A 576716-nucleotide genomic window follows, 5' to 3' on the forward strand; every position below is an offset into this window, starting at 1 on the left:
GGTCGTCTAGGCTGGCAAAGAAATCGTCTACCACAGTAGGTGAAAGTGGAACCACTTGATATAGCAGACCAAATGTGCATAGATGAGAAGCATTGTCATCAGCGCTTGTTGCCGCGTTAGCAATGGTCATATCAGATGGTACCTGTGTGCCTGGTGTTTCTCGTACCTCACCCTCAGTTAGACTTACTGGTGAGATCTCAATGAATTCCGTCATCAGAATTTGTAGCCGTTGGGGAAAACACAATGCATGAGTCGTTACCGGACCTTGCAAGGCGTCGACATCCGATGGCAGGACTGATGGAAGTGTAAGACAAATGTCTAACACGCATTCCTCCGCAAAGCAGGCATCGTAGAACAGGTAAGATGCAATCTTGCCAGATTGGTCTGAACGAGAGAAGCCATGTCGTATTCAGATCTCTCAAACGAGCCAAACCGAGAATCTGTGTTATTCTCTCACGATACCTCTGGGCACGGACCGTTTGTTTCATGAGGTTCTGGGTATCGCTGGTTACTGGACTTGCCATATCGGAGCAGAAGAAATAAAAATAGTATTCCTGCTACGAGTCCCAAGATGAGAGGCAGGCCGCCGAACACAGAGTGCACGAAATTTCGAAAATTGCAGAGGACTGCTTCAAATGGTGCTAACAGTCCCGAAAACATTGTCTTAAATACATGTGCGATGCCACTGGTATCAGACATGTTTATGATTTGACTTAACATTTCTGCGAAATTTACAGGGCAGTTTGTTGATAATAATGCATGTATCTCTGCAGATGTCCTTGCAACTTGCAGATCATACGTTTCTTTTGATGATGTCAGTGGCACAGATTTTTGCAAAAGAATAGACTTTAGTCTGCTTAAAGTATCAATTCGTATAAAAGAGATATTCAGTGAAGGCCATATTGCCGTCTTACTGTCTGACTTGCGAGTTGGATACAATACTTGCATACAACAAGTGACCATGGACGACACACTAACCAGATACACTTTTCCTGGCACCATTCCACAGCAGCTGTGATCATTCAACATAACGTAACTGCCATTGGATAGCTGCCTGAAAACAGGTTCTATCAGTGTGGAGAGAGTACTGTGCAGGTAGCATGAAAGGTTATTCGCAGACCCATCTCAGGCTCCGTGTAAATTAATACCCTGGCACAGAAGTGTACCACTTAGTGAATTTTTACAATTTTTCCCATTAAGGAGTACTTCTTTCCCCTTATTCTAACATTTGTGTGTATATGGTAAGTCCATGTTGACTTAATGTATTCTTTACCCAACCTTTCATACAGGCCTTCTGGTATATGCTGTAGACAATACTGAAATTGGAAAATCCTCACTGGAATCTTGATGGTGCCATGAATTATCCATTCTATTAAAGGTTTCTCAGAAACTGTCAATGGTAATCTTTCCAGTTTTTCAATGTTCAGCACCGTATAGTCTGCTTCTCTTTGTGCCAAAGAGATTTTTTCATCTGTAAGGTTAAACCCAGTAAACAATGACATTGTGTTGATAAGCCTCCATGGCACGTAGCCTGAACTCAGATTTTGCAATGTCCAGCCTAGCTGCATTATAGAACGTAATTGAGACTGGCCATGTTGTAACATTTGCAAGAATTGTTCCATTATGTCAATTGCAAAGGATACAATGCTGTCCAATGAATATATTCTGGAGGACAGAGTAGTTAACCCATTGTCCACTACAGAAAGAGCTTTCTCCAAGTTAATCGATCAATTTCTCGTATTCTTTCTGCAGTTTCTAATTGTGTTACTTTCCAAGCTTCGTTGTACTCAGCATATATACCGGTGTACATGAAACGTTTTTGTCGTGGTTTGCGAGGTCCCAATAAGAAATCTAGCAAATCATTGCTTTCTTTAAGTAAAGTCAAGTGTTACTATCCCTGGATGTTGTCTCTGGGAGTATCTTGGATCTGGCCTGTTAAGAATTAAACCCTGTGTTTTGTTCAGGAATCTAGCTTGACAGTTATTGGTGTCTGTGGGCCAGATTAACCATTGTTTCCAATTAGGACTAGTTCTATTCAATTTGAAAACATATTGTACGTCGATCTCCCCCTCTGTGGTTTTGTTATTTTCAGGTATGGGCTTTGGTACAGACAGTTTATTTAGCTCTTTTATTTTTGCTATGCCAAGACAAGATGTTTGTTGCACTGTGTCATTTAAAAACATTATTTGTTCAGGTATAATGCAGGCACTGAATAAAGCTTCCAAACCTTGCACCTGCCATTCTTTTGTGCCCCAGACAGTTTTTGTCTCGATGTTGTCTTTCCAGAAGTTGTAACCCAATGTGGACAACTTAACATAAAAGTTTGCAGAATAAATTTGTTTGGTATTGGTCAACAAAGTTTTCAATCCTGTCTTATTTACATTTTTGAAATAAAACGTTTCTGGATCTGTAACATTAAACCCTGAGAAGTAAGGAAACTTTTCATAAAATGTTTTAGAGCTGCCTTTTGGTGGTGTCGGACAATGTTCCCATTGATTATACATAAATACATTTCTAGGGCTTGCAGATTTGTGCAAATAGTGATGACCATAATGATTAAAACAATACATTTGTTGACAGTCTGATGACCCTTCTAAATAGTCATGTTCAGTATATTTCGCAGACATTTCTAAATCTGACATCATATTATTAATTGTCTCAAAGTCCCAATAAAACGTTTCTGGATCTGTAAAATTAAACCCTGAGAAGTAAGGAAACTTTTCATAAAATGTTTTAGAACTACCTTTTGGTGGTGTTGGACAATGTTCCCATTGATTATACATAAATATATTTCTAGGGCTTGCAGATTTGTGCAAATAGTGATGACCATAATGATTAAAACAATACATTTGTTGACAGTCTGATGACCCTTCTAAATAGTCATGTTCAGTATATTTCGCAGACATATCTAAATCTGATATCATATTATTAATTGTCTCAAAGTCCCAATCATCAGAGAATGTGCTGGGTGTTACAAAGTCATTCAAAGAAACCTTGAACTGATGTGGAATCCTCAGCTTCTCTACTGGGCCATAGATATCATAATCAGTTCTATCCCATGCTATACGACCTGGTATAGGGATGGCTGTGATGTTTACTGATGGCAGTTCTCTTTTTTCAACATGTGATCATTTGTGCGGTTTTAGGACCAAGTTGAATTTCTGACTTGCTGTGTCCATTGTACTGTATTTTCCATCTATCATTTGTCCCAGGCTTAAAACCAATATTAGCCAGAGCAGGAGGAAAAATGCACCTAAACCAATCCAAAATTCAGTCCATGGTGAAACCAGATATATTTTTTCAAATTCATGAAAAAGTTCTGTCATTTTTTCTTTGAGAGTTTTCTTTGTTGTTGTATCTTCAGTGTTCACTTGGATCCTCAGAAAAGTTATCAAAGTTGATGAAATATTCAGATGCAGTTCTGTCAATTGTTTGAATGGCATCGGGGTTTGTTGAAATCGCTGGAAAAGATTTCTCCTTTGTCATGTTATTGTATTTAAGTGCTACATCATTGTAGACTGGTGTTTCTGGTCGAACAGATATTTGCGTCTCAAGAGGCACGAGTTCCATTGCTTTATTGCATAGTCCTTCTTTTCTTACTGCAGGTTTATCAAAGGTGATACGTCTTTCAGTTTTAACCTCTTGGATTGTAGCAAGATTTGGCTGTCTGCTACATCTTGGGAGTCCACTTGGCCTACTACTTATTTTTGGCCACATGTTGTCGTTTTACCAGGTTGATGGACACAACTCTGTTCTCATTTTTACCAGAAAGGGGCGGTAGTACTGATGGAGCGAGGTGGTAAAACAAAATTTTGTACACCCCTCTCGAAATCAATGTTTCATAACGTTAAGATTTACTAATGGCATGTTATTATAAATTAATCAACCATAGTATAAGATGCATACATTTTTCATACAGGGGAATACTAATCTTGCTTGCATGTTGCAATAAAAATAACTAATATGTGTTGTAATTGTGATGTGAATTAATGCATAGCTTAAATATAAACAAACGCAGCTTAAATATGCTTATTTTACACGTTTTTGTGTCATAAAGTCGTCGCATATGTAAGTATGAAACGCACTTATGTGGCTTATTTGCTAGGTAACAACTAATGGGGAAACATTAGTATGGTGGGAGGTAAACAGAAGGGCTTTAGTTCCATAATTAACATGAATTTGTGTTTCTTTCTACGATAGTTCCAAAAGTGGCCTCTTAGGCCTACTAAGAAAATGGCTGTTCTGAGGAACCGCGAGTGAATATTAGGCTGCGCATCCAAAGCCTGCAAGCGTGAGTGAGCTGACTGTGCTCAGATGGGAGGTTCAAGGACACCTTGCCCCGGAACAAAGGATGGGTGCCAAACATGGACGATGCAATGCTCTGATCATGGGAATATTTCCCTATGTTTCGAATGAAGGAAGCACCTAGGCCACGGACTGTTCTAAACAAAGAACCTTTAATTTTCTGCTGATTCATTGCGAAAAACATGCTGTAATGATGAGGAGACGCTAATCTACCCCAAATTTGTCCAATCAGAACTCAAATTGGTGATACTAGTTACTTTTTAGATAGATTAAGTTAGGAAATTAGTGTATAAAACCTCTGATTTTGCTTAGAGGCGTCGGTCTTTTCAATTTCCTCTGGAGATGCTGCCGGACTGAAGATCGATTTCTGGATGTAAGACTTTGCTTACTGACTGTTTATTTTTCTTTGCAGGACTGTTAGGATAAGATGAAGGTGTTAGCTAGGGATGTCAGGAGAGAGTGAATTTGGAACTATCTGTTCTTTGCTAAACTTTACTGAACTTTTAAATAAATGTCTATTTCTGAGCTTTTAAATAAATGATCATTTTGAAATAAAGTTAAAGATTCTTACTGAATAAAGAATTAATAAATGCCTAAATGTCGGACATACTAAAAGTTTGTTTTGAATAAAAATTAGATAAATGGAGAAGTAAAAGCTGGTCTTTGATTTTTCCTACGCCTAGTTTTCGTTCTAGCAGAACCATTGCCATTATGGTGGTGTGTCGGAAATAAATGGTGTTTAAATGAAACCATGGTAAATCGATTTACACTGCAAGTGTAAATAATAAATAGTTAAATAGGTTTAGACACTCCTCCAATGTTATAGTAGGACTCCTGGTTTATTGGCCAAATCTTTGAAGACAAGTTTAAATGAATAGAGTAAGTGTGCAGTGTAATGGGCCCCACTGTTGAATGAATGTGCGTTCTGAGGATTCGGGGAAATGGCCATGTTGATTTAGAATTTATTTTTGGAGTCCCGCTGTAGCAGTACTACTGATCTCGTTCCTTGTATTCTCAAGACATGTACCGCTTTTCTGTAAGAAGGCCCAAATTCCTTCTTCACCGCTATCTTTTCCCTGACTAGATCCCCAATCTTTGGAATCCAGACAGGTCTTACTGGGACAGGTGGTTTATCTTCAGTGGCTGTTGGCTTTTGTGTTGTGTTACTCAGACTTCTTCTTGTTTCATTTAAGTCCTGTAAGACAGCCAAACGATCTTTGATATCAAAGAGTTTCTGTTCTACCACTGAAGTCTGACAATCGAGATCCTCGATCATCATTCTTGTACCAAATAGTAGCTCATAAGGAGTGATTCCCCCCAGACAATTTCTTGGCAGATTGTTAAGACTACGTTGGACACTTATTAGATGTTTGACCCACCCATCACCCGAACCTAATACCTTTGCTGTTATGGATTGCTTTATGTCACGTTTTTTTCTTTCCACTACTGCATTACCCTCAGGATGGAAGGCACTAGAATACCACAATGCAACGCCCGAACTAACCATGGCCTCCTTGTAAGCTCGAGAGCTAAACGCAGGACCCTGATCAGAATGTAGCATGCCGATTGCGTATATGCCGATAAAGACTCGCAGATCCTTTATAACAGTTCTGGCGTCAGGCGAGCGCTGAGGCCATAACCAAATAAATCTTGTGCCGGAATCCACTGCGACCATGATATATTTATAGTTGCCATCCCGTGTTAAGGGACCACAGTGGTCCAGATAAACACACGCTAGCTTATCTGAAAAACACACGCTAGCTTATCTGAAATCAGAAGGGGCTTTTGCGCAGGACATTTCACTGTAGAAACTTTCATTTTCTGGCAGATTTCACATTCCAGTACATAGTCTCTAGTTTGTTTCCTCATGTGTGGCCACCAATATCTCTGTTTTAATAATGATCTTGTAGCAGAAACACCAGCGTGTGCAGAAGCAAGCCCTTCATGTGCTGCAACAATTATTCCTAACCTGTGTTCCATGTTTGGTATTGCCCTATCCCCCACTCCAGGGATTTGAGCAAAAGGAACATTGTTTGCATCAGTTATATATGAGTACTTTACTGGAAAGCCTTTCAGGAGTGTCTTACCACTGTCTTTGATTGAAGCAGTGACAGCTTGCATTATTTCGCTGTCTATTTTTGTTTTTGCCCGGATGAAAGCAGCTACGGAAGCCGTTTGCACAGCTGCCTTCGCGGCTTCATCAGCCAATGAATTCCCTGCAACGTGAACGCCATCACGCTGATGACTCTGTGTATATATCACGTGAGTCTTTTGTAGTTCTTTCTGTAAAAGAACTACTTGTTCCCAAAGCAACTTATGCTTGATTGTGCCACCTTTAGCGTCCTTGAATCCGTTTTGTACCCAGTTCTGCAGATACTCATTGTAAGATTGGACGCAGAAAAAAAGAAACGCACACTATAAGTGTAGGGAATTCGTAATCTGTATTTTCAAGCGCCATCTTGAAAGCCTGTAGTTCAGCTCGCTGAGCTGTACATTCTCCGAGTGATTGAGTTTTTGTGATCATAGGTCTAAATTTGCCTTCGCGCCAGCAACCTTTAACAATCGTGCACGCAGCACTATAGGCTTGATTACCCCCAATTGCGGGCTGTGCTAATCCATCTGTATATATTATACACCCATAATGTTCAAGAGGAAGAATTTCGGTCAGCAGAGGACACTCGTGTTCATATTGGAGAAATTCTTGTGTCTTTAGACTAGGTTCAAAAAAGTATTGAACGTCTGTTGCAGCAAGAGAGTTAACCCATTAAGGTACAGGTGTATAAATCATTAAGCGTTTACCCTGCGCGAGAGCTCTCTCTTTAGCTACAGCAGTTTGAACCGCTGTCAGAATTTTCTCTGTAGAAGTGAACTTCATTTCTGCTTGTGTGTACAAGTGTGATTTGTAAGCTATTGGTCCTTCATTAAAGGTTAGGTACGTGAATCCGCATCTTCCTGGGATGATTCGGATTACAAGGTTGCGCACGTTTTCGCGTGAGTCTAGTTTAGTTTTTGCTAACATGTTTGTTTGGACTGAACGCAAAATTTCTGGGTGTGTTTGAGTCCAATGTGTTGGTTTAAAATCAGGTTTGATTAATTTGTAGAGAGGTTTAACCCTCTCTGCATAATTCACTACGTAAGTTCTTCCAAAATTCAGGAAACCTAGAATTGACTATGTTTTTCAGCATCTTTGGAGGTTGGAGCAGCGCACATTTCTCTAGAAAGTTTGCTGCTAGGCTTTTGCCTTCACTTGACAACTCATATTCCAAGAATATGACATTGAGGTGGGCAATTCTTGATTTTTTAAAATTTAATTGATACCCCTCAGAGGCGAACCCAAGTATTATGGTGTTCACTCTTTTCAAGTGCTTGTCCAAGTCGTCATCTGTAAGATAGATGTCACTGAAATAAGATAATGCCTCATCATCGTACGTTTGCGTTACTCTTGCTGAAAATAACCCTGGGCTATTCTTGAATCCTTGGGGGAGACGACAAAATTGTTACTGTTTCCCCAAAATTGAGAAAGCGGTCAAATGCCTGCTTTCTGGTGCAATATTTTGACAGTAAAAACCATTTGAAATATCTAATGTTGTTTTATATTTTTTGCGCACAATGTTATTCATCAGTGCTGCACTGTGTGAAGTTTGTACTGCAAATGTTTTGCAACAAGAGTTTAAGTGTCTGTATCCAATACTAGACGATATGAACTGTCTGGTTTGGATACAGGAAACCAAGGATTGTTCATAGACAAGGTGCATGTTTCAATCACCCCTTGGTATTCAAGTTGATTTAAAATCTCCCTGACCTGTTTTTTAGTTTCTTGCTTAACTGGGTACTGCCTTTGTGCAGTGGGCTGGTTTTTTAACTGGATTTTATGGTGAGGAGAATCCTCATCCCATCCTGCGTGATTTTTATATAATGCTGGAGTTTGGGCTACTGCCCATTTTCTGGCATATGTATATTTGTTGCGGGGCATGTCAGCGCTGAACACGCAGGCAGACGCCGAGGCAATGGGAAGAACTACATTTCCCATGATCCCCGGCACGCGCAGGACGCCACGCAGGGCTCCGCACTCACGTGATGTGAAAGTCCTGAAATGGCGAGATCGGGGAGAAGACGCTGCCGATTATTCTCCTGTGTTCCTGCCTAGCGGAGGCCATCTCTGAGAGCGTATTTGGCCTGGTAAGGGTGCCGAGTGCACCAAGCTTCTGCTTCCCTGTATATTGGAAATTTCCTGCCTCAGCATTACATGGAGTCTTTCTAATTGTGTGAGTGATTTGGATGTTAGGTGTCCTCTACCTGATTCTCGGCCCGCCTTATTGATTCATAGTTCACTAGTGCTTCTTCGGGACGGCTCTGGTTCGAGACATTCTCAATCCTTTCCCCACGTTGGCAAACTCTTCCCTGACCCTATTATAGAGTTCTTGCGAGGGAGAAGGATCATGGTTGTGCTATGCTTTAACAACCTACATGTCTTGTACAACCATTGATAAAGTGTTTCTGATGTGTGAGTGACTTAACTCCATCGTAGTACTTTTTGAATCCTATTCTGGATGACTTATATTTGTTCATACTGATATTCGCATTGAGCTGATAACTTTAATTAGTTCTACTCATTGTTGGATTGCTGTTTTCTTTTCCTCCACAGGGGTGATACATTATTCGTATCTCATTGAGCTATTGGGGTGTTCCTTTCCTTTCACAGGTATACACGTGTATAATAAGATATAGTTTTAGTGATACTGCATAAAGATAGGAATGTGCTAATCTTCTTATTATGTAATTGCAATTTGTGCAAGTGCATAGAGAACTAACGCTCAACACCCCTGTCAGCAGGATATTGTTATTTTCCTTTACAGGTTAGTGTAAGATGGGGTTAAGGGGAGAGTAATATTCCGGAGAAAACACATGGAGATTCTAATCCTCGGCTTCTGTGTGTCTCACTACAGATCTCCCTCCCTGCTGTCCCCATCCTTTCCTTCCCCCGCTTAACCACTCTTTAGTCTGTGTTTTGGTTTCAATCCAGACTTGGGGAGGTTGAGAGGTGGACCCACTAGAGCAGAGCTTTCCAAACTGTGTGTCCCGACACAGTACTGTGTCGCCTGCAAGTGGTAGGTGTGTCGCAGGGTGACAGGGCACTTCGCACATAACTGCTGCTAATTAAGAGGCATTTCTTTGAAAGAGTGTCTCGGAGTCTGCCGCAGCAGCGCGGACTCCGAGACTCTCTGCTCTATGGGGGCCGACGATTCACAACAAAGCCCCATTAACATGTAAATGGTCTTTTAAAGACCTGCAAAGTACTCAGGTGCATATGTTCACAAGCATAAAGCATGTGAGTTAAGGAGCGGTCAGGTGAGAGGACTTTATATTGGGTAAGGGGATGGATTAAGGATTAGTAGGATATTGAAAAGATTTCCTTGAAATTGTGAGGGCAGCTTGTGTGTTCTGGATATTGAGTTGTCCAGTAAGAGTAGATGAATAGTGTGGTCTGTTACGGTCCAAGATGAAGTCACCAAACACAATATGGGGCGGATGAGAGGTGGCTGTTATAAAGTTGGAATCCAGGTCCTTGAGAAAGGTGCCTTGTCAGTGGTGAAGCACTAAAATATGAACGTGGCTGGGCTGTTTATTTACCTAGAAATGCACTTGAGGGATGCTTGTTGGGTCTCAGAAGAGGGTGGGTGAGTGAATGAGTTTTGAAGAGAAGAATTTGGAGTCGAAGTAATCTATGATATAGATATGTGCCCTGTAAGCTGGGGTCAGGTGACAGAAGGTGACAGGCAGATGGAGGAGGATATAGGGAGGGAGACAGAGAGAGAGGGAGACAGGGAGAGAGGGAGACAGGGCGACAGGGAGAGAGGGAGACAGAGAGAGAGGGAGACAGAGAGAGAGGGAGACAGAGAGAGAGAGGGAGACAGAGAGAGAGAGGGAGACAGAGAGAGAGAGGGAGACAGATAGAGAGAGAGGGAGACAGAGAGAGAGGGAGACAGAGAGAGAGGGAGACAGAGGGAGACAGAGAGAGAGAGGGAGACAGAAAGAGAGAGGGAGACAGAGAGAGAGAGAGGGAGACCGAGAGAGAGGGAGACAGAGAGAGAGAGGGAGACAGAGAGAGAGAGGGAGACAGAGAGAGAGGGAGACAGAGAGAGAGGGAGACAGAGAGAGAGAGGGAGACAGAGAGAGAGAGGGAGACAGAGAGAGAGAGGGAGACAGAGAGAGAGAGAGGGAGACAGAGAGAGAGGGAGACAGAGAGAGAGGGAGACAGAGAGAGAGGGAGACAGAGGGAGACAGAGAGGGAAACAGAGAGAGGGAGAGGGAGACAGAGGGAGAGAGGGAGAAAGAGAGAGGGAGAAAGAGAGAGGGAGAAAGAGAGAGGGAGAGGGAGACAGAGAGAGGGAGAGGGAGACAGAGAGAGGGAGAGGGAGACAGAGAGGGGGAGAGGGAGACAGAGGGGGAGAGGGAGACAGAGAGGGGGAGAGGGAGACAGAGAGGGGGAGAGGGAGACAGAGAGGGGGAGAGGGAGACACAGGGAGGGAGACTGGGGGAGGGAGACGGAGGGAGACAGACGGCGGGATGGAGACAGAGGGATGGAGACAGAGGGATGGAGACAGAGGGAGGGAGACAGAGGGAGGGAGACAGAGGGAGGGAGACAGAGGGAGGGAGACAGAGGGAGGGAGACAGAGGGAGGGAGACAGAGGGAGGGAGACAGAGGGTGGGAGACAGAGGGAGGGAGACAGAGGGAGGGAGACAGAGGGAGGGAGACAGAGGGTGGGAGACAGAGGGTGGGAGACAGAGGGTGGGAGACAGACGGCGGGAGACAGACGGCGGGAGACAGACGGCGGGAGACAGACGGCGGGAGACAGACAGAGGGATGGAGACAGAGGGATGGAGACAGAGGGATGGAGACAGAGGGATGGAGACAGAGGGATGGAGACAGAGGGATGGAGACAGAGGGATGGAGACAGAGCGATGGAGACAGAGGGATGGAGACAGAGGGAGGGAGACGGAGGGAGGGAGACGGAGGGAGGGAGACTGAGGGCGATAGAGGGAGGGAGACGGAGGGAGGGAGACGGAGGGAGGGAGACTGAGGGCGATAGAGGGAGACAGAGGGAGGGAGACAGAGGCACAGAGAGGGAGAGAGAGAGAGAGAGAGAGGGAGGAAGGGAGACAAAGAGAGGTAGAGAGAGAGAGAGAGAGAGAGAGAGAGGTAGAGAGAGGAAGATAGACAGAGAGAGGTAGAGAGAGAGAAAGGGAAACAGACAGAGTGAGTCAGACAGAGAGAGGGAGGGAGAGGGAAGGAGAGTGAGGGAGAGTGAGGGAGAGGGAGGGAGAGGGAGGGAGGGAGAGGGAGGGAGGGAGAGGGAGGGAGAGAGAGGGAGAGGGAGGGAGAGGGAGGGAGAGGGAGGGAGAGGGAGGGAGAGGGAGAAAGATAGGGAGACAGAGAGAGAGAGGAAGACAGAGGTAGACAAAGAGCGAGAGAGGGAGACAGACGAAGTGAGTGAGACAGAGGGAGGGAGAGAGAAGGAGAGAGATGGAGAGAGGGAAGGAGACAGTGAGAGAGTGAGGGAGACAGCGAGAGAGTGATGGAGACAGAGACAGACAGAGACAAATAGAGGCAGAGACGGGGACAGGGGCAGACAGACAGGCAGAGGCAGACAGAGACAGAGAAGGAGACAGAGACAGGGAGACAGGGACAGTCAGACAGAGACAGACAGATAGCGGCAGAGACTGAGACAGAGAGGGAGAGGGAGTAAGAGAGGGAGAGGGAGACAGAGAGAGAGAGAGGAAGGGAGACAGAGAGAGGTAGACAAAGAGAGAGAGAGAGAGAGAGAGAGAGAGAGAGAGAGAGAGAGAGGAAGATAGACAGAGAGAGGTAGAGAGAGAAATGGAAACAGACAGAGTGAGTGAGACAGAGAGAGGGAGGGAGAGGGAGGGAGAGGGAGGGAGAGTGAGGGAGAGGGAGGGAGAGAGAGGGAGAGGGAGGGAGAGAGAGGGAGAGGGAGGGAGACAGAGAGAGGGAGGGAGACAGACAGAGATAGAGACAGACAGAGACAAATAGAGGCAGAGACAGGGACAGGGGCAGACAGACAGAGGCAGAGACAGACCGAGAAGGAGAAGGAGACAGAGAGAGGGAGACGGGGACAGTCAGACAGGGACAGACAGACAGATAGAGGCAGAGATTGAGACAGAGAGGGAGAGGGAGAAAGATAGGGAGACAGAGAGAGAGAGGAAGACAGAGGTAGACAAAGAGCGAGAGAGGGAGACAGACCGAGTGAGTGAGACAGAGGGAGGGAGAGAGAAGGAGAGAGATGGAGAGAGGGAAGGAGACAGTGAGAGAGTGAGGGAGACAGCGAGAGAGTGATGGAGACAGAGACAGACAGAGACAAATAGAGGCAGAGACGGGGACAGGGGCAGACAGACAGGCAGAGGCAGACAGAGACAGAGAAGGAGACAGAGACAGGGAGACAGGGACAGTCAGACAGAGACAGACAGATAGCGGCAGAGACTGAGACAGAGAGGGAGAGGGAGTAAGAGAGGGAGAGGGAGACAGAGAGAGAGAGAGGAAGGGAGACAGAGAGAGGTAGACAAAGAGAGAGAGAGAGAGAGGGGAAGATAGACATAGGGGTAGACAAAGAGAGAGAGAGGGAGAGGGAGACAGACAGCCAGAGATAGAGATAGAGACAGGCACAGACAGAGACAAATAGAGGCAGAGACAGGGACAGGGGCAGACAGACAGAGAAGGAGACAGACAGAGAAGGAGACAGAAAGAGGGAGACAGGGACAGTCAGACAGGAACAGACAGACAGACAGATAGAGGCAGAGACTGAGACATAGAGGGAGAGGGAGAGAGAGAGAGGGATACAGAGGGAGACAGAGAGGGAGGGAGACAGAGGGAGACAGTCAGGGAGAGACAGAGGGAAGGAGAGGGACACAGACAGAGAGAGGGAAACAGAGAGAGACAGAGAGTGGAAGACAGAGCGGGAGACAGAGAGCGGGAGAAGGAGGGCGGGAGACGGAGGGCGGGAGATGGAGGGCGGGAGAGGGAGAGGGAGGTAGAGGGAGGGAAAGAGGCAGAGGGAGGGAGAGGGAGGGAAAGAGAAAGAGGGAGGGAGATGGAGGGATGTAAACAGAGGAGGGAGATGGAGGGAGGTAAATAGAGGAGGGAGACGGAGGGACGTAAACAGATGGAGGGAGACGGAGGGACATAAACAGAGGGAGGGAGACGGAGGGACGTAAACAGAGGGAGGGAGACAGAGGGACGTAAACAGAGGGAGGGAGACAGAGGGACATAAACAGAGGGAGGGAGACAGAGGGACGTAAACAGAGGGAGGGAGACAGAGGGACGTAAACAGAGGGAGGGAGACAGAGGGACATAAACAGAGGGAGGGAGACAGAGGGACATAAACAGAGGGAGGGAGACAGAGGGACGTAAACAGAGGGAGGGAGACGTAAACAGAGGGAGGGAGACAGAGGGAGGGAGACAGAGGGCAGTAGACAGGGCGGGAGACAGAGGGCGGGAGACAGAGGGCAGGAGACAGAGGGCGGGAGACAGAGGGCGGGAGACAGAGGGCGGGAGACAGAGGGAGGGAGACGAACAGAGGGAGGGAGACAGGGAGAAGAACAGAGGGAGGGAGACAGGGAGACGAACAGAGGGAGGCGACAGAGGGAGGGAAGCGACAGAGAGAGACAGAAGGAGGTAGACAGACAGAGGGAGACAGAAGGAAGTAGACAGACAGAGGGAGACAGAGGGAGGGAGACAGACAGACAGAATGATGTAGACAGACAGAGGGAGACAGAGGGAGGGAGACAGAAAGAGAGAGACAGAGGGAGGGTGACAGAGGGAGGGAGAGAGAGAACCCCCCGAACTCCCCTAAGGTATTTCTGGCTTGCTACGCTACGCTCGCACGCTACACTGCCTTACTGTGTCCCAAAATGATGCATCTCCAAAAAGTGTGTCCCCAACATGAAGTTTGGAAAGCTGTGCACTAGAGCATCGATTCGATCCTGGGGATACGTTCAGGCCTGGGACAATATTTTTTATGAATTGGAATGTGATTAGAGAAGGCTGGCATAATTATCTATTCGCCATGTGGGGACTCCCGACAAATTCAGGTTGCCAGTCTTGTTCAGCTAGAAGAATGTCATAGCCCTTAGAGAGCTTCTCTAAAAAGAGTGCTCTTATTTTTCTAGTTATGTCCCCCTCCATCCGGAGTGTTACTTCATATAACTTATGAGGTACACTAACCCTGGTGTCTGCAGTTTCAACCTGAATGCATTCATTCAAGTCCACTGTCTCCAGATGATCCTTCAGGATCTTGCGAACGATGGTTACTTCTGCTGCGCTGTCTAGCATTGTCTGAGCCCACTCCCTGTTCTTGAGTTGTGTCCTCAAGATCCTCGGCATGTCTGACTTTTACGCTTGCTACCTTCTTTTTGGAAAATTTTGCTTTTTTACTTTGGTGAACGGGTTCCTTGTCTTTGGACTTGACACGTTCTTCCTTGTGTTCTGACCGTCCTCTTCTTTCCGATTTCTGCGAGGAAGTCTGAAAAGATCGAGAGGGACGTGTATCATTATCTTGATATCTATCAGGTTTTTTCAAATCATCCCTATTCCTAAGATTATATCTCTTTTCAGAGGGCTCCCTTTGGGGAGACTAGTCTCTCTGTTGGGGAGATCTTCCCCTGGGTTGAGAATATTTTTCTCTAGGAAGAGATGGTTTATTACTCTCCCACTTCTTCTTTGGAGCAGTGAGATTATTCTTAATAAATGTTTTTTCAGGATTTTCAGTTAGTTGGGGCTTCAATGGTTTCCCACCCAAACTATCTCTATCTAATTCTTCATATTATTTTTCAATAATTCTAGCAAGTTCATATGGTTGGTCTGCTATATCTGTTTCTTTTAACTTCTGGCGGATTGCCACGGATGCTGCTTCACCTCTAATGTTAGCTAATAATATAGCTGAGACCTGTTTGAAATCTTTCAGTAATTTCATACCTAGATTTAAGGCTGGTTCTGTGCCATATTCATTCTGAATTTGTCTCAGAACGTCTGGTATTACCGCCATGGACGGTACACCATGTGTTTTTGTGTAGATTGAAGCAAATACTGTACCCCAAGAGTCACAGTCCTCCACATGCGGTGCAATCCCCATTGGTAAACAGATTGTCAGAATTCTGTGTTTTTCATGAGGTGTACTATCGGGAAATACTGCCTCTATTTGAGTAATTTTTTGTGCTAGCCAAAACGGATTTGTTCCCTTTTGGCGGGTAACTTGCCAATGACTGACTGTATAGTCTGTGGTGTAATTTTGTTTGTGTTCCCCTGGTACGGGGTGTGTTGCGGAATTTTTATTGCTGGTTGGACTGTTAAAGTCCTCATGACATATTGAACCAATTGTCTATGTATTTTTATTAATTGTTTTAGCTGAGCTAAAAGTTCTCTATCTGACATTTCTTCAATGTCAGGATGTGGTGTATAGCTGGCTAGTACCGGCTGTGTACCTCCTGGTCTACCTAGTGGACCGAGCCTGGTAATGTGATTTTGATGTTTTAGGGCGCCATTAAACCAGAGCTGATTCTCTTGGTAAGTTAGTGGAATTTCAACGTCCTTGAAAGGAACGTATTCCGTTGGAGGTTCCTCTACTTTGTAGTAGTGGAACTCCCATGTTACTGGATTTGCTTGTGGAAAAGTAATCCATGAATAGAATACTCTGTCTGCCGATATTCATGTGCCTTTATCACAAATATAACTTTACCACCTCTCGATGATACCCCATTTTCTATAAGTTTTATAGTTATGGTTTTTCTTATATTTGCCGGGATGAATATAGCATCCGGGTAATTTTGTTGGAGATTTGTGTCATCTAAGACTGCTTGATATGCTGCTCTAGCTCTCTCCCTTTCGTCGTCACTCTCAGATATTTTTATTTACTGGAAGTTTTGCAGAACAAGTTTCCAAGGAAACAAAGATTAGGTGCACAATATTTTGGAACACTGTATCCTTCAACGTTGAATAAACCGAAAACTAATACATAGGATTCTTGTCCTACTAAGTTTTGGCGGATATTATGCCCTTTTACCCACTCCAGACGTCTATTGGAGTTTTTACGGGAAAGGGGGGTCTGTGTGAAAAGCACGACTGAGTTACTCAAGTATCTAGCATTAAATTATCGCCTTACCAAACGTTGGGCGCCATGTAGTGTAGTTCCTATATTCCCAATAGGCTCTGCACATTGGAATAATATATCCTGTCACTTAGAAGTAGGACTGAGGTCTACTAGGTCTCTACCGGTTATATTAGACTTAATTGTGAGTGCCAGCTAGCTCAGAGGTCACTAGAAACTTTCTCAAATAAACAAGAAGGGATTAGTTTCTGACAACCGCATAAAACATGACAACTTTGTTTCTCAAGAATAAGAAATCAAATCTCTAGAGTCGCGGAAACAATAGATAACTATTTCACTCAGTCAATCATGCATGATTAGTTTCACCAGGGGTGCAAGAGAAATAGAGAGACGGGAGTTATAAATAAAAAGGTATTTATTGAACAATCTTCTTTCTCAAGCATTGAAAATGAACTGCTACAATAGTAAACCTTACTATGAAGTACAATGCATATAATACGAACAGTATTATAAAGTAGTACTGTAAAAGCATGATATGGTTTCTAAGCCATAAAGTGCATAAAATGTATAAAATACATAAAATACCTATAGTGATAAAAGGATGACTAAAAGTACTCAACTGGTGCTTCTAAATACGCCTACCCTGGTGTACCTAACCTATGTCTAGTACGAGGGAGGAAGTATAAGAGGAGTAGTTTAAGTTTTAGGAGTTCTCTGCCAGGAATCTGATTCCAATAATTCTCTAGGTCTAATCAGCTCCATACCTTTGGTTCTAGAATGAAGGAGGTCTTGTATCTCGTTCTCGGGACTCGATTTCCCAGATACCCGCAAGGGTAGCTTGGAAACACTGGAGCTGGATTTCTCTGCAAGAGAAATGACAGTCTTGCAGTGCGTCTGCTGGAGGGTCGGCTTCCTTCGGCACTTGCTGCTGTAGATAGTCGAGCTGCTCCAAACCACTGTGTGTTTGTTTAGGTAAATCAAGGCATATTTATACTTTGAAGGTGCTGAGTTTGACGCATGTTTGGACTTAATAACGTCACTCAAAGGCTCATTTCTTAGAAAACACCGGGAGTTCTAGGAGAACTTAATATTTAAGCAGGGGGAAGTCCCGGGCTGCTGAAGGCGGGTTTTTCCAAGAAAACATTGTTAATTCTTGGAGCTTAGTGGGAGTATCCATGCCGGATTTGAGCTGTATCGTTTAAGCCAAATATGGTAATGATTTCTTTGCCTATATAAGGAAATGATACAGTATACCTATATAAGGACATGAATCTGGAAATTTATACTAGGGTCCGAGATTCATTTACAACAGCTTAGTCTGAATAGTGAGTGCCAAACCCTTCAAGGTTATATCAACACTGTAGCTGTTGTTCAAACTGATCAGTGCACGTTCTAGCCATAACATATATGCAGCTGTGGCCAACTCCGATACTGGCACCTTTAATAATGCACTGTGTAGGCATGATTGAACACACTTGGAGAACATTTGTATGCCGAGAGCTTGTGCGGAACCCGATGTGATTCACTCCTGCTAATCCTTGAGGTATGGGGTCGCCTATGCAAGCCTATGAGACCTTCTTTAGTTACAAAATAACCTACTAGCAAGGGAGGGTGAAATATAGGTATATATTTAACCTGTTTCCATTTAGCATTATAACATGCTTTCTCCCTTTGTATTTTATGGAATCGTAACTATGCTGACAAACTTATTTCTTATCATATGTCTGCTTGTATTAGCTAAGATGCTGCACCTGAGATCACAGCGTTAAAATAAACATTTTAAACTTGCTCGTGTCTCCCTTTACTCCCTGTTCTGGACTGGTATGAGAGTATAACGAAAAAGTGATCATGTTTCCCACATTACCTGAGGTATCCTAAGTCGCATGTTCTGGGTTGCCTAATCATTGGTTACTTTGCTACAGGATGAAGAGCTAATGAGACACTGATGCTAGTCTGGTAGGGGATTTTGAGTACTAAGGTGAGTTTTTGGCACACCCTAATTCACTGAGGTCCTGAGTCTTTGTGCACAGTTCTGTGTCTGAGCAGAATCCCTGCAACATGGCGCCCAACCAGTGTTGGTCTTATTACATGTCGCTTGAATAGTGCTTATATCAGTCCTTAACACCTTCACTATTGTTTCCGGTTAACAGTGGTGACGGATACACCTACCTATAGTTACATAGGTCTTTTCAAGCTTGAATCTTTCGAAACGGTTTCCTCTTTAATTACTACCCAGTTGTGCTACATTGTTTTGCATTGTACCTATCCTGTCTGTATCATTATGGGTGACGTTGACATACCGCAGCATAGTCGCATTGCGGTCCGCAATTATTTGCATGCTTATAATGTCGCTTTGGAGGGCATGGCGGTTATTTTGGTAGTGAGTGCTGAGATAGCTTACCCGTTTGAGATTTTCTACTCATGGGTGACATTTCCTGCTGTGGATGCAGCTACTCAGGTGTTTCACACTTGTACTCACACAGCCGTGCCCGTGGAATATGTTCCTTATAGGACACAGGAAATTCCGATTTCTGCATGGCAGCACCGTTTTTGGTTTAATGGCGCCCTTCCCCACAGTTTAACGGCGATTAGATTAGGTCCTTTGTCGATTCCAGGCGCTTCTTGGTCTGTTGTTGCTGGATTTACCCTTCATCCTCGTGCGGGGGCAGTCCCCGTTGCTGAATTAAGGCCCCTATATACCTCTGCAATCGGGGTTATCAGGGACCTAGTTCAATACATTACCCGCAATTTCCAGGGCGGGGCCCCTGGTGTTGCGGCGCTTCCAGCTGGACGGAGTGGGATGAAGCTTAATCCCGTTATGGTTAATGCGGTTATGGGCAAGCGTCCCCAGGATAAGGATGATATGCCTTTCTGGCTTGCCGAGAAATTTGACCAGCTGGAGGCAGTTTTTCCTAATTCGAGTCCTGTAGAAAAACACAGGATTCTTACAATTAGTTTGCCCAAGGACTTGGTACTGGAAGACGGTGACTGCGAGTCACGGAGTAAAATCTTTGCGGAAGTGTACAAGAGGTGCTTCGGCACTCCATCAATGGATGTCCTTCCGACGGTCTTTAAGCGTGTTCAAGATGAACACGGACCTGAGGCTGCAGTTGAATTAGGAATGAGACTCATTGGCTCATTTGACGTAGTTTCCAATCTCGTCCTTTCTAATATAAAGGAAAATGCTGTAAACTTCCAAGTGTCTAATGCTTTGAGCGAAGTCCCCGATGCCGATAAACCCCAACAGTTACCGAGAATTATTACAGCAGCTTATAAAACCATAGGCAGTAATAGTTGAGGTGTCAAGCACTTTTCTGCTACAGATAAAAAACAAACTCAGGGGTCGAAGTCTGAGAAAGACGATCAACCCAAAGCTCCAAAGCAGAATTGGAACAAAAACAAAAAACAGGGAAAACAACAGCAGAAACAGGAGTCGCGTCCCGCGTCACCAGTGCCTGCGTCTACTGAGCACTCTTATGACTTGCGCGACCACGCTACGATTAAGTCACCTGATCGTTTTCAGGTTCCTAATCAATGTTCTCCTCGTTCTTTACAGGACACATCGGCCTTATCGTCCGGTGGTGGAGGCGGCGGCAGAGGATGGGGTGGCCAGCAGAGTCGCGACCAGCCCCGCCCAAAATATGGAAAAGGCAAGCAGGAGGATTCTTCGCAGAAAAGACCCCAGTTTCAGAAAAAGAATGTTGCCTCTTTAACAGCGATGTATGCCACAGATAGTGAGAACGTAGTTTCGGAATCAGACGTGGGCACTGACGCTGTTGGACAGCGCGGCGGAGATTACCATTGTTCGAGAGGCTCTGCGTCCAATACTGAAGGTGACAGCGAATGACTAATTTGTTGTTGTTGAGACAGCTGATACTAGAGTAGCTCCCCCTGATAGGCTTTTTGAAATTGACCTTTTAATTGAAGGTGACATACAACGTACCATAAAAGGGGTATTTTGGGAAAATCTTACTACTACATATGACATTTTGTTAGCGGAGGCTGACTGGCCCCCACTTTTTGCTCTCGCAGCTCCGAGAGGGGAGAAGGTCATCCTCCCTAGTTTTGCGCACACTGTGTCAAAGGAGCATGCGCTGAAGTTTGCAGAAGAGGGGCCAAGGCTCTTGCACCTGCATTGTACCGTACTCACTGTGGTTGGGATACATTCTCCCCCCAACATGAAATTCCCTTGTGGTCTATGCCACAGCCTTAACCCCAATATCCCATGCAGCATGAGGCAAATGCTTAAATCGCAGAAATCCTTAAACAATTGGAATATCAAGGTGTGATTGAAACTTGTGTGTCTCAGATGAATAACCCTCTTTTTACTGTGACCAAGCCTGATGGTTCTTACCATTTGGTATTAGATTACCGGCATCTAAACTTGCATTGCCGTACCTGTGCAGTACAGAATACACACGGCTTTGCCCTAGTGGATGGTCTTGTAAAAGGTTTAAAACCACACTTGACATATCCAATGTTTTTTTTGCCCACAACCTTTCTGGTTTAAGTAGTCAATGGACCACTTTTACCAGTGGTGGCACACAGAAAAAGTTAAACATTTAGGTATGGGTTATAAGAATAGTCCAGGTGTGCTTGCTGCCCGTATAGTTTCTCTTCTAGAGAGAATTGACCCAGATGCGTGTTCGTATGTGGATGACATTTATCTCACAGACGACGAGATATGAGCGCATCTGTGCCGTGTTGACAGCATAATTTGCAATTTTGTGGTCTTCGGTTACAAATTTTACTTTGCAAAGTCACACATTGCAGAGTATACAGTGTTGTTCCTGGGCTATGAGCTCAACAATGAAGGTAGAGGATTGGCACCTCACTTCTTGGAGAAATGCGCGCAACTGCGCGCTCCTACAACACTGAAAAAATTGCAATCCTTGCTGAGATTTTTTAGTTTCAGGCGTACTTACATTCCCGAATATGCCCAGCGTATCAAGCCATTATATGCTTTGATACAACCAACTTTTACAAAATTGTGCTGGCTGCCTGAACATTCAGCCATTTTGCAATCTTTGCAGGCTGATCTTCTAGAATCTAAATTCTTACTGACTCGTGATAACCACACCAATATGGTGATAAGAATTGTCCCTGGGGCGGTGGGTTTCACATACCTTACTTTTAACGAAGGTGACACAGTACCTATCGCTTACAAGTCACACTTGTACACTTCGGATGAAATGCGGTTTTCCGCTGTGGAAAAAGTTTTGACAGCAGTGCAAATGGCGATTCTGAAGAATGCGCATTGTTGCAGGGGAAACGCATGTCAGTTGTCACACCGTATCCTGCCTTGGAGGCAGTGACGAAAGCCAGTGTACCTAATTCTAAAGCTTTGCACCCAAGGTGGATTCAATGGGCAACATCATTGATGTCTCCGGATGTCACGTTCATTTTTGACGCCTCCTTACAGTCGCAGGAGTTTTTGCAGTATGAATTTGTTCATCCTGCCCCTTTGACTATGCGCCCTTTGGAGGATTTCCATTGTATAATTTACACTGATGGTTCAGCGCAAGTCGCGCATGGGTCTAAGTACACATATGTCTCAGCTTGCGCTATTGAGGTTGGTACCATGGTGAATGGAGAATTAAAGTCCAATGTTGTACATACACAGACATTAGGGGACTGTACCGCCCAGTTAGCAGAGCTCTGTGCTCTGATGCTTGCATTGGAGTACGCAGACCCTGGTGTGACTACTCTTATTGTGAGTGGCTCTTACTACTGTGTCCAGTTTTATAATGACAATCTGTTCTTTTGGACTCAGAACGACTATCGTGACTCCAAAGGTAGCACAATAAAACATAAAATGATCTGGGCTCGAGTGACTGAAGTTAAAGAGCAACTCCCACTCGTGTATGTAATTCATACTCTTGGTCATCAGGGTGTGGGAGTTCACGCTGTTGGCAATAGTCTGGCCGATGAGGTCACGAACACAGCAGTTTCGACATATTTGGTTGCAGCAGTTACACGTTCCAAAAGTAAGATTGATGATGACATCTTGGCAGCAATTGCCGCTACTGAGAAGGGAAGTAAATATCCTACTGGATTTCCTTCAAAGTATTCTTATCATTTAAGTCCCGATAAAATTCCTTATGTGAAAATACCAGACGTTGGTGACAGATTGATTCCCAACGAGGACTGCAGGTCAACGCTGATTACAGCTGCCCACGAGGGTGTTGCGTCCGCACATAAGGAAGTTTCGGCCACTGTATCTCAGTTACAACTGCGTTTTTGGTGGCGGGGACTGTATAAACAGATGCGTGATTATGTCCTTCAATGTGACATTTGTCAGCAGATCAAGCCCTCGACTGCTACGCGTCCGCCCCAGACACAGTTGTACGTTTCTAATAAACCACTTGGTTGTGTTTATTTAGATCACTGAGGTCCTTTTTCCTAAGATACTGCGTATAAGAACATCTTAGTTGCAGTTGATTCTTGCACGCGCTTTGTATGGGTGTGGCCCCACTGAAGTGCTGATTCACAAACTGTCATAAGGGATTTGCGTGTCTTTTGTGGGAATTTTTGCGTGTGGCACCTTCCATTCGCACCAGGGTCCAGCGTTCGCCTCTAAGGCGTACAAGGATGCCATGAGTTCATTGGGGGTCCAGGTCAAATTTTCGTCTCCATACCGGCCTGAGGGTAATAGTGTTGTGGAACGGATGAACCGTGACTTAAAGCAATCCTTGACAACTAGGGTTATAGGTACTGGCAGGAACTGGCCGGCCCATCTCAATAGCGTACAGCGTGTGCTTAATAATCTCCCTAGAAGGTCTCTGGGTGGGCGGGTCCCCATACGAGATGCTCTTTGGTATCAAAATGTTTGTCCCGGACCTTGAAGGTCTAGACCAGGCGGCAGCAGCTGCCCCCTTTGACGTAGATGAACTTTGTAATGTTTTACAGACTCTACAAGAGACGAGAGACAGTCTTGCAAAGGTACACAAGCCCTCCACATCTGATGCTGTGTTGTAGATCCTGCTAGTTGGCTGGCTACCCCGAATCGGAGAACTGGTCCAAGAGAAGGTGGAGAACAAGAAAGAGTTTGGCCCCTCATATCGAGCTCCAGTTCCTGTACTTGGCATGCAGGGCACATAACAGTCGTTTTACCTCCACTTTCAGGTTGTAGGAAAAAAGGTACATCTCCATTGACAATGTCAAATTACACAGAGTGACCGATTTTTCTTAGTATGACATCTGTGGTCTCTTGTCCATCGATAATGAGAAATTCTATTTTGGCTCCGGCTCCTAACAACAGGCCTGATGTTGCCTTCGAGATGCCTGCAGTTTCAAGTCTTTTATTGCATACCCCACCTGATGCTCATCTTGATGATACAGAATATACTTACCCCACAGACTTATCGATGCACGATTTACAAACCTGTTTGGCAATTGAGTCCATATTTTCATTTGACACTAACTCTACCACATCCAAGTCCCCTTCGAAAGTTTCTGTTTTTGCAGCATGGATTGAAAAACATTTTTTGATCCCCCCTTGGACTTAGATCTGGTTAGTTTTTCAGTCAAAATATAGCACCGGAAATTGAATATCTAACAGCTTTCAGTTGCGCAATTTTCAAATGAAACAAACTTTGACAGTGAACGCTGCAGAAGGCTAGCACATGACCCGCTATCCCTAGTTAATATACATATAGTGGGAGTCCCCCACGAATTGTGTGTGCACACGGTTAATGCACCCACTGCCACGGTGCAATCCAATAAATGATTTTAACAATTTCAAAAGATCCCAAAGGTGCACCACTTAGCAAAATGACAAAACAGACACATCACAAATTATCAAGTCAGTGTCCATATTTTTCTTCAAGTATCTTCTTTTATTTAAAGTACATTAAAATCACTCATGATTGAGAAGAACAGCAGACGCGTTTCGTCCAGACAGATGGACTCCTTCAGGGCATAAAAGCAAATAAGGGCACTCCTGAGAATTCTCAAAGTCAGGATGTCCGTAATAATTATGGACTTCAAGCACAATAGCAGCTGTGCGTTTCCGACCCGTAAAAACCTCTTGCGGAGTAACGAAGCAGGAGGTTTCTTCGGGTCTGATCCGAGCCACATCTAGGCTGGATAAGGTGATTGTCCTTTGTACTTCCGGCGGTCCTTATCGTAGTGAGCCTGCTGGACCAATTCATGCTAGTGTTATCATAAGACTGGCTGTCTTTGTTCCTAAAAGGGAATCATATATTGCGGTTTCATGAACTCCTGTTTAAACGCACACCTGCTATTGTGCTCCAAGTCCTTACTTATTACGGACACCCTGGCGCTGATAATTCTCAGGAGTGCCCTTATTTGCTTTTATGCTCTGAAGAAGTCCATCTGTCTGGATGAAAAGCGTTGGCTGTTCTTTTCAATCATGAGTGGTTTTAATATACTTTGAATAAAAGCAAATACTTGAAGAAAACTATGGACACAGACCTGATAATTTGTGATGAGTCTGTTTTGTCATTTTGCTAAGTGGTGCACCTTTGCGATCTTTTGGTGTGCAATTTTCACTACGATGTTTATCCATGGGCTATAAGAATAGTCCTGGCTTGTTTTCAGTGCGGCTCATGGAGGTCCTACCACCAGATCCTGAGGTAATGTCGTACATTGATGATACCCACTTAACTGACGATTACTTGAATCTGCAACTTACCAGGGTAGACAGAGTAGTGACGATGTTAACATCACATGGTTACAAGATTAATTTTAAAAATCTAAGATCGCCTACCTGATGGTGACCTTCGTTGGATATGAATTATCCAGTGAGGGCAAGGGTTTAGCTCCAGGATTCCTCCAGAAGTGTGCCACGTTGCAGCCTCCTAACACACTGAAAAAGTTGCAATCCCTGTTGGGGTTTCTCAACTTTGAATTTACTTATTTGCTTCACCACGCGGAGAGTGGGAAACCTCTGTATGACCCGATTACTCTTATGTTTTCCTCTAAACCGTGGCTGAACGCACATACTGTTATCTTGCGTGCTCTACAAGCAGACAATGCTTGAGAACAAATATTTACAAACTAGGGACAATAAAAGCAACCTAGTTATCAGAATCATACTCGGTCACTAAGGTTACACCTACGTGATATACAATGAAGGACAGACTGTTCCGATCGCCTGCAAGTCTCACTTGTATTCCCTGGCTGAAGCACAATTTGCTTCCCCTGAAAAAATCCTGACAGCTGTGCAAATAGCTATTCTAAAGGAGCGCCCTTTGGCCCAGGGAAAACATATCATTATTGTTTCTCCCATACCAGAACTCGAGGAGGCCACAAAGGCAAGCATTCCTAATGCTCGCGCCCTACAACCCGGATGAGTACAGTGGGCCTCTTCCTTAAGTGCCATGTATGTAAAGTTTCAGTATGATCCCTCTCTTCATACACAAGCTTTCCTACAATAGGAACAGGATACTGTTTCTACTACAGACACTCTAGTCTTAACAGAGCATCCTTTACACAAATAGCTCTGCCCAACCTGCAGTAGGAAATAAATGTAAGTACTCTGCAGCCTGCACAGTAGTGCAAGGTATAGTGAAGAACGGTGAGCTCATTCCACTATGCACCCACACCAAACTCTTAGGCAATAGTACTGCACAACATGCAGAATTACATGCCCTGCTACTTGCATTACAAAAGATTGGCTTGTCAGTTCCCTTACTTGTGTCCAACTCAGTTTTCTGTGTGCAAGGTTACAATGTTGATTTACAACATTGGAGGTTGAATGGATTCGAACGGAAAGCCTAAAAAACAAACAGCTTTGAGGAAAGGTAGCTGTCTTTCAGAACAAGCTTCCACTGGTCGATGTAAGGCACACTTTGGGCCATCAGTGTAGTGGTAAAGGGAACTTTGCATCCGATGAAGCGGCAAAAGTTGCAATCCGGACTGTCTGAGTAGCAGTCATAACCAGATCTCAAACAAAGATTGACACAGATATTTTAACACTTATAAATGCAATTAAGCTTCCTGGGAAACCTCCTGCAGGTTTTCCTCCCAAATACTCCGACACCTTTAGTTAAGAAAACATTCTTGTAGTTACAATACCAGGAGTGGGAGACAGAATAATACTTAATAATCTGTATAGATTAGAATTATTCAAAGAAGCACACGAGTGGTTCACCTCTGCACATGCAAAAATAAATGCAACAGTAGCAATGCTACAGCTATGCTACTGATGGCCTAGTTTATATAAACAGACTAGACACTATGTTAGACGGTGTGACATTTGCCAGCAAACTAATTTCTCCACTATTTAAAAGCCCCTCATTTTCTCAAATATCCCCTTCTGGGTGAATTAATTGGACCACATCAGTCCCCTAAATTCAGCTAATCGATATAAGTATATATTGGTAGCTATTGATTCATGTTCTCGATTCCTAAGTGTTTGACCCCAGTGAAATGCAAATGCTTCAGCAGTTGTAAAAGATTTACAGTGCCTACTGTCAATGAGGGCAGTTTATTAATTGCATTCAGATAACGGTCCTGCGTTTGCCTCCGAGGCTTACAGAATTCAAAGTATGCTCTTTAAGTGTGTCTGCAATTTAGCAACCTATTCAAAGCTGAATCAAATGACGTTGTAGAGAGGGCCAATGGCATTATAAACAAGCTCTGACTGCTAAGGTGGTAAGTTCAGGTTTTAGATGGTCCCATAATTGGTATGGAGTTTAGAGAGTATTGAATAACGTTCCTTGACTAGTATAGGGAAGATGCACTCCATACGAGACTCTCTTCGGAGTTCCTATGTACACGCCTGGCGTAGATAATTCTGGGAAGGTGGTGGATGAAGATATATTTGACTTGGAGAAATGTTTCCATGTTATATAGAGTATCCAAGAAGTCAGAGACAATCTGTCTAACACAAACCGCTCTGACACCATGACCTGTGAAGGGAAGGTTATTCATGCTGCTGATGGCTGGGTTCCTAAAGTTATGGATCTATATCGGGAGAAAATCCACAACAAGCAAGCTTTTGTACCATCCTTCAGACCACCTGTCACGGTTCTTGAGATAAAAGGCAACATAACTGTTATCTTGCCTCCTCTGCTGGATCAAGAAGAAACAAACAGATGTCTATAGACCAAGTTAAAAAACACTATATGGCCAGTCCTCTACAGCCGGTCGCCACAGACACCAAGAAGGATTCAGCGTAGTGCCTCCCAGCCTCTCCCTACTCTGAATATCCTACCCCTTGAACAAAGCAGTAATATTCCTAGCGCGAGTTCCCAGATGCGGATGTTTGAGATCAACACTCTAAACAGAACACTGCTTGCAACTAACAGTTGATGCTGCAGATATGACAGTGGCAATGTCCAACGTAATTCAATGATCTACAATGACATTCCACCTGATGCTACGTCATTTGAACTGGTACCCTTTCAAGAGTCTTCAGAGACAAACAATACTGAAAATGACTGGATATTTCTCAGAAGATTTATCAACCCTTTTACAATTATCCAACGCCGGAGACTGCTCCATGGTTGTCAGTGGTTTCATGACAAGTATGTTTCCTCTGTGGTTCTATGCCTGGGTCACTTTAGGAACTTTTCTTCTCATCATGTGGTTGTCAATGATATTTGTTATTCTACTGCTACTTAATGGACATTTTGTCCCTGCAAGAATAATTGCATCACCTGTGGTTTGTGAACTACAGCCTCACTCTTCATCCAACAGAACCCAAATAGGTTTCTATGCTGCAAACATTACAGCCTATCATATGCCTGAGGGAAAAGGTTCCATATCAGATTATGCGACCACTGAGATATTGCAATTGCCTTATGTGATAAAAGTTTCAATGAATGATGCTATAATACGCAGTTCTCTTTCCGATGAATAGGATATTGAGGATTGCACCATTTACAGTCAGTGACACGCCACCTATTACCTGGTAAAGCATCTTATTATTTCTTTACCCATAACATGTCCTCTGATGAGGCGTGAGCTCAACAAGTAAGTCAACCAAGGAATCATAACATGTATCCACCATGTATACCACAAAGCCTATATGGACTGAGAAATGATGAGATCTTTTATCCTTCTTTCAATGGACTGTTTTTATCTTTGCTTTCATTTTCATGATCGTCTAAAATATGAATCTATTGGTTGATATGAAACCATGAACAATATCCAACTGTATTCCCTTTCACTCACATCTGTTCACATGAAAATGTGGATGACCCTGTGTACAACAAATTTCAGAAATCCTCTTGGGTAGTTTCTTCTGTGTGACACCTTATCTTTGCAAGGAATCTGTATCGTTATGATGCCAGGGTTAAATTGTACAGTATCTGTTTTGCCCCTTGCATTTATTTGTTTACACCATGAACTTTTAAATAAGAGCTCCTTTTAATTTTTAACAAACATTACTTGCTGTGGGTTGGAACCTGGCCAGCAATACCCTATAAGAGTTTCAGAAAAAACACAGTTTTGTGGAAAGACCTTGTATCCTCCACCTAGAAATGTTATTGAAAACATCCCTTGGCATAATAGACCTATGAATCTGTGCATTTTGGAGACTCGAACAAATTATTGTCTGTTCTCTTACAAAAAGAAGTCCCTTTCACTTCAGCGGTTGAACTTTATAATCTGATGACAGCCAGGACTGCTTCAGAGATTCAGCAGCTGTTACACACATAATATCCAATACATTTTGCAGATATCGTGCAAACTATATTTAATTTGTCTATAACAATTGGTGTTGTGCATCTTTTTAAGACTATTGGATCTGGTCTAGTGACTCGAGGTAAAGCAGTATTTGGATTGACTCCGCAATTTTTCATTCTCTGTTCTCTAGCCTTTTTGGAAGGGTTTGTGATCATAATACTGCTAATTGGCTGTGGTATAATCATCTTTCCCCTGTTCTGCCAAGAAAATCAACAACATGGAGTACTCATATCCAACTAAACAAAGTTGCAGAAAGACTCTAGCACGCTATATGGAACATGTTTGGCTATCTGAACTCAGCGAGCACTGGATGCAAACCTTTCGCAAAGTGGATGCTACACATGTAAAACCTGAGTTAAAGCATAAACTGCCCGACTGACATGATCTTGGACTTACATCTGGAGCAGCCCTTAATGGTTTATCTAGATATGGAAAAGATCCTGCAACTTCTACATGAGCACCAGAAACAATGCAGAGCGATGAACCTATCCCTATAATAGGATGCCACCTATGACAAAGCAGTATCACAATAGCACTTTTCGGTGCAGCTCTTCATGAATGGTTTGGCTCATTGTTATTCTTTGAGCCTCCAGGAGAGGAGCGACAACCAACATCAAGTGCCTCAGCTGAGTAACCAATTGCTGGTCCATTTAGCACACTGTCAACTACGAGCGTCCTCTGTATGAATTTCGCAAAGAACATACGTATCCTGCAGGTGCACCTCTGATGAGGAGTGAGCTCAACCAGTAAGTCAACCAAGGAAACATAACATGTATCCACCATGTATACCAAAAAGCCTACAAGAACTGAGAAATTATAAGATCTTTTTTCCTTCTGTCAAAGGGAACTTTTTAAACTTTTTAAAACGCTTATTTTTAATCTGGTCTATCTATATTGTCACTGGTATGTTCTTTTCGCCAACAGGCATAAAATGCTTTAGATAAGACTATGAAATATGATTTTTTTTATTATTAGCTGTAACGCAAGAATTACAAATATTCATGCTTCGCCATGTAAACCATATATTATCACTTATGTTTTGTCTTTTATGTCTACAATGCACTAATGGATTTTATATTATAAGTATATTACATATGTTTTAGACATGTATCTTATCCTAGATCATTGTAGACAATAACTTGAGAGCATACATTTTTCTACACAGAATTCAAATTCCTATTGATTAGACACACCCCTATGACATCACATTCAGACGTACAAGCCGTGGATGAAGTAAAGTCCCTAAGGTCAGATTTATGTACGCTCAGACTCCATCTCGGTTCATGGAGATCGCCATCTTCCTTAACGCAGACTATGGAGGCCCCCATATTCCCAGATTTATTTATGTAGAATTATTTTTATGTGTGCCTTTTAACACAGATGCCACTAGTCCTTATCTTTCTAAACATCTAATGCAACATTTGTCTGGGTCAAATGTCTGCTAACTACCATGTCATGGTTCAATAAGAACACATATAGATATATAATAAAAAATAATTTAGTCTGAAACGATGTTCTTTTGCCTTATATGTTCATAAGGAAACACCTAGGACACATACTTCGATGCACATAATCCATGTCAGACATTCCTAGACTTATGTTGGGAATTCCAATTTCTGATCAGATTTAGTATACAAGGACTGACACTTAACTACTTGTCGGGAGTGTTCATTCGCCCAGATTTTCAGCCGAGATTCAGCCAGAGCTAATCTCCCCTGCTGCCAGCACACTTCACAGATGATGCATCTTGCCTGCAAATTGAAACTGACAAAGCCAAGCCAGGTGTAAGACCGATTGACTGCTTCTGCAATGGTTGTTTGCACTTCACAGGCAACACTGTCTTCACACTTCCGCTGATAAAGAAAGCCTTTGCTGTCAACAAGGTATGCAGTCCGTCTCTACTCTCTAAGAACCACTTGAAAGTTGCTCTTACTTTCATGCGCTCATAGTACATACAGCGCATAGAAGTAGGCACTAGGTTGTTAGGTTCTAGATAACATATTAAATTACATTTTAGCAATGCTGGAAATGTTCATGTGGTTCTTTTTATTTATAGCATGTCTTGTTAATATTCCATAGTGGGGAGGTGTAAGTCTAGAACATCTGTGAGTCAGGGGATTTTCTCCATTGCAGGCCAAAGGGGAGACACAAGGTCAGTATATGGAGAAGAATCCAGACCACAAACATCTTGAAATTCATCATACCAGTTTCCCTCATCATATTGGGAAAGATAGTCTTCCCCTTATCAAAATTGTCAATGTCTGACTCAGTGCCAAACACATTGTGAAAAGTTTAGGTCTTACCACGGGATAAGGTCAAGGTATCTGTTGTATTCTCTTATTTTGTTATAGCTTGCATTTCTCTTTAAATAGAACATTCTGACTTTGCTGATGTCACGATGCAACTTGGTGCTCTTGTATTCTCTAACTGCCAGTTGCTCCTTAGCCTTTGATGGGAACACCAGCTTTTACTCTGTAACTTTTATTAAATTATCTCAACAACCTATATGGCTTCCATGACCATTTATCTTCGATTACATCAGATGGCGACGATTGGCTTATCGAGCAAGTGAAGTACAGAGTGAGTTTCTATAAAGAAAATTCGACTGGTGGAAAAGAACCAAGAAAAACTTGTGGAAAAGGAAAATACGTTATTGTGCAGAAACAAGGATTTTATGGAGATGTTCGGCCATTAAAAGGAAAATAAGTTTTCAGCAAATATATCGAGGCACCGAGCTATTCAAGCTTTAAACTGGATATCCAAGCGGTGAGCAAGTTTTCTTTGTTGTGACTTTGACTGAAATTAACTTTTGCGAGGCAATTGGTGAACGCTACAGAAGAGCGAAGTCTGTGGTTAAACCGTGTTTATTACGTAAAAGTTAACTTGCTAACCAACTCTACGAGAGTCAACGGAGCATTATTTGAATGTACTCACGAGCTGCCGTCTGAGCGAGTGTCTTGTGGCGCGCATCCATTGTTGTTTCCATCACATATAGTGCGCATGAAGACTAGGCGTGTACGTACTGCGTGAGAAACGTGCGGCCATATTTGATGCAGTAGCCGTTACCTAGCAACAACCGGACGAGCTGGTGTGAAGTACAAAGTGCATCTCTTGAACAGTAAATCTCCGCATATTCATAAGAAAACCATTTTCGAAGTGAGGAAAACATTTTATGTAAGAGGAAGTCCACAGTGAAAAACAGTTTGATTGAAGGTTCGAACACTTTTATGAAAATACGCGGAAGTACATCTAGTGTGTGCAATATTGATTAGCAATATTATGGCGAATCCAAGTGTAATTGCACCTCCTATGTTTCTACAACTAAGCGGAGAACCACCTATAGAGTGGGATGAATGGATCGATATTTTCGAAAATTACATAGAGGCTTTGGATAGTAAGGACTTTAGCGCTACTAGAAAAAAAGCTTTACTATTAAGTGTTCTTGGAAAAGAAGGACAGCACGCTTTTAAGTACTTACCTGTGGGCTTGAACTAAGATGGTAGAGCAATTACCAATGTGTACACTGAGGCAAAAGCAGGAATGAAGAAACAATATTCAAAGGAGGTGAATATTGTCATAGCGAGACATAAGTTTTATACTCAGCCGCAGAGGGCAGAGGAGTCTGTTGACCAATTTGTGCCTAGACTACGAGAACTTTCTTTGAAGTGCAATTTTGGAGAGATGAGGGACGAGATGATTAGAGATCAAATGATCGTTCAATGTAAGAACAAGAAAATGCAGGAAAAACTTTGGCCAGCAAAAAACCCCACTCTACAAGCCGCGATAGACATAGCCAAAGTTGTCGAAGAATCTACTGCGTGTATGAAAGAAATGGAGAAGAAAGAGACTGTGACAGAGAGTGGGAGTGGGATAAGTGTGCCGTCTGTTGCACAGAATGAAGTTGTGGTAATGAACAAAAAGGGATACGAGGCAAATGACAAAATGGAAAAGAGAAATTCAGGAGGATACAACAGTGGAGAGAAAGGGAGATATCAAGTGAGGATGTGTAGCAGGTGTGGTAGCACTTATCATGGTGCAGATTATAAGCGCTCCTTTGCTATTGATAAAGAGTGTAGGAAGTGTGGAAAGAGGGGGCACTTCTCGAGGATGTACAAAACTTCAAACAGTGACAAGGTGGCGATTGTTGAGGTGAAGTGTGAGATTGGTGTGCAAGACAATGCAGAAGGTGCTGATAAAATATTATGTTTAGGTGAGGTGAATGCGCAACACATGGAACCTGGAAGGAACAATAGGTCTAAAGCTAACTTTAAAATTAATAATAAGATTGTTGAATTGATGGTTGACCCTGGTTCGCTTTGGACAATAGTCCCAGAATCCCTATTCAAAGAGAATTGGGAGGAAACTGTCTTGTTGCCCAAGGATATCAATCCTTGTGGATACCAAGGGGAATGTATTGATTTGTTAGGGTATATGGAAGCTGAGATTAGGTTTCAGGGACGTTCTATTAAGGGGAAAGTGCATGTTGCAAGTTCTGGACCAGCAATATTAGGCTGGGGTCATCAGTATGACCTTCACATTGTCATTGATCTTAGAGCAAGACAGCAGGTGATGGTCGTAGAAGAGATGACTGCTGGGATGATTGTTGAAGGTATGCCAGACTTATTTGCTGAACGTATTGGTGAACTGAAAGGGTACGTACACAAAATTGTGCTTAGAGAGGATGCAGTTCCGATGCAGCACAAAGTGAGGAAAGTGCCATTTATCGCAAGACAAGAAGTGAGGAGGATGCTAGATGACATGCTTGAGCAGGGCGTGATTGAACAGATAGAAACTTCACGTTGGGTTTTGCCAGTCGTGATCACGACTAAATCGGATGGCAAATTTATATTCTGTGTGGATCTTCGCACACTGAATCAGAATATTGTGGTGGATAATTTTCCACTACCGAATATCAATGAATTAATTTTGTCATTAAAGGGTGGTAGGTTTTTTTCGAAGCTGGATTTACGAAGTGCGTACCATCAAATTAAGTTGCACAGAGATTCTAAGGCGTTGACTGCATTTATCACTACTGAGGGAGTTTACCAGTATACCCGTATGCCCTTTGTTCTCGCGTCGGCGGCAGGGGTTTTTAAAAGGATGATGGGGTCGGTTTTGAAGGGGATAAGTAACGTGGTGTACTTTCAGGATGATGTCTGGAGGTGTTTACCATTGAAGGCGGTAAAGTACAAAGAGCGAGAGAAAGACGCCCGTTCTCTTCTCTGTGCATCGCAACATTCTCCATGTGTGTTATACAACTGGCAAGCTTTTTATTGGAATAACCTAAAGAGGCAAAGAAACATAAAAGCAGGATCCGTCATGCCCAACCGTGCTATTTGACGTTTCGAACCTCCACCACCCTGCGCAATCTCGCGCCCACCGAGCCGGATGACCGCAGGCTCTCCAGGATGGCGACGCACCTGCGGCTGGCTTCCAACTTCGTCCCCCACCTGGGCTACCACCTTCTCTCCTGGACTTCTTTCTTCATCTCCCCCCTGGGTTCCCACCTTCCCTCCGGGACTGCTCGACTTGCGTGCTACCCTGAATGGCACTTTGCTGCTGTTCTTCGGACAGTTCGCGCTGGACTCTAGCCCTTCCCTCCATACCTTGCATCCCACCCACCATTCCTCTATGCTGTGATTGCATCTTTGACCTATTGCAACAATGCTAAGCTTTGGTATTCGCTGAAGTCCCTACACCATATACCACCCATATGCGTCTATTAGAGTTTAACCAGTCATATCCCTTCCTTTGTGTATTTAGTTGACTCTTATCACCAGTGTGTACCGTGGACCTTTATACTCTCTGCCACTCCTATGTGACCCTTAGAGTATTTCCAGTCATATCCCTCCTGTGTAGATTGAAGATAACTCTAATGACTAGGATCCTATGTGATTTGTAGATTGTATCCAAGTGTATCCCCTCCCTGTGTTTAGAGATATAGCTTCAACGACTAGTTGCCTGTGTGACTGTCGGAGTATAGCCAGGTGTATACCTTCCCTCGTGTGAAGAGATACCCTATTCACTAGAACTATCCAAGTGTTTCCCCTCCCTGTGTTTAGAGATATAGCTTTAACGACTAGTTGCCTATGTGACTGTCGGAGTAAAGCCAGGTGTATACCTTCCCTCGTGTGAAGAGATACCCTATTCATTAGAACAAAAAGTAATGTGTTCTTTATGTATTTGTAACTGATTCTATGTAAAATGCTTTGATAACATGTAACGGAACTGGTGCTATGTAAAGCGCTCTGATAACCTAATCGGTTCAAGTTCGCGCTATATAAAACTCTAAAAATAAATAAAATAAAAATAAATGTTCTGCTGTTTGGAGAGACGGTTGAGCAGCACAATCAAATTTTGAAGGAGGTCTTGAACAGGATGGAGCAATCAGGGGGTGACATTAAGGAAAGAGAAGTGCAAATTTGCAGTGGAAGAGGTAGAGTATTTGGGCTACACGCTTTCTGCCAAGGGTGTGAGGCCGAAGAGGGATCTTTTGGAGTCGATAAGGAAGGCGCCCGCACCCTATGAGAAGGATCAATTAAGATCGTTCCTTGGTCTTATTGAATACTATGCGAAGTTTGTGGAGAATTTTGCAGCAAGGACAGAGAAGATTAAGCTGTTACTGAGGAAGGGCTGCAGATTTGTGTGGGATGATGAGCAGGACGAGTGCTTTGTTAACATCAAGAAGGCGATCTGTGAGGCTAAAATCTTAACCCCATTTGATACAAAGCTGAAGTCTGTGTTGACTGTTGATGCCAGTGCCGTTGGTATTGGCGCGGTGTTAGCGCAGGAACATGATTAAGGGTTGAAGACGGTAGCTTTTGCGTCAAGGACACTGACCAGTTCAGTTAGGAATTATTCTATTATTGAACGTGAGGCGCTGGCAGCCGCTTGGGGCTGCGAGTACTTCAGAATGTACTTGTGGGGATTTGAGTTTAGGATGTTGACAGATCATAAACCTTTGGTCAAAATATTGTCACCGGGTGGTGCTGGAAAAGGGTCAGCGTGGTTGGCTAGGTTAGCTGCTCGACTTCAGGAGTTTCTGTACAGGGTAGAATATATTCCAGGGTGGAAAAATGGTCAGGCGGATGGCTTGTCTAGACTTCCCTTACCTTGGGAGGTTGTGGACAAATTGGGTGTTGAAGCTATGCAATCGGAGGGATCCGTGGCAGCTGTAGACGAATTGGTGGATATGTGCACTGGGGCTATCAATAAGAGTAGATGGAACTCATGTATGGCTAATGATGAGGTGTTAAGGTGTGTGAGAGAATTGATTGTGAAAGGTCCTAGGAGAGAGAGTACCCTACCTTTGGGTGTACGTCCTTACGTGAAGATTTTAGAAGATTCGTCCATTCTTGATGTTGAGGGTAATGTCATCATGAAGGATGATAAATTCATTCCGCCTCATGAATTGAGGTTTATCTTGGTTAAGTTGGCACACGAGGGACACCTGGGGCAATCCCTTACGAAGAGGAGAATTAGGGATTTTTTCTGGTGGCCAGGTATGGACCAGCAGGTCTCAGAGTGGGTTGAGAGGTGCGCAGAGTGCTTCGAGAGCGATAAAAGGTTGAGAGTTGGGTATCAGGGTGATGTTGGTAAAATTGATAATCCAAATTTGGCCTGGCATACTGTTTGCCTTGATTTTATTGGTCCTTTTTACTCTTTGAGTCAGGACATGAGATTCGGGTTTGTCTTGATTGATGTAACTTCAAAGTGGTTGGTGGTGAAATTTACAAAAGAGATAACGACTAAATCCACGATCAACTTGTTGACTGACGTTTTCAGGGAAGAGGGTTACCCTGTGAGACTGATAACCGACAATGGAACCCAATTGGTTTCAGAGGATATGGTGACATTTCTGGATGCGTGTGGTATTGTTCACACCAGGACTTCACTGTACAACCCACAGGGGAATGGTATCGTTGAGAGGGCTAACAGAATGGTGAAGGGTGCCATTCAGATGGCTGTAAGTTCTGGTGGGTGTGTAAGAAACATGGTTAATGACTTAGTTTGGGCATATAGGACAACGGTGAACGGTGTTACCGGTAAAGTTCCGTTCAACATGATGAGGGGACGATTGGCCGGTACCAAACTAGTTCCAGCATGGATGAAAGAGTGCATTGGATTGGCGGATTTGGGTGATGGTGCATCTAAGGTTTGTGATAGGTTGAATGTGAAGAGATTGGCAGTGAATGATTGGGTAAAGGTTAAACCTGGTCGAGTAGGTTTGGGTCTAACCAAGTTTAGAGGCCCATTCAAAATCAAATCAGTTCACGACAAATTTGTGACGCTTTTTAACGGTGAACACTGGAATTTGAGGAGGGTTGCCCTCTACAAAAAAGCAAAAAGTAACAATGTTGGTGGTCTACAGTCTGATTTGGTTTTGGGTAGGAAAAAGGAAAATGAAGATACCATTGGTGGTGACACCCTTATTTTGCCGCAAAGGATCAGAAGGCAACCTAGATATCTTCAAGATTTTGTGTGCCATTAAGTTTGTGTATGGAAAGTGTGGGCATATGTTCTTTGTAGTTTATTGTTTTTTTTTTCTCCTTTCTTTTGTTTTGTTTTTATTTTAGATTGCAACTTAGTGCTCTTATATTCTCAGACTGCCAGTTGCTCCTTAGCCTTTGATGGGAACACCAGCTTTTACTCTGTAACTTTTATTAAATTATCTCAACAACCTACATGGCTTCCATGACCATTTATCTTCGATTACATCAGAATCGTCATCTGAAGGTTTGCCTACTGGCTATGTGCCAGACAGAGCCAGGTGCGATATCTGGCAAGGTCATGGTATATTCAGTCCGTAGTTGGAAAGAACAATGGGCTTTAATCGTCCTCTGGAGTTGGCAGTGTCAGCACTGGGCGGATGCAAAAGGAACCGGTGTAGGGGATGGCCCAAGACCCAAGTCTTATATAAAATTGTACTGTAGTGCTGTTATAACAACCTCCAAATATAAATTTTCACCTTTTGTGGTCTCCCTTCTTTTGTTCCCTCCTTTGTGATGTATACTATTATTCTAACTGCCCTGCCTCGAATGACTTACAGTTGAGACGTTGTTTTGTTACCAAGACCAAAGTCAGCATCAAATTAAATGTCGGACTCATTAAGGATTCAAGGGAGACTACGGGGACTAGGGTGGACCTGCCCGTAAATGTCCATCTGGAAGCTACCACGGAACCTTGAGGCCAAAAGGCACACAAGAGGAAGTCGGTAAAGTGCTGAAAATGTGCAGCATGGCCACTCTGAAGACCTCTACTTGCTGCAACATAACCAATGAACTTTGGAAATTCAGGGTGTGCTATGACCAGACTCAGAATTCGCTTTGATGGAGATCAGCAGTGAGATCTGGAAGCATGTTGATACCCTCACACCCTCTCTGGAGTCTGAGGATGGTGGGAACTGGTCAATTTCCACTTTGACTTATGCTTTATTTTGACTTAGCTTCTGCTGGAACAACTTCGGGAGCTAGAACAGGACCTTCCTTTCGACTATGGCCTGTTGTGGCATGTAATCCACTTGTGTTTGGTGACAAAGTTTAGATTCACTGCACCGTAAGGCATACGGGTTCTTCTGGGCACAGTTGACGCAGGCCCTGGAGTCAAGCTATGACCCCAGGCACCATAAGCAAACTTCGTTAGGGTCTGTCAAAGAAATCTGTGTGCAACAGTTATTACACAGTTTAAACCTTGCCGTTTTAGAGGGTGACATTTTCCCTAGCCAACTGGTAATTTTGTTTCAGAAGATATGTATTCTACAGACCAAAGAGAAGCTGCAGATCTGTGTCTGAAGGCGAGAAAACGTAAGGAACTGATGTCAGCAAACACTGGGGCCACTTATATGCGGCTCCGTTCATTACATCCGGAGCATAAGCACGCTGCCACAGAGACACACAATGCCACCTACTGGCGTTCATGAGTACTCCTTTACATCTTCTGGATCCAGTCAGTCATCTGGGGAATATTCTCAAAGGGAGGAATCTGCGGTTAGGAGTATCCATCAGAAAATGTATTTCAAATGTATTTTATAGCTTTGATTATTCTCACAGCTAAAACCCCCCAAAAATCAAACACAGGTGACACTGTTCAAAAGTTTTATTTTATCTGTGGGCCATCCAGTGCCCTTTGATAACTTCTTTCGAAAACATTGTTAAATAAAGAATAACATTTTCTAGTAAATAAAATATTTCATGATTACTTGACATCAGTCATGTAAATATCTCCAACTTAAATTAGTTTAAAAAATAAAATATAAAGCACAGCTTTGTTAATCTACATTTATCTGTAGCACAACTTAATAATTTAATAAAAATAACTCTCCATCTAGTGTTAAAGAATTACAAAATAATTTGGTGTTGGGATTTGGCTCCTGACTGCCAACTGACTGGCCTCAGAGGTAATGTTCACAGTCCGAGTTCCTTCAGGTGCAACACGTGTGTGAGGCATACCCAAATACGCAAAGTGCAGAAGGACAGAGTAACCTCCTAGTTCATAGGCTCTTTCCTTTTACCAACAAGTGGGTTAGTGGCAGGGTATCCACGTGTTAAGAATAGTCAAGAGGTAAACATACGAGTATGAATTAATATCTTTCACCTCCTGCACTTTGCTGCATTCCGCTGAACTCACAAGTTTTGGGTTACACTACAGAACTGTGAAAACTGGCACACTAAGAACATCGGCTCAAGCAGCAATATACATTTATTCTAAAACGGCTCCAGATGCAAAATGACGGATTCTAATATTTCAATCCAATGTGCCGTCTTTGATACCTGTAGAAGATACTTCATTGCAGGAAAGGAGAGCAAAGCATTCTGACCAGCAGAAAGAAAAAGCGGTATTGATACCACCCTCCCAAGCCCCCCCCCCCGATTCATGGGCACCCCCCAGTATCCGCTGCTTCACTCATATTGCTTCCTTTTTTTCATCTCCTAATTAGATGCGTATGTCCGCTCCAGCAGAGATGGAGGTTGGGGCTTACAGAAGGAGGTTGTTGGACCAAGAGTACCAGACTGACTTCAGTAAGTAACTCTCACTTACATCTGCAGTCCCCGTTTACATACAAGTGGAATGGTTCCAAAGCATTGGGAATAACGAGAGGTTCTTAGCTAATAAAGTCACTTAACATCCCTTCAAAAGCATCCATTGGCTCGACAAAAGTGGCACGTTTCTTCTGAGGCACAAAGGCACTGCAAAGTGTTTTTTTACAGATAGTATATGACGTAGCCCAAGTGGCTTTGTTACACCTCTCAGTTACAGCATTCTTTTCGAACCCTCAGTGTTAGGAAGGATATTTTCACGTTGCCTAGAGATAGAAGCACCCAGTTTCATAATTCTGGTGCTCTTGGTCACTGGTGGAAGTAAGCATCAGCAGATCACACGTTAACTGCCTGCACACCTCCTACCATAGTCACTCTTCAGAAGTAATGACTGAGGCACTGTGAAGTCCTGAAGCAAATCCCATACTGAAGATTGCACTTGTCTAGGATTGCATCTGTGCTGGGTTGTCTGAAGGAAAGATTGAGTTCCAGGAGATCTTTTGACCCTTCAGAATCATGAACCTCTCTGTGGGGAGGGAAAGACTATTTTTTAATGCAAGCTGGATGCACGACTGGGTTGCAAGGTGCACTGGCAACCTTGGTCCCGTCTTCTGAAAGAGGACTTAAGAATCCCTGATCCAAAGATCAAAGAGAAATCCATCTGACAGCATTGGTCATTGTAAAGGGCTGTTCGCAGTTCAGACTTCACTTTCCTCCTATTACCAGTCCCAAGACTGACTGGAAGAAGGGGTGTACTGGCCCAGGAAGCTCCACTCCTTCAAAAAGAGCAGCTCTAAATCCTCTTCTAAGAGATTATCGCTTGATCGCTGGCAATATCAAAGCTGAAGTTCAGCATTTAAGTTTTTCAACTTAATGTTCCTTGTAGTGCCAACCAACTCATGTGTGCCCCATTGGGGAAATGTCCAAATAAATTACTGTGCCTGAGACACAGGAGGCATGAGCTTGATTACTCCGGGTACAAGACAAAGGGAACTTACTTTCAGTGCACGAAATTGAATTAGACTGCAGCAAACTGGAAGTAGTAAATAGGGGTGATCAGGGTGAGTGCAAATCCTGCTGTTACGCTCCAAAGAGAACTCCAGAAGATTTCAAGAGCTCCCCAATGTTAGGCAAAGATGGCTTTGCGTACGGGTGACATTTGGGGGCAGGGAGCTTGTGGAGCAATCATCTGCAAATCACACCTCTGCCATGAACAGAGATAACTCAGAAATGAGAGATCACAAGGGGTTGCAGAAGAAAAAGCATCTACTTATTCCATGCTTTCTGTAACCAAAGTACTGTAATTTACCCGCAGCTCAAGCATCAAGCAATCACTTAACAGGGGAAATGGCTTTTCAAATTTCATCCCCCCAAAAAATATACTTATACACTTATTGCAAGTATGTAAGGGGTGGCTCAGGCCAGGTACCATAAACAGTACCTACAAAAATCATCCTCTGGGACTCATGCTTTGCGTGATCCACCATCCCCAATCAAGTTCTTGAAAGCTTGGATGAACCTCTAAGAGACAGTGCAAGAAACGAGAAGGCAAGAGAGAGAAAACTCTGTTGAGGAACCAAATGCAACAGTAAAAAAGGCTACTCATATGTTCTGACACACAATAAAAGAGGATCAGCTACTTGCAGGGGTAAAAGAAAACAGGCAGTGATCGAAGAAGCTAATCACGCATGTACAGGGGCAGGCACCGGGTCTAGCTGTGGGCATTTTTATTAATTTTTGGGCTTCCTTGCTTTTATTCTTTTTGCTAGCCAAACACTTTGTCCGGCCATCCCATAAAAGGCAGAAGTAACACAAGAACGTAACTGTGTTCCAAGGTAGAGTTACATAACATTTCATAGGCTGATGGAACAGAAACAATTTCTGGCCACATCAAACTAATCGCATGAAAATGCAATTTGTGATATGCCACCAAGATAGCTTCACTCTATCATATAATAATATATTTATACACAAATAATGATTGCTTAGTAGGCACAGCATGCTAGACGAATATTGGCAACCAATAAAACCAGTTGTGGGAAGCACCCCACTGCCTGAGGACTCGAAGGAAGAATTATCCAGTTTCAAACCTTGTGATGTGAGAGATGAGGCTATGTCTCTGAACTCGTGGTGGTTCAGTAGTAGGACTTGGGTTTTCTGATGTTTGCGTCCACAGCACCAACTGGCAAGCAAGTCATACTGGCAAATCACACAGCAGCTCACTCACACCTCACTAATCGCAGCTAAGAATGCACTGGCATAGTGTTCCTGCTTTTTAGCTCGAAACATGTTTCAAGTCTGGACACCTATGTTAAACTGATCTGGTTTATTTAGTATAGGTCACAATACTAACTGAAGACATCTCATTGCTCAACCAGGCCCACAATGTTGTTTTCATAGCAACCTTATCCTTTATTTACAAACAAAATCTATTAAATACCATGCTCCAGGAGCTGCTTGACTACCGACAGTCGATCCTGTCAGGCAACCCGCGCTCTAACACGAGAAGGCAAGTGCAACCTCCATGATAGCAAAGTCTATCATTGGTGGCTCAGGACTGTAGTCTAAGGTAAGGATCAAAGTTCTGCTCAGGATTTACATCTACAGTATGAGTATTGTTATTCATTCTTTCGGCCTTTCGGTAAATAACGCACACAAGCTTCGAGTTAACAATCCTCCTTAAAGAGGAGCATTCGACCATATACTTTTCATTAAGTGGCTTATGTGCTCAGTGGTACAGGCCAGGATGAAAATCCACTCACCCTCTAAGGCAGTCATACTCTCTTTCTCCACCCAGAATATGACTGAAGACAGGTCCAATGCAAGCCAACAATAGTTCTGAGCACTAAGCACAGTAAAACCCAGGCACATCAAGGCATGAGAAATGAGCTTTGAATTCAGTCAATTCTGCCGGCAAAATTCTGAATGGAGGCTCCATGCGGATAAGCTATAGATGACTTATTTTTCCATATATGAGAAGATCTTTGCATACTTCCGAAATATGTGGTGAAACGACTGCACGCAAGCTTACTTGCTAAGTTTTGTCTCTTATTATTCCAGATAGTTCTTAGAGTAAATCCAAGAATCATACATTATCATATTAGCTAGAATCGGAGAAACATCACAGAAGGAGCTCTTCGAAGTACTGCACTAGTAAATGATGACGGTGTTGTCTTACAGCCCCTATGCAAGTACACTGCTGACCAAACTCACACTTCTGGTTGAGCATTGTCAGGCAGTGGATACAAATGGATTCAATTTCATGTCTGCTGAAGCAAGTGCAGCCAAGTGATACTCTTACAGAAGCATATACAACCCTTGACGGAGATCACTACGATGGAGAGATACCTAGTGATGGTTAGAGTACGTCTTTAACTTTGAGAGATGGGGAGGAACCAGTTTTGCTGGGTTTGTGCAAGAGCCGTTGCTGCCTTTGGGATTAGTCTGTCAAAAGGGCCGTGTCTCATTCGCAAGTAAAGCAGGGGCTGGGTCCAAGCAAGAACTGTTGGCAGCTCAACTAGGAACCTATATGAAGACACAATGGGAGAAAATAAAGTGAAGCCCTTGAACATTAATTACAGCTCCCGGGGTCCTCTGGCTTTCAAAAACTCAACTCAATAGAAATTAAACTGTGACAAGCGCCAAAGTCTCTTTATGGAATGAGAACACTTCATTGACCTGCATCCTCCATTTTTTTGTAAAGTCCCTCCTAGTGCATTTCCCTGCATTCCTATGCTTCAGGAAGAGGCAACAGCCTGTAATGACGCAATTTTGGTGCCTCCTCTTGCTTGCAGTGAACCGCAAGTGAAGGAACCTCTGCTTTAACTCTTTTGTGGCCTAACGTTTTTACTGCAACAGTTGCTGTAGGAAGATCTAGCAAAGTATAGCTTCCCCCAACCAGATACTGTTCCAGCAGACCTTTCCCTTTATGAAATCGCAAACTACAGGCAACATACCAGAAAACAAACATGGTTCAATCAACACCAGAAGAAACCATCATGCACTGGATGGGGGTCAAAGATGGTTGTGGAGCCTTGCACTTCATTTGTTCTGAACTGATTTTGCTAGGTCTCACATCTCACTGTCAAGGTCCTGTGGAGGGGTAGCAGTACCCAGATCTCGGACTGAGCAAAGGAACCGCATTTCAAAGGTATTTCTTGGAACGTTTTCTAGATTAGCATGCCGACTACTGATGACCAAATAGTTCAACTGAGCAGATGTGTACTCGGCACACTAAACAGTTTTTGAGGGACGCCAAAAATAATCACAATTGTAAAAAAATAATCCCAATTGTACCATGAAACCGTGCCTAGAGTCTTTCGATTAGACAGGGATTTATATTGTCGCTACCCATGGGTGAGAAGACCTGGACAGTTTAATGCAGACATACAAACACAGTTCCAATGGCAGGCTGTCCAGCGTAGTTGGATCATTTTGGTAATTAGTGTAGTTGTTCAACTGTTGAGCATGCTGCGGCCTGCCCACAATTATCTACATAGACCTAGGGCATACTGTCTCTAGGGACACCGCTTAAGCCATTTTCTTGTGTTCACTCACTGGATAAACGTCTCAAGACCAAAGCTGGCAACAAAAGTCATCGCCTCCTTTTGAAATACCTCCCGACATGGCTCTACACCTGGTGACAACTGAAATGCAACTACCTTCATTAGTCTTTTCGATTGAACCATTCTTTTTTACCTCCGTGCTTCAGAGAACATTACAGCTTTAGCAACATCCAGCTGAGGAATGTTTGGGGAGATCTCAGCTCCCTTCGCCTGCATTTTGGAATTGGTCATCTTTGATTTAGCACTCTTTTATCCATACTGCTAGAGAGTCTTCAAAGATAGATAGAAAGCCGATATGAGAAGGAAATATCTTCTTCCCCACACTGAAAGAGAAGATGTTTTTTTCCTGAGTCCTCGGTTTCCACAGCGATGCGAAGGACCTCCTCATCAGTCTTACTGAAAAGTACTTTACAGCCATGGTTCAAGGTGCTAATACATTTACTGGACTTGTTTCCCAACAGGACCAAGATGAAGTCCCTGGCCTACCGGAGGTCTTCTAGATTGGTTCTGTCTCTTGTCCCGTTCACGCAATAGTGGTTTAATGAAGTGCAAAACAAACCCATCATTCACAGAACTTTACCGAACAGAAAGCGGCCCAAGATTGACAGCAAAGAGCAGCAAAGCCTACTCTGCCATCTGTACATTGATGAATCATAAGACCCTAGAACGAACAGCACAGCAGGCGTGTTTTTCAAGCTGATTGGTCAGGTGTCGATGTGCAGACGTTCATCTCTTTTTTCTATCACTGCATCATGTCTTATGAGACCAACATGAAAAATCTGTTCCGCATAGCTGTAGATGGGAGCAGATGCCCATGTGGAGTGCACATGAGGTTGCAGAGGTCCGCTATGGAGTTCTCAGTAACCTGAGAAGGCTCTTCTGTCTTATAAGGCATCATCATGGTGGAATGCAGGGGCTCGGGCTTCAGAGTTGGCATTGGAGGCAGGCTCTCTAGAGCGGCTCTGCCGATGTCGTATGCTCTTCTCTTCATCCTAAGTTAAAACACAAGTTGAAAATGTTAGGTCATTTGGCTCTGTTTCTTCAATACATTGAGTCAGCTCCTGGATGGACTTGCAAGAAGGGTGTGAGGTGATGAAATCGTGTAGGAAGAGTGCATGTATGGGGTGTTATCGTATAAAGGATGAACGTATAAGCGTAATGTGAGCAGCAGCGGCCATATGAGAGACAGATAGGATGGGCGACTATGTGAGAGGAGGAGGCTGGTTAGGAGGGAGAAGAAGGGCATCCAGCGGAAGAGAGGAAGAATCATGGGCAAGTAGGGAAAAAGGAAGCGTGATTGTGATTTAGAGTGGGAGTGACGGGTTGAATGTGGGAGCTGGGAGATACAGTTGGAGAAACAGGTTTAAATACAGCATGGGTTTGGTGCACCTGAGAGGAATTAGGGCCAAGCTGTGAAGAGGTACAGGAGCCCTCTAGGTCTATTGAATGGAAGAACTTCACCCCAGTCACAGGGCACCATTCTAGCATGAACTATGGGAGAGGGAACCCCATTTCTCAAAATACACCACTCACAATATGGCCTTTGTGTCTGCATCACCTAAAACAGAGAGCACCACATCGCACTAAAACGGGAAACAACCATTGTGACGCATGCTTTACAACGCATACTTTTACCCCGCATGCAATTACAATGTAATGGTTTGCTGTAGGGGGGTTATAGGGTGTTGGATTTAACTCCAACACATTCCCTACTGTTGCACAGAATAGATGGCATGCGGGGTAAAAGCATGCTTTGTAACGTCATACAACCGCTAAAACCCATCTCCAGGAATAACCTGTGCACTGGCATTGTAAAGTGTATGAAGAATAGCTACTGGGCCATGGTGTTTAGAGCCTAAAAAAGCTCGATGAAGGTTGGCTTGACTCTAAATGAGGCAGACAGACCTTCAGTATGCCACTGGAACGGAGTACCATTTCTGCCACACTCGAAATGAGGCCCTAGGTTATGATTATGACACTGACATCAGGGAAAGAATCTGTTCCATTTAATGTCATATTTTCCCAGATGCTCTTATTTATGGTCTTTTTGCCCCTTACAACTTTCATGCATTCTTGATGTAAATGTAGATGTCAATTTTGCATTCAAGGACAGCAGATTGGGAAGGGAAAGTTGTCCTTGCATTCTGGTCAGCATGGCAGCCTCCTGCATGATCTTATTGACATAAAAAGGAGCTCTGGAAACCACTATTGCCTTGGGTATTCTGAGCAATTAGAATCTTCTTTGCATTGTCCTACCTGAATTTCACTAGGATCAATGTGATCAGTGGTACTGGTGAAAAAGCAAAGAGAAAGTCCTCAGACTAGTTAACCATAAGGTCATTGTCAGCGATCTTGTATTCCAAACCATGTAGGCGAAGTCTGGGATTTTTGTGTTTTGCTAGGTTGTTAACAGAGTTACTAAAGAAAGTCCCCATTTTGCTAACATTCCTTCTAGCACATCATTGGTGAGAACCCAAATGAGGTTTCCTGCCTACAATCAGAGGAGTACATCTGCCTGAGCATTTTTTGGGACCCAGAAGATGAATTACAATTTCTTTTTTTTGCAAACCAATTTTATTGAGCTTTACATAAAGATAACATACAAATTGTGCATCATATCGCCAGCCTCGGAGTCCCCGGTAATTCTTACATTTGTATCGACAGATATGTGCACAACAATACCTCAGTCGGTTGTCAACATGAGTCCCAGCCTATAAAACTCCCAACATTTGCCCTATACGTTAGCGTGTAAGATTAATTATTATTAAGGTTAAATTTCTCAATAAGTGCCAATACCAGATAGTTTGATCGTCCTGATTGTAGCACCCCCTTATTTGGTGAGGTGATGCCCTGTGGTAGTATTGACCATTTGAATTAGAAATCTGTTCACAGTAAGATACAGGTAGGAAGGCCTCAACTCGCTGATAGGGTATAGTTTTTCTACGTCCAGCCACAGGCATTGCACTGTCAAACTATCAACTGAGCTCCCCAGACCTTTTGTCACAATGGTTTGCGATGGAAGTCACTGATAAAATGGCACTCCCTTCAGCAGAATAGACCGCTTGCACCACCATTGAAGAGACTGTTTGGACTGAGGAGTCACAAGTAACTTGTCTTCTCAATTACGTTTTCATTGTGGCCATTGATCTTCCAAGAATTCTGTAAAGGTCTTATATGGTGACTTCCATTTCCGACAATGAACATTTAGGAAGAGATCAACCCCATAAGGGAAGACATCGAACAAACAGTTGGTGAAGGAGTCTTTTGAATTTTTTAATTTGGAGCCATTTCTGACATATGGCAGATACTCAGTCCCCTGAAGGATACACTTCTCCTTTTTTTAGTATTCAGGTGCCCTGAGATAAGTCAGGATGAGAACTGGATTCTTTGTAGATTTTTGGAAGTGGGCACAAAGGTCTAAATAGTGTACTAGGACTATGGTTATGTTAAAGCCCTAACATGCCCTGATAAGCTTTCTCTCCTCCTGTATTAGTCTTTATCAGATGGTTGTCCAGCTAAGGGTAAATGAAATACTCTACTTACAAAAAAGATGCCACCACTACCACATGCTTTCAAAAAGTCTGAGGTGTTGATTTCAGACCAAGGGGTAGAACCTTGTACTGAAAGGTTGAGTTTCCCTCTACAAACCTCAAAACTTTGTAGGTTTCATTACTATTGGAATGTGGAAATAAGCATCTTATACATCCACTGCACATATCCAGTCCGCTTTCTAGAGTTGGGGAAATATTTCATGGAGAGCCAGCATTTGAAATGTTTGTTTTCTTATCCCAAAAATACCTTGAAAGAATGCCTTCCATTCTGAGAAAGGAATGGGCCCTAATGAGCGCTTCAGTAGGAGTGTTGCAGCATCCTTCCAAAGTAAGTACAGCAGATGTTCTGGAGGAGACTTCAGAAGAATGAACTGTGGAGGGGTCTTGAACAGAAGAGTGCAAATGTTCAGAATAATCAGTCAAATTAATTTGTTACTAGTAATATCTTGCCACTCTTTCAAGTGGTACAATACATTCCCTTGCACCGTATTGGCACAGAAAGGAGAGACATAGTGGGGCAGTCATTGCCCGGAATGAGACTACCTCTTTCCTGACGAGAAAGACTGTTGCTTTCTTCTACCTCTGAAAGGTCTTCTATGGTACGTAAGCTGTTAATATTGTGGTTTACCTCAGAGCTGTGAGTGATATGATCACTGAACGGACTGATCTCTCTACATTGGCTGGCAATGGATGTTGTAGTGTCTGTATTTCTTCTTTTGTCCATTGCCTTCAGAGTCTCTGCCTCATTCTTCACATTTAGCATCTCATCATCTATGAGTGGACTGAACACAATAGAGCCAGTTAAGGGAAGGTTCATAATGTTCTGATGTGTGCGAAATTTTAAGAAAGTAAGACGCGGCCACGAGGACTGTCTTAGAGAAACACTATGGCAGAGCTCTGATATAGTTAGTTCTGCTTCATCTTTGGAGGCAATGATGGACTAATTAGAAGCCATTCCTTTTATCTCAAGCAAAACCTACTTTCATTGACTGGGTAGGTCATCAGAAGACCTCTCCCAAAGTATACTGTCAAACTTTCCAAGAAGCACCAAAGCACTGCTTGACTTGAAGGATGTCACTCATGTGCCATTGACCTTTCTTCCTTCCACCTCTATGTTTGCTCTGCCTGCGGGGGGGAACAGATATCTCTTATGCTAAAAACATGTGGTTTTCCTAATTGTAGATACTACAATGTAGTCTGATTAAGGTTCTTGATGGAAGAATATTGGACTCTGCACTAAGAGTTTATATTTTTTTCAGCGATCTCAGATTCACAATCTTACTCATTGTCTGAGAGAGTAATTTTTCTGCAACCAATTCTGCCTACCCAGGTACCAATGGCTTGAGTGGTGCGTGAGGATGCAGAGTCTCCATTATAATTGAGACAGAATTGTGACGTACCTCAACTGGTAAGTTTAATTTTGCTTCTCCCCTCAGCAAAACCATCCTCAAAGGTCGTGATGATGCCTGTGGATGATGAGTTTGCAGGTGTACCAGTCTGTTAAATAGGCATATACGAGAAAACGTTAACGACTAATCTGATAAATCAAACCTTCTCTGAGAAACAGATGGAGAGCTGTCCAAGGCAGAGGTCAACAAAAGGTGGGTGTTTGCATGGCATGCTTTCAGATACAGGAATGGTATCTCACTTGTAGGCAATATGGAAAAATGTCTTTGAACCATTTGCTGCTTTTGCAGGAAGGTGCAGAGGTTGTACGGTTTGTGTAGGGTGGCTTTTACCAATATAATCATCCCTAGATTACTTGATGTTCATTGGGATGCCTCACGGAATAGTAAAAAAAAGAGTCTGCCAAAGAGAATGTGATAATATTGTCGTAGTCAAAAGCACCCACATCAATCTTGTTGAAGCCGAGTGTCTTGATGGTAGCATTTCTTGCGTTGAGTGATAAGATTAACAGTGCTTTGAAGTTAAATGCTTCAATGCTGGGCGCCATGATGGGTAAGGCCTTATAATTGGCTCAGAGTACAGTGAATGCTTGAAGATTGACAGCTTGCAGGCTTTCTCCTTCAACGTCAAGTTGTCTGTATTAACAACTTCATCATCAAACATTCAGCAGTGGTGGTCCTTGACGCTGAAAATATCGCTATGGTGCCACGCTTTGATGTAAAAAATTACAAGATCAATCAGGAGTTGCAGGAATGGCCTGGCTGGTAATGAAAGTGCCTCTTCTTCTTCTCCCTAGATCACCCTCTGTTGGAGGACTGAGATGGAGAGGGTCCAGTTTCAGTAGAAGGGCGACCTTCGCTGGTCGTCCTGTTTTTCGTTTTCCTTCTCCATCTTCAATGTGAGCTCTTCAAGCTCTCACCTCAGATGGATCACATTAGCCTTTAAGAGTTCTTTTGGAGGTATTTCTGCAGAATTCACAATCTTTAGATGAAGGTAAAGGTGCAAAATTTACCATACATAAATTACATGGGTCTAACTCAGCCTGCTTCTTCTCACAAGTAGGGCACCTCAAAAACAGTGAAGGCATGACTACAAGTGGAATGAGTAAGAGATGTTGAATGAAGCCAACATTTTTTTAAAGTGAAGCATGAACCTCACTAAATAGGGTTTAAAATCCCAGCTATGCTGTCTTTTGCATTATTTGGAATTAAACTAAGCCTTTGAGAAACAAATCTCGCTAGTTAAAGCCATGGACAGTTTTATTCCTGCATTTGACAAATGGCAGCTTTTTACTTCCTTTTTTTATACGCAATAAATTCAAGCTGAATTGTTCAGATTCCTGGCATGCAGCAGGAATATTCTATGTTTATGCCCATCAGTGATGTTCCAACAATGCAGGAGCTGAGGTTCTTTTTATAAAACTGTTAGGGTTCTACAATACAGAAATATCCAGCTTTCAGGACAAATCTTGAAGATGGGTCACCATAAACTTACTGTCTCAAAGATGCCATTGGTGGACCAATCTGTGGGGCATAATTCTGTCTCCTCCTCAGGGACTGCATCCATCCCTTCATCTTCATACTCAGTCAGGTAGTCGGACTCTTCAGCTGAAAGGAGAAGAGATGTAAAGGTCACTGGCTGCATAGCCCCAGTCTGCTACAAGATATCTCTTGTGTATGAGTTCAAACCTAACCAAGACACCTTTCTGATATACTATCTAGCAATAAATGAATGGCAATGATTTGTGAAGCTCAGTGACACCCAGAGAAATTTCGGCACTGGAACAAGAATGATAGAGGTGTGAACACCAAAGGGCAACAGAGAAAAGAAAGGTTTTTAATGACTTAGATCTTCAATGGTAAGCCACAAAGTAAGAGAACTGAGTCCCATTGAGTGGCATCAAAACCAACCGCGTATAGTGAACGGCTTGACTGCGGAACAGCAGACTGGGCTTAATGAACATGATTAAAGAAGGTACAGGTGTAAATTGGAAAGCAGACTGTCACAAAGAATAGAAAGGATAATCACATTGAATGAACAGTCAATAAAACAAAGGACCTCAAATGATACCTGCAAAGGGAGCCAATGTAGCTTTTTACATACCTCTTATGGTAAAGTGTCACGAAAGCAAATATGGTCTTACTACTAGGTTTTGGATATTGTGAAGTTTCCCCAGCTGAGAGGCAGGCATTGCTATAATCTAGATGCCCAAGTATACATATGGTGAGATGTAACATGTTGCACGCATGGATTAATAGGAAGGGTATTTTCCACAAGCATAATTGGATAAAGAAGAAACCACCACATTTGAGAGGACAAAGAAAAAAGTGTTAAAAGCAAAACGTCAATCATGAACATTATCTGCGTCATCTTGTCTGATGGAAGTTCTTACATGCACATAAACTGCAGTCATTCTGACCGACCGCAGCCATTTTGTACTCTGTTGGTCACCTTCGTTTCACCCTGTCCGTGCTAGCATCCTTCTGACTCTCTGATCAAACCGGATATGTGTGCGGGGGGCTATAAACTATTGCCATGACAAACATCAACACCACCTGCAGCCACAAACTCGTTTTTCCTCTCATCTCTGTTTACAGGCAAACCCATGGATACTCCTACACAAACAGATTCCAAATACCAAACAGACTCTTGCAAACATGGTTTATTGCACTGCACACAGCAAGAATTATTTTTGCCAACAATGGGACCTGTTTTTATCAACAGAACGGACTCTTAGATCTGGCCGGTCTCACATGTTTTAGACCCTAAAGCAAGGTCCAGCTGCGGGACTGGATTGTCTGTTTTGACCTGGGTGGGAGGAGAATTAATGTTGGGCTTGTGTAACCATGTTGATGAAACAATGTTGGGCTTGTGTGACAACCTGCCCTGGGGCGGAGACTCCAAGCCTGTAACCATAAGAAAATTAAACAAATACATTGTGTTAAACCTGTATAAAAGGAAGAGTCACAAGAGATGCAGTTAGCTCACCTCCCTGAGACATTCTGGTGTCTGCAGTTGACGTGATCTCCTCTTAAGAGTAATAAACCTTTTACTTACCTTCCAGTTTCGCAGTGCCTGCCTCATTATTTTGTTAGAGAATCCAAAGTGAATTAAAGGTGACCCTGCGCCGGGCAGCTTTGGGGGTCTTAGGAGACTCGCTGCTTTTCACAGGTGTTTGCTAACATGTAAACGTCAGATCCTGGGCTTTTCAACCAAAATGGGAGCAGCGATAAGACAGTGAGGCCAAAACTGCTTCAATGTGTGTTGGAAAGGATGGAAATGCCTCAGGAGTACACAATAGGTGAGAGGTAGCACTTTTTAGTAAAGTAAAGGATCAGTGGGTCATTGAATGCTATCAAAGAAAAGGTTTTGGGGAAGGGCAGCAACATTTGATTTTCTAAAAATACCGTACAGGAATAGAGGGCATTATTTGGCACGGATGTAAGCGGAAAGTAGAGGCCCCAAAATGGTCTGCATTACACATTTCGATTAACAAAAAATATCATATTTGTCTCGGAATGAGCAGGGCAGTGTTGGAACTAAAAGTCAAAGCGTTACATCTTAAAACTCAAACACAGCCAAAGTAAATTAGGAACAAACAAAACAGAAAAATACAAGCAGAGTCCCTTTGCTGGTGTTCAAACAAAAGATATATTTGCCAAAGAGGGTCACATACATCATGTTATTTGAGCATCATATAGGGCAACATACCACTTATCAAGTTGATTATGGATGCTTCTAGGAGTTGAATCTCTGCCCGCGTTGAGGTGTCATGCTATGTATGTTATATAAACCACACATGCAAGAACTGACTAAGAGGAGAAAGTGGCTATGTTGTCTAGTGCATCTCACTTTGCGCAGAAGATTCTTCTAGAGTTTCTGAGAATTTCAGTCTACGTGTCGCTGCAAGTGCCTCTACATCCTTACATAGGCTATACATGTTGGGTTTAACTAGACATGAACACTGTGCCAGCAGATGCACAATAACAGCCGTATGAAATGGCTGCTCATCACAGCGTTGTAAACTGCATACTGAATTTGCCATTGAACATTCTGTGGGTTTGAAAGGAATATGCATACACCTAAAAATAAACACCAGTTCTACTGAAATGGAATATATTACTTAACATTCGAAACTGCCACCTTTTTTGCAGGTAAGGTTATGCTCTCAAACGATTTTTATTTGCAAACCAACCCAAGAACAGCATCAGACTGCTATGCAAAGAATTATCTCAACAGAATGAGTGTGCTTCATACAGTGTCAAATCGTCAGACTTAACTATACTAGATATTAGGATATAATGCTCACCGGTGTGAATATGAATCACAGAACAAACCCAAGTCAAATTCTCCCCGTTGACATCTCCAAAGGTACAGGAGTTTAAATAAAATAGTGCAACTGGCCCCATATCTAAATTGGGTCAGGCGGATTGGGAGTAGTATAGTGGCACATTGACAACATTTAGTGACAGCCCTTTCTTGGTAAATGCATGCCACTAAGTGCCAGTCACATATTCTGCAGTAAGTTTCACCCTTCTCAGTCCTGAGTGTAGGTAACACCAGGAGGTTTCAGGAGGTTGTACCTGCATTTAAGAATCTTCACTAACATAACTAACGTGTTGCCATTCATTTGACAACCACGTGAAGTAGGGTTTAATAGGATCTCTGGCCCACCTTGAGGAGGTTGAAGGATACATGCTTATCGCATAGATAAGAAGAGGCCTGGACATTTTCTCAGAGACCATTATCAGGGTTTGCAAGGATCGAAGAAGGATCACAGAGCCCACAGAGTTGAACATGGTCAACTAATCAAGGATGAATCCACAGTGTCAGTTTCTGTCTGCTGGACTGGAAATTGCCTCAACCCATGAGGAATGTATCTGCTCAACCAAAAGTTGGCATGTTGTTAAAGAGGGAAAATGCCCTGCAAACCAATGTCTCATTTTACTTTGTTACAAAGGCGGCCTGATCTAGCCACTTCCAATACAAGAGCTCTATCTCAACCTTCTGCTTCTGACCATTTACCCAATTAACTGTTTAATCCTATAGAGGAATACATTGCCTGCTTCAGACATGGAACTATCTGTGGGGCAATAGAAAATCATTACCTGCTTTCTCTAAGCATTCTATCGGTTTTGCAGACGAGGGTCACTATGACAACTGTATTTTGACCTTTTTCCCCTTATGAAGACCTCAATAACTTGGAAAAGGGTTCAATCATTACACATCGACAATATAGGATTGGAAAGATTCTCACCTATATGATACAATCTTAGAAACATGACATTTTCCAAAGTTTCTCTCCAATAAGACGTTAGATTCACATGTGCGCTGCACTACAACCTCACAAATCTTTTTCATAGCAGCATTGTTTACAGAAAAAAACTTTATAACATGCAATAAATAAATTAAACCATGTTAACTGTTTTTCAAAAACACTAACCGTGTGGCATTGATACAGCATTTGTTTGGACAAATGTACAACTGAAATAATTAGGAATGGGCTTCCAACCAGGAGGCTTATGTACAGCCCGATATTAACTGCGGAATCTCCCAAAAATACACATAATAAGGGTTCAGAGGGAAACATTACTGAACGAACAGTTTTATCATGACTCTCCAAACAGGAATGCGCATAACCGCTCCTATTCCCTGTGCTGTGGTTCTGTGGTCAAATTATTCAAAGGGCTTTAGGAAGCTCTGGGATGCAGAGATAATAGGGAACTAATATTCTCTGAGATCTTGGAACTCAGGGAAAGTATGGAGAAGGTCAATGTTGACTGTACTGCCCTGGTCCTCTTGTGGCAAGAGTATTTATTCAAGAAGTGGGAGTATTATGGCCTGCTCGAGGGGAGAGTGAAAGTGTTTTCTAAATTTAGTGCACACTGCTGGCTAAACAGCCCATAGGCTATGCAAAACAGTATATCTTGGTGCTGGGAGAAGCTATGGCAAAAAACATACATTTTAAGCAGGGAGTGTTCGTGAAAGAGTTCTATGCGGGGGCCCTACACTGGATTAACAGAAGGAGATACTACTCAGATGGGAATTGGAAGAGCTGTGTAGGGTCCCAATGTTGAAATAGCAACTGGAGAGTGAAGTCAGGCTCTAGGGGCATTGGTAGAGCTCCATGTGGGGCTCCTGTACTAGAGAAGCCTAAGGAGCTGAAGGCTGGCTGGATGGAGGGGCATTAGCAGAAGAGTGTGTGGGGTACCAACAATTGGACAGTAGGGTGGAGGGCACATAAAAATTACTGTCTGTGGTAAAATCAGTGGGGTGCCTGAATAGAGGAAGTGATGTGAAAGGTTCAGTGGTGGGGCTGCTTCTGGTGCATTTACTGTACCAGCACAGTGTTGTAGATAAGGACTGAGGGGCGCAGGCAGAGCACCATGTGGGCAGACATTCACAACTCTTAGTGGTTCATCTCCAAGAAAATATCACCAAAAATAAGCATCACTTGCTAAAATATAAACTCCTGAGCACTGGGTAAGATGGGCTTGAAGTCTACTCACCATCTGCATAACCATCGGCCAAACAACTCTGAACCGGCTCAATGCGGGAGACTATTTCTGCCAGGTCTGTGAATCCTGCACCAGGGCACATCAACAACTGAAAGAGAAAAGAACCACAATGTGGGCTGAAGGGAGAGAATGAGGAGGAGGGCTACAATCCACAGAGGGTGGAGGTCCAGGAGGAGTTAATGGCAACGAAAGAGAAAATATGTTGTTTGCGATATAGAAAAGAGTCGCTTGGTATTAAGGCTGTGCAAAGATCCGTCTTGGCTACAGTCAAGTCCTCTGTTTCTCTCTTTTTCTTTAGTCATTATATGACACCCGCCTAAATTAAGTGCAGCTTTCAAGCAAATAAAGAGGCAAGGAAATACCCATCAAAACATGTTTTTATAAAAGCTTTAGTCACCTCAGCGTCTCTGTTAACAACTTGCTACTTGGAGCTACAATATTGATCAACATTGCTTATCAGCATTATTGCGGACCTGAGCTCCCATAATACATTTGGACTAACTTAAACTCATCTTGCTTAGCTACGCATTTTTCATTTAATGGCAGCTACATTTGATTAGCTATATTTGCTTAAAAAATGAGCATAAGGCTGATGATTAATTTTCGATAAAGCCCACGGGTATGGGTGAAACCTTGGTTGGAGAGGTTGCCACCTGCCCATCACTTTTACATTTTTTTAAACTCAGCTGATATAACATATAAGTCACAAGGCAAGCTATGTGTGTGGAATGATACACTCATGGAAAATGATGTCATTGTCCCAGCTCACCTCCCACATTTGCATACAAGTCAATCTCCTTTAGTGTCATCGGAAAAGATTGAAAAGAAGGTAAAACACTAAATGAATTTCAGCAGAGGTTTTGTTAGAGCCCCTCTGGACATCTGTGGCCGCTAACAGATGACATGTGCAGGTAAGATTCAGCCAGCAACCATGAGATTGGCTAGGCTTTGCCGGCTCCACCTTCCTGGACTAGCACACTTTATTCCTATAGAGATGCAGCATGAGTAGGGAAGTACTATATTCTCTGCTGTAATACTGGGAACATTGACAGTCTTGCCTGCTGTCAGCGATATCCACAGCCAATTGCCCTCCCAGTCTTTTTTAGGCACCATCATGCTGGCATCCCTTTTCCGTTTTAGTTCCAGCTCTTTACAAGCGTGTCTACTCAAAGTGGGCAACACCACTTGCAACACACATTACTTGGATAACACAGAGAACAAGATGCTTTACATGGTCTAGGTGGAAGCAACTCAACTGACTGGAACTAGTGGATCGTCACCTAGCCCAAGTATCATTATAGCGCAGATCGTGTAACTGACCGACCGCAGCAACGTACAGTGTTTTTGCTAACGCGGATCGCATTAAGTGTCGACCGCGTCAACCCCACCAGACAGGACCACCATTTGGGACCTGCTACGCTACCCAAAATCGAGCCTCAATTGTGACTCGGAACCTGATTACCGGTCATTTTTCCTTCAAACTTTCCACGTGCAACATAGGCGATTTCCCAGCCCAGTGGGCGTATATAACATTAATCGTACCAGGCAAAAATTATTAAGTCCTGATGATGATCCCATTATAATTTGAGCCAGGGATCGAAACGCCGTCGACTTTGTTTAGTAATCATACAGCTAAATCTGTGAATACTTCTGCTTGTATGGATTACTCTGGGGATTACTGACAATTCTAATGTAATACAGTACCCAGTTTTGCTCACCACTTCTTGCCTGATGTAAACTTTCTTTCTTCTTTATCCTCTCCCTCCTACTTTCCAGTACGGTACAGGCTTGTGCCCTACTTCACATGTATATGTTTACTGTGAAACTGTAACTCATAATCCTTTTTTATATCAAATGAATAAATTCCTTGCCCGGCTGGGTACAGGATAAGACTATATAGCCTCCCATTGTGGTCTATATACACCTGTTATTTGGATAAAGTTCTATGCTTAGGACCTTTGTTCCTGAAAATCCCAGTCTTTTTTAGGCACCACCATGCTGGCATCATTTTTCCGTTTTAGTTCCAGCTCTTTACAAGCGTGTCTACTCAAAGTGGGCAACACCACTTGCAACACACATTACTTGGATAACACAGAGAACAAGATGCTTTACATGGTCTTTGATCTGGGACATCAAATGAGCAGCTCTGAAGGTTGTTGCCTTCATCCTGTTCTCTATTTCAAGTGCTTGCTCTTCCTAAGTAATTGAGGACTCGTATATATGTAGCCCCAATCATCTTTGAAGAACAACCTGTTGCTCTCCTCAAGGCTAACCTAATTCTGCTGTCATTACCCTGAATTATATCAACCTATTTCATCATGATCAAGCCTGTTCTCTGTTCCAGTTCTCAGTTGTTTCTAGTAGGACTGCTGTGTACAATAGCAGCAGTATCATTCAGCACACACTGGGCACTGCCCACAGTTTGCATTCCCTGATATGGGCATCTAATTGCTGCGACACAGAAAATAGAGGACATGGAGATCCAACTCACTTCCAATTTATCACAACTCTAATGATTCAAATATGCTCCTTACATGGTCCAAAGCATCTGTAGCAGCCGTGCATTGCCTGCATCAGTGGTATTTCATATACACAGCACAGGCCTATGCAATGGAAGCTCAAATGTAGGTTTTTGGGTATGTAACATGGAGTGGTGTCATGTCTACAGCGCAACACACTGGAGATAAAGAAAAAATATTGCCCTGCATGGAAACCACGCAAAAAGCTATGCACCAAATGTAAGGCAGAGTGTAAGACAACAAAGGGACAGAAAAGGAAACAGAAGGTCACGTGGTCAGCCTAGAACCAGAAGAGATAGTGGAGTATCTTGCATGCAACCAATGGCTGATTCAATGGCTGCCATGTGTGCAGCCCAGAGTTGATATATTTGAAGGGTAGCTGTGCACAGCACAGAAAGGTAGGTAATAAGTTATGCTTTCATATGTACAACTAAAAGATCTGAGCAAAACCTGCTCATACTCACATCCATTTTCTTGCTCTCATAAAAGTCTGCAGAATGCCTATCTTTCACCATATTCTCAATAATGTCTCCACGGCTCCAACCGCTGAACACTAGTGCCCCATGATGGTACCCCACACCCTAAGGGAGAAAACCAAAACAATAGCTGTACAAAGGATCAGTCACAAGGTACCGTTAAGTCTGTTATTTACTACAGAAAACATGACTAACGAGGCAGCATAGGAAACTGAGCATTTCATTTCACAAGTTTATTCACAGAATAAAATCTAAAGATTATTTGCATTCATAATTTTGTTGCACCTCACGTCTTTACACTTAAAGGTGGCGGGGAGAAATCATACTGCCATGGCACTTAGATGTCAATGTATAAACTCTTTCATCTGTGTGCAAAGCATACTTCGAAGAGAAGGACTCCAATGACACCACAATCACTGATCTGCCAGTGAACAGCCATCAAATGTCTTCACTATAGCACTCTCAAGCATTCTCTTCATGAAGGTGCCTCCTCTCATACAGTAATACATGGACTTTGTCTTTATTGATAGTTGGATCACATCTGAGGCATTGTGCATCCATTAGTTACTCCTAGGCTTAGCCTACTGTTACTAGATCCACTTCATCAGCTGTATATATCCTAATTGCTGTGCCCACTCAAGAGGATACTTTCACTCCATTCCATTCAGCATTTGACACACGCTGTCACACCCACAGGGCACGTGGGCAATGTCTATGCTGCTGACAAATGATTGCACTAAAAGTAGCTGTATTTTAGGAGATTGCCTGAAAAACAGGTGGCAAGACGTCTTGCTGATCTCCTCTCATGGCATCTTTAAGCTTCAGCTCCTCATCATGCCCTCCCTTTCAAACATGTAGCCTAGGACAGATGGCAGATATAGCACTCATCATGGGAGCTCAGCAAATGTCTACATCCAAGATTGGAAACCAGTGGAAACTGGTTGATTGTGCCTCAACCGGGAGTTGGCGTTTATGGCTGCAGTCATAAGAAATGGAGCTCAGGATTTTATTAAGTAGATTTTCGCTTGTCATGGGTGGCACTATCAATGCCACTTCCATGACTTACTCGTCAACATATCACAGTTCAGCCTCAAACACTGTCATTAAGCAGTCTACATGTGAAGCCAAGAAGGGGTAAGTTGGGATGGCCTGCGCATACAACAAATGTCAGGGAGCAGTTCAGGTAGATGTCATCTGGACCATGAGGCTGAAACCAGATGGAGAAGATTAGATGTTTTGACTTGTACACTGAAAAATAGGTAACACTTACAAATTGTTGATAGACAAACAAATTGATTATAATGTTTCACGTTATTTCATAAACTAAGTTTTGAAAATCGAACAATATGCCGCTGTTCTAAATTTATTTCTGTTAAATAACAATAGTTTTGAACACAGTCCTACAAATATAAATATAGTCGTTTTGCTAGTTAATCTTTAATTACTCACATAAATTTCATCAAATTTCCCAAAGTCCATGGTCTTGAACCGGTCGATGGGTGGCCGAATGTACTCACAGTAGGAGCTGTTTTTAACCACTTCCAACTGCCGGACACAGGAAACATAAGCTAGGCGGGACTGGATCTCTGCCATGTCAGGGACCTGGGTAGAAAAGAGAACAGTGTGAAAAAGGAGGGAACAGGGGCATGGTGGTAAAACAGGTGGTTCACCTACAGTCATACACAAACCTTTCTTCTCTCAAACGTTTGAGTGAAGACAGACCTGACTAGTGGGAAAGGCTGCAGTTCCTTGGGAGTGTTGTTAGCTCACAGACATAAACAGACAGAACTATTCATTCTTATGGGCTGTGAGCGTGAATGGTTTAGGATACAAAGTCATCAAACGAAAAATGATACATCTACTATATGCTTGATCTTTAATAAATCACATACTCATTTTCAAATTTGCTGCAAGATGGGATTTTACAGTATTTGTCGGTAAAATTATAGATTCCAACTCCCACATCTGTCAAGTCTGCCTCACACTCAACATCAGGAGTGACATTAAAGGCATCCATCTTGTACCCTCAAATGTTTAATGCTAGGGACAACTGCAGACTACAAGGCTGGACAAAAAATGCCAAACCCATAAAGGAGGATGTGGCTGGTAAGATTGTAAGCCATATTATACTGAAAGCCTGACAGTTTGGTTACATGCTAACACATGCTGTGCGTTTGAAGAAACTGTAAACAGTATTCCAAGAGCCAATTTACAAAAATTCAAGAACAATGCCAGCCTAAAGAAGGCATATCTGCTCCTTTTTAAATAAGCCGTTGGTTGCTTTGGAATTAGTGTTTTGGCTTATGGTAGACATGTAAGAGTCTATACACTTAGAGATCAATGCAAATGGAGACCTCCAGGACCTTTGCGCTGGTTGAAGAGGTCAAGAGAGCTTCCTTGGTTCAAACATCAACAATGACCTTTCAGTTTCAAGTTATGAAGAATGCCAAGCTTGCACAGACAAGTGTAAAAGTCAACTGAAAGACCATGTCTCGCTGGTGGGCTGGCTACACCGAGCCTTGTGAGCTCAGAACTTAACCCAATTTTATCGGCCGCAATTTTTCAGGGGGCAATAGTGCTAGCAGAGTGTCTTAACCCTTTCGATGCTGATGACGAGCTCAGCTCGTCATCACCCACGGGTGTCGTGTGCTGATGACGAGCTGAGCTCGTCATGGTGCCACTAAAATGGCATTTTCCAGCACAGGGGGGAGAAAACGCCCAGCAGCCATGTGGTTAAAGCCTCAGACCCAATGGGACTAAAAGGACCTTACTGTGCTATTATGGCTGCTTCAGATTTGACCAGTTTAATGATGCAATTAAGCTTTGAGACCGTTTCATCTGGAGCAAGGGTACAGCATCCCAAACCACTCCAGTGAGCAAACAGTAATGCAGTTTGGCAAACTTAGAATGCTTTCCGATCCTTGCCCTGAGAGCTCCAGTAGCGGGTTTTAATTGATGTTCTGTAAAATGAAAAGGCAGTGGAAATAGAGGAGCCTTCTTTACAGGGAAGAAAGTGAATGGCATGTCTATCATTCAGCTTCAATTTTTTTCAAAAGTACAATATATTCAGGAATGAAGAAAATAATGTTGTTGTTTACATCTTTTTATTGATGTTTTCATTCCAGTTACCCCCACCGTAGCCCAGAGGCCAGCATGGAAACATCTGCTTTATGAAAGATGTAGGTTAACTGAGAAAAAAAATAATATGCCAACAAAACCATTTTAAACTAACCCACTATTTCCCCCCTTGTTTTAAAACAACCTCTACATCTCACCATCCCTTTTCCTTCACTTGGGGATTGAACATCTACTGTACGGAGATGTTTGATTCTGATATAGGTAATTGTTGTATGATGAGCTGATTCTACTACTGTTTATCTGGTTTGGTCGTATGCTCTAACTGGCAGTCTTGCATTGGGATTGGTTTTAATGCTCTTACGTAACTGGTGCATGTAAGGTCTCTATATTAAGTTGATGGCCTTTGAAAAAGTTTCAGACCCATGCCTGTCAAGGTATACTGAGAGAACTATCGTTTCCATTCCCAGTATGTTCCAAAGCTCATGCAGACACTCTTTTAGTGAAGGTGTCTTTCATTCATTTACCCCATGGAGCAAGAATGGTGTTGCTCAAGCAGTGCCATGAAATTGGTTTCACTAAAAAGAAAAGGGGATCAAAGCACTGATTCCCGCACCGGTCTAACGTCCCCTTCAGTTACTGAAGAACAAAGCGAAGGTGTCGGTAGCCTGAGACACAATCCCCTATGTCCCATGGAGATTAGATGAGAAAAGCTCTCATTGTCTCTTCTAGTTCAATACACAAAATTATGGCTCCGCACCCTTCTAGTAAACCAATTTTACATATGTTTTTAGATAATAAACATTATACAATGTTGATCACAGGTTTGAGTGTTCTCATTCGTTTTCCCAAAGCGAAGCCAAACATAAGTTCTGGAAGTTTAAAACTTGATCTTAATTCAATTTTCAATCAGATAGCCAATGCATTTTGTCCGTTACCGGACTTCTTCAGGGTATTAAATGTTTTGATATTATTTCAAGATGCATGTGCCTGTCGGTTATCAGTTCAAAAGCGATGGTTTTAAAATGTGCCTATCGTGCCACGATCGACGAACCAGATGACCACATGATTGACGACACGCATATATTTGCGATGACACTTTTTGCAGTATCGACTGGAATCCGTAAACCTGAGTTTCTACATTGCCAAAAACTGATAGGCAATTTTTAAAACCATCTTGTGTTTGGCTTCGCTTTGGGAAAACGAATGAGAATGCTCAAACCTGTGATCAACACTGTATAATGTTCATTATCTAAAACATATGTAAAATTGTTTTACTAGAAGGGTGCAGAGCCATAATTTTGTGCCATGAAATTGGGTTGCATCTTTTTTAATACACAAGGAAAGTGAGTTTTTTGGAAATCGCTAGTATTGTGCAAGTGAGAGTCTAGGGATTTGGATGTGGAACATTTTGTCTACTGCATTTCAGAAGCTCTGGAGCAACATAGAGGTCAGAGCAGGTGGGATAGAGCCGCTCTGCGCAACAGCCCCTCCAGTGTGTGTTTGTATCTCTTGGGTACCACTCATATAATTTAACTGGCTTGTGGTTTCAGTAGCTAACAGTTTCCAAATCAGTTTCTTGCAGTGTTACAGCCTGGTGAGTGGTATGTGTTCTGGTGTGAATTTGAGCCAATTCTTCATTTGATAGCTCATGTTCTATTTGCTTTTTCCATATTAGTTGCCCGGGGAGGGGAGATGCGTCATGCCGCCCATCTCTAATGATATTTGATAAATGTCCGATATCAGTCTCTTATCTCCCTTTTACAGTAACAACCATTTTTCAAAGGCCATCAGGTTGTGACCTGCTGCTTGATAAGCTTCAGGCTGCAATATCCATTGTGAGGCCAGCCAGTAATGGTATCCTTCTGTTTCAGGAGTCCCAAATCTCTCTTTTCAGGCATTCAAAACTTGTAACATCTGCTCCATCAAAGAGATCCCCTATTCTGGTGTATCTAGCTTCTGTCGAAGCTTAAACTGTCCAGTCCCAGTAGGTTATCCACCATAGAGGTGAATGGCAACAATAATATGGTCAAAATCCTCTTCAGCACTACTTCAACGCACACTGCAAGTGTTGCTCTTGTCAGAATATAGACCCCAAGCACTCTAATGTTTACCAGCCAGGGTACCTCAAAGATACGAGTTCCTGAGATTATCTGATTAATATAGTATCAATGCTTTTTTGATTATCTGTGGCTCCATTCTATCATTACGCACAGTTGTGAGGCGTGGTCATATTTGATTGGGTATGGGACACCCTGTTCCTCTAGTTTTTCTGGTATTTGCTATGTAAGCCTGAGTCGTTTCTCTTCCCATACGAAAACCACATTTGTTCTTTGCATTTTCATGGGAGTTGTGAGCTGAAGTGGGAGATGTACAGCTTGCATTAGGAATAATATTTTTGTAAGTATCGTAAATTTAAACTGCTGCTACATGACCTATCCATTGCAGTCACTTTTGGTGCCAAATATGTAGGCCCCATCCAATTTGCTGAATTAGCAGAGAGTAATTTATTTCACCAGGTTGCTTAGCAAACAGGTAATCAATGCACTGTTTCATCCAAGTGAGTAAGAATGTGGTATTTAGTTATTCTATTTTCTTTAAAAAATGAAGAGCTTGTGATTTGTACAATTGGATTTTACAGCCAGTGGCGTGGTCATATTCCTGCAGTTGCTGCATATTTAATTCTTTCCATCTTTTTACTTTGATCGACTTTATCTGCAAACAATTCTATTGTAAGAACAAATATGAGTGGGTGATAAGATGCAGCCTTGCCTAGTATATCACCTGATGTTAAATGGACTCCCACTCCCACAAATGGTTTAATTCTATCCAATCAGTATCCATGGAGAAAAATGAGAGCCACAACCATGTGACTAGTGTGTGGCCAATGAATTTCCTAATTACTTGGTCAAACGCCTTCTCTATGTCCAAGGAAAGAATAAAGGCTTCCTACTGAGTGCTCTTGATACTGTTGATTATGCGCATTTTCTTTGTATTGTTTTCTACACAGGTCAATTTGGGAATAAATCCAGGTTGGTCTAAATCCATCAGAGAAATAGTCGATTATTACCCACCCCTCTTGGAGTCTTTTCCTAACTTTGGGATAACTGTCACTCTTGCCTCTAACATCGAGCCTTCAACTACCCCAGCTTGCCTAAGGCATTGCCCAACTCTCCCAACACTGGGACTAATAATGTGCAAAAGGGTTTTTAGACTATTGGGGTCCAGGTGATTTTGTATTCTGCAGTCTATGTATGCAGGTGATCTAATGGGTTTTCTCCACATTATCAATCTAGGCTTTTGTGGGGGTTGGACCTGTAAGCTTTCCAGAAAGTGTTCCATCGACTGGTCTGATGTGTCTAGGTCTCTGTACAATGATCTAAATCAATTTCTAGCTCCTTATCTGAAGCCCATAGCTCACCTGAGTCCCACCTGATCCTGCCTACCCTGCATTGGATATTCGCTGCTTTGAGTTTGCAGGCTAATATTTTCCCTCCTTGGTTGCATCCATTATAATAATATTGTGTGGTTCTCAATAAGGCCTATTTAGCTCTGTAGTTATCTAGGCGCTAAATTGTACCCTTGTTTCTATGAGCTTTCACCAGATTTTCTTGGACCCCATCCTTTTGTGTATCCCCTAATGTTCACTTAGATGTGATTCCATGTTTTTCCTGACTAGCCTCCTATTTCTGCTGTAAACTGACGAGGCTGCAATGAGAAACCCCCTTACTACTTTCAACGCTTCCCAGAGGATGCTTTATCTATTTACCTCTTATTGTTGTCTACTAGGTAAGATTTTATCACTTCCGCTAGGAATTCTCTGATGTGGGCATCTATCAACACAGCTTCCTGAGCCTCCACTGCCCTCTGATACAGGGATTGGGATGAAGTCAGCTGTCTTTTGAGACTGGTGCATGGTCTGAGAGGGCAAGGCTGCCTGTTTCTGTGGTGACGCTATCTTCCCGGGGCAATTCAGAGCTCAAGAAAAAGTCCAGCTTTGCATATAAGTTATGTGGTTGTGAGCGGAATGTTGAGGTTTTTTTCATCCTGGTGTTGGTTCTTTCTTTGAGGAGCATCCTTCAGCGGCCCCTCTTATCAACAAGCTGTCCTGCGTTCTGTCCATGACCGCATTTAGGTCTCCCCTATGATAATGTCTTTGTCTCCATCCATTAGGGCCTGTGCAATCGATTCTTTGGGAAAGTTGCTTTGGCTAGTGTTTGGTGGACAGAGATTCATAAGGGTCAGTGAAGGCAAACCCCCCACTCAGCTTCAGCAGTAGCCACAGGCCTTGAGCATAGTCTTTCACCAAGGTGACCAAAAGGCACGCTCAAGGAGCACTGCCACCTCTTTGGCTTCATTCTAGTGCTAGAGAAGTACTGGTGTGAGAACCATTTAGACCCAAGCCTAGTACAGTCCAGAGGCATGAGGTGTGTTTCTTGGAGAAGGTACATCTCTGTCACTAGTTCTCTGAGTAATCGGAGAATAGCTTGACTGCTATTATCTAGGCGTTTCCCCCATTTCCCCTCTCCCTTTGCCCCATCCTAAGGTTTATGTTTAGTTCCTAATGATTGCCAAGCCAGCTTGCTTTATTTTTACTTGTTCACCTTGATAGCCAATGATATCTTGGATATACTACCTCCTAATCTGATGTAAACAGATGCTTTTGGTAACATATCTTACTGAACTAAGTGTGTTAAAAGTACTAAAATGCAAAGGTTTTTTGAATTTAAAAAAAATATCGCAGTAAAGCTAGACATTTAAATGGGGCATTTAGTTCTGTAATAGTAAGAATTATTATTTTCACAAACTAGTGATAGGTTTGGTGCCCATTCAATAAATCTGCCTATGATTAACACCTGCATGTTGGCCTTGTGTAGTGTCGAGCACCAGCTGGATTCCCTTCCGCATCTATGCTTTTGGAATATGCTGGCACGCTTCCAGATATACCTCTTGATTTTTACTAAGTAGTACACATTGCCTTCTCTATGCTGAACTTTAAACAAAAATGCCAGGTGACAATCAGGAAGCCAGCGTAGCTTTTATGTCTTGCTCTACAGGTCTACTATTGAACAAAAAGCAATTACTAAACAATGTAAAAGGGGTTCAAATCCAGTCCAAAGCTCGAATTTCACTGAACTCGAAGAAAAGTGTACAGGACTTACTTTCACTTTCTCTGCCCATGGGTTCAACCGTTTCCAAAGCAGCCACCACCCCGAAAGACTGTCACCATAGTTACAGAGGTCTGTTTCGTCTTGGCTTCCCACATCAATGGCGATGACCGTTTTGGCACCCATGTTGCGAGCGATGTCAGCTGGAGTTTGGGGTGGAAATGGAAAATTACATAATCAGGAGGAAAATCTAACAAGCTTCCTGAAAGTCCCCCCTACCCCACCCTAAAAAACAGCAAAGAAAGGATCCGTGTTCAGTAAAACACTCAACATGCACAAATGTAGAAACTGTTCAGGAGCGTTGCATTCTGGGAACCCCCCTTTGTCAATCCAATCACCTTGTATGCCATGCACAAATATAAGCAAACCAGAAGGCTGACATAGCATTAAAGAGCGAGTGAAGCCCAGGGAACATCTAAGAACGCAAGCCTTAAAAATGGGCACACAGAACTGTGCAGTTTACTTGCAAATATATAATCCTTCCTACGAAGACAGCAAATGGGAATGGTCTCCGGCAGCAAACTTGTGTTATGGTAGTCCGCAAGCAGTGAAAAAGAAGATCCTAAGGCCTAAACGTCAGCAGAAAAAAAGTTTTTCACTAGAGTATCATGACCATTCTTTAAGAGCTTTCAATGACCACTGTTTATTTTCTGGGGAACCTGGCGTTGAACCTGATTCTAAACAATCAATGTAGTGAAGGTGGGATTTCCCATGTATTTTTTTGTATCATGTATTACTGACCGGCTGAGTTAATGGGACAGGCCTACCTCTACAGCAGAGCCTACTATATGCCATGAGTCCTTAAAAAATTGTGACATCCAGGAGGAATAGTAGGCTGTCTTTAAAAGGGAGACTCTTTTTCATAGGTAGGTAGGTTGGGTACTTTAGCCAAAATGGAAAAAATAATTCAATGAAGTTCATCGTAATGTCCGTAATTAGAGGCAGCTTGAGCGATGTCCAACAACTGGAAAGGTTTTTCTCATCTCTTGTAATCGTTTTTGATACTAAACCCATCCTCAGGTAGAGTAAAACATGTTTCAGCAAATTAAAAATATAACATTTCGTTTTTTGTGCAGAGCATAGCAGTGGAACTTCACAGCTTTCTCGGAACTGTCAATTTATGGCAGTTAACGGGCCAGGAGCAGTAGCCTTCTGGCACTTGTGTGGAACTGAGAGTTTAGATTTATATTTCATAATTCCTACACAGAAGACTTCCTTGTCCCGGTGGCTAAGTGTATCTCTACAATGCAATTCATGCTGGTGTATTCTGCAATGTAAGCCATTTTGATTTCACTGATGCTTCCTACCACCTGCACCTGGCCAGTCATTGCTAACAAGCCCTGAGTAGAAAAGGTTCCTCGCTAAATAGCAATCACACCCAAAAGGACTGCACACTGTCTCGATGAATCATTGGAGTTAAAGTTTCCAAAACAGACATACTACTGTTCGTATCTATTGTGACTCTTCAGCCTGACTGGCCAGTATTTATTCATATTTATGAACACCCTATAACCACTGTATCCCTGTGGATGAGACGAAGAAAAAACAACGCCTGTTGCCACACCCAGTGCTATGTGATCCATCACTTGTCTCAATAATTTTTAAATGCTTAAATCATAAGAACATTGACTGTCAAATGCAAGACCTCAGTAAAGGAAAGCTGAGCAGGTGGATGCTGATAAAGGCTAGGATGGTTCAAGGTGAACTAGATGCGATGCTGATTCAGGTTAGGTCTGATATTGAAAAGTAAGAATATTAACACCTAGCAGATGTCTTGGCTAATGATCATCAACTTCACGTAAAGAGATATTATTGATGATCTGCTCGGAATCTTAAGTAGTACTGCAAAAGGGAAGCGTTGCTGTCCGGCTCAGTACACAGATCAAATTTAAAAGGAATCGACTGTTGCCAAGTCGAGAGCTTGGCTGACACTCCAGAGTTGAGTGTGATCAGTTACCTCTGCTGGAGTTTTATCATTAAAATAAGGCACTTCTTTCTAGGGTCATTGTCCAGCCTCCAATGTCCAACTAATAGATTGAGCAGGTCTGAAAAGACTATGGTTCACTGAAAAGGCAAGCAAAGAGATTAACTAGAATGTATCTCTAATGAATAAAACCATATGGCCAAAGACAAAAGGGCCTTTGACATCCACAACATGATCTATCAAGATGAACAAATGAACACGTGGGTGGAGTTGAAGATGTACAAGGACGAGGTTTAGGCTATGATCACCAAAGATGCCAGGTGATTGTAGCATACAGTAACAACATATTGAGCAAAGCCTTTGTTTTGCACAAACGTGTTCCGATAAAGCCCTAATGGGTTCACTTTAGAAACATACTGAGGAGAAAATCTGTGATCTCAAGTCACTGATCTACATTTTCATTTCAAAACAGAATCAGTGTCATTCCACTTCACTAAAACACCCAAGGAGAGCTCAAATTAGCAGGTCTCTTAAGTAGCTTTTTGATCCATTGGACCTTGTTATAGCAGAAGCAGCATTCTTTCCATGTCCAATTTGTGGACAGAGGCCAGAACCCATCTTAAACAGTATCTTAACTTTTCTTTATTTTAAACTCTGATTCTGTGTTTAAATCCAATATCGCTATGGTCCAAATAATAACGAAGGGACATTTAGTGGCGACGTACTTTGGAAGCCTTGGGTACTCCTGCCAAATAAAAAGCCCTCAAAAAGGGATCTGTAAACATGCAAAGATGGGATACGGTATGTTTTTGGCCCCATGTTTTTTTTTGGACAGTATGTGATAATGAGAGACACCTTTGCAAAGAGTGGGCAGCTCCTCTACTGAATCCGTTATAGATGTTCTCACTTTGTCATATGCACACAGTTTGGTCTCATTAGGGACAGAGAAAGTTACTGGAGGATTAGTTTATAATCCCCGTAAATCTCCGGCCAAATGCCTTTAAAATAAACCAGTATCACTCGGTGGCGAACACTGTCCTAAAGATGGAATTTAGTAAATGAAGCTCTTGTAAGAGTTTGAACTTACAAATACCTATTTAGATCCATTTAATTTAAATTAATGCTCAGTAACAGGAGTGCAGCTAAGTGGCTTGAGACCTGGATGTTCTTCGGAAAAAACACAAAAAGAACTAACCCAAAGGGAGCTCTCCTTCTGCCTTCAAATAAGGCTGAGATTCCTCAAAGGAATGATGCGACTTGGAAGGAGGCAAATAACTGGTTTCTCAAAGGGGGAAGGACCAAGACAGTGTAAAATGCCATTAAAAAAGCATTACAAGCCAGCTAGGGAAATGTGCTTTAATCCTGCTTTTAGTGTGAATAGTATATCCGAGGGGACACACGTCAGCTTGGAAATCCCAAATAGTATAAATACGCCAAGTATTTGTCCTGCCTATTTCCTAAAGGTGGTACATGAAAATAAACATTGTTTGTGCAACGACTCTTACTATAGTAAAAAAGAGACACTTTTTAGGGATTTGGGAAGGAAGTCATGCCCAGTGTGGGGCTTTTTAATGGTGTTGCTCCTTGATTTCTATTGTGTACCCGCGTGTCTTTGTAGCCTTGCACTAGGACTTACCTTCTATTAAGATTGCACATTCACTCCCTGTTGAAGTGGCAAGTATTTTTCTGGAAGGAATATATTGAATGTTAAACTGCACGCTTGGACCAATAGTTCTTCCCCTTCCCTGATTACCATGAGACAAAGTTAGCCTTATATGACCTTTAACATATAAGGAAATTTGATAATGACAGACAAACTAGTAGCTTCCGGATAGTAATGCAAGTTTTTTTTTTAGTAAACCTGTGTAGAGAACTTGTAAAAAAGAAAACTTAAATGTAAATATATATACTATCATTAAGTATTGTCTATTATTGCTGTGTATTCTAAAACCTCGCTGGCCTTATGCTACAAAGCCAGATTAATTGTGATAACTGAGAAAGGAATACGCTTTAGAAGAGTGAGCACAGGCCACCTGAGCATGACTGGAAACTTAGATGGATACAGCTAGAGTAGCTCTCTCTTTTAACCACAGGTCATTTGTCATCTTATCAAGAATTCCTTGTGTTTAGATGGATGCAAAACCTTGTCTATGGATGTCTGATATAGAATGAATACCTGAAGCCACAACACAGAGGCTCAAGAAAGCTATCTGATTTCATGAAGAAAGGCTGATTAATAGGTCATGGTTAATGGAATGTCACAATTAATTAAATGAACCTATGTGAACATCTAATGGGAACTTCTTTAGTTTCCATGTTTTGACATTCAATTCAACTATCCACCCTTACTACTAGCCTCCCTGAATCAATCTGTGACAAAACTGGAATCTTTAGGCAATTCCTCTGCATGGACTTCTGGTTGTCTTTGGCTACTCTTCTGCCCAGAGCTAATGCAGAGAAAAACCTTCACTTCTGTAAATACCCAAATCCAGACGTCCTGGACTTTCCTCTTAACCTTGCTGAAGCCCTTTGGTTCTACTGCCGAGCAGTTGGGTGGAGGTGATTAGCTTAATCATCCTCTCATGGAATATTTGGCAAGCCACGTTTGATACAGTTAACTAAATACCAGTGGAGTGGAGGCAGTAGACATGTTACTTAATGGCAGAAAATATGCACTTCTAAGAGATCAGGGTCTATGTGGGAGTACAAAATAATTCTGTTTAGAAAGGTGTCTGACTTAGTATGAAACCAAACATGTGGCCATTCTGAGTTCTGCAAGATTATGTCACAATGAACCTTTGTAAAGCTCCTTGTCAAGGCAGTCAGGAGTTGGGGGAGGGGGGCGATTACAGTGACACAGAGAAACAACCTCTTATAAATCACTGAGTCCTGCACCGTTTCTACCTCGAATGACAGATTACACAAAGGGTTTCTGGAAAACCTTCAAAGCAGATGATCAGATCATCAAAGAGCAAGGTGTTTTCAGAGGTGAGGTTGATACTACTGAGCTGAGAGTGTTTTCTTCTGGTGTTCATTTTGGTTGGCACACAAAGGTATTGCGTGTTTAAATGTGTTTGTCTTGTCACACTGGTCCCGATTGCAACTTGGAAATTGCATTGCCTGAGGCGGCTACTGAATCCCTGAACACTGACAACAATCATTTAACCTCCATTGCACCACTTCTGCATTAAGAGCGAGCCATCCACAACCCTAAATCAAGAAGGAGATTAAGACAAAGATCTCTTATTCCAGAAGCAAGGACACCAACATAAAGTGGTGCATGGAACAGAGAGGTTAGCAATCCAGAATGGTTGTCATTCCACCAACTCAATAGTCATTTATTAATCTGGCAATCCAGCCTGGAGCACACCCTCTTAAATTACTCAGCATCATCAGGTTCTGTCTTGGCCTAGGGAAAGGCCCCATCTGTGGAAAGAAGTTCAGTTACATCACTTCAAACTACAAGGGCGCAAGCAGTAATCTGTTGTTCATTCCAGAGATACTGCAAAAGAGAAAACAGTGCAAACTATATCCAATATCCATTAGAGCACCATCCTCCTTTAACTCACTCTTGGTATTCAACAAATATTCGGACTCCCGGTACAGCGCATAGTAAAATCTAACGGCTGGGCACCAGCCTACAAAGGAGGCTCCCTGTTCACACATATATGTTACAGACCATACTTATAAAGTCAGTTATCAATAGAACATGGACGTTTGAAAACATGATCGCTCCAGATGCAAGTGTACCATCCTGGCAGTATGCACCTTTTTAAAAGCCAGGTTGGTACTCTGGTAGTGACCTATCAGGAGATCACTAGACTCAAAGTGCATTGCTTTAAATTAAAAAAATAATGTTCCAGAGAGGCATGTGTGTATTGGGACCAGTTTGGGGTCTCCCCTAGCTCAACTCTGTATTTTCATTTTGAGCCAAGGATTAAAGGTGCACACGCACATCCTGATGCAAAGAATGCCATGAAAGCAAAAACCTCTAACCGAGGGCACTGTTTAAATCCTTCCAAGTACACTCAGTCCTCTAACCTCCCTCTGTCTTGAAGAGAGAAAAAAGCATGTTGGGAAGTAATAAGACCAGTTATGTTACAGTCAGTGGGCTTGCAGATTCATATTTGAGTCAGCCAGTGATTCGTTTTTAATGATTTCCACACATTAACTCAGAAGGAACACTACCCTTTGTCTGTATTTATTTGTAAAAATGGAAAATACGGAAAGCATCTATTTTGATTTTAGTAACTAAGCCTTCAAGTCCCTTGACTGTGTATTCAGAAATGGCATTTCCAGAGCTCATAATATGCCAGTTTCCACACAAGTACTAACATTCATAGTCCTTGGATACATTAAAATGCAATCAGGTGTAAGTGCTACTAAAGGTCAATGAAAATCAGAATGGGTGTTTAACAATATGGTATGAACATTTACTGTTGCACATTGCTATTGAAAACAGCACCAATACCCTACAAATACCCAAGCACAAACTGTTTATTTTTCAGATATATAAATCTGGGTAAAAGCTAGCTTATTGTTTATTTTTCACAGAGCAAAGACTAAGAGAAATAATCTGGATAAATGCAAAACAGGGAAAAAATAACAATTAAGCAACTTACTAATAAAAAAGTTTTAAAATGGTATATTTAGCAGGGGACAATACTCTTTTATCCAGATGGGTAAACCACACAGTACACAGTTGGACATTCGGCTCCCACTCTAGCCCTGCCTCGAAGGACTGACAAACTATTCTCTTAGTCCACTGGGCACCATCTCCTCTACTTCCCCCGCACCCACCACCCACCACGTGGGGCTCCCATTGGCAAAGCCCGGATAGCTCCTCTGCCATTGCAGGGCAATACGTGGGCCTCATTCTTGATAAGGCCACACACCATCTCGCAGAGGAATACTTGCCTGGCAGGTTGTTGATGTATCCGCCGTCCATTAGCAAATTTCCATCCTTGGGGTCACAGAGTGGCGGCAGGTACCCCGAGAGGGTCATGCTAGCTCGCACGTACCGCCACAATGAGCCTATCCATGTGAGGGAACAAATGCAGTGAGAAAGACCAAACAGAGTAACCCAGAGAGCCGGTATGAGGCCACCAGAGAATATTGCAAAGTTTGGGTCACCAGGAGCAGGTGGCCACTCCCCTGAGACCCATTTGTCCAAAGAAACCTGCACTGCACAATGAAAGTCAAGTCAGACATAAACTTAAAGAACTGATTTTAATTGGGTGGGGATTAAGAAAAACAGTGAGGCATGTGAATAAGTGAGGCCCTGTTTCTTTTACAAAAACTGAGGTAGACCTTCCAATCTAAATATACCATTTCAAAATAGGCCACATTAATCTCAACTATAGAACACAGATATACAGAATCTAGTCATGTACTAAAACTAGTGCATAACTAGAAAGGCCTCTGTCAAGAGGTTGCAGACTTCTAAGTCTATAAAAATGTGCACCAAAATTCTAGTGACCCGTAGCCTAGTCCATAGGCAGTAGTGCCAGGATAGGGAATCTGACCTTTGTAGAACGTAAAGACCTAAACTGTTAAGAGAATGCTGCTCTTTGCCTCTATTATCCTGACCTTCCACACCCTTTGAGTGTAAACTATCAGCAATAAAATAACAGTCTTCTTTTAATAGAAAAACCAAAGGGGATGATGGCTGTTCCCATGAGGCACAGGGTCAGACTGATTTGCATATGGCCATGTCTGAACCGGGGTGGCAGAGTGGGCTAAAGAACGGTGGTGGATTAAACCCAGATAAGTTGACTGGGGGTGAGTGCTTGTATTGTCAACGCTTCGTCCATCATTTCCTTTGGTTTTTAGTCTTTTTTTATGTCATTGAGAGTAGTGAAAGAAGATACATCCATAATAAAGTGGCTCTTTCAGTGAAATCCAAATGAGCATCTGGCTCATCGCCTCAACTCCAGACACCTTACGTGACCTTAGAGAAACTCACAATTCTTCATTCACTCACCTCCCACTGCTAATCCACCCAGAGACATTGCATCCAAATACTTCAGGCAACTGACTTAACATGTTCCCTAAATCTGCACTCATCCTGTAAGGAACACATCACAAATATCCAAATGCCTCATCCCATTTGAGGTGGACCATAGGTGAAGATGCAGAGAAGCTCACTTGCCGTTGTGCATGTTACGGTACGGGAATCAAGCCCAAATGATCACCCACATTTTCACACCAATTAGTGCTAGGTTTGCTGACCACCTAATTTTCATATATGTGCAGGTTTCTTTCAGACAAGTAAAACACCAACATGAGCATGGTGTCATCAGAAGCCATTCATAGATGGCCCAGCACAGGAGAGAGGGAAGTGCAAACTCCAACGTGAAGTGGCCTGGAAGGACCTCAATAGCAACAGTGATAGACCAGAGACCAAATCATAAGAAAACACAATTTAGAATCTTAGTGATCGGTTAACTGGGTTGGCCGGAAAGCCACACAGCAACATGCATTATTAACCAAGTCAATGCGTGGAAAAGCTTTCAAAGCCCTAAGTGGCTCATGATGGTCATCTAAGGTAGCCATTTTAAATGTTTAGGGGGCACTGCCATCCTTCCAGACCAAACTTCCCTCTCTCTCTCATGCCAACTTTTATTGCCGTGAGGCCGACGCTGCAGGAGGACATGATGCTGACCTGGCACATTGTTAACATAGCAGCCATCCACAAGCAAGTGACTGTCCTTTGGGTCGCAGAGAGGAGGTAAATAGGGGGTGTAAGATGAACTCGCCCTGACGTAACGCCACGCACTGCCTGCCGGATGAAGATGGGAGAGTAAATCAAACTGAACAGGGACAGAGGAAGAGAGTGAGGGAAGGATAGAGAGAGGGCAGAGGAGGAGAACAAAGGACATCAAAACGGGATATGAAACCATGAGAGACGCCCCAGAAACACAAGTGAAGAGGGAAGCCAAGTTTCGTAGGCTGTTCTTAAGGCAGCAGGACATTGAAACATAATACAAGGGACAAAAACAACACACAGTGATTTCGGTAGACCTGGGCATAACATAGCGTACGGTAATTGTAGTCTACCACCTCGTAGAAGAGAGACTTCTACATGGTCTAGGTCATAAATCAGGAATGGAGAGTAATAAACTCAGTTACCTTTTAGAACAGATCAACAGAGCACAACACACACCCCTAGAGGAGCAACCTCTAGCCATGCTACAAAAAAAACAGCACACTACTAGAAATCATTACTATTACAGAAAATGCTATTGTGAGGCAGAAAATAGTACGAGTTACTCACCACAGTTATTCTTTAGCTAGTAGGCACACTGTCCCTGATTGCATACTAGTTGTGTGTTACTACCACTAGAGGAGACTTCTGCAGAGCACAATATAATTTTCAAATGTATACGTTTGGGTGTCTGTGTACAAATGGCCACTTGCAGCAGCACACCCACTAGTAAAACCAAGCTTCAGTTTGCTTCCATCCAAACATACCAAAGTCAGTCTTGCAGACAGTGGAATGTGTAGATGTCTGGTGGCTCATCTGGTGGATAGGGACAATGAGACATGGAGAACTTGGACTATGCTTGAACTGCAGCAACCCGCTTGTTATTCAACATCTATATGATCCTGTTGGCCCCTCTAAATAAGGTCCATGGTCTAGGTTGCTAAATATTTGATGCTTAAATTATCTTAGACCTTCATGACTAGTCAACAAATATTTCATTAGTAAAATCCAGGTAAAGAGAATTAAAGGAATGAATGGCAATCCCTGGTGGCTACATACAAGCACCACTCAGATCTGGCTTTTGGGTACGAATCAAGTGAATACACAGGTTTTCATCAAGCGAATTAAGGCTTGTGTTGAGTGCAATATACTTATGAAGAGGATTTGAGTCCAAATAAGTACAACCGCATGGAGCATCTCATTCCCATTTATTTAATCTCTTTACGATTATTCCGCTACTGAAAACCACTCATCTTACTGTGATCATACACATAGCAGTCTTTGTGTGTAAGCACATATTTGAATATCAGTCAAAATAACCAAAATAAACTCCAAGCAGCACAAAATAGGGCAATCGGAATTGTATGCTAATTTCACAAATACAATAATTTACTGAATCTTGCGTAAACTTAAGCTGATGCCTCCAGGGAGCTCTCTAAGTATTTTGGGGGTTATCACTCATGTAAAAAGCTCTGCATGCCTTAGGAACAGCAAATCTATTAATAACTTTCAATCTCAATACCTTGTTACAATGCTAGGCTGGACCTCTGAACCTAAACACCTAAACGGGCTATGCCAAGTTGGAAGTTGGAATTTAGTTTAATTTGGTAAAAGAATGGTCAGTATGGCTAATGTTATAGCATAACCCTCACTTCTTGCTTAAACTGCAGAAATTGATCAATTCAATTAAAAGATCAATTAAAAAAGTATATAAAAAAACGAATATATTACGTTTTTGAGTACTTCATATAAATAGGTTACAGTTAGGTGTTGTATTTAGTTGTAAATATCAAGTCAAGATTATATTTATTCTATCTATTAATAGATGTATTGTGGTTTTTTGGTAGGTTATTTTGGTTATTGATTTATGTTGCACACTTTGACAACAGGTTGCTGGCATAATCACTCCTTATAAATAAATACATGAAAATAGAAGAAGTGTCAGTGAGAGTCAGTATTGTAAGGTGCACATATTCCTACATGCGGCCCCCATTTCCAAACATATTCAAAGTCTCCAAAAGAAAATCAGATTAATTGAAGGCAGCAAGGGTCAACACTCCAGAAGATTAGTCAAAACATTCCCCCATTTGTTTTGAGGAAACATCCAACACTGAAAATATGGCCAAAGCATACTGCTTTCCATAAAAGGAGGAGAGTTTCAGATGTCATCTGTTTAACCTCAACAGGCGCAATCAGTTAAAATTCCATATCGGACAGAAAGGAAAAAACAATGACATCCTAACGTCAACAACTGCAGAGAGTTTCTAAATGGGACTTAAATCAAGTCTGGTATTCCACTGAATTGCTTCAACTGGATACAAACATAGTTAAAAAAAAGTCATGATTCACATCTGGCTGGACAACGCCATAAGGAAACATCTGAGGAATATGCCCTAGTAGAATTATTTCCGGCAACCAGGAGGATCCAAATGTTGACTTGAGGCAGCTCTAAATGTCAGAAAAAGGCTCCTTAGGAACCAGACAGTGAAGATGTGAAGATGAGGGCAGGGACAACGCTCTAGCCTTCTTGATCTAAACAACTTCCAAACAGAAGTAAGTTGAGTTTGTTGGGTGCTATTACAATCATGCATCGCTCTTGACTCTTCATTGATTTATCAATCGCTTTGGGGAACATGGTCCCTAGGAAATACGAAGGAACTAGTTCCCAATCAACCGTGTCCACCACAGAACTTCGATTTTTGTCCCTCACAAAGGTAAAAGAAAAACGAATCTGAGTATGATTAGCACCACATTAAAGATCTTCCACATTTGTAAAGTCATCAATTCAGTGTGTACTTCTCACTAGACTGCCAGGCCAAAAGTTCATTATGCCGTCAGTGGTGTGGCCAAGAGTAAAATGCCTTTGCAATGGGGACAAATTAAAATTGCCACTTTTGCCTTACACAGCTCAGTGGGCAGGTACTTCTCTGCTTGTAAACAGTAATATTGTAGAAGTTTTATCAATGAAGACTCGAGCACATTCTGCAAGGATGTTGGATAGCCTTTGGAGCTGGGAACTGGACATTAGCTCAAAACTACATGCAAGCTCTACTCTGAGGTGATCCGAGTTAGATATAGAGATCCCTCCGAAAGAGAGACCTGTTTTTGGAGGAGACGAAAAACACACTTTAATGCCTTTACATCAGGAAGAGCCATGAAGGTCAGTGGTGGGGCCGTCAGATTTTCTCAACAGCAGCTTCAATCGTAAAGTAAGGCTGCAACTTGATGCACAGACCTTATGGTGCCCTGAACAAGAGATAGCACTTACCACCCAGGTACCAAGATAGTAGTACATGTTGACACCACACTCCTGAGAACAAACATTTGCAATGCAATCGGTCTCGCCTTTGGGACATTATATGTATTTAGCTATGCAGCACAATAGCCTGGGTGCTGAAATATCTACTGTTCTTTAACTTGGAGGGAAAGTAAGCACCAACCTGCATGACACGCCAGGTATGGGGACGAATGCAGAGAAATATTGCCTTGCAGCTGGAAATGGAATAGGCCAAAGCTCTGTTTTTAATATAAAATCAGGGCCTTCCGTGATCATATCACTGAAAATACAAGATTTGAAAAAAATATTATTGTCTACGGGTGCTTGTGGAAGACAATTTCTATGGACTGGAATCTAGAGATTGCTAAAGTGATTCTGATATTTTACAGACCTCTGTTGGTCGTTTTTGATCAAGAAAGTTAAATAGAGGCAGTTGACAGAAAAATTAAAAAAAGAAAGTCCCTCAGCAGAAAGCAATTCTGGTATTTTACTGACATCTCTGATAGTTTTCTATCAAGACAGTTAAATAGAGGCAGTTGAACAGAAAAAAAATCCATAAGCGTAAGAAAACAATTCCTAGGGCTGATTTCCAGAGCCCACAAAGTACATACACTTAACAAACCACTACTTTCAAAACTCTGTTTTAGGGGAAGGAGGGGAAGGAAAATGCTACTTACCAGTATGCATCTGTTCTTGGCATGTAGAGCTGCAGAGTTGTACACTTAGCATTAGATCGCCACTAGATCGCTACCTGGTGTTGGGCTCGGATGACTGCATGTTGTTGTCGTCTTGGAAGAAGTCTTTGTAGTCAGGCGATAGGTGACTCCTCCTGTGAACAATGGTGTGCATTGGCATCGACTCCATCCTTAGATTGTTTTTCACCATGATGGGAAATTATGGAGTTAGTAGAAAGAAGAAAGTATGTCCATGCGTGTATATCTAATTAAGATAAAACTGGAACAGGCGCAGGTCCTGTGGAGGCGGGAGGGCGTGTACAACTCTGCAGCTCTACATGCCAAGAACAGATGCATACTGGTAAGTAGCATTTTCCGTTTCGGGCATATGAGCTGCAGATTGTACACTTAGCATCGATTGTCCAGCAGTGTCTCCCCTAGCGGTGGTCACCTGTGTCTGTTGCAGTAGTTTAAAAGAGTTTTAAGGACAGCTTGGCCTACTGCAGCTTGCTGCTTGGCTTGCACATCAACACAATAGTGTTTAGTGAAGGTGTGTGTTGTAGACCATGTTGCTGCCTTGCATACGTCTTCTAGAGGAATGTTTCCTAAGAAAGCCATGGAGGCTCCTAGTTGGCGTGTGGAGTGCGCTCTAGGAGGAACTGTACGTTTTGCTTTGTGATAGCATATTTGTATACATTTTACAATCCACCTTGCAATTCCAGCTTCAGAGATGGGGTTGCCTTTATGTGGTGGAGAGAAAGCTACAAACAGTTGCTTTGTTTTACTAAAGGATTTGGTCCGATCTATGTAATAGAGAAGAGCTCTATTGACATCTAGTGTGTGTACAGCTCTTTCTGCTGCCGAGTCTGGGTTTTGAAAAAACACTGGTAACTCAACTGATTGGTTTAGATGAAAAGGAGTAATTACTTTAGAAAGGAATTTAGGGTTAGTTCTTAGAACCACTTTGTTACGGTTTAATTGTAAGAAAGGTTCTTGTATAGGGAAAGCTTGAATTTCACAAACTCTTCTAAGAGAGGTAATAGCAACAAGGAAAGCTGTTTTCCATATGAGAAATTGTAGTTCACATTTGTGTAAAGGTTCAAAAGGGGGTCCCATGAGACTTGTAAGAACAATGTTTAGGTTCCACACTGGAGAGGGTGGTAGCCTAGGAGGAATAATTCTTATTCCTTCCATATAAGCTTAAACTGCTGGTACTCTAAACAACGACATATGTTGTCTGTTTTGCAGATATGCGACAATGGCTGCAAGATGTAAACATATAGATAAATAGGCTAGATTACATCTTTGTAAATGTAGAAGGTTACATAATATTTTGGATGGAAGCATCTAAGGGATCAATTTGATTATTATTGCAGTAAATGGCAAATCTTTTCCATTTAGCAGCATAGCAAGTTCTAGTAGTAGGTCTTCTGGTTTCTTTAATGATATCCATACAGTCTGGTGGCAGGTTAAGGTAACCAAACTCTAAGACGTCAGGAGCCAGATCGCCAGATTCAGTTGATTTGGATCTGGATGCCTGATGTCTCCATGGTTCTGCGCTAACATCGATGGTGTGAGAGACAGTTTTTGGTGTGAAACTAGAGAGAGTTCTAGCAGTGTGGTGAACCACGGTTGGCGTGCACATGTGGGAGCTACCAGAATCAGTTTGAGAGACTGTTGTCTGAGCTTGCGTACCACTCTTGGTATTAGTGGGGTTGGCGGAAAAGCGTACGCAAATCTGCCTGACCAGTTCATCCATATCACATTGCCCTTGGACAACGGGTGTGGAAACCTGGTGGCGAAGGTTGGGCATTTTGCGTTTTCGTGTGTGGCAAACAGGTCTATGTCTGGATGACCCCACTTGTGAAAGAATGGTTGAAGAACTTGCAGATGTAGTTCCCATTCGTGAATCTGTTGGGTCTGTCGACTTAACAGATCGGCTATCTGATTGTGAACTCCTGGAAGGTGTTCAGCAAGCATATATATCTTTTGTAGAATGGCCCATCTCCAAATGTTTTGTGCGAGCTGGGACAGTTGCAGGGAATGTGTGCCTCCTTGTTTCTGTATGTAGTACATGGCTGTCATGTTGTCCATCCGGATTAAGACAGCTTTGTTCTATATGTGTACTTGGTAGGACTTTAGTGCCAGGAAAATCGTCAGCAACTCTAGGTGATTGATGTAAAGCACCTTTTGTTGAGCAGCCCATATTCCCTGAGTTGTGTGGTGGAGCAGATGTGCTCCCCATCTTGTCAGGGATGCGTCTGTTGTCAGTACTATTTGTGGAACAGGCTTGAGGAACGGCCGCCCTCTGGGCAAGTTTTTGGTGTTCCACCACTGCAGACAGCGATGTGTGTGGCTGTCCACCAACACCAGGTCTGTTAGTTGTCCTTGTGCCTGATTCTACTGATGTGCTAGACATTCCTGCAATGGACGCATTTGCAGTCTTGCATATGGTACAATAAAAATGCAAGATGCCATCATGCCTATTAGTTGCATGAACACTCTGGCTGGGAGAGAGTGTTGGTTTTGAAAACTTGTGACTAAGGCATGAATGCTCTGTATCCTGGCTGGACTGGGATGAGCTAGAGCTGTATTGGTGTGTATGGTAGCCTCTAGGAATTGATGTACATGAGAGGGCTGTAGATATGACTTGGTGTGGTTTATTGTAAACCCCAAGTTGTGCAGTGTCTGAATTGTGTGAGTTGTGTGTTGAACACACTGGTTGAATGACTTGGCCTTTATGAGCCAATCGTCTAAGTAAGGGAAGACATGGATATGTTGCCTTCTGAGAAGTGCTGCTACTACTGCTAAGCACTTTGTGAACACTCTTGGTGCTGTTGTTACCCCGAATGGAAGGACTTTGAATTGATAGTGTTGTCCTTCTAGCACAAACCTGAGATACTTCCTGTGAGAAGGATGTATGGGAATGTGAAAGTAGGAGTCTTTGAGGTCTAGTGTAGTGAGGAAATAACCTTGTTGCAATAATGGGAGCACTTGTTGTAAAGTGATCATGTGAAAATGATCTGAGTGTATATACTGATTGAGAGGCCTTAGGTCTAGAATTGGTCTTAGTGTTCTGTCCTTTTTGGGTATTAGAAAATAGAGTCAATAGACCCCTGTTCCTTGATGTTGCAATGGAACTAGCACTATTGCATCTTTTTGTAGCAATGAGAGAACTTCTTGTTGGAGCAGCGTTAGATGTTCTGTGGACATTGGACGCTGTCTGGGTGGTATGTTTGGAGGGGTAGCTGTAAGCTCTAGGCAGTAATCATACTGGATTATCTGTCATACCCACTTGTCTGTTGTGATGGAATTCCAGACAGGTAGGAACTGTGTTAATCTCCCACCTACAGGAGTGGTATGCTGTTGGGGGAGCTGAAGGAAGTCACTGTTTAGTGGTGGAAGAGGATCGATTGTTGTTGTTACCTCGACCTCTTCCCTTATTGTTATTACCTCTGTAGCCCCCTCTAAAGTTGTTATTGTTATTATTAATGTCGGTTTATATAGCGCCAAATCACCGACAGGTCTCAGGGCGCTTTTGACCGCAATGACATAACAGCCCGGGCAGCAACAGGAGGCGAGTTGGATCTATACTGAGCTCAACGCTGTTCTAAATAGAGTTGTCTTTAGGGCTTTCCTAAAGCGAAGCAGGTTTCCTTCCTTGCGAAGAGCTTCAGGCAGCTCAATCCACATTTTGGGCAATAGGACCGAAAAGGATCTCCCTCCTTTTGTTGCTAGCCTGAACCGAGGACATACAAGCAACTGAGCCTCAGAGGACCTTAGGCTTCTTTCGGGCCTGTAGATGACTAGTCTTTCCTTGATATAGGAAGGGGCTTGCCCATAGATAGCCTTGTGGGCTATGCAGAAACTCTTAAAAGCCGACCTTTGCGTCACTGGTAGCCAGTGAAGACTCAGCAACAGCGGGGATGCATGTGATCTCCTTGGAAGTCTGAAGATTAGTCTTGCCGCATCATTTAAGACTACCTGCAGTCTGTTTGTTAAGGCTTTAGGTAAGCCCAGGTAGAGCGCATTTCCGTAGTACAGCCTCCACAGTATGGTGGCAGAAACTATCGTGCGGAGCGTGGACTGGGAAAGAAGTGGAACCAGTTTGCGCAGTTGTCTTACGATGCCGTTTCAGGTTCCCACTACCGCAGAGATTTGATTGGTCATTGAGAGGGCGCCATCTATCCTAATGCCAAGACTTTTGACCGCGGTTGCTGGCTTAGGGGTGGGCCCTAATTCCTGGGGCCAGTAGAGGTCACACCAGGGGGAGCAGGTGGATGACACAATTAACACCTCCGTTTTCTCGGGGTTAATCTTCAGGAGGTTCCTGGACATCCAGTTGACTGTGTACCTGAGAATCTCCTGTGCCAGCGACTGGGCCCGTACGGTGTCATCTATGCTCAGCAACAACTGGGTGTCGTCTGCATAGTTAAACACCCGACAGCCCATCTCAACCAAGGTGCTTATTAATGGTTGCAGGTATAGGTTGAACAGTAAGGGGGACAAGGCGGAGCCTTGGGGTACCCCACATGTCAGATCTCCTGCTCCTGATACCTCCTCTCCCAGCTGAATCCTCTGGGTTTGCCCGGACAGGAAGGATTCCAGCCAGAGGTAGGCAGAGCCCCGAAACCCAAACCCGGCCAACCTATCCAGGAGTATGGTATGGCTGACAGTATCAAACGCCGCTGATAGGTCTAAAAGTATCAGGGCGCTTGGTTTCTTTCGGTCAGCCAACCCTCTAAGGTCGTCCAGCACCGAGAGCATGACTAACTCAGTGCTATGGTGGGCACGGAACCCTGCCTGCATCTCATGGAGCAGATGGTTAGACTCCAGGAACGCAGCCAGGGACTTCAGAACATGCTGCTCAAGCACCTTGGATAGAAATGGAAGCTGGGAGATGGGCCGATAGTTTTTTAATACTTTGGGATCGGCTCCGGCTTTCTTGATTAGGGGCTTCACTCGGGCCTCTTTAAAGCTAGCTGGCAGCTGCCCCGTGTTCAATGACCTATTTAGCATGGACAGAATGCGTTCTTCTAGGCTGAGGCGAGCTAGACGAAACACACTCGGAGGACATGGGTCGGCTGGAGAGCCTGACTTTGTTTTCCTCATTAAGGTTTCTAGGCTCAATTAATCAATCGGGGGAAAACTAGACAAGTACATTCCACCTGGAGTTTTAGCAGGATGTAGTTCAGTAGAGCCAACTCTGGTACTTGTTATTTCTTGTAAAATAGTCTCAACCTTCTCTAGGAAATATTTCAAAAAAGTGTTGCAATTGAGGGTGGTCTCTATAGGTTGAGTTCTTTTACTTGGTCTATGTCGGCGCCTGGCGCCGTGGGTTGAGTGAATTCCCTAAGTGACAAAGTCAATGTTTGTGCATCAACATTATTCCATTAACGAGTCTTTTTAATTATTGGTGGGGGCTGTGGAGGTTTTGCCCCAATAGGGACATCGCAATATATCAGGTGGTGGGCTGACCAGATACAAGGGAGAACTTTTACTGAGGTGATCTTAGGATCCAACACCCAGACCAGGTCAAGGATATGGCCCTTTATGTGCGTAGGAGAGTCTACCAGTTGCCTGAAACCAAGCGAACACATTGTTGTCTCCAAAGAGCTAGCTGCTGGCTCCTTTTTCTCCTTGTCCCAGTGTAGATTAAAGTCTCCTGTGACTACTATATTCTTATAACGTGAGCATATATCCGATATGCTGGCCATAAATAGGTCGTTAAAGGCCGGGGTGGAATTTGGCGGGCAGTAGACAGTGAGGATGATTAAACATAAATTATCAAACATCATTTTCACTGCCAGCATGTCGGCCAGGTCCACTGTTTCTGTCAAGATTTTAATTGCAGCTAGGTTTTTCTTAAAGAGTATAGCTACTCCACCCCCACGGGCATTCCCTGCACGATTATGCCAGTGTATGTCATAACCTGATGGGACTGCTGCTATAATGTCTGGTAGAGAGTTTTCCCCGAGCCAGGTCTCAGTCAATGTGAAAACATCGATTTCTCCAGCTTGGAGTAAGGTGAAAATCTCAAGACTATGGCACTGCAGTGATCTGGTGTTTAGGCTAGCCAGATTCAGGGTATGGGAATGGGAGGTGGACTTACTGCTGCATGAACCGCGAATGGAGAGTTCTTCTAGTAAGGCTAGCGTTGTAGAATCCAATGACTGGGTTCCCTTCTGTAGGTGGTATAGTGCATCCCGTGTGTACGTAAGCCTGCAGCCAGGAGCCCCAGCCCCTGCACCCGTTCGTGCGCAGACGGGCGCAGACGGGCGCAGACGGGCTGGACTCTGGCGTGACTCCGGCGCGAATCAGGCGCACCCGCTGTGCACGTCCGCTGCGCGGAGTCATGACTAACCGTTTTTATACCTGAGACTAGAGCGCCGAGTCAATGTAGCCCTATCAAAGATCGCCGCCGTCAAATTCGGCCGAGCAGAATGAATGAATGGCCCTAGAATCGGCTACAGGTATCTGAGTCACCCCAAGACAATAAAATGCCCCAAAATGCCAGGGAGGGATCGTGTGTCTGTCCTGGGTATTGTGGGTGTCTATGCTGGCTCTGATATGAGAAAAACGGGGGGGGGGGGGTCGGACACAAAGGAACAACAGTGCAATGCAATGTAAAATAGGTAAAATCACAGATTAAAAGTTAAGCAGCCAACCGGCTGTGGTGTCAGTGCAAAAGTCAAGCTATCTCGAGAGCAGCGTTTTGCCTCGGCTTTTATACCTGAGACTAGAGCGCCGAGTCAATGTAGCCCTATCAAAGATGGCCGCCGTCAAATTCGGCCGAGCAGAATGAATGAATGGCCCTAGAATCGGCCACAGGTATCTGAGTCACCCCCAAGACAATAAAATGTATCCTTTATTAGAGGATGCTTGTGTATTAGTTTTAAAGGAAGCTGAATTGTCTGCTCCAGCTTGTTTGGAGCCTCCTCTATAAAAGGAGTGACGAAAGGAGCCTCTTGCTTGGGTGGACTGCAAAGCTCCCATAGACTTGGCTGTGTCAGTGTCTTTTTTCATTTTTTCAAGAGCTGTGTCTACTTCTGGACCAAACAACTGGTGTTGGTTGAATGGTTGATTTAAGATAGTAGTCTGTACCTCTTGCTTAAATTCTGAAATGCGTAGCCACGTGTGACGTCTAAGAAGGACACTGTTGTTTATTGCCCTGGATGCAGTGTCTGCTACATCTAGTGCGCATTTAATGGAGGCGTTAGATATAAGCTTGCCCTCTAGTATGAAGTCATCTGCTTGTGCCTTATATTGATCAGGTAGATGTTGTAATAGCTTCTCTAGCTGATCATAGTGAGTCCTATCATATCTTGTGAGGAGGGCCTGTGTGTTAGCAATGCGCCATGCATTACTAGCTTGGGCAGCTATTCTTTTCCCTGACGCACCTATGATTTTGGATTCTTCATCAGGAGGTGGTGCTTCTCCTGATGTTTGTGAATTTGCTCTTTTCCTAGCGTTTGAAAGTACTAGGGAGTCTAAGGGTAGCTGTCCCTTAATGTAAGCAGGATCTCCAGGAGCTGCTCTGTACTTTTTTTCTATCCTTGGATTTATGATTCTAGCCCGTACAGGATATTTAAACACTTCTGGGGCATGTTTAATAACTCCTTTAATCATTGGCAGTATTTGCACAGATTTTTGGGAATGTTTAAAAGTGTCTAGTAAAAAGTCCTCTTCTGCCTCATCTGAATGCATGGTGACATTGTGATAGATGGCAGCCCAATTAATCAAGTGTCCAAACACATTATTGTCTTCTGGAGGAGAAGATTTAGATTGATATATATGTGGGTCAGGAATATCTGGTATATCCTGTGGGTTTGGATACTCCCGGTCTGGTGAACCTGTTGGGTAGGGAAAAGGGTCATCTGGGTCTTTCTCTCCCCCCCATGCTATACTGATCATCATCAGCATCCTGTGGAGGTGTATGTTGTGGAGAATGAAGAGGAGAATTTTGAGGTGAAATGTTTAAAGGGACAGCAGGAGAGGGAGATAAAGGAGAAGAATGGTGCATAGGAGATGTGGCTGAGTCCTTCTTCTTGACAGGCACTGGAGGTGTAGGTGCTGTATCCGACTTCCTATTCCTGTGTGGTGTGGTGGAAACATGTCCTGTTTCTGGGTCTATGTATATCCGCTTTTGCAAAGGATCAGGTCTAAAAAGCTCTTCTTCAGAAATTGCTTTCGGTGCCGATTTTTTCGGCTCCGGGACGGTTTTCTGCTTGCCTTTAGCCTTAGGAGTTGTTGTATAGTTCTTTGGTGTCGTTTTCAGTACCAAAGGTATCGTTTTCGGCGTCGAGGCCTGGTTTGAGGGCTTGGAGACATCGGTAGCAGGCTTTGTAGGTTTTGGCACTGAAGATTTTGGACTGGAAGCGGTTTTGGTCGGCTTGGAAGCGTGGGAAACATGCTTCATTGGTTTCGGTGCCGTATTGTCTTTAGGAGTCGACGGTTTCTGGGTCTTTTTCGGAACCAGGACTTCTTTCGGTTTCAGTGCTGAGGGAGCTGGTCGAATCGGCATGTGCGGTTTCCTCGGTATGCAGCTACCGGAAGGCTTTAATATTTTCTTCTGAGCCAAGCTCGATGGCGGAGTTTCGAAGCAATGTCTCGGTCTCGACTGGGCCCCGAAGGCAGAGTTTTGACCTTAGCCTTCGGTTTAGGCGTTGGGGCTGGGGTAGGGGCAGTCGTACTCACACGTTGATCTGATGGTATGGAGTCATCCGAGTCGTCTGCCTCAGATACTATTAAAACCATCCTTTTCTCACTTCCATAGGCTCCTGTCTTTGCCTGACTGTCCTTGAGTATCTGTTTTTTTTATCTAGCAACGCCGGGATGCCTCTTTGCTGGGGTAGCTGTTGCGCTTTAGCAAATCCCTAACATTAACATTAACATACAATCTGGAGATCATCGGAATCTTCCTAGGGGACACATGGACCTTCGTCGAAGATATCCACCAGTTCCGGAGCTGATCTCTGCATGTCGCATTGACGGGACCTCCGATCTCGAATGGTCTTCTTGGATCGAAAGGGCGCACAAGCTGTGCAGCTCGACTCGTCGTGTTCTGGTGATAAACACAGGTTATACACCTTGTGATGGTCGCTGTGTGAAAATTTTGCTCCACCCCCGGGGCATCTTTTGAATGGTGTCCTTTCCATGAGGAGTAGGCCTCACCATGTGGGTTGGCCCGACGGCCAGTGTCGACGACCGGAATCGAAGTGATAAAGTCGAGTCTATGAATATTGAAGTTAAAGTTTGTTTTTAGAAGGTTTTGCGCATCTAAGTCTTTGAAACGTAGATTTTCGAAACGGAGTGGAAAAGTTGCATCTGAACCCAGTGGCGGAAAAAACAATCTAAGGATGGAGCCAATGCCCATGCGCACTATCGTCCAAGGGAGCAGTCACCTATCTCGTGACTACAAAGACTTCTTCCAAGACGACAACAACATGCAATCATCCGAGCCAAACACCAGGTAGCGATCTAGTGGTGATCTAATGCTAAGTGTACAATCTGCAGCTCATATGCCTCGAACATATAGTATTGTATGGGTCAAGAACACTCATCCACAAGAAGTCTGGTTTCAAAGAGTGCCTGCCACACCAGCTGAAGAGCAAAAAGTAACTGTACATTTATATATAGCACACAAAAGTCTGTAAGCTTCTTGAAGGCTCAGTTTCAGAACCAGCGGTTCAGTAAAAGGTCTGCAAGGCATACATCACAAATGAAGAATTACATGGCAGAAAGGGTAATAGATAAACTGCAGAGCCGATACGTTGGTGGTAAGGGTGTGTATCATGTGGCACATGCTGGTTTTCTGGATCCAACTAATCCGGCACGGAACTCCAGACTCAGTGCGGAGGAGGTTGGAGAACAAGATAAAGCTCATGGGGCAAGTGCAGTAGAGTCTTGGTTATGGGTCAGGCAAGAGTACTTTAGGCCCAAAGTTGAACACCACATTTGAAGTAGTAAATGGTTATTTAAAGTGCAGACTTTTAACAAACACAAAATATGTGCTTATACTAAAAGTGAGTGATCGTTTAATGTGAACATGTAACTAAGGAGGGTATAGGTAGCACCTTCTGCACATCGGCTGTGCCTCACTCATCAGTTCCTTTTAGTTCTGACAACCTAGAAAGAGTTTCTCAGTGAAGGAAGTGTGGTGTAGTCCGTGTCGATGAAACGAGGCTGTGTAACTTGCTGTTTCTCTTAAGGCCGGCCCCAATCACCACCAACAAGTTGTAACAATTGAAGGATTATGCACCTTTCCCCCAACAGCATCTGTGGCAATAGCTAGCCAAACATTTCTAAAAAATGAGTAGGCCAAATGGAGAATTAGCTGTATGAAGGGCCTGCAGATAACATCAGCAAAGGCTTTTCTGAATATCTTTCAATTTCGTCTTGAGCGTGACTGCACAGGCATTAATACCTAAAATGGTTGAAGAATCTTTAATGGTGTAAAAAAGAGATATCCAATGTTGGTCTAAGAAAGCCACATATATTGCAGTTTCTGAGGATATCCACTTAAGAAAAATGCACATACGCATTTTAATTCAATTGAATTTGCCATAGTCAGTGAGTATTGTGTAAATTTGTCATGGATTAACCACTCCTCAATGAATTAGCCAGATGTTTCTGCATGAGTGACCTGGATAGAGTTTTGCTCTCCGTTTTTGGTCACTTGTCACAAAATATACTAATACAATTTATTAATACAAATTAAAAAGATTTTTACCTGGTATCCCTTAAATTGTTACCAGTATATAAAGAACAGTATTTGTAGAACTTCTAAAAATCTACATCAACCATATTTTGCCTTAAATGGAGCTGCACTTTTTAACTTGAAATGTAAATTAATTCAATAGATGCTGTTTAGAACATCTCTGCGCCCACGTAGGTATAATTCTCTATAAACAGGACTAGTTATTTGTCCCATCCATGAGCTTCTCTTCCCTACATTTCACTACCTCCAGTAGCTCTTTTGACTGTACTTTTATCAAAAGGAAAAGTTAAATTCACAAAGAGTTAAATGTAATTGCTCCATCAGTGACAAGTGTATGACACATGTGCACATTAAACAGGATATAACAAAAAGTAGACGAAAATAGCCAATGCACAGGACAGAGATTAACTACTTGCACACAAAGGAAGTAATTCAGAAACAGTTGAGTCACTGTCTTTTTTTAAATAGTGTAAGAAGGGGGAGGAGCGCTTTAGTAATTGTCTTTACCAAACTTGAAACTGTGAGACGTTTACATTTAAATGGAATTCCATCTCCAATTCCTAATTCAAATAAATAGACAATGATCACCTTAAGAAGTAGCATTCCTTTAGGCTTCTTAACAAAGGAATTCAGACAGCACGGTCCTGCATTCTTTTCTGAAAAGAACAACCTCCACAATGCGGTCTCTTCTACCCCTCCAGCACCTCTCCTGGCATGGCTATCAGCCCATTTCTAATACTCAGGAAGGTCCAATGGGTGAAAGATGCTTGAAGCTTCTAGAGGATTGACAGACTTCTATCTCCGAGTCCAGTACAAAGCAGCCTTTCCTCATTGCCAATCTTACAAGAAATTCTTTTCAAAGGGATTCAGTTCAGAGGAATGTATTCAGTGATATTCCTAATAAAGACACTAAATAGGGAATACCAACACATTCTAGACTTGAGAACTGTAAACAAGTTCTTACAGAAGAAACTCTTCAAGATGACACCCTTTTAGTATTCCTCGCATTTGACCAGGAGCTTTCTTAATTTTGCTACATCTGAAGTATGCACACTATCACAGCCCGATTCTAAAGGGGTATCAACAGTATCTCTGTTTTGCAATAAAGGATAAGCACTTCCAATTACAGGTACTTCCTTCTGGGTTATACACAGCTCCTAGAATGTTCACTAAAGTGTTAGCTCCTTTAGTTGCACTTTTACATTCTAGAGTTCTTCACGTTTACCAACACCCAAATGGCTTGCTCATCGCTATGCCATCTCTCACAGGCCAAATAGAATATTCAATAAATCTGCTTGACAACAATAAATGCCTTCTAAACCTAGAGAACACTCAGCTTCAATTATTGGAGAAGTCAACCTTCACAGGGACGTATTCAGGAGAGATGGTGGGATAGATTTTCTTCCGGAGGAGAGGATTTTAAAGCTCCAGAATCAGTATACATTTTGATGCAGAGAGGAGTTACTCCAATTTGAGAATGGTTAATGTCACATATACTTTTTGAAGTTCCCTGGGTCCTTCGTCATCTAAAGTCTTGGTGAATTACGAGACAGTTTTAGAAATGCTCCATCACCTAAGGGAAATCTTGGCTTAGTGGTTACAGATAAAGAATCTCCTATGAATTATACGGTGAACTTGCCCGGCAGACATTATATAAGTTTTGCTTGTGATACTTGAGGGTGCTCCAGTCCCTTCTGGTGATCCAGCAAACATCCAATTAGAATTAACATCATGCCAATCTGAATGTGCTGCAGTTCTTTGCTCCCTATATTACACAGTAGCTGGCACTTGTATGAATGGCTAATAAGGAATCCAAGAGATACATAAATCATCATTAAGTGACAAGATCTCCAACTTAATCCCAGGAGGAGATTTTGCAGAGGACTGAGGCTCCTTTCTTATCTCTAGTTTAAATATGTTTTCATGGGAGGTTGAATATATATACATGCAGAGCATTGACGTTGCAGGATCCCATTCTCTAGCCACTGTTATCTCAGTTTAAGCAGTGCTCCAATAAATCTGTGGCAGATGATAGATTCCAGAGATAGGTCTATTTCCCTCCTTCAGCAACGCTCTTCTCCCCCCTCCATTTCACTCAGTCAATCATAGACCACTGGCTTGGTGTGGTGGGTGCACTAAACAGCAATTGGCCACATAATATTCCTATGTGTTACCACCATTCTACAGCTTGCTGTCTGTCCTCTTTGGATCCTGACAGAAGTTCAATCTCCCTTGAGCTTTGCTCAATTGCCAGTCACACTCCTAAAATGCTCTCACTTTGGGGTTAGGAGACTGAATGGGTTGGCTTCCAACAGTTACAATAACACAGCAACCTCTATAGAACACTGTAACAGGATAGAGGCTCTTGCACCATAAAGCCCTACGAAAACTGTTGGATGCAGTTTGCTACTTTGTGTTCTTATAAAGGTTTGCAACTTAGACCTTGTGATTCATTAAAGATCTTAGATTATTTTAGGGATAATTAGGGTTGGCAGGTTGAGCTTTAAGCGTGCAGTGGACCGTTATTAGAGCCTTTAATGATCTGAGGTCAGACTTATCGACAGCCATTCCCTAGTTGTCCAATTCCTTACTATTAAAAGGTTTTCTAATTTACAACCGACTGTTAATTCTTCTGGCCCTTCTTGGGATTGGGCCTTAGTTCAAACGGTCATTTAGAAGAATAATTTGGAACCTGTTTCCTCTGTAGCATTTAAATATCTGTCAGCTAAAGTTGATTTTTTTGGCGTCCTTATCGTTTGCCAGATGCACTTGAGAACTTGGTGCTTTCCTATGCCCCATATCTTACATTTATGAGGACAGAGTAATCCTTAAAGTCCTTCCTTTTTTAATCCAATAGTTTCTTCTGTGTTCCATAAGGAACAAGAATTAGCTCTACATTAAGCATGGGCGAATTTTGCGAATCTGGCGTTCGCGAATTTTGCGAATTTGCGAACTCGCAATCCGCAAAATCCGCGAATTCTCGCAGATTTTTTTTTGTGTTTGCAAGGATTTCTGCCAGTTCGCAAGGATTTCTGACAGTTCGCGAGGGTTTTGTAACAGTTCGCAATTGCGAACTTACATGTCGGCTCGCAACGGGCACGATTATGTTGTTTCTACGTCTGGTTCATCATCACAGGTTCCCAGCACCCTCTGTTTCACCCCTGCCACCCGCTGTTTCACCCATGCCACCCTCTGGTACATCAATGCCTTATGCCACCCTCTGGTTCATCATCACTGTACATTATGGGGGGAAAAAGCAAGCACACCTGCCTGCTTCAACTGACATGAATTAATTTGGGGTTGATTTATTAATGTGTCACTGTTTTAAAATTCCAGTCTGGCACCCGCTTCCTTATCTGTAATTTGATTTCTGTTGCAGTGCAATTTTTTTTTCCAGGACCTTTGTGGCCTACTTGTAGCTATTCTATGAGCCTGCTGTGAGGGTCAGAGCAGGGTCATACAATTGTTGCAACTAGCAACTGAACTCTGGAGGGGCCCTTGTCAGGAAGCACTACAGGGAACGGTTACTAATGATGAGTTTGAACTTTTGAACCTGCTTTCACTTTTGCAAAACTCGTTTTTCTGCAGAACAGCATTACAGCAACTGTAATGCCCCACCAAGCTTATATGAGAAAGTTGATTTCTAATCCAAAAGTTATCCAAAGAAAACAAAAGGCCTCAAATCCAAAAAAGTGCAGGCAAATGTCAACCTGAGGAGTTATTCTTATAAAAATCATCATTTTCAGAAGGTCTATGCTGCTTGCTAGTAAATTTCTTGTGCAGAATTGCAATTTTTGTAATTTTGCGAGTGCGAGATTGTTGCTGCCCGCCGCACCTACATGTTCGCAATTGCGAACTTACACCGCAAAGAAAAAAAATCCGCTACGTGCGAATTTGCGGATTTTGCGGGAAATTCGCGAATCTCGCGGATTGCGAATTTACCGGAAATCCGCAAAATGCGCGAGCATAACGGATTTTCCGCCCATGCTTACTCTACATGTGCCATCTATCAATCCCTCCTCTCCTGAAGAGGAAGAGTTGCATTCCTTGAATGTTGATAGAGCCTTCAGGAGGTGATTTGGTTAGCACTGACATGGGCTGCACCGAACATATTTAAAAAACATTAGGGGGCGTGGCTAGCAGCCTAACATGGTGGCTGTGTAAAATAGGAGCTCTGTGACCAAAGCGGCCCCATTCATCAATCCGTACCGCAAATCCGCCACAAAGCAGCCTCCAAAGGCAGATCCCGACGTCGGAACCTGAGCAGCACCATCCGGTTCAATCCCGGTGATTTTCCGAAGCCCAGAACATCAGAAACCGTGCAAGGTCCGGCCAAGGCCTAACATCCTCCCATTAACACCGGCCTCGGGTACTTCTATGCCCGGGCAGAAGTGCAGGCAAAGCGGGGACGGCGACCGGAAACCAACCCGGACTGCAGTGGTGTGGGGACCCATCTGAGGGACCCGATCCGAGACGGAGGAGTAGCAGAGGTACATCGCGCACCCGCATCCAGCCAGAGGAGTATAGCACACCCGCCGGCCGCTACATCGCCCGAAAGCGACGGAGGCACAGATCGGCGCTCGCCATTGCAACAGAAGCCAACGGCACTTCTTGCGGCGAGAGGCCTGACAGAGGCTCCCTCGCCATGCGACATCCACCGAAGGTATCGAGAGGGCCCCCCCCGCTGGACATAACTGGTGAGCAGACGCAATGAAACAGCTGCTGGGAAAAGGGTAATGGGACCCGAGCAAGGCGGTGCGTGGGAAGTGCCCGTCTGATAGACTGCCATATTTAGCCCGTGCACAAAATACGTAACCAGGCTGTGGGGGAATCACTGAATACACGGGTGAAGCTCCGGTTAATGCAACAAGACACAGAGGCCAATGGGAGGCCGAAGATTACACTCTGCTTGAGGGCAATAAGGCCCATAACAAGGGCGACTAAGTGCCGCTGCACGAGGCCCTGGAACTATAGTGGCGTACCACCTGCCTCCAGTGAGGTGGGCTTCTTAGTGCCAGGTAACAGGAGGAGCGAGCGGTGGACGCATCTCGGCGGTGAGGCCATAATAGCAACCTCTAGAAGAGACGGACCTGCCCCGTTTTCAAAGAAGCGAAAGCTGCAGTGACAATCTACTGTGCACAGAGGTCGCAGCACCCCACCCCAGGACATAGCTGAGCAGTTCTAATCATAGCGGCTGTGACGCAGGGTGGCTGTGTCAGTGCAGATACTGGTGAGGAGCCCCCCATATCCTGAGGACTCGCAGGGACGACTATCATGTCGGGCAGAGGACCCAGAAATAACATGACGCAAGCCAGGCTCGACAAATATGCCTACGACAAAGGCAACCCGCCGCAAACAGAAGGACGCACCTCCACAGGCAAAGGCATGGAGGGAGAGGGGGCCAAGAAAGTGATGTTGGAGGACATAATGAAGACGCTGTCAACTGTACAGACAACGGTGGGAACAATCTCCACAGACGTGAGCCTACTGCGGGCAGACTTTCACAAAATGTCGGAGCGAGTGGCACAGGTAGAGGTGGTCACGAAGTCCCTGGTAGAAGATACCTCGGAGTTGCAATTGGTGATGGAGCGTATGCAAACAATCAATAAACAACTGCAAGACAAGCTGGATGATCAGAAAGGACGCTCGAGACGGAATACCGTACGAATTTTGGGAATACCGGAATCAGAAGGCAAGCAAGCAATGGACCTGTATGTCGAGGAACTGATCAAGGCCAAGTTGCAACCCAAAGGACTGTCACATTTTTTCTCTGTTTCTCTGTTGAAAGAGCGCATAGAGTGCCCAAAGGAGCGCCTAAGCCGGGCGCGGCACCACGACCGGTGCTAGCTAGATTATTCAATTTTAGGGACAGGGATGCGATACTCCAAGCAGCAAGGGTTTCGCCACCGATTAAAATTCAAAACCCGACACTTGCCTTTTTCCCCAGACTACACGGCACTAAGATCGAATGAGCTACCCTATTCAATGCTGTTCCCAGCAAGGCTAAGAATAGTCGACAACAGCAGAACATGGTTCTTCGATACACCCGAGGCGGCGCAAGACTGGCTGGAGGGATGGCGACCAGCGGGAGCGCACCGCCGCACCAACAAGGGACACGGGAACCTGCGACACGAGCACCTTACAGAAACCCAGACGTCAAGGCGTGACAATCTATAAAACCCGGAGATGGGTTCTGAACATGGGGAACACCAGCCGGACACGTAATAGGCCAGCTCAGACGGATACCACAGTTGTCATTTACTAAGAAGGGGCGTGTTGGCCTTGGATTCTGACTGGGAGACGCTAAGGAGGGCAGATGGGGCCGCTGCCATCATGAGACTCCTTACCCCGCAAGCAAGTACAATGGTTTGGGTTTGGGACAAGCACTCTGCTAAGTTGGGGAGGCGGGCGGTTACAGGTCTGCGGAGCAGGGAGGCAGGGAGGCGGGTTGGGGTGAAGGGGGGGGGGGGGGTTTAATTGTTATTGTTTATGTTTCACACGTTATGGCATGACACGACAAAGTATTACCACACACCACTCGACACGGCAGCAGAGGTGTCGTACCGATGAGGGAGTCAGGGCTAATCGCACCCAAACCACTTCACTATGTCACAGCACTCGCAATCCACCACCCACGACGGCTTGACGCTACGAACCACAGTTCCGCCCCTAAGAATATTGACATGGAATGTCCAAGGATTGGGAGACAAAATCAAGAGGGGGCTGGTGATGCAGGCTATTAAACGGCAGGGCCCAACACTAGTCTTACTGCAGGAAACACATCTCACGGGGAGGGCATGTCAGGCACTGGACCGCAGGGGCTACAAAATGGTGGCACATTCTGAATTCACATCTGGCTCCAGGGGGACGGGTGTTCTGATGAAAAAGACCTCTCCATTTATCTTCCTGCAACACAAAATAGATGACCAAGGACGCTTTGCAGTGATGCATGGGCAGTGGGAAGGCCGGCTTTTGAATGTGGTGTCAGTTTATATACCACCGGCTCTTCAAACAGCAGCACTACCAACGCTGGGAGACTTTCTGCTGGCCCTCCCGGAGGGAGACATCGTCATTTGGGGAGACTTCAACTCAGTGGCAGACCCAGTATTGGATACATTTCCGATGAGGACCCATGCGTCTGGTCCCTCAGGCCTTCAAGGTTTCCTAGCAGCGATGGGCCTAGCGGATATTTGGAGACACAAACACCCCACCACGACACAATACACCTACCACTCGTCAGTGCATAACAGTCTGTCCGGTATCGACTATTTTCTGATGCTAGGGAATGGGATGCACGACGTAGACACCGTAGAAATACTCCCTAGGGGCATATCAGACCACTCACCAGTAGTACTGACTCTCTCTAGCCAAGAGAAAACTAGGATGAGAATATACCCCATATACCCTAATTTCCTGAAAGTCCCCAAAATAAAGAAAGATCTTAAGAACGCGACCAAATTCTACTTCACCAAAAATGAAGCGTCCGTAGCCTCTCCCTCGACTCTCTGGGAAGCATACAAAACAGTCCTTCGTGGACAAGTGATGGCCTCCATCACGGGACACAAGAGGGCGCAACGGAAGGAGCTCTCAGAGCTAGAACTGTCCCTACACAAGGCGAACGTAGCTCATATGGCAGACCCCACAGAAGATTCGGCACACAGCTTGCAGTTACACCAGCAACGATATAGGGAACACCTCCGCCTGCAAGTCCTTGAAAATATCTCGGCTACAACCCACAGAGTCTATGACATAGGAGACAAAGCCGGAAAGATGTTAGCTTGGTTAGAAAAGAAGGGGGGAAGCAATAGGGGCATCCATCAATTGTACACTACGGAGGGGCAACCGCAGACGCACCCCGAGGGTATTGTGAACATACTAGCAGATCACTTTGAAAGGGTATATACCCCTGTCAATGAGGACACGGAAAGCACAGCCCTTGACTCCCTTAGCCACATAATGACCAGGACACTTCCACAGGAATCAGTCCAAGAGTTAGAAGCGGACCTCACTGTAGAGGAAATAAAATTAGCTATAGGAGCCATACAATCCGGAAAAGCCCTGGGCCCCAGTGGGATCTCCATTGAGTGGTATAAGCTCATGTCAGGTACACTTAGCCCACCACTGCTGGCCATGTACACCGAAAGTCTCACGAAGGCGGAACTACCGCGGGATCAACGAACGGCCGCAATAGTGGCGATACCGAAACCCGGTAAGCCACCGACAGAATGCGCGTCGTACCGCCCTATCTCTCTTATCAACGCGGAAGCGAAGATTCTCCCGAAGCTATTGGCCACTAGATTGATGAACCATCTTTAACTGTTGATCCATCCTGATCAATCAGGTTTTATGCCGCATAGGAGCACTGCCCTCAATCTCAGGCGAGTACATGGGGTACTGGCATGAGCTCCGTTATTACTAGAACGTGTTGTAATCTTTTCATTAGACGCAAGAATGGCGTTTGACATGGTGGAATGGGGGCACTTATTCGCAGTTTTGACCCACATGGGCTTCGGCCCCGAATTCATAGCCTGGATACGCCTCCTATATGCCAATCCCATTGCACATATTGTAGCCAACAGTCACATTTCGCGCACGATCCAACTGGCACGGGGGACCCGACAGGGATGCCCCTATTGTTTGCCCTGGTATTAGAACCATTAGCGGCACTGATTAGAAATACAACTTTATTGAAAGGCATTAGCTGGAGAGAGGGGTGGGAGGATCGCGTGTCATTATACGCCGACGATATGTTGGTGTATCTGATGGACCCAGAGAGGAGTGTACCGGCACTCCTGGCGTTATGTGACGCCTATGGAGAGACGTCGGGATACACGCTAAATTGGTCGAAGTCAGTCTTGTATGTGCTGAAAGGGCCGGCGCCCACGCTCGACAGAGAATGCCCACTCATGAGAGCCACGACATCCTTTAAATACCTTGGTATATATATCACTGATAGTCAGACGGAATTCTATGACAAAAACCTGAAACCCCCACTGGATCGACTACGCAATGATGTGAAGCATTGGGCGATATTGCCGCTGACGCTCCTCGGTAGAGCAGCACTCTACAAAATGATGGCCCTTCCAAGGTTCCTTTATGCCCTGGAGAACCCGCCCTACCCAGTTACACCGCGATACTTTCGGCAGGTTACAGCATTGGTGTCCAACCTGCTCTGGAATAACCGTCCTGCGCGTATTGCTCACGCCAAACTGAATAGAAGTTGGTATGAGGGAGGGATTGCATTGCCAAATCTGCAATTGTATTACTGGGCACTCCAACTCAAAATCATTAACCAATGGATTCATGCACCCAGAGATGATCCAGCCTACAGGGCGGACTGGATCCAGTTAGGCACAGGCAACATGCTTTCAACGCTCTATAAAAAAGGTCAGGCAGCGAAGTTGCTAGGAACCACGAAACACACGACTGCGATATGGCACATAGCGCAGGCGAAGTTGGGTTGGAAGGGAACAATTACCAAGCTTACCCCACTCTAGGACACCAAGGCATTGGGGCAATTGAGAAGGAGTAAGGGGTTTACGCAATGGGACAACATAGGGATATCGAAGGTGGGAGACTTATGGGACAGGGGGACAGTGTTCCCATTCGCCCAGCTCCAACAACAATATGAATTGGGTCCGACCGAAACCTACAGGTATGTGCAAATCAGACATGCACTACTACAGGCAATACCAACAGATACTGACGTCCCGGAGTCCTCCCCGCTGGAGGATAGACTGCTCACTGACTACATGCAACATAGAGCCACTTCCCTTACCTATAAAAAACTGTTGAATAATTTGACGGACCCCATATTAAAACTACGCGAGAGGTGGGTGGAGGAACTGGGCGACATGGATGATACGGAATGGAACGAAGCGCTGGCGTCCCCAAGGGAAGTGGGTATCTCGGCTAGATTAAGGCTCATGCAATTAAAAATCCTCCACCGCATATACTATACCAGAAACACAATACACATACTCCAAAGAACTCCGCATCTCTACTGTTTACGAAACTGTGAAGAAGGTACCTTGTTCCATACCCTCAGGGACTGTCCCTTAATAGCAGCCTATTGGTGTCAAGTGCTACGCACAATTTCACAAACACTAAAGGTGTCACTGACTCCAGAGCCACGTAAGTGTATTTTGAATATTTGGGATCCAAATGACTTGTCCAGGTATGGCTTGATATGGGGAACGTTGGCTTATGGTGGCAAAGCGAGACATTGCACAAAAATGGGGTGCAACAGAATTACCCACACTGGCGCAATGGAGCAGAAACATGGACTTATTGATGTTTACAGAAAGGGCGGTATATGTTAAAAGGGCTTGCCCCAGTAAGTGGAACCAGGTTTGGACTCATTGGAATGTATATAGTGGGGGAACTGTGCGACCCGCTCCCGGAAGATGATGACACCAGCTCAGACGATGAAGAAGAGGGGGGATGGGACTGTGACATCTGAACTGCTAGCCGCAGTAAACTACAGGGTGGACCACCTCACGTGGTCCTATATGTGTCAACTCCGACTACGTACAACTGTACATTTAGAACTTTGCAGAATTATTGTCCTACTGATTGTCAACGTGTATGTTTTTCACACTGAAAAAATAATAAAAATTGTTTAAAAACAAAACAAAACATTATAAGTTACCTGTATGTGTAAGTAATGAACAGTCTTGTTCTTTTGGTAAAGCAGTTTTAGGTGCTCTTAACCTGTAAATATGGTTTCTTTATTGTTTTGTTAAGAAAAATAAAGAGACTTCCAGGTGTGCAGTCTACTCAATTTCATGTTTTATATTTTGTGAGAATTAGCTTGGTATATCCTCAAATGGTTGGGTTGAAGAAGCGGAGGGGGACATAATGTAAATTACTCACCATAATCTTCATTAGTCCGAGTCCCGGCTTTTAAGGCTTACATTTCCCTCCCTCCAAGTCATTTCTCCCTAACTTCAAAGCTTGGTACTGTCAGGAAATACCTCTTTTGGGGAGGCAGTTATTGGGAGAAGGCAAAAAAAAATGAAAGCAAACACAAAGAAACCCAGTTTTGAGAGGGCTGTGTCCTGGGAAGAACTAACACTCATATAGTTAGGAACGGGACATTGAAGCTAGGACTTGGAGCAATGAACATTTACACCCACAATGATTTTAAGCAATGTGCCCCTTTCTGACCTACTGCAATTCCTGCCTTTCTTATATGCTCCACCATGTCCATAGAATGTTCTTTTCTCTCGGGCCCTTCTTATCTGCTTCAATCATTCTCTCTCTCTCTCTAATTATAAATAGACATATATAATACTTAATCTGTCAATAGTTGCAGATAGGGGGCACATTAACTCATTTTTAAGGAATAGGGCATATTTTCAATCTATAGGGCATATTTTCAATCAGCTCTCAGGAATCCTGCTGTATAGGACTTACTGGAGGTTATAGGAGGACTTTTGGGCCCCCAAGAATCCTCAGCATCCAAGAGGACTACATTCCCCAACTGGCAGTGTGCCAGGAGGTGTATGTGCAGAGTGGTGGAGAAAGAGGATATGTGGCCCCGAAGGCCTCTCAGCAATTTCTCTCTGTGGGACCTACTGAAGGTAACAGGAAAGCTTGCAGAGTGGGGTGAAAGGGGGCAGGGTATCCGGCGACTTGCTGTGCAGTGTAAAAAAAACATTTGGTTTAATTTATTAGACGAGGGGGGCCACGTGGCCCCATTCCTGGGATGTTTTCGACCATGGGGACCCTATCCCTCAAGGTCTGGCCTTTTATTTGAAACAATAAAATAACAGGGTGGCCCTCCTGGGCCTATTTCGGACCCAGGTACCACATTCCCTGGGGTGCAGCCTCATTAGTGGGTGCCCTGGTCCCACCCAGGACACTCATTCTGCTGGGGACAGCGGGGGAAGCCTCAAGGCCCTCGGGGTCCCTGTCGGCTCCCCGCTAACATGCAGCTCCCTCTCTGTAACAAGCAATTGTGCTCCGCTTTCAGCAAGCGAGAGCATTTTTACTGGCTGAAAGCGGAGCACTCTTTGCTATGGCTTGGTGGGAGGGGTAAAGCTCTGGTCAACCAATAGCAAACAGCTAGGTTCTGGGGGTGGGCACCCCGGAACATAGGAGGCGCACTTGGTGGTGGCGGCCCCCAGGGCCATTTATGCCCCTCCTTCATTGTACGAAACAGCCCAGGGGAAGAGGTGTTCCTTGGGGCTGCGGGGGTTATCCAAGGATCCCCCAAATTCATTTCACTTTTGCCCTGGGTAGGTGGCAGTTCCTGGGGCTGTGGAGGGGCTACATGGCCCCCCATATTTACGTCATATATAGCCCTGGGGAGGTGGCAGTCCCAGGGGCTGCAGGCGGGGGACAGGCCCTCCTGCATCAATTCAACATGGCCCTGGGGAGGTGGCAGTGCCGAGGGCATGGGTTTGCCGAGCAGGCAAACCGTGCATAAAATATAAACAATACCCCAAGGATGTGGTGGTCCCCAAGGCATTATGAGCCAAGGAAGGTGGTCCAGTGCACCCCCTCTCCTTTATATGTTGTGCATGTCCCCGAGTCCTGGCCCACCCGGGGCGCAAGATTACAGAAGCATGGGAGACCGCGTTTCTGGTTTTTTTTTTCGGCTGGATACAGCGTGACTTCCATTGAAATTGTTTAAATGCTCCCCTCCCAGAGGCCTAGGGGGTCAGGGTGTATCTAACCTGCCCCCTTTTCTTTTTGTTTAAATTGTTTTCTGTGACTCGGTTCAAGCAGTGTCAAAAGATGGCTGCCAACACTTCCTGTTTTGAAGTGTTGGGAGCCAATCAGATCTCAGCACGAGATCAGGAGTAATCCTCGGCATCCCTAGATATACAACTGGAAATTTCTTTAAATAACTCAGCAACTGCTGAATGAATTTACTCCAACTTAAAAAAAAGGTTGCTTTCTAGATCCAACAGCTACCTTTCTGCCAAATTCGGTGTAATTCCGTTCAGCAGTTCGTGTTGTGGCCGTGTCTAAAGTTCCTATTGAAACTAATATGAGAAAACGCGTTTTGGGCCCACCACCCCTTTTTCTCGGCCCCTGCTTGACAGATCACCCCAAAACTTTCAAGACAGCAGTTAAATCGAGCATCAAACTAGTTTTGAAAGTTTCGCAAGATTTCGTCAAACATCGCCAAAGTTATTGGCAAATGAAAAAACGCTCTACCTATGGAAATGACATCCTAACTATACGACCGCCAGTAGGAGATCCATACATATATCTATATAAATAAAAATTTAACAGTTTGTTTGTTCAAAATCTCAAATCTCCAAAAGTTCTTCACCGATTGCTTTGAAATTTTGACATAACGTTGCATTTGAATACGTGCATGTTTTTAATCGAAAGCACAGACACATAAAAATTTCAATGTGCGTTTGATAAAAATATTAAATCTGCGAAAGTTCTTTACTGATTGATTTGAAATTTTGACACAACGTTGAATTCGAATAAGCACGTGTTTATATATACACAATGTTGGATTCGAATACGCGCGTGTCAAATACACGTGTGTTTTTAATCTAAAGGACGAACAGACCCTATCGATTGGGTTGCTGCGCAACAACTACAATAGAGGCATAGAGACAATAGTCTACACATATTAGGATGGACAGTTGGTGTCAGGATGGCAGACCGGGAAGTGGGTGGAGGGAGGGGGAGAAGTTGGTTCACTTGGCAACATTAAAAAAGGACGCATAGAGACAATAGTCTACATATATTAGGATGGACAGTTGGTGTCAGGATGGCAGACCGGGAGGGAGGGGGAGGAGTTGGTTCACTTTGCAACATTAGCACGTGTTTATATATACACAACGTTGGATTAGAATACGTGCATGTCCAATACGTGCGTGTTTTTAATCGAAAGGCCGAATAGACCCTATCGATTTGGTTGCTGCACAACAAATACAGGGAACGCATATAGACAATAGTCTACATGTATTAGGATGGACAGTTGGTGTCAGGATGGTAGACCGGGAAGTGGGTGGAGGGAGGGGGAGAAGTTGGTTCACTTGGCATTAAAAAAGGACGCATAGAGACAATAGTCTACATATATTAGGATGGACAGTTGGTGTCAGGATGGCAGACCAGGAAGTGGGTGGAGGGTGGGGGGGAGGCGATGGTTCACTTTGCAACCCGAACAGACCCCATTGATTTGGTTGCTGCGCAACAAATACAAGGGACGCATATAGACAATAGTCTACATATATTAGGATGAACAAAAACATATTTTATAACCACATTGTGAAAGTAAGCATATTTGAAACGTGCGCTTACTCTTTTCTTTCTCTTCCATTTAACCAGACTGAGCCACAGCAACACACGGCCGGGTACAGCTAGTATATATATAAATATCTGAGCTGAGTTTCATCAGCAGATCCTGCTCCATCTGTTCATCCTGCTTTTTACTTGTTAGTAGCCCTTCCACTCTCTGGGTTCCACTACAGCCCAGGTCCTTCTCCCCAAATAGCCCATTCTCATTTTTATCTGTCCTCAGCGGACTCTGCACTGATCATGTTCGTCCCTTCTCTCTGTTCATGCTCATCAAGCTTTTCACCCGTCCCTCCTTTGTCAACTACTAATCTAAATACTTTTCTTGTATATCCATCTCTATCACCGCAACAGATATATACACTCATCTTTTTCCGATTTCACTAGGGGTGGGCAATAAATTTGGTTCAGACAACAGAGTAGGCAGAGTTTTGCCCACTCAGTTCTTGCCAAATTCCGACAACCGCCGCGTGGCAAAGTTTTGTCGCGCACGAAGCTCACCAACGGTAAATTGGACAGTGAGAATTGGCATCCCCTTGCGTGATTTTCAGGGTGCCAGGATGGCAGCCGGTGAGATTTTCCCAACGCGGGACAATCGTGACAGTTCATGGTGAGAAAGCTGCTGCTTGAGTAAAAAATCTATTCTAGAGACAGCAAAACTAACTCAAAAAGCAGCACCCTCTGGTTCGCTGCGTGGTGCAGTTCGTGCTAATTTTTCTGCCTGGAACAGGCTCCCAGTACTAAAAATCAGGGCAAGCAGCGCAATGTGCTGATTTCCGCCCATCCGTGGAAGTTTTCATGCAACTCCGTAGAAATCCACAGAGTGACACTCCACGAGTTCCACCCACCCCTACGTTTCACCCTCTTTAATACCTGGGGCTTCTCTACTTTGCCTGCTTGTTTGGTCTCAACATAAAGGAGACACTGTAATAAATTCAATGAGATCTATGAAGTTAATGAGACCTCGAAAGTCATTGGTCAGATTGATTCCATCTATATGGATTACAAGTGCCATTGCGGGGGCCATACATGATATTTTGTGTAGATACTGATCACCTTTAGCAAATTCATAGCTAAGCTCTTGGGGAGTCACAGGTGGGATCTCAGCACTCACAGGTGAGGTCTCAGGAGTCACTGATTGGAGTTAAAGTATCACATAGGGGGGCGTGGCCAAGATGGCGGTGTGAACGGACGTGCCTCTCTGGGCTCCCGCCGCCGGCCGCCTTATCAGCACTTTTAATAGCACCTTACTGCTCTGAATTGGGATCCAGTGTGCCCGACTCCGACACGGGTGCACTGGTGGTCTGAGGGGTCCGTGACGACGACTGGCGGTGCCTGGGAGACGCCGGGATCGGGCGGTCCCGGTGCGGCCTTCTGAGGTCCGTGGAGTGCGGAGCGCCGAAAGTGAGGCTGCGGTGGGCGGAGCTACGTGCCCCGCGCTGAGGCATCTTGGCTGGGCTACGGCGGCGGTTCTGGCCCGCGCGACTGTGCGCGAGGCTCCCTGTGGTTCCTTCTCCGGGGCTTCTGCGGACCTGCTGCCTTCATTCTAGCAGACGGCGGGACTGCTGGGACTGCCGGGCTGCGGCCGCGGATGCCGGAGGACGTGTGCGAGGAGCGGGGCAGCAGAGCCCACACGCAGGCAGGACGGCAGAGGTGAGGAGCGGTGGGTTTTCGTGAGCCCCCCCAACTCCCCGGTTGAAGCGGCCAGCGGCCGTGCAGCGGCGGCGGAGCGGGGTGTCCCGCAGTGGCGGCGGAGAGCCTACACGGCGTGTGGTGGGGCTGGGTTGGTCCCCAACCCTGGTGGCAGCCGGATGCCTCGAGGCCTCGTAGGCGCAGCACGCTGAAGGCCGCCATCTTGTGCGGCTTGCGAATTCGGCCTTTCTGGGAGTCCCAGCCCTGCCCTGCCCGGTGACTGTCCCACACGGCTGAGTCAGACAAGTGGTGTAACACCACAGTTTTGTAGCACTCCGTCCCTGCAGCCACAGGACAGACTGAGGGGTTTGTGGAGCCATACCTACACGCTAGCTGAAGGGTCAGCCTTGCAAGCCACGAGTGGATGACCGGAGCTTGCCTTGGTGCCCCCCCGTGGTGGTGACGAGTGAGGTCTGTGGGCTCCGCAGGAGAGCTCTGGGACTGGCGATTGCAACCCCGCCACGGCAGACCTGAGTCTCTTGGAAACGGACACCCCGAGGTCACAGGCTACGCCACATTGCGCCATTCCGTTAGGAGAGTGCGCAAGTACAGGACCATCAGAGACTTGCTCAACCCCGCCTCGATGAGGAAGAAAACGGACCTCTAGATCCCTGGGCAACAGGCAACGTCCAACAAGATGGTGACCGGCTCGCCCAGCGCAGGCCCACAGGGTGCGGAGGAGCCCATCACTAAGTCCTTCTTAGAGTCCCTGTTCAGCGACCTACGGGAAGATCTCCGACTACTGAAAACAGATTTGGAGGGTGAGATTCGAGAGCTGCGTCGCGACACCGATGCCATCGGAGAGAGAGTGGCTGAACTGGAGACGAAGAGCGACGGTCGGGATGTCGAGTTGGAGGCACTCCAACAGGAGATCATCCGCATCCATGATCAACAGGTTGACCTGCAATCCCACGTTGAAGACTTGGAGAACCGTTCTCGGCGGCACAATATTCAGATTCGAGGGGTGAAGCACTTCCCCGACACCGAGGATCTCTTCCACTTTACCCAAGGCCTCTTCAACCACATCCTGGGCAGACCGGCAGACTCAGTTATACGTTTGGACAGAGTGCACCGGACTGGTCCACCCAGAGCTTCTACGGCCCTGCCGGCAGACATTTTAGTTTGCATCCAGGACTTTCGCATTAAGGAGGAGATATTAAGCAAAGCGCGGCAGATGGGGTCCATTTCCTTTGGCGATCATTCCCCGACCCTATATCAGGATCTGGCCGCCATCACCCTGGAGAAACGCAGGTCCTTCAGGCCGGTCACCACCGAGCTGAGACGCCTTGGTATCACGTACAGCTGGGGGCACCCGTTCCGCTTGGTGTTCAAATGGGAGAATAAAGTGTGCCAGCTGCGGTCGCTCCAGGACGCGTGCCAGCTACTGGGCATTGAGGAGCCCGAGTCGGAGATGGGCCCACGCCGTGGGGGGGGCCCGGAGGCTAGCTCTACAGGTCAGTGGCGGCAGCAGAAGCGAAGGCTTAGACCGAAGCGCCCACCCCCAGGGGAGATTCAGGAAGGTCAGAGAGCTGCAGTCGCAACAGCGGCTCAGGAGTTGGCGGCGACGGACAACGGCTGAAACGCAGACCTCTGGGGGCCCGGAGCCCTTGGGCATGGGCATGGAGTGAATCGGTGGTTGGCGGCGGGAGGGGGAATCAATGGATCCGGACACATTTCCCCAATTTCTTTCCCACACTGACTGGTTTTGTGTGGACAATGGACATGTTCAGTTTCTATGTTCTACAGTTTGGGGAGGAGAGGGGTGGAGGGGTTGGGTCGGGTGCGCGGGGGGGGGAGGATGGGGGGAGTTGTTGGGGTCGATGTTGGTCCATGGCCGGAAGGGAGGGATTGGTTTGATTCCTGAGAGGGATGGTTGCGGGTGCAGGGGCTTGGTGCCGGGATTCCCGGGTAGACGGGCTGTGCCCGATTTAATGGCGGAGGGGGGTCATGTTTCCATAGATGGGGGGAATGAGTTGGTTGTGCTCACATTGAACGTGCGGGGTCTGAACAATCCAGTGAAACGTAAGGCAGTCCTACTATTCCTGGAGCAGTCCTGGGCAGATATATGCCTCCTACAAGAAACACATCTGCTGGCCAAAGATTGTCACCGCCTTCAATCTGGTAAATTTCCCCTTCAATTCTACTCTTCTTTCTCAAATAAGAAGGCTGGGGTGGCAATTTTAATTGCACGCAAATTCAAGGGCAAGGTACTAGGCAAAGTGGCCGAAATTAAGGGTCGCCTGTTAGTCTATAGGTTTTCACTTGGTGGAAGAACTACACAATCAGCTCCATTTATGGTCCCAACGAGGGGCAGGAAAAGTTCCTGCATAAGGCCCTGGCGGAAGCCACTGATTGGATTGACCGACATTTCCTGTTAGGGGGTGATCTCAATCTAGTTTTCGACAATTCCCTGGACAGGTCTTGCCAGCGTACCAGCCAGGTGGGGGCGCTTTCACAGGCAGGGGCACTTCGCCTGAGGGAACTGGGGTTAGTCGATGCGTGGCAAGCGTTTCACCCAGGGGAGAGGGAATACACCCACTTCTCGGCTGCACACAGAACATACGCTCGCCTGGATTACTTGCTTGTCTCGACGTCCACACAGTCACTTGTCACGTACATTGATGTTGGCACAGCGTCTCTCTCCGATCACGCACCAGTCACCATCGCCCTCTCTGGGCAGTTGACACCACGGTCCGATAGAGTGTGGCGGCTACGTGACTCCTTGCTTCACAGAGCGGAGACGGTCACCGCAATCCGCAAGGCGATACAGGACTACCTGACACACAACAGTGCTGAGGACACTGCATTGTCCACTCAGTGGGCGGCGCTGAAGGCCGTTCTACGAGGTGAATTTATCTCCATCTCGGCGGCTGAGAATGCGGAACGCCAAACTAAAAGGGACGAACTGATCCAGAAGACCAGAGAACTTGAACAGATCCACAGAAGGACTGGGTCGCCTCGAATATGGCGTCAGCTGAAAGCTGCTCGCCAGCAATTGGCGGCGTTAGATTTAGACAGAGCGGAATACGCGGCATTTAGGCTCAAGCATTTATATTACACTGGCGGTGACAGGTGCGGGCCCCTTCTGGCACACAAATTACGCACGGTCACGCAGCAGCGGGAGGTGAAGGAGTTGCGGGGAAGGGATGGTCTACTCATCACCGGGGATCGGGCAATAGCCGCGACCTTTAGTGATTATTACACGGAGATGGACTTTCTGGCGTCGATCCCATTGCCTAGTCTGACTCGGGACCAAGCTGATAGTTTGGAGAAAAACATACGACCAGAAGAAGTCATATCGGCTATCTCCCGACTGAAACTGGGCAAAGCTCCTGGCCCGGATGGCTTCCCGGCAAGCTTTTATAAGACCTTCTGCATTCAACTTGCCCCGCTGCTATCCAAGCTCTTCACCTCATTCGCTGAGGAAGGGACGATCTTGGGTGATCTGCTAGAGGCCGCCATCACGGTTATTCCTAAACCGGGCAAGGATCACACAGACTGCGGAGCGTTTCGGCCCATCTCCCTCCTGAACGTGGACCTTAAGCTCTGTACGGGGATCCTAGCTGCCAGGCTGGCCCCTCACATGGGGGACCTGATCAACCCGGACCAGTCCGGATTCATACCGGAGCGTCAGACCTCCGATAATACCAAAACGAGCCCTCCATCTCTTGGAAAAAGCGTCCAGAACACAGGGGGAATACATGCTGCTGGCCATTGATGCTAAAAAGGCATTCGACCGCGTGCACTGGCCTTATTTGGAAAAGGTTCTGGTTAAGGCAGGTATGGGGCAGAAATTCAGGGCCAGGGCACTGAACTGCTATAAATATCTGTCGGCCACGGTGCAGGTGAACGGTTGCTCTTCACCGCGCTTCAAGATCGAACGGGGCACCAGACAGGGGTGCCCACTGTCTCCCCTGCTGTTTGCGCTCTTCATGGAGCCGCTGGCGCAGTTGATCCGCATGGATTCTGAGGTCAAGGGGATCAAGTTTGGGGGAGATGTCCACACGATCAGCCTATATGTTGGTGACGTTCTCCTGTTCCTCGCCGAGCCCCGTAGTTCCCTCCCGGCATGCCTGGACGACCTGCTTAGGTTCGGTCGAGTGTCAGGTTTCAAAGTTAACATGACAAAGTCGGAGGAGCTAGATCTGTCATTACTCCCCGCCACTCGCTCATTCCTGCAAGGCAGGTTTCCTCTGCAATGGGCCGAGGAAGCGGTCCCGTACCTCAGATTCGTTTGGCCCCCTCTCTCCAGACCACGGAAGACATTAACTACCCCCACCTGAGGCGGAAAGTCAGACAGGAGCTAGGGCGGTGGAAACATTACCCGCTGTCGTGGCTCGGCCGCGTGGCGGCGGTCAAGATGACGGTGCTCCCTCAAATTCTGTACATCTTTCGTACTATACCCCTTACCCCACCCAAGGGCTGGATTAAGTAAGTACAGTCAGAACTTTCGCAATTTATTTGGAACGGAAGGAAACCCCGTCTGAAGGCCCAAATAGTGATGCTCGCTCCGGAGCAGGGGGGGATCGGGATACCAAATCTAGCAACATACTTCCAGGCGACGCAGCTACGCTTCTTGGCAGAATGGGTCCGCTGGGAGTCCGGGAGACATTGGTTGTTCCAGGACCAGACGATCGCCGGGAGGACCCTGCAGGAGATTCGATTCATGCACCGCGTTCATAGGCCACCCAACCTGTACACGCCGTTCATCACGCGAGTACCACTTGAGATCTGGGATCGGGTGGGGGTCTCGCTCGAGCTTACCACCCTGCCGTCACCGCTCACGCCCATCCTTGACAACCCTGACTTCCAGCCGGGGATGGATAAGAAGGCCTTCGATCGTTGGAAGCCGGCAGGCTGCAGGGCGCTTTGCCATATGTATGGACCGGAGGGTGCAGTCCCCTTCCCGCAGTTTCATCGGGAATATGGTCTTCCCGAATCCGAAAGATTCAGATATCTCCAGGTCAGACACTGGGCTCTTGATCCCACGATTAGAACTACGGCGGACAGGCGAATGACAGACTTTGAGCGCTGGCTGATCTCGCGGACGTCTGACAAGCAGCTAATCTCTGACCTTTACAAAACACTCGTGCATCACCACCAGCACACTTACAGCGAAAGTAGGGCGCGTTGGGAGCGGGAGTTGGAGAGGACTCTCTCGCACAAGGAATAGGATGGCATCTACTACAGAGCACGGCATTCAGCCTATCACATGGGGCTCACGGACACGCTCACCAAACTGGCGACCTATTGGTATTACACCCCGGAGCGTCTCTATGAGATGGATAGTAGTAAAGATCCTCTATGCTGGCGGGGCTGTGGCCAATTCGGAACGTTAACACACATCCTATGGGATTGCGAGCTCTTGCAGGACTATTGGCGACAGGTCTTGAGCGATGTGGATGTCCACTTTGACACCGAAATCCCCCGCTTCCCTGTGTATGTCATTCTGGGGCTGCCTAACGCCTTGACTTACCCGCTGAGGTCTAGAAGGGGTCGCTTGATGGCCATTGCGTTGGGGTCGGCGCTGCAGAACATTCTGGCGCATTGGCGATCGGCCCAACTCCCCACTTATCAGGGCTGGCTTCACCGCCTCTGGACGGTGCTGGGTATGGAACGGCTCTCCCTCTATAAAGCAGGAGAGGTGGCCAAGTACGCAGAGCTTTGGAAACCATTCCTGACTCTCTTGTCGTCTGAATTTGTGGAGGTGACATGCCCGAGGTATCTTAGATTGTTGCGATTAACAGAAGCCACACATCCAGGAAGAAAGACCCTGTTTAAAAGTATGGGGGACACGGCAGATAGGATTGAGGACCAGACCATGGACCGAATGGGGTGTTGGGAGGTAGGGGTTTGTTGGGGTTGATCGGGGTTGGGGCGTGGGAGGGGGGGTGGGGGTTGGTTGCTGGGGAGGTCTGGTTGGTGGGGTTGGGGGCGAGCGGGTTGTTCAAATGTATGTCAAGGACGAGGATACACGAGCACCTGGAGGACAAAGCTGCTTCCGGTCAAGGGGAAAGTCGAGTTGGAGGACTGGGCAGCAGGCTGCGAGACACTGTTTCTTCTCCTTTGATCCTCCATCAGATTGAACTTGGCTGCAGCGTCCAGTCGTGTATGCACATGGCACGGGTTTCCTTTCACGCGGCCGGCCCGACATGGGTTGTAGGCGACTTGCTGTGTATACTCCCACCCACGTGTCTGAGAGCTGTGCCTTATGCCTGTACGGTGTATTACCCTGCCCGTCACTAGTCGGCGTGGGGTGAGTTTTTCCCTGGCTGTATTGTAGCCTTCCTGTCTGGACATGCTCAATAAAAATATTTAATCCTAAAGTATCACATACAAGATTATGGGGAATCACATGTGACATCTCGGGGAACCACATGTGAGCTATCATGAATTGACAGATGGGATCACTGAGTGTTAAGGGTCAGATCTTGTGAGTTATGGGTGAGATCTTAAAAACTCACTAATCAGATCTCAAGAGTCCAGGAAGAGATTTTAAGGAGTCTCAAGTGATATTGTCTCAAGTGACATATTGGGGAGTAACTGGTGAGATCAAAGAGAGCCTTCAGTGACAACTTAGCGATGTATGGGTAAGATGTCAAAGAATCATGAATAAGAGCTTGTGGAGTCAGTCTATGAGATTAACTGATCTGAACACAAATCTGACCCTTGACATGCATGGATGCGATCAAGAATACCTTAGTGAGTTAGGATTCAGATCTGCTAGAATCATGGATCAGATCTCGGGTTATCACTGATCGGTTCTCAGGGAGTCACAAAGGGGATCTCAAGATTCACTGATCAGATTTCGGGTAGATATATATTCGATCCTGGGGAGCTAGGGATAGGATTTTTGGTTGAAATGGATAAGATCTCAAGGAGCCACGGATAAGATCTTGTTAAGTCATATACCTAATCTTAAGGAAACCAGACTCAGATCTCTGGAGGTCACAGATCAGGTTTCAGGGAGCCATGGCTCAGATCTGAAGGAGTGAAGGATTAAATGTCGGAGTGGCAGATTAGATTCTACAGAGTTACAGGTGGGAATCGCAGCACAGCCTCACAAAGTAATTACAGCACAATTTCAGAAACCTTTTAAGTTTCATTAGTCCTATGTCCCCTATCACCACTAATGTAGTGTTCCAAGAAGAATCTGACAGAACAAGGGCAGTACCAACTATAGAAGCAAACAGAGAGAATTTGTAAGGATCATGCAGTGCAAGAAACACATGGACCTAGTGCAATAAACAGGACCTTAAAGCAAAAGAGTTGAAAGGTAACTCAGGATGAGAACTTCCAATGGCAGTGGCTTGTTTTATTAGTTACTTTGCGATTGGCTAATTTGTACTTTAATGTTTTCATCAAAACATTGATATTAGGTTAGAGTAGGACAGATGTTAATAAAATCATGGTTAGAATGTATATTAGAAGGGACAAACCAGCAAGACAGAGACAGTTTTGAGCACACCCTTAATATTGTCCAGAACACTCTTTCCCCAGCTCGTACACACAAACAGACAATGCTTTAGTGGATGACTGCGCAAGCTGACAATGTCCCAGGTGAAACAGATGACTGAATCAAAACATGCCAACATTAATGAACAGCAGGCGAGATAGAGGGAAGGGGAATTGGAGACAGAGTTTTAATATGCAGGCATTAAGTAATGTTATTCCACCTTGGAAAGCAACACCAGTGTTCTGTTACAAGCCCTCATTTCCTGCTAAGTTAGCTGTTATATAAAAAGGTCACACTGTGCCCCAGACCCCTTCACCCTCAATAAATTAATAAATACATCATGAGCTCCAACTTTGTGTGTTTCAATTAAAGTCCTTGCTGAAACCATTTGAGTGTGAGGCTGAGCATTGAATGGCAGAGGCTACAAAGAAGGTCACTCTTCAGCTATGGAGAAGAAAGAGCATAGACACTTTGTGGCCATTGTCCAGATTAGGCACCTACGTTCTAGGGGTGAGAAGCAGATCTATGTGTCTACAGCAAGGGGGCCCTAAGAGAAAGTGTGCCACGGGAATGCCCAAATGCCCAAAAGTAAGCTACAGGAGTTCTTTGAGAAAGGGATGCATAGCATTGCCTCCCACTAGGATCCATAAGAAGAACAGCTAAAAGGATTCAACAGAGCCTGTTATAAATCAACTGTAGTGTGCCGCTAACATGCATTGCAGCTTCAGTGCTTAAGGAAGCGGGGGACTGGGAGACTGGTTGGGTCAAGGGATCTCTATCTGCTACTGATCCTGTCTCTAAGCTCTAATTACAAGTTCTACTTCGTGGAAGCTGGTTCAGTCTTCTCTCATGCTCTGTCCCTGGTTCACCATCCTATTTCCTGCCTTGCATACTCTATCTTGCTTTTTTTCCTGGACCTCCTTCCTGCTTCCATATACTTTTCATTGATTCAATTTATGGTTATCCTTCTCAATTCTTGTCCCACTTCTTCTCTCAGCTACTTTTAGGTCATCTTCCGGTTTCTTACATTCATTCCTATGCTGCTCTTATCCCTCGTTCTTCTCCCTGTTTATTGGCTCGCCTCCTCTTCAATTGATTTAATTGAAAGCATCCAAACACTTTAAAAGTCTGTTGGTGCTGAAGAAGAAACCCCACAAAGAGGTAAAGGCACAGCATTTAGAGTCTTAACAAAACAAAAAGTCATCATGATTTTGGCAGCATGGAATACATTTCCTAGGCTGCATGTTTCACTCTTTAGGATGCAAGAGCATAATAGATCTTTCTCCCATTCAAGTTTGATTGGTACTGTGAACCTGCATAAGCAAGAGTCTCTTCGTGGGAACAAGGCACACCAGAATGTAAGGATGAAAAAGATGAGGCAAACAGGTCTGTGCAGAAGATCAGGATAACAAAAAAGTGTTAACCATACAACAGATACCTTTAAATTGGACTCCAATAGTGGCACCCAATACAACTCTCTACGTGCCTGAAAGATACAATGATACTTCTTTAGGTGACAAACAAGATGTACTGGAGCACTTTAGACCCAGTAAAGTTAGAGTTCAGGCTAAAAGGGAGAGATGCTGTTACAGTAGCTCAGCCTCGATAAAATAAAGCCAGGTATGAAAGATATTGGGGAGGTAGGGAAGAGACTTTGTGGAACAGGCACAAAACATAAAACAATACAGTGTGTTACAAATGTTTTTGGGTATTCATTTTAAAATCCCAAACAGGAGTAATGCCTACTGATTTAAATGACTGAACCTTAGAGGGAGAGGCATAAGAGTAGTGCCATTCTCGAATGCCATCAGGAGGCAATCCCAGCACTCCATCCGCTTACCGATTATCAAACGTTCAGTCTTATTAGTCTTCAATTTTAGGTAATTATGTAGCATTCATTATGGACTGTCCATGACAGTTTAGGAGATTGCACAGGAAGCCAGGGGGATTTCGTCCATGTGCTTTACTTCGACAAATCTTACACATGGGGAAAACATACATACTGAAGAGCAGTTGCGACCCCTCCAATGAAGTCCAAATACATTTGGGTTTGTAACATGCCAATTAGGGAAAGATTTCTCAGAATAACAGAGACTGCGGGAGGACAAGAACCTCCAAAACTATTTTATTTCAGGCATAGGAGCAGGACAGGTTGGTTTACCATGTACACGGTAGAGAGTAGCATCCAGTAAGAACAGTCCCACTTTTACTTTGTCTACAATGGAATTCAGCTCTTCAATGGCCATGTTCCCTCTCCTTGTACAGATTCCATTTTGCACTGGTCCAGGAATTCAAATACCCCTAAAAACATAGCCAATTGATTAGCCACAATTTTCCCAGGCTCTTTGCTAGATATAGGATGGTGATAGTGTATTAAATACCTTTGCTGGTTCAAGAGTAGCCATGTTCACAGGCACGATGCAGCCTCAGCCTTCTGGCTGCTGGGAGATAACCCTGTGACAAGTGCAGAGTTTTGTCTTTGCGATATACTTTTCCCAATGTTTCTTCCTGTCAAATCCTCTGTTTCTAGTTTTTTAATAGTCCTATATCTCATGATTCTTGCTATTCTTTCATGATTTCAGCTCTCTTGTTTCTAGATGATCTGTTCTTCAGTTTCGAGCCATAGCCGATTCTCCTGTATTTAGCCAGTCTGTTCCCTTGTATTTAGCCAGCCTGTTCTCTTGTATCTAGCCATAGTCTGTTCTATTGCATCCATATATAGCTATTTTTATATTACAGGCTCTGCTTCCATCCCAGCTGCAGACTGCTCTCCTATTTCTAACCTTTTACACCTAGGTTACTCTTACTCTGGGACGTTCTTCTCTAAACCTCATGATGGTTTCCTATTTTATGCCTATCCTTGAACTCTCAATCTGCTGGTATTAAGATCTCTTCTGCATCCTCCAGGTTATGTCATATTCCCATTTCAGCAGATTAAAAGTCACTTAAATCAAGAAGTGCGGAACATTTGCTGCGGTTTCCCTTGCCATGCATCTCTAAAGGTGTTTTATCACTGTTAAATGTGGAACGGTGACACTGCCTAAGGTAATCGGCCTCTATCCCCAACCAGAGTAAGATCTTCAGAGATGTTTAGAACTTGTGTGACCTTTCGAGAGTTATAGGTAAAGAATAAATGGCTGGCAGCAAAGAGAAGCATCTGAAGGTGGAGCCCAAAGCCACTCCCTTGCCCCCAGTCCAAAACTGTATCATATGACAGTATGAAGATACTCCATCTTCTACATAGGACTTGTGAAAGTTGATCTTGAGCCACAATGGAAGAACATGGCAGGAGGTACGCATGCACATTCCAAAGCAGGAATAACAGATTATTCAATATTAGGGAAGGCACAGGAGGGTTATAGAGGAGTATGACATGGCCATGCAAATTTCTGGACACACAGGCTGTTCGATCCTCAAGACATGCACCCAGGCACCAGCTATGTTGTGGTGAGGACAGGAAGCAGTTATGTTGTGTTGAAGGCTACCAATGGCTATGTGACCTTAAGGACTGCAACCTGTGATGGTGAGGACGGTCACCAGCAATTTAGAGGTAAGGGCTGTTACCACCTGTACGGTGGGAAGGAGTGTCACCCTCTATGCAGTGCAAACTACTACAGGCTCGAAGGGAAAATCGCCAACAGATGTGCATGGGAAAAATATGGATAGAGTTTCCCCATCATGTTTTCCAATCTATCATGGAGTGTTTGAGACGTCCTAGCTCATTAGGCGCCATGCAGCAGAATGACAACCACCATATGAGCTTTGATTCATCAGCTCCTGGTTAAAGGGGGGTGAGACTTGGCACAGTGAGTGGGGGAAAAGTGAAAAGGCCAGCAGGAATTAACAGAACGTACCTTAACGAGCTAAGATGTGATTAAAAGGCCACATTGACTAGTGTCCAGGGAGAAAATAGCTGCAAACAATATTTCTGATAAGTGCTGCACAGGAGCTTCAGGGGCAATGAAAAGACCACCCTACAGATACCCACCAAAGTGCTTTGCCAGATGACAGCTGGGGGTTTGGGGTGTGAGGCTTGTTGCTCTCTGCCCCTCAAACCTTTTCTCACTCATACATTGTGTACCACAACCTAAGCTGTCCAGTGAATGAGGGGCAGCAGAGATTTCAAAGATCTTGTAAGACCCCTGGGGAAACTCGGAAAAAAACAAAAGTGGAGGTGTTTGGAAGAGGCCGCTAAGTGAAGATGGACAGCCTAGATGCTAAAGATCAGAGCAGAAAGTCCATCAAATGTGAAACACATACTTCTAAAAGAGATAAAAAGAAGACACATGTGGATGTTACTTTCCATCTCATAGCTGAAAAATATCCGCATCCAATGGTATCCGTTCATTCACATAATGCCAGGATCATACAAAATGGACACACCATGCAGGAAGGAAAGGAAAAAGACCGAAAACTCTGCATGGATTGCTGGAGTCACAGAAATCTGATGAATACTGAGAATTTAGTGAACCCACCTTAAAACAAAAGGTGGAACCCTGGCATGAAGGAAGGCATGCGCAAGGATTAACAGGCATCAAATTCCACCCACCCGCCACCCATGGATTCCTGAAGAAACGATCAACCAATGCAACTCCTACCGTCTTTGTGCACTCTCATGGTGGAGGCAGTGATGTCCGTTGTTACATTAAAATAAGGCAGCCACAAGTCCTAAAAGACAAGAAGGGCATATCAGCCAGCTTAGGAGGAAAAAGGGATTTCTGTTTTTCTCTTATCAATCTAGAAAATCTGTAGCTCTGTTTGAAGAATGGAAAATATACATATACATGTAAAAGAACAAATCATGAATCCTACCTATCTCTTTGATTTGTTAGCATTCAAACAGAAACTAAAGGAAGTAGTAGGAAAAAACAACTACTGCTACAACAGTTTGGTGCTCAACATGGACAATGAGTCAGACATGTCAATGTAGAAAGGGAACAGCTGTCCAGCGATCCCAGAGCCACTGGAGTCTAGGTACTTTTTTTTACACGTCTTCCATTCAAATTATTTAACCTGCACAAATATCAATTCCATTCTAGTAGCAGAGATGTATAGATGTTTTCGCTCTGACGTTACCTAATGTAAATCCTTTCCCATCATAGAGTACGTATCACGCATAAGATTGTTTCATCAAGAGACTTAGAACTTCTGGACCCTTGTAGCATACATAGGGCACCACTCTTTCAAACCCACCAAGCTGTCAATTTGGAAAATCCCAGAACATGAGAAGTCTAGTATTATTGCATATCCAGTTTGAGTGATGTGAGCTATCCAAACTGCATTTTCTCCCAAAGATAAAATTGTCAGAGCTTTCCACTGCTTTATCACAGGGGCAGAGTGGTTAACTGCGGGCGCCACAAGAACAGGTGTTTTATAAAGTTTAAATAATTGTTACAAGTTTCATTAGACCTTAACGCAATAGTGTCAGGCATATAATGCAGCTCATAAATGATGTGCACTACATATACAGTAATTTGCTTTAAAAGGACAGGTGTTTTATAGCATTAAAGCTCAGTCAGGGTTTACTTAGTTCAGACTGTGTTAATCAGAGCCTTTTGCCACTGGTGTCCAGGGGCTTAACCTTACAGTGGAGCCCAAAAACGGAACACCAAGAACAACCATTTAGCACTTGACCCACAGGGCAGCAAAGTCCAGCAGTCCAAGGCTTTCTCAGGGAGGTGGTGCAGGGAGACTGACTTTTAGCTCCTTAAACAAATGCCAGTTAATAATTTAATGTCCAACCAAAGCTTGCTCTTCTGAAAAATAAAAAGTTTACTCTAATCAAAAACAACCTAAATATTGTACATATTTACCAGAAACAACAAATAGCTAAGTGGAGAATTAATACCTTTTGGGAACTACTCTCAAAGTAGCATATGTTGCTCCCACGGGACAACATCCTAGGGTGCAGTATTGCAATAGTTCAAGTCTCTAGGACATCCCTTGGAGGGGTCAATTATTTGGAAGGTCTCAGTGGAGTGCTGACTGGGTAGTGGGTCGGTATGTTAGAATATTTTGTTTCCTCCCCTTGGTAGACATCATGCATCCCTCTTCTGGGTTTTACAGATATGCCCATATCCTTTCTGTTGTCTGAGTTCACAGGCAGTGCAGGCTGTGCCTGTATTCCACAGGTAGGGCGTACTGTTCGACATGGTGTGCCTTGAGAGCAGTGATTCTGGCCCGCACTTCTTGCAAGCTACATTTTTAGCATGAGTGCAAGGTGAGTGGGGCACCATTCCAAGAGGCTGCATTGGAGATGTGGTGCCTGCAGCCTCACAACTTTGCAACTTGAATTATTTCTCAGGCCTATGATTAAACCCACCACCCAAAACAAGTTAGATGCCCACACTGCGGGGTCCATTCAGGATCCATGGGTCTCAGCCTCAAGGAGCTGTGCAGGTCCATCCTGCTGTGACAGCTGGCATCTTCAGCTCATCCTGCTTCAGCTCTTTCACTGCCCTATCCCGCTCTGCACAGTCTTCCTTGTGCAAGTGCACCTCCCACGCATTCGGTCAGCGCTCTCTCTCAGCAGGTTAGAGGCAGCCACTTTTGGCAATCTTGCCAAAGTTTCCAAGTTCTGATCTGAACCTGGCAAGGTGATGCCTCCCCCTGGAGAACAAACCAATTTTGTTCAATTGCCACCGTTATTGAGAACCCCGATTTAGGTGGAGAAATCTTTTTACTAACATTTTCAAATAAACAGTTCATGTCATCATCACATTGCATTTTCACTGGTACCAGAATCAAACATCACCCTCTCCCTCACAGCTTGCAGTACTCTCTGGTGCAGCATCTAAGGCTGCCATATTATCCCCCATTTTCTAGGGCAGCCTCTGCCCTCCTAGGTTTTTCCGCCAGCATACATCAATCCATGTCTTTCTTCTTAGCCATCAGGGTCGGAGATACTTCCCCTTGCCACAATTAGGTCTACATTACTAAGTATTTTGGCACATCTTGACATGCCCTCATCTCCCCAGATGTTGAGCAGTAGCAATGTGGCCTCACCTTTTATTTTTAAAGCTACCATGGCCCCCCAAGTACTACCTCATCCCCTCCCAGAAGCGGTCCACCCCGGGACAGAACCAAAGTATGTATGTGGAGGTACCCCTCTGATTACATCCCCTTGTGCATCTGTCAGTATCTGTCCTCCTCATTTCCAATACAGTCTTTTTTTGCATACTACTATGTACTATGTAGTATCCACAGCTGGACAAGGCAGAATTCCACTCTGATTGCCACTTCTTTCAAAGGGCCTCCTTCCACTCTTCATCCTCTAGCTATCCTTGCTCCCAAGCACTTTTCAGTTTTCCCCAGGGAATTATTGACTATTTTCCTGTTGATCAGGGAGATGGACCTTTAGGAATGGGTTTAGAAAAGAATCTGTCTTACAGCAGTGATAAGTCATCCATTGTCAAACCCACAGTTATATGAGACTCAAGCATGTGTCTGATTTGAAAGTATCAGTAGAACTGAGAGTCTGCCATTTCATACTCTTCCTGAAATACCTCAAAGGAAAGTTTTTCCCCTTTACGTAAGTCCTCAAGATTGCAGATGCTGTTCCATTTGCAGTGATGTTTCGATAGTTAGGACTCCCTCCTATTCCAGATATCGGTTTGCTTCCTTCCAGATTTTGAGGACTGATCACGTGTGTATGGGCATCTCCTCATTCTGCCTAGCACTACGTAGAGTTTCAGGGTATCCACTCGATCCCACTGCATGCCGGTCAACTCTAAGAGAGCTGGTTCTCTCTTGCCAGGAGAATTCCCAATTGTTAACCACCTCCTGCTGGGACACTCAGCAGTATTTTCATGTTATGGAATGCAATCCCCCTATTGTAGACCCCACTCAACAATTTTTTGTTTCCGAGTGGTGCAGTTTGGGGATGCGATGATGTCGAGCTCCATAAAGCTATTCGTGTAGCACGCAAAACCCATATTGCATCACAAATCACAGCCGCTGGGAATTCCCCCAGGGTCCTGTACCAAATTTTACAAACATTTGTCAAACCAGCAGCATGTGAATCCTCAGAGTTGGCATCTCAACAGCTATGTGATGAAATTTCCCATTTTTTCACCAATAAAATAGACAAAATTTATGAGAAAATAGTCAGCGCTAATAGGGCAATCACCATAGACACAGCGCTCCCTCAGGTGGATGCTGAATTGAAGCAGGACACACACACATTAGACACTTTCCCTCTCATTTCTTTGAAAGAAATTTCCTCACTAATCTTACAGATCAAAAGTGGTAGCCCAGATGATACTTTCCCAGCCAGAATAATGCCCGCCCTGACGGAACAGCTCTGCCCCATGATTGAAAAACTGGTGAACCTCTCACTTAGCTCAGGCAATGTCCCTAGAGAATGGAAACGAGCCCTTGTTAGACCTATTAGGAAAAATACTGCCATCCCATGGACCGAACTAGCCAATCTCAGGCCTATCTCCTTACTACCATTCCTAGGGAAACTGATCGAAAAGAATGTCAACCACCATCTGTCCAGTTATATCGAACTCGCTGGCGGCCTGGACTACTCTCAGTCAGGGTTCAGGCCGAAACACAGCACGGAGTCCACCCTTCTGTCAGTCACTGATGATTTGCACATGTACCAGGACAAGGGCTTCTCAAAGATCCTGGTTTTATTAGATCTGTCGGCGGCGTTCGACACCGTGTCACATACCATCTTGACCGATCGGCTGTCGAACGCTGGTATCAAGAACAAAGCCCTCGCCTGGTTAAGGAGCTTCTTATCCGATCGCACCCAGAGTGTCACCATGGGTGCGTATCGCTCAGCGGAGGTAGAGATTTCGAAAGGGGTGCCATAGGGCTCATGTCTAAGCCCGACCCTCTTTAACATCTATGTGGCACCCCTGGCAAGAGTGATGCGCATGTATGGCTTCATCCCAGTATCATATGCTGATGACACGCAGCTCCTCTTCCCCTTCAAAACTCTCTCCGCTGAAGGCAGAGGCACACTGGATGTCCTCCAACTGCCTTCAGTGCAACGTCAGTAAAAAGTTATGTTGTTTGGAGAAGCCAAAATGCTATGGACCCCAGACTGGTGGCCGCACGACTTGGGAGCAGTTCCCGAACCCAAGCAGGTCGTGAAGAATTTTGGGATCCGCTTGGATCAAGAACTATCACTAAAACAACATGCCAACTACATCTCAGGTTCATGCTTCCACACCATTACCCTGTTATGCAAAGTTTTCCCTCTACTACCGGATTCCTTTAGGAGAACTCTAGTTCAGGCACTTGTCTTAAGTCGGATTGACTATTGCAACGGCCTGCTGCTCTCTGCCAACGAAGGTGTACTGGCCAAGCTCCATGTTATTCAGAACACGGCGGCCCGCCTAGTTCTCAATGTCCCCCCGATAACTGCATCTAAGCTCCTCCTTGAGCAACTGCACTGGCTTTCAATCCGGCAGAGAACTGAATTTAAAATATGTTGTTTGATACATAAATGTCTAAATGGACAAGGGCCCGCCTACCTTGAAAACAAATTTGTTCCTTATATATTCCAACTCGATCTCTCAGGTCCAGCAACAATCTTTTTCTAGTGGTGCCCCGTGCTAAAAAGGCTAGACATGGGAGCAAAGCACTATCAATAACAGGACCCACATTATGGAACAAACTTCCTCCATCTCTGAGACAGTGTACAGAACATCTCAAATTCAGGAGACAACTGAAAACCGTACTGTTCAGAAATGAGATCTAGTTCTTACTCCATCCACACCCTCTGTTCGACCGGCTCCAAAAGCGCAGAGATACTCCACTGGGAGTCGATTCAAGCGCTATATAAACCAGCAAATAAATAAATAAACAAATCATAGACTAGCAGTGCTGGAAGTGTTGTGGTGTCCTCAAATCGGGGATGCATTGCCGTTAAAGAGAATCCGTCAGTTCCGACATGCGCAAAATCAGCACTGCGTAGATTTTGCAGAAACAGCCAGAAAATCCACTTCCAAGAGCCCAGGACTGGATTGGTACCACTTGGCAGGGCAGGACTCACACCTGGCAGAGTCTGGATGTTGTAGCAGGGTTGAATGATGTATTTGATGTCCCTGAGTCTTCAAAACAGGAGGCAAGCCAGCAATTCCCTGAAGTCACTTGGTTCTGGGGATGAAGAGATGCAGGTCGAGTCCTTCTCACTTACAGGCAAGGAGAGCAGCAGGGTAGGTACAGTAGAGCAGGAGTCCAGCAGAGTGACAGTTTTTTCAGCAGCACAGCAGTCCATCTTCTTTGAAGAGTATTCTCAGTGTACTGAGTTGGTAGTGTCACAGTTTCAGCACTTGTGCCTTTGAAGTGGGCGTGACTTCAAAGAGAGGCCCTTGAAGTGCATAAAGCCCCTGCCCGTGCTCCAGACTCACTACACTATTGGAGACAGGAAGAAGGTGCATAATGGTAAAAGTAAGAAAATGGCAACTTTCTAAAAGTGGAATTTTCAGACTTTCAACTTAAAATCTGACTTTACCATAAGTTGTGACTTTGAATTATGAGTCCAGAGACACCAAACTCAAAATATCTATCTTTTTCCAATTGGAAATTAAACTTACAAAATATAATAAATTAATCTCAATGTTAACCTATGGGAGAAATAGGCCTCGCAGTAGTGAAAAACAAATGTAATACTTTTTCACCACAAGGACATTTAAAACTTAAAAGTACATATTCTACTTTTTAAATACACTGCACCCTGCCCTTGGGGCTATACAGGGCCTACCTTAGTGGTGCCTTGTATGTATTAAAAGGAAGGTTTGGGCCTGGCAGGAGGGTTAACATGCGAAGTCAACATAACAGTTTAAAAGCTCACACATTGACTCTGCAATGGTAGGCCTGAGACATGTTTAAAGGGATACTGAAATGGGTGGCACAATCAGTGCTGCAGGCCCACTGGTAGAATTTATTTTACAAGCACTGGACACATGTAATGCACTTTACTAGGGTCTTATAGGTAAATTAAATATGGCAACGGGGGATAAGCCAATGTTAGCATGTTTTAAGTAGAAATCACATGAACTTTGGCACTGGTTAGCCGTGGTAAAGTGCCTAGATTTCTAAAGCCAACAAAAACGAGGTCAGAAAAATGGGAGGAGGAAGACAAAAGGTTTGGGGGTGACCCTGTAGAAAGGGTCATTTGCAATAGTTATTATCTTGAGCATACCTGTCTGGCATAATAAGGGCAATGGTAAGGACAGCCAATGTCTAATATCTTTGAATTTATATAGTAGTTTGTGTACATATCCCTAGATATTGAAAACTCCCTGGGGAAACACTAGTGGGCATTAGTGATGTTGGTGCGTGGACCCCCAGTAAGAGGGAATAACATGGATTGTCCTTAGTTAATCATGTACACCGAACAGTTGCCAAAGTTCGTGAAGATTTGTAGAAGCCTGTCAACCATAAACTTGAGTTGTGCCATGTACAGTGCCATATTATTCAAGTACAGTGAGAGTCTGCCCACCTTTCATCCTACCACAGTCCCCACACCAGAGGATTAGTCGGTATCCCCACATGCTAAGGGTTTTAATGCCAGTGCACATATCACAGGAAACAGAAGGCAACCCGGTCTAGCTCTCCACTGTAGCGAGAAGGGTGCGGAACAAGTGCTATTAATCCTACCGCTTCTGATACAATCATTTAACCAATTTTCTATATCAGACCAGACACCCGACCTCTCTAAGATATGGAACATATAGGTCCATTAGAGGGTGTCAAGAGCCTTGGCCGCGTCTAGAGATAGGACAACTGTTGGCTCCAGCACCCCCTACGTATATTTTATACAGCAATATAGATGGTGTAAGTTAAGTCTGGGTCATCATTGGGGCATGAAATCTGATTGAGCAGGCTATATCAGGGTGTTGAGCATCTTGATTAGCTGTGCTGCTTATACCTTTGTCAAGAATTTCATCTCCATGTTAAATAGGGAGACAGCTAGGAGGCACAGTCCTCTGGCTGCTTGCCTCCCTGAAGTATGGTTACGATCATGGAAAAGCAGCATTTGTAGGCGAGCATATGCTCCACATAGGCCTCTTTGCACCTTCGTAAGATGGGAAGACTGGACCATGGTTGGGTTTTCCTTGAAGTAAAGTTCTGTGGTTGCTTGGAGCCTGGCTGTTAGTACCCTGTCCTTCAAGTACCAAGTGTCCATTACCCAACCTTCCAACATCTTGGCTTCTTCCCCTTTGAGCTCCATCTATAGCATTGAGTTATCTGAGATCCTTCATACCAGAAATCTTGCCATCTGAAGCCTACTTATTTGCATGTGCTGTTTAAGGAAGTAATCGATGTATGAGAAGCTATGGCGTGCCTCAGAACAGAAAGTGTACTAACTGTCAGTTGACTGCTGAGCCCTCCAATTGTCAGTTCAAGCATTCTACTGAGTGTCTTGTCCCTCTTTGCTCCTCGCACCTGTCAAGAGCATCTAATGCTAGTAAGTTGCGGTCCACTCCCAATAACAGAATGTCATCTAGAATCCCTGGTGGAGAAATCTGGGACTGGTGTCTGAAAGTTTCTGCCCCAGCTTTATACTAAAGTGACAGACAGCAGGTGTGTAACAGTCAGCCCTGAAAACTAAAAGTCTCCAGGAATCAGAAATCGAAATCAATGGTACAAAAGCAAGGCTGGCTGTCCCACTTAACTATCTATTAACTTGTGGGTGGTAGCTCTTGCAGAGAACAATGGGCCATGAAGGGGCAACGGAAACTGTCTAGCTCTGAAGAGGTCCTCTCCTCCACACCCAAAAGGTTGACCCACTACCAAGGATCTCTGAAATGTCCTGAAAGTGTTCTTCAATTCACATCTGCCATCTGGGCTCTCTCCTCATGGATACAACCAATACAAAAGGATTCAAATGACAAAGCCAGATATATCACAACACTCATAAATACATCCTCTATAAACCCTGTTGGAAAGTGGGTTCTGTTGTAGTACCACCCCATTTTTTGCCTGGCTTTTGATGCAACCTTGACTTTAGTGTACTGGGTACCTGCTAACCAGATTCCTAGAACCAGTGTTCTTTCCCTAAACTGTACCACAATTGGCAAAACTTCAGACCCCCCTGTAAGACCATAGTAAATACCCCAAGTACCTAGGGCGTTGGGACTGCAGAGGGTCCCCTAGGGACCCCTCACCAAGGCCATGCACGCTGCCATTGCAGCCTGCATGTCTTTGTGTAGGGAAAAATTACAAAGTTGACAAAGAACACTGCCTGTGTGCCATGTCCAGCAGCCCTACATACGTTATAGGTAATATCACCCCTCTAGAAGGTCTTACAAGCCCTAAGGCAGGGTGCTCTGTATCTCAGGTGTAGGCATATCTTTATGAGCAGATATGCACCTACATTATTTAAGTCTATCCTTAACACTAAGTGCCAGGGAAGCTATAGAGAGTACATGGGACGGAAATTCGACAACTGGAGTTCCCCAGAACCATGATGGCTTCACTGAACCCAGGTGTGTTTGGTACCAAACAACTACTCCCTGGGGTGAGAGCCCTTGCTCTCTGAGGCCAGAAGCGAAGCCCATCCTGAACGGTGGTGTCACACCTCCTCCCCTAGGAGGCACAATGCTCAAGAGGGAAGCTTCAAAGGCCTTTCTGCCTTTGTAATGCGACCTCAGCCTTTGCTGCTAGCAGCAGATTGCAGCCCCCAGTTTAAACCGCCACTATTAGCAGGAGAACTGGTGGCAAAACTAAGGGAGTTGTGCCTCCCCTTCGCCAACTCCATCCCTCAAGGTGCTGGAGGCGAAGTGAAGCACATTTTTCAATGCCCACAATCTTGAAGATGGTGGGACTTATCCAATCCGGTCTAGGACTATGCCCCCTCCCACAGGAGGGTGGCATAATAGTGGGTGTAGATACCCCAGGTAAGGAACCCATTGGTCTATACCTGTTACTACCCCTGTAACACCCCTAAATCTAGTATTGAGGTGGCTCCCCCAGACCCTTAAATCAGATTTCTGACGACCTAAGAAGAGCTGAACACTACAGTGTTGCACCAGCAGAGAAGACTGCAGACAAACTGAATTGACCGCTTGCAGGGGACTTGTAGGCCAATTTCAAAAAGGCAGAGAGACCACTAAGCGAGGCTCCTTGGCATGGGTCTGGCTTGCAAATAAACAGTATCACTCTCTCCACTGTGAGTCCTCTTCAGTCAGGCAGGCTGATAACTACAAAGATTGAGACTGGGAGAAGGGGCCAGGCATGAAGAACCACACAGTGACAGCTATGTATTACTTAAAACAAAGTGTATGGACAGACACTTTAATCTTGAACAAACACTGAAAGCATGTTTGCAAAAGGCATACTCTGGGTGGCTGCATAAACACCTTGCTTAGCAGTCTGGAAAGTAACACTATCCAGTAAGCAAGAGAGGCATTGGAATTCCACAATAAAAGGCAATGAATTTAAGTGGCTTAATTAAAACATTTGTTTTATCCAAATAAAATTTGCGAGGTATTCCAACTTCTAAACTATAAAGTTAAACTGCATTGGAAAAACAAAAACGGATAAATCTCCAGATTGATATGGGACTATGATTATAGAGAATGATCACTTCCTGGAAATATGTTGTATTGATGAAATACTAGTTTTGACAAGTGTAAACTGACTGTAACTCACCTGTACAAAGTCCATCAGGGTGAGTAAAATCACCACATGGGACGACAGCAGCAATGAGCAGTGTAAAAACAGAGCAGCAGAAATCAGCAGCAACAGCAACTAACACACACTAACACAATTAAGATGCCTTTTCCCAAGCCCCATTATGCCGGACGTATTGTTTTATCAATGCTATCATCTGCAGAAGATAAAATGTAAACTCTTCATACCTCAATCTGTTTATCCTGGAACACTTTATAGACGCTTGCATTAAATGCAGATCCCGAGAACATGGAGGTGATCGGGTACGTCAAGTCCAGGACGGTTCTGAAAACAGAATTCATGTTCTGCAACAAACAAAAGAATGGTCGCTAAAGAAGATCCATTGAGCGAAAAGTGAAAAGATGGGGGTGTTAATACATGCAAAGTGTGCTAATGTAAAAAAAATGAATATTTCCATCAGCAATTTAATTTAACTACGTAGTCTGCTTACTGTCAGATAACCATTAAGCCACATGTTTCTGCTCTTTCCAGCTCTGACATAGCGCTTATAAACCCATAATAAAAGAAAATGACATTACCCAGCAGCTTATATCCACCATAAAATGGCATTACCTTTTATAAAAAGATCTCTATCCCATTGACAACTATTATGAAAACAGCATGTAACATCACCTCTTATCACACAAAAGACATCCATCAGTGTGGGTCAGAGTTAAAGGTATGTTGCAGAGATCCATTTCACACTTACAGGTCACTACATTCTAATTGCAGCATACACAACTGAGTTCTATATTCTTAGAATGTTGAAAAAGAACATTTTCTTCCAGCTTGGTTAACAGTAGCTCTGATAAAATACAACCCTATAAATTGGCTAAATTTACAGAAATGAGAACTATATTACTAATAAAATAACCAACTACGTTATAAATAGCCAGAGACCACTTTTACAGTAAACCAAAATGGAGCTTATTTAACTTCATGGATCTGCCTCCCCTTCAAAAACTGCACAGAAGGGCAAATCCCTGATACAATATGTATTTATTTGACAACCTATATAATATAAAACGAGACCAACAGGTATGCTGGTGAATTACAAGATATAACAAGCATTGGCATAGCCAATAGGTCTCACCTTTGGGACTTTGTAAGTGTTTAGCCAAGCAGCACATTATTAGACTACCCAATGCGTAACAAAGCCTAAAATAATTACATGAATACAGTTTGATACTCATCAACTGTCTTCCAGAGAAAGCATGAAGCACGCAATGAGTTGTGGCGCACTTCGAACAATCAAAAGTATGTGTTACAAGTTTTGCTCATGCAACGTGAGAGCAACATGGAGGTCACACACAAATTACATTTTACTCTTTAATAATGGCACAACCTATCAGTCTTTCTTAAATACAACCATCTCCCAACATCACTAGACTTCTTATACTAGCTTCTCCGACTGTTAGCCTAGACTGCTTTTTTTTTTTTTTTACTAGTAATCGGAAACCGCCCACAAAAGGAATTTGGTGATGATGTGGAGACAGCTATTTCACTAAAGATGGATAAGTCTGCATTAGCACTAGTGATGGACACTAAAACGAAGACCATGCAGATCAGACGAAATCCAGATAAAATGTTAACATTCTGAGCCATGCCAGTTGTTGCCTTCAAAAATAGATTGTCAGTGCCTCAAATACAAATATTTTGAGATGCCACCATCTCACAATTACTAGTAGAGAGAATGCCACTTCTGAGAATGCCACTCTATATAATGAGGAAGGAACAAGAGAGAGAGAGTGCAGTCCTTACCCCAAGTCTAATTCTAAACCTTATCGGGACACAAAGTCTAACCCTAATTATAAGAGTAAGACCACCAGTAATCTTCCCTAACCATAGCCCTGAATGTAACACTAACCTTAACCGAGCACACACCTTGTTACAAAATTACTGCCATCAGTGGCTGCAATTTTGATGCAGTCACTCTGTGTAACTGTACTAAATTGATGTAGTGAACTCTCAGTATTGGAGGTTGCACCACAATTCATACTAACAAGTCTGCTTTCACTCACGTTTGCATTCGAAATTTACTTTTTTTTTTGTTTAGAAGAGCTTTATTAGGTTCAAGCAAATACAGATATACTGATGCAATAAAGTTGATACAAACGTAAATGAAGGTGGGGAGATATCTACATACAATAACTTGATATGAAATGTACAAGATCCAATTTGAGTAAAGCTATCAAAATAAAATGCTCACGGGGGCGTGGCTACCGGCCGAGGGAAATGGCCGCCTATCTCACAGCCCAATTGTTGAAATCCGTGCAATAATCCGTTACTAGGAGTCCACTGAAGGGCTCCCCCAGCATCGCAACCCAAGCAGCGCATATCGGAAGCACTCCGATATAAATCCGCCACCGACATCAGTAATTATCCCAGCTCGACTGCACGCGGCCTGGCAGGGCTACGGAACTGGGGACTGGCGTGATTGAGGCGGCCGGCGACTGACACCCCGAGGCGCGGAGCACAACATCACCACGCGCCGGGGCATACAAACATCGATTTCGCCCCCGTCGCTCCCAATCCTGGCAGTAGAGGCTTTGTAGCGTGAACTGTACACACCTGTGCTGTGGCTGATCTGACCGGCTCCCGCCCCCGGCTCTGATGCATACCTGACGGCTCCAAGATAGAAAGATCCGGGTGAGAGGCGGCAGCACTTTGGCATCTCCGGCGTCCTCGCTGTTCCCTCCCCCTGCTGAGAGCGGCTGAGGGCCGGCCTCACATTGACACGTTTTCACTGCTCTGGACTGCACTGACCCCAGTCCCCGAAACGCGCCGGTTCCGTGGGTGGGATCCATACCATACGCTTGCTCACAGCAGTGCACGCCCTAAGATGCGACCCCTGGATCATGATGGGCCCCGGATTGAACTAGTGAAGACGCTACACTGCGGGGGTGCACCCATTGCGTGTTGTTGACGCTGCCGGACATGCTTTTCCTTCGAGAAGGTGGGACTGTCTACTGGCCAGAAGTGTAGCAGCCTGCAAGATCCTCGGTGCGGCGACGGCTGCCAAGGGGGCTATCACTCTAACGACTGACTGGTCTCCACCCCAACCACCTGCTGCCCAGTGACTCTCGCCATTGCGGACCTCATTGCACCGAATACAACACTTGGATAACAACGATTTAACTTGGGAAGCATTTTCCTTTGCGTCTGCGACGCGCCCCACAACCCTCGTTAACATGGCGGGCAGAGGGCCCAGAAACCAGGCTGCTAGGCTAAGCTGGACAAGTACGCCTACGAAAAAGGGTCGCCCACGACCCCACCCCACGACAAAACACAGGAGGGCGATGGAGGGAAGAAAGTCACTCTTGATGACATCATGAAGGCCCTGGCAAATGTACAGACGACAGTTGGAACAATCTCCACGGACGTCACCCTGCTTAGGGCGGACCTTCACAAAATAGCAGATAGGGTGAAAGAAGTGGAAATAGTGACAAAATACCTGGTTCAGGACACGTCAGAACTCCAAACAATGATGGCCCGCCTGGAAAAGGAAAACAAGATGCTAACGGAAAAGCTGGACGACCAAGAAGGACGCGCTTGGCGCAACAACGTGAGGATTATAGGTATTCCAGAGACGGAGGGGGCCCAGGCGATGGATCTATATGTGGAAGAACTGATAAAAACCAGGCTACAGCCTAAGGGACTTTCGCATTTTTTCTCGGTCGAACGTGCTCATAGAGTGCCTGGAGGAAGGCCAAAGCCGGGGGGCCCCACCGAGGCCGGTCCTGGCCCGTCTTTTTAACTTCAGGGATAGAGATGCAATTCTACAGGCGGCGAGAATTTCCCCCCCTATCCGGATATTGAACTCAGTTGTTTCCTTCTTCCCGGATTACATGGCGGCTGTTTCAAGGAGTCGCCGCAGCTTTTTCGAAGTCAAGAAATTACTCCGGGCTAAGGAGTTACAATATTCTATGCTCTTCCCTGCAAGACTACGGGTGGTGGCTGAAGGGCAGACTTGGTTCTTTGACTCTCCGGAAGCGACTCACGACTGGCTGGAGGGATGGCGTCCTGTGCCTGGAGCGGGCCGAAGACCGAGATCACACCGCCGCAAAGAGGGAGAAGATGTCCCAGATGACCTGGACTCTGGTAGCCAAGAGACCCATCGAGAATCGCCCCTTGAGGAGGAATGACATCGGCAGTGTGGCAGACAATTCTTTATGCCTGATGCGGAAATTTGAACATTTACGTTTTAGCTGACTTGTGGTCTTGGACTGGGGTGAGCCTGGTGGGCTCCGAAAGGCTACTGCCTCGTAGGACTCTTTCCCCCGACACGCAACTACTGCAGCTATGGGAGGGAAGAAGCACTCTGCTGAGTTGGGGTGGTGGGCAGTTGTAGGTTAACTAAGCAGGGAGGCAGGGAGGGGGGGTGGGACTTGGGTTGGGAAAGTAACTGATTTACTTAATTCGGTTGATTCCATTGCATATATGGTTTACTTTTTTGGTTTTGTTGAACGCAAGCTGGACAGGACAGTAATGTTGTATGCTACTTTAACCTTATGGGACGATTGTACTCCTAAATGTTTGAGACACCTCACCTTTACTAATGGCTGACACCACTTCGCAAGAGCTGAAGGCTCCACTTACAACCCTCACTCTACTGACCTGGAACGTCCGTGGGCTAGGGGACAAGGTGAAGAGGGGTCTGGTTCTGCAATATCTGAAACGCTGCGGTCCCGCGGTGGTCTTTCTGCAGGAAACACACCTGGTGGGATCCGCGGTCCGGGCTATGGATTGATGGGGGTACAAGATGATAGCCCACGCAGAATTCTCCCCTGGCTCCAGAGGCACTGGGATACTTATAAGGAAAAACTTCCCACTAGTGGTTCAACAAACACGAGTCGACGATCAGGGCCGATTCGCGGCTCGGACTTGTCAATGGGAAGGACGGTTACTTAATCTTGTCTCTGTCTATGTGCCGCCTTCACTCCACACGCAGGCCCATGCAGCTCTCACGGGATTTCTGCTGACACTACCGGTAGCAACACTTCTGATAGGGGGTGACTTTAATGAAATACTTGACGACGCACAGGACAGATTCCCTGTTAGACAGGACCCACGGGGTGGGAACCGTCTGCTTGGTCTTGTAGACGCCCTGGGACTTACGGATAGCTGGAGATTCAAGCACCCGAATGAGACACGTTTCACTTTTTACCCCTCAGTACACAACTGCCTCACGCGCATTGACTATTTCCTGACATCCGCGGATGCCCTACAGGTTGTAGAGGAGGTCACTATACGCCCTAGGGGCATATCAGATCACTCCCCAATACTGTTAAAATATACCTATCACCAGACCTGTAGGAGACGTATGTTCCCGATTCACACCGGTTTCCTCCAGGTGGCCTCTATCATGTCGACACTCACACTTACTACTAACCAATTCTTTCAAGAAAATCAGGACTCGGTGGACTCACCCAGTGTGCTCTGGGAGGCATATAAAGCGGTCCTTCGGGGACAGGCAATGGCTTCCATCACAGGTCATAAACGAGAGCGACGGGCGGTCTTGGACAGACTTGAGACTGAACTGGCCTTGGCCACTGCGGAGCAGGAATCCCGCCCTTCTCTAGGTACCGCCTGTGCGGTTCGACTTAAACAAACAGAAGTCCTGACCCTCCAAAGAGAAATGGCACATACGCAGATCCGAGCCACTCGGCATAGGGTGTACGAGTTGGGAGACAAGGCGGGGAAAATGCTGGCCTGGCTGGATAGAAAAGAAAGAGCGAATAAAGCCATTGCGCAACTAAAATCACCTGAAGGCTCCATGGTCTCTGACCCTGATGATCTAGTCAATGTGTTAGCTGACCACTTTGAACAAATTTATGCTCCTGGGCATCCTATACGAGTGCAGAGGCATATGACTATATTACGGATCTCACAATACCTAAACTCTCCCCAGAGGCGGCGCTTCTGTTGGAGGCGGACATTACCACTGACGAGGTGCAGGTAGCTACCTATGCACTCGTGTCCGGCAAGGCGCTGGGACCAAACGGGCTTCCAGTTGAACTGCATAAGATAACGGTGCAAACGACGGCCCCCTTTTTCCTGAATATGTTATACGACAGCCTTGAGAAAGGGGAGCTGCCGAGGGTTCCGCGACTAGCCACAATTGTCGCAATTCACAAGCCAGGAAGATCGAAGACAGACTGTGCATCCTACCATCCAATTTCTCTTATAAATGCGGAACCTAAGATACTGGCCAAATTGCTTGCAACGCGACTGACCCCGCACCTCGAGTCACTGGTCCACCCGGACCAGTCTGGGTTCATGCCACATCGGAGCACGGCCCTTAACCTCCGCCGGCTCCACACGGTCCTGGCAGGAGCACAAATATCAAGGAACCTGCAGTTGTCCTCTCACTAGACGCTACGATGGCGTTAGACACAGTAGAATGGCCCTACCTATTCGCAGTGCTCCAGCACATGGGGTTTGGCCCCAGATTTTGTGCCTGGATTCGATTGTTGTATACTAAACCCCTGGCGCATGTCACTGCCAATGGACACATTTCACGAAACTTTCCTCTCTGCCGAGGCACGAGACAGGGGTGCCCACTGTCTCCGTTGCTATTTGCACTGATCTTGGAGCCACTCGCGATCTGGCTTAGATGGGAGCCCTCTATCAAAGGGCTCCGTTGGACCGATGTGTGGGAGGATCGCATATCCCTATATGCGGATGATATCCTTCTATACCTCACCTCCCCAAAAAATCCATTCTTGAGTTATTAAATGTCTGTGAGAAGTTCGGTAGAGTGTCTGGTTACAAGATCAACTGGACTAAGTCCATCCTCTATGTTCTCGAGGGCCCTCCACCTGTCTTACACCTGAGCTGCCCCCTGAGGACCACAACGACGGCATTCAAATATCTGGGTATCTTCATTACACCAGACCCCAACAAATTTTACACTCTAAATCTCCGCCCCCTCCTTGAGAGGTTTAAATGCGACGTCAAGGTGTGGCAGACCCTCCCTGTCACACTTTTGGGCAAGGCAGCACTATATAAAATTATGGCACTTCCTCGCTACCTTTATGTGCTTGAAAACACCCCATCAATGGTCCCTGTAGCGTATTTCAAAGCAATAGCAGCAACAGTATCCCATCTGCTGTGGGGCGGAAGGCGACCCCGAATTGCACAAGACAAGTTAACTAGAAGCTGGTATGGTGGGGGAATAGCGCTCCCAAATATCGAACTATATTATTGGGCGGCACATCTCAAGCAGATTAACTTCTGGCTGCACGCCCCGCAAACCGAACCGGCATACCTTGCTGATAGACACTCTTTGGAGGGCAAGGGACTGCTTCGTAATCTTTACTGCCGATGCCACCCCCAGACCTGATAGGTCCGACACAGCATTCCGTGCAGTTATGGTACAAAGCCATCAGACGTCTTAAATGCTTGGGAACCATCACCCAAATGACACCACTGTGGGACTCCTACCAACTGGGCTTCCTCCGTAATAGTAAGGGGTTTCAGGCTTGGGACGCCATAGATTAATCGGTGGTGGAGGATCTCTGGAAGAAGGGTAAAGTGGTGGAGTTTTCCCACCTTCAAACACAATATGAGATGTCGCAGACGGAGAGGTTTAGATACTTACAAATTAAGCTGCAGTCTACTATACCGACAGGCACCATCTTGCAGGAGTCATCTCCCCTCGAGGACAGACTCCTGACAGAACACATGCAGGACAAGGCCACTTCCTTCACGTACAGGAAACTTATCAATAACCTCCCATAAGTGACGACCGCATTGAAACAGGACTGGTCCGTGGAAGTGGGCTCCTTTGAAGACTCTGAATGGCAGGAGGCCCTCTCCTCACCACGGGAAACTGCCATTCCCTCCAGGTTGAAGCTGGTCCAACTTAAGGTACTGCATCGTACGTATTATACCAGGACGACCCTATACAAATTAGGGAAAGCTGCGCACAAATTCTGCCTGCGTAACTGTGGGGAGGAGGGAACATTCTTCCACACCATCTGGGACTGCAGACACATGGCATCATACTGGACAGCAGTAATGCACACGATTTCCCAAACGATAGACATCTCCTTACTGCCGGAGCCTTGCCGCTTTTTGCTTAATGTGTGGGAACCTAATGATCTTAACCACCGGCAACAAGACTGGGTGATGTTGGGTATGCTGATGGCGAAGCGTAACATCGCCATGCTGTGGGGTTCGGCAGTATCGCCGACGCCTAATAAGTGGTGTAGAGACATGGATAAGGCAATGGTGGCAGAAAAAGCTGTCTATATCCACCGCGGTTGCCCGGGGAAGTGGGATAAAATCTGGGGGGCTTGGAACAAGTTTCGGGGTTACATTTGTGAACCATCATGTGTCGTTGGGGTGGAGGAAGACCTAGACTGATCGAATATGGCCATGATGCGGGGGTGGGGCAATGCAATGTTAAAGTAATATGTTTTATGTTTATTGCCTTACATTCAATGCAACTGAGATGCCCGATGTAGCACGATTATGTGATGTGAACAAATTTGTGCAAAACTGTCCAAATTGCTTTGTTCGTATAGAAAATAAAAATATTTAAAGAAAATAATAATAAAATGCTCACAAGAAGCCTCCCATTGAGCAGCGCAGGCTGTGCTAGGCTCGACCTAAAAAGGAGGTGGTTATCTGATCAGTTAGGAGTGCGGTTCAGGTGGAGAATTTTGCCGGGGTTAGAGTTTCAGACATTGCTTGACCATGTGAGTCTTGAGTTCCATGCAGAAAAATCAGCTCCTTGGAAGGATTGTTTGCTGCAAATAGCCATCTTGCATTTTGGTACTTCTAAGAAAAATTAGTCTTTGATTTGTATGCATCTGGAGCCTCCTGAGAAGGTGAACAATTCTGCAAGGTAGGGAGGACAAAACCTAATATTTTTTGGGTCTCCTCCTCTCTTTTGCTACTCATTAGTGCGTTAAGAGCGCCTTACTCTATTTCTTTTTAAGCTTTGTGAAATAGCGGTATTGTATAAGCAAATTATGGTGTTAACACGTTGATGTTGTTGTCCTTAAGGGCATTTGCTTATTTGTTTTCCTGTCTGAGCATGCACCGCTAACGCATTTTTTCAGGTGCTGATTGGGTCGCTAAGGAGACATTCCAGTTGGAGAAAGAATGGCAACTAAGAGCCACAAAGGATGCTCATGACGTGTCCCAGGATGGTGCTGATAACAAAACAGATAGAAACCATGGCGCAGCCTCTACAGGAACAGGTATGGAAACGGAGGTCCTGATTTAGAACTCGGTGGACAAGTTACTCCGTCACAATGGTGCCGGAAATCCTGTCCACCGAAATATAAATCCCACTGGACATAATGGGATTTATATTTCAGCGGACAGGAATCAGTCACCATTGTGACGGAATAACCTGTCTGTCGAGTTCTGAATCAGGCCCTGAGTCATGACGGGACATCACCAGTTGGCCGAAGCACCATTAAATAGAATCACTGGCTGGGAAGACTGCCAATCACGAGAGTATAATGGAAGGCTGAGGGCGAGAAAGATTGTGTTCATACCTGGTCTTTCAAATGGACGCTTCCTCAACGGGTGGTGCATTATTCCTTTAATAGACAATGTAATCTGTTGGATACAGACATCCATAACAAGCGGAGAGCAGAATATCTATTACTGGACATAGAGGCCAAAGTTGCAGCAACTGTGGCTACAGTTAGTAGCATTGCGTATTTTTGGAAAAGGTGTGGCATCAGAGGTCTTTCAGACCAGGCTGAAAAGCTCATCAGCGTATCATCAAGAATGCCTGGGCTTAATTGTTTAGCTTGTGCATGGAGCAGGATCTTCATTCCCCCTACAGCTGCTTTTGTGCATGAGCAAAATTTTCTTTCAGAGCAAGTTCAACCACAGAATGCTTAGACGACCATACACTCCCATCAAGTAGCTATTTCAGTGGTGGTTGCCTATATTGTTTAAGTACTTCTGAATGGTGTAAAGATGCATACTCCAACACAGTCACAATATTCGGCATTATCGGAAGCAACCAAAATGTTTAAGGTTACAAGATATCTGATTCATTCACAGAATGTATGCTTTTTATCCAACATTATTTATTTCTTTGAACATATGGCTCGGTTTCTTTCATTTTGTTTTTGTGCCCAGTGAGCATCAGTAAGCCCTATAAAATCTCCAAGAACCTAGGGTCAGAAAGCTGCGAGGGACATTCAATAGGTAAGCTTATAATAATGCACTCAACACCATTGCTTTTAGAGCACAGGCAATTCCGGTATAGATCGTGTAAAACAAATTAGCAGTTGCACAGCTGTGGACCACTCACCTTGGCCCACTCTCGCGCCCTCTGCTTGGTTCGCACTGCACATCTCTCCTCGGCGTAGAGGGCGCCAATGAAGGATCCGATGGAAGTCCCACCAATCAAATCAATGGGAATGCCAGTTTCCTCCATGGCTTTCAGCACACCAATATGAGAGCAGCCCCTGCAGAACGAAAGAACAGAGAAGCTGATCAATTTGTCATGTTGAAACAACCATGCGCCCCTGAGGAAACTGTTTGCTATGAGGTAATGAATCAGGCAGGTCCTGTCTTATATGAGCAGGGTAAAACACATGTACGGGAATTGGACTTCTAAGGAGGACAGATTTGATATATGGTAGGAGGCAAGGGTCAATATAAAAGTGGGAGAAGATTACTGTGTGATGGAAGATTGGTGTGTGTGTGTGGGAGAAGGTAAGTGAATGGGAGAGATAAGTGGATGGTGAGAAATAGGTTTAAGTCAGAAGAACAAGATCAATATATGGTGGGACACGGTCTGTGAGGAATGGGGATAGGTCTGTGGAAGGAGATCATGAAGTAGCCAGAGGAGGCAAGTGTGAGATGGGAGGAGGAGAGTGAGTGGAGGGAGACAATCAGTTTTTTAAAGTAAGTTGACTTGGCCAAGAGCTGACGGGGACCTGTACAGAGATAAAGTGTATGTCAATAGCTTCTACTGTGTTCCTGCCTCCACTAATGATGTAACAAGTGCCATTGGATCCTCAAGTCACAGGCAATGGAGGTGATATAGGAGTGGAAAATTATAGCTGAATCGTGAAGGAAGAAACAGTGTTGGAAGCACTGAAGCCTGATTTAAGGGTATAATATATGCAGCTAACTTTGGTAGGCGTGTGGGGAAACTAACTTGAATCCAGTGGCACGTAAAGTGACACCAAACAGTCAGGCTTAAATCAAAGGTGTAAAGTATTTAAGTAGTGTATACAGAGTAGAAACAGTTACATAAAACACAATAAAATTCCACAACCAATTTTAAAATAAGAAGAAACAAAGTATAAGTAAAATAAAACTAAAACAACTAAAACAGCTAAATCCAACAAGGGGAACAGATCATATGACTTTTTAAAGATTTAAGTGAATATAGCGCAAAAAGAACCAATGATGGTCTATGGGTACGGTAAACAGGGACCTATGTGCGATCTGAGGCAGACTGCGATGGAGTTCTGGTAAGATACACCAAGTGAATTAGTTTCAGAGAAAGTCTGGAGGATATATGTTTGTAAAAAAGTTTCAAAGCCCTAATCCAAAAAAGTACTTTGTCATTTTTAATAACAAAATGATGTGTCCTATTGGACAATTCTGAAACTGAAGCTGCTGCCGTGGAACTGTCGGTCAGATAAATGCCGCAGGATGGTCCAGCTAAGGCTCAAGAGCTTTTGCGTTTTTTGCTTTTGGAAAATTCTGAAATTTTGGCTGCTGCTGTGGAACTGCCGGTCAGATAAATGCCGCAAGATGGTCCCACCAAGGCTCAGAGGCTTTTGAGGTTTTTGCTTGAAAAACTTTCTAAGTCCCAAAACAGAAAGGGGTTTTGTTGTTTTTTGAGAGATGAGTGATCCTGTCAGATGGATGAATCAGAAATTCAAATCAATGCCATGGAACTGCTAGCCAGGACTTTTTGCAGTAAGTCCCCTTGACTATGGCGCAAAAGTCTTAAAAAGATACCAAATTTCTAAGCCCCCCAGGACCTTGCAGTTTTGGGCACCTAGAGACTCTCAGGGTGTCAGGCAGAGGCCATCAGCAGAGTCAATTCCAAGTTCCAGTTGCAACTGGTCAGCTCGGAACTGTAGGGAAAAGGTCTCATGCAGATTTTTGTGTCGCTAGAGCATCACAGGAGGTCAGCCAACTTATCTTAGGAGTTAACTTCTTTGTCCTAGGCATAAGGGGAAGTGAGTACAGTCCTTTAAGCTCCTCAGAGGTCTAGTTCAAGATTGAAAACAGGTGAGTAAAACTGCAGAAATTCTGAGGGTGACCCCCCCCCCCCCCCCTCCCTCAAATAGAGGTTGCTTTGCAACAATGGATAATCGAGAGCCTAGGCTGTTCTAGCGGGCATGGGAGGAAAGAAAGTGAATATAATTGAATGCCTTGCTCCAGAGAAGCTGGTAAGAGAAAATGTTATTGTTTGTGAAGCCCAAGTGCCAGGGGGGAACACTCTTGTTCCAGAAGATAAACTGAGAAACAAATGCTTGATTTTCGAGGCACACCTGGGAGATGACTCACTTTGCACAGGAGAAATAGTAGATCAACTGGGAGAAGATTTGATGCTCTAGTGAGGGGAATTTCATCTCAGTATTAGGCCCTACAATCATTCACCTTCCTCACATATGCTCTCACGCACATCTCTCAGTATGATACCCACCTAGCTCCACCTCCTCCTAGCACCAGTGCAATGGTATTGCCAGTCAGGACGCGGGCAAGCCGGGAGAAGTCACTATGACGGTCGGCTGTTTTCTCAAACACCTTCTCATACATTTCTTGCTGAAACACAGAAATCACAAATGGTTTTAGAGAACCAGAACTAACTGAGGGTTCAATTTAAAATCTGGCTGAGTAATAAAATGTCCAATTACTGTGTTACTGGGCACTTTTATTTCTCAGGCGCATTTAGATATTCCAGCTATAAATGTGAAACTTAATAACTAATAACCACTAAGGTCTGGAGCAGAAAAAGGCTGCTGGTAAACATACATTTAAAGGTGAGAAAACTAAACAGTGGTATCCCTGTTACCACAAGTTTTTCCACATGTTTTCCTACCACCTCCAAAATATGCCAGCAATGGCTCATAGAAGTAGCATTACTGCTTTGGTCAATTACCACAATATTTAATCTACAAATGCCCCGAGACTCCCTTTCAGGTGGCTACAAAAACATTTACAGTAGTTTTTGACCAAGCCATGCAGTGAGTGCAACCGCAGTCCTCTATTTCCTAATACCAAATCATTTAGCTACATTTCAGTAGTCGCGTTGCATGAAGCTTTTACACATGATATAAAAGTGTGAACAATAATAAACATTTATATAACTTCTATTATTTCATTTAAAGGTAAAATGTCTTTGATCGACATTAGACAAATTTAAGGCGAAGGTGGCCCTGATGCATTTTAAAATGACATGCAGGTTATGAATCCATACCCTGAAATGTGGCATCAACTTATCCATTCTGTCCCTAAGCTGAACAGAGTGCCTGACTGCATCCCTAAGGGAAGCTGGCTTGTGGTTAAGTGCTTATTATCGTCAATGAAAACGTACTTATAGCACGTGGCAAAGAACTTAATAGGTATCTTATCGATATCATGTTTACGGATTTTGACAAATCAGTCCAATTTATAAACAAATGTATATGAACTACCACGTTTGCTGTGACTTGAAAACTTTGTAAACAATGTCAGGGGCATCTAGAAGTCAATTCAAATTTTCTCATCCCTGTGGCTGGAAAGATTACACACTAGTTTTATTCCAAAACCAAATTCAATGGTAGTCGAAGAAACATGAGGATGTGTTGAAACAGTTTTGTGGCCTTGTTGTTGATGTCATGAAGTAATCCCTCAGTTAACAACAACAGGTCGATTTCACAATGCCCGCAATGACAAGAGTGCAAAAAATGTGTAAATGGGGAACTGTCTTATGGTGGAAAATATACAGCTTTAGAAAGGACATGTAATGTTTAGGTGCGAAGCAGACAAAACGGGTGTACGCAGTAACTGTATGGAGATTCAATTTACACAGAATGAAAAGTGTCCATCGTTATAATGCTTGTAGGTAAATATTTGTGAGAAAGGTGCTCTGCGAACGTAGTACTCAGAAACAGAGTTAGCATTAAAGGTGAAGCAGGGGCGGCCTGTGAATCTGTAGAGTGTTCTCCCTACCAGCTTATGTGGGCTTCGACGTGAGAATATGCGGCGCGGGCACTTGATGTGGAGATGACCAGAGCACCAGCTCCTCATGTTCAGCCACTCCACCGTGCGGGAGGGGGTCAGGCTATCTTCCTTGTGTAGAAGGATCAGCTGCTTGAGGGCCCGCACGGCCGTGTTCTCCAGCATCTGCTCCAGCTGTGAACACAATCAAGGAGACAGGCATCAACTCCAGTCTCAGATCATGACTTCTACATTTTGTATACGCCTTTCCTCATCGAACTGAGCATACCCAGAGCTTCCTTTAAATAGCCTCTCCTGTTGTATCATGCACTCTTGCATTAGTGCCCTCTTCCTTGTTTTACCACTCAGAGCCAACAAAACTGGGACCTCCTTTATTATTGCCACTTCACTAATGTTTCCTTACTGCTCACTGAGCGCATTGGTCCCAGTCCCACTATAACACAACCTAATCGGACTCCTTCTCATTTTTCGCTCAGACGCTCAATCTTGTGCTCAACCACTTGCATGGTCTCCACATGTCCAGTACCGCCAATTAAGACTTCACCTAACTTTTATATTTATTATCACAGAAAGCCTTGGCCCCAGTCCCACTCAGACCACCTTCCAGTAACACTTAAGAGACAATCTCTGGAGCGAAAACCCTAGTATAATTTCATTGCTAATGCCCCCTTTCACTGAAGAACCCCAACCTTGTATATTTCTGCTATCTGTGCGACCTGGTCCTAGTGCCACTCTGACACAGCAAAGACTCAACCCCTTCCACTATACCACTAGAAGACATCTAATGTAGTGTTGGCAACCTTCCAGTATAGCACTGGGAGACATTTGATGTAGTGTAGGCAATGTTGCCTCTCCTCAAGTCCAAAAACAATAAGGTGCTCTCTGTCGAGGTAATTTCTACTTTTACATAGCTCCTCATCAAGAGTTGGTGGCATTAACCCATACAGAACTCGTCTCATACTGTCCCTCACAAATAACTTGGTCTCCTGTTAATTTTACTACTCTGCAGATTTCTTCTCATTCCCCTGGTGCAAAAGAGTCATCCCTCTCATAATGCTCCTAACAGCCGTATATAAAAAAAAATCAATTTCAACAGTCTCACTCCGCCATCACCAGTCATCATCAAACTCTGCCTCTGATCCTTGCATTTGAAAGGGCGCTTGACAGTGTACACCGGACCCAAAGAATGGGGATTAAACAGAAGCTGAAGAAAATTTCCTAATGACTAGCTGTACATAATTAATACAACTACAAGGAAGAATCTTGGGCAACCAACTGAGCATGCCCATGCTAGGAACCCTCTATTAGACATACCATACCACGATCACTCACGAGTGAAGTCCAAAAGAAAGACTTGACAAGTTACAAAATACATGTTTGAATGGGATGGATTCCCACACCTCAGTTATCAGGATCATACAGCTAGCAAAAAAGAGGGAGTGAAACTTACATCTCCTGGAGTGGGATCCTGCTCACCGAGTCCCACAATCAGGATGCAGTCGGCCTGTCGGATGCAGCGCACAGTCCATGGTGTCAAGGAGTAGTCTGTCTGGTAGAGCACAATGCGGTGAATGTCCTCCTGCTGAGCCAGCCAGCCAGAGAGACGGTACTCATGGATACTGCAAGAGAAAGGTTATTAGAAGAAGAGGCTGACTACACCCTAACCTCCTACAACATATGCATCAGGGATTGGCAAGCAACATCTACACCTTTATAAACAGATAAATGCCACATATATATGGCATATATGTCAACACATATATGCCATGAGAAAAGCAACTTTATCAATATACACATACGCTCCTTTTAAATGCTGCAAAGGATAAGCGGAGGCAACCGAAGTTATACAGTTATACATCTTTACTGACATATACATGAGGGACTAGCTCAATACTGTAACCTTGTTAATGCACACACTGGGAATACGGTAACTGGTCAGAAGGGGCCGTCAAAAGGATGCCCCTTCATCAACACATAGGTGCCTTACAGAGCAGTACAGATGCCTCTAAGACACAGAATATGGACACCAGATCATGCACATGAAAAGAATAATAAACAGAAAATGATGAACTCAGTAGCCACATTAGGAAAAGTTTAAGGTTATACTACTGCGTGCTAAAGAAAAATCTCACAAAGATTAGTAATAACAGAAACACATGTTGGGTAAGTATCAGATTATTTTAGAAAAGTCAATCGGAAGAAGATGGATATTTTTACACATTTCGCTGTTTTCTCTTATTTAAGGTTCATGGTGCTGCCTAAAGCCTCTGGATTGTGGCAGACTGTGCTAATGCCCTCATGCAAGCAGTGCCCAACAGCAGTAGAATGGCTGAGCCCTAGAAAAGAGAGGAGGCATGGCTGTTGCCGCAATCACTTTCCATTCTGCTTTCTTTGACCGCTGGACCAGTCAATTCCACCTGTGAATACAGCTCTATCGTAAGTCATTTAACCAAGATCCTATTTCGAGCCCATGCACAGTAGTCACTAGACCTTTTTCAAAAAGCATGGTCGCTTCTTCTGTTTTTTCCAGGGCAAACTGTCATACTGACATTAACATCCCATAGACCGTTGGGAAGATTATCTCGAGACACTGAAGAAAAGTGACTGTAAAGAATTTCAGGCTGACATTTGAACAATATGCTAAATTATTTATTTTCCAGAATGTCAAATTAATTCCAAGAAAACTGTCAGTGGAGATATGCTAGTAAATACAACAAAATGACTAATCAATAACTTGGTCTGCAGCTAGAGGGTGCACTACTAAAAACTCTTAGACACTTGGGCAAGCAGAATGGTGAAACATCCCACTCTTTCAATTTGCCACAATGTATACATTCCTAAACACTAAAGCAACCTCACAAACATGTGACAACATCTGGATGTTTGTACGTGCCATGGTTTCAACATTAAGCAAATCACAAAGTATTTATCACTCACCTGTACCTCTAACTTCAATCATCGATGGTGCCATACTCTGAAGTAAATTTCACGGACGTGCTGCTTACTTTCCATCCAGATAAAATTCAAATGACAGGCATCTTTCTTCCGGGACCCTTTTACAGTAAGGAAAGGACTACAAAAGTATCTTGAATATGAACCTACCAATCCAATGCTGAAGCTCCAAGTCGTGCTCTGATGATGTCACTTGTAAGAACCAAAGCCGGACCTACAAAAAAAGGAAAAAAGGATGACTATCCATGTAAAACATTTCAATTTAGACTAGACAGGTAGCTGCCTATTCCCTTTCCACATCTGTAAATCCACCATGCACACCCCTCACCACTATGATGATGGTAAAGTTAACTATGCACTGGCACCATTCAGGCTTTGCATTAAACTTATGAGGAGTTTCACAACAACAGTTAGGTGGCTACCTCACGCCTGAGACCAGCCAAATATTCTCTGCAGAAGGCTACATTGTCCTTGTTGAACTTAGCAAATGCATTACTGTCAAATAAATACTTCATACCATAACAAGCATTACCCAACACTTTCTGCACTACAGGGTGCTACATCAGAAAGGAAAGTAACAGACTACAAGCTTTTAGAACAAGTCAACTCGGCAAAAGGTTACAAATAGCATAAGAAAAAAAATGCTGCTTCCTGGTATAATGATGAATTAAAACAGCTACAGGTAGCATGCAAAAAGGCCGAGAGGAAATGGAGGAGGGCCTACCTATATTCAGATAAGAAAACCTTGAAATCGGTACAGGCCCAGTTCAAGGAATCTATTATCAGGGCCAAAGCAAACTTTTATGCTAAATCTATTCTGCAACCTCCAAATAGCACAAAAGTGCTTTTTAATATTTTCAGGATTTATTTAGTCCTGCTTGTACGAGTAATGAGGAGGTCGCATCGCAGAAACTCTGCAATGAGATTGCCATCTTCTTCGAGGAAAAAATACCTAAAATTGTTGGAGAACTACATCATGAAGGTCCAGATGATTTAAAAATGGTTCTGTCGGGTGACAATGCAAATGATTTACAACTGTTATTCAATGCAATCAAAGAAAAGAAACGAAATCCCTCTCTGGAAGACACAAAAACACAAAACCAGGCCCTTACACTGAATGAAAAGAAGACCTGTATGTGATTTGATGTATTTTGTATTTATCTGAATTAAATTCATTCAAATTGATTTCTCATACAATAAATACAATGACTGTCAAAATAATATTTAAAGTGCAGAGATGTGACAATAGTGAATAGTGATCATGTGATAAAATGGTATGTACAGTGATAATACAATGCCATTCTAAAGTTAACTATGCACTGGCACCATTCAGGCTTTGCATTAAACTTATGAGGAGTTTCATAACAACAGTTAGGTGGCTACCTCACGCCTGAGACCAGCCACATATTCTCTGCAGAAGGCTACATTGTCCTTGTTGAACTTAGCAAATGCATTACTGTCAAATAAATACTTAATACCATAACAAGCATTAACCAGCACTTTCTGCACTACAGGGTGATACATCAGATAAGAAAGTAACAGACTACAAGCTTTTAGAACAAGTAAACTCGGCAAAAGGTGACAAATAGCATAAGAAAAAGTTGCTGCTTCCTGGTATAATGATGAATTAAAACAGCTACGGGTATCATGCAAAAAGGCCGAGAGGAAATGGAGGAGGGCCTACCTAGATTCAGATAAGAAAGCCTTGAAATCGGTACAGGCCCAGTTCAAGGAATCTATTATTAGGGCCAAAGCAAACTTTTATGCTAAATCCATCTGCAAGCTCCAAATAGCACAAAAGTGCTTTTTAATATTTTCAGGATTTATTTAGTCTTGCTTGCACGAGTAATGAGGTGGTCACATAGCAGAAACTCTGCAATGAGATTGCCATCTTATTCGATGAAAAAAAACCTAAAATTGTTGGATAACTACATCATGATGGTCCAGATGATTTACAAATGGTTCTGTCGGGTGACAATACAAATGATTTACAACTGCTATTCAATGCAATCAAAGAAAAGAAACGAAATCCCCCTCTGGAAGACACAAAAACACAAAACCAGGCCCTTACACTGAATGAAAAGACCTGTATGTGATTTGATGTATTTTGTATTTATCTGAATTAAATTCATTCAAATTGATTTTTCATACAATAAATACAATGACTGTCAAAATAATATTTAAAGTGCAGAGATGTGACAATAGTGAATAGTGATCACGTGATAAAATGGTATGTACAGTGATAATACAATGCCATTGACGAGCAGCACGATCCTTGTACAGTTCTGGATTTGAGGACTCTATGCCCTTCCTGTTCAGGCGATTCATACTGACTTGGACCCTAGGACTGTCGTGCCTTACACATCCGTCTTGAGAAAGACCCGCCGCGACCTTAAACACGGGCGCCGAAGGGTCGAAACGTCGACATTCTTCATAGGCCCAGCAATTCTAGAATTCTATCAAACTGAAAGAAATAAATAGGATTCTGGAAAATCGTATCAGCAGATGGCCTTTAGAAAATAAAACACTTGTATATATGTGTATATATTGATTGTATTGGAATGTATTATCACTGTACATACCATTTTATCACGTGATCACTATTCACTATTGTCACATCTCTGCACTTTAAATATTATTTTGACAGTCATTGTATTTATTGTATGAACAAAAACCATTTGAATGAATTTAATTCAGGTAAATACAAAATACAACAAATCACGTACAGGTCTTCTTTTCATTCAGTGTAAGGGCCTGGTTTTGTGTTTTTGTGTCTTCCTGAGGGGGGTTTCGTTTCTTTTCTTTGATTGCATTGAATAGCAGTTGTAAATCAACTGTATTGTCCCCCGACAGAACCATTTTTATTAACCATTAATTACCCAGGTTCTGAGGGACACAGGGTCACCCCGTTTTTCTTAATAATTAGGTCCGGATGATTTAGCCTGGAAGTTCAATGCAGAATCTCCGATAGATACCGCTTTGAATATCTTTCATGCCCCCACGGAGGATTCTTTTAACCAGCTGGCTCAAAGTATATCCTCGGGCTCCCCGTTAGATCCTCTTCCAAATGAAATCTGGAAAATGTTCAGTCAAGAAACCTTTCCCTGACTATGGAAGATCTGTTGCCAGTCGCTGGAGGAGGGAGAGGTACTAGAGGTATGGAAGCAAGCAGTAGTAACTGCTTTGCTTAAAAACCATCATGGACCCTTCTAATCCAGCAAATTTCAGACCAATCTCTCTACTGACATACCCTTTTAAAATCTTAGAGAAGGTAGTTAGTAAAATTCTATCGTGCTACCTTGAAGACAATTTCCTGCTGGACAGAGATCAATATGGCTTCCGCCCGGGACACGGTACCGAGACTGCTCCGGCAACCGTAATGAACAATCTACGAATGCGTGCTGACAATGGAAATTCCTCTGACCTAGTGTTACTGGACAGGTCAGCCACATTCGATATGGTGAGCCACACAGTGTTAGCGGAGAGACTGAAAGGTGTGGGGGTTAAAGGACGGGCCCTGCAGTGGATACTATCTTACCTGTTAGGAAGAAAACAGGCTGTGTCTCTGACGCTGTTCACCTCAGGCATGTCCCCAGTACATCATGGGGTGCCACAGGGCTCGGCGATTAGCCCAATTCTTTTCAATATCTATCTGCGTCCTCTATTCCCGATTATTAAATCTTATGGGTAGTCCTGGTCAACTATGCAGATGATACCCAACTGGTGTTTTCCCTGGAGGGGAAACAAGCGGTATCTATGGACACCTTCCAGGATTGTATGCGCCAGACTGCTGATTGGCTTAGGAAAAATTCCCTACAGTTTAATGGGGGGAAAACAGGTGGTGTATTGTCCTGCATCTAGAATGTCTCGTCATCTATCGGTCGAGTTCAAACTTACCCCAGAGGACGAACCCCTGGTTCCGGCTGAAGTGGTGCGTAACTTGGGGTCATGGTGGATGGAAATCTTCAAATGGACTCACAAGCCAATAAAACGGCCAGTGTTTGCTTCACCCTGCTATGTATACTACGGAATGTTCTTCCGCTACTTTCAAAAGATACTCGATTTCTCGTAGTGAGGAGTGTAATCCTGAGTAGGCTGGATTACTGCAACTCCCTGTACCTGGGGGCACCACAATACATTGTGCAGGGGTTAAAGAGAGTCCAGTCTACGGCAGCAAAGCTGGTGTTAAACAGACAGTGCAGGTCCTCTACGACATTGGCTTTGAGAGATCTTCATTGGCTCCCTATCAAGGAGAGAATTTGTTTTAAATCTCTCTGCATTGTATACAGGGCAGCACATGGTCAGGGTCCTGTCCCCTTGCAGGAGATGTTCATCTGGTATAATCCTAGGGAGGCAGCTCCGCTCTTCAAATGTAAGTCTGATAACAACTACCAGATTTAAGAGATCTCGGATAGGGGGCAGAGCCTTTGGTGCGACTGCCTCGCGTGTATGGAATGAGTTACTCCTGGACCTTAGACAGGCCAGTTCCCTGACATGCTTTAGGAAGAGCCTGAAAACCTAGCTATTTCCAAAAGGTGATCTTTAGATCTTCTCACTGACAACTGTTTCTGCTTTGTGGTGTCTACTCAACATCCAAGCGTCAGGATACCCGTAAGTTGGCAGTTTTGCGCTATATAAGTGTTTAATTAAATTAAATTCAATTCAAAATAAATGTCTGTGAGATTAAAGGTCATGTTACTGCAGTAAAAAACAGAATATTCCATACAAGGTTGCATCACTGCATGCACACACCATCACCCAGACCTATGCACTGCCCCCTCTCACCTTTAAACACAGCACCCTGTTACAAACATACTCACCAATAGCATTAAGGGCATGCTTCAGCTCCAGTGAAAAGGCTGCCATGGGCACGTCATCGCACACAGGCAGTACTGCTACAGTGGCAAGATTGCTCGTTGGATTTGTAAGCTCAGACGAGGTACTCATACCAAGACCTGCTCCTGGTAAAAAAAATATATACTTGATGTATTTTATGTATTTTGTGTGTTACCTGTTTCTTGAGAAATTTCAATAAAAGCTTTGAAATAAAAAAAATGAAAAGAGCACCAATGAAGTCAGAAGAATCAAGAACAAGCATATTAACACTATGAATTGTGTGTTGTCATTACTGGAAAGCTCATTTACCCTAAAAATGTACCTCAATGTTCATATGAGTTGGTGAATAGAAAAAAAGTCTTCACAATAGGTTTGCAAGAACAAGCCCATCTAGATTATTATTCATAAATAGTACACAATTGAAAGGCTCCATCACACATATAGTTGTACTTTACTTTGGGAAAGTTGATGCGCTACACAGAATCATAGGAAAGCCTTTTTTCCTGCATTACATGTTGCATTGAGACAACTCTTCCACTTAGGACTTAGTTATAAGGAAGACTACACCTGACTTTCAATATTTGTGCTACAGATAGACGTATGGGAGTTGCTATCTTGTTTATTCATTTCAAGAAAAGCATCACAGATTCTACATCACATTGAGAAGAAACGCTTGCCAACATGAAGGTTGTGGGAAGAGAGGAACCTCACTGAAGAGGAGTAATAGCTGTGCCTGGACAGGTCACCAACAAATATATTTCCAGTGGAAGGCTGCCATGCTTAGTTCAACAGTCAAAGAAAATTGTTTTGACAACTAATCCTTAAAGGCCTTTGTTTAGATAAGACATATACTAATGAAGTGGTAGAAAAAGGGTTTCAACATCAGGTCAAGATGACCTTTTCAGTTTGAGGCAATTCACAGATCCACATCCAAATAGATTTTGCTATGGATTCAAAAGGTGAGGAGTCTGCGGTTAAAAGCCTCTATCAGAGGAAGAAGTTACTTACCTTTGCTATCGCTATTTCTGGTAAAAACACGATCTAGACGCAGATTCCTCACTGACCCTCCTATCCTCCCAGTTCCTTGAATTGGGCTCTGGCCATTTAAAAAGATCCCTCGTCTAAGAATCTGAAAACTGGTATAAGCCACTTAGCTGCTGGGGCTCTGCATCTGGGGCGCAGGCACCCTCACGAGTAAATTAAGTCAGTGTGTGGGAGTGGCCTTAAATCCGCTCTGCAGGTCATTTCTGGAGCTAACAGCATTAGTGCACAGAGCCACTTGGTAGCACGCATAGGTACTGCTAAAAAGTTTCCAGCCTGGGGAAATATTCAAAAGGTGAAGAATCTTTAGATAAAAAATTTTTAACAGAAAATCTCGCTCTCCATTTAACTGGTACAGCTAGAAATCTCGACTACATATGAAGTGTTAATACAGAAAAGTTCTGTGAGGACCTCCGCTATGTATCTACTGAAGATCCTGATGGCAAACCTCACCCCAGGGGCTGGTCCTCTTCAACATTTAGAACAATGTTGGACTGGGTACAGACAAGACTGCACAATATCAGGAAATTGTATTTTTCAAAGGTCACTTTTTCTAACATCATGTGACACGTTATTTTAAGGCCAGTGAATTTATTGCAAGATCTTGTTACTTAGTTTTATTTTTTATTACTTGAACTTTAATAATATTTGCTGTTTTTAACTGATATGACTATCACAAATTTTTTAATGGCTTAAATTGTGCTACTTTTATAACTTGGCCTTCATAATCACTTCTGAAGTGAAGACGCGTGCCTTTATATCTCCTTCTGCAAGTGTTATGCTTCATGCCTTATTTTGGCGCAAGCCCATGTCTTTATCCACAGGTCCATTGAACATCATCAAATTCTTTACAAGGGGAAAACTCCATCTACTGCAAAACAGCATTGTTTGAAACCCTTTCGGCTGTAGAGTGCAGAATGATGTTCAAAAATGAACAAGAGCACCAAAAGCTATTCTTTTTTGGTTCCAAGGCCCCCTTCTGAATTTTCTGCTACACATGGTAGGTTGCATGTCCATTCTCAGATGTTTGACAGCAATATGACTGTCACAACGTTGAAGCACCAAGAATTATCTGGCATGTGTTATCCATCGTAAGAAGTCACACTTCTCTCAAAGTATAGAAAAAGTTGCTGAAGTAGAGCCTTATCTCCCACAAAGCAGATGAATGCTTAAATTTCTGTAACAAAAGTGTTTCTTAGATCTTTCCTCAGTCATTAAAGGCAGTATGTTTACATGTCATTCCACACAGTTTCTCGAATCTGCAGAAGAATCTTCTGGTGCTAAGATGCAAAAGAGTCACTACGCTATAAATGAAAAACCAGTTTGGTTCACAAAAGGCTGCTTGATCAATAAAACAACAACTTAAAAGAATTCTCAGCCTAGCGAAAAACCTTTTGCCCGTTTGCAGGGCTCACCAGGTGTCTTGCCCTCAGGAAGAAGATTTCAGTGAGGAAGAATGTGTGCACAGGAAAGGCTTAGGGCTCAGCTCCTGTGATCGCCAATAAATATTACCATGCCAAACTTATGCAAGGAATAAACAAGAGATACGTGTGCCTTTGACTGATAGTAAGGAGTTTACGGCTCCACTTTCAAAGATACAATGCTACATCATTTTTGCAGGCACACACATCATACATTTAAAACAGGCAACATCACAGAAAAGCTCATTTTACCTGGAAAGGGGCCCTGTAGTTGCTGCAGGTTACCAAGTATCTTCTGGCTAAGCAAATGGATCAGGCGTGTTACAACCTACAAGGGCATAAAGGAAACCCAAATTACCCCCTTGTTATTATCTCAAACATTTATGGGCTATTGTTAACTCTTTCATCCTCACCACAGAGTTTGCCCTCACGTCCCTGTCTAGCCACATCTCAGTTGTGGGGGGACCTTCCTCTTTGCGTCTGGTGTGTCCCTGCTTCCCTTTGTGAATAAAGCTCTGTTTTTATCCGCTCCTACACCCTCACTTGATTTTGCTAAATTATCATGGCTCATGCCAGCTCCTCCAACTCCATTTGTTAGTGTCTGTTTAGATTGGATGTCAATGCTTGTTGCACATAATATTAATTATATACCACTCAAAGCTTGAATCTACTTTATCCTTATGTTTACCAGACTGATTTAAGTTTCAAGTCTGATTTTTATTTAATTTCAGATATACTGATTATCCGTATCTCTAAACATGGCAAGGCTGTATAGTTCAACTTTCTTCCAACCTTCGTACAGTTGGTGAACAGTAAAATAAAGCTTCATTCGCGCCTTTAGTTAATTATATTAGAAATAATACAAACATTGGTCTAGTTGCCCAAAAGGGGGTGGTGATGGACGGAGCATCTGAACCAATCAAACACTCACACCCAGTCAAAAGATCTGGGTTGGATTCATCGCCGTTCTTTAGCCCACTCTGCCACCTCAGTTCAGACATGGCCATATGCAAATCAGTCTGACCCTGTGCCTCATAGGAACAGTCCAGCCCGAACTGCCAAGCCATGCCTTCCCTGGAACGGAAACAAGCTTCCGAGGACCGGTTTCTGGCATTTCAGCCGTCTTCAGCCCGGCTTGCTTGAATCCAGTGGCAAAGTGAGCAAGGGACTCACGTCTGAGCATACCCTGCCAACTTATGGCGAACAAAGCGGTACAAAACATCCTACCAAGAGCAATCCTGGTCTGGGAGAATGTATTGTGTATGTATTGCAATATGAGGCTTGTGCTTAGTAGCGAGCTAAGTAGGTCAGCTTTGTATCTATAGATTTTGAGTGGATTTGTATTAATTCCAATAATCAGTTGCCGTTGGATTATAATTATACCCTGACTGATGTGTTGGTTACTCATTTATTAACCGCTCCTATTCAATTTGGGTGCCACGGTCCATTTCAGTTCATTTACTACAGCTCAATTTCAGTTCCAATGGCAAAACTCCATTTCAGTTCAGCTGGTACAGTCACGTCTGCATTCAGTTTGTAGACATGTATTTTAGCTGAGCTGGCACAGCTCTGTTTGATTTCAGCTGGCACAGCTCCAGGTCAATTCAGCTGCTACAGCTCTATTTCAGTTGTGCTGGAGCTATCCCAGTTGAGTTCTGCTAGCATGGCTCCATTTCAATTTACCTACAATCATTCTGTTTCATTTTCCCTGGCACAGATCACTGTCAGTTTAACTTCTACAGCTCCATTAACCTTCACTTGCCACTGCTCCATTTTAGCTCAGTGGGCAAGGCTCCATTTCAGTTTGTCTGGTATGCAGTTTGCTGGTAGAGCCACCTTTAATTTTTATTTGGCATACTCCATTTCATGTCTGGTGGCACAGCGCCATTTCAAGTCAGTTATCAAAGCTTAATGTAATTTCGGCTGTCTAAGCTCCATTTCAGTTTAACTGGCACAGCTACACTGCAGTTCGGCTTGCATGGCCCCAATCCATGTGAATAATTACTGCTGCACCTCTGTTCTGCAAGTGCTCTAAAAGTTTGAACTCAGCCGCTAATTGTCAATTTCTTTTAAAGAATGTCTCATTCCAAGATCCAAACCTTGACAGACCAAACTTTGTTGTTGGGGTATCAAAATATATACAAGAGCAAACTTGCAGCATAACCCAATCTGAGAACTTGAAGTCATCCACCAACTTCATCATCACAGTGAAACTCCATGTAAGGCCCATAAAGGACAGAATGTTAGACATGCGAGCTCCCTACGAAAGCCAGAACGGGATGCCCAGCCACCAAAAAGTTTAGAAAACAAGGCTATTTAAGAAAAGGTTATCCCGTCAATGTACCACAACTACTTCCAGCTCCTCTTCTCCATCACTCTTGTACATCTAAAACACTGGAAATTAGACTTCTCTGATAATGTAAAATGAAAGAAACACTAAATTAGGCCCCAATCAGAGACATATGCACATACAAAGGCAAATACAGATACGAACCATTTGATCTCAAACATGCACAACACCCTCACAAAGCATAGAGCCACTATCGACAAGACACTTTCTACCATCACTCGTAAATGTGCATTCAGACGCGCGGCTCTTGCACACCTGAGGGTACCGTCTTTTAATATTATTCAGAGTCCCTTCAGGTAACTTGGCCAGTTCGGTGTCCCTCACAGCATGGATTGTGGTAGCCCGGGGCTGTCGTGTCAAAGCTTCCACCTAAATAAAGAGAAATAATTCAAGCAAATCACATCCCATACAACCTTTGCTAAAGAGAAAAGAAGGAAAAATAGGGAGATCTCTTCATGCCCTCGTCTACACTAGTCCGGCATTCAAGAGTGCATTCTACGTTGCAGGTGGACGATTATAGCCTGAAATAAAGACTGCAATGTCACATTATTCAATGCTTTCTCAACAACAGCAGCTCGTCTCAACCATCTTCATGTGAGTGATTGAAACAGTACTTTATTCAGCACACAAGTCTTTATGAAAAACTACATGATTTTAGCAGTCTTCACTGACACCCATGGATAGGTAACATGTCCATTTTGAAAGATTGTAAATAGCAGGACGTGGGAACGAGAACTTCCAATTGGATGACCTCGTCTCCAGTGAAGACTTTTTCATAACATTCAGCCAGTGCCAAGTGTCTCTAGGAGCACTGCTCAGATGAAAGTGTAGAATAACTTTCAAGGCTGATTATGACCAGCTATGATGTTAGGTTATACCAGAGGCAATTAAAATGGCAAAGTATTTAAACATGCAACCATCATCTTCTTCTCCCCACTACTCCACTCAATTGAGAAGTCTTGTGTTTCACCAAAATGTTGTGGACTTACCAAGCATGAAATATTCACTTAATTTTCAGTATTTATGGTGCTTGTACAGTGTGGAACTAGCCACTACGGCAACGGTGTGTTTCATACAAAACTAGAGCTAGTGTATGACTTGACACCAAGTCCAGATTGTACGCACATGTACTCACCACTCCAATGAGATCACCGCGCCCGTACTCCCCTATCAGCTCCTTCTTCCCATTCGACTTCTGGATCACTGACCGGAGGCGGCCGTTGAGGACAATGTACGTGCAGTCTGACTGGTCCCCTTGCCTTAATAGAAAATGCAAAGCATCACAATAAGAACCTCTTGCAGTTGCATTGAATACTAACCACACATTTGTTCTTCCCTTTGCCTGCATTTTCACTTTCCACCTTCATAGCCATCATGTCATGAGTCTTGTCTCATTTCTCCCTAACACTCTCTGCTAAGGAAAATATGTATGCAACCGGACACCATAACAGTGGTGTGTTATAGAAAGAATCGGAGCAAACGTTTATCAAGAAGCTGATTAGGGACTACTTAGCCACACTCCAGTAAGTAATCTAAAATCTTTAAAAAGCCCCAAGGCAAAAAAGTCCTTTACCATAACACTCCACTTCATATATCTCACACTATAACTCACCCGTAGGACAAAAACATTCAACAAAGCACCAAATGAAGAAAATGTCCAAGCGCCAGCCCAAAACATCGTCTCCGGCCTTCAGAGTCTCATAATTGGCATATCTTTAACCTTTTTTATGACGTGACCAGATGAGTCTGTCTTCCTAGTCTAATAAGTCAGCCCAATCCACCATCTAATCCCCATCATTAAGAGAAATTTGCTAACTAAGAAATGCGTTACTTACCTGTAACAGCAGTTATCCAGTATTGGTGTCTTTCATAGATTCACATGCCTGAATCATTCCCCGTCGCCGAGACGGGAGCCTCCGGTACATAAAAAAGTAATGTCCTAAGGACATACATAGAGAATATAGGCCGAAGGGCCTCCCCTTTGGGGCCTTTCCACGTCCTTATGTAAAAAGGACCGAACTCTCATCGTTAGCCAATCAGCTCCGACCTCCCTCTAGAACCTTCCCGGGAGGAGCCTCAGTCCCTCAGATTTTCGTACGCACCCAGCTAGGGTGTCGCAATGTAGACATAGAGGTACGTGAGTCCTTACCGGGGAGGCGGGAGGGTTGCATGTGAATCTATGAAAGACACCAATACTGGATAACTGCTGTTACAGGTAAGTAACGCATTTCTTATCCAGTATTTGGGTGTCTTTCATAGATTCACATGCCTGAATCAGAGTAGCCAGCAGTTATACATGCATAGTGGTAAAGCACATTCTCAGATGTAGCAGGCCTGCATAAATTACAGACAACATGAGAGAAACATGGTAATATACAGTCATGCATCTAGCAGAGAAAACCATGAAGAATGTGCATACATGAGAGAAACATGGTAATATACAGTCATGCATATAGCAGAGAAAACCATGAAGAATGTGCATACCTGGATGGCGGGACGAGGTAAGGCTCACCTTATTGGAAGAGATGGCGCAGCACCGCTTGTCCCACTGCAGCGTCCTTCTGCAGTTCGATGTCCAGGCAGTAGTGCTTGGAAAAGGTATGCGGGGACTTCCATGTCGCCGCTCGGCAGATGTCCAGGATCGTCACTCCAGCGAAGAGCGCCGCTGACGTAGACATCGCTCTGGTCGAGTGGGCAGCCACTCGGTCCGTCAAAGGCCGTCCGGCCTGATCATGGCAGAAAGCAATTGCTGAAGAAATCCAGCGTGAGATGCTCTGTTTTGTCAAGGGCAACCCCATGCGCGGGTTGCTGTAGGCTACAAAGAGTTGAGAAGACTTCCTGACGTCTTTGGTCCTGTCCAAGTAGAATTTGAGACACCTTTTAAGGTCCAAGGAATGCAGCGCCCTTTCCGCTGCTGTGGAAGGGTCCGCAAAGAACGACTTGAGGACAATTGGTTCGTTCAGATGAAAGTCTGACGGCACTTTAGGAATGAATTTAGGGTTGGGCCGGAGTACCACTCGGTCGGGCCTGAATTGGAGATACGGTTCCTGAATGGACAGCGCCTGAAGTTCGCTGACCCGTCTGGCTGACGTCAGGGCTAGCAGGAGAGCCGTTTTCCAGGAAAGATGTTTGAGCGAGGCCCGGTGTATGGGCTCGAATGGGTGTTTCATTAGTTGGTTGAGCACCAAGTTCAACTGCCAGGTAGGAGGGACTTTCCGAGGCCTCGGAAAGGATCTGTAGAGCCCCTTCAGAAATTGTTTTACCAGTCGACTGGACCAGAGGGAGGGTCCCGATGGAGTCCTGGTGAACCTAGAAATTGCAGCCAGATGAACCTTAATGGAGGCGTGAGCCAGCCCCGATTGAGCCAGGTGTAGGAGGTACGGAAGCAGCTGTACTGGGGTGACCCGGAGGGGGTGTAGGTCGTGTTCCGAACACCACACGCAGAACCTCTTCCACTTCAGCGAGTAGGTCTTGGTCGTGCTGCCCGCCCTCGCTTTGGCTAGTACTGCCCTGCAGTCCTGCGGTATATCTAGGTCTCCGAACTCACGGTGCTCAGGAGCCAGGCCGATAAGTTGAGCGAACGGAGGTTCGGGTGGTGTACTTGGCCTCCGGACATTGTCAAGAGGTTCGGGTGTTGTCGCAGGTGAATCGGGGGCCTGATGGACAGGCGAAGTAGATCCGAGAACCAATGTTGTCTCGGCCAGTACGGAGCAATCAGTATCAGCGTGCACGGTTCCGTCCTCATCTTCCGGAGGAGCCTCGGTATCATCGGGAACGGAGGAAAAGCGTACGCAAACACGCTGGACCAGCCGATGGAAAAAGCATTTCCCAGCGACCCCCGTTGGGGATGCCAGCTTGCGTAGCTGCGGCATTTGGCGTTCCCTGCCGTCGCGAAGAGATCGATCCTCGGGGTGCCCCATTGTGAGAAGACGTGGGCCACCGTGTCGCCGTTGAGTTCCCATTCGTGGGAGAGAGAGGCCTGCCTGCTGAGGGCGTCCGCGATGGTGTTGTCCTTCCCTGGCACGTACTCCGCTTTGAGGGAGAGGCCGTGCGCCACCAACCAGTTCCAGATTTTTTGCGATTCTCGTGAGAGAGAGAGAGATCGCGTTCCCCCTTGTTTGTTCAGGTAGTGCATCGTCGTGGTGTTGTCTGTTTTGACGAGCACAGGGGAAGTGCCGATACGTGGCAGGAAGGCCTGTAGGGCTAGATACACTGCTCTCAGTTCCAGGAGGTTGATGTGAAGTTGTTTCTCCTGGGCGTCCCATTTGCCGCTGACTCGAAGGTCCAGCAGCACTGCGCCCCAACCTTCCAGCGAGGCATCGGTCGTGATGACCAGTGGTGCCGGCGGCAGGAGGAACCGCAAGCCGGCCGTCAGGTGTGTCTTGTTTCTCCACCACAGAAGGGCCTTTATGATGGCCGGTGTGATCGTGACGATGTCGTCGAATGAGCCGGAACACTGTTTCCATTGTCTCGCCAGCGCCTCCTGCAGGGGGCGCATGCGGAGCCTGCAGTGCGGTACGAGGAGAATGCATGAAGACATCATCCCTAGCAAGGACGTGAACGTCCGGACCTTGAGGCGAGGCTTCTTGGCCACCGCCGCGGCCAGAGACAGTATTTTGCTGATCCTGTCCTCTGAGGGGAAAGCCTTCGCGTGCTCCGTGTCCAGGGTCGCTCCTAGGAAGGTGATTCTCGTCGATGGAGTAGTGCATGATTTTTTGAGGTTGATCGTCAGACCCAGCTGTTGGAAAAGAGCGCTGCAGGCGTTGAAGGAAGCCAACGTGTCCTCCGGGGAAGGAGCCTTCACCAGCCAGTCGTCCAGGTAGGGGAACACCTGGTGACCCCTTTGTCGCAGGAAGGCTGCCACTGGCGCCAAGCACTTCGTGAAGATACGTGGGGCAGATTTGAGGCCAAACGGTAAGACCTTGAACTGGTAATGTCGGCCCGCTATTTCGAACCGTAGGTATTTCCTGTGCCTGACGAGGATGGGGATATGGTAGTAGGCGTCCTGTAAGTCCAGGGAGACCATCGAGTCTCCTCTCTCCAGTGCTCCCAGGATCTCCTGGAGTGTGACCATCCGGAAGGATTGACTCCTCAGGAAGGCGTTGAGCGCCCGGAGGTCTAAGATCGGCCTCCACTTGTCCCCTTTCTGTTGGACCAGGAAGAAGTGGGAATAAAAACCCTTCCCCTTCTGGGACTTTGGGACTCGTTCGATGGCTCCTTTGACCAACATGGCGGAGACTTCCTGGAGAAGGAGGTGCAGGTGTTTGTGAGCACGCTTCAGCGGAGGGGTGTTGGGAGGGGTGTTGACCAGTTCGAGGGAATGTCCAAATTGAATTATATGTAGTACCCACCGATCCGTAGTGATTTTTTGCCAATTGTGGAGGAAGTGGGTCAGTTTTCCCCCAATTCGAAAGGATTGAGACGGTGGTGGGACTGGCTGGAGTAAATGGTCACTGGCGGCCGCCAGTGCCCTTCTTGGCGGATTTGCCTCTGAAGGACGATCTCCCATAGGATGACTGTCGGGACTGTTGTTTTTGCTGGGGCTGGTTCCTGTTGCCGTAGGAATAGGACGACCGGTTTTGGTAGGAACCTCTGTAGGAGTACTGACCTCTGGAGCGGCCCCCTCGAAAGGATTGGTTCCGGGACTGGAGGGAGCCCAGAGCCCTTGCCGTGTCGGTGTCCTTTTTGATGGCCTGGAGTGCCTCGTCTATCTTCTCCCCAAAGAGGAATTGACCATCGAACGGCATATCCAGCACCTTAGATTGGACCTCCTGCCGAAAAGACGTCGCTTTGAGCCAGCCTTGGCGGCGGAGCACGGCAGCCCCGGCCAACTGGCGGAATCCCGTCATGGCTGCGTCGATGGCGCAGTCGATAATTTCTGCCGCGGAGTTTTGTCCTTCTGCTAGCAGAGCTTTCACCTCGTCCTGGACTGTGGTCGGCAGGCCTTGGAGGTAGGGAGCTATGTCTTCCCATAGCTGGCGGTTGTAGCGGCCAAGGAGGGCGATGGAATTTGCCACCTTGATGGACATGGCGGCTGTGGTGGAGAACCTCTTGCCTATGGTGTCCAGCTTCCGTCCTTCCTTGTCCGGGGGCGCAGACAGCGGCGAGGAGGGGTTGCGGGATTGTTTTTGGGCCGCCTGGGTGACAACCGAGTCCGGTTTGGGGTGGCCGGTCAGGCAGGCAGGTGCGGAGTTCGGGGCCTTATATTTTTTGTCTAGGCGCGGAACCACCGCAGGCACCGAAGCAGGCGTGAGCATCAGCTTCTTGCCCTGTTCCCACAGAAAGTCTATAAGAGGAATAGACTTGGCCGATTTCTGGGTGTGCTCCTTGAAATCATGGAGGAAGCATTCCGTTTCCGCGGATTCCACTGCCATGTGAAACCTCTTTGCCGCTCTGTCCACCAGTTTGTGGAAACCTCCCACGTCCGCCGCTTCAGAGTGGCGCGGTCGTGGGGATGCCGGGGTAGACGAATGGTGTGATGACGCAGCATCTTCGTCTCTGTGGTCCGAGGCGACGTCTTGCACTTCGCCTTCCTCTAAGTCCGTCTCATCCTCCTCGCTTTCCGATGAGTCCTCCGCCTGGGTTTGCGGTCGGAGTTGGCTCCGAGGACGGGCCTGGGGAGCGGAAGGGTGCGAGGCTGACGGTTGCGCTTGGGTGACCGGTACCCGGGCACCGCTGTCTGCGTCCGGGAACCGTTGTTTATAGTCCTGCACCAGGGATTTCAAATCGTTGACCAGAGACAGTGGCAAACAGATCATCGGGGTGTTCACCGTGTCGACGTTCAGGGAGCTGCCTTGATATATAACTTCGTCCCGGATCCCGTGGACGTCCTGGTGTTCTTCGTGAACCTCCTGTTCTTCGTCGGACTCCTCACTTTGGAGTGTGTCCTGTTCTTGCTCGGGTGCTAAGTCCACCGTTGGGCGAACCGAGGGCGTTGGAATCGAGTGAATAGAGACTTCGACCAATCTCGATTCTTTCCAAGATGGCGCCGGGGTCTCTTCCGGCGACATGCGTGAAGATGGCGCTCCTGCCGTGTGTGTTGGTGATTTGGGCACCTCCGTCAGGGTCAATGGCATCAAATTTTGCGGGGATAAGGGTTTCGCCGGCTTACTGACGGCAGGGCCTTGGACTAGAGATATCTTTGTCGAAGGTGTGCTCTTTGAACTTGACTTCGACGTTTTAGGAGACGAACTTGACGTCGATGTCTTAGGTGACGAGCCTTCGGTATGATGTGGTTTTTGCGAAGGCGTACCTGTAGATTTAGACCTCTTAGGTGACGAAGAGGCCGCTTTCGTATTAGATGAAGGTTTCAGAGGAATGGTCGAGGAGACCGGTGCTCCTGAGGACGCCGTGGTGGTCGACGTGGCCGTCGCGGAGGGCGATGAGGCCGTAGTGGTCGACGCAGTGGTCGTGACCGAGGTGGTCCGCTTAGTAGATGGAGCGGGCTTCTTGAACCTCTGGCCGTCCTTAACAGACACGGAGGAGGTGGTGGAGCGTGCCTCCGAAGGCTTCTTCGCCTTCTTAGGAGGAGTGTCTGTCTCACCAGGGGACTGCACCCTGGGTCTCTTCTTGGAGACTTTGGAGGTCGCGGAGACACTACCCTCGGAAGATTCCAGAGTGTCTCGGACCTTAAGCCTGTCGAGCCATTCGCGAAGGCGACTTTCCCTTTCCTTAACCGTCTTCTTTGGGAAGGCTCTACACCCCTACACTTGTCAGTGACGTGGTCAGGGTACAGGCAATATAAGCACAGGTCGTGCTTGTCCTCCGCTTGAATCCGCTGCTTGCCGCAGGAGGAACAGGCCCTTAGAAGGGCTTTCTTCTGTGAGTCCGCCATGGACGAAGCTTTCTTAGTAGGTTCCGACATGTAGTCGATGATAGGGTAAATCCTTTTTTGACAAAGTGAATTTCGGCGAAGTTTGAGACTTCGAATTTTGGAAAACCTGAAGAGCTCAGGTTGGAGACTCCCTAGCACAACGTGCGGTAGAAAAATCTGAGGGACTGAGGCTCCTCCCGGGAAGGTTCTAGAGGGAGGTCGGAGCTGATTGGCTAACGATGAGAGTTCGGTCCTTTTTACATAAGGACGTGGAAAGGCCCCAAAGGGGAGGCCCTTCGGCCTATATTCTCTATGTATGTCCTTAGGACATTACTTTTTTATGTACCGGAGGCTCCCGTCTCGGCGACGGGGAATGATTCAGGCATGTGAATCTATGAAAGACACCCAAATACTGGATAATGTGCTTTCTCACCCTGTGAATCTCTAGCCAACCCTTACCTTGATATCTGAGTCCTGCTGTGGCAATGTTTAAAGCCTGGGCAACCAAAAGGCATGTCTGCCTAAGTGCACTATCCTGAACACCATAGTAAGAGTCTGAAACCTAACTCTCCTCCTACTTGTAAGGAAGTAAATTCGTCTTTTTTAATCTGTTTATTGAACTTTTGCATTTCCAATCTTCAAACAAAAGTCTGCATCATGAGACCTTATCAATGCAACGTTATAATGACCCCCACCACACTGAATTCAGCACAGACAACATCTAAGCATATAGAAAAATAAACCGAAAGAACATTAATTATGTCAAGAGACTGTACTTGTAGAAATGTTATGGAACCATATCAGAAAATGACAAAGACTTTGCCACAATACTGTCTTGAATGTAGATGACACGATCATGGCAAGACAGGAGAAGTGAGTACAGACAACCAAATAGTTATAATATACCCACTGTTCTGCGTCTGGTAGGTCAGTTTCAGTTCTAGTAGGTTTTCATATAAGAATTGCAGGAAAGAACTAGCACATAATTCCTTCAACATACCCCAGAGTCCTTGCCCTTGAATTTACTAAGCTTCTTCAGCACCATGTTCATTCAATACAGGATTTGAAAGACTTGCTCTCTACCTTATACACCTCTAAAGCAGGAATCTATGAATGACCAACAAAAACTCTACTTTGACCACTTACAGTTCATATTAGCATCATGTGCCTGTCAGGGTTGCGAAAAAAAATTGTCTGCATATTCTCTATTTCATAATATAGTTGCTTAGTCTTAAAGATGAATAATTCAGCCTTGTGGGAGAGGAGGGTATCTAGCTGCTCACTCACTGTTTGTAGTTTGCCCAATTTATCTTAGAGCCAGATAGGCTATCAGTTGCTTCTATCTTCTTCAGATGAAGTTCAAGCTTTCTAACCTTTTTAGATTCTCCTTTTTTGCAATAAAGCCTCTGTCACAATAAACTTCTTTCAGCACGGACATGTGTCATACAAATTGTTATCCAGAAAGATGTCCTTAACAGACCTAAATTTCTCCTCCATGATCAGCCTTTTTTTGAGTAAGAAGAAGCCCAATTTCAAAATCCTGAGGAAAACAAACAAGTGATGGATGGAATGCTTGGATTCATCTCAGCCACCAATAATTACCCTGGCTGCGTTTCAGTTCATCGTTTTTTTGCCCATCATGCCATCTCAGAAAGGAACAAGCCATATGCAAATCAACTTTGGTTCTGCTCCAACAGGAAACGTCCAGCCTAAACTGCCAGGCCAAATCACCTCAGAAAGGGGACACAAACAATCCCAGACTGGTTTTGGCCTCGTTAGACCTTATCAGTGAACTATAGCTTTGATCCTGTGACAGAGTGAGCACAGGAACCAGGTCTGCACATTTCCCTCGCACTAGAGTGGCAATCCAGGAGAACAAAAAAGTGATATATGGAATACATGATTTAATCTCTGCCACTGGTATTCACACTTTGTTGTTTGTTGCACGTAATGCTCTAAGTGCGACAGGTACGCCCAGACTTACACCCTATCCTCAATGTGCCATTTGGCTCAAGCTATACCCTACTATGAAGGCAACAACTGGTCAAGAGTTGTTTATGTTTAAATCCCGGGAGGGGGTACCTGGCATTACAGTTCAGGCTGGACTGTGCCTATTGAAGTGGGACTAAGACTGATTTGCAAGTGGCTGGTATCTGCTTGGAAATGGCACAGTGGGTGAAAAGTCACAATCTGAAATGCAGTTCAAGCAATCAACAGAGGATGAGATTAACCCAAGCAGTCCTTCCTTAATTTTATTTTGTTGCTATTGGTTGTTGCTGTTGTTGACACCATAAATGCAACAGATATGACCAAAATATTTCCTTAACCTGACATCAATAAACTTTCATTACAAAACTCCTTGGGACCATGTTCTCACATCTCTTAAGGGTCCCAATTCTGGTCCCAACCATGTAAACTTGTAACAATATGTGTCTTCGAAGAAAGCTGTGTGAACAGACACTATTATAAAGGCCTCAGGTCATCATCCACTGTGCTCCCGATCAGATGTTTGGTAGTTAGGTTGTTTCTTCAGTGGCAATTTTCCAAGACTTTGCTTTTCTCAAAGGACATCACAGCAGACTATCAATGACTTCTTTATTCAGTGGTATGTCTTCCTGTAGAGTTGAACTGCCCCTTCATTGTCCTCTACCCTCTAGTAAAGAGAAGCTACGTCTGCTTTCAAATCCTTTGTGGTTCTACCAATTTCAGATGAGTTGGACTGCACTTCTAAGGAATTGTTGTTTTCATCCTCATCCTTTAGTGATTTTAGACAGCTGACCAGGTCTACGTTAGTTATTGATCACCCCAAGAGCTGGTCGTCCGCGTCATCCTGACGATGCACACTCATCTCTGGGCTGTTTTCATATACAAGAAGAAAGTTCAATTAGGAGGTTGCGCATGGTGGGAAAATGTGCTGTCTATTTTGACTCCACAAAGATACAAAGAATCGTTCTTCTTGGGAGTATGTCATCTTGGCATGGAGAAAGTAGGTCTAATCATCCACACCTTGTTACTTGCAGCTATTCTTATGGAAAAAGGTTGTAGGCAAGGGGGAACAGAGAATAATAAGCCCATCTGCCACAGCTTTAAGGCTTAGCCTAGACACAGACATCAGATCAGCAAATCAGGTATAACAACCATAGCTAGTATGCACTAAACTATCAGAGACAAGGGGGCGTGGCCAAGATGGCGGAGTGAGGAGACGCTTTCGCACGGAGCTCCCGACCCAGCCCTAGCCCGAGCCTTCTAAATCGCTTGTTCTCCCCCCCTCTGGCACAGGACCGAGTGGGGAAGGTGTAGGAACCGGCCAGGCTGTTCCAGGACCGAAGTCCAGCTCTGAGGTGGCCGGGGAAGCGGAGGCCAGACCACAGCACTGATCGGCGCCGAGGCCGGAAGCGGAGGCGGACAGCGACCGAGCCGGGGTCGGGAAGGGATCTCTCCCCGACGCCCACAGAAGCCAGCGGTAGCACTGTGGAAGAAAGCGGTGGTACACCTGGGCGCCACGACGGTGCTGGGAGACCCTGAAAGGCGCCAGCTGCCCGCCGGGAGGCCCCTCCCCTTGTTGACGGTCCCGCCACAACTCGAGGCCGCGGCTGCGGCCTAGATGATCGGAGGCTCTGCGGGCCGAAAGGGAGGTGCCGCTGGAAGCATAGGTGGAACCAGGAGCTGCAGCGACGGGACCTGAGACAGGGACCAACCAAGGAACCGCACTGGAGGCGTTTGACCAAGGGCGACTTACACCGGACCCCGAGGTCACACAAGGAGGAAACCCGAGACTACGCCGAGGGCGGTGAAAGGACCTGCAGAAGGCCCGCCATAGACGCCCTGGGAGGTGAGGAGGGGGTCGGCAGACTACTGTGTGCACCGTGCCCTTAAGAGACGCTTTGAGGATGGTCGGCTGACCGAAGACCGCAGCAGCGGTCGTCGAGGAGGGAGCCAGGAGGAGGAATTGGTTCCAGCAGTGCGGTGACCGAGCCACGTGGTCGGCGGTTGAGGTCTGGGCCCAGCACTTGCTCGCTACGCTGCCGAGGGCCGACAGTGGTGTCCGGGCTAAAGAGGACATTCCCAGAGCCTGGGGACCCGGCAGGTGAGCACTACTGAAGAGGACTACGTCGACCCCATCAGGAAGAGACAAGTGGGGCCGGAGCCTGGAAGCCTGGTCTGGCGCAGTAACTGTCGACGGCGAAGCTGCCCTGCAGACAAGATGGCGAACCAGAAAGGCAGTAAAAAAAATGAGCGCACGCTCCCTGAGATGCTCGGCAGATCCCAGACCAGGGGGGACAGAAATCAGCCATCACCGAGTGCGGCGAGTGGCTCTCACTCAGCAGGAGGCGGTGAACCTCCGGTCACCAGGTCTTTCTTGGAGTCGCTTTTCGGCACGTTAAGAGACCATTTTCAAACGCTAAAACAGGAAGTGGCCGGGGAAGTCCGTGAAATCCGGAGAGAGGTAGATAGCCTAGGAGAGAGAGTGGCCACAGTAGAAAGCTCTACACAAAGGCAGGACGAGGAAATCACGCAGCTACAACAAGAAGTACTGCGCCTGAGGGACCAACAGATGGACCTCCAAGCACATAATGAGGACTTGGAAAACCGCTCTCGGCGGAATAATATAAGGGTCCGGGGAATTCCATCGACGGAAGAGGGATCGGATGTAGCGGGATACCTACGGGAGCTCTTCAGAGACATATTGGGTGAAGCAGCGGACTTTCCGATAAGGATTGATAGAGCTCATAGAGTGGGTCCCCAGAGGCGTGCTACAGCCCCACCCCCGGACATATTGGCCTTTCTTCCTGATTTCCCACTGAAAGAACGAATCATGGCGGAGGCCCGGAAAAAACCTTCACTGGCCTTCCGAGGGCACCCTGGGGCCTTATATCAGGACTTGTCCGTGATCACCCTACAAAAGCGTAAAGCGTTTAAAATCGCAATGGACTTCCTAAAACAACATGAAACGTCCTACTCATGGGGTCATCCTTTCCGCCTTATTTTCAAATGGAACGGTGAGATGCATCAGCTGAGGTCCCTACAGGACACGTGCGAGGTATTAGGGATCACCGCGGAGGAGGAGGACTCCGCCACGCCACGTAGGAGACGCGCGACAGAGGACGGATGGCGCAGGGTCTCGAGGCGCAGAACGTCGGCGGCATCCCAGCGTCCAAGCTCGCCCGCCATCCGGGCCGACATGGCGAGCGCCATCCAAGCAGCATCCAGAGACACTGCGGTGCATGAGGGTGTCGCGCTAACAGCGTAAGACTGCTCGGGGGGGAGAACGACATTGCATTACTGTTATCGCAGGCCTGGGGCCATGGAGGGTAGGGAGGGAGCGAAGGGAGGAAGGGTGTGGCTGGACGTCCACTTCGATACTCTACCACGTACTTGTCCGGATAGGACATGGCTGGGACAATTTCTCGGAAGGTGTTAGGGGTTTGGGAGGGGGTGGGGGGGAGTTGGGGGAACGGGAGGGGTGTGGGAGGAGGGAGAGTTGGGGAGTTGGGGGACAGTGGGGTTGGGAGTTGGGTAGGGGGAGGGGTGGGTACGGTCCGTTCAGTGCTCTTGATGCTTCCGCGATGCCCCGATGGGGAGCTTTGGGCTGTTGAGGCCCACAGGCCGTCCCTCACTGACATGGAACCATTGCATGTGTCACTCCGTTCTAATTCTCCATGGCGACCCTTAAGGTGGCGACCCTTAATGTTAAGGGGCTTAACAACCCTGTTAAGAGGAGGGCAGTCCTATCCTTGCTGGAGAACACGCAGGCTGACATCTGTCTCCTCCAGGAGACCCATTTGCTCACGCGGGACTGCCATAGACTACGATCCCGCATATTCCCCACGCAGTTCTTCTCCTCGAACACCACCAAAACAGCTGGAGTGGCGATTTTAGTGTCTAAATCCTTTAGGGGGAGGTACTACACAAGTTTGCAGAGCAGAACGGGAGACTCTTAGCGCACAAGTTCAAACTAGGGGCCCTGACGTTTACCATCGGGACGATATACTGTCCGAATGAACATCAGGACAGCTTCCTTCGATCAGCGCTAGTGGACATAACAGCGTCCCCGGACAGACACATTATTTTGGGTGTAGACTTGAATGTGGTGTTTGACTCGGCTGTGGACAGGTCGGCCCAGCGTTCCCCACAGACGGGAGAGATATCACAGTTAGCTAAATCCCAACTAGTAGACATGGATCTTCATGATCTTTGGCGCCACTTACATCCCACAGACCAAGACTACTCTTTCTATTCTCACGCACACAAGACATACGCCAGGTTGGACCACCTCATAGTTACCGGTCCGGTCCGTGATTTGGCTACGACATCGGAGGTGGGGGGTCATCTCTCTATCAGATCATGCGCCGGTCTCGGGGAACTTTTCTCTGCCGGCTGATCAGGCCCCCGTGGGGTCTGGCGCCTCAGAGACACCCTCTTGCATAGGAAAACATTTGTGCAGCGCATCACGGAGGCGATCAGGGACTTCCAAACACACAATGATAACACAGACACCTCAGTGGCGACCCAGTGGGCCGCGCTTATGGCGGTAGTCAGGGGGGAATTCATTGCGGTCTCCTCGGCAGAGAATAGGGATCGGCGACAGAAACGGGACGAGCTCACGCGAAAAGTCAGGGAACTTGAAGAGGTGCACCGTCGCACAGGAGCCCCCAGGATCTGGAAGCAGTTGAAGGCAGCGAGGAAATTCCTGTCATCTTTGGATATGGATAGGGCGGAATATGCGTCACTACGACCATAACATGCTTATTACACGGGGAGACAGGTGTGGCCGCCTTCTAGCGAACAAACTTAGGGTGGCCCACGAACGCCACCGGGTGAAGGAGATTGCGGCAGGGAATGACGGGCTGGTCACAGATGATGCTCAGATAGCCGAGGCTTTCCGTCGATTTTATGCCGAATTATACACAGGGGAGAGCCTGATGGCGCAGGAGTCGGAGGACTACCTGGACTCAGTCACCCTCTCGACCCTAGCACCGTCTCAAACGGAATATCTCGAAAGGGAGATCCGGGTTGAGGAGGTAATTACTGCCATCTCCAGGCTTAAACATGGTAAGGCCCCTGGCCCGGACGGCTACACGGCACTCTTCTATAGAACGTTCAGTGCCACACTGGCGCCCATACTGACTAAGCTGTTTAATTCCTTCTCCGAACCGGGGGCGATCCCACCTGATCTCCTGCAAGCCACGGTGTCGGTCATACCTAAACCAGGGAAGGACCGGACCCAATGCAGCTCGTACCGACCGATTTCCCTTTAAAACGTTGACCTCAAACTGTACACGGGAATTCTGGCGGCGCGCCTGGCGCTCCATCTGCCGGGTCTGGTGGAGTCGGATCAGGCTGGCTTTGTGCACGGGAGGCAGAAGGTGGATAACACCAAGAGGGTAGTACATATCTTAGAGAAGGCTTCCCGGGTCCCCGGGGAAAGAATGCTACTATCGGTTGACGCTGAAAAAGCGTTCGACCGGGTGCACTGGCCTTATTTGAAGCGGGTAATGGCGAGGATGGGCATCGGCGAAAAATTTCGCTCCTTGGTGTTTAATTGCTACCGGTTCCCGTCGGCAGTGGTGCGGGTGAATGGTTGTAGTTCTCAGAGGTTTTGCATTGAACGAGGCACCAGACAGGGGTGCCCATTATCCCCACTCCTTTTCGCTATGTACATGGAGCCATTTGCCCAGAGAATACGGCAGAACCCGGACGCGATTGGCGTGCAAATGGGAGGATATATTCACACGGTCAGCCTCTATGCGGACGATGTGATACTGACCTTAGAAGAACCGAGGCATGCTCTGCCCGCGTGCATTGGCGAACTGGAGGCCTTTTCAAAGGTGGCGGGATTCAAAATGAACATGGGGAAATCTTCGGCCCTAGACATCTCTCTGACACCTGCAACACGACGGGAGTTACAAGGTCTCTTCCCCATGCATTGGTCGGCCCGCCAAGTCCAGTACTTGGGTATCCTGTTGGCACCCACGCTGCAGGCAATGGTGACAGCTAATTATGCGACTCTGAGTAGGAAGATTAAGGAGGAACTGGGGAGATGGAGTAAAGGCGTGATATCATGGCTTGGGAGGGTGGTGGCGGTTAAAATGACGGTCCTCCCCCAGATCTTATACCTATTCCGGGCGCTGCCGTTGCAGCCACCAAAAGGTTGGATCCAGCAGACGCAGGCGGTTTTATCCCGCTTTGTTTGGCAGGGCCGCAAACCCCGGATAAAGAGGGATCTCTCCACGTTGGCACCAGAGTCGGGGGACTGGGTGTCCCAGACTTGCGCAAATATTTCCAAGCGGCGCAGCTGAGATACCTGGTGGAATGGAGCCGGTGGGAGTCAGACAAGCACTGGCTCTTTCAGGATCAGGCGGTGGCGGGCCGTCCCTTACAGGAGGTGCCCTTTCTGCGTAGAACGCATCGCCCTCTGAACCTCTACGCATCTTTTGTTACGCGGGTTCCGCTGAGGGTTTGGGACGTTACTAACAAAACACACAAGCTCACCACGTTCCCCTCTCCGTTTACACCTATTGCAGACAACCCGGACTTCACGCCGGGGACTGCCCCGGGAGCCTTCACACACTGGCGTGCTGCCGGATGCAGGGCTCTTTTCCATTTGTACGGGTCAGACGGAGTTCTCCCTTTTCAGAGTCTCAAAGAGGAGTATCGGTTATCCGAGACAGACAGGATGCGCTACTGGCAGGTGCGACACTGGGCTTTGCAGCCACAGGTGCGAAATTGGCAGACAGGAAGTTGCTGCCGTACGAGAAATGGTTGGTGGCGCGCGCCTCGGATGCAAAGCTTATCACGGATCTTTACAAAATGTTACAACCCCCCTCCCACCCACTTTCATAACCCTGGTAGAGAACGCTTGAACTGGGAGCTGGGTAGAACACTGAGCCATAAAGAATGGGACCAGATTTCGTACCGCGCACGACACTCCGCATATCATATAGGACTAACTGAAACATTCACCATAGTGTCTACATACTGGTATTACACCCCGGAACGGTTGCTTGAGATGAATAGGCATATTGATAATACCTGTTGGCGGGAGTGTGGGCAACCTGGTACCCTGACACATGTCCTGTGGGAGTGCCCGCTATTACATCCTTACTGGAAGGAGGTGCTTGATGAGATCGACGCCCACTTTGAGATAGAGTTGCCCCGCTTCCCAGCATACGTCCTGTTGGGCTTACCTAACGGGTTGATGTATCCACTGAAACCACGCAGGGGTAGACAAATTGCCATAGCACTGGGCTCCGCGGTTCAAAACATCCTAATACACTGGCGCACTACCACTGTTCCGTCCATCACGGGTTGGCTGCATAGATTGTGGCATGTCCTGGGCATGGAGAAACTATCGCTTATGATGGCTGGGGAAGTGGATCAATTCGAGGAGTTGTGGCAACCCTTCCATGCACTACTGGCCACCGAGTTCAGGGAACTAACATGTCCGAGGTACCTGAGATTACTGAGACTTACTTTGCCGATAGACTACACTGCTTAACAATCACTAGGCCGGGAAGCGCGAGGGGGGAGGGGTGTTGGCAGAGTTATGTAAGTTTAGCTGAACAAGGCACTGGACCAGGGTAACGAGGGAGGGAAGGGGGGACAGGGTGGGGGGGAATTGGGGGGGACAGTTTCTTTAAAATGGGAAGGGTACAGAGAGTTTATTTCTACCTCAGGGTGTTGCTTAATGTTATGCGCATGGGAGCGGAGCTCACATAGCCTCTACTACAATTGCAGGGTACCTGACGCTACCTTGAGATGGGCTCCCGGGGTTACAGCACCAATATCATCGCTTGAATGTCTTTTTCTATCTGTGTACTCTTTCAATAAAAGGCTTTAAACATAAACTATCAGGGACAAGAGTCATGAATAGGCGGTACATACTGTGTAGAGAAGAGAGCCACCTGATATTTCTAGCTGACATCTGTTTCAAAGCCCTCCTCATGCTACAGTGCATCAGAAGGCTAGAAGCTAGGCTTCAGATCTGCAGAGAGAAGCAATTAGAAGCAGTAGAGTACAAGGACTGCAGCAGCCACCTTACTTCTTGTGACCTCAAGCAGTGAATGGCACTCTTACTTTAGTGAATCATTGGGGCATAGGTGAAGCAGAGGACATTGTCCAGGGGGTCATGCACTTCAGATTCTGAGTCGAAGTGCAATACCCGATTCATCGGAATCCCAGAAATGGCAGCAATGAGGAGGCACTGTCAGAAGGCTGGATCACGGCAAACGAGGCCTCTTTTCTCTGTACTTCAAATCCGGTGATGCCATATTTTTATGTGCTCCCGAAAGTTCACAAAAAGCAACGCCCTCAACCAGGACGACCCATAATTTCCGATATCGGTTCCATCTTGGAACTGCTATCGACATTCGTCAACATCTTTCTGCGACCCCTGGTAAAATTGATGCCAACATACATCCAAGATACGAAGGATCTGCTGAGAACTCTACCGAATATTTGACACCAACTTGAATATTCCGGTATCCTTTGATGTAGAGTCCTTCTACACCTCAATACCACAAAACGAGACACTAGAGGTGGTTGAGATGCTATTACGGGAACAAACTTGGGACTCCATCACTCCGGTATCTTCCGATGTTCCTCCAGACATCAGGGACTAGTATGGGCAGTGTTTTTGCCCCGTCCCTAGCAAACCTTTATGTTCACAAGTTCGAACAAGATCGTGTACTATCACCTACGAATCCCTACTTACCATCGTTAAGGGTTTGGAAACGCTACCTGGATGATATTCTAGTAGTGTGGCGTGGAACTGAAACCGAACTAAAGGCCTTTCATTTGTGGCTGAACAAGCAGAACACGTTCCTACGTTTTACCATTGAATTCTCAGAAACTACCTTGGCATTCCTGGATCTTCGGATTACGGCTACCACAGGGGGCTTGGTGTCTGAATTGTACAAGAAACCCATTGCACGTAACTCACTGCTTCAATATGACAGTTGTCATCCAAAGGCGCTCCGGGACAACCTGCCCTTCGGTCAGTTTTTGCACATTCAACGCAACTGCAGTACCAAAGAGGGCTTCTACAAACATGCGGGAGAACTTGAACGAGGTCTCCGCGACAAGAAATATCCTAAAAAATTGATCCGAGACTCCAAAAAAAGAGCTTCTAATAACAATCGTGAATCACTATTGGAAGTGACTTCTCCTAAACCAAAAAATGAGAGGATAGCGTTTGTAAACACCTTTAATACACGTTCCAATGCAATCAAAAAGATTGTAAAACTACACTGGAGGATCCTCAACACTGGCCCTGACAATCTTCCTATACCATTGTTTGCGTACAAAAGAGGACCAAGCTTCAAAGATCGGCTAGTGCACACTAGACCAGGACCAAAGAAAACTCACCAAGTGGGAACACTATGGGATCTGCCACCGGTCGAGGGTCACCACCCCTGTGGGAATTGTGCTGCATGCGCCCAAACAACCCACTCCACAAGCATTGACATAGGGACTCCAAGACGTTGGGAACAAAAACAGTTTACTAACAGTAACAGTTCCAACCTCATCTAGCTCATCAGATGCCCTTGTCCCTTACAATATGTGGGAATGACGACAAGAAAAATTAAATTAAGGATATCGGAGCATAAAAGTACGATCCGATGCAAAAAGCAAGCGACCCGCCTCACTAACCATTTCTTAGAGGTAGGACACGCACCTACAGATTTTTCTTGGACCGTTTTGGAACAACCACGGATCCCCCCGCATGTTACCGATATTACAAAACATCTTTTCAAATTGGAGCAGAAATGGGTGTACTGTTTGAATACAGACAAAAATGTTCTCAACGAAGATATTCCCTGGACTTCATTATAAGGTGATCCCTGTTTGACCTCCAGTACCACATCTCCGGTTTGAGCTGACAGGCTGTCAGGATTTTTCGCCTTAGATGGCGCTAGATCTTATACACTGTCCCTAAGACAACTGAGAGAATGCCTATATGCTCGACCAACCTTAGCGTCGATTGACACTATTGTATTGCTCATAAACACTAGCTGCACATTTGACCATGGGTGTCTAGTGATAGACCTACCCACTTACGACTACTCTAATATCGTCGATTACCCATTGAGCGTTGTAATAATCGTTGGCTATCAGCACTAGTAATACTGTTTGACTAACATCAGGTCTCATACTTGGACCAATCATGACATCGTAACCGTAATTATTGCCCCAAATGAACACAGAGGTAAGGTCCGGGTATGTGTCAATTATTTTAACACGTGATTCTTCACTCGTAAAGCTAGGCCGGTGACATCATTTTGTTTGTTTTTGATGTTTTAGTGCCAATACATTTAAACACTGATTCCTTTCACTGGCGATTTACGCCTGAAACTGGTTTGTAGTCTCGATAAGATCTAGCTCGACTACATTACATCGCAATTCAGTCCGTTGACTACATTTCCCATGATCCCTCCGGACGCTGATGATACACGTAGCTAGTCGTCGCCAGGATCGGCGCATGCGCACGGGCACTGTCACGGCATTTCCACATCTAGAAAAGCAACATGTAAATATCTCCCGGTGCCTCCCCGTACAGCGCAGACGCCTGACTGGGGTATCGACGGATAGGTAGGTTAACTAATCGCGCTATGCAAACTGGGTTATGCGCTAAGTTCCGACGACGTTATGAACTCGAACTGACAATGGCAGCGTCATTACAGTCTCAATACCCTCGGATTCTGACTCGGTGTTTGGCACTTTGAAACTCGTAATCGGAATACTCTGTCTTCAATGCATTCGATTACTTTCTCTTTTGGTAGCACTACATTTATCTGTGTTTAGCACCTTTTACAACTAAAACTGATGCAATATGCTATAAGAGCCGACTTTAGAAGCGTCATTTCAGTTTCAGTATCCTCTGATACCTGTTTGGTGTGTGGTGCTTTGACACTTATTTTCAAAATATATCTTCCACAATGGATTGTTTTTATCTTCCTGTTTGGCGGCACAACATCCATTTAGCAACCTTAACAAATAAGAAATGACGCAATGTGCTAAAAGAGATGTTGATGACTTTTGTTTAATTGTAACGGTCTATTGCTTGAGATTCGGCGGTCTGGTTGAGTTTTTTCACTGTTATTTTTGTGGTACACTTTCTTTAAATATAGAGCGGTGCCCCTATTTCCTGAGCTGTGGCCAGGCGAGGAGCGGCGCCGGTCTCTCAAACTCTAGGTCAGTGAGAGGCACATTTAAATCAAGAATGGTTGGGTTTTGTACTGGAGATATGCAAGTACACAAATAATGTTAGTTGTTGAAACTCAGTATAGATAACTTTCACTAATGTGTTGTCCTATTTTTCTCTGTTTTCTTCTATATGTGTCGTCTACACATGATTTCTCTTGCCTGTGGCAATCAGCTTCTACTAAACAGGAGCATTGAGAAGGCCTATTCAGGTGATATCCTAACATTTGTATTATTTCTGTTATACACACACGCACTTTTTTGAAGCAGTAGCAAAATATAACTTTGGTCCTGAAGAAGCAGGTGATACAATCAGTACTGTAACCGCAGAAACATGTTGACCTTTCTATACATGCCGTAGATATTTGTTCCAAACTACTGTTATTTTGTACTTCACGTTTTTTAATCTTGGATGTGGATTGCTTTCCATTAAAGTCATTTTTGCACCCACTATCCATTTTTAATCACTCACTTTCACTTATTCTTTGTGCACTGCTTTTCAGTTACAAACGACTAAGTGTACTGTTTGTACGTTGTGGACATACCGCTTGGTGAGACTGGCCCAAATGATGATAAATAGGACGGTCCAGAAAGTGTAACTGATGGGTATCCATATCACACAGTGATGGGTCCAAGCGTATAATGTAGTGGACTAGACACATTTAGAACACAGAGCTCTGAGTTTCTTTAGACCCACAGTTATTATTATTGTATACAGCACCAATGGATAGACAATCCTCCATGTTGGGTGTGCCCACAGTGAGCACCAACATCAAGCCCCGCCAGACTGAACTCGCACAGCCATGGATTACAGGGGCATTGACCTGCACGATATGCAGTTGCTCCTGAAGGAAAGTTCCTAAGTCCCAGTCCTCCAGCATCCCCTTACCAAGTTTGAGCACTATGATACAGCACCAAGAAGGAAGAGAGCCATCCACAGGCACCTCAGTTGACGTATATAGCTTTGTAAGATACTCAGACAAAAAATGAAACAACAATAGTCCAACCAATGGCCTACAATGGGTTCAACCTAACTTCCTCCAACAGATTAGGGTGCAATCTAGAACGATGCTGAATGTGATAACTGCAAGATATAGCCAAATAGTTTGCTTCCTTAATTAGGTGACCACTGAAAACCAAACAGACACCTGAAATCTAACTGAAGGTCTTCTAGGTGATTGTTTCCCCCAAACGGTATGTTAGTTAGTGTCACGATTCGCGCCCTATGCTCTCGTACCCACCACCAGGGGGCCACATAGTGGGACTTTCCAGTCTTCTAATACGCTTCCAGACCCTCCCCTGCATGCATATCCAGACTTCCAGCCATTTGGACACTTATTGGGAACTGACATCCATTCCAAATCCATGCCGGGTTTTGTGAAAGCCAGCCTGCTTATACTTGAAGCCAGCCTACTCATGCCTGAAACTCTACTACCCAAAATTCCCTGCTCACTGCTTTGTCTCCACCCCTGCAGGCCAAGGATGGGTGGAGGAATTCCGCTCACCTGTGGCTGGCTGCTGCTAGCCTGCTCACACCTACTGCATGTGATTACTGTATGCTCTTATAAGCCCCAGCTCCCTTCAGGCCAAGGTTGGTCATTGTGGCGGTTTACCGGTGAGACCGATCGTGGTTTCCAGTGCTCCCTGAGATTTTGCTATTCTTGTTTCCTGAGCTTTAGTTATGTCTTTTTCCTGACCTGCTGCTGTTTTCCTTGTACCTGAATTAGCACTGCCTTCAGTGCTACCTTGACCCCTGAGCCTTAGTATTACTTGTTCCTGAACTGCAGCAGTTTCCCTTCTCCTGAATTAGCACGGCTTGCAGTGCTACCTTTTTTTCCTGAGTTCCTGCGCTATAGTTATTCTTTGTTCCTGTTCCTGGGCTTCAGCTATTCTTTGTTCCTGATTAGCATTGCTTGCAGTGCTCTCTTGACTCCTTGTTTCCTGAGCTGTAGCTAATTCCCTGTTCCTGAACTAGCACTGCCTGCAGTGCTACCTTGACTCCTAAAGCCTTAGTAATTCCCTATTCCTGTACTAGCACTGCCTGCGGTGCTACCTAGACTCCTGAGCTTTAGCTCAATTCTTGTTCCTGCTCAGCACCTCCTTCTATGCTACTTTGTTTTCTTGATTCCTTAACCTGCACTATTCTAGTACACCCTTGTAGCCTCCCCTTCTATATATCCCTTTCCAGTCCCTGGATTTTTTTTCCTATTTCCTTGTTTCCAGTTTTAGTTTGCTGTCTTTCTATTCTTCTGTCTTGCTTGTGTTACCTTGTATGTTTGTTACCTGCTTTCTGCCAAGTGTGCCCTGCGATTTCCTTCCTTTCCTGTTAAGCACTCCTCCTTGCTAGCTCCTTGTCTTGTCTATTGTGCTAGAGTTTAGTTCTACCCCCTTGCTGTTACTGACTTGCGTGTTTCTGTTTGATCGCCAGGATCCGTGGGCACAGCTGACTACCTAGGTGGTGGTTCTTGTTCACTGTGAGTATTGTCTTTGAGTTGCATTTATAACATTGCCATTGATATAAGCTCCACAGACCCTGCCTTTGCATGCATATCCTATATGTGGGTATTTGCAGTCAGTATCTGTAACAGCAATTGTGGGTGAGAAACTTACTGAGCTTCAGTCTTACCATGTGAAGCTCCTGAGCACTTTACCCCACACTCCCCTTTATTTTTTTTATTTTTTTATAAAAAAAAATAATAATAAAGGGGAACAATGACCAACCTTGGCCTGAAGGTAGCTGGGGCTTATACGATTTCACAGTAATCACATGCAGCAGGCATGAGCAGGCTAGCAGCAGCCAGCCACAGGTGAGCTGAATTCCTCAACCCATCCTTGGCCTGCAGGGGTGGAGACAAAGCAGTGAGCAGGGAATTCTGGGTAATAGAGTTTCAGGCATGAGTAGGCTGGCTTCAGGTATAAGCAGGCTGGCTTTCACAAAACACGGCATGGATTGGGAATGGATGTCAGTTCCCAATAAGTGCCCAAATGGCTAGAAGTCAGGATATGCATGCAGGGTAGGGTCTGGAAGCTTATTAGAAGACTGGAAAGTCCCACCATGTGGCCACCTAGTGGTGGGTACGAGAGCACAGGGAGTGAATCGTGACAGTTAGATGGTAACCAACTTTTCCCAAGTCTTGGAAACAAAAATAGTTCTATCCACCGGTTGATAGTTCAATGGGTGGGTGGTGGGCCCAGCTCCTGACTCCTACTAATCAACCTCCCTTCCATATAAAATTTATTTGGCATAAGAACTTCCCCTCTGGGGCTTGTCATCCTTTAAAAAACCAGAAAAGACAGGAATGTCACTAAAGAGATAATAGGAGGATGTAGGAAAACAGTTGACCTTTTCTCTGCTGGCAAATTATCACATTTTAGGAGACCCTGGGAGATTTTAAAGTGCAAAAAGGGTAATTCTTGCACTATACTAGACTCGGTGAAACATTTCAGGATACTTGGGCTTCTTTTCCCAGAGCGGTCTGAACAAACAGCAATGCTAAAACAAATACAACAAACTCTCATGGGGAGGAGAGGGTAGATTTGTCTCAGCGCTTTACTGAGCAGTGAGAGACATCAAAATATGTGGATGTGGAGCTAGGAATAGTAATTCTGTACTTACATGTATAGGCTTATCTTGCGGATACAGTTGTAATCGACATTCTGCAGTCAATATTTTTGATTAGTTGATGTTTGTGATCCTTCTAACAATTTAGCTGAGAATCTGGGTATATTTAAGGCCTGATATTGTTATAAACTTCAAACAAGATTGAATCTTAGTCAGCCGCTTGGGACAGCAACAGAGTATGGCATGACACCCTCTTTGTCCTAGCATCAGTTTAACTGCTATTTATAGCGGTAATAGAAGGATGTTAGGCACATACATGTATCTGTTGTCCAAGGGACCCAGAATCTTTCCCATTTCCTTCATAGTGAACTGCTTCGGTGCACCTCATTGCAATTCCACAAATGAAATGGGAGGAGTAACTCACTGTGCATCCATGATGCTGCTGATTTACCAGGCAAATAGGGACAGACTATCTGCAATTAACCTGTAGGCCAGCTCTTCTCCCCTTTTAAGCCAATATACTGGAGACTGCAGAAAGTAACAAGGAAAAACTAGGAAAACAAAAATGAATTGATAAACTATACAATGAGTAAAAAAGAATACAGGCATATGGATTCAAGAGTACACTTTGGCATAAAGTTGCATTTCCAAACACAAATCCACAAACTCTTCAAAACCTACCATTATCATTAGACTCTGGCTCAATATACAAGCGCCATCCTACAAGCCTTCTGCAGCATTCACTTGTCTGTCTTTTCTCTCCACAGAGATTTAATTGAACTCACCAAGGCTAAGACTCCCCCTCAAACCTTGCAAGAAGGTCTTTCGGTTCTGAAACACCTTGACAAGTTCCAAATTCCAAAGCATTTCACATTCAAGACAAGTCGGCCAGCGTAACAAGGACACACCCAGCAAGAAGTACACCCACCTGTTTGAGCATCAGCACATAAATTCAGCAAACTTAGATCTTTCCACTTCCTGCTCCCCAGGTTTAACGAGTAAGGACTTATTGTCCGAAGTTTTTTAAGTCCAAGTGCACTCGCTCTGTGGCACACAGAGGAAAACGCCAGTGAAGCCCCTTCCCACTACCCACATCTGAAAACAAATTGTTTCACCTTTACATTCTGAGCCTCTGAAAGAAATGTTCTGAGCTTTAAACACCTGAAGTGCCATTTTCCTAGCTCACTTTTCCTTTTCTCTTGTGTGGCACCCCAGTCAACTTGCTCTCCTCTAGTTTCAAACTCTCGCACAATCCCAAGCAATTAAGCAATCAATAAACATCAAAGTGAAAAAACTTCTATGCGAGACACTGCATAGTAAAGAGGAAATGTAATGCCTTTTCAAGCACAACTCTGATATTATTGTTATAAGTTATGTTACACAGATATGTTGAACGCGCTATCACCTAGGAGGGGATCCTGGAGCTGTGTAGTGGGTGTCTAGACAAATGTAAGGTCTAGTGGGACTATTTGAATAGCCATGTATTCAGCTTCTTGCAGAATCAAGAAGTAAGGAGAAGGCTCTTATGTGTAGGGAGTATCAGGTTGCACTATGCTTTAGAAGTAATGTGGGATAAGCCTTAACCGCCAGAGCTGGTTTTCCGTTCCATATGCAAAGGATGTGTGCAAGTAGGAGTCCAAATGAGCAGAGATGTCTGGACGGTTTGTGAAAGTAAATGTGACTGCTGAGGTATGCTGGGCCACTGTTATGTAGTGCCTCGAAAGTGGAGATGCAGAGTTTTAATTGTGCTCATTTATCTATGGGGAGCCAATGGATCTCCATAGGTGTTGTGTGATTTGAGTGTGGCAGGGGTGGTTGGGAGCGATTCTGGTTGCCGAGTTCTAATTGGTCTGCAGCCTTCTGGAGAGTATTTTGTTGATCCCTGGCATAGACTGTGTTCCCGTAGTCCAGTCACAATGGTGTGAGTAGCATTTTTCAAGGTGTTGATTGGGAGCCATTTGAAAATCTTCCTCGGCATCTTCAGCATATTGAAGCATGATAAGGTGACCGTGCTGACTTAGTCAGTCATGTTGATTTTGCTTTCAATGACAATACCAAGGTTCTTGGCGTGGATGGTGGCAGTGGTTGTCAGTACTAGCAGTGTTGTCCCACAGTGAAATGCTCTTCCCGAAGAGCACGCTTTTGGTCTGGCCAGTGTTCAGCTTCACATAGTTGGTCTTCATCCAGTGGGTGATTTCAGTTATTGAATCTCATCTGGCATACTAGACGTCTTGTCCGTCAAGGAAAAATGAGTCATGTGTCGCCGGCATAGGAGAGGATATTGATGTCATGAGAGTAAATGTAAATGTATAGGCATTTATATAGCGCACTACTTACCCGTAGGGTCCCAAGGCGCTTCGACCGCTGCGAAACCCTTCCCGGCTTCCCTGAGAGATGGTCCCTTAATGGGTATCTCCAGGGTGAGACCAGGCATCCCCGGCGGTCTGGTGGGGCCGTTAGTGAAGATGAGGCAAGCTAATGCCCAGAGTTGCCGAGTGTGATCGCTGATCAGAGTGGGCACCGAGGCGAGAGAATTATCGAGTCCGCTGACCCTGGTCCAGAAACCTGCCGCGCCGGGAATCGAACCCTGGTCCCGGGCCGTCCTCTGCTCTCGGGTCTGCCGCCTCTAACCAGTGAGCCACACTACTTCAGAGTGGATGATGCTATCTAGCTAGAGGGATCATGTATGCACTGAAGAGGGTTGGGCTCAAGGAGAATCCTTGCAGAACTCTGCAGATGAGGTTACAGGTGTCCAAAGTGTTTGGAGCCAGGCTGACTGACTGGGTGCTTCCAGTCAGGAAGGAGTAAATTAATCTGATTAAATGACCTTGGATTCTGATGTTATGTAGGTGTTGGGTGAGGATGGGGTGGGAGACCGTGTCAAATGCTGAGGGGGTCCAGGAGTATGAGGGCTGAAATGTCTTCTCTGTCCAGAGTCATGCAGATGTCAACCATGACGGCAATTTCTGTGCTGTGGTTGGGTATGAATTCCGGTCTGTAACGGCAGAAAATCGGTAAATTTTCTGTTACCGACCGGTATTTAGCCATTTGCGATGTAGGAGGCTGGATTTAAGGATTCAGTAATTTACCGATTGGTTATTTTAAGGAATCGGTAAAATTACCGAATCCTTAAATCCTATGTGGGGAGCACTCAAGTGAGTGCATTTTTGGTTTGAGGATTCGTTATTTACCACCAACTATAAGTTGGTGGTAAATACTGAATACCTTTTAAAAAGCAATTTTGTGCTTTTTTGAAAGTGCCATGTGGCAGACATACATGCCCTTAGGGCATGTATGTGCGCCACATGTGCACACATGCACAATTCAGGGGTGAAACAGGGTGTTAATGTGACACCCTGCCACCCTTGAATATGCTCCCCCTATTACCGATTCAGTATTTACCGAATCGGTAATAGTGAATGGCTTCCCATTCATTCCTATGGGCCTCCTGGCCCATGGGAATGAATGGTAAGGTATTCCTTATTACCGGTCCAGTTGCAGGTTGAAGTTGCTGTGAACTGCAGTCCTTTTGTTGCTGAAAGATTGGGATAGATTGTTGCAGAGTTGGAGGTGCCGGATGTTGAGGTGAAATACTTCATAATAGCAAAGATTTATTTGCTTCTGTTGGTGCTGGCAGCGATGTGGTCCACCATTGGTTGTCCAGATCATTTGGTGGTAACGTCTCGGAACAGATTTGAACATGCGGCTTTCTGCTTTGTTCGTGCTTGCTCTCCATTTGCACTACAGTTGTTTTCAGTGGCAACCGATCAGGATGAAACAATCTGGCTCTCTGACTCATATTAGCCCTAATGTGCTCAAACAGGCTCAATGCACTACACTTCCAATCTATTTAAAAAAATCAGGAAACTTTCCAGGGACATGTCACAACTCATTCCAATGACTAACTGAGATAGAGATAAACTCCTGTGCAATGGAGTCAACTTGTACTCTCTCAATAATAAAAGACACCTCTCCCGAAACACGATCCTTCAGAGAAATGTCTAGCACATTCTAGTACATACCTTGAGGGATACAGACACATCACTGCTGTTGAACACTCAGTCAAAATATATTTGTATATGAGGATGCATTACAAAGTAAGCAAATGAAAAGATTATCGATTAAAATGAGGAATTCTCAAAAGCAACAGTTTCTATTGTGAGAAAACTTACAAACATCATTATAAATATATAATTTGGGCAATACGGACATGAGGCGCGGCAGAAAGAGGTGTCTGAAGAAGAAGTAAATCCGAAATGCATCATACCTACGCTGTCCAATTGCCATTAAACAGCCTCACCTGAAATTCCCTGTTTGTAGCTCCTTCCTTTCACGTCGCTGGAGGGCGGATGCTGATATTTCGTGTCAGCCAGAAGACGCATCAAGGAACCCCGTTCTGTCAAGTGTCTGCCTGCTTTTCTGGTTTCTGCGCAAGCAGAGCAATGGAGCGTGCTCAGGTATGGGCTATCAGGCGACCCACCAACTGAGCGCCGGCATGCGAGGGACACTGCTTAACCGCAGACCGTGACTTCACGGGAGTGTTGGTGCAATCTCGCCGACCTATGACCCAGCTACACGGCGCCCTGCGGGTTAGAACGGTATGCAGGGACTCGAGGGGCCAGGACATTCAAAAAGCGACCTCATCAAGTCTGCCCAGCTCCATAACGCCAACAAACTATAAGAAATAACTTTGGTTTCCCACATCACGCCATTCCAGACATACAGCATTTTGGGTGTTGGAGTTCTACACTTTCTGCAACATGGCGGATGATCACATGGTTGGGGTGGCGTTTGGCAGCGTACCTCTTTAAAAGTCACGACATCTAATTTGGGCAGTACGGACATGAGGTGCGCCAGCAAGAGGTGTCTGAAGAAGGAGTAAATCCGAAATGCATCATACCTACGCTGTCCAGTTGCCATTAAACAGCCTCACCTGAAATTCCCTGTTTGTAGCTCCTTCCTTTCACGTCGCTGAAGGGCGGATGCTGATATATATATATATATATATATATAATTTTTTTTTTCCATTTGGGTAATTAACACTTTGGCCACCTTGCCATCAAATAGTTGCATTAAGAGAACCTCGCCTTCCATTACCAAAGATTGGCCTCATCATATAAATCAGTACTGCTTCAAACGTCGAGGAAGTAGTGCAGAGCACAAACATAAAATGTAATTACCAGCATACCCAAAACAGAGTAGCTAACTATGGAGACTTTTGCTTCGGGCCAATATCATCATCATCTTCACTTCCAAATCTTAAGCACAGTGTCCCTAAGAAATCTGGACACTTTCTCTGTAGGTCTAGTGGCTGCATTAAGCAAAAAAATCAATGTACATAAGCAAATACCAGATCAAGCGAGTGGCATTTTTTTAATGACCCACAGAGATAATTGGCTAAGTTTCACATTTGACTCAATCCCCTACTGAAACAACACAACATTAATACCAGTTAATATTACCACTCTTAGAAGATAACATGACAAGGGTACAAACGGAAGACATCTTGTAAACATTACTAAAGAAGGGGGGATTTGCTATATCCGATCTGCACATCAACATTTGTCTCTTTCTTATCCAAGAACAACACCATATGACTGTAAACATAGACCAACTTTTGAGTGCAGCCTTGATGTAGAATGCTTATCCTCCTTAAGCACTAAACATAGACAGTCTACACGCCACTGGTTTTACAGAGTGTCACATCCATGTACCAAGAAAACACCAGTGCACATCATATATAGTCACTATGATCCATGATAAGTTCCAGCATAAAGCACCAAACGTGTCTCCGACCAGCAAGTTCCCACGACCAAGAGAACTTGGTCGCGGGAACTTGCTGGTCGGAGACTCGTTTGGTGCTTTATGCTGGAACTTATCATGGCTCCACAAATACAATAAATGAGGACGACTGCAACTAGATTGAAATAGACGTTGGGCGGAGTATTTTCTGAGGGATTTTGAATTGTATAAGCGTTGGTAGATACAGTGCTGATTAAATTGGATTTTGGCCTTGAGGAAGCCCATAGGGGGCAAAACGCGCGTAGGCTGGGAAGCACTTTGTTTTAAAAGAAATAAAATCTGGAATTTGTCTACACTACGTGATTGTTTTGGATTAAGAGATTAAGAGACCAAGTCTGTGCATGCTGAATGCACATGAATCATACAGACAGATTAATCATTGAAAAATGGGCTCGCAAAGGGCCAGATTCTGAGAATCTGGCCCTTTGCGAGCGCAATTTTTGCATTTGGGATTCATCATCCCAAATTAAAAATCGGTAATTGCGAATTCGCTAAATTGCGAGGAATTGCATTTAAGGAATCTCTATTTGAGATTCCTTAAATGCAATTCATTAACCATTTTTAAATTGGGAAATCGCAATTTCGGGCCGCTATTTACCGCGAGGTCAAACCTCGTGGTAAATAGCGAAAACTTAGAAAAATGCTTTTAAATGCATTTTTCTAAGTTGCATGTTGCGCACACACATGTCCTTTGGACATGTGTGTGCGCAACACCAATGTAGATTACATTTCATGGGTGCTACAGGGTGTCCTTTGGACACCCCTGGCACCCTTGAAATCGCATCCTTATTTGCGAATCGCTAATTGCTAATCGCAAATAAGGATTGACTCCCCATTCATTTCTATGGGCCTTTAGGCCCATAGGAATGAATGGGGAGTTATTCGTTATTTGAGATTAGCAATTTGCTAATCGCAAATAAGGAATGTGTAGGAATCGCAATTAATTTAGCGATTCCTACATGAATCCCGTTTTGCAAGTCCTTAATAGCGATTCCTTAATAATCGCTATTAAGGACTCGCAAAACGGGACAATGATGAATCTAGCTGATAGTGACTATATATGATGTGCACTGGTGTTTTCTTGGTACAGAAGACACCTTGTAGCAACATTCCGATGGGTCTATAGATTTACAGTTAAAGGTCTCCCTCAGCACAATCGTACCAAACTAGATGCTATCAACCTGTTTCGTTAACTAGTATCTGGCCAAATTCAAAGATGAGCAATCTTTCTTCTGCAAAATGCTTCACATCCACACAACCACAGTCATAAAATACAGTTTCTTACCTGTACAAAGCCCGTCCTGCCTCAACCGCCATCCAATCAATGGCAAAATCCATTTGACGTACAAATGGGGACATTCTTTTGGCTACAGTGTGGGCTGCACTTAGCACAACACTTGGCTGCACCCTCATGATCCTGCCAAGGGAACAAGACAACAGGTTAATTGCTAGAAGAACATTAAAAGTTTCTCATCAGTGGTGCGGGACAGAGAATGTAGAAATTGATATGACTATAGGCCCCCTTCAAATGTGTAACTCAAGAGAAGTCAAAAGTACAGTGGATACAAAACATGCTTGCCGGAATTTGTGTAGGTGTAAAAGAACAGAAAGTAGCCAATAAATTGTAAAGTAATACGCACTATTCAAACTGAACAGCTTTCAACTTACTTCAAAAATAACACCTTCAAGAAGAATCAAGAGCAATATGAAACTGCTGGTGTACAGTGCTGTTGTCTTCCGGATTTTAATGGAAGAAGTGCCGATGTGATTTCTGAAGTCAGGACATTCATGACAGAGAGACAACATTCCCATGGTTCAACTACTCAAACCACGTACAGAGTGGGAGGCCACAAAGGATCCACACACCAGTTTTTCTCTAGAGGCTATCTCGCAAAAAGAATGGCACAACAACTTTCAGTAGGTATGTTTTTTTTAATGATTCGGACATTATTAATCTTGATTTTAATTCTTGGGGCTGGGCGTGAGAAGGGAATTATTGCTTATCAGAGTGATGCTTTCACAGTCATGTGTCCACTTCAACACAGTTAAGAGTAGCAGTTTTGCTTGCTGGATGCTAACCACATGCAGTGGTGAAGTTAGATAGCAAAGTGCATTTAAATCAAGCACACCATCAGTTCACAGGGCAGGGAATTGCTCAATTAAGGTAATTAGCAATTTATAAATTAGCTGCATCAGGGTAAACAACTAAAAAAGGCCACTCAGGTCACAGCTAGAGGAATCATTGACCAGCTCAGATAGCCAGACTGTAGGATTATTTTCTTCTAGGCCAAAGAATGCATAGTTCTTAATATTTCCGAATGGAAAGGCAAAGCAAAGGCACACTGAGTGTCTTTGTTTGATCAGAAAAGCCTCTCATATGGCAATGAAATGTGTCTAGCTAAGCATGGAAAACTGCATCCAGGATGAACGCTAGAAACAACGTCCATTTTAAATATAGGAAACTGTAACTCGAAGATGAGGGATAGCAGATAAACCAAGTGAACTGGGCTGCCAAGCAACATAGGAATTGAGATCTGCTTCATTAATGCTGCAGAAACTAGAAAGACAATAAGGCAATGAAGACTGACACAAAGTGGTTATTTTTTGTCCTAGTGTTTGCCTAGGGTTTCCAATTTGAATAGAAGAGGCCAATTCAAGCAAAACTGAGCTTTGCTTTCAAATCCTGTTGTGTCAGCAGTGCTGGTAGTCCACACAGAGTAACATCTGTTAAAAGTTGAGACTCCAGTTATTCTTCAAATGTTGTTTTAAGCTAAGCTTTATGAAGTGAAATATTACAGTTTTCAGGACATAAGAGCTACTGCCAACTACCGTCTATTTTTTCAGAAGGTCTTTAATATTAGTGTAAAAAGTTGGAAATCAGCATCTTTTAATAATGGCAGTGCTTGACTATGGTCTGGAGCCAAAAACGACACTCCCAGCTAACACTGAACATTAATCTCCGCACTGTAATCGTCTATCATTGCTAATCATATCCTAAACATTATGTCTACAAACCTCTGGTGCACGGATAGTGATCGATCGACCTGGTCCAGCAAAGAAGGAGCAGGTAAAGATTTAATAAGTGGGTGACGAAAAGCGCACAAGCATGCTTCGGAGAGTGACGTGCAAAAAGCAACTAGGCTTCAAAAGAGTGACATGCAGAGTGTGAGCAGACATAGGGAGAGAGTGATGCACACAGTGCAGCATGCTTGGAAGAAGAGCAAAAGAGTGAAACATGCTTGGTAGGAGGTACCACATCGAGTTCACGCATGCTTGACTGAAAAGTGAAAAGCAGAGAGAAAACATGCTAGCAAGAAGATTGGTACACAGGGCACAATCATGCTTGAAAGTAGGGTGACATTTCAGAATTAAAACATGCTAGAAATGAGAGTGACAAGCAGAGTGTATGTGTTTTTATAGAAATCAGCACTAACTCATAAAAGTTGGACTTTGAGATCTTGAGGAAAGTGCATTCACGATTTGCCTTGATAGTAAAGATGAGAGGTTCTCCAGTCAGCACTGCTAGCTGTCCTACCATCTCGCCTGGTTGAGTCAGGAAGAGGCAAACGTCCTCTGCCTTGTTAATCATCCGCTGGTACACATGCAGGCAGCCCCACAGTACAAAGTGCAAGCTCACATCCTACGGATAAGAGAAACAACCACAATGACGCAAGTCTGCAAAAATACCAAGGTCTCAGATCCATAGACGGATTCATCACTGTTTTTTTTCTAATGACAATTATTTGAACAGCACATTAACACAAGAACACAAAGTTAACCAAAACTGTTGTTTAACTTTGTGGAAAAAGCAGGATAGCCATCACATGATTAATACACAAGCAGACAGGACTTCTGCTATTTCCGATAAAGTTCTTAAGCAAATAAGTGTCCAGTTTTGCTTAACACAAGCAGAACATCCTCACAGCAGGAAACAGTGATCTAAAACCAACTAAGAGTCACCCCTGTAAGAGCGTCATTAAGTGATGAAAAATACCAGCTCATTTTGTTGGAGAACTGCCTCTGACTATTCTTCAGCAACGCTGTAATTTCACATGCTTCTCTAGCATTGCATCTCTGGTATACATGCCTGGTAGCCTGTGCCAAAAACATTATTGGGTTCCTGTGCCTACTACATTCAACAACTCACCACTCCACTAACTCTCCAGCACCAGCAGAACCATTACCTGATCGCCCTGACGCGCAATTACAGTCCCAGCTTTGGCCTGATGCAGTACGACACGATTGTTAAGCAGCGACGGATCCTATGAGGAAGAAGAAAGAAAGGGACTGTTGGATATTGTTCAATCATTGCACACCTGCTTGATCCTCCCATCGAACCTGTCATTAGATGACTCCTTTATCAATCATGGTGCTCAAGAGAACAACTCAGCATGCATCGGCTGATTGTCCACTATGGGCTCAACCAATGAGGTTTCATACTTTCTTCAAAACAGACAAATGGCTAAAAGCGCTAAATCAAAAGTAGTAAGTGAGCAGCACACATACAGGTAAATGAATGACCCAGGCTGCATTCCCTGCCTTACTACCTTAGCATGGAAGGAAATAGTTCTTCAACTTCTTCGCATGTTGACCCAGTAAACACAATACCCAGCTAAAGGTACTCAACACATGTTGAGCCTCATACCTCAATCTTCATGAGCTTTGCCAGCTCTAGTTTGGCGATTTCAAACATGGCGTTGGTTTGTTTGCCTTGGTATGGCCCGTACGGAGTGTCTCCACCTACAGGATCTTCCTCAGTGTACTGGTAAGGGTATACTCCAGGAGTCTGCTCGCCTACCGCCACTGGCTTGCGGTCCTTGGGCTCTTGTGACATGGACTGGAACCAAGAGAAAACAAAGTGTTAACACTCATGTTATCTGATGACTGACGGCAAACAAGAAATCACTGAGTTACGCAACGTCAAGCACTGCTCAGGTTCAGGACCAGCTACTGCTATGTTTGGAATGTCGTGTAATTAACCAGAGGTGAACCAGACTATGTCCAGTGAGTAACTGTTAAGGTATTGGACCAGAACCAGTTGTGTCAGACTAAAGAATGGCCAAACCTGGTACAGGAAGAAACCCAGCTGAGCTGGGCTAGATCTCTCTCTGCCATGTCTGATACTAGATTGTATACGAATGGGTTACCCAATTGGAGTCACTGGGACCTGGGTTCAGTAAGTACTAGGAGGAAGGGATCCCAGTGTGGACAGGGAACATATAATGCAATTCATAAGAATTAATCCAAAACAATAATTTAGATCCGCAAAGTTTTATTCACTGCGGGATCCAGTGTAATGAATACACGTAGCATAGCAAACAGTCAACTGTATTTGAGGTCATACAGTGCCCCAGGAGGGAAAGGGGAAGTGATAGTGGAGAGGTAGGGAAGTGAAGGGATTATGTGACAGTAAAATCAACAATTCAGAACACTTTTCATGCTATAATTCGTATAGCAACAGCTGCCATAAAAAATGGCGACATTATTTATAGAAGGGCATACAACACAAAGTACAATGCATATACAAATTTTGGCATGTGTGGTTGCCGCAATTGGAAAGACCGTCGACGTTTCGACCCTCTGAAACTGCAGGAAGAGTTAACCTTGCTGCGGGGTCTTCATCAGGACCAGGGGGAGGGGCAGGGAACCACAGGGTCAGAAGTCCTCCGTGTGGTCTTGTGGTTAATTAAGGCAATGACAGTAGCGAGTCTACACCGATAGCGGCGTCAAGCACTCAATCAGTATTCGGTCGATTCAGATATCATAGGGAATTGATCCAAAGTTCGTTCGATAATCGTTAATCTGGGAGCTCCGTACGAGGGCAGCCGATTTTTTATGGCAGCTGTTGCTATACGAATTATAGCATGAAAAGTGTTCTGAATTGTTGATTTTACTGTCACATAATCCCTTCACTTCCCTACCTCTCCACTATCACTTCCCCTTTCCCTCCTGGGGCACTGTATGACCTCAAATACAGTTGACTGTTTGCTATGCTATGTGTATTCATTACACTGGATCCCGCAGTGAATAAAACTTTGCGGATCTAAATTATTGTTTTGGATTAATTCTTATGAATTGCATTATATGTTCCCTGTCCACACTGGGACCCCTTCCTCCTAATGTTTGATACTAGATCAGGGTTTGCTGATCTGGGCATTGAGCACACCTGCTGCTGAATTAGAACAGTTGGGTCTACCTGTTAATCCAACACACAAAAGTTGATAGGATGCATGCCTGCAAATAGCCTAACCACTGCCACTCACTCTGGGTAGTATTCCATAATTTGTTGCCCACCATGCCTACTCAGATTAACCTGCACTGCATACAAATCAGCCTTGGTCCTGCTACAAAAGGAACACTCCAAAACCAGGTCCTCTTTGACCCCAACACAAACACCACAAGATGGATGCGGCCTGTTTCGACTTCTTCGGTCAGGTGCAGCTTGGTTTCAGTGGCACAGGGCGCATGTGACCCACGTCTGGGCATACAGTTGGCCACTAAAGGCTTTACATCAAACACACAAAAGTTGATGGGAGGAATGCTGGCAAATTGTCTAACCACGGGCAATCACTCGGGTTGTTATTCCAACCCATTGTTTTATTACCACCATGCCACCTCAGATCAAACCAAGCCATATGCAAATTAGCCTTGATCCTACTCCAAAAGAACAGTCCAGCCCTAACTGCCAAGCTTGGTCCTTTCTGAACAGGAACCCAAGTGGTCTGAAATACTACCCTAAGCAATTGCCAGTACTTAGACTATTTGCAAGCATAACTCCCATCACGTTGCGAGTGTCTGACCGACCTTTTATTCACCACACCCAGGACTAGTCCATAAACGTCTCAGATGGATATTGCCTCTTAATGAACATGCACTGTACCCAATCAGTAGCCAGATGCTCACTCTTGGTCTGAATATTTCCTGGGATCTGTACCAGATCGTTTAAGTAGGTCCAAGTTGAACACTGCCTTACACTGGAAGCCTATCAGTCCAAGGAGAGCTTTGCTAGTTTCTGTGGGTGGCTTGGAAAGGGCCAGGTATCTTGGGTCTGATGTTTGGGTCAGGTGGAATACACTTATGGTACCGGATTATGTGGATCAGGTCAATAACTTGTTCCAAAATAAACAAATACAAGTCTTATTTAAAGTATCCACAAGACTTGACAAAGGGGATCTTAAAAACAAAAAAAGGTAACATCTAAAACAAACAAGGGCAGAGTCAGGGAGCTCAAACAAATGACAAAAGAGAACTGCAGAGATCAATTTTCTAAGAAGCAGAATAGATGTTCAATGCAAGGAAGGAAAAGAAGTCTCTCAAGACAGACCCAAGAGTTTGTGTGAATGTAAAGGTGGCTGTCAGAGTGTATGATCCATTGCAATTCAATAGGGCAGATGTGTTTGTGTGCATTGTCCACTATGTGGCTTTCAGTCACTCTGTTCACTGAAGTGGCAGTGTGGCACCAAAGCAGTTGTGAGAATACAGAGGGGTAGTTGTGTCAGGAAAGAAGCTGTTCTTTGAAGCACACAGGTAGCTCTGTGGGTGAAGGGCACTTGTCTCTTGTCTGGATGCCAAGCTGACTTTCAGAGGCTATGGGGTACTTTGGAATTAAGGAGTCAGTCATGGGATTACAAGGCTGGATGTGTAGATACCAAGGGAATTATGCGGTTCTTAAGACAGTGGAACTGAGAAAAGACTTTATTTATGCAGAGATAATTGTGGATGCCAAAGCAAAATGCGGGTGTGGTAGAGCAGGTGGTGATTAGATGCAAGGACAAACGTATTAGTTCTGAGGATATTATGTGAGACCCAAGGCAGTTATTTAGGCTCCAAGGCATTTTTGTCATTTTAAAGGTTTTAGAAATGGGTGTACGTTCCAGGGCTGTGGTGTGTAATCAGAAATAGTGTTTGCAAGCAAGGATAATTGTTTGCAAGTAGAGGTTAATACGCACGAACAAAAGTGGGTATGTGCGGGTAACCAAGGAGTCGTCCTCCATAACAACTGCATCAAAGCATTGCGAGTCTCTGTGTACCAAATGCTGACAACTCACAGTTCTTAATATGGTTTTGACTGGAACTGACAACATAGTCTTCAACATTGTAGACTAGTAATGTTGGATGAAACCAGGCCACCAGGGTCCCACTCTCTAGGGTTTAGTTGAGACTATAGAGAACACAAGTGCAGGCCCAGGAGTATACCTCCTGTCCAGGTACTCACCCTAGAAAAGGAAGACAGTGTGCAGGTGCTGGGCTCTTGCAGGGACACAGAAATCCTTCCCCGCTCATAAGCCATATCAAAATCCGAGCGTGGACCCCGCTGGACAACTGCATTAAATGGGGGAGAAAAAGATGGTACATTTGTGTTTGTAACTTATCTGTTTGGAGTGGGTAAACAAATAAAGCAACTTATGAACAGCAGCAGAATCAGAAAGAGTCAAATCTTAATGGATCAAATACATTAATGGCATATACATTTTAGGTTTTAGAAGGAAAATGCTACTTACCAGTATGCATCTGTTCTTTGCATGTAGAGCTGAAGATTCACACACTATGCATTAGATCGCCATCTGGTGTTGGGCTCGGATACTTGCACCTTGTTGTTGTCTTGGAAGAAATCTTTGTAGTCACGAGATAGGTGACTTCTCCCGTGGGTCGGCGTGTGTGAATCTGCAGCTCTACATGCCAAGAACAGATGCATACTGGTAAGTAGCATTTTTCGTTTGAGGCATATGAGCTGCAGATCACACACTATGCATAGACTGTACAGCATTATCTCCCTTAAAGGTGGTCACCTGTATCGGTTGCAGTAGTTTGAAAGAGAGTTTCAAGAACAGCTTGGCCCACTGAAGCTTGTTGTTTGGCTTGCACATCAACACAATAGTTTTAAGTGAAAGTGTGTGTTGCAGACCATGTTGCTGCCTTACAAATGTCTTCTAGGGGAATGTTCCGTAAGAAAGCCATAGAGGCCCCTAGTTTGCGTGTGGAATGCGCTCTAGGAGGAGTTGTTAATGTGCGTTTAGCCTTTTGATAGCTTATTTGGATACATTTAACGATCCACCTTGCAATCCCAGCTTTGGAGATGGGATTACCTTTGTGAGGTGGTGAGAAAGCTACAAACAATTGTTTTGTTTTGCAAAAAGATTTAGTCCTATCAATGTAATAAAGCAGTGCTCTTTTGACTTCTAGGGCGTGAAGAGCTCTCTATGCTACGGAGTCTGGGTTTTGGAAAAACGCCGGTAGCTCCACTGGTTAAGGTGAAAAGCAGAGATGACCTTAGAAAGGAATTTTAGATTTGTCCTGAGAACTACCTTGTTACGATGTATTTGGAAGGAGGGTTCTTGTATGGTGAAAGCCTGGATCTCACTTATCCTTCTGAGAGGTAATTGCAATAAGGAAAGCTACTTTCCATGTGAGGAACTGAAGTTCACATTTGGGTAGAGGTTCAAGTGGGGGTCCCATGAGCCTAGTAAGTACAATGCTGAGATTCCATATTGGAGAGGGTGGCAATCTAGGAGGGATGATTCTTTTAAGGCCCTCCATGAAGACTTTAATTGCTGATACCCTAAACAGTGACAAGTGTTGTCTGTTTTGTAAGTAAGCAGCAAGTGCTGCTAAATGCAGACGTATGGATGAGTATGCTAAATTACATCTTTGCAGATGTAGTAAATAGCAAATGATGTTCTGGATGGTGGCATCCAGTGGACTGATATGATTGTTATTGCAGTAAATGGCAAATCTCTCCCATTTTGCTTCATAGCAAGCTCTGGTGGTAGGTCGCCTGGCTTCTTTAATGATATTCATACAGTCTGGTGGAAGGTTAAGGTAACCGAACTCTAGGACTTCAGGAGCCAGATCACCAGGTTCAATTGTGTTGGATCGGGTGTCTTATCTCTCCATGGTTCTGCTTTAGTAGTGAAGGGGAGAGGTGTAGTCTTTGGTGTGGGACTACTGAGAGTTCCAACAGTATTGTGAACCATGGTTGGCGTGCCCATGTGGGAGCCACTAGGATCATTTTTAGAGACTGTAGTCGGAGCTTGCGTACCACTAGCGGAATCAGTGGGAGTGGCGGAAAAGCGTACGCAAATCTGCCTGACCAGTTCATCCATATCGCATTGCCCCTGGACAGCGGGTGTGGAAACCTAGCGGCGAAGGTTGGGCATTTTGCGTTTTCGTGTGTGGCAAAGAGGTCTATGGTTGTCCCCACATTTGGAAAAATGGCAGAAGAACTTGTGGATGTATCTCCCATTCGTGAATCTGTTGTGTTTGTCGACTTAACAGATCCGCAATCTAATTGTGAACTCCTGGAAGGTGTTCCGCAAGCAGGTATATGTTTTGCGGAATGGCCCACCTCCAAATATTCTGCGCGAGCTGTGACAGCTGCAGAGAATGTGGGCCTCCTTGTTTTAGTATGTAATACATGGCTGTCATGTTCTCCATCCGGATCAGGACAGCTTTGTTTTGTACATGAAGTTGGAATGATTTTAGAGCTAGGAATATTGCTAGCCGTTCCAGATGATTGATATGGAGCACTTTTTGTTGAGTGGTCCATTTCCCTTGAGTTGAGTGATTGAAGAGATGTGCTTCCCATCCTGCGAGTGATGCGTCTGTTAGTACTATCTGTGGAACAGGCTCGAGGAACTGCCGCCCTATGGATACGCTTTTTGTGTTCCACCACTGCAGAGAGCGATGTGTGCGGCTGTCTACCAACACCAGATCTGAGAGTTGGGGGGCGTGGCTTAGCAAGCCACGATGGCGGCCGCGGTCTGCTAAGGCTCTGCAGTCGGGCGGCCCAGAAGTCCTGTTATCCTAGTCGCCCTGGGGGGACAAACACCCCCCCGGACAGCGGTGCCGGGGGAATTTTGGTAAACAGCGGCACCCCGCGCTGCAGGGGCAGCAATCGGCACCGACCTCAGCTCACGGACCCGGGCTCAAGATGGTGCCCACCTGCTCCTGATCGGGACGGGCCACATAAACGCGGTCCATCTGGGCATTCACCGTCTGAGGGCACACCCGATAGGCGCACGAGGCTAGGACCGGCCATTCAGCGATCCCCCTCATCCTCAGCCGCCGGGACCTGCGACACCGTCCCGTACCAACGAGGGGCTAGAGAAGCTCCGGGACCGACGGAGTCGGCCGGACGGCGGGGGGCACCACCACGAGGCTGCACACCATTGTCGGGGCCAGAGGTAGCCCCCTACCTTGTGCGGACATTGGCCCCTGGGACAATTAGCAGCAGAGCATACCCCCGGCGGCCCTGCGGTCGGCGGGGGTTCCTGCACTGGAGCCAGCCTGACCCCAACATGGTGACTACGGAGCGGTGACACCGGAGTAGCCAGATCTTCCAGTGGACCTATGGGACAGATACCTGGGGGCGAGTACAGCGCGTCGCTGGCCTCCCCGCAAACCTCTCGAGACCCCCCCCCCCCGCTGGCCCGGATGCACCAATTGTGGGCCGGTCATTCCATCACCAATGCCTGACCTCAAGATGGTGGCCGAGGCCCAGTGACCAGGACGGAGCTTGGGGCCTACCTCCCTTCTAGCCTCAGCGAGTGAGCACCCCAGGTGTTCTCAGGACTCACATTGCCGGGCTGGGCTGGATTGCTCTTTGTGGGTGACCTCCTTCGTGTGCTGGTACGCTGGGAGGAACAGAAGTGGACCAGCAGCGTGTTGTGGGCCCCACCCGATCAGCACGGCTGGCGGCGCGACGGAGTGGCCCCGCTGGGGTGCTGGAGATCTAAGGGCGCATTACGCCCCCCTACTGCAAAAAGGCGGCGAGTAAAACGGCCGCCACCAAGGGGCGCAACTACTCGACCTCACCCCCGCGACAGACGCAGCAAAGAACGGAAACAACACCAGGGGTCAGCACCATGGGGAAGCCGAGGGCCACCCAGCAAACGTCAGTCCCTGAAACAGCGCCAGAAATCCAACCCCACACCAGTACCCTTTCTAAAACGCCTGCGCTACTGCCGGACCCCACTATCTCTGACAAGCTGGACCGGGTCCTGGCGGCCATAGAACTCTCCAGGCCTCCATGGAAGAGCGCATGGGCACTCTCACTATGGACATTAACCTCATCCACGACGATCAACGGAATCTGACCGATAGGATGAGGGAGGGAGAGCGGTCCCTCGCGGATATGCAGCCAACTCTGAAGACGCAGCAGCAAACACTACGGAAGGCCATGGATCGCTTGGCAACAATGGAGGAACGGGTGGACGATTCGGAGGGACGCTCCTGGCGCTGTAACATCAGCGTGCTGGGTCTCCCTGAGGGGATCGAGGGAGCACACCCCATCGAATACGTGGAGGCCTGGGTGAAGTCCTTCGCTCCAACCAAGGACCGCACTGCCTTCTTCTCTATAGAGCGGGCCCACAGGGTCCCGGCTGGGAAACCGCCACCCGGCAATGCCCCTCGCCCCCTGCTCGCGAAATTCCTTCACTTTCAGGATCGCGACACGGTGTTGCAGGCAGCGTGGCGTGCAGGCCCCCTGCAAGTCGAAAACCAGCATGTCATGATTTTCCCCGACTACGCCAAGGCGGTGCAAAAACTCAGGGCGTCCTTCCTGGAGGGGAAACGTCGCCTACGGGTGAATGACATTCAGTACTTTCTGCTGTTTCCAGCCCGCCTGAAAGTCATCCATACCGGTACCACACACTTCTTTTCCGTGGTGGGGGAGGCCAGCGACTGGGTGGATCGCCACTGCACGCAAGGATCGGCTACGGCCCGGCCGCACAAACGCAGTCACAGGACTCCAAGCAACAGGAGACGTGCCTCACAGTAAACACAACCGCAAGGACAACAAAACTGGAGAGAACAAGCAAGACGACATGAGGTTGATTCCCCGGACCTAGAACTGCTCATGCAGGAACGCCGATCGGAGGAGGACATCGAGGGGGTCCCCCATCTCTTCTCCTCGAGCAGTGAAGAGGACAGTAACACGGCCCATCCCGCTGCTGACTATTACCATGCCCCCGGTGACACCACTGATCGCTGATGCCGTCCACTGAAAGTACCACCGGTTGTTGCCCGACAGCGCGCTAAGCAGACGAGCTCCTGTGAGCGGGGACTCCCGGCTGGGAGCCACCCGCCTTGTGCGTCAGGACCCACTGGACGCACTACACCCCGCAACGACGATCGTTTTTCCTGCCAACGCCCCGAAAGGAACACACCTCACAGACTCGGCCTGCCACCCCTGTGATTTGACTGTTCGCTCCCTGGTTCTAGGAGCGCTGGTTTGGACGTATCGGGCTTGCCGATGCGTCCCAGGTATTGGGAAAGTTCTCTTACCCAGTTACACGTTACATTTCCCCTGTTATCTCACCCCTTATACCCCACAGGAGAAATTAGCATTCGGGCAGTCGAAACATATGGAGGGGGCTTACGAGGGCTCTTTTCTAACACAGCGCAACCACATCATCCTCCGCACCTGTGTATCCTACAGTCGAGTATGCGCACCAGGGCACAGATGGTATTTCACCCACTTCCCCATGCAGCACGCAGATATTAGTATACTTACCCGGAATGCACGGGGACTCCACTCGCCGCACAAGCGATATACGACATATGCATACATAAAGCGCCAACATGCCCACATTGCGTTCCTGCAAGAAACGCATCTCACAGCGCCCGAGACGGATAAATTGCGATCCTGCTGGCGGGGCATCCTATGCACTACATCATACTATGCGTTTGCACGCGGCACACTTATTTGGGTTCGCCCGGGTACTCCGTTTCAGGAAACGCGCAGAGTAGTGGATAAGGAGGGGAGGTATGCCCTAATGGAAGGAATACTGGACGGCCAGCCAGTCCTGTTAGGCAGCATATACATGCCAAATGTTGAGCAGGATAGATTCTAGGACTCCCTCAGGGGCGTGCTAGCACAATTCACTTCTATCCCATGGATTCTAGGGGGCGACTTTAATTGCGAACTCGATGTTACACTCGACAGGTCCCACCCACCGCCACCACACTTTCCTGCCCTTGCACGGTCAGAGCGATTCCGCCGTTGGGTCGGTCACTGGACGTTGGTGGACGCGTGGAGAGCTCACCATCCCCACACTCAGCTCTACTCATTCCACTCCATCCCACACAACTTGCGCAATCTGTTAGACAGATTTTTATGCACATACTATGTATCCGATGGAGACCGCCTCCCCCACCAGTGCCCACATGGCACCTCCCGCGGGACTGCCTCCCAGACCAGATATTCCAACACGATCACGCACAGACGGTCCAAGATTATTTCACTTGCAACACAGGGTCTGCCACCTCCAGGCTAGTGGAATGGGATGCATTCAAAGTGGTGGCACGGGGCGCATGCATTAAACAGATAGTAGAGGTCCGCCGCACACTTGAGCAAACGCTCTCCAACACAGAATGCACGCTAGCGACACTCACCAAAAAGGAGGATGCCCGGTCGGCCACGGCGGATCAGGTGGCAGAGGCAAAAACGAAATACACTGCTGCCGCCCTAGCTGACTTGCGAAAATTTAATTTTCGAGCTTACGCCGCTCGGGTACACAGAGAACGCGACAAAACAGGTACCCTACTGGCGTGGTTGGCGCGCCAAGACATAGATGTCGCACCCATCACCGGGATCCGGACCCCCGCAGGTACTCTGGTCCGCTCCCAACAGGACATTCTAGACGCATTCTGGCAATATTATGCCGCGGTTTATAGCACCCAGAGGCACCATCAGCAAGAAGGGGTAACCAACTTCCTGGATCCGCTGTCGCTCCCCCATATCGCAGAGGCAACAAGGGTTTCCCTAGATACGTAAATATCAGACGCGGACGTCTCCTGTGCAATACGCTCATTGGTGCGGAACAAAGCTCCGGGCCTCGACTGGCTACCCCTTGAGTACTACAGTACCTTCTCCACCCTGTTGGTTCCCCGGTTAACCGCCATGTTTGCGGACGCTCTCGAACGGAGAGAACTCGCAGAATCGCAGCGGGAATCGGTCATTGTGACCTTTCTGAAACCACATAGAGACACACAACAACTGTCCTCATACCGCCCCATCACACTCCTATAAGCAGACTGTAAAATTTTGGGGAAAATATTAGCCGCCCGGTACGAATAATTATTGCTTCCCCGGTTCACCCAGACCAAAACGGTTTCGTCCCCGGCAGGAACACGTCTCAGAATATTAGATGGGTCTTCCATGTCCAGGTTCAGGTGGAGGATGTCGACCCCGCTCGGCCTGCATCATACTTGACCTCGAAAAAGCTTTCGATACTGTGACCTGGCCATACCTATTTGCAGTCCTTCGCCGGACGGGAATAGGCCCAACCCGCTGCAATACACTCTGCTTCTATACACCAATCTCACGTCTCGGGTCAGGCTAGGCGGTACATTTCGTCCCCACTGCAGGTTGAGAGGGGCACCCGACAGGGCTGCCCCCTTTCGCCCTTGATTTTTGCCTTAGCAGTAGAACCCCTGGCGATCCGCCTGCGCCAGGAGGGAACCGCCTGGGGCATTCCTATAGCGGATACTGTCCACTGTGTCTCCATGTACGCAGATGACCTCCTGCTATATGTCCGGGATATCACCATGGACTTGACCCCCATATGGACAGTCCTGTCCGAATTTGCGGAGGCGTCGGGCCTCCAGGTGAACTGGGATAAATCCGTAGTGTACCCCCTGCATCATTCCCTCGCTCCATAGGAGATACAGATTGGTATGCAGAGCCTACCATGGAATACGGGCGCTCCCAGTTATCTGGGTGTCCGCCTCTACCGTTCTCCCACCGACATCTACGAGGGCAATCATGGCAAGGTACTCGCCAGCATTCGTTCCTCGGTGGGCTTCTGGAAAAACCTCCCACTAGCCCCTATCGGTCGGGTAGCTGTAGAAAAAATGGGCATTGTCCCCCGACTATTGTATTACTTCACCAACCTGCCGGTCATACCACCCAGAAGCTTCTTCCGTGAATTGGACATGCTCCTTCGTGCACTCGTGTGGGGAAACGGACGACATTGAATAGCCCTCACCAAACTGCAGTTGCCCACTACACAGGGGGGACTTGGTGCCCCCGCCTTAGAGTCATACTTTCTCGCAGCGCAGCTTCAGTGGCTCTCGTATTGGACGCGGGCAGGCATACCGGGGAGACATGCACAATGCACGGCCCTGTCCCCATCCCTGAGCCCTGTCGCCTGCTATTCCAGGGCACCAAAACCCGCCGGACCTACCCCCTGCAAGTGTCGGTGGCCCGTCAATGCATGCAACGAATTCATCGTATTGCAGCAAAGACCCCATGCTATTCCCCATGGCTACCGTTGGTGGGGTGGCCACAAGGGGACACATTTTACGAGCGCCATGTTGCGTACGTGGACGGAGTCCGAGGTCACAGAGGCAAAAGCTCTGTTTGCAGAGGGACAACTCCGCCCATATGAGCAGCTTATGAAGGACCACGACCTCCCCCCGGGGCAGTTTCTGACACATCGACAACTGGTTGACTGTTTTCGCCCACACAGCGACCTTACAACTTGCGAGCCCGCAACACACCCTGTAGTCCACACTATCCTCTACATGGGAATTGGCCGACACCTTGTCACTTGGCTCTATAAGTCAATTAGAGAACTCGCACATACGCCCCTGCTCACCCTGAGAGCCACATGGGAGGACGAGTTTGGAGGCAACTGCACGACCGGGAATGGGACAGAGCGTTGGAATTTCCGAAGAAAGAGTCTAGAAACGCAAGGTTAAAAAATATACAGTACTACATCTTACACAGGGCATATCAGACACCGGCGCGTCTCCAACGGTTTTACCCCGACACACTGTTCTTATGTCCCAGATGTCGCTCCCCTGATGCACAATTCCAACACATGTTCTGGAGCTGCCCAGCCCTTCAGACATATTGGTCAGCCATACTCTACTCCATCTGCACTCTCACAGGTCTCACAGAGCTACACTCCTGGGAGGCAGCTGCTTTGGGAATCTTTCACAGGCCAAAGACACGTAAGGTACAGGTCTGCTACGCTGCTCTGTCCCTGCTCCTAGCCAAAAGGAACATAGACATGCAATGGCGCGCGATCACCGGTCCCTCGTTTGAGACATGGGTGGGTGCGATGCAAAAATGGGTGGCAGCAGAGGAGGACGCCCTGAGAGAGGAGGAAGCGAAAGGTCAGCGTAAACACCCCATATTCTTCGAATGGGCCGTGCTGTCCCACCAGTTTAAGCAAGCCCATAGGTGCGTTACCCCCAGTACCTCCCAATGCGACGCTACAACCCCAGCAGCCTCAACGCCCCATTAGGGTGTACACGACACGATCCCCCGTCTCTCCTCTCCTCCCCACCCAACCTCTTGCAGATGTGTCCTGAATATTCTTCCTGATCCTATTCCCCTGGCTCGGTCTCCCCCCCCCCTTTTCTCTTTCCCCCCGCATTTCCATTGTCATGGTTACCGGTTTCATTCTTCCCACACATGTTTCTCAGTTCCTCTCCCCCGGTTCTCCCCTGCACTCACATTGCATCAGAGTTGGACAGGCCCACGCCTCTGACATGCACATCATATGAATACTGTTTGCATCCCGATGGCATGTCTGTACCATTGTAATGTCACCAATTGCATTCAGATGTACAGTGAGCGCTTTTTGAAAAAAGGTTAATAAAAGTAATTTGGAAAAAAACACCAGATCTGAGAGTTGTCCTTGAGCTTGGTTCCACTGATGTGCCAGACATTCCTGTAAGGGACACATTTGAGGTCTTGCATAAGGTACAATGAATATGCAGGATGCCATCATGCCTATGAGTTGCATGAACACTCTGGCTGGAAGAGAGTGTTGTATTTGAAATTTGCTGATGGGAGCTTGTATACTGGCTATCCTGGCTGGACTGGGATATGCTAGAGCCGTGGAAGTATTTATTGTGGCTCCTAGGTATTGATGTACATGAGAGGGTTGGAGGTGCAACTTGATATAGTGGATTGTGAAGCCCAAGTTGTGCAGTGTTTGGATGGTTTGTTGAGTGTGTTGAACACACTGGTTCATTGACTTGGCTTTTATCAGCCAGTTGTCCAGATATGGGAAGACATGGATTTGTTGTCTCCTTAAGTGTGCTGCTACCACTGCTAGGCATTTGGTAAATACTCTGGGAGCGGTGGGGACTCCGAATGGAAGGACTTTGAACTGATAGTGCTGTCCGTCCACTACAAACCTTAGATACTTCCTGGAGCAGGATGTATGGGAATGTGGAAGTAGGCGTCCTTGAGATCTAGTGTGGCAAGGAAGTCCCCTTGTTGGAACAGAGGAAGCACTTGTTGGAGGGTGATCATGTGAAAATGATCTGAATGTATTCAGATTGAGGGGGCTGAGGTCTAGTATTGGCCTTAGGGATCCGTCCTTTTTGGGATTAGGAAATGTAGGGAATAAACAACCCCTGTTCCCTGATGTAGTAAGGGGACTGGCTCTTTGGCATGCTTTTGCAGTAGTGAAAGAACTTCTTCTTTTAAAAGTGCTAGATGTTCTGTGGACATTGGACGCTGCTTGGGTGGTATGTTTGGGGGGTAGCTGTAAGTTCCAGGCAGTAACCATATTGGATAATTTGTCTTACCCACTTGTCTGTTTTGATGGATTCCCAGACAGGTAGGAACTGTGATAATCTTCCCCCGACCGGAGTGGAATGGTCTGGTGGGGACTGGAGGAAGTCACTGTTTAGCAGCAGGGGAGGTGCGAGTGTTGTTGTTACCTCGACCTCTTCCTCTGTTGTTATTTGCTCTATATCCTCCTCTAAAACATCCTCTATTAGGGGATGTATGAGTAGTGTTAGAAGATGAGGTATCTGTGCCAATGTTTTTGGAGGTTCCTCTGTAAAAGGAGCGACGAAAGAAGCCACATGTTTGCGGAGACTGTAAAGCTCCCATGGACTTAGCAGTCTCTGTGACTTTTTTTCATTTTCTCAAGAGTAGTGTCAACAGCCAGTCCAAAAAGTTACTGTTGACTGAACCGCTGATTTAAAATCGTTTCTGGACCTCTTGCTTAAAGCCTGAAATGTGTAGCCACGCATGTCTTCTGAGCAGTACACTGGTATTGATGGATCTAGAGGTGGTGCCTGCTGCATCAAGGGCACATTTAATTGAGGCGTTTGTTATTAGTTTACTCTCTTGTATGATATCATTTGCTTGTGTTTTATATTGGTCAGGCAAATGCTGTAATAGGGTTTCAAGTTGGTCGTAAGGGGCCCTATCATATCTAGCCTGCAGTGCTTGAGTGTTAGCTATGCGCCAGTGATTGGCTCTCTACACAGCTACCCTTTTGCCAGATGTGTCTATTGATTTGGATTCTTTATCCGGGGGTGGTGCATCCCTGGAGGCTTGTGAATTGGCGCGCTTCCCAGCGTTAGAAACTACTAGAGAATCCAAAGGTAGTTGTCGTTTGATGTACGCAGGGTCTTCAGGGGCAGGTCTACATTTTTTATTGATCCTTGGATTAAAAATCCTGGCTTGTACGGGATCTTTGAATATGTCAGGGGCATTTTTAATGACCCCTTTAATCATTGGTAATATTTGTACAGATTTTTGGGACTGTTCTAATGTGTCTAAAAGGAAATCCTCCCCTGTTGTGTCTGAGTGCATTGTCACGCCGTGAAAAACAGCAGCCCTATTAATTAGTTGCCCAAAACCAATACTGTCGTCTGGGGAGAGGATTTTATTGAGTATGGCTGGGAGTTTGGGAGGTCTGGAATACCTATTAGATCATTGTAATCCCAATTGTTTTGTGGTGGGTCGTCTGGATCTGTGAATGTGTCATTGGGGTCTCCCCCCAACCCTAGGTTCTCATCATCATCATCATCATCACAATCTGGTGGTGTGTGTGGTGGAGAAGTTACAGGCAGAGGTGGTGTAACAGGTTTAGGCAGAGGAAGGGGATTAGTAGGAAGTAAAGGAGAAGAAGGAGGCATAGGTGATGTAGCACAGTCCTTTTTCTTCACAGGCACTGGAGGCTTTTTGCATGGCACAGGGGTGACATGTCCAGTTTTAGGGTTAATATATATCTTTTTCTGTTTGGGTTCGACAGGATCCGGATGGAAAAGTTCCTCTTCCTCGATAACCACTTTCAGGGTCGATTTTTTTTGGTTCCTAGTGGGGTTGTTGTGGAGTTTTATGCTCTTTGGCATTAGGAAGCGTGGTAGAATCCTTAGGCTTGTTTTTCGATTCCGAAGGTTTCGGTTTCGGAGGCGTGATCTCTAGGTTTAGAAATGTTGGACGTCGGTTTTTCTATGGGCTGGAGGTGTTTGGGCCCGGTTTTATCTTTTGATGTGGAAGGAGTCAGGACCGATTTCGGAGCCGAGCGTTCCTCTGGCTTCGGTGCCGAAGGCGCCGGTGGGACTACTATATGCAGTTTGCTCGGTCCAGAGCTCTGGGAAGGCTAGTTTTTCTTCTTCGGAGCCAGGCACAGAGGCGGGGCTTCTGAAGTGTGCTTTCGGTCTCGAATGGGGCCAGCAGGTGAAGTCTTGACCAGTGCCTTCTGTTTTGGTGGTGGGGTTGGAGTAGGGGCAGTAGTACTCACTAGTTGCCCAGGAGAGATGGGGTTGTCTGAGTTGTCTGCCTCTGGCACAATTTCAAGATCTTCGTAATCTTCTTCTGGGACATATGGGCTTTCATTAAAGATGTTCTCTGGTTCCGGAGCTGATCTCTGCGCCATGATGTCGTCGAGCCCGGCGCTCTAGAATAGTCTTTTTCGATTTTAAGGAAGCGCAGGCTGGACAGCTGGACTTGTCGTGTTCTAGAGAGAGGGACAGGTTGCAGACCTTATGAAGGTCACTGTGTGGAAGCTTCACACCACAATGGGGGGGATTTTTTTAAACGGCGTCCTTTCCATGAGCCGTAGGCCTTACGGCGTCGATAGGCCCAGCGGCCCGCATCGACGACTGGAATCGGGTCGATGAAAGGCGCATCGACGATTTTGATATCTGAAGTCAATCCGAAGAGTTTAAGAAAGTTTTGAGCGTCGAAAAAACTTAATTTTAAAGTTTTGAACCGGAACGCAGAAGTTGCATCCAATGGCGGAATAAAAAAAAACAAGGATGGAGTTGATGCCCATGCGCACTATCGTTCAAGGGAGGAGTTTCCTATCTCGTGACTACAAAGACTTCTTTCAAGACAATAACAAGGTGAAAGTATCCGAGCCCAACACCAGATGGCGATCTAATGCATAGTGTGTGATCAGCAGCTCATATGCCTCGAACATATTGTTTTTTTCCCCAAACTCTGCTTGCAACATCCCTTCCCCACCACCACAGCAGTATGTTTGCCTAGGGCGAGGATCACCACAAACTCCAAGCACAGTTAATACCTAAACTTCAAGGATACCAATGGTCACAAACAGGAGACTGACAGATACAATGGAGTAATCTATGTGGAGCAAGAGGGAAAATATATTTACAGTGTTACAGAAGGCACAAGCCACTGACCTGGTCTCATCAGCCATGACCACACACTTCCACTGTGTCATACATACCAGAGATATCTACCGGCATGGAAATGCAGCGATTGAGAAGTGGGGGAGTCAGGGTCTCCGTGACCGCCGGCTTCACTTGGTCACCTGTGAACGACATCAGAAATGTGACAGAATCCTGTATTCCACTAGCCCCAAATCCAGGTATTACCAGCGATGTTACACAACCTCTAAATTATGAAAAATTGGGATATGTGTCAAATTATATTCTTTCCTTCTGTGCCCAGTGTCTGCAATACTCTCAGTTCTACTTCCATACCTTAAATTAACAAAAAAGGTCCCCGGGCCTTTTCTTTCAGTTTCACAACAAATTGCCTCTGATGCATTCCTTCCAAAATATTTTTAGAAAATCATAGTACCTAATAATGCTGTTAATACCAAAGATTTAGAAAAGGGGGTGGTGATGAACAGAGTGTCTGAATTAAACAGACCACTCTTACCCAGTCCAAAGATCAGGGCTTGATCCATCACCGTTATTTATCTCACTGCCCCATCCCAGCTCAGAACCTGGCTATATGCAAATCAGTCTGTCCCTGGCCCAGTGCATCATGGGAACAGGGCAGACTAAACTACCAAGCCAATTCTTCACCAGAAAGGAGACAAGCTACCGGGGACCGGTTTCTGGCATTTCAGCCGTCTTCGGCCCGGCTTGCTTGAATCCTGATGGAGCAGTGAGAAAGGGACTCATGTCTGAGTATACCCTGCCACACCTATAGTGGCCAAAAACGATTTAGAAAAGGGGGTGGTGATGAACAGAGTGTCTGAATTGAACAGACCACTCTTACCCAGTCCAAAGATCAGGGCTTGATCCATCACCGTTATTTATCTCACTGCCCCATCCCAGCTCAGAACCTGGCTATATGCAAATCAGTCTGTCCCTGGCCCAGTGCATCATGGGAACAGGGCAGACTAAACTACCAAGCCAATTCTTCACCAGAAAGGAGACAAGCTACCGGGGACCGGTTTCTGGCATTTCAGCCGTCTTCGGCCCGGCTTGCTTGAATCCTGATGGAGCAGTGAGAAAGGGACTCATGTCTGAGTATACCCTGCCACACCTATAGTGGCCAAAAACGATTTAGAAAAGGGGGTTGTGATGAACAGAGTGTCTGAATTAAACAGACCACTCTTACCCAGTCCAAAGATCAGGGCTTGATCCATCACCGTTATTTATCTCACTGCCCCATCCCAGCTCAGAACCTGGCTATATGCAAATCAGTCTGTCCCTGGCCCAGTGCATCATGGGAACAGGGCAGACTAAACTACCAAGCCAATTCTTCACCAGAAAGGAGACAAGCTACCGGGGACCGGTTTCTGGCATTTCAGCCGTCTTCGGCCCGGCTTGCTTGAATCCTGATGGAGCAGTGAGAAAGGGACTCATGTCTGAGTATACCCTGCCACACCTATAGTGGCCAAAAACGATTTAGAAAAGGGGGTGGTGATGAACAGAGTGTCTGAATTAAACAGACCACTCTTACCCAGTCCAAAGATCAGGGCTTGATCCATCACCGTTATTTATCTCACTGCCCCATCCCAGCTCAGAACCTGGCTATATGCAAATCAGTCTGTCCCTGGCCCAGTGCATCATGAGAACAGGGCAGACTAAACTACCAAGCCAATTCTTCACCAGAAAGGAGACAAGCTACCGGGGACCGGTTTCTGGCATTTCAGCCGTCTTCGGCCCGGCTTGCTTGAATCCTGATGGAGCAGTGAGAAAGGGACTCATGTCTGAGTATACCCTGCCACACCTATAGTGGCCAAAAATGATTTAGAAAAGGGGGTGGTGATGAACAGAGTGTCTGAATTAAACAGACCACTCTTACCCAGTCCAAAGATCAGGGCTTGATCCATCACCGTTATTTATCTCACTGCCCCATCCCAGCTCAGAACCTGGCTATATGCAAATCAGTCTGTCCCTGGCCCAGTGCATCATGGGAACAGGGCAGACTAAACTACCAAGCCAATTCTTCACCAGAAAGGAGACAAGCTACCGGGGACCGGTTTCTGGCATTTCAGCCGTCTTCGGCCCGGCTTGCTTGAATCCTGATGGAGCAGTGAGAAAGGGACTCATGTCTGAGTATACCCTGCCACACCTATAGTGGCCAAAAACGATTTAGAAAAGGGGGTGGTGATGAACAGAGTGTCTGAATTAAACAGACCACTCTTACCCAGTCCAAAGATCAGGGCTTGATCCATCACCGTTATTTATCTCACTGCCCCATCCCAGCTCAGAACCTGGCTATATGCAAATCAGTCTGTCCCTGGCCCAGTGCATCATGGGAACAGGGCAGACTAAACTACCAAGCCAATTCTTCACCAGAAAGGAGACAAGCTACCGGGGACCGGTTTCTGGCATTTCAGCCGTCTTCGGCCCGGCTTGCTTGAATCCTGATGGAGCAGTGAGAAAGGGACTCATGTCTGAGTATACCCTGCCACACCTATAGTGGCCAAAAACGATTTAGAGACTCTGTCCCTCACCACCCCTTGTTGTAAATATTTTTGTCCACCCTAAGCGTGGAAGGGTATTCTCAGATGTGAGACCCTTGCTCATTGCACCATCAGGATTCAAGCAAACCGGGCCGAAGACGGCTGTAATGCCAGAAACCGGTCCCCGGGAGCTTGTTTCCTTCCCAGTGTAAGAATTGGCTTTTGTAGTTTGGTTTGCCCTGTTCCCATCATGCACTGGGACAGGAACAGACTAATTTGCATACAGCCAGGTTCTGAAACTGGGATGGTGCAGTGAGCTAAAAAACGGTGTTGGATCTAGCCCTGATCTCTTGACTGGGTGAGAGCTTTCTGCTTAATTCAGAGACTCTGTCCCTCACCACCCCTTGTTGTAAATATTTTTGTCCACCCTAAGCGTGGAAGGGTATTCTCAGATGTGAGACCCTTGCTCATTGCACCATCAGGATTCAAGCAAACCGGGCCGAAGACGGCTGTAATGCCAGAAACCGGTCCCCGGGAGCTTGTTTCCTTCCCAGTGTAAGAATTGGCTTTTGTAGTTTGGTTTGCCCTGTTCCCATCATGCACTGGGACAGGAACAGACTAATTTGCATACAGCCAGGTTCTGAAACTGGGATGGTGCAGTGAGCTAAAAAACGGTGTTGGATCTAGCCCTGATCTCTTGACTGGGTGAGAGCTTTCTGCTTAATTCAGAGACTCTGTCCCTCACCACCCCTTGTTGTAAATATTTTTGTCCACCCTAAGCGTGGAAGGGTATTCTCAGATGTGAGACCCTTGCTCATTGCACCATCAGGATTCAAGCAAACCGGGCCGAAGACGGCTGTAATGCCAGAAACCGGTCCCCGGGAGCTTGTTTCCTTCCCAGTGTAAGAATTGGCTTTTGTAGTTTGGTTTGCCCTGTTCCCATCATGCACTGGGACAGGAACAGACTAATTTGCATACAGCCAGGTTCTGAAACTGGGATGGTGCAGTGAGCTAAAAAACGGTGTTGGATCTAGCCCTGATCTCTTGACTGGGTGAGAGCTTTCTGCTTAATTCAGAGACTCTGTCCCTCACCACCCCTTGTTGTAAATATTTTTGTCCACCCTAAGCGTGGAAGGGTATTCTCAGATGTGAGACCCTTGCTCATTGCACCATCAGGATTCAAGCAAACCGGGCCGAAGACGGCTGTAATGCCAGAAACCGGTCCCCGGGAGCTTGTTTCCTTCCCAGTGTAAGAATTGGCTTTTGTAGTTTGGTTTGCCCTGTTCCCATCATGCACTGGGACAGGAACAGACTAATTTGCATACAGCCAGGTTCTGAAACTGGGATGGTGCAGTGAGCTAAAAAACGGTGTTGGATCTAGCCCTGATCTCTTGACTGGGTGAGAGCTTTCTGCTTAATTCAGAGACTCTGTCCCTCACCACCCCTTGTTGTAAATATTTTTGTCCACCCTAAGCGTGGAAGGGTATTCTCAGATGTGAGACCCTTGCTCATTGCACCATCAGGATTCAAGCAAACCGGGCCGAAGACGGCTGTAATGCCAGAAACCGGTCCCCGGGAGCTTGTTTCCTTCCCAGTGTAAGAATTGGCTTTTGTAGTTTGGTTTGCCCTGTTCCCATCATGCACTGGGACAGGAACAGACTAATTTGCATACAGCCAGGTTCTGAAACTGGGATGGTGCAGTGAGCTAAAAAACGGTGTTGGATCTAGCCCTGATCTCTTGACTGGGTGAGAGCTTTCTGCTTAATTCAGAGACTCTGTCCCTCACCACCCCTTGTTGTAAATATTTTTGTCCACCCTAAGCGTGGAAGGGTATTCTCAGATGTGAGACCCTTGCTCATTGCACCATCAGGATTCAAGCAAACCGGGCCGAAGACGGCTGTAATGCCAGAAACCGGTCCCCGGGAGCTTGTTTCCTTCCCAGTGTAAGAATTGGCTTTTGTAGTTTGGTTTGCCCTGTTCCCATCATGCACTGGGACAGGAACAGACTAATTTGCATACAGCCAGGTTCTGAAACTGGGATGGTGCAGTGAGCTAAAAAACGGTGTTGGATCTAGCCCTGATCTCTTGACTGGGTGAGAGCTTTCTGCTTAATTCAGAGACTCTGTCCCTCACCACCCCTTGTTGTAAATATTTTTGTCCACCCTAAGCGTGGAAGGGTATTCTCAGATGTGAGACCCTTGCTCATTGCACCATCAGGATTCAAGCAAACCGGGCCGAAGACGGCTGTAATGCCAGAAACCGGTCCCCGGGAGCTTGTTTCCTTCCCAGTGTAAGAATTGGCTTTTTTAGTTTGGTTTGCCCTGTTCCCATCATGCACTGGGACAGGAACAGACTAATTTGCATACAGCCAGGTTCTGAAACTGGGATGGTGCAGTGAGCTAAAAAACGGTGTTGGATCTAGCCCTGATCTCTTGACTGGGTGAGAGCTTTCTGCTTAATTCAGAGACTCTGTCCCTCACCACCCCTTGTTGTAAATATTTTTGTCCACCCTAAGCGTGGAAGGGTATTCTCAGATGTGAGACCCTTGCTCATTGCACCATCAGGATTCAAGCAAACCGGGCCGAAGACGGCTGTAATGCCAGAAACCGGTCCCCGGGAGCTTGTTTCCTTCCCAGTGTAAGAATTGGCTTTTGTAGTTTGGTTTGCCCTGTTCCCATCATGCACTGGGACAGGAACAGACTAATTTGCATACAGCCAGGTTCTGAAACTGGGATGGTGCAGTGAGCTAAAAAACGGTGTTGGATCTAGCCCTGATCTCTTGACTGGGTGAGAGCTTTCTGCTTAATTCAGAGACTCTGTCCCTCACCACCCCTTGTTGTAAATATTTTTGTCCACCCTAAGCGTGGAAGGGTATTCTCAGATGTGAGACCCTTGCTCATTGCACCATCAGGATTCAAGCAAACCGGGCCGAAGACGGCTGTAATGCCAGAAACCGGTCCCCGGGAGCTTGTTTCCTTCCCAGTGTAAGAATTGGCTTTTGTAGTTTGGTTTGCCCTGTTCCCATCATGCACTGGGACAGGAACAGACTAATTTGCATACAGCCAGGTTCTGAAACTGGGATGGTGCAGTGAGCTAAAAAACGGTGTTGGATCTAGCCCTGATCTCTTGACTGGGTGAGAGCTTTCTGCTTAATTCAGAGACTCTGTCCCTCACCACCCCTTGTTGTAAATATTTTTGTCCACCCTAAGCGTGGAAGGGTATTCTCAGATGTGAGACCCTTGCTCATTGCACCATCAGGATTCAAGCAAACCGGGCCGAAGACGGCTGTAATGCCAGAAACCGGTCCCCGGGAGCTTGTTTCCTTCCCAGTGTAAGAATTGGCTTTTGTAGTTTGGTTTGCCCTGTTCCCATCATGCACTGGGACAGGAACAGACTAATTTGCATACAGCCAGGTTCTGAAACTGGGATGGTGCAGTGAGCTAAAAAACGGTGTTGGATCTAGCCCTGATCTCTTGACTGGGTGAGAGCTTTCTGCTTAATTCAGAGACTCTGTCCCTCACCACCCCTTGTTGTAAATATTTTTGTCCACCCTAAGCGTGGAAGGGTATTCTCAGATGTGAGACCCTTGCTCATTGCACCATCAGGATTCAAGCAAACCGGGCCGAAGACGGCTGTAATGCCAGAAACCGGTCCCCGGGAGCTTGTTTCCTTCCCAGTGTAAGAATTGGCTTTTGTAGCTTGGTTTGCCCTGTTCCCATCATGCACTGGGACAGGAACAGACTAATTTGCATACAGCCAGGTTCTGAAACTGGGATGGTGCAGTGAGCTAAAAAACGGTGTTGGATCTAGCCCTGATCTCTTGACTGGGTGAGAGCTTTCTGCTTAATTCAGAGACTCTGTCCCTCACCACCCCTTGTTGTAAATATTTTTGTCCACCCTAAGCGTGGAAGGGTATTCTCAGATGTGAGACCCTTGCTCATTGCACCATCAGGATTCAAGCAAACCGGGCCGAAGACGGCTGTAATGCCAGAAACCGGTCCCCGGGAGCTTGTTTCCTTCCCAGTGTAAGAATTGGCTTTTGTAGTTTGGTTTGCCCTGTTCCCATCATGCACTAGGACAGGAACAGACTAATTTGCATACAGCCAGGTTCTGAAACTGGGATGGTGCAGTGAGCTAAAAAACGGTGTTGGATCTAGCCCTGATCTCTTGACTGGGTGAGAGCTTTCTGCTTAATTCAGAGACTCTGTCCCTCACCACCCCTTGTTGTAAATATTTTTGTCCACCCTAAGCGTGGAAGGGTATTCTCAGATGTGAGACCCTTGCTCATTGCACCATCAGGATTCAAGCAAACCGGGCCGAAGACGGCTGTAATGCCAGAAACCGGTCCCCGGGAGCTTGTTTCCTTCCCAGTGTAAGAATTGGCTTTTGTAGTTTGGTTTGCCCTGTTCCCATCATGCACTGGGACAGGAACAGACTAATTTGCATACAGCCAGGTTCTGAAACTGGGATGGTGCAGTGAGCTAAAAAACGGTGTTGGATCTAGACCTGATCTCTTGACTGGGTGAGAGCTTTCTGCTTAATTCAGAGACTCTGTCCCTCACCACCCCTTGTTGTAAATATTTTTGTCCACCCTAAGCGTGGAAGGGTATTCTCAGATGTGAGACCCTTGCTCATTGCACCATCAGGATTCAAGCAAACCGGGCCGAAGACGGCTGTAATGCCAGAAACCGGTCCCCGGGAGCTTGTTTCCTTCCCAGTGTAAGAATTGGCTTTTGTAGTTTGGTTTGCCCTGTTCCCATCATGCACTGGGACAGGAACAGACTAATTTGCATACAGCCAGGTTCTGAAACTGGGATGGTGCAGTGAGCTAAAAAACGGTGTTGGATCTAGCCCTGATCTCTTGACTGGGTGAGAGCTTTCTGCTTAATTCAGAGACTCTGTCCCTCACCACCCCTTGTTGTAAATATTTTTGTCCACCCTAAGCGTGGAAGGGTATTCTCAGATGTGAGACCCTTGCTCATTGCACCATCAGGATTCAAGCAAACCGGGCCGAAGACGGCTGTAATGCCAGAAACCGGTCCCCGGGAGCTTGTTTCCTTCCCAGTGTAAGAATTGGCTTTTGTAGTTTGGTTTGCCCTGTTCCCATCATGCACTGGGACAGGAACAGACTAATTTGCATACAGCCAGGTTCTGAAACTGGGATGGTGCAGTGAGCTAAAAAACGGTGTTGGATCTAGCCCTGATCTCTTGACTGGGTGAGAGCTTTCTGCTTAATTCAGAGACTCTGTCCCTCACCACCCCTTGTTGTAAATATTTTTGTCCACCCTAAGCGTGGAAGGGTATTCTCAGATGTGAGACCCTTGCTCATTGCACCATCAGGATTCAAGCAAACCGGGCCGAAGACGGCTGTAATGCCAGAAACCGGTCCCCGGGAGCTTGTTTCCTTCCCAGTGTAAGAATTGGCTTTTGTAGTTTGGTTTGCCCTGTTCCCATCATGCACTGGGACAGGAACAGACTAATTTGCATACAGCCAGGTTCTGAAACTGGGATGGTGCAGTGAGCTAAAAAACGGTGTTGGATCTAGCCCTGATCTCTTGACTGGGTGAGAGCTTTCTGCTTAATTCAGAGACTCTGTCCCTCACCACCCCTTGTTGTAAATATTTTTGTCCACCCTAAGCGTGGAAGGGTATTCTCAGATGTGAGACCCTTGCTCATTGCACCATCAGGATTCAAGCAAACCGGGCCGAAGACGGCTGTAATGCCAGAAACCGGTCCCCGGGAGCTTGTTTCCTTCCCAGTGTAAGAATTGGCTTTTGTAGTTTGGTTTGCCCTGTTCCCATCATGCACTGGGACAGGAACAGACTAATTTGCATACAGCCAGGTTCTGAAACTGGGATGGTGCAGTGAGCTAAAAAACGGTGTTGGATCTAGCCCTGATCTCTTGACTGGGTGAGAGCTTTCTGCTTAATTCAGAGACTCTGTCCCTCACCACCCCTTGTTGTAAATATTTTTGTCCACCCTAAGCGTGGAAGGGTATTCTCAGATGTGAGACCCTTGCTCATTGCACCATCAGGATTCAAGCAAACCGGGCCGAAGACGGCTGTAATGCCAGAAACCGGTCCCCGGGAGCTTGTTTCCTTCCCAGTGTAAGAATTGGCTTTTGTAGTTTGGTTTGCCCTGTTCCCATCATGCACTGGGACAGGAACAGACTAATTTGCATACAGCCAGGTTCTGAAACTGGGATGGTGCAGTGAGCTAAAAAACGGTGTTGGATCTAGCCCTGATCTCTTGACTGGGTGAGAGCTTTCTGCTTAATTCAGAGACTCTGTCCCTCACCACCCCTTGTTGTAAATATTTTTGTCCACCCTAAGCGTGGAAGGGTATTCTCAGATGTGAGACCCTTGCTCATTGCACCATCAGGATTCAAGCAAACCGGGCCGAAGACGGCTGTAATGCCAGAAACCGGTCCCCGGGAGCTTGTTTCCTTCCCAGTGTAAGAATTGGCTTTTTTAGTTTGGTTTGCCCTGTTCCCATCATGCACTGGGACAGGAACAGACTAATTTGCATACAGCCAGGTTCTGAAACTGGGATGGTGCAGTGAGCTAAAAAACGGTGTTGGATCTAGCCCTGATCTCTTGACTGGGTGAGAGCTTTCTGCTTAATTCAGAGACTCTGTCCCTCACCACCCCTTGTTGTAAATATTTTTGTCCACCCTAAGCGTGGAAGGGTATTCTCAGATGTGAGACCCTTGCTCATTGCACCATCAGGATTCAAGCAAACCGGGCCGAAGACGGCTGTAATGCCAGAAACCGGTCCCCGGGAGCTTGTTTCCTTCCCAGTGTAAGAATTGGCTTTTGTAGTTTGGTTTGCCCTGTTCCCATCATGCACTGGGACAGGAACAGACTAATTTGCATACAGCCAGGTTCTGAAACTGGGATGGTGCAGTGAGCTAAAAAACGGTGTTGGATCTAGCCCTGATCTCTTGACTGGGTGAGAGCTTTCTGCTTAATTCAGAGACTCTGTCCCTCACCACCCCTTGTTGTAAATATTTTTGTCCACCCTAAGCGTGGAAGGGTATTCTCAGATGTGAGACCCTTGCTCATTGCACCATCAGGATTCAAGCAAACCGGGCCGAAGACGGCTGTAATGCCAGAAACCGGTCCCCGGGAGCTTGTTTCCTTCCCAGTGTAAGAATTGGCTTTTGTAGTTTGGTTTGCCCTGTTCCCATCATGCACTGGGACAGGAACAGACTAATTTGCATACAGCCAGGTTCTGAAACTGGGATGGTGCAGTGAGCTAAAAAACGGTGTTGGATCTAGCCCTGATCTCTTGACTGGGTGAGAGCTTTCTGCTTAATTCAGAGACTCTGTCCCTCACCACCCCTTGTTGTAAATATTTTTGTCCACCCTAAGCGTGGAAGGGTATTCTCAGATGTGAGACCCTTGCTCATTGCACCATCAGGATTCAAGCAAACCGGGCCGAAGACGGCTGTAATGCCAGAAACCGGTCCCCGGGAGCTTGTTTCCTTCCCAGTGTAAGAATTGGCTTTTGTAGTTTGGTTTGCCCTGTTCCCATCATGCACTGGGACAGGAACAGACTAATTTGCATACAGCCAGGTTCTGAAACTGGGATGGTGCAGTGAGCTAAAAAACGGTGTTGGATCTAGCCCTGATCTCTTGACTGGGTGAGAGCTTTCTGCTTAATTCAGAGACTCTGTCCCTCACCACCCCTTGTTGTAAATATTTTTGTCCACCCTAAGCGTGGAAGGGTATTCTCAGATGTGAGACCCTTGCTCATTGCACCATCAGGATTCAAGCAAACCGGGCCGAAGACGGCTGTAATGCCAGAAACCGGTCCCCGGGAGCTTGTTTCCTTCCCAGTGTAAGAATTGGCTTTTGTAGCTTGGTTTGCCCTGTTCCCATCATGCACTGGGACAGGAACAGACTAATTTGCATACAGCCAGGTTCTGAAACTGGGATGGTGCAGTGAGCTAAAAAACGGTGTTGGATCTAGCCCTGATCTCTTGACTGGGTGAGAGCTTTCTGCTTAATTCAGAGACTCTGTCCCTCACCACCCCTTGTTGTAAATATTTTTGTCCACCCTAAGCGTGGAAGGGTATTCTCAGATGTGAGACCCTTGCTCATTGCACCATCAGGATTCAAGCAAACCGGGCCGAAGACGGCTGTAATGCCAGAAACCGGTCCCCGGGAGCTTGTTTCCTTCCCAGTGTAAGAATTGGCTTTTGTAGTTTGGTTTGCCCTGTTCCCATCATGCACTAGGACAGGAACAGACTAATTTGCATACAGCCAGGTTCTGAAACTGGGATGGTGCAGTGAGCTAAAAAACGGTGTTGGATCTAGCCCTGATCTCTTGACTGGGTGAGAGCTTTCTGCTTAATTCAGAGACTCTGTCCCTCACCACCCCTTGTTGTAAATATTTTTGTCCACCCTAAGCGTGGAAGGGTATTCTCAGATGTGAGACCCTTGCTCATTGCACCATCAGGATTCAAGCAAACCGGGCCGAAGACGGCTGTAATGCCAGAAACCGGTCCCCGGGAGCTTGTTTCCTTCCCAGTGTAAGAATTGGCTTTTGTAGTTTGGTTTGCCCTGTTCCCATCATGCACTGGGACAGGAACAGACTAATTTGCATACAGCCAGGTTCTGAAACTGGGATGGTGCAGTGAGCTAAAAAACGGTGTTGGATCTAGACCTGATCTCTTGACTGGGTGAGAGCTTTCTGCTTAATTCAGAGACTCTGTCCCTCACCACCCCTTGTTGTAAATATTTTTGTCCACCCTAAGCGTGGAAGGGTATTCTCAGATGTGAGACCCTTGCTCATTGCACCATCAGGATTCAAGCAAACCGGGCCGAAGACGGCTGTAATGCCAGAAACCGGTCCCCGGGAGCTTGTTTCCTTCCCAGTGTAAGAATTGGCTTTTGTAGTTTGGTTTGCCCTGTTCCCATCATGCACTGGGACAGGAACAGACTAATTTGCATACAGCCAGGTTCTGAAACTGGGATGGTGCAGTGAGCTAAAAAACGGTGTTGGATCTAGCCCTGATCTCTTGACTGGGTGAGAGCTTTCTGCTTAATTCAGAGACTCTGTCCCTCACCACCCCTTGTTGTAAATATTTTTGTCCACCCTAAGCGTGGAAGGGTATTCTCAGATGTGAGACCCTTGCTCATTGCACCATCAGGATTCAAGCAAACCGGGCCGAAGACGGCTGTAATGCCAGAAACCGGTCCCCGGGAGCTTGTTTCCTTCCCAGTGTAAGAATTGGCTTTTGTAGTTTGGTTTGCCCTGTTCCCATCATGCACTGGGACAGGAACAGACTAATTTGCATACAGCCAGGTTCTGAAACTGGGATGGTGCAGTGAGCTAAAAAACGGTGTTGGATCTAGCCCTGATCTCTTGACTGGGTGAGAGCTTTCTGCTTAATTCAGAGACTCTGTCCCTCACCACCCCTTGTTGTAAATATTTTTGTCCACCCTAAGCGTGGAAGGGTATTCTCAGATGTGAGACCCTTGCTCATTGCACCATCAGGATTCAAGCAAACCGGGCCGAAGACGGCTGTAATGCCAGAAACCGGTCCCCGGGAGCTTGTTTCCTTCCCAGTGTAAGAATTGGCTTTTGTAGTTTGGTTTGCCCTGTTCCCATCATGCACTGGGACAGGAACAGACTAATTTGCATACAGCCAGGTTCTGAAACTGGGATGGTGCAGTGAGCTAAAAAACGGTGTTGGATCTAGCCCTGATCTCTTGACTGGGTGAGAGCTTTCTGCTTAATTCAGAGACTCTGTCCCTCACCACCCCTTGTTGTAAATATTTTTGTCCACCCTAAGCGTGGAAGGGTATTCTCAGATGTGAGACCCTTGCTCATTGCACCATCAGGATTCAAGCAAACCGGGCCGAAGACGGCTGTAATGCCAGAAACCGGTCCCCGGGAGCTTGTTTCCTTCCCAGTGTAAGAATTGGCTTTTGTAGTTTGGTTTGCCCTGTTCCCATCATGCACTGGGACAGGAACAGACTAATTTGCATAAAGCCAGGTTCTGAAACTGGGATGGTGCAGTGAGCTAAAAAACGGTGTTGGATCTAGCCCTGATCTCTTGACTGGGTGAGAGCTTTCTGCTTAATTCAGAGACTCTGTCCCTCACCACCCCTTGTTGTAAATATGTTAATACCAAAGAGCATGTGCGGTCAAGAAGTAAATCAAAGCATACATTTATCAGGTTAAGTAATGCAGCAACTCAAATACCACAACTGTCGCAAACTGAATCATGGAATGTCTAGAAAACAGAGTTCTGAAGGGACATATCAAGGTTGAGAAAAGAATGGTGGGGTAGAAGAAAGCAGAGGAGGAAACAAAGAGGACATAGAATAAAAAAACTACAAAGCTAACTCTATATAATGAATATATTACTACCCAACTCTTTTTTAAAGTTGACTGGCTGCAAGAGCAGTAACTGAAAGGTACTTGCTCCAGAGTAACTCATGTTAGTAAATCATTTTTGTGGCAGTCGTGGCAGCTAAACCTTTGATTCTTTTCTGATGCTCATGTGACTGGGCATGTATGCAAATTGTGTGATTATGCTGCTCTGTGTTATTTTTTAAGAAGGAACTGGCCATAAGTGGCTATGCTTTTCACTGTAGAATGACTTTTCCATCCATAACTGTGGCAGTGCTGGATTTCATTTTCTTTTTGTTCATGAACGTCTTGTTTCATAACTGATACTAATAGACCATATTCTGATATTCCATTGGTGATGTGACCATATTATAAGAGTGCGATAAACTGAGACTTGTGTGGTGGTAAAATGGCCCCTCTGTCTTCTCAACGTATTACTCATATGTGGCTACTTTACAACTGGCCAAGCACTCAAACACAAAAATAAATCTTACATTATGTTTTACAATGCATCAGTGAGTATTTGTGTGGAGACAATCTACCTTGACTTAGTATCAAAAATAGTCCTACCATGATATTCTAGCTGCAAAACCGGCACAAAGAACCAACAAAGAATGTGTAGGAAACAGTGTTTTGTTGTTGTTGTAGTTGTCCCCCCACTTTTTGCCTGGTACTTGATGCAACTTTGACTGAAGTGCACTGAGTTCCTGCTAACCAGGTCCCCAGTACCAGTGTTCTTTCCACAAAACAAATGGTCACTTGATCCCCAAGTGACCAGGCAGTTAGCCCCTCTGGAAGTCTCCAGTAAGTGGTACCTCTGGTACCTAGGGTATAGGTACTAAAGAGGGTCCCTAAGAGCTGCAGCATACCGTGTGCCACTCTATGGGGCCCAATACCAAACTCACACTGCAGGCCGTGTGGCAAGGTGCTCCAAAAAGTGAAAACACAACATGGCACACGCTTGGGTGCCATGTGCCCTAGCACTGCATGTAAAATTTGTAAGTCACCCTTACAGCAGGCCTTACAGCCCTAATGCAGAGTGCATTATATTACATGTGAGTACATATCTGCATTAGCAGATGTGCCCCTGTGGTGGCTAGTTCAATTACTGACAGTACAAGTGAAAAGGGAAGCCATCTTAAGGTACATAATGGGCACTGGTCAAAACGAGTTTCCCAGCTACATATTGGCTTCACTGAAACCTATGGTTTTTGGAATCAAACACCTCCTATTAATAAACCCACACTGACTCCAGTGATGGATTTATTAATGCATGCACCCAGAGGGTACCTTAGAGGTATCTTTTGAAACCTACCAGCCCTCTAGTCTTCTGACTGACTGGTCCTGTCCAGCTAGCCCCTACACACAAGCTTTTGGCTCCCAGGGTTGGGAGCACATGCTCTCAGGAGGGCGAGAACAATGCTTGCTCTGGAGAGAGGTGTTACCACCTCCTCCTCCAGGAAGGCTGGTAAATCAAAATATCAAGGTAGGAGGCTTCAAAGTCCTTTGTAGCCTTTGATAAGCAACCCAAGGCTTCCCCAGACAGGGCGAATGCCACCCCCTGAACTGCAAAAACAACAAGTGATGGACTGAATGTGGATCAATGTCACACATTCCCCCAGTCAAAAGATCTGGGCCCAAATCCATCGTTTTTTTGCACTCCACACCACCCTGGGTTAGACAATGGCGATATGCAAATCAGCTCTGACCCTGTTGCCCCATGGGAACAGTCCAGTCCGAACTACAAAAGCCATGTCCTTCCCAGAACGGAATCAAGCATCCGAGGACCGGACCGGTTTCGAGGTAACACCTCTCATCAGCCCGGCTAGCTTGACTCCAAGTGGTGTGGAGTGCCTGGGACCCACGTCTGGGCATCCCCAGCGCACTTAGGGCGGCAATTGCAAAAACAACAAGTGATGGACCGAATGTGGATCAATGTCACACATTCCCCCAGTCAAAAGATCTGGGCCCAAATCCATCGTTTTTTTGCACTCCACACCACCCTGGGTTAGACAATGGCGATATGCAAATCAGCTCTGACCCTGTTGCCCCATGGGAACAGTCCAGTCCGAACTACAAAAGCCATGTCCTTCCCAGAACGGAATCAAGCATCCGAGGACCGGACCGGTTTCGAGGTAACACCTCTCATCAGCCCGGCTAGCTTGACTCCAAGTGGTGTGGAGTGCCTGGGACCCACGTCTGGGCATCCCCAGCGCACTTAGGGCGGCAATTGCAAAAACAACAAGTGATGGACCGAATGTGGATCAATGTCACACATTCCCCCAGTCAAAAGATCTGGGCCCAAATCCATCGTTTTTTTGCACTCCACACCACCCTGGGTTAGACAATGGCGATATGCAAATCAGCTCTGACCCTGTTGCCCCATGGGAACAGTCCAGTCCGAACTACAAAAGCCATGTCCTTCCCAGAACGGAATCAAGCATCCGAGGACCGGACCGGTTTCGAGGTAACACCTCTCATCAGCCCGGCTAGCTTGACTCCAAGTGGTGTGGAGTGCCTGGGACCCACGTCTGGGCATCCCCAGCGCACTTAGGGCGGCAATTGCAAAAACAACAAGTGATGGACCGAATGTGGATCAATGTCACACATTCCCCCAGTCAAAAGATCTGGGCCCAAATCCATCGTTTTTTTGCACTCCACACCACCCTGGGTTAGACAATGGCGATATGCAAATCAGCTCTGACCCTGTTGCCCCATGGGAACAGTCCAGTCCGAACTACAAAAGCCCTGTCCTCGGATGCTTGATTCCGTTCTGGGAAGGACATGGCTTTTGTAGTTCGGACTGGACTGTTCCCATGGGGCACAGGGTCAGAGCTGATTTGCATATCGCCATTGTCTAACCCGGGGTGGTGTGGAGTGCAAAAAAACGATGGATTTGGGCCCAGATCTTTGGACTGGGTTGAGTGTGTGACATTGATCCACATTCGGTCCATCACCTGTTGTTTTTGCAAATTCCGCCCTAAGTGCGCTGGGGATGCCCAGACGTGGGTCCCAGGCACTCCACACCACTGGAGTCAAGCTAGCCGGGCTGATGAGAGGTGTTACCTCGAAACCGGTCCGGTCCTCGGATGCTTGATTCCGTTCTGGGAAGGACATGGCTTTTGTAGTTCGGACTGGACTGTTCCCATGGGGCACAGGGTCAGAGCTGATTTGCATATCGCCATTGTCTAACCCGGGGTGGTGTGGAGTGCAAAAAAACGATGGATTTGGGCCCAGATCTTTGGACTGGGTTGAGTGTGTGACATTGATCCACATTCGGTCCATCACCTGTTTTTTTTTCAAATTCCGCCCTAAGTGCGCTGGGGATGCCCAGACGTGGGTCCCAGGCACTCCACACCACTGGAGTCAAGCTAGCCGGGCTGATGAGAGGTGTTACCTCGAAACCGGTCCGGTCCTCGGATGCTTGATTCCGTTCTGGGAAGGACATGGCTTTTGTAGTTCGGACTGGACTGTTCCCATGGGGCACAGGGTCAGAGCTGATTTGCATATCGCCATTGTCTAACCCGGGGTGGTGTGGAGTGCAAAAAAACAATGGATTTGGGCCCAGATCTTTGGACTGGGTTGAGTGTGTGACATTGATCCACATTCGGTCCATCACCTGTTGTTTTTGCAAATTCCACCCCCTGAACTGGGCCCATCTGGCACCAGGGCAGGTGGGAAACTGGCTATGCAGGAGGCGTGGTGCACTGCCAGGGTGGACACACCTTCAGGGTGACCAGCTTGAAGTGCACACGAAATTCGGAATTCCACCATCTTGAGAATTAGGCATTCCGGGACAGGGTGATGCCCACTCCCCAAAGGAAGTGGTCTTCTAGGGAGCAAAGTGACCCCAGAGGTAAGTAGCCCATTGGCTTCTACCCCTCACTCCTCTCAATTGAGTATTAAGGGACCCTCTGATACCAGAAATTCAGATTTCAACAGGCAAAAATAAGAAGTGGACAAAAAAGAAGACTGATGACTTGAAAACCGAGGGGCACGACTGACTTGGCGCCAATCCTGCCAGCCTGCCTGCTCCAACCGACCCTCATGCAGCAACAGACTCATCCTGCCACTGTGGAGACTACAAGAAACCCGGAGGGCTGCCAATGGTTTGCCAATCACCAAAGAAACTTCCTTGGTTTAGAGGAGCTACTACACCTGCAGTCGCAGGCATCAAAGAAGCAACAACCTATACACCAACCTGCCGCCAACGGGGACTACGGACAAGCAGCCACTCAGGAACAGGTAGCAGTGTTCCTACAGATCAGGTCCATCCTCCCTCCAAACGTGGGGACACTAGGACCGAGCGGTGCCACATAGCACCAATACCTAGTGTACTGGACCCCTTGCAGCAGCCAAGGCTTGTTGTGTCCAGTCTGGAAATCAACGCCGAGCAAGACCAATCTGCACTTCGAGGGGCTTCAGGGATAGTGAAACTCATATTGAGACTGGCCAACTGTCCTGTTTTCCCCTCTGCAGCAGAAACAAAAACAAAGAGTGGGTTTGCAACAGTCGTCATCCTACGCCTCAAATTACCTATGCACCTGCGCTCCAGAGCCCGCGTTCAAGGAAGGTGGTGGTGCCAATGGGGCCCCCAGATCCACCAGAGCAACGCCCATTCTTGGGTCCGGTCAGACTGGACTTCCAGTCGCTGCCCGCAGCCTCTTTCTGCAGGCCCCCTCTAAAAGTGAGAGACTCCAGCACAGCACAGAACCTAATGCCAAAAGACACCAATGCACCTGAGTCCCACAGCCTGAGGAGAAGTAGACCAAAGGTGTCCCTACATGCCCGAGTATCTAAAGGGTCGAGGCTCTTTGTGGGTTCCTTCCGACTGGTACCCCAGTCCTAGCTTGCAGCCTCTTTCCAACTGGACCGTTCCTCATTGAAGTGAGTGGGACACGCAACGCCGTGACACACCTCTGCACCCGGATGCACCAGAGCTTTCAGAGGTGACCTGTTGATGTGGCTTTGGACTTTGCCCCGGACTCATCTTAAGCCCGGAAGTTAAGTAGCTCTTCCATTCCTAGTCGGGATGCGAAGGAGCAGGAAAATCATTCCTAATTTCATGCACACATATTTAAGCCTAGTAAAATTACGCAATGAATGGGGGCATCAGGGCCAGGGACCAACTGTTGGGTCACCATAATTGTGGTGAACAGCAGGTGGAAGGTGGGATTAGTAGTTTTTTTTTTTTAAGTTAATCGCACTCTGCATACTTAAAGCCTTTTTAAGCGAGTTGTAATAGGTATCAGATATAACAGTTGGTCGTTTTTCCACGAAGAGTGAAAAGTATGTGCACTTACTGCCACCAATCGCAGCTCCTCTAAATTGTCTGCCATCACCATTTCAGTCCGTGTGGCATAATAGAAGTTGATTTGCTATGCCCTGCACTTCATGTAACATACAGTGCTCGAAAGTAGTTATTCTAATATGTCCCCATGCACTGTTTCACAAGACTATGGGAACCAATGTCCTTGTTTGTGAGACAGGAAGAGACACGCTTGCTGTGTGGTTAGGTGATTGCCAAAGAACTTTCAACTGTCTTAAGCTGCAAAGAATGAACATATGAAAATGTCACTGACCATTTCCAGGTGGGGAGAATTCCCTGCCAGAGTCACAAAGCAGCACTTCCTTCATAATAAGCAAACAAGAGAGAGGCAGTGGCACTACAGTACTAGTAAAATAAGAGTGAGAGGCAATGAACATTTTGGAAACTGCAAGGAAGGCAGCACAGAGAATCGCCAACCACAGTATAAGAAGGCCCACCTCCCATTTAGAAGAACAAAGGGGACTGTGTTGCAAAAGAAAAGAATCGGTCTGCGGCAGAGACACATCGTAGATGGACAGACAAGACAATGGGACAGGGGGACAGGAAGACAGACCGCAACCTGAAAACAGAAGCCAGGAGTGGCGTGCTTGGGGGAAACAAATGCACCAGTCCAACAGCTTGACCAAATACAGCGGCGCAATGGGGAGCAGCAATCCATTCAGGACAGCACAAAAAGATGTGGGATCGTGAAATTCAGTGAAGAAAATTAATTGTCTGGAAATGTGCAACTGTGAGTTAACAAGCACTGTAAAGAACAACACCCTATTAATGAATGCTTTGGATAAACTAGGAACCTCTCCTTCGCCACTATCAAGAGGCCAACCTTTTGGACTGTTCTGGGCATAGCAGCGGCACAGCCATGTTTAGGTCTCGCCTGTCGATGCGCATGCGCATCGAGCAAGCGAGACTATGGTGGCTTATCCACTCTTTATCCAACTTGCAAGGAATCGTTGCGATTCCTTGCAGTGCCCGTGACTTTTAAGCTCAATGCGCATGCGCATTGAGCTTAAAAGCGCGTGCACATGCCCCCAGCCGCCTGCCTTGCCTACTCTCCCAGCTGGTGCCGCTCCACCCCCTGCGGCATCAAAGGCTTTCACGGCCGGCCGGCCATGCTTTCAGTTTCACGACCGGCCGGCCGTGTGAAGTGCATTTCAAAGCCCGCTCTCCCTGCTCCGACCCCTGCTCCGGCCGAGACGCATTTCTCCTCCCTCCTCCCCCCTCCCCATGCACCCTCAGTGGGCTGAAGAATTGCCAGAATGCAATATCACAGGCTTAGCTCTTGTTTAAGTTGGTAGTTCTCGTGGTGATTGGCTTGTGTGGTAGGTTTAAATAATCTTACCCTTATCGCACACCCATGTCTGGTTTAAAGACTGCGTTGCTTGCAGTTTGCGCCTTTCCCCGTCAGCCCAAGAACAGACGTGCTGCCATACTGACACCCGCCAGGTTGTGCTGGCTTGTATCCGGTCCGGTGCAATCCTTTTATTAATGACCCTTTGGTGGTACTCAGAAGCGTTCGTCCTCAGCCCCTCGTATCTAGTTAATAATCCGCTCTTTGCGAGCTTCTCCTCCGTGTGCTTGTCCTCCCCATTACCACTCGTACCACTCATTCCACTCCTTCGAATTTCTCTTCAACTCTTCTATGCATCCATCTCACTCCTGCCTCCCTGCTGTCTTAGCCTACCACTCCGTCATTCAAAATCTACTCTTAAGGACAGTCTGCTCTACTATTCCGGTAAAGCCTACCTGGACTCACATGTGTGGGTTCTGGTGTTTTTCCCCTCGATATGTTCAACTTCTAAACACAAGCTGTTGCATGCCTTTGTTTAACATTGTTGCTGAGAACATGACCTCGCTCATACGGTTCACGTTTAGGATACTACTTCTGGCTTAAGCACCATCAGGACATAGTATCACCAAGTGTTCGATTTTCTAAACCTCTCCTTGCCCTTTATGTAGATCCTTAATTGTGTTAAAAGCTGCTCGCGTTATGCACAGTCCTGAATAAAATGTTATAAGATACATGCATTAAAAGTTTCAAAATCCCTTAAAGATACATGATAGTTTTGCACAAGTGAAATGTCGGCATTAGGGCTACTAGAATTAGTGGCTTAAATCTATTTTAGTACGGTAGCCGCTGACACTTTAGTCGCTGGCCAGATGGTGGTTGTATTAGACGTTACAAGCAGTTTCTAAATGGGGGTGGGTAAATTCAGTGATGACACCTTCTTTTTGTAGTGGCTGCAGGCCGCCATTGTATACTGTTTTTGTGCTTTTTATACTTCTACAACATGAAGATCGAAAAAAATAACTTTTCTTTACTGCAACAGCCAGGCATATGCTCTTTTGTGTGTAATGGTTGCATCTGCGGGTATTATTTTTAGCCCGTTGTGGAAAACTGATGACTACATATAGACCTCGATAAGACCCTTTCGCGTTTAAAATAGTTTACCATTTGAGTTTGAGATGCTAATTATTTGCCTAAGATTATTCTCGTCCTATCAAAACATAAAGCACTAGTCCGCAATTTATAACACGTATATTGTGCAACACTTCCATGACATTTTTAAAGTAACTATGCTGATTTTCCTGGCTATTGCACATTTTTGTCATTTGACTAGGATTCAGGTTTCCCTGTCTGCCCCCTTGCAAGTTTCAAATTAGAATGCAAAGGTATTATATGTAACCAATCTGGTTAACTCTGCAAGACAATCTCTTAAAATTCTACCTGTAGTAATTTCTGAAAGTATTCTGGCATTTAAAAAAAAAAAAAAAAATTCACCCATCCTTTTGTTGGCCAACTGCTTGTTGGAAACGAACAAGTTACTTACCTTCGGTAACGATATATCTGTAAGAAACATTAGTTAGTGTTAGATTCCTTACCTTAGAATATCCCCAGGCGTCAGTCTGGATCCGGAAACTTTTGCGTAGCAGTACCCCTGCGCGTCGGTAGGCGTCGTCTGCAGGCGTCCCCTGCGGCTCCGCGTCCGTCGTCGGCGTCGTGCGCCGTGATGACGTCGCTGGAGTACATAGACGCCGCCTCCGCGCGCTGACGTCAGTTCTTTGCACACAGCTTTTCCGCGCCAGGAGACGCAGAGCCATGAGAGAACCAACACTGGTGCCATGTAAAAACTAGGGCCCTGAAAGGGATGACCTTAACCCTAGGTATCAGTTCGCAGAACGGGGAGGATGGGTGGGTTCGGTAAGGAATCTAACACTAACTAATGTTTCTTACAGATATATCGTTACCGAAGGTAAGTAACTTGTTCATCTGAAAGAAACACGTTAGTGTTAGATTCCTTACCTTAGAATACATACCCCAGCAATACCAACCCCGGTGGTGGGTCTGCGAACCAATACAAAACTACACCAGAAAGTCCTGGAGGACAGAACGGCCAAAGAAGCCATCCCTCCGGACTTGACTGTCCAGGCAGTAGTGCCTCGCAAAGGTGTGCAGCGAGGCCCACGTAGCCGCCTGGCAAATGTCCTGCAAGGGGACTCCCCGGCCCAGGGCAGTAGTAGCCGCCGTGGCCCGAGTGGAATGGGCCCTCAGCCCAACAGGAGGCTCCTTCCGAGCCAAAGAGTAGCACGCTTTGATGCAGAGGACGACCCATCGAGAGATGGTTCGTTTACAAACCGCCCGTCCCTTCTTCGCACCCACGTAGCCAACAAACAGTTGGTCATCCACCCGGAACTGGCGTGTGCGATCCATGTAGAATGAAAGCGCACGTTTTGGGTCCAGACGGTGGAGCCGCTCTTCATCCTTTGAAGGATGCGGAGGCGGGAAGAAGGAAGGGAGGGTGATGGACTGCCCGATGTGAAAGGCCGAAACAACCTTGGGCAGGAAAGAAGGTCTAGTCCTCAGAACCACCTTGTCAGGATGAATGGACAGGAAAGGAGGTTGGACAGAAAGAGCCTGGAGCTCACTCACCCTCCTGGCAGAGGTGATGGCAACCAGGAAAGCCGTCTTTAAAGTCAGGAGACGGAGAGGGCAAGAATGAAGGGGCTCAAAGGGAGCACACATCAGGAAAGTTAGAACCAGGTTCAAATCCCACTGAGGCATCACAAACGGAACAGGTGGAAACATGTGAGTGATGCCTTTCAAGAATCGAGTTACAATCGGGGATTTGAACAAAGAAGGCTGATCAGGAAGCCTCAAAAAGGCTGAAAGGGCAGAAAGGTAGCCCTTGATAGTGCCCAGAGCAGAGCCCTGCTGGGCAAGAGAAAGAAGAAACAGAAGAACCTCCGAAAGAGGGGCAGAAAGAGGGTCCACAGCCTTTGCTGTGCACCATGCCACAAATCTGTTCCACCGACAGGCGTATACCGACTTAGTGGAGGGACGCCTGGCTGCCAGAATAACATCATAGACTTCAGGAGGCAAGTCAAATGGCCTCAACTGCCGCCGCTCAATCTCCAAGCATGGAGGTGGAGACTGGACAGGTTCGGGTGGAGGACCGTCCCCTGCTGCTGCGACAGAAGGTCCTCCTGAAGGGGCAGGCGGATCGGGGGACCGACTGACATGCTGAGTAGCTCGGGATACCAGTACCTTCGAGCCCAGTCCGGAGCCACAAGGATAACTTGGGCCCGGTCGCGCCTGATCTTCTTCAGCACTCTGGGCAGAAGTGGTATAGGCGGAAAGGCGTAGAACAGACCGCAACTCCACTCGCGCCGAAAGGCGTCGCCGTGCGAGTGCCGTCTTGGAAACTCCAACGCGCAGAACTGATGACATTGCGCGTTCTCTTCTGTGGCGAATAGATCTAACCAAGGCTCTCCCCATTGCAGAAAGATGCCTTGCGCCACGTCCGAGTTCAGACGCCATTCGTGATCCATCGAGCACTGACGGCTGAGTTCGTCCGCCCTGGCGTTCAGAGAACCTGCCAGGTGTTGAACCGTCAGAGTCACGCCCTGACGTTCCAGCCATTGCCAGAGGCGCAGAGCCTCCTGGCAAAGGGTCCACGACCCCACTCCGCCCTGTTTGTTGCAGTACCACATGGCGGTGGTGTTGTCGGTGAACACCTGCACTACACTCCCGTTGACAAAGGGGAGGAATGCCTTCAGTGCCAGACGAATCGCCCGCAGCTCCAACAGATTGATATGGAGCCGGGACTCCGCCGGAGACCAGATGCCTCTGATCTCTGCCTCTCCCAAGTGGCCACCCCAGCCCTGGAGGGACGCGTCCGTCACGACAACGTGCTCCGGTTGGGGAAGGGAGAGGGACTTGCCCCTGACCCAATCGCGGTCCGTAAGCCACCACTGCAGTTGTCTCGCAGTGCCCTCCGAGATCAGGACGTGGTCGGACAAGTTGCCCTGATGCTGGGCCCACTGAAACTTCAGGTCCCACTGCAGAGCCCGCATCCGCCACCTGGCGTGATGCACCAGAAGGATGCAGGAAGCCATCAGTCCCAGCAGCCGCAGCGTCAACCTGACCGAGACTCGGGATAGCGGCTGAAAGATGGGAATCAAAGCCTGAATATCCCGAACCCGCCGTTCCGGAGGATAAACCCGAAACTGCGCCGAGTCCAGAACCGCTCCGATGAAAAGGAGCTTTTGAGAGGGACACAGGTGTGATTTCGGCACGTTGATGGAGAACCCCAGGTCGTGCAAGAGGTCTGCCGTCATCTGAAGGTGGTGGACGACTGTTTGGGGCGAGCCCGCCTTCAACAACCAATCGTCTAGGTAGGGGAAGACTGAAACCCCCAACCTGCGCAGATGGGCTGCGACCACCGCCATCACCTTTGTGAACACCCGTGGGGCGCTGGTAAGGCCGAAGGGGAGCACGATAAACTGAAAGTGCTCCAGGCCTACCGTGAACCGCAGGTAACGCCGGTGGGCCAGCAGGACGGGGATGTGAAAATAGGCGTCCTGCAAGTCCAACGCTACCATCCAGTCTTGTGGGTCTAGAGCAGCCAAGACCTGAGCTAACGTCAACATCTTGAACTTCTCCTTCCGGAGGAAGCCGTTGACGTCCCTTAGATCCAAGATAGGACGTAGGCCCCCCTTGTCCTTCTTGGGCACCAGAAAGTAGTGGGAATAGCAACCACGCCCTACTTCTGGCCCAGGAACGCGCTCGATGGCCCCCTTGGCCAAGAGGGCCGTAACTTCCTCCTGCAGAAGTGTCAAGTGGTCCCCCGACACACGGTGGTTCTGCGGTGGCATGGCTGGAGGAGAGGTCTCGAAGGGGAGGGAGTAGCCCCTTCGGACGATTTGCAGCACCCACCTGTCCGAAGTGATCGTGCGCCAGTGAGCGTGGTGATGGCGAACCCTGCCACCCACTGGCGTCACATGGGGCCGAAAGCACGGACTAGGAGGATTTTGGGGTAGATGCTGCGGGGGAAGGTGTGGTCTGACCCCGCCGTTGTCCCCGACCGCCACCACGGCGGTTTCCACGGCCGCCACCGCGTTGGAAGGATTGTTGCGGCGCGTGGCTGGCAGCACGTGTGGGGGCGCCCCTTCCTTGGCCACGAAAGGGACGAAACGAACCCGGTTGCTGACGCTGGGTCGAGAGACCCAAGGACTTGGCCGTGACCCTGGAGTCCTTGAAGCGTTCCAGCGCGTGGTCCGCTTTGTCACCGAACAGGTGACAGCCATCAAACGGCATGTCCATCAGGGTATTCTGGACATCAGCCGAAAAATTGGCGGATCTCAGCCAGGCGTGGCGACGAATCGCCACTGTCGTAGACATAGCTCTGCCCAGCGAGTCGGTCGTATCAAGACCACACCGAATTGAATATTTCGCTGCATCTCGGCCCTCAGCCACAGCCTGACCGAGCTTTGCCCGCACCTCCATGGGGCATTCTGGCAGCAGCTCCGCGACCGTATCCCACACAGAGTGGGTGTAGCGGCCCAAGAGGCAGGCGGTGTTGCAAGACCGCAGGCCCAAACTAATGGACGAGAAGACCTTTTTGCCAAACTGGTCATACCTCTTGGATTCCCGGTCGGGCGGGGCCGACGGGAATGCGGACTGGGAGGTCGAGGCCTGGATCACCAGACTCTCAGGAGTGGGGTGGGTAGACAGGTACTTGGGGTCGTCCGGACAAGGACGGTGGCGCCTGGCCACGTTCCGAGCAACAGGCGCACCTGAAGCGGGCCTGGACCACGTGCCCAACAGAACGTCAGACAAGGCTTCATTAAACGGCAGCAGTGGCTCCAGTGGGCATGACTGCGGTTTGAAGACCTCGGTGAGGATGTTAGGCCTCACGGCCGCGACGGGGAGCTCAAGGTTTAAGGCCTTGGCAGCCCTCATCAGCACCACAGAATAGGCAGCTCCCTCCACCGATGCCACGGAAGGAGGAGAGATCAAACCAGGGTTAGGAGAGTCGTCCAAACCACTGGCATCCCCCAAGTCACCTGTCCAGTCCGGGTCATACTGGCACTCGCGAGCCAGAGGGTCCTCGGACCCCTCCCAACCTTCACCGTACTCCTCATCCTCTCCGTATTCGGAGTCAATGATGAAGACCGGCTCCTCGGGGTTCATGGGCCCCATCGGCGCCGGGACCGGCGTCGAGCGACGCCCGTCCGGCGCCGCGTCCGGCGTCGGAGAAGGTAAGGGGACGGCGCCGCCCGGAGCCGGCGTCGGAACCCCACCGCCGGCCGGAACCGGCAGCGGAGAACCGGCGCCGCGCGGGGGCGGCGTCGGGGGTGACCCCGATGGCAACGGCGCCGGGGAGGCCGGAAGACCAGCCGGCGCCGATCTCGAAGGCCCCTGCGGCGCCGGGGCCGGAGCACCCGACGGCGCCGAGGCAGGGACACCCGAACCGCCAGGGCCCCCAGACGGTAGCACTGGGCCCGAAGGCGCCGTAGGCCCCGTCGGAGAAGCGAGCGCCCTCATGGCCATGAGGAACGCCTCGATCTCCTCAGGCGTCGCGCCATGCCCAGGGACCGGAGGGTATGAGGCAGGCCGCGCCGGCGACTCTCGCGGAGCCGCGGGGTTGGGGTCACCCGAGCCCCCGGCCGCATCGCGCGAGCGTCGGGGGGAGTCGGGGGTACGATGACGACGCCCCGACTTCTTGTGCTTCCTACCTGACGAGCCTGACGAGTGGTGTCGACTTCCGGAGCGCCCGGCGCGGCTCCGCGACCGCTCCCTCGAACACTCTCTCGACCTCCGGCCGGACCGGGACCGCTCCCGGTCCCGACGTGGGGCCGACACCCGGAGCTCCAGTAGCTTGCGGGACCGCTCCCGCCTAGCCTTGTTGGTAAGGGCCCGGCAGTCGACGCAGGAGTCCACGTCGTGGTCGGGGCCCAGACACCGGAGACAGAGGCGGTGATGGTCTGTGACCGACATCGTGCGCTCACAGTCATCGCAATTCTTAAACCCAGGCATCCTATCAGGCACAATAGAGAAAAAAAAAACAATCGAAAAAACTTGGTCAAAGACCGGAGTACTGCTCTTCAGATCTGCGTCCACTGGCGCGGAAAAAAGAAGAACTGACGTCAGCGCGCGGAGGCGGCGTCTATGTACTCCAGCGACGTCATCACGGTGCACGACGCCGACGACGGACGCGGAGCCGCAGGGGACGCCTGCAGACGACGCCTACCGACGCGCAGGGGTACTGCTACGCAAAAGTTTCCGGATCCAGACTGACGCCTGGGGATATTCTAAGGTAAGGAATCTAACACTAACGTGTTTCTTTCAGATGAAGGTTTTTATCACATCTTGCTCCTGGCTAATAAGTAGAGAAAAACATGTACAAAAGACTGCTCTGGTCTTTCTAGGTTGTTTCTTGTATTCATTGTCACCGTAACACAGGGACTAGAAAAATCCATCTGCAAAACCTGGATAGGTCTTCCCTTGATCTATCCCTCACCCTCACCCTCACTCACCCTCACCCTCACTCACCCTCAACCCCTCACCCTCACTCACCCTCACCCTCACTCACCCTCACTCACCCTCACCCTCACTCACCCTCACCCTCACTCACCCTCACTCACCCTCACTCACTCACCCTCACTCACCCTCACTCACCCTCACTCACCCTCACTCACCCTCAACCCCTCACCCTCACTCACCCTCACTCACCCTCACTCACTCACCCTCACTCACCCTCACCCACCCTCACCCTCACTCACCCTCACCCACCCTCAACCCCTCACCCTCACTCACCCTCAACCCCTCACCCTCACTCACCCTCAACCCCTCACCCACCCTCAACCCCTCACCCTCACCCTCACTCACCCTCACCCCCTCACTCACCCTCACTCTCACTCACCCTCACTCTCACTCACCCTCACTCACCCTCAACCCCTCAGCCTCACCCTCACTCTCACTCACCCTCAAACACCCTCAACCCTTCAGCCTCACCCTCACTCACCCTCACCCTCACTCACCCTCACCCTCACTCACCCTCAACCCTCACCCTCACTCACCCTCAACCCCTCACCCACCCTCACTCACCCTCAACCCCTCACCCTCACTCACCCTCAACCCCTCACCCTCACTCACCCTCAACCCCTCACCCTCACCCTCACTCACCCTCAACCCCTCACTCACCCTCAACCCCTCACTCACCCTCACTCAGCGCAACCACAGCATCTTCACTAAATATATTTAATAAACGTTAAGCTATTGGCAATATAAAATAAAATCCATTTTATTTACGTATTCATTATTAATTGTTTTTTAAAGCCATTGATTTTTTTTATATCAATACATATAAGTCACATATAAGTCCCGTTAATACAAAACATGTTGCTTTACAAATGCTAGAGGTGTCACATTTACAAAAATTATAACTATTGGCTTTGTAAAGAAGAAAGCTATTAATGTTGCTATTTAGAAAAAACAACACATAAATAAAAAACAAAAAAATAAATAACACCTATAGCTCTAACTTTCCTACTGCGAGACCTATTGCATTTCCAGTGCTTGTTTTATTTTGAGTTATCAATTCATCCATGAAGTTTTGTTTAGCTCAACAGGGTAAAGTTCTTCAGTTAGAGGAATGGCCCACACTTTTACCCAGCACATCTAGTTAGTCTATTCCGCTAGTTTGTGGAGAGATGGTCTATAAGCAAAGCCAGTTGACATTCTGTGTCATCTCCCAAAAGACACAAGTGCACTGGTCCAATTCTGTGTGCATACCCAGTCTTCTAGAAACAACAAAAAAGGTGCTTCCTAGCAGAAACATTAGAAAATTAGCCAATTGAAACACTCATAGGCAGGCATCCAATTCACAGGGCAACAACTGTTGGAATTCAAACGACAACCGATGATACAATGGGTGCCAAGATATAATATAATGGGTTTCAGGGCATTCGGATTGCAAATATTTTGTGCTCCAAATTTACACCTAAAGTTCACAGACAGACATATTGTCACAGATATCATAAATAGCGGATACTGTTACTGATTTAATATCATCCTCACCCATCTCCTTGCTGTTGGATTCAGGTCGTCTCCCTGAAGTCTCTCGCTGTTCGTCTGTAGAGGAGACGCTCACGAAGCGCTTAATATGGCGGACGGGGCTCGTTCGGCTCGGGTGGCTGGCCTGAGGAATCGGACGCAGGGACTGCATTTCCTGCCATGGAGAGAGAAAATACAATTACTATTGCATTCTAAGTTACATACCTGACTAGGGAGGGTCCTGATGAGAAGCATAGGTGCTGTTTATCGCACCTAGCAAATAACAATGCCATGGTGTGTGCTATTTATCAGGTATGATAAATAACATCTATTATGAGTTTCTGGGGAATAATATGTAGATGTTGGTGTTTAGCGCACCAAACTCTGCATGGTACAGTATATAACATATGCTTTTGGCCCAACGAAATTTAACTAATGTTGAGGTATCTCAAACATCCGATAATTATCGGAGGCATTAAATACCTTCAAACTCGTAATTCCGACCCATGTGTAAACGAGGTTTACGCATGGCTGGGCATGCGTAAACAAGGGTTAGGCATGGGTTGGAATTTAACATGCAACTTGTAATCAGGGTCAAGGACAAGAATATTTAGCTGTTCCAACAACCACAAGGAAGGAAAGCTCGGACTGCAACTCCTGCCCAGATATGGGAAGCAGTGTCTAAAGAACATTTAATACACCTGTGCACGGCATCTAACAGAAACTTTAGATGGAACAATGACCAGGCACATACTCCTTAAAGATGTATATCCAAGCATTTACAACAACACTTCTCTACCGCACAACAAGAGACCAACACTCAACACAGCAAATTAAACAATACATTAAACACCCATCTATTCCTTATATTCAGCTCTTAACAAGCTCAAAACAGCATATGCAAAAATAAACACATCATATTTCCAAGAGCTGCCCTTTTGAGTGCCGAGCCATGTAAATGTGCCTGATACTAAACTTTGGTTGCACCCAACAGTACCTTCCAATAGGCAACAGGCAAGATCCAATTGAAAAACACAGTGAGCGCAGACATACACAGCTCAGATATTCCATATAGTTTGTTTTCCCCGAGCTGAAAAGGTACCAACTATAATAACAATCGCAATTTCCAACATAACACCACATATGCATCCAATAAAGCTAAGAGGGGCCTTATAATTGAACCTTTATAAGCTCACAACAGCACTCGACGCTTCAAAAACAGTATACCAGGGCAAGCAACACCTAATAAGCCAAACCTCAACCCATCCAACAGCCCTCAGTTAACTGGCTGATAGGGGTAGTGTGGACTCTAACAAGACACAGAAGTCTCAGTTACCTCATACACACAACTCAAGCCAGGGAGTGGTTTAGATGGCCCGTACACGAATTAGTAACAATGTCTAGCTACACACACCAACCAGCACCACAACTAAATATACACAGGACCTATTTTTACACCCACACTGCAGATGATCCTACCGTGCAGAAACAGACTCTGATCTGTGACTGAATACTCAGGACAACGGATGGACGATACAGATTCAGAGAGCGCAGCTAAGCCATACTGAGAGCTATATAGCGCTACATAATCTCTGTTGGTATAACACAGAACATGACACAACACCTGATTATTTGACATTGTAAGTAAAAGCATGCATGTTTAATACTGTATAAAAATAACTACAATGCGCTTTTCAGCACAAAACAAAATTGTGTCTCCTTCGGACAAAGGTGTTGGGTAATAAAAAGTTTTACATAAAACAACACATACATAGGACTTGCCTGTAACACAAATACACAGCCATTTCCATTCACAGTATTTCATACCCAGTGACTACAACCATACCTCTTGACCCACAAAAACACTTGTCCTGTCCTCTAAAGAATACATTCGAGTTGAAGAGAGAAGTGTCTCAGGAACTGTCTGCTGTACTATGTTTCTGCTAGTTTAATGTACCATATCATATGTGTCAAAGTTTTTTGGCTCCTCACAAGCATGTGAATTACATGCCTGTATAGATTTGGAAACTCTAAAAAAAGAAAAACAGAGAAGTGTCTAAAATTACACATATTAGTTCACTCAGTGACAATTTGGTGAAACATCCTGCAAGGGTGTAAATGAGGTGAACAGCCTGAAAGGAGTGCATCAAGTGTACAGAGTCTACCAATATGATGCAGACAAGGGAAGCAGACTGGTAAGGGATGCAAATGAGGGGGAAGTAGTCTGCAAAGGGGCATAGATGAGGGGAAACAGCCGGCAAAGAGACATAAACGAGGGAAAGCCGTCTATAAATGGGTGCAGATGAGGGAAAGCATTCTGCAAAGGGGAGAACTGGAGGAGTTGAAATGGGTGCATCAAAGTAGATGCAGCCTGAAAAGGGGTGCAGACGAGTGAAAGCTTCCTTCAAAGGGGTGCAGATGAAGGAAAGGAGTCTGTGAGGGAGAAAAATGAGGGGAAGCATTCTATAAATGGGCGTAAACGAGGTGAAGCAGCCTGCAGTTGAATAAAATGAGGAAACCCAGATTGCAAGGGGGTGCAAACTGTAATTGGAGTTTAAAACGAGGAGAAGCAGTCTGCAAAGTGGTGCAGATTAGGTGAAGCAGCCTGCAATGCTATGCAGCCAGTGTGAAACAGTCTGAACAAGGTTACTAATGAGTGGAGTCTGCTAAAAGGGTGCAAATGATAGAAACCTGTCTGTTAAATGGTGAAAAACACAGAAAGCAGTCTGCAAGGGGTGAATGAGACTGAAGGTAAGACAATTTGTTTTGGTCATTGGAAGGGTAAACAGGGAGGAGCCTCCAAGCATATGTAATGGTGATATAGAGTAAATGGCTACATAAAGTCTGAAAATAGATACAGTATTACAAAGCAAGGGCACTGCTGGGGACCGTGAAATAGGGACAAGAATAGACAGGAAATTGGGAGCCCGGGTGGAGCTGGCATTTTTAAATACATTGAAATTGGCCTTGAATATACTTCATAATTTAATACAAATAGTTGGGATGGGAGAATGTCAAGTTCTGGCCAAGAGGAAGCGAGGTCTGTCCTCGGCTCCTCGGCATCTGTTAACGTAATCACAGCATGCCTGCGAGGAATAAAAAAAAGAAGGCACAGATCATGTCTGAAAAATTATGACCGCACAGCACATTATAGTATACCTAGTTGACAGTCTTGCCGGAGTAAAAGACCCCTCTGGCCAAGTACAAATAAGCCTGTCCAGTGAGTCATGGATATCCTCCCACTTGGTCATGCTATGTGACGAGAGACCAACTATTGGTCATATGACATCTGCTCTAAACTACCAGCGGTAGCAGCCTCTACGGCATAACATTTCCCATCCTTTATTTTCTCCGATACATTTACAATACTGTCTGATAGAATCCTTTTGAGGCACGGAGACATCTGTAGTCTAGCCGAGGGCAAGGGGCCGCCCCTCTGCACTCCAAGCTATACTAAAAAGTCAACACATGCGTGGCTGAAGAGTATATATTAAGCACTTGTCTATGGTATTCCTTTACAGATTCCATAGGAACAGGCAGGAAATATATTGACATGTGGTACTTTCTTAGCCATAATATTGTCACATGAATTGCTACAAGGGGTTCCAAGCTTCTCTGATCCTGTAGCTGGGCATTTCAAAATGTGGAAATAACATGTCTTGCAGTGATCCAGAACCAATAATACAGCAGAGGAAGGCAGTACCACATTACTTATATGGGGATTTAATAATGTGCAGCACATGCTGGACATGCAGGATAAAATGTGGGGTTGGGAAGCTAAAAGGAGCGGCAAAAGGGGAAACAATCACATGGGAAGGGTGAAGTGGATGAACTATGTAGTGGAGTTTTCTCAAGTCTTAAAAGTATTACACATAAAAAGGTGGTCAGTGTGATTTTTTACATTTAGTATAGTGATTTATGCACAAGGGTTATGGCTTGAATAACGCTTTGTATCAAGTAATAGAACAAAATAATGACACATTTGCCAAGTCTAGCAGTAGAAGCAGGGAAGGGATGCAGGCTAGTGTGAATGTGGAAGGGCATACAGTTATCAAGACAATACAGATTGCGCTGCAAGCCATCTTAGGCAATCTTGAGGTGTATGTGGCCTTCATGACCTGATGAGTACAAACCACGGAGAGTAAGAGGGGTAAAACTCACGGGGCTGAACAACTCATTGGTGAGGCCCAGGTAATTGTGCAGGGCTAGGAATGTCACTCGCTGCAACCGCACCATAATGATCTGAAAAAGACAAAAACAACTGGTAGGAGTAAGGCACCAAGAACAAAATGCAAAAGGCAAGGTAAAGGTTCTTTTTTTCAGCTTATGTCACTTGTTTTCCAGACTCAAGAGGCACCTCAAGACATTTGTTTAAAGTGTGACACAGTTACACTCTATGGAAACTAGAATTCTGCACCTATTGAACATTGCACATGTAACAGGATGGGTGTAAAAGTGTTATGATGATATAAAACCACATAAAAGGAGAAGTAAAAGTGCTGTTCCAAAGTGATGACTAAAAAGTCTTCTTGCTAATTATTTCTGCCACCTATTCACGAGTTCATACTAAGTACATGTTTCAAAATTGCACTGAAAAAACAAAGAAAAGCCACAGATGTCCTTCAAGGGTTTTAAGGAAGAGGACTATTGGTGGCCTTTCTCACAATGCTATGTGCCTGGAAATTGTAACTTTTCTATGAAGATTAATTTCTAGAGGAACCTGCACATAGGGAAGGAGATAACATTAGACCCTTTCAGAACCGGGGACAGGAACGCTCCATACACTCTGAGCACTCTAAGGAGGTAGGCCTTTCCCACAATGCTAGTTGCCTGGAAATTGTCCCTTTTCTATGAAGATTCATTTCTAGTGGAACCTGCACATAGGGATGGAGATAGCATTAGACCCTTTCAGAGCCGGGTGTACTGGAAATCTCCATACACTCTGAGCAATGGATGAACCAGAAACACATGGCTATCTATTCTGAACAGTCTCGACAACAAGAGATTCCAACTCTGCCTCTTGAAGGTCTTTGGTTTGAGCAGATCCACCATAATGTATGGGAATACGTTCTGCATCTGGCCCGATTACAATCTAAGTCTCTTCTCTTAACTACTTCTAAGACCATAGAAACACTAATCACATCACACAAAGGTTGATCTCACAAGGCAAATCCTCTTCTGTGTTCCTATTCCTCGACTCTCATTGCTTATATATGCTGGAAGGACCTGGACATCTGGATTATCATATCATTTGAACTTTAAAATACTCACTCCCTTAGAAAACCAAAGGAACCTGGACAGTAATATCAGCACCACCCCATTCTATAGTTATGGTTATGGTTAGCCATTCTAATTTAGAGTAAAAACACCCAGTGCTTTTAATAGGACAACACCCAATGAATCCAGTGTCTAAGTGCCTGATTAATAACCTGGATGAAATGTTTTAATGCTACGAGTTCAAACTCAATAAATGAGGAATACAATCCAAGTCAGACCGCTCAAGCTCAATAAATGGGAAACACAATTTAAGTTGAAACCATATACTTTCACTTAATGCAATTACTATTAGTAAGCCATTTGACATGCATGTTTAAATAGATTAACAGAGCTGAGAGCCTTTCAATGTATCTTTTTATCACTCTATACAATATAGTCAGATGGATAACTTAGATTATCTTGTTTAAAAGTTCCACTCACCTGAACAACTCGCACAAGGCTCTCTGGATACTTTTCAAAGATTGCTAAGAAAGCTTCCACCGGTAACCGAAGGACGGTTGATACTTCCGCAGCTCGAGCAGTCACCGTCCTGTAAGGCCTTTGGTGCCCCTGTGCATGAAAACAGCAGAGTTTGAAGAGGACTGGGGCATCATGTTCAAGGACTGTATCACTACACAGACTTAGTGTCTTCTACACTTGGAGAACTAAGCTGCTAGGTGTATAAATCTCACAAGAAACTGGCCAAAAACTGGGCCCAGTCTTGGCACTGCATGGTGTGCAAAGAGGTTGGATGCAGCCAGCAGATCATGTAAATGTCCTTGTACTAGGGAACTGTGCTATGTTCGCCAACAGTAAGTGTATTAAACAAACCTCAATGAATTTTAAACGCCCCTTTCCCCAAGCCCCATCTCAGCATCTTCCTCATAATTCGATCAGTAGAACTACCTTATCCTCACTCTTTAAGCATCAGTTATTCGCCTGTGCATTGAACAAAGGCAGGCGCCAAGCTCTCTCATCCTCTTGTTTGATGAGGCACCTACTGGAAATTTAAAGCAACTGCCTACTATAGACACGCTCTATCAGACCCTGCAGCAGATTCACTGCTCAGAGCATGGGTGTCCTCAAAACATATACCAAAGACCTACCGTCAGGTCAGTTTTAACAACTTGGGGTTAATATTTCCATTACCTACTAATAGACTGTCAACTCAACCTTTTAAAGCCAACAGAAGGAATGAAATTGGAAAACCCAGTCAAGACATTAATGTAATATAATGGCACTGGCTTTATATCTAGAACCAAGCCTTAAGTTTTAAAATGGTTTGTTTCCAAAGCAGAGTCCAGAGTTAATGAGAATTCTGAATGGGAGTGAAAGTACTGGAATAACCACTGTGTTGTGTTAGTGCTGTTAGGCCTCAGCAACTTGTACTTTCTAATCCAGGGAACCTCTAAAAACTGAAATTCTGAACTGTCCCAGCCACAGCTATGATATCCGTGCCCAGAGGGAATACCATCAAGGGCGCTGTGTGCAGAGCAACCTATCTGCTACACGTATGTCCACCTCAGTTCAAGCATTCCATCTTTCGCTTTTTGTTTTCCTCAGCTGTAGTGCCTTGCACAGCTCTTGGCTAGTTACAGTAAGAATGGTTACAGACTCACTGAGTGCTGATGCCACCAATGACTTAAGACAAGCATGACTAGGTGAGCTACCAACAGACAATGGATGGAGGGCCGCATCTGCACATGCCAACACCTTATCAGAAGACATCTGTAGATTTAAGCCTTAATCAGATCTCTTACTGTGATTACGTCCAGGATACTGAGCAAACTGTGGACGCTGTCCCCGGGGTACACCTCCTTTACCACTGCTTCTTTCCCGTCCTAGTAGAGAGAGAAGACATAAGATAAGGCTAGACACTACCTTTGATAGAAAAAGCCATATGTTTCCATTGTACTGATAAGATACAAAGTAATGGCTAAGAAAAAGACTTTTCATGTGAACACATCAATTTAAAATAAATTTGAGCCACATAGTCACTGACCATCTCATACCACGGAATGTATTTTCGGATTACCATAGATACGAAGCTATTTGTTCGTGATAACGTAATGCACTTTCTGAGTCTATTCACTCCAATCACTAATGTTTTCCTATAGTACGGAGTGAAGATACTGCGTTAATACAATGAAAGCGGTATCTCTAATGCTCTAAAGAAGAACTGAAAGATATAAGTAACAAATCAAGCTAAATGTACTGCTCTATTACAATAGCAGGATCAAGCTAAATGTACTGCTCTATTACAATAGCAGGACAAGTAACAGAGTCAGCTCAGCTGAGTGAGGCAGTCGGAAAAAACTAAAAATGACAAACCCCTCCGCCGCCCCTCCACCCCAAAAGGATTTCATTGCAGCGGAAGAATTTGATTCATCACTTCTTCACCACAGGGATTTACATTAAATAGCTTTAAAAAAAGGTACAAATAAAACAGGAAGTAATACCAAAATAAACCTTTGCATTAACTATCTACACAGGTAGCGCCTGACCCGACGCTGCAAGCGACACTGAACCCTCTTCCGCACAGGGGAGAAACATTGGCACCATCAGCAATTTAAACAGACTTCTTATGCTGTAACACATTTGGAGAAGAAGGGGAAGTGGAAACAGGATCGATCCACACACCAATAGAGAAACATAAATTCCGATTATTTAACTGGCATTGCTTCCTCATTAGACTCCCCAACCCCTGAAAAGATGAACAGAAAACTCTAGGAAGCACACATTTGGAATCACCACCTCGTTGTCAAACTCGACAAGAGAGATCAATGGAACTAAAAAGTAATCGTTATGATAAAAAACTGCCATTCAAGAAAGCCAACTGTCTGTAACACATTCAATGTGCACACACAAACACACTCCGACAAATACAAACATTGTACACCCAACACACACACATTTCCACTGCCAATGGAGAGCTAAACTTTTAAGCACAGTACTTGTCCTACTCTTTCACATGAAAGAGACTTAGCAAAGTGACCATATCTCAAAAATGCTCTCTCAAAGAAGAACCAAGATGTTAGGCACAATATCATCTAAGACAGTGCCAAAAGCATAAGCATGTTATCTGTCACAAAATGCAAGAGTATGGCCAGTATTCTCCCAAGCATGTGCCAAGAGTGTAGATACAGTATCTCTCAAGGAAGCGTAAAGACTGTACGCATAGTATAGCCATGGAAGAGCCAAGAGTGTATGCAAAAAGCCAAAGAAGTCAAGGGAATAAAAGGTCGAAGAGAAGACACAGAACCACCTAAGTAAATGCCAAAAGGGGAAGTATACTATGTACGCGCACAATGCTTCTGCAAAAAAGTGTGAATCTAGACACAATATTGCACATGGAAGCATCAAAGAGTAACCACAAAGGAAGTAACCAGAGTGTAGGCATTGTACCCCCCCCCCCCCCAAAGAAACACCAAGACTGTTGGCCTAGTTTCCCTCAAAGAAGTGCCAACACTATATTTGGTACACTATCCTGCATGGAAACAGCAAGTAAGCAAGCAAAGTAGCCCCCAAGAAAGCACCATGAGCACAGGTGCAGTAACACCCAAGAAAGTGGCAACTACGTCGGCACAGTATCTTTCAGAAAATGCTAAGACTGTAGTAGGCACAGTGTCCCAGTGAGGGAAACATCGCACACCAACAAAGCAGGCACTGTATCCACCAAGGAAGCACAAAGAACCCAATCACAGTATCCCTTAATAAGGCACCAAGGATCTAGACATCCCAAGGCAGCGCTAAGACTTAGTAGGCACAGTACCGAATATGATCATCCATCTCTTCAGAATGAGCACTAAGTGTAAGGCTGGTGCACAGACCTCGCCCAATGGAGTCAGTAAGGAAGGCTTACAATTGATGCTGACCACAAGTCTACAAGTGTAAAACGACCTACATAAGGGAGAATAAAGAGTATGGGTACCGTGCATATCCCAAACAGAAGGAAAGAGAGTACACATAATCCTCAAACCAAAGAACATTTAACAGCATGTGGTGAACACCCCCAGCAAAGAGCAAACAGCACACACACTAGAGATATGACCTAGAAAGAGACACCGGTGTATGCAGTACTCTATTTCCCCTTGAAGGAGGATTGAGGACTCGAAGTAAGAATTATTCTTCTGGCAAAGGATATACCATTGCAGCCACACACTCCTACCTAGTTAAGAGTTGAGAGTGTGAACACAATACCATGCATAATCCTCAATGAGGAACAATGAACAGAAACACAATACTACCCTCCCATCGAAGATCCAAGATCATAAGCACAATTTCCCCACTCAAGGATGAGCAAGGAGCTTATTTGCTTAGAGAAGGACGAGTGCTGGCGCAATACATATACCCAACTGAAGACCCGCAGCATCTACATCATTTTCACCACACTAATGTAAATGTTAAGCGTGCTAGCATAATATTCTTCCTTAAGAAAAAGACGAGCCTGGCAACGTAATTCTAACCAAAGCTGATGTAAAGGACAAGTATATCAGCACAACATGCCCTATCAATCGAAGCGATGGAATTGTTAACATAATTCTAACCAAGTTAATGGCAGGGTAAGAGTGCCAGCACAATAGCCTCGCCCACCCGTGCAGTGTCAGCAGAGGCTAGAATGACAAACTGCATGCCCCTAACCGGGAAGGTAAGTATAGTACTCGCCAAACTAATGACAAAGCAACAGTGAAAGCCCATCACCCCATCCAACAGAAGTGCCTAATGATCACTCAGTGTAAGAGAAGGCAAGAGTTCAAGTTAGCACAATACCCAAACTTCAAGACCAGTGTCAGTATAATACTCACCAAACGAGGACAAAGTAAGAGTCCCAAAATGATACCTTTCTTAGCCAATGGAAGATCCCAAAATGTCAGCTTAACACTCACACATCTGAGGACAAAACAAGACGGGCCTGCACCAACACTCAAAACAATGGAATGCCTAAAGAGCAAGATGGGTGTGCCCTTCTCTTAAGTAAGGAGAGGATGTGTACAGTAATAGTTATCACAATAGCAATAAGATGCATGCCGTGCCAAGATTTCAGTTTTACAGCAAACAAATGATGATGGAATGCTGACAATGCAAACGTTCTCCCCCAGTCATCTTTTGACTGGGGGAGAATGTTTGCATTGTCAGCATTCCGTCCATCATTTGTTTGCTGTAACACTTTTTGTCCTAAGTGGGATGGGTATGCCCAGACGTGGGTCCCTTGGTCACTGTGCCACTGGATTCAATCTAGCCTGGCTGAAGAAGGGTGACATATCCTGAAACCGGTCCCAGGATGCTTGTTTCCGGTTCAGGGAGGACCTGGCCTGGCATTTCCGTCTGGACTGTTCCCATGGGGCACAGGGTCAAGACTGATTTCAAACACAAAGCAACAAGAATGAGCCACAAGAAGAAACACAATACTCTCACCCCACCCCAAGCGAGAGTGGCGAGTGCAGTAGTCCTAAGCTGCCCAGGAAACAGAAAACAATAACACCACAATATTCCCAGCCCACCAAAGAGTGAAGAATAACAGCACAATACCCCCTACCCACAGAAGGAAGAGTAGACAGAAACAGCAGTCCTGCTAGCTCAACCAACCAGATAGAGAGAAATAACAGCGCAACTCCCATGCCACTATGAGAAAGCCTGAAGAGAAACAACACTATCCTCCCAGCTCATCTGCCCTCCCAGCCCCATTCTTCTCTGGTCTTGAAAAGTTTACTGTTCATTCCCTGCAAATATCAGCAGAGAAGACACACCAACCAAAACTTTGAAGATGTACAGCAGTGGTATGGAAGCAGCAATCCTTGGACACAGTCTGAACTGTCAGCAAAACCTCAGTCCAGAGATACAGAAGCAGAAATGATATTTCCAAGGGTCAGCAGGACATATTTTGCTCCATTAGTGGCAGAGATGTGACTGATCCTTTGCATTGGTTTTGGACTACCTGTAACATGCAAAGTGGACATTGTCTTGCAATAATGTTGGGCCGTGCAGTGCCAAAGGATTCTCATGTACATTAATACAGACTCCTGAAGGATGTGACCACTAACAGCCAGAATGCCAAGATGGTATGCTACAGGGAGTCAATAATAAGCAACAATTCAGAAAACATACTGCTGCAGGAAGTCAGTGTGCTGCTAAGATTCAATAAATTGCAGCACCTCAATACTGGATGCTCCAAGAACATAAGTTCTACAGCGCACTACAGGAAGTCGGTTAAATTTTTAGTAAGACAGCCACCTGTTCCTGAAGGTTATTTCTAGTGTGCCTTAGGAAATCTGTATTGCAGGAAATACATTTGTGACAGTAAGTACAGCAGCAAATCACTACCGCACTGTGAGAAGTCACGGTGTACTACAAGAAGTTGTTACACAATGCAATAAATAACACTGTTAAAAGAAGGTTTATTGTGCATTAAATCAAATGTGCTACAGAAAGTCCATTAGACACAGCAATAAATCAAGACTGTCCGCGACAGAAAGTTAATGCTTTACTACAGTAAATCGAAATATTAAGGAAAGTTTAACTATATTGCAGGGTATTATAACAGTGTGTCACAGGAGATCATTCTCAGCCTGACAGCTCATCAGAATTTTACTAAAGGGCATTGAAGACTGCATTGCAGTAAATCAATAAACTCTCTATATGAATAAAAGGAAAAACGGGATTCATCACCATTTTAGATTTGTCCAGCTAGACCTTGTCAGTTTTGCATAGATCTATGGAATACAACTAAGGCTGGCAAGTTGGATTTAAGTGTTTGTAGGGATGTAAAGTTAATATTATGACTTTTGGATCACATTTGTGACAAAAATTGTACTGAAAATCTATCCCTCTTTGTTTATGCTGATCACTATTTTATTTTTTACCAAGAATGTTATGGGACTAAATGCATGACTATTCTAAATTCAGCCTTAACACATTTGAGGCAATGTGCTTGCTAGTGACCCCATACATACCATACTGTAATACATATTAAAGTATTATGTTTTAATGTAGTTTGGCTAAACACATTAATATTTCGATTGCATCCCTAAAGGGTTGTTGCAGAGTTTAAACAAAGTAACATTTATCATAGTGCATGTAGTAATTAATGTAGCGGAATTTCTTCTCAAATTGAACCACATATTTTTTTCTATTTTAAATAATGTATTATTTATTCAGTTTCATTATACAAGTTAAATAAAATGGCATCATCAGTAACACACTCCTCATGTTTAAACTTCTATACTCCACTAAATTAGATATAAAATAAAGTTATTCAAACCATTTGTCACTTTGTAATTAAAGCTGCATTAACACATGATGTTCAAAAGAAGAGTGAGAAAATGGTATGTGGGAAAGAAACTAGATGGGCTGAATCAAACAAATTAGTACAAAGCATATGAAAGTCCATAAAATTATTTTTTCAATCAGTTGAATACTTGCTGTATTTGTAAAAATATAATGTTGGACATTCAAACACTCCTGCAGCCTGTATATGTAACATATAAGGTTTGCCAACTGACACTACTTTTTGTTGGCCCCAACCAACAGTGAGGCGGGACCTTCCTTTGGCAGAGAAGGAGCGGAGACTGCAACAAACCGGGGACAGAAGAGGGTATCTGACAATGTGCGTCAGCTGAGGCAACAGACTAATGGAGCTCTGCCTCGGGAATTGGAGTTCTTTTTTTAAATAGTCTGTTTATTAAACTTTGTCAGCTGCAATATACAGTGCATCATTGACAGGGGATTTGGTGACTTAGAACCAATACATTAACCATTGTCAGTTACAATTATACAATGTTTCAGATGCAGGAGCACTGTCTCTGTGTCAAGAGGATTACTTTACAAATCTGCATTCAAGTGATCTTACATGCATTTCAAAACCTATCTTGAGAAGCCAATTGGAGTTCTGCTGGTCAACATGCTGGTCATCAGCAAAGACACCAGATCAATGGAGGGCTGCTTTAGGAAGTGGAGTTCTAATGATAAGCATGCACTCAATTTCGGTAACCAATACCTTTCAGGTCCTCTTTCCTCAAGCCTACGTGTAATGTTTGGATGAGTCATTGAAATATTAATATGGTGGTTGTGTTCCAACTCACTGAAAGAGAATGTGCTACATGCATAGAAAACAAGCAAGCTCCCTCAGAACAGTCTTTTACATGACAAGAACACATAAGAAGGATTGTTTCACTCACACTGACAAACCACCCCTGAAAAGAGTGGCTGCTGTCTGTAGGTATGGTCTTAGTGCCCATGGGTAGCCTAAAAAGACGATGGGTCACAGCCAATAATGGTTTGAGAGTTTCATAAAAGCCACCTTCTTTTAAATAATTACAATCTCTTCAACCAATCGTATTCTGCAAGTGGCAAATGTACCCTTTTACTTATTACTGTCATTGTCATACTTGAGCAATACCCCATAGTCTTCATTGTCCTGTCACAGGTTCATGAACGTGATTCCCTCACCGTCCCCTGTGGCCATTTTCGCTTTTGCATGATACTGTTCTGCTACCCCCTCATTTGCCTCATGTGGACTTGTCACCATTTTATAGGTTCTTGCTTATGGTCCTCCTCCCTTGCCCCAAGAGGCTACTCAACCCTTCCACATAATTTTGGTTCCATCACTTCTCACTTTTTTCCCAAATTCGCTCTACACTTGTGATTGTGAGTATCTTGCAGATGGTCCCCTCTGTCACTCATATCACCTGCACTGAGTGCTACCAGCTTCGGTCCTCCTCATATCCGTTCTTCCACAGGCTCCTGGCATTGCCATACCTTTACTTTATCACTTGGCTTTTTTATCTCATGCATCTCACCTGCTCAGTCAGGCAGAGCTCCAGTTTGCCTTCCTGAACCACGTAGATACTGCTGTCTGGTTGGCCCGGGCGGAAAACATACTCGCCCTGCTGGAACTGCTGGAAGATCATGTGCTTGCAAAGCTCCAGGAACAAGGGCTTCTCAAAGTGCCCCAGGACCCTGTGTGGAAGAGCAACAGCAGGTGAGAAGAAAGCACAAAATATCCCCTCTTCACCCCATTTGCCGACTAAGGGAGCCACATCAAATTTGGTAAAGTGCTACAATACAACAAAGACTCTAGTGTCCACTGGGGATATGAGATACTGTGCAAGTGGGATGAGAACAAACTTAGGAGAGCATGGAACCGCCAAATGATGCACAACTTCTGGTGCGAGGAAAACCGCAGCACTTCTAGAGTGCAGTGTGCTGGGAACAGTCACCAATAGAATTAACCTAGCAACTAAAATAGACTGGCTTCAAGAAGCTTACAAATAATCTGTTTAAAAAGACGCAGGCAAAGTAAACAAAACATTTACTTCTCCTGTTAGAACATTGCGCCATCAAGTCATACTCTAGATGTTTGGTCACAGTTTGAGGCATTAACAAAGGTCTCAATGCTCCCTATCTAGCATGACTGCATATTTGCTAACTTTCATTCAGGATTCCGCAAAGAAGCACGAGGAGAATGTTCAAACTTTTTCAACTCTTTCTGGGGGTATTTCATACTTTAAATACAGACGAAATCAACACAACAGCGTACTTTACCTTCCTCTCTCTATCAATACAAAAATAATTCAGTCAGCAACTGATGGATGACTGTTCAGGGTTCGCAGGTGGTCTACACTAGTCAGTTCTGATTGACCACATTAGGTCTTTAGTGGCCTCAGCTGATGGCCCAGCCAAACTGGGTGTAGGGCCCTGCAGAAGAGCATCTCTTCCTTAGTGCAAGCTCCCCTAAGTTCCAATGGGTTATCACTCACACACCCCTCCATCCACGAGTACCAAGAACCTACTTTCCCAAGATGTACTAGGTTATCCCTCGACACATGCCATTCCGGGTTTGATTTAGGCACATTTCAGGGGCCAGAGGGCTCACCGGACATTCTTCAGCATGTACAGGACCTCCGAGGGCAGATGGGAGTTGGCCACGTCGAACTCTGTGAGGTCTGCCTCCAGCACAGAGGGAGGAGGCTCCTTCTGCTGCAGCGTTGGCACTTCCTTCTTAATCCTCAGAATTCTGAAAGAAATATTAGGCTGATAATTAAATCTAAGATGCATAGGAGTTGATGTTCTGCAGTGAGGTGATCAAGGAGTTGCATGCGTCATTGTCAATAAATAAAGTGCTTAGTGATACAGTGGGCATTCCAGTTCTTGGGCCTGTAAAGGGTTTTATTATTTGTTTGCATGAAAAGGATTCCTCAAAATATGAAATATGGCTCTCTGGTGCAATCAGTGTAAATACATTTTTCAAGGGATTTCTCCCTGAAGTGAGAATCCACAAAAACAAATGAAAACGTTCCCATTTGACAACAAATCCGTTTTTATTAAACACTCAATTCTAAAATAAATTATTTGAATTTATAGTCAAAATGAATGCAACTCTTGGTTTAGTTAGGAATGCTACACATTCTTAATGGGTTTTCAACACAACGTCACCTCCTGAAGAGGAAGGCATTGCATGTCACCTACATTTAAACAAACAAAATAAATGTTTTGGAACTGTATCTACCGTTAAACAATGCAACCAAAGGATCTACAAGGTTAACCCGGAAGGCAGCAAATACTAGGGCTATAAAAAGAAAATCTAGCACGGTACCTATGTAGTGACAAAATCAGATTCATAGAGAGGTGCATTCACAACATGACTCCCGCCACTCACCTCAGACGGCATTCAATTGACCTAAATCTTTTTTTTAAAAACATTTTGTATCCCCCAGACTATACAAGATGACAATTTCCCATTAATAGTATGTTATCATTTTTAATGAAATACAGTAACAAGAAGTTGTTTGCATTATTATAAACAACAAGGTCAATCAAGTCCATTAATCTCGGAAGGACTCCAGAGTTTCTAGAATGTGTATCCACCAACATTTAACATATCTGGAATCTGAACTGAGTTGTTGTGTAATTTAATTCAATACAAATATATTTCCAAACTCGATCGGAAATCTTAAGATCAAATAGTATATTTGTGACCTGTAACTGACACTTTGACTGGTCTTTATCTCTTCCCAATATATATTTTCCGCTTCCAGACATTGAATAAAGTATATAACATTACTGGTTTCACTCATCATGTAATTTCAGATGTTAATGTCTTCACTACTTTTAGGGTGCATGATGATGGAGCCAATGTCTGAACTACAAATCGTGCAACCTAAAGAGGAATACATTCCCATATCCAGTGTGAATAGAAAGACTCTCTTACTTAATTTAATGTCCCTATTTGTAAGCATAGCCCTCAAATTCATTTGGGGTATTTACTGAGAGTATGTTGGAAGAGCCTTTTCCTAACTATCAGTTTCTGAGACAGCATCATTCGATAATATGCTACAAAGTTTGGTTACAATATTAAACAGCTGCTTAGTTTGTCTGGTTTAGGACAATATCAACTTAAGTTGATGAACTGATGCTTACTTTGATGATTGTTAAGTTTGTCCTCATAAAACGAGTCATACCACATAATCTTGAAAGATAGATTTTGAATAATCTTATCACCACTTAATTTTGATTAACTGGATACTCTGTTGCACACAACAACCAACCAATCTCAAAAGGCTGGACACAGCAAAAAACAGAACTACAGCCCAGGCTGTGCTAATAACACACAGGGTCAGACATCACCTTTCACACAACAAAGAATTGTAAGGCATGATCATAAGACGGCGCAGCCCAAAGTACACCTGCTTTCACTATCTCATACTTACTTTTTGGCAATGCTCAGCATCTTCTGCTTCTTCTTCAATTTGGGCCTCGCTGCTGTGGTTTCGACCAGGGAGGATGTGGACTGTGATACCTGTAACAAAGATGTCATCATCAGCAGTTTCATTGGCCCCGACAGTCAAGAACAGCCTATTGCTTGTGTAAGAGTGGCGCACTGCATGAATGCTTTGTCACAAATTTCCACTGCTAACTATATCTTATCATGTGGCAAAAAGGCAGAACCACTGAACAGTAGCCCTAGAATTTGATGTGTAGGTGCACTTTGATAGTCAACTATCAGATATATCCCTCAGTACACAGGGTTACAGAGCATGATGATGTATCACCAAGTTAACTTCTCCTGGTCTCAGAAATGTTATGTGTAGGATCATTGTGAAAAAGCGACTACCAGGGTTGCCCCTAGGATGCAGATTTACAGAGCATGATGACGTATCATCAAGTTAACTTCGCCTTGTCTCAGGTTTCTAATAAGCAGGAGCACTGCGAATGTTTAAATACATGGGGTGCACCCCATGTACAGATGTTTACAAAGAATGACCATGTATCATCAATATAACTCCTTGTCTCAGGAACAGTTATGAAGAGCAGGCACGCTTTTCTTCAAAACGGCATCAAGCACAGTCTAATGTGCCCAGGATCTTGCTGATGATAACCAGTGGGTGACCTGGCTATGGTGTATGCATGTGCAATGTATGCACCAAATCCAGGAGGAAAGTATGCCAGCCATACCAGGATAGATAAGAGCACATGCAGTGCAGTCCAGCACTGAGGCAATCTAGCAAAGACACTTTGAGATCAACAGAGAAACAGACTTTTATGGAAATGATGCACAGCACAAGTATTTGGTCTTGGTTCCATCTCTGATTTGAACATATAGGCTGTATAAGGTCACCACATCACTAAATCCTTTACAAGCAAGGTGTTAACACACACATGCCATGGATTTCTGAATCAAGAGCCTTCATCACCTATACCTATAGTCCATATCAGGGAAGATGGTGCTTTTTTCAGTCATATGGTCATACATAAACATGCATGCATGAAAGGCTTTAAAATCCTAAAACAAAGGCAGCATTTATATTTCAACTTGGTGGATCCATGTGATGAAAGGTAACAAATCACCATCACCAAGCAGCTCTGTATACATTTAATAGGCAAATGGAGTGGTTTCAGAGACGGGGCTCGCTTCGAATGCCCACCAACTGGCTGGAATTGCTCAGGTTGACAGTCAATCGAAGAACTGATATGTAATCACTCATAAGGAAAAGGGGAACCACTACGAAAAGTGGGAGCAGTCACCTACACAGACACAGAGTGGCACTCTCAAAGAATAATCTGACCACCGACAAAAGACTGTTGTCTGGATGCAGACATCTGAGAGACTAGTACACGCACCTGGCATTTATAGGAGAACTAGATCAGTGTTGTTGACTTATATGTACTACTCCTACACAAGGTAGCCACTGAGAAGAAAGCTGGTGTCTGTGTAGGAACAGAACAGAGCTGCAATCACTCTGCAAACTCTTGGTTTTGACACAGTGGCTTGTATAACAACACAGACACATATGCACTCTCACTGCAATGTCTATCCATAGAGCAGAAAGCCAGGCGCCTGTACAGAAAAAGTAAGACTCCTCCTGGAAAACTCATGGATAGCAGGAAACTCCTAACTGACTGCAGAGACTTCTTTAAGTACTTTATGCACTTTATGTATTCTCCCTAAAGCTCTTAAACAATGCAGTTGCCCTGAAAATGAGCCATACTTTTACATCAGAGGCCCTCAAACTACATATGGATTCCATACCAGCTTAGAGTACAGTGAGTGCCACGCTCTTCCATTGTGTACAGACACAGAATGGCAGGTCTATGTTACAGCAACCTTGTGTATCATTGGGCCCTGCCACCTGTATAGAAACAGCCTGGCAGGTCTACGGGACAGCGTAGCCATCTAGAACAGACTGCGTTTCTAAACAGGCAGCCTTTCTACTCATTCTAGAAACCTCTGCTAACTAGGAATGGGACATGACCTACGTAATCAGAGTGCCATTCTCTGCCTGGCAATAGAAATAAAAGAACTTCCACCTTCTTCCATGGTACCTTTCTCATGATTTTTCGGCCGTAGAACAGAACTTTGTCACGCTTCCGGAATCTGTACTTCGGTGTGTCTTGGGGTTGGACTTCTACGAGTAAAGAAAATTGAGAAAGCAAGAACAGTAATGTAAAAAACTATCAATGCTAAAACCCACAAAACATGCCACTGAGGAATATAAACTGTGAGAGAACATAGAAAATAAAGCTGTGCACGAGTGTGTGTGTGTGTGGGGGGGGGAGAGAAATCCAAGACAGGGAGCTGAGGGCAAGAACATTAGCTCAAAACCTCCAACCCTCAAAATATCCAACATTTCAATAGAAAAACAACCCTCCTGAAACACTTTTAACTCCTGGGTGGAAATTACAGGTTTGTATTCACATTGCACAAGCTTTGTTACTACCTGTGGGTGCTGCTTTACAGCAATTCAAAAAATACAAACAGGTGATTAGTTGAGACTTACTCCTGAGACGCAACTGTCTGACTACCACCAGGATTAATGCTGCTATGAGGACTACCGAGACTACCACTCCAATCAGAACCCCCAGCATCTGGAATGAGAGAGAGAGATTTGCAGACACAAGATAGAATAGTAGATATGCAAGCTGCAAAGCAGTGGTTCTCCAAGTCTGACATCTACATTAAGATATGCACCTGCAGTTGTTCTCCCAACTAAAACCCCCCTACCCAGCCTTGACAGCACCAACAAACACAACCTACCAGAGCAATAAGAAACTCATCTTCCAATGCCATCATTCCTAGTCCCCTACAGTAGTTCCTACTCAATTGTACATTTACGAACCCACCAGCAGTGTACACATCTGTCCGCATCTGTTCTAGCTACCTACCCTTCATCACTGCGTGTTTATTCCGGTTCTGTACTGGATCATTCTCTAATAGAGGACAGAGGTTTATTTCTGTTCTGGATGCCTCTTCGCCATCTAGAGTAGTAGACACCGCTTTGGTGGAAATTTTAGCTAGAAATCCTTAACTAACAGTGTATATTATCATTTTGATATGTTCATGATCTCAGTCCTGCACCACAAGCAGATGCCACTGTCAGTACATAATCATTGACCAACAGTAGACCTCAGTCTTTGTCTCTTTCCTAGACTTCTGTCTTTCCCGCACCAAAGTGGAAGGCACTGTACCTGTTCTTGATTTTCATTTGTTGATCTTTCACCCTACGCTTGTATCTGCCTCTGCACATTCATCATCACCTTCATTGTTAACGTTTCAAGTGTCTTTCTCAATATACAAGCTGCACCCAGGCCGCTCTCTAACTCTTTTGCTCCCCAGAGGTCCCTCTCTTGCCCTAAAATGATTGGTCTCTTCATTCTCCCCTCCTGGCATTTGTTGCCTCTATGGTCTCTTGCTCTCTACACACCAGTCAGTTTGTGTTCTGTCAATGCACTATATCCACTTAGGAACATCCCATGCCTGTCCCATAGTCTAGTCCCCCCCTCACAGCAGCTCCTGTTCCTTGGTCAGTTTCCATTCAGAAGACCAATTGAACCCACTTTGCTTCTACCTCACTATTCTGCTCGCAGCACCTATTCTTGACACTCACCTCTCTGCTTCTCTACATAAAACCTTTTCCAAGGTATGTCTCAACCCACTGACCAGTCCTGGTAGGAGGATGTGCTCTCTTCTCCCTTGGTCTCAATTTCCAGCTCTTCCTCTCTCTCACTCTATGGTACACGACAGAAAGACTCTTGTCTCTTCCCAGTGCTGATATTCCCACATATTCTGTTTCAGAGTCTCTGCCACACCATCTTCAGCTTTCTTAGTCATCAGATTGCTCAATTCTTGTCTCATTTCCAGTTATTCTTCTCTGTGGCTCCTTACTGTAGGACACATGCTTCAAAAGCTCAGACCTCCTTATTCTCATTCCACAGTCCCTGCTCTACAGGGCTTTCTTACCATTGGCTCCAGCTCCAAAGACTCTCCACCCATAGCCTACTCTTCCTTCTCACTCTAGTTTTCCTTCGATTGTTACTATAGGATAGCTGTTTTGTTACTCATCCTTCTTCACCCTACCTCACCAATCACAGAAACACGCTCCCTGTATTGCCTTGCAGCCTAAGTCTTTGCTAAGTCACTTTATACTCTTTATACTCTATCCCCTTTATGGCCAGCCGCCAAGATACCAACACTCACCATACTGGTCTGCTGCTGGTCTTCAAACAGCGACTTGATATTAGGTAACATAGCAGCCAAAGCGGCGTCCTGCATTCAGTAAAAATAAAAGGGAAGTTAGGAAGCTAGCAGGCCTGTAGGTCTAGCTGAAAATCGTCTCACCAACCAAGCCTTAAATGGCATCTGCACACATTTGCCTCCTACAAGTTTATTCATTGCACATAAAAGATGGCAGCGGATGGAAAATGAAATCTATGAAGAACACCCACACATTTTCCAGCAGTTCCTGCCAAAACACTCCAATGCCTAATAAAACTCCCCCCACTGTCGCCCGATGTCTTAGTACCCACCTGATAACGTCCTCAATTGGGCTCTGGCAAGTACTCTATACATCCTCTGTGAGCAAGTTGTTTCTGATCTACTGTATTGCATTATGGTTCTTTCCTATTCTGCTGTGGAATTACATTCATGGCGCTGCTTTGCTAGCAAGACCTGCTCTGTATATACATTGCCCTTCCCCAAATACAAATGTCACCAATGCGGTTTCGCTCTCGGAATACCAGCGAGCTGCAGATCGCTTAAGCCCTATGTCAGACGCAGCAGGCCTGTTAAGTCCAATACTGTCTCTTCACATTCCTCTTTACATTTTTGGAGTATTAATTGTAGATCTCTCCCACAACACAAATATAACATCTGTGACTTCATCACTGATGAACAACCGGATGCTGTGTTTCTTACAGAAACCTGGTTGCATGACAGCTCTGGCCCCGATATTGCCGCTGGAATTCCCCCTAATTACGTCATCGTAAGAAAGGACAGAGTTCTAGGAAAAGGGGGGGGGGGGCGGGGGGGGGGGTGGGGGATAGCCATGATCTTCAAATCTATGTACACCTGTAAATTTGAAGACATTCCTTTCAAAGGTTGCGGGCAGCCCTTTTTAGGCTAACTATTAACCCTCAGTTCACAATGACAGGTCTATTAATCTATCACCCTCCTGGGAATGCTAATCCCTGGGTTTCTTCTTTGCCAGATTTCCTGGCCCCCTTGCTGCTTAGAGCAGCCAACTTTTCGATTCTAGGGGACCTAAATATCCATCTCGAAGATTCCGACAGTACGTCCACTAAACAGCTTATTTCTACTCTCGAGGTTTTTAACATTCAACTCTTGAACTCTACACATCTTGCTGGTCACTTATTAGATCTCATCCTGTCAAATCTACAGTTGGACTGCTCTCAGAAAGCACGCCCAATAGAATGGTCTGACCACTTTGCTGTTCCTTTTTCATTGGATATTACCAGGACAGCATTACAGATCGGAAAGGAAATAGATAAACGGACATGCAGTTGGGGAAAATTAACATGCCAGAACTTAATAAACAATTACTAAGGACACTTCCTAACACCGACCTATCTATCTCTGCACTAAATTGTGCAGTTGGTCAGTGGTTAAATAATGCTGTCGATTCCACGCTTCCCTTGACGTATAAGAAAACTATGCCTCATCATCCACCTGCACCTTGGTTTTCCGACAAGCTTAAGTGCCTTCGCACTCAATGTAAGATTTTAGAAAGGAAATGGAGGCGCAATTATTCTCCTACACGCAAAGTAGCTTACAGAGAAGCTCTGAAGGGCTATCTTAACAGCTGCAAAACAGCCAGAGCAGACTATACTAAAAAAATAGTTTCAGATGCACAAAACTGCCCTAAGGTGCTCTTTTCAGTTGTAAAAAAACTGACAGGAGCGGACTCTATTCCTACGCCTCCCGCGCTTGACAAGGTTCAATGCCAATCCTTAGCTGACTTTTTTGTTAAAAAAGTCGACTTGATCTATGATCTTTTTACCCCGCCACCGATGGTAACACCTTTTGCATCTGGCGCTGTGCAGTCATCTGCTAATGTTGACAACGTTGCCAAACTCTCTGTATGGCAGCCATTAGACAATAGTTCCTTTTCTTCTTGTCTAAATAGTGTGCGCTCTGGTTCTCCGTGCGATGCACTTCCGGCTAAAATACTCAAACAATTAGATCCCTCCACCCATCAGATTTTTGTTAAATTGTTAAACGCCTCACTTACTGAGGCATATGTACCCCAGCCATGGAAACACGCTATGGTAGTGCCCTTGTTAAAAAAGTCTGGTGCTGATATCTCGAATCTTGCCAACTTTCGTCCAATATCCCTGCTACCCATCTTCTCTAAAGTGTTAGAGAGACACATTAATACCCAGCTCACTGAACTGGTGGAAAGTTCTGGTTTCTTACATTCCTCCCAGTCGGGTTTTCGGTCCTGCCACTTGACCGAGACAGCCCTTCTTGGGGTGACAGAGAGTCTCCGACACGGTGTAGACCAGGGTGAAACTATGGCGCTCATCCTGTTGGATTTGAGCGCAGCTTTCGACACCGTGTCACATTCCATCCTTCTTGACTCTCTGCGGTCACTCGGCGTGACTGGTAGGGCCTTAGCCTGGGTGGCCTCCTTTCTTGGCGAGCGAACCTTTCAAGTTTTCTCCCCTAAGGCGGCATCAGCGGTCTGTTCCTCAGCGCGGGGTGTCCCCCAGGGGTCCATACTCAGCCCCCTATTATTCAATCTTTATGTAAAACCCTTGGCTAACATCGTAGAGCAGGCGGGGCTGACCCTGTTCTCTTACGCTGATGACACCCAGATCGTCTTCTCCCTATCAGGGCGAGACGAGAATAACCCCTCTGCACTAAAGTCGGGCCTCATTCTTGTGGCGGACTGGATGCAGAGGAACTGTCTCAAACTGAATGGGGAGAAGACAGAGGTGGTCATTCTGGGAAAAATAAGAACCTCTGGGGCCCTCAGCATTGGCCAAATGAGATGGGTGCACTTCCTGTACCCACACATGCTGTACGTAACTTGGGCGTTCAAATTGACGACAAGTTAACAATGAAGCAGCAGGCCACTAAGGTCGCAGCAACCTGTTTTTCTACTCTCAGGTGGCTACAAAAGATTTTATGGATGCTTCCCATTCCTTCCCGTAGAACGGTTGTCCAGGCATTGATAACATCTCGCCTGGACTATGGCAACATACTATATTTGGGTGCTGATGTAGCCACTGTTAAAGTATTGCAGGTTGTACAAAATGCAGCTGTGCGACTCTTGAAGAATGTCCCTAGAAGAACTTCGGCATTATCTGCCTTGCATGATCTTCATTGGTTGAACATCTCCAGCCGCATAAAGTTTAAGGCATTATGCTACATGTTTAGGATCAAGCAAGGCATTGCACCTACTTACTTACAAAAACTGGTGCAACTTTACAGGCCCAAACGTACCTTACGATCCTCGGAAATTGGCAATTTCTCTATACCAAGATTTAAGCTGGCAAGGATGGGGGGACGTTCCTTCTCCTATCTTGGTCCCAAATATTGGAATGCCCTGCCCACTGCCCTTAAATTAGAGACCAGTCTTCTTCGTTTTCACAGAGCACTGAAAACGCTGTTGTTCACATAAGTAGTTGGTTCCTGTATGCTGGCTATCTGATATCTTCTTCTCTAGTCTGTCCCTAGCGCCGGGAAACCCACTGTGGGTAGCTGTGCGCGGTAAAAGTTTAAATAAATAAATAAATAAATAAATAAATAAATTGCCTACCAAGCTTCAGACCTAGCTGTCCACCGAGTCATACTGCACATCTCCTCAAAATCTACCAAGTTGTTGCCACCACACTGGCCATCAGTGTTAACATCGCTCCTCACTGATCAAAAATGCCCACCAAATGTCCCTAGCTGTGCTCACCAAAATATGTGCGCTTTCACCTATATGGGCTAGGGGCTACTTTCCTTTTTCAATCCATCTCATCTACTTTGACCTGATGAAAATACCTCAGATAACAGGCCTGGTAGGGTTGACATTTGGTGGAGAATTTTAAGGACATGGGTGGGAAAGATAAGCGAGTGGACCTACACAGTGAAAGCCCACCAATTGTTACAGTTCTTGAAGCTGAAGGTTCAACTTAGCAGTCCAGTCTTTTAATATGTAATACTAGCTTTGCTACCGCCGTTAAGTCTGTTTCTGAACAATTTCAGTTTTGACAGCTAGGGAAACTAAGGCACTTGAAAATAAAATGATTTGCCCAAATCACAATCATTTTTGGGGAAACTGGGTTAAAACACAAGGTCTCCACTTAAATAGTCTGAAACATTATCCCTTGTTCACATCTAGTTGTACTATCATTCAGTATTCCATTGCCAAACAGAATTAATGGAGTGACATAATATTTGCAGAGGCACCAGAAGATCTACCCACTCTTCGCAGCCATGAAATATATCAAGAAAATGGAAATATGAGCAATGAAAGACCAACAGGCAAAACTGCAAAAAGAACCAATGCTGAAAGAGGAGCTGCAAACCCTTGAAGCCTAAGTAGGCTCCATTTCTTGAGGCATCACCACAAAAAAATGCTCTTCCCAGACCCACATAATACGTAACTCCATCAGGCCACATGCACTATTTTCTCACAAGCTTCATCAGAGAGATATGCCGATGAAAATCGGTTCTTGTGGCATATTTCTGCTAGACACTTGGACCACACTTTCTTTGAAACCACAAAATGCCAGATCTTGCTTAAAGATAAATGACACATCCTGTATCACGTACAGCACTTGCTAATGTTTGCCACATTTGATGGGGGTAATACTGACAAGCCGTATATAATATTTTTAGAGATTCATTTAAATTGGGTTTCTCAACCTCTACTAAACTGCTCTTCAATTTATAGCGTAAGTAAATATTTCTTGTTAAAAGAAATCAGTTTATAACGAATAAAAAAAGCGATTTTCCTGCCAACAGCCACGCACAAGCTGGTTCCACTATGTATAGCAAGACAGTTGAAACCCATCCCACAAATGTAAATTTTGGTGCATAGCAGCGTGAGGCCCAGGAAGAAAATATACCTAAATACGACCGCCTTTATGGAAATAGCTTCCACCTACATCAATTTATGTAAATTAATGTTATGTGGCTGACCTGAAATTCTGACATAATTCTCACCCTTCCAGGGGCCATATTACGCATTGTCACGGTTTGCGCCGGGCGCAACTTTTAAAAGGTGCGCCCAGCGCAAACAATGACAATGCGCCTTATTACGATGTATGCACTGCCCCCAGGGCAGCTGCAAACTTGTGAATTTGCATTCATGTGAAAACGCAGAGCAGACTACTGGCAGCTGCTCCGTGTTTTCCCAGTGCACGCGGCAACCCTCCTCCTAGAGGATGTCTGTTGGGTCCATTGGACCCCCTTTCTCCCCTCCAGAGGGCTGCTCTCATGGGGCACATGTGGCGCACTGTGAGTGCGCCCCCTGAGAGCTTCTTTGCCTCTGTGCAGGGTGTGTTACTCTTACAACGCATCTTTTACAACGTAATGCTGTTACAACGCAGCTATTACATCGCAAATACCATTACAATGCATGCCATTACAACGCATGGCATTACATAGCAGATGCTATTACAACGCATACCATTACATCGTAAGTATTGGTAAGTATTTAATTTTTTTTTTTTATTTAATATTTTATAATTGATTTATTTATTATTAATTATAAAAAAATATTTATTTCGTTTTTAAATATTATAAATTAAATATATTAATTTAAGTATTTTTTTAAATAAGTATGAGCATAGGAGTATATGTTTTGGGGTACTGATGTATATGTTTTGGGGTGTTTGGGTATTTTTAGGTTTTAGGGCAGTGTTTGGGTTTTGGGGTACAGGGGTGTTTTTAGGTTTTAGGGCAGGGTTTGGGTTTTGGGGTACAGGGGTGTTTTTAGGTTTTAGGGCAGGGTTTGGGTTTTGGGGTACAGGGGTGTTTTTAGGTTTTAGGGCAGGGTTTGGGTTTTGGGGTACGAAATGCGTTACTTACCTGTAACAGCAGTTATCCAGTATTGGTGTCTTTCATAGATTCACATGCCTGAATCATTCCCCGTCGCCGAGACGGGAGCCTCCGGTACATAAAAAAGTAATGTCCTAAGGACATACATAGAGAATATAGGCCTAAGGGCCTCCCCTTTTGGGGCCTTTCCACGTCCTTATGTAAAAGGACCGAACTCTCATCGTTAGCCAATCAGCTCCGACCTCCTTCTAGAACCTTCCCGGGAGGAGCCTCCGTCCCTCAGATTTTCGTACGCACCCAGCTAGGGTGTCGCAATGTAGACATAGAGGTACGTGAGTCCTTACCGGGGAGGCGGGAGGGTTGCATGTGAATCTATGAAAGACACCAATACTGGATAACTGCTGTTACAGGTAAGTAACGCATTTCTTATCCAGTATTTGGGTGTCTTTCATAGATTCACATGCCTGAATCAGAGTAGCCAGCAGTTATACATGCATAGTGGTAAAGCACATTCTCACATCTAGCAGGCCTGCATAGATTACAGACAACCTGAGAGAAACATGGTAACATACAGTCATGCATATAGCAGAGAAAACCATGAAGAATGTGCATACCTGGATGGCGGGACGAGGTAAGGCTCACCTTATTGGAAGAGATGGCGCAGCACCGCTTGTCCCACTGCAGCGTCCTTCTGCAGTTCGATGTCCAGGCAGTAGTGCTTGGAAAAGGTATGCGGGGACTTCCATGTCGCCGCTCGGCAGATGTCCAGGATCGTCACTCCAGCGAAGAGCGCTGCTGACGTTGACATCGCTCTGGTCGAGTGGGCAGCCACTCGGTCTGTCAAAGGCCGTCCGGCCTGATCATGGCAGAAAGCAATTGCTGATGAAATCCAGCGTGAGATGCTCTGTTTTGTCAAGGGCAGCCCCATTCTCGGGTTGCTGTAGGCTACAAAGAGTTGAGAAGACTTCCTGACGTCTTTGGTCCTGTCCAAGTAGAATTTGAGACACCTTTTAATGTCCAGGGAATGCAGCGCCCTTTCCGCTGCCGTGGAAGGGTCCGGAAAGAATGACTTGAGGACAATTGGTTCGTTCAGATGAAAGTCTGACGGCACTTTAGGAATGAATTTAGGGTTGGGCCTGAGTACCACTCGGTCGTGCCTGAATTGGAGATACGGTTCCTGAATGGACAGCGCCTGAAGTTCGCTGACCCTTCTGGCCGACGTCAGGGCTAGCAGGAGAGCCGTTTTCCAGGAAAGATGCTTGAGCGATGCCCGGTGTATGGGCTCGAATGGGAGTTTCATCAATTGGTTTAGCACCAAGTTCAATTGCCAGGTTGGAGGAACTTTCCGAGGCCTCGGAAAGGATCTGTAAAGTCCTTTTAGAAATTGTTTCACCAGTCGACTGGACCAGAGGGAGGGTCCCGATGGGGTCCTGGTGAACCTAGAAATCGCAGCCAGATGAACCTTAATGGAGGCGTGAGCCAGTCCCGATTGAGCCAGGTGCAGTAGGTATGGTAGCAGCTGTACTGGGGTGACCCGGAGCGGGTGTAAGTCGTGTTCCGAACACCACACGCAGAACCTCTTCCACTTCAGCGAGTAGGTCTTGGTCGTGCTGCTCGCTCTCGCCTTGGCCAGTACTGCCCTGCAGTCCTGCGGTATGTCTAGCTCCCCGAACTCAAGGTGCTCAGGAGCCAAGCCGACAAGTTGAGCGAACGGAGGTTCGGGTGGTGTACCTGGCCTCCGGACATTGTCAAGAGGTTCGGGAGTTGTCGCAGGTGAATCGGGGGCCTGGTGGATAGGCGAAGAAGATCCGAGAACCAATGTTGTCTCGGCCAGTACGGAGCAATCAGTATCAGCGTGCACGGTTCCGTCCTCATCTTCCGGAGGAGCCTCGGTATCATCGGGAACGGCGGAAAAGCGTACGCAAACACGCTGGACCAGCCGATGGAAAAAGCATTTCCCAGCGACCCCCGTTGGGGATGCCAGCTTGCGTAGCTTCGGCATTTGGTGTTCTCTGCCGTCGCGAAGAGATCGATCCTCGGGGTGCCCCATTGTGAGAAGACGTGGGCCACCGTGTCGCCGTTGAGCTCCCATTCGTGGGAGAGAGAGGTCTGCCTGCTGAGGGCGTCCGCGATAGTGTTCTCCTTCCCTGGAACGTACTCCGCCTTGAGGGAGAGGCCGTGCGCCACCAACCAGTTCCAGATTTTTTGCGATTCTCGTGAGAGAGAGAGAGATCGCGTTCCCCCTTGTTTGTTCAGGTAGTGCATCGTCGTGGTGTTGTCTGTTTTGACGAGCACAGGGGAAGAGCCGATGCGTGGCAGGAAGGCCTGTAGAGCCAGGTACACTGCCCTCAGTTCCAGGAGGTTGATGTGTAGTTGTGTTTCCTGGGCGTCCCATTTGCCGCTGACTCGAAGGTCTAACAGTACTGCGCCCCAGCCTTCCAGTGAGGCATCGGTCGTGATGACCAGTGGTGCCGGCGGCAGGAGGAACGGCAATCCGGCCGTCAGGTGAGTCCTGTTTCTCCACCACAGCAGGGCCTTTATGATGGCCGGCGTGATTGTGAGAATGTCGTCGAATGAGCCTGAACACTGTTTCCATTGTCTCGCCAACGCTTCCTGTAGGGGGCGCATGCGGAGCCTGCAGTGCGGTACGAGGAGAATGCATGAAGACATCATCCCTAGCAAGGAGGTGAACGTCCGGACCTTGATGCGAGGCTTCTTGGCCACCGCCGTGGCCAGAGACAGTACTTTGCAGATCCTGTCCTCTGAGGGGAAAGCCTTCGCATGCTCCGTGTCCAGGGTTGCCCCTAGGAAGGTGATCCTCGTTGACGGAGTAGTGCATGATTTTTTGAGGTTGATCGTCAGACCCAGCTGTTGGAAAAGAGCGCTGCAGGCGTTGAAGGAAGCCAGCGCGTCCTCCGGGGAAGGAGCCTTCACCAGCCAGTCGTCCAGGTAGGGGAACACCTGGTGACCCCTTTGTCGCAGGAAGGCAGCCACGGGCGCCAAGCACTTTGTGAAGATACGGGGGGCAGATTTGAGGCCAAACGGCAAGACCTTGAACTGGTAATGTCTGCCCGCTATTTCGAACCTTAGGTATTTCCTGTGCCTGACGAGGATGGGGACATGGTAGTAGGCGTCCTGTAAGTCTAGGGAGACCATCGAGTCGCCTCTTTCCAGTGCACCCAGGATCTCCTGGATTGTGACCATCCGGAAGGATTGACTCCGTAGGAAGGCGTTGAGCGCCCGGAGGTCTAAGATCGGCCTCCACTTGTCCCCTTTCTGTTGGACCAGGAAGAAGTGGGAATAAAAGCCCTTCCCTTTCTGGGAGTCCGGGACCTTTTCGATGGCTCCTTTGACTAACATGGCAGCGACTTCCTGGAGAAGGAGGTGCAGGTGTCTGTGAGTACGCTTCAGTGGAGGGGTGTTGGGAGGGGTGTTGACCAGTTCCAGGGAATGTCCAAATTGAATTATTTGTAGTACCCACCGATCCGTAGTGATTTTTCGCCAATTGTGGAGGAAGTGGGTCAGTTTTCCCCCAATTCGAAAGGATTGAGACGGTGGTGGGACTGGCCGGAGTAAGTGGTCACTGGCGGCCGCCAGCGCCCTTCTTGGCGGATTTGCCTCTGAAGGACGATCTCCCATAGGATGACTGTCGGGACTGTTGTTTCTGTTGGGGTTGGTTCCTGTTGCCATAGGAATAGGACGACCGATTTTGGTAGGAACCTCTGTAGGAGTACTGACCTCTGGAGCGGCCTCCCCGAAAGGATTGGTTCCGGGACTGGAGGGAGCCCAGAGCCCTCGCCGTGTCTGTGTCTTTTTTGATGGCCTGGAGTGCCTCGTCTATCTTCTCCCCAAAGAGGAATTGCCCATCGAACGGCATATCCAGTACCTTAGATTGGACCTCCTGCCGAAAAGACGTCGCCTTGAGCCAGCCCTGGCGGCGGAGCACGGCAGCCCCTGCCAACTGGCGGAATCCCGTCATGGCTGCGTCGATGGCGCAGTCGATAATTTCAGCCGCGGAGTTTTGTCCTTCCGCCAGAAGAGCTTTCACCTCGTCCTGGACCGTGGCCGGCAGGCCTTGCAGGTAGGGAGCTATGTCTTCCCATAGCTGGCGGTTGTATCGGCCCAGGAGGGCGATGGAGTTTGCCACCTTGATGGACATGGCGGATGTGGTGGAGAACCTCTTGCCTATGGTGTCCAGCTTCCTTCCTTCCTTGTCCGGGGGCGCGGACAGCGGCGAGGAGGGGTTTCGGGATTGTTTTTGGGCCGCCTGAGTGACAACCGAGTCCGGTTTGGGGTGGCCGGTCAGGCAGGCAGGTGCGGAGTTCGGGGCCTTATATTTTTTGTCTAGGCGCGGAACCACCGCCGGCACCGAGGCAGGCGTGAGCATCAGCTTCTTGCCCTGTTCCCATAGAAAGTCTATCAGAGGAATAGACTTGGTCGATTTCTGTGTGTGCTCCTTGAAATCATGGAGGAAGCATTCCGTTTCCGCGGATTCCACCGCCATGTGAAACCTCCTTGCAGCTCTGTCCACCAGTTTGTGGAAACCTCCCACGTCCGCTGCTTCAGAGTGGCGTGGTCTCGGGGATGCCGGGGCAGACGAATGGTGTGATGACGCAGCATCGGCATCGTCGTCTCTGTGGTCCGAGGCGACGTCTTGCACCTCGCCTTCCTCTAAGTCCGTGTCATCCTCCTCGCTTTCCGATGAATCCTCCGCCTGTGTTTGCGGTCGGAGTTGGCTCCGAGGACGGGCCGGGGGAGCGGAAGGGTGCGAGGCCGACGGTTGCGCTTGGGTGACCGGAACCTGGGCACCGCTGTCTGCGTCCGGGAACCTTCGTTTATAGTCCTGCACCAGGGATTTCAAATCGTTGACCAGAGACAGTGGCAAACAGATCATCGGGGTTTTCACCGTGTCTACGGTCAGGGAGCTGCCTTGATACGTCACTCCGTCCCGGATCTCTTGGACGTCCTGGTGTTCTTCGTGAACCTCCTGTTCTTCGTCCGACTCCTCACTCTGTAGTGTGTCTTGTTCTTCCTCGGGTGCCAACTCCACCGTTGGGAGAACCGAGGGCGTTGGACTCGAGTGAATAGAGACTTCGACCAATCTCGATTCTTTCCAAGATGGCGCCGGGGTCTCTTCCGACGACGTGCGTGAAGATAGCGCTCCCGCCAAGCGTGCCGGTGATTTGGGCACCTCCGTCAGGGTTAATGGTACCAATTTTTGCGGGGGTAAGGGTTTCGCCGCCTTACTGATGTTAGGGTCGTGGACCTGGGATATCTTTGTCGAAGGTGTGGTTCTTGAACTTGACTTCGACTGTTTAGGAGACGAACTTGACTTCGATGGCTTAGGTGACGAGCCTTCGGTATGAGGTGTTTTCGGCGAAGGCGTACCTGAAGATTCAGACCTCTTAGGTGACGAAGAGGCGGCCTTCGTATTGGATGAAGGTTTCAGAGGAATGGTCGAGGAGACCGGTGCGCCTGAGGACGCAGTGGTGGTCGTCGTGGTCGCCGTGGAGGGCGATGAGGCCGTAGTAGTCGACACAGTGGTCGTAATTGAGGTGGTCCGCTTAGTAGATGGAGCGGGCTTCTTGAACCTCTGGCCATCCTTAACAGACACGGAGGAGGTGGTGGAGCGTGCCTCCGAAGGCTTCCTGTGCGCCTTCTTAGGAGGAGTGTCTGTCTCTCCAGGGGATTGCACCCTGGGTCTCTTCTTGGAGACTTTGGAGGTCGCGGAGACACTACCCTCGGAAGATTCCAGAGTGTCTCGGACCTTAAGCCTGTCGAGCCATTCGCGAAGGCGAGTTTCCCTTTCCTTAACCGTCTTCTTTGGGAAGGCTCTACACACCCTACACTTGTCAGTGACGTGGTCAGGGTACAGGCAATATAAGCACAGGTCGTGCTTGTCCTCCGCTTGAATCCGTTGCTTGCCGCAGGAGGAGCAGGCCCTCAGGAGGGCTTTCTTCTGTGAGTCCGCCATGGACGAAGTTTTCTTATTAGATTCCGACATGTAGTCGATGCTAGGATGAAATCCTTTTCGTACAAAGTGAACTTCGGTGAAGTTTGAGACTTCGAATTTTGGAAACCTGAAGAGCTCAGGTTGGAGACTCCCTAGCACAACGTGCGGTAGAAAAATCTGAGGGACGGAGGCTCCTCCCGGGAAGGTTCTAGAAGGAGGTCGGAGCTGATTGGCTAACGATGAGAGTTCGGTCCTTTTACATAAGGACGTGGAAAGGCCCCAAAAGGGGAGGCCCTTAGGCCTATATTCTCTATGTATGTCCTTAGGACATTACTTTTTTATGTACCGGAGGCTCCCGTCTCGGCGACGGGGAATGATTCAGGCATGTGAATCTATGAAAGACACCCAAATACTGGATAAAGGGGTGTTTTTAGGTTTTAGGGCAGGGTTTGGGTTTTGGGGTACAGGGGTGTTTTTAGGTTTTAGGGCAGGGTTTGGGTTTTGGGGTACAGGGGTGTTTTTAGGTTTTAGGGTAGGGTTTGGGTTTTGGGGTACAGGGGTGTTTTTAGGTTTTAGGGCAGTGTTTGGGTTTTGGGGTACAGGGGTGTTTTTAGGTTTTAGGGCAGGGTTTTGGGTTTTGGGGTACAGGGGTGTTTTTAGGTTTTAGGGCAGGGTTTGGGTTTTGGGGTACAGGGGTGTTTTTAGGTTTTAGGGTAGGGTTTGTGTTTAGGGATAATTAAATTATATTTACCCTTTTTAAATTGTTTAAAATATATTTAATAAATTAAATTAATTATTTTACACTAATTACATTTTTTAATTAAATTAATTAAATTAAATAAATAATTATTATTAATTTAATTTCATTATCAAAAATATGTACTTTAAACTAATTACCTTTTTTTATTAAATTAAATTAATTACTATTTTTAATAAAATTACATGTATTAAATAGATATTATTTATTAAATAGATATTATTTAATTAAATTAATTTAATGACAATTTTAAAATGTCTTTTAATTAAATTATTTTAAATAAATTAATTACAATAAACTAAATAACATTTTTTAAAAAAGCTATACTTACCTATACTTACGATGTAATGCCATGCGTTGTAATAGCATTTGCGATGTAATGCCATGCATTGTAATGACATCCGTTGTAATGGATCCCGCGTTGTAAAACCTGCGTTGTAACGGAACGCGTTGTAATACAACGCGTTGTACTGACACCAATCCCTGTGCAGGTGTCTGTAATATGGCGTCGGCACAAAGGTAAAAGGAATTCCCTTCTTTGCATAGGGCACGCCCCTATGGAAATGAGGGAACACCCTCTGAAGGTAGCGCTGGCGCTTTAAGTGCACCAGCGCTATCATTAGTATTGAAGGGGATGCACAAGCGTCTGCGCCCCCTTCTGTAATACCAAAGTGCCCCGGGGATGCGCAAAGCAGGGGCAAACACCCGTTGCGCCCCCACAGCACTTACCGTAATAGGGCCCCAGATCTACTTTGGATAATCCTGAACTATAGGATTATGTGCCTGCCTCTAAGGCCAGCTGCCCGAATTGTGTTCATCCCCTCTTCAATGGCTGGGATCACTGCCATGATTACTGAACATCCCTGCCTCTTTGATAGACTCAGGGACCCCCTTCTTGCTGCCTTGAATCCCCTATAACAATTCATGGTATATATTCCTCCTCTGGAGTATCTTTGTCTTTTTAGGATCATAGATATCCCACTGCTATTTATTTATTTATTTATTTATTTATAGTCTTATTACGCGCCGGCATCACACCCGAAGGTGTATCTCCGCGCTACCATCACCATCCTTACCTCTTCCTTAAAGAGACTCAATGAAAACATGCCTGCCCTGGCATCGCTTAGAGAAGATTCGGACCATGCACCCCACCACCCTCCAGGCACACATGTTCTCAAAGCCTTACAGCTGGGCGCTACATACGTACCTGCCATGGCACCCCAAGGTCAGACCAAATTGGAGCACCTTACGCCCAAAGTCATGCGTGCTCTTATATCCTTACAGCAATTCACAGCACATTCACCTGCTTTGGCATCTTGTGGTCTACTTCTGGCCAGAGAGAGAGCCAAAGAGACAAACACACACACTTTTCATCCCTTACATCAATCCATAACATACACACAAGCCCTGGCCTCCCCTGGGTGAGATTCAGCCCACATACCTCTACCATCTGGGCATATATGATTCTTGAACCCTGACAGCAGGCCCATGGCCTACATACTTGCGCTGACGCTTCTGTGGTCTAAATCATGCCTACCATCCAACACTGTATGCACACAGGCTCTGGAACTTTGATGCCGTCCATGGTATACGTACTTGTTCTGGAGACTCCAGGTCCGATTCGGTCTGCCCCATGTTTGAGATCTTGTTTTCTGCACTGTTGACCTGCTATACATCCTATGGAAGAAAAACAGGTAGTGAATGGACTTTTCACTGGGGACATCAACCAAGAATCTTTTTATCAGGGTACAGGAGGGTGGGAAAGAAATTAGGCACAGAGAAGACAACGTTACCCATACTCGTGAACTATTAGCTCAATTGCACTATTCGGTAATCCTCCTCTGACTCGTCTACTTTCTCGCTTCCTCCTCTCCCACCCTCAAATGCTCCTCAGCCCCTTTCCTTCCACCTATCTTACTCCTTTACTTCACCAATCATCCTCCAACACCTTCCCTTGTCTGCCCACTCCTCCACCCTCATCTGCTACTTGCACTTCCCTTCCATATGTCCCTGGTGCACACACCTCTATTACTACTCCACGCACCCTCTACTCCGCTTCCTACTCTCCCCATTTAACCATCACAACCTCCTCACCGCATCTGCGGCCCCTTTCTTCTTTCTCCTCTGTCCTCCCTTACTCTCATGTGCACCTCTCCCATATCTCATACTGCAACCCTCGCCTTGTTTCACCACCTTGAGGCTCTATCCTATGGCCCCTGCTCCTATGGCCCTTCCATTTCTGGCTACATGCCCCCTTCTCATTCTCTACCTCGGCTGTCATCTCTTCCCCTCCTTCTCCATCCTGTCCCTCCCTGGGGTTACTCTGTGAGGCTCCCCACTGTGTGCGTCCGTGTGACACCAAACCTTCAGGTTGACCCTTGCCACCTCTTCTTCCCACTCTTCCATCAGCCTTTCATACACATGAAGAAATCGGAAGTGTTCGTACAAAAACATTTCACCTCAACCTCCCCTCCTGTAGAAGGGGTACTCTTTGTAACAAGGCCAGGGAACGCTTGACAGGAGAGGCAACTGTGGTAATGTGCAAAGGAGCGCAGGCTGTAAGAGGGTCGGGCAAGCTTTTTAGGTCTCGTGGCGATTACAGCGCGAAAGCGCGGTCTCGCCAGAGACCTATAGTCACCGGCTCAGCTTCCCAGGAGACAAGAGATGGCCACGCACATAAATGGGATCGGAGCGGGCCACTTGCGCGTGTGCACATCTCCTGTCTCCTGGGAAGCTCTAACACACACAGCCACACCTCCCCCTGCTTACGCATGCGCACACACACACGAGCGCACACACAGAGACACACACACGAGCGCACATCACATACACGCACGCACACATACAGAGACACCCCACGCCGTACACATACACATACGCACGCACACACACACACACACACATCCCCCAGAGATGTGAGTGGAAGATGGGCTGAGAAACAAGGCATATGGCGGGTAGAGGCTTCCTATCCTTGGAAAGTCTAAAGGGCTTGTAAGTGTGTGGTGCCAGCCTGAGGTCCCCTGCTACCTCTGTCCAGCAGGTGTGGAAAGGACCATCCTCGCGAGCGGGGCCGAACGGGGCAGCTCCAAGCCTCCATGGTACATGAATCGAAACCATCCCAGTCTGCAGGACCGCGAGATCCTACCCACTCGGTGCCCCCAGTTCCACAAGTCTTCCAGCGCGTCTGCATCGAAAGTAAAAAAAAAAAAAACAGAAAACGTGCGATTATCAGCACCGCGTGAAAGGGGTAGGGGCAGAGATCTCCCGGTTCATAAATCACCGCTGGAGACCGAGGGATGAGCGGGCGGCCCTGCCCTGACGGCTGCCTGCTCCGCCCTGGCTGCTGCCTGCTCCCCGGAGTGTCGGAGTGGGGCACGGGGTGATGCTCTCCGAGCAATGTCTGCCCGACCTCCGGCAGCCCGGGATTCCTCTAGCTCGCCTTCTTTCGGGCCTAGGCAGGGAAGGTGTCTTATCATGACAACACTGCCAGCCCTGATTGCCCAAGGTTGGCGAGCGATTGTTCATTCCATTGGCCTTTTCTCATTAAGTCTATTTGTACAGGCTCCAAACTACCTCTCTGCATCCCTGAGGGAATTCCGGGCAAGAATGGATATGGTTTCTTTAGAAAGTCCCGTACTCTGCTGGAGTGGGAGCATTGACGACCCGAGGTTATAACACCCTCCTCCCCCCTCCCCTACACATCACTCCTGGCCCCTTTCTGCCAAGTCTTCGCAGCTGCATGATCGCTCGAGCTTGCACCCTCCGAGCGTGAAAGGAAGCGAAGGGTGGCTTGATGTCGCGGCTTCGCCTTTTTCTGTTGTTTGCTGCCCTGGACACGATCCACTGGCAGCCCATCCTAGGACCAGTGGCGTAACATATAATGACACCCCCTCCCCTTTGCAAGAGGGGGCTCCTGAAGGGGTTATTCCCACGTAGGCTTGATTGCCCTGTCTCCGGCAGCCAGATCATTTCGCTACCTTCCTACTTCCCGCCGCGGGGGAGAAGGTGAGAAAAGGGTTGTTCCGACAGCCCTGCCTTTCTGTATCTATATATAGCACCTTTCGTTCCCTAAATGCTAACAACCTGCGCGTGAGATCTATCGTGCCACAGATATGTGCGCAAAGCATGGCTGCTGTGCGACGCCTGTGGATGATTTTAGCAGTCGCATGTTGGCCTGAACCCATAGTCCCCCTATTGCTGGGCAGCAGAAGATCTTCTTGGCTTCAGTAATGGAATGTGCCTGGTAGGTACTGCCACCCCCCCACCCCCTTTTGCGTTCCCGGGGTACCAGCAGGGCCCTACAAAGGGCCCTCCGTGAAAGGGCTATGCAAAGCTCCCAGCCACCTTGCTGTATTGCCGCATGTCTTTGTGTCATTCACAGCCTTAGTGTGATTATGAGCCTCAATAATGGTACATGTGGAAGGTATTTGGTTCATGGGAAAAGCATGGGCAGGTGGTTCATCCAGCAAAATGGAGGCATGAGGCACAAGGACGAAGTGAGCAGAGTGGACAGGCGATGCATGGACCTGGGCAAAGGCTAGGGGCATGATGTGCAGACACAGAAGGTCTAAGGATTTGGGAGGAAGGGGCAGAAACCAAAGTGAGGGCAGAGACTGAAGGTTTAAGTACCAAGTGAATGGTCCCCGCTTTGCCCCAGTCCATTGCCTGATACCTGAGCTTCCCACGCGCACAGCGAGACAAACCAACTATAGACCCCCCTCATGGATAGGTTGCGCTGTCCCGGCGACTCGTATCTCCCCATATGTACAATCCCCAATGACCCCGACTAGGGTACCACATACGTTCAGCACTGTATAATACACTAGGAAAAATTTCCCCCACAGTTCGATGTTTTCCTCAAATTGCAAGCCGGCGGTTCCGAGACCGGCGTACATTTCCCTCACCAGTATTTATCACGGGACTGCAAATTGTAACAACACACACAAGGACAATACTCGCACACACCTCCACCGGCACACGAGGTAATAGACACGGGGCGAGGGCCCTAGTGCAGGGTTCCCAGGCCTCCGCTACACAGGCTGACGGGCCCGTCATGAGCAGCGTGTCGGAGAAGGTTGTGACTACGTGTCACTAGTAGACTGCTACATGTACTACTACTCATTAAAATGTAACCCTTTAATGTGTGCGATAATGTGTACTCAATTTTTCTTTGTGCCTTACCCCCACTTTTTTCGGGGGGGGGGGGGGGCGTGATGTGAAAATGTAATAAAAAAATGTAAACGAAAAAAGTACCAAGTGAATGGCATGAAGGAAGAATTGAGCAGGGAGATCCCAGACCAAAGTAGCAGTGAAAACAAGAGGTCTGGCACTAAAAGAGAGGCAAGGGCCAGGAAGTGTTGGAATCAAGAGGAAGGCGAGGAAATAAAGTGTATGAATAAGATTTATGGATCAAGGGAAAAGTGGGCAAATGAGGTTAAGGGCCACAGAAGAGACAAGAAGTTTGTGGGTCAAAGGAGAGAGGTTGTGGCAAGAAGTGTGTTCATCTATTGAAGTATGGCTGGAAGAGTGTGACCCAAGGGCTTGGAGTCAACAGGTGGTGTATGGATCTGGGACACTAGTGAGATTCAATAACAGGTGAATGAATCCAGGCAGGACCATGATATTTGTTAACCATGCAAAATTTACATGCCAAAAGAGAGGCAAGTGCAGGAGGTATATTAATCCAAACCGAGGTGGGGCCGTGCTCAACGTCATAAAGGAGTATTGTTTAGAAATGTTATAAATGCAATCTATGGAGTGAGTAAATATTCCCTCCCATCTAGTGACCAGGTTTCAGTTTTTTAAAACGAACAAGCCAAATAGTCAAATGATAACTAATTTTTGACGCTCAGTTATTCTTTGTTGTTCGATCTGGCTTCTAGTCAGGGCACAAGTCCTAAAAAAACGTGGGCGGGACTAACATAGTTAGGCAGAATGCAAGCAACATCACAGCGCGTGACATCACACATGGCATCATAGGAATTGACATCATAGAAAGTGCATCACAAGCCACGACTTTACAGGAAGTGGCATCACAAGAAGTGACATCAGATCTAAAGCCCTGACATGTAAGCTTACCAGGTCTATCATGTGTACGTTGGAGCGCATTGCAAGGATAATAGCACAGTGAGCTAAGGAAGATGATATGTGACTTCTACACTTTGCAATCTCCCAGTTTTATGCAACACATCCTGCGCATTCATTTACAAAAGTATATAATTTATTGCACATTTAATATGCACGTGTTGATGTAAAGCGCTTTGACACCCTGCATTGGGATGTGTAGGGCTTTACAAGACCAGCATTGGCAAAGCCAATAGGTCTCACTAATGGTTTGTAGCCATGCTACACAGCGTCCGCAATGCTGTGCAGCATGGACTAAAGTAAAATGTGAAAATACTTTGCGTGGCTGCTAGCCTCTTTGTGTAGGCACCATGCATTTCTGTCTTTAGTTACTGATCCAAGTAAGATCGGTAATTAAAAATAAAACTTGCAAAATTGTTTTTAAATCCATCAGGGGAATGGAAATAACAGAAAGGGCAAGGGGTGAAGTAACAGGGGGAATCGTAAGCAATACTGGGGAGGTCAATGGAACACAGAAGCAACACGGGGAAAGGCAGCGAGATACCGACGCAACAGGAGGATGGCAGAGACATAGAAGCACAACCATTTGCAATGCAATAGGTCTCGCATATACGCAAGCTTGAGCTATTGATGTAAATGACAATGCCTTTTATTTTTGTTTTAAAAACATAAATAAAAGGCATTGTCATTTTTTATCTATCTTCTCACTTACTTTTTTGTATTTGTTCACCCCCTCTGTGTTTTCCTATAGTTATCTTGTAATTTAAAAAAATTGGAATGTATGTATCCTTCCCTGTGCATGCTAGCCCACCTCCCACGCCTCTCTGTCATGGCATCCCCTAACAGTGTTATTTATGAGCTTTTTGTCTGCAGAGCTGCAGACAGAAAACGCCCATAAACAACTAGCTAATGTTTTAGTGGTACCCAAATCTCCTGCCACGGGGGGGGGGGGGCAGTCCTCGACACTTTAGCTGCTTCAGTGGGGGGTTCACTGCTCCTCAGGCACATACACATATCCGTTCTAATACATCTAGTTAGTTCTGTGGTGCCTTTGCTGTAATTAGGAGTACTGTGCTGCTCTTTCAAGATAAAAAAGCATTTGCAATGCAATATGTCTCGCATTTGCGAGAGTTTAACCTATTGGCATTGTATTTGACAATGCCTTTTATTTACGTTTTAAAAACCAACACATAAATAAAAGGCAGTGCCCTTTACAATGCCAATGGCTCAAACTCTAACAACTGCGAGACCTATTGCTTTGCAAATGCTTGTTATACTTACTTTGCTGCACGACCCGCGCTCCCATTTGATACTGCAACATCAAACCTGCGCATTCGCACGTGTGATGATTTAGTCTCTCCTCTCTTACCCCACTCTTCCCTGTGACGAGGGAAGGGGAGGGTGACTGGCTGACTGGCGTGTAGCTGTGTCCACTGCAGGACTTGAGCTGGCAGTGCCCATGTCTACCTTTACCTGTGATGCTTAAAACGTCACAAATGGCGGAGGCATGCCAGGGCCCAAAAGCCAAGGATGAGATTTATCCAACCCTGTAATCTCTCTCTGCAGGCAGCTGCAATCGCCTTTGTGCACCTGCGTCAATCCTTACATGGAGACTGTTGTCAGACGAAGGAGGTTGGCATTTTTATTATACCAAGAGTGAATAATAGATTATTATTTACTCTAGGTATAATAAATACAAACCAGCAAGAAAACAATGGGGGCGTGGTCCCTCAGCCCTTTAAGAGGAGCTATCACTGGTGCCAAGCTTATCCTCTGCCTGGCTCCTCATGCTCATCTTCTGCTGGTGGTGGAGGCATCATGGGTCTCACAGTCTTTAAGAGCAACTCTATGGGGGGCAGCTGGGTCTAGCTCCCCCCCACCCCCAAATCAGGTCCTTAGGGCTTATAAGGGGGCAAGCACCACTGGTCCTGGTCAGACCATCCTAGTGCTCAGGGTCAATTGAAGTTAAAGACCTTAGTCCACCCCTGAGGGGCATCAGGGTGCTACCCCTTACAGCTGAGCAACCTTTTTGCTGTAGCTGTGTCACAGGTAGAGGGCCTTTTCAACTGTCTCTCCTTTGTGCAGGGTTTTTTAAGTGAGGGTGTAAAATTCTAAGTGCCAGGCACCCCATGCTAATCTTACGATGCCAGGTCACCTCTCCACGTCGTTCCCAACCATCCTGCAAAACATCCTGGAACAACCCAAAAAGGGGACTTCAGGTTTTCTCTGGAAAGAGACCCTCTGAGAGACTCAGCTTCGCTCCCATCTGATGTCACTGACTTCTTCCCACTAAAACTTTAAAGACGAGGCCTTACTGTATTGACTCCAGAGGTCCATCCCTCCCTCTTTATTCTAGTGGGCCTGGTGTGTCCCAGTTTAGGTGCAGGGCTACAAGCTAATTGGCAGATGTAGATTCCCCCCACATAACTTTCCTCTCAGAACGGGGTTAATCACTGATAACTGCTCTGTTAGTGTTGGAAGGACTCTTTTCCCTCTGCTGAGGAACAGAGTAATTAAGTTGGCCCAGTGAGGGGGAGTAGTGGCAAAGGTCTGAAATCTGATTATATAAGAAACATGATGAAACCTGAAGTACAATTAGATGTGAATTTTGTCCGGAACTGTAAATTCAAACTCAGGATACATGTTCTACCCCAGTTTGATACCTTTCTGGACCGCATAGGCCCAAGTGGAGTAAAACTATATTGTAGGACTAATTTTGCCTACACGTATAATGCAGTGAAAAGAATACACATATTCCAGTATGCTCTACTGACCTATCTATGAATTCCCACAAATATTAAAAGGCCTACCCCAGATCAGCACGAGTCCTTGCAGAGTCGCTTCAGAGACAAGCTACCTGTGCGCAGATACCGGCCTGCACATGACAGAAGTCTCACACGTGCAGTCCATATACTTGCACATACGCGTTTGCACACATGTTAATGTATAATCAGCCCAGCAATTCTTCCGCTACCTGCGCTGCAGCAGCCTTATCTCAAAATTTAGACCCTGGGAGTTTCCCCAGTCAGTCCAATTACCGTAAATGTACTGAGTACATTTGTTTAGTTGTTGTTTTTGCTGCTTGTTTTTAGGTCTCGCCTGAGCCAATGCGCTTGCGCATTGCTCCAGCGAGATTATAGTAAGGGGAAAAGAACAGTCTACCAAAAGGGCGGATTAGACACAGTTCATGTGATCTACGCGTGCACAAACCAGCCACGTCACACACCACCATTTGTCTGTGCCTAGCATCAGACTTCAAAGGCTGCCGCTCCCCCCTCATCAGACTTCAAAGGCTGCCGCTCCCCCCGCATCAGACTTAAAAAAGGAATGCGCTCCCGCTCCCCCGCCCCCCCACCCCGCCACAGCAATGCAGAGAGCTTGTTTTGCTTGTGTGCTTGCATCTTCCTTCCTTGGCCCTGGGTGTTTTCCGTGTTCTCCAATTCAGTGCCTTCTCGACCCCGTACTTGATTGCTGACCAAGCCCCAGCCCTCGCTGCCTCTATCATTATACACTCTCCCTGTTTTTTCCTGTTTCCCCTGGCCTTTTCTCGGCTCCATCATTCTGTGCTTTGAAACTGAACGCGCTTTGTAGCACTCAACCCTGCGCGTTCTTAGCTTCAGTCTCTGTGCTGCTGCACCACATCACTCAGGGACACCACCACATCACTCAGGGGCACCACCACATCACTTAGGAGCACCACTCACGGGCACCACCACATGACTCAGGGACACCACCACATCACTCAGGGGCACAACCACATCACTCAGGGACTCCATCACATCACTCAGGGGCACCACCACATCACTCAGGGGCGCCACCACATCACTCAGGGGCGCCACCACATCACTCAGGGGCACCACCACATCACTCAGGGGCACCACCACATCACTCAGGGGCACCACCACACCACTCAGGGGCACCACCACACCACTCAGGGGCACCACCACATCACTCAGGGGCACAACCACATCACTCAGGGGCACCACCACATCACTCAGGGGCACCACCACATCACTCAGGGGCACCACCGCATCACTCAGGGACACCACCACATCACTCAGGTACACCACCACATCACTCAGGTACACCACCACATCACTCAGGGGCACCACCACATCACTCAGAGACCCCACCACATCACTCACAGACCCCACCACATCACTCACAGACCCCACCACATCACTCACAGACCCCACCACATCACTCACAGACCCCACCACATCACTCACAGACCCCACCACATCACTCACAGACCTGACCACATCACTCAGGGGCACCACCACATCACTCAGGGGCACCACCACATCACTCAGGGACACCACCACATCACTCAGGGGCACCACCACATCACTCAGGGGCACCACCACATCACTCAGGGACACCACCACATCACTCAGGGACACCACCACATCACTCAGGGACACCACCACATCACTCAGGGACACCACCACATCACTCAGGGACACCACCACATCACTCAGGGGCACCACCACATCACTCAGGGGCACCACCACATCACTCAGGGGCACCACCACATCACTCAGGGGCACCACCACATCACTCAGGTGCACCACCACATCACTTAGGGGCACCACCACATCACTCAGGGGCACCACTCAGGGACACCACCACATCACTCAGGGACACCACCACATCACTCAGGGACACCACCACATCACTCAGGGACACCACCACATCACTGAGGGGCACCACCACATCACTCAGGGGCACCACCACATCACTCAGGGGCACCACCACATCACTCAGGGACACCACCACATCACTCAGGGACACCACCACATCACTCAGGGACAACACCACATCACTCAGGGGCACCACTAAATCACTCTAATACACCACCACATCACTCTAATACACCACCACATCACTCAGCCCAGCCACATCATCACTCAGCACCACAACAGCACTGTTCTTGCTTGCTACCAATAAGCATTGCCATATCCAATAGGACTCGCATTAGGAAAGTGTAAGCTATTGGATTTTTGAATAACAATGCTATTAATTTATATATTTTCAAAGCCAACACGTATTAAGAGAAATTGTCATTTACAATACCAATAGCTCACACTTTCCTAATGCGAGACCTACTACATTGCAAATGCTTGTTATATTATCTATGTTCAGTTCGAAGGGATCGCAAAAGCTAAATCGAGGGCAGACAAAAAGGCGGTGCAGACCAAACTTTTCTTGGCAGGGAAAATGATTTTCCTATCAGTCCGTCCTGCTTTGATGGTATGCAAACATTGTAGTATTTGCAGAATCGGTTTAAATTGTACAATTGTACATTTTCCTTAAGTCTAAACCCACAACAAGTGCCTGAAATAGTTTACTCTGATCTCGTGACACAACTAGTGTTAAAGTTGAATACCACCCACAAGAGTCTCTTATTGAATTTTATTGTGTAAGTTGTTAACTTCAGAATCAACTTGCCTGAGATATGGAATGCACTGTTGCTTGATAAACATTCTGTTGATTTACAAAGAGCTTAGAGCCTGCCCATTGTTTACCTTGAGTTGACTTAATAGGCACTCTCATTTCCTTGGACATGCCGGCTTCACTTCCTCTTCGTGTGTTTGTCCCTACCCTGAAGCTTGGCCCAAGTACTGCTTCCTTGCAGCACCCAGTGTTGTTTCATGCTTTCAGGGGTACTTTTTTCTTTTTTTTTTGTTACAGCACTTCATAAGAGTACATGCTTGCACACTATCTGCCACTACACCCCCACCCATCCGGGTCCAGCTCCGCATGTTGCTTGTCCCCTACCACCCTCCCATCCCTTTCCATGTTGTACGCAAAGGGGTGTGGGAAAATGTCACGGAGTTGACCCTACAAAAGCTAATCCCATTTTACATAAAACAAGCACACCATGCAAGGTTTGTGGCAACCAAGATTCTGCATAATGTAATTTTGATATTGTTAAAGTAAGACAGAAGAGAAACATCTACAGGAGATGTCTCCAACCAGTCAATCGTAGACACCTTTAGAGAAGCTTCCAGCCTTGAGTTTATTTTTAACAAAACAAATAATAACAGAGTCACATTTTCCTTTTAAAGTTAAGGAAAGGCTGCATTTATTTTATATTATCATCACCAGGCTGCAAGTAGCAGGGCCTGATAATATATAGTTAACTCTTCAGTTTAATTTTCTCCCATTTCAAAGTGTCACCTTTACACACAGTAGGCATCTTGTTCCCAGAGGCTAGTAGACACAGTGCCATATTTATAACTGAAAAATACAGCCATTATTTTAAGTGCAATAAATTTAAAATGGAGAAAAATATTCCATATTATGAACATTTTTAAAACATTTGTCTGCACTTTACATTTCTCATTTAAAAAAAAATGGTTGAATATTTGTGTCATACATGTAATGGTGTCACATATGGTGAAAGGTATTTCTGTCCTTACCACAAGAACATACGCCACAGGTTCTCAGTCACCCATACACATATATCATATTCACACACATCGCCAAGGACATATTGTTTGGTGTCAAGGGCAACAACTTTTCATGTGTAATTTGTCCTTTGGACAAGTAGGCCCAACCCCCTGCAGCACAAACCCTTTGGCTGCCAGTTTGCAGTATCACGTTATGGAGCAAGGAAGGGCACTGTCTGCAGTTAAGGTAATATTTTTGTCCATACGTTAATGCTATTCAAACTTGTATTTATGGTTCATTCATTGAAAGCCTTTATTATTAGGGTGAGCGCTCTAAGTAAATGTTGTTAGCTCTGACTGCACTACTGACAGTGGTTCCAGTAGAAAAATGTGTACACATGTTTTCAAAGTTTAGGAATATGAGGCTATGTATAATGCGCCCAGAATGCTCTCTGATTTGATGCAAATATTTGCAGAAGCTTGAAAGCAAGATTGATGATGCCTTGCTTTCAAAATAAAATGTTCATAAAAAATGAAAGCAGGAAAAGACAATTGTTGCTAAACTATTGAAAAATTTCAGGTATCATTTCTTTGCAGCAACATTTAGTAGCGTGTTGAAGCATGCTAGTATTTCCCAAAATATTCATAATGGAAAATCAGTGTAACCAGTTTCAATAAGATTATGGTTAAAAAAATAAACAAGCATTGGCAAAGTCAATATTTCTGAAATTGGTGGTCAACTTTATATTTTTGTCAATGTGTGACTTGTTTTGGCATGGTTTTTGTAAAACCTTATTGGTGTCTGAGCTGCCGTGCCCTCACTATTATAACAAACATTGGCAAAAGCAAAAATTGTTTTGGGTCTCAGTAGTTACTGGCACTGAACAAAACTACTTTGTGAGCCAATATGTTCCTTGTGAAAGAGCAGAATGATGTCACTCACAGTGAAGCCAGCCGACACAGAGAGAGAGAGAGAGAGAGAGAGAGAGAGAGAGAGAGAGAGAGAGAGAGAGAGAGAGAGAGAGAGAGAGAGAGAGAGAGACAGACAGAATTTTAATAAAATACAAACGGTCATGGTTAACGCCAGACCAAATTAGGGGCCCAATTATTAAAGAAAGACCCAAAAGTGGACCCATGGTATATGTCTTTGCATTTAGTGCAGCTAGACGGCTTTCGTGAATTCCCAAGAATATTTCAGAAGTAGGACAAGAAATAGTATTCCTAGAAAATATTTGTGAACTGCATTTTAGCATGAGCAAATATGCATGTGTAGACTGACATCTGACATCTGCCCTGCACACATCCTACGGCAGATCTACTCTGTGTGCACCCTACCCCCTCTCATGTTTCTTAATAACTCCTTGGCTCAGGGTGTTGTGACCCTGTCACTGAAATCTGCCACCATTGTTCCCATTCTGAAAAAACCTGGAGCTGACCCCTCTGCCTTGGCTAACTACCGCCCCATCTCCTTGCTACCCTTTCTGGGTAAGGTGCCTGAGCGACACGTCACCTCTGTGCTCAGCTCCTATGTCGAGGAGAATGGGGTGCTGGCCCCCTGTCAGGCGGGGTTCCGGCCAAGGCACTCGACAGAGTCAGTGGTGGTGTCTGTGCTGGATACCCTCAGGGAGGGTATGGACAACGGTCAACCTCAGGCGCTGGTCCTCCTTGATTTATCCGCCGCTTTTGACACAGTGGATCACTCCTTCTTACTCTCCCGTGTCAGGGCGGCGGGCATCGGAGGAACGGCCCTCATTTGGCTTTCATCCTTCCTGAGGGACCGGACCCAGGCGGTTCGTCTTGGGGAGTTTTCAGCTACCCCCTGTAAGGTCCAGTGCGGGGTGCCTCAGGGTTCTTCTCTGTCTCCCCTGTTATTCAATCTGTACATCTCCCCTCTCATCTTTGCTCTTCAGCAGCTGGAGGTCACGGCGTATAATTATGCCGATGACCTCCAGCTCATCTTCAACCTCTCCTCTTCCCCTGACTCTATATCTAATTTCCAATCTATTCTGTTTTTCATCAGGGACTGGATGAATTTCAACCACCTGAAGCTCAACCCCGATAAGACGGAACTGGTGCTTACGGGTGGTTGCTCCAGTCCCTGGAACTCGTTATTTTGGCCCCCTTCTTTCGGCTCTCCCCCTACTCCTGTTTCCTCAGTTAAGACCTTAGGTATCAAGCTCAATGATAAACTCACAATGCACTCCCAGATAGGTTCCGTGGTATCTTCTTGCTTTCTCACTCTCCGAACTATCCGCACTATCTCTCGTTTCTTTTCCTTCCCTGCACTCAAACGGATTATGTCCGCACTGGTCCTATCCCGCCTGGACTACGGGAATGCCCTGTTCAACGGCATCCCACAGTACAGCTTGCGTAGGCTCCAACTTGTTCAGAACCAGGCGGCCCATCTTGCATTTGGTCTCCCCAGATTCCACCATACCTCTCCTCTGTTGAAGACCCTTCACTGGCTTCCCATTCGGGAACGCGCATTATTCAAACTAGGATGCATGGCCTTTCAGGCCAGGTCTGGTCTGGCCCCCCTCTTCATATCTTCAGCCATCAAAACTTACGTTCCCTGCAGAGACCTCCGTTCCTCAGTTCAACATCTTCTAGTTACCCCACGATTCAAGAAAAAAAAACAGGGCGGCTCTAAATTTGCTACTCTGGCCCCTGTGTTTTGGAATTCTCTTCCTTTCCACCTCAGATCCCTTACCCAGTATTCCCTTTTCCGTAAATCTCTTAAACTTTCCTGTTTACCCAGGCCTTCTTGCCTTAACATCCCCCTTTTCAGTTTATGTCCTTGTGGTTGACTCTTCTCCCTCTGGTAGTTTGCTATCTTAGCGCCAAGAAACCGCTCGGTGTATGTCGCGCTCTAGAAATACTTTAAACTTAAACTTTTAAACTTAGATTTGCTCAGGCGAAAATCTGAATGTTTGCAAGTTCAGTTTTTCTCCAACCACGTTTTTCCCAACTCTGGAAAAAGGTTTATGTCTGCCATTGTCAGGAGTACATTTCCAAAATTTCTCAGTATGAGAAAAGACTAGAGAAGAGTTGTTGAAACCCTAAAACATGCAAGTTAATAGGTTTGCACAGACTCAAAAGGGCATTCTAACCCTGGAACTATTGCTTACTACTACATTCAGCCCCAATATGTAGATCTGCAGAAACGTGGCAACATAAGGGGATTGCAAGTATTCAAACACTACTATGGTATGAGCCCTGGCATCATCAGAGAGGCTATATAAGAGCTCTTATATAATGAGATTGCTGGCATAATTTGTCGCCGCACTACATGGCACCAAAAGGACAAGTGGATTTTGTTACAAGACAAGTAGATTTATTAAGCAACCTGCCCCATGGACAAGTAGATATTTGATTAAATTCCACACCCCTGCACATGCACACATGCCACAGACCACACTCTCACTGACACATGGCAGACCTGTCATAATGCCCATATAGCCAGATACTATGGCTTGAACTAAATATTTTGACTAGGGGCACCACGTTTAAATTCAATGAAGCTGGGCATGGGCGTGGCTGGTGACAATGCACAAGTAGCTTAGCCTTCACTAGTTCACAATGATTTTCACTGATCAGAAGAAACTCTCACTACGGAAAAGATTGAAGACCCCTGATTTACAGTGACTGAATGCACTTGAGGCACCCTCGCCAGCCCTAATGCAGCTCACGGTCTCATCACCTACTAACTCATAGGAACAAATGCACATTCATGTACCTCTGCCTGTAGCTGTCAAGTGGGGGCATAAAATGTGTTGACCCTTGAGAGTGAAAGGCCTTTTTAGTAAGCAGCACTTTGTCTATGCAAATGTGGGTTGAACACTGAAAAGGTACACGCAATATTACAAGTCCCACAATGCAAAATGCTGCTGATGCACATTGCAATCAGGCTAATGCATGCTAAGTATTGGGTTGGCAAGGCAAGTGTGGCATGAGATAATCGGACCATGGCATCACTGAGGTGGATTAGGAGCAGGACCCTGTTTCTGGAAGCACATTGTGTTTAGGAGGAGGGGCAGCTTTACATATCTATCCCAATATAATTTATTTGTTTATTATTTATTCTTCTATGTGGCACATCTGTTGTTGACAGGGCCTTGTGTTCCTTGATGTCTCACAGCTCAAATGTTACCATGGAATTGCCTAATCTGCAAATTATCCCATCTCTTAGGTTGCCTTTTTTCAATATTAACTTTTGCTTGTTTAAAATGATATTTCATGCAGGCTTTTGGATAGATGTTTCTGGGGTAATATTTGGGGAAATGGGATAATAAACATCTGAACAAACTCTCGCACACACCTGCTCAGACACACAAAGGCACACAAACTGCAAACTCCACCTACACCTAACACCCATCACCCTACCGCCACCAATCTGCCACCCTACAAACACCACCACTCTACCACCACCTGCACCGTAACCAGCCTACCGCCATCCTACCATCATTACCATGACCATCATCCTAACCACCATTACCAACATACTACCCTAACCATCACCACCACCACCACCCTAGCCCCCACTACCACATCCTAACCACCACACCCTAATCATTACCACCCTACCCTAGCCACCACCACCCTTACCACCATAACCCTAACCACCACTCTACAGTCCCCATCACACTAACCAGACTACTACCACCTTACCCTGACCACAACTCTACCACCACTCTACCTAAACACTAATGACTACTATTATTGTAACCATTACTATGCTAACCAGAAACCCCTAACGATCACCACCACACTACCCTAACCAAGAACATCCTACCACCACCCCCTCCCACCCAGAACCACCACCTGACTACCACTATCAACCTCCTACCACCACATTGGCAAACCTCACTGCCACCACCCTAACCACCACCACCCTCACCACCATTGTAACCTAACCACTACCTGCAAATTACTCTACACAGCTCTCGATTCCTGGAGAAGTACTTCATTTTTTAAACAACCATTTTCCACTCCTTACTGGATCATTGTTTTCATTAAAAGTTGTGACATATTTTCCATCTGTTTGCTCTTGAATAACTTGTTCTCATCTTAAATTATACATGTAGGTATCTAGTAAAGCGAATTATTATCAATGATAAAGAAACATTTCCACGTCGTCTACAGGTATTTATTAACCTGTTGGCCTATTCTTTGGAATTCAATATCTGAACGCTGAGAAGAAACTCCACGGTAGGGTGCTGCTTTAAACCCTAGAGCGAGAGCTCGATGGGCAGATTTACAATTTGCAAAAACTTCAATTAGAGTGCCTTGTATATTTCAATTGGTGTGCAGTGGTAATAAGGAAATGTAGTGTTGATCGCATTATGTGGCATCTTTTTCACAAAGCAACTTACAAACGCAGTCAATCCTGCTTTGAAGACTGGTTTTATGGTTTTCCTTCCTCTTCTTTTGTTTTTCTATCCCCTGGAGCATGGCCCCATGACTTGTGTTCTTCCACTGCTTACTTTTCAAATACTCCTTCCTTCTTTTTGGTTAAGCACTCCATGAGAGTGCATGAATTTCTAGCGTTCTCCCTCATGTACTTCTCTTTGCCCGCCGCCGCGCTTCATATTTCCCTCGTACATGTGCTTCTCATCCACCCGTCTGCGTGTTAAGCTTCTCCCCTCATTGCTTTCTCACCAGTGTGCTTCGCCACCATTCCTGTTTGACTATCTCTCGCCCATGTTCTGTACTCCTCCCTCCACCCTCTGTGTTGCTACCGACCCGAAAGGGGATGAATCTGCATTCATCCGCATACTGATAGAGCAGAGGTCTTAAAACTTTTTTGATGCCGAGACCCACCCTGTCAAAACTTTAGGCGTAAGGACCCCCCCTGACAAAAATTTCTAGAACTTCGTACTCCTCATCATTGAGCACCATAAACGTCCCCAATTCCCATAGCAAATAATTGTTAGTGGGGTAATAATAAACAGTGTTTATAAAACCAAAGGTCGGTGAGAGTGGGGGCATGGTCAAAGGTGTGGCTAAAAACCAAAAAAATAATTTATGAGGAATTGGCCATAGGGCAGCACCGCAAGTCTTCTTGCTCAACTGTCCTACGCCAATCTGAAAGGGCAGGAATGCAGCTTATTTATGAAATACAGTGCATTCCTGTCCTTTCCCCCCAGCTTTGGCGCACCAATTGCTGCCTAGTGCCAACGGAGGCAGGATTGTTTTTGTGCAGAAGTGGCACTTTCCTGTACAAAAACAATCCTCTTTCTATGTGAGCTGCAGAATACAGCACATATGGAAAGAGGAAAAAACAAGGAGAAATTAAAGCAGTTCTCCTTTTTATGCCTGCTGTGGGGAGGTGTAAAGTTTTGGGACTGCCCCAGGTTGACATGGTTTTGTAAATATGGGACAGCGTCAAAATCCATGGTATTGCATGAGAACACCCACCACAATGCCCATGGAACGCCTACTTGACAGAGTAGGACAACACGCTGATTTGTGCTGCTTTGTCTTACTCCATATCTCGGAGGCGCAAAGCCACACTGGGGGACTTCACGTCACCTCATAGATATGATTGAGATTCTTGTGCCGAGGTTAAAAAAAGTGACACTCCTGCGGTGCTAGCCTCTCATAAATCAGCCCCAAAATGTTTAGGTCTTTCACCATCACGGTGCTATTTATAAAATAATGGGTAGCTTAAATGAAAAGTACATTTTTAAAAGTTGTTACTCAGTGAAAAATGCACTGTAGTACATTAGGAAACCTCTATAAGTTAATGCACTGCAGAGGTCTGTGTGTAACCAGAGACCCACAGAATTAAATTTGGTTTGTGCAGTGGAGAATAGTGACTAGTTTATTTGTAGTGCTACAAGGTGACCACACAGCCTGTGACAGAAAGCACTGAGAATGTTTAAGTCATTATTTTATACTTGCATAACAGACATTACAAAAATGTAGATTTTATTAATACCAGACCATAAGTAATGCAATATTTATTTTGCATAACTGTCCCTTCAAAACCTCCTCTGGGGTGCTAAGCGCTGTGTAAATGCAATTATGATTAAAAGCATGCACTTCACAGCCCAGCTGTTAACTCTTCCTACTACCACAAAAAAAATCTTTGCCATCAAAATGCATGGAGTGATTTGAGCAAATAAAGCCAGAACCGCTCCCAAGCTTACATTTGCAGATTAACTCACATTTTCATTCAGGCAAGCAAGCAGGAAGGATTGACCAAGGGCCCGACCCCTGGTCAAATATTTAATCATAATTCAAACAACAAGAGAGTGTTAGTATCCACAACAGGCAAACTCTACTAGCCAGAATTAGTTGTATATACCACTAGGTTTAATAGACAGAGTTGTTATTGTCAGTTGGAGAAAATAGAAAATAGAGTGCACGTGTTTAAAGAACTAGCTAAAAGGACCCTCAGGCCCCAGTGAAACACTGGTAGCCAGTTGTCTTCATTGGGCCCCTTATATCGCTAGAGAGGTGAAAGTGAATCTAAAAAGAGTATACGCTACTCCTCAAAATTATTTACTAAGAGGGTAGCTCTAACTCTATTAAAAACAGTGATCGAAAACCATAGCTGGTTTTTCTGGACTACTCAGGGTTGTGCAAATTTGAACCAGATAGTCCCATTAGTGAAGTGAAAAGAAATTAATTAAAATACGGTCAACATGTTTCTGCCATTTGAGTTCAATTTGCTCGGCATTCGTCAGGACCAGAAAAAAGGATGAACTCACTGTTCTGGGCACCCTAAAATGCGCAGATACAGAGAGTTGTGACATTTATTGATACGACCTGCAAGTGTCGAAGCGCCTAGTTGGACATTCTTCCCCCAAGCTGCTAAAGGCTCCTTCTTATAGGAGACACCATTGGATCTGTGAGGGTAGATAAAAAATTGAAGGAATCAGAATATGGAATATTCAGCTTTTGGCACCATAAAATATATACTGCTACCCTATTATTGCTCCATTCACATGCACTTATTTGTTCATACAAAATGTGTCTTTATTTCGAAGGGGGAGAGGTTGTACCTTCAAAATAGTAAAGTAGACCCGTTTTTATCGGGGTGTCCACCTTTCAAACAACGTTAACGAAAAAGACATTGCTTTATCTTGACAGATATTGTATACCGAGAATATGATTACATAAAAACAGTGCTTCGATGTACCAAATGGTCATAAAAACTGGGTGAGTTAGAAAACCCAACCAGATTACATTTAGAAAAACACATGCACACTTCTGCAAGAAGACTGTAGAGCACAGAACACCTAAAAAGGAGGTGAGCCTAATTGTGCACTTACTACTCATTTGGTGAAGATAAACTCCATGGGCAATGCGGCAGGAGGAATCTTCACGTTTGGGTGCTAGAAAGAAATATTTATAAACACGCATTTTAGCGTATTTCAAAAGACTGTGGCAGTTTAGAAAAGAAATCTAATCTTGCGTTCCTGCTGGTAGAGGACTTACTTTCTACCAAACGACTCCCTGCTGGAACACCTGAAAGCGGCCACATCCGCCGCCCGTATCATTCAACGCGGTAATGGCGCCGTGTTCAAAATATACGCTTAGGACGTGCAATGCGTCCGGAGCGGTGACGTCAGTCACGTGACCCTTTAGGATCGCGTTATTTTTAAAGGAGCCACTTTGTTTATCTACATGAATAAGAGGCGATCTATGCACCGACGGGAACTATGAGGGAGACCTTTGGGAATCTCATGATTTTCGGAAAAGCCGCTTTGTATGTCAACATAAAGCGATTGTTGTGTAAAAGCTAGCAATTGGACACCTCCAGAATCAGGGTAAACAGCGTGTTCGTGAAGTACAGTCATATGACTTCATTGCCATTTGTTTTTCACGTTTGAAGAAAAAATAAATGTGTCATAATGTTATTGTTTTGTAGGTCGAACAAAAGTCCAAAGGTCTACTGTGTATGTCGTGTGAATAGATCATACATAGTTTAGTTATATTGACTGGATAAACAAGCGCCATGAATTGTCAGAGCTGATAGGCAAATAATCTGAACTAGAATATTAATTGCAAAGGTGGGCCATTTATCGACGCATTACCGATCCCCAAGGGATGTCGTCGTTGAGGCCCTGTTTATGTGTGGACAAACGGTATATCCAGCGCTGCTCCTTTACGAACAGTGTATTCTCATCGATGTCATTCAGCTATTCAATTACTACCCACTTGACGTCATTGGCACAGTGGCCCTGCTCCAAAAAATGAGTAGTCATTTTTGTAGTTGTTCTGCCACATCGGATGTTACTTCGATGCTCTCCTATTCTTGTTTTGATTCTTCTCGTGGTCATTCCTATATACCTAAGGCTACAGGGACATGTAATCATGTAGATGACGTTACACGAATTACAGTTTGTATGGTTCCTTAGGTACCAAGTTTTGCCTTCCTCTAGTTGTAATGTTTTTTGAGGTGATGTTAAGTGGCAGACACTACATCCCCCACAGGGGAAGTGGCCAATTACCGAGGGCAAACCCCAAGCATTCAGAACAGATGCAGCTTGTTTTGGTTGAATGGTTCTTGGGCGAGTATGCACCAAGGCATCTTGCAAACTCCTTTCTTTTTTGTAGGAAAATAATGGTTTCTGCCAATTTCTGCCATTACTTGTAAGGAATTCCCACAAAACATATATCCACAGCCTTTTTTAGGTTTTGGCCGGAGAGGCAGGGGGAAGAGAAGAACAGGCAACCAGGTACATTGGGGCCCCACAGAGACCGTAGGGGACAACACACGGAGCAAGGCCCAGGAGCAGAGAGCGGGACCGAGCAATCAACAAGTCTGATAACAAACTTATCGAAGGCCAACCTATCTGCAGAGGAAATCGCAGTGTTAGAAAAAGGCCTTGGGTTTATACCCAGCCCCAGGTTGGACCGTTTCAAATTGATTTTTTCTTCAAACGTGAAAAACAAATGGCAATGAAGTCATATGACTGTACTTCACGAACACGCTGTTTACCCTGATTCTGGAGGTGTCCAATTGCTAGCTTTTACACAACAATCGCTTTATGTTGACAAACAAAGCGGCTTTTCCGAAAATCATGAGATTCCCAAAGGTCTCCCTCATAGTTCCCGTCGGTGCATAGATCGCCTCTTATTCATGTAGATAAACAAAGTGGCTCCTTTAAAAATAACGCGATCCTAAAGGGTCACGTGACTGACGTCACCGCTCCGGACGCATTGCACGTCCTAAGCGTATATTTTGAACACGGCGCCATTACCGCGTTGAATGATACGGGCGGCGGATGTGGCCGCTTTCAGGTGTTCCAGCAGGGAGTCGTTTGGTAGAAAGTAAGTCCTCTACCAGCAGGAACGCAAGATTAGATTTCTTTTCTAAACTGCCACAGTCTTTTGAAATACGCTAAAATGCGTGTTTATAAATATTTCTTTCTAGCACCCAAACGTGAAGATTCCTCCTGCCGCATTGCCCATGGAGTTTATCTTCACCAAATGAGTAGTAAGTGCACAATTAGGCTCACCTCCTTTTTAGGTGTTCTGTGCTCTACAGTCTTCTTGCAGAAGTGTGCGTGTGTTTTTCTAAATGTAATCTGGTTGGGTTTTCTAACTCACCCAGTTTTTATGACCATTTGGTACATCGAAGCACTGTTTTTATGTAATCATATTCTCGGTATACAATATCTGTCAAGATAAAGCAATGTCTTTTTCGTTAACGTTGTTTGAAAGGTGGACACCCCGATAAAAACGGGTCTACTTTACTATTTTGAAGGTACAACCTCTCCCCCTTCGAAATAAAGACACATTGTGTATGAACAAATAAGTGCATGTGAATGGAGCAATAATAGGGTAGCAGTATATATTTTATGGTGCCAAAAGCTGAATATTCCATATTCTGATTCCTTCAATTTTTTATCTACCCTCACAGATCCAATGGTGTCTCCTATAAGAAGGAGCCTTTAGCAGCTTGGGGGAAGAATGTCCAACTAGGCGCTTCGACACTTGCAGGTCGTATCAATAAATGTCACAACTCTCTGTATCTGCGCATTTTAGGGTGCCCAGAACAGTGAGTTCATCCTTTTTTCTGGTCCTGACGAATGCCGAGCAAATTGAACTCAAATGGCAGAAACATGTTGACCGTATTTTAATTAATTTCTTTTCACTTCACTAATGGGACTATCTGGTTCAAATTTTCACAACCCTGAGTAGTCCAGAAAAACCAGCTATGGTTTTCGATCACTGTTTTTAATAGAGTTAGAGCTACCCTCTTAGTAAATAATTTTGAGGAGTAGCGTATACTCTTTTTAGATTCACTTTCACCTCTCTAGCGATATAAGGGGCCCAATGAAGACAACTGGCTACCAGTGTTTCACTGGGGCCTGAGGGTCCTTTTAGCTAGTTCTTTAAACACGTGCACTCTATTTTCTATTTTCTCCAACTGACAATAACAACTCTGTCTATTAAACCTAGTGGTATATACAACTAATTCTGGCTAGCAGAGTTTGCCTGTTGTGGATACTAACACTCTCTTGTTGTTTGAATTATGAATACATAGGGGTATGAGAGTGTTTTTCTTATAACCCTTACTCTCTTGTTGATTAAATTTTTCAAATATTTAATCAGTCTGACACCACTATACATTATTCTGCCGAACAACTGATGAAATATCGTCCAAATATTGATTCGGATTGTAATGTCTGTCTTCCGTTAAACAATGCGTCTTGCTGCCCTTGCTGTAATTTTATGTTTTTCACAACATCTTTCAAAGCCAATACAGGTAAGATTTCAAATATCCCACCTCTTTTAAAAACCAACCTATCATTGGGCTATAAGCCTATTAACGAAGCTTTTACTTTCTGGAATATTAATTGCCGTTCCCTTCCTAAACATAGGATGGACATATTTGACTTCCTGACTAGTGAACATCCTGACGCCATCTTTTTAACTGAAACGTGGCTTCACGATAGCTCCGGCTTTGATGTGGCATTAGCCTTACCATCTAACTATGCCATAGTTAGAAGGGATCGAGTTGATGGTAAAGGCGAAGGAATTGCTATAATTTATAATAAATCTTATCAATGTAAACTGGAAGATTTACCTTTTCCGAGCTGTGAAGTTGCTTTGTTTAAAATTACAATGACCCCGCAAATTACCTTTTCTGGCATTCTTATCTATCGGCCTCCCGGACCATCAAGCTCATGGGTTTCTTCACTTCCAGAATTGGTCACCCCCATCTTCTTAAAGCGGCAAATTTCACTATTTTGGGTGTTTTTAATCTACATCTTGATAAATCGGACTGCCCAGTCAGCAATACATTGATTGCTGACTTTGCTGCACTAAATCTTCTACTATGCAATATTGGTCCTACACATATTGCTGGTCACCTGCTAGATCCCATTTTTCTAACTTATTTGATCTGCAGTGTGATCCCGCTCTTCCTATATGCTGGTTAGACCATTTTGCAGTTACATTTTATTGTATTTTTTGGGTGACTCCACATGTAGACAACACTAGTATTCCACAGAAATCCCGGAATTGGAGTAAGTTGGACATGGAAGCTTTCAATAAACATCTCGCTAATAGTATACCTTCTATTGATCACTTGTCAACCACCTCACTGAGTTCGATACACGATTGGATTTTTAATGCAGTTGAGCATTGTCTCCCTTTATCTATAAAAAAAACTACAATCATCGTAACCCAGCTCCTTGTTTTACAGAGCAATTGAAAACCGAAAAAAATCAAATGTAAAGCTTTGGAAAGAAGTTGGAGAAGAAATTACACACAGGATGCCAAATTAAAATGTAAGCAAGCATTAAAGTACTATCAAGCACTTTGTAAATCAGCCAGGAAGGACTATGTGTCCTCCACTATTTCTAAAGCCCAGAACTGTTCACATACTCTGTTTTCTATGGTGAAAAAACTTACTGGTTCTGATACACAGTCTTTGCCTCTGACTAACAGAACAACAATGTGATAGTCTCACTAACTATTTCATGGACAAAGTAGAGCAAATACATTCCTCACTGAAAAATACTCAGTTAGTGACATCTGCTATGCCATTTTCTATGTCTGAGTCCACCCATACGGCGGAGGAATCCATCAGCTTAGACACCTGGGAACTCTTTGACATTGATTCTTTTAACCCCTTCCACGCTGATGACGAGCTGGGCTCGTCATGGCGTAGCCTCCTCGCACGCTGATGACGAGCCCAGCTCGTCACGTAACATGCGCTTTTGAAAATCTCAGCGTAGGAGCGGAATTGCGCTAGCGCACATGTGGTTAAGAAGACTTTGAACAGTGTCAAATCTGGTTCCCCTTGTGATCTTATCCCTGCATATGTGTTGCAGCAGATGGAATTACCTTCTCTTATGGTAATTATGCAGTTACTTAATGCCTCCATTCAAGAAGCTATTGTCCCGTTGCAATGGAAACATGCCATGGTTCTTCCCCTTTTAAAGAAAGCCAATGCTGACCCAACTCAGCCATCTAACTTTCGGCCGATTTCCTTGCTTCCAACCTACTCCAAAATTTTGGAAAAGCATGTTAACTTGCAATTAACCCAGTTTGTCGAATCTGCCGACATTCTGCACTCCTCTCAATCCGGCTTTAGGGCCGGCTATTCGACTGAAACGACTCTTCTTGGAGTAACAGAAATGCTAAGACAGCGATTGGATCTGGGGGACACCGTGGCTCTCATACTACTCGACTTGAGCGCCGCTTTTGACACGGTGTCCCATACTGTACTAATTAAGTCCTTGCAATCCCTTGACATAACAGGTTTAGCGCTCGACTGGCTTTCATCTTTTTTAACTAAACGGACATTTCAAGTGTTCTCATCTAGAGCCAATTCTAAAATATACACCTCCTCTTATGGGGTACGCCAAGGTTCAATCCTAAGTCCTCTCCTGTTTAACTTGTATGTTAAACCGTTGGCGACTATTGCATAAGAGGCGGGGATGAGCCTTTTTTTCGATGCAGATGATACTCATATCATCTTTTCCCTCTCTACGGATAGGATGCCTGGACCTTCAGCTCTTCAGGCTGGCCTGAAAAACATTGCAACTTGGATGCAACTAAATCTACTTAAGCTTAACAGCGAGAAAACTGAGGTCCTAATTTTTGGGAAAAATATAAATCTCTGGGGCCCCCAGCACTGGCCTAGTGATATGGGTGTTCTACCCCAGCCCACTGATCATGTCCATAATTGGGGGTCATCATTGATAACACATTATCTATGAAGCAGCAGGTAGAAAAAGTGGCAGCTACTTGTTTCACCATTTTAAAATGGTTGAAATAAATCATCTGGATGCTCCCGGTCTCCACTCAAAAAAACGTAGTCCAGGAACTTGTTACATCTAGAGTGGACTACGGTAACATCCTTTATTTGGGCTCAATTAGGGATCTTATGCAGAGGCTGCAGGTCGCACAGAATTCTGCTGCCAGGCTGCTCTGACAGCTTTCTAAAACTTCTCCCACCTCCAGTGTTTTGCGTAACCTTCATTGGCTCAGGATTGAAAACCGTGTTAAGTTTAAGGCCCTGAGCTATATGAATAAAATCAAGGCTGGCTCCGCTCCTAAATACTTGCAAACCTTAGTTCAACCTTATCAACCGTCCCGTTTATTGCGATCATCTACTCAGGGAAAATTCCTGGTGCTGAGGATTAAACTTTCCAGAATGGGAGGTCGCTCTTTTGCTTGCCTTGGCCCATCCATGTGGAACTCTCTCCCTATTGCACTTCGTAATGAAACCTCTTATATGAATTTTCAGAATCATCTAAAACCGTGGTTATTTAACCAATAGCTTGCTTCCTTGCAATCTTGTTTTCTTTTGCCCTCTGACAGGTTTAGCGCTGGGAAACCTTTTTTGGGTAGCTGTGCGCTATATAAAATTAATTTAACATAACATAACATAACATTGTTTTACCCGTCTGCTGGCCTTTCCCTTCCAGAGCACAGAAGACTCGATTAACTTTGGCTGAAGCATTGAAGTGACCTGAACGGTTGTTTAAGTGAAGCCTGGAAATGCGCGACCCCCTTCCCAGGGCTCCATGACCCCCCTAGGGGTCGCAACCCACAGATTGAAGACCTCTGTGATAGTGGGAGAGGTCATCCACACTTTAAATTTGGAAATGCTGTGTCGAGCCCTCACACAAAGTGCTGATTTACCCCCTACTGATCGTCTGAGCCAGGGCTGGGTTGAAAAGGATAGTTGCTCACTTCTGAGGGATCCATTGAAATCACCCCTTGATCATTTTGACATTTTAGAATTTAAGTACTGGGGCTCTAACCCCATGTTTTTAGAAACTGCATGGGACTTGTAACCAGACGTTGCTGGCTCTCCAAACTGGATATTGCCAGAGGACTGCTGTGCTGCCAGGAGGAACCGCCACTTGGACTACTTTGATTTGTGGTGCTGACCTGCTGCCTGCTGAGCTGCCAGAGAGACTGCCACTCTGCTACTAGTAACTTGTGTGCAGGCCAGCTTCCTGCATGCCTGCTCTTTGTGCCCCTAGTGCTCTCCAGGCACTGGTTGGCTTGCATCCTCCCTGTTTTTTTGGGATCTATGAGAATTCTATTGAATTAAATTGGGCCGTGGGTCTTGAGTCTGGCCATTGCAAGCTATCTAAGCACATCACCACCCCTTGTTAAATATTGCAAGCTATCTAAGCACAAGCTTTCTAAACAGTGCATTTTCAACGCTAAAGCTCTATAAGAGGCCAGAGTGAGCAGCGCTTCACACCGCAACAGAGAAGGGCTGGTGTGTGCGCCGTGGGGACCGGACAGCAGCACATCATGCTACAACAGAGAAGGGAACTCCATGCCAGGCTGGGGTGTGGCGCTGATGTCAGCGTTGCCTCCACTTTTCTGCCCGGAAGAGGGCTCCAAGCTCCAATTCTCCCATCAGCAGACCCTGCTGAGATCACTTGACAAGAAAGAATCCACAGGAGAGGCACTGATCCGTGCTACAACCCCTCTGCAGCCGCAAGTGAGAGGCTCAGTTCCCGTACACTGAAGGAGATACCGCTGCATCGTGCTCCTTCACGGGTGGCCTTGGTCTCGAAAAGGGGCTGCGCTGTACTGAACTGTTGGCAGCTGCACCGCACGCTCGCAGACAGCTGCATTTGACTACTCTGCATGCGAGGGAACCTGCAAGGTCTCCCCGCCGAATTCTGTAGTGTGTGTGCCACTCCACCATTGAGACATATCTTGGGGAACTGGTTCTTTTGTTTTACGGAGTGAAACCTCGATGGAGGCCCACCTAAGCGCAGCGTGGTACGGCCGCTAGAAACTGCCGTATGGTGAAACATTGTAGAAATTCACACATAACCAGTAACATTTGGACAGATGCTTCTGTGCCCTACATGGGATGACGGATGAGCATATAAAATGCAATAAGAGTACAGGTGCACTGCACCATATACTTATGGTGATGTTTTGGTGATCCAGGTACTTATGGTGATATTTGGTTATTTATATGTTTTTCCTTTATTGTAACTGGCATTACATGCACTGATGTTATGATGTATGTCGTTCTGATTTTTGCATTGCCTAGGATAACAAGTACTATCTCAGTATTTGCATAATATGCACAGTATTTATGATCCATGTCGTTTTGGTCTTGTTTATGTATAACATACTCTATATATTTTTTATATAATCCTGTGCGGAGTCTCTTTTGTGGTGTATTCATTGTGTTTCTGGGTAAAAGTGCTGCGCAAACACGGAACACATTGCCTCTGATGATCAGCCTGCCTGCTCTGCGCCAAGCTGCCAGAGCGTGAGCACAGGTTATCTTTGGTGTATAACTTACTTGCTCCGACTAGAGTGGTGGGTTCTGCCTAGATAAGGTGCATACCCTAGCCAACCCGAAACCCCATTTCTAACATTTACCTTTTATTTTTCTAATTTATCAATCAAACTTGAAACAGTAAATAAAAAGAAACAAGCATTGGAAATGCAATAGGTCTCGCATTAGGAAAGTTTGAGCAATTGGTATTGTAAAGGACACTTTTTTTATTTATGTGTTGGTTTTGAAAATAGCAAAAGTAATAGCTTTGTCAGTTACAATGTCAATAGTTTTAACTTTCGCAAATGTGACACCTATAGCATTTGTAATGCAATGTGTGTTGTCTTTACGTGACTTAGATGTATTGATATTGCAAATAACAATGGCTTTTAATTTTGTAAATAATTAATACTTAAATACAATTTATTGTAATTTATAATGGCAATAGCTTAAACGTTTGTAAATTAATTTTGTGAAGATTAAGTTTAGTGTATTTTATTGTGACGAAAATCCAAGAACATTGCATTTGCACCTGGTGGTGGATGTGGTGGTGGTGGGTGTGGTGGATGTGGTGGTGGATGCGGTGGTGGTGCATGTGGTGGATGTGGTGGTGGTGGATGTGGTGGTGGTGGATGTGGATGTCATGGTGGATGTGGAGGTGATGGTGGATGTGGTGGATGTGGTGGTGGATGCGGTGGTGGTGGTGGATGCGGTGGATGTGGTGGTGGATGCGGTGGTGGTGGATGCGGTGGGTGAAACTGAAAGTAGGATACCTCTTTTCAGGTTTGTAATAGGACGTTTTACCATACAACACATGGGGCCAGTGTTTACATAGGAAAGGCAGAGTTAGCTGATTACATACTGATGTCGGAGAAACTGAAAATAATCACCTGGTGCTGAGTAACGTTACCTTTTTTTGGTAGTGTAACTTCAAATTCCATAATACAAGTCCAGGATTACAAGACCTAGCAGGCAAGGAAATAGAAATGGACTACTTACTTGTACTTGAAACTAAACAATCTAAGCTGTGTAAAATTGCATCCGAGTACTCCATGAATTGGATGCAAAATACAGAGTGCTCACATTTCCTAGACTCAACAAATGATAAGCAGTGGGCGGGCTGCAAGTCCTTTAATTAGTAACTATGCCACTAGACCACATCTTCAATTGTAATGCCATATAAATAATTCCACTTAAACACCGCTTGTGCCGAAGGCAGAATAAACAGACATCATAGTAACCACCTTGAACATCAAGCAAATCTAAAAGAGAGCATGCGTGTTTCTCCCAACGTGAAAAACTTGCCTCACTTTCCTTCGAGATTCGCTATTTTTAGCCTGAAATTACAAAAAATGCGCTGTCCGCATAAAACTCAAAAAGGCTGTGGTACCGTGATTTCATTGCTGCCCTGAATTCAATGTGGCTGAAATGAAAAACGTCAGGGCTCGAAGGGAGCGTGTTCCTATTTGCTCCCGAGTTTCTTTGGAGAGGGGCAGTTTGGTAATTTCGCAACAGGACAAACAGTTGGGAACTTCAACTAAATAATAAAACAGGTACCGAAATACATCAGTAAAGCAGATACTCCTTACTGGCACGAGACCTAGAAACAACACTTTGAAAATAAATAAATCTGGTGTCCTTGAGCGAAGTCCCTAACCGACCCAGCTGCTGAAGTAAGAGGTTGATGCTCTGTGGCAGCACGGCCCGGGATTGGCTGATATTTTCATTGCAATCTCCAAGTGGAGAGGAATCTGCCGTTAGCAGCTACAGACAGCGCGCGGGAGTGAGGCAAAGCGGTTCCACAATGAAGTCTGGCGTGAACAGAATCATTCTACAAACCAGTAAGAACTCTGCTTTGCCGTGTTACCATAACAAAGAGCTCGCTGGGCTCTTAAAGAGGCAGAACTTTCATTTACGGTCTAGCGACTGAAAACAGCTCGACCAAAAAAACACAGTGGAGCCGTCGCCCTAAAAGTAGTGTGTCGTCGAAAATTATTATTCGTGTCTATAAATTAGGATGGTGAACTCTAATCGTCTCTGCATCGAATAAGGCACGCAGAGTCTGTAAGAGAGAGAGTGGTAGGAGAGTAGGAGGAGGATTGGGAGGAGAGTAGGAGGAGGAGGGGGGAGGAGAGTAGGGGAGGCACGGCCTAGCGGCCGTGCAACCAAGAAGTGAGGGGGCGGAGCTGGGGGAGGCTGTGAGAGAGAGAGTGGGCAAGGCAGGCGGCTGGGGGCATGTGCACGCGCTTTTAAGCTCAATGCGCATGCGCATTGAGCTTAAATTTCACGGGCACTGCAAGGAATCGCCACGATTCCTTGCAAGTTGGTTAAAGAGTGTTTAAGCCCCCATAGTCTCGCAAGCTCGATGCGCATGCGCATCGACAGGCGAGACCTAAAAAGGCTTCTACGCATATTGTAGGCGCCTGCATGCATGATGCACGCACCTACAAAATCACACAGCGGCAGCAGGCGCGTCATAGCACCCTTTTTTGGTTTCCTCTTTAGCCATGCTGCACAGAATCGCTAAAACCAATGAGAAACAAAACAGGTACCAGAGGTGCAACCTTTTGGCTTTGGCAATGCTTCCTGAAAACGTAATGACGTCTGAGATCCTGCAATATTCTCTGCATTCCTTGCTGGACTCCGACATCTATTGCCGTTTTACTGGTTATGCAATTTTACTTTGTTCAAACACCCTAAATAAGTAATTCGGAAATAAAACGAAACTTAAGGTAGGCCTCACAGCGACTCTGCTGCAGGGCAGGTGTTTATTTCTGAGCGGCAGCAGTTCTGTGGACTCGTGCTCTCTCTGAGCGTGGTTTGTTGATGTGATGTGTCCATTCTCCCATTCTTGCCACATTCTGGCTCTGATGCAAATGCTGTTGAGAGTTGCAGCGACAGATTTAACCATTTCAAAATCCTCCCACGCTGTTTTGTAACTCAAAGCGGCCTCTTGTGCACAGTCAGAGTCGAACCATGTGTAAACTGCTGAGAGTTCCCGCTGTTTTTACTGAACAGTTACAGAGGCCTTTCAGGGGTGTGCGGCTCCAGTAAGTTTTACAAGCATGGCCTGTAAGGTTACCAGTGGAGTTAGTGTCACCAAAGACGAGGTGCTCTACTCCTGGATTTTTTCAAAATCCTAATGCGGAGGTTTTCAAACTGGTGGATGGGCCCCTCTGGTGGGGGGCAGTGGTCTTGAGGGATGGGGGAGGGGGGATAAGAGGGAGGGGGGGGGGGAAATGCCAGTCTCTCGCAAGAGAAGCATCATGTTTTGTTTTAAGTGCTACAAGCATGAGCGGCAGTAACCAACTTGTAATAGGCCGTTACTAACACATTTTGTCATTTATTTCCTGACTGGGAGTTTGCGTAACCAGCATTTGCAATACAATAGGTCTCGCATTTACGAGTTTGAGCTAATAGCATTGTAAATGACAATGCCAATGGCGTAAACTCACAAATGAGAGGCCTATTGCATTGCAAATGCAATTTTTGTTAAGGCTCCCATGCCGCGCTTTCACGTTTATGTCGGCCACGCTCCTTTCTTTAGACAAGCCGCGTCTAAAGAAAAGGGCGCAGCCGCCTTTAAAGTGAAAGCGCCGTATGGGGCGCTTTTACAAAAAAGCATCTGTTTGTCAAGACAACAAACAAATGCTTTTTTTGTGCCCCATGCAGCGGTTTCACTTTAATAGTGGCTGCGCACCTTTCTTTAGACGCGGCTCGTCTACAGAAAGGGATGTGTCCGACATTAAAGTGAAAGCACCGTATAGGGCGCATCTACAAAAGAAATATTTGCAAGGCAATAGGTTTCACATTTGTGAGAGTTTAAGCTACTGTCATTTATAATGGCAATAGCTCAAACTCTCATAAATGTGAGATCTATTTCATTGCAAAGTAGCTGCAGTGATTGTCCCGGGCTGCTTTAAAAGTGAAAGCCTACTAAGTAAAAGGACCAGTCCTCATGGCAGGTTACAAATGAAGACAGGGCGGTACTAAGGAGGGACTAACAAGCCTAATAATGAAGTAGAAGCCAGCATTTAGGAAGGACAATGACACAAGCCAATGACAAATATAGGCGGAGAGTGGGTGGGGCTTCAAGTACAGACTCCTATACAGCATGGCTCGCAGAGCAGCACATGCTCTGCCCAGGCTCGACCTAAAAAGGGTTAACCGAGCTTAACTGTAATGATTAAATACATTTATACATATTTAAACATTGCCAAATTAACAGAATAATTAGGAAAAAAATTGTGAGAGGCCCCAAGGATTGTACTATTTTTTTTTTTTTTTACAGAGGGTCGCAGCATTAAGAATTTTGAAGACCACTGTCCTAATGTATTCTGGGAGAAGTAGTCCTGGTGAAGCAAAGAACCTCAAATTCTATATCTTAATAAGAGTAGTTAGAATGGCATAAAGATTGGTTTAAGAAGCAAAGGCTGTAAATAATGTGGGAGTCCGCTTAAAGATATAATGTATATTGTTTTTATTCATGTTTTGCATAACTACAAGAAGTTATTGTTAAAACCAATTTTTAAGAGGAATATCTTTTTTTTTTTAAACAGATGCCATTAGCTTAATATGTGTACCCGGACCTTTGTTTCAGACTATTCTGATTTTTAAAAATATTTTTAGAAGTGATGTGGTTATTGAGTTTTGCAATTTTCTAATTATTTAAATTAAAACTCAGACACTTAAATTCAGTGGTTTGTTAACGAAAAACCCAGGGACTAGAAGTTATATGCCAACCTTGGCTATAAACTGATAGAGAGAATGACATGTCTATTTAAGATTTGGCTTTCATGTTAGAAAGTGTCGAGGAAGGTGGTAGGTCAACAGACATGCTGTGAATATAAATGTAACTGTACATAGCTTACACATATTTTTTCTGTTGGTTTCTAAGTTGCAAACGAAGTCCCTGTGGGCGTCAGAGCAATAAACATGAATGGGTGGGCGGGCAGGCCATGCTGGGCTTGTCAACTCTTGATAGGTCTCCATCACTCTCTCCCTTACATCTGATACTCCTCTATCTAGTAATAGCTGACCTATCTTCTTAGAGGCAGTCCGTATTAACATTGGGCCGAATTATATAGTTTAAAGCGCTCCCTCTGGAGCACCCCCAACTTGGTTTACAACTCCACGCTAAAGTGTTCTCAAATGAGGATTCAGTGCTCTCTACATGCACAGATTAAGAGGAGCTGGTAAGAGCGCCTTTTAGAACTTTAGAACGGTTTCCTTTTGTGATTTGTATTTATACATGTTTAAATATTTGTTTTCATTGAACCGACTTACATTTGTTGAATAAACCTGATCACAGTTTTATAATGAGGATCTGGTGAATTAGTGCACCTTAATTCATTGTTATAACCCAATTCCAATGAAGGCAGTTTTTTTTAAACGGCTGCTGTGGCATAACGATGCAATGATGTAACAAGAATTGGCAAAGCCAAAAGGTCTTGCCTATGCAAAAGCTATTGGATTTGCCAACGTTTAAGCCCTGTTGTACAACAGTGTGGCTGCTATTCAGCATGGATGAAAGTTTGTGTCATGGAGTGGGGTGGGGTGGAGTGTCGTGGAACGGCACAGAGTGGCAGGTTAAGACATAGCGTGGCGTAGAGTAGAGTTGAGTGGCATGAAGTGGAGTATCATGGAGTAGAGTGGAGTGTTGTGGGTGGAGTAAAGTGTTGTAGAATGTAAGAGCGTAGAGTGGAGTAAAGTGTTGTAGAGTCGATTTGCGTTGAGTGGAAAGTAAGAAAGGAGTAGCATAGAGTGTTTTGGAGTGGCCTAGAGCAGAGTAGAGTGGCGTAGAGTTGAGCAGTGTGGAGCGGAGTAGATTATCGCAGAGTGGGGTGGCATAGAGTGGAGTAGTGCAGTAGAGTGAAATGAAAGAGTGGAGTAGAGTGTGGTAAAATGGAGTAGAGTGTTGTAGAGTGGAGAGGCATTGAGTGTCAGAGTGGAGCGAAGTGGCGTAGAGTGGAGTTAAGTACAGTGGATTAATGTGTTGTAGAACAAAGAGGTTAAAGAGACATGGAGGGGCATAGAGGGAGTTGTGTGGACCGTCGTAGAGCGGAGCAGTGGCATAGAGTGGACTAGAGTTTAATGGAATAAAATATCATAGAGTAGAGAATCGTGGGGTGTTAGAGTGGAGGAGAGTGGCCGAGAGAAAAGTGCTGTAAAGTACAGTGGTTATTTTTAAACAACAAGGGTATCCCAAATAAAGTCAGCCAGGGACCTTGGGAATCAATTATTTTACACAACAGTGTTCCCTATTGGAGAATAGCAATGAACAAGCGGTAATGAATACAGACCCAATCAGTGCTGTATTTGTTAAACTTGTCCAGCCGGACAGAGGCTCAATGTTTAATATGGAAAAAATTATTAGGGATTCAGCACACAAAAAGTGGGACACAAGCCTGTGTCCTACTACAGAGACATTAGGACATACAATTAAGGAAACATTTAAGGGAGGCTCAGGCAATGCTCACGGTTTGTTTTTAAGACTCACCAACAATTAAACAAACAAATCGCAAGGAACGACTCGACATAAACAAATAGTAACATCAGAAGTGTATGTATGAGAAGTTTTAGGTGTCAACGACGTTTCGATCCGAGAGAACAATGCAAGGATCATCTTCAGGACATTAAATATGCATGCATGTTAATACGTGCTTGGTAGAAGTCCTAGCCAGTACTTGTGAGGAAGTTCACCGCGGGGGGAGAGGAATCATCCAGCAAGTGGGTGGTCTCAGTGGCTGGAGTCAATAGGGTACGGTTCGAAACCAGTAGTTGCCCATGAGTGTGGCATGCGGTGGCCTATTCCAGGAATTGAGGGCCAGTAGGTTCTGGTTACGGTTGCGTATGGATCAGCAGGTGCAAGGGCGAGCGATATTCGTCCCATGCAAATGAGCGACTGCCGTGTGCTCAGTGCGGCAGGATCGCCTAGGGCCAGCAATGCGGCGTGTAGCTTAGGGGGTCTTCTTCCGGAATATTAAACATTGAACCTCCGTCCGGCTGGACAATTTTAACAAATACAGCACTGATTGGGTCTGTATTCATTACCGCTTGTTGATTCCTATTCTCCACTAGGGACCACTGTTGTGTAAAATAGTAAAGTACAGTGGTGCAGATTATATTGGCATAGAGTGCAGTGGTGTAGAGTGCATTCGTTTTGAGTAAAGTAGGGGAGAGGGCAGTGGCATAGAGTAACCGAGAAGAGTAGAGTGGAGTGGCGCAGAGTAGACCGCTTAGGTGTAGAGTGCAATGGTGTAGAATGGAGAGACGAAGAGTGCAGTGGCAAAGAGTAGACTGTTTCAGATTAGAGTGAAGTGGCACAGAGTGGAGCGGTTCAGGGTACAGTAGATTGGTAAAATTGAGTATTGGTCCGTCCTAGGCTGCTGGGTACTACTAAGTGCTGCCCAGGTGTCAAAAATGGGAAACCCCTGACCCATTGGAACAAGCATCTGCAATGTAATAGGTCTTGCATTTACGCAAATTTGAGCTATTGGCATTGTAAATGACAATGCCTTTTATTTATGTTTTTGTTTTTAAAACAAATAAAAAGTATTGTCATTTACAATGGCAATAGCTTAAACTCTTGCAAATGCGACATCTATTGCATTCCAAATGCTTGAAGGCATCGCTGAGTTGGCCTCATCAATCTACCATGGCCCCTGAAGAGCTCCCCGTTTGCTACAAGTTAAAACAAACAAGCCAGTGGTCACAACTGTGCCCGAGAGACCCTCCTGCAGTAAGAGAAACGCAAGAAAATAGTGCTTACAGACTAAAGAAGATCTACTGTGTAACAACTGAAGTAAAAGGGCCAGTCCTTATGGGAGGTTACAAATGAAGACAAAGCAGTACTAAGGAGGGACTAAGAAGCCTAATAACGAATCAGAAGCCAGCATTTATGAAGTACATTGACACAAGCCAATGACAAATATGGGTGGAGAGTCGGCGAGGTTTCAAGAACATACGCCCATACAGCATGGCTCGCCAAGCAGCGCATGCGCTGCCCAGGCTGGAGCTAACAAGGTACATGAGTTGAGTGTGGGACAGAGCTGGGCAATAAAGTAGTCTTGCTTGTTATGTTACCACAATGGATAGATGAGGCCAGAGTAATCCGATAATTAAAAGAAATATTTTTCAAACTGTCCAGAGTAGTTATTCTGGAGCAAAGCAGAGAAAACAGCCAACAGATGTTTCACCCTCCTCCCAGGATGCAGGCCTGTGGCTTTCTCAAAGCTGGTATTGTACAACACAATTGGTAAATTGAAAAAAGGAAAAGGAAACCACAAGTGATCGTATCACTAGTGTAGAAGATAATGAAGCAGGAAAATGAAGACAAGAAAAGAAAGAACCAAAATCCAAAATGCAATCATTAATGGCCCAACCCAAATACAAAAACCTTATAATCCAACAGATAATTTCATTAACAAATCATTAGTAATAAATAACCATTAAGTGTAAAGTTTCAAATACCATAAAACAATCCGAAGAAATCACAATCCCCAAATCAAATCCGAGAGCCAACCAATCATTTTGTCAACCAACATCACAGTTTCACATTCAATAGAAAAGAATATGGAAGCGTTATTATGTGTACAATGTCACAATGTCATTATATCAAGTTCAAGAAGAGTGTATGTAGTGAAATCAATTGGGATTTCTAGCATCAAAGCACATAGGCCATGTTGTTCATTGAAAAATGTGGAAGTAGAAGCAAGGAAATTGTACATACACATTCCAAAGGGCATCAAGGGTCCCAAAGGAATTCGTAAATGGCACTGCACCATCCACAGCAAAGGATAACGAAAATGCAAAATAAACAACATTATATTCTCCTAAATTGACTCTTATATCTAGATCCTGAAAAGTATGTCACTGTGCCATGTGCGAATACACGTAGGGATCAGTAACGTTACTAACCGAAATGCAGATATGTGAGTAGGCTTTTAAAGTGGTCTCTGTGGGAGCGTGGCCAAGATGGCGACCGAGTAGGACGTGCCTTCTCGTCACTCAGTATTCAGATTAGCTTTATTCGATTTTCATAGCATAAAATCATAAAAGCAGCAATACATATATATACATCTTAACATTTCATGTATTAATAAATAAATAACATTTAAGTTTAAAAAGGTATGAAATCAAAGTTATACATATCAAAATTTAGCTAATCATTAAGTTACGTTTCCTTAAAACACTTTTAAAAAAACTATCATAACCATGGTACATTTAACGTTTCCCAGCTGTTGCAGGCTAAGGTACGCGGGCCTACATTGCCACCAGGCTCCCTGTCTCAGGTATTGTTTGAACCATCTGCTACGCTCCCCCTCATACAATTTTCAGAACAGCACCACGTGAAAAGTAGATTGCACCGACATATCGCATGGGCATGGTTCTGGTCCAGTCGTTTTTGGTTGGAAATGTGACCAGCCGATGAAATATGTTAAACCTAAACCTGGTCAGAATGAAACGGTTAAAGCCCATTGTGCTTAAAGTTAGGTAAGGTTGTATTGTGTAACAGATCAAAGACAGTTGGTGTTGAATTACCGTTTTCTTTGTAATCTCCCCTGAGCATCTTAATAGGTCAAAATGGTTCATGCATAGCTTTTTTAGTACTTTCTTTGATACCCCACAGATCAGATCCGGGTTACTAAATAGCTCTGGCCTTTGCAGGTAAATTAGCGTTTTCCTGATATACTCGAGCCAGGCAATACGCTTCGCATTATCCAGGCCCATTATGTCCCTAATGATATCCTGGTTTAAGCCAAGTGCTTTAGTGGCCATACTCTCCGCCAAAGCAAGATCGGTTGCAGTCTGATCAGGTCTGTTATATGGTCCATGCCAAGTTCTGCGTGACAGTTAAAAACAGACGTGTCCTGTGGGAGAGCTAACAAATATCTGAAGAAGTTATTTTCTACAATTTGCATGGAAGATGTGTCCTGGTATCCCCAGATCCCTGCCCCGTACAGTGCAATACTTCTGCATTTGGCCACATAAATCTTTAGCATAATTTCGGGCGGTCTTTTGCCTAGTTTGGTAGAAAAATTCATCAGCGCCGCTATGGATCGTTTAAAAGATAGGGTCCTGTTCTTAACCTCGGGTCCCCAAGTGCCTGAACCATCAATTAGTACCCCCAGGTATGGAAAGGTTTTGGTATGTTCGATTTTTAGACCTGCCGCTTTAAGGTGTTTACAAGAAGCGCGACCTTTGCCACAAAGCATCACAAATGATTTTTTAGCATTAATTTTAAGGCCCCTGACTTCCATAAATTCTGCATACTTCAAAAGGGCCTTCTGGGCACCCACCTTTGTTCTGGCCATCAGTACTGCATCGTCCGCATAGAGAAGGGAGACAATCTGTTTGTTACCATACCTCTGGGAGTCAATTGTGCTGGCCCCCAGTTCCGCCTCCAGGTTGTTCGTGTATAAGGAGAAAAGGAAGGGGGCCAGCACGCAGCCTTGTCTTACACCCTTCTCTATGCGGAAAGACCCCGTACACTCGCCCCTCAGGCCATGTCTAACCTTGGCTGTTGCTCCTGAATAGAGCTGCCAGAGAAAAAGCACGATGGCGGGCTCAACATTCATTTCCTCCAATATTTGCCACAGCTTTGCATGTTCCACGCAATCAAAGGCGGCCGAAAGGTCGACAAAGATTGCGTAGAGACATCCATCCTTGGCCCGGGTGTATTTCCCTTGTAGCATAACAAAGTTTAAGACCTGCTCCACGGTGCCCATCCCTTCTCGGAACCCATACTGTACAGGGCTTAATATGCCATGCTCCTCAGCCCAAGTTTGCATTTTGTTTAGAACCACTCTACCTGCAATTTTCATGAGGAAGTCTAGTAGGGATATAGGTCTATAATTAGTTGGACTCTCCCTATCCCCTTTTTTGTATATCGGTATTATGACCGATTCGGACCATGTATTTATGAAACCTTTTGCACAGCATGCTTCAAGGACCTGTGTGCAAAGTGGGGCCCAAAGGTCAACATTTATTTTATATAGGTCATTAGGGATCCCGTCGGGTTCCGGGGCTTTGTTATTTTTGCTGGCATTTATTGCTAGTTGTACTTCCTCAAGGGAAATCTCCATATCTATCGGGAGATGGTCACGCTCTATTGGGAGTGCCCTTTTTCCTCGTTCTCATTCGTAATAGGCCCTCGTGTATTCTTGTACACATTAGAGAAAAAATCTATCCAAGTTTTTTCATCTATGGCTATTTCAATTCTTGCAGCATCCTTTTTTGTGAAAAAGGGTGCATTTACTGCCTGCCAGAATGATTTGGAATCTCTACACTGTGAGGCCCTTAATAGGTTTTGCCATGCTTGGTCTTTAATTTCCTTCTTCCGTTGGCATCTTGCTAGATTATATTCCTTCCTGCATTTTCTAATTACATCAAGGTCCCTTGGTTTATTACTTAAAGCGACCTTCAGGGCAGTATACGCCTTAGTGCAATGAGGGTCAAACCAGCCATTAATGTTTTTGGTCTTCCCGGTATAAGCCCTAGTTAACGTGTCCTGGATGACAGTTGTAATATGGCCAAAAGCCTCCAGGATGTCATCCATAGAGGAGTTCTCATCTAAGTAAACCATAAAGTGTGCTAAAGCCTTGGCTACAATTTCGGTGGATTTTTCCACTGGGTCCATAATGCTCCATTTCAGTGCCAATCCATTTTGGCGTGCTACTGTAATATCTTGTGTCCCTACCAAGGACTCAATAGTGGAGACCTTATTATACTCATAGATGCTAATGGACACACTAAGGGGAAGATGATCACTCAGACCAATTGTATGGATCTCGAATTGTTCCACCCGGTTGGAAAATCTAGTAGGAACCATGATAAAGTCAATAACAGATTGAGACCCCTTGCTAGGAAGGTGGAACTAAAATCGACCTTGGGAGAACACATCATATTAGCAAAGCTGAGGTCGAAATTGGCCATAATATAATGTATTTTCTCCCCTCTGTCCGTATGCTTAAAGTGACTCTTGCCCACAGCTTCTTCCCTACCATATTCCTGAAACCCGCATGTTTCAAGTTCACATATGTTCATGTTGAAATCACCAACCCAGATCAATATTGCATCTTTCCCTTTCATTGAATTCAGACAACCCAGTTCCACCGGTAAGTTGTTTAGGACTTCTGCATAGTCAGAGTTATCAATATTATTGTAGAAATTTACGATCACTAACTCAACACCGGGGTTTAGAGTTACCGAAACCATTTGATAATAGTGAGATCAATTTCTACTAACAATCTTGACAACCTTCAGCAGGCTGGAGATATATATACATATGCCACCTTTATGCCTACCATGTAAGGAACGGACTGCGGGGATGTGGAAGGTCTTGAAACCATCTAGATGTTTTTCATTCAGTAGCCAGGTTTCCTGGATACAAAGGATGCCAATATTCTGCACAAACTCCCCCCAAATGGTATTATGTACTTTACTCTCCAACCCACAGACGTTCCAGGAAACAATACTCACTTGACCGGCCTGCTGGATAGGGGAATTTTGTTTTAGCCGTAATGTATCGCTTTTAAGGCTATCCATCAGCGCATCTACCGCAGGGCCCCTCCGCTCAGCATCCTTCTTGATTTTGGCCCCATTAGTTTCAAGATTCGCCAATGCGGTACCACTTCCCTGCCCCAGTGAGGGCATGATCCTAGTATATTTGTCAGTAGCTTTATTTAGAGTGGGGGTGGGAGTTTTCTGCCCTCCCAAATGGAAAGCAGTAGATACTTCCCTTGGTACATTCTCCACCTGGGCTCCCTGATCTTCAGGTGCAGTCATTTTGGGGAACTTCCTGGGATGGGCGACGTGGTGATGCATATGGACTTTAGTTGTTTTAATTTTACCAACACCCAGTCAATCACAGTCAGTAAGACCGGAAAGTACTGCAAACCTGTTTATTCCTTCGAAGGGTGGGATAGGGCCCTCACCCACCCAGTTTGCTTGGTACGATGGCCTCTTTCTGGGGTAACCCCACCCCTGTCTTGCTTGTAAATATGGTGTCCTATTATGTCCCCACCCTCCCCCTTTATTGGGTCTTGTTTTATTCAGGTTCCTATAGAAATACTCCAGTGACAGGATCTCGATGCCTTGTCTCCGTGGCCCCGCATTAAATATGGTCTCCCTTCGTATCCTGCCTACTGGTTCTGGAGTATTAAAATTAATTACAATGCAGTCCCCCGTTTTAGTTTTACGTGTCCTACCCAACCATGACACCCTTCGGGCCATTATGACCTTTTGCCCTATTCTATTTCCCTCTGTTGTATTTGTTGCTAACCAGTGGACCACCTTATTTTTTAGTTGACTATAATTCTCCCTTGTTCCCTTGTTCAATGCTGGGACATTACCCAGCACCAGTACCAATGGTGAGGATTCAGGGGCTAGATTAATTACGGGCAAGGGATCCCGATGCTCCGTACAGTCTAAACCATCCCCAGCCCCCTCATCCATTTTCTCTCTTGTTGTCTGTAACGGAATATTCTGGGTACATGTTGTGGTATTTTTAATTTCAGTGGGTTTATTTGCTTGGCCACTGCTTGTTAGCCTCTTTTTATTGATCTTGTCATTTAGTTTTGGGTCATCAGTTACAGTCTTAGGAACTGGGTAGTTAACCGGAGCAACTTTAGTTTCTACGGATTTACCATGCTCTGTCCCAACATCCCTTTTTAGGTCTCGCCTGTCGATGCGCATGCGCATCGAGCAAGCGAGACTATGGGGGCTTATCCACTCTTTGCCCAACTTGCAAGGAATCGTGGCGATTCCTTGCAGTGCCCATGACTTTTAAGCTCAATGCGCATGGAGCTTAAAAGCGCGTGCACATGCCCCCAGCCGCCTGCCTTGCCTACTCTCCCGCCCCCTCACTTCTTGATTGCACGGCCGCTAGGCCGTGCCTCCCCTCCTCTCCTACTCCTACTCTCCTCCCCTCGCCATCTGTTCCCGCACTCCTCCCACACCCCCGCTCCGCCCCCTCCCCTGCCTGCCATGTCGCGTCGCATGGGCTGACCGAAACCACCTGTATGCATATAATTATTATCAGCCATCCAGTATCCTCACACCGCCTACTGCAGCTCCCAAACAACATCCAGCACCATTCTGTGATGGAGTATTCGAAACCAGGACGAATGCGAGTCTGCCTTCTTGTCGCCGCAGCCTACGTATGTCTTCCCTTTCTACCCATCCTCGAGGCCCGACACTTCATTGTCTCCGCCCCTTTCTCAAGTGCTCCTTTGAAACCTCTCATTTACCGAGAGATCGGGACCTCGAGGTGCCTCCAGTCTGCCACTTCCCTCGCTGCTCCTGGCTCACACCCCCGTGCACGCGCTGCTTCCACAGCGCTAGGCCTCGTCTGATTCTCTCCCAGGAATTTCTGAACTAATTTACGGTTTTTGTCTCCGCCACCTCTGCTGGCGGCTGCTCCAGGAATTCACTGCCAATTTTGTGAAAAACATATTTTCTTTTTCCATATCTATTTTATTTACTTGGGCCGTGGTTCATCATCACATTAACTATCATGGGATCGAGCCGAATGCATATTCTGAACATGCCACGAGGAAGCCATTAAACGGATTCATATGCTCGTTTTGCACCATAAAAAGGCATCGCTCTGCTGCACTGTTCTCGTTTTAAAACATGCCTTATTCAAGGCACTTGTCCCGATAATTTGGGCTCATTACGATCAGAATACAAAGCGCAAAAACAGATATAAAATGTGTGTTGACTTTTATCATGAGCCTATTTAGGTTTTACTTCAGAGGTACTGTTTATGCGAACATTTTTCTAAATGTGGTATTGGCATAGGAACATTTTTTTTCTCCAGAAAATGCATCAGCACATTTTCTCCATTTTCTACCAGTAAAATGATAACTGCACCATGCTCTCGATTAATTTATTGGGCTTTGTGTTAACCGTGGGGTCTGAATAAACCCTTTCCGTGGTGACACCTGTGATAGGCCCACTCGCTCTCATTGTTGCCCTAATGCTGTTCCCGCACTCCTCCCACACTCCCGCTCCGCCCCCTCCCCTGCCTGCCATGTCGCGTCGCATTTCTCCTCCCCCCTCCCCCCAGCCGCCTGCCTTGCCTACTCTCCCGCCCCCTCACTTCTTGATTGCACGGCCTAGTCCCCTACTCTCCTCCTCCTACTCTCCTCCCCTCGCCGTCTGTTCCCGCACTCCTCCCACACCCCCGCTCCGCCCCCTCCCCTGCCTGCCATGTCGCGTCGCATTTCTCCTCCCCCCTCCCCCCAGCCGCCTGCCTTGCCTTGCTCTTCATTCAATGCTATTTGTAAGGAAGACTGATTCCTATTACCCACATGCTAAAATGTTCCCATTTAAGCAGATCGGGGTGGATAGGTGTGGCTATGGGTCAGAAATGTGTTTTTGTCGAGCTCAGGGTGATTCTTTGATGACTCCTCGTTATTAGGATCCGTTGACAGTTCAAGTTACCAAGCTGTCATCCTCCCACTGTTTTCCTAGGTAAACATAGTGCATCTTACAAAATTAACTTTACACGTTAAGGAGTTCTTATTATACTGTTTCATTGTTTTAGTACTTCCGATTTCTGTTCCGATTTGCTTTTGCCGATTACAGCCACATAGTATCTTATCTGTAAGTGAAGTCGACGCTGCAATCTTCCAGCTGTCGTGTAGAACCCAAATTCATGCACAGCCCCCCTGTAGAGCTGAAAATGAATCGGCATAATGTAGTAACAGCTTGCACATTAGAGACTGGAGGAGATTTGTAGAACCTCGACAGTTTCACTGCAATATACTATTGGTCAGCTGCAATTGTCAAGTGTCCAATGCAGGAGTTCCGAGTAAGCGCAATTGCCGCCAGTCTCTAGTCCTATTAGGTAGACACATAGAACAGAGTTCTGTTTACAACTGAGTGTTTCTCTGTTTTCGAACATACATACACACCATTGAAACAGCTACACACTTAGACATGTATTTCTTGTTTCGGCAATCCCTATTAAAGTAAGGGAGGGCCAAACCACTCCAAATCTGCGCGTTAATATTACACCCGTTTTTCTCGATATGAGTTTCAATGAAGTGAAACCGAGGTACGTCGAAAGGGGCACTGTGCTGCGCGACATTTATTTGACAGTCCAGTTATTTGTATTGTCGGTGCCAGTCATACCTCTGTTTAGCCCATGTTCACGCTCTGCTAATTTTAGATGGATAGGGCAATAGAGACATAATTGAAAAGTCGTATTTTGCCCCAGATCACGCACTAGAATCAATTGGGCTCAACTGTCTGGTTCGCATCATGACGCACAGAAGGGTTTTTAGGCAAACTTTAGAGCCCACCGTTATCAAACTGGGGCCTTTACCAAATAATAGCAGGTAAATGCCATGAGGTTTGTCAGTGTGCCATATTTAATAATGAACACGTAAGGTCATTTTTTTTCAGTAAACCACCCTCACCCTCACTCACCCTCAACCCCTCACCCTCACTCACCCTCAACCCCTCACTCACCCTCAACCTCACTCACCCTCACTCACCCTCAACCCCTCACTCACCCTCACCCTCACTCACCCTCACTCACACTTACTCACCCTCACCCTCACTCACCCTCACCCTCCCTCACTCACCCTCAACCCCTCACTCACCCTCACCCTCACTCACCCTCAACACCTCACCCTCAACCCCTCACCCTCACTCACCCTCACCCTCACTCACCCTCAACCCCTCACCCTCAGTCACCCTTAACCCCTCACCCTCACTCACCCTCACTCACCCTCAACCCCTCACTCACCCTCACCCTCACTCACACTCACTCACCCTCACCCTCACTCACCCTCACCCTCCCTCACTCACCCTCAACCCCTCACTCACCCTCAACACCTCACCCTCAACCCCTCACCCTCACTCACCCTCACCCTCACTCTCACTCACCCTCAACCCCTCACCCTCACTCACCCTCACTCACCCTCAACCCCTCACCCTCACTCTCCCTCACCCACTCTCACCCTCACTCACCCTCAACCCCTCACCCTCACACAGTGCAATAGGTCTCAGACCATTTCAGTTAGAGCTTTAAGAAATGTTTATGGCTTTTTTTATTTGTAATTCTTTAGCATTGGCTACAGGAAACAAAAATGCTAAACATTTAAAAAAAAAAACATAAACAATTCTAAAAGCACTAACTCTAATGGTGCGAGACCTATTGCATTTCCAATGCTTGTTTTCTCTACGGGCGCTAGATTGGCCAACTTGTGTGTGTTCTCTAGGGTCACTTCCCTCAAAGCATCCAATTTCCCATTAATAACCTTCAGTCTCTCAATCAGGGGAAGTGCAAATGATCTTAATAAGCGAGTCATATTGCCGACCGTTAATCCTGCATCGTTCCCTGATGATTGGGCACTGATTTGGGGCTGTTGTCCCAGAGTATTAGGTTTTGGGAACCTTAATGTTGGGTTGGTAGGTAAGATTGCCCTTGACGCAGATGTACACAATTTACCTGACAATTTGGAAATTTTTGGTTTGCTACCCAATTGGCCCCCTCCCCTCTTTCTTTTGCCCGTTCGTTTGGGACATGTAGCTGTTTTTATTTGCAAATTGGAGGCCTGAACACTCTTCCTAGCAACAATGGGGTGAAAGTCCTCCAAGGACATACTAGTACATGATGAAATGTTCAGTGTCGGTATGTCACCTCCCCATTCTAGCGATTTCTCTTTAACTGTTGATCGTTCCGGCTTACTAGGGCTAAACGTAATTAGCCTCAGAGGGTCATCATGATCTGGTGTAACAGCTTTTTTTAAATTGCCCAACAATGATAGCTTTTTACTCGTAAGTTCAAGGGATAGACGTTTTTCAGTGAGGGCGATTTCTCGCTCAAAGACCCCAGCAGCTCTCGTGAAGAAGTCGTGCAGTGTCCCGGTTGTGTTTCCCCCAGATATACATGCGCCAAGTTTCCTCCCCTTTCCAACGCTGCGGGCCATAGCAGGGTGAAAATTACCTTAATAGAGTACGAATGGATAGATTTGTTAAAGAGTCTTACCCGGCTGTAGAGGCTTTAGAGGGGTAGCCCAGTCCAGTCTTGTACAGCCTTGGACGGCCGTAGACAGCCCGCCCTTTGCCCGGGCTTAGCCCAGCGCGTCCCGCGCGCGACTTCGCGAGGGGTTAGGCGTGGTTATATGCGCCTCCTGGCGCGCGATGAAAGGTCGTCCTGGCCCAAAGTATCCTGGGAAATGAAGTCCTTAGCGGGGCCGGCGGAGCCAAGCCCGGCCAGACACCAGCTGGAAGTGCAAGGTAGGATGCGGGTGGGGGGGCGAAGCAAAGCCCAGCGGCGGGAACAACAGCGGGAGATTCGAACAAGCTCAGCACAAGCCCCAGCCACAAGTGCGAAAGGTCCAAACAGCGTTCCCGTCACTCTGTCTCATCCGCTAGGCCCCAACGCTTGTTCAAGGTAAAGCCAAACCAGGGAGTCCGGCCACGAGATATGCTGATTGCCCGCAGAGCAGCTTGACCCAACCACAGCAAGAAAAGGGACGAGCAGATCAGCGCAGGCGGACCAAGCCAGGGCCTGGAGTTGGGCACTCTCCCGGAGTCGTGACGCTAAAGCCATCGCGGAGGCGGGACTAGACTGAGGCCTCCGTAGAGACACCGAGAGACCAGGAGAAAGCGCCCCGGCACACACAGAGAGGTGAATTGAGCAGGGAAAGCGGAGACGATCCTGTCCCATTAGCAAGAGGCTGACGACCCGTGACAGTCCCGGCTGGGTGGAGGGTGGGGGCTGGTAGCCGCGGCCGGGCCCGTGGGCCAATGGCAGAGGAGGCGTCAAGGACCGGACCACAGGGGACCTCTGCCATACGCACCCGCCCCCTGCGGTTAGAGAGGGGGCCGGGCTGCGGCCCCTGGAGGGCTAAAGGGCGGACAGTCAGTGCGACTGAGAGGGAGACTCCGGCCTGACCAGAAGGAGATTGCAGCCTTAAAAGACCACGGACAAGCGAGGCTGACAGAGGGTCTCGGTTGGAGCCCGAGGATTGGCACACAAGAGGCCGTAGAGTGGAGGTGCTGGAGGTAAGGTGGGGATCCCTCCTCCACTGGCCCCAGGAACACCAACAGCCCCCCAGAAACAAGGGGGGCCCGCGTAAGCTACACTTCCCTCTAGCTGAGCTTGAACCACCCGACATACTTAGCAGCAAGGGAAGGAGGCCATGCAGCTTTGGAATGTGCCCTTCTCATGTGGCCTAGGAGTGGTACTCTTGTAAGGTGCGTGGCCTGGGTCCCACGTGTCCCAAAGTCAGGCCTGACCAGACTCTGGGACACTTGGGACAAGAGTCTGGATAGGAGATTGATCTAGAAGAGGGGCAATCTCTCCCCAGGGTGTGATGACTATTGCTTCTGCTGCCTAGTCCCCACGAGACTGAGCCAGACGGGGCTCTCCCTGTATCTTTAGAAGAGGCTTGTTGGTCTGGGGGGAGTCCTGGAGATTAAACTGATGATCTGGAGTAAGCTATACACGGCCAGCACACATAGTCGCTTTCTTTGAGCGCTGTAGATGACCCCCTTGAAACTGCCTGCCTGGGCTAGGCCAGAAGGGAGCAGAGACCACCATAACCTTTCAGAGCCGATAGTAGCAAACTACTGGAAGCTCAACATCCTCCTGCCACAACACACTGGCAATCGCCACCACATGGCGGTCAGAAAGGAGAAGAAACACTGCTCGGTCAAGGACTTACTCCTCAAGTCTTCCAGCTCTGGTGCTGAGGTCCCGGTGGCTTCCCTGGAGTCACACATGTCTACGGCCCCCGGTGACGCTGAAGCCTCACTCACTCCCTCTTTCATAAAAACCTTGTTTGCCTTGCTGAAGGATGACCTACACTCCATGAAGAAAGAGCTGGTCCAGGAACTCAGAGGTGAGACGGGATATAGACTCGCTGGGAGACAGTGTAGACACTCTGGAGACACATGACACCAGCAGAGATTAGGAAATTGAACAGTTACAGCAAGAGGTGATCCGGCCTGTAGACCTACAGGTGCATGCTGGAGACCTCGAGAATCACTCGAGGCGCAATAACATACTCATTAGGGAAATCCAAGCGGCGCAGAGGGCCAAAATATTTCTTTCTTCGTTGAGGATCTCTTTAGCGCAAATCTGGAGGCCCCTCCGGACCTAAAGATCAAGCTAGACCGTACTCACCGCATCGGCCTCAAGAGATCCGCACCGGCACCCCCTGCAGCCATCTTCACTTGTGTGCATGACTTCCAGTTAAAAGAGCGCATTCTTAAAAAGGCTAGAGAGTCTGAACCGCTTCAGTTCCAAGGCCACCATCCTCTCCTATTCCAGGACCTTGCTGCCTCTACCCTTAAAAAAAGGAGAGCATTCCGGCCAATTACAACACACCTCCGCTCTATCGAAATCCCCTACTCATGGGGACATCCCTTTAAATCAATCTTCCGCCTGGATGGGAAGATACACTAGATTTTTTCCTTGAGAGAGGCCCATCAGCTACTGAATATTCCAACCGATGTCCTGCAAAACTACCCACCGCTCGCCAGCGAAATCCCCTGCTCAAGAGGACATCCTTTGAGAAGCCCATCAACTACTGAATATTCCAACCGATGCGCTGAAAGACTCCTCACCACTCGCCAGGATGGGCAGCAACCAAAGAACTCTCAGATAGCAGACAGCGGACTGCGGGCCGCACAACGGCTCATTTCCGCCCTGACCCAGAGACAATTTTGAAAGAATGCTTGGCGGTGCTGGCTTCCCTTGGTGATGATAACAGTGATCCAGCGTAATGGAAGCAGGGTTTCTCCAGCTAGCAGTCGTCTACTAAAAACACTCAATGTCCCCTGGTTCATGTCTTCCAATAGTCTATAAGGGTGGTGGGGTGAGACACAGATTGCAGACCTCTTCCAACCCCCTACCATGTGTTCTACTAGCTAGGACACCTCAGATGTTCAATGTTGTTATATTTTCAGTTTGTTGTTTCTAATGGGGTTTGTTGGGCCCTCCCTCACCTTAGAATTTCACTGGGGTAAAATCTATCTAGTCACTCTGCTTCCTCCTGCAGGAATCCCATTTTCGGATTCCCATTTATCAGACGATCCACTCCTCCAAACAGTGCATTTCAATAGATCTTCTTATGAACCCCCCTAATGACACAGAATCTTAAAATTATCACTTTAAATGTGAAAGGGCTTAACAATCCCGTTAAAAGACAAGCTATCCTTTCCTACTTGGAGCATTCTGGCGCCCACATTTGCCTCATTCAGGAGACTCATCTCCTCTCCAGGCACACACAGACTCCGCTCTAGGGCATTTCCTCATCAGCTATTCTCCTCTTAATCTTCCAGATCTGCTGGGGTGGACATTTTAGTATCCTCCACCTTTCCTGGGAAAGTCGGCCCAAGCAGGAAAAGATCACAGGTAGGTTATTAGCCCATTTATTCACATTAGGCCCCCACACCTTCACAGTAGGCACAATCTACGCCCCTAATGAAGGACAGGAACTCTTTCTGGAGAAGGCTGTGTCCGAATTCATCCAATTGACCGACCGGAGGTTATTGTTAGGGGGAGACTTAAACCTGGCTTTTGACAAAACTATTGACAGATCAGCCCAACAGCAGGGCCAAACAGGAGCACTCTCGAGGGAGTGGGCACATATAGTGGAGGATGTAGAATTGATAGACATATGGTGAACCCTGCATCCCTCAGAGAGAGAATAAACGTTTTACTCCCACTCTCACAAACATACACAAGAATTGATTACTTTTTAGGCACCCAAAACATGGTTACCCACATTCAACAAGCTGACATACTCCACTGCATGCTGTCGGATCGCTCGGCGGTGACATTAGATATTTCTATTCCCTCTTCTCGACCCCACCCCCCCATCTAGAGCCTGGCGACTTAGGGATACCATACTAAATCACCCGGCAGTTGTACAGCAGGTCTCACAAGTATTACAAGGCTTTCTGGATAGTAACAATACTCATGAGACCCCTATAGCCACCCTTTGGGACAATTTGAAGGCAGTTCTAAGGGGAGAATTCATTGCGAAAGCTTTGTCTGACAATAAGATACGTAGGTACAAGAGAGAATCCCTCACAAGACAAGTACATGAGCTGGAATGTATACACCAATGGACTGGTGCACCACTGATCTGGCGGCAGCTTGAGGCAGTTAGAACTCAACTGACTGCCCTGGATCTTGACATGGTGGAGTATGCGGCGCTCCGGTTACAACACACCTTTTATACCGGGGAAATAGAAGCTGGAAACTGCTAGCTAATAGGCTAAGAATTCAGAGACAGGCTGCTGGGGTATCATCTATGATAAGCACGACAGGGGTAGAACATACCGAGGACCAACAGATTACCGAAACATTCCGCCACTACTGCGCGGGGCTATACCATTCATAAGACCTTCCTATAGATGCTCCGGCAGGCTACCTTCAGGAAGTTGCTACTTCCAGACTAACAACAGAACTGGCAGAGCCACTCACAGCCATGATCCGAATAGAGGAAGTGATTTCGGCTATTTCCAAGCAGAAGCTGCTTAAGTCCCTAGGCACTGATGGGTTCACGTGGCACTTTTACAAGACATTCTGCCATATTTTGGCTCCCATTCTTACCAGAGCCTACAACTCAGTCGGAACTTCCTCAGCACTCCCACCCACTAGGCTAGAAGCTGCTTTGGTGGTTATACCTAAACAAGGTAAAGATAGGTGTCAATGTGCTTCTTATCAGCCAACATCTCTCTTGAATACAGACTTGAAATTGTTCACTGGGATATTGGCAACAAGATTGTCTACACTTCTTTCTGGCCCGGTCGATCCCAACCATACAAGGTTTCATACCCAACAGACAATGCGCAGACAACACCAAGCGCCTACTCCATATTATAGACAAGGCACAGTGCTTCGACACTGAGCGCATTGTCCTCTCCATCGACACGTAAAAAGCGTTCAATAGAGTCCACCGGCCATACTTGAGAGACACACTAAGACATTTAAGCGTCCCCGAAAGATACATACAATGGGTCATGAGTAGCTACACTACGTCGACTATGACGGTGTGAGTAAGCAGCTTTGCTTCTAACTCCTTCCCTATTCGGAGGGGGACAAAACAGTGATGCCCGCTATCCCCCATCCTTTTTGCCCTATACATGGAGCCTATGGCCCAAAAGATACGGGGAAACCCCCACATATCGGGGGGTGCTTCGGAAGGGACAAGCATAGGTTTAGCCTGTATGCCGAAAACATCATAGCGTCGCTGGAGGACCCCTTAAACTTCACTGCTGGCCTTCATAAGACAGCTAGAACAATTCTGTCAAGCGGCATGTTTCAAGATCAATATTCATAAATCCCAAGTTTTCAATCTATCTCTCAAAACCCTCACTCTCACGGAATACAACGTACATATCCTATCCAATGGGCTCCATTGTCAAACCATATCTGGGTGTACACCCTATGACAAGCACACAACGCACTATGACACTCAACTATAATACTTTGCTCCACCATATACAAGAGGACCCACGCCGCTGGAGACAACATGCCCTATCCTGGCTAGGCCGGGTAGCAGCAGTGAAAATGACTGTACTACCTAAACTACTATATCTTTTCCAAACCCTGCCATTAGACCCCCTGACGTGTGTCATAAGTTTCCTAGGATAAGAGTGGTGACTACCTGTTTTTACTCCATGTCTTTGAACCTGATTGCACAATTGGGTACACAATATAACCTGCCAAGTTCACGAATAACGCAGTTGATATGGTCATCGTGCCTTCATTCACGAGTTTGGGTCGCCTAATTCACAAATTTGGATGATTGACCTGAAATGATAAAAAATATATTTCCACCTGATAGGTCTTCTGAATTTGCCTTTTCATGTAATGCACCCACGGATAAATGATATTTGTGTCACAGAGACCACTTTTTGTTTAATTTTTTTATTATTTTGCATAGAAGAAAAACAAACTAATATGGACAAGGTCGTAACACAGCCTGAGATATAGCTAATCCAACCCTGGTCGGCATATAAATTAACATTATTACAAAATATCCCTAAAACTCCCCCCTCCCTCCAAAGTGCTATCCCCTCTCCCTCCGGGCCAATCACCTCCCTCCCCTGGTATCTGATGTATATGTATAGGCTTCTAAGTCGAGGCCTGTGAGGGTCCGGCAAGTCGCAGAAGTCTCAGGTATTTGGGCATTTTAGTTCTCGAAATCCAAATGTGAGTTAAGATATGAACTGTATCCAAAGTTTCTGAAATGTGGATCCCTGATTAGAGAGGGATAAGGAGATATGTTCCATGCACAACGTGTACCATATACTATATAACCACCCCACTGGGTCAGAAGACTCCCGGATCTTCAATGAGCCAGTACGTTCTGGAGAGCCGCTCCCAGTGCCAACCCAATTTGGGGTCCTCTGTGTGATTTAAGGGGAAATGTAAGGGCATTAGGTAAGCCTAGAAGGGTGTAAGCTGGGGAAGCAGGGTAGCAAAGAATCGGTCAGCAAAGAATCTGTATATGATGCGAAAGGAAAAGAAGGGAACAACAAGCATTGGAAATGCAATAGGTCTCGCAGTAGTAAAGTTTGAGCTATAGGTGTTATTTATTTTTTGTTTTTTATTTATGTGTTGTTTTTTCTAAATAGCTAAATTAATAGCTTTCTTCTTTACAAAGCCAATAGTTATAATTTTTGTAAATGTGACACCTCTAGCATTTGTAAAGCAACATGTTTTGTATTAACGGGACTTATATGTGACATATATGTATTGATATAAAAAAAATCAATGGCTTTAAAAAAAAAATAATAATAATACGTAAATAAAATGGATTTTATTTTATATTGCCAATAGCTTAAAGTTTATTAAATATATTTAGTGAAGATGCTGTGGTTGCGCTGAGTGAGGGTGAGGGTGAGGGTGGGTGAGGGTGAGTGAGGGGTTGAGGGTGAGTGAGGGTGAGTGAGGGTGAGGGTGGGTGAGGGTGAGGGTGGGTGAGGGTGGGTGAGGGTGAGGAGGGGTTGAGGGTGAGTGAGGGTGAGTGAGGGTGAGTGAGGGTGAGTGAGGGTGAGGGAGGGTGAGGGGTTGAGTGAGGGGTTGAGTGAGGGTGAGGGGTTGAGGGTGAGTGAGGGTGAGTGAGGGTGAGTGAGGGTGAGTGAGGGGTTGAGGGTGAGTGAGGGTGAGGGGTTGAGGGTGAGTGAGGGTGAGGGGTTGAGGGTGAGTGAGGGTGAGTGAGGGTGAGTGAGGGTGAGTGAGGGTGAGTGAGGGTGAGTGAGGGTGAGTGAGGGTGAGTGAGGGTGAGTGAGGGTGAGGGGTTGAGTGAGGGTGAGGGGTTGAGGGTGAGTGAGGGTGAGTGAGGGTGAGTGAGGGTGAGGGTGAGTGAGGGTGAGGGGTTGAGGGTGAGTGAGGGTGAGGGGTTGAGGGTGGGTGAGGGTGAGTGAGGGTGAGTGAGGGTGAGTGAGGGTGAGTGAGGGTGAGTGAGGGTGAGGGTGGGTGAGGGTGAGGAGGGGTTGAGGGTGAGTGAGGGTGAGTGAGGGTGAGTGAGGGTGAGTGAGGGTGAGTGAGGGTGAGTGGAAATGCAATAGGTCTCGCAGTAGTAAAGTTTGAGCTATAGGTGTTATTTATTTTTTTGTTTTTTATTTATGTGTTGTTTTTTCTAAATAGCTAAATTAATAGCTTTCTTCTTTACAAAGCCAATAGTTATAATTTTTGTAAATGTGACACCTCTAGCATTTGTAAAGCAACATGTTTTGTATTAACGGGACTTATATGTGACATATATGTATTGATATAAAAAAAATCAATGGCTTTAAAAAAAAATTAATAATAATACGTAAATAAAATGGATTTTATTTTATATTGCCAATAGCTTAAAGTTTATTAAATATATTTAGTGAAGATGCTGTGGTTGCGCTGAGTGAGGGTGAGGGTGAGGGTGGGTGAGGGTGAGTGAGGGGTTGAGGGTGAGTGAGGGTGAGGGTGGGTGAGGGTGAGGGTGGGTGAGGGTGGGTGAGGGTGAGGAGGGGTTGAGGGTGAGTGAGGGTGAGTGAGGGTGAGTGAGGGTAAGTGAGGGTGAGGGGTTGAGTGAGGGGTTGAGTGAGGGTGAGTGAGGGTGAGTGAGGGTGAGTGAGGGTGAGTGAGGGTGAGGGGTTGAGGGTGAGTGAGGGTGAGGGGTTGAGGGTGAGTGAGGGTGAGGGTGAGTGAGGGTGAGGGGTTGAGGGTGAGTGAGGGTGAGGGTGAGTGAGGGTGAGTGAGGGTGAGGGGTTGAGGGTGAGTGAGGGTGAGGGGTTGAGGGTGAGTGAGGGTGAGGGGTTGAGGGTGAGTGAGGGTGAGGGTGAGGGGTTGAGGGTGGGTGAGGGTGAGGGGTTGAGGGTGAGTGAGGGTGAGGGGTTGAGGGTGAGTGAGGGTGAGGGTGAGTGAGGGTGAGTGAGGGTGGGGGGTTGAGGGTGAGTGAGGGTGAGTGAGGGTGAGTGAGGGTGAGTGAGGGTGGGTGAGGGTGAGTGAGGGTGAGTGAGGGTGAGTGAGGGTGAGTGAGGGTGAGGGGTTGAGGGTGAGGGTGAGTGAGGGTGAGTGAGGGTGAGGGGTTGAGGGTGAGTGAGGGTGAGGGGTTGAGGGTGATTGAGGGTGAGGGGTTGAGGGTGAGTGAGGGTGAGGGTGAGGGGTTGTGGGTGAGGGTGAGGGGTTGAGGGTGAGTGAGGGTGAGGGGTTGAGGGTGAGTGAGGGTGAGGGTGAGTGAGGGTGAGTGAGGGTGGGGGGTTGAGGGTGAGTGAGGGTGAGTGAGGGTGGGGGGTTGAGGGTGAGTGAGGGTGAGTGAGGGTGAGTGAGGGTGAGTGAGGGTGGGTGAGGGTGGGTGAGGGTGGGTGAGGGAGGGTGAGGGAGGGTGAGTGAGGGTGAGTGAGGGTGAGTGTGAGGAGGGGTTGAGGGTGAGTGAGGGTGAGTGAGGGTGAGTGAGGGTGAGTGAGGGTGAGTGAGGGTGAGTGAGGGTGAGTGAGGGTGAGGGGTTGAGTGAGGGTGAGGGGTTGAGGGTGAGTGAGGGTGAGTGAGGGTGAGTGAGGGTGAGGGTGAGTGAGGGTGAGGGGTTGAGGGTGAGTGAGGGTGAGGGGTTGAGGGTGGGTGAGGGTGAGTGAGGGAGGGTGAGTGAGGGTGAGTGAGGGTGAGTGAGGGTGAGTGAGGGTGAGGGTGGGTGAGGGTGAGGAGGGGTTGAGGGTGAGTGAGGGTGAGTGAGGGTGAGTGAGGGTGAGTGAGGGTGAGTGAGGGTGAGTGAGGGTGAGTGAGGGTGAGTGAGGGTGAGGGTGAGTGAGGGTGAGTGAGGGTGAGGGGTTGAGGATGAGTGAGGGTGAGGGTGAGTGAGGGTGAGGGGTTGAGGGTGAGTGAGGGTGAGGGTGAGGGTGAGGGTGGGTGAGGGTGGGTGAGGGTGAGTGAGGGTGAGGGGTTGAGGGTGAGTGAGGGTGAGGGGTTGAGGGTGAGTGAGGGTGAGGGGTTGAGGGTGGGTGAGGGTGAGGGGTTGAGGGTGGGTGAGGGTGAGGGGTTGAGGGTGAGTGAGGGTGAGGGGTTGAGGGTGAGTGAGGGTGAGGGTGAGTGAGGGTGAGTGAGGGTGGGGGGTTGAGGGTGAGTGAGGGTGAGTGAGGGTGAGTGAGGGTGGGGGGTTGAGGGTGAGTGAGGGTGAGTGAGGGTGAGTGAGGGTGGGTGAGGGTGAGTGAGGGAGGGTGAGGGTGAGTGAGGGAGGGTGAGTGAGGGAGGGTGAGTGAGGGAGGGTGAGTGAGGGAGGGTGAGTGAGGGAGGGTGAGTGAGGGTGAGTGAGGGAGGGTGAGTGAGGGTGAGGGAGGGTGAGTGAGGGTGAGTGAGGGTGAGTGAGGGTGAGTGAGGGTGAGTGAGGGTGAGTGAGGGTGAGTGAGGGTGAGGGGTTGAGTGAGGGTGAGGGGTTGGGGGTTGAGTGAGGGTGAGGGGTTGAGGGTGAGTGAGGGTGAGTGAGGGTGAGTGAGGGTGAGTGAGGGTGAGGGGTTGAGTGAGGGTGAGTGAGGGTGAGTGAGGGTGAGTGAGGGTGAGGGGTTGAGGGTGAGTGAGGGTGAGTGAGGGTGAGGGGTTGAGGGTGAGTGAGGGTGAGGGTGAGTGAGGGTGAGGGTGGGTGAGGGTGAGTGAGGGTGAGGGTGAGTGAGGGTGAGGGGTTGAGGGTGAGGGGTTGAGGGTGAAAAAAATCCATAAAAGTTCTAGGCCAGTCATATCCGATAGTTAACACCACAGCATAACCTGGCTCAGCCTCGAATAATGCTAGCTCTGCGCGATTTTCCATCTGGGACAGGAGATACGATACAGTCTAAGAAAGATTTAAATAACAGCTGTGGAACTACAGAGATGTAGGAAACATCAAAGGATAAAAAAAACAATCCTAAACTAATGATAAACCCGGATATGCACATGCTTCAGTGACCGCCAGCGAGGCATTTACTGCTGAATGAAGGCCATGCACAGAGTGTGGAAATCTGTGGTCAGTGTTTAAAATGCCGTAACCAGCAACGGCATGCATTTGTAAAGAGCTCACAACATTCCTTTGAAACTAAACATTGAGAGATTTCTCTCACTCTTTGAACGAATGCTATTTTGTCCAGCAAGACTTTCTGAATTCAGTTTGGGGCTTACTGTGGTGGGCCATCCAAAAGTCACAAGAGAGAATGTGCTTGAATGTGTGTGATGGGGGAGGGGGTTTGATGAAATCATGAAGAAAGTTTCTGGTTGCACACCACGGTCTATGCCCCAGCCACCCTGTTCACTTACCATAACACTGAAAAGTTTTCATATTTTTAGAAAAATATGTTTTTAATCTAAAAAAAAAATCTAAAATAAGTCTCTCCGCATACGCAGTCCGCAGTTATTGTTCATGCTTTTTTGGTATCATACTGAACGCGCCTGGTATCCATTAGTCCATAGGACAAGCAAGTGCAGCAATCCCTAATGCTCGCTTGTATGGGGGCAATGCCTATGCCAGTTCCATGTGCCAAGGACCGCTTTCATCAGACCACAGTGAAAAGAGGGGCATGCACTTATACGGACCCTTCGCAAGAAGATTACAGGCTATCCCTAACAAGACGGACGGACGGAAGAGAGGGGAGGGGGGAGGAGAAATGCGACACGGCGGGAGGGGGCGGAGCGGGTAAACATAGACGAGAGGGGAGGGGGGAGGAGACGCAGTTATTGTTCATGCTTTTTTGGTATCATACTGAACGCGCCTGGTATCCATTAGTCCATAGGACAAGCAAGTGCAGCAATCCCTAATGCTCGCTTGTATGGGGGCAATGCCTATGCCAGTTCCATGTGCCAAGGACCGCTTTCATCAGACCACAGTGAAAGGAGGGGCATGCACTTATACGGACCCTTCGCAAGAAGATTACAGGCTATCCCTAACAAGACGGACGGACGGAAGAGAGGGGAGGGGGGAGGAGAAATGCGACACGGCGGGAGGGGGCGGAGCGGGTAAACATAGACGAGAGGGGAGGGGGGAGGAGACGCAGTTATTGTTCATGCTTTTTTGGTATCATACTGAACGCGCCTGGTATCCATTAGTCCATAGGACAAGCAAGTGCAGCAATCCCTAATGCTCGCTTGTATGGGGGCAATGCCTATGCCAGTACCATGTGACAAGGACCGCTTTCATCAGACCACAGTGAAAGGAGGGGCATGCACTTATACGGACCCTTCGCAAGAAGATTACAGGCTATCCCTAACAAGACGGACGGACGGAAGAGAGGGGAGGGGGGAGGAGAAATGCGACACGGCGGGAGGGGGCGGAGCGGGTAAACATAGACGAGAGGGGAGGGGGGAGGAGAAATGCGACACGGCGGGAGGGGGCGGAGCGGGTAAACATAGACGGACGTGCACGCGCACACGCTTTTAAGGTCAATGCGCATGCGCATAAGCTCAATGCGCATGCGCATTGACCTTAAAAGTCACGGGCACTGCAAGGAATCGCCACGATTCCTTGCAGTGTAGATAAAGAGTGGATAAGTCGCAATACTCTCGCTTGCTCGATGCGCATGCGCATCGACAGGCGAGACCTAAAAATGACTAAGTTAGTCGAAGCCACTCTAAAGACCCTAGGCCAACTTAGGTCACTCTAAAGACCCCCTTTGGACTCATGAGTGGGAGAGTGCCTGGTACCAAATTATTTCCTGCTTGGATGAAGGGTAAACTGTTTCTTGACAAACCAGAGGAAAGTTGTATTCAAGATAGTGACCGTAGTCTACGTATTCAGGTTGGTGATTGGGTGAAGATTTGTTGTATCCAGAAAGGAGGAGGTTTGTCAACATTTAGAGGGCCATTTAAAGTTAGACATGTTTGTCAGTTTTCTGTGGTTTTTGATAAAGGTGAGAGCTGGAATAACCGACGAGTGGCGTTGTATCAAAGAGGTGGTCAAAGTCGGGCTGGTGAGGAGCAAAAAAGCAAGAGTGCTTTTATGCTAGTGGTTGATGGGGAATTGAACAGATCCTCTGTGAGACCTTGTAATGCCTCATTTCTGGGTGCAGGTAATGCTGGGGTAGAGACGCCTGTAGGAAGTGAGGAAAGGGATGTTTGGAGAGATGTTAGGAACCGCAGATCACCTGAGGGATTACATTCATTAAGTTGCTTCAGGGGAGGAAGTATGGGGAGGGGTTGGGGGGGATAGGTTGTTTGTTAAATCTCTCCTTAGTTTTTACATGCCTGACCAATATGTAACGCACTATACATACTGCACCAACTGAATTATGACACCTGGTCCCTCTTTATGACTTTTAGCCTCTCTCAGAAGGCATGGCAAGCGACCCCCTTCTACCTATGAACCCATGATAGTTCACAAGGCGTGGCCTGGAATGTCAATGGGCTTCTAGATCGAAAAAAGAGAATGGTAGTCATTCGCTTTGCAAAACACCACTACCAGTCCATCCTTATCCTGCAGGAAACACACATTCTGGGCCTCAGCGGTCACTTTCAGAAATGCTTTGGCTATGACAGAGTCGGCCATGCTTGGTTTTCCAGGGGCTTCAAGTGGGGATGCTATACTGTTGCATTGGTCCTTCCCTCTCACCATCATCAATGCAGTGACAGACTCCATAGAGACTTCATAGATAAGTATGTGGAGATGGAAGGTTTTCTGAAAGGCAGTCCCTACAACATCCAGAATGTCTATGTCCCACCTCCAATGTCGTCCCCAACATACAGAGCACTCATGGAGATGCTCACCAACTTCTCTACAGGCACAAACAAATATAGACCGCGACTTTCATGCCACGCTGGACACCAATATGGATAACACAGGAACCCCCACACCACAAAGCATAACAAGGGCCAAACAGCTCAAAGGATGGCATGTCTCCCTGGGCCTTTGTGTTATCTAGAGGACTTGCTAGCCCAAGACAAAGCTAACACTCATACATCAACAGTGCACAAGACACTCTCGCGTATTGTCCTCCTAATAGCCCCTACCATTGACATCCAGTATTTCATTCGAATAGAGATTTCCCTAGAAGTATTTTGGACCACTCAACCATCAAAATTAGCATCAGGAGTCATGCCACCACCTCCTGTCGTATCTGGCTTGGTTCCACCAGGACGAGCGCTGTACTAGTTTTCTCTCCACTGAATTGGAGGCTTACTTTAAAGCTAACATAGGGATAGTAGAGATAACAGGCACACTTTGGGCTTCAGGTTAAGTGTACCATTCTGTGGAATTGCCAAGGGATACATCCAACAGACTGAAAAGGGACAGAGTCAGGCAGTGGCGGACGTACAAGCTTGTCTCGCTGCCCTGGTTGAACAATACATTAAAGAACTCACTGCGGCCACGTGGTGGCAATTGGTGCTGGTAAGGTCCACTCTTAGACAGGCAGCCCTCGTTGAAGCACATCAGTGTTGCAGGCCCTCTATGCAAACGGTGTACGAGAGTTGGAATAAGTTCAGTAACATTCTCTACTGGTTAGCTTCCAATGATATAATCACTAGTTTAATCCCCGAAATCTTAGGCCAGATGGGTTCCTTTAGATTGAACTCGGAGAAATAGCAGCAACATTTGCAGAGTACTATATCAATCGATAGGCAGACAAACCCCGCCCCCATGCAAGCTGCTTCAACACATTCTGGTGGTCACACTAATTCCAGGTTTCTTTCGTACGGTGCAAACCGAGCTCAAAGAGTCCATCTCCATAGAAGAAATTCATGAGACCATATCTGGGTTGTATTCTGGCAAGATGCTCTGGCCAGATGGATATTCTCTGAAATACTATTGCAAATTCAGCAATAGATCATCTCAAACTATATGATGAAGCAGCTCAAAAGGGCCGATATCCACCGGACGGTCGCGTGAGCTGTGAGCTCTGCGCCGACCTCGCCACATATCCTGCACAAAGGGCCAAACAGTCTCTTCTGTGACCCTGGGGGGTCACCCCTGGCAGCGGAAACCTGTGCAGAATAACATCGGATGTGTTTTTTCTGCTTCAGGCCAAACCGAACAGCGGAACGACAAGGAGGAAGATCCGGCCTGCAGGGCATGAAGATGGCGCCCGGCTTCATGGCCCATGTTCTGGAGGGTGCCACCGTAGGAGAGGAGTAGTTTGTGACCTCAGAGGGAAGAGGGCTCTCCCCCCACTTGTGAGCGGCATGTTCCGGTTGCCTGCAGTGGGATCTGGCCCCCCCTCGTGCATCATGAGGGGGGTGCAGTGATTGCTGGCAGCGCGGCCCCTTGGGGACCGCAGGATTGTCTGGCTGCGCTGTAGCGGTGCGCGACGAGCAGAAGAGGAGGATGCCTTAACTGGCGTGAATTGGAGAAGGCCGACGAGGGGCCTCCGATGTTGATGACTTGCAGGCAGCGATTGCGGAGATATTGGAGGCGAGGCGGGCCTCTGTGTCCAGCCGTAGCAGGCGTGAACCGAAGCTATCTATAGGGCCGCGAGAAGGCAGCGGAAACCTGCCCCCCCCCCCGCGGGTGCTGCGAGGAGGAGGCGGTGGCTGCAGCAGTGTGACCCAGGAGGGGAGTATTGGGGACATCGGGCTATCAACAACAGCACCGGGAAGGAATGAACAGTACCTGGGGTTTTGCAACAGAGGTCGTGTGAAGACCCCGTCTTCGGCGGCCCGCGGACAGTGCCAGCACTAGCATTGGGGGCGTGCTGGGCTCCTGTGCTTGGCTGTTGGAGGCGAAGTTGGTTGCTGCCTTGTCGTTGGACTGCGGGTGAGGATCCTGCCCTGCCTGTTGTGAGGGCCTGCACTACCATTGCGAACTGGGGCAGGCAGAGGGTCCTGTGCACGGGCACTAGGGGGGCCCTGATCTTGTGAACTAAGAGCGAGGTGGTGCTACCCATAATCTGGCTGCCTAATGGAAGAGTGAGCTTGCCGGTACTTCTGGAGTGGGTGACCCTGCTGCGGCAGGACTGCTGGGAGGCTACGGGTGGACCTCCGGAGCCAGCGACGAGGTGGACGAGGCGCGGCCCCCCAGATGGTGGTATATGAGTAGTCTGCAGTGAACAGTGATGCTCTGGACTGGAGGAGTCCCTTGAAATGCGCCCTGTGGGAATTGCGGGAGTGAAGACGCAAGTGGGCGGAAGTGATTGCCCCTGTGGCTTGCGGCGGCCTCGGGCCCTGGACTGGGGTACTCGTTTGGTTGGGGAATGTTGGACCTCCCTCCGATGGAGACAGGCTCTGTAGGCTGGGGAACCCCGCCGGACTAACTCAGGTGCGGGAAAGTTCCTTATGAGGCTGCGGTAGACCAGGAGTTTTGCCTGGGGGTGGACTGTCTGGCTGGGATGATCGCAGGATGTGGAGATGGGTGAGGACATTGGAAGCGTTGTGGACGGCGGGGGCTGACACCTCAGAGAACCCATATTTCCGACTACCGAGGGTCCCACTTCACCGGATACTAGGACGTACTTGAAGGTGAGACCGGGCCTGGGGGCCAAATCATCTGACGCCCATGGGGAAACTGCGGGGCCAGCAGGGGGGAGCTCCCCTGGAGGCATAAGGTGGCGCTGCGAAGCTGCGGAGGCGAGATGTGGTTGACCCGCCCCCAGAAGGGCTGATGCAACAGCAGGTGGATCAGATCCTCAGGGAAATTACAGATACGAAGGAGGTGCTCCAACAAGGCATTGCTCAAGTGTCGCTGAGTCTGGGACTCCTGAGGGCAGATCATGTGAAGATGGCTGACCAGGTGAAGCAGGCTGAGGCTACCTTGGAGGTCGTGGAACCGGCTCAGAAGGCAATGAATACTAGGATGGGAGAAGTCACTCACAGGCTCCAAGTGTTGGAAAGGAGGGTCGAAGATGCCGAAGGGCGTAATAGAAGGAATAACACCCGGGAGGTGGGCTTCCGGAAGGAGTGGAAGGAAACAGCATGATAGACTACCTGGAACAGTAGCTGCGTGCAAAGGTTGCCCCTGAGGGCCTGACGCCCTTTTACACCTTGGAGAGAGCGCACAGAGTACCTGCCCGCCCGTTGGCACCTGGGAGACCGCCTAGGTGGTGGCTCTCTTGCTCCTTTATAAGGACAGGGATTTGCTGCTTCATAGAGCACGAACTGCAGGCCCATACAGAGTGGACAACAATAATGTGTCACTGTTCCCAGATTATACTTTTGATGTACAGCAACATCGAGCCTCGTTTCTGGCGGTCAAGAAGGCCCTCCGAGATGAAGGCATTCAATATTCTCAGATGTTTCCGGCGCGCTTGCGAGTGACTTTGGATGGCAAAACTTTCTTCCATAATGACCCAGATGAAGCATGGAGCTGGTTGGAAACCTACCGGGCAGGGACGGATGAGCAGGAGGAGCTGGAGGTCAAACAGCGGAGGTACTGTGACCGCGCCGCACAAGGCGTACCAGAAGACGGCGTCCTGGGACACAGAAACCTTTCACGACACAGAGAAAGAGAGATCGGCCGCCCTGCAAGCAGTGACTGAGATCTCGCAAGCGAGCGGCACCACACTGTTGAGAGTGACCGCCTCCGAAAAGGGATCGGCGGGGACAGACTCTGATGAGACAGATGCGGGGAGTGTCACCCTGCCGCATGTTACTCCAGGGACGGCGAACGAGATCGCAGATGCCTGACTTTATGCACTGTCCCAAGTGATTAGTAAGAGGGGTTGATTGGTCCCGGTACTGTTGTCTTTGGGCAGGGGTAATTGGGCGAGGTGCGAGGTGATACACGCCCTGTGCGGTTGGCAGTCTGTCTAGGGCAGCGGTCTTCAATCTGTGGGGCGCGACCCCCAGGGGGGTCGTGGAGTCCTGGGAAGGGGGTCGCAGATTCTGCAGAGTGCAGTTCCTGGCTTTGGGCTGATCGAGGGTGCTCACGGCAGAGGCCTAATTCACACCGAGGTGTGAAAAACATCAACGCCTCATTAACGAGTAAAAGGTCTTTTAAAGACCTTTCAAGTACTTGGGTGTGACTGTGTGTGTGTCCCTGCAGCGGTTTCAGCTGGGCTCACATACACGAGCTGGGAGGGGGGTAGGGGGAGGGGGAGGGCTGGGGGTGTGGCTGTAGTTTAGCCCTTTGAGTTCAATGGATGTTGCGTACCTGGAGCTGTGGGTCCCATGACATGTCCCCCGCCCCCAGCAGGGAGGCACAGAGATGCCCTCTCCATGAGCGGGAAAGAAGGGCGACGACCCCCCCCATGAGAGAGGCACAGAAAAGGGGGGTGGATGAATGATGGGTGGATGGATGGATGTAAGGCTGAAGGATGGATGGATGTGGATGGATGTAAGGCTGAAGGATGGATGGATGTGGATGGATGAAAGGCTGAAGGATGGATGGATGTGTGAAAAGGTGGGTGGATGAATGCTGGGTGGATGGATGGATGTAAGGCTGAAGGATGGATGGATGTGTGAAAAGGTGGGTGGATGAATGATGAGTGGATGGATGGATGAATGAAAGGGTGGATGGATGAATGATGGATGTATGGATGAAAGGATGAAAGGGTGGATGGATGAAGGATAGATTGGTGAAGGATAGATGTATGGATGGAAGAATGAAAGGGTGGACGGATGAAGGATGGGTAGATGGATGGATGAAAGGGCGGATGGATGTATGGATGAAAGGGTGGATGGATGATGGATGGGAGGATGAAAGAGTGGATGGATGTATGGATGGATGTATGGATGGGAAGATGAAAGGGTGGATGGATGTATGAATGGATAAAAGGTTGCATGGATGAATGATTGATGGATGTGTGAAAATGTGGGTGGATAAATGATGGGTGGATGGAAGGAAGGGTGGATGGGTAAAGGATGGATGTATGGATGGAAGGATGAAAGGGTGGATGGATGGATGTCTGAAAGTGTGGGTGGATGAATGATGGAGGGATGTGATGAGGTCTAACAGGCGCATTTATGGTTGTCAAAAGTTGATGATGAGGAGTACCAGTTTCTAGAAACTTTTGTCGGAAAGGGGTCCTTATGCCTAAAAAGGTTTTACAAGGGGGTCTCGGCATCAAAAAGTTTGAAGACCTCTGGTCTAGGGGCTCTTCTGGGGGTGAGGGGTATTCTTTATTGTTATAGTGGGGTTGGCATCAGGATGCAGTGGAGTAGTGGGCCAGATCTTCTTGGCGTTAGAGCACCCCCCTAGTTTCACTCTTAGAGTGAATCCCTGGCAGCTACCAAGGGGACTGTTTTTGGTTAGATAGGATGGGTAGTAGCTGTTTAGAGCCTTTTCTGGGGAGGGGAGGGGACAGGGGAACATTTTGGGGTTGTTCCTGGGGTTGTTGGGCCCACCGGTGTGCCAATGCAGGGAGAGCAGTTGTGGACCAGGGATACTTCGCATTATGGGGGCATCACTTGAATTCAAATGTATTACATGGAATGTACGGGGAATGCATACGATGTTAAGACGCCACAGGGTCCATGCTTACTTGGTACGTACAGGGGTATAGATTGCTTTCCTCCAGGAAACCCATATGGATCGAGCTGAAGGCCAGGCTTTGCAGCGCCGGTGGATGGGACAGCTGTTTTACACAACATATTCTGCTTTTGCTAGAGGCGCACTGATTTGGGTGAGGGTGGGGGTTCCCTTCCAGCTGACACAGCAGATGGTGGATCCTGAAGGGAGGTTTGTGGCTGTCCAGGGGAGGTTAGATTTGGAAAGATGTGGCATTGTGACGTGTACGCCCCTAATGTGGAGCAGATGGCATTTTTTGCCCGGTTGTCAGGGAAAGTGGCTTCATTCTTGACCGGCTCGGTGATCCTCGGGGGCAATTTCAACTCGTTCGCAGATACTTAGATGGATAGGTTTTATCCACCGCTACCCCAGGCACCCCTACATAAGTTCTCGAAACTTCGGAGGGATTGGCAAGCAGAGTGGGGGTTGATAGATACGTGGCGGCTGCAGCATATGGGCGAGAGGGACTATTCATATTATTCTGCTCTACATGCTTTGCATGAGCGGCTGGATGCAGTGTTGTGCTCCCCGGACGTCCATGCGCTGGTCCGCCATAGTGAGTATCTGGCGAGGATGATCTCGGATCATAATCCACTACTTTTGGCGCTGAGGTGGTCTCGGGTACGGCCTGCAATCCCTTCCTGGAGATTGTGCCCAGAGGCCTTGGAGGATCCAGTGTTTCGCAGAGAAATCCAAGAGGGCATTGAGCATTATTTCCTTAAAAACGAAGGGACGGCGTTGACCCTAGCCCTAGAGTGGATGCCTTTAAGGTGGTAGTGCGGGGCTTGTGTATTGCTAAAACGGCAGGAGTGTGGGGGATGCTCTTGCAGGACATAGAGAGGGAGGAACGGCGGCTGCGTCAAGCAGCGAGGGCCCACTCTGAGGACCCAGGGCCTCAGGCTGAAGTCTTAACTGTAAGAGAGGGAGTGGCGGCGCAAGTGGAGAGGTTGCGCTGCTTTGACTACAAGGAGTATTTAGTGCGAGCACCCGCGGAGAGGGATAAGGTGGGTTCCCTCTTGGCGTGGCTGGCCAACCCGGCCCGAGACACACGCCCATTTTGGCTTTAACCACTTCAGCGGGCAAACTGGAGTATACCCAACAAGGGATCAACGGGATGTTCTTGACGTACTATGCGGACCTATATGAGAGTAGGTTGCAGGGGGTTTGTGACGGATTAGATTCGTTTCTGGCGGAGATACGATTGCCACGTCTTGAGGACAACCAAAAAGACACGTGGGGGCAGGATATTTCGGTGGGGGAAATATGTAGTGCAGTAAAACACATGGCGCACAAGAAAACCCGGGAGCAGATGGTCTGCCGATTGAATTTTACTCGACGTATGTCGACATCCTTGCCCCCAAATTGCTGGCGGTCTATCGGGAGGCCTGGGACTTGGGGAAATTGCCAGATTCCACTTGCGAGGCCATTATTATCCCGTTGCTGAAACCGGGTAAAAACCCGTTGGCTAGGTCAACCTATCGCCAACTGTCAATGTTAACAACTGACTACAAAATTTTTAGTAGAATTCTGGCAACCCGGCTTCTTCCTTATATGACGCAACTGGTCCATTCTGACCAGGCAGGCTTTATTACAAGGCGCAATACGGCGACTAATGTGCGACGCCTTTTGAGAATTTTGGATGTGGACCATGGGGAGACTTCTACTGTGGCGGTTCTCTCAGATGACATTGAGAAGGCGTTCAACAGCCTAGAGTGGACATATTTGTATCGGACCCTACGTGAATTCGGACTGGGGGAACCTTTGTAGGGTGACGGAGCTTCTCTAATTTCAGCGACGGCTCGGGTGCGGACAGGTGGGACGATCTCATCGGCCTGTCAGGTGGGACGGGGCACACGACAGGGATGCCCGCTCTCTTCATTGTTATTTGCCCTGGCCATGAGCCTCTGGCTTCACACGCTCGGTTGGGAACGCATTATCTAGGTTTGTGTCTCCGGGGGGCTATGCAGTTTATTTCCCTTTATGCGGATGACTTATTGATTTTTCTCACGGACACGGATACGGTCTTGGAGGGCGTGCGAAATTTGCTACAGGGGGTTCAGCGGTTCTCGGGACTGAAGGTGAACTGGGCAAAGACCTACTTCTTCCCAGTGGCGGCGACTATGCTGGAGCCATCGCAGGTGGCGGACGTCCAATGGGAGCCTCACCGTTTACCGTATTTAGGCACCAACGTCTATCATACGTCCGAGGATTTGCTGGATGGTAATTTGAGGGCAGTTCAGGATTTTGGAGCACTTTGCCGTTATCGGTAGCGGGTCGGGTGGCGTTCCTGGCGATGGTAGCGCTCCCGCGCTTATTGTATTATTTTCGGATGCTGCCGATCTAGATACCGGGCTCCGTCTTCCGACAGCTCCGCTCCATGGCTGTAGGTTTTATCTGGGGGTCGGGCAGACGGCGGGTTGCAATGGCCACAATGATACGTCCAAGAGCCGATGGGGGGCTGGCAGTGCCAGACTTGGAATGGTACTATTTAGCAGCGCAGTTGCATTGGCTCACCCAGGCTGTGGCTCGGTAATTCCGGGGCCCGGATGGCCCTGAGGGGCGATGGATCCCACGCTATATTTTGTATTTATAGTGCTACAGCAGAAGATACGTCTTGACCCACTCACTACGAAAGAGAGGACGCTGTGGTTGTGCTGGAATCGGGGCCAACGTCGAGCTGCATTCACTCACCCGTATGCTCCGGAGATACAGCTGGGAATGTGCACGGCCCTCCCATATGGCGGAGATTGAACGGCACTTGCTAATTGGGAAGACATGGGGATACAAATGCTAGGAGACCTCTACGAGAATGAAACCCTATTGTCGTTTCAGGCCCTTCAGCATAAATACGATCTCCCGCGAGGGGATTACTTGCTGCATACAGTGCTTATTTCGGCAATACACCACTATTGGGGGACGGGTCTGACGGAACCGCGGGCCTCAACGGTGTGCCAATATGTGGTAATGGTGGCAGGAACTGTTAAGGCTATTACGTGCCTGTACAGACGTATGTTGACAGAGGCGCTAGAGCCATTAAGCGTGTTGCAGGAAAAGTGGGAAGTGGACCTTGGCAGGGAATTCCCAGAGAAGACATGAGCCCAATTGGTCAGAAGAGCTTGGAAGAGCACGAGGAATGCTAGATTTCAATGTGTACAGTTCTACGTCCTGCACAGGGCGTACTTAACACCAGCTAAGCTTAATCAATATTTCGGTGCAGTGTCCTCTCGATGTCCGAGATGTAGTTCAGAGGGAGCAGACTTCCGGCATATGTTGTGGGGGTGTACAAGTCTGGGAACGTACTGGAAGGAGGTGCTGGAGGTACTGTGTAATAGAACTGATTGTGTAATAGAACTAGACCTAGGCACTTGTTTGTTGCATTGGTTTCCACATACGGCTAAAACTAAAGTGACGAGTATATTTATACATTTGGGCCTCGTATTAGCCAAGAGGGAAATTACTATGCATTGGAAGTCAGCGAGGGGGCCAGGTGTGGAGAGATGGCGGGCGGAACTACTCAAGTGGGCGCGGAGCGAAGGCACGCTTCGGCTACAGCATGCCCTGTGCACTAATAATGACAAGGCACAGGAGGCGGCAAGGGAATGGGAGGTCTTGGTAGCAGTATTGCAGGCTCCAGAACCGGGTTCAGAGGAGAGTTCGGACTGTCAGGAACCAGCTGGCACTTCGACACATGGGGAATGACCTAGGGTAAGATCAATGGGTCACAAGGTGACCTTCGAGATGTATGTGAGCCCTGTACTGTATTACTGTGATTCACGATTGCTATTGTATTGGATTCTGATGCACATTAACTGATTAACGACCAAGATCTAGAGGCACACCGGTGTAGGGGGGAGGGATGTGGGGGGAATATTGAAAAGACTTGTGGTATATTGTATTGTCATTTATCCACTTGTTATTGTATTGCCTCTCAATGACGTTGGGTGTTTGAAAATCAATAAAAAAATATATAAACAAAAAAAATAGACTCAAACAAGTCACATCCAGCTTGGTCCATCTGGACCAATGTGGATTCATGCTTAGTCGAATTGCCCAGCACTATTTCCCAAAATGCAGGCCGCACTAGCCCATGCCCATTAAATTAGCAAAACTTGCGCGCTCCTCTACTACTCCTCGACTTTGAGAAACCATTTGACTCCGTGGTCTGGAGCTTTATGAGGGCGGTGCTGGTTTGAATGGGCCTAGTCCCCGTGTCCACTGTTACATTGATCTACTGTATTTTCAGCTGGATGCCCGGGTACTGATCAACTGAGTTCTTTCAGTCCCTTCCCCATTCTTAGCAGGACCCGTCAGGGTTGCCCTTCTCCAACTTCCCGCTTGCCCTTGCACTCAAGCCCCTAGCCAGACTTGTGTGGTGCAACACACAACTGCAGGGGTGGAGTTGGAAAGACTCCACAAAAGAAAAAATTGCACAATACGCAGACAAAGTCATTCTTTACCTCGTGAACCCACAGCAAACGTGACCACAATGTCATGAACTTCTGCAGTTGTACCAAGGGGCCTTGGGACTCTGAGTAAATAAACGTAAATCTCTGTAAGTGGTAATTCAGGGTGACGATGGGGCCATACCTTGGCAATAGTTATACCGAACAAACTATTGATATTTAAATACCTGGAAATACATAAATCTCCAAGCTCACCTAGACCTTGACTTGCACCCCTCATCTCCAGAATTAATCAGAACTACAGCGTTGGGCCACTAAACGTACTGGCCCACGTGGCTTTGTTTAAAATGATGATCTTTCCACAATACTTATACATCTGCCAGGATTTTCCATTGTCGATCCCAGACCGATGGTTTAGGGACCTTACATATATGATGCATGCCTTCCTCCAACCCTGCATAACCTGGGCCAAATGTCAGTATACAAGGGTGGAATGGGGATGGCGGATCTCCAGATGTACTACTGGCGGTCAACGGCTGGCTGACCGGAGGATGGGATGACCCTGCATATTGAGCCAAACTCTTCCTTCCGGAACTTGATAAAGTGATATGAATACTGTACAGGCATCTTTCCCGAGATGACTAGGGTCATTTTGGTAACTTGGCGAGCTGCGCTGCACTCTATGGGTTGGTACACTACACTCACACAACAAACCCCATTATTATTAGATCGCCGCCATGGAGAGGCACAACTGAGGAACAACGAACTTGTTCAGGGGCCACAAGAGAAGCAGCAAGCTGGCCGAGTTCATTCCAGCAACCCGACGGAATATATATTGGTTGAGGAGCAGGGAAGGCAGCTCCTACTAACGGAACGAACACTATTCTGGACTACAACATCCAGCATGCAAAGCAACGACACGCCCACTAATGGCAAAACTTAAACACCTGTGTGAACATTGCACGCTGTTCACCAGCCAGTGATCAAGGGAGGCTAATCCGAAACGCGCATTGCACAAGGCACAAGCTGCTGTTAGAATTGGCCTGGTCCTGCATGCTGCTGCCTATCGAATAAAGAAGGTATAATCGAACGTTGGGCGTGGTGTCCTCATTGCGCGAGCAATTTACAGTGGAAATATATATATACAGACGGACAAGGAGACAAGAAGACCTTGGTGCATAGAGCATAGAGCATATGGGTGTAGCTGTGTAAGCACTGATCTAACTTTTTGAAGTGGTTGCAGTTGCTAGTCTACAGGCAGTGACTGAGCAGGACTGGAGTAAGATCCCTACCCTAGAGAGCATGCATGAGTGCCGCCCCATGCAAAACAAAGGCGCATGTGTGGGACAGTGTGTGATAACATTTCTACAACAAATTGTTCCCCATGTATTTTCTGAATCTGCAGGTCATATCGATCAGCGCCATGCACATCACTTTAACCACTCACCAAGCATGTAGTGCGGCTGGCCATAAAGCAGAGAGGATGTGTTTTTTTAAAAGAAAGCAGTGCAGTTCGTATTTAGACTGTGCTAGCAATTAAAAGTTGAGGGTTCTGGTTGCTTAAAGATAAAGCAACTCATTTCAAATTTTTACCACGCATGAACCGTGATGGCCGCAAAGCAGGGAGGGAGTGTCTTTAAAAGAGACAGTGCAGCGTCGCCGTGCTTGAGTCTGGAAAATAGGGATGGTTGGTTGGTAAGCGGGATAACTTGTAGTGCCCGAAAATAAAACAAAATAAAACCGTGCAGTCGCCATGTTTTGTTGATAAAGCACGGAATTCTTTGCTCACCAGGGCATATCGCGTGCAGGAGTGCTGTGAGTGAAAAACTAATGCGTACAGTTGCTTAAACTAACTAATTTAAAAATGTTAGCAAGTATGAAGCACGGCGGGCGGCAGTTGTGAAGAAGCATAGCGTGTGCAGGAGTGTAGCGCTGTGCAAAACTAAAGAAAGGCGTGTAGACCCTTAAAGGGAAATCAACTAATTTAAAAGTACTACCAAGCATAAAGTGCGTCAGCCGGGCGTGAAGGGAGGAGGGAGCATGTTTAAAAGATAAAGCGCGGTGTATGCTCCCGGGACTGGTCCAGGTCCCAAGACTGCCCCTCACCTGCTCCCCACCCTATACAGGATCCTCTTCACTTCCCGCAGCTCCCGCTCTGGAAGGTGCTTTTCCATGGCCCATTCCACTGACTCCAGCTTCGCAGCCATGGCGATGCGCACCGGGGGCTAAGTGCCTACAGCCAAGCGGGGCAATAACGTGTTCTGTGTCTTGTTTGGAGTCAATTCAAGGAATTGGATGGGGATGTGTGTTGTTCTGGGGCGGGCTGAGTTGAGGGTGGATGCAAATGGGCAGAGTGGTGGGAGTGGCACAGCAGGGATTCGGGTGCCACTCGTCAGCGAGGGATAGGTGCGGGGCTTTGGCCGCCAACATGCAGCGATGCGCAGGATATACAGTGGGGAAGAGGATGAGGATGGTGCAGCGCGATGAAGTGCCCTTGGATGTCAACGGGGGCACCAATGTGGATGGGGAGGAATGGTCGTTGACCGGTGAGGCGGTGGGGAGGGTTGGGGTGGGAGGAGTGGCGCTTGTGGGGGAGGTGGGGGCCTCTTGGGAAGTGGGAGGCTTGGTGTAGGTTGTGAGGGGTCGGTGGGGCCCACTGGGCCACAGTGGGTAGTGGCGGAGACCAAAGGGGGAGGTGATGTGGCCTTATGGGCAGGGAGGCCGACTGGAGATCAGCTAGACATGCAGTGATCCTGGGCAGATGAGTCAATGTCCTCAGGCGAACACAGATGAGATTTTTGGCCTGGGGGTTATGCACTGAGTATCGGAGTGGGGAGGGTGGATGCAAAAGGCCCATTTTAAGAGTTGTGCATGTTGTGGGTGGGTGCAAGAGCGCAGGGTTGTTGCGCAGGACAACAGCAGTGGATGGCAGGGTATGAGGGGGAGTGGGGGCCGAGGCTCGGACCTGGCTGCTTTGGAGCAGGGAAGAGGAGTTTAAATCTCAGCATTGTTCAACATCCTGTGAGCCTGGGCGTTTGATGTGTCTTCCATAGTGCCGCAGGGAAGGTGCTGGTCCGGGGTGATGCAGCATAAGACACTACAGTGTTGGGGTGAGTTGGAGGGGGCGGAGCGAGAGAGTGGGGGTAGAGAGGGGGAAGGAGCATAGGGGCCCTCATTTCTTCAGTTTAAGACAGGGTAGTTCGGGGTCTAATTACAAGGCTAAGGCGGGGAACCAGGCTGCCCTGGAGGAGGTTTTGCAAGATAAGAAGAATTGAATCTGCCCGGTCAGGATCCATTGAGCGACCCCCCACATCTGGCCGGGATGGATGGGCGGGGGGGGGGCAGGGGAGTTGCGGCTCCAGGCACTATAGGGCGCAGCAACCTGGGGGGTGGGGGCATGGGTTGGCGCCATTGTTTACACGGGCGTTATTCCTTTGCACACGGGGGAGCACACGTGGAACAGACAGACTCCCACCCCCTTTTTGGTTCACAGCAGGTGAAAGGTTGATAAGAGGTGATGATGCCGGGTACCTTGATATAGACTGCACCGTCCTGGGTGGGCACTCTTACAAGGAGACCGGCAGTTGGGGGAATTTTAGGGTTCTACGACCGAAGTTACGGCAAGCAGCAATTGGCAGGGATAATGGCTGTGTCAGCCCAATTTGATGCTCGGGGGTCTTCGTCTCATGGCGGGCGCAGTGATGCGTTAGGCGGGTGGGACGATGGGGCAAGGTTCCAGATAACCATGGTGCCTATAGTGGCACTCAGGAGAGCTTGGTCAGGGAGGGATGAAGGAGCAGGAGCACGAGATGCGGTGCAGGTAGAATGCCGGGGAGTTGGGTAGCGGACGGGCACCTTTGGGAAGGGGGGGCTCAAGGGGAGCGAAGCAGTGGCGATACACGGGGCGGTTACTGCGGTCCCGTGTTGCTGGAAGGCAATAATAAACAGCATGTGGGTGGTGAGCGCCGGCAGATTTCTTGAAACAACATGGCATCCGCTTTTCATGTCGTGCGTGCAGCGGGGGTAGGGAAGCAAATTTAAGTGACAGCGCGGCATGGGGCACTTTATATATATAAAAAAATACTTTAAGGTAAATACAGAGAGCAGCATACATAGAAAGCCGCTGATCGTCATGAAACTGAAAGCGACCATACACAAATTGTGAAAAAAAGTGCTTGCCCAGTAATTAAAAGACTGTGTACGACCGCAAGCAAAAGATCCTGTCTGGGTGGGCGGGACCAAAAGGAGACAGGGTGGTAACTAGGACAAGCATTTGCAATGCAATAGGTCTCGCATTATTTAAGTTTGAGCTATTAGCATTGTAAATGGCAATTGTTTTTTGCTTTATGCTATATTTTTTTTTTACATAAAAAGCTTCATATAAAATATGTTTTATTAAAGTTATTTATGCAGTATCTAAATTTTGTTTGCATAAAACAGTATAATAATATCTTAGTAAAAAAGTCAAATATTTTAATGGAAATTCACCAAACGTTCATTTATGTGTTGGTTTTGAAAATAGCTAAATTAATAGCTTTGTCATTTACAATGCCAGTAGTTATAACTTTCGCAAATGTGACACCTATAGCATTTGTAATGCAACATTTGTATTTACGTGACTTAGATGTATTGATATTACAAATAACAATGGCTTTTAATTTTTTTTAATACTTAATAAAAGTGATTGTAATTTATAATGGCAATAGCTTAAACTTTTGTAAATAACTTTTGTGAAGATTATGTTCAGTGTATTTTATTGTAACAAAATCCAAGAACAGAAGTGAAATATTAACATCTTTTTGTGACATTTGTAATAAAGCTTGAAACATTGAGAGAACATATTTGTGCTGTGGTGGTGCTGAGTGATGCTGTGGTGGTGCTGAATGGGGCTGTGGTGATGCTGAGTGATGCAGTGGTGGTGCTGAGTGGTGCTATGGTGGTGCTGTGGTGGTGCTGAGTGATGCTGAGTGATGCTGTGGTGGTGCTGAGTGGTGCTGTGGTGGTTCTGAGTGATGCTGTGGTGGTTCTGACTGATAATGTGGTGGTGCTGAGTGACTGTACTCACTGTCACTCTGCACGCACTGTCACTCTGCACGCACTGTCACTCTGCACGCACTGTCACTCTGCACGCACTGTCACTCTGCACGCACTGTCACTCTGCACGCACTGTCACTCTGCACGCACTCTGCACTCACTGTCACTCTGCACTCACTGTCACTCTGCACTCACTGTCACTCTGCACTCACTGTCACTCTGCACGCACTCTGCACTCACTGTCACTCTGCACTCACTGTCACTCTGCACTCACTGTCACTCTGCACTCACTCTGCACTCACTGTCACTCTGCACTCACTCTGCACTCACTGTCACTCTGCACTCACTCTGCACTCACTGTCACTCTGCACTCACTGTCACTCTGCACTCACTGTCACTCTGCACTCACTGTCACTCTGCACTCACTGTCACTCTGCACGCACTGTCACTCTGCACGCACTCTGCACTCACTGTCACTCTGCACTCACTGTCACTCTGCACTCACTGTCACTCTGCACTCACTGTCACTCTGCACTCACTCTGCACTCACTGTCACTCTGCACTCACTCTGCACTCACTGTCACTCTGCACTCACTGTCACTCTGCACTCACTGTCACTCTGCACTCACTGTCACTCTGCACTCACTGTCACTCTGCACTCACTGTCACTCTGCACGCACTCTGCACTCACTGTCACTCTGCACTCACTGTCACTCTGCACTCACTCTGCACTCACTGTCACTCTGCACTCACTGTCACTCTGCACTCACTGTCACTCTGCACTCACTGTCACTCTGCACGCACTCTGCACTCACTGTCACTCTGCACTCACTGTCACTCTGCACTCACTGTCACTCTGCACTCACTGTCACTCTGCACTCACTGTCACTCTGCACTCACTGTCACTCTGCACGCACTCTGCACTCACTGTCACTCTGCACTCACTGTCACTCTGCACTCACTGTCACTCTGCACGCACTCTGCACTCACTGTCACTCTGCACTCACTGTCACTCTGCACTCACTGTCACTCTGCACTCACTGTCACTCTGCACTCACTGTCACTCTGCACTCACTGTCACTCCGCACTCACTGTCACTTCGCACTCACTGTCACTCCGCACTCACTGTCACTCTGCACTCACTGTCACTCCGCACTCACTGTCACTCCGCACTCACTGTCACTCCGCACTCACTGTCACTCTGCACTCACTGTCACTCCGCACTCACTGTCACTCCGCACTCACTGTCACTCTGCACTCACTGTCACTCTGCACGCACTCTGCACTCACTGTTTCTGCACGCACTCTGCACTCACTGTCACTCTGCACTCACTGTCACTCTGCACTCACTCTGCACTCACTGTCACTCTGCACTCACTGTCACTCTGCACGCACTCTGCACTCACTGTCACTCTGCACTCACTGTCACTCTGCACTCACTGTCACTCTGCACTCACTGTCACTCTGCACTCACTGTCACTCTGCACGCACTCTGCACTCACTGTTTCTGCACGCACTCTGCACTCACTGTCACTCCGCACTCACTGTCACTCTGCACTCACTGTCACTCTGCACTCACTGTCACTCTGCACTCACTGTCACTCTGCACTCACTGTCACTCTGCACTCACTCTGCACTCACTGTCACTCTGCACGCACTCTGCACTCACTGTCACTCTGCACTCACTGTCACTTTGCACTCACTGTCACTCTGCACTCACTGTCACTCTGCACTCACTGTCACTCTGCACTCACTGTCACTCTGCACGCACTCTGCACTCACTGTCACTCTGCACTCACTGTCACTCTGCACTCACTGTCACTCTGCACTCACTGTCACTCTGCACTCACTGTCACTCTGCACTCACTGTCACTCTGCACTCACTGTCACTCCGCACTCACTGTCACTTCGCACTCACTGTCACTCCGTGTGTGTGTGTTTGGGTGTCTACATAGAGCCTCTGAACCCCGGCACCAATGCTCCTGCTGCGCTAATGGAGGCTACGGCTCTGGTCGGTGCATCTGATTAACGAAGGAACTGAGATTAGAGAAGGTTTAAACCTAGTTCATGGCTCTGGGCCCACGGCAATGGAGTACTGTAATGTTGCTGCAGCACCTGGCCTCGCGCTTGTTACATTAGGGACAAGCGTACGTTTTCCGGTCCAAGGTGCTTGAATGTGCAGAAATGGAAGCGAGTGACAACGAACTTCTGCTGCATGTCTAGCTGCCACAATCTGATCCGAGGATGCATGTCCATTTTTCTGTACTACACCGGACACTCAACACTCCTCACTGGAAAGCACAGGGAGCACATTTCCTTAAATAATGTAAGAGCAGAAAGGTATTCCATCATCAAACCTGCACCATTAAAGGCCCTTCCATGATGTTAGCGTTTCTGACTCCCCTAGCTCCGATACCCCTGTGTCACATCCTGTTCGGTGACACACTAGCTCCTCCGAGAAGAACAGATTTTCCGGGAAGTATTAAGGAATATCTGGTTCTAGACAAGAAAATATACAAAGGTACCATGTGCAGCAGACAGCCGCCTTGTGCCCTACAGCACATTACACTCTATGACGCAATGCAAAATGGAGGGGGCCCACAGGCAGAATTTGAAGAGGGCCCCTGAGTCTCCCGTATCTCACAGACAAATCTTGGCCTTCAGTGTGGGCTCACTGGAGGATTTGCAGTCACTCTGCACCAGAATTACGGCAGGGTGTACTTTATGCCCTTTTTACATTAACATAGTCCCTCATATTCAAAACTCCCTCTCCGCCATTCTTCATGTCTCTACATGAAGGAAATGATGTCTGGTGAATGTTGGAGCTGTTCAACAGGGCCTCAAATCACAGCAGCGCGTATATTGTAAAAGCGGTGCCAATTCTGGAGGATTGCATGCAATACGTGTCCCCTCTTTTTGTTGAACACGGTCCTCTGCCTACCTCCTTTAATCCCACTTGTAAAAGAAATATGTGCTGTTAACAGTGAAAACGAAAGCCGGTTGTGACAGTGACTGTAAGTGCTCAGAGAAAACCTGCATTGCAGCATCAGTGTTCTGATGCACCGAGTCCTCTCAGCACCTCAGCCGTCCCCGCTGCTCCAGCCGGATCGTGTTGTTAGAAAGATGAGCTCCGGAGCTCATCCCTTGAAAGGCCTTGCCTGATAATGCGCAGGTAACACCTAGCGTTACTGAAATCCGGAAGTGAGTTTGATCGCAACACAAGGCAATCCGCAAGTCCTTTGGAGAGGCAGTAGTGGCTGGCCACTGAAGCACACATAGAGAGAGGACATTTCTGCTCTTGCCCGCATCCAGAGATAGATGCACACGTATGCATGCACACCTCCGCGCCAGTCAGACGTGCGTACATTCACAACTACAGGTGCAACGTCATATACACACATTAACACACACACGGGCCACCTGTGAGGGAATTAAACTGTGTCAATGTCCTGAAGAATAGGCTCAGGGAGCAACTCTAACGTGTGTTATATAATGAGTTGCGAACTTACAATACAAACCAAATGGGCACCAGGGGCATAGTACAGGCCCCTTCAAGCGGGGGAGGGGGCACGGTTGAGGGAGGCAGGGGGCTCTACTCGAAACTAAATTAAGCGAGATCACGTCCCTCGCCTCACACCCCCACCACCTCCTTGCGAGCCGCTTACCTTGTGCATTCCCTCTGCTGGTCAGCACCGCGATGACTTTACCGGCGCACGAAAGATTCTTAAGACACTTTTTGTCTGTCTGTTTGCCATGAACATTCCGTGTCTTCTACCAGGAAGTCAGGCAGGCCGGGCGGGACAACCGGAAGTAGGAGGGCGGGAGCCTACCCCGCCTCCCACGGAAGAGCCGCGATTGTTTGGCGCACCGGAGCAGGCAGGAGCCTACCCTGCGCCCCGGTGCCGAAGAAGGGAAGAAGAGTCTTGCTGCCGGTGGGAGCCGCTGCACTGAGGATGCCGGTGAGTGGGGCGTCGCCTTGTTGGGGGGGGGCGGGGGGCATCTGTGTGCGCGCGCGCGGCGGCGGACTGTGTATGTGTGTGAGCGTGCATGTGTGTGTGTATGTGTATGTGTCCTGGAGTCTGTGTGTATGCGTGTGTGTGAGGGGGGGGGGTTGCCTGTCTGGGTGCCTGCGTGTCTGTGTAAGTGTAAATGCGTGTGCGTGTGTGTGGAGCCGAGAGGAGAGGGGCTGGTGTGTGTGGAGGGGTCTCTGTGTATGCGTGTAGGTGACGGGGGTGTGCCTGTGTATGCGTGTGTATGTGCGCATGCGTGAGTGCTGTGTATGCGTGTGGCTGTGATGTGCGCATGCGTGAATGTTGACGCGCGTGCACGCAGCTCAATCCACGCTCGTCACAGTTTTGTGTCCCTCATTCCCCCGTGTCAGCCGACTATAAGTCTCCGCCCTGGACGCATCCTTCGGATGCGAATTCCAGGGCGAGACCTAAAAAGGAAGGACTAAAAAGCCTCACTGACAATGGAAAGCCAGGGTTTAGCATGCAATCGAAAGAAGGGGCGGAGCCTAGACTCCACTTCTGAAATTGGCTTGATAGCAAGAAGCCTCGCAGAGCGAGCAGCGCACGCGCGCTGCAACACTAGGCGAGACCTAAAAAGGGACAGATCGTTTGCATTGGGCTAGAGGTCACAGTGAATTAAGAGAGGGGGTGTCCCCAGAAGCACCCTATCATTTGGCAGTAGCGGATTGACTGGGAATAGTTTTGGAACCAGCTCGCCATGCCTGCTCAAATACTAAGGAGGAATTTCGGATTTATAGAGAGGAAAGAAAGGGGAATGGGACAAATGACTGAAAAACTACTTTTTGTGGAAACTATGTTTTTCTCTCGTGTGCGTGATGGGTGGGGTTGAAGGTGCGAGTTTTTTTATTAATGTTCGTGGGTATGCTAATTTCATCATGCTGTATGTATTTATCAGCCTGGGCAGCCATGACTTTTTGTTAAAACCCACATATTTTCACACAAGCATGTGCATACATCTACACATGTGTTCACATACATAATAACGCAGCCACATCACAGCGCCCTTCTTCTCATCTTGTTCACACTGTACAGCACTGTACGATGCATAAACCAATTGTCTTGTTGGATTAGGATTTATGTTAAATCAATAAACTATGCTTGCAATTGCAATAATGCTTACAAAAATAAGCTTAAACATGGAAATGAATCCAAAACGAAATGTAGGCCTGAGCACAGTAATTATTAAATCAATGCTATATTTCTGTAATAATAGAATGACAGTGAATCACTCAACATAAACATAAAGTGCTCCATAAGTGCTAAGTGCAAAAGGGCTTGTGAAATGCATCAAAAAGTGACTATACATGTACATAAAATTACAAAAGTGCAATTCAATTTCAGGCAAAGATTACACTGTACTTTCTCTGCTTTATTATACAACAGCTATATAAAACTACAACAATAACCGTCATTTCCCATAGGCCCTTGGAAAAAGACAACAGTTCAAAATTAAGTTAAAACCCAATCAACCGTATCAGGGGCCCCTTAATAGTCCTTCCACTCTGGTGCTGCCTTCTCCTACTTCGCTGCCCCAGCAGCCGAGATAAGGACCTCTGGCCTCCTGGCCATTCCTTTACTGTTTTAGTATATTATATGGATGTGCTTATTGTGCTAGTTGTGCACTGTTTATATTGATTCACTGTATTTTCTTTCAGTGCAGCCGTGGGAACACTTGTCGCTCCGCCGCGGCCTCTCCCATTGCTTGTACGCGCCTTGACGCCTAGGGCTTGTGTGTGGTCCTCCCACTTCTAGAAGGCACCGCACATCAGGCGCGCTTCTTGTGTCTTGCTATCCCGCTACCGGCGTGTTGTGTTCACTCATCTGCTTTGGCAGTGTCAGTACTGCCGGCCGGATACTGAGTGTTGCTCTCGACCCCTTTGCCTGGAGCTCTAATGCCCCTCTTTGGAGCCTGTAATAATTTCTTGCGCGCAGCACAATGAATATATTTTGTAGCACCCCCATGCACGAGGACACTAGCCCAGGCATAGCGATTTACCCCTTCCAAACACATGGGTGATGGTGGTGTCTTGCAAGCTTGGGCCTTTGGGCTATATCTACTACTGGTTGGGAGAGCCCCACAGATCAATATACCCTCTATAACAGCTTGGCATAGCTAGAGCCATACAATGTATACATTGGACAGCCCCTGTAAAATTTGAAAGCATGAGTTATGTTGAGGAAACTGATACAGAGGAGGACAGCTTCACCTACCTCCCAATCGATGAATGCTTCTGTGATGTCAAGGTTGCCTCCATATTGAACGCGGTTACGCAGGCTGTGCCTTCTCTGGAGCAGAAAATTTGGCAGTATGAAGAACACTGCTTTAAACCCCTCCCTGGGAGAGAAGATTCCCTCCTTGGACTCATGCTTCCACTACGTCCAGGGACGCCTAAACAGCCTGAGCCACTTCCTAAACGCAAGGGGGAACCTACTACAGGTGTCAATAAGGATGCTTTTGATTGGTCCAATAAGACCTTCTTTAGCCTTTCTCAACCCTCAGATATGGATCCCACTATGAGCCTTGAGAGCTCAAACCTGCTGGAGTTACACTCCCTGCGATACCCGCTACACCCCCTGCGATACCCACTACACCTACCCTGGACCCTGACTGTCCCTCAGACTCAGATATAGAACCTGATATGGGGTCCCACCCATGGCACCACTCTCCCCCCATCAACCTAAAGACGAAACGCCAATGACCGATGTCCTGTAGGGGACCTCTGACATGCTACACCCTGAGCAACTCCTGCAAATGCTCTCCTTGGAGTGGGTCCCGACAGACAAGGTGGTGTCATATGTCATGGTGCAGCTACACAAAGCATTAAGCAAAGAGATCTGTAACTGCCTTTGGGCAGAATGCCCCGCCCCTCCATGAGTGATAAGGTGGCTCTACCACCAGACATTGATGAGCACATGACTACTTTTCTAGGGAAATACATGCCCAACCCCAAGAAAGGTATTGACAGGTCCTGGAGGGCTTGCCAGGATATGCTGCTAGACGTATCTGGCCCTCTAACCCGTTTCCTAGACATGGCAGAGGAAGCAAAGGCATCCAGGGCCCTGAATTCGCCAGATGTACTATCCAGGTAGGCCTAACGGGCCACTATTTTGTTGGGGAATGCAAACTGTGCCATCGGAGAGGCGCCACTTCCTTCTCATAAAAATGTACCCTAAGTTAGGGGACCTTGCCATGTCTAAAGCTGTCCCCATAGCCCTGGGGGGTTTGTTCAGTGACCCTTTCATCCGCAAGCTAGGCATGCTTGTGGTGACATTTAACTCGCTACACAAAGCTCAAGCGTCTATGAAACACATTTTCACGCCCCGGGTTTTCGCCAGAGCTGGCTTAGGCAGGGGGCGCTCAGCCGGCCACTCACACCCTTCAGTCCCCGGCAGAAGCTACTCCAGTAAGTGAAGCCAGTACATGAATGCATTGAAGATTGGAAACTGTGTATTTCTTGTCTCGCATCAGCTTCAGGGGGGAGGCTTCAAGGGATTATCCACAACTTGGCAGTGCTTACCTCAGATGCTTGAATACTACACACCGTACAGGGTTTCCGTATAGAGTTCTACTGTTCACCTATCCAAACAAGCATTTGCAATGCAATAGGTCTCGCATTAGGAAAGTTTGAGCTATTGGTCTTGTAAATCACAAATATTTTATTTATGTGTTGGTTTTGAAAATAGCTAAATTAATAGCTTTGTCATTTACAATGCCAATAGTTATATCTTTCGCAAATGTGACACCTAAAGCATTTGTAATGCAACATGTTTTGTATTTACGTGACTTAGATGTATTGATATTACAAATAACAATGGCTTTTAATTTTTTTAAATAAATAATACTTAAATAAAAGTGATTGTAATTTATAATGGCAATAGCTTAAACTTTTGTAAATAACTTTTGTGAAAAATATGTTCAGTGTATTTTATTGTGATGAAAATCCAAGATCAGAAGTGAAATATTAACATCTTTTTGTGACATTTGTAAAAAAGTATATTTAGAGCTGAGGTAATCGAGACCTCTGCACAAACAAATCGATGGTTATACACAATCCGTATTAATATGGCCCCCAATGACAAGCAAAATAGTTTTGTAGCGTGACCCGTGCAGTAGAAGTTACTTAATCACGGTCATAATACGATCCATAACAAACAGACATGAAGTCAATAAAGACAAGCATTTACAATGCAACGGTCTCGCCTTTGCAAAAGTTAGAGCTATTGGCATTGTAAATGACAATTTTTTTATTTATGTGTTGGTTTTGAAAACAGATAAATAAATGGCAGTCATTTACAATGCCAATATCTTAATCTCTCGCAAATGCCACACACAAACACACAGACCCACACATACAGAGCCACACACACACACACAGAACCACACACACACACGCAGAGCCACACACACGCAGAGTCACACACACACACGCAGAGCCACACACACACAGAGCTACACACACAGCTGCGGCAGGGATGAGTAAATCATGCGGCAAGCAAAGCCAAATTATGTGGCGTCATGCAGCACACTTTATGCTACTATGATGCCATTTTGTCATTTTCACACTTGCTAAAACTACCTGGGCATTGGTTGCACCTCATTTTTTTCAAGTTTACCCATCAAATGTAGCAATAAGCAACAAAAGGTGACCAGTCAAGCTCTGGCAGGGGCCTTCCATGGAGCAGCAACACATGCTGCTCCACTTTTAGTAACTTTTGAAACGTTTAGCTAGAAACCTTTTTTTTATCTGCAGATGGTGCAGCAGATAATGGATTATGCGCCAAATGTACAATTATGTGAAAAACGCTGCAGCTGCACAATTGGATAATTCCAGTGGCACTGGTAATGGTATGCCTCACAATTCTGCACTAATTGAATGTCGTTTTGCACATTCATCTGCCCAGGCAGCGCCTAGTTTGTCTTTCCAACATTCATTCAGACCCCTTACATCAGGGTAAGACATGATACCTTAGCTGTCCCTTCGTCACTGACAATGGACTTCTTTCACAGGCCGAAACAGGGCCCGACCAATGACGTTCAAAGCAGCACCACACAGCGGGGGATCATGACTACAGTGGGGCGTTGGTGGGTGGGGGGGGGAGTAATTATCCGTACTGGCTACTAGGGCAGCCTAACATACTAGCCTGCATCCCACTGGTAAAACAATAGTATGGCGGAATGGCTAGTCCGCCCTTAGCCATGAACTAAATAAAGCATTTAACGCTTTGTCACTGGCCTTCAAAGTCACCAAATCCGCACTGCAGCTCCATGCATTGGGCTGTAGAGCCAGCATTAGGATGTCAGCTGTTCCAGGCTCCCATTAGCCACATACTATGAGCTATGAGTGTAGCAAGTGGGAGGGGCTAGGGGCGGGGCTAAGGACAAGACATATAAGACACTTCTGCTATGCGGCCTAATACTTATATAAGTGCGCAATCAAAGAAACAAGCATCAATGCTCACACAAGCATGTATTTATTTATAAAGTTTTATATAGTGGCATTCCCAGAATATTGTTTAAAATACCTCCCTAGTGTCTGGATTATCTCCCTCTTTCACTCGCTTTTATCACACACACACACAAACATGCACACACAAGCAGGCAAACATCCAGACATAAGCAGACAGACACTCATTCAAAAGACTTTGGTGGGATAAAGGCCATTTTACACCCCTTATCTCCTGCGCTTTCTCAATTGCTGCTATTGCTGCTGTCAGCGGGATGCCTGGATTCGAGTGTGTGCACACATACACACCATGGTGTGAATGTGATTGATAGCACAGGGCCTGAATGGACCCTGCTCTGTCAAACACAGTGTGTTGGGGACCACCGGACATTATGCGAATGAGCCCTGCCGAATAGTTTAGAGGTGGCGCTGCTTGGGTTACAAAGGTGCTTTGGCTGTCAGGCAGCCTCGTTCGTGTTTGTGAGTACTAGCAACAATAAGCCTACCTTTGATGAGTACCTGTACTCTCCTTGGCAGCAGATAAGTGCCGGTACTCAGAGCGATAAAAATTAGAAGTGCCGGTACTCAGTACCGGTGAGTACCGGCCCATTTAAAGCACTGCTCACACCTACACTCTACCATGACGCTCCAAGAATTAAAAAGAAAACATAAACCATTGTAATTAAAAAGAAGTGAAAGAGCTAGCCATCTAGTGGGTGAATTGGATAATGTGAAACCAGAAAAACCTTGGACTAATTCTGGCTTCCCGGCTTTCCCAAATTGTGTGATCCTAGAAAAATATTTTAGTTTATAAAGCCTCTTTTTTTTCTTCGTTGTCAGATATGAAAAAAACTTTCAATACACGAATTGAGGGTGTGCACTGTACAAATATAATCTGGTGTATTGATGTCAAACGTCTCTGCATGTTAACTATCTTTTTCAATTTTAAAGAGACCATCATATTTTCACACGATTTAGATTGCACGGGCTGTTAAGAGCCTCAGCAGACCCTTTGCTCATTTCTGGCTCGGCTTCCCCTGGCAATCTGCTGGCTCGCCCACCTCTAGTGAAGCTGTGTGCAGTTATACAGTTGGTGCGCAGAACCTGTCAGTCGGCTGCGAGCTGTGCATATTTAGGTGTATACAGTTTGGGTGCAGGTTGTCTGCAGAGCTTGTGTGCACGTTGCCAGCAGAGTTAGATTGGTGGCGGAGTGCAGTTTTGTGAACAAGCTACGTGCTCGGTATGTGCACGGGTTATTTGGAACATGCATCAGTGATTGTGTGCAGAACACGTAAACAACTTGGTTGCAAACTGCGTCGATGTCTGGTTTCTATGCACACATTTCTACAGCCATTTCACTGTGGGCGTCTCTACGTTTCCCTCCTCACTCTCTAGGAATGTCTCGTCACTTCAGGCATGCAGCAAGCGCTGTAAGTAACCCGAACCACCGCACTGAAAGTAAAATCAGCTTTGCTTCTTTCAACTCCCGGAAATCCGTCCTTTTCGTCGCTCCTTTAAGACAAACTGCGCAAACAAAGCAAAGTAGCGAGCACTTCGAGTTGTAAATACCTCCCAGTGCCGTATCCGTTGTGTCCTGGCGCCGCCGCTGTCGCTTCCGCCACTCGCCGCCTCCCTGGTCTGCAGCTTATCGGCTGCTTGTGCTCTAGTCCAGCTGCCAACAAAAACGGGTGATGGACCGAATGTAGATCAATGTCACACATTCACCCCAGTCCAAAGATCTGGGCCCAAATCCATCGTTTTTTTGCACTCCACACCACCCTGGGTTAGACAATGGCGATATGCAAATCAGCTCTGACCATGTGCCCCATGGGAACAGTCCAGTCCGAACTACAAAAGCCATGTCCTTCCCAGAACGGAATCAAGCATCCGAGGACCGGACCGGTTTCGAGGTAACACCTCTCATCAGCCCGGCTAGCTTGACTCCAGTGGTGTGGAGTGCCTGGGACCCACGTCTGAGCATCCCCAGCGCACTTATGGCGGTAATTGCAAACAAAACAGGTGATGGACCGAATGTGGATCAATGTCACACATTCAACCCAGTCCAAAGATCTGGGCCCAAATCCATCGTTTTTTTGCACTCCACACCACCCTGGGTTAGACAATGGTGATATGCAAATCAGCTCTGACCCTGTGCCCCATGGGAACAGTCCAGTCCGAACTACAAAAGCCATGTCCTTCCCAGAACGGAATCAAGCATTCGAGGACCGGACCGGTTTCGAGGTAACACCTCTCATCAGCCCGGCTAGCTTGACTCCAGTGGTGTGGAGTGCCTGGGACCCACGTCTGAGCATCCCCAGCGCAATTTTCTCCCTGAGTGTACTGGGGTAGCTCAGACGTGGGTCCCAGAGCCTCCACACCACTGGAGTCAAGCTAGCCGGGCTGATGAGAGGTGTTACCTCGAAACCGGTCCGGTCCTCGGATGCTTGATTCCGGTCTGGGAAAGATATGGCTGTTGTAGTTCGGACTGGACTGTTCCCATGGGGCACAGGGTCAGAGCTGATTTGCATAAAGCCATTATCTGGCCCAGGGTGGTGTGGAGTGCAAAAAACGATGGATTTAGGCCCAGATCCTTGTACTGGGGTGAATGTAAGACATTGATCTACATTCTGTCCATCAAATTGTTTTTTGTAATTTTCTCCCTGAGTGTACTGGGGTAGCTCAGACGTGGGTCCCAGAGCCTCCACACCACTGGAGTCAAGCTAGCCGGGCTGATGAGAGGTGTTACCTCGAAACCGGTCCGGTCCTCGGATGCTTGATTCCGGTCTGGGAAAGATATGGCTGTTGTAGTTCGGACTGGACTGTTCCCATGGGGCACAGGGTCAGAGCTGATTTGCATAAAGCCATTATCTGACCCAGGGTGGTGTGGAGTGCAAAAAACGATGGATTTAGGCCCAGATCCTTGTACTGGGGTGAATGGAAGACATTGATCTACATTCTGTCCATCAAATTGTTTTTTGTAATTTTCTCCCTGAGTGTACTGGGGTAGCTCAGACGTGGGTCCCAGAGCCTCCACACCACTGGAGTCAAGCTAGCCGGGCTGATGAGAGGTGTTAACTCGAAACCGGTCCGGTCCTCGGACAGGAAAGATATGGCTGTTGTAGTTCGGACTGGACTGTTCCCATGGGGCACAGGGTCAGAGCTGATTTGCATAAAGCCATTATCTGACCCAGGGTGGTGTGGAGTGCAAAAAACGATGGTTTTAGGCCCAGATCCTTGTACTGGGGTGAATGTAAGACATTGATCTACATTCTGTCCATCAAATTGTTTTGTAATTTTCTCCCTGAGTGTACTGGGGTAGCTCAGACGTGGGTCCCAGAGCCTCCACACCACTGGAGTCAAGCTAGCCGGGCTGATGAGAGGTGTTACCTCGAAACCGGTCCGGTCCTCGGATGCTTGATTCCGGTCTGGGAAAGATATGGCTGTTGTAGTTCGGACTGGACTGTTCCCATGGGGCATAGGGTCAGAGCTGATTTGCATAAAGCCATTATCTGACCCAGGGTGGTGTGGAGTGCAAAAAACGATGGATTTAGGCCCAGATCCTTGTACTGGGGAGAATGTAAGACATTGATCTACATTCTGTCCATCAAATTGTTTTTTGTAATTTTCCCCGTAGTCCAGCTGCCAGCAGGAGCCGCCTCCCGGCACAGCCAATCTCAGGGCTCGGGAGGCCCCGAACTCCCGGCCACAACCGGCTCTGCAACCCCAGGCAGAGGTGAACGCACAGGCAGTGCTCCAGGACCCTGCTGCGCCAAAGTCTGATTGAAGGCTGCCCCCGACATGGACAAAAGGCCATTGTCGGACTTGGGGAACAAATGGCCCCGGACATCAAAATAAAAGAGGCCTCCAGTAGCAAATGGAATAACTAAACAAGTCATAAAAAGCAAAGGAAACAAGTTCCCGCCGGGCCGCCGCGCTGCCTGCGACCACCCGGAAGCGGTTGGGCAGCCGGCCAATCGCAAGTCCCGCCTCCATCGCGGCGCGAGAGGGAAGCCACTGTCCGAGGAGCCCCGAGGGCTCCTGATCGAGTCCCGGTCCCGAGATGGGGGACCGGGTGAAGAGCGGCCGGGCGCATAGGGAAGGCGGGGCTCTCATGTGGTGAGAGAGCCCCGCAAAGCGCTACCGCCGCCCGAGAGGCAGAACCGCCGCCGAGCACCGCCAGAACAGGTGAGTGTGTTGAGGGAGAGGAGGGGTGAGTGGGAGTGGGGGTGGGGTGTACGAGCGTGTGTCTGTTGTAGTGTGTCCGTGCGTGCGTGCTTCTGTCTGCGCGTGTGTCTGTTTAAGGGGGGTGCGTGTGTGTGTGTGTATGCAGTGTGTGTATGTGCGCATGCGTGCGTGAGCCTTTCTTTAAGGGGGGGGTGCGTGTGTGTGTGTATGCAGTGTGTGTATGTGCGCATGCGTGCGGGAGCCTTTCTTTGCATGGGAATTTGAGGCACGGCGACGTGCGCGCTCACGAGCTACAATCTCCGGCAGGAGAAGCTCGTGACAGTCTGCTGTCCACATTCCCCCTAAAGTGATTGCATAAGTTGTCTCGCCCTAGACGCAAAAGCTTCGCTTTTGCTTCGTCTAGGCGAGACCTAAAAAAATGCGTGTCCACAAGGGAACACACAAACAAAGTCAATAACGACAGGTGCTACAAGTTCACAGACACATAGGCATAGCCATTGATAATCATAGATGTACACACAAACAGAAACACGCATGCAGTCAATAATGACAAATACTAGGGGCCCACAAGGGCACACACAGCCACATACACACATTAATGACAAATTCAATCGTTCACATGGGTATAAATGGACAGGAACACACAACACAAAAATTCACAGTCATCGATAATCAGACGCACACACAAACGCACACCCGGAAATAGATAAATGCGCACTCAAAAGTACATAGACACAGAACGATGCTCTCACAAACACACAAAGGGGCACAGAACCTGAACACACGCCACTATTGCACTCACATTATAAACACTCTTACCCCATGCATGCATATCATCAGACAAAACTGAAGTACTCAGACAAAACTGAAGTACTCATCCTAGGTACGTCCCCCTCTTCATGGGACGACTCCTGGTGGCCGGAAGCCCTCGGAAAAGCACCCATCCCGACGGACCACGCACGGAACCTAGGCGTCATCCTGGATTCCTCACTCTCAATGAACAGACAAGTCAGCGCCGTATCCTCTTCCTGCTTCAACATTCTTCGCATGCTCAGAAAAACATTTCGCTGGATCCCCACCGAAACAAGGAAAACTGTCACCCACGCTCTGGTCACGAGCCGACTGGACTACGGAAACACCCTCTACGCAGGTACTACCGCAAAACTCCAGAAGAAACTCCAACGAATCCAAAACGCCTCAGCCAGACTCATATTAGACATCCCACGCAACGAACACATCTCTGGTCACCTTAAAGACCTCCACTGGCTACCCGTCAATAAGAGGATCACTTTCCGACTGCTTACCCACGCACACAAATCACTCTACGACATCGGACCAGAATGCCTCAACTCACGTCTGTCCTTTTACACCCCCTCCCGCCAACTACGCTCTTCCAGCCAAGCCCTCGCCACTATCCCTCGCATCAACAAGACCACCATGGGAGGCAGATCCTTTTCTTACCTGGCTGCTAAAACATGGAACTCTCTCCCCGCATACCTTCGCCTCACCCAGAACCACCTAGCATTCAGAAAGCAACTTAAAACCTGGATATTTGAAAGGTAATCCTCCTCCCCTTCCTAAGCGCCTTGAAACCCTATGGGTATGTAGTGCGCTATATAAGTTTTGTGACTTGACTTGACTAGTAATGGACACATTGCAGAATCTCGAACCCCATCAGAAAACAGAGACATACAATAGAAACAAAGAACAAACATACATATAAACGTCCACACATGAAAACACACCTATGACGATGCACGCAACCCACAGAATTATAAAACCATGCGTGTACACGTACAAACGGAAAAAAGGGCACAAACACGTGTGCACATACATGCCAGCTAAACTCACAAACCGCAGGCGCCCGCACACATGGTGATGGAGGGGTAAACAAACATTGGCTCACCCAAACACAAGTACACAGGCATTATCACACACAAACACGGAGACAGGGCCATGCTCACGCTCAAACACGGATACACAGGTATGCTCACGTGCAAACACGATACACAGGCAAGCTCACACACAAACATGGATATACACTCATGACCACAAATATGCGGATTCACTAGCATACTCACGTACAAACATAGTCACAGGCATGCTCACGTCTAAACACGAATATGTAGGCATGATCACAATCAAACACTGGTACGCAGGCATGCTCACGCACACACACGCCTTTCATAGGCAGACAGCAACCCGTTTAATGACACACACAGGCATTTCGATTATTGACTGATTTCCTAAGATTGGCCTTGCCTTTGCAAACATTCGAAGGTGCGAGAGTTATCATCAATACATGAAAAACGCTGTGAAATGAAGGCAAACAAAAGTACCTTAAAAATCTGCATAACGAAAACTATATAAACTCCACAAATATTTAATGAATGAAAATGAAGCGCTGCAGTTTGGGAAAGTGAAAGCGGCAAGAAGATTTAAAAGGCTGCAAAAAAATTAAAAGTTAGTGGCCGTGATATGTAAAAAAGGAAACACCATGAAAATGGAAGAAGCCACCTACAGTAGAACACTAGACAGAACTGTAGCATGAGTCGACCGGATACAATGCCTGGTGTTGGTAAAGCGAAAGCGCTCTAAAGATCTAAAAGGCAAAAACACAAAATGAAGTGCAGCGGCTCGGAAAGTAAAATATAAATAAAGTGAGCGCTGTGTCCCTAGCGGGTACCGCGCTCCCTAAAGTAATTAAAAATTAGTCGCATGGGGGGAGGAGCCAAGATGGCGACCTGAACGGACGCGCAGCCTTCGGCTCCGCCGGCCCCGGAATCCCGCACCACGATCCCGCTTGCCCGGCTACCCAGTTTTGATTCTGGAAGGTGCGGGAGACGGAGCTGCTGCTGCCGGTGCTCCGCCGGCCTCTCCACCCGCCCGGATTCAGACGCTGTGGACGGACGTGCCCTGGCCTGAGACCCAGCTTCTTCCGCAGCGCCCTGCTGCCCTCGCGCCCCCTCCCGCAGCTGCTTTGTGACGGGGGTGATATGGCTGGACGGCGCTTTCTTGTGCGACCAAGACCGGTGCACTGCCTGCCAACGGGGACCGCTGCACACTTCCTGGGCTGAATGGTGCCGGACGGCTTGGGCGCCTTGCCAGCGGGTCCTTTGTTCTTGGCCGCCATATTTCTGCTCCGTGCCCAGAGTCCCTCAGGCGGACAAAGGCTGACCTAACCCTGATCTGCGTGCCTCCCAATACATTTGTCGACCCTCGGATGATCTACCGGGACGGGTGGATCCTTGCTGGCCGGTGGGTGATCGGTGACCGCCTGACCGCGTCCCGCTGCTTCCCCCTGCCTCTCCCCGCACTGTGCTGGGCAGGACTCAAGATGGTGCAGCAGACGGCTGGCCACTGAAACACAGTCTACACAGCCCCCCATTACAGCAGCGAGCTCCCCGGCGTGAAAGGGATCGGAGCACCTCCTCCCCACGGGACTGCGAACATGGGGTCTTTACAGCCCACATTCACCCTTGCTGACGTTGTTGCAGCCCTGGGTGAGTTGCGATTGGAGTTGAGGGGCAGCTGTAACGCGCTGGGGGCACGACTCGATGCCTGTCTCCGAGATTCCAGCCTGGGACAGGGGCATTGTCTCCAACACGACTCCGGCCGGGAGTTGCTGCAGCCTGACGCCGCAACATTGTCTCGTGAGACCGCAGTGGAAGATACTGTAGCCTTCGCAGGAGCTGGTAATGGTCTGTTACCCTTTATTAATGCCATCGGCGACACAGTGTATCCCCCTTGCCCCACGCTGGATTGTGTGCAGCTGTGCGAGAGATCATGGCCCGGGCTACCAGTGTTTTGCCCTCCTGCCTCACCACCGGCATGCCTGCCTTGGATTCGGATTGCTTTGATTTGTGAGTTACACGGCTGGACCATGCCAGAGCGGACTGGGACCGAGGTGGATTCTTTTCCTGGGACCCGCGCCATTCTTCCCTCGATGGTGCACCTCCCCCCTCCCCCGAGCGGCCATCTTCCTTTGTTCTCCTGCAATACACTGGACTAGTGTGCGGAGGGGGTGAGAGACTGAGCCCCAGGACTGGCCAGGGTTAGGGAACTTTCTTTGGTTAGTACCCGGGCGGGTGTGTGGAGGTAGGGTGGACCCCGAACTTGGCTGGTTTTATTGTTGATTGCGCATTGATTCTCCCCCCACTGTATTGATTGCTGCAGCTCTATTGACGTTACTATTGGGGTGGGGATTGCTTATTGGACCGGCGGAGCTTGCGCGCATGTTTAATTGACCCTCCTCCCGGATCTTTTCTTAGGGGCGGTTAGGGACGGGGTTCCTGTTCCTACTCCCTATGTCATTGGAATTTGTTCTTTATTTTTTACTTTCACTTTCGCTTTCTCTTCTTCCTCTCTTCTCTTCTCTTACTATATTTCGGGTTTACGGGGCGACAGACACTCTGCTAGGGGGGGGTAGGCCATAGCCTCTGCATGTGTGTAGGGTGGGGGGTTACTATTAGTTGAGTTTTTTTTCTATGGTACCTTTTTTTGCTCTTTTATGATTTTCCCTTCTTATTTAGGCCCGTGTTAGGTATGCTGGGGGATGGGTGGTGGAGCCATTGAAGATGGGTTGTTGAGGCAGCTTCCTGTGGTTTGACTATTCTGTGGCCATCCTCTGGTCGGGACCTGCATGTTGTGAACTGCTCTGCTAGAAACTGATGTCTTTTTTGTCGAGTCCCGCCTACATGGACCTTGCTTTTCTCTTTTCGTTGTTTAAGTACGGAGTAGTATGTCCTGACCTTAATATTTGCACAAAAAAAAAGACTTTGAAATTAACCTACATTGCTCCTGTGCCTAGGTATGACGGCGCTTTCCAGTCTGTTCTTGTATTGTAACCATTGCCGTGCCGCATTACCCTGGCGCCGTATTGCATGCACCAGTGCTAATTGTGTGACCGTGGCCGGCCGGTTGGTTGTGGGCCCGTATTTGTACTGTCTTTGAGCACAATAAAGGTTTTCAAAAATTTAAAAAAAATAAATAAAATTAGTCGCATGCAATAATAAAAACTCACCGCCGCAGCCCGGCTTGAACAGGAAGCCAGGCAACCTGTGTTGGGACGGGGCGGGGGCGCAAAAAGACAGGAAGCAGACGGGAGCCTACCCCGCGCTCCTGTGCTGAAGCGCTCCTGTGCCCGTCAGCCGGAAGATATGCGTGTCAGCTAGCGGGGCTCCCGTGCTCGTGGAGAGCCCCGCCTGCTGCTGAGGATGACCCGCTGCCTGCCGAGGGAGAGAGGGACACACGAAAAGAACTCGGTGAGTGGGGTGTGAGGGGGGGGGATGTGTGCACGCGCACGTGTGTGTGTGCGAGGTGTCTGTGTGTGTTTGTGCGCGTGTGTGTCTGCGTGTGTGCATATGTGAGCGCGTCTGTGTGTGCGCGTGTGTCTGTGTGTGTATGTATGCATGCATGCATGCGTGCGTGTGTAAAAAGAGCCGATGACTGGTGGGGGGATGGAAAGTGAAAGTAACCAGCGCGCGTGTGTTTCAGTCTGTGTGGTGGCTGGCTGTGTGCGCACGGTGCCGTGCGTGCCCACAAGGAGGAATCTGAGACAGCGAGGCGCGTGGGCGATCGCTGTCTCACATTCCCCCAGACACGCCAGCAAAAGGTGTCGAACAGACAAAGCATGCTTCGCATGCTTTTTAGGTCTGCTCGACCTAAAAAGGCCTCCTATCCCACTGGGTTTGTTGCTCACCGTCACAGCCCTGGTATACTTTTGAGGTGACAGACTTGTTCCGCATGGGAGCGACTGCTCAGATATCCCCTTACCCTAAGGGAATCCTGAGCAATCTCTTCATGGTGGACAAGAGGGATGGTGGTCAACTGCCAGTAATATACTTGAAGGAATTCAACAAATGGCTGGTCTACCGCCTCTTCAAGATGGACAGCATTCTCCTCCTGAGGTATCTCCTTCAACTTAACGATTGGATGGTGTGCCTAGAACTCAAGAATGCATATCTGACAGTGATTTTTCCACCCCACTGGCGCTTCCCCTAATTTTAATGGCGGGATGAGACGATCGAGTTTACCACTCTTCAGTTCATCCTGTCCTCTGCCTAGTGGTGCCTTAACAAGGTGATGCACCCTGTGGTAGAATTCCACAGAGCTCAGGGCATTCGCTTTATTGTCTACCTAGATGGCATTCTCCTTATGGACCAGTGCCCAAGGAACCTCTTATTGTTGCTTCAGGTGGCGGTCTCCCTGTTGGAGCCCCTTGAGTGCATTATCAACCAACAGAAATCAATCCTTTCTCCCATTCAGTCACTGGTGTTACTGATTTTCCGATCTCAGCCTTCCATCCACGAAAATGAACAAAATCAGAAACGAACTGCACCGGATGGCGGCCAGAACATCCACATCCTTATATCAGATAGCGAAAGTGGTAGAAATATTGTTGTCCTCGATCCAAGCCATCTTTCCGGGGCCCCGCCACTATAAGGCCCGGCAACATTTCAAGGCGCTCCACCTCCGGAAAGGCTTATATACTCTCAAATAGTCCCATTAACAGAAGAAGCCAGAGAGGAGATAAAGTGGTGGCTAGCCCACATAGAGGCCTAGAAGGGCCAGGCGATTTTTGGCTCCCTCCCGGACCTGGTCAGAGATTTTGATGGTAGCAGGATGATGGGCTAGAGTGCACGGTGTGGGGAAATCTCCACTGCAGTTTATTAGTCCTTTCACAAAAGATCCCTGCACATCAACTGTTTCGAACTTCTAACAGGTTCCTTTGTGGTTAGGTGTTGGATCAAGGATCAAACAAAGTGTTGCGTCTTACTCAAGATGTGTAAAAAGGGAGAAAAAAAGTATTCTGTTAAGTTAGCCTCTGCTCTCTGCCATTTTGTCTGTGAACATCCATTTTGCGTTTCTGCGGGGGGGATTTGTGAGGTCAGGGAGTTACGTGTTTGCCAAAAGCTGGTTGTGCTGATAAAGCTTGCGTGCAAGAATAAAGGATTGGCCCCTGACAAGCTGCCCCAAGCACACATATGTCCCTATCTACAAACCCACCAACGCCTGTAATGTTTCCTATCTATCTTTGAGAGTACAGTGGATGGGGGCTTATCAGAAGTTAACAGTTTGCATTTCGGCATGACAAAGGGGTTTTAGTGAGCGTCATGCTGCACCAAACCTGTACAAAAGATGTGTGTGAAACCATGCTTAAGGAGTTCCCTCTCAGACACTTGCAGTGTCTGTAAGACGATGCCCAATCAATGAGTGTAATAAACTTGTATTTTGTTTCCACTTCAGTGTTGATCCTCATTTGTGAGCCAGTAGACACAGGGTGTCATTGCGCCAGTAAGACAGATACAAATCTCAGTTCAACAGATGGACAATGTAGTGGGCGTGCACTACATAAACCATCTAGGGGGCACTCAATTGATGACACTCTTGGACCTGACCAAAGACTTTTGGGAATACTACTTTGCGAATCAGGTCTCCGTGAGGTTGGAGCCTTTCCTGGGGAAGTGCAACTAAGTGGCAGACTGGCATTCACGCCACCTGAAAGATGCAAGTGTTTGGCAATTGCACCCATTGGCATTCCAACCCCCTCAGGCCCAGTGGGTTCAGTTTTCAATGGACCACTTTGCATCCCGCCTGGATCATCATCATCTTAAATACTTCAGCTGGTGCCCCGATGCCGAAGCCGTAGCCAAGGACGCCTTACTCCAGGACTCGTTCCTGAAGCAGGGGTTTGCTTTTCTGTCGATTTTGATGATAATGCGCATCTCGGACCAGTTGCGGAGACAAAAGGCGGAAATGGTGCTAGTCTACCCGGTCTCAAAATCGCAAGTCTGCTTTCCGGTTCTACTAGAACTTTCTTGGGATTTTCCAATCCTTCTACCCCTCTTTCCAGATCTCCTCCAGGATCCTGAGGGAATTGCAACCAGCTGGTGCCGGAAGGGTCCCTCCCTCTTATGGCATGGAGAATTATAGGGAACACTGGAAGGTCCCAATGGCTGTTGAGCCACGCTGTGTCACTCATCTCCAAGGCATGGGCTGACAGTGCCATCTAGCGGTATAGATCGGCCTGGTCTCAATGGTTGGGTTGGTGTCACCAGCGACACCTGGATCTGGTGGCGGCAGACGTTGTCCATATCTTGAATTTCTTTGCCTCCCTGGCCGCTGAGGACCTGGCCTATAGATCTATTAACACTTTCATCAGGGCAGTGACATCGGCTTGCCATACGGTGATCGGGAATCGTCCAGCAGGGGAAAACCCTTGGTGAGGAAACGTATAAGGGCATTTGGTCATCAATAAGGTCCTTAACCTTTTCTTGTCTTGGCAGTCCAATAAGAATATTTCAAGGAAGGAGCTCTCAACCAAGTTGGCCACCTTGTTATGTCTGATTTCATGCTGAAGGGTCTCCAACTTCAGAGCATTGGACATAATAGGTAGAGTGTTTACCCCAGATAGGGTTACTTTTCATGTCTCTCGTCATACTAAATGTAACTCACATGTGGTTTCTTCCCCATCCTTTCCAGAATCCCCAGAATTGTGTGTTATGCAGTGTATTAAGAGTTACAAGGCAATGATGTGGCTATCCGTCCCCAAGGAGGAAGACAACTCTTGATTGCCCTCAGAAAAACAATCAAGGTAGTCTCCTCGCCTATTTGCTAAATGGGTTCTATGGGCTATGCATGAGGCTGGCATCAATACCTCAATTTTTGGCACACACTCTGCTTGAGGAGCTATGGCTTCAAAAGCTTTTTTCCTTAGGGCTCGCTTGGAGGATATACTTAATTCAGTGGACTGGACTTCAGATTCTACCTTCAAGAGGTTCTTCTTTAAACCAGTCGCTAGCTTTGCATTGCTGGTAGTGGAGAAGCTTTAAACCTGCGTAATACTCGTCTATGGTCATGACATAGAATGACAAATCTCTTAGCTATCATAACAAAGTTTCAATTCTATTAAGGACATGGAGGCGAGGATTATCCCACCCAATCCTGTGTTAAATGCTCCCACCCACACAAGGAATTTTTCGGTACAGGTGGGTACTACTGTGCATTCCATTTTCTTTGGGACATCAAATGGTCTGGGTGATGATTATATATTGTGATGTTGTTTCTCTTCACAGATTTGTAGCACAGGTTACGTTTCACAAGTGTGGAAGTTTGTTCGTGTTTGTTCAATATTTTCATTAGGTTCTGGTGGATCCAAACAGGACTGAAGGCTATGTTACTCGATCTTTGTTGCAGGAATAAAGAGGCGGCAGCAACAGAGTCGAAGGACTATTAAGGTGTCCCTGACACCATTGAATGTTAACCTAATGTTGAACTGTTTAGTTTGTCTCATTGTGCTTATGGGAAATTAAGTCTTTGCTGTAGTTTTATTTGCTGTATAATAAAGCAGAGAAAGTACAGAGCAATCCTTGCCTCTGTGTCCTTAATAGAAAATAAACTTTCCGTTACAATAGCTAGGAAATTTTTCATTCTCTTTGGTAAGCCTGCCCATTGTATCACAATTAGTATTCTCTCTCCATTGAGCTAATGATCATATGTCCGTCAAAGCTGAAGTTGTTGGTAAGAGCCTTTACTCGGGCTCTTTAGGGCACCCATACCAGAGACAACATAGTTACCTGATGTTCCGGATTTGCCATGTCGCACACGTGTTTGGGGCGTGTCCAGTCGTCCAGGTGCTTTTTACCAACTCAATTACATGTTCTGTTGTTAAGAGAGGGTCACGTGAGTATTAATGCTACAAATGTTGTTCAAACTGACAATTTCACAGCTCACACTGGTTACATTTCTGAACATCAATGCTGTTATTAGCTCATATTCCTCAACCCTACGGATTTAAGAGGCAGAGACTACTGCTTTTGCAGCGAGCCTACAGATTTCCCAGCCTACTTTTTGGGAACGTTGTTGAATGAACTTTACAGATGAAACTCCGCTCCGTCAGCAGAAAGAGAATTACCAACAGGAATCTAAAAGTGGTCTTGTGTTCCGAAACATATGCCTCACATACTGCTGGAATTAATGATTGATATCAGTGCACTGTACAGCTAATGAATGCGATATCAAGAGTAATACTGGCCACAGTTAAAAAATGTCACTTATTTATTTCATTACAAGGATTTCTCATGATGCCCTCTGAGTCAGAAGGTTGGCATGCATGCTCTTTCTCACATTAACTCAGAGAGGGGAAACAACCTAACATGACCTGCAGGCATACAAGTCATAGCATGTCAAACTTTTATGGCGTGTGTCTTTTGCATAACCGTTGGAAAACATTTTTGTTTTGTGGCAAGCACATTGAGTTTGACATTGTTAGAAAAAAAGGAACTGAGGATTCTGGCACAGCCAAGCTGTTGTGATGTCCTCACTGGCACAATAAATCCCCCTGGCTCATGTACAAAACTCACAAAATGATGGACGGAATGTTGCACAATGGCAAAACATTCACCCCCAGTCACAGATCTGGGTTTAATCCATGGTTATTTTGCTCACCAAGCCACCCCAGTTCAGACATGGCCATATGCAAATCAGTCTTGACCCTGTGCCTCATGGGAAGAGTCCAGCCCGAACTGCCAAGCCATGTCTTTCCTGGACCGGAATCAAGCATCCTAGGACCGGTTTCTGGCTATCAGCCGTCTTCAGCCAGGGTAGCTTGACTCAAGTGGCTTAGTGAGCAAGGGACCCACGTCTGGGCACACCCCTCCCACATAGAGTGAACAGCAAAACACACAAGATGATAGACACAATGTTGCACAATGGCAAAACATTCTCCCCCAGTCACAGATCTGAGTTTAATCCATCGTTATTTTGCTCACCAAGCCCCCCCAGTTCAGACATGGCCATATGCAAATCAGTCTTGACCCTGTGCCTCATGGGAACAGTCCAGCCCGAACTGCCAAGCCATGTCTTTCCTGGACCGGAATCAAGGGTATGCTCAGACGTGGGTCCCGTGCTCACTAAGCCACTGGAGTCAAGCTATCCTGGCTGAAGACAGCTGATAGCCAGAAACCGGTCCTAGGATGCTTGATTCCGGTCCAGGGAAGACATGGCTTGGCAGTTGGGGCTGGACTGTACCCATGAGGCACAGGGTCAAGACTGATTTGCATATGGCCATGTCTGAACTGGTTTTGCTTGGTGAGCAAAATAACGATGGATTAAACCCAGATCTGTGACAGGGGTGAATGTTTTGCTATAGTGCAACATTCCGTCCATCATCTTGTGTGTTTTCATGTACAAAACGGTTATCATTTTCACTCAGCCAATCTACGTTTGCTGTTAGCAGTGCTGGAATTGGAAACATTTATACCAGAAACCCAGAGTCAAGGTGTGACAGAGGAAAGGGTTATGGAGTCACAGGGGGCAAAGTCATGAAAAGCGGCGTCTGATAGTTGAATTATACTTTTTTTTAATTCAACACATAAATTGGAAACGAAGACAACTACTGCAGTGAATCAATTCTAGCTTACTTAAGTGGTCACAAAGAGGCTGCATTTTAAAACATATTGCAGGGTTAAGAGACCTTCTGCAGGAACCCAGCAATTTCTGGGGGGATTATTGCTAAAATAAAACTACTGGTCAACACAAAACTGGGAGAGTTCTGTGTTTTGTCCAGTCACAGTTTTGACTCAAAGTAACATGGAAGAATAATGTGCCTGCCGCAAAACAGAACAGATCATGTAACACACAGTCACAGATGTATATTTTAAGTAGCTAGGTAAATTGGTCACTACTTACGACAGAAATCCTGTTACTATTTCCAGTTCATAAGTTGCAATCTTTCTAATATAGCACATTGAATTATGAACCAGCATCAATGAGCTCAATTCAAACTGCAAGTCATAGGTTTAGATCCATGCTGTTTTCTCAATTTGTTGTTATTCTGAGTTTCCAAACAAGGGTTCATTAGGGTAGTGACAAAGTCTTGTTAGTACAGATAACCTCAATCACTGGGTTACATTTTAAATTCAGACTTTGTATTCCTCCTGACCATGCACTCTTAATATATAATGTCTATAAGTATGGACAATATGAGGCTCCTACACATTATACATCTCATTGTCTTATGTAACATGTCTTGTACAATGATGTGCACACCTGTATGATATATTGTCTTTCTGTGTGTGATGTAAAGCGCTCTGACACCCTACACTGAGATGAGTAGCATTATAAAAGAAATACAGAATAACTCAGTAAGTGCCATTTAAAATTGTTATTTTTGTATTTCCTCGTATACACGTATATCTGTGTTGGAAACTTTGCCCTTTCTGCAGGCGCACACTAGATTGTTTCACCATTTGCTGAAAACTATTTTTACAGGCCACAGAACTTTGTGCACGTTACCGCTGCCACAGGTAAAGTTCTTGTACTCCTCTTTCAACAGGATGATATTGGTATTTGTGGTATTCCCAGAGAAATTTGTCTCAGACAAGCTGGTTTCAGACTTTGGCTCAGACCATAATCCAGAGGGCTTTTCTGGTATGCATGAAGTCTATGACAATTTAGAAAGGGTGATTGTAAATAATTCTGATGTTGTTATTAACTCTGATTCTCCACCTGCTCCATGCGTTTCTGTAGACAACCTGTCTAATGTAGAATCTGAAGATACCTTGTTAAGACGCAGTGAACGTGTGAAATATGCTCCTTCAAAGTTTAGAGATTACGTTAGATCTTAAGTGGTTTTTTTTCTCTTCGAGGGTTATCTTAGGCTTTAGTTTTTTTTTTATTTTTTTTTTTTATTATTCATTTTTTATTTTTTATTTTAAGGGGGGGGGGGTGTGTGGTATTCCACCTTTAGCCTATGTCATCTAGAACCTTGCTTTGTCACTCAGTAGAGTGTTTGGTTCTTGGAATGTTTTCCCTTGACTGGTGTCCGTTTCTGCCTAGCTGATGTCGAGGTGATCCCTTCCTACCTGTGGTTTTTAAGCTGTCTTGCTCATGAATAAACCTGCTGAACCTACTTCCTGTGCAGCCTCTTTACTACAGTATTCATCTGATTTTTTTTGTAATTCAATTCAAAACGTATTTTTCGCAGAACCTCCCAGAGTCGTAAGGCACCAGAGCACTGTTAGGTCCTAATCAACAAACCGCCAAGTTTTTAATCATTTCCTAAACAAATCTTCCTCCATCATCATCAAGGTAAATCATTCCATGGTTGTGTCGCAAGGAAGGTGACAGATCGACCTTTATACCTAACTTTCCGCACTATAGGTAAGTCAGATGACTTTAGGGTGGATGGCCTCAGCAAACTCCTGGGTATGAAAAGGTGAATCAAAGTAAACAAAATGTGAGGGCCTTTTTTATGATATGCCCTATGGGAAATAAATACCTATTTGAATTTAATTCTGATTTGACTGGAAGCCAGAACACGGCAACCAGGGTGCCGGATACCGCCTGATATCTCGATATTTTCAACATCAGTCTTGTTGTTGAATTCTGGATTCACTGGAGTCTTTTCAGCACATGAACTGGACATCCAAGGCAGAGGGCATTTCCATAGTCTAACTGCGAGAAAATCAGAACCTGCACCACGGTCTTGCGACAAGGTGGAGGTCTCTCTTTCTAAGCATCCTCATGATACCAAAACATGTGGAGGGCAGTTTACCAGCTTGGCCCCAGACTCCCAGTTTTTAGGTCTCAGCCTGCGATGGCTGCGCTTGCGCAGTCTCGCTTGCGAGACTTAATGAGATAGAGAGAAGATTACTAGCGAGGTTAAGCCCCGCCCCTCTTCTCCATTGGCTGGCCTCCTAAACGGTGGCCAGTCATTGGAGAGGAGGTCCTAGTGACGTTCTTCTTTCGCTTTAAGCCCTGTCTTTTTCAGATTGACTTCCCCAACTTACTGCTGGCGTAAAAGGTTTCTTATCTTCTTTATGAGTCCAGTTGGCCCCATAAAGAAGATAAGGAACTTTTTACCCCAGCAGGAAGTCGGGGAAGTCAATCTGAAAAAGACGGGGCTTAAAGAGAAACTTCTTTCATGTTAGTATAATCGCGGCGCATTATACCAACATGAAAGAAGAGAGCCTGCAGCTGTCGGAGGTTCTGCTGGCGGGAGAGGCGCGACGGCTCAGCAAGGCCGGCCCTGAGGTGATCGTGGGCTCTGCACTGCCGCTGCGGCCCTCTGCTGTGGAAGTGAGACGTGCTGGTCCTGCATTGTGTGCAGTGGAACTGCCGTGGCACCTCTAAAGTGCAGCTCAGAGTCCTGGCTGGTTCCGGTGCATGTTGGCTTGAAGCGCCAAGGCAGGGTCAGAGCAGTGAATTCGCACTGCAAGTGGGACTGAAGCGGTGTAGCCACTTGTCGTCACTGCCGGTGTTCACTCCGTGACTCTTAACACAAGACTTTTTGTGTGCGCGAGAGTGTGTGAGAGGCGCGGGGGCGACGGTCTGGCGGCTCTATTCAGTGGGGGATGATTTATCTGGAGGAACAGTGAGGAGGAAGAAAGAACGGCGATGCTGAGGGACGGACACCCCACTTGTCAAGCCCCCCAACACTCGGCCGCCGCCTGGGGGCCACAGTAGGGAGCATGCTGGTCTTGCTCATCTGGATTTTGACTCTCTCGGACACTCTGTCTCAAGATAGGACCCGAACTTCTGCTGTCTTTTGTGCAGGGCTGTGCTAGAGTGTGGGTGACTTCCCCGCTGCCCGGCCGGGAGTAGAAAAGGCAGTGGGTGCCCCCGGTAAAAGGGGGGGGTAGGGAGTGTGGGGAGAGAGCCTTTAGTCTCTGAGTTAATGTTTTTCCACTAAAAGTGACGCACATCATGTGCTCGGTGTTAGACACGAGCTGAGACAGCCACCGAAGTTTACGCCGATGTCTGGGCGCACAGCGCTTGGGGCCGCCTTCAGTGTGCTGAGAGTGTGTTTAGAGCCTAGAGGAAGGGGTAGGAGCAGCAACGTGTCTGACACCCGAGTCACTTATTTACAGATCGGTTGTTGGGGGCATTGTATCTGGCTTAGGGGGCTATATTAGGAGTGGGGAGGTCAGAATGTTACTAAAATGTAGCATTTCTGCTGTTAAATGGTTTGATGCAGGGAGTGGTGTTCCACTTCCAGGAGACTTCAGTGTGTGCCCATAATAAACGTCTCTGTGCGTTAGATCTGTTTGGTGGCGGGGGGGGTGGGGTGGGGGGGGGGGGGGGGAGTCACATGGACCAATGGAACTCGAGAAAGGGGGCATGTTGTGCCAATTTTCAAGATTTCGTGCTTCCCTTATTGTGGGGGTGCCTGGCTCGGGCGGGCTCCCTAGAAAAGGCCCCATGAGGGTCCAGCGGTCAGTCCTGGTTCTTCGAGGCAGTTGGGGTCTTTGATATTGCCTCCCCGCTTCCTGTGTCTGTTGGGTAGGAGGTGGCGAGGTGGCAGGCCACGTCAGGGTCTGAAACAGATCGGGGTTGCCTTTACACTTGAAACTTTGCATCTCTTTTGCAAGGCGAGCACTGATGGGTTAGGAGATGGAGCCAACGTCTGCTTTTGTAATTTGTTCACTTGTAATTTTCTCCTCATGTATCATTACTGTTCCTATTGTGAAGCGCTCCGACACCTTCGGGTAAAATCTGTGCTATATAAAAACGCATAAAATAAAACAATTTTTTTTTTAAACACTGCTGATATCCACACACTGGTGTTTCCGGCACAGGTGTGGCATCCTGCATGCGGCCTGCAAGGAGGAACGCTAGGAGCCAGACGCGCTGCATTAAAGGTACATGCAGATCGGAGACCTCAGTCCGGCCTACTCCTTGGGTGCAGGCCGCTCCAGGTACGTGCCCAAGCTGCACCCAGTCTGGAAGTGGCAACATGCCCCAGAGTGGCAAGAGCAGTCGGGGACCGCGGGGCCGGACATCACCCGCCGAGAGGGAGGAGCCTGCGAGCGGGGAGGCCCTAACGCCTGGACCCGGAGAGGCTCACCAGCAGCGGGCCCCGAGGACCTTCACCCGCGGCAGGATCCACAGGACTGACAGACGCACCTGGACGGAGCCTCCATGGGCCGGCAGCACCGCCCCCCGCCCGGGGGCTTTGGGCTCCTCCTCTGCCTCCTGCTCCAGGCATGGCCGCGCATGGCCGGACCTCGTATTCTGGGATGCACCCCACGCCCAGGGGTTGGCTCACTCTCAAGCCCTGCACGCTCCTCACACAGGAATTGGCTCACTCCCCAACCCCTGCTCTCTTCCTTTGTGTGTTGCTCTCCTCCCTACCACTCGTCATCCTCGCCCTGGGTGAGGCTCGGCTCCTCCCCTACCTATAGGAGTGAGCAATCCCAGGAGTCTGGAGCAACTGCGGGAACGAGTATCCTCAGCGTCCAGGGAGAGGTAGTGAATTTACCCACCGGAGTTCGCACAGCCCCCGGATACAAGCAGTTGCCTATAGCCTTCCGCGCCTGGTAGGGGCACCTGCATCCCCAACCAGTGCTGCCAAGGCGTCCGAAGCAGCAGTGGCCATGTACCGCAGCTTCAGAAGGTCGCAGAACCTGCGCTTCCTGGAGAGTAACAGCACTGTGGAGGTGAAGAGTAAGGTGAGTGGGTTCAGCTCTCAATTGCACTGAGGTACGGGTACTCTCTTTCCATGCAGCTCCTGCAGGGTGGAGACTGGAAGCTGCGGTGTAAATTATACCCGGGAATCCCTGGAATGTTAGGTGCCGGGGCATCTAGTACCAGCTCTCTTCCCCACTTTGGACCTAACTCCTTCCATATGCGCCTCTATGACAGGACACAGCAGAGCCGGAGACTAAGATCTCAACATTCTGTATGTTTCTACATTGTTATTTGCAAAGTATCAGTTTGCTTGATAAAGTTCATTGAATAGTGGGGTCTGTCCATATTTGTTACTTGCTGGTGTTCCTGGAGTACAAGAGTTCTCAATTTCATTTTGCACAACATAGGCTGTTGCTCAAACATGGAACAGAAGATTGATTGGTGGATACACTTGCCTTTAGCGTAGGTTCTGTGACGTCATTTTTGGAGGCTAAGCTCCGTCCGTTTCAGATTGAGGGGCGTGTTTTTTCCCTATCTTTCTCTCCTCGAAAAAACACGCCCCTCAATCCGAAAAGTAAGGGGCTTAGCTTCCAAAAATGACGTTGCCTCCTCTCCCCCACCCCTCTTCTCAACTCTTAAATGGTTTGTGCAGCGACGCGGCCTGGCGCCCATGTAACAGGGAGCAGGAAGTGAGGCTTTGAGTAAAGCGGCAAACGGGGACATGGAGGTGACTTCACTTCACTTATGCTGCCTGCAGTGTGCCTCACAGAGATCCTCATGCGTTCCCGACCGGCCCGCCATCTCACCGCCGATGGCAGTCTACCAGCCTGAACCGAGCCTTGGGGATACTCCAACATCATGCCGAGGAGGTGAGGGGACTAGGTACGCCTCACCGAATTTGTTTTTATTGCCAACCTCTTGCTATAGACTACGACTTCGGCCACCTCCAGAGTTGAATGATCACGCTTTAGAATGAATGCTCTCGGTATAGGTGAGTAAACTAGTGTGCTGCGGTGGTGCTGTCCTTGCGGCACTGTTCTCGCGGCGCACGTCTTTCTTTTCTGATGATCTTAGAGTAGCGCTCTCTGCATCCTTGAGTTGTAAATCCGGACCCAGATTAAAGCGTGTCGTTTTACTAGAAATGCCGGAACGCTGTTTACGTTTCCTGAAGGGCACACAAGGTCACGTGGCTTCTAGGCGCACGCCAAATATGGTGAATTGTAAATCGGACGGCGTTATCTTTAACCTTTCGCGTGTTACTGGAAGGAGGAAAGTCAAAGATGATTTTCAAAGTGTTTTATTTTCTTTTTTCACCTTTTACCGCAGAACATTGGTGGATTTTGGTGAAAGCTGACAACTTTGGAAGCGAAAGGTGATTTCGGAAGAGTGCATGCAATGTAATCCGTTTCAAACTGGTGCTTTGCACCATTACTCAATATATATACCATAATGTCCTTAAAAGGATGATCCGTGCTTAAAATACTGAATTATGTGGCACTTAGAAGAAAAAAACCAGCCCCTGGTTCTTGATTGGGTTTTAGCTTGTTCTAGTGTTGAGTGGGAGCACTTTACACCCATCTATGACACGCGTGTGGTATTCGATCACGTATCACTCAAAACAACTCATTTCATTTGTAGATTGTGGATGACACCTCCGATATGACGACGGTTGTGTTGCATTGTACAGAATTGAAAATGCAACGTTTTTCACACCACCACTTGGAAATTTTTTTAAACCCAATTCTACGACATTTAAGCTATGTATGAAACTGGTGTTAGGACGTCATGGTGTAAAACACGTTTTCGAGGTGGTGGTCGCGATCCTAAGATGAAGAGTTACTCAGCCTTTTATCTGCACGAGAGGGTTAATGAGATGTGATTTCATCCGTAGTTTGTGCAGAACAAGCAAAGTGGCATTTGGCGCATGTCTGCAGAGTATTGGCAATAACAACACAACTTTACTGTAATTGTATATATATAGAGCTCACTTCACCTGATGAGGTGTTGAAGCGCTTTTCGCCTGCTAGCACCGTTTAGGATTAAGGGTAGATTAGTATAGGGAAATATAAATTGCTTATTTGTTCACAGTATCGCAACAAAATGGCGTATATTCATTTATTTTCGTTGTGAAATGCTTTGCATAAAGGGGTGGTGGGGTCACGGGTCCGAGACCAGTATCGAGTGGTCGTCATTCACCATCCAACATTGGAAACCGAGTCCAAATAAATGTAGGCTGGGAATGCACATTCAAATAAATAAATGTGACGGACAGATACCAGCTTTGAATGTGCATGCCACTAAACTGATGTAGAAAAACATATTTTACATGGGGAACACGTCTCAGAGAAGGTCGTGCTGTTTTATACTGCAGCACAACCTGCAGCCTGGGAGTTTCTGCATTGCCTCAAAGTGGAATAGAAATTTGAGAATCATTTTGGCGGATATTCTGTGTGTGGGGGGCTCTCTGTGTGTGTGGGGGGGGCTCTCTGTGTGTGTGGGGGGGGCTCTGTGTGTGTGGGGGGCTCTGTGTGTGGGGGGGGCTCTGTGTGTGGGGGGGGCTCTGTGTGTGGGGGGGGCTCTGTGTGTGGGGGGGCTCTGTGTGTGGGGGGGGCTCTGTGTGTGGGGGGGGCTCTGTGTGTGGGGGGGGGCTCTGTGTGTGGGGGGGCTCTGTGTGTGGGGGGGGCTCTGTGTGTGTGGGGGGCTCTGTGTGTGTGGGGGCTCTGTGTGTGTGGGGGGCTCTGTGTGTGTGGGGGGCTCTGTGTGTGGCTCTGTCTGTGTGTGTGTGTGTCTTGGTCTGTGTGTGTGGGGGGGGCTCTGTGTGTGTGGCTCTGTCTGTGTGTGTGGCTCTGTGTGTGTGTGTGTCTCTGCCTGTGTGTGTGTGTGTGGCTGCGTGTGTGCGTGCGTGTGTGTGTGTGTGTGTGTTGGGCTCTGTGTGTGTGTTGGGCTCTGTGTGGGTAGCTTTTTTCGTAGGTGGGTCTGTGTGAGAGTGGCTATGTGTGTGTGTAGGTGGGTCTGTGTGAGGGTGGCTCTGTGTGTGTAGGTGGCTCTGTGTGGGTGGCTCTGTGTGTGTGTGGGTGGCTCTATGTGAATGACTGTGGGTGGCTCTGGGTGGGTCCCTCTCTGTGGGTGGCTCTGTATGTGTGTGGGTAGCTTTGTGTGTGGGTGCAAATGCAATAGATCTCGCATTTGCGAGAGATTAAGCTATTGGCATTGTAAATGACAATGCCATTTATTTATATGTTTTAAAAACAAAAACTTAAAATAAAATAATGTCATGAGCAATGCCAATAGCTCTAACTTTAACAATGCCAAGACCATTGCATTGTAAATGCTTGTTTTGGTGGTAGCTCCGGCCGCTTTACTAAGTCACTTTTTTTTGGTTAGACTAAGTCTACAGTATTTACATTTAACTTTTGTTGCTGTAGGATGAGCGTGTGGGTGGCGGTGGTGTTACCAGTCTCAGTTCGCAAGTCACGGCTGTCTGTGCATCCTCTGCACTGTGAAACGTTTGCATTGCTGTACTTGCCATGTATGGGAATCTGCTGTTTGGTTCAGGTTTAAGTCATATGTCCCTCACACAAAATTACCACAAAAACAATCCATTTAAGATGGAATCGATCCTGCATTCTAACTTTTTTCACCAGGCAGTCGCCTCTCACATCCCACATCAGTGTTTGATTGCACACGCTGTATTCGTATGACTCCGGCTATTACTTTCCCAAACAAATTTAATGCAATACTAGTGCATTGCCCGCCTTGTGTAACATGCTGGTGCCTTGCAGGAAGGTGTCATATGTTCTCCGTTCAGAATAGGCACGTTTAATGTTTACTTTAGGGACGTCTGGTAAATGGACGTGTGTGTGTGTGTGACACCGTGCGCGAGTAGGCTATGCACAAGGTATTGGATGGCATGGATACTTGTGGCATTGTCCCTTGTTTGGTGTGTGTATGTGAGGGTGCGTACATGGCACATGACTGTGTGAGTAGGACGTGCATAGGGTTCTGAGGGTTGCATCTGTTGTGTGCTATGTGAGAGGGTGTGCACATGGCACTGATTGGAGTGAGTAGGGCATGCAGCTGGCTCTGGAGCTCTATCCCCAGTGCTTAATTTGAGCCAGTCGTTTCCAGTGCTTGACAGGGGCACTTAATTTAACAACACCGACACGTCTGACAGTCTGGAACATGACGGCGCTCATTGTCTAATTTAGAGATGAGCACACGTTGTTTCTTATTTCAATAGAGCAGACCTTAGAAATAACTAACACCTGCCACCCAAGCAATTCTTACAGTTGTGGAGACCCGGAATAGTCCTAATTGGCTCACTTGTAAGAGGGTGGTGGTTAGTAGTTGTGTTGGTACTGTCACTGAAAGCGCAGGCAGGGGCAACGGGAGGTGCAAGCTGCAGTGGCTTCCTGATGAAGGCCCTGGCACTTATTTATTTTACAAATTTAGCACTGTCTATCCCTCATCTGGCGCGCGAGAGGGTGTGCACAGGGTGCCCTATGGTGAGTTTGTGAGGCTTTGCCCCTCGTCTGGTGTGTGTGCGCGCAGGTCACTAGATGGTGTGAGTAGGCCAATGAAAGGGTTCTGAGGGCTGTACCTCAGGTCTAGTGTGCACGCAAAGTGCACTAGATATTGTGAACTGGGCGCGTACGGGTTTCTGAAAGCTGGATCCCTAGTTGGGTATGCACAGGGCACTGGAAGGTGTTAGGGGCTGTACACAAGCTTCTAGGGGGCTGTACTCCTCCTCTGGTGAGGGGGAGGGTCTGCACATGGCTTTAGATGCTGTGAGCAGGACTTGCAGAGAGTTCTGGATGGCTTGTTGATCACCTGTTGATCTGATTTGGGTGTTAAGGTGGTACTGGGTGGTGTGAAGGCATGCATTGCAGACACATCTGGAGGATGTACGTAGAGCGTATCCATTGTGTAGGCTGCGAGATTAAGCTATTGGCATTTAAAATGGCAATATCATTTATTTATCTGTTTTCAGAACCAACACATAAATAACAAGCATTTACAATGCAATGGTTTCGCCTTTGGAAAAGTTAGAGCTATTGGCATTGTAAATGACAAATTTTGTATTTATGTGTTGGTTTTGAAAACAGATAAATAAACGGCATTGTCATTTACATTGCCATTAGCTTAATCTCTCGCAAATGTGAGACCTATTGTACCCTACGGACGAGCTCAGCAGAAAGCAATTACTACCACACAGACACACACCCAGAGCCCCCCCCACACACACACACACACACACACACACACACACACAGAGCCACACACACACACCCAGAGCCACACACACACACAGCCACACACACACAGCCACACACACAGAGCCACACACACAGAGCCACACACAGCCACACACACACACACCCAGAGCCACACACACACCCAGAGCCACACACACACACCCAGAGCCACACACACACCCACCCAGAGCCACACACACACCCACCCAGAGCCACACACACACCCACCCAGAGCCACACACACCCACCCAAAGCCACACACACCCACCCAAAGCCACACACACCCACTTTGCTCTTCTGAAATGTTGGCATGTATGATAGTGAGCTGTGTGTGGTGAGTGTGTCTCGTGAGCAGTGTGTGGTGCGCTGTGTGTGATGAGCTGTGTCTCGTAATCCATCAGTGTGTTGTGAGCATTGCGGGGTGAGCTGTATGTGGTGTGTGGGGACCAGTGTCTGTCCCCTGCGCTGCGCTAGTTTTGCCCCCCGGTCGGATCCTGCGATGTGCGCATGCGCAGTGCCGGCTGCCGCTGCCCCTGGGAGGCTCTTTCATTGTCTCGCATCTCTCCATACAAACATCTTAAAAGTACACAATCCGTTGTGTGTCGGGGTCGATGCCCCGCACACCGGCCTACTCTACACACGCTAACATGTGCTGCATCAATGCCCACAGAAGAGTGCCACAGCCCCGCCACCGCCCTGCATCTCTGGCGCTGAAACAGATAAACAACTGTCGATATATGTGATACCAATGCAGCAAACCCGGCTGCCGTATCATTAGAGACAATTCAGAAAAGGGGGTGGTGATGAACAGAGTGTCTGAATTAAGCAGACCACTCTTACCCAGTCCAAAGATCAGGGCTTGATCCATCACCGTTATTTATCTCCCTGCACCATCCCAGCTCAGAACCTGGCTATATGCAAATCAGTCTGTCCCTGGCCCAGTGCATCATGGGAACAGGGCAGACTAAACTACCAAGCCAATTCTTCACCAGAAAGGAGACAAGCTACCGGGGACCGGTTTCTGGCATTTCAGCCGTCTTCGGCCCGGCTTGCTTGGATCCTGATGGTGCAGTGAGAAAGGGACTCATGTCTGAGTATACCCTGCCACACCTATAGTGGCCAAAAACGATTCAGAAAAGGGGGTGGTGATGAACAGAGTGTCTGAATTAAGCAGACCACTCTTACCCAGTCCAAAGATCAGGGCTTGATCCATCACCGTTATTTATCTCACTGCACCATCCCAGCTCAGAACCTGGCTATATGCAAATCAGTCTGTCCCTGGCCCAGTGCATCATGGGAACAGGGCAGACTAAACTACCAAGCCAATTCTTCACCAGAAAGGAGACAAGCTACCGGGGACCGGTTTCTGGCATTTCAGCCGTCTTCGGCCCGGCTTGCTTGGATCCTGATGGTGCAGTGAGAAAGGGACTCATGTCTGAGTATACCCTGCCACACCTATAGTGGCCAAAAACGATTCAGAAAAGGGGGTGGTGATGAACAGAGTGTCTGAATTAAGCAGACCACTCTTACCCAGTCCAAAGATCAGGGCTTGATCCATCACCGTTATTTATCTCACTGCACCATCCCAGCTCAGAACCTGGCTATATGCAAATCAGTCTGTCCCTGGCCCAGTGCATCATGGGAACAGGGCAGACTAAACTACCAAGCCAATTCTTCACCAGAAAGGAGACAAGCTACCGGGGACCGGTTTCTGGCATTTCAGCCGTCTTCGGCCCGGCTTGTTTGGATCCTGATGGTGCAGTGAGAAAGGGACTCATGTCTGAGTATACCCTGCCACACCTATAGTGGCCAAAAACGATTCAGAAAAGGGGGTGGTGATGAACAGAGTGTCTGAATTAAGCAGACCACTCTTACCCAGTCCAAAGATCAGGGCTTGATCCATCACCGTTATTTATCTCACTGCACCATCCCAGCTCAGAACCTGGCTATATGCAAATCAGTCTGTCCCTGGCCCAGTGCATCATGGGAACAGGGCAGACTAAACTACCAAGCTAATTCTTCACCAGAAAGGAGACAAGCTACCGGGGACCGGTTTCTGGCATTTCAGCCGTCTTCGGCCCGGCTTGCTTGGATCCTGATGGTGCAGTGAGAAAGGGACTCATGTCTGAGTATACCCTGCCACACCTATAGTGGCCAAAAACGATTCAGAAAAGGGGGTGGTGATGAACAGAGTGTCTGAAGAGAGACAGGCACGCATCCTTTTATCGTCGTCCTGCTACTATAATGCTTCCTATGAATGACTTTGATGTGCCAATGCCGTTCCCACGTTTCACGTCTCTACCAGGACAGGTCCCACCAACAGGGTCTATACCCCAAAAGCTTTACTGTCATCTTTCTGATATCGACAAAATGGGTGCCAAACATAAGGTGGGTGGCATTAATCTATGTAAACATTTGGAGACAAGTCAGCCTGCACTATGAGTCTTTATACGCTCGTAGCTAGCTACATGCTTACCACCAACACCCAGCACTGCCAGTGCCCTCCCGTGGCTTCGATTATAGCAGAGGGCACACAGTTCTACAGACTCCGGTTTCACCAGCGGGCCGGCGAATGTCTGTAAAGCAGCCGGACCACACAAACATGTGCAGACGCACACGACGTACCTGCAGCAAGGTGATACGGAATACACAGCAGCCTGTCCTGCGTTGCGGCCCAGGAGCAAGCCATGGGCTGAGCCATGCTGAGGGCAGTCCGCCGGGCGACTGGCGGGAGGGGGTCGCCTTAGAAGCCACGAGCACCGGCACTTTAACGAGTGGAGTGATAGCAGTGCGGCAGGCCACCCCATCCACCTGATTGCCGGGGCACCACTGGAAGCTGGGCTGAGTCAGGGCGAGGCTGCACAAGACGGCAGCCGAGCTGCGCCAGCCTGCAACAATGAGGCGTGGGCATGAAGGGCTGCGATGAGAGCGAGGAAGGAGGGAGAGAGAAGGCGCGACAGGCACTCCAGAGCGAGTGTGGAAGGCAGACCTGAGCGAGGGACAGGCAGCGGAGCAGCGTGTGCGCCGACAGGCAGGGTGACCGGGGCAGTGCTTCTGTGTGGCAAAGGAGATCAATTTGAAGTAAGTTCCATAACCAAGACTACTACTTTATTGATAAACATTACACCGTTTTTACTTCATTTCTGATTTATGGTACCATTGCCTCTTTGTTTTTGTGAGGCAGGAACCCAAAATCACATGCTCCATCTCTAGACAAATTGTTCCTCTTAATGTCACATTGCAATCTCCCCTCTCAGAAATAAAAAGGCTATGGTTTTCTTGGTATGAGTCTCGTTATTATGGTCTTCAGCTCTCGGACACCAAAACAACAAGCATTAAGCACGGACACACGGACAGCGGGAGGGGGGGGGCGGGAACGGGCAAACGGACAGCGGAGGGGGGCGGGTTAACGGGCACACGGACAGCGGGAGGGGGGGCGGGAACGGGCACAAGAAGGCAAGAAAAATAAAACAGCACTCACCTGGACATCTTCCGGCGGCAAATGATCAAAACATGGCGTCAAAAAAAAATATATATATAACATCCGTCCACCGCCGTATGACGCACGAAAATGGGCGGGATGAGTAAAAACCGCCGGAACGCCCACGAATCTGCTCTGGCAATGACGGACAGATCTCTCTTCCAATGGCTAGCCTCCATTTATGGAGCTAACCAATGGAAGAGAAGGCGGGACAAAGTGCCCATACTGTTAAAACATAAGATTTTGCCTGCGCGAAACGCTGCTGCACAGATTTCGACAGGCGAAACCTAAAAATGTTGTCATTAACAATGCCAATAGCTCTAACTTTTGCAAAGGCGAGACTGTTGCATTGTAAATACTTGTTTAATTGTTGTTTTGGGCTGGGACAGACTACCTAAGGATCCTGGCCATCAAACCGATATCCAGCGGTTCATACTGTTATTGACTACCAGCAGACAGAAACGATCCTTGAAGTAGTCAACATCCTTTAAACAAGGTTCTAATTGAAACATGTTACTATGATTATCCTGGGTAATCTGAGCACCGTCAGCATACGAGACAATAGAAAGACCAAAGGATAAAATAATCTCTGCTAAAGGACAGACATACAAATTAAAATGCATAGGAATAAGTAAGGAACCTTGAGGGGCTCACACTTAAGCAGGAAGGTATCGAAGAAAAATGGCTTTTCATACACCTGAAATGTTCTTTTATCGAGAAATTAAGGAGAGCCAATTAAATGCTTATCCTGATATTCCTGCAGCTGTTAATCTGTGCCGTAGCTTATCATGGGAGACTGTGGCAAACGTGGCACTTAGATCAAAGAGGATTGCTGCAGCAGTGCCAGATTCATTTTTAGTTCCTCAACCACGGTTAATAGGGTGTTTCAGTGCAATACCCTGATTGAAAGACCATGTGTGTCTGATGGAGGAATCCATTATGTTTCAGAAAAGTAGAAAGTTGCTAATTTATATGTTTTTCAAGAAACATTGCCATTATGGGAAGCAGGGATATATGTCTATAATTTTTTTCTTGCTGGGGATCAGATTCGATATTTTTAAGATGCACTTTACTATGGCATTTTTCAAAGAGGGTGGTACTAAACTGGATTGAAAGGAGAGATTTAGTGTCGCAAAATTGGGAGGATTATTGCCTCTACCTGTTTCAAGATATGGGGGGCGCAAACTCAAGCAGGGATCCCGATTTTACTGTCTTCGTCAGGTAAAGAACTTCTTTTTCCTTTATGGACACTTCGGGCAGCCCTCTCTTTAAGAATAACCCGCGTTAAGAACTCAGCGGAACGGGAGCCCAGGACTGCATCTGCCAGGAGAAAGGCCGGTAAGAGGGGACACCCATGGAGTGGGTGGCGAGCGTTTCTCAGGTCTTAGATAGACGCACAACGGAGCCAGCGCATATTACAGCAGCACCGGCGGTACGAGCAGTCTAACAACGGCTTATATACTGTGCAGGCAGTCACAACCATAGTGCAGGCCGTCGGGGCTTAAAATCCACGAGTGGGTGGGGATTTAATACCGGAACATTGGAGCCGCTTTCACTGGGCGGTAGGTTAGATACCGCAGATATCAGCGCAGTGTTTATGATGATATAGACAGCAGTTAGAAGGGGCATGTTACAGTGGCTGAATGACAACTCCATATTAAGCGCTAATACTAGAAACAGGGAACAAACAAGCACCCAGAGCATTGTACTTATTGGCGAAACATACGTACTTAATGTTGTAGGTTGACACACTGCGACCGGAATTGACAGACCTGGAGATACACAAGTCCGTCCTACTGGTGGCTACAGGTATGCCATTGAGTGGCAAACACCAGGTAAAACATAATGTCCACGAAATAACTATTAGACTATTCATGAATTTATGATATGGGCACTAACTAATCAGTGTCACTCTGTGTTTTTATTGTTGTGTCTGTGTCCATGTTTTTACAGGTTTGATTGCTGGATAATGAAAGCAGTGTGTGGCACTGACCCCTAGCCCTGAAGAAGTTGCTGACCATGTATGACAGGCAATGAAACATGTTGGCTTCCTATAGGTTAAAACGAGGCTCAACAGTAGTGTGTTGGTTTTAATATAAGTAGATACCCAGCAACAAATAAAGAATATCATTTAGCTAGAGGTATACAACTCATTTTAGCTGGGTGGAGCACTGAATTGCGGTTCTCTCACCCTAGGGGTTTGGGCGAATATATATGTAAGCAGTTAGGATCACATTTGAGTTCTTAAGAATCACTTACACCTTTTTTTCACTTGATTTTCGTTTAAGGTTGGAAGGAGCCAATGATGATAAGTGGACATACTGACGAGTACCAGTCAGCAGTTCCCTGGTGGTTGCTCCCGTGAGGTTCCTTCCTTCCTCACACACATTTTTTCACTACACTCTGAGAAGTGTCTAGGAGGTAGTAATACATGCACACACAGACACGCAGAAGTTTTTATAGAAGGAATTGAGGCCCACCCTGTCTAGGAAAGCAAATGGTTGCAGATTAGGAATATTTTCACACAGTAGTAGGCAGGTGATGTTACAAAGAGTACTCTTGATAACTGGGACCAGGTTTTATTGTTGAGAATACTTTGAGTGGAGGGCAACCTGAGTCCCTTGTTTTCCCTCTAGGCTCCTAGTTTGTGACGACTTTTGTGTTGGGTGACTGAGTAAACTGTAACATAAAATGACACAATTAATACCTCTACACTCTTCCCTATTCTAAACAGTGTTATTTTTCACTATAAATGTTTGCTACCGCTAGTACCCTCTGGACAAAGCTCATTTGCTCCTCTTCTATTTAGTATGTATTATTGTAAAGTCTTTACTATGTGTATACTCTCTTTGGTCTTTCCTTTTCTCTGTTTTGTCTTCTTACTGCTAAATTACACATTTGCTTTGTTCCTGCTATTCTTGCAAATTATTCTTTTCTGGGCTTTTTATCATACATAAAAAATAATGTCTGTAATATAGTTTTCAGAACTAGTATTCTTCAGTAAATATTTCTCTCTCAATTTCTTTTCAAGTTTAGTACTTGCGTGACCAATTTTTAAAGTGGACTTTTGTCGTCCTTCTCAACCTAGATCTAGGAATGATGGTAAGTATAACTTTTCACTGGATGTCTGTCCTTTTTATCCACAGGAACTTCCTCATGAATTAAAAATCTTAAGATTGCTCTCAACACCTGATACTGACACAAGGAACGAGACACTAATCTCCCTAACACTCATGCATGATGAGACAACACAATCCGGTCTAAAAAACAAAGTGGAATTGCACACACGTTAGGAGAAAACGCTTCCTGGAGGTATGTACTGCAGTGAGGTGAGCCGCTCAGAACATTGTGAGAGCACTTCACAACCTTCTTGGTAACATCGCGAGACCTAAAGGATAGAACCACTTGAGCTGCAACCTTAGTGTTGTGTGGCTGCCATCTAATGAATAAGCTTGTGCCATATGGAATTCTAAGTCAGTGAACCGCAGTGTTTTACTGTTGCAAAACTTTAAGGCAAGCCCTGTCTCGAATCGCACATATGCTCAGAGTAGCGAGTCCGTTACTCACCCGGCGAGTCCGAATACCCACCTTAAACAATCCATTTCACATCTAGTTGAACAGCACTGTGTTGCCCACCGAGAAGATTTGGGGGTTGATGATGCCTGGAAAAAGGTGCCGATGATCAAAGAAATTGAGACCTTATTAAAGACTGTCTATACAATGTTCTACCAGTCTCCTGTAAGGAAGTCCAAGATGGACGAAATCACTTTAGTCACTGAATGTGAAACAGTATCTTTTCAGCCACTGAATGATGTGCAGAGGCTTTCAAGGAATGTTGCAGTTGGTGCACTCTTGCATAACTATGAGGTTGTTCTTAAATACTTTGAGCGTGAGGAAGTTGAGAATTACCCAAAGGCTAAATATTGCTACAAAAGAAATATCTGACTCAAACTACCATATTTCCCTTGCAGCACTGCATGACATTCTGGGTGAATTTGCTCCTTTGTGCAAGTAATTTCAGAAAAGCTCTTTGACCACTGTTGAAGGTATACAGTATGCAAGAGCAAAAAATGGCCAAATCAAAGAACAGTACTTATGTCTTTGTGAGCGCATGGAAAGAAGGTTCCCTGAAAACAAATTGAAGAAATGTATTAACTTTGATTTCTAAGCAGCAGCAACACAATCCCAGTTTGATATTAGGACTGGGAACGTACAAATACTTGTTGAAAAGTGGAAGAAGGTTTTGGTCCTCAGAGATTGAGAAACACCTGATTACTTTGTTCAGCAATACAGAGATTATAAGTATGTGGTGGCAGAACATGTAAAAGGCAAGTTGTTTAGGACCAATCAAGACATGGTGAAATGTACTCTGTGGAATGCTGTGCAGTATAACGTTGTATTTCAGTTTGCTGATGTCTGTGCAACTTTTCAGGCTATAAGGGGACTGTGAATAAGGATTCAGCCTCATGATCGCAATCAAGTCCAAATTAAGAAATAGACTTGGAAACAGACTGGAGGAGAATCACCTACATACTCTGATGAGGATAAGGGCCTACCTTTTAAATGAGAAAGTTGACCTAGATCAAGTTTTTCAGCAATGGAACCTTGGCAAGGAGCAGCAAGAGAAGCAAACATGTCTCACATCCAGTGTCGGAACTTGACTTGTCTACACTCTACCCCGGCCCCTCCCACAGTCCATGTCGGGCTTGGGTATAACCATTTCTCACCCTATCTCTTGGCAGGGTCAGCAAGACATTTATCAATAGTATGTGCATCAAATTGTATGTATTTATACAACTTGCTCTGTATAATTTTGATGTGCATGATCCTTGACAGCACTCTAGTTGAGCGTAGTCAGTATAATTTCATAATAGGTCAACCTTCCGATTCCTGTTTTCTCTAACTGGGGTGTTGGTGTTACTAAACAAATTATGTCCTTGGAGTATGCCAATATGTCGTCACAAAACTGGCCTGATACCTTATTACATGGAGGAATGTTTGTAAAAATGCTCCTTTGTTGCTTTAGTTGTAAAACAAAAGTTTGGAGTGGCAAATGCCACTGATTTTGGCAGTTGCGCGTTACACTTGTGTGAACGGTCAGTTCCTTGGCGCACGTACCCTTTGCTGCAGCGCACAGACACCTTACACTGCCACACACAGTGGAAAAAAATAGAGTAAACAGTGCCTGTGAGTCTCTATTTTATTCCCATAAGGTCCTGAGGTCTTTAGAAGTGCACTCCTGTGGTGGATTGGAACTTGTAAGACTAAAGTCAGAAGGTAAAATCTTTGACCAGGATGAACCCAGTTAGTGTATCTGATCTGCGCTCCATCGCAACCATCATCAAATTGCACCTGTTCCATCTCAACCATAGGCACTTTAAGCTTCTTGGTGCTATTCCTACTTAAAAATTATATCTCCCGTTTGCCTTTTTGGAATTTTCTTTATTAAACATCACTCTGTGCTTCTAATTTTTGGGGGGATTTTTATAGTTTTGCATTTCAACGTTACTACTGTTTTAGTACTGTATAAATACTTTACACACTGCCCCAAGTTAAAACTGTTAGCTATGTGACATAGCTACCAAGCGGTTAAACTCAGGTTTATTTAGTGACTGTTAGGGTTCGACCTGACATGACAGTGATTATTACTTGAGGTGGGTACTTAACACCCTTAACTAATAACTCAATTTGTTTCTATCTGGCATTCTTACAGCGCATGCACAACTCTTACATAGGGGAGGTTGGACAATGTCAATAACCTGCCTCAAAATCATAGTTTCTCCAAAGTACTTCTGAAGCGGTAAACTGTGTGACTTTGTTTCTTTACCACTGTCTTGGAGTTTAAGTATTAGGTTCCCAGCCAGAATGGTACTCAAACAAAAGAAGGCTTGGTGGCCCTTTAAATCAGGCCTTTGTTTTGGTCGCAGCAGGAAATAGAAATAAGAAAGCCTACTTGATGCCCGCAGGTTGCTGCCCCGAACAGAAAGAAGACGATGTATAAGTGCCGCTGAAGTGTTTCCCGGTGCAGGTAAATTACACAAGGACAAATTCAGTGTATTTTACTGAATGGGCCGGAACCAGAAACCCTCCAGGGCTCAACAGCTGTCGCCCCCTCCTTCTCAATGTATACCTGCCCCAACTTCCTGATCTTGTTGACTCCTTGTAGCCAAACTGTTAGGGCCGGTTTTGTGGCTGTGTGTGGGATGGTGGGTTAGTTTTGGCTATTTGTGGTGGGCTAGTGTAATAAAAATATTTAAAGACGTAAACTCATAGATAACATGGCAGACCCACTGGTGACGCTGCGAGAGAGATGGGTGGGAGACATTGGAGACTTGGAAGACGACGACTGGCAGGAAGCCCTACAGAGCCCACGGGTGATAGCAATCTACTGCAGGTTCCGGTTAATACAGCTTAAGATCCTGCACAGAGTATACTATCCCCGCACCCACCTATATGCTTGGGGGAAGAGTCAGTCAGCCCTTTGTGCACGGGGATGTGGGGAGGAGGGCACCTTCTTTCATATCCTATGGGAATGCCCTGAGATAGTTCCCTTCTGGACTAAGGGAGTAGACACGATGGCGGCAGTAGTGGGTTCACCAGTCCCACTGGAGGCCAGATGGCTACTTTTAATGATTAGAAGTGACTCACACTGGACTAGGCAAAAGGAAATCTGGCTGGCACTGTCAGCAGTGGTGGCAAAAAGGAATATCGAAAGGGCCTAGGGCTCGCGTACTCCGCCCCAGTGGGACCAATGGGTACGAGACATAGACTGGTGCCAGAGGGCCGAAGAAACCATCTACAAAAGCAGAGGATGCGCCAAGATATGGCGGAAAATTTGGGGGCCATGGCGGAAATACAAGGAGAAAAGGGGTGGTTTGGGACTGTAGTACCAACTGTCATTTGTCTCACTTGTGCCATCAAAGGTCCGTCATTGTCTAAGTTGAATTCCTAGATCTGGCCCTGCTATTAGCAATAAGGGTTATAACGATGAGGTGGAAGTCACCCAGACCACCCAGGGTAACTATATGGCAGTCCGATATGATGAAATGGGGCAGGGCGGAGAGCGCAGTGTTGAGACGGGAAAGGGAGAAGAGGCAAAAGAGAATGAATGTAGCATGTATGATGAATAAGGAATGGTTGTTTTTGTGAGAGTGTTGATTGTTTTGTATATTGTTTCCCTGCATAAAACTAGTTTTTTATAGATGAGATTACAAAATGATATGTTCTACATTATGTGTTCTTTTGATAAAGTATACGAATTAATGTGATAAATCGATATATGGAAAAACTATTTTTGTACTAAGAAATACAACTAAAAAGATAAAAAGAATAAAATGACAAAGTTTTAAAAACTCTTTCTTGTTGTTTGCCCTACTGTACTAAAGTATTAGAGTCACAGTGTTGGATATATACCATTGTAATTTTTGAGGTCAAGGGGGAACTTATCTCTTGTTAGAAGAGGCAAAAGAAGCATCACATAGCGCAGGATTGGGAGGTTATGTTGTTAGAACTAGAGGAGATGGAGATGGCAACATCGCAGGTAGAGGGGGTGTGAATGGAAGAATGATACACGGTTTGTAGGCATGTGCAATATAGGTGAACAAACGCCCGCCAACGCACAGGTGTAGTTTCTGTAAAACTATTATACGCTGTGATAGTCTGATTTCATTACGACGGAGTATTACATTCTGGACTAAATATGATCAGGAGACGTACGGGGATAGGGCGGGAGTTATGGGGAGGGGAGAGGATCGTGGGTTTGATCCTTTAGTTTGGTGGTTGCTAGACTCGCCGATGTGATGTTGTACAGTGTACAAAGGCACGTGCAAGCGCTTCCATAGAAATGTAAATTGGGGAAGAGCATGGTGTTCTGTACTTCTGTCTTTCTTTACTTATGTCATCTGTACCACGCTGTAATTGTACATAACTGACTTGTTTGGTTGGGGAGAAAACGAGAAAAAGACTGTACTGCGTAATAAGGGTAAAATTATATGCTGATGATACTACTGTACAGTTGCGAATAAAGAGTTTAAAAAAAAAAGGGCCGTCATTGTCCTGTGAACTGCGATTTCACCGCATGCACTGTGCTAAATGTCCTGTATTGTTTGATGATATGAGCAATGTTAATAAAAAGATTTCTAAAATATATATATATATATATATATATATATATATATATTATTATTTTTTTTTTTAAAGGCTATTCGCCAGTAGCAGCAGCACTGTGCAGGCTGCGGGTGCTTTTATTGCATGCAGCATGTAAGGATCAGTCGCACTTTGTGGGTAATAGGGCAGGTCTGTGTCAACTTTTTTATCTTTTTGATAGGGAAGGAATTTAGTGTATGTCACTGCTGCATCTCTCAAATATTACTGCTCATATTGCGTACAGTAAGCACGAAGACTGCGATCCCCCTCTAGGGACAAGAAAACAAGAAGTCCACAGTTGGTCTATTTACAAACGTGGGGTATTTTTTCACTACCCACTTCATACAAGTGGGCCTCTTTCCTTTTGGTACCCAGACCGGCACTGGTTGTCATTCTCTGCCACGACTCGTCGTCGATACAGTTGTACGATATTCTGCATAACCCAGAGGAAAACGTGGACTAACAACAAGCCTTTGACCTGATGGAATGGACGTCCCGACAATCAAAGCTGTGACAACGTTGGTTGTGTGGAACGAGGTGGAAAGCAACAAAAGACTCCCTGCGGCGATAATCAGATTACAACACTACCATGTTCTTGTACAAAATGTTCGGTTCCACCGTGTTGGCCCATTCCCAGCTGTTATTTGGGAGGCATAAACACCGATCCCCGAGACCAGATACAATGGACCAAAGTGCATGTAAATCTAGGGGGTTGCCTATTTTCAATGAGCATGCAAATACACGGACTTCCGCAGTAGCCTATGGAGCAATATGCTTGTAAATACAGAGGCCTCCCAGCAAACCCGTGGAACAATGTAAATACAAATACCGGGACATGCGCGGTGATCCAAGGAGAAATATGCATGAAATGCCGAGGCAATCTAAGAAATCTGTGGACCAATATGCAAGTAAATACAAGGACTTCAGCGATGACCGATGGAGAGATATGCGTGTAAATACATACAACGCCATCCTGTGGGTGGAGGACCAATGTAAATGCAATTACCGGGACATGCGTGGTGATCTAAGGAGAAATGTGCATGTAAATACAGCGGCATCTCAAGAAACATGTGGACCAAAATGCAAGTAAATACAAGGACAGCTGCGATGACCTCTGGACCAGTGTATATGCAATTACAGGGTCATCAACGGTGACCCACGGAGAAATATGATTGTAAATACAGGTGCACCCTTGGTAACCCGTAGACCAATGCACATATAAAGAGGGGCATTCACTAATGGTACATGTATCATCTTGAACCTATGGATCAAAGTGCCTGAAAACAGTGACATTAACGTTAACCTTTAATATGTAAATACTGGGACAATTACGGTAACGCATGGATCCATTTGCATGTTGTGGTAACGCAGTTACGTTCTGGGTCATCCACAGCGACACATGGAGCAACGTGCATTTACATACAGGGATATCTTCATCAACCTACGCGCCAACGGGTCTGTAAATTCACGGACTTTCTTGCTGACATACGGCTCAATGTACCAGTAAATAAAAGAGGACACCCTCGGCGACAACGCATAAACACAGGGGCACGTAGCCTATGGACCAAATTAAACACAGAGAAGTCCTCGCTAGCCTATGCAAAGACGTCTACAGACGTGCAAATCCCGCAGCAGGCTGTGGTCTTTGCCCAGCAGCACTATCACTCTCAGCAGCTGAGAGCCCCATCTTCACCGCGCCAGCCCCTGCTGAATCGCCCATCCTCCCGCTATTCCTCATACTCACAGGGCCCACAGATATCCGGGGGTTTATCCATAGTAGACATCGCACCCTCCTCGCTCCTCCTCCGGTGTATCCCGCAGGTCTTCGACCTCCACAGGTCGCGGTGGCCGCTGCCATCCACCCCGAGTACAAGCAGCCCTGCGGGTACCGGCCACCAACGCAGAGACGTAACGTCACACCCGCACCGCCATGTTGGATGAGGCAGGGCCTATCGGTGGCAGCAATAAGCATATTGACTTCACTGTGCGCACCTTAAAATCGTTCACTGCTCCGAGGCTATCTGCGTCACGCTGCGGGCACCAGATGGCTTGAACTATAAGATCACAAATCACGCCCTTCCCCCATTTAAAGCTGTTTGAGCACGGGGGCTGCCAGGCAGAGCACTCCATTCAAATGTCATGCATCTATTCTAGATCCTACAGCTTCCGAAGTCTATGGTCCATGCCTGGGTAGCTGGTCCAGTGCACTTTTTTTTCTTTCCATTCTGGAACTTGCAGAATTGGTTTTATAAGAGGACAAAATATACATACAAGTGCAATGTAACTCACGTTTTAATATGAAACCCTTTAGCCAGAGTTGGAAATGGAAAATAATTACTTTGGGAGTGGAACCCATAAATTGGAGGTCAGGGGTTGGCACCGAGAGGGACGTGGAGCCACCAGAGGGGGAATCTTGAAAACAGTCAAGTTATACATTTATTTATTTTAAACCTGCCATGATGAGATTTGCAACAAGGACACATGTAACAGTAAATCTTTTCTGGAATACTTAATTGCTCACAAAAAGCTTAGGCTGCATTTTAAAATAAAACTACTTGCTGCAGAAATCTCTGTGTTGCCAACAATTTTCAAGGAAAAATAATAAAGGTAAGATAACGCTGGTGGTTAATGCACTTGCGGGTGAGATCAGTGTTCTGTCTACTCACAGTTTTGACTCATAAAGTAGCGAAGAGGGTCAGGGGCGTAACTATATCTGAAATTCCAGGGGGCAGGGGCTAAGACTCCCAGACAGGGCCGACTCGAGCGCTGGTGGCGGCTGTTACAACAGTCTTTTTTGGTGTTCTCCCCCATATCCTCCTTCTATATGAATTCCCACACTACCACTCTCCAACAGTGCACCTCATCGCTCCATAGCCTCTCTCTGACATACATTTCATTTTTTATAGTGCTACTCACAGTCCACGCACACTGAGTAATTTTTATTTATTTTATTTTATTTCATGCATTTTTATTTAGCGCAGACTTTACCCAAAGGTGTCAGAGCGCTTCACAATAGAAGCAAGTACGTTACATGAGGAGAGTATTGCAAAATTTACATGTTACAAAAACAAACAAGCAGTCACTCAAAAACACACAAAGCAAAAACACACTAGGATGACGAGTGTCCAGGCATAGATTATAAATTTACCATAAAGAAAGGACTTCCATGAGGGACTTGAAGAAGGATGTATTAGTTCTGGAAGTGTCTTTGGAAGAGAAGAGATTTGAGGTCAGTTTTGAAGGTCCGGGTAGAGGTACGGAGTAATGGAGGTAGCGAGTTCCAGATTCTCACGCTATTGCCAGAGAAGGATTGAGCCATGGATCGTTCCCTCTTTTATTTATTTTTATTTATGCGTTTTTATATAGCGCAGACTTAACCCGAAGGCGTCGGAGCGCTTCACAAAAGAAACAGATAATTACAAATGAACAAATTACAAAAGCAGATGATAAGTTACATGAGGTAAAAGTGACAATTGTGAGCAAACAAAATACATGAGGTAGCAAACAGTGCAATACAGGAGGAGAGAGTGACAAGTGTGCAGGTTACAAGAGAAAACAAAGTACATTTAGAGGTAATATACTGCAATATATGCTAGACACAGAGGCACAAGAACAAACGTTACGTAGGCAATGGTGGCTCTTGTGCAAGTATCAAAAGCAAACAAAATGTGAGAGGTAGCAAACAGTGTGTTACAAGAGAAAAGTGGTGTGTGCATGTTAAAAAAGAGAACCAAACACAGATACAAGGATAATACTGCAATAAATGGCATACACTCCAACCACACGAATGCACTGGGAAGGCACTTCCATAGTCATGGAGAATAGAGTTTTCAGTGATGGGAGGTCTTCCTTCAGATAATAGAGAGGGCGTGAATTACTTTAGGAGGTGTCTTTGGGGGAGGAGAACTTTGAGGTCCGTTTTGAAGACCTGGGAGGAGGTGGTGGTCCGGAGCGGAGGCGGAAGTGAGTTCGATATTCTCACTGCGTTGCCTTAAAAGGATTGGGCCATCAATCTTTCCTTCTTGAAAGTGGGAGGTTCAAGCAGTAGATTTTCCTCATTACGTGAAGGTCTATAGCCTCCAGAGAGTTTCCGCTTGTTTGCCAGATAGTGAGGGGAGGAGGAGTGCAAGGCTTTGTGGGTGATACAGGCAGTCTTGTAGATAGCTCTAGCCTCGATGGGAAGCCAGCGGAGGATGGATAACATCGGTGTGATGTGGTCGCTTCTTTTGGCCCCATAAATGAAACGAGCTGCTGAATGGAGAACAGATCTAAGGGGGGACAAGTGGGATTTGGGGAGGCCAGTAAGAAGAGAATTGCAGTAGTCCAGTCTGGAGAGGACCAGTGATTGCACCAGGGTTTTAAAGTCCTGCTCCAGGAAAAAGCGACAAATTCCGCAAAGAAGGCGCAATTGGTATTGAACAGACTTTGCAATGGAATTGATGTGGGAGATTAGATTGAGTTTTTTGTCGAGTATGACACCAAGGGATTTTGCGCTGTCGATGGAGATGAAAGACTGTTCTCTATTTTGATCATTTGGGATCTATCTGAGAGGAAGGAGGCAAACCATTTAAGAACAGTGCCCTCCAAGCCCATTCTCTGTTGAAGAGTGTTGAGGAGGGTGTTGTGATTGACAGTGTCAAAGGCTGCAGAAAGGTCAAGGAGAATTGGAAGACAGGACCCTCCCGAATCGAGTATCCTCAGCGCGTCATCAACCACTTGCAGTAGGGCTGTTTCAGTGCTGCAGTTTTGGATGAAGCCGGGCTGACAATTGTCAAGAAGATCATTGTCCTTTATATGACGAGAGAGTTGTTTCGCTACACATCTTTCTGTGACCTTCGCAAGAAAGGGTAGATTAGTGATGGGGCGGAAGTTGTTGAGGTCATTCGCATCAGCAGTGGGTTTTTTAAGCAGAGGGGTGACCTGACCAGTTTTGAAGGAGACAGGAAGGGAGCTTTGACAAAGGGAGAGGTTGACCAGAGTGGTCCAATAGGGAAGGGAATGGGTGTAGAAGTCAATGGCAATGGCACTGGGGATGGGGTCCAGAGAATGGTTGGAGGGCTTTGTTTCGTGGATGCACTTGAGGAGGTCATCTTCAGAGATGGGGTCAAAGTTCTGCCAAATGGCAGAGGATTTGCGCTCCTCTGGAGGGATAGGATGAGCGACCTGATCCACAAGTGATTTCACTTTTTCATCGAAGAATATAGCGAAATCCGCTGCTTGCTTTGTAGAATCCTCCAACTTGGAGGATTCTACAAAGCAAAGTCACATATTTATACGATTGTTGTTATTTACCTTGATTTTCAATAAGCACAGAACAAGCATGCCATTTTGATGATTCATCTTAACACCTTAGCTGCGTGTAAACATCCCTCCCCAGTGCTGCGCTGTCCATTGGAACCAGTGCTGAATGGACGTCCAATGGTCGTGCGCAGCACTGGGGAGGTAGCGCTGCTGACGACCGTTGGCCGTCAGCAGCACTTAAGGGGTTAATTCTAATACACTCCTAATTAAATTTCCATAGCTTGCCTCCCACATCCCTTTATTTTCTTTTCTTTCTTCCTCCATCTACTCCTCTCTTTCTTGCTCATGTTTGTTTCATGATTCCCTTTTCTTTTTCAGCTTCTATTCCAATATCCCCGCATAGTTTGTAATGTATTCATAGCCTATTCCACTCCAAACCACTTCTTCTTTATATTTACATTTCCTCCTATCCCATACTGTTGCTCTGTCATTTTTGACTCCTTGATCATACCTTATCCATCCTATGTTCAATTACATTATAATGCTTTGAGCTACTTGTAAAAATCAGACGGCTCCCCCCACATCAATGCATACAGTCTATTCCCTTCTATTCCAGCTGTATCATTTTAAAAAAATGTCCTTTTTCTTGTATCTAGTGATGCTTAGCATTTAACTTAATGCCTACACTTTCAGGAGTTTTGGACATCAACATCGGTACTCGAACAAATGATCTGATGACTATCACCTTGGAGTTTTGGCTGCTTCATGAACTTCCAAAGTTGTACTCCGCACTAAGGTGGTTTTCAGAAATATACTATTTTTTTCTGAATGCAGCCAATAATCTTTTAGCAGCACCACTGTTAGTATATTGTGTGCGACACTGGTTAGGGCATTCTACTGGTGAGGCACTGTGGTGACTCATACGTTATTTTTAATAATTGGATCTGTGGTTTCAGTTTATATACTTTTTTAAATTTTAAATCGTTTTATTATGTTTCATTATTTTATTTTCTGACAGTGCTTCTTTTACTATTGTATATGCAAATAACTAAGAAGTGGCTTTGAACCAAGCCTACTGCTAAAAATGATCGGCACCGTAACTTGGAGGTATACATGGGCCATCTAAAACTGCTCGCAGCCGCTGAATGGAGAACGAATTTAAGAGGGTAGAGGTGGGATTTGGGGAGGCCAGCAAGAAGAGAATTGCATAATCCAATCTAGAGAGAACAAGAGATTGGACCAGGGTCTTTAGGTCATGGTCCGGAAAGAAACTTTGAATCCCCCAGAGAAGGCGCAGTTGGTATCATGCATTCTTTGCTATAGAGTTGATGTGGGAGAGTAGGTTGAGCCCTTTGTCAAATATGACACCAAGGCATTTTGAGCTGTCGACAACAATAGGTTTATTGTTGAGTAACTTCAGCTGATCCATCCAAGATTGAACAGGAGGAGGAGAGAGAGTTAGAAAGGAGGAGGAAATCAGTTTTGGAAGGATTCAGAATGAGTTAATGAGCTGACATCCAGATTTGAATAGAGTTGAGGGTTGAGATATCGTGGGCGGAGGACACCTTAAGGTAGAGTTGAGTGTCATCAGCATAGAGATGGTAGAGGATCCCAGATTTACTTAGATTTCCGAATAGATGAAAATAGAGATTGAACAAAGTGGGTGCCAGGCTAGAAGCTTGAGGGACGCCTTGACCTACCACCAAAGGAGATGAAAGGCTGTTCGCTATCTTAATCATTTGGGATCTGTCCACGAGGAATGAGGCAAACCATTTAAGAACTGTGCCTTCCAAGCCCATTTTCTGTTGAAGAGTGTTAAGGAGAATGCTGTAATTAACAGTGTCAAAGGCTGCAGAGAGGTCAAGGAAGAATCAGAAGACAAGACTCCCCTGAATTGAGTATACGCAGTGCATCGTCGATCACTTGCAGTAAGGCTGTTTCAGTGCTACAGTTTTGAATGAACCCAGACTGGAAATTGTCAAGAAGAATATTATCCATAATATGTTTCGCTACACATTTTTCTGTGATTTTCGCAAGACAGGGGAGGTTGGTGATGGGGCGGGAGTTATTCAGGTTGTTCGCCTCAGCTGAAGGTTTTTTAAGGAGTGGAGTAACCTGTCCTGTTTTAAGGGCAACAGGAAGGGAGCCTTGGCTGAGGAAGAGGTTAACCAGACAAGTCCAGTAGGAAAGAGTATGGGTGTAGAAATCAATGACAATGTCACTAGGGATGGGGTCATAGGAATGGTTAGAAGATTTAGTTTCAAGGATGCATTTAAGGAGGGCATCTTCAGAGACGAAGTCAAAGTTTTTCCAAATGACTAAGGTTTTGCGCTCCTTCAGGGGGTTAGGAGGAATGACACGATCCACCAGTGATTTCACTTTTTCATAAAAGAATGAAGCAAATTCTGCTGTTTTCTTTGTATACTCGTCAGGCTTGATGGTTGGGGAGAGCAGTTTGGATTTATGACGAGGTCAAATCGTTTTTTGGGTCTGTTTTTAGCTGAGTCAAGGAGGGTTCTGAAGTGTGATGCTTTTTCATGGAAGATGTGTTTGTGGGCTTTTGATCTTGCAGACGTAGAACAGAAAGATTAGTGGTGAACGGAGTTTGTCTCCAATGTTTCTCCAGGATTCTCAGGCTCTTCTTTCTTCATAAAGGGATTTATTGAACCATGGTGCTGAAGGAGTAGGCCTTTTCCTTTTGCTTGGAAGTGGAGCAACATTATCAATTTCGTCTGCAAGGACTGCAAGGGATTGGGAGGTGAGATAGTTGACATCCAAGTTCGGGTCTAGCTTTGGAAGTGAAAGCATAGCAGAATCACAAAGAGTGCCAAGGTCAATGTTTGTAGTGTTACTGAACCAGTTAGTAGTCTTATTAGGTTGGCCAAGTGTTATAAAGTGTGAAAGGTGAAGAGAGAAGGGGATGAGAAAGTGGTCAGACCAGTCTGCCTAAATAGTGATAGAAATAGTCATCATATTTGCTTTAGAAATAACAAGGTCAAGAATTGGGCTCTTAGACTGTGTAGTTTCAGTGCAGTGTTGGATGAGATCATTTGCTGGGAGTAATGTGGCAAGCCTATTGGCGGCAGAGTCTTCCAAAGAGCCCCAGTGAAGATAAAAGTTTCCCAGAAAGATCTGTCTGTCACTTTGAGAGTATAGGTCGCTGATGAAGTCGGTGAGTTCCTCCAAAAAGGAAGATTAGACACTAGGCGGGTAATAAACGGGATAAAATTTGAGGGGTAAGCAGTGTTGCACTTGAAGCTCCAGAGACAGGCACTCGAATGTACGAAAGCAGCAGAAAGGGAAAGCCTTAAGTTGGAGGGAGTTTCTGAAGATTGCAATACCTCCCCCAACTTTGTCTTTTCTGTCATCTCTAAGGATAGAGTAGTCAGTGGGTAACAGAAGATCAAACATAGCATGAGAGGTGTCGTTGAACCAGGTCTCAGTGAGGAAGAGAAGGTCAAGATTGTACAGACTGATGGTGTCAGAAATTTCAAGTTTTTGTTTAGTTGCAGATCTGCAGTTGTGGAGTAAGCAGCGCAACTCAGTCAAGACTGTTTTGGTGACGGGGGCGTATCAGCTTATAGGGGTGATAAGGATAATGTTCCTGAAGGAGGGTGGCAGGGTAGAAGGAGGCTGATGTTTAGTTCTGATAGAAGAGATGGTCGGAATACTGTACAGAGTAATATATTGCCTTGTCAATGTTTGTTACAAGTATGATATGAATGAAAAGTACACTTCCTTAAAATAGCTGTACAGGGCTTATATTTGGCTTCAAGTGTAAATCAGCAGTTCCAGTATTGGAAATGAACTATTACACATTCCAACATGCAATATCACAGCATCCAACTGATTAAATGAAATGCTTGACTTCATGGGCAACCATGGATTTTTTTCTAGTAACACTGCATTTTAGGGTTTTGGAGACCCAGCTTTCAATGTAAAAAAAAAAACGACATGTCCCAGAATGAAGCATTGTGATGAATGGAAAGCCAGGAATGGCTGAAAGTGTCACATGATTCTCAATCCATCACCGTACCCCAAAACCTCAGCCCTTGTCTCCATCCTTGTGCCATCCCACATTCTTAGTCCACTCCCCCCCTTGCACGAAGCTCGTTGTTGCAGATGGAATTAAGTAGGCATCTAGCACTACAGAAAGAGCAGGTATTCTGTGGGAGCCTTTGTAGAAATATGTGCAGCGTAAGAGGTGTACTCATGTAAGTGCTGGGTGATGGTGAATAGTGAGTGAGCGATTTAGCGGCATAGAATTGGTTAGGTATGAGCTATACTTAGAATATCAACCACATAGGGACTCTCAGAGTATAACCACCTTCGCATTATCAGTTTGTTTGTATTTACCGTTGAATTATTGATTGTAACAACTTTTTAACTTGGTTATGGCACAAACTGACATTATGTATCACGGGTGAACTTTGACTTTAACAATAGTGAAAATGTTGAGGTGAACACCTAATAGGACTAGATACGAGTTTTCATTGACATGTAATTACTAATATGATGTATTAATACGAAAAGTACAGTATATAAGAAGCATTATTTGTATGATTTCAGATTTCCCTGATGAAGGTGCACGGGGCACCGAAATGCATTGGAGAATTTAAAATTTGGCAAAAATGTTTCTACATCAATATGTGAAGAAAACATGAGAAATTTATTTGGAACAATGCAATAAATCTTAATTTGGAAGTAAAAGTTGAAATTATTTAAACAGAAAAGTTTAAACATCGTTTGCTGAAGTTTCAGCACCAACTTGTGCCCAGGGAGAGAGGACTATGGTGTAATAGTCCTGCTACACTTGGAATAGTGAGTGAGTGCAGCGTGAGTGGTTTGGATGTAGGATGAAAAAGGTGCTGCTGTGAGTGTTGGATGAGCTACATGAATGCAATGTGAGAGGAGGGCCCATTTGAGTGTCGGGTGAGAGGACTATGTGCAGAGTGAGAGGAGTGAGTGGAGGGTGGTGTGAGTGGTGCAAATGCAGGTTTAGTGGTGTGCCTGTGTTTGGTGTAGGGTGAGCGGCAAGAGTGAAGGGTGATCTGTGAGAGTGATTTTTAAGGAGTTAGTGCAGAGTGAGTGGTGTGTCCCTATGAGTTCCAGCAGTCTACTGTCCCTGTGTGCAGGTAAGATAAACAAAGTGCCTTTTTGAATGCAGGCTGAGAGGTTTGTCTGTGTGAGGGCAGGGTGGGAGGAGGACATGCAGGGTGAGTGGTCTGACTCCAGGGTGAGTCGTTTGCGTAGTGTAAGAGCAGGGTGAGTGCTGTGCCCATGTGAGTGAAGGCTGAGCTGTGTGAGTGGCAGGAGTGCCTATGTGAGTGCACAGTGAGTGATGTGACGTATGAGTTTGGGTGTGGATGAAAGTACAGACTAGAAGGAATTAATGCAGGGTGAAATGCGTGAGTGCACAGTGAGTGGTGTGAGTGCAGTGTGGTCACTGCGAGTGCAGGGTGAGCCGAGTGCTCATGTGACTGCAGGTTCAGTGGAGGAAGAGCAGCCTGAGTTAATGGTGAGGGGCATGTGTGCAGTATGGTCGCTGTGAGTGCAGGGTGAGTGGTGTGCTTGTGTGAGCACAGGATAAGAGGTGGATGAATGTGTGAGTGTAGGGTAACAGCATGAGTGCAGTGTGATCACTGTGAGTGTAGGGTGAGCTGTGAAAGTGACAAGTGAGTGGAGTGTCATGTAAGTGCAGCGCGAGTGGTGTGTTCGTGTGAGTGCAGGGTAGGGTAGGAAGAGGGTGAATGGTGTGAGCGCATGGTGAGCAGTGTGAGTGCAGTGTGATCCCTGTGAGCGCAGGGTGAGCATGAAAGTAAAGGATGAGCAGTGAGAATGAGGAGTGAGTTGTCTGAATGCACGATGTATTCCCAGACACCTGGTTTTAGGCAGCTGTTGGTCATCCAGACTGCAAAGTCTTGCATTCCTTTTTGGAAGTTTTGTTTTGCGGTGGTGGGGTCTCTGGTGAGGGAGAGGATGAGCTGGGTGTCGTCCACGTAGCATACGATGTTGAGGCTGTGTTGTCAGACGATGGCTGTGAAGGGGGCCATGTAGACGTTGAAGAGGGTCGGGCTTAGCGATGACCCATGGGGGACTCCGCAGGCGATCTCCGTGACGGGGGAGAGGAAGGGTGGTAGTCTGATCCTTTGGCTTCTTCCGGTGAGGAATGATCAGATTCAGTCCAAGGCGGTCCCTTGTATGCCGGCTTCGTGTAGTCTGGCAACTAGAGTGCGGTGAGAGACTGTGTCGAAAGCTGCGGACAGGTCAATGAGGATGAGGGCTGCTGAGTGGCCTTGTTCCAGGGGGGTGTGGATGTCTTCTGTGGCGGCGAGAAGGGCAGTTTCGGGGCTGTGGCTGCTCCGGAATCCAGACTGGGATGGGTTGAGGACGGTGTTTTCATCGATGAACCATGTCAGTTCCCTGTTGACAGCTTTTTCTGCTACTTTGGCTGCGAAGGGGAGGAGCGAGATGGGCTGGTAGTTCTTGAGGTCGGAGGGGTCAGCCGTGGGCTTCTTGAGCAGGGGCCTGACTTTTGCGCGCTTCCAGCTGTCTGGGAAGGTGCGTGTTGTGAAGGTGGCGCTGATGGTCCGCTGAACAGACCCAGCCTCAGGCACAAATGAGTCAAACCAAAAAAAAGTAGCCACCAACCTCACGCAGAATTTCCTCTCATGTATCCCTCCCCTGTCACAAAGAGATTGCATGCAAAGGACACCAGGAAAGAATATCTCTTGATAATTGATACTTGTATTGTTAAGTATTACCCAAAAGATCACAGTTTATTGACTTCAGAAGGATGAAAGACAAGCTCAACCAGTCGTGCATTTCTAATCTGCATGGACAAATAAAAAAAAAATATTAATCATAAACATGTTTTAACACGATATGGCCAGGCCTGAGAATTAATGATTGTAGGAAGGTGGATACCTGACTATGGTTACCCCAGATGTTTTGCCTAGTGTTTAGCTGGATTTTCGACTTAGTTGGCCTGGGATCCTGCTAATCAGGGCCCCAGGCTATCTGCTCTCTCTTTAAAATGGACTCCATGTACCCTAGGTACATCTCCAATTGGATACTGGGTCACCTTATGAGCCCCTGTACAGTGTACTATAGGTACCCAGGGATTAGGTGCATCCAAGGCCTACCAGGGGCTGCAGCATGTATTATGCCACCCCTGGCTGGCCACCCAAATTGACACAACTGGCTGATCACTCAGCTGGGGCAAGGTGGTGTAATCACCCTTTGCTTTAGATATAGTATACCTATATCTAACCTTATATCTAGACACATATACACCTATAAGTCACTCCTATGGCAGACCTTAACAATCCTGGAGGCAGAGTGCTTGGTTTTATGTGAGATGGTGCTCTAGCATGAGCTGAGCCTGTTTGCAGCTTTCGGAACCATGTCCTTATAGCTGTTCTAGGATATTGCCATACCATATACTCTTAAGTGCATTATAATCCTCGCGGTTATTGCTAACTTTGGTTTGGCTTTATCAAAACATGTCGTGTAATGTGTCATACGATTTGGAATACTACCCCTTCGCCAAATCTGGCGATGGGGGTAGCATTCCACCCTTCTAGAGGGAGAAGACATGTTGTTCCTACTATTCCCGGTTAAAGTTAACCCGAGCCTCAGCATCACAAAATGGATGCTGCTGCCACAGAAACAAGTCTGACCTCCTGCTGCTGGGAGTACTTCCAGCGAGGGAGGCTTGGACAATAGGTTTACTGTCTTGGGAGGTGCTAGCACCACCCCAGACAGGGTTGTGTGTATGAGGGCAGGGAGGGCTGAAAGGAAGGAGAGACTGCCTGGGGCACACAAGGTGTCCCATGCATAGGCCAGTTCAAACCGGTAATGGGGCACTCCAGTTCCAGCTCTGGCACGAAACTGGACAAAGGGAAAGGGGTGTAACCACCCCCTTCCCTGGTCCCACCCATAGGAGGGACCTAGCAGGTAATCCAGCCCCTAGATTCAGTATATAGGTAGGAGCTGAGTCCCAAGATTTTAGATTAATCCTGACTGAAACTCTGAAATAAAACTCTGGACCTTCGACGATCTACTTGAAGAAGATGACTGAAGAATCTCCCTTGTGGTCAAGGAGTGACCACCCTGCCCAAGCAGGCACCACCCAGCGATCAACGACTTGTTTTGCCGCTGCCTCCTGCCGGACCCCGAGCCCAGAGCCTCACAAGAACCAGATTCTTAGACATCCAACAGCCCGATCCACAGTCCCTGCAAAGCTGAGACCCGTGGAGGTGACGAGAGACATGGGACCGGCCATCTTGAAAAGTCTACGACCTGCTAACTGTGCAGCCCCTGAGGCCTCCTCGAAGCTGTGCATTGGGTATTGAGAAGCCCCAGCCACGAGCAGCATCTGCACTAAAGATCAGCCCTGCACACTCCACGAGTTCTGCGTGGGGTCCTTTTGCATTTTCCTGCTTGACGCGTCTGCCTGGTCACTTGCCCGTTGGCTAGTGGCCATCTTGGCAATGATACTTTGATTTTACACCACTGGTCTGGTTGCTCCAGACTGGCCATTGCTTCCCTCAAAAGAAGCAGCCTCTCAGACCTTGCTGGTCTGAGTAAGAAGCCTACATCGTATCCTGCGTGGGTTGCCTTTGCCAACGCTTGTTGACTCCAATACTGAAGCCAACACCGCCGACAGCGGGAGCTTTCGTGGGACAGTCCGTGCCTGACTCCTGGTTGGTGTTGACGCCTCCTGGTCCACGTGGCTGCAATGACAAGCTTCCCTGCAGCACCTGATTGCTTCCCGACATCGCCTGGTTCCTTCCTGGTTCCTTCCTGGTCACTGGCTAGTGACCCAGACTCTGTCCCCTCTGCTTTCAGGTCTTCTACATCTTCGATCCACCCTTGGATCCACCCGGACTCTTCTCTTCTTGCCGCCTGCAGCATCTTTTCTCCAAGGCTCCATAGATCTCCACGACGAAACCCGACACACTTTGACACCTATGCACCCGCTTCCTGTGGGTGAGGTAACGAGAGTACTACGGTGCTCCTGTAAAGGTTTACACTCCTAGTGTCCTAGTTTCAAGTGGTTAGCTTCTAGTCCAGTCGGAAGACTCCCAAACTTTTAACTTTGTAACTTTTACGCACCCATTGACTTCTATGTGTGAACGCGTGTGCCTTTAGACACTGCACACGCATCCCGTGGGCCTCCTGCTCCCTAACTATTGTTAGTCCAGTGTAGCCCCAGCGATTCCCAAGGCCCTGGGCCTTACCATTGTTCGTGACGTGGTACTTATACCACTTTCTTAGTATATGGTTTAGCAGGCCACCCCGGCCTATCCATATTTGTGCAACTTCTGTATATTCTATTAAGTTACTTGTTTTGCGCTTGTGCTTCTGTGCTCATAAAAAGTTCAGGGGGTTTGTCTAGAAATAAATACATATATATTTTGAATATATATCCTGTGTGGTGTCCTTTCATTTGGTATTAAAGGGATTGCATATGGTAAAACAGCTGGCGTCACACGCCCTCTTGAGTTTAGCCTAAGGCTGCTTTGTCCATGCTACCTCTAGGATAGCTGGTCTATAAGGTTGACTTTACAACCATCACCATAAGGGTTGTTTGAACTGGTGCAAGGTGCTCACTAGAATAGTGAACATCATATACCAGGCCAACTTCTCACAAGGATGTTTTCACACAGACCGGACAATTCTGCAAAACTGTATCAGACTCCAGTCTGCGATGGAGATGTTTCGAAAGTCCAACACGCTCTACCGGAATGCACACTAATGTCATAGGAATTGGTAGATAAGGTTTTATGCATATGCTAGCTAACGACAACAATGACAATTATGAAGGTATCTGTGCTAGCATGCTGTTACTGCATAGAAACCCACAATTCAGGAAAAACAAGCACTGGCAAAACCAATAGGCATGACTTTAATTTGCTAATGCACGAAAACACAGGCCTTCACAAATGTACACTTGTGTATATCTGTGCTTGCAAGCATTAGAATATTTTTCCCAAACATCTTGGTTTTACTGTTGCTTGATTTATTTCATGTGCCACAATCCATTTGGTCAGAGTGGTGTTAAAATAGATGCCAAAATTATTGGAAATGGTTATCTGGGCACTAGGTCAGAAGAATGAACTCCGTTTCATCTAAGGTACAAATGTGTTGATCTCCGGCATCGGCAGTGTAGTATCAATTAAAGGGACAGCACCAACATATACCACTGGCAAGACCTGAAGGGCTTTCAGTGTGTGGTTTTGCATTTGTGAGGTAGTGTGAGTCGTATAAGATGTTGGTAGAGCCCAGAAATCTTGGACTAACAGTTTATAATTGGCCTTAAGGCTTTTTAGTAATACATACCTTCTCTCTCAGAACTTGCTAATCACACCAAGAAGGCAAACTGTGCTTATGTTTTTATTCTACAATGAACCTCTTGCAGATTACAAATAAGGAAACAAAAACAGTTCCCTTAGTTTGCTACATGTTGTACCAAACATAACAGCTTCATAACTTTTATATCATAACTCTGTTTCTTCAAATAAATAAGAACTATATAAAATGGTCGTAGAAAAAAACACATTAACCCATTGCCATTCATGTGCCTCTGCATCCGCTTGTTTTGGTGAAAAAACAGTAATTATTTGTGTAATTACTCAAACAGGCAGATACTTCTGACATTCTTACAGAGCATCTCTTACATACAGTGGTTGAACAAAGTCAAAAACCTGCCTCCACATCATAGTTTATCTGAAGTACTTGTGTAGTGATGACAAGCTAAGTGCCTATGTTTCTCTCCATTGCTTTGTCATCTAGTTGTTTGGTTCTAGATACCTACCAGTAAGCAATTAGCAAGAATAAAATGAGGGCTGATGACCCTTAAAATCAGGCCTTTGTTTTGGGCGCAGCTGGAAGTAAAATTAAGAAAGCCCTTTCACCACTTGCAGGTTGCTTTTCAAAATGGAAAGCAGTAAACGTGCAAGAGCTACTGAATGTGTCCAGGTGTTGTAAAATGACACCTCGGCAGATTCGGTATATTTAATTCAGAGGAGTCCAGATCCCGGACAGCAGCTGGATACTGGATCCAGCTGGATCACCCTCATTCCCTGCACTGCCCCTAGATGTTTTAAAGAGAACACTAAATAGGGGCATTACCTTAGGCATGAAAAAAGTGATAAAGTATTCAAATACCAGGCTTCTAATTGAAAGGACACAACAATTCCTGGTTTTTTTTTCACAAATAGAGTAATCGTTTTTTTAAATTAAACTAACACCAACACCTGATCAACACCACAAAAGAACAAATGGTCTTTGTTGGAGTGGTTGACTAGTTTTACCTCTTACTGATGAAACCATTCACAGTTTGCAACAACAAGTCCCACAAGGCTCAATCCTCCCAGCAACCCTGTTCAATCTGTATCAAGAACCACCAGGTGAGATTCTCAGCAGTTCTCGGGTTCTTTTCCACCTGTATGTTAAAGATACCCACATCTATCTGAAGATCCCTTTTCTGGATTGCATCCTCCTATTTTCCAAAGCCCAAAAGGGTGCAATGGGATAAGCAAGCCGCGCTGATCACACCTTACCCTGTGACGAGTTGCAAAAGGATGGGACTCACACAAAGCCACAAACCTGCCTCTATCACAGTGGATGTACACCGAGAGCTATTGTTACTGCATCTACACAGCGCTTACTACCCCTGACGAGCAGATGAAAAGCTTTGCAGCATATGTCCCCTGGCGTCATTAGTGATGCCAGGCCACATTATGTAAACAGATACACTGTGCACGCTTCAGCTGGAATGAAGAATATACAGTGTATCTGATCAGCCCACTACTAGGTGTGATGCAGTGCTGGTGACGTCAAGAGCCGCACTGGCCAGAGTTGGCGGCAGGGTCTCACAATGAAGGCTGAGGGTGGTGGATTTGTACTTTTTTGCTTATGTTAAATTTGAAAGTTTTTCTTCCAGTGAGGTGTCAAATGCCTCTAAAAGCTTTGCTATTCGGTCATTTCATGTAAGATATTGTGCAGTTAAATGCGTCATTTCACCCTCATTTTTAAAAAGTATTCTTGCTCCTAAACTCCCCTTTGATACTTGCTCGTAGCTCTAACCTGGTCAACCTCATGGTTTGATCCTACGCCCCACTACTTTCAAAGTTCACCAGGTGCCATTGCTTCGCCCTCCTACATGACTTGAAAACGACAGTTAGTTTATTTTATGCATAGTTAATTAAAACTACTACCGTACATGCAAAACAGGTTAAAATACTTCCACAATGATACAATAAAACCATTAAAACATCTAAAAATAATAAAATCAGCAAAACGGCCACTGTCTCTTCTGAATGTTGATGCCAAGCTCTATGCAAAGGCCCCGGAGTTAGTGGCCCCGGAACAAGCCGGATTCATTCCTTCCAGGAACCTCACTTACAATATTAGAACCATACTTGGGACCATGCAGCATGTTAGACAGGACACAAAAGCTGTAGCTGTCTTCCTAGATATGGAAAAAGCTTTTGATTCTGTGGAATGGTCCTTTATGCTCGGTGTACTTCGGCGTATGGGACTGGGTGAACCGTTTTTACAAATGGTGGGTGCGCTATATTATCAACCCGCAGCTAGGGTCCGCGTAGGTGATCGGGTCTTGGACTCCTTTGCGATTGGCAGAGGCACGAGACAAGGTTGCCCTCTTTCGCCTTTGCTATATGCGCTGGTAGCTGACCCGCTGGCATGTGCTCTCCGGGAGTATCACAGTAATGAGGGCGTTAACTTTCCGACGTACAAAATTGTCATATCAACCTACGCAGATGATACCTTGCTGTATGTTCGTGACCCGGAATCGAATCTCACGTCCGTACTGCGGGAAGTGGTACGTTGTGGGGCACTTTCCCGCCTCCGGATAAACTGGTCGAAATCGGTGGCCTTTCCTCTCACCCCGAAGACCACGTTTTTTGACATGGAGTATCCGCTGCAGTGGACGACGGAACCGATCAGGTATTTATGGATCATGCTCCACACTGACCCGGAACTCCTAATACGCGAAAACTATGGTGTGGCATATAGTAAGTTGGCAGATGACGTGGAGAAATGGATTAGTTTGCCGTTGTCTTTAATGGGTCGAATAGCGATTATGAAGATGGTAGTCTTACCCAGATTCTTATTTCTCTTCAACAATATCCCGATTGTGCTTTCAAAAGCTTTTTTCAACAACCTGACGCAGCTGCTAATTAAGCTTGCTTAGGGGGGGAAACAGCAGAGAGTTAAATGGATGACTCTCATGCTTCCATACGAGTTGGGGGACTGAACGCACCAGACATGGAACGATACTACAGAGTGGCACAGGCGGCACACATCCACACGTGGATACATGGCAAAGCGACAATTCCGCATGTCCGTCTAGAACGGCTCTTCGCTGACCCACTTCCGCTCCCTGCCACAGTATTTTGCCCGACAGACCGCAGAATTGGGATACTGGACTCGATTACCTCCACCAACCATGCCTGGAACGCGCTGAGGCAAAAGCACCACAGTGCATTATTGTACTCCCCCCTAATGCCCATGGTATGGACATTGTGGCTGCCACCTTTAACGGAAAAGGGAGTGATCCAAGCGCTACGTAAATTGGGTATAGCCACGGCGGGAGATCTGTTCTTGAACGGGGCAGTAAAAACGTGGGAGCAGGCTGCGCTGACTGCCGCAGAGGCCCCACTGCTTCATTGCTTCCAATATCACAGAGTTCGCAGTGCGTTACTGGTCCTCCTGGGCCCGAAACTGGCAGAACCCCCGGAAGTGCTGGAACTCACCCATGTTATTAACAGCCTGATTCATGAAGCTAAATTGCGCCCGCAATAGCTGCGAAAATGCTATCGCGGGCGCAATTCCTGAAATCGGTATTCACCACGAAAATAGCGATTTCGCAAACACAGAATTGCGAAATCGCTAAAAGATTCGCAGAATCCCGGCAGTAGACCAATTGCGAATCGGAAATAGCGAGAACCCACGGAGACTGCGAATAAAATAGCGAATTCGCAATATCCTCGCAATCGGGATTCATGAAAAATCGCAATTAGCGAAAAAACCCAAAATCGCACTTTGCGAGGCGCAAATTAAGGACAACCCAAAGCAGGTGGTAACCATCAAAGCCATAGATTTTTTTTTTGAAAAACCGTTGGCCAATCAGTAACTGGTGCACGCCTGACCAAACACATTTAAGGAGAAGCAGCATCAGCAGAAGGAGTGACAAAATGCCAGGAATGTACATGGTGGTCAGGCGGCGAAGGCTACAGCGAGCAGCAAGGAGGAGACGCAGAATCCAGGAAAGGATATTCCGCCAGCGGGTCACCCTGCTGGGCCAAACCAGAGAGCAAATCTACGCCAAGTACCGGCTGAATGGGGCCATGATTATCAAGCTCATACAGGACCTTGACCCCCTGATGCAGCACCCAACAAGGCGGACCAATGCCGTCCCAACACATGTCCAAGTATTGTGTAGCCTGCACCTCCTGGCCTCTGGGAGCTTCCAGGGATAGTTGCGGTAGCTGGGGGGATATCTCAGCCCACCATGTCCCGCTGCCTACGTAGTTTCCTGGACGCAATGCTGACCCAGCTACACCAGCACATCAAATTTCCCACCAGCCAACAGGAATTGGATGAGACCAAGCTACAATTCTACAATGTCGCCCGTTTCCCACACGTGATAGGATGCATTGACTGTACCCACGTCCACATTTACCCACCTGCTGGAAAGGAGTACATGTACCGCAATCGCAAGTCCTACCACTCCCTCAACATCCAGATGGTCTGCAATGCAAAGACATACATCACGGACATAGTGGCACAGTACCTGGGGAGTACACATGACTCATTCATATTCCGGCACAGCGGCCTCCACACACGACTGGTCAGGGGAGACTTCGGGGAAGGACACCTACTTGGTAAGTACACTTTGCCCACAATGTCACATTGCGATTAAGTAGCTGCGCTGCACAGGCACTCACCCTCTGCTCCTCTCATTCAGGTGACAGTGGCTACGCCCTGCGTGAATACCTCCTCAACCCATACCTCAACCCTGCTACACCACAGCAACGGCGTTGCAACGTATCACACATACGCACAAGGTATTGCATAGAGAGAACTTTTGGCCTACTGAAGAGCAGATTCCGCATGCTTCACAAGACAGGTGGACTATGTAGAGAAAGAAAGTGTAGCAAACTCTAAGGGCGTAGATAATCCCTAGAACATAATCCAAACAGAATAATAGACCCTCCAACACATTCAAATAACTGTGTGCTGAAACAGTAATTTATACAAAAATTCTTCAATTTATTTGTTTTGTTTTTAGTATATTTTGTTTGTTATTTTTATCCTTTGTATAAATTTCATTTACTTGTTTAGTTCATTGTTCACATTTAAAAAGAACCTTGGTATATAATACATAATTTTCAAACATAAGCAAAAATTTGATTATTTAAAACTAAAGACGTACAAAGACAATAGGTGAGAACAGAAAAAATTACATAACCACAATTACAAAAGCAAATTAACCCAGTGATATACGAGATATTCAGTCGTTGGAATGATTGATGAAGGCAATGCGGTTGAATGGAACTACGCGCGTTTCGGCCCAAGGCCTTCGTCAGGTGACCGTCATTCGTATATTATAAATAAATAGAAAAGGTGATATAACCTAAACAGACAAAACAGAAAAGATATAAATATATCAACAGCTCAGACACACATATTCATTTCAACTATTTACAATGCAGTTTCTGTTTCTGTATTTTTAGGGTCTATAACAGTTTCAATACAGATGTATATATGTACAATGTTATCATCTTAGTACAACCACCTAATTATAATTAAATGCCAGACCATCTAGTTTTTTGCTTTACAGATGCATAGATATCTATTTGATGATTCTTGTTCCATATTGGCTGAGTTAAAGACCGTCACTTAAAATATATCCCTGTTTGTTACATTTCTGAATATGATAGTTTTACTGAAAGGTTTTCTGACCAACAGTTCCATATTAGACACTAAAGTTTCAGAAGGAAAGGAATCCAGAAACAGAATAGATGTAGACACAGATAAACAACCTTATACACTCACCCTAAAGATACCTTTACTAATGAAAAAGGGGGGAATATAGCCATTTTTACTTACACAACAATGGACAAGTTGACGAATTAACACTTCGTTTCCTATGGCGACAGTTTTAATTTCATTTGTATCGAGTCATTTATGCTGAAAAATAAGTAAGCACCCATTTTTAGATATTGATATCCAACCATATACCTTTAGTCTTAGTCTTAACTACTCTATAATAAAGGTGTACCTTATTTGTTCCTGCAAAAAGACTTTCTACGCACTGAGTCACGTGTGGATTATAGTGAGTCTAGTTAATTGGAGATAGAGGCGAATCCTTAAGATCTTTATTCCAATGGGCTGATTCTAAATCAAATGAGAACAACAAGAATTACTATTTATGTAAATTAAGATTTTGTTCATGCTATATAGATTACGTTTAGGTCCATTGCGAATTATATGTTATTTATGCCGCAAAAAACTCTCACAAATTTCACACCAAAGGGAGATCCTAACAGTGTATGTCTTAATTACCTCACACACATCGCAATTCTAGCCTTATAGGGACACTTTACAGGTAATAAATGCCTACCTCAGATGTCCGATGATTAATATTTGTAAAGTATTTTCATGGCAACCCGCAGAAAATGTCAAAGCTTTTGGTCATTTTCCTTATAGTCAATCTGCACTAAAAAGATATAAAATGACACTATTGTACTAGGCATGATACCATTGCAACTCGCCTCTCTAATAGTGTCTCTTAAGGTCATTACCTTGATATAGTGACGCTGGCACATGTACGGGCTGAGAATAATAGATTATGCAGCCACTGTTAAAGAAAATAGAGAACAAAACCACTATTATAATGGGCGTAACCATAATAAGGATGACTTATCTAAATTAAGAGTCTAGTTTGACCAACGCGATGTCGCTTGGGAGTTAGACACATACCTTTGTATTGTGACTTTCGTGCGTTCAGACGGGGGTTCTGGTCGGGCGATTCTTCTGAAGTCCGCGATCTAGACGGACTGAGCGGTTTTCGGCTTTTTATTTCAGAAAACGCGCGCTCGTTTGCTCGCACTACGTACTATACAGCTGTGGCCAATTGCTAAAGGCGCGGCTCGATGACGTTTTAAAAAAAGAGTCACGAGTCACAATAAACCGTATAGAGGTCGAAAACAGACTTATTACCGAATGAGAGTTTGTAGTTTGACCACCGGGGCAACTAAAAGAAAGACTATAGTTTGTAGTTTGATAATAGTTTTACAGAGCGCAATATATTTTGCCTAAATTTATATGCAGTTACTGTTTAAAGACCACATATTATAGCTGACAATTCAAATGGAAAGGATGTGTTCATATTCAGACGATAGTTAATGTCTGGATGAAGTGGCATATGTACTCTATCTAACAATTTAGTACATGGTTAAAATTAAGTACATCTCTTTTATTTAAGCACATACTCAGATAATATCATTAAAGGATTGCTTGCTGCCATGGAATTTCGGAATTAAGACCTGATTTAAAAGTGTCCAAAGTGAATATCCAAAACACTTCTCGTTTACGACGGATTTTGTCTGTGTTAATGCCTGCTTTAGCCACAATTTTTTCTAAAATTATCCACTGGACAGGTGGGCCATGTACTACAGTCCAGAAGTGTGCTGCCGCATTGTGGCTGTGTGTGCTATCCTACACAACATTGCTACCAAGCGCCGGATACCTGTTGACATCTCTGGCAGTGAATCGGAAGGGGATGACTCGCCACCTGCACATGTGCGCCATGCACGCGGGGAGAACCCAGCTGAAGGCCACAGACGTCGCAACCACATCACACTGAACACTTTCTAGTGCACCCTCCACCCTCACCCCACACATCACAATTGCATGCAAAATGTAATAATGACACAACGCCAATGTGTGATGCTAAATTAAATATTATTGTTTGATTCACAATAATGGTACCAGTTTCTATCTTGCCATTGCTAACAGTATTTCTGCATACTGCTGTGTCCAATACACAGGTCAGGCTTATGCTCAGCCTGTGCCTGTACAAGTCCTATTAAGTCATGTGCGCCTCCGGCGCGAACCACCCAAGCGCCTCTGCGGCTCATCCTCATCCAAGGCACGTGTTCCTGCAGTGGGCCTGGTGCTGCGTCTGAGTGCCCCTACGTGTGAGGCAGAGTTGCTGCTCACACTTGATGTCCCCTCAGTGGCATCATCACCCCCAACAGTGGCAGGTAGAGCAGGGTGAAGTGCTGTCACGGCAGTGGTCAGGTGCTCGAGTACCCTGGCCACATCCTCGCAGCACTGGATGAGCTGCTGCTGCTGCGCAAGGGACCGGCGCGATGGCTGCGAGGTGGCATTGCCTATGACATAATTGGACCAGGTGTAGGCCGTCAGCCGGGTCAGTAGCTGACGGTGGTGGCGGCGGGCTGCGTTGGGCTGCGATGTCATTGCAGCAGTGTTGGCCTCCATGGCTGCAGTCATGCGGGCCATTCCCTCCCCCACACCTGCCATGGCTGCCGTCATGCGGTCCATCCGGTCCCCCACACCAGCCACATTGCGGCCACTGTTGTATAGCTGAAGCTGTATGGCACCTTGCCGGCGTACCTGCAGCTGATGAATACAGAGCATGCGTTGTTCCACACTCATTCTCGCCAGCCACTGTCCATTCCCCCTCCTGGTGATAGGTGCATTGGTCTGCACGCGAGACCTGCCACGCCTGCTCTGCTGGCCTGACACAGTGGGTGGCCGCTGTGTTCCCGCTGTCGCGGGCCCTGAAGTTGAAGCACCAGCTGCTGGTGGTGTCACGGTAGGCGTTGCTGGTGCGGCAGAGGCTGGGGGCACACTGGTAGTGGGCCTGGCTGCGGGAGTTGTTGCTGCGGCAGGGGCTGGAGGCACACTGGTGGTGGACCTGGCAGCAGGAGTTGTAGTTGCGGCAGGGGCTGGAGGCACACTGGTGGTGGACCTAGCAGCAGGAGTTGTTGTTGCGGCAGGGGCAGGAGGCACACTGGTGGTGGACCTGGCAGCAGGAGTTGTTGCTGCGGCAGGGGCTGGAGGCTGTGTATGTGATGGCACCTCCTCCTCATCCTGTGCTTCCTCATCTATTTGCAGCCTCTCGCTTTCGCTGCTGTCTGCGCCACCTGTGAGGGGAAGTGGACGTTCATTAGTTGCATGTATCTGTCACACGTGCAGTTGCTACATGCATGCTGGGTGACATTCCCTGACTGCCTATGGCTTGCGTACTTTGGAACCTGTCTAGCTGCATTGTGGTACTTCTACATTGTGGCCACACTACATGTCCCACAATGCTTTAGGGCATTACCTGATGTGCAACGATGGCATGACTATGGAACATTATGGGAGGCTATATGGTCATGGCCATTCATAGGGAACAGGGTCGCAGTCGCATGCCACTTACCTTGGATGTCTTGGGTGGGGCGGGATGAGTCCAGACGGGTCACTCTGATGCACGCCTCAGCCTCCAGCGTGTCTTCTACTTGATCCTCCAAGGGGGTGTTTGGAGGGACTGTAGGTCCTCCCCCTCCAGTGCCCAGGGACTCTCCAAGCCTCTCAGCTACCTTCTCTTTGGCACGACCTCGGAGGTCGTACCAGCGTTTCTTAAGTTCGTCCAGTGACCTGTCGGCCACACCCACAGAGTTCACCGTGGACGCTATGCCCACCCAGATCCTGCGTTTCTCCTGCTTGGCCACCCTCCTTGAGTCCTTCCCGAACAGTTTGGAGTGGTTGGCCACCACCCCTTCAATTAAGTGCTCCAGCTCCTGCTCGGAGAACTTTAACTTTCCGCCCTGTGGTGTTGCTGGGCCCAGGAACTGCCTCCTCAGACATAGCTGCAGTATAGTTTGAAAGTATAAATCCAAGCAGAATTGCAGGAGCTCTCCCAGTTGCTGACTCGAGGTCTGCCTCACTGTGGTGAATGGGGGTGGGAACTGGCTGCTTCCTGGTTGTGATGTCATCACTGTGCTCGAAATGCGACTTCCCGTTTTCCCGATCTCGCTTTTTGCGATCTCGCAATTAGCGATATCGCTATTTGCGATATCGCTAATCCGACACGGATGTAGCCGGAAATAGCGATTTTTCTGCGATTATCGATAATCGCTAACGGCTTTTGCGGCCGCGTGCGAATCGCTTTTTTTAATCGCAAAAAATCATGAATTCCGTTCTGCGATTTCTCAATTGCGATTCGCAGTTAATCGCTAATTGAGAATCGCAGAATCCGGTTTTCATGAATCAGGCTGTAAGTCTCCGTCCCCTCACAAGTTAGTCACAAACTTATACCGAATGTCCAGAGATCACGACGAACTACAATACTCGAAGGCCAGGGAGGCTTGGCAGCGGGATCTCCACATTACAATAGAGGATGGCATGTGGACATACTGCTGTAGTAACACTAGGAAGTTATCATTGAACGGCAGCATAGATTGATCCATTTTAAATTCCTCCAGCGAGTGTATTACACTCCGGAGAGGCTGCAGAGATATGGCCTGCGTCAGTCCGCTGATTGTGAACGATGCCACGCTCCGGTCGCAGGTTCCCTGCACCTAGCGTGGCAGTGCCCGGGTATCCAAAACTTCTGAATGGGGATTTTCACAGAAATGAGCAAGATCCTTGAAATTGAGCTTACGCCCGATCCCGCCCTCGCACTCCTGGGACACTCTCGGGGCCTTCCTGTTGCGGTGCGACGGTTAACTGATATGGGCATGCTAATGGCCAAATGAGTTGTTGCTATGTGCTGGATGAGGGGCCCACTACCGACTATACAGCGATGGGAGCGGGACATGCGTTATTGCAGTACCCAATCCGAAAACTACAGTGCACTACTCGCCCCCACGAGTCGCCCAAAGAATTTCTGGAGCCTGTACCAAGACTATCTCAAGGTAAAGGACTCGGAGGAGGTAGTGCGCACAGAAGTATCTGAAGGGCATGAGCGCTCCGACGGCGAGACCCTAGGTAACGGAGCGCCCGGTCATACAGGGACAGAATGAGGGGTATTCTGGCGAGATGGGGTGCAGTGATCACAGATGATACTAGTCGCGCGCAGATGCAGCACAGCGGACTAACCTTGATTCTCAAGCGAGTGATGACCCATCCATCTAGTAGAACAGTCACATACTCAAGAGCTTGGATCCCCATCATCCCACAGTTTCCCCCTAGCTGAGGGGGAGCGAACAGCGGAGCACAGTTATGAATATTAGTTACAGTAGACCAGGAGGGGGGGGGGCTTTGATACAGGGGTTGGGGGAGGAGGGGGGTTTATGTTGGGGATGAATTTTATAGGGATAATGATGCTGTACGCGGCAACTGGGTGACCCAAGAGAGTTAAGCGGCGGGGAATGGGTCACACTACCACCCCTGAGGTTCATAGCAGGATACACTACAGGGAGCCTACATATGTATTACTATTTGAACAAAATGTTATTAAGGGTGCCGCCGGACCCCTGGGTTGTCGGCTACTTGGCTGTGTATAATTGCTGACAAGAGAGACACTGCTTCTGATCCTGCTGCCGACCTCCGGGTTGTGGCTGATTGCTGTGTATGACAATATTACATAATAAAGGTTTTCAAAACTTAGAAAAAAACAACAACAAAAAATCAGCAAAACAGTACATGATGTCATTTCGGTCCTTGGATCACCGAGGCATACACAATGACAACTTAATAAAATCAATTAAAATATGTCCTCCAAAAGAAAAAGAAATGTAGACCAAGGTCTCCTTCAAATAAAAAAATACATCTAACAAGTAATAGTAAAGGTGCCAAAGTCCTGTGCAAACATATTGCAATAAGATGCTTTTTGTACTAATTTATGGTGTACTGAATAAAATGTTGTTCCCCTGAGACAAAAATCTGAAAAAAAATTACAAGGCTTAATATATGTAAGATACAACAGCCACCGGACTAGAAGTGAGGTTGTACTAAAAATTTAAAAACACTGGCAGGGCAGGTCCCAAAGGGAACAAACGTGGTATGCCTGCTATCTCCAAGAGAGACCATTGATCTAGCCTCGACTAGGAACAAAAATCAAAGAGTTAGGTGTTACATTTTTCTAGCTCCTTAGCAGCAACATTCAAGAATCTCACTGCCTTACACACCAATTGCACTGAACTCCTCCCAATAGAGAAATAACAGGTGAACAACATGACCTGATTACGCAGGAGTCTTTGTCTGTGCGTTAACAATGCCGTGCAAATGCACAGTAACGATTCATTGTTTTGGCCACAGAGCAAGCACTTTGAATGAATGAATGAATGACTACGCATTTGTATAGCGCATGGCTACCCGTAAGCATCCCAGCCGGCCAGTGCTGTTTCCAGGGGGGCATAAGATCTTTTGAGGTGAACACACTCAGATGTATAAGCATGAGATTGTGTTTTTTGGCCTCTGAGAAGTGTGCAGATAAACATGGCTGGGATCCCCAAGATACTTATGAAGGCATAACCACCCACGCACATCCTTTGCTTGCTACGGTGGCCATATCAATAACAAATGATGAAATTGTGGCAGCTTTATTTGTGATCCGTTTAAAGACAACATAGTCCATGGGGGCGTTGCATGTATCTACTAGTCAGAGAGCTGCAATGGAAAACTGTAGTACTGGAAATACAGAGGGGCATATTAGCAAGAGCCTCGTTAAAATTATCGCCGTTTTAGCGGCATTTTTCCTGCCGCTAAAACGGCGATAATTTTAACGAGGTTCTTGCTAATATGCCCCAGAGTTCTTTATGTGGGCCTGCCTTGCCTGACGGAGAGCCCTGGTGGAGCAGACAAAACTCCAGTCTAATTTGGGCTTGTAAAACATACTGTGGGATCAAAAAGAGTTTCTTAAAGAGGCTTGATTGCGAGATGTTCAAGGTTGCAGCCTCTTTCCCTTTAAGCAACTCCGAGCCATAAGATATTGAAGGCATGAATTTGGCTCCCATGACTTGAAGAAGATGAAGTGTCAAGGTGTTTCAGGTCTTGTATTTCAAGGTTTTAAATGCTGATTCCTAGCGATGGCTCGTCTAGATTGTAGATGTAATTTGTATGTTAAATGAGAATCTAGTTGGATGCAAAGATACTTATAGGTCTTAAATGTAAATGTAGTATACTTGTAAAGCGCACAGCTGCCCCAGCAACGGGGCGTCCCGGCGCTGTATAACGCTGTGGAACCCTTCCTGGCTCTCCCTGTGAGATGCCCCTCCTGGGCACCCCCAAGGTGAAGCCAGGCATCCCAGAGTTGTAGGGGCCGTTGTGGAGATTAAGCAAGCTATTGCCCAGAGTTGCAGCATGTGACCCCATGATTAGAGCAGGCGCCGAGGCGAGAGAATTATCAAGTCCGCGGTCATTAAGCCCAAGACCCTGCCACGTCGGGAATTGAACCCTGGTCCCGAGCCTGATCTCTGCTTCAGGGTCTGCCGCTTCTAACCAGTGAGCCGCACTTCTCCAACTTCTACTCCAACCACTTCTAAAGTATTGCCATCCGTCCACCAGGTAAATGTGGGCTTGACATCTAAAGAAAAGAACCTTAGTCTTTGCTATAGTTCAGGCTCAGTTGCAGATTGTTGGTGTACCCCAGTAATTGATTTATCAACCGCTGCAGCCCAATTGGGGTTTTACTCAGAAGGACGAGGGGAGAGGATGAGGTATAACGGTTAGGGTGACGCTCAGCATCCTGTGAGCCTGGGAAAATCACTCAATCCTCCCGTGCCTAACAAAATGAATGTGTCCTTGTGTAACACAACTGGTGCTCAAGTAAAGTGCTCTGATACCTGATATCTCTGGGTCAAGTTCGCACTATATAAAACTCTTCTGACCAGAGCCTTTTTAATGTTTAGGCCACCTGATTATAACTGAACAGTAAAGAATCCACCTCTGGTGGGAACAGGCTTCTCCCGGCTAAACACGCCAGACTCTGTGTGTGATAATAGGGATGGAGGATCCTAGTCCACTGAATCGTAGACTGTGGCAATGTGTGTTGACCAGGCCGCTTCAGTATTATTGTCCCAGTAGTGCCCATTCTGCCCATTGTCAGTTTGTTTATTTCAGCCCAAACTAATTTGGAACTCGTTTGCTTGCTTGTTTGCCTGTAAAAGTTCAATCAAAAGGCCCATACTAAAATTTTGTTTAGCCACCCAAATTGCTTTTTTATAAGTTTGTTTCATTTTGGTTATTTGAACAATAAAACCTGATTGGTTTGACCACCCCACAGTCAGATCTCTCTATTAAGTTGCCTCTTTATAGTGCGTAATTATGGTGTAAACTATTCTTCCCCACTCTGGATAATACCTTGAGTATGAAAGTTTGCTTTAAGAGATTCGACAAAATTCTCCCATGCCTGGACAGGAGACAATCCAGGGTTGGCGCTCGGCATTTACTGCGTGAAGTGGTTGATGGTCAAGTCCATGATAGTACCCGCTGTCATGTCCTTCAAAATGAGGCACTTCAAGTTAAACACCTGAGATAGTGTTGACAGGCCTTTTGCTTCTTGGGCCCGAGATGGAATGATCTCCAGGGTAAACATTTGGGCAAAATGATCGCGATCCGATCTTGCTTTTATAGCAAAATTGGTAAGTCCCCTGAATAATTCAGGATCAGCCAGAGTATAGTCTACAGTGGAAAGGGTAAGAAGGAGGGCTCCTACAAAGTGAAGTGAAAGAAAGGACCAACAGTTGAAGGAAAAACAAGCTTCCTCTATAGGCTACCCGCTGTTTGAAAGAAATACAAATCAGTGCAATTGGTAAATCAGCAAATCTAAAGTTTGCTTCTGAGCCACTGTATGCTTGCTGTAATTGATAACATATTATGAAGATTTATAGCAACAACCAGCTATTATTCTTTTTGAGTGGTACTGTGTGAGTGATATAGGTTTTGGAATGTTTCCATTATATGGAAATCTATCAATAAGATTTTCCCTAGGAGCAGTCAGATTGTGTATCACCTGGCCCCCCACTCCTTGCACAAATTGATTTGCACCACTGTCGGACACGCCTGATACATGTTCAGATGTACCGCCCCAGCCCTCTCGCATAACACAAATAGAGACTAACGACGAGCAATCCTTGGTACCGCAAGACACTCCCCAGTTTATCAATGGCCTTAGGTCTGGGATAGCTACCTTAAGAAACAAGATAGAAGAACTTTCTTCCCTGGTCAAATCCCTACTCCCTAGGGCTCTACCTGACCAACAGCAGGCAAACCTCTTGCCTTCTTATTACCAACAGCCAAACATGGCTAGCAGGTGGTCTAGTAACGATAGGAGCACATCGGACTGCAGTTTTCCTCTACCTCCTTTGCCATCTTCTAATCATATCCCCCAGCCTCTAAAATTGCACATCCACACAACCCAAGCACTAACTTGCCCAAAAATCGCTGCACCCTAGCTCCCTCCCAGGCTCCTATAGCCCATGCCGGGTCCCTCAGTTTACTATCAACACCACATATCTCTGCGAGAACCCAGAAGCAGAAACCCCATCCATGTACCCCATCCCTGCCTTATGCCCCAAAAATCTTCATGGTTAATGTCCCCAGGCTTGGCCCAATGAATGGCCCTGAAGGAAAAGAATCCCTAACAAACAAGGCCATACATTGGATTTGCCATGTTAGGGGCTGCCGTTCAGTGATACGATAGGCCATGACTACGGCTCACCGATGCTCGTCCCCTGCCCGACCCTATGACTGCATTAAACTTACTATGTCTAACGCAGAATTGGCTCAGAATCTCCTCGCACTTGAGTATCGTACCTGTCCACTGGGTACTTCACCCATACAGTTTAGGCGGTTCCCAAACATTATAGAGGGCAGGACACCTGCTAACCCAAGGGGATGGGTATCCCTGGAATTCATTGATTGACTATAAAATGACTATCAATCACATCAGGAACAAAATATAATCCCCTCAAACATGGAGTGTGGTTCCCAGGACACTTTACCCTCTTGCAGTGATCACAAATTATTGACAGGCAATCCAGGGAAAGAAGGGTTCAAGTAACCTCACTGACAATGCCCATAGAATTCAGGAGGTAGATCCTTGTACATCCTTAGACTCCATTGCACCATCTCACCCCCCTGTGCCGCCCAGTCAATTTACCCTTAGCATAAATGCTAGCTCCGCCCTGGTTCCAAATTCCCATCAGATGAAGATCATATCCTGGAATGTGGCAGGGCTAAACAACAAGCTACTACTTCCCCACTGGAACAAACTTATAGAGGAATTCGATATCTGTATCTCTCAGGAGACCTGGAGTCTGGTCCCTCTATATAAGCCAGGTTATGCCTGCTTCTGTTTACCAGCTACCACCATGGGTAGAGGGCGCCCCTCAGTAGGATTAATCATCTGGGTGAGCATCGCCTTAGACTGCTGATCCGTCTTGCAGTAAGTCATGAACCCTGATATTGTGAGACTTACTATCAAGGGACCTAGGGGAAAGGGTACTCTAGACTTGTTTAATGTCTATATTAGAGGGACCAAGGGGGGTAATCTATCGCCCATCGTTACAACACTCGAACAAGCTCTAGCCAGTTGCTCGGCCCACGCTAGAATTGTAGTCGCAGGACACTTTAACTGCACATGTGAGCTTTTGAGCACAGAGCACCACTGATGGTGACCATAACCCCCTCTGTGTGAACATGAAGATCCTGTAAGATGTAACACACCCTTCTCAGACTAATCGAATTCCAGTTTCTATCACAGAGGTTGTTCCCTCTAATTGCGAAAGGTTCCTAAAGTAGCACAAGGTCTCTCTGCAAGATTCCAAAATAGCGGCTATTCGATTAGCCCTGACTACGAACATAGCTGCGCTTCAGGCTGCAGCTGCAGAACCAGGTGGCTGGGCAGTAGTCCCTACTATTCATTCACATACAATGGAACAGTTTAGTTCCTACTTTCCAGCACCCAGTAGGTGCAGCAAACCATGCTTAGGTACACTTTCCAACCACATCACAAGCCAAGAGTGGTTTGACCACTTTGGAAATCTGTATTCCACCACAGAGGATGTATGTGTGGAGGGGTCGCACGACCCCCTAGACATTTCTCCAGCAGAGAATGCTGGTGAACCCTTTTCCCTGATTGAAATTGAAACAGCGATAAAGAAGAAAGTCCCTGCCGAAGCTCCTGGACCAGATGGTCTGCCTGGAGACCTATTTCTTGCTGACCCCACGAACTGGTCACAGTATATTCGGTTCCTGATCAATGCCATAGCAGACGGCTGCCCAGTGCCAGAATCTTGGAAGGGTGCTGAGGTGGTCCCTATACATAAAAAGGGTGCCAGAGAGGACCCTGCAAATTACAGACTGATCAGCCTGATCGACGCAATGCAAAAGGTGTTTGGCAGGGTACTGTTACAGAGAATACAATTTTGGCTAGAAGAGGAAGATGTCCTTTCTCAGTACCAGGCCGGCTTACGGGCCAACACTGGAACGATTGATCAGGTGTTCAGGCTCCTCCTTATATACTGATAAGTCGTGATTATTGGCAAGGGCAGTCTTTATCTCATAATTATCAACCTAAAGACTGCCTTTGACCTGGAACCCAGGAATGGATTGTGGCAGATCCTTAGAGATATGGGCATTCCCCCTCTAATTCTCAACTTACTGGTGTGGCTCCTATTATGAACAGGTGAGATGGGGGACTCAAGGTCAGTTGACGGAACAGATCCCTGTTGGGAGGGAGTCTGCTAGGGCTGTGTTTTGGCTCCTGCTCTGCTCTCTTTATATGTTAATGGGGTGGTGAGCTATTTACAAGAAGATCCAGCTAATGCTCCAGCCCTGGCGGGTGAAAAGGTACCGACTCTCATGTTTGCCGATGACACCTTGTTGGTGTCAAAGACCCCAACCGGGTTACAAAAATTAATGAACCGGTATCAATCCTTCTGTAACTCTCGGGGGCTGGTCATCAATACCTCTAAGACAAAGCTTATGACATTTACGTATGCTCCGGAAGATCTTCCGGTGGATCCCCACCGAAACCAGGAAGACGGTCACCCAGGCCCTCGTCACCAGCCGACTGGACTACGGGAACACCCTTTACACCGGAACCACAGCCAAACTCCAGAAAAGACTCCAGCACATTCAGAACGCCTCAGCACGACTCATCATGGACATCCCCCTACACAGCCACATCTCCGGGCATCTGAGAGACCTGCACTGGCTCCCCGTCAACAAGAGAATCACGTTCTGACTCCTCACCCACGCACACAAAGCTCTCCACAACCAAGGCCCCAGATACCTCAACGATCGCCTGACCATCTACACTCCCACTCGCCAACTTCGATCGATCAGCCACGCCCTCGCCGCCGTTCCCCGCATCCGACGAACAACAACGGGAGGAAGATCCTTCTCCTACCTGGCTGCCAGGACGTGGAACTCCCTCCCCATCCACCTCCGCCTGACCCAAGACCACCTCTCCTTCAGGAAGCAACTCAAGACCTGGCTGTTCAAGCAGTAGAGGACCCCCCTCCCCCAAGCGCCTTGAGACCCTCCGGGTGAGTAGCATGCTATATAAATGCTTTGATTGATTGATTGATTGATTGATTGATAATCCCCACAAATTTTTCAGAAACAATCTTATGCTGAATGGTACCCTACAGGAGAGAGTCAGCACCTTTGACCATCTTGGTGTCCGACTCTGAGACAAAATGCTACGGAGGCCCCATATAGCAAAGATGCCAATGAGCCATAAACGTGTGGTCGGGGCACTAGGCAAAGAACATCGCTCTTCGCATAGCAGGCCAGCCAACCTGGCACTCATGGTTTACAAAGCTAAGGCAGTTAGTTCAGCTTTGTATGGAGCAGAGTTGTGGGGATTTGACAATGTAGATGACATCTGTAAATCCGAGCATAAGTTCCTGAGGGATTTGGTGATGCTTCCCTGCAATGTCCCAATAACACCTCTAATGTACGATATGGGCAGGCGATCGTTCAGAGACATTGCCAAACTGCACCCTCTGCTCTTCTGGGCCCATGTAAGGCATACTGCAGAACTCACAAACTACGCCACAGTACTAACTGAGGTGACAAGTAGAGATGTGGATCATAGAGTTAAATGGATAGCAAATGTCAGGAAAACCATGTCATTATTCGGTCTCAAGGAATCGTGGGATAGCCAAACCCCTCCCCCCCCCCCTACCCACCTAAGAAGACAGAGCTTAAACGCACATTCTGGGACTGGGTAGATAGGCAGGAACTCAAAAAGCCTAATGTGGGGAGGATAACCGAGGAGTTTTTTAACCACAAGCAGAGCAGAACACTCAAGCCTTATATGGATTTAATCCAAGTTCCACGAGACAGGGAATTGTATATCCACTTTAGGCTTGGCACACTTCCAGTCCACGCATTTACAAAAAAATGGTGCCTACTAAATCAGACAACAGAAGGCTGCCCTTGCTGTAGAGCCCCACTGGAGTGCGTTGCCCATATTATGTTTGCCTGCCCGGCCTATAATAACGCGAGGTCAAAGTGGCTGAAACCAATCTGTAGACACATGAGTACCGCGACCATCGGGAGGTTATGCGCATTCTGAAATCTGATCCAAGAGCCCTCTTTGTTTGTGGTGTGGGTAAGTTTTTAAGCCATGCATGGTTAGTTACGCAAAAGCCATAGGAGGGGTGCCTTAATTTTACACACTAGGCTATACAGAGAAATAACTTGCACCCATGATAACCTTTTACTTACAATTTATCCTATGCACTGGCACTTTATACAAGTCTTGGCCGTCTTGCCAAGTTTTTACTTGTGTTAACTTTATATATTTTAACCAGCAACGATTTTAGTAATGAATTTTTAGGATTTGTATTGTATAGTTCCGCTGACAATCATTTCATATTCTGTGATGTAATAACATGCTTCAGATGCACTGTTTGAATATGTTCTTATCAATCAATGTAGCAATTGATTGCTTGTATTACTTTAACTTTTAACTTTTTGCACAAATGTTATTCAACGCTTTAATGATAAAAGATATCGAAATAAAGCGAATGAAATGGAAATGTATTACTAAAATATATATTTTGAAAACACTGTAAGCACTTAAACATGACTTTTTGCACGTTTTGCAGTAGCCTTTCTTATTCTGTGTTCATCCATTCCTATACTGTGTGTGAAATACTTTTTAAACAAATGACTCAAATACTCATAGTGCTTTCTGTTACAGGCATGACTATCATATCACTATAAATGGATGTCAGTATTCCCCAGTGCACCAAACGGGACTTGTAGCATATTGATACCATGTGCACAAGGACCTATGTGATTCTAGGCAGACACTGAAGAGGAAATGCGTAATATGCTGGGAGGTGTCAGGGTGTGGCCAATAGGAAGTATGCAGTAATATGCCTTGCATGAGTGTAAGCTGGAGAATAAATAAATGTTTAACTATGGCATCTGTGTGGCGTAATTCATCTGCACACTTCTGAGGTGGGGAAAATGCTACAACTGGCAACAAGGGTGGGCTATGTGCCCGAGAAGACATGACTGCTCTCCCTGTGAGTTTGCAACAATACGGCAAACTGATTGTGCATGTCACGTGTGCCCAGAATCGATGCTGAGCGGTCTGTGACTGGCACGTGTAGAGTCAAAGCCCTGCTTCAGGCTGTACATGGGTGCAGAAGAGATTGAAGGGCCTACAGAGGAGCCTATTCAAAACAGTCGCCAAACCCGCTGACGATGTAGTCAACACTGATACTGCGCTGCACTCCAAATACAGGGCAACCAATCAGAGGAAGCCAGGAATAATGATCACATCGGCAAGGTACGAGAAACAGAGAACATACTCAACATCATGTGTGATTGAAGCAACTTCTGCTTACAGGAGTTATTGAAACCAGTTGCAATCTCCTGAACGGCACGTGCCAACACAATGACAGCAGAAGGGAGAACGAAATACAATGCAGCCATGTTTCTGAATCCACTACCACCCTTCAACACTTCTAAGAAACAGAACATTGGTGCCAGGTGTGTTGCATGGATGGAAACATCCAATGACTTCATAGGTGCGCTAGAGGAAGAAAATGACAAGAAGATAGTCAAATTATTGAAAAACCTTGCAGTTGATAGAGTGAAAGCAGTGCTAAAGAAAATCTCACAGACTGGTGTAAAATCATACCAAAAGGTAAAAGAAGCATTGGAGGCCACGTTCAATCCAATGGCGAATGTCGTCTATGAAAGGTATACCTTCAACCAAGCATTAAACATTGCAAGTTCTGTGATTTCACCGACGAAGAAGCCATGCGCCTCAGAGTCACTTGATGGATGCCTTTCAGATTCGTTTAGAAGGCGCATGCTGAGAGAAACACCCAGTCTAGGGAAAATGCTGATGGCTGAAAGAGCAGAAGAACGAGCAGGCTGGCAAGCACATTATGAATCAGCATTGACGGTTAAAAGCGAGCAGAAACAAGATACACGTAAGTCAATGTCTTCAAGGAAAACAAAGCTATGATTCCAATGTGAAATTTTGTTTCCCCGTGAAAGCAAATGCCCAGCCATAGGACAAGTCTGCAAAGGTTGTGGGACAGAAAACCATTTCAAAACTGTGTGCCAAGCTAAAGAAAAATCAAGTGCGTCACGACAGAAAGAAAAGATGGACTTGAGAATGTTCAGTAGCATTCTCGCAATGCCCCTAAAACCAAAAATCAACATCAGCTAAGACAAGTAGAAACCAGGCAAAATCAATCATTATCAATCTCATCGTGCAAAGGTTCTGCAAAGTCACTATCGAGTAACAGCGAGGAAAATAGGTGTGCGCTGATGATATCTACCATAGAACAGCAGGCACATGTGGGGTTAGCTGCCTGGAAAGAAGATCACAGTTCAAAGAAACTCATCAAAGTGACAAACTTTCTTTGGACACTGTCCCAAAATTATATTGAAAGTGAACAATCATCCAATAACTTTCATCATAGGCAGTGGTGCATAGATTAATATCATGCCAGTGGAGAAGTTTAACAGCCCTGTGACTCGCCTCACTCCATCAGGCACAAAGGTATATACCTGGGTCGTTCACAGCGACAATGGACACAAAAACACATTGGTGCAAGCTACCATTCATGTTCTACAAGGGACTTTGTTGAGTGCCTGTTTGCTCAGTTTTGCCACCTCTGCTGACAAGGGGTTGATAGCACTCAACTACAACCTCTGTGCTCAGTCTGAGATCATGAGCCGATTCCTGTTGTTGTTCTGGGGCCTGGGAAAACTCAAGAAAATGATGGTACAGCTTCATATCAAAGAAGTAATTCGCCTTGTTGCTCAGCTGCACAGTATAGCTGCTTTTCATCTACAAGAAGCTGTAGTGAAGGAGTTGGAAGCACTCTTAAAACATGACATCTTTGAACGCTCCACAGGCCCCACACCATGGGTTTCGCCCATAGTAGTAGCACCAAAAAAGGACAGTAGTGAGCAGTGGACATTTGCATTGATATGCTCCAGGCAAACAGAGCCATTGAGAGGGAGAGACACCCTTGTCCACACATAGCGGACAAGATCATGCAATTGAACAGAACCAAAGTTTTTTTCCTTCTTGACCTGAATAAAGAATACCATCAACTCGACTCATGTTGGTTTGTTCATATATGAGAGACTGAGTTTTGGAGTATATTCAGCTGCTGAGATATTTCAGGATGTTATTCGCTAAGTAATCCAGCCTGTTATACATGCTTTCAAATACAGCGATGACATACTGGTCTTTGGGAGCACACCAAACGAACACAACAAAGCCATTACCCAAAAGTGCCAGTTACTTGCTGTTGCATGTCTCACTCTGAACGCTATAGTGTGAGTTTCACAAAACCAAACTCGAGATTTTGGGACACATCTTCTCTGATGGGGAATGACTCCAGTCCCAGACAAGATGCAAGCACTGTCATCCATTTGCCCCTCCAGGATGTTATCATGCTACTATCCTTTCTAGGCATCTGCAGTTATTGCTCAAGATACATTTGCAACTTTGTTACAGTGAGTGTTCCATTGAGAGACTTGTCAAAACAAAATGCGGTGTTTCAGTGGTCTCCAGAAAGTGACCAGAGTTTTTAAGACATTAAACATGCAATTTAGAATGCAACTTAAATGGCCTTCTTTGACTCCAAGTTAAATACCGAAATAAAGATTGATGTGAGCAAGGTAGGGCTAGGGGCAATCCTTGCTCAACACAATGGCCATCTGAATGCTCAGAGGCACATCGTGGCTTGTGCCAGTTGAAGCCTGTGTGAAACAGAACATGCCTACCTTCAGCCAGCGAAGGAGACTTTGGCTGTGGTATGGGCATGCAAACATTTTCATGCAGTCCTCTATGGAAAATGATTCACTGACATCACAGATCACCAGGCGTTGCTTACAATTTTTGGAAACTCGAAGGCTCAGATGCCCCCTCGCATCGAGAGGTGGGGGTGAAGACTTCAAGAGTACAAATATAAGATTGTGCACAACTCGGGGAAGGATTATACTTTTCATGAGTGCCCCTATCTCATCACAGTTTGACCTCAAGGACAGCTGAAGCATTTCTCAACTTTATTGTGAGATCGAGAACACCAACGGCTTGGTCTGTAGAACAAATCATTGCTGCCACCAATGCAAATAAAGACAGGACCATATTCAAGAACTTATTACCACGCAATCATATAGGAAAAGTACGAGGCCCCTTGCCAATGATGTTGAATTCCAAAAGTTCAAAAATGTACAGGATGAGTTAGCAGTCACCCAAAAAGCTTAATACTGCGAGACTTGATAATCATCATACCTGGAATCCTAAGACAGCGGGTCATCAAGCTGGCCCATGAAGGACACCGTGGTATTGCAGCCACCAAAAGAGCCTTAAGAGAAGGAGCTGAAGGCGTGCCACATTTGCAATTGATTGACCCCAAGGTGACACGGCACCCAGTGACAATGTCTGACCTTCCTGTCCATGCTTGAGAGAGGGCTGCAGTTGATTTTTTGGGCCTTTAGGAAATGGACAAATCTCATGGTAGTTATAGACAAATATTCACGTTTTCTTTTGGTGGAAGACCTATCTTTGACAACCCATGACAAACTCATATAACGGCATGATGGCATTGCAACATGGGGTATCCCAGAATTCCTCAAACCCGATAATGGCCCGCCCTTTAACAACAAAGAGTTCAAAGAATTTCTTTTCCGACTTAATGTCAAAAGAGTACACGCCCCAAGCCAATGATGTAGTTGAACGATTCATGGGCACCCTTAAGAGTGTCATTCAACAAGCATCCATGGAGGGAATTGATCTGAACCAAGCCATGCGCCAGGCCCTCCTGGCTATTGATCAACTCCTCACTCCACAACTTGTGAGAGTCCAGCCACCTTGCTATTTGGGAAGTGTTGGAACTGGGGTAGCCTGGCCTAGGGCAAGACTAACATTTCAGAGGCACAGTGTTAAGGTTGCAAACCACCCAACAGTAAAACCACGCAATAGCACTCAAAAAGAAAACGCTACACCAAAGATGTGGAAAAATAAGTACTGCTTTATAAAAATAATATTCTTTTTGTTGTCAAAATTTACAGCTTAGGACATTTCAGGATATTGTAGTTTCAGCAAATAAACTTCTTAAACTTCTAAGCAAATTATCAGTTAGATTCCAAATTACATTTCATTCAGTTGTCTTTAAATCAGAAAATCCACTTCCAGTGATGTTAACCTGGTTCAATAATACAGTACACTTGTCAATAGAGTAATAATAACACTTCCAAGTTGTTATCTAAACTCAATGTCCAGCATTAATTAGGCATTTCATCAGACTCCAGAATCAGCTTTAAAAGATTACTAAACAGTGCCCAATACTGGTCTCCCACAGCACCACCTCCCTCACTTCTAATTCCTGGCAGTTGAATTATCTGCTAAGACTACCATTAAAACGATCTAAATCAGGTTCAACAGTTTTCATCTGTAGGTTCCCTCCACCTTCACTGTTATTCTATAACTGTTACTATTGAGGTATTAAGGTAGCTTCACCCTCTGAAAGGGGTTCTTTATCCCCCTACTCGTGCAGTCTTACTCCCCTCCCCTCGAGTACCTCTCCTTACTTGCAGGCAGGTTCTTGTGGTGTCAGTGAACAAGGGAAAAATCCACTTATCAGGGGACAGGGGGCTCAGCGTTGAACAGGCTCACGTGGTGCCCCTCTCTCCCCTCTCCCGCTAGCGCTGGCTTCTCTGGTTGCGCTTCAGCGGGGAGAAGAGATCCCAAAGGACAGTAAGCCGTTGGATTCCTCTGTGCCCTCTCCCACTCGCGCCAGCCTCACAGTGGGCGCTCGAGCCGGGGAAAGGGATTCCCGCTTGTCTCTGCCGTCGAAAGGAACTCCCAGTGCTCCTCCTCAGTTACTTCGCGCTGGGGCTGAGGGTCGCGCTAATCACCTGGGCATGCGCGAGGCACTCGCAGGATACTCCGCCTCACAGCTCGCCTCCGCTTCCGCCTTCTCCCACGCAGGCTCCACAGCCAAGACGCTGCCTCCTCCGGGCCTGCTCGATCTTAGGCCCCTCCTGTCCAAGGGAGTGGAAACGCCAGGGGCATGCGCGGAAGCGCTCCCTCACTCAAAAACCTTGGGGATGTTTACAATGACGCGGCCGGTGCCCCCGGGGTCCTACAGACGGCGAGAACAGCGCCGCTCCAGTAAAACCGGCACCCTTCACTTCCCAGGCGCCTCTTCAGTCGCAATCCGGCGCCGATCTCTCCTGGCCCTTGCTTCCTCAGTGCCTACTGTTCCTTACAACCACCGGGCTCAACACTGGGCTGGAACTATCTCCTCCACAACGTTGGTGAGTGAAGCACTGCCAGGGGGGCAATCAGGGAAGTCCTTCAGCCAGAGCGTCCTGACAGGGGTCAATAGGGCTCAGGTGTAGAGGGGGGCTTCCACCTCAGATAGAACAATCTCCTCAGTAGAAGAGGGTAGTTGGGAGGGATTGGTCAGGGTTAAAAGGGGGAACGTCTCCCTGTAGTGGCTGTCTGTCACAGGGACAAACTAACTGCTCCCAGTGCGTCCTCCTCCTTTCACCACTGCCTCACTCCTCCACTCTCTGGTCAGCACAAAATGGCTTCCCAACCTCTGCCCTTATATAGACAACCCCCACAGAGTCCAGTAGGGTCCAGAAGGTTCTGGAAGGCCTAAGGTTATCCTATGGGGCAGTCTAAGGTGTGGCAGTTGGAAACAGTTAGGGCCCTCCATTTTGTGAATACAGGAGTTTTCCTGACAGAACAGGCCTCTGGGCCTGAGGTGAATAATTATGAGGGGGAAAAGAACACCTATCCCCCTGGCCAACACCTATAAAAAGTCAGTGGACAAAAATTATTAAGGGTATGAGGGGCAAAGAGGGGACAAAATAAATAATAATGAGGAGGGACTACGTCAAAAAGCCAGACAGGTCTAACACGCGTCCCCCCCAGCTGAAAGTGGGGAGAACTACCCAACCCCTTGGGAGTCCTCATCACTAAGGCGGAAATACCTGGAGAGACCGTCTGCATTGGCGTGGTCCACTCCAGGCCGATGTTCCACCCGGAAGTCCATTCCCTGTAGGGAGATGGACCACCTCAACAACTTGGGATTCCCCCTTCATTTGCATCAGCCAACGAAGGGGTCGGTGGTCAGTCTGAACCAGGAAGTGCGAGCCAAAGAGGTATGGCCGCAGCTTCTTCAGAGCCCACACCACCGCAAAAGCTTCCCTCTCAATGGCACTCCACTTCTGTTCCCGGGGAAGCAGTCTCCTGGATAAGAAGACTACAGGTTGATCCAGGCCCTCTTCATTTAGTTGCGATAACACTGCCCCAATGCCATGTTCTGATGCATCTGTTTGGACAATGAACTCCTTGGAGAAGTCTGGGGCCTTCAGGACCGGTGCCGCACACATCGCCTGTTTCAATTTCTCGAAAGCTTGCTGACAAGCTCCCGTCCAAACTACCCGTCGAGGTTGTTTCTTGGAGGTGAGCTCTGTGAGGGGCGCCACAATAGTGCCATACCCTTTCACAAAGCGACGGTAGTAACCTGTGAGGCCCTGGAAAGCTCGGACCTCAGTCTGTGTCTTGGGGGTTCCAGGCCATGATTGCCTCAATCTTCGCCTGCAGGGGCTGCACAGTCCCCCTACCCACCAAGTGTCCAAGGTACACAACCGACCCCTGCCCAATCTGGCATTTGCTGGCTTTGATGGTCAATCCAGCTTGTCTCAGGGCCTGGAGAACTGCTTGCAAATGCTGCAGATGGTCCTCCCAACTGCTACTGAAGACAGCAATGTCATCCAAGTAAGCAGCAGAGAAACTCTCCATTCCAGAGAGGACCTGGTTCACCAGCCGCTGAAATGTGGCAGGGGCGTTCTTGAGCCCAAAGGGCATCACACAGAACTGGTAGTGTCCCTCAGGCGTGGAGAAGGCTGACCTTTCCCTTGCTCCATCTGTCAAGGAGATCTGCCAGTACCCTGAAGTGAGGTCAAAGGTACTCAGATATTGGGCAGCTCCTAGCCGGTCAATCAATTCATCCGCCCTAGGGATCGGATGAGCATCAGTCCTTGTCACTGAATTCAGTCCTCGGTAATCCACACAGAACCTCAGTTCAGGTGTGGTGCCTGGTGGTGCGGCTTTTGGCACGAGCACCACCGGACTGGACCAAGGGCTGTTGGAAGGTTCAATTACTCCCAGCTCTAGCATCTTGGCAACCTCTCCATGGATGCTAGCCTTCACCTTGTCAGACAGCCGGTAGGTCTTCGACTTCACTGGTGGGCTGTCTCCTGTGTCCACGTCATGGGTACACAGGTGAGTCCTTCCCGGGACAAGGGAGAACAACGAAGAGTACTGCTCCAGGATCTGGCGGCAGTCCTCCCGTTGCTCAGGAGTTAGAGTAGGAGAGAGAATCACTCCCTCCACTGACCCATCCTTCTCTTGAGACGAAAAGAGATCTGGGAGAGGTTCGCTTTCCGCTTCCTCTTCCCCGTCAGTCACCATCATCAACATGACTTCGGGCCTCTCATGGTGGGGCTTGAGACGGTTGGCATGCAGCACCCGTAGGGGCTGTCGAGGGGTCTTAAGGTCCACCAGGTATGTGGCCTTACCCTTCTTCTCCAACACCTCAAAGGGGCCTGTCCAGCGATCCTGGAGGGCGCTAAGCTCTCCAGGCTCCATCACCCACACTTTCTGGCCAGGCTCCAATTCCACCTGGTGAGCATTGTGGTCATACCACTCCTTCATGACTGCCTGGCTGGCCTCCAAGTTGTCAGAAGCTTGCTTCCACAACTTCGCCATTTGGCTCCTGAAGGCCAGCATGTAGCTCACCACATCCTGGGGGGGGTTTCCTGGGAGACTTCTCCCAACCATCCTTCACCAGGCTGAGAGGTCCGCGTACAGGGTGCCCATACAGAAGCTCAAAGGGGCTGAAGCCCACTCCCTTCTGTGGCACTTCCCTGTAGGAAAAGAGCAAACAGGGTAGGAGGACGTCCCATTTCCTCCGCAGGCTTTCGGGCAGACTTCTGATCATGCCCTTCAAGGTCTTATTAAACCTCTCAACCAGTCCATTCGACTGGGGGTGATAAGGAGTGGTGAACCGGTAGGTCACTCCACACTCCTTCCACATTGCCCGCATGTAAGCTGACATGAAGTTGGTCTCCCTGTCAGACACAACTTCCTTGGGAAATCCCACTCGGGTAAAGATTCCCATTAGGGCTCTTGCCACTACAGGTGCAGTGACTGTCCTCAGAGGAATGGCCTCTGGGTACCGTGTGGCATGATCCACCAGCACCAGGATAAAACTGTGACCAGCTGTGGTTGGTGGATCTAAAGGCCCTACAATGTCGATGCCCACCCTCTCAAAGGGTGTGCTAACGACTGGAAGTGGTTCCAGGGGAGCCTTTAGCTTCACCCCTGTTTTCCCACTGGCCTGGCAGGTTACACATGTCCGACAGTAAGTGTTGGACGCCACTTTCATCTGAGGCCAGTAAAAGTGGAGGACAGGCCGTGCAAAGGTCTTGTCCTGGCCTAAGTGTCCTGCCAGGGGTATGGCATGAGCCAATTCCAAAAGAAAGGCTCGGTACTGTTGCGGGACTACCAAGGCCCTTGATGAACCAGGCAAGGGTACCTTGGGTTCACTGTAGAGGAGTCCATCCTCCCAGTAAATATGGTAGTGTCCCGTAACATCTCCTGCTGCTTGGGCTTCAGCCTGTCGCCTCAGTCCCTCAAGGGTGGGGCACTCCCTCTGCCCCTTACAGAATTCCTCTCTGGTAGGACCTCCCTCCACATGCCACTCAGCAGGGATGGGTAAATCCTCCAGAGAGTCTACTTCCCCCTCCACGGACTCCTGGTCCACCACCGCAGGTGGCCGATCTGTCACATGGGGTGTGGAAGCCGGAGCAGGCTCTCCCTGTCTCCGGGTCTGTCCCTTCTTAGCAGCGGGTTGGGCCATTGTTCCAGGCTCCAACCCAGGCGAACTCCCTCTCCGGGCAGTCGCAGACCGTGTGCTTACACAGGCCCAGTCAGGTGTACCCAGCATCGCAGAATGCGTCCGGTATTCCACCTCTCTCCAAGTGTTGTGTTCCATGTCATTCCCCAACAGACAATCGACTGGCACGGCAGGGCTTACGGCAACTCGAAGTGAACCTGCAACCCCCTCCCACTCAAAGGGAACCTCAGCCACTGGATAGTGGCCCATTCTGCCGTCAGCCATCGCGGCGGGGTGGAGTACATTAGGAACAACCTGCTCTGGAGACACCAGTTGACTTCTCACCATAGTCATACTGGCTCCTGTATCTCTCAGAGCCTCCCCTCTCTGGCCATTGATGGTAACCCATTGCCCATACTTTGTAGTATTTGGGGGCACCTGGATCTTTGGAACCATCTCCCGCTCTCCCAGGGACACTAAGGTGACGCCCGCCCACTCACCCCCCTTATCTAAGGGCAACTCCTCCCCGAGCGCTACACTAGCTACTCCCGGTGTCTTTCCTCCGGTGGGAGGGGGTGGTCTCTTTGGGCATCTGACATCCCCCTTATAATGTCCAACACCACCACATTCAAAACAGTGTAGAACCCTTGGCTGCTGGCTTTGGCCAGGATTAGGGTTTCTGGGCGGGTTTGCCCTAGGGGTGAAACCTGCTCCCTTCCCTTGGAAGTTATTTTGGGGACCTTTAGAGAACTCTTTCTTTTTCTCTCCCCCCTCCTTCTTCTGGGGGGCGCCCTGTCCGGCTTTTTGAGATTCCCCTCCAGTCCCCTTGGAGGACACCCGGGTACTTGCCCAGATGTCCGCCTCCTCTGCAAGCTTCCGGGGATTGGTCAGCTTGCTGTCCACCAGGTGTTGGCGCAGCTCGGGAAAACATTTCTCGAGGAGGTGTTCTCTCAAAAATAGATCGTACAGCCCCTCATAATCTTTCATCTCACTGCCCTTGACCCAACCCTCTAAGGCCTTTCTGGCGTAGTCAAGGAAGTCAACCCAGTTCTGGGTGCTTAATTTGTGGCTCCCCCTGAACTTCTGTCGGTACCTTTCTGGGGTAAGCCCGAACTTCCTTAACAACGCTAGCTTCATGGTGGGGTAGTTAGTTTGTTCCTCTGGTTCCAGGGCCAGCAAGGTGTCCCGACCAGCAGGAGGCATGTACCTGTACAAACCACCCCCCCCAGTGCTTCTCCTGCACCTCATGAACCCTCAGAGAAACCTCATAAGCAGCCAGCCACTTAGCTATATCGTCCCCCTGACTGAAGCTCGCTATCAGGTCTTTTGGTAGATAGGGTTTGGTCTCCCTGGCTGTCTCCTTTGGTTCGCTGCCACCATTCCTTTCAGGAGAGGACCCCCGTCGCAGGCTTTGGAGCTCCAGTTCCTTCAGTCTGAACTCGTGGGCCATCCTCCTCTCCTCTTTCTCCTGCTCCAACTTAGCCAACTCCCACCTCAACTGTCTTTTCTCCCTCCTATCGGTGAGCTCGGCTTCCGTTAAGCTTCCCCCAGAGGCGCTACTGCCCCTTCTGGAGTAGGACACTGGTCCTGGGAGTAAGTTTTCCCCTTCAGTGTGGAATAACTCATCTATCCCCCCCACCGTGTCCTGGTCTACCCCCTCTTCCTCCTCCTTCTTTTCTTGGCGTGCCTCCACCCAAGCCCTAAGACTGGTCTGAAGCTCCCCCTTCCTGGCACCATGTTTGAAAAATACCCCCATTTGCTGGCAGAACATTTTCAACTGTGACACAGAATAGACCTCTAGGTTTTCCACAGCGAACTCCATTGTGAGTCAGGCAAACCTAGATAACACACCAGAAATTGCAGAGTTGCAAGGGCAACCTAAAGCCAACTCCACCCACCACCAGGAACAAATTTGGAAAAATCAAAAAGACAAATTGGGAGGGCCGCAAGGAGAAAACTCCTGGTGTAGGTTTAGTGTATTACGTTGAATTACTATTGAGTAGCTGCAACCAAGTCAGGATCCCACCGCTAGGCACCAATATGTTGGAACTGGGGTAGCCTGGCCTAGGGCAAGACTAACATTTCAGAGGCACAGTGTTAAGGTTGCAAACCACCCAACAGTAAAACCACGCAATAGCACTCAAAAAGAAAACGCTACACCAAAGATGTGGAAAAATAAGTACTGCTTTATAAAAATAATATTCTTTTTGTTGTCAAAATTTACAGCTTAGGACATTTCAGGATATTGTAGTTTCAGCAAATAAACTTCTTAAACTTCTAAGCAAATTATCAGTTAGATTCCAAATTACATTTCATTCAGTTGTCTTTAAATCAGAAAATCCACTTCCAGTGATGTTAACCTGGTTCAATAATACAGTACACTTGTCAATAGAGTAATAATAACACTTCCAAGTTGTTATCTAAACTCAATGTCCAGCATTAATTAGGCATTTCATCAGACTCCAGAATCAGCTTTAAAAGATTACTAAACAGTGCCCAATACTGGTCTCCCACAGCACCAACCTCCCTCACTTCTAATTCCTGGCAGTTGAATTATCTGCTAAGACTACCATTAAAACGATCTAAATCAGGTTCAACAGTTTTCATCTGTAGGTTCCCTCCACCTTCACTGTTATTCTATAACTGTTACTATTGAGGTATTAAGGTAGCTTCACCCTCTGAAAGGGGTTCTTTATCCCCCTACTCGTGCAGTCTTACTCCCCTCCCCTCGAGTACCTCTCCTTACTTGCAGGCAGGTTCTTGTGGTGTCAGTGAACAAGGGAAAAATCCACTTATCAGGGGACAGGGGGCTCAGCGTTGAACAGGCTCACGCGGTGCCCCTCTCTCCCCTCTCCCGCTAGCGCTGGCTTCTCTGGTTGCGCTTCAGCGGGGAGAAGAGATCCCAAAGGACAGTAAGCCGTTGGATTCCTCTGTGCCCTCTCCCACTCGCGCCAGCCTCACAGTGGGCGCTCGAGCCGGGGAAAGGGATCCCCGCTTGTCTCTGCCGTCGAAAGGAACTCCCAGCGCTCCTCCTCAGTTACTTCGCGCTGGGGCTGAGGGTCGCGCTAATCACCTGGGCATGCGCGAGGCACTCGCAGGATACTCCGCCTCACAGCTCGCCTCTGCTTCCGCCTTCTCCCGCGCAGGCTCCACAGCCAAGACGCTGCCTCCTCCGGGCCTGCTCGATCTTAGGCCCCTCCTGTCCAAGGGAGTGGAAACGCCAGGGGCATGCGCGGAAGCGCTCCCTCACTCAAAAACCTTGGGGATGTTTACAATGACGCGGCCGGTGCCCCCGGGGTCCTACAGACGGCGAGAACAGCGCCGCTCCAGTAAAACCGGCACCCTTCACTTCCCAGGCGCCTCTTCAGTCGCAATCCGGCGCCGATCTCTCCTGGCCCTTGCTTCCTCAGTGCCTACTGTTCCTTACAACCACCGGGCTCAACACTGGGCTGGAACTATCTCCTCCACAACGTTGGTGAGTGAAGCACTGCCAGGGGGGCAATCAGGGAAGTCCTTCAGCCAGAGCGTCCTGACAGGGGTCAATAGGGCTCAGGTGTAGAGGGGGGCTTCCACCTCAGATAGAACAATCTCCTCAGTAGAAGAGGGTAGTTGGGAGGGATTGGTCAGGGGTAAAAGGGGGAACGTCTCCCTGTAGTGGCTGTCTGTCACAGGGACAAACTAACTGCTCCCAGTGCGTCCTCCTCCTTTCACCACTGCCTCACTCCTCCACTCTCTGGTCAGCACAAAATGGCTTCCCAACCTCTGCCCTTATATAGACAACCCCCACAGAGTCCAGTAGGGTCCAGAAGGTTCTGGAAGGCCTAAGGTTATCCTATGGGGCAGTCTAAGGTGTGGCAGTTGGAAACAGTTAGGGCCCTCCATTTTGTGAATACAGGAGTTTTCCTGACAGAACAGGCCTCTGGGCCTGAGGTGAATAATTATGAGGGGGAAAAGAACACACCAAGCTGGTCATACCTTGGACGGACTATTCACAAATAATCCATACATGAATCAACCTACAGTGATCCCACTTATATGGACTGATCATTCGGCAGTCGTATTTTCTATAATAATTAGGAAACGCAAACACGACGCGCCCTCTGCACGCTCACAGATTAAATGTCGTGACTGGAAAAATATCGACCACCATGCCTTTAATAATGCATTAAAAACTACTAATTTCAAAGACTCAAATGACCCAGGTGAGGCATCCAACAACTATGTGCACTGGCTGAACAACGCACTAGATCATGTGGCACCTCTTAAAAAATTACAGCCTAACCGTAATAAACCCTCTGCTCCATGGTTCTCTGAATCATTAAGGCTTGAAAGACAACATTGTCGCAATCTAGAGAGACGTTGGCGCAGGAACTACGACAACAACGATAAAGATAGATACAAGACAGCCCTGCATAACTATAAGAAACTTATTACAAAGGAAAAATGTAATTTCTACACCACACAAATAGAATCAGCTCAAAACTCGAGCAAACAGTTATTCCAGGTGGTAAAAAAGTTATCCAACCCTACGGTTCCCGATTCTATAGAACCTTCTCAAGCCTTCTGTAATGAAATCGCAGACTTTTTCAAAGGAAAAGTTACAGATATTTTTAATAACTTCACACAAAAAATCTCTGATGCTATAGTTGGCCCAACTGCTCCTCAGATATCTACCAGACCAATACTGGAAACATTCTCCTCGCTTCCTCAAGCATCTATAGAAGAAATCATGAATGCGGTCAAATCAGGATCTCCTATGGACCCTTGTCCCCCAAGTATACTTAAACTAGTATCTGATCAGGTAGCCCCGGTGCTTACCCACATTTGCAACATGATGTTCCAGACAGGAGATTACCCTAAAGTCTGGAAGAAAGTCATCGTGAAGCCCCTTTTAAAAAAATCAACACTAAACCCAGCAGAGTTAAAAAGCTATCGACCCATTGCCTCACTTCCTTATCCCTCTAAGGTATTTGAGAAGGCAATTAATTTACAACTCTCTAGCTTTATTGATGATAACAACCTACTAGATGAGACCCAATTTGGGTTTAGAAAGGGTCATGGCACCGAGACCGCCTTGATAAAAGCAACTGAAGAAGTTAGAATAATTCTAGACCAAGGCGGTACAGCAATCCTGATACTCTTAGATCTATCGGCTGCATTCGACACGGTCGATCATAACATCTTGATCGACCGTGTCGATGCCATGGGTATCCAAGGCAAAGCAAAGACTCTTCTGGCATCTTTTCTATCAGACAGAGTACAGTCTGTGAAAATGGGTAGCTATTATTCGCCCAATTTCACCTTACCTTGTGGAGTTCCTCAAGGCTCCTCGCTAAGTCCGACGCTTTTTAATATCTATGTATCGGACTTAGCGAGGGTGATCAAGTCATTCTGCATAGGAATAACATCATACGCCGATGACACTCAATTAGTCCTGGCTATTCATAGGAACGGAGCTGCAGTGGCCGCTAACTTTCAGGAAGGAATGAGAGCAATTTGCACTTGGATGGACCAGAACTGCCTAAAATTAAACTCTGACAAGACGGAGGTCATGCTCTTTGGTGATCTGACCCCGTCTTGGTCACCAGTTTGGTGGCCAGCAGAGCTGGGAGATCCTCCTCACCCTGTGCAAAAAGTTAGGAACCTCAGAGTTCTATTCGACAATAAGCTTACTTTCCATAGCCATGCTAATGCAGTGGTCTTGGCGTCCTTTTATACTTTGAGAATGGTAAAAAAGCTTCTTCCTTTTCTTCCTCCTAACTCAGGTAAAACCCTAATGTCTACACTAGTCCTCTCATAGATTGATTATTGTAACGGACTATGGCTGAATGCACAGGAACAAGTCATGAATAAATTACAATTAGTGCAAAATGCTGCAGCAAGAATTTTAACTGGCACACCTAAATTCTCATCCATATCGCCCATCATTCGCCAACTTCATTGGCTACCAGTGAGAAGCCGTACAAAGTTCAAGGCCTTGTGCATCATTTATAAAACACTGAACAATACCGGACCGGACTTTTTAAAAAAATCCATCACTCCATACAAACCCAAGCGTTCCTTACGCTCTGAGGCATCCCAGCTACTCCATATTCCACGCACTAAGAAAGCAACATGGGGCGATAAGCGCTTCACAATTGCTGCTTCTAAATTGTGGAATGAGCTCCCTCTCAATATTAGATCAAGCTCCTCCCTACTCATATTTCGGAAGCACATTAAAACATGGCTTTTCAACCAGTAAGTTATGTAGGAGCTCTCTGCAATCTTAACGAACTCTAGCACCGAGACACCGGAAGGTATTTGTGCGCTCTAGAAATTTTATAAATAAATAAATAACACCTATCCCCCTGGCCAACACCTATAAAAAGTCAGTGGACAAAAATTATTAAGGGTATGAGGGGCAAAGAGGGGACAAAATAAATAATAATGAGGAGGGACTACGTCAAAAAGCCAGACAGGTCTAACAGGAAGCATTAGACCAAACTACCTCAATGGACCCCGGATCAATCAGTGAATACTGGCATGGTTCGAGACACCGACGCAACTTGGAAAATTAAAATGAAACATGCAGATCAATGCCCAGTCCAGTAGTCAGTCCTTGACAAAGGAGACTAGGTCCTGGTTAAGCAGAGATGAAGACGGAAAACAGACACTTCTTTTGACACTGATCCTTTACAGGTTATGGCATGGAAGGGATGTATGGTAACAGCACTTCGTCCAGGACAATCCATCACTCGGGATACATCACATTTTAAACCACTTCCGCGACACTTGCCGAGTCCTGAAACCACATGTGAGGATACCCTGCCAACAGGTCAGACTAAAGCTCCTGAGCTTATGTCGCCATTGCCCGATCATGGTTGACCTTGATCACTTCAGGTCACCCGAGTCAGCAGACAAGTGCGAGCACCTTGCCAACTAACCGAGAAAATGTGATTTTAGTGATGTCTGCCACTTTTATTTAGCATATTGATGTTATGCACACTAGGTTGGTTCTGGGCGTACTCTGAAGAGGAAATACGTACTATGCAGGGAGGTGTTAGGGAGTGGTTAATGGGTAGTATGATGTAATGTGCAGTGCGTGACTGTATGCTGAAGAATAAAGTATTGCTTGACTGTAGCTCACGTGTGGCATAATTCATCTGCATGCTCTTGGGCTGGGGAAGACGCTACACTTTTCTCCCAAAACAATACATTTCCCACAAATTAGTTTAACTTCCATTTATTTTTCATTTAAGGTTGGTGCACTATATTTTATTTACAGCTACCTGTGGGTGAAAGGCGAAGAAAATTGTTATAGACTATTTAGTTCTATTTAGACACATGTCTGAAACTGCACTCATTGCATACCTTTTTTATGCACTTCAGCCGCTGCATACAATGTTGGATTCCAAGGAGGCTGTTCAGCTGAGCTGTTTTCCTGCTCAACTGTTCTGTTTTTCTTATCAACTTTATGTTAAGCATTTTTTGGAGCTCAGCTTACACCAGTCCAGTGGAGGTTCACAACATTACATAACCAGCGTGACTACAAAAAGCTTTTACAGATGCTCATTAAAGAGCCACACCTTCTATTTGCAACAGGATTGAAGGCGACTTTGCCATTCCTGCAGGCTACTAGCTAGGGCGTTCCACATCAAAGGGAGGCTCAGGTAGGAGTATGCCAGATATACTCTGTAATACCTGTATCAACAAGCATTGGGAAATCCAATTGTTGTAGCCTATGGGTGAGCTATTAGCAGCGGCGGCTGCCATAAACAAAGGGTGGTGAGGCAGGTGGGGTTGGGCAGCAGTCCTTGCCAAGGGGGGCAGGAGCGATTACAATATATTTCTTTTAAATATTTCTGCTGCGGCCGGCTGTCTCCAACCTCGCATCGCTTTCACAGCCTCTCCACTTCCTGGGTCCCAGCAGCCCCTGGGACTCAGACTCTCATCCAATCCCCGTGCTGCAGAGCAGTGCAGGGATTGGTCTGAGCAGACAGGAAAGACACCCTTCTCAGACCAGGGAGTCTGTGGGGTTTCTCTAGCTTGGCTACTCAGTGCATCTGGGCTGGAGAAAACCTAAGTGTGTATGTGCGTTTTGGTCGACCTGACACGGCCAGCCAAACACATATGTGCACTTAGGGAGTGGAGTGCACGTAGCACTCCTCCTCCCCCCTCCCAAGCCTAAGCCCGCCTGTGAGAAGTTGGCCTGATATGTAGTGTTTCCAATTCTGGAACCACTGGGTATCAGTCCAAACAAACCCCAAAGATGTCAGGTTGTAAGTCAACCTTGTTAGACAAGCTATCCTAGTGGTAGCATGGACTAAGCAGCCTTAAAGGCTTAACTTAAGAGGTCGTGTTAAGCGAGCTGTTTTACCACATACAATCCTGTAATCAAATGAAAGGACACCACACAAGTATATATTATAAAAATATATGTATTTATTTCTAAATTACTCCCCAGTACTCTTTATGAGGAAAGGGGCACAAGCGTTAAATCAAAAGCACTGTTACACATATAAAGTTGCACAATTATGGATGAGGGCGGGTGGCCACTCAAACCATATACTAAAAAAATGGTATAAGTAACACTTATCGAACAATGGTTAGGCCTAGGGCCTAGAGATTCGCTGGGAGCAGTCAGGACTAGCAATGATGAAGTCGGGAGTAGCCCACAGGAGACGGGTGCAGCACGGAAAGTGCGGCGCGCACCAATGCACTGTCAATGGTGCGTAAAAGTTAGTTAAAGTGAATTAAAAGATACTTCCGCTGAACCTAGGAACACAAAACTTTAGACACAGACCCTAGAGGTGTGTACCAGTGTATGGACACCGGCGTTGCAATGTTACCTCACCCACAGGCCGTGGGTGCACAGGGTCGAAGTGGCGTTGGGTTCTGACACGCAGGTTCTTGGTGCTTGAAGCTGTTGCAGCTGCAGGCGATGTGAAGCAGAAGTGTCCGGTGCGATCCAAGGGTGGATCGAAGTAGAAAAGTACCTGAAAGCAGAGGGGACAGAGTCTGGGTCACTCAGCAGTGACCAGGGTGGAACCAGGACGGAACCAGGCAATGTCGGGCGCAATCAGGCGGTTGTCAATAGGCTTCTCTCCGCTGTCACGTGGGCTCTGGGGCATCTGCGACGTCCAGGAGCAGGTCACGATCTGTCCCACGTAGGCTCTCGCCGTCAGCACCGTCGGCTTCAAGATTGCAGCAAACAGCACTTGGCAAAAGCAATCCACGCGGAACCGGGAGATTGCTTATCACTCGAACCAGGAGGGTCAGAGTGGGGGCTCCTTTTCACAGGAGCTGGTGCAGATCTGGAGCAACCAGAAAAGCGAGTCGTATTTCAAGTTTCGTCGGCACAGGGGCCACAAGCCAGCTGGCAAGTGACCGGGCCAACGCGTCGAGCCCACACAAGCAGAAGGGCCCCACGCAGCACTCGTCGAGTGTGGAGGGGTGAGCTTTGGTGCAAGTGGAGCTCGGGGCTGGGGCTTCTCAAACCCCGGTGTACAGCTTCGAGGGTCACTCGTGGGCTGCACGGTCAGCGTCTCGTGGCCTTTTCAAGATGGCGTGCCCCACGCTTCCGGTCGCCTCCACGGGTCTCAGCTCTGCAGGGACTGTGGATCGGGCAGGTAGAAGGCAGGCAAGCTTAATCTCGTCGATCTCTGTCGCTCGAGTTCCGGCTGGAACTGCAACAAAGCAAGGGTCGAGGGCTGGATGGTACCTGTTTGCACAGGGTGGTCACTCCTTGACCACAAGGGAGATTCTTCAGTCTTCTCACGTCGTGTAGAAAGTCGAAGGGTCCAGAATTCGTTTCTTATGTTTCTTCAGGATGATCTGAGTTGCATTGGGACTGCTCCCCCTCTTATTCGAATCTGGGGGGTTGGACATCCTGCTAGGTCCCCTCCTATGGGTGGGACCCAGGAAGGGGGTGGTTACACCCCTCTCCTTTGATCCTGGCCGCGCTGGGACAGGGGCTGGGAGGCCCCAGAACCGGTTTGGCCGGATCCTGCAAGGGGCAGCCTTGTGCTCCCCAGGCAGTGTCTGGTTTCTTTGAAACCTCCCTACTCCAATCCACTATCTCCTGTCTGGGGTGGTTTGACACCGCCCTGTGACAGGAAACTCTTTGTCCAGGCCTCCTCTGCCGGGTTTCGGTCAGCAGCAGGAGGCCAGACCCGTGTCTGTGGCAGGGGCATCCATTTTGTGGATCTGAGGCTCATTTTAAATCAACCGCGTTTCAGCAAAGTAACATGTCTTCTCCCTCTAGAAGGGTGGAATGCTACCCCCGTCACCAGAACTGGCGAGGGGGTAGTATTCCAATTCGTATGACACCTTACACGACATGTTTTGATAAAGCCAAACCAAAGTTGCTATATAACCGCGAGGATTATAAGGCGCTTAAGAGTATATGGTTTGGCATTATCCCGGATCAGCTTAGGGAGTTGTTCCCGACAGCTGCAGACAGGCTCAGCTCATGCCAGAGCACCATCTCACATAAAACCACGCACTCTGCCTCCAGGATTGATGAGGCCTTCCATAGGAGTGGCTTATAGGCTATATATGTGTCCAGATATAGGTTTAGATATAGGTATACTATATCTAAGCAAGGGGTGATTACACCCACTTGCCCCAGCTGAGTGATCAGCCAGTTGTGTCAATTTAAGAACCAGCCAGGGGTGGCAAAAGCTATGCTTCAGCCCCTGGTAGGCCTTGGTGGCACCTATGCCCTGAGCACCTATAGTGCATGGTACAGGGGCTGACAAGGAGTCCATTTCCAATTGTGGTATGTACCTATAGCACATGTATTATAAATTTAGAGAGAGAACAGCAGGCTGGGGGTCTGATTAGCAGGCCCACAGCCTCAGTAAGTCGAAAACCAGTGAAGCAAAAAGCAAAAATTGGGGTGACCATAGGATAGCAGACCCTACTCTCCTACATAACCCCCCCCCAAACGCAGGGACATTAAACTTAACCTTGACCAGATAAGTCTTCATGTTCTAAGTGGAAGTACCTGGAGAGACCATCTGCATTACCATGGTCAGTCCCTGGGCGGTGCTCCACTGTAAAGTCCATCCCCTGTAGGGAAATGGACCACCTGAGCAGTTTGGGATTTTCACCCTTCATCTGATTTAGCCACAAGAGGGGCTTATGGTCTGTCTGAATTAGGAAGTGAGTACCAAACAAGTATGGCCTCAACTTCTTCAGGGCCCAAACCACAGCAAATGCCTCCCTCTCAATAGCTGACCAACGTTTCTCCCTGGGGGTCAGCCTTCTGCTAATAAAAGCAATGGGCTGGTCTTGACCATCTTGATTAAGTTGTGAAAGCACAGCTCCCACCCCCAACTCAGAAGCATCTGTCTGTACAATGAACTGTTTGGAGTAGTCAGGACTCTTCAGGATAGGTGCAGAGCACATGGCCTTCTTCAGGTCATCAAATGCCTTTTGACAGCTAACTGTCCACTGAACCTTTTTGGGCATCTTCTTGGATGTCAAGTCATTCAATGGTGTCACAATGGACCCATAGTTCTTTACAAATTTTCTGTAATACCCAGTCAGGCCCAAGAAGGCTCTGACTTGTGTCTGGGTAGTTGGAGGAGCCCAGTCCTGTATGGTCTGGATCTTGCTCTCCAGTGGTTGAACTTGACCCCCACCTACTAGGTGGCCCAAGTACACAACCTTGCTCTGCCCTATCTGGCACTTAGTGGCCTTGATAGTCAGGCCTGCCTTTTGCAGGGCCTCCAGAACCTTCTTCAGGTGGATCAGGTGATCCTCCCAGGTGGAGCTAAAGACAGCAATATCATCTAGATATGCTGCACAAAAGTCATCCAGCCCAGCAAGGACTTGATTCACCAACCTTTGGAAGGTGGCAGGTGCATTCTTCAAACCAAAGGGCATCACCACCAACTGATAATGTCCACTAGGGGTAGAGAATGCTGTTTTGGCTTTTGACTCTTCAGCTAGTCTGATTTGCCAGTAGCCAGCTGTCAAATCAAATGTGCTCAGAAACTTGGCAGAAGCCAATTTATCAATGAGCTCATCTGCTCTTGGAATGGGATGAGCATCTGTCCTAGTGACAGCATTGAGACCTCTGTAGTCCACACAAAACCTCATTTCTCTCTTCCCATCTTTGGTATGAGGTTTTGGCACAAGGACCACTGGGCTAGCCCATGGGCTCTCTGATGGCTCAATCACTCCAAGCTCCAACATCTTTTGCACCTCAGCCTTTATACAATCCCTGACATGGTCAGGTTGCCTGTAGATCTTATTCTTCACAGGCAGATTGTCACCAGTGTCCACCTCATGGGTGCACCAGTTAGTCTGACTGGGTGTGAGTGAAAACAAATGTCTGTGGGCCTGCAACACCTGTCTGCAGTCCACCTGTTGCTGCTCAGTGAGGCTGCCTGCCAAGGCTACTCCATCAACTGAACCATCATCAGGGTTCTGGGAAAGCAGGTCTGGGAGAGGGTCACTCTCTTCCTCCTGTTCCCCATCTGTGGCCATGAGGAGACTCATGTCCTCCCTGTCAACAAATGCTTTCAAACGATCTACATGGAGCACCCTGTGGGGGCTCCTAGGGGTACCAAAGTCAACCAAGTAGGTGACTTCTCCCTTCTTTTCAATGATAGGGTAGGGTCCAGTCCATTGGTCCTGGAGAGCTGCTGGCCCCACTGGGTCCAACACCCACACCTTCTGCCCTGGCTGGTACTCAACCAGAACAGCCTTTTGGTCATGCCAGGCTTTCTGTAATTCCTGACTTGCCTCAAGGTTTTTGGATGCTCTCTCCATGTATTCAGCCATCCTGGAGCGGAGACCAAGTACATAGTCCACAATGTCTAGTTTAGGCTTTTTGAGAGGTAACTCCCATCCTTCCTTCACCAAACTCAATGGATCCCTTACAGGGTGGCCAAACAAAAGTTCAAAAGGGCTGTAGCCAACCCCCTTCTGTGGGACCTCTCTGTAAGCAAAGAGCAAGCAGGGTAAAAGGATGTCCCATTTCCGCCTAAGCTTCTCTGGTAAACCTTTTATCATTCCCTTTAGGGTCTTGTTGAACCTTTCCACAAGCCCATTGCACTGTGGATGGTAGGGTGTGGTAAACTTATAGTTTACTCCACACTCTTTCCACATTGCTTTTAAGTATCCAGACATAAAGTTAGTACCTCTGTCTGAAAGAACCTCCTTTGGAAAGCCCACTCTTGAGAAAACTGCAATGAGGGCTTTTGCCACCACAGGAGCTGTGGTGGTCCTCAGGGGAATTGCCTCTGGATACCTGGTGGCATGATCCACTACCACCAGTATAAATCTGTGCCCAGATGCTGTTGGAGGATCCATGGGACCCACAATGTCTATTCCAACTCTTTCAAAGGGTACCCCCACCACAGGTAGTGGTATCAGGGGGGCCTTTGTTGTGCCACCTGACTTACCACTGGCTTGGCAAGTGACACAGGAGCGACAAAACTCCTTGACATTTTCTGACATGTGAGGCCAGTGAAAGTGTGGAACAAGCCTGTCCCAAGTCTTATTCTGGCCTAAGTGTCCTGCAAGGGGAATATCATGGGCCAAGGTAAGAAGGAAGCCCCTAAACTTCAAAGGTATAACCAACCTCCTGGTTGTGCCAGGCTTGGGGTCTCTAGCCTCTGAATAAAGGAGTCCTTCATCCCAATACACTTTATGGGTACCTTGAGCATTCCCTGCAGCCTCAGCAGTAGCTTGCTGTCTGAGGGGTTCAAGTGAAGGGCAATCTAATTGGGCCTGCCCCAGGTCTGCCCTTGAGGGTCCCCCTGTCCCCAGAAACTCAACCTGATCAGGTTCAAGCTCCTCTGAGACAGTCTCCTCTTGGACTGCAGAATCAGTTTCCTGTGAAACTTGATCCTCAACCTGGGGCAAGTGGGAAGGCACAGCCTTAACCCTCTTGCTCCTTCTCTTGGGTTGTGGTTGGTCTATTGTTTCAAGATCCACCACTGGTTCAGGAAGGCACTTCTTAGCCTGAGACCTTGTCACTGCAAGGACATGAGCTGAAATCCCTAGCATTTCTGCATGAGTCCTGTACTCCACTTCTGACCAAACTGAGCTTTCAAGATCATTGCCTAACAGACAGTCTACTGGGAGGTCTGCACTCATAACAACTTTCTTTAGGCCATCTACCCCTCCCCAGGAGAAGTTCACAACAGCCACACTATGGGAAGTAGTGGAGTTGCTTGCATTGGTCACTAGGTAACTTTCACCTAGTACAATCTGTCCAGGGTCCACAAAGTCAGGTGTCACCATTGTGACACTGGCACAAGTGTCCCTGTAGGCCTGAGCCAGTTTCTCATTGATTAAGGGAGTCTGCCTATATTTGCCCAGGTTACTGGGGCTTACTGCAGTGGGCAAAGATAAGTCCACATCATATAGGAGAACTGCCTGTGTGGGGATTCTGACTAGGCCAGATTCCACCTCAGTACCCAGGGTCAACCCTACTAAACCCTTTGGCTGTGTACCACCACTGTTAACTGTACTAGGGGGTGCAGGTGCTTTAGGAGCTGCAGTGGTGGGGACTGGATTTTTCTTAGTGCATTCACTGCCCCAGTGTGAAACTGATTTGCAGGTATTACACCAAGGTTTCTTTGGGCCATCATTCTTCTTTTTCTTGTTTCCATTTTGGGAACCCCCCTCCTTATTGCTAGTTTGGGGGCCTGAAGACTTCTGGTCCTTTTCTTTATCTTTCTGATTCCCACCCTTCTGGTCTGTTTTCTTCTGGTCACCTTGGTTCTGGTTTTTCTGCTTAATCCTTGTTCTGACCCATTTGTCTGCCTTCTTTCCCAATTCTTGGGGAGAGGTCAAATCAGAGTCAACAAGGTATTGATGCAACAGCTGGTTCTGACAGTTATTAAGGATCTGTTCTCTCATCATAAGATTGTACAATCCTGTATAGTCTGAAACTTTACTTCCCTGCAGCCAACCCTCCAGAGCCTTAGTGGCACAATCTACAAAATCAGTCCAGTCCTGAGTCTGTGCTTTTTGGGTGTCTCTGAACAACAACCTGTATTGCTCAGTGGTTAGGCCAAACCCTTCAATAAGAGCACTCTTCAGAACAGAGTAGTTTTTGGCATCCTCAGGTCTAACAGTGAGGAGCCTGTCCCTCCCTTTCTCAGAAAAGGAGTACCATAAAATTTCTGCCCACTGATCCTCAGGGACCTGCTGTACCATGCAGGCCCTCTCAAGAGCAGTCATCCATTTGTGGATATCATCCCCTTCCTTGTAGGGGGGCACAATTTTTGTCAGGTTTCTATTGTCATAGGCCCTGTCTTTTTCTTTAGGAACTTTGCTGCCACCAGTGGCATCTAAGCCACACAATTTTCTTTCTCTTGCTAAAGCAAGTTTAGCTTGAGCCAAGGCTACCTCTTCCCTTTCTATTTGGAGTTGGACAGCCCTCATCCTGGCCCTATGCTCTTTTCTCTGGGAGGAAGTCATCCCTCTTTGAGATTCTCTTGAGGCACTAGAAAGATGAGAATCCCTTGATAGAGATCTCACCCTCCTGTTACCTGGGAGAATGTAGTTATGAGATCTGGAGTGGTGCTGGCCCTCTCCATTCTCATGTAGGTCCAAGTTGGCCTGGTTAAGCCTGGCAACCTGTACCTGGTTTCCCCTCTGATCCTGATCTTCAGGCTCTTCTAAATCAGAGCCTTCCTCTGGGTCTTCCTCCTCCTCCTCTACTTCATCTGGAAGATCCTCATTCTCAGGGGAGTTTATCCCTTCACCTGTTTCTAAGGGAGCCTGACTCACCTTATCTAGGTCATCCTTTTCTAGGAGAGCTACTAGGGAAGGAATGGTAGGGCCTCTGCCCTTTTTTAGCCCCCTGGCTGTGCACAAGGCACTCAGGTCTTTGTGGCTAAGGTTGTCATATCTGGATGTTGTCCCTATAGGATCAACTATTACAGGAGCAGAGCCTGAGGCTCTACCTGTATCAGACATGACTGCTAGTGAGGTGTAAGTGATGCACTTACCTACACTAAGTGGTTTCCTACTGTACCTTGCTAGTGAGTTGTAGTCAGGGTGTGCTAATCCCTTTAATCTACAACTACTAAGTTCAGTAGAACTTAATATGCTAAGCTTTTGATTTATATGTACCTAGAGGTACTTGATGTGATCTTTCAATTTGATAAAGATTGCAATGGTAAAACAAACAGCAAGCTCAAATCCGCACCGCTGCACACCAATGTGAGAAGTTGGCCTGATATGTAGTGTTTCCAATTCTGGAACCACTGGGTATCAGTCCAAACAAACCCCAAAGATGTCAGGTTGTAAGTCAACCTTGTTAGACAAGCTATCCTAGTGGTAGCATGGACTAAGCAGCCTTAAAGGCTTAACTTAAGAGGTCGTGTTAAGCGAGCTGTTTTACCACATACAATCCTGTAATCAAATGAAAGGACACCACACAAGTATATATTATAAAAATATATGTATTTATTTCTAAATTACTCCCCAGTACTCTTTATGAGGAAAGGGGCACAAGCGTTAAATCAAAAGCACTGTTACACATATAAAGTTGCACAATTATGGATGAGGGCGGGTGGCCACTCAAACCATATACTAAAAAAATGGTATAAGTAACACTTATCGAACAATGGTTAGGCCTAGGGCCTAGAAATTCGCTGGGAGCAGTCAGGACTAGCAATGATGAAGTCGGGAGTAGCCCACAGGAGACGGGTGCAGCACGGAAAGTGCGGCGCGCACCAATGCACTGTCAATGGTGCGTAAAAGTTAGTTAAAGTGAATTAAAAGATACTTCCGCTGAACCTAGGAACACAAAACTTTAGACACAGACCCTAGAGGTGTGTACCAGTGTATGGACACCGGCGTTGCAATGTTACCTCACCCACAGGCCGTGGGTGCACAGGGTCGAAGTGGCGTCGGGTTCTGACACGCAGGTTCTTGGTGCTTGAAGCTGTTGCAGCTGCAGGCGATGTGAAGCAGAAGTGTCCGGTGCGATCCAAGGGTGGATCGAAGTAGAAAAGTACCTGAAAGCAGAGGGGACAGAGTCTGGGTCACTCAGCAGTGACCAGGGTGGAACCAGGACGGAACCAGGCAATGTCGGGCGCAATCAGGCGGTTGTCGATAGGCTTCTCTCCGCTGTCACGTGGGCTCTGGGGCATCTGCGACGTCCAGGAGCAGGTCACGATCTGTCCCACGTAGGTTCTCGCCGTCAGCACCGTCGGCTTCAAGATTGCAGCAAACAGCACTTGGCAAAAGCAATCCACGCGGAACCGGGAGATTGCTTATCACTCAAACCAGGAGGGTCAGAGTGGGGGCTCCTTTTCACAGGAGCTGGTGCAGATCTGGAGCAACCAGAAAAGCGAGTCGTATTTCAAGTTTCGTCGGCACAGGGGCCACAAGCCAGCTGGCAAGTGACCGGGCCAACGCGTCAAGCCCACACAAGCAGAAGGGCCCCACGCAGCACTCGTCAAGTGTGGAGGGGTGAGCTTTGGTGCAAGTGGAGCTCGGGGCTGGGGCTTCTCAAACCCCGGTGTACAGCTTCGAGGGTCACTCGTGGGCTGCACGGTCAGCGTCTTGTGGCCTTTTCAAGATGGCGTGCCCCACGCTTCCGGTCGCCTCCACGGGTCTCAGCTCTGCAGGGACTATATATCGGGCAGGTAGAAGGCAGGCAAGCTTGATCTCGTCGATCTCTGTTGCTCGAGTTCCGGCGGGAACTGCAACAAAGCAAGGGTCGAGGGCTGGATGGTACCTGTTTGCACAGGGTGGTCACTCCTTGACCACAAGGGAGATTCTTCAGTCTTCTCACGTCGTGTAGAAAGTCGAAGGGTCCAGAATTCGTTTCTTATGTTTCTTCAGGATGATCTGAGTTGCATTGGGACTACTCCCCCTCTTATTCGAATCTGGGGGATTGGACATCCTGCTAGGTCCCCTCCTATGGGTGGGACCCAGGAAGGGGGTGGTTACACCCCTCTCCTTTGATCCTGGCCGCGCTGGGACAGGGGCTGGGAGGCCCCAGAACCGGTTTGGCCGGATCCTGCAAGGGGCAGCCTTGTGGTCCCCAGGCAGTGTCTGGTTTCTTTGAAACCTCCCTACTCCAATCCACTATCTCCTGTCTGGGGTGGTTTGACACCGCCCTGTGACAGGAAACTCTTTGTCCAGACCTCCTCTGCCGGGTTTCGGTCAGCAGCAGGAGGCCAGACCCGTGTCTGTGGCAGGGGCATCCATTTTGTGGATCTGAGGCTCATTTTAAATCAACCGCGTTTCAGCAAAGTAACATGTCTTCTCCCTCTAGAAGGGTGGAATGCTACCCCCGTCGCCAGAACTGGCGAGGGGGTAGTATTCCAATTCGTATGACACCTTACACGACATGTTTTGATAAAGCCAAACCAAAGTTGCTATATAACCGCGAGGATTATAAGGCGCTTAAGAGTATATGGTTTGGCATTATCCCGGATCAGCTTAGGGAGTTGTTCCCGACAGCTGCAGACAGGCTCAGCTCATGCCAGAGCACCATCTCACATAAAACCACGCACTCTGCCTCCAGGATTGATGAGGCCTTCCATAGGAGTGGCTTATAGGCTATATATGTGTCCAGATATAGGTTTAGATATAGGTATACTATATCTAAGCAAGGGGTGATTACACCCATTTGCCCCAGCTGAGTGATCAGCCAGTTGTGTCAATTTAAGAACCAGCTAGGGGTGGCAAAAGCTATGCTTCAGCCCCTGGTAGGCCTTGGTGGCACCTATGCCCTGAGCACCTATAGTGCATGGTACAGGGGCTGACAAGGAGTCCATTTCCAATTGTGGTATGTACCTATAGCACATGTATTATAAATTTAGAGAGAGAACAGCAGGCTGGGGGTCTGATTAGCAGGCCCACAGCCTCAGTAAGTCGAAAACCAGTGAAGCAAAAAGCAAAAATTGGGGTGACCATAGGATAGCAGACCCTACTCTCCTACACCGCCCCTCCCAATAATATTAGCTATGAGCCAGCAAATGTAAAATAAAACGATGCAAGAGCATTGTTTTATTTTACATTTGCTGGTTTTGAGCCAGGAAGTGGGGAGGAGAACTGGAGGGCTTGTGGGAATGCGCTATGAAGCGGCCAACACTGGCCATATCATTGCATATTACATTGTTGGCGAAATGCAAAATACCTTCATACATACCTTCATACATTATGTGTACTCAGAATCAATTACAGCAAAATGAACCTCCTGAGCAATGGGTCGGGATGCTGACTGCGCTGCTATGTTTTATGTGGAAGACCAACTGCCTGTGGCGTAACATAGGACTCCACAGGCTGTGCGGTCCAGGGGGGGGCTTGAGCTCCAGGGGGCCCCCTCAGCACAGTACCCTGACCTGAGAGCTCTTGACTGAGTCCGGAGGGAGGTACCCTCCATGTAGTTTGCGGGGGCCTCAAGTTTCATTTCACCACTGCCAACTGCCCCTGTCCTCATGAAAGAAGCTGTCCCCACGAAAGAAACTGGGATAATGCCATGGGGCGGAGGGGGGGGCCAGTCAAAGGCTTGACCGTAATCCCTATAGACGGCATTTTCGTCGTAGGGATTACGGTGTTGGTTTCCAACAGGCTTTCCATGTCAGACCTTCCGTGTGGTGGAACGCGGGAGGGAGGGGGTTGACGGGGAGGACAACAGACAACACATTAAAAAAACAATTTAAATACAAAGAACGTACCTCCCGCCCGATGCTCATTTCCGTGTCCTGGTAGGCTCTGGATGCGGTCTCCCACTCCTTCCTCCCAGCGCTCTCCTGGGCTGGCTTGGCAGAAAGGGAAGGACTTCCACCCTAAGATAACGCAAAACCAGCCAATTCTGGAGCTACAGAGCAGATCCAGGATTAGCGGGAGCAGGCTAACCTTGCACTCATTTTTAGGCTGGGAGTCTGCGGCGGGAATCCCTCGGCTGATTCTCAGCCATGGGATTGCAGACTCTGAAATACGCTGGTCAGATTGGTCGGCTGTAGGCAGCCGGCCAATCTGACCTGCACACTGGCAGGGGGCTGCATTACTAGTGCAATCGTACTGATTAGCCCCGCCCCTGCCATCGCGCTGTACCATTTTATTAATGTGTGTGCCTGCGAGACGACGGTCCTCCTCCATAATGGGGAGCCATCTTTGGAAAGCCTGTGAGAAAGCAACAGCGAAAGCCTCGGGTTGGGGGCCTATGGTGCCCCCCTGTTAATCCCTGCACCATGTGACAGACACCCTGAGGTGCCTCCACGAGGTGCAGGGATGAACATATTCTCCCATTTCTCTATGGGAGCTTGTGCTACGGTCAGTTTACGACTGCAGCACAATATCCCATATTGAAATGGGATTATGTAACTGCACCATGAGCGATCGCATTGTAATGCTGCGGTGATTGGTCCCAATTCCACAACGGTGTCACATCCGCCCGACATCGTAATTAGGCCTTTCATAGTCAAATATAATTAAACAATACACCTATAAGAAAATATTAGCATTATACAACAAATATATGCTGAGATATGCATTGATTTAAGGAAATCTCAACAAGTTTTTTTAACTCCCCATGCTGTCCATCTGCTCAGCGGTTGACTTGGAATTCATGAATGACAGCTTAAAGAGTAGCTCGAAAAAAGCCCAATTTTCTGTATTTTTCTGCTTTGAAAAAAAATACAGAGAGGAAACACAGTTTTTGCTATCTTTAAAAATCAGTAAAAACGGAACACTGGGAGCCTAAATTATAAATAAAGAGTTCATATAATAAACATCAAATGTCACCACAGGGATGGGTGGTATGAGTAGTGCATGGTGTTGTGGCGCAGTGCTTAAGTGCAGCAAGCAATGTGCACAAAAGTGAAAATAAACAATTAAAACCACAAAAACATAACACATGTCTATCAGAGTACACAAGGGCTGCATTGGGAACTGGGGCGATTCACTAAGTGTTTTCTCCCTGTCTTAGGGCATGGTTGTGAGTTTGGCGGTGTGGGAGCCGGGAGGCACGCCACCGCCCGCTCCCAAAGTGCCAAAGCTCACTGCTGGCCTGCAGCCATATTACTAGTTACCTCGTTGTCTGGCGGATGGTCTTTTAGCGTTCCCTCAGCAGTGTGTATTAAAAAGGGACTGCTGTAGGAACGCGAAGGCAAGATCCTGCAAGGCATAAGTCCATGCCATGCAGGAACTGGGCGTGCATGCAGACAGGGGGCACACCATGTGCCCAACTGCATGCATCTCCATGGCCCAAAGACACCAGGGGCCTGTACGACCCCCTTAGTTTCCTCCCCACCACAATTTTCATGGCGGGCTCACTGCCATGAAAACCGTGGTGGTGAGGAAACTAATAATATGCTTGGCGCTGGAGCAGCTGCACCGCCAGCATATTATGGCCTCTGACTGCCGCCCCACTGCCGAGGGATCATGGATCCCTGGCGGTTGCAGCAGTCCAATGGCCATCCAACCGCCAAACTCAGAATACGGCTGTCGGACCTCGAGTGCACACCGCCACTGCTGCGCCATCCCGATCAGCCCCTTGGTCTCAAAATGGCAGTCTAGGCTATTGGGGATGTCAAAGACGTTTCAATATCATGGTGAAGGGTTTAAGAAGAGGGCCATTGTCAGAATATTGTCAGAGACATTAGAGAAACAACCTTGGGAGACAAAAAAGGAGAGGGAGTGAGTGAAAGGAAAATAGGCACCTAAAGTGCAGTCCTGGTGATAGAAAGTCCTATCTTCAGTTGTTATTACATAAAGGTAAATTCAGGAGTACAGCTGACTATAGTGCAGCAATTCACTGAAAAAGACAACTGGTAGAGTCATAAGGAAATGCTACTAAGTGTTCATGGTGGCTAGAGTAAAACAGGATAAAGGTACTCACCAACCTTAATAAAACAGGCCGAGAACCTTTTAGTCACGAGTTAAAGGTAGGGCCAGTGTCTTAAACAAGTAAAACATTCCATAGCAGGTGTTGTTCCATTTTTAAAATATTTATATTAATTTTTAGGTCAAAGCCTACCAGACAGCTGCTAACGACATAATCGGGACGTTCGGAAAGCGTCCCTGGGAATGCATTCCGCTCGCTGTTTACCTTTGGTTTTGTGCTTTGCAAGTCACATTTGCTTTCTTTCTATTTGCTGGTTCTATTTGTTTTATGCTGTCCAGCCAGAGTCTGTCCCTTCCCTTGCCAAACCCTATTTACTCTATTCATCCACCGGTGCCCGATTTCTGCAAAAAGGCCTTTTTATCTTGCACTTATATTGTCACATTTGATGTGCATTCAAAGACACAGGTTAAATGGAGTTTTCTTTTCGATCTCTGACTTCAAAGTGAGAGGATTTATTTGACAAACCTGCTGGTTCTGGGGGAGTGCTTGAGGAAGACTGTACAATGTTATTTTTTTCTAGCACACAAAAAAAGTTACATGCCTGTAAATGAACTGTGCAGGTATTACAGAATTAGAAAAGTCCAGACCATGCATATTCCACTCAACTCTACACCACTGCAGGCCACTGTCCTCTACTCTGCACCACTCCACTTTACACCACGCTACTGCACTCTACACCACTCTGTAGAACTCAGCTTTATGCCACTTCACTCTAGGCCTCTCTACTCTCTTCCACTCTACTCTACGCCAATGCACTCTATTCCACTCTACCCTACATCCCTGCACTCTTTGCCACTGCACTGTACACCACTCCAGTCTAGGCCACTCAACTCTACTATACACAGCTCCACTCTGCATGTCTCCACACGACGCCATTCTGCAACACTTTACTCCACGCCACTGCACTCTATTTCAATTCACTGTGCACCACTCTAATCTACTCTGCACATCTGCAGTCTTTGCCACTGAACTCTACACATCTTAACGCCATTACTCTATGCGACTGTACTCTACGCCAGTCAACTCTACCCTACACCGCTCCACTCTACGCAACCTCACTCTACTCTGCACCACTCCTCTCTACGCCACCTCCCTTTGCTCTGCACCACTCTACTCTACACCACTTCACTGTACTAATAAACAATCTACTCTACGCCACTGCACTCTATGCCACTCTGCGCCACTCCACTCTATGCCACTGCAATCTACACCACTGCACTCTACTCTGAACCACTGCAGTCTATGCCACTGCTCTCTATGCCACTCTACTCTGCACCATTCTGGTCCACTGCACTCTATTCTGCACGACTCTACGCCAGTGCACTCTAAGCCACTCTAGTCTGCACCACTGCACTCTATGCCACTGTATTTTGTGCCACTGCACTCTATGACAGTCTACTTTGCACCACTGCAGTCTATGCCTCTGCACTCTACTATGCACCACTCTAATCCACTCACTACATTTTACAACCCTGCATTGTATGTTGCTCAATTCTATGCTGCTGCACTCCACACCACTATACTTTGCACCACCCTACGCCATTGCGCTCTACACAAGTTCACTCTACTCTACACCACTTTACTGTTATGCCCTATGCAATTGCATTCTACTCTACTCTGCACCGCTCTACTCTACACCACTGCACTCTGACACTAAACACTGCACCTCTCTACTCTGCACTTCTGCATTCTTTGCCACTACACTCTGCGTCACTCTACGCAGCATCACTCCAATCTATGCCACTTCCCTCTGCAGTACGCCACTCTACGCCACTGCACTCTACTGCACTATACTTCTATTCTGCACCCCTTCATGCTGCTCTACTCTGCACCACTCTATTCTACTCTACTCTGAACCACTGTACGCCAATTCACTCTACGCCACTCTACTCTGCACCACTGCACTGTACACCACAGCACTCTACTATGCAACACTCTAATCTATGCCACTGCATTCTACGATGCTGCATTGTACACTGCTAAATTCTATGCCGCTGCAGTATACAACACTTTACTCTGCAACACTACACCAATGCACTCTACACCAGTCCACTGTATATCACACTACACGACTCCTCTCTATGTCACTCCAATACACAACAATTTATGCTACTCCACTTTACTCTACTCTTAACCATTACACTCTAGGACACTCCACGCCACTCTCCCTACACACTAGCCTTTTGCCATGCTGAACAGCAGCCATGCTAGTGTACAACATGGCAAAAACACATTGGCCAAGCCAATAGCTCTTGCATAGTTGAGACCTATTGGCTTTGACAATGCTTACTGCATTCTTATTGTTAAGTAGTTTGTAGATTTTTGTGGGTGCATTGTATTGGCATTTTTGCAAGAGGTGGTGGGGGTGGTCACATGACGTAAATGTGGTTTGTTTAAATTACTCATCAGCTTTGAGCCAGAAAAATGCAAAGAACAAATGATAGATTGAATGCTGAACAATGTCAAACACTCATGCCCAGTACAGAGATCTGGGCCTATATCCATCTCACCACTCATTAGCCAGAATAACTTGACTCCAATGGCATGGTGAGCACAGGAACCCACGTCTGGACAAATGCAAAAAGATCAATTGATGGATGGAATGCTGAACAAGTCTAACACTTATCCCCAGTACAGAGATCTGGGCCTAATTCCATCCTTTTTTTGCTCACCACTCCTTCTACTTTGGACCCAGCCACGTGCAAATCAGTCTCAACCCTGCTGCCCATGGGGACAGTCCAGCCCGAACCGCCAGACCAGGTCTTCCCCAGACCGGAAACAGGCTCCTCTCTGGACCGGAAACAAGCATCCTAGAGCCGGTTTTGTGGTATTATTCTCATCTCGCCACCGAGCCACACACTGAAGTTAGACCTATGGTTAAAAGACCTAACCTCCTTTGACTGTGTTCCCCTCATCATTGACTCTGCAAAATCCCTAGTAATCACCATAGACAAACATCTGAATATGCAGTCGCACATTTCTAATGCCATCAAGGGAGCTAATCACAAGTTGAGTATACTAAGGAAACTCAATCCCTTCCTCCCTCAGGCTGATCTAAAAATGGCAGTACAAGCCCTAGTGCTGCCAAGATTAGACTATGGAAGCACCACTCTCTGTGGCCTCCGCAAATACAAGCTGGCTCCGCTGAGGTCATCACTGAATGCTGCGGCTAGACTGGTATCAGGAACCAAAATAATAGTCACATCTCTCCGACCTTGAAAGCCCTGAACTGGTTGCCTTACGAGGCAAGAATACACCTAAAAGTGGCCTGCACGACACACAAAGCAATTCATAACAATACTCCCAGTTACTTGACTCTAAAGCTGGAAAGGTCTGGAGGTTGCAGACAACTACGAAGTGAGAGTACTTTCCTTCTGAAACCTCGATACTTCCATAAGAAGAGAACTGGCTGCAGAGTTTTCTCAGGGATTGCACCAAAGATTTGGAACTCCTTACCTCCAGTAGTGCGTGGAAACTCTTCCTTTACCGCATTCAAAAAAGAAGTAAAAATACTACTAATGAACAAATTCATGTCCTAAGTCTCAATTCTAGGCTGTCGCCGAGTCATCCATAAGACCCGCACACCATTGCCTATCTACGGTGGATTGAACAAGACTATTTTATGTAAGATTAATACCACAGCCCTTAATGCTCAATAACTGTATGTAGTGTAAAGCTTAGCTGGCCTCGGGTCCCCCTTGGTTATCTATATACATTATATCCATTGTGAATCGAATGAGGATATTATATGTTTGCTAGCACAATCACCTAATGTTCAATAACTGTATATTGTACAAAGTCCTGCGGATTTCCGGTCCTCTAAGTTTGTCATCCATATATTTTATATCTCTTTTGTATGAATATACACATTTGTATGCGTGTATACCACCTCATCCATTTATGTTCTTATACTGTATAGCGCTCTGATACCCTTGTGGGTAATTTTCGTGCTATATAAAACTTTATAAATAAAATAAATACATCACCCCTCATCAGCCAGATTAGCATGTCTGCGGTGGGATGGGGAGCACAGGACCCACCTTTGGGCATCCCCATCCAACTTAGGACGACAAATGTAAAAAGAACAAACAGTAGATTTAGCGCCGAGACGCCGTAAGGTATTTGCGCGCTTTAGAAATTTTATAAATAAATAAATAAATAAATAGATGGAATGCTGAACAAAGTCAAACACTCAGCCCCAGTACAGAAATCTAGGTCTAAATCCATCTTAATTTTGCTCACCACACCACCCCAGTTTGGATCCAGCCATATGCAAACCAGTCTCGACCCTGCCCCTCATAGGAACAGCCCAGCCTGAACTGCCAGGCCAGGTACTGCCCGGACCGGAAACCAGCATCCTAGGACTGGATTCGGGATATCACCCCTCATCAGCCAGGACAGCTTGACTCCAGTGGCAAGTCAGGGCATACGCGTCCCAGTTAGGGCTGCTGTAAGATAATGTCACCCTTCAATTTGTGACAGTTATCTGTTATTTTCCTAGACAGGATTTTCATGCTGTCCCCTGTCATCTAATGAGGCAGTAGGTTGAAAGCATTGGAAGCACCTAGTATAAGTCCAGCAGTCGTGATAGATTACCCTATTCTGAGTTTGTGAGTTGGAATGTGTTGCAGCTCCTCTAAAGATCTGTATTTGCCATGGTGACAGCCAGATTTCAATAGTGCGACTAGATGGATAAGGAGAAGAGATAGGGCGAAGACCGAGAATAAGTGAAAGTAAAAAGAACAACAAAAGATCTTCATTCCTTCCAATGTCCCACCCTCACCCACCTCCTCAACCAAAAAAAACCTTCTGGCTGTGAGCAGTTGAGACCTCGAGAGGCTCAAAGCTGCATAGCTCTGACAGTCAGCATAAGAATGAACTATTAGGATTAAGCATTTAAGAACAAGTATTCAAGCCCTTGGGTCAGATATTGGAAAAACATATCAGACCAACATTAGATAACAGAATTGGAGCGATCAACCCAGTAAGACATCTCTGCTTTTCCACAGAAAAAAATCACTTAAATCATAAGCATACCAAACAAACCATAAAAATACTCATTCAGAATGCTGTGCATTAGTTATGTAGCTGAGATTTGCTGAAAGATATCATGCAAGAGTATGGCCTTAGAAATGGTGGCATTGCTGAAGGTATTACGGGGCAGATTTACAACTTCTTGCGCATCTCTGCAAATCAGCAGGGATGCGCCAGAACAGATGTGTCACGTAATCCCCCCTTGCGTCACCAGGGATGCGTCGCATTTACAATGCAGCGCACCATGGTGCAAGGAGGGGCAGATGCGTGACGCATCTGATGCCGTAAAGGTGACAGTGCTGGAGTCGTGACGCATCTCCCTAGATGCGTCGCGTTGTAAATACCCCACAGTATGGCGCTGGCTTTGCGCCGCCGCTACGTCCCAAAAGGGACGCAACGGCGGCGCAAAAGTGGTGTACGGGGCTTGGAAATCTGCCCCTTAGTGTCTATCATATAGCTTGGCTCAAAAGAGCTAGCAGGGAAGTTCTGAGACTGGCTCAGCGAACCAAATGTCTACTTGAAATTAACTATGAGTATGTGTAACCATGAAGCACCATTGCTCGACCTAGTAATAAGAGCAGAGAGAGGAACGTTAACAAAGTTTACTTTAAGCCCACAGACAAAAACAGTGTACTTAACTTTAACAGAACCCACCTTCTTGCACTCGGAGAGTGAGAGAGAATTTATTAGTGGGACAATTTCTATGGATTCGGCGCAACTGTTCCGACCTCACTGAATTCAGAGCTGAGGCAGCCAGATTCATGAAGCCGAAATTGGCTCGCAAAGGGCCAAATTCTGAGAATCTGGCCCTTTGCGAGCGCTATTTTTGCATTTGGGATTCATCATCCCAAATGCAAAAATTGCAATTCTAAAAATCGCTAAATTGCGAATAATTGCATTTCAGGAATCTCAATTTGAGATTCCTAAATGCAATTCATGAACCATTTTAAAATTGGAAATTCACAATCTGGGGCCACTATTTACTGCGAAGTGTAACTACGTGGTAAATAGCGAAAACTTAGAAAAATGCACATTAGTGCATTTTTCTAAGTTGTATGTTACACACACACATGTCCTTTGGACATGTGTGTGAGCAACACCTGTGTACATTACCATTTCAGGGGTGCTACAGGGTTTCCTTTGGACACCCTGGCACCCTTGAAATCGCATCCTTATTTGCGAATCGCTATTTGCTACTCGCAAATAAGGAATGACTCCCCATTCATTCCTATGGGCCTTTAGCAATTAGAAAATCGCAAATAAGGAAACTGTAGAAATCGCAATAAATATTGCGATTTCTACATGAATTCCGTTTTGAGAGTCTTTAATAGCGATTCCTTAATATTCGCTGTTAAGGACTCGCAAAACATGACAATGATGAATCTGGGGGTAAGGGCCCGATGTAGGTAATTAGAAATTACCGAATGGTAAATACCGAATTTTACCGATTCGGTATTTACTAATCGGTAATTGCTATGTAGGAAAAAAATTCGGTAAAAATACTGAATCGGTAAGAATCGGTAATTACCGATTCTGGGCCATATTTAGGTGGCCAAATACCGGTCGGTAAACCCGAAAACGGGTCGTTTTCGGCGTTACCGACCGGTATTTAGCCATTTGAGATGTATGTAATACCGAATGGCATCGATAATAACGAATCGGTAAATAATTACCGATTCCTTATTTACCGATCGGAGAATACCGAAACAATGAATACCGAATCAGAAATAACGATTCGGTAAAAACCCCCAAAATGCAATGTAGCAAATCTCGTTATTACTCGTTAATAACGATTCGGTATTTACCACTTTTCAAGAGCAGGTGGTAATCAGGTGCAGTGCATAAAAACAGCCCCAAAGTGCTACAGTGTGAACACAATGGCGGGCCTCTACCTCATAGCAAGGCGGCTACGCTTGAGAGCAGCAGGAGTGAGGATCTGGAGACGGGAAGAGAGGGTGTACAGACTACACATCACATTGTTCCAATCCATGAAAGGTACAGATTGCACCCAGACACCATCCTTGACCTAATACGGGACCTACAACCCTATCTGGAGCATCAGGCACCAAGGGCGCACGCAATCCCCACCCATGTCCAGGTACTCTGTTGCCTGCACCTCCTTGCATCAGGAAGTTTCCAGGGTGTGATAGCCGCAGTGGGTGGTGTGTCACAGAGCTGTCTATCACGTTTCTTTAACACCTTCCTGGATGCCATGATGGACAGAATGGAACATTACATCGCCTTCCCCAGTACACAGGCGGAGCTACAGAGGACCAAGCTGGAGTACTACCAACTTGCGCAGTTCCCACACGTGATTAGCTGCGTCGATGGGACCCATATTCCCATCTGCCCACCTGCAGCAAGTGAATATATCTACAGAAACCCCAAATCCACCCACTCCATCAATGTGCAGGTGATATGTAATGCCAAGTACATTATAACTGACATCGTGGCCAAATTCCGCGGGAGTAGCCACGACTCGTACATCTTCCGGAACAGTGGCATCCATACACGTCTGCTTGCTGGTGAATTTGGAGACGGATACCTACTAGGTAAGACAATGTGACACACCCTGATGTACACCCTGGCCCAAGCTGTTGGTCACACAAATTAATGGCACTTTCTTCTGTACATAGGTGACAGCGCATATGCCCTCCGGCCTTATCTACTCACACCATATCTCAACCCAACCACCCCAAGGGAGAGGAGATACAATGTGGCACATAGGAGTACAAGCAACGTGGTGGAGCGCACTTTTGGATTGCTTAAAAGCTGATTCCGTTGCCTCCACAAAACAGGAGGTGCATCAAATGTTGCAAGATAATCGCTACATGTGCAATGCTACACAATCTGGCCACAAAAAAGGGAACAGCAGTGGAACTAACTGACTCAGAGGACGGGGACGAGGACAACCCTCAGCCAGAGCCCTGTGTTGCAAATGAACATGATGGGAGACAGAGACGGGCAGAGATTACGTCAAACTATTTCTGAGTGAGTAACAAGACAGAGCCAGTAACAGTTACATGTTAAGGTGTTTATTAGTCACACCTCCAGTATTGTGATCAATGTCCAATCGGACATGGGTTACATCACCCATCTCATGTATGGCAACAGGCATAGGTCTCTACTTCCTGCGTCCACGCGCTGCACGTGCACGTTCACTAGCTACACTGTCTGGTGTGTTGGACTGTTCCTGTGCAGCTCCGTGGCGTTCACTGCGCCTCCTGCACTCGGTGGGTGAGGGCGTAATGCTACCACAGCTGGTAGCCTCCTCACTGTCCCCCCCTTCCATTATGGCAGCCTTAGCATTCTGTAGGAGCTCTAAAGATGAGGTCATGGACACCATCCCCCTGGCCACATCCCTACTGCAATGCGCCATCTCCTCCTGCATGGCGATGGACCTGCGACACATCAGTGATGTTGCAGTGGCCAGCCGGTTCACGGACTTGTTATAGGCCTGGAGCATCTGCTATCCCTGCGCCTGCCAAGACGGTCCTGCTCCAGCTGGCTGCAGAGGTTGTCCACAGAGGTTGCTACTCTCTCCATCCCCGCACGCAAGTTCTCTCCCATAGCACTGATGCCCTTTTCCATCCTGTGCATGTGCTTGTTGATGTGTGCCACCTCCCTGTGCATTGATTTAATCTCCCTCCATTGCAGGCGCTGGACCTTCAGCATGTTGCCTTCCAGTCCAGCAAACACACTTTCTCCCTGCTCGGACGCTTCAGGACTGTCCGGCCTTGCCCTGCGGCGTCGGGATGAACTGTGGGCGCCCTCGGATAGAGTACCAGCCCTATCCCTGTTGGATCCCTGATGTATTGGACTATGTCCACCCACTGTGCCCTCCTCTGACGACTACTCCATCTGCTGGAGGGTGGGCACGGCATGCCTCCTGCCTGACTGTGGTGGTGGTGGTGGTGGTGTTGGTGATCGTCGCAGTGGGGACTGGGTGAGAGGGGATTGCGGCCCTCCCTGGCGCTGTGGTGATGGCTGTGGTGGAGGATTGGGTGGCTGTGATAGCGCCGAGCTTGTGGTCCCTGCAGGCATGCTGTCATCCAGATGTTGCCTCCCCTCTGGCCTGGCTGACTTGCCTCTGCTGCCCTCTGCTGCACTGCGAGATGACTCGCCTGTAATGACACAAATGTAGATGTACTCACTGCTCTGTCTGCAATGGAATTACATTAAACATCATACCTACAGAGCACAGTGATTGTCCTGACGTAGCCAATTACTTTACCATGCTATTGTGTTTGCTAGCCAGACTGTCCTATACATCAGTTCCCTCTGACTACATCACCCGTAATGCATTGCAGGTATTCAGTAAGACATGGAGTGGAGTGGGAGCCCCTATGCCACTGTGGGGAATAGGGTTGGGGAGGGGGTAGCACAGTATGCTTAGCATGCTTCTTACCTTGTTTTTTTGCTGCTCTGGCGGAGCTGTCTGCGTCTCCCACGCCACTCAAACTCTCCGGCTGGATGGTGGACTCCACCATCAGTTCCAATGGTGTTGGTGCTGGGGCTCTGTTCTTTCCTCCACCTGTTTTTGCAGCCTGCCTCTGTCTCTCTGCCATCCTTAGTTTTGCTGTCTTCCTGAGGTCACACCACCTCTTCCTGATTTCCTCTATGGTGTGCTGGGTCACACCTATTGCATTGATTTTGTCACGAATGCCACTCCAGATTTGCCTCTTTTGTGACTCGGGCACTTGGTGGGACTGTGCTCCAAACAGCTTGTGATGTTCTTGGCTGACATCCTGGATCAGTACCTGCAGCTCCTTGTCACTGAACTTTAGTTTTCTTTTCCTGTCACTTCCTTCCTTCTACCTGTCCTGGCTTGCCATTTCAATGCTTGTTGTTGTCTTGCTGGTAGCTGTGAGGCTCTGTTGCTGCTGGCTCCTCAGCTCACCTGCCTGCCTGCCTGCCTGCCTCACAGTGAGCTCCAGGTCCTGTGCAGCTGCCTGGGCGTGGCCACTTCCTGTTTGGGAGGTAATTGGGTGATACAGGATTGGCTGATTCAACGAATTACGATTTTTTGAATTACTGATTCGGTATTTAACGATTTGGTAATGTATTTCAGTATTTTAATTTATTACCGATTCGTCCGCATTCGGAATTTATTACCGAATTTTAACGAATCGGTAATGTTTAGCGATTTTTTATCTACATCGCGTTTACCGAATTCTTAATACCGATTCGGTAAAATTCGGTATTAAGGAATCGGTATTCTTGATTTACCTACATATGGCCCTCTGTAATTACAGAATCGGTATTTGCCATTGATTCCTATGGGCTTCAAGGCCCATAGGAATCAATGGCAAATACCGATTCTGTAATTACAGAATCGGTAAAAATACCGAATTTGCAAGGGGGACAGGGTGTCACTTTGACACCCTGTTGCCCCCCCCTGTTACTGGCTTGTGTGCCATGTGACACACATACATGCCCTTAAGGCATGTCTGTGTGCCACATGGCACAGGTGTACATGCACAGATGTGCATGTACACTGGAATTCGTTATTTACCATGTAATAGTATTACATGGTAAATAACGAATCGGTAATGGCCTGTGGCACTGTTTTCATTGCCACCTACATCTGTATTTACCGATTCGGTAAATTTACCGAAACGGTATATATACGATTCTGTAAATTAAATGCAACCTACATGTCCATTCCCAAATACCGGTCAATAACGGCCGAAATCGGTGATCTACATTGGGCCCTAGGTGATAAACTGAGTGACCAGTGTTACCCTAGAAGATTACTAACGGAAAAAGAGAGCGAGATTTAGTCACAATGACAATTTACTGTCAGACAGTAATAAAAGAGAAACAAACCGAATTTGTGTAAGCACACAACAATACAACAACACTTCTGATGAAATCAAGAAAAAAATAATTTAAAAATTGGGGCATACTGAAAAGTAACAGCCTGAACGTTGATGGACTTATATTTTCTTTTAAGGAGAAATCTAGTATTAGAGATAGATTAGTCCATACAAGAACAAAAAGAAAGGACAGACAAGACGAAAATACACTATTGGGGTTACCACTGACAAAGGATCACTTCCCATGTGGAAAAAGTTCAGTTTGTGCACTTATGAGTGTCAGTGGTCCAGTACTGTGTGAGATAAGTTACCCATGGAAGATTCCAAGATTGTTGGCTCATTGAACATGTCCGTCTTCCCTCTATGAGCAATTTTAATTTGAGATGGGCACACAAATATGAATGGAATTTTCAGTGATTTTAAGTTATTCCTTTTAGCCAAAAGCATTTCCAGTGCGTCTCTTTTGAGTAGTCCCGTGAGACTATTGTTTTTATTTCCCTCCTTTGTTCCAATCAGTTCAGTTTTGGGTGGGGGGGGGGGGCTGGGGCAAATAGTCTGGGCCTATCTTTTGACTGGAATCCTGTGCACCCTTTAAATCTAGATGTTCTTCAAGAAGGTTATTCTCAAGACCTGTGGGATCCAGATCCAAGATTTTTAATCTTTTTCCATGTCTTCTGGGAGTCCAAAGATTCTCAAATTGCTTCTTTATTTTTATCTTCAAACTCTGTGGTTTCTCTTTTGAGGGAGGCAGTTTCTTGGCCTTAGTAATTATTTTTTCTGTAGATGGGGTTTTTCATCGATAAATAATGCACCCCCTCCCCCAAGCGCCTTGAGACCCTCTGGGTGAGTAGTGCGCTATACAAATTCTTGAACTTGAACTTGAACTATCCTCTACTTCACCTATTCTTGATGAAGCTCCTCTTAGTCTGGATAAAAGTTCTTTCCGCTTTTAAAAGAAAATATTGGAGTCTATAGGCTATGATCAACAGAACTTAATATTCTTCAGTGTGTTGATATGATGGTATTTTAAAGACAGTTACTAGTTGGATTAAATTGTGTAACAAACATCAACCTATCAGTTTTGGTCAAGGTCTTCCAGATGTTTGTAAGTTTTCTTGTGGGTATAACCAAACACCTTTGCATGTTTCAGTCAACAGTTTTTTTGGGGATCCCTTTTCCAGTAGTCTTTGCAATAGTATATCCAACTAATGAAAGTCGACTTCTTTATGGTGGTGGGGGGGCATAGCCAAGCCTCTATGGAGTAGGACCCTCAAGAGGAGAGCTCCCGTTGGAGTCCCCCATCTAATAATATCTTGCTGATGATAAGGGCCTGGGGAGCACCTGGGAACTCCAGTTGCCCCCCCTTTGGCCAACCCCCTATATGTATACTGAACTGAGGGAGACAGCTGATGCTATGTTTGGCAGACAGCGACTGAGGTGTACAGTAGCACGGGACCCTCAAGATGGCGGAGAAGGGCCATGACTGATTGACGAGCAGCACCCAATGGCGCTGGAGGCCTGAAGATTAGAGACCCCAGGAGGCTGAGACATGTGTTGGGGTCTTAGTTGCTCTGCAGAGTCGCAGCAGGAGTGGGCTCATGTGTGGACACCACAGAACCATCCCGCGGTGCAGGAAACGGGACCATGCGGCACTGTAGGTGAGGCAGTTCAGCGGGACGTTTCCCTTCCTCGCAGGAGCTCGCTTGTCCAGATTGCCGGCCACTTGTAATGAAGGGCCAGCAGCGACTCAACGGACCGGTGGGGAGGTTGGTGAGTGCATTGTGTGGCCCCCGCCTACCCAGTCCCTGGCGGCGAGGTATTGCAGACGCGGTGGCCTTCTGGGGCTGCACTCAGGCTATGGGGAGAGCAGAGGGCTTTCCTTCTAGATTGGAGGGGGTCGAGAGCAGTCCACCAGGCACAGAAGACAGGAGCGGGGTGAACATCTTTCTGCACAAAGGGCCCAAGTACTGCTGTGAAGATAAGAGCAGGGCCCTCCCCTACATGGTGCTTACTGCTTGACCTCAGATGCCATAGCAGAGAGGCTTTTCATGAGTAAAATACTGCTGTGCCTCCTGCCCTGACGCAGACACTCTGAGAAGTGTCCATCGGGCCCTGGGCTGCTGCAGTGTCCAGGCCATAGGCAGCCCACTGCCACCTCATGATATGGGGAAGGCACCTCTGTAGCATCTGACCTACCCCCTACTCCAAGACAACAATGGTCTACAGCAATCAGGGTCCCACATAGAAGGAGGCAAGAGGATGCGCTGAAGGGACATTTGCCCTGTATACTGCTGCTGCATAGCAAACAGCAGACTGCAGGAAGACTACAAGTAGGCCACACTGTTTGTAAGCAGAGAGGGCGGCAAGGGGATGGCTCATTGAGAGGGTGTGCACTATATCATTACAACACAAGAAACTCAGCTGACAGCAGAGGAAGAAAAGCTGAGGTCAAAGGCTGAGCTGACCCCCCCCCCCCCCCCCCATTCAAGGGCCAGCCCCACGAATACTCTGCTCCACTGTCCCGGCAGGAACCCCCCTCCCAAGGTCATCAGCAAGTTACTTAGTGTTGGCGGGACCTAGACGGATGTGGCCCAGCCACGGCGGAGCTAGAGGGGGAATGGTGGAGCTAGAGGGGGAACACACAGCATATCACACGCAGCACCATGAGCCCAGCACTGTTGTCGCTACTGCCCATGTCAGAGGCTCTGCTGCAGGGTCACTTACTGACTGCCCATTTGGATAGCTGCGAGTTTCCTTATCTGGCATAAACACTACTGAACAATTGCTCCACACAGTCATCATGGAGAAGGTGTCGCGTAGGGAGTATATCCACAGGAGAGATAGGCAACCAAGCACCAGGGTAGGGCACAATGCAATCACACCAGGGACCCCAGCCGGGCTGTACCCTGCAGGACATTCTACAAGCCATTCCCACCTTTAGAGAGGTCATTGAGGCAAATATTTGCACACTGGTAGCAGACATGGGAATCATGAAAGACGACCACTGCCATCTAGCGGAGCGTGTCACAGCGGTGGAATGGGAACTGGCAGAGATCCCGTCTGAAATGACTTCAGCAAAAGACAGACTGGCAGAACTTGAAGGAAAGGTGCATACGCTGAAAATCAGGGCAGAGGACACCGATAATAGATCTAGTCGCAGATGATTGCAATGCAATCATCTGTCCCCCGAATGAAATTTTCTGTAACAGAATTTTTAACTGTTTTAAATGTTTCTTAGAATTGTATTAGACGAATGGCATATCACTGTTAAATAGGTTGATAACATGTGGTGTTATTTTATTATGTTTAATTTGTATTATTGTAATATGTGGATCTCCACGGAGTTCCAAAATCATATTCAAATAAAATTGAATTGGTATCCTTAGATCTAGTCGCAACAAATATTTGAGTAATTGGCCTACCTGAATGGATCGAAGGGAATAGCATGGTAGAATATCTAACACTCTGGCTGAAATAAAAAGTGGCGATGGAGGGCAGGGGCACCCCAACAATCAGTGGTTGCCAGACTGTTACACTATAAAGACGAGACCACATATTGGTGCAAGACCAACAGCGAGGAGAACTTAAAGTGGAAAACAAAACAACAAAATGATGATATTCCGGACTTCACAAGCGATGTTTAACGGCAACACTCTACGTTCATAGACGCAAAAAATCAACTGCATCAAATGTGTCTGTCCTCTGCTATGATGTTCCTGTCCAGGCTCCGAGTGGCGACACCTTGTTATTGTTATTGTTATTGTTATTTTAGATTTGTATCGCGCCCAATCACCTGCAGGTCTCTAGGCGCTCAGAAATCGGTGGTAAGAACAATAACTTGGCAATCACAGAATAAAAGGCATCCCCTGGCCTATGTAGCACTCATGATTCTTCTGAACAGCAGTGTTTTTAGCGCCTTTCTAAACCGTAGGAGGTTCCCTTCCCTGCGCAGCGTCTCAGGTAGCGTGTTCCATAACTGAGGAGCTAACACAGAGAAGGCTCTCCCTCCCTTGGTTACAAGTTTGTACCGGGGACGGTATACAACTGTTACCACGCATTTTTTACCACGCACTACACTTACAACGCAGGCATTACAACGCATACCATTACAACGCATTGAGCTGGGGGGCGCTCTAGGATAGGGAATAAGTTTAATTTTACATCCAACACCTTCCCTAGTATCCACGGGGACTGGAGTTGGAATATAAAATTATACTTACCACTATCCAGCACCTCAAAGCGCTATGCGTTGTAACGGTATGCGTTGTAAATACCGCGTTGTAATGGTATGCGTGGTAATGGTATGCGTGGTAACGTCATACATCCACCGGGGACAGACCAATAATTGAGAATCTGAGGATCTAAGAGTTCTCATTGGACTGTACACCACCAAGCGATCTTTAATGTAGGCGGGTGCCAGACCGTAGATTGCCTTGTGAGCTGTACACAGATTCTTAAATTCCACTCGCTCTTTGATAGGGAGCCAGTGCAGGCTCTGTAACAGGGGAGATGCTTTAGTTCGTCTTGGGAGCCTGAAGATGAGTCGTGCCGCGTCGTTCATGACGACCTGTAACCTACTGGTCAGGGTTTTCGGCAGGCCAAGATAGAGAGCATTACCATAATCTATCCTTGAGATAACAGTGGCTGTTACGATTGAGCGCATCATGGATTGAGAAAGGACGGGAGCTAGCTTCCGTAGCTGTCGGATGATATTAGTGCAGCTTCCCACCACAGAAGAGATCTGACTGGCCATTGATAGATCGCAGTCCAGTTTGATCCCCAGGCTCTTTACATTCAAGCTAGGTTTTGGAGCCGGGCCTAACTCCGCAGGCCAGTAGAGGTCGCACCATGGTGAGGTGGTAGATGGAATCACCAATACCTCGGTCTTATCTGGGTTGATTTTCAAAAGATTTTCCGTCATCCATTGTACAGTGTACCTCAAAATATTCTGGGCTTTGAGTTGTGCGGCACTTGTGTTATCGACACTCAGCAGCAGCTGCGTGTCGTCCGCATAGTTAAATACTCTACAGCCATTGCTTGCCAAGGAGGCAATCAGAGGTTGCAGGTAGAGATTGAATAGAAGTGGGGACAGCGCCGAGCCCTGAGGCACCCCACATTCTAAAGTCCCCACCTCAGATGTTTCATCCCCAAGTTGTATCCTTTGGGTCCTTCCCAAGAGGAAGGATTGCAACCATCTGAAGGCCAGGGCTTTGATCCCGAAGTCACTCAATCTATCCAGAAGCAGGGCATGGCTGACGGTATCGAACGCCGCTGAAAGATCTAACAGAATCAGGGCGCTCGGTTTCTTACAGTCAGCCATGCCTCTCAATTTATCCAGTACCGAGAGCATCACCAACTCGGTGCTGTGATGGGCTCGGAACCCTGCCTGTCGTTCATGAAGTAGATGGTGAGACTCCAGGTACATGGACAAGAATTTTAATACATGCTGTTCCAGTATTTTTGAGAGGAATGGCAACTGAGAGATAGGCCTGTAGTTCTTTAGGACTGCGGGGTCTGCGCCTGATTTCCCTTCAGTAGAGGTCTTACACGTGCTTCCTTAAGTTCAGCTGGTAGATACCCTGTTTCCAAGGATCTGTTAAGGAGGGAGATGATGCATTCCTCCAATAAGGGGCGAGCTACCCGAAAGACACTGGGTGGACACGGGTCAGCTGGAGAGCCAGATTTGATTCGACCCATCAACTGCTCCAGACTCAATATATCAATCTCTGGAAACAGTGCGATAGTACAATCAACCGGTTTATGAGGGGCTGTAGGTATAGCCCTCCCATTTACCATGCCACTCTTTATTTCCTGGATAATGGTTCTCACTTTCTCCAAGAAGTATCCCTGGAAGATGTTGCAATTTATGGGATACTGGGAGCTTTCAGGTTTTTTGCTCAGCTCCGACAAAATCTTAAAGGTCTCTTTCTGGACATTAGCTGCCTTACTTAGGCGGGGCTCATAATATATAATATTCTGCTTTAGCTAGAGCAATAGACTTTTTATATAGGTGAAGAGAGTTTCGGTAAAGGTTCCTAGCTATGTCCTGCTTAGTTTTTCTCCATCCTCTTTCCAACGCTCTAAGCTTCTTTTTATGGTCCCTCAATGATGGCGTAAACCATGGAGCCCCTTTACCAGGTCCTTTTATTAGCTGTGTTCTTATAGGTGCTATCTGATCAATAGCCTGAGACAGGCTCCGCGTTAGATCTGCGTATTCCCGGTCCAGACTACGTCCCGGGCCCAAAGACTGATCCATTGGTGAGAGCACCTTGGTCACCTGGGGGTGGGTGCAGTTCTTCAGAACACCACAAGAGGTATGGAACTGGATAGACAAGCAGCTGCCGTCAGTGCCTGGCACAAGGCGCCACACAGACAAACGAAGAGGAAAAGATTGTTATGCTGAGCCACCAGTGGTCCCAGTTAGCCCCGACTAGGGACGTTGTGCACCAGGAGCAGCAGAGAGCAGTGACAGTGGTCGCAACATTGAGCAGCAGCGGAGTGAGCCGCATATCCTTGGCAGGTGGTGCTGGGACCTGTCATTTGGATTCCTATCTCAGATCCAGCTCGCCTGGACACTCGGAAGACAAACTCCCGAAAAGAACACACAGGAACGTCTGATTAAATATTATGAAGGCTCAATATAGCATATAGACTCCGGGCTGATAGCGGGGTTGTGGACAGAGGAGGGAGCAATAGAAAAGCGGAGGGACAAAGTGGCCCCAGGGCCTTGAACTTTCTTTGCGTACTTTTATTGGATAGGGGGTTCCCTGGTTTTACACGCTACCACTGTTTAGTGTTCACTTGGGTTCTTCCACAAGTATTTCTGGTTGCCTGAGAGTTTGGATGGGGGGTCGTTGCATACTAGTCCTGAGGATGGGGAGTTTGGTTGAAACTTGCCTGTTCATTGTGGAAATGTATGGCAGTCGCATCCAATCGGTAAAGTATGGCATGATTTGTCTCTGGAAGTATGAGAACTTGGTGGGGTAAAACCCCTGTAGTAGCCAGTAAGGAAGGATCCCCAATCAAAGGGATTGCTGACCCCATGACTTACTGACTCCTCTCCTGGAACATCAGTAGGATGCACACAATGACCAAAAGATACAAAGAGTTTTCCCAACTGAATAAAAGGGGGTTTATATTCATCCAAGAAACACACCTCACGGCCAAACAAGGAGAGGCAGTACAAAGGAGATGGAGGGGACAGGCCTATTACAATACCTACTCGGCCTATGTTCAGGAGACATCGATCTGGATAAGAGCAGGGGTGCCCTTTCAACATACTGGAGATATTGATCCAGCAGGAAAATTTGTAGGTGTGGTGGGCTGCCTGTAGGGCCGAGACATTGCCCTTATCAACTTATATGCCCCAATCGTCCACCAGGGAGCGTTCTTTGCAGAACTATTGTGGTCTCTGGCCCTGTACCTAGTCCAAGCGATCATTATAGGAGGGCACTACAACTGCGTAGCTGATCCTTAATTTGATTGCTCCAATCTGCCGCTGTGGGACTCTCAGACCACCAGACTAGCCCGAGTGACCCTGAACTGGCAGGAGCAATAGGGGCTGATCTACATGTAGCGCCGAACACATCCTCTCACAAGAGACTACTCATTCTTTTCGAGTCTCCACACAGTTCACATGAGACTAGATACGTTTCTTTGCACCCCAGATATACATAGACTGGTGCATGAAGTTGAGTACCTCACCAGAACCATATCGGACCATATCGGACCATAACAAGGTCCTATTTCAGCTAGGGTGGGAATGACTTAGACCTTGTATATGGATGTGGCGACTAAAACCTGAGTTTCTAGAGGACCTGCTCTTTCGGGATACCATTGGAGACTACATCAGACAGTACTTTGAGATTGGATTTTTCCAGGAACAGTTATTTAAGAGACGTAGTAGACAATCTATGTTTGACTCTCTTCGGACTTGGCAGAAGGAGGCCAGACAAAGGTGGTTAAAGATGGAGAGAGATGTAGGGTGCAAACCCTTACACAGAAGGCTGTACTGTATGACAAAGAGGAACAGGAGACTGGAGTAGAATGTGAAGACAGGAGATTTTAACTGTAAATTGATAAGTCTTACATGGCCAAGGAGCAAGAGGATACTTTCGTGGCGGCTCTGTTAGATACTCGACCACCGTCCTCTTATGCTCCGCAAAGGATATATCCAGTGGTTCCCCCTCAGTTACAGCCGCCTGCCCGAAGTGCCCTCGTTTCTATGGCTGTTATGCCCACCGCTCTGGTTACTGTGCCCCTACTCTTTATGCTCCTTCGCCATCTTCAATGACAATGATATCTTTTACATCAACTGTTCCGGTTTCCGTCTCCTCTATTCCTTCTTCTCCAGGACAATCTGACCACAGTCCTACCTATTACTCCTGTTTTGGTTATTTATCCTCCATTGTCTTTTGGTACTGACGCAACTGTGTGTGGTTTTAAAGACAGGGATTTGACGAGATTCAGGTCCGTTAGTGCGATCAGAAGTGAGGGAGGATGAGACGAGGGTAATAGGAAGTCAGGCAATGCGATGGGCTCGTAATGCAATATATAGTCTTGAGGATATTTGGCAGGTTGTACGCGAGTTTGAACCTTTTATACAGCAACATGTCCTTAAGCACATGTCTGCCACACTGATTGATCTTTGGCATACGCATATTGAAACGGAAGCTCCTCAAATATTATTTTGATATCAGAAATTGTGTTTATGTTACTGAACTGGTGGTGGAACAAGTGTTTGTTAGTATCTCCACTATACTTTCTTATAGAAGCAGGTAATGTGAAAAGTGTCCTACTCAAATAGCTCAGTTCCTTATGCCTGATGTCCACCCAATTTACCATCAGGAAATACCTGCATTGATGGATCAGCACGGAACGAACACTAGACCAGCCTTGGCTGCCCGCTTTTACTCCATGGAAAAGGAGTGAGGTTTAGCTCTTAAGACTACTTTGCCTGATCTTAGAAAAACTCTACTGCTTATTATAAAGAATTGACAGAGGCTGCTTCTCCTACTGTAATGACTCTTGCTGACAGTGAGATGTTTTTGGTTTCCTTGTTTTGGTTGATATTTGGCGGCAGGTACATACTCAGGATCATGTCGCCGAGTTGGGCGGAACATGGGATGCAATTCGAGGATGGGATTGAGATAGGAAGCCAAGAGATAAACCACATGCTGATATACTTGCCTTGTCGTATTATTACATACATGCATAAACTTATTTCAACTAAGAAGGTAAGCTGGGATAGTTTGCCTGCTAGTCGACAGAAGAAGGATGAGAGTGTATGCGATTTCCTTACTAGGTTTGAAGATACGTTTTTGATTACAGTGGGCAGGATATATCCACGGAAGGGGGAGTTTGTTTGTTTGTTGACAGATTTGTTACTAACCTCCTTCTTGAAATAATGTCTCTTTTGAAGGCGTCCGAAAGCACTTGGTCTACATCTTCTCCCTCTGTTATTCTAAATATGTCCCATTATTATGAGCACCGAGATAAGGAGGAAAAAGATAAAAATGATAAAAAGCATAAGGATTTAAAGACGAAGGTGTTGTTGCAGCAGGCATATTGAGGTAATACCAGAGGGCGGGGAGGTCCTTCACGACAACTCCCATGTGCTAGGCAGCCTTCAACGACACCTTTGGGCCAGAATCAGTGTTCCTATTGTAAGGAAGAAGGACATTGGCGTAGCCAGTGTCCTGTACTTTTGCAGAAGGTTTTTTCCCCTAGAGGACGAGGTCTGGCAGTAGGGGCCAGGGGACTGATAGATCCCAGAATACTGTGACTCCTGTGGGCCCTTTTAATAATAATTATTTTGATGACCCAAGAGACGGACAGTACTATAATGATGATTATGATTTTGATGATGTGAGAGGTATGTCCCATAGCTAGGACAGCCAGAGACACGGTGAGGGACCAGTTCAGGTACCTGAAGATCAGTGTGGTCCTGATGTCAAAGGAGATTTTCAAGGTTTGACTAAGGAATTTTTAGTGGATATAGGTGCAAATAAAAGTTCTGTTTCCCGACATATGGTCCCTGGGGCGGTCCTGTCTGGCCATAATAATGTTTTGGTGGGTTTTCAGGAGTACCGGGTGTAAGCCCCATTTCACGACCCCTTGCACTTACTGTTGGTCCTTTTACTGTGGAATACCCATTTTTATTAACTTCAGATTGTGGAGAGTATTTGATGGGTATGAATTTATTGAAAAAATTACATGCTACTATCTATTGTTCTCCTGGTGGTGTTTATATTACTATGGGTCCGGTTGTGAGTGCTAGACAGTATTAGTCCCAAGATGCGGCCCTTCCAGCTGAGTTTGATCAGGTACCACCCACGTTATGGGCCACTGGTGATACTGATGTGGGTTTATTGCATATCTCACCAGTTTCTATACCAGTCAAGGACAATGCCACTTTGCCTCCCATTCCTCAGTATGAAATACTGCAGGCGGGAGAACTGGCCCTTCTCCAGATTATTCAGAATTTGATACGTAAGGAAGTGGTTGAGGAAACATCTGGTAACATTTGTGATAGTCCTATTTTTCCGGTTCTTAAAAAGGGCACCCTCTGGTTCTTCCGATGCTACTAATGACGTTTATCGTTTTGTGATTGATTTGCGAGAGGTCAATAAAGTAGAGGTTCCACAATTTCCGATGGTTCCTGATATCACCACACTTTTGACAATGATTTCATCTACAGCTAAGTTCTTCTATGTAATTGACTTGCAAAATGCTTTCGTTAGTATTCCTATACATCCAGATAGTAGATATTTGTTTCGATTTACACTAGCCAGCAGGATTTTTCGATTCTGTTGCGCTCCTCAGGGCTATACTGGGAGTCATAGTATTTATAGCCGGACATTAAAGAGTCACTTGGATGCACTTTCGCTTTTCCCAAGTTATGTATTGGTGCAGTATGTTGACGACATGTTGATTGCTTCTGATACAGAACAAGGTTGTAAGGATAGTACAGTGAAATTGCTGTTGCATTTGGCACATCATGGCCATAAGGTATCTCTTTGGAAGTTTGAGTATTGTCGACAGGAGGTTACCTATTTAGGTCACCTAGTGTCGGAGGGTAGGAAGTTGACTCCTGAGCGCATTAGTACAATTGTTAGAATGCTCATTCCACGAACTCAAAAAGATGTACATACTTTCATAGGTATTAATTATTATTATTATTATTATTGCATTTCTTATATAGCGCCAGAATCGACCCCCGAAGGGGTATCTCCGCGCTTGCCTTGGGAACCCGTCCTGGTTTTTCCCTGTGAGATAGCCCCTACAGGGCATCCCCAAGGTGAAAGCCAGGCATCCCGCCGCAGGGGGGCCGTTGTGGAGATTAAGCAAGCTTAATGCCCAGAGTTGCAGAGTGTGAACCCATGATTAGGTCAGGCACCGAAGCGAGAATTATCGAGTCCGTGGACATTTGAGCTCAGCACCCTGCCGCATCGGGAATCGAACCCTGGTCCCGGGTCTGACCTCTGCTTCAGGGTCTGCCTGCTCTAAAGAGTGAGCCACACTTCTCCACTGTCACCAGTGAATTCCAAACTATTCCTTACTAATCAAACCTTTTCTTGCATTAACGACAAAAGCTGTGCATAAACCTTTGCCTTGGATGCCTGAATCTCAGAAATCTTTTGAGCAATTAAAACTGCGCTTTGCTCGGTTCCAGTGCTTGGCACACCTAAGTATAGGAGACTGTTTATGCTTTATGTGCATGAGATGGCTGGCTGTGCACTTTCTGTCCTGACCCAGAAATTGGAGGATAGACACAGACCTTGTGCTTATATTTTGGCTGTGCTTGATCCTGATGCTAGGGTCCTTCTGAGTTTTCTGAGACCAGTCCCAGCTGTGGCCACTTCAATCAGGCAATCGGCCGGACTCATACTGGATACAGACTACACAGTTATGGTACCCCAAGCTGTGGATACACTTTTGAATAAGACAAAGACACAGCACTTCACCAGTACATGTCTTACTGGTTTAACATTATTTGCTAAGCATATCACGATCAAAAGATGTGTCACTCTGAACCCAGCCACGTTACTACCCCTCCCTTCTGAGGATGATGCAGTTGATAAACATAACTGTATTTTCCGTACAGAAGAAGAAACAAAGGGACAGGTAGCCATGACTGATATTCCCTTATCTGACCCTCAAGGAGAACTACATGTCGATGGCTCTTGTTTCAAATTACCAGATGGCACAACCACTGCAGCTTATGCTATCACTAAATTGCGTACGGTGGTGGAGACATCACGGGTCCCCTATCAGTCAGCTCAAGCCGCTGAACTCATTGCCCTTATCTGAGCTTGTGAATTGAGTGAAGGGTTGGTGGTCAATGTCTATACAGATAGCCAATATGCATTTGTGGTGGCCCATAATTTTGGTCGATTGTGGGCAGAGAGAGGGTTACTTACTTCTAATGGAACCAGAATACAGCATGGACACCTTACTTTGCAACAGTTATCCGCTCTAACGCAGACTAAGTAGTTGGCAATAGTCAAGTGTTGTGCCCACAAAAAGATCACTTGTGAAGTGGGTAGAGGAAATTAATTTGCAAGTCAGGTAGGTAAGGACACCGCTTGGAGTAAAATGAAAAGAATGTTTGTTGCAAGTCCAGCTAGATTGATTCCAGAGATTGCTATGTTTGAGGATACAGTTGAGAGTGTAAAGGAGATACAAAGTGAAGCCACGATAGAGGAATTAGCGAAGTGGCAGGAAACTACAGCACAGTTAAATGAAGAAGGATGCTGGATTGATGAATTTGGGGAACAGAAATGGATGTTACCTGATGCATATGTACTTACTCTGGTTTATATGGCGAATGGTCCAGCTCATATTAGTGCAAAAGGTATTTGTAAATGATAAGCTCCAGTTTGGCACAATGATAACATTTCTGAAACAGCTGCACTTTTGGTGAAACATTGCATGATTTGCATGAAGCATAATCCAGGGAAGAGTACCCCTACACCACTTGGTAATTCTGCACCACCTACTTTTCCATTTGTGGTTCTCCAAATGGATTTTATTGAATTGGAGAGATGCAATAATCTCAAGTACGTTTTAGTGGTTATATGTAGGTTGAGTAAATGGGTGGAGGCTTACACCACTAAAGACAACACTGCAATCAGATTAACCTGCCCATAATGGGATAACTGGATATTCTGCCACCTTTTTAATAAAATCTCCCCCTCCTTAGAAACTCTTTCCAAGTTGGTTTTGGGAAGATCTCTGAGATATTGGTTAATTATTACTCCACGGTATCTTAGTTCCTTGGAGATCCTCACCCCTTAAACTACGGTGTTCCAGGCCATGATCTCTGTTTTGTCGTTGTTGACATCATATCCAGATTACTTCCAAAAGGCCTGAACTTCAATAAATAACTCAGATAGCGTGAGATTGACATTTGATGACAATAAAATCAGATCATCAGCATATAATGTGTGTCCTCCCTAAATATGCCTATCTTTTTAATAACGTCCCCCTGGAGTTTGGTAAAGGCGATCTGCTTAAATACAGGACAAGATTTCTTCCTTCATCTGGGCAGGTAAAGGGATCAGGTTGTCCTGGAAGAAATTAAGAAGTAAATTCTCACAAGGCGGTATTTGTTTACCAGATATCCAGTTGTACTGTTGGGCGTATCAATGAAAAAATTGTAGGAAGCTACTTCTCAGGCCAGATAGCTCGCCGATTGGCAGCATGTTTAAGGCTATGCTGTTGGGGGCAGAGGAGGTAGGATATATGTATAAACTGTCTGGCTTGCTTGGGATTGTCCTACTATGGTGAATGGGCCCCAGTATGGGACTCCGGAGTGTCTCTTGGACGCTTTAGTTCAGCCACTAAAAGACGCGGGTGTCACACACTGGAAGGACATTGTGGTTGGCAATAAATGTTTTTCCTGTGACTTCTGGAGGAATCTTACCAGCGGAGTTCTCTCCATATTTAAGTATTACCAAATTTCATCATGGTGTAAGAGCCAACATTGGCCACCCTTAGAGAACAATTCCATGGAAGATGAGCTACAAGACCCGACTTAAAAAAAGAAGGCGGTAGCACAGTGGTATAACCATCTTCTTGTTGCTGCGGATAGGAAGCTGGAAGATCCATATTTGGTCAGGGAGAAGTGATTGCCGAGCGAGGAGCTGAAAAATCTTTGGCAAGTATCTGTAGACACACTTTATACAGTGATTAAATCTGCCTCATTAAGGAGAAACCACTTTTTGTATGCTCCAGAGGATATATTGGCCCCCACTTAAACTATCGAAAATAAAGGGCAGTGGAGAAGATAGATGTATGAAATGTGGCACTCAGAAGGCGGACGATATCCACATGTTTGCTTCTTGCTCCATGAATCAAGAATTCTGGAGCAATGTGGGTAAAACTTTGTCCGATGCCTTAGACATTGAGGTTGAGGTAAGGCCTTCTCTTATCTTGTTTGGTATTGTATTGACGCCCGAAAGGGAGTTGGGTTTCACGAGATACAGAATAAATTGGTGTTTTATTTGATCCTTTTGGCAAAGAGGGAGATCTGTAAGTTATGGCGTCAAGTGGTACCCCCAACACGGAGAGCCTGATGGAACTCAGTAAGATACTATAAAGATTTAGATCAGAAGGTAAATGTATATAGAGAAAGAACAGAACTTGGGTTATTTGGGAATTTGTTAGATGATACAGATCCTGATTAGAATACTTTAAAAGGTCCAATGATTATACCTCTTGGTCAGCTTATGATGTGTGCTGTGGGTGGTTCCCGTAAGAACATCAGCTGAGATTGGAAGCCCAAAGTTATGGAACACTGCCATTACTGCAAAAGTACTCCTTAAAGAGCATTTTCCTTGATTCGGAATGCCCCGAATTATCTGGAGAGACAACGGTTCTCATTTTAAAGGGAAAATGATTACATTAATGTGTGAAAGTTTGCACATTAACCCGTTCAGCGCAGCGCAAATTCTTGCGCTGCGCTGAACGTTTCATTAGGCCTATGGAACCATGACGGAACGGTTCCGTCATGATCACAGGCCAACCGACGCTCATGACGGAACGGTTCCGTCATGAGCATGGAAGGGGTTAAACAGAAATTCCATGCTGCCAAACAACCGCAGTCAGCGGTCCTTGTTGAGAAGTGCAATGGTATGCTCAAATTGAAATTGGCAAAAATTCAAGAGACAACAGGGTTGCAAAGGCCGAATGCTCTTCCATTAGCTCTTTTGTGAACCAGAACCACAGCACACTCTAGGACAGATTTTTCCAATTCTAGGTGCTTTTTGGGCACCCAGCAAATGTTTGGGGTGTCCCCCGCCCAAAACGTTTTTCAGAAATCGAATATCCTGTGTTGCTTGATTATCTTGGCCAGTTAACAGAAAGTCTGCGTTCTATTTACCAACAGGTTCACGACTCCCTACGTCCGAAACTTGAGGGACCTGGCCACGACATACAGCCTGGGGATTTTGTCTTAATCAAAAACTTTTAGGGGAAGAAAAGTCTGGAACCCAGATGGAAAGGTCCTGAGCTAGTTCTACTGGTCACTCAAACGTCTGTGAAAGTTGCAGGTCGAAGGAATTGGGTGCATGCCACCCATTGCAAGAAGTTACCTCAGCCACTACCTTACAACCAGTGGGTCAAGGAAGGAGTAGGGGATGTTGAATGTGAGCAAGTGTCTTGGTTTGTGCTGTTTAGTAACACCCAATTGATATGGACCAGAACAGATAAGGAGAATGATGATGTTTTGAACGAGGCTGTTCCACCTGAAATATGAGCAATCCAAGAGACTCTGTTCTCAGATCATACGGTGCCTGGGGCTGTCAGGTATAATCTACGTCCTCGGGCGAGGACCACCGAGCCGAAAGAGAAAAAAGTTTAGGAACGGACTGAATAAGGTAGGCCGACAAGAGGTTCTAATATACTGCTTTTGCTCAGTTTTTGCTGTCTGATCATTAGTTAGGGAAGAAGATATACTTTGAGAGTACACCGCTTCTGTTGACGTGAGATAGAGCAGGACGAGCTTAGGACAAGCAAGCTCCATCGCCGGTGCTCAAGGGTGCCAACTGATTAATGGACGATAGGAGCAGGTACCAGTGAGCCTTTGATGGATATTAGGAACATTTACGTTCTTTATCACTTTGTATTTCTTTGCTTTATCTCATTATGCATCCTTTTGGTAGACCAGTCCATGAGGAGGAGCAGCCAATAATTCCAAGTCAACGTCATGTAATTTATTCCACTCGAAGCAAAATTGTATGTGTTGTTGCTCTAGTAATGATGGTGATAACAGTGTTGGGGGTGTTGTGTATTTTGGAGGATTTATATATTATGTACCCACACTTGACCTGGGTGGAACCATTCCCCTAGGAGGAGAGACACGAGGGCCACAAAGAATCATGTGTTTGTGGCAGCGGGAATGGGACTGCTTGTTATCCAACTGGTTTGGGTGCCAGCCTCTGGACAGCATATTCCTTGTCACTTGTTAATTACAGGTATACTTAGCCACCAGATTTTGTAGAACTGAGGGGTATCTTTGGACTTGGTTATCCCAGGCCATGTTTATATCACGGAAAACCACAAGGTGAGGGTTACCCTGGGTGCAATAGCACGTTTTGTGATAATTTTGAAATGGAAGAACAGAATATAACACTTGTGGGTTGGCATTCTAAAGTATGTATGTATTTAATGCTTGTTAAGCGCGGCTGTCACCCAGAAGGGTATCCTAGCGCTGAGACCGTATCCAATCATCAAATAAACTAGGCTACATTGCTCTAGGAAACAGGTGAGTTTTAAGATCTCTCTTAAACGTAAGCAGATCATGGCTACTTCTCAAAGAGATAACAGTACCCGAAAGGCTGGTTATTATGTTGCTTGTTGCCCCATCGTGAATTCTACAGAAACTTCTTTGTATATGAATTGTTCAGGAACAATATTGTACAAGCAAACATTTTCCCTAAAGCATAAATCAGATCCAGATACATTTGGAATGAATACCAGGTATTCAGCAGTAAATTATTAGGGGCCGATATAAGCATATCCTGGGTTTATTTTTTTGTCCAATAGGACTTATTGAAATATTTATAATAGGACTGACGATGTGGCTCTGGGAATGGAGTTGCCTTTAGGTGTTCCATGTAAAAATGTCAAACCAAAAAAGAGGTGGGTGAAAAGAACATTAACGAAAGAATTTTGTGATGGAGTCACAGATTTAGAAGTGAATAGCTTTAGCAATGGTATCACATTTGGGCATATCTTGTCTTCTAAATTTACCTTCAGTGGTACGGCTAGGGCCAGGGAAGAAAAATCCAGAGAATACTTCAGCTGTAAATTGCAAATGTTGTCCAATACCACAGTGGTGGCTTTGAGAGATATTACTACCCAATTGGAAAGTATGCAGGTGTTTTCCGAACAGACTAGATATGCAGTAGATTTCATATTTGCCAACTCTGGTGGTGTTTGCGCTTTAATTGGCAATCAGTTTGTTATTGGGATAGAAAATTTGGAAAGAAACATAGCACAACAAATTCTGGACATCATTGAGAATGTCGAGGGCATGGAAAGTGGCAATTGGAGTTTGACCCTCTTTGGTAGTTGGGGATGGATTTTTAAGGAATTGATTTATCTCATAGTGGTGTTGGTGTTTTGTTGCACCTTATTCAATGTTTTCCTTTTTATTGTTCCTATGGCGCCTCTGTTTTTACGCCCAAACAGAAAATATCATATGTTGCAAATGGCGCTATGATGTTGCAGAATTACATTGACAATTTAATGCGCATTGATGAAGTAATATTTGAGGATTCCTCCCTCCTTGCTGTACCCCTTTCTAACGATAATTGTAAGGAATGCCCATAATTCCATCCCATTTCCATTTTTGCTTTTAATGTTTCATCGATTTCTGACATATTGATATTGCTATAGTACTATTTATATGATTTTCATTTCTCTTTACTTATTTATTTATTAGGAAATGTCTTTAGCTCATGTTAAAAGGTGGGTTTGTTAGATTAGGTTTGTTAATGCTCATGCAATGTCATGTTTTAGTTAGCACTCGCTACCTCATTTTCTTTGCAGGCACCAATTTAGGCTGTTTGAAACTGATCTCTATTCCTGGGAAATGGGCTTTGCTAAGTTTCATTTGTGAAATGTTAGGTTCTGTTTTGGTAATGAATAGACTGTTCATGTTACCTTTCTCACTAGATAAAGGCCCTCTCCGGCTTGTCTGGTGGCTGGCCCAGGGTGAATCGACTTTGGATTTTACTAGGTTGTGTAAGATATGAGAGCCAACACATTATTTTGTGCTTCACTGTCCAGCTGCATCTGCCTGGAAAATTCCACTGTGGGTGTATCTTGTCCAGCTATGAAATGTACATAATGTATCTCTTTGTTCGCTGTTCTTTAGTTCCCTCTGTAGCACTCTAATGGACTGTACAGATGGGGATCCACTTGGAGTGTAAATGAATAAACAGTAATTGGTTCATATTCTCTACTGTCTGAACGACTTCATTTAGTACGGAAGGCTGAGAAGTGGTCATTAGTGACCCCGGGTGGCCAAGCGGGTCACTTCCTTCAATTTCTACTGAAATAATGGAGTGCTTCCAAACGGGGCACGGATTTATAGCCTGGACACGACTGTTGTAAACAAACCCCACAGCCAGAGTTCGCACTGGCCGCTACATCTCAGAGAGCTACAAAGTGGGCTGGGGACCCGGCAGGGCTGCCCACTGTTCCCATTGCTATTTGCCATAGCAATGGAACTGCTGGCCTGAATGGGGCATTCCTACCAGGGGGTAGAGATCTCAGGGCAAACCCATTACATTGCCTTATATCAGAGGTCTTCGATCTGTGGGGCGCGACCCCCAGGGGGGCCGTGGAGGCATAGAAAGGGGGTCACGCATTTCACTTGCAAAAAGAAAACGGCCCAGACGTTTAGTTAAAATGCTTTCCTGTGCTGGGAAATTGTGGCCAGGCAGACCGCTAATCATGCATTTCTGCCAGTGTGTTGCTGGCCTGAAAGAAATGCAAATATGCACAATGAGTTAATCTGCTAATGTAAAGAATTTGCAGATTAACTCATTGTGCACATTTGCATTTCTTTCAGGCCAGCAGCACACTGACAGAAAGGTGTGTTTAGCTGTCATCCTGGCTTGATTTCTCAGGAGAGTGCTGTTGCAGTTAATTGATCAAATCCCTTGAAGCTTTTTGAGTGGCAGAGCTGCGAAGTGCCTGTGTTTAATTGTCTTTGTATTTACAGAGTGCTTTCTATCCCTGAGAATGTGTTGAAGGGACACTCATGTTAAAAAAATTGCATTACATAGGGTCTGGATGTTACGAAAATCTATGGGTGTTATTTACAATGAAATGGTGTAAGGCAGCTCCGCAAATACTTGTGCTGCACTGCCCCACGCCAATTCAAAAGAGCAGGAATGGACTGTATTTATGAGAGAAGGTGCACTCCTGTCCTTTCTGTTGGCGCACAATTTGGTACCTAGCGCCAACGCAGGCACCTTTGCACCATGGTACAAGGGTGTCTGCATTGTTGGCAGGGTTCTTTTTGTGCAAGAAGGCATGCCTTCCTGCGCAAAAACAACCCATGGAGGCTTTTTCCTCTTTCTATGTGTGCTACATATAGAAATAGGAAACAATTGAGGCGAAATAAAGATATTTCTCCTCGTTATGCATCCGCAGGGGCAGCTTACAGTTTTGACGCATCCTCAGGTTTACAGATCCTTGTAAATCTGGGAATGTGTCAATACCCAAGGATAAACCCACCGCAATGCCCTGATGCAGTGTAAGGCAACGCATTGACTTGCGCTGCGTTGCCTTACACCATATCTAGGAGGCCCTAAAAAGCCACCATATCTAGGAGGCCCTAAAAAGCCACGCAAAGTGACTTTGCGTGGCCTCATAGATATGGGTCTGGCACTCTGAGCTACTAGAGTATCATAAAAAATGACGCACCTGCAGCACAAGGGGCTTATAAATAAGCCCCTATATCCTGGAAGCAGTCCATATATTTTGGAAGTACCATTTTATAGTAAAATATTTTGCGCATTTTGTAGTGATCTATCTCGTACTGTGTGTAATGCAAGTTTAAAATAAAGACTTACATATTCACAGTGCTTTCTGTCATGGGTTGTGACCTCATTGCACTAAAAATACATAGGTCGCTATTCTCCATTGCACCAACCATGATTTAATTCTGTGGCTCTCTGGTTTCACGCAGACTTTTGCAGTGCATTAACTAATAGCGGTTTTATAATTTATTATAGTGCATTTCCCACTGAGTAACAACTTCTTAAAATGTATTTATTATTCATTGAAGCTGCCCGTTTTTTTTATGTAGCTACCTCACGGTGAAAGACCTTAAAAATATACCTATGTTTTAATTATGATAAATGGTGTTTAGCTACCTCTAGTTACATGCAGCTGTAAATGCCAAGTTGTCAGAATCCCATGAAATATAGTATGGTTTTCCTCTAATGTCTTGCAATAAAGTTTCAGCCCATGCATTACAGCTGTTATACCAAGGGCCACTGGAATTATGTGATTGTGCGGCAGCAGCAGTTTTAGCATAATTATAGATTTGCAGCATTTGCCACATAATCCATCATCTGCCGCATAATCTGTTGATTTAAAAAAAAATTATTTACTCAAAAGATTCAAATGTTACTAAAAAGAGCAACAGGTGTTGCTACTCTGTAGGCCTTTTGTGAAGCTGTACTGGTCACCTTTTTGTTGCATATTGCAATAGTTGGGTGTTAAACTGGGACTTATGAGGTGCAACCAGGTTCTAGAAATGTTTGTCGGGGAGGGGTCCTTAAGCCTAAAACACTTTGATGAGGGGGGTCTCGGGATCAAAAAGTTTGAAGACCACTGCCTTATACGCACAAAGACGTTTCATATTCTTACAGAATGGGACGACAGACCTGGAAGGCGCAAGTGCTTACTTGAGAAATGTGGGACCCTCTCCGGGCTAAAGGTCCGGTCAGGTAGAAGACACATCTATTCCTCCTGACCACTAATCGGGAACCTCCGACGGCGAAACTGTTCTGACAGTGGGAACCCAGATGCCTGGCATATTTGGGGGTAAACAAATACCACGCGCCAGCCGGCTTGTTGAACAGGAATATACAGAAGGCGATCGGAACCCTCAGAATGAATATAAAGTCCTTGAAGACACTCCCTTACTCTGTGGTAGGAAGAGTAGCCCTGATCAAGATGGTTTTACTTCTCAGATTGCTCTACTTTTATGTGACACTGCCAGTGTGGGTCCGCAACACAGTATTTAAAGAAATTTAGTCTTAACTGTAATGTAATGTAATGTATGTGGTCTTGTAAAGTGCACTGCTGCCCTGAGGCGTCGTGGCGCTGTAGACCGCTGGGGAACCCGTCCTGGCTATCCCTGTGAGATGGTCCCTACTGGGTATCTCCAAGGTGAAACCAGGCATCCCCGGCGAATGTGGGGGGCCGTTGTAGAGATGAGGCAAGCTAATGCCCAGAGTTGCCGAGTGTGATCCCTGGTGAGAGTAGGCACAGAGGCGAGAATTATCAAGTCCGCTGACCCTGGTCCACAACCCTGCCACGTCGGGAATTGAACCCTGGTCCCGGGCCGTTCTCTGCTTCCGGGTCTGCCGCCTCTAACCAGTGAGCCACACCACTCCACCTGTTAACTACATTACAGAGGTCAGTTGCAGAGGGGGGCCTAGCTGGCCGTGATTTTAAATCATATTATCTTGCTGTAGAACTGCAATGGCTCACGGAGTGGATAGCAGACAGACAAACAGTGAGACGAGAGCTGCCGGCTACCATAACCGATCCCCAAGACCTCACAAGACTACTCTTGAGAATTTCAGGTGCTGCAGCGCATCTGGAATAGATGCTTCAAAACACGAGATTGAGAAGGTCATACTCGCCCGATATGCTGCTAACTATGGTGAAGATGCTGCCACGTGGGGAGACTGGAGGGGTCTCAGATAGTGTACGGAAGCAGGGGCCACAAAGGTGGGACATCTGTACCACGAGACAGCACTCCTTATGGGAGACTCTTGACTTAGCCACAGGGCCCCTTCTTACTACATAGTGCAGTCACCGCTGCGATTCGCCGGCACTAGGGGGGCAGACCTCTCAGAACATCCGAGACATAGGGGCGGTCAGTACATGGCTACTACAGCAGCGGGCACTTACAAGGCGGTCACCTGTTTAAACAGAGCGATGCACGGAGACACACATCAACCCCTCACTGCCTTAAGGACTAGATGGAAATAAGACTTGGGCATCCCCATACCGGAGGGCGAGTGGGCAGCCATATTCTAAAGAGTCCCCAAAGCAGCCCGAAATGCCCAGTTCAAGCTTATAAACTTCTACATATTACATAGGGCATACCTCGCGCCTGGGAAACTCAGCAGACACTTCCATCTAGCAGGGGGCAGCTTGTCCAAGATGCAGAGTAGAAGGGGCGGAGTTCCTGCACATGATGTGGAGTTGCCCTTCGCTCAAAAAGTATTGGGGAAGATTATGAGCACTGTGGCAGATATCACATCCAAAGAAGTCCCCTGCGCACTGGGGCATTGCCTACTAGGTTGGTTCCCACATATTGCCAGGAATAAAGCTACAAGCAGATTCCAGGACTTAACTTACATTCTAGTGAAACGCGAAATTACAAGGAATTGGAAAAACCCAGGGGGGCCAGAGTGGAAACATGGCACAGGAAGCTTGAGAGGGGGGCTGGGTATGAAAGAGCAGGCTATGAAGTTAAATGAGAAATTATTCAATTGTCTCGGAAGAGCCTGTCCAAATCATAAATACATTGTCAATGAACCTTTTCTAAATAGCTCTGATGGACAGGAAAGAGTTATTGTCATTATAATATGGTGATACTCGTGATTATTTATCAATAATTAGCCAGATTAGGAGTGACACTGACTCCTATCACTACCCCTTTGATTTGACAGAAAATGGTCAAGAAAGCAAAAACAATTGCGATGCTAGTTAGAACATTATTCTTCGTAGTGTGGCAATCCAAATCTCAGATAATATGCTAACAGCTAAATTCTGCAGTATATTAATTAACAATGTGTGTCATAATGCGGCAGTATGTTAATGTACAAAGCGTTTATGTCTAGAGAAACTGTAATTGCTTATCAGGAAAAAACTAAAGAATTATTCCTTAATGCTATTGAGGAAATCAGTTCTGTCCATCATATAGGAACCAGATAAGGGTACAAACGCGTGATCAATATAGAACCGCAACCTGAAATAATCAAGCTGTTTGTCGGATGGGCACTATTTTTGTGATTTGTTTTGGAGTTAGTGTGTAAATGACAGGGATGAAAGCAGATGTTTTATTAAGTGACTGGTGTTCATTGTCACGGAGATACCCCTGATCTTTGGCTACATCAAATGACTGAGAATGGCAGCCATGGGAAAGCCCAAGACAGGCAAGGCAACTGCTACTGCAATGGAAGGGGGCTCCATGAGATCAAATATGTCAACTATTGCTTTTCCTGGAACGATATATGGGGACCCGGAGAATAATATAAATCCCATGCCAGACAAGTATAACAAAATTCGAGTGGCCAAGCTGTGCCCGATAGACATAGTGGCAATAGATACAGGGCTCTCAAGGGAAGATCAACGTAAATTGGCTGAAAGTGTAAATAAAACCAAATCTGCACTGCAGTCCCAGCAGCTCATGGCAACCGAACAGCAGAAACAAATCCAAGACCTGAGTGTGATAACTGGCTACCTATAGGACATGGATAGATGGTAAAGGTTGCTCCAGGCTTAGTAACGTGTTTAGTGGGTTCAATATAAGTAACAGATGGCCCAGAGTTGGCTAAATACATAAGTTGTGTTAAATGTTAGCTCCCCCAAGTGTTGTCTCCCTTTTTCCCCAACAGAAAGGGCCCATTGTGTCCCACCCAAATAACTACCAACAGATTGGCTGTCTAAGCCAGTAGTAGACAAAGTCCTGCATGTTCAGGTCTTATACGGCAGGCAGTCAGATCACTTCAAGATGGACAATAACAAAGTGATGATACTTCCGGACTATTACTTTGTCGTGGTCAACCATCACTGGGACTCCTATTTAGGGGTCAAGCACAAGTAGCATGACAGGGGCCTGAAATAGGCACTTGTCTTTCCTACCAAACTGAATATTATGATGTGTAAGCTTTCTCTGGTTTTTACAGAGTCCAAGGCACTTGGGACCAGGACCTCAAATTCTTGATGTATGATTTAATTTTGCTTTAGCCTTCCATCGATTGTATCCTTTAAGCCATACCAGTATATTTGTGGGTGAGAGTCTGATTGGGCGTTATTCAATATTGAGGAACCGGAGTGTATCATTTTGATTCTAACATGCTGGATGGGAATTTAGGACTAGCAGTAACTGCACTGTGAACCCACATATCCTTCTGGGGAAAAATGACCTCCTACAGCAACAGGTTTTATTGTTTGGACCAACATGGTGGTGATGTCCCATCTCCTCTACTATTTTGCTAATCCCTCTGTATTGCTGCAGAGGCCGATCTTCCAAGCCATAGATGTGCTCATATGTGACCTTACAATGTGTGCAGGCAGACATAGGGAGGCAATGTCTTAACTGAAACTCTGTGCATCACAGGTTGGGTTTGGAGCACTGGATTTTAATTGTATATTCTGGCAGTCCGGCTACACTGGGGAGCATGTTGGCTGAGTGGCCGGTACCCTACTAAGACTGGCATCCTAGAAGCAAAAATTTGGGAGTGCATGCTCTCTCACTTACTCCTCACTAAAGCTTCTATATGACAAACCCTCCCTTCATTGATAAGGTTTGCACTAGTTTCCTTGCAGAAGGTGCACCATAAGAGATATTAAGATGAGCTCTACGTCCTGGAAATAACTTTAGCGAAACTTCCTATGCACTTTTGTTTTAGGCCGAGCCTAGGGACCAGTCACGCGCTGTCTTTGAGACATGCTGTATTCCCTCTGTGGGCTTTCATCACACCCATTGCTTTTCATTCATTCCTTCGTGTGCCTTTCTAAATTCCGTTCTTATCATTGGTGAAACGATCCTATGTGTCTCTCATGTGGGTGTGTTTTTCACTTTCCTGGGTACTGCCCTGGTTCCATGTCCCCATACTCTTTTGTTTATTTGTGGTTTGTTCAGGTGCACTCTTTTTCTTTGAATTGGTCCCGCACTGTTTCTTGCTTGTTTTTCTCGTATTTTTAAAATGTGTGCTTTTGGTCCTGTACATGTTCATCAGATCCTGTATCTGCTCACTCAAAAGGAGTTCAACCATTTCTGTAGTTGGGATAGGTTTTTGTGAGGCATTTGTAATTTTGTTTCCATCCGGCATTTTATTTTGATTTGTCATTGTGTAATTTTATTTCTTCCGATCAACAGTTTTATTTTGTAGGCACACAAAGAGGCGATGCCGAGACTTGAACCCAGTTCCCCAGTCTCAAAGTCAGCAGCTCTGTATATTACACCACATCCTCTCACACTGCTAATTTGTCTCAATTGTTCACTCCCAGGGAGTATCGCTGCAGAACTTGTACTCTTCCTCTTTACTAAACTGAAAATAGTTGGAATTGCCTTGCTTCTATAATATGCAAACATAATTTCTATAAAGGCTGTTATTAAACATCGTATGAAGCTTGTATGTACAGTTACATCTGTCCATTTACACGGACATCACAGAGAATTGTCAGCCAGACAAACTCCTCAGGACCAAGGTGATGCCTTTTGTTGTGCCAGCATGGGTTGCCGCTGTTTGAACTGTCACCAAATGCTCAGGCTCAACCGGGTGAAGACTCTCCCACCACTCCGACTGAAGTGATGTTCTTGGAAGAATCTTGGAGCCACGTTGAAGTTCTCTACCACTTCTGATGCTGCAGCTTCCTGATCACGCACTGTGCTTGCTCCGTGATTCCTACAAGGCGCTGACTGGCCTCTGCTCACTTGGACTTGTGCTATTTCAGGATTAGTGCGTTCCCCATAGATTCAACTGGTCCTGTTAACATCAGAGAATAACAAGCAATGAAGATAGGGCATTGTCATATTCACAGAGCAGTCTTACCTAATGTTTAACCTCCTGTGAGTCCGCAATCATAGTGGCATTTCCTATGAGTCATCAGTCACTGAGGCAATCACAGTATAACTTCCTATGAGTCATCAATCACTGTGGCAATCGCAGTGTAACTGCCTATGAGTCATCAATCATAGTGGCTGGAAACTGTTGGGGCTATGGATCAGTGACCTAAAACTGTGCCCTGCAAGGCAGCAAAGGCTTCTAGGCAATGTAGTCTCTCTGAATCCCAACTGAAAAATACAACATCGAAAGTAAAATAGAAGAGCACATGCCCCCTTTAAAATAGCCCCTGGGTCCACAACAACTCTGTGTTTTGTTTAGCCATAATCAACACAATATCTTTAATGTATATATGGAATGCCTCGTTAGGGGAATGGTAGTTGAGAGGCCTGCAACGTTCATATATGTTGAATGAGATATTTGGGTCATGACAAAAATAACTAACCAATGAAGATGCTTTAGGACCGACCAATGGGAAATAGCCTTGAATTGCGTGGCAGAGGCAGCCGTCACCCCGCGGCTACCTTCAAACAAACCATTGGCTCTGTTGTTCTGCTATTGGGGCTGTTTTGTTTGGACTGGAGCTGAAGCCACTTTTATGGTCTACGCATCTCCTTCTCCACATCCCTTTCGGGACAAAAGTGACCATGTCAACTTTCCAGAAAGTTGCTCTGGTGTCTGGTCTTGTGTTGTGCATTTCTCTGCTTCTCCCTAAAAAGATTATATTCAGAAGAAAACTATCAGTGCCGCAGGAAGGTAAGATGACTCCATTTATGAAAACATGTATCTCAGTCTTCATTCCAGGATGCGGGACCATTTCAAAAGGTTTTTACTTTACACAGTTCTATTGCCCAGGTGTTGCATAATTTAGTGTAACGCTACTGACTTGCCAGGCCAAACATTACAAACACAACACCAGAGCATCTGGTCAGTATCAGCAGTGCATTAGCACTGGGAGAGATAAGTGGCTACTGTCTAATGCCCATTGCGTCTTTGGAACACCCATATTAACATGTTTCTGTGTGGTACAAATACAAATAATTTTTATGTCCAACCATATATTTCACGTGCACCGCTAAAAATGTACTGCTGTTTGCTTCTACCATGATCTGCTGCCCTCGAAAAGGCTGATGCCTGTATGAGAGCAGCATTTGTTGTGGTAAGCACACCCTGCACCTGGATAATTCCACTCTTGTCCACTTAAATCCAAAGGAGTACAAGTAGTCGGAGGTAAAACAGAGCAGTTTAAGCAAGTGCAAACCAACAGGGAAAAACATGTTCTGTGAAGGGAATGAACAACAGAAAACAATTCTCCTGTCATATTTATACTATATTTCAAACAAGTCTGTGTGCAGACTCAACTCCCCTCTCCTAATCCATTGGAAATGTCCTTCCAGTCCGTAGTGCTCAGTGGCTGAGTTCAACCATGGGGATTCCCCAACAACGGAAGTTGGATTTGCAGATGGTGTTCCCACTCTTAGACTAGTTGCATCCTGCTGAGCAGGTCTGCAAAGTTGTTGTCCACTCCCAAGAGGTATTCTGCCAGGAGGTATTTAGCCTAATGTCAGATACTCTGTGCTGGTGCTAATAACTTTAAGGGAATGTGTGCCACCCTGTAGGTAATAGATTGTGGTCATATTTTCCGTATGCACAAGAAACACCATGTTGCATAACCTGAAGGAAGGCCTAGAAAGATAGCTGGATGGCTAAAAGCTCCATGCAATTAATGTGTAGGCTTTGCTGATGTTGTAACCACAACCCCTCAACTGTCAGATCATGGAAATGCGCTCCCCATCATGAAAGTGATGTCCTCTGCAGAACAGGATCCATGAAGGGCTGATGCTGCAACAGGTTGTTGCTGCTTCACCACTGCAGACAGCAATGGGTGTTGGCCCATATCAAAAATAGATATTCCCAGTGACCACTGTGCCTATAGGCACTACTGGAGAGCACACGTGTAGTCTATATGCACAAAGCCATTATCCCTAAGAAACGCATTAACATTCTGACTGCTAGGTGAAAATGTGGCTGAATAATAGTTGTTGGAAAGTTAGTGCTCTGGTTTGGCTGGGGTAGGATTTGTCAGTGATTGAATTATGGGTAGATCCTAAGAAGGGCTGAATCTGAAGGGGCTGGAGATGGGATTTGGTGGCAATTATGCGAAATACCAACCGGAGGAGGAGAGTGGTCTCAGTATGCGAGAGGCACAGTTTGCCTGCACTCTATTTCAGCTAATCGTCAAGATAGGGGAATACATGGATAGCGCCTGTTCTGAGATGGGCAGCAACCACAGCTAGCCACGGTAAACAACATTGGGGCTGTGGTGACTCCAAATAGCAATATTTCTTTTTTATGAATAATGTTGACCACTTACCATTAAGCAAAGGCAGTCCGCGGGTTTATGGGTGTTTGAAGGTAGGCATTTTTCAGATCGAGAGCAGTCATGAAGTCTCCGTGCTACAGCTGCAGAATGACATCGTGAAAGGTAGGCACATGGAAGGAAGTGTTCCGACAGGATGTACCTGTTGAAGGACCAGTCTTTATTTAGCATGAGAAAGTATAGGAAGTACACCCCCCTTGCCATGGTGTTTAAGTGGTACCGACTCTATGCAGCCCTTGATGATAAGCGCTCGGCCCTCCTCTTGAAGAAGGTGCTGGCGTTCTACACAGAGGGTGTGTTTGTGGGATGAGATCTTCGGTGAGGATGAGGCGAGCTCAAGACAATACCTATGCTCCATGATTGAGGGAACCCACTGATCCGAGGAGATCTTTTCCCAGTAGGAAAGAAAACCCTAAACCACCCCGAAAGGTGTCATGTGGTTGGGGTGTTAAAATGTGTATGTAATAAATTGGATTGATTGAAGGGGGCGAGAACCAACTTCAAGTAATAATCACAATCCTTGTAAGGGTGAACCACAAAAGTAATTAAATAAGGAGTAGTTTCTTACCTGTAACTCCAATTCCGTAGTAGGGGTATCTCTGTTATAGTCATAATATAGTGAATAGTCCCACCCATGTACGTGGACCCGAAGTAATCAAAAATAATCTCTTCAACTGTCCTCAGTGCAGACCTGCATAGAGACTTAAGAGAAAATTAAAGACAATAATGTAGCCTATACCTACAAGGCTACACTGTCCAGTACTTCAACTAGAAATGCAAAGGATATTCCACCAACATCACATTTAACACAGTTTGTTAAGTTTCACCCATAGAGAAACTTCCCCTTCACAAAATCCTTGGAATGACAGAGAGGAAGAGATGGACAGACAAGCCCCCATAGGATGCCATTATGTGTCTGGAAAAGGTTTACCGTGCCTTTAAGGAGCTCTCATGAGACCCTCGGTATCCCATGATGCACAGCAAACTCCTTTTACTTTCAGTTCTTTTTTTCCGGCTCCTGCTAGCAGGACCCTGGAGCATTGAGCTCTCCCTTTTTGGGTTTAATTCTAATTTTTTGACACTTTTCAAGTGTTTAGAGTGTTTCACTCGACGTCTACCTACTCCTTCCATTTGCTGGGGTTTTTTGCCAGTTTTCGCCACCTTTTCTGTCGAAAATGCCTGCATTGTTCGACAGATGCCCTGAGTGTGCCAGGAAGAAGGCCAAATCTGACGTCCACAGTGTGTGTATCCTCTGTCTCCCTTCATCTCATGTCCCTGAAGATTGTGAGATCTGTCGGTCCTTTTACAAGAGGACCAGGAGAGAGAGGGAGAAGATCCGGCTCCAAGGCCTGGAGCTGAGGAAACTTCAGGATCAAGGTGGGTCTGGGCATGGGAGGGCTGGATCTGAGTCCTCTGCCCGTGCTGTGGCCTCTGGGGGGCTCCCCTGTCAAGAGAAGGCCAGAAAACGGCACATTTTTCCGTCGGGGTCGATGGCCTCGACGTCAGCGTCGAGAGGGTTGACCACCTTGTACTCCCCGTCGACCCAGGGCCATGGGTCGAAGCGGCATCGCCGTTCGACGTCGAAGGGGCTGACGTCGAGACTTCGGACGAGGTCGACGTCGAGAAGTCATCGACGTAGTGATGGTTCCAGGCACCGGCGCTCGGCGTCGAGGCGACACCGTCGCTCGCCGTCGAGGTCTACTCGGCGTTCGACGTCGAGGAGCAGGCACTCGATGTCGAGGAAAAGGAGATCGCCGTCGAGGGATGTGTCGACGTCGAGGCATTCGACGTCGAGGTCGACGTCTAGAAAGGAGAAGTCAACCTCTGGGAGGCGATCCAGGGCAAGAACGGCGTCCCCGGGCTTGGTGGTCAGCCTGTCCTCTGCTTCCACGAGTCACCGGTCGCAGCGGCGCCGGCGTTCATCCACTAGAAGGTCTGCTTCTAGGGCTTCATTGTGAAGACCTGCAAAGAAGAAGAGAGTGGTTAGATCTTCCAACTCGGAGTACTCTCAAACCTACTCACCTTCTCGGCTGAGGTCGCTTACGCCTTTGCATTTCTAGTTGAAGTACTGGACAGTCTAGCCTTGTAGGTATAGGCTGCATTATTGTCTTTAATTTTCTCTTAAGTGTCTATGCAGGTCTGCACTGAGAACAGTTTAAGAGATTATTTTTGATTGCTCTGGGGTCCACGCACATGGGCGGGACTATTCACTAGATTATGACTATACACAGAGATCCCCTACTACAGAAACAAGTGATTAACCCAGCATTCAAACAGTAATAAAGTGAAAACACAACACAAGAAAAATCTCAATTCAATTTAGGCAATTAGAGCAAAATTTAATAAATAAATTGATACAAAAACAACAAAAAGGCAACCAGTAGTGGAGTTATGAGTTTTTAAAGTTTAAGGTAAAAATAGCAGAAAAGGTGCAACTGTGGGTTTCTGGTTACGCCAGACCTGGGCAAAGTCTCAAGTTCAGGCCAGCTGTGATGGAGCGCAGGCCAGTTACAGGACCAGGTTCATCCCACTGGCAGTTTTACCTTCTGCCTTAGATGCGGGGACGGTGCAGCGTGGCTCTGCAGGGCTCCACATTGGAGGCTTTCAGTCATGAGCTGCGGGCTCTGTGTCACTTAACATCTGATAAGGTGAAGCCTTCGATGAGGAGCTATGTGGTGCAGATCTGCCCCGCTTTGCACTGGATCTGGTGAGGCTTTCAGTTGGGAGCTGCAAAGAGTGGCTCTGAGTCGCTCACCGTCTAGTCCAGTGAAGCCTTTGGTTCCGAGCCACACAGATCTGTGTTGGAACTGGTGAAACCTTCAATTTGACAGAGGGAAGTGCACTCAGAGTCTAGCCAAGGTACAGGAACTTGATGACAGTACATGGGGGTGAGGACTCATTCCCACAGAGGGCAAAAGAGGGGACCATCTCAGGTCTGGTCACCTGGGAAGCAGGAAAGGTTTCTGAACTTGTGTCCCAGTATTTCACCCAGGAGGTCAGCCAACTTACCCTAGGAATCACCTCAGGGGCCCTGAGTTCAAGGCAAGCAGGTCCATTCTTCCTTCCGGTATCATACAGCAGGGCAGTCCTTCAGAGTCTTCACAGGTCCAGGAGTGTTCGGATTTCACGTTTTATGACCAGTGCCAGTCTGTGGATGGGGGAGACCCCTTTTTCTAACTCCAAAACAGTTTCTGGTCATTTCTTCCCTTTTCCCTCAGTTTGGCTGCGGCTAGACGTCTCTACCAGATAGATTGTTACCGAAGGTAAGTAACTCGTTCATTTGATACAGACATCTAGCCGCAGATTCCTTAACTTAGAATAGATACCAAAGCCATTCCCATAGAGGAGGCGGGTCTGCGAATGAACCCCACAAAGTTCCAGAGAGAACTTAGCCGTCAACAATGTGACGAAACACAGCGGGGACAGCAATGCCAGCGTAGCCAACACCAGACCATGAAACTCTGAAAAGAGTGGAAAACAATGGGAGGCAAAGGAACCACAAGCCATCCAAGAACAGCCAGAAACCCCTGTGTGTATACAGGGTTGAGAGTGAGAGCGAGAGAGAACACATAGCCAGAATGCCAGTGCGAAAGTGAGAGTTCATAGCCTTGTAAAAGAAGGTGAACTGAGGCTATGGTCTACAAGACATATAGAAAGGACAAGACGGTATGACAAAGTCAACGCATACCGGGTGAGCATGCACAACAGTGGAAAGGCACTGTTAAACGTGTACCACGCAAGATACGTGGGGCAGCATTGGCAGGGTGCCGACCCCTGGCCAGTGAGGGTCGGCGTAACCATTGACACAAGACATGCCAGACACAACGATCCTTTACCAAGAACATGGTAGAGTGCGGAAGGCAACAAACAGAGGCACCCAGAACAGGACCACAAGAAGAGATATGCATGTGGAAGACAGAAATATACGGAAGCAGACAGTGTGTATGCCAGAACCACACCAAGCATAGTGAAAAACCCCCAGCTAGGGTAGCGTAAACACCCCAGATGCAAAGGACGCATCACCAGGGAGGCAACAGAGGAAAGGCTCCCCCCATGAGAAGACCGGGGCGAAGACTATGGACAGCGCAGCAAGACACCTTGCATGCGTGACCCCTGCTGAGTGAAAAGCACAGAGTAGACATATATGAAGAAAAGTACACATCTAAGAAGGATGTGTGGCATAAGACTATACAAGGGCACGCCAATGGTACCAACAGTCATCTGTCCGCACGGACTGGAACCATGGACCTGTTGCGTTGTAGCCAAACGTGAGAAACACTACACTACACTACACTACGGAAATGACCTTGCCACAAGCGACATCAGCCACTCGACTGGGAGGAGCAACTGTCCCCTGCGGGACAGACGAGAAGATGGAGCAGTACCACAGTCGTACTAATGAAATGGTATAGAGAAGTACAGACAAGGCCACACAAGACAGCAAGTAGCCTGAATGCGACTGTAATAAGGGCCAGCCAGTGGGAAGTGATACACCACTGAGAGCGTCCCAGCAAGAACCAAACATGGAAAACACCTGTGCAGCAGCAGCAGGGAGATGGGCAAAACTCCTGCTGGGGAAATGCCCAGAAATGAAAGCACAAGATAGTGTACAGCATAGACGTACGTGGCAAAAACGCCACCGCTTATAGCATGAGAAGCACTACCCCTCCCGAAGAGTGGAAGGGAGAACCAGACACCACAGAAAAGGAAGAAAGAACGCAGGCACCATGTGACAGCAAGCAAACCAGGGTGTATCATATGATGCGCGGACACTGAAGAGCTGCCAGTGCCGCAGATAGGGAGCTGCGCCACCAGGCTTTGCCCCCGCGCCAACGATGGCAGGGTGTCAGCCGCGGAAGAACTGTCCCTTAACGGAACAGAATAAGGTTGAGACCAGGCATACCAGAAGGCGGAAGAGGAGTCCAGTGCAACCCGTAAAGGGCATTCTAGAAACTCAGGAGAGAGCCACAAGTTGTGAGGTTTAACAGCAGGGACGTCCCACCAGAGCGGACGGAGAAGGGACCTGCATTAGAGACCGGAAAACCCTGTCTGCAGAAGACCCCACGGAAGCTAACGTCACGTGGTAGGAGCTATACAATAGCCAACAAGTACCCCACATAGGGTAGAGCGCATCCTTAAAAACAAGGTGTTGTGAACCATTTTAGGACAGTATTGTAAATTTCCCGATTCATGCCCTTATATAGGTATAAATCACTATGTCCTTATATAGGCATAAGAATCATAACCATGTTTAGTCATAGCTCATGCAGTCCAAATACGGCAGGGCTACTTCCGAAAATCTACAACGATTTCTTGGAAAACTCTGCTTCAGCAGCTAGGGACTTTCCCTTGCTCGAGAACTGACTTGTCCAAGAACTCATGGAGTTTTCAAAGAACTGAGAGTCTTCAATGACGTTATTATGTCCAACTCGGCAACTTCAAGGTATAAATATGCCCACACTTGCCTTAGCAAACACACAGTGGTTTGGAGCACTTCGACTATCTACTTGCCCGACGCATCCTGCTACAGCAAGTGCCGAAGGAAGCCGACCCTCCAGTAGATGCACTGAGAGTGACGCTGTCTTTTCTCCTGCCGAGAAATCCAGACCCAGTGTTTCAGAGCTACCCTTGCGGGTTGCTGGGAAATCAAGTCCTGAGCCTGACCTTTTTCATTCCAAACTAAGGTACGGAGCTGATTACACCCTAAGAGAAATATTGGTCAGATTCTTGGCAAAAGAATACTACATTTATGCTACACCTCACTTACTTCTTCCCTCATACTAAGCTTAGGTTAGGTACATCGGGGTAGGCGTATTTTAGAAGCACCAGTTGAGTACTTTTAGCCTCTGTTATTTATGTATGTATTTATCTATGGTTTAGGAACCATACAATGCTCTTACAGTATTATTTTATTCTACTCTTTATACTGTATGCATTATATTTTACAACCAGTTTTACGATTGTAGCATTTAATTTCTTATGCTTGAGAAAGAAGACTGTTCAATAAAACCTTTTTATTGAAAACGCCCGTCTATCGATTTCTCTGCACCTCTGGTGAAACGAAGCATGCACGATTAACTGAGTGAAATATCTATCTATTGTTTCCACGACTCTGATGATCAGTTTTATCTTGGGAAAACAAAGTTGTCATGTTTATGCGGTTGTCAGAAACGAATCCCTTCTTGTGAATTCGAGAAAGTTTATAGTGACCTCTGAGCTAGCTGGCACTCACAATTAAGTCTAATGTATTCAATAGAGACCTAGTAGACCTCAGTCCTACGTCTAACCTATAGTATATATTATGCCAATGCGCAGAGCCTATTGGGAATATAGGAACTACACTACAAAGGGACACATCTTGAGCAAGCTCGTAGTCAGAGACTCAAAGGAAATACCAAAACAGCTGGTCAACTGTCACAAGGAAGGGCAAAATAGCGAAGAGCCGCACAGTCCGTCTGGGTAAGGACGACCCAAAGAACAGCACTTATAAAGGACTACCCCATTATAAAGCCCACACAAGGACTAGAAACCATGTAACCCATGGAAACAAAATCAGTGATAAATTTGCAACAAAACGCAACGTCACCAGAAACTATGAGACGTATGGTGACTCAGCCAGGTGACGTTGAACCACTGAGTCGGCATAGATGTCAAACAAAGAAGCCCCATCAAAAGGCAGGTCCCTTAGGAGCTCCTGGACATTGGCTGGAAACAAGCCATCGCGCAACCAGGCCGTGCCAAAGCGTGACCCACCGAGTCCGTGGTGTCCACAGCCGATCGGATGGAAAAATGCGCCATCTCCCTACCATAACGAATCAACCGGTACAGGGTAGACCGAGGACCCTGTGGAAGAGAAGGAAGGAGGCACTTGACCAAGTCCCAAAGAGCAGCAGAGGTCTGCACAAGACGTGTTTAGGGATCGAAGGCTTGCACTGGTGGAGGCAAACACGTGGCAACAACACAACTCCAACCAGCGTGACTCTCACGTGGGAGGTATCAAAGGAGGAAGAGCGGAAGGCAACAAGACTGAGACTGCCTGAATCACCAGCCCCAGAACCGCAGGATGGAGGGATAACGAGGCCAGATCCCCTGCAGCCGGGCGATGGCGATGCACAATGGCCCGATCCACCGGGTCCCCAGAAGAGGGCCTTGCCCAACCCCCCAGAAGAGTGTTGTATAACGCGGGACCAAAGGGCAATAAGGGCTACCTGTCAACGCTGCCCTGGTGGATATACTCCAGCAAAGGGTCGCAGAAGAACGACACGGAGAAGTGTGGCAGGTGCAAAATGTCAGTAGCCCTGCAAATCGCCCGTGCAAACTCTGCACTAGCCATGGGGCGAAAACAGTTAATCAGTAGGGGAGGGCGCTAGGCTAATCCTGTCACGCGGCCTAGGACATCCCTTTCCCTGCCAGTGCAGGGGTTCCTTGACCGGGGGACAGTGAAGCAATCCAGGGGATGGAGGAACCATAGGAGCCTCCTCAGTGTCTGTCTCTTCACCTTCCATAAACTGAGGCGCGGCTGGGAAGAGCACCAGCGTCGACGCAGCATCGTGGTGGCGTCAGCTAGATGTCGAAAGCCGCCGGGGACGCCATGGTTGAGAGGGCCGCCAGAGTCGGGACAGCGTTAGCTGCACGTCGAGAGCCCCTGAAGGAGCCTCGTCCAACCGGCATCTAAGTGACCTCCACCGAAGCAGAAATCTGCGGTGAGGCGACATGAACTGCGGATGAACAGCTGCACTGCCGTTGTAACCGGCGTCGACGAAGGGAGCTGCACAGGGATGTGCGAAGATGACCAGATAGGCGTGGATGTAGGAGGGGGAATCCCCTCCGGCCCGTGCCCCGACGTCTCAGTGACTCCGGAACCGGAGTCAGGGTGCTCGACCGGCACCGAGGGCGAACCCGCCGGTGAAGCTCTGATCTGAGCCCCTACCCCCTCTATGGGGCCCGCAGGCGCGCCAGGGAGAGGGGGTGACCCAAAGATGGACAGCAAGGCCTCCATCTGGGCTGTAATCTCCCCAGTGCCAGGAACGGCAGGTAGGTGGGGGTCGACTCTTCAGGAGCCGTGTCCGGTAGAGATCAGGAGCAACGGGCCCTGCCCTCGCGTGAGGTTGGCGACCTCCGCGACTTCTTCCTATACTTACCACGAACGACGTCCGTGGGAACAACTGCGCGACCTGTCCCAATCCGGTCCACCAGCACAGGAAGCCCCCACTGCGGAGTTGGGGCTCCGAACGGGACATCCTGGCACTCAGCAATTTCATGCGACGTTCCCATAGAGACTTCGGCTTAAGCCGGTGGCAGGTGTTGCACTACTCGGCGTCGTTGGGCTCACCTAGGCACCACATACAGATGGCGTGCGGATCCGTCGCGGACATCTTACACACGCTTTAAAATCCGAAGGCATCACACTGTTCCCTGACGCCAAAAGGGCGTCGAGAAGGCCTGAAAAGGCCAGAGGAACCGCTACTCCGGATCCACGTTGTAATGCGGAAAAGAAGAAAAACTGGCGTCAGAGCACCAGGAGGGACTAATATGGCTTTGCTGAAGACACATCCGTGGACGACGTCAGGGCGGAGCCATGCGGCGCCGTATCCCGGCACGCAGAGGTGCTGCTGCAAAAAGTTTGCCGGATCCAGTCTGACGCCTGGGGATATTCTAAATTAAGGAATCTGCCGCTAGAGGTCTATCAGATTATATGTTTTGCAGCATGCATCTTTTCTGGATTCACATGCTGTGCATAGACTTTGAAGCAGTCTGCTAGTCTTGTGGTGGCTGGGTGGAAGATGAGAGTTGGTTTGTGAATATATGTTGCAAGACTTTTTGGCCTACTTGTGCTTCTTTATTCATTTGAATATCCACACAGTAATGTTTCGTTAACATGTGCACTGAAGACCATGTTGCTGCCATGCAAATGCCTTGAATTGGAGTATTGGCTAGAAATGCAATGTTTGCTCTTTTCTTTCTTGTTGAGTGAGCCCGTGGGGCTCCTTGTAATGTTTGTCCTGCTTGTTTTTGGCATAAATGTATAGCTTGTGCAATCCATCTTGCAATTGTGTTTTTGGTTACTGGCCTTCCCAGAAAACTGTTTGCAAAAGATACAAAGAATTGCTTTGTGTTCCTGTATTCTTTTGTCTTTTCAATATAAAACAGGACTGCTCTTCTAGCGTCCAGTGTTTGCAATGCTTTCTCAGCCTGTGTCTTTGGATTTCTAAAGAAACTTGGTATTTTTATAGTTTGCTTTTAGTGGAATTTTGATACCACCTTTGGCATACAATGTGGACGATTCTGTTATGTATTTGGAAGTATGGTTCCTGCAGTGTTAGTGCCTGCAATTCACTAACTCTAAGTAGTGATGTTATTGCTACTAAAAAGGCAGTTTTCAACGTGTGCATTTGTGGCGTAACTAGTGTAATGGCTCAAACAGTACTTTTATCAGCTAAGCGATTACTATATTAGGGTTTCATGTGGGTGCTGACACTGTATTTGGCAGTGTGATTCTTTTTGCCTCTTCCAGGAACCTCTTGACCACGTGAGAAGTGAAGAAGCTCTTCCCGGTCTCTCCTCTTGTATATGCTACAATTGCAGTTAAGCGAACCCTTAGTGATGTATAGGTTAGTTTGCTATGTAGTAAATGTGTAAATTATTTCAGAACTGTTCTTTCTTTTGTGATCTTCCTGGAAAGGTGTTATTTGAGGCACCATGGAGAGTATCTCTTCCATTTTGCGTGTAACATTTTCTTGTTGTTGGCTTCCTTGCCTATTGTAGAACTGCCTTTGTGCTTTCTGGTAGTTTAAGGTGTGCAAATTCTATGTCCTCAGGGGCCATGCTGCAAGGCTCAGGCTCTCGGGTTCTGGGTGAAATACATTTCCCCTTTGCACTGTAAGTCTGGTCTTTTTGGTAATTTGTGAATTGTTCCTTGAGATATTTCCATTATCTCTGAGAACCAAGTCTGTCTCGCCCATTGTGGGGCAATGAGAATCATGGTCATGTGGCTGATTTTGCATTTGTTGATTACTCTGTGGAGTACTGATATCGGGGGAAAAGCATAAGCAAATATCCCCGATTAGTCTTCCCATAGAGCATTATTCCTAAGGGACTGATTGCAAGGTTGCCTGGATGCGAAGAGTTGGCATTTTGCATTGTGGGGTGTTGCAAAGAGGTCAACTGTTGGAGTTTCCCCATTTGTGAAACATCTTGAGAAGTTCTGTTTGATTCAACTCCCACTCGTGGGATGACAACGCCGGTCTGCTTCTACATTGTCCTTTCCTGGTAGGTGTATTGCTAATATGTTTATGTTTCTTGGGATTGCCCACATCCAGAGTTGCTGAGCTAGAGTCTAGAGTGCCGTTGATGGAGTTCCTCCTTGCTTGTTTATGTAAAACATGGTGGTTGTGTTCTTTGTGTTTTTCCAGCACTTTTCTCCTGTAGAGCTTTTTCTGAAAGGCTTTTAAGGCTAGGAACACGGTTTTTAACTCTAGGATACTGATGTGCTGCAGAATATCCTGCTGTGTCCACAATCATCTTACTTTGAGTGTGTCCATGTGGGCTCCCCATCCTATCTGTGAAGCGTCTGTCGTTCTGGTCATGTTGTAGTTGGTTGTGTGAAAGGTCTCCCTTGTGATATGCTTGTTTGGTTGCATCATGCTATTTCCTGCTGTACTGTTTGAGGGACAAGCACTAGATCTTCCCAAATCCCTGTTCCTTGTGACCATTGTGCTTGAAGCCATTCTTAGAATGGTCTCATGTATAGGCGAATGTTGGGAATCAAATGAGCGCATGAAGCCATCATTCCTAGCAGTATCCCCACTGTCCTCACTATCAGAGCTTGCCCCTTCTGGTATAGCGGGGTCTCCGTCAGTAGGGCGGATATCCTATTGTCACTGTGTAACACCTTCCCCAATATTGCATCTATTCTTGCTCCTTAGAACACTTTTTCTTGTTCTGGTTAGGATTTGTCCCAGTGTATGGAAAATCCAAGCTTAACTAGTGTCTCTATTACTTGCTGTATATACTGTTTGCATAGTCTGTATGAGCATGCTCTTACTAACTAGTCATCTAAGTATGGGTACACATGGATTCCTTGTCTTCTTAGATGGGCGGCTACTGCTATTAGGCACTTGGTGAACACTCTTGGTGCTGACTTTAGACTGAATGCTAGCACTTTGAACTGGTAGTGCGTTTTGTTGACCACAAATCTTAATAGCCTTTTCTGTTTCTTGTTCATGGGAATGTGTAAGTAGGCATCCTTTAAGTCTATGGCTGCCATTTAGTCTCCTCTTTGCAATTGAAGAATAACCTCTTGAAGTGTTGTCATTTTGAACCTTCGAGTCTTTATGAATTTGCTAAGAAATCTGAGTTCTAATATTGTACACAGTGATCAGTCTATGTTTGGAATTAGGAAGTACGTGGAGTAATTCCCTTTGTTTCTTTCCTTGTGTAGTGCTTGTTCTATTGCTTCTTTGCCTATTCTCAGGACACCCCCGCGCCACACAGCCCCCAGCTGTGTGTGTGCCCCTCACTGCTGCTCGCAGTCTCGTTCTGCCGTCTGCCTGCCTCACTGTACTGTTCCCCAGCTGTTTCGCCGTTTATTTGTTTACAGTTGTTGTATTCTGCCGTCTGCCTGCCTCCCTTTTGTGCTTAAATTTGTTTAAAGTTTTGTTATGTAGTGTTGTTCCCGTTCTGCCTGCCCGCCCCGCTCCCCGCTTCCCACCGCCGTTCTCACGGCCACGCCCCCTTTCTTTCCGTGTCCTCCCCGCTCCCGCCTCCCAGCTGCTCCTCCCTCCCACTTAGCCTTAAATGGCGACCGCACAGACGCGCAACGGTCACGCGCAGCGGGAGCGCCGATTGTGCGCCGAAGGCGCGCCAAAGGCAAGCCAGTCTGCGCCCGTCCGCGCCTGGACCGCGCCCAGCGCCAGGACCCCTGGCCCCCGCCGACGCCAGACAACACGACGGACCTACGACGCCGCCACCCTGAACGCACTTAACGCCGGCCCAACCCCCGCCTGCTGCCGAGCCACCCCGAAACGCACCCACGGACCCTTCACCTGCCAAGCCTGCAAATTCACCTGCCTCCGGACCTGCACCGCTCCCCCCAAGCCGAGCACCCGCGGAAACCACCTAAAGTGCATCCTGCTCAACACCCGCTCCGTCCACAAACACGCCGTTGAACTCTGGAACCTGCTCGACACCACATCACCAGACGTCGCCTTCCTTACGGAAACCTGGATGAACGCCTCCTCAGCGCCCGACATCGCCATCGCCATCCCGGACGGATACAAGATCATCCGGAGGGACCGCGTGAACCAGACTGGAGGAGGCATCGCCATCGTACACAAGAACACCATCCGCATCACAACCGACTCCAGCGACACCTTCCCCGTCGCCGAGCACCTCCACTTCCAGATACACACGGACCCCAAGACAACCCTCAGAGGCATCCTCGTCTACAGACCCCCGGGACCACGCACACAATTCAGCGAAGACATCACAGACTTCATCAGCCTGCACGCCCTCCCCTCTGCGGACTACATCCTCCTAGGGGACCTCAACTTCCACCTGGAGAACAACAAGGACCGCAACACCGCCGCCCTGCTGGACAACCTCGCAAACCTCGGACTCAAGCAACTGGTCAACACCCCCACTCACTACGCAGGCCACACGCTTGACCTCGTCTTCTCATCCAGCAAGCACATCACCTTCAGCCACTCTACCAGACTTCACTGGACCGACCACAGCTGCCTCCACTTCAGCTTCAGAAGAACAACGACCCACCACCACCACCCGCAACAGGTTCCTCACAGGAGCTGGAGCAAGATCACCGCCGAGCAGCTCACCACCTCCCTTAGCCAGAACCCACCCGCAAGCACAACGGACCCCAACGAAGCAGCCCGCAACTTCACACAGTGGCTGACCACCTGCGCAGACGACCTCGCGCCACTGAAGAACCCTCCCAGCAGACCCAGAAGCAAGAAAGCGACCTGGTTCGCCGACGAACTCAAGGACTCCAAGAAGAACTGCTGCACCCTCGAGAAAGCCTGGCTCCTCAACCAGACCACAGACAACATGACCACCCTCAAACAAGCTACCCGCAAGCACCACCAGCTCATCCGCACTACCAAGAAGAAAACACTGAAGGAACGACTGGACAACAACGCCCACGACAGCAAGGAACTCTTCAGCATTGTCAAGGAGTTCTCCAACCCCAGCACCAATGACATCACTCCTTCTCAAGACCTCTGCGACTCTCTCGCCTCATTCTTCCACCGCAATATTGCCGACATCCACAACAGCTTCGGCGCACCTTCCACAAACCCTACCGTCGAACCAACGCCCCCCACCGCCACCCTCCGCACCTGGACCACGGTGACCACCAAAGACACAGCCCGCACGATGAACACCATCCACTCCGGATCTCCAACCGACCCCTGCCCCCACCACGTCTTCAACAAGGCCGACTCCATCATCGCACCCCAACTACGGGACATCATCAACATCTCCTTCAACACCGCCACCTTCCCGGAGAGCTGGAAGCATGCCGAGCTCAGCGCCCTACTGAAGAAACCAACAGCGGACCCCACCGACCTCAAGAACTTTCGCCCCATCTCGCTCCTCCCTTTTCCTGCCAAAGTCATCGAGAAGACCGTCAACAGACAGCTTGCCGCCTTCCTCGAGACGAACGGATCCCTTGACCCCTCGCAGTCCGGTTTCCGAGCCAACCACAGCACCCTCATCGCAGCCACCGACGACATCAGAACCCTGCTCGACAACGGGAAAACAGCGGCCCTCATCCTCCTGGATCTCTCCGCAGCGTTCGACACCGTCTGCCACCGCATCCTTGTCCAACACCTCAGCAACAAAGGTGTCCAAGAATAGGCTCTGGAATGGATGATCTCGTTCCTCGCCGGAAGAACACAGAGTCCGCCTCCCCCCCATTTCGATCCGAGGCCACCGAAGTCATCTGCGGCGTACCGCAAGGATCATCACTCAGCCCCACCCTCTTCAACGTCTACATGAGACCCCTTGCAGCCATCGCACGGCAACACAACCTCAACATCATCTCCTACGCCGACGACACCCAACTGATCCTCTCCCTCACCAGTGACCCCGCCAACGCCAGAACTAGCCTACACGAAGGGATGAAAGACGTCGTCGAGTGGATGAAGATCAGCCGCCTGAAACTGAACTCAGACAAGACGGAAGTCCTCATCCTGGGACCATCGCCCTCCGCCTGCGACAACACCTGGTGGCCCCCGGCCCTAGGCAGCGCACCCAAGCCAACAGACCACGCACGCAACCTGGGCTTCATCCTGGACTCCTCCCTCTCGATGACCAGACAAGTCAACGCCGTCTCCTCATCATGCTTCAACACCCTACGCACGCTCCGTAAGATCTTCCGATGGATCCCGACTGAAACCAGAAAGACGGTCACCCAGGCACTCGTCACAAGCCGACTGGACTACGGAAAGACCCTCTACGCCGGAACCACAGCCAAGCTACAGAAAAGACTCCAACGCATCCAGAACGCCTCCGCCCGACTCATCCTGGACATCCCCCGACGCAGCCACATCTCCGGACACCTGAGGGACCTGCACTGGCTCCCCGTCAGCAAGAGAATCACGTTCAGACTCCTCACCCACGCACACAAGTCCCTCCACGACCTGGGCCCCAAGTACCTCAACGACCGCTTGACCTTCTACACGCCCACCCGCCAGCTACATTCGACAAGCCTCGCCACCGTACCACGCATCCGAAGAGCCACCGCCGGAGGAAGATCCTTCTCCTACATGGCGGCCAAGACATGGAACTCCCTCCCCACCCACCTCCGGCTGACCCAGGACCATCTCGCATTCAGGAGACAACTCAAGACCTGGCTGTTCGAGCAATAGCAGACCCCCTTTCCCCACAAGCGCCTTGAGACCCTCCGGGTGAGTAGTGCGCTATACAAATGCTATGATTGATTGGTTTGTAATTCTTGTACTTCTTGGTGTAGCTGAGTAACTTCTCTGTTTGAAAGTATTTTCCGTTTTGGGCCTTTGTTTGGAGTTTGATTAGCTCTATGCAGGAACCATATGGTACTATGTTTAATATCGTTTAATCTGAAGAGATCTCTCTCCATTTGTGGAGGAAGAACTTTAACTTGCCTCCTACTGGTGGAGAAACTGCTTATTTGATGTTGTATTGCAGGCACACTCTGTGATGTTTCTTGAGTGTGTGTACTGCTTGGAATGAGGTCACGTTGTGGTTGTGGGTGCCCCCCCCCCCCTCTTTGTGCAAGGCCTCTTTCCCGGGGGCGTCCTCGAAAGGATTGTCTTCCTTGCTGGTATTGCCAATTTTGTTGTTGCCCTTATTGTGGTCCCTGGTTTCCACCTTGATAACTCTGCTGATATGCCTGATGCAAGGTTGTAGGGCGTTGGCTACTTCTGCCCGCTGGTCTCCTTGAGGGGGTGCCCCTACGCATGCCTCTGAATTGTAGAGCGCCCATAGATCTTGCTGTTTCACTGTCCCCTTTTTATTTGGTTAAGCTTGTCATCCACTATGCTTCCAAACAGCTGTTCACCATTGAACGGTTCAGTATATTGTTTTGTACCTCTGGTTTGAGTTTAAGCATGTGTTTCCAATATTTTTTTCCTTCCTCTTCTAAGTGGCTTGCTCGTTTTTTGAATTGTTCCGGTAGGTGCTTTAGTAGCTCTCCTACATACTCCCAGTGCTGGTATGCAGGTCTGTTGAGCAATGCATTTCAATTTGCTATGCACCATTGATTTGCACCCCTTCTCTCTACCTTTCTCCCCATCAGGTCCATCCTCTTGCTTTCTTTGTCTGGTGGTGAACCAGTGGTGGTTGGTACATTAGCTCTTTTCCTGGCCGTGGCTGTTATAATGGAGTCAGCTACCACTGACCCCTTGATGTAAATAGGGTCCTTGGATGAGTGTATTTTTTCTCTCATATTGGTGTGACTGCCTTACAAGTGGCAGGCTCCTTAAATGCCTCTTTCCCCTGATCCAGTACACTAGGCAGCATAGGGAGGAATTTGATCCTTGATTGTGTAGGCATTAAAGTTTCGAGTAGAAAACATGATTGTGGTTTTTCTTCAAGTTGTAACCCATAGGTATATGAAGCCTTTTTTATGACTTGGTTGTGCAAACCAATGTTGTCTGTTGGTGAAGGCCTGGAAGGATAGGTATCAACAGCCTCTTCTGAGGAGTCGGCGTCAAGGTCTTGAACCTCTGAGGTTTCCGAACCCACTTAAGTCTGTTATTCTCCGAAAAAGAATTACTCTTATTCTTGCTCCTCGAGCAGTTCAGGTGTCATCGGAGGATGTAACGCCTCAACGTTTTTCTCAACTTATGTCGGCGTTCTTGAAATGCTACAAGCTTTCGTCAAACTCCTTTTTTCTTTGCAAAATACTCGCCATTTCTGCTTCTAGCCTCTTCTTTTCTTCTCCATCTCAGACGTGTGAGTTTCGGCGTCAAGATTTTCTGCCTTTCTCTTTGCGGTTGACGGTGCCTTCACGGCAGTTGAAACGTGTTTCGACCTCTCTTGTTTCAACGTCGCAGCGTCCTTTCCTTGATGTCTTTCGACAACTTTGATCTTTCAAGGGTCTTTGCCGTTAAGGAGTCCTTGTCTAAGGATCCAACTGAGTGTTTCTCTCTGGATGCAACTGCAGACATCGAGTGCTTCGACGCCGAGGCTCCCTTCGAGGCCCTTGAGTGTTTTTCGAGATTCACCTTGTTTTTTCAAGGATGACGGTTCTCTTACCTCTCTCGACGTATTCTTTTCAACATCTACGACCTGGACGCCCATGTCCGCATCGACCTCTGGACCTTCGGTGACATTGTCCTCTTCCTCGCTTGTGCCTCCCAGGTCTCAGAGCCCCTGCATGTTGTAGTTGGCTCTTCTTTATCTCTCACTTACCCTTAAAGTCTTAGGGGTGAAAGCCAAACACGCGTTGCAATCTTCACTTTGGTGATCCAGTAGTAAGAAAAGATTGCACACCGGATGTTGGTCCTTTTGGGCGTAGTTCTAGTGGAAATTTAGGCCGAACTTGAACGTTGTCTTGTCCATACCACGTACAGGTAATGGACATTGTCCGTTCGTCGGGGAAGGTTGTTCTTTTCAGCTTTCGGCGCACTGCAGCACCTGGATTCGAAGTCCGGTCGGTCAAATCCTTGTTTTTTAAGTTTATTCCTTAGATTTCGTCAATTCTTCGCTACAATCTCAGGATCTCCTTCCGTATCGATCCAGACCCAAAAGCTGAAAAAAAAAGAATCCGAAAATGGTGGGAGCTTCTGGAGGTAGCACATCAAAGAAGAACACCAAATGGTGTTATGTTGACACCCACCAACAAGAAAACCAGCGTTTGCAATACAATAGGTCTCGCATTTATGCAAGTTTAAGCTATTGGTATTGTAAAGGACAATGCCTTCTATTTATGTTTTTATTTTTTTAATTATCAATAGCTCAATCTCGCGTGAATGGGGGTAGCGGCAGGACATCCTTCTCCAGCTCCCCCATTTTTACTTGGACGACGGGGGGCACAGCTTGGAAGAAGGGGTGGGGACTGACAGAGAGAGGAGGGTGACAGTTGGTCGCGGGCAGGCTGGTGAAATTTTTAAGGGGGTTATGGGCAATTAAATGGGTAGCACCACCTGGGTTTGAAGGGGAGGTAGAAAGGGCTCTGACTGTCTCTGTAACCGAGCTGCAGAGGTGGGAGGTGCACAAAGTGAGGGTGGGGTGGTCTTGAGGACTTAAGGTCGTGTGTAGAGAAAGGGTGATCAAGTGGGAGAGAAGGGGCAGCTGTGTTGAATGTACTGGCCTCAAAAGATGCAAGGTGCCAAGGGGGAGCGATTTTATGATGCTGGACGGGAGGGCACTAGGGTGGTCCCACAGCTACTCACAATGTGCTTGGTTTTCGAAAAAGCCTCTGTGCAAATTTTAAAGTTAATCGTTTTTATTCTTTTTATTCTTCCTATATTTGGGGGGCTTGCTTGTAGCTAAGGGGAAATACTTTATTAGGCACACTGACACCGCTACCACTCTAAAATCTTTACTTTCGGCTTTACCGCTTTGTTCCAACACCGGCGACGGTGGGCGCCATCTTGAGGGAGGCAGGGAGAGCGCTCTAGTCGCGCTATACTCCCGCCCCCCTGGAATATTTAACCAGAGTGTTCCTCGCGCTCGGTGCCCTACAGTAGCTCTCCCCAGCGAGGCAACTGGGGCTGCGAGCTACTTTTCAATTCTGTGAAATACTGGTGAATTAATTGCAACCTGGAAACTTCGAAAAAGCCTCTGTGCAAATTTTAAAGTTAATCGTTTTTATTCTTTTTATTCTTCCTATATTTGGGGGGCTTGCTTGTAGCTAAGGGGAAATACTTTATTAGGCACACTGACACCGCTACCACTCTAAAATCTTTACTTTCGGCTTTACCGCTTTGTTCCAACACCGGCGACGGTGGGCGCCATCTTGAGGGAGGCAGGGAGAGCGCTCTAGTCGCGCTATACTCCCGCCCCCTTTTTTCCCTATATCATGTGCAATCCGGCCAGACGGCGCAGCGGGCTGGCGCAGCGGGCGCGCCGGATGCGCGCCGAAGCCGCGCCTAAGCCAAGCCCGTCTGCGCCCGTCCGCGACCGGATCGCGCTGGGCGCAGGGCACGCTGTCGGTCCTAAACCCATTACCAGGTATGACAACAATCATTTACTGTCCTTACGCCCTCCACCCCCCCCCCCATGGTCACGCTTGCCCCCATATTGACCCTTCCTCCAGCCCTCTGTTATGTTCTCATTGTAAATGGACTCCCCTTATACCCACAAATGACGTCGACGATATGCACGCCCCTCCAAAGACTCGCCCCACCCTCTTTAAGGGAGGTCTGGTTAATGCCAGGTCTTTAGCCTGCCATTGCCAAGATGTACACGACTTAATATTAAACCAAGAGCTGGATGCCTTGTTCATCACGGAAAGTTGGCTTAACGATTCTTCCAACCCTGACCTTGCTATTGCCCTCCCCCCAGGTTACACTATTCTTAGGAGGGATAGACCCTCAGGTCGAGGTGGCGGGATAGCATTAATAATCAAGGATACATTTCCTTGCCACACATTCGACCTATACCATCTTAAAGACGCTGAAAGTCTGGGTTTCTCAATTAAAATTACTCCATCGTTCTCTCTCTCGGCTGGACTTCTCTATCGTCCTCCGGGCAACCCCTCCTCTTTCCTCAACTCTCTGGATGAGGCCCTCGGCGCACTTATGTTACAATACTCTAATTTCATGCTCCTTGGCGATATGAATTTACACATGGAATCATCCACTGACCCCCACGTCATTTCCTTTCTACAGTCCCTGAACATCTTCGGACTTCCCCAACTTATTAATATGGCCACCCATAGTGCTGGTCATACCATTGACGGCATTTGTTCTAATATTCCTACCCTTTCCACTTCCCCTCCACTGCCCTTAATCTGGACCGATCATTTTTTCATCCCCTTTGACATCACGACACCCACTGCTCCCCCTTCCAACCCCAGACACACCCAAGCCGTCTATACAGTCAACTGGAAGAAGGTGGCCGAACGTATACAGCTTGAGCCAAAACCGCTGCCCCTACCCCCCGCGCTAACTGGAGATGTCAAAGCTGACTCATGCAACTTCCACACTTGGATGCACCAAATAGTTGCGGTTAACTCTGAACCCAAAAACAACCAAGGAAAAGGACCCAAGAAGAAAAAACCCAATGCCCCATGGTACACCAAGACCCTGGCAGATAGCCACCTCCAATGCCGGAGACTAGAAAGACTCTGGAGACAAACATACGACACAGCCTCCAAAACTCGCTATGTTCAACAGAGAAAAGTATATCTCTCTGACATCAAAGCAGCTAAAAAGGACTATTTCACCAATCTCATAATGGAAGCGCGCCAAAACCAAAAATCCATCTTCACCATAGTCAAATCCTTCACCCACCCGAAAGCTCTCACCGTTGACATACCTCCGTCAGAGAGTCTCTGCAACCAAATTGCAGACTACTTTGTTGATAAAATCATCAACATTCAGAAAGACTTTCCTCTACCTCCGACAACCATCACACAAGTTACAGTCAATCACCTTCCCCTCTCCAGTTTTAAACCGGTATCCTTGCAACAGACAAGCAAGGCAATCCACGCCTGTAAATCAGGAGCACCTACGGACTCCTGTCCCCCCATCATCCTTCACCATCTGATTGATATAGTCAATCCCCATATTAATGGAATCATTAATGAATCCCTTGCATCCGGAATTGTACCTGCCGAATGGAAGAAGGCCACTGTCAAACCTCTGTTGAAAAAACAGAATAAACCACCTACAGACTTGACTAATATGCGGCCTATCTCCTTACTTCCCTTCCTGGGCAAAGTCACAGAGCATCTAGTGCACGAGGAGCTTAAAATCTTCACAGAAGCCCATAACATCCTGCACCCACAGCAATCGGGCTTCCGCTCCGGTCACTCGACCGAAACAGCGTTGATCGAGCTTGCTGACTCCATTAAATTCCTACAGGATGAGGGCAAGCAGGCTGTCCTCATCCTGTTGGATCTCACAGCGGCATTTGACACCATCTCGCATGTTATTTTAATCAACCGAATGCGAGAGATTGGCGTGACAGACTCAGCCCTGGCCTGGATTTCATCATTCCTATCAAACAGGTCCCAGACTGTAGCACTAGGACCATATCTTTCCAGCGAAAAGCCAATTACATCTGGAGTGCCCCAGGGGTCCATATTGAGCCCCCTATTTTTTAATATTTACATGGCACCCCTCTTAGCTGTGATAGAGTCACACGGTATCCTGGTCACATCCTACGCTGACGACACGCAATTGGTCGTCACCATCGACAAACAGCGTACGGACGCAGAGCTCCGCTTTAAAAATTGCCTTTCCGATGTCTTTGAATGGCTAAACACTAATCATCTTAGATGCAATAGCGCAAAGACAGAGATCATCCCAATAGGCAAGAATACTTCCTTTTCCCCTAAAGACTGGTGGCCCACAGGCTCCGAGGCTCCTCCTAGTGCAGTTACATCAGCCAGAAATCTGGGCGTACAATTTGACTCTTCCCTTACTTTTGACGACCACGTCAAGATCACGGCCGGTCGATGCTTTGGACTAATAAAATCTCTGAGGAAATTCTTTGATTTCCTCCCAATTGCAGCCAGAAAGTCAGTCGCGGTAGCCCTCTTACTTTCCCGACTTGACTACTGCAACGGCCTTATGGCTGGGGTGAAAAAATCTACCCTCAGGAAATTGCAGAGTCTACAACATGCTGCAGCTCGACTGGTTTTACAACTCCCCAGAAGGTCATCTGCATCTGCAGCCCTGAATTCACTTCATTGGATGCCACTACACAAAAGAATCTTTTTCAAACTGCTTCTCACAGTCCATAAAACCATGCAAAATACAGGACCCCGTTACTTTGTAAACCGCTTCAAGCGCTACAATCCCTCGCGCTGCCTGAGATCTTCTGGGACTAACCTTGTTCAAATCCCCAGATTTAAATATAAGACCAGAGGAGGAAAATCTTTTAATGTTCTGGCGGCTAAGGCCTGGAACACCTTACCCATTGACCTCAGAGCCATTAACAATGAGCACAACTTCAGGAAACTTCTTAAGACATGGGTCTACAAACTATCTGACTCCTCTGTCCTGGCTGCCATTTAGCTCTATTTTTTATTCACCACTTTTTCTCAGTTATTCCTCTGTAACTCGCCCAGCGCCATGATGCTCCCCTGGGAGCGAACGCTCGCGCTTTACAAATACCCACAAAATATCAAATATCAAAATAAAGGGGCAGGAACATATGGTATGGAAAAGTTTGTTTTTAAGGAATGGTTGATGGTTTATTGGGTAGGGGAAAATTCACCTGCTTGGAAACTGCCTTTGCCCCTGTAGGCGAGCAGGATAAGCACGGGGCGCTTCAGCAGGGCAGGAGTGGGGAGTGGCAGTCTTCTCTGATCCAATGCGAACCCTTGGTCCTGCAGAGGTGGGGACAGCAGGTGGCAGTGAGCCTGGTGATAAACGAGAGGGATCCTTGGTCCTGCGAGAGAGAGAGGGGGTGCTGTGGTGGGTATGGGGGGGGGGGGGGTCAACAGTTCCTTGCTTCTGCAGCGGGGGGGGGGGGGGGGGGAGTCAGTGCTGTTATAGGTGTGGGGGGACACCCCAGCTGTTCCTTGGTTCTGAGGGGGTTGTGCAGTTAAAAGTGTGGGAGGCACCTCAGCTGACACTTTCTTGGCTCTGCCCGGGGAGGGGTGTGGTGCGAAGGGGAGGGGGGTGGTGCAGAGGCAGGGGCACTGTGAGAAGTTGGCCTGATATATGATGTTCACTAATTCTAGTGATCACCTTGTATCAGTCCAAACTACCCTTATGGTGATTGGTTGTAAGTCAACCTTCTAGACCAGCTATCCTAATGGTAGCATGGACAAAGCAGTCTTAGGCTAAACTCTTTTGGCATGTGATACCAGCTGTTTTACCACATATAACCCCATGAATACCAAATGAAAGGATACCACACAGGTAGTTATGAAAATAAACAAGATATTTATTAACTAACAAACACCTCTGAACTCTTTATGAGATCAGAGGGCTATGTACATGACAAGACTCTTAAGAAAAATACGTTAAGTTACAATGTTACCCTAGGGGCGCAACAAACCATATACTAAACAAGTGGTATAAGGAAGTCGATAGAAGGAATGGAGCTGTCCAGAGGCTGTAGGATCGCTGGGACTACACTACCCTAACTTTAGGTAAGTAATAGGAGGCCCACGGAACACGTGTGCAGAGTGTGAACTCACTCGCGAGATGCGTAACAACGTCTATGGACAGTACAGTTCAAGAAAAAGGTGAGTACCGACAATCCTGACTAGTTAAGACTAAAACGACCGTGAAACTGGACACTAGGAGAGTCAATCTACCCTTGAGCACCGAAATGCTCTTGTTACCTCACCCACTGGCTGCGGGTGCATAGGTGCGAATTCGTGTCGGGTTTCTGCGTTGAAGTCTATGGAGCCGGAAAGAAAAGATGCTGCAGCCGACAAGGAGGAAGATGTCCGGTGTGATCCAAGGGTGGATCAGGAATGCTAAAGACCTGAAAGCAGAGGGGAAAATGTTCACAGTCACTAGCCAGTGACTGGAGTGGAACCAGAAAGGAACCAGATGCTGTTGTCGCGATCAGGTGAAGAGTGGACGCTTGACTCTGCAGCCAAGTGGACCAGGAGGTGTCTTCGACGACCAGGATGGAGGCACAAGCTGTCCCACGCAGGCTCTCGCTGTCGGCGGTGTTGGTTCCGGATTCGGCGTCAACAGGCCTTGGCAAAGGCAACCCACGTGGTGAGTGGAAAAGGTGTCTGGTGCGGACCAGGAGGGTCCAGGGTGCTTCTCCTTTGCAGGGAAGCAAGGGCCAGTCTGGAGCAGCCAGACCAGCAGTGTTGATGTCGTGGATTGTCGTCTAGGAGGCCACTAGACAGCCGGCAAGTGACCAGACAACGCGTCGAGCAGCAAACAGGCAAAAGGGCCCCACGCAGATCTCGTGGATGCTGGAGGGCTGGTCTTCGGTGCAGGAGCTGCTCGGGGCTGGGGCTTCTCAATCCCCAAAGCACTTCGTCGAGGTTACCTCAGAAGTCATGCTGGAAGCGAAGTGCAGTTTCTCCAAGATGGCCGGTCCCACGTGTCTCGTCGCACCCACGGATCTCAGCTGTGCTGCAGATGTGAGTTGAGGTCGGAGAGGTCTGGGAATCCGGGTCTCGTCGGGCTCTGAAGTCTGGATCCTCGAGGGAAGACGACAAAGTGAAGCTGCTGGACGCTTGATGGTCTTTAGGGGGATAGTGAGTGTGTTAGCAGTAGTTCTTTATATCATTAGGCGGAATCCTTGCTCATATAATTTGAATCAAAAGTCCATTTTGTATAGAGAGATGCTCTTTATTTATTTAGGTAAAAAACATGAACAGCCGACACGTGTTTCGCCCCCTGTGGTGATTCGCGCCAGGGCTTTTTCAAGCCTATTTACATTACAATTTGTTCTTTTCAGTTCTTCATCATAGTTTGTATTACTTTTCAAACAAAGTCTGGTTTTTCAAAATAAAAATCTCTTTCCTTTGCTTAGAATCTGGAAACTGGGTCAAATCTCCAGTCTTGTAAATGTCGAACTGAAGAACTGCACTCCTGTGAAGAAATACTTGTACCGCCCCATAAGAACACTTCAGGCTCTCTTACAGCCGTCCTCTCCGCTGCTCTGGTGTCAGAGCCCCCCTCCTCCGCTCTGCAACCTAGTCAGATGCCCACCACACACACAACTCTGTAGAAACTACAGAGTTGCAGAGCGGAGGAGGGGGGCTCTGACACCAGAGCAGCGGGGAGGACGGCTGTAAGAGAGCCTGAAGTGTTCTTAAGGGGCGGTACAAGTATTTCTTCACAGGAGTGCAGTTCTTCAGTTCGACATTTACAAGACTGGAGATTTGACCCAGTTTCCAGATTCTAAGCAAAGGAAAGAGATTTTTACTTTGTATTACTTGTCAAACAAAGTCCGGTTTTTCAAACTATGATGAAGAACTGAAAAGAACAAATTGTAATGTAAATAGCCTTGCAAAAGCCCTGGCGTGAATCGCCACAGGGGGCGAAACACGTGTCGGCTGTTCATGTTTTTTACCTAAATAAATAAAGAACATCTATCTATACAAAATGGACTTTTGATTCAAATTATATGAGCAAGGATTCAGCCTAATGATATACAGAACTACTGCTAACACACTCACTATCCCCCTAAAGACTTTACTGTTCAAAACTCAAGAGGTCCAGAGTTTTTTTGAGTGTGTTCTCTCTACAAAAACCATGTGAACACTGATATGGACTTGGATTCTTCCTTGGACCACTCTCCCTCTCTAGAAACTGGACGCTTGATGGTGCCTGCTTGTGCAGGGTGGACACTCCTTGCCCACAAGGGAGATTTCTTCAGTCTTCTGTAGCAGAATGTTGAAGTCCAGAGTTTCTTCTTGTAAATTTTCAAGTCAGGAATAATCTAATCTGGAATGGGACCAGCTCCTACCTTTATCCTGCTAAAGGGGGCTGCACTATCACTGGGTCCCTCCTATGGGTGGGACCAGGAAGGGGGGTGGTTACACCCCCTATCCTTTGTCCGGTTTCGCGCCAGAGCTGGGGCTGGAGTGCCCCAGCAACTGGTTTGAGCCGGTGTATGCACAGGGCACCATGTGTGCCCCAGGCATGTCTCATTCCTTTCAGCCCTGTCCTACCCGATACACAAAATCCTGTCTGGGGTGGTGCTAGCACCTCCCAAGGCAGGAAACCCTTTGTCCAAGCCTCCCTTGCTGGAAGAACTCCCAGCAGCAGGAGGTCAGACTTGTGTCTGTGGTGGCAGCATCCATTTTGTGATGCTGAGGCTCGAGTTGACTTTAACCGGGGTTCACAGTTAGGTACATGTCGTGTCCCTCTAAAAGGGTGGAATGCTACCCCCGTCGCCAGAATTGGCGAGGGGGTAGTATTCCAATTCGTATGACACCTTACTCGACATGTTCTGATAATGCTATGCCAAAGTTAGCAATAACCGCAAGGTTATAATGCACTTAAGAGTATATGGTATAGCGTTGTCATGGAAACAGCTAAAGGACTTGGTTCCGAAAGCTGTAGACAGGCTCAGCTCATGCCAGAGCACTATCTCACATAATTCCAAGCACTCTGCCTCCAGGATTGTTAAGGCCTGCCATAGGAATGACTTATAGGAGTATATGTGTCCATTCTAGGTTTAGATATAGGTATACTATTTCTACAGCCAAGGGTGATTACACCACCTTGGCCCAGCTGATTGATCAGCCAGTTGTGTCAGATTTGGATGGCCAGCCAGGGGTGGCATAATACATGCTGTAGCCCCTGGTAGGCCCTGGGTGCACCTATGCCCTGGGTACCTAAGGTACACTGTACAGGGGCTGATAAGGTGACCCAGTATCCAATTAGATATGTAACTAAGGTACATGGAGTCCATTTTAACAGAGAGAGCAGGAAGCCTGGGGTCCTGAATAGCAGGATCCCAGGCCAACTAAGTCGAAAACCAGCAAAACACTAGGCAAAAAGTTGGGGGCAACCATAGTCAGATATCCACCTTCCTACATAACACCCCCCCCCCACCCCCTAAACGAAGGAGATAAGGCTATCCTTGACCAGGTAAGCCTATATTGCCTGAGTGGCCTTATGAGGAGGTGCATGCTCTGGCATGGTTACCCCCGATCTCATGGTCCACTAAGCAATCGATCACCCTAAGGGTATCTGAGGGTCTCCACCATAGGGAATCTCTACCTGTGGTGTGTTTTGGCAAAGTAAAAGGCTGGTGTTGGGATGGAGTATTGAAGTGAGACTCCACTAATGTTGGGCTCAACTTCCTACAATCACTATCCACCATATATGCCTTTCTTTCCAGGACTGAGTTGCAATGTGCTCTCAGGGTCAACCTCTGGCTACCTAAAGCTGGAGGCTGGGTCCCTCGGTTTGGCTTACTGGAGGGACAGGTCAGGTTTGGGGCTCTTAGGTCCCAGGTTCGACTGTGCCCAATAGTGTCCATCTGTGGGAGGTCCCTAACTAAGTTTAAGGGGGATCCCTCAGGAGTTTGTTTCATTTTCACTTGGCTAGGTCTGCTAGCTTCAGTGCCCTTAATCTGCCGATTGTGGAGTTCTTTTGGACAGGGGGCCCTTTGGGGTCCACCACTGGCCTCTCGGACCTCTACAGCCCTGGGCTGACTGAGGCAGGGTAGAGAGGGGCATGTTACCTGCTCCAGACTGGGTCCCACCTTGGAAGGGTCCACTGACATCAGGGGTTCTGCCAGGCTAGGCCTGACTACCTCTGGGGCAGTTTCTTCACAAGGGGTAAGATCAGTTCCCTGAGGAGGCTGATCCTTTCCTAAAGTCTGGTGGGAGGGAGATTTCCCTTCCTCCTCAATGGTCTCTGTTTGAGTGGAGTGATCCATAGTTTCAGGCTTCACAACACTATTATCTGTCTGAGTTTGGGCTGTGGCCATCACAGCCCCACCAACCTTTTCAGGAGGGGACTCAGTTTGGGTATGGGCTGTTACCATCACAGCCCTGCTAACCTTTTCAGGGAAGGAATCTGTCTGAGATTGAGCTGAGACTGGAACAGCCCTCCTGACCTGTTCAGGGAGGACATCTTGGACTGGAGCTGTGGCCATCACTGCCCCACTAACCTTACCATGGAGGTTTACCATTTTAAAATGGATGTCTTGCTCTACCTCAGCCCAGGCTGAGATCTCTAAATCATTCCCCAGTAGGCAATCTACAGGCAGGTTTGAGGACACTGACACTCTCTTGGGACCAGTGACACCTCCCCAGCTGAGATTGACCACTGCCATGGGATGATCTCTCTGTACTCCATCAATGTTGGTCACCTGGTATGTGGCTCCAGGTATAAGTTGCCTTGAGGGGGACTAGGCTCTGTCACCATGGTGATGCTAGCCCCTGTGTCTCTATAGGCCTCAACTTTTAGACCATTGATGAGGGGCTCCTGTCTGTACTTGTCTAAAGTGTTGGGACAAGCAGTGAAGTTGGCAAACCCCATGCCAGTCTCACAGACAAGAGTATCTGTAGTAGGGGACCTGGTTAGGCCAGAGTCCACCTGAGTTCCCCAAGTATATCCAACTAAATTCTTGGGGGCACTCCCACCACCTGGGGGATTACTACTAGTAGTAACAGGAGGTGTTGGGTTATTACCTGGAGAAATATTTTCCTTATTGTTGGCCTTTGGGCAAATGCTATCAGTTTTCTAATGGCCTACCTGTTTGCAGGCATGGCAATAAGGTTTCTTTTGGGTATTAGAAGGATTCTGGGACCCACCCCCTTCAGAGGATTTTTGGGGCCCTTTTGTGGTTTGATCTGTAGATTTATTCCCACCCTTCTCTTGAGGCTTGGTTGATTCTTTCTTTTGGTCACCACCCTCGTTCTTAGGCCTAATCCTGGTTCTGACCCATGTGTCTGCCCTCTTACCCAATTCTTGTGGAGAGGTCAGATCAGAGTGCAAATTGTTAAAAAATAAAAAAAGACAGGAAAAGGCATATTAATGGTCAGGCTGCAGCCTTTGGCGTGTTCGGACTTCAGTTCTCAGAGTTTGAAGTTTACTTTGATAGAAAATATAGCACAAGCTTGAGTTTTCCAAAATTCACATGAATACTGGCTGTTGCTAGGTCTAGTTTTAATTCTTTTGACAATGAATCCATATATCAATTTCCCGGAAATTCCATAAACCTCTACAAAAATGCATTGATCAGTCAATTTGGATAAAGGTGTGTTACGTGCATGCATTAAGATTTCTTATTTAGACCAGTTGTGATGAGAAAAAAGGAGCTTAAGAAAAACAAAAATGACAGCATAGGTATTGAACGCAAAAAATAATTCAACGTTCCCAAAGAAAATAGTAAATGTGTAAGTAATTAATAAGCAAACAGTCAAGATTTCTCAATCTCCTGGCAGGGAAAGGGATAGATCTGTTTTATGAGTGTTGGGCCACAGTGATGGAAAAATGCACACTGTCTGCATCGGTTAAACTGTAAGGTAATATATTTTTTTATTTAAGAAGTTTTATATAGCGCTGGCTGGACCCAGGAGTATCAGAGCGTTTTACAAGGTGTTTCCATACAGGTACAGTGTGTATAAGCACAGACAATGGAATAATAAAAGAGCAAGTCCACATAGGATACATGACATCTAGATAAGAGAGTAAAAACAAATTGCTAGACATTATGATTATTACAAAATAGCGGTCACAGTTTGGCAGGAAGCCTCACTTAAGTATACAAAAGAAAACATGCAAGAGAACTGAGGGTCATGAGGAGGGGAGGTAAGGTGATCAGATAGAAGGAAAGGGAGTTGGCCAGGCGGGAGGTCACAAGTCATATGCGGAGCAGCCAGTCGGGGTGATGCAGAGGGGCGAGGCTACCAGGGAGTGATTAGAAACCCCAGTATTTATTAAGGAGAAGAAGTTTGAGTTCTTTTTTGAAGCTGGGGTAGGACTGGTTACAGCGGAGGTCTTTTGGGAGGGCATTCCAAATAAGTGGGGCATTGCCTGAAAAGGAGAGTGACAGAGTGGAATTCTTTTTCTGAAGGGGGGGGATAAGTAGGAGGGTGTTGGAGCTTCTCAGCGATCCCGTGCAGCCTGCTTTGGTCAGTTTGTTGGAGAGCTATGTCGGTGTGTTTTGGTGAAGGATTTTGTGTGTAATGCAGGCTGTTTTATAAGTGGATCTGCCTTCAATGGGGAGCAATTTAAGGGATTTAAGGGCGGGAGAGATGTGTTCAAATCGTTTGCAGTCTGTGATGAGCCTAGCCGCGAGGTTGAGCACAGATTTAAGGGGTGCCAGGGGGGGTTTGGGAATTCCGGTGAGGATGGCATTGCCGTAATCAATGCGCGATAGAGCAAGCGATTGGACTGCCAGTTTAAAGTCATCAATTGGGATGAAGGGCTTCGTTTTTTTAAGTTTACGGAGGGTAAAGAGGGCTCCTTTGGCAGAGTTGTTGATGTGTACGTTGAGAGTTAGGCGGTTGTCAAGGGAGATGCCCAAGGATTTGACTGAGGTGGCTAGGGATAAGGAGCAGTTGAGGGCGTTAAGGTCTGTGATCCACTTTTGGATAGGGAGCTGGTTGTTTTTTGGGGAGAAAAGAATAATTTCCGTTTTTTTTTGGGTTAAGTTTGAGATGGTTCGAGTGGAACCAGGCTTGAATTTTGATGAGGGTGTTGTTGAGGTGGAGGATGTCAGCATGGTGTTTTATCTTATGGTAGAGTTGTGTATCGTCAGCGTAGAGGTGATAGTTAATCCCTGCTAGTTTGAGAATGAGGGTGAGAGGTTCCATGAAGAGGTTAAAGAGAGAGGGAGATAGTATGGATCCTTGTGGAACTCCTAGAGAGATGGGGGAGGGGTTAGAAAGGCAATTGTGGATTTTAATTTGCTGAGCGCGGTGTTGCAGGTATGAGACAAACCAATTATGAGTCATGCCATTAAGGCTGAATCGTTCTTTAAGGACTTTGAGAAGAACAGAGTGGTTAACGGTATCAAACGCTGCGGAGAGATAGAGGAGGATCAATAGGCTAGATTCGCCATTGTCGAGGGAGTGGTGGATGTCATCTATAATGTTAAGCATGTCGGTTTCGGTGCTGCAGCCTAGTCCAAATTTCCTGACTGGACCACATAGTAATGGCATATTATCCATGTTTCCATATATGGCATTAATATGTGCTCCAGTCTGGAAGTTTGAACTAGTATTACCATGCAGTTTAACAGATGCAGACAGTGTGCATTATTCCATCACTGTGGCCCAGCACTCACAAAACAGATGTCTCAGTCACTTGTTCTTCCCAGAACAAGTTGACTAGGGTCGAATTTGGCATCCACATCGTCACGTTCAACACCCACCTTTTATGCATGCTGGCTAAACAAACAAGATTTTTTTGCAACTCACCCTCGCCGCCCCCCTTTTTTCCTCACCCGCTGGTAAGGATTCAGCTATAATTCCTTGTTAGTGAATCCACTTTCTTAGAGGCAGTCAATGCACACAAGTGTCCTGCAAAAGCATACAAGTACTATCAAATTATACAAAGAATTGGATCAGTTGAGTTGGAAGTCTCAAGTATACGCATAGTCTGTTTTCCTGAAGCTTTCCGACCGACCTGCTTCCTCCAGTCAGCACTTTCGGGAGCTTGTTCATTACCCTGAGATCCAAAGGTCAGCATATCAAAAAGATTTGACACACACAGCGAACCATTCCTGAACACCGCAAGAACTCAGATCAAGAGCGTTGTTACCACAAATACACTCTGACAGACACAATCTTATAGACATGATATTTTAGTGTAACTTTAAAAACTACATCCAGATATACAGACTGATTAAAAACAAACATGTTACATTTGCTTCTGTTAAGGAGAAATTCTCCAGGGACGAAGCACATCCCTTCCTACACAGGCCTTGCCACTTTGAGCTAGAGCTGACCCACTAGTAATACCACCAACAGTACAATGGTAATTGTGGGTAATATCATGTAGATCTACTATCATAATCCACTATGGCAGACTTCCTAATTGGCACACCAACCTTTTCAGTCAGATTTTCTATGTAGGCGCAAGATGGTTTCTGTGGTAGTGAAATTACAAAGGCATTTCAATGCAAGAGTGGAATTTAACAAAACATGATAAAATACTAAAAATGGCAACATGTTTTTAACGTCAGCAAAGCTTAATTAATTCTACAGGCCCATCACCATTCCACCCAAGAAGTGTACATTGTGGTGAGTCTGAGCTCTGGTTAATTTAACCAAAATTGATATAATGGAATAATGTTTCATGTTCTCAGCGCACCATCGTTTGGGGGAAAACATGGGAATCTTATGTTGAACAATACGTGTGAAATAAAGACAGTCTAGGACAGTTTGCATGCCTGCCCTTAGGTTACATCCAGCAAACTTGATAACAAGTGTCGCCAATGGTAGACATTTCTTGCTAGAAGTATCACCAATTGAGATTGGGGGAGAGTAGTGAAGGGGAAAACTATTCAAATTAGAGTTACGTGACTTTGTCCTGTAGCTCGGTGTGCAAATGACAACGCTGCACTTTGTGTTCATTTTATAGAATCCTCTAATTTGGGTGGGAAATGCGTTCATTGCAAACAAGACCTAAATTTATAGTGTATTAGATAATCACCCTTCAGTTAACTATAAAAAAAACCTTAGGTAATGTGCAACCCACATTTGTTACAATAGGTATGTCACATTTAAGTGTGAAAGCTACATTTGACAGAATATGCAGTATTGTAATGGTTTAAAATAAATACCCCATATAGCAGTATGGGTTAATCATTGTGCACATAATGGCCATGAAGTGTACATGGACACAGTCAAGCTAGCAGAGGTGCTTTCTCCGACCAAGAACGCCTCATACTATGTTCACATTTTGTAATAAAAAGTTTGAGTTAAAAAGTGCATTAAAAACAAGTGTGTTTCGGATTAGAACATACAGATATGCCAATCTAAGCCATTGTTTAAAAAGGGGGTAATGGAGTGATTTTGATCAAAGGGGATGCTTTCTTACACAAGTCGAAATGGGTTCCAAACTGATTCATCAAAAGCTCAGCTTAGCTCCACAGAATTCGAGCTGCAGTTTGGGCTGCATTAAAGCAAAACTTAAAACTCCTATATTTCTTCATATAAATTAAATTGCAAAGGTAAAAATTGCAGGTTTTCTCCAAGCATAGTCACGGCAGACAGTTCTGTGTGCAATTTCAAGTAAACCTAAGACATAATCTGGGTGTTCACTGTACAAACACAATGATTTCCTCGCTATACAATAAGGCCATGTTCATTGCAAAATCTTCCAGTGACATCTGTAGTATGGCATGTCCCCAACAGCCTGTGTTTCAGAATGTAGCCAAGAAGGGTGTAAAAGCAAAGTTATGGTTTTATAATTTGGGGGACAAAGGCTAGCTCCACTAGCAGCATCACCTCTGTACTAACACTTTTGTGGGACAGGTGGGGTGGAGGAAATTGGCAACATGTCTGGATGGCACTGCCCCCTGTCAGTGCTCTCTTAGGGTCGCAAGGCCGAGAATGAAAGAACTTCTGAGACGTCAAACTCCAAGATAAGGTATGTGTGTGGTGAGTGCCCATCTTCCAGCTTACATATGTGCTGAGGAGTTGGACTCCAGAACCCAACACCGAAGGAATGCTATTTGTTCTGGAGAAGTGTTTGGAGTGGACAACATCTCCAGTACGAAATGTTTAAGACTGTCATTCGAGCCACACTAGGAGTCCTCCTCCTTCCTGGATAAAAAGGTCTGATCAGGAATCCGTTCTTAGAGTCACAGCTTGGGAGGGACTCCACCTCCGAGATTGGATGTTCAGAAGAAGCGTTGGCTCCACTTAGAACCTTAGAGGGCACGGAGGTTATGTAGTCCATCCTGCACAAACAATTCGCTGAGAGGCAGTCATGGAAGATCAGTTGATCACAAGCGTGTCATCGTCCATGGAAGATCTGCTACAGAGGAAGGAAAAGAAGAAAGATCTATGACAGCAGTTCTCGTTATAGCAGCTTAATTTACAGCGACACCCACCTTCTCATCAAAGTGCCCTCTTTTCATTGTACAGATGCACATTTCTTCAAGAAGTTTCTACAGTTCCCACTTCACCAGAAAACTATAAAACTCTCAGAATCCATTGTGTCTCTACAAATGCACTGCTGTCAGTCATCTTGCAGTCTACCACACACTGCACCTTAAATTTCGGCCATAGGTTTATAGACCAATGGCTTCATTTTCACTGGATGCATTCCCTTCTATTCTAATTGACTCTTCTGCTGTGGTTCTACCTTGCATTTCACCCCAATATTCTGCAACTGTCCATCCATCCATCCATCCCATCTGTTCTTCCTGAATCTTTGTAACTTTCCACTGTATTCTAATAAAATGCCACATCTCTCATCATTGTTACATTCTTGATCGGACATGAGAACTACAACCACTGGCGCTAAAAAGAAAACTTATTATTAGACTAACTAAATCCATCGGAGAATATCAGTGTAAATAGTTGCCTTTGGTGAAGAACATGGAACCTTCAGGCTCCACCAGTGGGTGAAGGAGCAGCCACTGCTACTTGCAATACCCAGGACTCTTGGCTTCACACTCAACTTTGAAATACAATGCCGACTACAACAAGACCACTAACTGCCATCCGTCTCAACTACCATACCTCTAAAGCAAAAGGTAGGCCCTAATATCGGGGCCAGAGAAAGCACACAGCAGACAAAGCCTACTTCAGAACATTTCCAGCATACCCCAAACCAGCTCAATAGATCCCCACAATACAAAGGTTTGTTGAGATCCTTAACTACTTTAGGGGCGACCACTGGGTGGACGAAATTGCCTGGCTTCAAAGAAAGGAATAAAACAAGGTCTCACATTAGCAGGTAGTACAATAATAAACTTGACATTCTCATGAGACGTGAAAGGAATCGGACACTAATATGTTAACATTGACATGACGAAGACACAGTGTAATGCAAAATCTATAGAACTTATAACAGATATGAAGAGGAGAAAAGGGTGACCGTTTCAACCACATTAATGAGAAAAAGCAACTGAAGGATATATTCAATGCCTCACGCAAATTACCCAAAACTGAAGCAATAAGAAAAGGAACCATGATGAACAGCTATATACCACGAATACCCAACAGCCATTGAATTCAGAATAAAAATGTTTCATGGGGACATAAAGAACTCATTAGACTCCACCAGCGCTCATTTCTCCACTATGCTTTGCCACTTGATTTGGTGCCCTCAAACTCACGCCGAGGTAAAGCGGCTGCAGACATTGAGAAATTCTCTTGTATCGTTTGAACAAGACTTCTGACGTCACAGATCTATTCAATGCATTAACAGCCAAGGAGATACGGTTTTGGTTGAAAAAGGATTTTTATCCTGTTATTTTTTTACCCAAAGTTTTTTTTTACTCCGCAGTTCCTGGGCTTTCCTGAGTTTATGATGTAATGAATACAACAGAAAAAAAGACCTTTAACAGAGTGGATTTGTATCACTGTCACAGTCTTTGACAAGTTCCAATCCTTCAGTCTCAATCAGAGTCAACTAACAGGATTCACTGGTATAAAACCTACATATGGGGTTCCACAGGTCTCTGCCATCACACTACTACTTCCTAACAGACACATACACCCACTGACCATACTAACTGAACACCTGCAGTTTAAAACTTTAAATGTATGCAAACACTCCTTTTCACCTTTACCTGAAAATCAAAGATGGGAATGTAATCTGACATCACACTGTGCCTAAACCATGCATCGCCAGGTAACGAAAGCTTTGCATGACTGTGAAACCAGAACTAATTTGTGACCAAGTGGTCTCTGCCCTTGCGCCTTCCCATTCCTAGTCAAATGGATGAGTGACCTCCGTGTAACATCTGATGCTGCAAGGGGGGTGTAACATGAATCTGCTCTCAACAGCCTCAAATTCAGACATTTTTATCGCTCCTCCAAACACTCCAAGAGGAGCTTGCCAGTCCTTTGTCACGATCAACTGCATTCTTGCAAAGTGGTCTATACAAGCATCTGAACTAAAATGGAAAAAAAATAAATGGGACTACATGAAACTTGCATTAAAAGCCCTCTATGCTCTTTCTTGGAAGCGAAGCTCTGCGCAGCAGGAGCAAAGCATATGGAATTGAGACTTTTAGACACATGTAGAGGCAGTGCGCATGCTACATTCCACTGAGGATGCCTGTGTTCTGCTGATAAAAGTAAAAAATTCTGAAAGGAAACAGGAGGGGAAATGTCTGGGAGATCAGAGTACAGAACTATGCAAAACTCTCTTCAGCCCTGGTAGCGCAACCAAACTACCTAATCTAAATGGAAACAGTAAAACCAGAATAGTTGAGTCTAACCTATCACTAGGAGCAAAGAGCCTAGAAACAGTAACAAGTAACACAGGATTGCTATAGTGACATACAATAAATCAGTTTTGTGTACTATCCATCATTTACTATCCAGAGTACCACTTTGCTTTAACTCCGAACAATTCTGACCCCAAACTGAATAAAATAAAATGGGCAGCTGTCTGTTGAACATTAACATAGCCTAATCACAAAGTTAGTCTGTAATTCAGCACTTATAAATGCATTTACGACCCTGCAATCCCATCCCAATGACTGCTTATCCAGTAGACAAGGGTCATCCAACATAGGTCTAGTACCGCAGAATCCAAGCCAGATTATCAGAATAACCACCTACCGTGCACAGGATTTCTATTTAGAATCACGACCAGTAAATGTACCCTGTATTGAGATTCCAGGAAACCTTGCATTCCAGTAGCTCCTGGCTCTGCCTCCCACCCCCAATTCTGTCATATTTTCAAGATCATTGACCTTCACTGCATCAGAACCCTATGATAAGGGTAGATGTAACATACCGTTGACAGCAGCAAAAAATGGAGCAAGCAGAGGTGCTTGGATTTCGGAATTTGCCAGATCCGGGGCTGTCCTTGCACTCAGCAATGTACGCATAAAGGGCAGTCACCTGCTTGTCTTCCATGCTCTGGAGCTAGAATAAGTAAACAACGTAAATAAACCATTCAGATTGCGGACTGCCTTTGCGCATAATACAGAGGTGTTGTGGTACATAGGAGTCTCACCCAGTGTGTAAATAGCTCATGTTTCACCTAGAATCACTAACTATTACCATCAACAGGTGTCTACAAATTAAACTCTTATGATTCGGATCAAAATTGGAGCTAACCTCAAAAGTTGTTCAGAACGATATTCAGCCAGCAAGACAACCAGGGTGCAAGGCTATCGGGATGCCTGGTGGAAATTAATGACCAGTTTTTCCTACATATGATAAAGAAAAGTTACTTACCAGTATCACTATCAACTCCAAGTTTAATGCTTCACCCTAATCATCCTACTTGGAGGCTTTACAAAGATAATAAGTCGGCTACATGAACAGATCCAAGACGATGCAGGGTCAGAGTGTGCTACAGAAATCTTCTCAAATGCATGACAGCACATGTAAGGCTCTTGCTATTAATGAAGTAAAGAGGCTAACAAAGTGAAAATACATCCTATAAAGTGTTCTTTTGCTTCTCGAATCTGACGGCTGATACCATCAACCAAATCAAATTGAATAAGACACAGCAAGTTTTTTTATGCACTGATCCCACCGTGGCCAACACACGAATTCAGTTACTACTTTTCAACGGCATTATGGCCACTAAAATATGGATTTGACAGATGTTTTTGGGAATTACTGCTAAGCGCCTTTTAATAATTTGGAGGGACCTGCAAGTCTCAAGATGGCTATGCACGGTTTGTGCTTCAAGCCAGTCCATACTAATGTCCCAATCTTTCAGAATGGAATCAGACTTACATTATGGACACCAATACACATCAAAAAGGCACTGGCAGGAATGGTTCATATAGGGAATTGTGTAGGCTGAGATAATAGAACTAATTCAAACTCTTCCTTTGCCTGTATTTTAGCATAACTGTGAAATAGCATCGCTGCCGACATTAAGGTCACTGATCTTGATACTGCAGTGAGCACTACTGAATTATCTCATAACAGACAGAGGCACATCTCGCCCTAATGTCAGTCTCTCCAGCCATGTCATGCAGGCCTCTAACCCTACCATAAATTGGCATTGTGTCATCCCAGCAAGGAAAACTATTAACCATCCTGTTACCAACCTGTTACTTAACAGTTGCAGCGAACTCAACTCTCACCACACCACTACTAACCTGGAAGCCAGCAGCACTAACTTCAGCTGCAACCATCTGGAAGCAACCTGTCCAGAGCAACAACTCCAATCTGATGATCCCTCTAAACTCTCCTAGCCAACTAGGCCTGAAAAATAATCTCATTGGTTACTAAACCCTGTTCTAAGGGCCTACACAATTAATATAGCAAACACCTTTCTGGACATAGCAATGAAAGTATGCACTAATCAGAACAAACCATTATTTTCTTTCTTGCACCAATAGTACACAAATGATTTACATCTACACCAAATCCCGCGTGCCAGCCAAACCGGCGCAAGCAACAATCTTCTGAAATGCTAACACAACATACAAACACCCAGGCACTGGTAGGTTTTTAGAGTATGGCTGTCCTGTGCCCCGTTTGCTGGTCCTGATCTTTATTAGAGAAAGGGGAGACACTAAACATGCATTTGCCCCCTCTTGGGGGCCTCAGGAGGGAAGTGAGGAACATTCACTACCAATCTTTTCAAGGCAGTGGCTCAAACAGGGCTGATGAGCAATGTCTCAATTACATTCGATAGATACCCCTGCACCACACCGGGTCTGGTCATACAGGTGGACAGCTGTTCTCCACATACTCACCTTGATAGTTTCGTAGGAGCCAGTGATTACGGCAATGAAGAGGCTGAGCACCATATAGATGAAGAGGCTGATGAAGGTGTAGAGGTAGACCTGGCTGAAAAGCCACACCAGGTAACTGTTCTGCTGCATCTCCGCAAACGTTACAAACATGTCGTCTCCATTGATGAGCGAAAAGAGGCACTCTGATACCATGGACAAGGAACGGAACTGCAAGACATGAGGAGAACATGTAATTGTATAAGAATCACACAGAGTGTAGGGGGGGGGAGAAAAGGCTAATCTGACACTGTGGACAAGGAATCCAACAGCAAGAAAAGACTGGGGAAAGGTCATTTTAAGGGAAGACTCGCAGGGATGCACAGAGCAGAAGCAGACACCCAAGCAATACTGATAAGGTGTGAAACTGCAAGCAAAGAGAAGATATGTCATTAAAGAGGAACTGACATCATAAACAAGGGGTGGAACTGCAACTAAAGAGATTGGGCATGTCATTTAACAGGAAGCATCAAAAAAGGTACATTGAGAGGGAGAACAGGGACATGCCATTGTAAAAGAAACCTCAAATAGAGAGGCATGGGGAGGGAGAAAATTGCACTTCGACACAGACAAGAAGTAGAACTGAAAGCAAAGGCAAAGAGGGACAAGCCGTTATAAAGGAAACCTCATGGAGATGCATGGAGTGTGAAAACAGGGCACCAGGACAACAAGAAGAAAGAGCAGAATGCAAGGAAAAAAAGTGACTCCCCAAACACCACCCACTTCCTCTGAATCACCCCGCCATTAGACAAGCCAAAAACATCCATCGTGTCCAAATTTTCAAATCTAATCATTAGCTAAATGTAGCTTTGGATTGAGCCCCATGACCATCCTGCTGAACAGGAGTAATCATTGGCACTCACCACTCAGGGGAAGAGAATGGAGGGGTGAGAGGGCGGGGTGGGGTTATAAAAGTTCCTAAGATTCTGTCAGGCTGAAACATTAACCTGTCAATCTGCCCAATACAATGCACAACCAGACACAGACACAGTTTCATAATTTTATGAGCAGGTCAGTGGCATACCAGTGGAAGCAAGGTGCCCAAAGCCTACAATACTCCAGGACAAAGCCTCCACCATAGACGGACTGTTCTCCCCCCCCAAAAGGGTGAGTGAATGTATGTTAAGTGAAGCAGGACAGTGTTGGTCTACAAGTGTAAGGAGAACATGTTAAAAAGGTATGCGTAATAATGGGAAACATCTGAAACACAAGCACGTATCCCAGGAGGTGGGAGGAAGCATGTAAATCCACTACAAACTACAAAGTTACTGGTAAGATTTACCACTTGTAGCATGTGTAGCTGTAGATCACATGCTTGGTTAGACTGAAAAACAGTATTCGCACTCTAAAGCAGTGGCTTGCGAACATGATTATGTTTGGAACAATGTTCTAATGACTGTTTGCCAGACCTGTGCTTCTTTATCGGTAGAAATGTGTACAGTACATAGTAATGTTGGTAAAGATGTGTGGAGTAGGCCATGTACCTTCTTTACAGATGGCTGCAAGCAATATAATCCCAAGGAAGGCTGTAGTGGCTTTTTAGTGCGTGTAATGCGTTCTAGGCACAGCATGTTTGTTGGGCTTTAGCAAAACAAACCTGAATACACTTCCCTAGCCATCTTGCAAGCCCGACTAAGAAACAGAATTACCTAACTGGGGTTTAGCAAAAGCAATAAACAGTTGTTTCGTTTTGCCTATATGTTTGGAGTGATTGATACATGCACTGAGAATGTGTATAATGCTCTTTCTGCAACTGACTGAGGGAGTGGAAACAAGATCAGTAGGTCAATGGTCGGACTGACTACCATCTTCAAGAAATTCTAGTTTGTCCTACGGATCAGTTGATGATTTTTTTATGAACTTGAATGAAAGGCTACTCCATTGTTAGCAGCTTTCAATACACTAACTCTAAACAAAGAAATACGTTTTTACAGAAGGCCTTTGAGCATCCCGCAAAATGAGTACACAACGCCCAAGAAGTTGCAGATATTTAGAGACTTAGATCTTAGATGCAAAATCTTAAGATACATTCCCTTGAGATTTGGGTGCCGTAGTTGCCCCCGATGCAGAGTTAGAAAGTCTACTCTCAGGATAACATTTTGTGTGGCTGAATGGACATATCATGGTTGTCTGGGCCATATTGAAGGAATAAGAATTCGTCTTATGGACGCTGGTCTCATTTTCCTCACAACATACAGAATAAGTAGTAGTGGAGGAAAAAGGTATGCCAATATCCCTGACCATTTCACCCATTAAGTGTTGCCAGTAGACTGCAGACATGGGTACCTAAAGGCAAAGCTTGAGCATTTTGTGTTTTCTTAGGTGGTCAACAGATCAACAATGGTGTTCTCCATTTCTGATAGTACTCCTGAAGCACATTACAAGTTGTTGTTGTTGTTGTTGTTTTACCATCTTAGATTCTGTTGAACTGTGGGATCACCCAACACTACACCTTCCCACTGACCCGTCACTTGGGACCATTGCCTGGACAGACACTCCATTAGCGAGTGCAAATAAAGGCAAGCATTTTGTGCTATTGCAATTCAAGATGCGATCAAGCCCACTGCCTTTAGGATTATGTGACAGGGGAGGAACAAATTATGCAACAGGTTTGACTAAATAATGCAGCAACAAAAGGTAAATTAGGTTTCACCTCACTAGTACCACTTCGACAATTTTTTTTAAATAAGCAACAGAAAGATGACTAGTCAACCATTGTTAAGGGCCTTATGCTGTGTAGCAACATGTGTTACAGTGTTTTTAATAACATTTGGGCCGTTGGAACTCAAGAATGACTTTTTGCTGAAATCTGCAGATTATGAAGTAGATAATACATTATTTGGCAAATGCTAAATTATGCAGAAAATACTACAGTCGCAAAATCGCATAATTCTGGTGGCCCTAATCATATTTAACAATTTCATAATAATTTTCACTGTCAGAGGACACAAAGTCTGGTAATGGGAAAGGACTCCTTACAATGCAATCACTCTTAGTTGGATTAGCTTTGCTGGTCACTCATTCATTGTGGCTCCCAACAAAGGTTTTATCTTTCATGAGCATAGATGTCATTTTTTGGCAATCCCAGTCTTTGCAGAAGTAACAAAATGGTTACTTACCAGTAGGAGTAGTTTTGCAGCTTGAAGAATTTTCTGGATTCACATGCTGTGTATTATTCCGCCATCTAGGGGTTGGGTCCGGAATTGTCTGTTTTTTCCCCTCTTGTTTTGGTCACAGTCGACCACCATTTGGTGCCAGATACATCCTGTGTGATGTCAGACGGTATCCCGGAGGTCGACATGCGTGGTAGCCATCTTCGGATTTTTTTTTCGGTTTTAATTTCTATTTTGTAGTCCTTGAGATGGTTGTTAATTAACGGATGTAATCATTTGCTTCCCCACCTGTTTTTTTTCCTTGTAGGGCAGTTTCAAGATGCAAAACTACTCCTACTGGTAAGTAACCATTTTGTTTTGCAGCGTGAATCCTTTTCTGGATGCACATGCAGTCCATTAGATTATGTAGCGGTTTCTCCCGTGCTTGGTAGGTTGTGGTGAGAGGAAGACCTTGCAAACCAGTGTTGAAGCATCTTCTGTCAAATTTGAGCTTCCTTTCTCATTTATATGTCCACACACTAATGTTCTGTAAAAGTGTGGTGATGCCCATGTTGCTGCTGCACAAATAGTGTCGATGGGTACATTGGCCATGAAAGCTAGGGTTGCTCCCTTCTTTCTAGTGGAGTGAGCTGTATGTCGCATTGTTAGTTTTTTTGGCATAGGCATAACATGATTGCATGGTTTGTACGATCCATCGTGAAATTATAGCCTTTGTGACCGGTGATCCTGTATTAGTATGAGCACTGGCGACAAACAACTGTTTTGTTTTGCTTATTTGTTCTGTCTTTTGCAGAGAATACAGCACCGCTCTCCTTACATCCAGGGTATGGAATCCTCTTTCTCCTTTTGTTTTTGAAGAAAACTGGCAGGATGATATTTTGATTTAAGTGATATTTGATACCACCTTTGGTAAGAAGTGTGGGTTTGTTTTTAAGATGACTTTATCCTTGTTGATTTGTAAGTATGGTTCCAGCATTGTTAGAACCTGTAGCTCACTTACTCTCCGTAGGAAAGTAAGAGTGATCAGAAAGGTTGTCTTTAGAGTAATGTGTTTGAGGTCTGCTGCATGCATGGGTTTAAAGGGTTTTGCCACTAGTTGAGCAAGTACTGTATTTAGGCTCCATGCGGGAACTGGGTTTGCTCTAGGTGGGGCAATTCTTTTTGATCCTTCTAAAAACCTTTTAATTACAGGTCTTGTGGAGAAACATTTGCATGTTTTCCCTCGTGTATGCTACTATTGCAGCAAAATGCACCTTTATGCTAGAGCAGTTGATGTTACTGTCCAAGAGGTCAATTAGGTATGTGATTACGGCTTCTTGTGTGTTGATCGAATTGATTTTGTTAGCGGTGCACCAGGTGGTTCCATTTTGCTGCATAGCATTGTCTTAATGACTGTTTCTTTGCCTCCTTTAGCATTTCCATTGTTCGTAGAGGCAGCTTGAGTTGGCCAAATTCTATGTACTCAGGTGCCAGGCTGCCAGATGCAGTGTTGCTGGTTCTGGGTGAAAAATGTGGCTTTGTGGCTTTGTTAGCAGGTCTTTGTCTGCTTTAATTTTGATAATTTTGCCCTTGGATAGCTGCAGCAGGGTTGAGTACCATATTTGCCTTGGCCATTGAGGGGCAATGACAATCATGTTTGTTCCTGGTTGATTTGCTTTTTCTATTACTCTTTGCATCAGGGGTATGGGTGGAAAGGCAAAAGCAAAGGTCTGTGACCAGTTGAGTGAAAGTGCATTCCCCTTTGACAAACGGTGGGGAAGCCTATATGCAAAGAGTTGGAATTTCTTGTTCCGTATTGTTGCAAACAGGTCTATCACTGGTGTTCCCCAGAGGTTGAAAATGTATTGTACAGCTTGGGTGTGTGAGCAGTTGTTCTGTCTGCTCAGTTTGTCCGCTGTAATGTTGTCTACGCCTGGTAGATTTACTGTTTGTAGGTTGATTCTTTGGGCAACTGCCCATTTCTATATTTCTTGTGCACGTTTGCTCAAGAGAAATGACTGTACCTCCTTGCTTGTTCAGGTAGAACATTGTTGTTGTGTTGTCTGGATTAGGATAGTCTTCCCCTGGATGCGTTTCTGGAATGCTTTCAATACAAGAAAGACCGTTTTCCTCTCCAGGAAGTTGTTATGTTTTATGGAATCCTGTTCGTTTTATTGACCACCTTCTTTCAGCTGGTTGTAATTTGCTCCCCAACCATTGAGAGATGAGTCTGAGGTGATTGTCACAGATGGAGTTGGGTTCCTGAAAGTTCTCCCCTGTGCTATGTTGTTGGATGCCCACCGTTGTATCTCTGCTTGCACCTTTTGTGAAACAACCACTAAATCCTCCCAAATCCCTGTGGCTTGAGACCAGCTGTTGGTAAGTCATTCCTGGAATGGGCGCATGTGTAGGCGGGTGTGAGGGATAAGTGGGATGCATAATGCCATCATGCCCATCAGTTTCATTACATTCCTAAATGTCAGAGATTGTCCACTCAGGTAGAGGGTCACTTCTTGATGGATAGCCTGTATCCTTTTTTGTGTGGGGTACACTTTGCACTCCTTGAGTTTAATCTTGCTCCTGGGAAGGTTTTTTCCCTGTCTGGTTTTGTTGAAGATTTTTTGTGGTTTATTGAAATACCCAGTTTCTGTAGTGTTTGGATGGCTGTTTGAACAGGATTCTGGTAGGTTTGTTTTGAGTGGCCACTTATGAGCGAGACGGTGTGTCTAGGCTTCGAAGCTTGGTGCCCTTTTCTTGAAGCCTCTACAGAGCAAAGATGGGCTGTTGATGATGAATGGTTTCTGGGAAACTGGATGGTGTAAGCTGTTGTGGCCTTATTAGTGCAGTGTCAAGGCTCAAAGCCTGGCTCTCTCGAGATCAAGACTTCTTGGAGAGTGAACCCTGGAGAGACGATTCTTGGATGATATGGGGGTATCAGAGCAATCTGTGTCCTGGGTGCAGGTTTTACTGAAAAACCTCAACTCAATGGTTGGAATCCTCTGATGACACAGTTTCTGGAGTTCAATCAATTGGATCCGGAGTCTTTGTTGTTGTTTTCTTCTGGACAGGTCTGCTGTCCACAGGAGATTGGAGTCTTTGTTGAAGGCAGCAGTCCTCCCAGGGGTTTCAGAGGTCGCTGGCTGCAAGACAGGTAGCAGCTTCGTCGAAGCTGGAGACGGGCAAGGTAGAGTTGGGGCCAATTCAGTCGTCGTCTTCAGTCTTCTCTGCAGGGTCATCTTCTTTCTTTGCAGGTCGAGGCAGATCTCATTTCCAGGCCTGGGGAAGCCTCTTAAATACTAAATTTAGGGGTGTTTTAGGGGAGTAGCAGATAGGGCCAATAGGCACCTTACCTCCTGTGGGAAGGGGCATAGACCTAGCCCTAGTTGGAGGGGTCCCATCGTTTTCAAGATGGAGGCGACTGAAATGTGTGCTTAACTTTGCCTCCTCCACCAGAGGTGGAGTTGGCAAAGGTGAGACTAAGTTTTCCTGTCGGTTTTCCCATCCAAACTTGGGGTTTAAACTGGGGGCTGCATTCTGCTGCACGCAGCAGAGGCTGGGGGTGCATTACAAAGGCAGCAGGCCTTTGAATCTTCCCCTTAGAGCACAGGCCCATCCTGGGGGAGGAGGTTTGATACCTCTACCCCTGATGTGCATTGTTTCTTGTCCCAGAGAGCAGAGGCCCAGAAACATGCCTGTGTGTGGCAGATTGCCTAAAACCAGTCAGTGCCCATTCCAGGGTCGGTATGTTTTCAGGGGGCACCTCTGAGTTCCCCCTGAGTACATGTTTTAATAGATCTTACACTGGCATCAGTGTGGATTTATTACAAGGAGCTGTTAGGTAATTAACACTCCCGGGCTCAGTGAAGCCATCATGGTGCTGAGAAACTTACGCTGTCACGTACCCAGCCCATGTAGTCACCATGGCTTCCCTGGTACTTACAATATTATGGATTAGACCTGAATACTGTAGGGGGATATCTGCTCATGAAGATATGCCCACACCTGGCATTCTGCCTTAGGGATGGTAAGGCCTGCTAGAGGGGTGACTTACCTATATCTTAGGCCAGAGCTATCTCTTGGGTTACAAGAGAACTGGTGGAAAAGTGTGGTGTATTCCCAATTACGCCCATGCAAAAGCAATTCTATCTACATTTATGTAGTGAAAAATCGTGCTTGTGAAAATGCCTTCAGATTAATTGGACTCTTTTCTCCATGTGGAAAGCATTCTTCTGTGAGGAAAAATAACCCTTGTTGCGCTGTGATATATTATGAGTATTAGCAGGGCTTTAAGTGGGATGAAAATACGGGGGCTCTCAAAGGGGTGTTGCCGATGTAATTAAGGGCGTGGCTTTAAAACACTTACGCTAAAAATCTGTGCTTAGCTTAGTGTGCCGCCGAACTTGTATTTTGCTGTTTATGTCAATGCAACCAGTAACATCATACCTACAAGTCAGGACTATTGGCTTTGTCAATGGTTATTAGTTGCATAAGATAAATAATTTTCAACTACGGCTTGTTACATATCATATTGAAAAAGCTTCCGCTTAAAGCCCTGGTGACGCCAGAATGTTGCTGCTCTTGTGTTTCAAGGAGAGAAGGGAAATCCAGAAAGAAAATGACTCTTTAAAAAATTTCCCTCCCCCACAATGCTCACCTGGCATGACGTCAGTAACTTCTCCACTAGTCAGACCCAGGATTTTGCGATTTCGCGGTTTGCCACGAAATCAGCACTTTTGTAAAAATGACGCGATTTTTACAAGAGTGCCCACTAAGATATCTGTGTTTTTTGTAGGAACAACGGCTAAATAAAATGCCGCAACATTTCCATATTTGTGCAGCTAAATTTCCATTTTTGTGCCGCTAAATTTGATAATCCATGCCGCTATATCCTGGGGGGTCTGCCTAGGCAGAAAAGCACTGGTCGTTGCTGCAAGACTTCGCCCTATATTATACTGGCGAAGAATCTGGTCAACCCTCGAACTTCCAACTCATGCTGCAGGTCTAAAAGACCTAATCAGTGCCGACTGCTTCCATAAAATAAAATGGCTCAGGGAGGTTGGAGCTATCCTAGTAAGTGTGGGTTTGGAAACGCCCCAGGAGAATCCCTCAGTTGTGCCTTCTCCCCCAAAGGAGACCCTAAAAGAGAAATACTGGGCTACAATTAATCATACCACATACAGAAATGCAGAAATGTCCTCTCTTACAGTGTGTTTTATGGACTTCAAACCATCCCCACCCCTGGAGCATTACAGGGACATAATAACAAAACCTCATGACCTGAAATTATATTTTCAGTTCAGGGTAGGCTCGCTTCCCATTAGGTCCTACACAGCAAGATTGGTCACAGATGGCGACAGAGTTAGTCCTAAGTGTATGGCCCGGACAGAGACAGTGGCCCATTTGCCGTTCACCTGCCTCGCCTATGAAGGGCTGAGTCACACAGGGTTGGCACCAATCTGTAGGACGAAGAGGACTAGATTGATTGAAGAGGCACAAAGAATATTTTTTTATTTTAAAGGTTTTATATAGCGCTGGCTAGACCCGGATGTATCAGAGCGCTTTACATGAGCATCAGATCAAAGTTACAGGTTACATCGTTACAAAGGGTACACAGTTATTAGAGCATGGCAACATAGTTACTTGTATGGTGGAGATAAACGATATGCACAAATACGAAAGGGGAAAAGCAGGCAGGGGGAAAGGTTCAGGGGAGGGGGAAGGAGCTGGGGAAGTAGTCAGTTAATGAAGGTGGGAAAGAGGAGGGGAGGGTGAAGGACACCGCATGGAAAAAGGAGGGGAAGGGCGACGGGGAACATAAACCGGTAGACGAGTCAAAGCAACGTCCAAAGTCCAGTAAGCTGTTATCCCAGGGGAAGTGGTATCACTTCCCTATCTCAGTTGCAGGAGGCTCCCTTTACAAGTGGACTCTCTCAGAGGGGTCTCTGAGACTCCAAGGCCTACATTTTGGATCCTTCCCCAAAAAGGGGAGAGGGAGTGCTTTGGCAGGGGTGCCATGCCATACCTCAGCTGTGAGTGGCTCCCTTGGCACAGTGGACTCTCTCAGCGGTTTCGCTGAGACTCCAGAGTATAAATATTGGATCTTTCCCCAACAAGGGGAGAAGGAGTGCTTAGTCAAAGGGCACAAAGGACAGGGGGTTAGGCAGACTAGCAAGCTAGATTAGAGATTCAGGGGAGAGGGGGTAGGAGCTAGGGAGGTAGACAAAGAGAGAAAGAGTACTAAATGGGAACAAATTTAATAATTAGTTATTATATAGGGCTGGCTAGACCAGAGGGAATCAGAGCGCCTTACATGAGGAAGAATAATGTTGCAATTTACATCAGTTAAAAGTTACACAAGTATCAAGAAAGGTATTTAAAGAACATAGGGGACAAGGTGAATGGAGGGGAAAATCTGCCAAGGGCTGGCTGGGTAGGTGATGGCAGGGGGGGGGGGGGGGGGGGGGGGGGGGGGGGACAGTCCACAACCCATCTCCTCATTAGCTATATGGTAACTCCACCGGGCATCAGCCAAATCGCTAGGTCTCCACAGTCTGGGTAAGTTCCGCAGGTTCCAAGTCCTGATGAGTAGGCAGGTTAGGGGATAGGTTCAAGGTCTGGTCAATGTCCAATTGTTATCCCGGGAAAGTAAAACAACGTGTAGGGGCCATTATGGAAGCCATCTTGGGGTCAGGCAGAGGACTGTACTGTACACTGGTACAGTGGTGGCCCGGGCGTCAAGGCCGACCCTCCCAAGACCAAGGGTAAACAGCATGAGTCTCATCCACCTCCGCCCGAAGCGACAGCCAATAAGAAAGCGGCACTGCTCACCCTCCCAGGAGGGCCGGTCGAGGGTTGGCGAGGTGAGTCTCGAAAAGCCAAACCACCGCTCCTCGGCACCAGCAGCCGGGGAGCAATCTGGATGTCTCAGGCTCGTGGCACGTGGATGGGCCGGCGCCGCTCAGGGGACCCCAAACTCAGCCAGGGGGCCACCACCCAGGACAGGGACGGCCAGGAAGGTCCGCCTCGTGTGCACAGGCCGGAGGACGTCTAGGTACACCCCTAGATGTGCTGTGTGGTGTTGAGGCGAAGAAAAGGCAAGAGAGCGAGGGAGGAGGGGGGGGGGGGGAAGGTGGGACAGGAACCCCAGCACCTGTGCACGAACAAGTCAGCTCCCATTGTTATTGCAGTGGCAAAATTCCTTGGATGGTCTTGGGTCATTAGATTGAAAGCACTTTGAAGGATTTGTTTAATTCAATTGTATAAGGTCCTGAATAATATCCACTAATATGAAATGTATTTTAATTACTGTAAACCACTATATATGCCAGGCCCTAATGTTTGAAATGAACTCTTATTGGTCTTATGCCCCAATACATGAGAGTAACTTTAAAACGTTTTATTCTTACACTATATATATCTTGCTCCTGCTTGACCTTCCAGTGAGGGGCACTCGAATGAAGACACAGACCTTCAAGCATAGGTACTATATTCAGAAGTACAGAGAACAGCAACACGCCGATATCTTTCACAGCTGACACTCACTGCCTGACGCGTCTCGAATACAATTCTTTATCAAAGGCATCTCGTGGTGACAGGAAATGCACACCCGGTCTCTCCTCCCTTAATTTATTCAGTTGTGTGCCCTCTATGGGCTGTTTGATATGAAGCTGCACGTTGCATTATGGGAGAGGCAGTCCCGTGGGGAAATACGTTCCCTCTGAAGTGCATACATTTGCCTGCTGAAGTGTCTTTAAAGCCCGCAGATGGGCCTCAGCCGTTGTTGCCCTCCTCATCTTTAGTCTCCACTCCACAAACAGAAGCCGGCAGGTCCGACCTCAGTGGCCCTCATGTTACATGTGGTGGTGCTCCCTCGGCGACAAGGCAACCGCCAATAAATCTTGCTCCTGCTTGACCTTCCAGTGAGGGGCACTCGAATGAAGACACAGACCTTCAAGCATAGGTCCTTTATTCAGAAGTACAGAGAACAGCAACACGCCGATATCTTTCACAGCTGACACTCACTGCCCGACACGTTTCGAATACAATTCTTTAACAAAGGCATCTCATGGTGACAGTAAATGCACACCCGGTCTCTCCTCCCTTAACTTATTCAGTTGTGCGCCCTCTATGGGCTGTTCGATATGAAGCTGCACGTTGCATTATGGGAGAGGGAGGACCACCTCATGTAACATGAGGGCCACGGAGGTCGGACCTGCCGGCTTCTGTTTGTGGAGTGGAGACTAAAGATGAGGAGGGCCACAAAGGCTGAGGCCCATCTGCAGGCTTTACAGACACTTCAGCAGGCAAATGTATGCACTTCAGAGGGAACGTATTTCCCCACTGGACTGCCTCTCCCATAATGCAACGTGCAGCTTCATATCGAACAGCCCATAGAGGGCGAACGACTGATTAAATTAAGGGAGGAGAGACCGGGTGTGACCCCTGTTCTTCTACAGGCACGAGCTCAATGGACCCTTTTTGCAGCATGCTGATGACCTCCTGCTGCAATAAGTGTAAGTGCTCTGCGGACATAGGACGGTGTCTTGGTGGGTTGTTGGGTGGAGTGGACGTTAATTCCAGACAATACCCGTACAGTACAATGTCTCTCACCCACCTGTCTGTGGTGATGGATTTCCAGACCGGCAGAAACTGTTGTAGTCTCCCCCCGACAGGTGTTATGTGGTCGGGGGGCAGTGACAGGGCGTCACTGTTTGCTATTGGCAGAGGATCTGGAACTGTTGTTTGCTCTGCCTCTGCCCTTGATGTTGTTTCCCCGATATCCACCACGGTTGTTCTTATTGTAGGTGGATTGTGTACCTCCCTTATTGTATTGTGTTTGTTGCATTGACTGGCCTCTTGAGGGGCCTCTAGTACTGGAGCGACGAAAGGAGCCACCCCGAAACTGCTGTGACTGCAGAGTCCCCATAGACTTTGCAGTCTCTGTGTCCTTTTTAAGTTTCTCAAGTGTGGTGTCAACCTCGGGTCCGAATAAGAAGTCTGGGTTAACTGGCTGATTGAGGATAGAAGTCTGTATTTCAGGTTTGAATCCTGAAATCCTCAACCAGGCGTGTCGTCTTAGCATAACACTAGTGTTGATGGCCCTGGCTGCAGTGTCGGCTGCGTCAAGAGCACACTTGATGGAAGCATTGATTATGAGTTTCCCCTCCTGTATGAGTAGCTCTGCCCCCTCCTTGTACTGATCAGGAAGGTGTTGCAATAGTGTCTCAGGGGTATCCTAATGTGCCCTGTCATATCTGGCCAAGAGAGCCTGAGTGTTAGCAATGCGCCAGATGTTAGCTGCTCTTTTCCCTGAAGTTTCCATAACCTTCGACTCTTTGTCTGGAGGAGGAGCATCACCTGTGGTCTGGGAGTTCGCTCTTTTACGTGCATTGGAAACAACCAATGAATCCAATGGCAACTGTCCCTTTATACAAGGAGGGTCCACAGGGGCCGGCCGATATTTCTTTTCAATCCTTGGGTTTAACACCCTGGCCCTAGTGGTATCTTTAAAAATATCAGCAGCATGCTTGAAGACCCCTTTGAGCATGGGTAGGGTTTTGACTGCCCTTTCTGAAGTTGAAAAAGTGTCGACCAGAAAGTCTTCGTCCACAGGGTCAGCATGTAGCTCGACGTCATGATTACTGGCTGCCATCTCAATAAGGGCGTTAAAAGCAGTTATGTCCTCAGTAGGAGACATTTTCACACTGTACACATGAGTGTCCCGGCCAGTCTGCGGATCCCTCGAGTCAGCAGGGTCCGTCCATTGTTGGTCTTGATCATCAGGATCAGTGTCCACATGATCGAGGTCATCCTCATTGTAATTATCCCCGGTCTCAACATCTGAGTATGTCGGGGAAAAATTTTGTGGTTCCTGTTCATAGTGATGGAGGGGTTCCACAAGAGCTGGAGAAGTTGTAGAAAAACTTTTTTTCTTCAAGGGAATCTTATATGATTCCATGGGAGTCTCTGGCATTAACTTTCGTTTGTATATGGACAGTCTCCCAGTGTCCGCGTCGATGAATTGTCTCGGCTCTTGGTCTTCAGGCTCTTCTGTAGCCTCCATTTCCGTCGACACGTGTGTAGTGGCGCAGATAGATTTTTTTCGGCTCGAACATCTTCGGACACACCGAGGGTGGTTACCCAAACTTGATAGGTGTCGACGCGGTCTGAACTTGTCCGACAAGCTTCGGCATCGGGGCCTTCTTCGGTCCGACCGATGTACCCTTCTCCCTGATGCGTTGGAGCCACTCAGACACTTCTTTGGATATGAACGGACTGGGTTTTGTCGACTCAACAGGGTCCTTGGAGCCAGTCTTCGACTTGTCCGTAGGCCTCGACCGAGGATCAATCCCGTCTTTCGGTACAGGCCTTTTGTGCGAATCGACACCCTTCGGCGTCGGCTTCGATGGCTCGACGGCCTTGACCTTTGTCTTCGGCGCCCCAACCATTGGCTCGATGACCTTCTTGAGTTTTCCGGCATCGACGGCCATTTTAGTTTTCTTCGGCTCCGAGGGGTTCGAGGCCTTGGAGCCGACGAGAGGCACAAGCACTTTCGGTTTCGTTTTCTGCAAAGATGCTGTCGGTTTCGATTTCTTTGTATCGACCGATGGCGGTTTCGAAACAGCAGGCTCTTTAGAAATGTTCGAAGCCGGGCCTTTATGCGGGGCTGTAGAACGAGATTGTGGATCTTGGGTAAGGCCTAGTGGCGATCCTTCGACCTGAGCCTTACTGAGTGAGTCATCTTCGGCCTCTGTGCGGCCGGGTTGGCCTAGCTCTTCGCCTGAGCTATCTTCTACGGCCCCAGTGGCCTCCACGTCGTCTCCTACCTTAGCAACGACGTTTTCATCTTCGTCTTGTACCTCCTCGTCTTCGGCGTCATACTCCGAGTCATGGCCCGAAGCCGGATCGGAGCAGTGTTCCTGATCCTCCAGATCAACGACCTCCTCGTCTTCGGTCCCGAAGATGTTCACGGGAACAGGCGCGGACTTCTTCGACTCCAGTCGAGCCGCGCGTCGAATCTGGAGGGTTTTCTTCGACCTGAACCGGGCACAGGCCATACAGTAGGCTTCGTTATGGTCTGGGGACAGGCACTTGTTGCACACCGGGTGGACATCGATGTGCGGGTATTTTGCATTGCAAAGGAGGCACCGCTTGAATGGACTTCTTTCCATTTCAGATCGAAGATCAGGTAGAGTGTGGAAAGAAAAAACCTGTTGAGTCCTCGATGTCCACTAAGCAAGGGCACCGATACCGAACGAAACAATACCAACGCTATCGAAAGCCTTTTGGCTTTATAGAAAGTTTTCCTAACTAGGAGCTAAGATAGTAACATCCGAACCCAATGGCGGAAAAAAACAATCTGAGGATGGAGGGGATGCCCATGTGCACTGTAGTCCAGGGGAGGAGCCACCTTCGTGATACTTCGAAGACTCTTCCAGGACAACAATGTGCAATCATCCGGACCCAACAATAGGCGGCGATCTATGCACAGATATGAATTCAGCAGCCCACATGCCTTGAACACAGATTATCTTAAGGAGTTTTAATGTGTATGTATGTATTGTGCTTTTATGACTTGCCATTGAATAAAGCTGGTTGGACTGGATAATAACTTAGAATTATTATCATTTTATGTTTCCTGTTTCTTTGCGGGCGGGACTCCTATCAGAGCAGGGCTGGGAAGGAGTGGTTTTCCCACTCCTAAGTGCGCAATGACTGTTTGGTCGGCCCCCTCGGGCCGCCCAAACCAGGCATGCACACTTTCTCCAGGCATTACGGCCCGCGTGGAGAACAAGCCGAGGCCCCCATTCCCTGGTTGACCACCTAAGCAGGACACTCAAAACCAATCACAACGCTGCATTACAGCGTAGTGATGGGTCAGGGGAGCCTTTTCTGTGCTTCCTGTGCCTTGGAGAGCAGGAGCAGAGATGTGGGACCGGCGCGGCAAGGTAAGTGTTTCATTTATTATTTTTAGGTCTCGGTAATATCCGGTCGAAGACCGGAAGTCCGAGAATTATTGTGACTTAGTAGGCTGCTTTATCCCCGCCTCTGTTTTCGTCTCTCCTTCATTGGCTGGCTTCCTAAACAGAGGCCAGCCATTGGAGGAGAGACCCGTCCCTCGAAAGAAGCTCCGTCTTTTTCGGATTTGGGGGCGCGATTTTTTGCGTTCTTTAGACAGTGACGTTGTCTGTCAGTCAGAACCACAAAACCACGCCCCCAATTTCGAAAAAAATCAGACGCTTCCAGCCGCCATTTTGCAACTGTCCCTCCGAGCACCTACAGGCTCGCACGCAAGTCCGCTCCCCAAAAACTTGGTAATGGAATGTTGGGGTGCTGCAGGCAAGGAGCGGGTGCACAGTTCAGCCTGTGTGGGCCCTCAGTGCTGGAACAGTATGGCCTTGCAGTATCGGCGGATGGCGGTCCGGGGCTCTGGGCTTCCCGACGAGCTGCCTTCCTCCGCCGCTCGGAGCAGGTACCTCCCCCTCTCAGCGAAGCTTGCACTAGTTGGGGTTTTTTTCAGTGGAGGTCTGCAGCTGTTTCTTGCGAGCGCCCCTTTTGGCATGTCTTTTAAACAATCGGCAAAAGGGTTTTAGTTCTTTTTGGTGATGTGATTGATGCGCCTGCATTTCACTTCTGGAGGAGGGCGGGGGCGGAGTGGCCTCCGAGTGGTAGGGTGCAGCACTGGGCTCAGCCTCCCTCGCTCCTTTAGAGCACTGGCGACTCTGCACTGCCGCTTTTGCAGCACTATGGCACGTTGGGTGCTCTGCACGGGACACCAGTGGAACACGGCAAGTGCAATAATGTTGAAAGAAGGGTTTCTTGCACTGCTTTGGGACCCACGGGGTATGTGGGGTGCGGTGTTTATAAGCACATGGTGTTGTGGGTTTTATTGCGTCTTTGGCACGTGGTAGATTTTGCGCTGGTTTGTGGATTCTACTGGCGTCATTTTGCCTAACGACACTGCAAAGATCTCCTGGAAAAGGGACCTGGAGACAGGCATGCCTGCAATAGGTGCAGTCTGGACTCTTTTCTTCCATGGACGTCACTCCCGAAGCACCGCCTCTGTTCGATCTCATTCTCACCGGAGAGTCCTCATGGAAACTTTATGTCCAGCAGCCCGATCAGGAGCCCACCGTGGGGGTCAGAGTGCAAGATTCGCCTCTTTGACACGGCAGATTTTTAAATTACATCAGTTGTTATTGCTCAGTGTTCATCCTTACACAGTGTGAGGGTGCAAATTGTGGCATTAACACATTTAACGCTTTTCACTGTGCTATGTACGAGGCCCAGTGGCGTAACACATGCCCAGCAGCTCCAGTGCGGGGGGGGGGGGGATGCACACTCCTGGGGACCCCCTCAGCCCAGGCCTCTGGCCGGAGAGATCCTGCCTGAGTCCGGAGGGGGGACCTCCACGTACCTTGCAGGGGGGCCCTCAAGTTTCCTCACGCCAGTGGGGAGGCCCTGGTGGCAGTCAACGAAGAAATTGTCTGAGGGTCATTTTCATTTCGGAAACTCTTTAGTCCTATGCGGTGCGGGGGGGGGGGGGGGGGCGCCGCTTCACCAGATAAGCTGTCCCGCCATTTGTTAATTCTTGGCCCGTGCTAATCAAAACATCCTACGAGTCGCTGCGGTTTGTAATTTTCGCCGCCACCGCCTCTGGAGTAATTCGTCCTCCGAGCTTTCTCCACGCCTGGGCGTCTACGGAGAGGAGGATTGGTGTTGGGGCCGCGGGAGCTCTGCCTTTCTGGCGGAGTAAGGCCTTTACTCTGGCTCTGGGCGCGGGGTGGACTCGAGGATGTGATTGTGTTGTTGAAGCAGATTGCGCGTCACTGGGGAATTCCCTTTGCTTCGAGTGGGATAGTGATCGTTTGGTTGTGCCCGCGTATGTGTTGATGAATGTCTGTGCTATTCAGTGATGCCATAAATGGGGTTTTAAACTGTGCCCGGGTTCCTAGCGCTGGCAGTACAGCATTTGGCTTGTTGCTGTCTATGTGTGAGTCTGTGTCTTCGTAGCAATGTACGTGCGCTAGCATGTCTGTTACTGTGCGTGCGTGTTAATGATAGGAATGCTATGTGTGTTTTGTTAGCGTTGCAGTCTGTGATACTTTGGTGTGTCTGTTGCTGTCAGGGAAGAGGTATGAATGGCGACTGCCTTACCGTCGGAGATGCAGCTGGTGTTTTGTGCCTTGTGTCACTTGAGGATGTGTTAGTGTGCTTGTTTTCCTCGGTTCTGCTCTGTGTGCAGTTTGTGGCACATTAGCGACACAGTGAGTGTGCAGGTGTGTTTGTATCAAAGAGGCTGTTCTGTTGTGTCCTTTAACTGTGTGGTTGTGTGTAATGTACTGTGTTGTGTGTCTTTGTCGAGGATGCTGCGCCTGTGTTACTGCTCAGGTATAATACCATGCGAGTTCTGTTATTGTGTGTTACGCTGGAAGCATATTGTTGTATCGGTTTCAGTAGCACTATGTTGTGTAGCTGTGTGTCAATGACGTGTGTTAGTGTATGAGATGCTGTCTGTAGGTGTGTCCGTGACACTTGTGTAGGTGTATTGCACTGTTCTATGTATTAGTGAGGAGAGCGTGTACGCGTTTCTTTGTCAGTGATGTATCTGGGTTTGTCTGAATCAGTGAAGGTTGTGTTCTCTCTCTCTCTCATTGGATGTGCAAATGAAGCAGTGTGTGGCTCTGTCTGACAGCGATGTTGCGAGTATATCGGTGTTCTGTATCAGTGGCGTATGTCTTTGTCAGTGGCACTTTTAGTGTTGTGTATCTCTCCGTCTTCTCTGTCAGTCAATCCGTGTGTTGGTTGTGTGTGAGTGACGCCACAGGTATGATGGCTTGTCTGTGTTACTTTACTTTGCGTTGTGTGTGTCTCTATGTAGGGTACATGTTTAGGAATGTTGTACAGCTCCGTGTGCACGTGTCAGCGACGCTGTATTTGTCATGTGACTGCGTGTGTGCCTGTACCAGTGTCTCTGTGAGTGTGTTGGCGTAACTGTGACGCTTTGTGTGCTCAGTAGCGTGAGTCAATGATGCTGTGTAGCTACACGTGTGTGTACCCATGACACCGTGAGTGTATTGTTGTCAGAGACACTGAGCACGTGTTATGCTGAGTGCATTGCTGCTTTAGTACCAGTGAAATCGTCCTATGGGGGGGGGGGGGGTGGTCTGCGTCAGCGGTACTTTTGGCCGTGTGCAGCCGTGTGTGCTTGCATGTGCACGTGATGCATTGTGTGCGGGGTGTGTGTGTCTGTACGTGGTGAGACCTTGATGCTTTGCATGTTGTGTAGTTCAGTGTGGCAGTATATCTGTTTGCTTGTGGGTCAGCGTTAATCAATAATGCTGTAAACATATACACAGTGCCTTTTGGAGGTAATCTTGTAATGTGTCGTCAAGCCAAGCGATTTTATCGTCATTATTGCATTCTATTGTTTTTTGCCTGCATGTTGTTAGGGCTTTTATTTATTAAGCAATAAACAAAACGAAGCTCTATAACACAGTGTGTGCTTTGTGTAACGGTCAATCATGTTTGTGCACGAGTGTCAGTGTCTTTAAAGTTGTTTGTGTGACTGTACTAGTGATGGTGTAGCTGTGCTGGTGCGCGTGTGACGCTGTGTGTGGGGCTGTGTTCCGTGTCATGCTCTCTATATGCATCCAAGGTTATGTAGCTCCGTATAGCTGTACTGTTGTGTTAGTGTGTTCGTGTTGCTCAGTAATGCTGTGTGTGTGCTTTGTGTCAGTTATCTTGTGTGTTGGTGCGCCTGTGTGAGTGTTGTGTGAAGGTCTCTTTGTACTATTGATGATTTCTAAGTTTTGGTTTGAGTGACTGACTATCATTGTAGCTCTGTGAGCACATGCTTGTTGTGTGTTTCTATGTGCACCAAATAGTGTGTTGGTGTGTTGGCGTGTCTGTCATCCTGTCTCGCTCTTTCTGACTCCCTCTCCATTCCTTCTTTTGTGTTATATTTTCCCTCTACTTCTCTCTCTCCACCGTCTTCTGCATCATCCTTAGTCTGTCGCCCCCTGGGCCCGCCCCTTTCTCTCGCCCACACCTCCATCACCGTTTCTCTATTCGTAGCCATGTTCTTCTCACTACTTTCTCTGCCTCGGAGCTGCCTCCTTCTCCCACCTCTCTCTTGCTCCCCATCAATCACGCTCTCTTTAGCAGCGCCCCCACTTCCCCTCTTTCTACCCATCTTGTTAAATCATTCCCCCTCTCTCCCCTACCCCGCATCTTTCTCTCGTTTACCCTTCCTCCCACTTCCTCTGTCTCTCACTTCGTTTTGCGCTTTTCTCTCTCCCTGTCTCCCTTTTTCTCTCTTTTCATTCTCTTCACCCCTCCTTCATTCCTGTCTTTCTGTCAGGCAGTCATGGGACACGCAGGCTGACAAAACAACAATCTGACTCAGTGAGACTCTGACAGGGTCCCACAGTCAGAGAAAAGACAGGAAGATGGAAGGGCAGACTCACAGCAACAGTCAGAGGTAGGCAACATCAGACAGTCGTGGACACACTGACCACACAAGAACAACGTGACTTCGTGACACAGGCAGGCAGGGTCACAATGTCATAGAAGAGGCAGGAAGAAAGTTACGGGTTCACATCTCCTCAAAATCAGTTCAGCCTTCTATGCTTACAGGGGTCAGTACATGGAGCGCCATTATAGCTACTAAGCTTAACTAACATCAGATATTTAATATGCAGGAAAATGCTCCAAAGTGTTCTATTAAAAAAGGCACTACAGTTACTGTTCTTATTCCCCTCAGATCCCACTTCACCCACAACCTATTAGTAATTCAGTGCTTAATTTGTAAATAAAAAAGTGCCGAGTCCAAGGCATTGCTTACCAGGCCACTGCAGGGGACGCCTTTCCTTTCTGTTGTGCCATATAAGTGTGTTTGTGTGCCTGAATCTTGTTTTGTAAGTGGCTCTATGTGTGGGTGGCTCTGGCTGTGTGAGGGTGGCTCTGTGTAGGTGGCTCTATGTGAATGACTGTGGGTGGCTCTGTATGTGTGTGTGGGTGGCTTTGTGTGTGGCTCTGTGTGGGTGTAAATGCAATAGGTCATGCATTTGCGAGCGATTAAGCTATTGGCATTGTAAATGACAATGCTATTTATTTATGGTTTAAAAAAAAGTCATGAGCAATGCCAATAGCTCTACCTTTAATAATGCCGAGACCATTGCATTGTAAATGCTTGTTATTTCTTTTTACTGTTCACCAAACCGCCCCCCCCCCCCGCGAACCATGCCAGACGCAACTGAAAATAAGAGGATTAGGAACATTGCAGCTGAAAATAAATTTCACTTGCTGCTCAGTGACAAAGTTAGAAGAAATAACGAGGGGCGGGGCAAGGCGAAAGGGAGAATTTTGGAGTGGGTGCAACAGTGATGTTCACCACGCAGCTGCGGTTTATCATGAAGCAGGCAGGCCTGAGGGGAGTCCTGAAGCTTCTTTCCAGAACGGTCAGCAAGTCCTGTGTGTGTGGAGGGGTGTTGTGCTCAACATCCCCTGGCTGACCTGCTCCTGCCCCAGCGAGGCCGAACCCCGAATCTCCCCTGCGGCCTGTGCTTACACTGCACATGCTGTGCCCCTGCCAGGGAGTCCCTGGGATCAGAGTCACTGAGGTCAATGCCAGCAGCGAGGGGTAAGTACATTACTAGAGATTTTAGCTTCAAAGTTAAATGGTGGGTGGGAGCAGACCGTGTTACGAGGAGCTGCTTGGAGGACATTTACGCTGAGAGGCCTTTAGTCCTTACATTTCAACAGCTAATGAGTCTCTGCCTTTTAGGGAAGGACAATGTAGCGGTTGCATTTGGGCGTGGGGCGAGAACAGAGGCACGCTAAAAGAGGCAGGCGGGTAATTGTTTTGATGCACGGAGGGTTTTGCATTCGAAGGAGGGTTTTGCGTTTGAATGGGCGTGGGTGGGGACCTGAAGCTCACAGGAAAGTGTGAGGAAGTTGAAACAAGCTTTTGCAATGCAATAGGTCTCGCATTAGGAAAGTTTGAGCTATTGGTATTGTAAATGACAAATGTTTTATTTATGTGTTGGTTTTGAAAATAGCGAAATTAATAGCTGTCGTTTACAATGCCAATAGTTTTAATTTTCGCAAACGTGACACCTATAGCATTTGTAATGCAATATGTATTGTATTTACATGACTTAGATGTATTAATATTACAAATAACAATGGCTTTTATTTTTTTAAATAATTAATACTTAAATAAGTTATTGTAATTTATAATGGCAATAGCTTAAACTTTTGTAAATAACTTTTGGGAAGATTATGTTCAGTGTATTTTATTGTGATGAAAATACAAGAACAGAAGTGAAATATTAACATCTTTTTGTGACATTTGTAATAAAGCTTGAAACATTGAGAGAACATATTAGAACCAGTTGATGTTGAATGGTTGCACAGAGTGATGCTGTGGCGTTCAGTGGTACTGAGTGATGCTGTGGCGTTCAGTGGTACTGAGTGATGCTGTGGCGTTCAGTGGTACTGAGTGTTGCTGTGGCGTTCAGTGGTACTGAGTGATGCTGTGGCGTTCAGTGGTACTGAGTGATGCTGTGGCGTTCAGTGGTACTGAGTGATGCTGTGGCCGTCAGTGGTGCTGAGTGATGCTGTGGCCGTCAGTGGTGCTGAGTGATGCTGTGGCCGTCAGTGGTGCTGAGTGATGCTGTGGCCGTCAGTGGTGCTGAGTGATGCTGTGGCCGTCAGTGGTGCTGAGTGATGCTGTGGCCGTCAGTGGTGCTGAGTGATGCTGTGGCCGTCAGTGGTGCTGAGTGATGCTGTGGCCGTCACGGGTGCTGAGTGGTGCTGTGGCCGTCACTGGTGCTGAGTGGTGCTGTGGCCGTCATGAGTGGTGCTGTGGCGCCTTGAGTGGTGCTGTGGCGCCTTGAGTGGTGCTGTGGCGCCTTGAGTGGTGCTGTGGCGCCTTGAGTGGTGCTGTGGCGCCTTGAGTGGTGCTGTGGCGCCTTGAGTGGTGCTGTGGCGCCTTGAGTGGTGCTGTGGCGCCTTGAGTGGTGCTGTGGCGCCTTGAGTGGTGCTGTGGCGCCTTGAGTGGTGCTGTGGCGCCTTGAGTGGTGCTGTGGCGCCTTGAGTGGTGCTGTGGCGCCTTGAGTGGTGCTGTGGCGCCTTGAGTGGTGCTGTGGCGCCTTGAGTGGTGCTGTGGCGCGTTGAGTGGTGCTGTGGCGCGTTGAGTGGTGCTGGGGCGCGTTGAGTGGTGCTGGGGCGTTGAGTGGTGCTGGGGCGTTGAGTGGTGCTGGGGCGTTGAGTGGTGCTGGGGCGTTGAGTGGTGCTGGGGCGTTGAGTGGTGCTGGGGCGTTGAGTGGTGCTGTGGGAAGCTAATAATGAGGATAGATAGAGGGTAGGAAAGAGAAAGGGGAGAAGAAGGGTGGAAGAAGGGTTGGCGTGGAGATGCAGAATGATGAGGTCAAAGATCACTAAAGCAAGGAGGGGAAAAAGAGCAAACAATGAGAAAGGGAAGGGAATCTATGAGACAACAAACAGGAGGAGGAGGTGTGAGAGCAAGAAAACGTATGGGCGAGAGGGAAAGGGGTTGGAAAGTAAAGTGAGAGAATAGATGAAGACAAGCGATGCGCGCTCTGAGCTGGGGGAGGGTCAGTAGCCTGTAAGAACTTGCGGCGGACATCAAAGGAAGGGTGGGCGGGACATTGGCGAGCGAGGGGCGAGGGGGTATGCAGCCTGGTGAGTTGAAGTGGCAGCAGAGGCGGAGCGCGGCGCGCACAAAGTGTCTGGTAGCGAATGGTCACCGCACGGACCGGGGGTGGAAGAGAAATGGTGGGTGGGACAAACAGACGCAGGGTTCTGCAGATCTGGAGGCCTTTAGAATAGAGCTTGGGGGAGGGCTTTAGGGTGCATAGAAGAAAGCGCGATAGGGAAAGGGCGCTGGGTTGGGTGTGAACTGGCCATCCAAAATAAGTCAAGGAATTGACCGGTGATTGGGCCGGATTAGATAATATAAAATCTGAAAATAAACCTAAACACAGAAGATAAAATATCAGGTTTTTTTTAGACTGAAAGCTTACCCTTAACATTGTAAATACAGTTGTAAAGTAGAGGTTATAAGTTAGGGTAATAGCATTGTCATTTACATTGCCAATAGCTTAATCGTTAAATAAATGGCATTGTCATTTACAATGCTGTAAGAACTGGGACCGCCAGCTCTCCAGGGGGTAGCATGGCTCGAGCAGGAAGGTAGCCAGGGGCTTGCGTGTAAAGCAGCCACTTAACACACACTTCCAATGAAACACACAGTGGCGCAATAATGGAGACCACACCAGTAGTTTTATTTGAAAAATCAAGATCTTTTATATATGCTTTCAATTGGAGCAATGCATTGGTAATTCATTAGCATTTTAGGTAAGCATTTCCTTAGGCAGTTGCAGAAAGACTTATCCTTAAAATAATAATCAGCTCATGTAAGCCGTGCAACATTAAATAACCTGGAGGATCCTACAAGAAGCGACTATAGTATTGCATTAAAGTACCACATAGTAATAAAACATTTCAGCAAGTACTTTTCAGTATAACAAAGAACTTCAAAGAACACAGCCTTTAGTCATCAACCACAAGCCTTTCTTCTAGTAAATATTGATCGTTTTGCGACCTAGATCAGATCATCAGAATACTATAGAAGTCCACCCCTGTAAGAAAATTCAGTACAGTGAAGTGAATCTCCCTCTCCTTTCAGGCCTGTAAATATGGTGCACTATGAACATTTCAGGCTTGTAAATATGGTGCACTATGAACATTTCAGGCTTGTAAATATGGTGCAGAATGGCAAGTGTTTAGTACTCCAAACTCTTGAGGCACATTAGCAGGGGGCCAACAGGGCCCAGTCTCAGTTAACCCCGGGGGAGGGGCGACCTAGGGGTTAACTTGTATTGTGCTTGTGCCTCTGACCTCAAAGAGTTCAGAGGGTTTGTCTAGTAATAAATAACATATTTTATATATATATCCTGTGTGGTGTCCTTTCATTTAGTATTAAAGGGGTTACATATGGTAAAACAGCTGGCTTCACATGCCCTCTTGAGTTTAGCCTAAGACTGCTTTGTCCATGCTACCCCTAGGATAGCTGGTCTATAAGGTTGACTTTACAACCATCACCATAAGGGTTGTTTGGACTGGCGCAAGGTGCTCACTAGAATAGTGAACATCATATACCAGGCCAACTTCTCACAACGAGCATATGGGGTGTGAGTGAGAAGTGAGGCCAATTGCGCGCTGGCGAAGCATCACGCTTGAATACCTCACATGCATTGGGAGGAATCCGCGCTTGTTCAAAAGTTTGTTTTCCCTACTATATGCTCTCGCTATTAATCCCTGCGGAATATAGTCGCTCGACCTAAAAAGACTCTCCCGTAGCAGAAGTCCCTGCCCCCACACCCCACCCACCTCTGGAGTCAAACTGTTTAAGGCAGCCCCTGCCCCGCACTCACCGCGAAGGGGGAGGGTGACAAAAGATCATTAAACTGCCTGGTGCCTTTAGCGCTACAGAGGTATTGACGGCCGGTTTTAGAATCGCTATATCCTCCCTCGCTGTAATCCACTGCTCAGCTCTGAGCCCGTTCACACCACAGAAGTATCATTTGTGTTCAGTTACAATATTACCTTGCATCAGTAAGCGCTTCATTCCCACATGCCTTGCATTTGGAATCGCTAGTAACAGCCAGGTGTAACCATTAAACCCTTTAAAATAGTTCCTAACTTAGCAGCACTATAATGCTTGGAGTGGCCCTGCCGGGAGTCAAAAATTTGATCGCCAGGACATGGCATGTAATGGGATTACATGTTAAACTCTACATCGTTGCCATAGTAACGACTCTGTATGGCGACAATCAGCTGCTCCTGTCAAGCTCACTGCGCCTCAAACATGCCCTGCCAATGGAGGACACTGCTGTGTGCACAGAGGACCTCTAGTAACTTTGGGTTGGTGCACTGGGATCCGCAGCAGCCAGGGCGTGCAGGTGCTGGAACCTGCTGGGGAGCTCTCAAAGCAAGAGCCCCAAAGCAGGGAATGAGTGTCTGAACCCCAAGGTGTCTGGCGGAGCAGGCCCAGGCTCTGTTCATCAGTGGAACTAAACTCTACGATGCCCATCAACGCACTCAGATGAATACACGATGTGTGGGTGAGTGATCTGTGCTGTGGGAGGGTTGGTGGATGCAGTGGTCTGGCAGTGGTAGTTTGGCAAAGGTTCCGAGCGACACTGCTCACAGCATTCACACACTAGCAATCTCACACTGCTAATGGCACTCTTAGACTTCACATACCAGAAGACACACAGTACTGGAAGCACTCACACCCCCCACAGACCAGAAGTGGCACTAGAAACAGCGAACCCGCATCCCTCACAAAGTAGAAGCAAAGGCAATTAGTATGGCTTACATATTACCGTATCTCTTGGCAAGTTAGTACGTTTTTGGGATTGTGGATAAGTGAGTGGGTGAATGCAAGAACAGATGCATGAATGCAAGAGTGTAAGTGCACAGATGAGTGTCTGGACGGAAGGATGACAGATTACATGGATGGAAGCAGCCAGGCACTTTCAGTTACAAGCCTGACATATTACATTTGCCAATGCTTTTCTCATATGGCCACCGCATCCCAAACTTTACACCAAAAGGCAGAAAGCAGGTTTTACATCCTGCAGCACTCTCTACCTCCTCTCTGAATGCAATGCAAGGATTGGGTAGATTAACATCTATGCGTGTTCATGGTGCAGGTTTAAAGACCACCAGATACCACAGCTGTTGACCCTAACCGATGCAGAGTGGCAATCCAGAGGCATAGCCTACTGAGCAGCTTCTGAGATCGAAGGACTTTGGGTTCCGAGTGGAGTATGGTGCAAAGCTAATACTTGAAGTAATGGCCTTGCCTTTACCAGTTTCAAGACTATTTTCACATCTTTAACAAAGTTGGGCCTGAATATAAACTGGAGACCCAGTCTGTTTGTCCAGGTATGTCTGGCACAACTTTCTGTGTCAACACTCATCACTGTATTAATGAATAACTTTAAGTTTAACTTCTGTACTTTTGTAGAACTATATTCCAGCATGGCAAGAGGCATCAAGCAATAATACACCTGGGAAGGGTTTTTAGTTCAGGGATTGTTTTGGCGCTCAGCAATTAGACGCTATTGGGTATAATAAGAGAAGCATATGAATACAATATGGTGCTAAAGGCAAGGGGATGAGCCCTATAACCCCTTGAATAAGTGTGGAACAGACCACACCGTGTGAACAACAACAGAAATGCCTAAGCACACATGCAGGAAAGTAAAGTTTATGTGAACAACCAGTATAAAGAGCACAAAAGGTCACGTTCAGATGGAAGGAAACAAGTCTTGTTGTGATATACATCCAAAGTTCATTCAGGTGGATTATTTTTATTCTGTTTCGACAGTAAAGGTGTGTAGGAAAGACCAGCCGACACGACTTCTCACACGCAGTACCATGTGAGAAGTCGGGAGGCTGTTATTCGGCTTCAACATTAATTCTAGAGTGCGCAATCTGAACCCGGATGTGCAGACGCTCAAATACATTACCCATAAGGATCGCCCTCGACTTGTTATTATTTTCTACGGCGTCTGGCACAAAACTAATTCCTTTTTACTATTTTAACATCGACTACGAGCTGTTTTCAACTTTCTTTTTACTGGTTCCTGTTTTTCATATCTGCCTCTGTTAAACCCGGCCGGGTTGGAAGTATCACCGGTCCGTAGCCCTGAAGAAGTCGCGGAGCATTACTCCAACAAGTGACAAAACACGTGTCGGCTGGTCTTTCCTACACACCTTTACTGTCGAAACAGAATAAAAATAATCCACCTGAATGAACTTTGGATTTATATTACAACAAGACTTGTTTCCTTCCATCTGAACGTGACCTTTTGTGCTCTTTATACTGGTTGTTCACATGAACTTTACTTTCCTGCATGTGTGCTTAGGCATTTCTGTTGTTGTAAGAGGCATCAAGCAGACCCTGGCGAGAAATGGAGGGGCAAGGAGTTAACATCAGATGCTCGGCTGAATCTTAGGGTAGAAGTTCAGCTGTAAACAAAGTCTTGACAGTCAGGACTTGCAACATGATCAGGCTATCAGAGGAAAGGAACGAAAAGTAGTGTCAATGTTGGGTCAATCAGCTATACGCAGTGTTGCAGAGGAACCTGAACAGCTGCAAACACATCAAGAGATACAAGATGAACAAGAAAAAAAATCTACCAAGAAGCAACGATACGAGTGGCAATAAAACAAACCAATGGTGAGCAGCAGGCTTTAAGAGCCTGTAAATTCTTGCCAAGCCCACAAAAGCTATGCATGATCCTGCAGGATACGAGGATGTAAGACGGAACTGGTCATTGTGTGGTGTTTTACCCTAGCCTACTTTAATTGTAGCGTGAAAAGACAAGTGTCAGCATTGCGCCCATCTAGAGAGGCTCTTTGGCATGCAATGGCCCAAGCCAGATACGTCAGCAGAGGCAAGGGACAGAAGTGAGCAAGGAGTCATTCTTCTGAATTTAAACTTAGCATGGAACAATCCCAGGAAACAAAGAAGGGAAAAGGACAACCAGCGGGGCAGTCTGCAGGGTCTCACAGAGTACACCACCACCTCCAGCTTGATTTAGCTGAAGAGTAAAAACTGCTCCTAGCCAGCGTAGTTCCAGCTGAAAAATTCTTACCTTGGCATGGTACGGTCCCAGCACAATCCACCCACAGAAGCAGTAACCCAGGTAGATAACAGCAACACAGCAGCAGAAGCGGATGACATTTGGTAGAGCAACACGCATAGTGACAATCAGGATCTGATGAGAAGAGGAAAAAATAATGTGTCAGGGCACCTCCCCTTTGCTGTTGGCTGGGAGCTCCTTTACAGTCTGGCTACCCTGTAACAGCTCTTTTCTTTGACTTCCCATGGAACGGGCTCACCCCGAACTGAGCACTTAAGGTGATATGCCAACATCAGTTCTGCCACCTTCCTTTCCGTGACCCCATCTCCAAGTACCTCCATGTAAACCAGCCTGCACTAAAGCAGCTTCAGCCCTCGCACTTTTCTGCTTTCTCTCATATGCCCCTTGATTATGCGGCTGTCTCTTTATAACAGGAGTTGACTTTGTCCTGAAGCTCTGCTGCTGTAAGGAGTGAAGATGGACGGTCATGTTTTACATACCCGATCTACTGGTCCCAAAGAGGCCAGAAAAAATACAACTAAAAAGGGAGATGAACTAATACTATTATTTGATTTTGTGGATAAAAGCCACATGCTTAAATTAACCCAACCAGAATCCATGTAAAGGGCTAACACAGGCTGACAGGATCTTTTCTTGTAAGAAACTAGTGCCCAAACACACACTTTCATTTCTTCCCCAAATTCGCTGTGCTCACCTGTCTGCAACAGGCTTTTCTGTCAGCTCTGTGAAAGGGCCAGAGACAGGTGGGTATCTGTGGTGTGCATGTGGGCTTTACTTGCCGTGAAAGAAACTTGTGTCTTCTTGCGGGTTTGTGGAGAGAGGTTAAGCATATATTGGTAAGGGAGATATGCTAGACCTTAAGGAAATAACTTACATTGTACTTCTGGAAGAAGCTTAGGTAGCGTATGACCCCGACCCACACCAGGAGCGTGGATGTGCCCAGCAGGATACTGCACACGTCGTAGCTGGCAAAATTCTGAAAAGGAAACACACAATAAGGCTTAATGGATAAAATATACATGTGCAGACTAATGACGAAAGGGTTTTCGGGTGGGTGTGCAGAGGGCTATTTGTTTGGATCCACCCTATGTGATTTAAAAGGGGGTAGTGAGGAGATACATCCAGGGGCGTAGTTTAGATTTCCGACAATCATGCTGGCGTATAATGTTTGAATATATTATATGACAAGCAAGGCACATGAGAGGGGATTAAGGGGCAGTGGTAAGGGAGAGGAATGCGGAATGGTGGAAAAGGACTTTCAAAACAGAGATGAGAGAATGTGCGTGTTTTTGATAGTGTGTGCATGAAAAAAATCTGAGGCGAAATCCGACAGACACTGCACCATACACGACTGAAAGCACCTGTACCCAAATATTCATCAGAAAATACATTAGGGATGTAACACCCCAAACAACCCCCTAAAGCTACACCCCTGGATACATACCTATTCCATAGCACCACTGGGATAGTCCACCCAAAAGCAGAAAGCTCCCTGGAATACTGAAGAAGAATCCATGGAGGAGTGCCACCAACATGGACACACCATTGTTGAGGGGAATGTTGCAGCATGTTTCATACTCAAAAAGTGTGGAGTTCCTCAAACATTAACACTACTTAAGTAGAGATGGACCTGCTTTTCAGTAAACAGTGCTAGGGCGACAAGACTCAAACAGTGCTCCAACAAGCACATCTGCCAGATCAGGATGAGGATGCAGCCCCAGGCATCTCCCCAGGGTATGAAGAGCAAATGACAGTGCTAGAGTGACGCATGCAGGCAGCGATGGTAATTCAAGATGAAATAATGGCTCCCTTGCCATCCCTCACCTTGGACTCTATCCCAATCTTCATCACCGTCCCAGTCACCGTCAGGATGTCGCTGATGATGAGGAGCATGTACCAGCCGTTCACAAACTCCAGGCGATCAGAAATCGAGATGCCCTGGTTGTGCCGAGTAAGGAAAAATTTTGCAAACTCCTAGAAAAGGTGAATTTCAAGAAATAAATTGTTAGACTGGACAATTACGTAACTACGCCACCGTACCTTCGAAAGCAGAGGCCCACACAATCCGGTGTGCAAAGGTGCAACTAAAGGAAGCTGTAGTTGTGCAGGTAAACCCTCCCTCCTCAATGGGAGGAGACTGTGCGGCTTTAATGATCTAAGACTGATTCAAGCATCCTAACAGTCGTTCATTGCATAAGCCTGCACAGGGGAACCCAAGGTTACATTACCAGGTGGCCTCTGAAACCAATACCTTCCTCCGGAGAACGCGCCGTGTCGGAGATCGACATGGTGGGAACCATTAGAACTGGAAATGAGGGTATCTGCAGTCACAGATACTATAAAGAAAGTAAGAGGTGCAGCCTAGCTAAACAAAGTGGGCCAAGCACTACCAAGAATGAATCCGAACAGCACGAGGCGCGGAATGACCTGTGCTGGACTGAAGTACTGGACCACAAGTGTCTGTAACAATCTATTTCCTAGAGGACATTATAGTAAGTACTAAACTGTGGTAGTGCTGTACTGTGTACATTAAAGCAAGCAGCTGCTACAGACACCCACACAGGCACCCGGCTCCAGACAGAGTCAGAATATGGAACAGGCAAAAAGTGGGCTCGGGACACACAAGGGCTAAACTTTTCACACAAAACTTGTTCTGCAGGCTGCAGAAACACTCCTAACCGTCATCTCCCTTCAGATATCTGAGCAGTCACTCCTCCAACGGCCCACTCAGTATTTGTGGCTAACAGTAGAACAAGCTGTAAAAGTACCCTCTAGAAATGCACACAAACGCACGCCCACGCGCCAGACTAAAACGAGGAGAAAGTGATATCAGGACAGAAAACCAGAAAGCAATCACACAATCATATTGGGATCTTTGCAGAAGTTGACAACAATACAAGTGAATGCCTAGGAAATGGTTATATTTGCCAAGAGCCACACTAATACTGAGGCAGTGCTGCCGCGGAAAGACCAAAGCGCACAGGAAGCTAGCGATAACTGCCAAGAAGCACAAGAATCATGCAGCAGTGCAACCACAGAAATGTGCAAGAGCACAGGGTGAAGGGAGCAAGTTCCGGGTATATAACTGCCAAGCAGCACAGGCATACTGTGCAGCCCACCCCAGAAAGGTGCAAGACCACAGGATGAAGGACAGGATAAGGGAAGAACTACCAAGCAGCGCATGCATACTGTGGCAGTCCACCCCTGAAAGGTGCAAGATCACAGGGTGAAGGACAGGATGAGGGGAATAACTACCATACTGTGAAGCCCACCCCAGAAAGGTGCAAGAGCACAGGTTGAAGGGCAGAATACAGGGAATAACTACAAAGCAGCGCATGCATACTGTGGCAGCCCACCTCAGAAAGGTGCAAGAGTACAGGCTGAAGGACAGAATCCGGGGAATAACTACCAAGCAGTGCATGCATACTGTGGCAGCCCACCCCAGAAAGGTGCAAGCGCACAGGGTGAAGGACAGGATAAGGGGAATAACTATCATACTGTGCAGCCCACCCCAGAAAGTTGCAAGAGCACAGGGTGAAGGACAAGATGCAGGGAATAACTATCAAGCAGCACATGCATACTGCGGCAGCCCACCCCAGAAAGTTGCAAGAGCACAGGCTGAAGGACAGGATGCGGGGAATAACTACCAAGCAGCACATGCATACTGCGGCAGCCCACCCCAGAAAGTTGCAAGAGCACAGGCTGAAGGACAGGATGCGGGGAATAACTACCAAGCAGCACATGCATACTGCGGCAGCCCACCCCAGAAAGTTGCAAGAGCACAGGCTGAAGGACAGGATGCGGGGAATAACTACCAAGCAGCACATGCATACTGCGGCAGCCCACCTCAGAAAGGTGCTAGAGCACAGGGTGAAGGACAGGATGCGGGGAATAACTACCAAGCAGCACATGCATACTGCGGCAGCCCCCCCCAGAAAGGTGCTAGAGCACAGGGTGAAGGACAGGATGCAGGGAATAACCAAGGAGCGCATGCATACTATGTCAGCCCACCTCACAAAAGGTGCAAGAGCACAGACTGAAGGACAGGATGTGGGGAATAACTACCAAGCAGCGCATGTATACTGCGACAGCCTACCCCAGAAAGTTGGAAGAGCACAGAGTGCAGGGTATAGCTGCCAAGCCGCACGTTCACACTTTGTGTTTACTTCCTCTGGGGCAGCTGCTACTATAGGATGTAGATAATGATCACAAAGCAGCACACACAGGCTGCGACAGTGCTCCTGCAGAAAGGAGGTAGCGCACATGATAAATGGAGGAGGTAACAATCAACAAGCACTACTTACATGCTGCAGCACCAATCCCCTCAAGATGGAGCGAGCACACAGGATAAAGGACAGAATGCAGACAAAAATCACCAGAATGTCAAATACCAGTCGCAGATGGTTGTCGCCTGTAAGAGGTAAAAAAAAATATGCACAATGTTGGTCAGTGAGTATTGATAAGTTTAAGGAGGCACAAACATCCTCAACCTTTGCAAGATCTAAAGGTATCAGCAGGAGAAAGGGTCCGATGAATAGTTTACTTTTGCTGCTGCTGGTGGTGGTTGGCACAGCGAGCTGCCTGATCTGTGTGCGCGCATGCGGCAATAGCGACACCTTGTGACCAGACTGAGCAGAAGAGTGTGTGACAATTTAGTCGAATCTTACTTATTAAGAAACCAGAGGAGCAGGTCAAGGAAAACTTTAGAAACGCTTGATCGGTGCAGGACAAGGCCAGATAGGAATAAACGGAGGGCTGAGATTATGGGGGCTGCAGGAACAAAAGAGCGAGACCGGAGCCGTGGCATATCTTGAAAAAGCATAGATTCGTTTTTCACACATACAGATAAGGAAGTGGGCTAGATAGAGTAAGCATGTAGTGGTTAAGTTACACCAGGGAGGAGTAAAACACTGCGTCAGGGGCATGACCGCAAAAAGAATGACAGCCACAGAGGAAGTGGTATCTGAGATGGATAAGTCAGCAGACAGCTTTGTGAATTTGTGAAAAACCAGGGCGGCAGAGTCCAGCAAGAGCTAGCCAAGTGCCTCTGGTTCCAAACATCAAGACAAAATACAGGCTCTGAGCCTACACCAGTCCAATCCAGGTAAAAAGAAAGTACAGAATCCTGGGGTGTTTCCCAAGCAAGACCAAGCCAGAGATGTTTAGTTAAAAAAAAAAAGTGATCAAGGCGAATCAATTAAAAAAAACGTCATTCTAAAACGTAAAAGCTCTAACCCGTAGCTCGACAGAGCCACAAGCCAAGTTTGCATAAGAATGGGCACTCTTTCCGAAAACAGTTAAGAGAACAACCATGAAGGATCGGGCTCGGACGACGAGTGACAAATCAGCAGCTCCTACCGTGCTGTCAACGACTGGAAACCCTGTCCCATTTCCTACCTGCTCTCGATTGCCCATCCCTGCTGCTACCAAAGACCCCTGCAATCTCCTTTCCGAGCAGGCCAGAAATCGCGCCGCCGTCTACGCCCGCTGAACCCCCTTACCGTGGCCGTACACACTGGGGTCCTTGCACTCCTTGATGTGCGCCTGGTTGTCCAGAAGGATCTTCACCCGCCCGCTGTGGCCTTTGTTGTCAAAAGTGATCTGTGGGACGAGACAAAACAAAGATCCCAGTTCGCTCAGCAGAACTCCATCAGAGCAGGAATTCAATCACGGCACAAAGGAATGTAAACCACTTTCGCCAAATAATCTTAAACCTGGTGTGAGAGAGTGTGTGTGTGTGTGTGTGGGGGGGGGGGGGGGGGGCGGGGGTCGATCAGACTTATGTAAGAAAGAAACAGTTCTGCAGAATCAAATGTGCGGTTGTGGGATCTGTAACCAAAGAGTTAGCTCCGAGGGATCCGTTTATGTAAGCATTTTCTCCAATCTATAATGTGTAGAGCTGCAGTGTTGGTCTAACCCCAGGGTTAGCTCAGCAGCACAAGGCAGGGGGTGTGCATGACTGGAATTACAAAATTGGAGGTTTGCAATCAAACTGCTGAGTCTGGAAATCAGTAAAAGGCACAATACAGTTTTGTTTCATGCTCTTTCTGCAGCGCAGGCACTATTTGTAAAAGGTCATATCAGCAGGTTATGAAGATGCTGGCTTTGGCCAGGAGCACAATGACGTGTGAAGCCCCTGACCCTCGCTGTCACCAGCCTTGTTGAAGCAGCAGTCGGTGAGAGACAAGAGGGGCGGGCACTGCATAGAAGCTTCCCTCACTGAAACAGAAACTGTTCCCATACCCTCACCCCCACCATTAACCTAAATAACAGTGTCCAGGATGGGTTAATCAGCAATCCCTTTCAAGAACGTTTACCAAAGAATTTATTAAGACACCGCAATATCCATCTTCTACAATTCATTGTCTAGCCTAGGGTTACACCCTTCTGCTCAGCAGTAAAGACAATGGAAGAAATACTACCACGACCTCCGCCTTGTGCAATATAAAACAAAGGGCAATCCAAAAGTGATCCTGCTGATATCATCAATCTCACACTCATAATCCCAAGGAGTTCTGCTACCTTGCACACAATACACAACATGGGCTCCACATGCATGCAGGATATCAGGGCACATTAATCTAATGTCACCTAGAGGGCGTGGCCCTCCATGTCTCCGAACCAGACCCTGGACCTCAGAGTCAAAGGACTGGCCTAGGCCTCAGCGAGCATGTGCGCTGAGCCACAAAAAGTTAGAATACCCCATATCACCACATACATGTGGGTCACTCAGGGGCAGGGGCACACGCTAGATTATCCCCAGGGGAACGAACATTCCTGTCCTAACACTTGGCAATCCCACTTGAGGCATCACTTTGGTTTCCAGCCAAGTCCAGAGCAGTCCATGAAAGCAGTATGTTACAACTATGGTTATCTAAGACTGGGGTGATTGTCTTGGGACTCAAACATCTGATTCTTATTTTGGGTGCGTTTTTGAAGTCATGTGATTAGGTGCAAAGTCTGTGGTGAGGTGAATGATGGGATTCAGCTGTTGTCACACTGTGAATGTTTCTTTCTCTCCAGTTTCCTCAGTTCATTCCCACAATCCTCTCGGTTTCCTTTGGGCATGGTGAATTTTATTTGAATTTTCGACTAATTCGTGGATGCAGATTGCTTATCTCATAGTATTGGGCAACCATGTGATTTTTGTTTTGTTTAGGATGTGTATTTGACATTCTCTTTATGAAAGAGTCCTTTTTTTTAATGAATTGCTTTTCTGTGGTAAACGTTATTCTAGTGTTTATTGATTGGGTCATCCTTTATAGATGCCTCTGACTTCTCCGCAACTCAGAGTTTGAGGTTAACTCACAAGAGGTTTTCCACAGGTATCTATCTATGTGAACCATGCATGAAGGAGTTAGATAAATTGGTATAGTCCACGTCTTGAAGAAGAATGCGATTATTGATAAAACAAGGTCAATTTAAAGAAGGTATCGCTGTAAAATCTTGAGTCGACTCAAACAGACAAAAATTACATTTTAAAAAACACTTCTCTTTTCCGAATGTAGCATCACAAATTTTTCTGGCAGTCAGTTTACAATGTCAGATTTATTCTGTGGGAAAACACTTTCATCACCACCAGCCAATCAGCAACGTGGCGCTATTTCAAAACGAAGCTTCTAACTCCAAGTCATTTGTAACTGATTTAGCACAGTTAACAAATCAGATTAATCATTTTCCCCCCAAAACAGACTAAAAGATATGCTTCCAAACACGAAGGTAAGGAAGGAGCACAAAGTCAAACAAAGGGCAATCATGCACTTAAAATTATCTTCCATGTGGAGAGGATCACCAGTGCAGTACTGCATGTGATCTCAGTTGATCATGCACTGAGCTTGGCTAGCTGCCTTGATTTAATCTGCAAATCAGATTCTGAATCAATTGTACTTATCAGAATGTCACATGAATGGAAACTACACCATAACATATCCAGGATAGATAGCCTCTAGTCCTAACTCGCCATTCTGTGCAAAACCGGTTGTGTACTCCGAGAATGCACAAGGTAAGGATGGGTGGGAGAGCTTTCTCTTATCTGGCTGCCAGCCACTGGAATAACCTGCCACAGAACATTAGGGCCTGTGGTGAACTAACCAGCTTCAAGAAACTTTTAAAGACCTGGCTATTTTAGATGTGCACACCCACCAAGTACCTGCTGTCTCAAAGCGCTGAGAGATCCCCCTGGGGATGATTCACCTGCGCTTTATAAATGAATAAATACATAAATAAAATAAATAAAGTAGGTCATGAAAACCAACATCACTCGTCGCAAGCTTGGTTAGACGTTCTAGTTCACCCTCTGAAAAAAAAGCACTCAGTCTCCAGGATGCTAGAGTTTGATATGGAGCAGACAAGGAGACAGACAGTGCAACCTCGGATGACACACCAATGTGAGTGGCATAAAAGAAGCATTCTTCTCTGAAACAAACTCGCGCGGGCTCGCAACTGAACTCCCCTCTATCACTTTTATGTAAGTCACTGACAACAGAGCACCATGGTGGCTCTCAGTTCCTACTGGAAGGAGCATGGTAAAGGCGTAGAATCCACGGGGCACCACTTTGACAACTGTTCTCAACCTTGAAATTAAAATAAACGCGTGCAAGAAGACCAGCAATAGTAGAATTATGCGCATGCCAAGAGCCTACCATAACTACAGCATTTATAAAGAGTCAGGAACACTGCCTTACACTTTATATTTAACACTGTGTTTGTAAAATTCCCATTTATACTGAACGGCTGAGATTACACGAGGTGTCCCAGACCACGCTCTTTAAGTCGGCAGAACAGACCCCCTGTTCTCCAGTAACCACCATGGTTGTGATCCGGCAGCATCTTTTTCTCAAAGGAGTCATTCACCCCTATCCCCCAATCACATGTAAACACTGCCAAATAAGCCTGTGCTCCAGCCAGTGGCGTGCTTCTTTCAGGGCTGACCGCGCATGGTGTAAAAAACACAAATACATACAAAAACAAGCATTTACAATGCAATGGTCTCGTCTTTGTTAAAGTTAGAGCTATTGGCATTGCTCATTACATTTTTGTTTTTAAAACATAAATAAATGGCATTGTCATTTACAATGCCAATAGCTTTATCTCTCGCAAATGCAAGACCTATTGCATTTGCAACACACAGAGCGACACGCACCCACCCACCCACAGAGCCACACGCACCCACCCACAGAGCCACACGCACCCACCCACACAGAGCCACACGCACCCCACCCACAAAGAGCCACAGACACACACGCACTCACCCATACAGACAGAGCTACAGACACACACGCACTCACCCATACAGACAGAGCCACAGACAGAGCCACAGACACACACACAGCGCCACAGCCACACCCACACACAAAGAGCCACACACAAAGAGCCACACCCACACACAGCGCCTCCCACACACACACAGCTCCCACACACACACAGCTCCCACACACACAGAGAGCCTCCCACACACACACACCCACACAGAGCCACACACACACACACCCACACAGAGCCACACAGAGCCACACACACACACACCCACACAGAGCCACACACACACACACCCACACAGAGCCACACACCCACACAGAGCCACACACACACACCGAGCCACACACACGCACCGAGCCACACACACGCACCGAGCCACACACACACACCGAGCCACACACACACACCGAGCCACACACCGAGCCACACACCGAGCCACACACCGAGCCACACACCGAGCCACACACACACCGAGCCACACACACACCGAGCCACACACACACCGAGCCCCACACACACCGAGCCCCACACATACACCGAGCCCCACACACACACCGAGCCCCACACACACACCGAGCCCCACACACACACCGAGCCCCACACACACACCGAGCCCCACACACACACCGAGCCCCACACACACACCGAGCCCCACACACACACCGAGCCCCACACACACACCGAGCCCCACACACACACCGAGCCCCACACACACACCGAGCCCCACACACACACCGAGCCCCACACACACACCGAGCCCCACACACACGCACCGAGCCACACACACACGCACCGAGCCACACACACACGCACCGAGCCACACACACACGCACCGAGCCACACACACACGCACCGAGCCACACACACACGCACCGAGCCACACACACACGCACCGAGCCACACACACACGCACCGAGCCACACACACACGCACCCACACAGAGCCACACACACACGCACCCACACAGAGCCACACACACACGCACCCACACAGAGCCACACACACACCCACACAGAGCCACACACACACACACCCACACAGAGCCACACACCCACACAGAGCCACACACCCACACAGAGCCACACACACACACACCCACACAGAGCCACACACACGCACCGAGCCACACACACGCACCGAGCCACACACACGCACCGAGCCACACACACGCACCGAGCCACACACACGCACCGAGCCACACACACGCACCGAGCCACACACACGCACCGAGCCACACACCGAGCCACACACCGAGCCACACACCGAGCCACGAGCCACACACCGAGCCACACACCGAGCCACACACCGAGCCACACACCGAGCCACACACCGAGCCACACACACACCGAGCCCCACACACACACCGAGCCCCACACACACACCGAGCCCCACACACACACCGAGCCCCACACACACACCGAGCCCCACACACACACCGAGCCCCACACACACACCGAGCCCCACACACACACCGAGCCCCACACACACACCGAGCCCCACACACACACCGAGCCCCACACACACACCGAGCCCCACACACACACCGAGCCCCACACACACACCGAGCCCCACACACACACCGAGCCCCACACACACACCGAGCCCCACACACACACCGAGCCCCACACACACACCGAGCCCCACACACACACCGAGCCCCACACACACACCGAGCCCCACACACACACCGAGCCCCACACACACACCGAGCCCCACACACACACCGAGCCCCACACACACACCGAGCCCCACACACACACCGAGCCCCACACACACACCGAGCCCCACACACACACCGAGCCCCACACACACGCACCGAGCCCCACACACACGCACCGAGCCCCACACACACGCACCGAGCCACACACACACGCACCGAGCCACACACACACGCACCGAGCCACACACACACGCACCGAGCCACACACACACGCACCGAGCCACACACACACGCACCGAGCCACACACACACGCACCGAGCCACACACACACGCACCGAGCGCCACACACGCACCGAGCGCCACACACACACCGAGCCACACACACACCGAGCCACACACACACCGAGCCACACACACACCGAGCCACACACACACACACACTCAGAGCCACACACACACACACACTCAGAGCCACACACACACACACCGAGCCCCACACACACACCGAGCCACACACACACGCACCGAGCCACACACACACGCACCGAGCCACACACACACGCACCGAGCCACACACCGAGCCACACACCGAGCCACACACACACCGAGCCACACACACACCGAGCCACACACACACCGAGCCACACACACACCGAGCCACACACACACCGAGCCACACACACACCGAGCCACACACACACCGAGCCACACACACACCGAGCCACACACACACCGAGCCCCACACACACACCGAGCCCCACACACACACCGAGCCCCACACACACACCGAGCCCCACACACACACCGAGCCCCACACACACACCGAGCCCCACACACACACCGAGCCCCACACACACACCGAGCCCCACACACACACCGAGCCCCACACACACACCGAGCCCCACACACACACCGAGCCCCACACACACACCGAGCCCCACACACACACCGAGCCCCACACACACGCACCGAGCCACACACACACGCACCGAGCCACACACACACGCACCGAGCCACACACACACGCACCGAGCCACACACACACGCACCGAGCCACACACACACGCACCGAGCCACACACACACGCACCGAGCCACACACACGCACCGAGCGCCACACACACACCGAGCCACACACACACCGAGCCACACACACACACACACTCAGAGCCACACACACACACACACACTCAGAGCCACACACACACACACCGAGCCCCACACACGCACCGAGCCACACACACACGCACCGAGCCACACACACACGCACCGAGCCACACACACACGCACCGAGCCACACACACACGCACCGAGCCACACACACACGCACCGAGCCACACACACGCACCGAGCCACACACACGCACCGAGAGCCACACACACACTCAGAGCCACACACACACACACACACTCAGAGCCACACACACACACACCGAGCCACACACACACACACACCGAGCCACACACACACACACCGAGCCACACACACACACCGAGCCACACACACACACACCGAGCCACACACACACACACACCGAGCCACACACACACACACACCGAGCCACACACACACACCGAGCCACACACACACACCGAGCCACACACACACACCGAGCCACACACACACACACCGAGCCACACACACACACACAGAGCCACACACACACACACACCGAGCCACACACACACACACACCGAGCCACACACACACACACACCGAGCCACACACACACACACACCGAGCCACACACACACACACCGAGCCACACACACACACACCGAGCCACACACACACCGAGCCACACACACACACACCGAGCCACACACACACACACACACCGAGCCACACACACACACACACCGAGCCACACACACACACACACACACAGAGCCACACACACACACACACAGATGTGGGCAGTAAGAGGTATGCTATTCTCGCTAGTTTTATGTAGCTCCCCTTTTGGATAGAGATATAAAAACATATACACACACACAAACATACGAAAGATTGTCTAATTATTAAGAGATGAAGCAGGTTTAGGAGGTGCTTCGGTAGAGACGCTTCTTTGCTGTACGCAAGCCAAATAATTCCGGTTATAATAAAGGAAGGTTTCGGTAAATAGGAGAACTAAAGATAATTATAGGGGCTGTGAAAATAATCTTTAAAATCACCACAAGTATACAAGAGCCACATGCACGTGAAAGCAACAGAAATGAGTAAGTAGATGTGATTACACCG

The 576716-nt window shown here is 46.7% G+C and overlaps 2 protein-coding genes across 5 annotated transcripts in view; both read right to left on the minus strand.

Moving 5' to 3' along the window:
* Positions 1-39161: 39161 nt before the first annotated feature.
* On the minus strand, positions 39162-393914 carry PNPLA6 (patatin like domain 6, lysophospholipase). Of its 3 annotated transcripts, none has more exons than XM_086960584.1 (36): positions 393771-393914; positions 271161-271241; positions 257038-257106; positions 255341-255428; positions 254886-254968; positions 252773-252861; positions 250939-251079; positions 249863-250022; positions 242828-242908; positions 241509-241637; positions 239973-240053; positions 235836-235986; positions 207361-207444; positions 194118-194224; positions 190548-190739; positions 190087-190164; positions 189337-189542; positions 187188-187319; positions 156658-156781; positions 155778-155891; positions 153425-153500; positions 150695-150835; positions 146025-146088; positions 144373-144541; positions 142914-143096; positions 141406-141524; positions 139042-139198; positions 128942-129058; positions 118715-118784; positions 74238-74354; positions 67391-67539; positions 60603-60755; positions 59142-59258; positions 56150-56246; positions 51135-51247; positions 39162-45674 (listed from the first exon to the last, which is right to left on the minus strand). In XM_086960584.1, the coding sequence occupies exons 2-36, from the start codon at positions 271197-271199 to the stop codon at positions 45567-45569; spliced, it is 4098 nt and encodes a 1365-aa protein (XP_086816710.1). In that variant the 5' UTR covers positions 271200-271241; positions 393771-393914; the 3' UTR covers positions 39162-45566. The 3 variants fall into 3 exon arrangements, with proteins under 3 accessions (XP_086816710.1, XP_086816718.1, XP_086816728.1); XM_086960592.1 differs by lacking the exon at positions 74238-74354 and adding an exon at positions 75985-76101; XM_086960602.1 differs by lacking the exon at positions 74238-74354.
* A 134736-nt stretch (positions 393915-528650) lies between these two features.
* MCOLN1 (mucolipin TRP cation channel 1) overlaps positions 528651-576716 on the minus strand; it is a 209339-nt gene continuing 161273 nt past the window's right edge. The window contains exons 7-14 of one of the 2 annotated variants that reach the window (XM_086960614.1): positions 569059-569158; positions 567862-567968; positions 565382-565531; positions 564432-564533; positions 563549-563671; positions 535720-535926; positions 533790-533920; positions 528651-530846 (exon numbers count right to left, since the gene is read on the minus strand). In XM_086960614.1, coding sequence (XP_086816740.1) covers positions 530807-530846; positions 533790-533920; positions 535720-535926; positions 563549-563671; positions 564432-564533; positions 565382-565531; positions 567862-567968; positions 569059-569158 — 960 coding nt within the window. In that variant the 3' untranslated portion in view covers positions 528651-530806. The remainder of the gene's footprint in view (positions 530847-533789; positions 533921-535719; positions 535927-563548; positions 563672-564431; positions 564534-565381; positions 565532-567861; positions 567969-569058; positions 569159-576716) is intronic. The other variant, XM_086960622.1, reaches the window with a different exon arrangement.

Source organism: Lissotriton vulgaris, chromosome 1_1 (assembly GCF_964263255.1).
Source record: "Lissotriton vulgaris chromosome 1_1, aLisVul1.2, whole genome shotgun sequence".
Lineage (NCBI taxonomy): Eukaryota > Metazoa > Chordata > Amphibia > Caudata > Salamandridae > Lissotriton > Lissotriton vulgaris.

Coding starts and splice junctions, on each gene's coding strand:
- PNPLA6 (XM_086960584.1), bottom strand. CDS start 271,199: ATGGGGCAGACCGAATCGGACCTGGAGTCTCCAGAACAA. Junction 250,023..250,938: donor TACATGCTGAAGAATGTCCG/GTGAGCCCTCTG, acceptor TCTTCCACACAG/GGTCCTGGGGCACTTTGAGA. Junction 129,059..139,041: donor GGGCGCGAGAGTGGGCCAAG/GTGAGTGGTCCA, acceptor TGTTTGTTGCAG/AACATGAATTCTGTTTTCAG.